General features: G+C 38.0%; 4 protein-coding genes and 1 long non-coding RNA gene across 11 annotated transcripts; 4 read left to right on the forward strand and 1 right to left on the reverse strand.

The window, feature by feature from the left end:
* Nucleotides 1–171,757: 171,757 nt before the first annotated feature.
* Nucleotides 171,758–383,218, forward strand: ADCY2 (adenylate cyclase 2). Its single transcript, XM_032684184.1, has 25 exons — nt 171,758–172,120; nt 191,549–191,746; nt 237,312–237,473; nt 274,188–274,337; nt 308,078–308,226; nt 309,485–309,596; nt 310,637–310,764; nt 316,623–316,781; nt 317,134–317,266; nt 317,596–317,772; nt 319,100–319,143; nt 321,498–321,578; nt 326,328–326,397; nt 329,368–329,465; nt 335,832–335,916; nt 346,502–346,639; nt 355,410–355,529; nt 359,847–360,031; nt 361,480–361,564; nt 368,024–368,182; nt 372,436–372,582; nt 373,712–373,819; nt 375,880–375,994; nt 381,078–381,202; nt 382,431–383,218. Exons 1-25 carry the CDS (start codon nt 171,893–171,895, stop codon nt 382,581–382,583), a joined length of 3,309 nt encoding a protein of 1,102 aa, XP_032540075.1. The 5' UTR covers nt 171,758–171,892; the 3' UTR covers nt 382,584–383,218.
* A 6,926-nt stretch (nt 383,219–390,144) lies between these two features.
* On the forward strand, nt 390,145–398,228 carry C1H5orf49 (chromosome 1 C5orf49 homolog). 2 transcript variants are annotated; one of them, XR_004356360.1, is made up of 4 exons: nt 390,145–390,350; nt 394,310–394,426; nt 394,523–394,654; nt 397,985–398,086. XR_004356360.1 is itself a non-coding variant. In XM_032684214.1 (3 exons), exons 1-3 carry the CDS (start codon nt 390,174–390,176, stop codon nt 398,135–398,137), a joined length of 447 nt encoding a protein of 148 aa, XP_032540105.1. In that variant the 5' UTR covers nt 390,153–390,173; the 3' UTR covers nt 398,138–398,228. The 2 variants fall into 2 exon arrangements, 1 of the variants encoding a protein (XP_032540105.1); XM_032684214.1 differs by lacking the exon at nt 394,523–394,654 and having other exon boundaries at nt 390,153–390,350; nt 397,985–398,228.
* A 2,982-nt stretch (nt 398,229–401,210) lies between these two features.
* FASTKD3 (FAST kinase domains 3) lies at nt 401,211–408,866 on the reverse strand. 2 transcript variants are annotated; one of them, XM_032684197.1, is made up of 7 exons: nt 408,777–408,866; nt 406,808–408,268; nt 405,557–405,642; nt 404,820–404,982; nt 403,632–403,701; nt 402,254–402,368; nt 401,211–401,496 (listed from the first exon to the last, which is right to left on the reverse strand). In XM_032684197.1, exons 2-7 carry the CDS (start codon nt 408,237–408,239, stop codon nt 401,398–401,400), a joined length of 1,965 nt encoding a protein of 654 aa, XP_032540088.1. In that variant the 5' UTR covers nt 408,240–408,268; nt 408,777–408,866; the 3' UTR covers nt 401,211–401,397. The 2 variants fall into 2 exon arrangements, with proteins under 2 accessions (XP_032540088.1, XP_032540094.1); XM_032684203.1 differs by lacking the exon at nt 408,777–408,866 and adding an exon at nt 408,350–408,438.
* Nucleotides 408,867–408,934: 68 nt separating this feature from the next.
* On the forward strand, nt 408,935–438,846 carry MTRR (5-methyltetrahydrofolate-homocysteine methyltransferase reductase). 5 transcript variants are annotated; one of them, XM_032695859.1, is made up of 16 exons: nt 408,935–409,056; nt 409,716–409,845; nt 412,639–412,820; nt 416,894–417,047; nt 419,735–419,852; nt 420,773–421,145; nt 424,046–424,168; nt 425,799–425,952; nt 429,430–429,518; nt 431,090–431,270; nt 432,800–432,842; nt 433,279–433,465; nt 435,528–435,646; nt 436,220–436,312; nt 436,400–436,579; nt 437,534–438,846. In XM_032695859.1, the coding sequence occupies exons 3-16, from the start codon at nt 412,677–412,679 to the stop codon at nt 437,676–437,678; spliced, it is 2,103 nt and encodes a 700-aa protein (XP_032551750.1). In that variant the 5' UTR covers nt 408,935–409,056; nt 409,716–409,845; nt 412,639–412,676; the 3' UTR covers nt 437,679–438,846. The 5 variants fall into 5 exon arrangements, with proteins under 5 accessions (XP_032551750.1, XP_032551769.1, XP_032551778.1 ...); XM_032695869.1 differs by lacking the exon at nt 408,935–409,056 and adding an exon at nt 409,116–409,315; XM_032695878.1 differs by lacking the exon at nt 412,639–412,820.
* Nucleotides 438,847–463,037: 24,191 nt separating this feature from the next.
* Nucleotides 463,038–465,848, forward strand: LOC116791239. Its single transcript, XR_004358657.1, has 3 exons — nt 463,038–463,110; nt 463,984–465,277; nt 465,743–465,848. It is a non-coding gene; the product is annotated as an uncharacterized LOC116791239 (long non-coding RNA).
* Nucleotides 465,849–576,716: the final 110,868 nt, after the last annotated feature.

The raw sequence follows: 576,716 nt of genomic DNA on the forward strand, positions 1-576,716 counted from the left end.
GGGGTTGCAGTCTCTTCATCCCATAGTGTCTCTCCTACTTCCTCTTCAGGAGGAGGACTCCTTACAGTCTTCCCTTGCTCCAGCATGGGGTCCTTCCCATGGGAGACAGACCTTCCTGAACTTCTCCAATGTGAGTCCTTCCCATGTATGGCAGTTCCTCAGGAACTACTCCAGAGTGAGTCCTTCAGGAACAGGCTGCTCCTGGGTGGGTCCCCCACAGGGTCACAAGTCCTGTCAGCAAACCTGATCCAGAGTGGGCTTCTCTCTCCATGGATCTGCGGGTCCTCCCAGGACTTTGCTCCAGTGCAGGCTTCTCACAGGGTCATAGCTTCCTTTGGGCATCCACCTGCTCTGGCATGGGGTCCTGCAGGGGCTGTGGGTGGATCTCTGTTCCCCCGTGGACCTTCATGGGCTGCAGGAGCACAGCTGCCTCACCATGGTCTGAACCACAGGCTGTAGGGGAATCTGTGCTCCAGCACCTGGAATACCTCCTTCCCCTCCTTCCTCACTGGCCTTAATGTCTGCAGGGCTGTTTCTCTTACATATTCCCACTCTAGCTACAGTGGTGCAGGTGTTGCTCCCACCTCTTAAATATGTTGTCCCAGAGCTGCTACCACCATTGCTGATGGGATCAGCCTTAGCCAGCGTTGGCCTATCCTGGAGCCGGCTGGCATTGGCTCTGTTGGATGAGGGGGAAGCTTCTGGCATCCCTGTAGCCCCTCTGCTAACAAAACCTTGCTACACAAATCCAGTAGAGGATGTTATGGGAAACACTGATGGAAGCTCTACTAAAATGATTTTCCCCTCATAAATCCATGCTAAGTGCTCCCAATCACCTTCTTGTTTATCATGTGTTTGGAGATGGTTTCTGGAATTAGTTGTTCCATCATTTTCTCAGTGATCAAGGTGAGACTGACAGATCTGTGTCTACCTGCGCCCTTTCTGATACCCTTCTGGAAGACTGGAGTGACATTAACTGTCTTCCAGTCCCGGAAAACTCTTCTGATCATCACAGCCTTTCAAAGGGGAATTGAGAGTGGCCTCACAAGTATGACTATCATAACATAAACTGTTATGAAGTATGTTGTAACAGGGGAGACCTGTCCTGGTGTTATATAGGCTATAGCTTTCTGTATTTCTCTGGTATTTTCTGTTTGATTATGGGCTTTTTAGGCAATATTTTCAATACTTTTTAATGTAATTGTAAGACCACGAAGTGTATTGTTTTAAAAAAAATGAAATCTAAAATAATCTCAGAACTGTATGTAGTTGAAAGAAAGAAGTTTCAAACTCTGTGTCATGTATAATGATAGTTTGATGAAAACTCAAGTGCTGGCATTGCTACTGTGGCACAAGTGAAATATAAGACTTCTCATTCACCCAAAGTGGAAATTAATATTTAGCACTTTGTAATCTTTTTTCAGCATTAAAACATCTGTTATTCAGACATAATATTTAATGAGCTCACTATAAAAATTGCATTCTAAATACTTTGAGATATGATACTTAGACACTGCCTTTTATTCAGATCTTTTTGAATAGTTTAAAAAGTAATCACATTTTATTGTGCTAACTGCTCGCTTTGAGCTCATCTAAATGGAAATAAGGGAGAAAATGAATGAATTTTTTTCATTAATTTTTTATGGCTTCCGTAAGTATTGAACCATTTCCCTTAAAACTTTTTCTATTGATTTGTGCATTCATTTCTGTGGATCATCGCTACCCATGTATTGAATTAATTATTTTTGCAAAGTATTTTTTTCTTAGAGGAAAGTCTTAAAAACTCCTGGACTTTTCATATCAGTGAAGAGCAAAGCTGACTTTTAGCCTCCACTTTAAGATCATCTTCCTGTAAAATCTGGTTTCTCAGATTCCTAAAACATTCACCATGCCTAATTTTACACTACATACCTCACTGGTTTTAATCCTGGAGGAATGCTTCTGATTTGTAGCATCTCCAGTCCACTTAACTGCTAAATTATCACTTCATTAAATCCTCTGCTCTTTGAGTCAGAACCACAGAATCACAGAATCTGCCAAGTTGGAAGGAACCCACAAAGATCACTGAGTCCAACTCTTAACCCTGCACAAGATCAACCCCAAGAGTCACACCATGTGCCTGAGAGTATCATCCAAACGCTTCTTGAACTCTGTCAGTCTTGGTACTGTAGCCATGGGGAGTCTGTTCTGGTGCCTAACCACCCTCTGGGTGAAGAACCTTTTTCTAATATGTACCCTAAACCTCCCCTGACACACCTTCAGGTCACTCCCTCTAATTCTGTCACTGGTCACCACAGAGAAGAGATCAGTGTCTGTCCCTCCTCTTCCCCTCATGAGGCAGTTGAAGACTATGATGAGGTCTCTCCTCATGGGAATCTGTGGCAATATGCATTCATTTTTGAAAGCTCTTATTCAGAAGCAATCTGAGATGTCATCTCAGAGATGCAACCAGGCCTTTTCTCACATGAGATTATAACTAAATACCAGTTTAAAATATCAACAGTGTTAATTATGAAGTAGTAGACTACTAAACTCATCCCCAGATGTCTCTAGCACAACACCTTTCAACAGCTGCCTCCCAAATTACTAAAATTCCTAACTTGCCTGACTACGCAGCATAGCTGTGCATTTTCCAAACGAAATAATTGCAAACAGTAGAGCATTATAGACCTGGGTAGGCCTCTGGAAGGGGTTTTGCTTTGTTAGAAGAAAAGAGGATAACATTTCTTTTTGCAAAATCTCTTTTTATCAGCTCGCTGAAGAGACAATTTCAAAACAACATGAAAGGCTTGCTGCAAAGCTGACCTTTTTGAGATGAGATGTCATGACTCCCAGGGAAACATGGGTTTGCAGTTTAAACTTGGGTTTACAGGAATTTCTGGGGGTCCTACAGGGTAGTAAGAGCCAGGAAAAAAAAAAAGTAAACTGTAGTATATGTACATCTATATCACCAGGAGACAGTAAGAATATCAGCAAGCTGTAAGGAGAGATCTCCATAGCCTGTAGAAGGGAAGAAAACATACCTGTCAAAGCCTTGTGTGGATACTGAAGTGACAATCACTATATGAGGCAATGCAACACAGAGCAGAAGTATATAAAACCAGGTCCCTGCACATCAGCTGGGAGGCAATAACCGTGTGTTCGTGTACCCACATTCAGTTCATAGCCTTAGTCATCCAAGGAGATTTAAGCCAATGTGTTGAGCACCACAATTGTAATAAGCTAGAAATGGATTTGGGTTTATAGTCTGTTATGAATTCTTGCATGACAAATGATGCATTACCGATCAAATGAACTTGATCACTTCCTGGTAGGTCACATGCCCTTGGCAAAGTGTTAGGTCAAAAAAAAATAATTCTTTAAATCTTTAAATCAAAACATCCTGGCAGACTTTCCAAAACATTTCTGTCCTTTTTGGAGGATCATCTTTGCAGACTGCTTTTAAGTGCACTGAAACCTGAGGGATTTATTAATACAGAAATTGAGTTAGGTAGAAGTAGGTTAGCATATATTTTGGATTCTTTGCTATTCTAGACAATTTGGAACCTGATAGATTTAATTAACAATGAGGAATGACAGTTAGAAGTAACTATCTTAAATCATTATGGCAATTCAGTTACTAAGGTGATGTATCAGTCTTACGAAAACGTGAATAATAATGGCAGCATCCTTTGAGACAGTTGTACGTAACTCTGTTCACCATTTAACTTCTTCAAAACATTTGATTTGACCTTGGGGTTCTTTCACATTTGAAATATTCGTGTCTACAGTTCAAGTGACAAATGCCATTCTTTCAAAAATTATTTAAAGATTTGGATAGATGTGAAATATCAGGTTAATACAATATTTCAAATACATTTTATGTCATGGCTGTTAACTGATAAAGAAATTGAGGAAACTTGGAACTATGAAAAGGAAATGTTTAAAACTATTTTAAAAATTAAATTGGAAAATCTTAAATATGATTTCCAGTTGGTAGAGAAAAAAATCCTTCCAGAAAACTGACAGGCTTTCTGAATACTTTTAAAAAAAAAATCCTAAGCTGGGAATATAATGTAATCACATGAAAACTTATGAAATATCAAAGCACTACAGGGAAGTGTGTCTCACAGACATGTTGCATAAATTGGATGAATGGGCAGACAGAATTCATACTGTAAATTGTAATGATAAATATCCTGGCTTTCTCTGAACAGTTTCAACAATGTCTAACACTTTGCTATTGAAAAGTAATAGGAGCTATGTACACTTGTAGGGACCTACAGTGTACATGTTCAGTCTGCATTTATACCATTTTCACTGTGTACGCAGCCTGGTACTTGGATACGATAGGATAGGATTTCTCATAATTATCCTTTTTATCACCAAGAGAGCCCTGACCAGGACTTCAGAATCCTTTGTGCCTTTACAGTAGAGCATCTCACAGGTATATGCTTATATTTTAAACTGTTTTAGAAAAGGACTGATGCAGCTTGCTGAAAGGGAAGGCATGGCAAAGTTACAGCTTTTGCCTGTTCAGTGGTTCTGCACCTTCAAACAGGCCATTTTAATTTCTTAAATTTTAAGTAGTATTGCTTAGTGCCATTCTGGGAACCAGCAGTGCTGAACTGCCCATCCAGCTTTCCACGGGGCTGCCAGCACAGCCCCATGATACAGCAGAGTTCTGGCTGAGAGCAAGTTCTTTGCAAATGCATACCCTGACTCCTGTCCCCTCTGGACTATGAGTTTTTTCCTCTGGTCCTAAGCCATCATAATTAATAAGCACAGCAGTACATAAAACAGGAGTGCAATTTGCAATCTGCCAAACTTGATGTTCTGCAGAATAATGCCAAGCACATGGCATGTTTATAAGGGCATGGCAAAGGCCCTGAGCACAGAAGACATTATTAGGTATCTTAGAAGATTGTATTACAAAGTAGCCAATTTGGGACCAAACTGTAGAACAAGGACCTTGGCAGAAAGTGTCTTCTCTTCCACACCCATGTTTCCCCATAAGAAGAATTAGCTGGCTTGTTCCAAGTCACAGCAATGATGGCCAGATGATTAAGTGTCCAAACTGAAATAGAGAATGAATTAAGTTGGCAAACAGATTTGAACAGTTATTCAAATAATCTTAATTTTGAATGCTAGCATTCCCAGGCTATGTAAGCTTGGGCTCCTGAGCGTACCTTGGTCTGGAGAGAGGGGAACACGTGCACCTGATATGGTTCTAAGTTAAGATCAGTTCTGGTCAAGGCTCCATGGACACAAATAGGTAAGCCTGCTCAAGACAGAATGTTTTCAGCTCACTTACAACTAGCTTGGATGCTCCGAGTGGCCACTTTTTACATAATTATTAGCTGTCATTCAGGAAGGTAGAGTATTTGGTTTCTGTGCTTTCCTGGTTTGAAGAGTGATGAACCACACCCTTGACATTCCAGGGAACTCAAATCCTCATTTCAAGGATCTTGAATAGCTAACCATCCACAGATATGTGTACAAGAGTCATGATACTAAAGAGAGAAAGAAAAATTTTAAAAAAAGGAAATTATTCAGGCAAAAAGAGAATTTCTTTCTTGGAGGAAACTGTTAGTTGCACATGTTTAACTACTGTTATAAGAAATCATATCTTTAAGTATAAGATCAACCATGAAAGAAACTGAAAAACACAGATTAACAAGAGTATAAAATTTCAGAAAACCAACACCTTACAGATTATTCTTACTTCAAGAACACGAGGAAGTTATGGTGACTTAAGAGGACTTTCTTTTTATCCTAACCAGAGGCAGGTGAGTTTTCATCATTTTCTCATATTTCATCCCCCTCACCTACGTACTTCATCCCCTACATTAGTATTTTTATCCATTTCTACATAAGCAAAGTCTACTTAATTAGATTACTGCCACAGAGAACCAGCCATTAAAAACCTCTTTGTTAGAAATATTTAAAGTGTAACATTTTAAAATAAAAATCAATTCTTTTTTTCTTTTTTTTAACTTTTATTGAACATAGAAATCAGATGAAGCTTTGCAGAACTCACTGCAAAAGTCACTTCTGATAATAATTAGGATTTTAAATAGCTTTATTTGCATGCATGTATTTCCTCTTATCTGGAAACATTCCAATGTACTGAATAATTTCATACAGAAATCTAATGTGGAATAGTCATGGAAGGAATTCTAAAAATAGAACTAACTTTCCTAAAAGAAATGTAAAGTCAGTGCTGCATTCATGCCCTTATGTAACACTAATTACAGCTGAAACACACAAATTATGCCCATTAACATATAAAAAATTAATCTTTCAAAAATCCTTGTGCATTGCAGCATCTCAAACTCAGTCAAAACTTACAACAAAAAAATTTTAGACAAATCTTTCTGTGTTGAAAGCAATAAAAAGCAGTTCAGTGCCCAAGGCAGGAATCACAAAGTTGATGCATTTTTCTCATATGAACTATTTAATTTCTTAAGTTTAGAATTCACTTGAGAAAATAGTTGAGTATAGAAAATATCTTTGTCAATTCATGCATTTTGGATGAAATCAAATATATCACAGTATGTATCTGTAAACCCCAAAACTTTCAAAATAGAAATGCTCTGCAAGTTTTCTGGTTAGAAACAAGTACATCACCAGGGATTTAATAAAAAAAAAGTAGTGAAGGAATTCTTCTTTCTACTTTGCTCGTGTTTGCAACTTTTGCTTCAGTCATTAAGGGGTAGTATCTTGATTGATGAGTCTTCTTTCCTTCCTTTCATTTCTTTCTGCCTCATGGGAGAGGGGAGTGGGTTAGGGTTAGGGTTAGCCCACCAAGTAGCCAGAGAGCCAATGCAGCTCAGCACACTGGAAGTGTGCACATTGAGCTGTGGTCTTTATCCCAAACTTTTGCATAAATAACTTGCAGCTTTCCCATATTAAACAGTATGGCTAAGAGGGTGGTGTGGTTTGTCTGTTGTTTTTTTTTTTCAGAACCACAATTTTGTGCCTTCTTTTCCATTTGTGCCTGGAGATGCTGTTTGCAGAGGAGCCATAAGTAAAGAATATGTACGTACAGAGACCCCTCCCTGATTTGTTCATGTCCCAGGCGACCTCCAGGGCCCTGCACTGTTGTTTTCCATAAAAAGGCATAAAAGTTGGGCATTAAGAAAGCTACTTTACAGCCTACTACACCTGTGGCTATATACCAAGTCAGCCAACTGATTCACTACAGAAAATAGGAGTGACCTAGTACCATATGGACTAGTGCATAATGTTATATATGCCAACTGTATTCTGGTTTGTGGACAACCACTCTGGGCTACATCAAAAAAAGAATGACCAGCAGAAATGGTTTCACCCTTCTGCTCTTGTGAGACCACATTTGGAGTTCTGTGTCCAGCTCTAGGGACACCAGCATAAGGACATGGACCTGTTGGAGTGAGTCTAGAGGAGGGCCACAAAGGTGACCAGAGGGCTGGAGCACCTCTCCTGTGAACACAGGCTGAGAGAGCTGGGGTTGTTTAGCCTGAAGAAAAGAAGGCTCTGGGGAGACCTCATAGCACCCTTCCGGTGTCTGAAGGGAGCCTATAAGGAAGCTGGAGAGGGACTTTTTACAACTGCATGGAGTGACAGGAAAAGCGGTAATGGCTTTAAACTGAAAGAAATCAGGTTTAGATTGCATATTAAAAGAAATTCTTCACTGTGAAGGGGGTTCACTGGAACAGGTTGCGCAGAGAAGTTGTGGATGCCCCATTCCTGGAAGTGTTCAAGGTCAGATTGGATGGGGCCCTGAGTAATCTGGTCTAGTGGAAAGTGCTTATGGCAGGGAGGTTGGAACTAGATGATCTTTAAGGTCCCTTTCAACCCAAACCTTTGCATGTTTCCATGATTTTATGACTATAGTTCTGAAGGCAAACTGGGAGCAAATCACCATGATTTAGTGATGTATGCACTCTTAACAGTTTCTTCTGCTTGGCATATCTGTTTCTGTAAATTACCTAAAGATTTTTTGTTGTGGTATCTCTACATGAGTTAGTATATTGCTGTCTAAAATTTTAGTGCCAATTGAAAAAAAAAGCTTTATGTTTGTTGTTCTTCAGACAGACTTCAGGTTGAAAGATATAATAAAAATTGTGCTGGGGTTTTCAGGCCAACAAAGGAGAGAGAAATAACGAAAAAGAGGAACCCTGTCAGTTTGAATTTAACAAAACTCCTTGATCAACTACAGTCATCAATATATAAATTGTAATTCAGGGCTTTGAAGACCTTATTCTGAAATTGGTCACTATATGAAGTAACAATTGACTAGAACTTTTAAATCAGTTGTTGATTTTCAAATGTATAAGAAAATGTAGAATTGTCACAAATGAAGATTTATGCCCCATTACTATTGTTTACCGGTGAGAAAATAGTTGTTTCAATAACTATATAAGAAAGTTGGGTAGGTATAACTAAATGTTGAAACGGTTAGTACTAGCTTCATATAACAATAGCTAGGAGGAGGGTGGATGAAACAAGCTGTCTGTAGGGTATCTCCAGGTTCTTCTTAGGTAAACAATTTGCCCTTCTGAAATCTTGTGCTATTGTTGGGATTTGGGTGGTTTGAACAGTCATGTGATCAGGAAGGAGTCCGTACACCAGCATCCTGTAACAGGGATCTTGCTCATTTTCAACACACAGGGTCAGCTTCGTAATAATGTTACTGAGTTAACAATACATTTTCATATATCAAATTAATATGGAACATCCTTAGAAACCCGTTAGAAATTCTTATTTTGACACAGTATTTGTTTAATTGTGGTGCCATAACTAATGTAGTAGAACATACCTGTTCTCTACGGTGAAGACCTTGGTACAAACAAAGCATCTGGTGTATGGTTCATGCATCCCCTGTCCCCTTGCTATTTTGGAAAATGTTTACACCATTTTGAGAGATGATATATTCCAAAATTAAAATCTAAGCAAGAAAGAAAGTAGAAGTATCATAGTAGGACATAAACAAACAAACAAACAAATAAATAAATATTACCTTATATGTGAACACAAGAAAGTGATATAACATTTTTTTGAGGAAGTTCTAGTCAAATCAAACCATACACATACGAGTTTTCACATTTTTTTTTTTTTAGTTGCAGAATAAAATCCTTACCTTTCCTCTTGAAATGCTAAGACAGATTTGAGTAGTCCACCCAAAAACCTTAAACGAGGTTTAAGTTGAGGACCTGAACAGAAATGCACCTGTAGTTTCTGTCCCCGGGCCATAGTATCCTGGATGGGAAAGGAGGTGATGTCTCTCCTGTGATCGCAGCACTCCTCCTGCTGGTGAGAGACCACCTGAGCGGGATTGCAGCCCTCGGCAGTGACTGAACCAGACTGATGTTGAAAGAGTTAATTTTCAAGGAGGTACCAGGAGGAGACTGGGAATAATGGCCTGATTAGGGAGACTGAAGTTGGGAAAAATCCAAAGGGTGTTGGGAAACACGAATAAATTAAAAAAGAATTAGGTAGAGATGGAAGTAGAGTCTTGAATAAGTGATAAGGGGTCATGGTCCAGAGGATACTAAAACTGAAGACAAAGATACAGAAAGGTGAAAGATTGAACAAGACTTAAGATCTCTAACCAGTATAACTCCAGCCTGTCAAACTAGGTGTAAAGTCCACTGACAGAGTCTGCCTTTTCAGTGTTTAAGTCGAAAAGAGAGAAACAACCAGTTTTACTTGAAAGTCACTCCTTTGAGATAATTAAAAGGGATTTCTGAAAAAAATCTAAAATTACAAATCTGTTATCACATGAGTTACTAAAGAGACATCACAGTTCAAATACTAGAAAAGAAATTTCACAGTGAAGGTGGTTTAGTAGTGGAACAGCTTGCCGAGAGTGATGGCAACATTTCCAGCATTAAAAATAGTCAAAGAGGTCTTTGTTTGGACATGGCCTTCAGCTACCTGTTTTAACTTCAACAGTGCATTTGCTTGGAGCAGAAGGCTGGACGGAAGATCAGCAGATGTCTCTTCTTATCTCTTTCTATAAATGTAATCTGCATTTTCTGAGGAAGCTTCCAGTTTCTATTGAAAGAGGAGAGAATCTAAAACTTGCAAACACCACAATCAAGAAGACAAAAATTTATCTTAATCCTGGCATTTCCTATCTCCTCAACCTCATCTGATAGCTTCCAGTAAGAATTCTTTTAAACCCTTTTCAATCACAGTCTTATGCTTCAGCCACGAGGTCTGTGCCTTATTTAGGTGTGGGGCTGACTTGGGGCTGTGAAGCAAGAAAGACACTGTTGTCAAGACCGTGCTCTGATTCATTGCAGCTACTGAAGCCAGTGAAGAAAGCTACGTAGGAAGAAATAAAGTCTCATTGAGGCCTGAAGAACTAGAGGCTATCTCTGCTTATCTCACTGCACTCAACAGATTTCCTATTCAGGGTAAATTTTTGACAAATGCTTTTTTTTTCTATTTTTCAATATGTACAGCTTCCCATCCAGAATCTATTTTGTGGGAGTTCTGGGTACAGGACAACAAGGCAAATGCATGTAAAAGTTTTTATACAAGCAGAGATTAAATGACTTTAGGATCTTTTAATCTGGAAAAGAAATAATTGAGGGAGACAATATGACAAGGTCTATAAAGTCATGACTGTCCTAAAAAAGGTGAATAGCTAATAATTCGCTATTTATTACAAGAACTATAGTAAACATCAAATGAAATTACCAAGATGCAGATCAGAAACAAAGAAAGGACTTCTTCAATGCAAAGTGTAATTAAACTATAGAATTCTTTGTCCCAAAAAGCCCAAAATGTATATCATTTTTAAAAGTGATTAGATATATCCACAGAAGACAATCCATCAACGATTATTACAATGAAAAAGGCAGATATAACCTTTGACTTGGGAAGTGTCTCAAAGAAGTGACAGCATGAAAACATCCATTTTGCCTCTTGACTTAAGTGCACCCATGGTAAGTTTTGTCATCTATTCACAAGGGACTACATAAACAGTCTGGGCAGATAACAAATGGCATGTGCCTAACAAATAACAGTGTTATCTGCTTTGACCAGATGCAAAGGTAGATACTATGATTTAAATGCCCTCTTGCTTTATACAAGGGATGTGACATGTTGCAAAACACTTACTGTATTGCCATGAATCCAGTCATAATGAAGCCCAGGCCTTGGAATCCTGGGCTACAGCTGGCTTGGAACCAGCTATAATGTAAAAAAAAAAAATACACAAGGAAATGTGTTATCAAAATAAAAGTACCAGGTTTGGGAGACTGAATTTGCCACTACATCCAGAGTATTTCCTACTCTTTCTTTTACGGAAGTTAAATTTAGGTTTGTCTTTTTTATTTACACTGATTATCTGAAGGATAATTAAACGTGTTTTGTTTTCCCATAACAAGTGGTTTTCCTAGTATTTGACAGAACGGTATTACTCTGTACTAGCCCTGTTCTTATTCTCTTTCCTCAAACTTTCAGTTCTGGTTGCTGATGTATGTGTGACACATTTTTGTCTTCACCCTTGGAAGAGTAACTGTCAGTTTTATTGAGGGTTTTCCATTACCACTTTTACCAAAGATTTACTAGCATTGCAAAGAAGCAACAAAAATGCCTTCCCTAATTATTCCTCTTACATTTTTGGGCAGGAGGAGTATTCTTTTGGCTGAGCAACCACCATTTTCTACATATGCAAAAGCTTTTGCAACTTCAATATATTAAAGTTTAAAATTCCCATACTTGTCATAACTGACTTGATATTTTGATATCACATTCACTGCTCTTGCTGTTACTTTGAACCGTTGCATTGCACTGTCTTCCCAATTCAGCAGCAGTATTCCTCTTGAAGTTACTCAGGGACAACTGGGCCATGGTGATTAATGAAACCAGAATGGCTGGGACCCAAAAGCTGTAGAAATCTAGAGATCTAGAGGGAGTCTGTGTCTCTTCTCTGAGGTATATGGGCTGCTTTTTAAAGGAGGTGGGACTGTGGATAGATGCCCAACCTCCCTCTTATTAAAAAGTATTGAGAATTGAACATCTAACAAAGGAACAGAAATTAATCCCAGAAGGTGTCCTCTTGCATTTTTAGACTCGCATATCTTTTTGTGAGTCTAGCCCTAGATGCCAAAAGGGCTCTGACACTGGCAGTTCAAAAGCTCACAGAGATAACACACAGATACAAGCACAGAGTGGTAGTTCAGATATATATCAGACCAAGTACAGTAATCAGCACATCAAGGACATCCCACCATGATGCTGACTGCAGTGCTGCTTCTCCTGCCATGCTTCCCTCCCTGGCAATCTCCTCCAAATGCCAGTGCCTTCAGAGAATCTGTTGGACGGTCTCAGCTCACTTATTTGTCAGGACGGCAGGCCAGCAGACAGACCTGTACAAAGCTGTGTAGGAAAAATTTGTCTTCACTGGAGCAGAGGCAACATATTCTGAAGCTTTTCAGACAGTTGTTAGACATGCGGCATTCAGAGCAGCCAAAACCTAATGGTATTGGTTGTCTCATGCAGGGCAGCCAAGACCATCACAGAATGAAGAATGGTGCCTCATTATGGCATGGATGTGAACCCTGGCACATACTGTGCAGGCTGTTCTCTTAAGAGTGTTTTTCATTCTAGCTTTTGGGACCTGATGAAATGCATCCCGGAGTCCTGAAGGAATTGTCTGAGATGCCAAGTCACTCTCCACAATATTCAAAAAGTCAGGGTGGTTGGGGAGGTCCTGGGTGACTAGAAAAAGGGAAACATAGTATCAATCATTAAGATGGGGAGAAAGGACAACCCTGGGAACTACTAACCTCTTAGCCTCACCTCTGTGCCTGAGAAGATCGTGGAACAGATCCTCCTAGGAGTTATGCTAAGGCATATGGAGGACAGGGAGGTCATTTGAGACAGCCAGTGTGGCTTCACCAAGGGAAAATCCTGTCTGAACAACCTAGTGGCTTTTCATGATGGAGTGATTACATCAGTGGATAAGGGAAGACGTCATTAGTCTGGACTTCTGTATAGCCTTTGACATGGTTCCCCACAACATGCTTCTCTCCAAGTTGAAGGGTGATGGATTTGATGGGTGGACTGTTAGGTGGATTAGGAATTGGTTGGATGGTTGCATCCAGAGGATAGTCATCAGCAGCTCAGAGACCCGATGGGCATCAGTGATGAGTGGTGTCCCTCAAAGGTCTGTACGGGGACCAGTATTATTTAACATCTTCATTAATGACATAGAGAGATGGATTGTGCATCCTCAGCAAATTTGCAGATGACACAGAACTGAGTGGTGCAGTTGACACACTGAAAGATGGGATGGCTAGACAGGCTCAAGAGGTGAGCACATGGGAATCTCATGCAGTTTAACAAGACCAAGTGCAAGGTGCTGCACCTGGGTCAGGGCAACCCCCAATATCAATACAGGCTGGAGGATGAACAGACTGAGAGCAACCCTGTAGAGAAGGACTTGGGGGTGCTGGTGGATGAGAGGCTGGACGTGAGTCAGCAATGTGTGCTTGCAGCCCAGAAAGCCAATTGTATCCTGGGCTACATCAAAAGCAACGTGGGCAGCAGGTCAAGGGAGGGGATTCTGCCCCTCTATTCTACTCTTGTGAGATTTCACCGGAGTACTGCATCGAGCTCTGGAGTCCTCAGCAAAGGAAGGACATTGATCTGTTGAAGTGAGTCCAGAGGAGGGCCACAAAGTTGAGCAGAGAGATGAAGAAAACATACGCTTATGGAGAAAAGCTGAAAGAATTGGGATTGTTCAGTTGAGAAAAGAGAACGTTTCAGGGTCCTAACGCTTTAGGGTGTCCTAATTGTGGCCTTCTAGTACCTGCAAGGAACTTAGAGAAAAGATGGGGCAACACTATTTACAAGTGCATGTAGCGACAGGAGGAGGAATGGGTTTAAATTGAAAGAGAGTAGGTTTAGGTTAGATATTAGGAAAAAAATCTCTACTGTGAGGGTGGTGAGGCACTGGAACAGGTTGCTTAGGTAAATTGTGGTGCCTCATCCCTGGAGGTGTTCAAGGCCAGGTTGCATGGGTCTAGGTGAAGGTGTCCCTGTCCATGGAATGAGGAGTTAGAACTAAATGATCTTCAAGGTCCTCTTCTAACCCCAAACATTTTATGATTCTGTGATATATTGCATTTTGTATATTTAATTAAGCTGTAATTAGGACAGACAGTAAACAAAAGAATGATATTAACAGCAGGAATGAGACAAACTAGCTCCTTCATGTCATGCTACATACAATTGAAAACAGATGCTTCTTTTTGTTAGACTGTAGTCTAGGCAGTGAATTGTTGGTTGTAGCACATTTTCTACTATTCTGTGAATTTTCTGAATCTACAAGAGAACGAAATGTGATCTAGTCTGTGAGAAGAAGCTCTTCCCTCAGAAGAAAATTACTTGGATTCCAGTTTCTTATTCAAAGAATACCTGATTTAAAATACATAAACTTTTATCAGAGCAGCTATTTGAAACCAGGCGAGCAATTTAACCAAGTAGAGTATTTGCTGTTCTCTGTAGATTGACAGTAAATTTATTAAATCATCTTTTGATGGGATCAGAACTCTTCCCATAAAACCACTGTTATCCCTAAGGGGATGACAGGCGTGCCAATGTAGTTCTTCCTCAAGGAAAGCTGATGAACAGGAAAAGTGGAAAATCTTGATTTCAGTGCACCATTGAAGAGTTAGTTCTCTGCACTTCTGGAGTGGGTTCTGAGAGAGCCAACTCAGATTATTCTAGCTCCTGGACCCTACCAGGTGTCTTGGGAGAAAATCTACTCAGGAAGGGCACTGATTCCTACTTAGGTGTGTGTCCCCCCCCCCCCCCGCAGTGAGTCCTTTGGATGATTATGAGTTAGACCCAAATGATGAGTAAATCTGACCATCAAAACATTGTGGAAAGTTAGAACAAAGCTAATAAAGAAGTTCAAGTATCTCAGCAGTTCAGCCTGTTGTTCTGTAGATAACAGGGCTTCCTGAAGAGTTTGTCAGAACTGGGCTTAACTGCTTATGGCACACATTTATAGAGCCTAATTCCCCATTAACCAGAGAAAAAAGGCAATGAAAACAACTATTAGAGAAGGACAAAAAAATAACCACAGCCTCAGGCACAGAAAAACTGTATGGTTCTGAGGCATAACTCTGTCTCTGAAGCTCCAAAACTGTCTGAAAATAAACTAAATTAGACCTTTTGTAGTGCAAGAAAACAAAATTATGTGCCATTTTGAGACATTTTTTGTTAAATGTGTCAGTTGCCATCCATTATCTTCTCTGTCTAAACCAATAAAAACAGCATGTAGAGCCCCAAATATTGGCTAAGTACTTAGGTCTACTAAAGTTAATATTATGGACCAAATATTTCACTTCATGCTATTACAACACCTAATGGAAGTTCACAGATCAATAAAATGTTACTGTATTTCAAAGACACAAGCTAAAAAAAATTCTCAAAGAAACATTATACTTTGGGAATAATATATTAAGATACTCTCTTCCTCTGCAGAAATAAATAAATAAATAAATAAAGACATATATATATTCTGTTGTGTTGAGAATAATTACTTACATTTCATTTTGTAATTCTATGGAACATTTTCCGAGGACCAATTTATATACAAATTTATGAAGTATTCAAATGTAATCTAAAATACAAGAGCTTTCAAGACAGCTTAGATATCACCCTTTCACTTTTGCCTGATGACTAAAAGTAAAGCAGTTGATAGATGTGAATATACAACCTGCTTTGTCATGTATGTTTAAAATAGCTTCTTCCTAAAGAGATCTAGAATGGGATGCAAAATTTACTGAAATCAACATCATTGTCTGAAATTTAAAAGCCATTAACCCACATCATAATAGAGCAGGTAAAACTGCTAAATGTTTTACATTAAGTTAAGTTTTTTAATGGCAAACCAGTTAGTTAAGGAAACTGAGGAATGGCTGACCTTTTTTAAAGATTCTTTGGTCACTGTTGCTGATCTTCCAGACTCATTGTGAACTTACTCTATTGAAATGTAAGGTCTTGTCTACTTCTATGGACCTTCACTCAGGCACCCAGAAAACTAACAAGTATATTCAAAGGAAACTAAGAAGTATATTTAAAGAAATCAACCACTAATGAAGCAAATAAAGAAATAAACAACAACAAAAACCAACAACAACAAACAAAACCAACAAAATACTTGTGTGGCATTCTTATTGGGATAATAGCATATATAAATGTATATATATTCAAAGCAGATCCAAATATATCACATTAGTATGCCTTACTAATTTAGTGGAGGTTGTAGAGAAAAGGTATACTGTAGTGACTAAGCCAACACTTCCTTAAGGGCTTCTGACTGTTCTTGAAAAATGAATTAACTAACGCTGAAGAATAAAGACATCAAAGTGAGATGTATTAATGCCAAGTTGATATTTAAGGTTTTCTCTCCTTTAATCAAGATGATCATGGTTTTATTTTCCTTCACCTCCAGCTCCTCAGCATTCACTATCAGATTTTGCCAATTCTGCAATAAAAAAGGATTTACAAATGCAGCTTGTATGAAGCACAGTGAAAAAAGTAAAAGTGTCACAATAAAACACAACAGAAAGAGAATCACTGCTATCTTAGAAAAATAATTGTTGTACTAGAGGGTGACATCAGTAATCGTTTCAGTGCTTGTGTCCTAGTTATCACTAGTGCCCATGACAAAACCTAGGTATGTAATCAGAGGCTCAGTTCAGTGATAAAGAGTCAGATGGGCTTATTATAACCAGTAAGCACAGACTCATATTCTTTTGGGACAATAAAAAAAGATGTGGGTTTGGCTGTGTTCTTCAGAACTGTCTTTCTTCTAACCTGGTTCCCTGCTTAAAACACGGGTGATTTCTTACCCCACCAGATCTAGTTTTCAGCAGTACTGTGTTTAGTGGAAGTGCTTGTGGCCAAAATCCTCTAGTGAATATATAGAATCATAGAAGGTTTCAGAACTGAGGGGAATTCTAGAAATCTGCAGTCCAGCCCCTGCTCTAATCAGGACTGACTTCAAAGCTAAGTCAAGCTGCTCAGGAGTTTATCCAAGTATGTTCTGAAAATCTCCAAGGACAGAGATCCCCTTTCCCCTCTGGGCAATCTGTACCAGTTTTCTGACACTGCTGTGAAGGGGAATCTTTTCCTTCCATCCACTTTGAATTTTCCTTCTTCCAGCCCATGAGTATTGTCTTCACTCCTTTCTTCATGCACATCTGAGAAGAGTCTGACTTTGTTTTCTCTACAACACCCCTTTGGGCAGAAGAACACAACAACTATATTCCCTGAGCCTCTCTTTCAGCTAAACAATCAAATTCCCAGCTTGTCACTGCATGTCGTGTGCTCCAGCTCCTCAAACATCTCAGTAGCCCCCTGCTAGACTCACTGCAGTTCTGTTGTGCTCAGAAGTCTGTAGCAGCCGCTGCCTTTTGATCTATTCCTGCTTCTTCCACTACCCAGCTGTGTAACTCTGAGAAGACCAAACCACAATACTTTTTTTTTTTTCTCTTGCCACTTGGTTAATTACGTCCCTTTGGAATATGAATGCTTGGAAGTAGGATTTGCTTCTACTACTTGTATGTACAATTCCAAATGTATCAGGATTCTGATCTTTGTTGGCTTCTGGGCATTGCTACAATAGAAAAAGCAATAATACTTATCCACAGGAAGCACAAAGGGAAAAAATATTGGAATAGGACAAAAAAATAAAGACTTAAACATAAAAAAAAAGTTAAAGTATGAAAATAAGGAATGATGATTTTTTTTCTGCCCATATTGTTTCTTTCACAGAGCAAAAGCAGAATTTAGTAGAAGTTGGAATAATCACCCTATATTTTCCCCATTTTTGCTTCACTACCTGGATCGGCCATCCTTGTACCTTCCATAGTTACTGGACAAGGTATAGATCTTGGGAATTGCATCTTCCAATTTCTTTACACTAGAGTGCTCTCTGCGGGATGGGTTTCACCAGGGCCTTTCTCTGGGTTTATGCCAATTGATCTTCACTGAAATGTTGGGATTGTGTTGTTGTAAGTGTAGTGGCTGAAGACAAAATCAGGCAGTAGATGTGATGCGTCTTTCAGAAAGTTCCTGGAATCCTAGGTGTTTTTATCTCTCTTTTTTCAGTTGATTCACTGAATGCAGAATAAATGCAATGTTTCTTAAGTCCAGGCAGGACATCTGGGTAGTTGTTAGCATTGTTATGCAAGTGATATTGATAATTTCTTGTTAAGAGGTGGCTAACTGAAGAATATAATGTGCCATTAAGTGAAGATGAATGTTCCTCACTATACTGTTCAAAAGTAAACAATTTTTTATCACTAAATACAACTTTACCTACCCTATTAGTAATTTAGAATGTTTTATAAACATATTTTTTTCAGCTTTCTGAGTAGACCAAGTAGAAATTGTGTAGGAATTTAAAGTGGATCAGAAAATTGTTAGGTGTCACCAAACTTTTTTTCCTCAAATTTTTTTTCTAAAACTTTCTTTTGTTCCAAAGTGTTAAAGGAAATTTTTCATTTTCAGTTTCCAAATGAAGTTTTGGAAGCATATTCTGTTGTTTATTTCCCAGTTTTGGAGAATTAAAGATTAAAAAAAGGTTAAAGAATCATCAGTGAAAATGTACAGGAATAGACCATCACAATGTTGCTGTTCACTTTCTTCCTCCGTTTCATAAATAAAAGGCTCAGACAGCCTCAATGACTAAAGTCATAGAAATAATTAAACACTCATACTCCAGGTTAGAGTTCGAAGTCCTAGTTCTTACCTCCTTTGCTAGAGCTGACATATATTTAAACGAGTAGATTAAAAGGCATGGAAAAATAATGGAATTGTCCCACAACAAAATTGAAGATCAAATTACTAAAACCAACCAAACAAACACAAAACGCAAATAGAAAATTCTCTGCAATTCAATTTATTTGCTGTTGAGATTCTCTCAGATGAATTCAGAAAATATGTTTCAACTTCTGCCTATTTTAAATTATACAATTTCATGTAATAGGGTAAAAATGCTTTGGGGGATTTCTGGGTCATCTATCTTCCTCACATTTTGTTTACAGACCTTTTGGGGGGGGGGAGGAATTATCTAGATTGGTCTAAAGAAATTCCATTAACATAGAGCAGTTCCTTTTAAATTAACAATTTTTAATATTTCTTTGGTATGGATATGATAGAGTTGTCAGTTTCATGAAAATGAATTGTTCCATGGAAACATCAAATCAGTGCTCAGTGATGGCCAAAACTCATGGTGAATGCTGGTAAATTATTAGAGAAACAATAGAGAATAAAATATACTGCTATGCTACTGCCATGCAGTTCTAAATCTGTTTCTTGTCAACTTCTTTCTCTATAGACCTTCTCTATAGACAAGGTTATAACCTTGTGTTATAACCACAAAAAGGTTATAACTGGATTGGAAAATATGTAGACAAGGTCAGCAGGGAAGATAACAGGTATGGGAAGCCTCTGTACAAGAACAGCTGGACAATGACTCTTCAGTTTAGGATGGACATGACTGAGGTCATGGAAAATGTACATAAAAAGCCTACAAAATCAAAACTGCTCAGGGAGGTCACCGCTTGTACCAAAAAAAACCCCACCCTTGGAGGTATCAAATAAGGCTAGTTAGCAGCAGGTTCAAACAAATCAAAGGTGGAGGTTCTTCACACAGTGTTAATTTATGAAAGTCTTTGCCAAATGTTGGTGAGGACTACCTGTTTACATGGATTTGAAGGGAGAAGAAATGGTGTAAGAGGGATACATCCACAGAATGGTAAAATACAGAGAAATTACTTCTGGACTCAGAAGTTTCCAAGCTGTAAATTCTTGATGCTGGAAAAGTATTTGGGGCATTTATCACCATGTTTTTTTTATTCCTGTATTCTTTCCCTAGATATCCGAGTTGGTGATAGGGAAGGCAGAGGCATGAGGCCATCCATGGCTGTGTGGCAGTGGCCAAACAACTGCACTTCCTGCATGAACACCCATGACCTTTAATCTTTCTCCATATGTGTCAAAAATGGGTTTTCTCTGCCTTCTTCTGGTCATTGCATAGGCAAACCTTTAGCCCTGGCAAAGTTCACCACATTTTGACTTTCCCTGGATTCTGCGTTACACATGGGTTTGTACCAGCCACCCAGAGCCTCTCTGCGTGCTGAATTTAATGCAGCTCCAATTCATCCTCTTTGCTCTAAGTGTTGTTTAGAAGCCAACTCAGAGCTTTTTACACCTGTCCCAGCTCTACCATTGCTGTTTGTCTGTACTGCATGTCTGACTTAGCAGGTTAGCTGAACCTTGGGAACACCTTAGTGGGATGCTACAGATACTGCAGATGCTGTTGGGAAGAAGACAAAGGTGAAGGGAATGGAGGACACTTATTGCAATTGCCCATTACGTGTGGTCTTGCCAAGCCCTAAACTGGTTCTTACTGCTTGGTGGTGGGATCTCAGAAGTGGATGTGCTGGTGCCAATGTGTATGCTACATGCCAAACACAAATGCACTCTTAGACCTTTTTGCACCCTGGCTATAGCTGATCTCCCCAGGTTGACACCATAAGTACAAACTGGCATTCTAGATTTTTTTGTCACAAAGATTGAAGTAACAATGACAAGTCAATCAGTGTTATCCACCTTGGAGTGAGGCTCCAAGGTCTCAGCACTCTCTTCAGCACTTCTTTTCAGTTGATGAAACTTCTGGCTTAGTGTTCTGGCTTCTGTTAACATTTCTCAGGTGCACAATGTTGCCCACGCATTATGTAACTAAACCGGAATATAATTCAGGTTTGAGAACTCCTTTAAATGGTGCAGCAGCCAAAGAGTTTCTGCAATTAGAAGGTTAAGGAGTGGATTGCAAAATGGTGAATGCAGAGTGTGTAATACCCACATGGAGACAGGCTCCCATCCAAGGAGAAAAGGCTATTAAATAATTTTAACACAGCAATATTTATAACTAGGGAAGGAATAAAACATTTATCTAAATACTGATCCAACAATAGGAAGCCAGAAAGAATGTTCTCTTGTTTCTTTACGAAAGAAATACAAGAAGTGTTTTATTTCATGAGTTTATCTTTAAAAACTCAATAGATCACACCCTATGTGATTGAGCTGTAGTCTTCATGGACTACAGATTTTCTCAGTCATCATTTGCATGGAAAATAAGATAGAAATAACACATTATGGTATGCCTATGGTACAGCTCTTCAAAATGCAACCAAAGTTTTCCGGGAGCTAAATACAATATATGCCACAGAATTCTGATCAGCACTTCCAACTTCAATCCTTTTTTTCCCTCTGTATTGGTCTTTTTTTCCACTGTTATTAATAATATACAATAGTTATGTATACTGATATTTTGACCCTTTTGTTAGATGATAATACCTGTAGCAATGCTATGTTTTCGTATGTTGTGGCCATTTCTCCACAGTGGCTTTGGGTATTAAGTACAGCACTGATTATCATTGCTGAAATTCACAATCCAAGTGCCAAAGTAGAGTTAGATAATGATTCTTCCCCACAAATAGACATACAGTGCCTAAAACAGGTAGTAAACCTGAAATCTATAATGATTGATCTACAGTAGGAACATTCTGATCTTGTCTTCAATTTTTATGACTGAAGCTACTGAAACAACTTTTAGCAAAACTAACGCTGGAAGAAAATCAGAGGCTTAAACAAGACAAAGGAAGAGAAACAACAAAAGGTCTTTTTCTGAACCTGGGACTCATTGTGTATGGAGTTGTGAAATTAAATATAAGATAACTAATAGCTGAATGATAATTATTACCTCAGTTGCACAGTCATAGTATGGGAGAGCAAGTTTACAGATTCAAATAATAATTTCTGGTATATTAATTATGCAAAAGGTTGCATGCAAATGAAATTTCAACTCTTAAAATGTCAAATAACGAGAAATCATTTGGGGAATTAAATAATGACTTCTTTGCAAATGTCAAATTACTAAAAACAACACAACATTCTCCAGAAATCTTATACTAACAGGTCACTTAACTGGGTAAAGATACTGATCCAGGAAAAAAAAAGTCTCTTAGCTGCTAGTTACAAGTAGATAATTTCAAGCAAAATATGCCACTTCCTACACCAAATGCTTTTGATTATTCATGTTGAAGACAGAGTATATTCGTTTGGAGAAAGACCATTTCGAAGAAGTAGTGATGTGAGAAGAAAATATGTTTTTTATTTCACAATCTATTATAACTGTTCAGATGAGAAAACAAGAGAAGTTGTCACCAAAGTATTATTTTGTCATAAAAATGAAATGAGCTCAGTAGACTGCATCAAAGAGTCAGGTCTGGTTTTATTTATTCCATATCACCTCAGAACAGATATATTTACAGAATTTAATCCAATAAACTAAGTAGTCTTATGGAAATCTTCATCTTCACTGCCTATGTGCTGTTCTGTTCACTGAGTTCTTGAATTTCTCTTAAACTTTAATCTTTCATGTCGCACAATACATCTGTATTGGCAATGAAGACTGTCCAGATTATGGTAGGAGTGTGAAGGGGCACAAAGGACAGCAAAATAAGATCATCCAACATTTATTGCATTGCTCTTTCTTCCTAAGAAATGAAAGGCAGAAGAAACTGTTGAAAAGTTTCTGTCTAGAAGTTTTCGTGGACTTTTGCACATTCATGTCAGCCAAATAAGGAGGGATACTTTTCCATTTTTATGCATGCGATTTGATCTTAATAATTAAAATCAAAGGTTCAGAATTTTAGAACCTGAACCACATCTGTACAGAAAGGCATTATTATATCATGTGATACATCAGCTCATTCATTTATTTTAAAGAAATATGAAGAGGAAACATGCTAAACAGAACCTGAGGAAAGATATCACTCTAGCTATCAACAGCAATGCATTTCATGAATACTTCTTATTTTCCAGTGCTAGATTATCCACCAAATTTCAGATTTAAAATGTAATTTGTTTTGCAATGGGACTGTATTTGGGAACTATAATATGACTCCAGCATCAGAATTATTGATTCAAATATGACAGCTATAGATATACAGAGGGACTCAAATGTCTTCTAATCTACTCCCTACATTTTAGCAGATCACGTGTATCTATGTAATTTGTACAGATACTTCTCTAACCTTTTCATATTTACTTAGAGTGAAAGAGATTCCAACACTTTTCTAGGTCCTGGTACAAGGTAGTTTTACTATCTTAACAATGAGAGAGTTTTACCGCTATCTAATCTTAGTTTTTCCCCATTAACTAGTTTTCAGCTGATCATGTCCTAAGGGGATATTTATACCCTTATGAAAACCATACTTTCCATAACCATAGAGGAAGACTCCTGTGATCTCTCTTCTTGTCATGCCCTCCCTCAACAAACGAACAAATCCAGTTTCTTTTGTCTTCTTGATCTTGTACCTAAGGAACGTTTGTGTGAAAAAAGAGTTTTAAACCTAGTCATGGTATTTCAACTCAGCTTCTACCAGCACTGAAGAGACCAGAAGGCGGGTGGGTTCTAAGGTCACTGCAGCTCTCAGCCTTGGAGGAATTTCTCTGAAAGGCAGAGAAGCCTCCCAGTCAGACTGCTGGCATATATCGTGTCTCGGGAGCTCTAAGCCAAATGCTCAAATGACGGTGAGTGAGGCTTCTAGCAGAATTTTGGCACTAACATGCCTTCATGGCCCTTATCTGGTTGGAATCAGGAGTTCTGACAGAGAGGTTTGTTGATGTTTTCTTCTTTGTTTCCTGTTTTTCCTGAATTTCATTATTGATCAGAAGACACATATATGGAGATTTCCTTATTTCTTTATCCTTTTGTTTAACATTTATTTTGTATGGTTTTATTAGTACAGTTCTATCTTCAGGATGCCTCTTTCAATTTCAGCTTTCTGAACGCCTTCCAGAAAACCTCATCTACCATATTAGGAGAGATATCAAGTACGTAGTCTTCATAATATCTGTGAAACTCTACTTATTCCATGAACATTGTACAAGGACTTCCTGTCTGCTCAAATGTGGACGTGAGAGTGAGTGAAAGTAACTGGAGCAAGAGTCACTGGATGGTTTTACGGAATAAATTCTAGGTGAGTTTAGCACACTCACTCTGTCCCAAGGAATACACAACCTCAATAGTCAAGACAAAAAGAATGATCAGATTTAAATTAAGATATGAGATAGCAAACAGAGATATCAACTGTAGATATTATTATCACATCATTATCAACTGATAGAAAAATGATTCTCTCATCATTTTCAGTCACCTATAAAGACACATTGAATCTTAAACACCTTAAAATGTCTGAAGCTGAAAGAGGCAAAATGAAGGCCAGTGTATTTGCCTGCTTTGTACTATACTGGATTCAAGTTGGAGTCCTTCAGAACCAAGGAAATCACTCTGCCAATGAACAAGAAAGGGTCAGGGAAGATTTTCATGGATGTTTTTTGAATATAACTCTGAGCAGGCCAGGTAAAACTAAAGAAATATGCTCACACAGACTGTTTAGAACATAAAAATGCTCAACACGAAGTACAGCTTTTTAGATAAGCCTATGAGTGAGTAGGTGCAGAGGCCTGTACAACAGATATCAAACTAGAACTTATTCCAGGTGTTCTGCACCATGGAGGTGCTCATTTCACATCAATTGCAAGTTGCCATTGGTAGGATAGACATGAGCTGCTTGGAGCAATTGCTAGAAAAGGCATTGCTCCCTCAAAGAGATCATAAGGATGTAATAGATGTAGTCTTTGTCTGCTTATACTTCAATCTTCGTATTACTCATCCTATTGCTGCTCTTCTCTCCACTGTATCTTACATTTGGTTGTTTGGAGTTTTATTTCCACTCAGAGCAACATCCTTTTTGCACCAGTCCATTGTTAGTCAGTCTTTTCCATCTTGGCATCTACGTATAACTGCACCCTGGACATCTCTTCTCCCCAGGTTATTTTACGAGTTTGGGGTTTTTTCCCTGTGTTATTTTTCTCATTCTCTTTCTCCAACCGACATCCATTTCTTTTCTTTCCTACCTTCCCTCTTGCTCATATAAGAAATCCTGCTCCCCTTAATTAAGCACAAGAAATTCTGGGGCAAGAAGACATGAGTGGTAAGAAGGATCATTCCCATCTCATCCGCTCTCTTGGAATTTAGGAATTCATCTCCTTAGAATTATGTGCAACTGCAGATAAAGGTTGCATGATAATAACGTATCTTTTGCTAGAAATTTTTGATGCTGTTGGTTTTATGCTTTTTGCTCATTGCACAGCTTGGGAACTTGAATCATACTGCTAAAGTATAGAGGAATCAAAGCTATTGATTCTGACAAGAAGAAATATGGTTTTTCAATACCTAAGCAGCAATGAAGAACAAGGTGCAAATATTGATTTGGTATATTGCTATCATTCTTTACTTAAGAGTGTTCACTGAGACAGTGATGTGAGTGGTCAATGGTGTTACAATAGTTATCGGTGTAGCATGGGCTGTAGCTGACCTAAGACAACCATTAACATGCTTTGAAATAAAATCATTATATATATATATATATCCAGAGCTAAATTTAGATAATGATGTTTATCAGCAAGCTTGAGGAATAAGTGTGGTAGGACAGTTGAGTAGATTTTTCCTTTTAATACAATAAACTGCTACTGCATTTTACCACAGAATGATATTTTGGAGCACAGATATATAGGGAAAAAAACCACCATGTGCCATATGTCAGGATCCAACCCAGCATCAGGTCTTTACCTCTTCTGGTTTAGGTTTTACTTCTACTTTTTTTTCTCTCTTTTCACACTGAAATTGGAAGTTTGCTTGTAACAGGTAATTAAGAACCTAATAATTGGATTCTTAATCCTACAGTAAGAGGGAAGAATATGTCGGAGATATATAACAGAGATAAGAGATTGTTTTCTATGCCAGAAACACAGATGCCTATATTAGGCTTATACTCTGTAATTTACTTTGCCACATGGCACACTGCACACAGTTACTCTTAAGATGGCCTCATTTTTCCAGTGGCAAAATCTGCAAGCATTGGACATACATAAAGTGGGCTGTGCAAATGAGCATAGAATTTTGTTACACAGCCAAAATGGCTTAGCTCCAGCACATTGTAGGTAAATATTGTAACACTCAAACAACACAGTCACCCCATCTCACTTTAAAATTTCAGATGATGGACTAAGCGAACTCTCTGCTGGGAGAAAACATAAACAGCCAACACAAGTTGTGACTTTATAGTGTTACTCATAATTAACTGTTCCCAGGTGTTTTTACATGACCACAGTTAATTAACCACTCTTGCATAGTATTTCATGGTTAACAAAGAGCTCTTTGAGATGCTTGGTAATAGCTCCCAGTATTTAAAATAGGGATAACAATTCAGTCTTTTTAAACCTCTGTTTTTGTAGATAAGTGGACCAAAAAAAAAGAGAAAAAGGTTGTCAGAAATGGCTAGAAAGTGTCAGAAAGCTTTCATCAGCCTAATGGAGCCCATAAATGATGGCAAAACACAAGATAATGGTGTACTTGCAAGCCTTCATCTTTAATGATGCTGAAATTTGAGACCATTTTATTTGTACATTTGTAAAACTGGTATAAGAATCCTTAGAAGCAGTACTGTCAATACTGCTCTTTTCTTAAGCTAAGGGGCTTTGTACTTTCAAGGTTGTTACACAGTGTTGCTAGGCTGAAAGCAAGGTATTTTTTAAAACAATTCATACAGGAACAAGGCAGACAACTGTGCAATGGAGAGTACTCTCACTGCAGCAGTGTGAAGAACACAGAACACAGGGATGAGTTTCCCTGAAGAGAGTGGGACCAGCTAGGCAGTTTGGGACTGGGTTTGTAAATCTGTGTGGAGGCAGAGATGTGTGGAAGGCAGTTAATGACAGAAGTCTGACTCTGAAAGTGACTGAGTGAGACTGAGGGAAGATCTCATTGTGGTCTTCAGCATCCTCACGAGGAGAGGAGAAGGAGCATGCACTGATCCCTGCACTCTCATGACCAGTGGCAGGACTCAAGGAAATAGCGTGAGCTGAATCAGGAGGTTTAAATTGGATATCAGGAAAAGGTTTTTCACCCAGAAGTAGATGAGCACTGGAACAGGTTCCCTAGGAAATGGTCACAGTACCAAGCCTGACAGAGTTCAAGAAGCGTTTGGACAACGCTCTCAGGCATATGTGATTCTTGGGGCTGTCCTGTGCAGGGCCAGGAACTGAACTCAATGATCCTGATGGGTACCTTCCAACTCAGCATATTCTATGATTATGTGATTCTATGAATCAGGAAGGTGCTACGGCTGAGCACTGAATTGGGAAGATCTGGAGGGGAAGAAAAGAGTTACGAGCTCTCAAGAAAGAAAAAAGGGTTAAGGATTTTTAAGGATGTGAGCTGGGTCTCTTATATCCTCGTATAAGGATATGTGGCTGAGCAATAAAGTTGGAAATAAAAATGGAGGAAGGATTAGAAAGCAAGGACAAAAGACAATATACACAGGAATGTCACAGTGCTCTCAGGTGTTCTTCTGGTGCCCTTCACGAGGGTGTCACTGCACAGTCCCTTTATGTTCTCTTTGGTCTTTCTTGATGTCTCTATTCAGCTGGGATAATTCATTCAATAGGCAGGTTTTTCTTCTAGGTAGATAATGGTCTTGATAGGTGATCTTTCCTCATTTTAGTCAGGCAATTTTACATTTGTTCACATATTGTTGTTAAGTAGACTATTCTGACAGAGGACATGTGGTCTACAGGAAGATGTCACTGTCCATGGCAGAGGGATTAGAACTAGATGATCTTTAAGAACCCTTCCAACTCAAATCATTCTATAATTATGTGATTCTATGATATAAAAATAAGCACTGCTGCTTCATAGAAAGTGGTCTGATTTTTAGACACAAAACCTCAACTGGATATGCAACATTACTGAATACTTCGTAAAAGCAGAGTTTGTACAATTTGTACCTTTTTAACAATAGATAAAAGGAGGAAAAAGTTTATTGCCTTGTTTTCTTCCTTCTTTGTGTAGTGTGCTGGTTTTGGCAGGGATAAAGTTAGTTTTCTTCATAACAGCTAGTATCAAGACCAGGTTTTGAATTTGTGCTGGAAATAGCATTGATAATACTGGGATGTTTTCATTACCACTGAGCAACACTATTAATATTAATTATTAACTGGAGGCTTTTGTGCACAAACTCCTCATAGTCCATGCATGTAGACGCCTTCACTGGAAAAGTGGCTAGGTAGGAGTAGAAGTAGCTAGGTAGGGATTGACTCTTGAGGGACAAGAGGCTTTGCAGAGGGATCTAGATAGACTGAAGCCCTGCAAAGAGCAAGGAGTCAGATTTCATGATGCTTAAGGATCCTTTCCAACTCAATATATTCTATGTTTCTATCATTCTAAGTCCAAATGCTGGATTCTGCACCTAGGATGGAGTAACACTGGGCACAAGTACAAACTGGAAGAGTGGTTGGAGAGCAGCCTGACGGAAGGGATCTGGCGGTGCTAGTTGACAGCAGCTTGATGTGAGTCAGCATTGTGTGCCCCAGCAGCCCAGAGCCCAAACCCCATCCTGGGGTGCATCACACATGGCATCGCAGCTGACCAAGAGAGGTGATTATCCCTCTGTATTCAGTGTTGGTGTAGCCTCACACTGAATGTTGTGTGCAGTGCTGGGCCCCACCATTCAAGAAGGATGTGAAGGTCCTTGAATATGTCCAGAGGAGGGCAACAAAGCTGGAATGGCCTTTGAGGAGTGGCTGAGTACTTTGGAGTTTGGAGAAAATGAGGTTGAGGGGTTACCTCATTGCTCTCTATAGCTCCCTGAGGAGAGAAAGGGGAGAGGGAGGTGCTGAGCTCTTCTCCCTGGGATTCAGTGATAGGACACAGAGGAGTGGTTCAAAGGGGAGGTTCAGATGACATTAGGAGCATTTCTTTACTGAGAGAGTGGTCAAACACTGGAACAGGCTTCCTAGAGAGGTGGTGACTGACCTAAGCCTGTCAGTGTCTAAGAGGCATTTGGACAATGCCCTTAATAACACGCTGTTATTTCTGGCCAGCCCTGAAGAGGTTGGGTAGTAGGACTGGATTCATGCTGAAGGTCCCTTCCAACTCCAAGTCTATTCAACTGTAGTCTATTCTACTCTATTCTATATTCTGTACACAATGATAGATTACACAAAAGCCAGGGTTTGATGCCGTTTGATATTTTGGTCAGAAACAATTGAGAAACAAGAAAAATGGATAAAGAGAGGGAGCCAAAATGCCCCGTATTTGTAAATGAGAACTTAAAGACGTCCCTGGAGCAGAAGTATTTTGAGTATTGGGACATGAGAAAATAAGAATTCTTTTTCCTTCTCTCATGCGAGTTTTGAGGGCAATTTTTTTGGTTTTGTGTACTCCTTATTTTTCATTTTTGCTCATGTATATTGGTATAATTATGGTATAATTCAGTCAGATTAAAACACAAAAACAAAACCAACCAACCAACCAACCAAAATACACACACAAAAAAACCCCACAAAAAAACCAAACCACAAAAACCCCCCACCAAACCACCCACCCACACTTTACCAGACTCCTGTGCTGCCATTTTCTCTGAAAATCTTATTTTTTAATGACTTCTTATTGTGAGCAAATATGGAAGAAAATAAATGCCCTGACTGAAGACAGACTGAAAAGTACCAGATGAAGGTTGAGTGGGGCTGCTCATCCATACGCAGTATTTTCCTGAAGAATTCCTTTTCTTGATACAAAAAGCTGTAAGCAAGAAGTTGTTAAAAAACTCCTTAGTATTGATGTGAGGAAATGCAGAAGCAAGGGGATTAGGAGACTGTCTTTAAAGCATAGCTTGCAGTAAGAAGACAACTATGACTCACAGAACTGACTGTGCTGTCCTCAAAGAACTTAGCACTGTAATCAACAGTATATACATTTGTGTCTTTTCCACCAGGTAAACCAGAAAAGGTTTAGTCACATTTTCCATTCATCCCTCAAATTCTGTAAGATCAGTATGTCCCACAGTTACTTTAGATTCAGCAGTACTGCCTTTCAGTTCATATTATTGTAAGTTCCCAGTGACTGCATTCTGGGAACAGATTTTTCTGCCTGGTTTGGGGTTCTGTGCGTAACTTCTAATTAAAATGTACAGAGTAGTTGGCTAAAATCCTACACTCCCTCTATATCACTACAGTATTACTAATAATAATATTGTGTGTTTTAATCCTAATTTCCTAAGGAATTTTGTTTGAATGAGTTTTCGATTTTTCATTCAGTTCTAAAAGCTTTTGATTCCTTTCTAAACTTCATTTGACAGGATGGTAGAGCTATCAAAGGTACACAGCTGCTTCAAGTGTCATGAAACTTGAGAAGGGGTGAGAAGAGAGGGACCAGCAGCAGAGCTGGAATGTGCCCCACCATGGCAAAGGCACTCACAGACACTGGGCAGCTGTGTGTACAGCTGAGTCTGAAGGGCACAGGAAGGAATAACAGTAAAATATCCTGTTTTCTCACTGGTCAAGGGGGGAAAGGACTCAGTGGTCTCAGAAAGGACTGAGAGCACTGTAAGGGCAAGGGGTGAAGGCACTGCAGCTGAAGGAAGTGGAGATGGTGCCAGGCGTGGTGGTGAGGATGCCGTCTGATGGGACAGGGGAGGAATGCAGAATGCTAACTGTGCAATATTGTAGGGGATGGGATGCATTTCTGCAGAAAAATAGGCTTTGGTTAACCTGTCACTTAAGGGAAAAAAGTGCTCAAAACCTTCTGTTTGAAAGGAAATAAGAAATTACATTTTTTTGAAATGAAATCATGGAAAAAAGACAAAACTATTTCTAGTTTTCCTTGTTTTTTATTGATTAGACTTCTTTCTCTAAACAAAATAGAAACCTAAATAGGAGCTTGAATTTCTGCAAGTTGACTAATTTGTTGTTTTCTTGGAAAATGATTTCTAACCCTATGAATTTTCTTTCTTCTTTTTCTCTTTTTCTTTTTCTTTTTCTTTTTCTTTTTCTTTTTCTTTTTCTTTTTCTTTTCCTTTTCCTTTTCCTTTTCCTTTTCCTTTTCCTTTTTCTTTTCCTTTTCCTTTTCCTTTTTCTTTTTCTCTTTCTTTTTCTTTTTTCTTTTTTTTTTTTCTTCACCCATTTTTGGATCTGTTTAGTTTGTTGCCATTTCATTGATAGTATACTGTTGAAAAATTACTCCAGAATGCCTGCATGCCTGCCATATCAGTCATGACCAGGTAGCAGGGCATTATTTCTGCTTCCAAATTTGCTTAAAAGTATGGATGTAAATAAAATATTTACAGACATTGAATGGTCCACCACTCAGTACTGAGCTTCATGCAGAGGCTCCTTGCTAACAGTGTAAATATTTTAATATTGCAAATGTTACATTCGATTTTTATGCATTGCCTGTACTAGGATATAGTCATCTTGATTTTTTGAAACTAGGTCAGATCTTGTTAAGGTGTATTAGCAATCACATTAAATCACATTACCAGCATAAATAACGGATTTTTATACTACAAGGCATAAAGTAGGAACCAAAGAGTAATTTGGATATTTTGGCACCACGGGTACTAGTTTACTGTTTTGTGGTAATATGGCAAATAAATCCTTCACAAACAATGAATGCTTAAAATTAAGGCTCTATAATAGTATTTAGAAGACTTGTTTCTGCTCTTGGATTTGCCATAGCTTCTGCATTTGACCCTTGGACAAGATAATTAAGGCTTTGCTCTATGTGTTTAATTCACTGTCTGTGAAGTGGTGATAATGTTATATTTGTTTAGTAGGAGGTAAAAGCATTCATGTTTGTAATGAATTGAAATATCATGGTAATAAAAGACAGTGGAGGGTAAGCAAATGTGTAGAGCGGCTTTGCTCCTGAAGCATCTTGTCTTTTTCCCTGGTTCCACTGGAAATACAGCAATTTTTCTTCCCTAGCAGGCCTAGTATTCAGGGTACTAGTATGAATGTGCTTCTGGTCAAAATCCCACAGTAAATAAATATAGTAGTCCGTAGTCTAGTTCTTGCTTCAGGCTGAATGGACTTCAAAGATAGATCTTGCTCAGGAATTTATCTAGGTATGTTTTGAAAATCTCTAAGAATGGAGATCTCCATTCTCTCTAGGCAGCCTGTGCCAGTGCTCATACACTCTTGTGTAGGTAAATTTTTCCTTCTATATGTTTGGAATTTCCCCTTTCAGCCTGAGTATTGTCTCCACTCTTTTCTTCATTCATCTCTGGGAAGAGTCTTACTCTGTTTTCTCTTTATCATCCCTTTGGGTAGAAGAAAACAGCAATTAGATCATCCTAAGTCTTGTTTTCTTTTCTAAAAGCCATTTAAGCTTTTAGAGAAATTTGAATGAGGGGGTAGTTTTAGATTCGGTATTTTTTTAGCTCTGATGAAATAAACTGCATTGAAACTGAACAGCAATTTAAAAGTATCTGCAAACATGATATTTTTGCTGAATTCTGGAAAGAAGTAACCCCATTGTGAATCTTTATTTTTAAAAAGTGATGTCTTAGTTTCACTCACAGAAGAATCACGTCACTTTCTCAGAGTCCAACTTAGTATTTGAGGTGGCTACATTATCACTAGATTTTTACATTCAAGAAAGAAATAAGTAAGAAAATCCAAATTAATGTTAAAAATAAATAATCTCAAGAGAGGCAATGGCAAGATGATGGCCAGCAAAGTGACACCAGTGTAGCCTTACACTGGTTACCTCACATGGTAGCCCTGCTACCATGGACCTTAGAGAATAGGCAGACTATGCCAAAACTCTATGATACCTCTTCCTCCTTTTCTTAGGTTGCAGAACAGGCAGAGTGGAGTGACACAAAATCTCATGAATTTGTGGGTAGTTTTGCAGAAGACCTTGAAAACTTATTTCAAAAATCTTTCACATGAAAGTCATGTTTTCCAGAGGTAGGTAATTACTGTTGTACTTTGTCTCCATTGAATCGGTGCTCATTCATGCTTGTTAAACAGTATTTTGCCTGTGTTTAACAATAATTAATTATTTAATTATTTTGTGTATGTTTAATAATGTTTAACAACTGAAGATAGGTGTGAAACCCTTGAGATACAGAAGCCCTTAATTTAACGAGAATTAGAAGAAAATTTTGTTCTTTTTTGAAGAAAAAGACTGAAAAAAACTCATCAGGAGTACTGGAGAGAGATTGGTATTTGAGCTAGTGTTCTCCACAGCTAAGGTCTTCCTGCTGGTGCAGCTTAAAATGTAAGAAGACTACATATGTGATGAATCACCTTAAGAAAGCATCTGCAAATTTTTTGATGAACGGGGGGAATAGGATAGTCACCTTTTTACACAGAAAAATTAAAACTCTTTTTTTCCTTTCATTTCTTCAGGTGTGACATTGTGCAGTTGTTTTAAATAAATAATTTCAACCTCTTCCTATGCTTTTAATATTAGTGCAGTTTGAGCTGAATGGCCTTACATGATCATTGACTAACTTCAAGCTATTCTCCATCTAGGAATGATGTAGCTGACAGCTGCAGTTCTAGACAAGGAATGCTTAGAGGGCAGTTAACATGGCCCAAACCATTCAAGATGGCTGTGGACAGCATTTCCATATGAGCATCACTTATAGTACAACAACAAGAATCTTTATTGATAAAACCCCAATATTATTAGCACAGTTATTCATTCACGCATAGCACAACCAATGAAAATGTTCTGTGCTTCTGTATATGTATTACAAATGTATATGTGTAATGAATAATGTCTCCTTTTCACTTCTTGGCAGACAAAACATTCCTAAGCAAAGAGTGCATCATCATGGAAAAGTTGATGTGGTATTTTGTCATTCTGGTTGCCTGCCTACCTGAGTGGTAGATTGCTATTAGAAAGGCAGGACTGCCTCAGCCATTTATTTGTGACTGTCAATAACAAAACTAACACACCGAGTAAACTTCATGTTTGGACATTATACCTGAGTGTTCAAATCAGGAACTGAGTCCAAACACTTGATTCTAATTCTGAATTATGCTAGTTGTGATGACATTAGATTTCTTTAATCCTTGAAATCTATGAAAAAAGCTGTGTAATTAAGCTGGGTAACTTCTGAAATGATAGCCAAGTTCTAGATTGTACATTCGGTCTTAGGTGACACATGATCACAATCCCGTTGCAAATCTGCAAGTCTGGAAAGCTCTATTCAAAATAGACCTATGCTCATTTGGAAGTGATAAAAGAAGATTGTTTTTTGAGGTAGCAATTTAGTCACCTGGGTTTTTTGGTTTATTTGAATCTTCAAAACTTTGTTCAAAACGCATGCACATAAAAGAGGGAACATTTCCTTCCTTGGAGAGTTCTAGGCATGTACTGCCATATAACCATCTACTTTGTTCGGGGAAATTATGATTGCCTTTCTTCATCTACAGCAAGGCAGTATGTAGTATGGCCACTTGAGAATTGCACCGCGCTGCTTAGTGATTATCAAGTAATGGCTGATTGCTTTTGCTAATGGGTTTGCTTTTGATGTTGTGTTTTTGTGTCATGTCACTTCACATGCAGGATTTTGAAGTGTTTTGCTGAACAGGAGAAAAATGTTAAATAAAAACCATCCTAGAATTCTATTGTTTGTGAATGGAGGGGGCGTAAGCTATAGGAGGGACACAGGCACTTCATCTCTGCCATCATCATCACAGACAAAACAACAGAAAAATTACAAAAAAAGATATAGAGCTTAGAATGATGTAGTTCTCCAAAGAACAAATAATTACTCGGCTCTTGTCATGTTTCTTCTTGCTATTTGATATCAAGTTATTAGTACTTCTTGAGTTAGTTTTCATTTTTGAATGCTATCTTCCTGCACTACACATAATTCTCCAGTGAGCATTTGCAGTTATTACTCCTGTACCGAGGGCTGATTTTTATTTACATAAAATCCATAGTTTCTTTCCACTTTAGGGGATGTTCTGTGAAACTGAGTTAAATATAGATTATGTGTGGAACTAATCGTTTCACATTCTTTTCTGTATTATGGCCAACATTTTACATACACCTTCTGAAAATGTCTTTGTTTTATTTTTTTTTTTTTATTTCTTAAAAATCTTGTTCTGTTTCATCATAATGGAAGATATTTCTGTCAGGACAGATTCTTCATAGAAATCATCCCTGTTCTGAAACATTCTGAAATATTTTTCATTAAAATATCTGGCTGCATATGTTGACCTCTTCAGAACTGATGGAGTTCATTCAGAACGGATGGAGTTCGTTATGTGTGAATAAACCAAAACTGCTTAATTCCAATCAATTTTGTGACCTCAGAAAACTGCTAAACTAGGCTGCTCAGAATCACATTGAAGAGTCCTTGCTATCTCTTTTGAAATACCTGATATTTACTTAAATATTCAAGGCTTCTTCAAAGAGTATCTAGTGCTCCTAACAAGTTCTTCTGTGTTAGGATACAATACAAGGTAAAGCACAGTTTTCAGTTAAAATTTTTTCATATGTTTTCATTTTGCATTTTTGGGAGCTGATGGGGGTTGGTATTCTTGTGTGAGTTCATCCTCGTGTTAGTTTGCAACAGTGTTTACTCTTCAACATTTCCAAAGTTAACTGTTCACTATTTACTAACAGTTACACAGAAATGTGGGAAAATACACTTAAAATGCACTATGTTATTATGACCAGATGTGATGACTATTAGAGACCATGTGCTAGCAGAAGGCAGAGTAGGGCCTAGTTGGGAACACTTTTGCCAGTTTAGAACTAGAGAGCTGTACATGTGCTTGGGAATATGGAGAAGAGGTGGTTTGCTGCCAGACTCAAGCCTCTTTATAGTCCATCCACATGCTTTGGCAAAGAACCCTCTGCAACATTTTTATCCAAGCAAGTACAAGCCTTCCTTGTCCTAAAACGACCCCTTAGTGAGCCTTTGGAGGAGTCCAGTGCACACATCTACATGTCAGTGGCACAGTGGGCTTTGTTCCCAGCATTTAGAAACACAGAATAAGGATGTATAAACACTGGCAGTCACGCACTCCTAAAACAGTGCTACTCATGCTCCTTGGTCCTGGTACTGCTTTGAGTGTGAGGTAAGTCTGGTTCCTGTTGAGACCTGTGCTGGTCCTTTGGTCCTTTGAGTCAAGTAACTTAGGCCATATCTCTCCTTCAACAGCTGTATATACCTTCCCTGCCCAACTGCAGGCTGTCAGTCTTTGGCATAAACTCATGGGATTAAAAAAAGCTGAGAGGTTCTAATAAGAAAAATAATAAGGAAAGCACAAATGCAGAGGAACCTGAAAAGGAGGAGCTAGTGTCTGCTGGCGGGTCAGGAATTAGAGCGTTCACTTGGAGATCCATCTTCCAGTTTGATGATTTCCTCAAAGGACATGCTCCTATATCTGCAACCTCCTTGAAAGATTCTCTAATGGCCGACATTTTAATCTGGGGAAGAATGGTGCTAACAATTTCTTTCAATGAACCTGATCCACTTTCTATAAAGCAGCATCTCTGGAATAAGTACTGAGGTCTGTATGTCCAGTTTTATAAATAAATATTGTAACTAATAGGTTTATAAATTTTTTCTTTCTTACCTGTATTTAATTAATGAACACTCAAGTTTGACATTTCAAGTAGAAGTGCTTATGAGACTGAAAGTAGTGCCTTCTCCTTATGCCAGTGTAGCTATAGGATCTGGGTAGGAAATTTTACTTAGAGAGAGAGACATAGATGTGTTTAAATCCTCTAAAAAGAAAAGAAGATTTTGACTTTGCTGTTCCATCATTAAACATTAGCTGTTGAACTAAATAACACATTTCATTTCCTCCAGAATGCCTGTAAACACAAAACCAATTTTCTGCTTCTGCCAAATATAATTAAAAATTGTGGATCATTCTTAGAGAACAGAAGCCACAGTAGTTTGTAAAAATAGATTCACAGGAATTAATTTTAATAGTTTTTGTCATGCTGTTACTGAATGTACATGGAGAAAGTACTGAATATAATTCATTTTATGTAGACCAAGAGGTACAAAGTCTCTGAAGCTTATTATACAGGAAAAGGTTTTGTGCCAAAGGAAATTACTTATTTGCATAGTGTTAATAGCTATATTTATAACAGTGCTAGAATTGGAAAGAATTACTTATTTGCACTTTTGCAAATTCAGGAAGTTTTCTAGGTTGATCATAGGATGATAGGAATATTCTGGTCAGGAGTGACCTTGGGAGGTCATCCGGTCTAATCTATTACTCAAAAAAGGGTCATCTGGGAGCTCAGACCAGGTTATTTAAGACTTTATCCAGACTGGCCTTGAAAATGTCCAAGAATGAAGACTGCATAACCTCTCTAGGCAATCTGATCCACTGCTTGACCGTCTTTATGGTTTAAAAGTGTCTCCCTCTATCCAGTCTGAATCTCTGTTGTTTCATTTTACGCACTTTGTCTCATTGTGCTGGCACTCACCACTGTGGAAAGCCTTCTTCCATCTTCTTGATAATATCCCTGTAAATTTTAGCAGGCTGCTATTAGCTGTATGTCCCACCCCAAGCCACCTTCTCTCCAGGCTGACAAGCTCTGTTCCCTCAGTTTCTCCTCCCATGGCAGGTACTCCAGTCCCTTGACTGATCTGGCAGTCCTCTACAGAATATCTTCCACCTTATAAATGCCTTTCTTGTATGAATGCAGCATTTGAGATGCAGTCTGATGACTGCTGAGTAGAAAGAGACAGCAATTTTTCTCAGTCTGGCTATACTCCTATTAATATGCTCCGTAGTACAGTTGACCTGCTTGGTTGTCAGAGCATTCTGCTGGCTCATGTTCAGCAGTGTACCAAGACTCCCATTCCAGCAAAGCTGTTCCCCAGCCAGAACATCACCAGTGTGTGCTGTTACAAGTGGTTTCTCCTTTCCAGATAGAGAACTTGTTGAATCTTTTGAGTTCCTTCCAGACCCACTCTGAAGCCTGTCAAGTTCTTCTGAATTGTAGACGTGCCCTTGAGCATGTCAAGGATACCCAAGTCTACTACCCTTCCCAAGTACAGATCCCTAGGCATTCAAGCTTACGGTGTTACTTCCCATCGGTGCTATTTGTGGTGGAAGCGTGTAAAAATCGAAAAGATGCCTTAATAACAGGAAAAAGGAAAGTAGTACATCTGAAATAACAAACATGGAACCAACATATGCTTAGCTAAAGTGAGCCTTCAGATCATCTTCTCTTGGCACAACAAATGTGACAAGTGAATGCAAAACTAAGAATGTAAAACTATTCAGTTACAAACAGATCCAAATCCCACATGCTTTTTCTGTGGGGTAATTTCCCTCTTTACAAACCATTTTCATCCTCCACACCTGAGTGTACACAGACCGTGAGATATCTAATACCCTCATTTCTGTGCCACAAAAACAGAAAATCCTAGGAAATTTCTTATGCTGAAACCATTCAGTAATAAAAAGGCAGATACAAGAAACATAAAAATTATTATTCATGAAACTTACTAGTATCTACATATGAATATGTTTATACATTTTTAAAATAACAACACTACAGTTTGTAATGGTATAGCTAACTTAATTTGTTGTAATATCTTCTGATAAATGTAATTAACATTTCCATCATCATTGAACTTTACAACCAATTTGTATAACCGGAAGATTATTTTCCCCTTGGAGCACTCCTGGAAGACTGATACAGGAACTAAAAATGAATAAGAGGGAAACAAGTGTCAGGAAACTTCTGAAAGGAGTGATATATATTGAGTTGATTGAATAACACTGTTAAATTAAAAATTCAAAATGGTATCTCCAAGCCAATTTTCTTTGGAGGACTTTCTCTACCACAGAGCATAGATATATCAGAACTGATAGAGTGACAAGTGGAAAAGAATCGACATCTATTAATTTTAGTTGAATGTAGGCTTTCATTTTATGATAGACTTTCTTTGCAATACTTTTAATATTAATAAAATAAAATAAAATAAAAAATAAAATAACTCTGTATGTTGTGGTACTTAGCTGGTTGCTGCTTAAATCTGATGTCCCAGAGATTCTGCAGACTTGCAGGTGCTGACTTGAGACAAAATACAATAAAATACCAGTACTAAGTAAGTTAGCAAACAATACCTTGATAATGTAAATAATTTCTACTGGAAAAAAAGAAGAAAGAAAAATCTCTGGTCAGTAAGATATAAGCAAAACTTGCTGTGGTATAAACAACTAAGGTATTTACCATTCTCAAAAAAATTATGTTAATTGTGCTGATGATAGTGTCACTTTATCTTTTTCAATCTGCTCAGTCATTCAGACTTACATCTCAGTCCTTTGGAATGAAGCAGGAGCTTCCCCATCGATACAACCACACAAAGGACATATTTTTTTCTCTTCTGTTCTCATGTTCTAGTATAAATTCTTCCCAATAGGGATCACCAGCTAGCTGGCAAAAGTCACCAGCAAGGATTGTTTATTACTATTTTCTTGTAAGATTAAATCCTGTATATTTTTACTGTTAGAATAATAATGGCTTTTGAAAATGCAAGTTTACATCACTGGTCAAGTCACATCTCTTTTTCTATTCCTTTTCTCATTACACTTGCGGAATCCTATTTAATTGTAAATTGCAGTCTCTTTCACTCAATGAGTGCTAAATACTGCACAAAAATTGGAATTTAATACTGTCTGAGGAAGTTAGGAATGCTCTTTCCATATGTACTAGAACCAGAGTGCACCTGTTGTATCTGGATATTACCAACTCTCCCTCCTCATCCTTCTTTCATGTAATGTATCACCTCACACAAGACACATAAGGGCAGAAATTAATTAGATGAACTATACTTAAATTTATTTTATTCATTCTAGTTCAGTGGCATAGAAAAGTATCAAATGACATTGTGTTAGTCACTGGTAAGGTTCTTTTGAAATAACACATACTTAAAAGTTTAAATTTCAGCAGCTGTACCATGAGAAAAGGTAAAAAAATAGCATTGTGTGTAGCCACACCTTAATCTGTGATAAGTGTTTTAGCAAATATTAGCTAGAGCTTAATGTTGAGCCTTTGTTATAGGAAGTTTATCAAGCCAGAGCAAATTATAAACATCTCTTGTGCAGAGCAGTGTCTAACAAAAAGAATATGACTCAAGACCAGAGGAAAGGATAAGGCAGTAGACTGTTTTAAAGACTCTGTAATACCTTCAGTACCACCAGATATTCTGAGCTTTACTCATAGATGACTAGGTTGTACTGTAGGGCTCAGCTCTAAACCAACAAATAAGCAAAAGAAAAATCACCATTCATAACACTGAAGTATGTAACACCCTATGAGTAATAATTATTCATTGATTACATTCTTTTCTGTTTAAAATACTCTAGGAAAGGATTTTGATGATTCAGAAGTGGGGAAGTCATGGAATAAGTGAAATCTGGACAGAAGAAAAGCAATTCTTCTAAACTGAAAGACAAACAAGTATTTCGAACTTTCAGTTCAAAAAAAAAAATAAGTGAAAGGGAGAATTATAAAGATAATGAAGAAAATATCCTGCATTTCTTCATTCTATGATGCTTTTCTAAAACAAAGAGGTTTTTTAAGAACAAAATGTTTTCTTTTAAATTCACATTTGATCATTCCTTACATTTATTTTGAAACTGTTTAAAAGGTTGCTTTTAGAAAAGCCCTTTGCACTGAAACTGTGGTCTTCTGTGAGATGGTTGAATGCCTGAGGAAAAGAGTTGCTGCAAAAGACATTTCACAAGACCAATGACATTTCAGTTCAACTCATTGCACCCTTGGCTTGCTGTTGGCTATCAGCCATCACTGTCAGATGTGAAGCTTAGAGCCCCAGAAAACAAAATATAAAAGAATATAGGGAAGCAGGAATCCTACTGAAAGCATAAAATTAATCAAATTTCTAAAGATGAGAAGAAAGAATAAGTACAAGAGGTTATGAACAGAGTCAGAAAAGTTAAGGCTGAGCTAGAGAAAAGAGTAAAGGAAAGTGAAAACTAATGAGAAGTGATGTTAAGAAGGCCAATTTGTTTAAGGTCTCTTCTGCGTTAGTCTAAAGCAAAAAGCTTGAGTTGGATTTATGCAACTAAGAAAGGCTCAGACCAGAAGAGAAAGACAACAGGCTGGAAAATATAATTACTTTGTGATTTGAAATAGGCATAAAAAATTAAATTCAGCTTTGATGTATTGAGAATTAGGTCTAAGAGTAGCACTCCTGTTACCTCTGAGCTGTAGAATGGGTGAATGAGATGCTGGAAGACCAGATCTAGTGAATTTTTTTTTTATTTTTGTTTTTTTCCTGGGGTTGTGTACACAGGTGAGCTGTTACCAGACAATTCAGGCAATTTGAGCTTGATTCCCAAAAGGCTGTTGAAACTGATAATAGTTTTGTAAGCAACTAGGAATCAACACAGTGAAAAATAACATAGCCTTTTCAGTAAAGGATTATTTCAGAATAAGGTAGCTCTTCCCCTATATGAAACTATGTTACAATTTTATTAAAAATTATGCTGTTAAAAAGAAGTTAAGGAAAAAATACAACATAAAGGTGGAGAATTGAAGGGTATTGGAAAGCATATTCATGGTTTAACATCAGATTGGAAGAGATGTACCATGCAAGGTGTTACAGTTTTTCCTCAAGTAGGAATCAAGTCACTGTATTCACAAATATTTTGGCTGAATAAATGTAATATCTGTGAAGACAGCACATTAGAAAGCAGATTCAAATACTTTAGGGGAAAGGATCCTAATTGAAGATGGCAGTGATGGGTCAAGGAAGCAGCCTGAAATCAGGTGAAAACGAAGAACTGTACTTTCAGAGTACATCCTATCAGGGCAATGTAAGTGAGACTTCCACCTTCCACAAACAAACACTCCCATCTGTCCAGGAGCAGCAAAGTTCAGCTGTTTGCTCAGGGACATGAAAATATGGTCAGCAAAGAAGAGGGCACTCCAGCCAGTGCCCAGTCTCACAGTATCCAACAAAGTGATTAAGGAAAATATGGGTGCCACATTCAACCAAGAGTCTAGATCCTCAGGCAAGGTAACGAGACAGGGCCAAGGTCAAGCCAAAAAGTCAATCTGCAGGTCAAGTCTGGTGACAGTAACCATGGCCAGACACCAGTACCAGCAAGGTGCGACCTCCTATAGGTCTGGACTCTTGGAGATCTTGATACAGACTTATTTAATTGCTGTGAGGTATCAGTAGGCTGATTCAGAGCATATAGTGCTGAGACTGGGAATTGGGAAAGAAGTGTGGCAACATGGCATAGCATGGCATGGGAAACTTGGAGTTGAATGGGGGTGTTCAGGCTGGATGTGACAGCACAGGCACCACCAGTGCCAGACTTAAGGCCCCAGGTGTTCTCCATGGGTCTGATCTACTTTGTATGAAAAGGAATTTTGAAGGGGATTACTTTTTCAGTTACTAGTGGTAGTATTTCTTCACATTTACCTGATGTTCCAAAGCAAAGTGGAAGAGACTCATCCATTCTGTAATAAAATATATTTGAGCTCCTGCATTAAAACAGCTCAGATCCAAGTCTTTTTAAGGTTTTCTATCACATGTGAATTTGTGATTGAATCACTTGTGATTTCAACAACCTGTTGACTCTGAGAAGACTTTACTTTGGTGGGGATCAGGAATTAGAGGTTGTTCTGCCTGTGCCATGGTTTTCATAGTTACTTGAAAGCAAGCAATATCCTAAGAAACAACAGGAGTCTAATTAAAAACGTGAGAGCGTCTACTCTTATAATGAAGAGCTGCTCAGGGTAGTGACTGCCACACCCAAGCCTACCTGGTGGCTAAGGGCAGTTGCCCAATAGAGGATTCCATTTCAAGGTACATAGTTGAACAGTCTCTTCTTTTTGTACTTCTGAGAGTCCACAAGGCAGGATGAGATGGAAAAGGAAATGTGGATTTGGACCTCCCCTTCCAGAGACTTGACCACTCTCTGCTTCTGCTGCTTGATTTTTTGTGTTAGACTCTAACTCACGTGAAAGCACAGAGGAAACAGCAAGCTTCCCCATCTTTTTTTGTGCTAAGAATTTCAAGACAAGGAGCAAGACTTTGAGTTTTATTTTGAATACATCTGTGCCAAAGTAAAGATTCTGTACCCATATTGGTTCAAGCTGGGGAGCATCTTAGTTATGTAATGAACATACGATGCAGTGTGCCAAGAAGTAGCATACAGTCATGTGGAGCTTCCCTTCGCCTGTTGATAACTTAGAAGACTGACACTAATGAGGTCCCTTGATAAGCAAAGGCAGAACTAAAAGCATCCTAACTTCAAAAGGATTTTGTGCTTCGAATATTAAAGTGATGCAGAGGAGAGAAAGGGCTCACAGTTGTGGAATCCCATGAGTTAAGTCAAACTGCTTGAAGATTAGAAGCCATATCTGACTTTGTATCACAGATATATAAATGATGGAAAATCTGTTCAGAGGAGATTATTGTCCCAGTTGCTGTACAATTTCTAAGGGAACTTCCCACAGGGGACTGTGTGGCTGAAGTTTGATAAGGCCTGACATTGCTGAGGATCATGTGAATGATATGCATGACTTTGTAAGCATCAGGCAGGAGTTTTTCCCACATGTAAAGCCTGGTAACCATCAATGAGGAAAAATATCAGTCATGTTTCAGTAAGAATTTTAGGGAAGGTGTAGGAATAAAGCCCTAAAAATAAAGCCCTAGTAAGATATAAAATGCTAAACAAAAATAAAATATATTGGATTATATAAAAAAGAAAGATAGGCCAGGAAAAACAGAGTGATTTCCAAGGTGAGATTTTACTACCCTAAAAGTATGTGTTTCTCACCATCCCTCTAAATTTTTCCCAGTCTGTGGCTGTTTTGATTGTCTAACAGCAGGAAGCCCTGGCTGCTTAGGGAGGGTGTTTGATACCAGAAACAAGTGCTTCTGTGTAGGTAAATGACTCATGCAGGTTACCTTAACCAGGTGATTGTCAAGTAGTTGATGTTCTTGGTTTTCAGCCATTGAATCTATTCTGCTGTGTTTCCCAGTCCTTGTGTGAGCCTAGATAGATGTCAGGAGCTCTTTTCTCAGTAGTGCAATGTTTAGGCATGGAACAGAAATAGTGTAAGAATGAGAGAATCCAGTTGGTTAGATGGCATATGTGCTAGACGTTGGAATGACTGGATGGCTTGGCTGGCATGGGAAGGGGAACAGAGATAAGGCGTTGGTTTTCAGCAGTAGGGAATAGGTGGTGGAAGAGTAGGTGTGGCAGTGCAGGGCCAGGCTCTTTGCCGGGGACATGATCTTCTGGGAGGGGCAGGAAGAATATTATCATAGAACAATATGGGCTGGAAGGGAGCTTGGGAGGTCACCTTGTCCAGCTTCTACTAAAAGCAGGCTTAATTTGCCTGTTAGGTCAGACTGCTGCTGAATTCTTAGGGACTATAGGATCCTTATCCAGGCTCGGGGAAGGTGTACAGATCCTGAAAGGGAAGGGCATGGGCTGAGTTGGCTCCTCTCTGCAACTGGCCATGCGGTTGGACACAAACAGGATGTTGTAGAAACTGGGCATGTGGGGCACACCTCTTGCCTGTGTAGGTTTATAAGCTGTCATGGTGGCAGCAAGGACTGCCCTTTAACTTTTATACAAATAGAATAAGGAGGCTGGCTATAATTATGAAAATAATCTTTTAGTAACCAGCTTTGGGAACACAAAAAATTACTTCTTTATGCAGGAAAATATAATATGGAAGATATTAAGTGCTGTGTTCAGCAGGAAGACCCCAGTCCAAGCGTGGGATTTTGAAAAGTTTGACTGCTTCTGAGGATCACCAGTTGAAATATCATAAGTAATTCAAGGGTAAAAACCCCTCTAATTCAGGGGAATATTCAACCCTATTCTTAAATCTTGAGTATCTCCCTTGGCTTCTCTTGAGGCTTCTCAAATTCACTGCAGTATCCAAATCCCTGTTTAGTTGTGTTGTGCAGTCTTTTTATGAAGCTGACTAGTGTCTTGCACAAATTAGAAGGAAATTACTGCTTCCCTGAAGGGGAATCAAAGCACATTCTGGTTAGGTAGATAAAAACAATTTAAAAGACCACCCAAAATATGAAATATTAACTACTATGCTGGTCTTCTGGTAGTAAGATGCAGATCTGGGTAGCTCTGATGTCCTAGATTTAGTTAGTACATCAAAGAGACTTGAGGGTGCTAACAATGGATCCTGAAGTGAATTTTGAGAGTTATTTTCTTATAAAATACAGAGCAGTTAGCTGCAATTTTCACAATAGTCCTTTTGTCATTATAGTAATTCTGAAGTGACTTTGTCCTTAGAACTTTTTCACTCTTGCCCACTTGTTTGTATAAAAAACACTTGAGTTTTTTATAAAAAACTCATACTTGACAGTCCTGCAGATGCTTGCAAATGGACAAAACCGAAGGGTTTGCACACCTACTTCTGCTGTGTCTTTTCCTGGGAGGCCAGACTGCAGGTGGAAAGGAGATTGTAGCCAGCGGGAGTTTGGCCACTTCTCCCAGTCATGTAGTGGTAGGACAAGAGTACACAGTCTTAAGCTGCACCAGAGGAGTTTTGGACACTAGAAAGAAATTCTTCACAAAAAGATTGGTTATTGGAATGGGCTGCCCAGGGAGGTGGTGGAGTCACCATTCCCTGAGGTGTTTAAGGAAAAGCTGGACGTGGCACTCAGTACCATGGTCTAGTTAACATGGTGGTGTTTGGTCATGTGTTGGACTTGATGATCTCAGAGGTGTTTTCCAACCTACTTGATTCTGTGATCCTGTGATTCTATGACTGAGATGTCTCTAAATACGCCAATGTTTTTTGAGAAAGGAGTGATTAAATGCTGCAGGACTGGGCATAATGTTTAAAAGCATTAGAAGATGGAAGGCTTGTATTGCAGAGAGCTGATGGTGCTGTATATTCTGAAGGGCAACTATTTTTCTTGATTTGGAGTTAGTTGTGAAAAACAGTGCACAGTTCTGTGACTTAGATTTGAAGAGTTATCTTCTGTTAAGTTAGGTTCCCATCTTTCCAAATACGTATTTTTAATTTGAAAGGGAAAAAAATGGAATCAAAAGTCTTCAAGTTTAGCAGAAATGGATAGGATTTTCACTATTTGGGAAGTGCTAAATGCCTTTTTCTGGATCAGATTTTCCTTGTAGTTTGGAAAATCTTAATATCAAACAAAGAATTTGATTTCCAAGAATGCATGTGACAAACAATACAAACAAGGAAAACTTGTATCTAAGTGAACAAAGAATATGTGTGTAGCGATAGATTTAGCTTCCACATTGATAACAAATTTGATTAAGGAAAAGTATAATCCCTCGATGAAAAAAATGAGGCATAAAGCCAATGAACTAGGAATGGTATGAAGAACTGAAAATTGCAATTTATTATGTTACTCAATCACAAGGAAATTCACCTCTCCTAACCTCTGTTCCATCTCTTCTTCTTTCTGTATAAATGCAGGGCTAGGATTCCAGATAAAGAAACAGACATGAGTGTACTCACAGGAGTAGCAATAAACTCGTGTTTCCATTCAGCCAATCGAGACAACTCCTGTTCAGCACAGTAAGAATTTTTATTATGTTGTCCATGTTGGCAAATAGACACAAAATGTGTGATCTTCCAAAGGACACGGATCTGACCTCTAAATGGCTTCAGACTTGTCTTCCTCTGCAGACCCCACATCTGCATCTGTGTGCTTACCTTGTAACAAGAAGAGAAGAGAAACAGAACTTCATGTAAGTAAAGGAATCTCCTTTCTTTGACTTGGTATTTATCTCTTGCAAGAGTCCATGAAAATTCTTGCTGGGATGTTTCTGCTTCCACAGGAGGCAAGCAGAGCTTTTCAATTTTCATACTGGATTGTGATCATATCATTATCTTCTTAAGACATTACATGATGTAGCTATAGAATCTCTCTGATCTGCAGTACTTGTTGCACTAGCAAATTATTACTCCGCAAACAAGAAAATTGTTGTGTTTAACCATTGATATTGTAATTAAAAATAAATTAAAACCTAGATGAACTTATCCTAGAAAAGCTGAGGGAGTGCACAATTTTTCTAAAAAGCCTGCTTTCATTTAAAAAAATTAAAAATAAACAACTGTTTACTATCCCCTCTGCATTTTCAAGTTGAACATTTAGTTTTATAATGATTATTTGTCTTTCCACATTTATTGAAATAGTTTCCTTTGCCAAAAGCTTGTGAGTTTATGTTAAAAAATTAGTATTTGCTTTTAATTATGCAATGAAGCCAAAAACTGACTAACTTTCCAAGAAATCTAATTTTTTCTTAGTGTTAAACATGGTGTATGTGCCACAAGAGGAATGTAATAACTTGATTTTCCAAACTGTATTATTGGCTTAAGGGAGGATAGCAAACACTTAGACAAATGAACCCATTATTAATGCAAGAATAGAATAAACACACTATAAAAGGATACCAAAATGCTATTTAACATAACTATTTCTGTCATTGTAAACAAACATTGTTACAGGCATTAAACCTTTTTTCTCCTCTGCCCCTTTCTTTGCCTCCCCCGCCCGCCGCAGTTTCGTAAGGGGGATCAGGCTTAGACAGTAGGAATTGAAATAAAAGAGACATTGAAAAATAGATTTGTTATGTCTGGGATGCTAGAAAGGAACTCATTTGTGAAGTAATTGTCTGAACTGAATTACAACCTCTTCTTCTGCTGCTTGCATTGAGCACTCTAGGTTATAAGTCCTTACTGCTAAAGGTTGCAACCTAATAATAATAGTAATAACACTAGTACTAGCACTAGAAGCTTCAAATGATGATGTATTCCCTTTGTGTTAGGTATTACACAAACACAATCGAAATGGAAAGATCAAGGGAAAAATAGGTGTTATTATTTTTCCCATTTCACATCAATGAGTCACAATACATTTAAGCAAATAGACAATGTTCTCCGGAATTAGGGTTTGATTCTGGAATGAGGGTTAGAGTACACTGAGTACATCAGAATTATCTTTGCTTGCACCCTGCATTTTTCTCTGTCTCCTGCTGCTTTGATTGTCCATGTCAGATACCTCTTGTAACAAATGAAGGACACATGCCTAAACTATCTTTGAGTGAAAATGGGTGTGCAGGAGAGGGAAGAGGAGATTGTAATCTTCACAGTTTCGCTTAAAACTGAAGAGGATCAACAGGGGACCTATCAAGGATTGAGCGCAGCTGTGTTTGTTCAGAGGTCCATCCAACACAGCATCTCACCTCCAACCACTGTTCAGCAGAAGGTGCTTATGGTGGAGTACAAGAGCAGACAAGCACACTTTGTTCTCTTGACACAATTAACATCTTCTGTGTTTCATAGCCATAGGTGTGATTTTTTTCTACACACTAGAAATCTTTCAATATCCTTTAAACCTCCAGGGGCTAAAAGCTCATCAGTTCTTGTGGAAAGGAGTTATGTGTCTTAAATCTACCCTTTGAGAAGTGTGCATGGGGTTTTTGTTATTTTTTTAAAAATTTTGTTCTGAAAGTGTTGCACCCAATTTCCTTTGCTGCTCGCTGTTGTTACTGAAAGAGATAGAGAACAGTGTATTAACCTCTGCAGGGCATGATTCATTTTATGGGTCTCTAGCATATTTTCTCCCCATTCACCTCTCCAGCTAAAAATAATCACATTTTATTAGCTATTCATAGATGAAATCAAAGCAATATTCTGATAATCTTTTGATTACTTTTTTTATTTATACTCTTCCTCAAGCAATTTAAACTTCACAAGTTTCCTGTTGGCTTCCTTTACCTGTTGTCATGGTGCCTCTGAATGAGAGTCCTGTTTCTTGGAAATGCAATATTACTTGTTCTCCACAAGACCTTCTGGCTTGGCATCATCTGCAGGCTTCTTAGGTGTCCACCCTGTCCTATCATACAGACTGTTTATTGAGAGGTTAAACAGAAAATTAAAGTTGTTCAATCAGTTGTCCTCCTTGCCTAATGGTTATCAAAGTTTCAGAAGTTGTTTTCATTTATCATTCTCAAATACCTAGAGATTTAAAGTTGTTTCCTTTCAGTTGATTGTCTCTATAGTCCACAGCAGAATATTAAAATTTTTCCATATGTTGGAAGTGTTTTCTATTTTATTTATCAGCCAATTGCATTTTTTTTGGTCATAAAGATGGAGGTGAGGAAGAAGTCCTGTTGACCAAAAGTTTGGTTATGGCTTGTCTTTCTGAGGTACATTGTCTGAGAAATCTAGTGGAATGCAAAATAACATTTCAGGTCCTCTATTATGAAGAGGATTAATACTCCATATCAATATTATTCTCTCAGTTTTAAAATGGGTTGTCTCTATAATATCAGTTTCTCTCTGATACAGCAAGGAAAAGAATATTTTGCTGCATTAGACTGGAGAAAGTAAAGGTATATTGAGCTAAAAAATCCCAGATCATTGAATTAAAATAACTGATGCATATTAAAAATGAACTGTGAAAAATAAGAAAAAAACATATGATATATTGAGAAATGTGTTTCCTTAAAATGTTCTTTGAATGTCCTTTAGTCTTCTTGTGCTCATCCATTTGTTTTATATTATAAAAGGGTCTTCTTACTATTGGACTAAACTCATTGATTGCCATTTGATGTTCAAGTGATCTTGCACCAACATAACTTCTGGCACAAGGAGCTTCTCCCTTTTGTTTACTACCCCTATATGTTAATTTTCTGTCATCTTGTCTCTCATTAGGTTTGAATCAATTAGATCACTGTATTATCTCAAGAAATAGAACAGAAAGGAGATCCTCTTATGTTGCTAAATATATCTGACTCAAAATTTTAAGTGGGTGGCTAGAATTACAGCGATATTGTAGATGGGCTCGTACATAATAGCATTTGAAGTGGAACACTAGAAATAGTTTGCCTGATGCATCTTGACTCTGTACTTGCCTCTTCTACAACTTCTTCAAGCTGGTGTTTCACAGTCCAACTAACCACAGACTTTCTTTTCTCCCCTTGTCTTGCAGCTAGTTAAATCTGAGGGTTTTGCTGTTAGTTCACCAGTAAATGATGGGAAACTGCTGTGCTTTGACATTCAACATATTGTTATATTTCTATTGCTCTATTGTCAACATTTTGCAGTCTTTTTTGTTCTATTTCTCTGCTTTGACAAAGTGTTCCTGGTGACTCTTGAGACTTTATCCTAGCTCCTGCTATTCTGGCATATCACAGCAAAGAATTGTTCATTTCCTTGAGCACCAAGCAGGCAGGTCTGAATGCTCCACTCTGCTCTGAAAATCCAGGTACCTCATTTCATTCCCCTTGGTTTTCACCTCTATTTTTAGTTTTTCCCTTTAACTTCTTCTTAAATTGTATCCCATGCCTTTCCCAGAACAAAGTTTAAAGCAAGCAAATTCTCCAAAATATGATTTCTAGGAGTAAGTTTAGTCAACATTCATTGTCTCCAGAGGCATAGGCAGGTTAATTGCTCTGAGGTACCACCAGGAAAAACCCGGAGCAGGGTTGCACCACTAGTAAGGACCAGCAATAGCACAGCATGGTGGTACTGCAGGTAGGGATACTGCTCTCTCCAACAGTCCCCCACATCTGAGTAGGGTGGGTCATAACAGGGTGCCACCAAAACAGAGCGATTCATCAGGTTCGCTGTCTCATCAGGGATTGCAGTTAGGAAGAGGAGGAGATGCAGCTGGAGATGAAGAAAGAAAAGGAGGCAGGGCTGAAAATAACTTCATAGGTCTCAAGTCCATCCAGAGACTGTGCCAGAAACAGAGAATAAGATACTTACAGCTACAGGTGTCACAGACAAAGTAGAGTAAGCAACAGCTATAGCAGATCCAGGGTTTATTTAAGAAAAAACAAACAAACAAAAAAAGAGAATAGACCTCTTACTCTATTTTATGACTACAGACTTGCTGGCTTGCCTTGTAGAGCTGCATCCACCAGAACTTATGTTGACTACACGCAGGTGGCTTTGTTTCATGTCCCTTGATTAATCAAAGAATTCAGAATCTGCTACTTTGGTTTATTTTTTACCAAAATTTACAACTAATCTGTATTTGTTGTTTCTAGCAAGTTCCTGTCTGAGAATTCAAAAGTTCAATATCATCCAGAATGAAGTATCTGTAGCCTGTAACATTAGCAATTTAAGTTATGCTTTTTACCTACAAAAGCAACATAGCTCAGTCAGGGGCTGAAAGACCGGGTCTGAGCTTAAATGGAATTCTGGGACCAATCTGCAGAACTTGTGTGGGTGGAGATCCCAAGTGAGATTGGTCAAAGCAATTTAGGCCTATTAGTGCACTCATGACCCTGCATTCATGAATCATCTGAAAAGCCTTCTAAACTTCTTCAAACAACCAACTCAAAATGTTATTGATAAGCTAAAATATTCTGCTCCATTTTGCCATTCCTTTTTTTGTTCTCTTCTTATGCAAATTTCTTCCTGGATTTTCAGATCCATCCACCTGATCTAAAGTGAACCTGCATATATTCTTGAGCAGACACTGAGTGAAGTCACCACCTTCTTCTTGGTTTTACATATGATGTAACTTCAAAGTATGCTGTAATAAGGGATTCCAAACCACAGTTAATTGTGGTAGCCAAGAGGGTTTTAGTAGACCTGGCTCAGTCAGTTGCAAATATACACAACCTATCTTACCCTGAGTTCATTTTGATCTGGTGGGGTGCAAGAGTCTTCCAAATAAGGAAGAATGTAGGTGCAATGAACTGGGAGTAGTGGCAGAACAACTTATCTGTGCATGCTAAATTAGTTTGGAAACAGTTTTGTTTCTGAAAGTATTCCTTCCTCTAGAAGATGTCAATACCAGATTTTTCAACCTAGTAAATAAAGGAAGACTAGGTGCTCATTAAAAGTAATGCTTCTTTCACCTTGGCCATATGCTGTTTATAAGCAGCTGTAGTGTATTATTATGCCAGCGACAATAGGAAATCCTTAGACAAATGTTCCTGTGAAAATAGAGTCCACATATGTCTGCAAGACTGACAATCACTGCAGTGATTAACATACAGATATCCTTATGCTAATCCCTCAGTACAATTTTTATTGCATCATTCTTCCTCCAATTATGGATAAACTTTCCTTTTGTATTTGTCTGAAAGAGAATAAATAAAACCAATAATGTCTTACAAAAGGAAATGTTCTGTTTCTAAAAAGAAGAAAGTCAGGAGAGTGCTGTGATTTCAACTATGCCAGAGAGCTGATGGAATAATTTCTGCATGATGTAGGACCCGCATGCAGAATATAGCTCAGTAAGCAATACCTTAGGGTGACAGATAATTTATCCGGTTTGGCTCAACGTCAGCTGGGAAGTGTGATTCTTAGCTGGCTGGCCACTTAGAGAAAGCATGTCTCTGAGTGGCTATCCCACACCTTCCAGACTTCAGCTATGCTGGTTTGACAGTGTACCAAGACACTCATCTTTTTTCCTTTTCCTACTGCAAAGGAAGTGCATGTGCAGGATCTTGTCTCTGTGTGGGTCTGCTGTGGTTTTGCAGGTAAGCAAACCTGCAAGTCCACAAGAATATTACTGTACTATGTCAAGCAACTTTTTTGTTTATTTGCATAGTGAAAGGGGACGGCAGATTTTAGGGGAAAGGGAGGGAGAAAAACACACTGCAGCAAAAAGAAGGCACTACATACTGTAGGTAAACTAAATATGTTTAAAAGTTCATCCACTTGTTCTATTTGATGTGTGAACTAAATTCTTCCAGTTGTCCCTTCATAAGCTATAGATGGGTGACAAACAGGCAATTATTTCAGATTATAAAATTTTCAAATTTTAGATAAAGGGAGGAAACAGAATATATCTCTTTCTGCCTTCCTGAATGATTTTGGCTATACCACTTATAATGTTAGAAGGTTTTTTCTCACCACAAAGCTTTCATATTGAGTAACTTCTGTCTTCTTGTAAAGAAAGCACTTTTCTCATATTGAAATGGTAGAGAAATAATAATTTTGTCATTCTTTAAATGTTAAAATGCATGCATTGCTATAAATATGGCTGCTACAGTTCTGGTCTTACATGGAGGTTTCTGCAATTCAGCTCAGCTGTTCTTAATCCTTTCAATGATACTTTTCTTTAAGCAAACACTTTATTTGGCCTACAAAATTCTTGTGCATGGAGAAGAAAGAGTTTTATTTTAGGACTTCCAAAAGCAATAGCTGATAAAAAGATATAGAATTATAGAATGGTCTGATTTGGAAGGGACCCCAAAGACCATCTACTTTCAACCCCCCTGCCAAGGGCAGGGACACCTTCTGCTAGACCACGTTGATCAAAGCCCCATCCAACCTGGCCTTGAGCACTTCCAGGGATGGGGCATAAATAACTTCTCTGGGCCTTATTTCAGAATCACAGAATCACAGAATATGCTGATTTGGAGGGCACCCACAAGGATCATCAAGAAGTTCTTCCTAATTACTAATGTAAACCTACTGTCTTTCAGTTTGAAGCCATTCTCACTTGTCCTAATACTGTAGGCCTCTGTAAAAAGTCCCTCTCCAGCTTTCTTGTAGGTGCCCTTTTGGTGCTGGAAAGCTACCATAAAGTCTCCCCAAAGCCTTCTCTTCTCCAGATCGAACAAACCAAACTCTCTCAGCCTGTGTTCATAGGAGAGGTGCTCCAGGCCTCTGATCATCTTCATGGCACTCCTCTGGACTTGCTCCAACAGTTTCATGTCCTTATGTTGCGGGCCCAAGAGCTGGATGCAGTACTCCAGGTTAGGTCTCATGAGAGCAGAGATATCATCTGGCTGCTTTCTCCTACAGTTTTCATTTCCTCAGCACTTAAGTATATGCATTGTTGTATCTGTATTTAGCATAATGGATGGCAGTAACCTCTGTCGGGACAGAGAAGACAGGAATGTGCATGTAGGTGTAGAAAAAAGATGTGTAGAAATGAAAAAGAAGGACGAAAAAAGTCATGATGAAAGTGGTTAAGCACTGGAACAGATTAACCAGAGAGCTGGTAGAATTTCTGCCCCTTTAGGTTTTCAAGATCGAGCAGAGCAAGGCTCCAAACCACCTGATTTAGCTTAGGAGGTCAACCTGCTTGATGACAGGGGCAGACTGGATGGCCTCTGGAGCTCGTTTCCAGCCCAAGTCTTTCTGTGATTTTTCTGAATCAACATAACCAAACATTAACCTTCTGCAGAAGTAAACTATCTACTTCAGAAGATTTGCTAGCTGCTTGTTTTATCTCACTAGCTCTTAACGTGGTCCTCAGTTATACCGAATCAGCAAAATTATCATTCCCTTGCGCACAACATAAGCCTTATTCATATATCAAAATTACTTTCACTTCCCACCTTGAAATTTAGGCAGACATCTCAATGATTACATATTATCACTCTGTTGACAATGTCTGACTGTTTTTGAACATCTTTGTGTCAAGACCTAAATACTGACTCCTTGTTTGTGAAACATTGCACATGCATGTAGCTTAGCCTAGGGGCACTTCCAATGAGTCAGGTCAATGGGAAACAGGAAAGAAAGCAGTTTCTTCTTGCTCATTGGCTCTTCTCCATTTTTCTTTATCTCCTCACCCTCTACATTTTGTGTCAACTGCAGAGCAGCCTCTAACCTTTTTGTTCTCTGTTTTCCTACAAGTTCTTAACCCCTTTTTCATTGCTGGGGCTCACTGTTTTGCTCTGCATGCTACACCTCCCAGAGGCAGCAGGAAAAATGAAAAAAGATTCACAATGATGATGCAACTAGTTATGAAGGAATAGATCCTACTTAATTCAGCCAGGAATTTCCTCAGGAAACAGTAATGTCAGCTAGGATATACAGCAATCTTCCAAGTTCTCGCATTTTAATTTTTTCAGTGCTTGTTTTTACTGAAAGACCATGGATAGGTTTTTTCCACAATACATTTCTTGGTGCTTATTCTCAGTCTCCAGCAACCTATGCAATTTTTGAGACTGCTCACCTTTGATAGATAATTGGGCTAATCAGAGATTTCAGATGAAAGGACTAAATCTTAACAGTATGAATAAGATTTCGTTCAACTACTAGATGCAAATGATAATTCATGGGAGTCACATGCCCAAAGTCAGTGTGTTTTCCTAACTGATGGTATATTTTTCACTGGTTTCCCACATTGATAAACTACCACTGTTTTTGTAGTGTAGAGTTATATATGACAACTGCACCATTGATGTTTTTAAACTGCACATCTCGGTGATCTGCTCCTGAAATCTCTCCTGTGGGAATCAATACAAATGTTCTCTTGTAAGTAACTGCTGAATGGAATCACTCCTAAAGTGCTTAACAACTCATATTTCTAAGGAGACACTTTACAGGCTTGCAAATTATATTCTATTGAAGAGAATATGTTTCTATTGAAAATGTCAGCATTGTTAGCCCTACATTTTCAGTTTCAGTTCACAGATGGTAGAGTCTGTAGTTCAATGAAAATTCAGTCACTACTTAAATGCTGCCCTTAACTCCCAAATATACAGTCTTATCCTTTCTTAGACTGACGTTGCTGTGCTGTACAAACTGGGGGCATCCTTCATGTCTGCCTATAAAGAGGTCTTAATTTCCAATAAATAGTGTCAGGGCCCAGAGCAGGCTCCCCTTTTTCTGGGAGTTCAGATGACTGCATTCATGCCCAGCTTACTGATGGAAGCTGGACAGAAGAAACCAACAAGACTCTATAGGGGTCCCCACTCCTTGTCTTGGAGTGGCCTTCATGCTGAAGCTCCCTCCTTTGTTCTCCACCAGTCCCAGAATTGTTAAGACTGATTTGCACGTAATATAAAGAGTCAAGGAAAACTACTCCTTGTTACCTGTTCCATAAAATGAAATGGGGAATTGTGACTTCAGTGTGCTCTCTAAGGCACTCCCCTTTATGAGACATAAGCTTTTAAAATTCATGCAGACAAAAATGACACTGACATGATCTTTAAGCAAAACAAAAGCATTTTAGTGTTACGCAATTTGGATTGCACGAAAATCAGCCCTTTGCACTAGTCCCAATTTGTATATTCACCCTTATGTCCCAATGGTGCCACTGGGTTTGTTTTTCCTAGTCACTGTTAGATGTAATTCCTGTGCAGACACTGGAAAATTCAGCAATTATATAAGACATTAAAAAAGTTTCTGTTTGAACTCCTTCTATCTGTCTTATTTTATCTGTTTGCAACTGGTAATTATGAGTTCGTGCTGATCTACAATTTCAATTTCTACACCATTAGTCTGTCTTTTCTTCTCCAATAATATATTTCAAGGTTTGGGTGTAACACTGAAATATTCATAAAATTCCAAACCAGTTGCAAATTTTTTGCATTGTATTATAGTAATGGAAGCTGCCTGACTGAAAAATGAGGTACAACAGAGCAGAAAAAAGGGTGAAGGGAGAGCAAGGGAAAAGGAGAAAAAAAAACCAAACTCAAAACTGAGCACAAAGAAACAAGAAAATGCAGACTGTAACGAAAGAAAACCAGAATAAGGAAAAGTAAAAACAAGGGGAAGTGATAGGTGGAGAATATTTAAAAATTAAATATAAATGTTGGGTCATCACCTAACAAATAGACTAGCAAAATGTCAGGTTTTTTCTAATCTTATACCCATACACTTGACATACTATAATAGCTGAAAGACTAAAATGCTAGTATGATATTTAAGTTGCTGAGGAATATAAGATGACAAAATGAAGAAAAACTTTTGTTGAGAAACTGCCATTAAAATAATTAGAGGAGTTATCTAAATGCAAATTCTTAGAGATCACACTAGCTGAATTTTAAGAAATGGTGGAGCCATTACTTTCTTGAGGATCTATTTTTTTGGACAACCACCCCAACCTGGATCACCCACTATGTTTGAAAATCGCCTTTCTAAAGATTAACAGTTGCACTTGTTGAGTTAAAGAATAAATCAGATGTCTGGTAATATTGATCTTCCTTCACAGCATCTTTATCAGCATTAATGATATTTCTATTCTTTAATTCCTCTGCCGTTGTATTCCATAGTTTTGTTTCCGTGTTTGTTTTCCCTCTGAGATTGTTATAATGTAACTAGCCAATTGTTGCATCAGTTAGCTGGTTGATTTTCTGCATTCCATGTTGGCATGACACTTGCGTTCTCCCAGTCCTTGGAGGTCCTTAGCCACTGTACCAGTTATGATTAGGTATAATCTTCTGGCCTCAGCATAATGAGTGAAAAGTTTTGTATCAGCAGATTAGCGCTGCTCCTTCCCAAAAGTTATCACCTCCATGGGTCTGTCAGCATAAATTCACATGTAATATCCCTCTCTAACTTAGGTTTACTGAAATGATCCTAGGGAGTTTTGACCCATTGAAAACAATAATTGAAGTATTTACGCTAAGGAAAAAGATCTGGTTGCTGTTAATTCTTAAACAGCCCCACTGGAGCCAGAACATCACATCTTGGTGTGTTTCCAGCCTCCCCTTTTGGTTAGCATTCCCAGTTTAAGATGCTGGGAGCTGGATGAAGGTGCCTTTGACTGTCATTAAGAATAGGCTGCTTGTTGTAAATTGCATCTGCCTCTTTAAATCTAAATCTGAGCAGCACATTTGTGATGTTCAGCCCTGAGATGGCTTGATTATATTGAATAGTGTACTGCAGAGTGCTGGTAACTACAGGGCTGTTTGCCTATGTGTCCCTGCTTAATAGCCTTTTAGTCCAGACAGCTATTAGAATTGAACATCTATGGAAATGTAGCACACTGTATTCATATGCTTCTTCAAAAACATGATGCAGAACAACTTGCCACACAATTTTGATCTCTGCGTCATACCAGAATTTTTTCTACCAGTGATCATAAATAAGGTGGGAGGTAGATCCTAGATAACAGACATGCATTCATAAGAGACAAAATTGTATAAGCTGTCACTTGCCAGTCTTCCCTCATATTTAGATTAACACCACTGTAATCCACGATTGACCCCCAAAGAACAAAACTTTGTGCACCTCCAGAAAGCAACAACATGCTTATACTGACTGCAGCCCAGGGGTTTAACTTACCTGTTCTGAAACAGTTGCTGAGTGAAACTTCTGACCTGCTTGTAAGGTGTGTGTGTGTATTTGTTTTTAAATTTCTAAGTCTAGGATTGGTGATAAAGGAATAGCAAAAAATTTCCAGTTTGCTTTTCTTCCGCATTCACTGATGTCATGTTCTTCTCCAGTAGAATATGAATATCAGTGAGCAGAACTTTTCTTATTCAAAGACTAGTGCGATGGATGAAAAGACAGAATGGGAGAGATATGTGGCCTGGAAAAGCATTAATGGAGTCTGAATGGACTTTTTACTCACTGAATAATCCACCCAGCAGACTGGCAGTTTTCCCCAGTTTGCTGTTGTGTGCTTATGAACCCTTGTACACCCCGGTTTATTGTCAAAATTTATAGATCCTGCTGTACCTCCATATTGTCCCTATTTCTCCCTCAGGCTTCCCCTTTGAAAGCTGTTTATCTCTTCTTCTCCCCTGTTTTCCCATGCCTCTGTTACTGATAAGCTGTAGCTATCACAGTGCAGAGAGAGCTACCATTAATCAGCTCCCTCTGATACTCGAGAGTTCCACCCATCTTTCCCCTGTCCCCCTACCACATCTTTCCCTAAGCTGTCAATCTCTTGCACCTCCCTGGCTTAGCATCCACCCCTCAAACCGCGGTTTTTTAAACCCTTGTCTCCCTTGAATAAACTGGCATTGCAGCACGAGACCTCAACTGCGTCCGAACCCTAACTGCAGTACTCGGTCCCAATTTCCCCTATCCCAGCGGACCGAGGCAGACTAGAGTCAAAGGACATAATTGCAACATCTACCTTTTTGGCTGGCAGTGTAGCAGTCAGCACTCACAGTCACACAGTTCCCTAACAGTGCGTGGGAGAAGTGACCATCTCACGGAGGGCTCCAGTCTGAGAAATTGCACCCCAGTAGTAGTCAGCTGGAAAATACCAAAAAATAAAGTTAGCACTTGAATTCTACTACATAGAAGCTTGAAATAAGGAGGGATCACTCTTTCATTTTATTACGAGTTTGTCAGAGGATGACAAGCTATTACAGTCCTGGCCACTCTTTCCTACCTCTCTCCTCTATAAGCAAGTTCAGTAGTTCATATACAGGAAAGCCAAGCTGGTTTCATTCCTCCCCACTATCTCACACTCATATTTCTCTCTAGGGTTTATTGTATCTCTGTTGTATGAATGAGCAGGCAGTGTTTGCCAAGAGAGTTGTACTCCCCTTCTATTGGCACTAGTCCACCATGAACTTGTCCACACTGAACTCTTACTGATTCAGAGAGGACAGGAACCTCTTGTGTCATATATTTAGGAAACTTACTGGGAAAAGAAAGGAGTCAGTTGCAGTCCTCTCAATAAAGGTAACTTATGTAAACTTTTCACAGAATAAAATCCTGCCTAGAACAGACTAGAGACCAGGTCCTCTTCTCCCATGAGTACTGAATCTTAGAGATTTCATTATTTTGGCAAAGAAATTTTGAATATTTCTGCAAAATGGAATAGTTTCAACAAGGGTTGTTTTCCAGTCTGCTCTGGCTCATACTTCAAGCATCTTTTGCGGGGCAGGCAATGAGCAGTAGAATCCTTTCCACACCATGCCATGTACAGGAAGGAAATGGATTTAGGTCTCCCATACCTGCTCTAAAAATTTAAAATAATAAAAGGATGAAGGGGGAGGTTTTTTGTTTCCTCCTGTACTTATGAGAAAAAAGAAGCCCTCTCCTGCACTTTAACAGATCACAGACTGCATCTGGAACATTATTTAGTCTTTTGTGTTAGCTACATTCTGAACTACTCAGATCTGTTAATGCTGAGGCATTTCTAGACGTGCCAAAAAAGAAAAGTATAGAGAACTGGGAAATACTAAGGAAAACCAAACACAAGAAGTTACAGAATTTTTGTATGTTTAATAGCAGAAAGCAAATAAGCAAAAATTTTAGGACTGCAATTTTGGTCACAGATAGATGCTATTTATGCTTTATTTCAAATATGCCCTGATGTTTGATGCTTTATCTTTGTAAGATTTGGTCCTTCGTTTGCCAATTCTTCTTACAAATCCTTCTATAGTAGACTTTTAAAAAGAATTCAATATGTCTACTGTAAAGACTTTGGTCTACAGCTTCTGAGGTTTAGATAAATCTTTCACTGTGTTCAGCATGTTTCTTAGTCTACCCTAAAAGGTGAATTATTCTACATAAGTTTTCCACGAAATAAAAAGATATTATTTGTTTCCATTTTCCAGTAATGTTTCTTTTCCAGTAATCAGTTTGCATATTTGTACTCATGACACAAACAGTCTGTTTAAAAGCATTAGAAATAAAGTGTGCTAGCCAATATAAAAGTGAAAGGCAGTCAAACTACAGGAGATAGATTACAGAAGAGAAGGTACAAATTAGGCTTTAGTTTTAAAAATATTATAAGACAAATTTTTTTTTTAACTGAGCAGGTATTTTAAGAGATACTCCAAGAACAGTCTCAAATAAAAATAGAATTGTCGTTCTCATCTTTTATGTAATTGTATTGTTTGAATTAGTGCCACACTTTAGAACAATCACAGCCAAAAATTATAAAGGACCACCCTTCCTCATGCATGGAAGGTAATAAGCCAATACAGATATTTTATTTTCAAAGTGAATATTCCTCTGGGCACCTCTTCATTTTACCTTAACTGTTGAAGCTCTCTTTCAAGATTCATAAATTTTGGAAAGGATTACGAGCAAATTATAAAAGTTATGGTCACTTAACTCTCTAAAACCACTAAAGCACCTGCTGTCAAGTACAACCACCATGTACCTATCGGCACCTTCTGCAAAAGAGCGACTGACAGCTCCAAAATGAGATTTGAGGTTACAGATAGCCCATGAGAGATTATAGCATGATTCACTTCAGTTACACAAAAAGCAGTTTTTGAATAGGGATGTCAGCTGAAATTTGCTGTTCATCTTTAAAAGATGAAAAACCAAAAGAAAAAACCCCAGCATGCAAGGATACTGACTGTACTCGCAGAGAACAGCCTTGATACTTACAGCTGAGGGTAATACAGGCAACCTGTTACAGCTTTTGCAGCCAGCAGGCTTGCTTCAGGCTTGGCTTATATTTACTCCAAGGTTGATTTAGGTCTGGTTTTGGGAAGCCACCTGCCTTTTAGTTAGGAAATGAAGCACATATTTAAACTATCTGCTTAATCCTTTCTTTTCAATGTTATTGTAACACACCAAGGTGGTGACTGAGGTGAAACTCCTGGTTTAGAGAATGAGAGTAATGGATTTTTATAAAACACATTACAGCACATCAAAATAAAGAGCTTCGAGGGGCAGGAGAGTGGGCTGGAGTCTCAGCCAGTTTGCTGACATCCACTCAAGCTACAATCAATCTTCCCTTCAGGCTATTATAGGCACAATTACTCTACACAAACGTATGAGACCAGATCATGCATGAAAAATCAAATGTGGAATGAGATGTCCAAGGTCAAGTAAGTAATAGTAATGATTTTATTAATTAATAAATTCTAAGAAAGTAGAGATTATAGGATCACAGACTGGAAGGAATCTCAAGAGGTTTTCTAGTCCACCCTGTTCCTCATAGCAGCCCAGCCAAGCTGGGTCAATCCCAAAGATTGACCTGTTTCCCTAACCTGTTTTCAAGAAAGACCTGTCCTCCAACTTCAAATGATGGAGATGTTCTTGTGCTATATATCCCAGTTGCTTCACTGTCATGATCATCACAAGAAGTTTTTCCATCCTGAATGTTCTTTGTTACAGTTTACTTCAGTGACTGTTTCCCATGCTATATTTATGCAATTAATTATTCCTGCCTCAAAAACTTAATCCATATTCACAGTTACTTTGTAGCCCTGTGAATTAGGCAGTTGATGGCTTTGAACAAAAACATAAGAAATCTATCCAGTTTACTTAATGCTGAGAACATGTATAGCAGTGCTACTGTTTATGTGGGAGTCACTAGATTAAAGCAGTAACATGTGCCTCTTCCCATAGCTATGCTTTACAGTGGAAAAGACTTCTCTTTGATATTTGCAGCTGTGGAAGTAAGCAAGCAAACAAGACTCAGCTGCATGAGTGAGGAAGTGGATCAGAGGAAATAATCTCAGACTAATTAGAAAGCAGGAACATACAGAATAGAGAAGAGGAAAATAAAATATTTTTTTCTCCAAAAGTTTCAAAGATGATGCCATTAAAATTTCAAAACATGACAGAAAAATATATTTGAATTCACCCAGGAGAGCGTCCTATCACAATGCAGGGATTGCTTCCATGTTTCACCACTTGGCAACCCAAATGATTCTATGATCCTGTGAAAACAGCAGTCTAGTCCTATGAATCGACATAAGCCTTTGCATGATTAATGTTTGGCTTCTTTTTATGTGGACAGGCAGGACAGGGACTGGTGAAACCCCGTTCCCATAACTGTTGTGATTCCTGGTAACATGAGTAGGAGGATTAGAGCATGACTGTTACCAGTCTGTTAAGAGGAGTCTGTTGTGAACCCATTGGCAAACAGTTGTCAGCTGTTGCATTACACAACAAAAATCTTTCTAGACCAGCTGGAGTTTTCAGAGTAGCAACCTTGCAGAACAGGTTGCACTTATTTAATGGGTTTTGCCAACTCTTGAACCCCAGGTACATGTACCTGCAAAATTCAATCAATGTGACACTGAAGATTTTTATAACTCTTCATACTGTATTGGGTAAGAATAGACAGAAAGGCAAAGCATATATCCCAGGGAGACCTTATTTCGTCTTTTCAATTATTATAGGGGACTTGTAAGTTGGGGACAGTCTTTTTAATAGGGCCTGTAGCAATAGAACAAGGGATAATAGTTTTAAACTGGAAGAGGATCGATTCAGACTACATACAAGGAAAATTTTTTATCATGAAAGTGATGAAAGACTGGAAGAGGTTTCCCAGAGAAGTGATAGATTCCACACTCCTGAAACATTCAGGGTCAGATTGGACAGCTATCTGAGCAACTTGATATAGTTGATGTCCCTGCTTATAGCAAGAGTGGATTTTTTGAAAGTCCCTTCCAACCCAAACCATTCTATGACTCTCTGATACTCCGCAGTGGAAACTGATTTTATATAAAATTGAATCATATTCTCATAATTTCCCTCCAACTGATATAGAATAATTAGAGTCTGAAATCACTTACTTTTCCTTAAAAGTTCTCAAGGAGTTTTAAATTATAGCTTAAAAGAAATTTTCCTATTTCGTATAGGTTCAACATTACAACTTTTTGAAAATGCAGGTTTTGATAAATCTTAAGATCACAAGAGACCTTAAAACCTGACCTTTTTCTTTGTAGTTTTCAAAGGCTATGCAGCAGTATGGTTAGAGACTGCTGTATTTAAGGATTAAATCAAGTAGTTTCAGCCATGTCTTCATAGAATTTTTGGAATACTTTGAGAAATGAACAAACCGGCACTGTTTAGCGGTTATACAGTTACTAATGAGCCTCGCTTTAAAAATGTGGACATTACTTCTCACATATGGCACAACATGAGCCAATGGCTTTCCTCTGTGTGTCATAAATTCTAAAATAAATGTAAGAATCATTTGGAAAATAATAATTTTTAGACTTTCTAGAGCTTTTAATGGAAGAACTATGTTTCATACCTGTGTTTTATACAGGCATGTATAAAACCCCCTCCTTTGAGAAGGAGACATGCAGCAGGGTACAGTTACATAAAAGAATGGTAAAATTATCTACCTGCCATTCTAAATTCTCAACTTCAAGAAAACTGTCTCAAGCTCACACTCTGTGCTCTGGAGATACTGACAGTCCACTAGTCAAAATCAGTAGACACATGTTTTTGTGCCAATGGATAGATTCAGTATCAGTAAGTTCCATAATCAGTCTTGCACAGTTTAGCACACAAAGTCACCAGGAGCCCAGTGGTATTCTTCTCTGGATGACCTGATCCAGAAGGGATCACAGATTTTTTCCCAAGCACTTGCCTTCATATTCACCTCTCGTAGATTGAAGATGGAAGAATGGAAGATGGAAGGTGGAAGTGTGCTTGTTAGAGCAATTGGCTGATGTTTGAAACCCAAACTCATAAACTATGTGTCTGTTTGGAAGCCCAGATTTGGTTCTCTATCCATCACTTCCTACAGTAATTCATTAGCAATTGTTCTATAAGCATGCTGAGAGAAAGGTCTTGGAGGTTCATCTGTCTTTACTCCTAAAACTGTTCCACTTGTGTAAGCCAGAAAAAGAAACATGGAAAACCCCTAGTATTTGCTGCATAGTCTGTATACTGGATAAATGTTCATATGAGTCAGAAGACTGATTTTATTCTTGGCTTAAAGGTATGGCAGCACAAGTGCTTCATTGAGTGACAGACAGTACTTCCATAGCTGGGACCCCTTCAGACCTCCTAACTGGACTTCTGAATCTCAAAGTATATCATCTTACCCCAAGCCACCTGCTCAGTTTTGCCTAGCACATAGTCCAGCTGACCTCTTGTTCAGCTTCCATAAGAATCAAATTCTTATTCTTTCCTCTTCAAGGTACATAGATGGCCAGTTCTGGTTAAAATCACTGGAATTTAGGAATAGAGGTTTAGGCACTGAAAATACCTTGGAAGAGGGGGCACGGAGGATACAACTAGAGAGGCAAAAAGTGAAGCAGTAATCAGCTGAGAGACTTAATTTGGCAGTTCCTAGTGTTGTAAACTAAAAAAGCCCTATGCTAGTAACCTTTCTGTCTTCCAAAACAGGGTAACTCTGGTTACTCTAATTTGCTTTCACATAAATGCTTTATCACATTTTAGCACAAAAAGCACATAGCTCTTTGTATTTATGCTGGCAGTTTCTGGTGCAGCATTGTCCCACAGGGTGTGGCCTGTGACTACGAACTCACCTTGAGATATTTCTTCTCATCTTATTTTTGTTCCTTATGTTCATGGCAGACAAGATTTGATGCCTTCTCAGGTTCATGAACACCCTTTTTATTCCGGCTGACATCTGAATTTCTGGCTCAGTTTTCATTTGCTGTAATAAGACATTAATCTGAATTCATTTTAGGAGATTCTGAGTAAGAGGTATAATCCCCTTTCTTGCTAGGTAAAGAGTTCAAGACAACTTTTTTAATCTCTAAGAAATAGCATGCAGTCATGACAAATTAAATGAAATGCTCTCTTAAGAAGAAAATTTAATTTCTGCTTTGTGTGTGTGAATTATCTTTGCAACTCTTATTATGTTATCCTCTGTATATATTCTACCAATAAGATTGTGTTGCAAGTCCTCTCTGACTATCTTCAAGGCTATTTCCAGTATGTTCCATACTAGCCAAACTGTAAGGCTATTTCATTTCTGCAAAGCTCTTGGTGAACTAATCTGGTTTTTGAATCTGAGACAGCAGGAGTGTAAATACTCATATAAATACATTTCTATACCTTATAAGGTGTTTTGTGTGCTTTTGCAGAACAGCAGTGTGTAAGTAATCAGGCGGCTACAGTATCATCAATACTGAACTCCACAAACTTAATGATGTACAATTAATACAGGACTGTGTGACATCACTTTTCTTTTGATTTGACCCTCTATCTTAAGGTCAGATGTCTTTGGCCCAAAACATTGAAAACTCAATACATGTTTATTTTTCCAGACAGTGACACTGAAGCAGGAACACTCAGAGGTCAAGTTCAACTTCCCGGTGGCAGAACAGAAGCTGTGAACATATTCTGTTGCTGTAGTAATTGTTTGATAGGATTCTTTTGGAACAAAGTGACTCTACAAATACCATAGTCCTAAAAGGATGTGTGTTACCTCTCTCAGCCCAGTTCTTGGCAAGAAATTGATAACAGGAAGAAGTTACATGTAATACAATTTCTTCATTCAGGAAAAATTGAAGTCTTCTTGGATTTCATCGTTAAAGTAAAATGAGAAGTTAATAAATTTTCTGTTAGTTTTGAATAACCTTTAAGTAAAGCTATTCATAGTCTAGAACATTCTCTATTTTTTAAACTTTTGAAGAATACAATACGGTATTTCAAGGCTAGCAACCTGTTTTTCAGCCCTGACCTGCTACAGATCCCTCACATACCTACTAGACAATCACTTTTTCCAAACTTTGTATGCACCTGACAAGCAGCACCATCTATGGCCCTCTATCACATAAAACAGATTTCTGAAACAGCTATCAGCTTCATTAACAATCCTTAGTTATTTCTAATATCTAGGCTGTCATTGACTTAAAGAAATATTATTGTTGAGCTCAAACACAGCCAATGTTAGCAATAAGTACTGTAGGCATGACTTTCTCTACGGAGGTTAATCAATGAGAAGCTTACTCCCAGTGGGTGGTTAATTTTCCATTAAATAAACTTCATGTGAAATGTCATCCTTTACAGGAATGCTTTTTTGATAGCTTGAGAGATTGACTTAGCTGACTTGGCCATCTGTCAGCCAGACTATCTGATCACAAAAATATATCAAAGAAATGTCATGGTTTTAAAAAAAAAAAAAAATCAGACAAAAAACCACAAAACAAACCCAGAGAATTACTGCTCAGATAAATTAGTTTCCTGATCACTCCCCACTCATATGAGCACTGAAACTGCTGCCAGAGAGGACATGTGAGAAATGTGGGACTACCAGTAGCAGCAGGGGCAGGACTGCGCTAGAGCAACATTGCTTTTGATGACTTCAAGTCACCTTGGGATTAGCGATATATACCATAAAATTTAATTTCTTTGTCAGGGAAATCCCTTGTGAAATGAGAGATTTTGTAATGTGACTATGTGAACAAATTCCTAAATAGGTAAGAAAAGGAAGGAACTCGACATCATCATTGAAAAAATAGGCAAAAAACCCACAATGATAATATGGTCCAGAACTCGCCAGAGAGCTCCATACAGATCAGTTAATCAAACCTAGTCTGGTTGTCTTTCAGGATGCTGTTTTGTGACCTTTACTAAAAATGTGAGACCAGGTCACTTGCGTAGGAACCTGAGAGACTGAGGCCAGAACTCAGAACCCTGAGACCCCAAGCAGACAATTCCTGCTGTCTGTGTAATAGCTATCGTACAACAAAGATCCATAAATCACTGCTATGAAGTCTGTGATCTTGCAAGAATACTTGTTGAGTATGAAGCTGACAGGTCTCCATATCAGTTTAATGGCTGGACCTTAACATTTCTATTTTAGTGACTGTGCCTAAAGCTGTTTACAATGATTAATAGATCTAACAGAAAACGGATGCACTTTCAGAGACCCACAATATGACAGGTGCTAATAACTGTATCCAAAGGATCTTAATGCCTCTTGATATCATGTATCCCCTTCTGTGTCACTTGCTATTTCCCTTTCTTATGGGTAAAATTTCAAAATGTGTAGGATATTTACCCGTATTGCACATCAATATTTCCAAGACTTTCAGCTGGTTATACAGAGAAAATTCAGGCTTGCAAAATCAAACACACGTTGACTTTGCTTTCTGATGACTTAGGTCCTGTTTCCCAGAGCTAGCAAGTGGAAAAAAAAAAAAAAGGATTAAAATACAAATCATGAAAGTCCAGGTGCTGAAATTTGTTTATATCAGCAGCTTTGACTAATTAGTTCAATTTAAAAAGTCTCTACGTAAGAGAGACAATAAGGGAATACTAAAGCAGTGTTTTGTTATTTTTTTTTTATTTACTCTCAGATTAAGTCATTACACTGAAAGTTAAACCTCAAGGAAATTGCAGTTAAAATGCAATTTTAACTAGGTGTTATGTTAATAGATCTCAGTGAACTTCAGAGATGGATAACCATAGATTTTCTTAGTTAAATATTGTAAATAGTATTGAGATGGGAATGAATTACACATTGCATAAAGCATAAAAGTGGAATCTGAATACTATGAATAAATTTTAAACAAATTATTAGAATACCTAACATTCTTTAGCGAAAATTGGTATGCTACACATCTCAGTAAAGGGTTACAAAATAACATTCACACTGTGTCTTAGGATGGAAAAACATATATTCTTTATAACTCAGCAAAATATATTGTCTTTTTTACTTTACTTGCCTTCTCATTATTAACAAGCTCCATATGTTGATGCATGATTGCATTTTCAATGGCAAAGAGTACAAGTATTTTGCAGGCCCAAGAATACTGGAATTGATAAATCATATTATTGTATTTTGGGGCACTGTTCTCCTACAGGGCAAATAAAACATCTGAGAACCATCCTGGCTTCTTCCCAACCTCCTGAGGGAAGCAGGAGAAGAATCATGTTTCGATAGTCCCACTGGGCATGTAGAACTCTGAGTTAGAAACGCAGAAGGACTCTGAACACATTCATACCCACAGCCTTTTTGCATCTTGTTCCTGCTGAATGCCTACAGGGATCCAGAAGACAGACAGAGGGCTGCTTATCCTAAGTTCCAAGTTCAGGGAGATGTTTAGGGCTTTCTCAGCAAAAATTCAAGACTCACAGCTGGAACTGCATTAGCAGTAAACAAAACTAACATCTTAAGAAGATGCCACAAGCCTTCTTCATAAGAGCTTCCAGTTTTGAGCACTTGTATAGGACAAACAGCCTCATTCCTGTGCTTAATATTTAGGTGGCACGTCACTGAGAAGCCAGCTTTCCTACAGAATGGTCTAGGAACAAAGGACTCGGTCTTGGAATATGTGGAGGTCTACTGCCAAGCTAGGTTGGAGAAGTTTTCAGTTTTTGCCAGCTTTTCTCATTACCTGCTTGGGCAACTAGTTAGGTCACTTAAATTGAGTGTCATGTCCTCTGTTGTATAATAGTGAACCATTAAAATTTACATGAGCTTCTTACTGCATCTCTGTAATTTATATATAATTTTACCCTGCAAGTGGGATTGCTTACATCAGGCTGCTCTAGTTTTTAAGCTTCAGGGTTGATACAGAGCTGGTGAATTAATTCATGCTATACTAATTATTTCCATACCCCTGATTCTTCATTAACTGTAATTAATTTACAAGGTTGATGGCCTTTAAGTATGTCTGCAAACATACAAACACATAAGTATATTGTATTAACACACAAAGATGCACATGACTTCTTATGAAATGACTTTTTCCAGTATCATCTCATACTTATTTTTTAAATTATTTCACCTATCCTAATATGCTTATCTTTTAAATACCCAAGAAATGAAATCAGACTGTTCAGTCTCTAACTAAACCTCACTTAATATTTCCTATGTTTGCAATTTTGATTTATTTCTCTCAATGCCTCTCTCTCCCCTCTCCTAGGGAAGTTTAGATAAATATATTTGGAATTTTAAATCCACTACAAAAATGGCATTGTTTTACTTTGCACCAAGAATGGTGCAGCAATTACATTTGATCTTGTAATTTTGATTGTATGCCCCAGTGATGATGACTAATTTTCTGACACTGTATATGGAGCTATCAATATGTAATATTTAAAAAGCTTGTTTTGTTTAGTCAGTGTTTTTTACCCTTTGCATACAGAAGTCCAGAGACTGCTGCATGCCCACAAACCTTTCAAAATCCATTTCAAGAACAGATTTGGAGATGAACATTTTCAAAAGTTTTTTCTTCTTCACTCAGAGTTCATAGACCAGTATTGTGCCATTTTTACTCAAGGAGATTTTTAACTTATGACTATTTTTCAAGAATTTAGGACACTACACTAACTGTCTAATCACCAAAATAAAAATTTTGCTACATTTTTTAAAATAAGATTTGCTTATGCTGAGATTAGAATTTCTTTGAAAGTTTTTACTTCTGTACCTTCTTGGACTTTCCTTTCATCTTTGTTCAAACCTATGTCCTCATGATACATGTTTCCACTGTTGTTTGAGCATTCTCTTAAGAGCACTTTGGCCTATTTTCTGAATGTGGAAAAAAGAACAGTCATCACGGTACAAGTCCTATTTCTTCCTCACAGTGGATCTGATTCAGTATTGATCTAAAAAGTACAGGTATATCTAGTATTTAAGAAATGTGCGTGGGCTAGGCCTGCCTATTTTAAATTATTCTCTTTTCATTCATTGGTTAAAATAGGAAAAGAAGGACATTAAAGCACCACAAAAGGAGTCCCTTTTCATAATTTGCAACAAATAGTTGTTTTTCAACACAAAGATTTTACTTTCTATTTCCTTGCCTTTTTTATCTTCTACTCTTGCATTTGTTTTTACTAGCAAAGAGTACAGATCTCCCTTTCACTGTACCATAATCTAAACTAGACATTAAAAAACCCAAGTCTGACGTTGTGTTGTTTTAGAAGTAGCATTTAGGTTATTCACACTTCTGAGCAGCTTGCTTCTAGGTAGTAATAGAGGTGACTTACAGAAAGACAACTCTGTAGGAAATGTAGATCTCATCTCTACTTCTCTGCCTCAGCTACCTCCATGACTATGATGGCACTATACAAAAGTAGCCCCATAAATATGCTTTCCCCTTTAGTTGTAAAGCATCATAGTTTGTACTGACCTCTCAATACAATCTCTGCTTGTCTCTTTAGGCCTTTGTTGATTTTAGCTGGTGATAGCTGTGGAACCAGTTGCCTGACGGCCACGTCTGTTGCCTCCCTATGTTGGCTTCAGTCTGGGAGTGCCCAGGGCTGGGGGCTGGCACCCCTACATAGTCACTATAGGACAAACAGCCTCTCAGGGGTAATGGAGCTGGGGGAGGGCTGCATTTTATATTCAATATTTAGTCTGGAAGATGTGACAAGGAAGTGGGCTACGATGAGGAAACATATAAAAATAACCAATTAAACACTAATTGGTCTAAAAATACATTCCCAGCTCTACCCTTGTTTATGTTTGTCTCTGCTCTGAGCAAGATCTTGAGTGTAACCATCTGGCACACTATGACTGTGAGAGCAGTTCATGAGTACAGATATTCTAGAGAGAAAAGCAGCTGCTCAGAACTATGGGAAATATTCAAGCTCACATGAGAAAAGACTTCACCGAGAACTACCTATGTCAAAGTCAAAGAGACTGTAAGAAAAGAAGTGTTAGTATCTACAACTTATCCTTAAAAAGCAAATAATCTAACAATACTGAATATTCCCAGTCGCACACAGATTCCTGTGAAAGGAACCAGAGAGAAACTTGAACAGAAGCAGAAGATCTGCCTGGCTAAAACAAACACAACTTAAAACTGAAATATTACAAACTTTTTACTTACCCCTTAAACCCCGAAGTCATGTGACTTCAAACAACAAACTTAATTTCAGGTTGTAAAAGTAGGCATTTCTTTCCCTTGAGATTTTGAGGAAAAGCTGACAATTTTACCAAAGTATTAACAATGCAGAAATGTCTGGCTTGCTCCACAGAACCTATGCCATGCCCTTCAAAATGAATTTGATACTCACCTATCATTTTTTTGTATACGATAACTGGGTATGTAATGCCTACCTGTTTTCTGCACAGACAGGAGATTTTTGGTAACTCTCTTTTTATCCTCAAGATAAGGGATCCCATGGTTTCCTTTTTTTATGTGATTGTAAATAACTGCGGCAGAAAGAACTCTGTCATTATTACCTGTGTCTTTGAAAGGGATGAAAAACCGCTGCCACACGACCAGTGATAGAGAATCAATAAAGGCAACAGAAGTTAACAAGAAATCCATTTTCTGCTTTGTATCCAAGTTTCTTTTCACTCTGTCATGGAAGATTAATATCATGGATTGAATAAAGTGTGAAAGACAGAAATGGTTTACAAATAGAGTAATATATTACTAAGTATTCCAGGTTTAGTGAAATATTGGCCACTTTTAATCTTGAATCAACTAAAATGGGATTTTGGGCTATCACAAGCAAAATAGTCTAAAGTTGGGGAATTTTAACTGAAGAAGGTTATGACTACCTGTTGTCCTTAGTTTTCCTTCTGGGTTTTTTCCTTCAGTAAGTACATCATCAGCATAGTGAAAAAGTTCTCCAGAGGTATTTTGCTAAGGTTTTATGGATTATGCCGGTGATACCATGGCAGGTAGTAGGATGTTTTTCTTCATGGGACAGCTGGTTCCCAGCATACAGCACCCTGTTCTGTGAGAGGGTAAATGGGAATCTTGCTTCTCTGGCACCACCACTCCACAATGTTCTGTACAGGACAAATTGGTGTAAGTCAGACGCACTTTGGATACAGTCCAATTTTTTCTGAAAAAAAATCAGCTGATTTTTAAATTTCACTGCCAGACCCTCAATTGGTTGGATACTGCTTTTGACTAATTACTTGGTCTCTCAGTAATGGCAACTGTGTGTACCTGAGCACAGGTAGGCAGGAGACATATCACCTATTCCAAAGACCCAAACCATTATTTCTGGCATTTTGATTGTTTTGACCTCACAGTTTTGTTTGTGTGTGTATGTAAACACATGTATATCGCATTATGCACCAGTGCTAATCCTATATAATGCAAAAAGAAGACTTTGACTAGAATATAGAATTGCAATAAGCGTATGTGGAAAAGCTACAAAAGACACATTTTTAAAGATACTGCTAAAAAAACCCTCCATACAGCAAACAGGAGATTTTTCAATGGTACCTGTCCAATTTTTTCTGGTTGTGCAATGACCTCTTTTACACTCTCTTTTTGTTTGACATATTTTAGCTTTATTTTGATTGCCTCAGTTTTCAAGGGATTGTGTCTGAGATACCCTTTCCTTGCATCACTTGGAGGGAAAAAGAGGGAGGATGTCCTAACCCTGTGAGTCTGTCTACAGCAGTCAAGAGAATAATCCCAGTGACAGCAGGGGCATCGGGGCCAGTGGATCAGGGCCAGTGGCAGTAGACACGTGCAGGGTACCAATCTCATCTATTCAAACCAAAGCTTTCTCTCACTAGAATCAGACATTTAATCCCCCAGTGTCCATAGCTCACAGCACTAAGAGATGTCGGTACTCCTTGTTTCATGTAGAGAGCTCTTCCTCTACCACCAAAGAGTGTCTCCAGCCTCCAGCAGCTTCCACTTTCTTTTGGAACTGTGTGTGGACAGGGACACTATCTGTATCTGATTGGATAAAGTTTCCCCGTGTGATGGCTAAAGTTTTTTTATATGATTTTTCTTTTCCACTGTTGTTTTCAAATGCCTCAGGGTTGGCTGAATTTTCTTACAGCTTGTACACAGGCTCATTCCATAGGCACAGTTCTTCATGTCCCACTTTTCCATCTTTAAAGGATGGTGCTTAACTTTCTATTCAGGCTAAACAGTACGTAATATAATTTACTGATTTTCACATCTATCTTGACCATTTAGGAAAATACATCATCTCCTACATTTCAACAAAATGACTTCTTCTGTGCTGATATGTTTGTCTTTCCTTTCAGTCATCAATCAGCTCTCAGTTTTAAGGAACATATTGGAACTGATTTTCTCTAATGTTTTCTTGGGCAAAAAAAGGGATTTAGCACCAGTTTAAGTGTGACTCAATGTTTGGTAAAGATTTTTATAGCTGAGGTTTCTGGCAGTATTAATTAGAGCCAATTATAATGTGATAGACAGGTTTTGCCAGTTCAAAATTCTTAACAGAACTCCCTCTGTCTCTCTTAAAAACCAAATGGAGATTTTGATTGCATTTGCATGCTTGAATTGTTAGATTCCTTGAATGTTAGACTCCAGGAATATAACAGGATATATGCAAATTCAATAATTAGAAGTTTACTTAAGCAGATAACCAGATGTCCATGAGTGTGTATATAACATTACGAATGAACAATATTAAACATAATAATATTGTGGGGTTGTTCTTCATGACATTGTTGCTCACAATGATCTTCAATCTCAGCTTAAATTTTTCTGGTCAGATTTTCTATTTTTGATACTTAAGTAATTTTTCAATTATCGCAGTTGGTAATTTCATGTTTCTATTTGGCTGGAATTGGTGATAAGCTATTAATTGGAAAAATGAGTATATTTTTAATGAAGTATTTTCTGTCATTATCTGCTCCAGTGGCTTCCTAGATCCCAAACAAAGACACAATTAGTGTTTCAATCTCTCTCTGGTCCAGTAAATGTTTTAATCAAATACAAGGAGTAAGAGCCAGCAAAAAAAAATTCAAAAAATCAGCCAGCATACATCCTTAAAATACATCATTACTTTGGTTACTTTCTCCACCCACAACCTCTTCATGAAAACCTAGTGTTGCAGGTTTTTTTGAAACAGATGTCAAGAACTATTTTTTGTGTAAAATCGTTTTCTGGCCAACCTTGCTACCAAATTACAGCTTCCAAAATTCACTTTCTTATGTCAAAGTAATCTTCAACAGTGTCTATTCCCAATATCAGCAATAAGAAATGTTAGTTATCCAGTGAATCTTAATATACTTTTCTATAAAATAATACATTTTCTTCATATGCAAAGACAGGTTCTTTAAACCATGTATGGGCATGCTACCAGGGCCACAAAGTGACTGACATGCAGAGTGTTAAATATGTTTTTTTCATGTTCTAAATGAAATGATTAAAGAAAACTCTGTTAGACTATGTATAGCTTAGACTATGCATATGTTAGACTGTGCATATGTAGACACAACAGGAATTATTCTAAACCAGTTTTCTGTGCAAAGACAGTGGAACTCAGATGACCAAAAATAGACTAATCTGCTCTCCTTAATTATGCATTAAATTAATAATTATTAATAGTAGTTATTTTGTCTTTGTTAATTATTTCGTCTTTTTGAACATGGCTTGTCTGATAATTTGACTTTGAATTTTTTGTATCCTGACTTTCTTCATAATTTCTGGGTTTCTAAATCATTATGTTATTTGCTTGCAGACTTTGGCTATTGTTCCCACTTCACCATATGCTGTGTTTGCTCACCACAATGTAGTACATTTCATCCTATTCCATGAATGCCATTGCCAGAAGCCTCAGCATGCATAGACCAAAGCTGGAATCATTAGCCCTGTGCTTGTTCCATATTTTTCAATCTCCCAGGGCAGATTTATTTCTCTGCTTCTCCTGAAAACTGCAGATGAAAGAAATAGATAAGCTTTTGTATGTCAGTTCTTTGTTACTGCAAGTCACTCACTTCCTCCACTGTACTATTGGTTTTAAACATGTGAACCATTAACTCAGCTATAGAAACTGATGTCAGTACTGACTTTTCATGGTCTCAAACAAAAAAAGTACTGTTTTCAATAGAGTTTATTCCTTATGACGTTAAGAAACATGGACATTTGCTCTCTGAGATCTTAAATAACAGGCCTGACCAAAACATTTGATCTATTTTTGATTCTGCTCTTGGTTTACATTTCCAAGTTGTTGGTTTGTTTTTTTTTGAAACTCCTTTCTGTAGTGACACACATCAAGTGAATGTATTCAGGAATATCGGATCCTTCACCTGATGTTTTTAGAGGCTTACCAGGACATCTAGCTGGTTTCTGTGAATACTTTCAAAAATACAGCCTGTACTACTGGTCCATCCACTCGTGGCTGTATGCTTGATGCATGTTACAGTGGAAATCACAACTGCAAGCCAATTCAATGTAGAAAAAGAGAGCTGGTGTTCAGCTTGTAGCAGAGAATTTTCTTGAAAATATTTGCTAGAGCTCATATTCAGTATTATCTATTCTACTGTTGTAACCTGCTCATCATCACAGTCCAGTAGCACCCATGATCTCCTTCAATCAAACATCTCCTGGGAACAAGACAGTGGAGAACATGTAGGAATTGCAAGGTACAGTTTGCCTGGGGTGCTGGATGCAGTATAGGTGCAGTGATAATTACTGCAGGAATGAAGCTTGCAGGAATGCCCCAAAGGAGTAGTACAATAATTCTACTCCATTAGAGTCTAGAACCTACTTAATCACTGGTGTTTTTCCCACCCCTTAGACTGCCTTTGTTTCATGTGCTTTCATGCCGTATTTGACTGCAAATCTAGATCCAAACCCTTTGCAGAGCTTTGAGGTACAGATCTATAGCGTGGGTTTGGTGTCAATTACAAAGACTTTCTATCCAGATTCACACCCTAGATATGTGCCTAGTTATGCTTTTAATTTTTGAAACATGAATCTGCTCTAGCTTCATTGTTAGCAAAATACATCTCAGTGGAAAGGCTGTATACAGAAACCTCTTACTATTTCTCTGTCTTACACAACAAGGTGAGCAACTAGACATTCAGCATTCACCACAGGTGTACATATATTCAGGATTCTACAGGACTCACTAATCCTGTACACTCTTTTAATTCAGGTGTAGATTTGACTTTACTTGTATCCTTCTCTCAAACATCTGCATGAATTATTCCAGCCCCATGTGCCCTATGAACCTAAACTAAGAAGGATGAAATGCAGTTCTGCATCTGAACTCTTAGCTGCAAATCTACAATCAAGGATGGAAAACACTGACTGAAAAAGCCTATGCAGACCTGAGGGGCAGAGTGGCATCCTAATGGAGCATTGTCTCCCATTTTGTGGTTTTGCTGCAGAGAATTTATATGGTTTCCCTGAAGTAAGACTCTCTTAATTTACTGCCTGTATTACTTCAATAACTAAGAATAAATCAGGCTCTCCTGGTTTGGCTGTGATCTGAAATTCAGTATGAAAGAGCCACAGTTGAGAATTTTTACCCTTCACAATGATGATTTCACTCTTCCCTCATCCCTCTGCTTCATTTTATCTTGCAGACAAGACCTTTCAAAAAGTACAAAGCCACCACTTGCAAAACACATTCACTTTCCCAAATATAAGAAATATAAGGGGCTTTCATCATCTTCCCTCAATATTTCATCAGCTTGCCCCAATATTAGGAGTAGTGCCCCCTAAGACAACCAGACAGCAGCAACAGCATGAGAAGTACCACTCTGAGCTACAGAAGTGATGTAGTGACCTGGACATTATCCCCACTGTGCCCCACTTCCGTACCTCAACGAGTTAAGAATTCATCAAGCAGTTCTGTAAATGTCATGCAATTCGCTACTCTTAAGTAGTCTTCTGAGGTGTGTCTGGCAGGACTACAAAGAGCAGTGAGATCTGAAGGCTGATTCATGAATTATTGGGTGGTAAGTTGAAAGAACTCCATACTTCTAAAACCACGTTGGCTTCTTAACAAAACCTGTCATAATGGTGCTACAACTGCAGCAGTTATACCTCTGAGAAAAAAAAAACCCCACACAAAACAACAAAAAACCACCCCGAACCACCAACATATTCATATTTTTGGATGCATTTGATGTCTCTTTCCTCTTGCAATGTGTTTTCCCTCCTATTTTTCATGCAGATTACTGAGATGTCTAGGAGGTTGCTTTAGGCAAGGCAAATCATTCTTCCCAGAGCTAGTTCCCCTCAATGACTTCAGACCTTCCATAGATTTCACCACTTTAAGGAAAAGAGCTGTACTGGTTTCTATTAGAAATACTGGGATTCTCCTGCCACCATCTAAGCTCAGGGATTGAGTCCTGATGTGTGGGAATGAGCCAATGCTATTATCTCACCATGGTTGCATCCCATGCAATTCCAGACATGCCTATTCTTTGAGTCCTTAAGATATTGTCTTGGTCTCACTATTTTGTGCTTCAAGGCTCAGTTGGCTTCCTGCAGTAAACATAGTCTGCTAAGAGAACATTTCAGGAAAATGAAATGCAGCACTGTAGAAGCTTAAATATCTGTTTTTTGGGATGCTATACAGATTGCCATATGAAAAAGATTTCTGTAAGACTGTGAGAATTTGAGAGAAAAGAGGTAAACAGGTGGGAGGAACTCTTTCTTGGGCCATTCCTTTTACATGCCTGCAGTACTGAGCCCATTGGAGGCTAATTTCTCTGGGAAAATTCAGAAGCTGTAATAATTTAGTAATCAAGTGTTAATAATAATTGAAAACCGGAGAGAAATAGAACACAGCAGAAGTGGGTACAAGTTTCCCAGTAAAAGAAACCTGGTGAATAACTTCTTTCACTGATCTCCCTCCCATGACGTTCTTAGAAAGAATTCATTTGTTCCATTTACACAACTGTCCATCACAAGGAACTGCTATGCTAATAAATCCCTGCCTCTCAAAGAAGATAAGATATATCTGTCATACAAATAATACTTAAAGTGAGTTAAAGCAACAGGAGGTTAAAAAAAGGGAATTAAACCAAGGGAAAACTTTAAAAGTGTAAGAACAGCAAATCAGTACTGGAAGACTCATGATATGTAAAAATTGATAAAATGGAAAAAGAAGCTGTGGATTTTGGATTTTTCCTGTCAGATTTACTTCAAGCAAACTTTCAAAAATATACCACTACTGGCAGCAGTAGAAACTATGTTTTTGTTTATTGTTAAAACTGCTGTGTTGCAGTCAGTGCAATGAGCATTATTTGAATCTTTTTTTCTGTGCACAATGTTTTTAACTCTGTGGTATGTGATTACAGGAGCAGGGATTGCATATCTGCTCGTGTGTGTGTATGAAAACAGGTGAGCATGTTATCAGGGGTATGACAGGCCCAAATGACCTCTCTAACAAACTTAGGTTGAATATCAAAACTACCATGGTCTTAGTTGTAAAAGAAATGTACCAAATCAGCTCCTGTGCTTTTCAGTGTCATGCAATGGGAGTGGACAGTTATCTGAGTTCATCTGGCCCCAAAACAGAAATGGGAATAACATAATTCTCATGTTTCGGTACCAGAATCCCTGGTTCTTAAGTTTCTACTTCCTGAGTTCCAGGTTACTGTTTACAGCACAAACCTTCAAGTGTTCCCATCTGCAAGTTCTCCAAATTTGAACTTTCATACAGTAACTGTATTAACGTTCTGCTCCGAGAGTCACTTTCCTCTCAAGATTCAAAGTCACAGAAGAGATCTTGGCAGGGTACTCTGGAGCTCATCTTGTTCAATCCCTCTACTCAAGGAAGGTCCCCCAGAGCCGGTTGCCCAGGACCATGTCCAGACAGCTTTTGAATATCTCCAAGTTTGGAAACTCCACAACCTCCCTGGGCAACCCATGCCAGTGCTTGGTCACCTTCACAGTGATAAAGTGTTTCCTAATGTTCAGAGGGAACCTCCTGTGTTTCAGTTTGTACCCATTTTCTCTGCTCCTGCCATTGAGCACCACTGAAAATAGCCTCTCTCCAACTTGTTTGCACTCTTCCTTCAGGTATTTATATACATTGATGAGATCTTCTCAGCGTCTTCTATTCCCAAGCCTGAACAGTTCCAGGTCTCTCAGCTTTTCCTCATAAAAGCAATGCTCCTGTCATTTAATCATCTTCATGGCACTTCACTTGACTCTCTCCAGTATCTCAGTAGCTCTCTTGTACTGGGAAGCCCAGAACTGGACCCAACATATCAGGTAATGGCCTTAGCAACGATGAGGAGTGAGGAAAGATCAGCTTCCTCATCTGCTTGCAACACTCCTAATACAGCCCTGGATACTGCTAGTCACCTTTGCTTCACGGGCACATTTCTGGCTTACATTCAACTTGCTGTCCACCGGGACCCCCAGGTCCTTTCTGCACACCAATTTTCCACCTGCTCAGCTTCCAGCACGTACTGGTGCATGCCATTCTGAACACAGGGCTGCATCCTCTTCCTCGCCACAGTCCCCACATTTATCCCATTATCTCATCCCACTTTCAGGTTCCGCTCCTACATAGACCTCCCTCCTCCCCTTCACTTTCAGCCCCCATCCTCTGCCCACGTGTCTGCTGTCTGCAGTTGCTCTGCAAATCCCTTTTTTTCTATTTTTAAATAGCTGATAATTCTTCCTTCCTCCCCCACCCCTGGACTCAGATTACTCTCCAGCATCCATTTGTCTTTGATTCCACCTCCTTTCCTGACTTTCCCCACAGGAAAAACAAAAGCTGGCTCCAGGCTGCAGCTATCAAAAATCTGCCTGGATTTATCCAGAGGAAAGAAAAAGAGCAGCTGTCTGGAAAAAAAAAAAAAAAAAAAAAAAAAGATGATGTATGATAGCCTGTATTATACAAGCAGGCATCTTTTTGTGAACTAATAATTATTGTCATCAAGACAGAATCTGTACAAAGCTGTCTGGAACTCTTTCAATTAGGAATGAATGCCAACACAAAGTTTGAAACACTCAGAGATTTAATAAAATTTTATTTCTTTTGTCCCATATCTATTCCTACAAATAAGTATTAATGCACTTGGACAAAAGCACAACACATTGCAGTATTTTTAACTAGCTTTTCTTTCAGTATGAAGCAAAACCTGTCAGTCTCTTAAGTGGGATTAGCAGATGTACTGTGCTACCTGCCACTTTGCCAAATGAGCCTTCTCTCTCATCCTTACAATTCACTTCTTCTCCAGCAATCTACCCAAGAATACCACATCTAACATGAAATCACAGTATTCATGAAGGCAAGCCAAATTCTCCTAAAGCTTAGAATTCTTGAGTTTCATTACATAACCCAAAAAATACAGATCCTTTTCATTCAGCTGGTATGTTACTTCCATTTTGGTTTAAAAACAGGATGATTTTCCAGACAAAAATAATCTTCCTTGAGCCAATTGGCTCAGAAGTTTAAAATACAGAACTCAGAAGAAGTATATTGCATATGGTTATGATTAGAAAAGAGCTTTTTCATTAAATTCTATTAAAACATGCAGTGGTGGGCACAGCACACTGCCGACAACAAAACGGCCAAGGAAATTCTCCAGAAAACCAGCAAGTTTCTCAGAGCAGCGCTGTCAGATCGCAAGATTGTGAGTGAATTACATTATATAATGAAAGAACTGTCTGAGTCTTTCTCTTTTTGTGCTTTTCTCCTCCTGTGCAGGCCTAGGGAATTCAGAAGACAATATGGAGAACAGAGGAGCAAAACAGGCAGGAACAGTTAGGATGGCTTTGTAAATGTGTGCAGATTGAGTTCATAGCAAACCTTCATAGTAGAGTGAGAAAGAGGCAATGACAGGGAAAAGGCTGGGGGACAAGATATGCTTGTAGCTGACAAATATATATGACTTAGGCATATGAGGTGACTGAAACTAAGGAAGCAGATAAAATCAATAAGAACAGATGATATGCAGATGAGGAAGAGATAACAGAACTTGGAAAGACTTGACAGAATAGAGAAAATAATACAGAGTTTAGAGGCTGGCTGCAGAGGCACAAATAAGTCCAGAAGAAAGAGACCAAACAGAAATTAATATAAGTAACTTTCCTTCTGTAGTCACTGAAAAAACCAAACCAGACTGACTTTTACAGGAGAGTAAAACTCCTTCATTAGGTGTTGAAAATACATGAAATGTTTTTGCAATATTTTACTTCACTTACACTTTTCTATCTTTATTTTTAGGTTATCATTACAAATGTTTATAAGGTATCTAATGGTATTCCATATTTTCATGTCTTCTTTCTTCACGTAAATTCTGCTGAAATGAGATCTTTAACAGTAAAAATATTGACATGAAGAAAATAGTTATGGAAGCAAACTGGTTACACTATCTGATTTGTCCTAAATCAATAGGTAAATGAGATTTTTTTTTTAATCAGTTTTGATTTCTAGATACTCCCTATGTTCCTGAGATTTATTTAATCTCATATCATGGATGCAGACTGAGCTTTCCAGTAGGAATGCCTGTCATCAACCTGGATGATGCTCTCTTCTTCTCCTACACTCTATTTTTAAAATAGAAAGTGTGATGATTGGGAAGACGTAAACAATTCTAGTAATTGTAGTCTCATGCAATCTTGCATCAAAAAATTAGTGCCAGTAGCACCAACAAATATGTATAATCAGCATAATGACTGTGCACATGACCATTTTAAAATTTGAAGGTTTGTGTGTGTTTGGTGCTTGTGAAAAGGAGCACACTGACAGTATCTGACATGTTCCATTTCTCCATAGAAGGGTTGCATGGCAGGAGCCAGAGCACTGGAGCCTTAACAGTGACATGACCCATTCTGGACTCTGACTACTTGCTATTCTCATCTTGTGCATGAGATCACCTTCAAATTGAGGATATAAAGACACAGGTTTTTCATTTATACCACTATCAGACTTCTAAGCCTCCTCAGTATAACATGGACATTCCCAGAGCTGCAGACCTACCGTGGTGATCCGAGCCCCATGCTTTAACACACCTGTCCAGAGTCTCTCGGGAGTAATAGCAGCAGAACTGGAATATACCAGCACTCTTTATGTATTTCCTTCACCACTACAATAGTCTGATTTGCTAGTGTGATAGTGGTTGAGAATAAATCCTGTGTACTTGATGCTTAGGGGGTTCCTACAACTGGATGCAGACTTCCGTTCATCTTGTTTTACAATGTCAGTATAACCCTTTTGGCAAGGAAGGGACAAAGCTTCAGCCCCTTGAACGTTTCTGTCCTCTGCCTTCTTGCCTTGTGAGGAGACATACTCTGACTCCTTTGAGACAGAAATGCTTTGCTTGCTAGAGGGATCATCCCAGGGGCTGCTGATTAGAAGCCACCACTCCTTCTGGTTGGCATATAGCCTAGAAGCTGAACTGCAGGAGTTAATCCTTAACACCCCTTCAGCCTCTAAAGGCTTTGAAAATTAGTCTGCATCTTCCTCCTCAGAAAAAGGTGTAATGGAAAGGTGATAAATTACAAGAGTAAATAACAAATGGGGATAACACAACCCTTTTTAAGATGCTGCTTTTCTCAGCACATTTGTTTGGAAATCCAGGTTTGGGAACAACACAGCACATCTCTGCTGCCTGCTGCATTTTTTCACAATTAAAGTGTTCTGCTGAAGCAATGCTGATGTATGTTTCTTTTTTTCCCATTATTTCACTTCTGTGAGGAGAAATTTGAGATATTTATTTGAACGTGAAGAGGTTAACAAACTAATAAATTTACTAGTTATCAATAAGCAGAATTGAGGGAAGCAGTCCTGTGGCCTTTCATTCATCTACTTCAACTTTGTCAGTTGTGATTCAATGTCATAACTAGTAACTGGAAAAAAAACATTTAATTTTGAATTTAAACAGTGAGAGATCCAAAAATATGAAATAATGTGTCATAATATAGGGAATGACAAAGAAAAAAAAAAGGATATACCTGGAAAGCTAATCTTTTAAACTATTTGACAAAATGCTGAAGAAATATTTAAAGCCTAATCATGAAGCTTGACACTTGAGTACCAAACTAGTTTAGTGTCCAGAAACTTCTGTTTCATAGTTTTGGATCCTTTCTCATTTCATAATAGGGTTTTCTAATACCTGTTCAGTGATCTGTATTCCTGTAAAAGGTGCTAGAACAGTCCTACTGGTTTGCTCATTGTTTAATTTATGCATATTGTGTGGTATGTCCTACTATAAAAAGCGTGGCTCTGTTTTAAAGCAAGAGGGTGTCTCCTTGTTTTCTAGTGGCTGCCTTGCTCCGAATTGAGCAGAGGCCCCTGGAGAGATGGAAACACTGCTTCCCTCAGAGCTACCCAGCACACAAAGCACGGGGAAGCTCCCAGCTTATTGGGAAAGGAAAGACCTTCAACATCAGGGAAGTGTGGGGAGGCTAGAGAGAATGGAGAGGGGAAGAGAGGGAAGGTCTCTTCTCTGCAGCATAAGGCATGCTCAGCCCAAGCTATAGAGCTGACTGCAAAGAGACACTCCTAGAAATGAAGAAGTGGTTCTGCATGGTGTGCTCAACACAGAAAACTACTGGAGAGGAGCTGGATGGCAAAACACAGCAGGAAAGGCTGCCTCAGCCCATAGAGTGCCAGAGAAGGAACTGAGTTCTGTGCCAAGCCATGAAGCAGAGTGGTGTTTAATCTTTTTGCCCACTAATGACTTCTGAATTAAAAGTTCAGAGGAATTTGACTTTTAGGTAACTTGTTTATGGGAATGCTTCTGCCTCAAATTGATACTGCATCATGCTTTCTGCTCCTGGCATGCATGAAACTGCATCTACATTATCAAAAGTATGATAATAGGAACATTTATTTGTCAGTTGAACAAAGTCAACAGATTCAATGGATGTGAAAACCGAGCATGTTGCAAATGTAAATAAGATTAGGGCTGCAGAGGTTTGATGTACTGCTGGCATTTTGTGACTGGCCAGCTGTAACCATAAAGGGAATATTTGTGCAGAAGTACTATATTCACAATACAAAATTAAATCTGAATACATTTGTCCCCAAAAATAAAATAGACTCTCTTATTTTCTTTGCCAGAAAATTGTGATGGACAATTGTGCCTCTGAGGAGCTGAGTTCCCTGAATAGCAGGAAGGGAAGGCAGCCTAAATGAGGTCATAAAGTATTAGCTATTTGATCAATGGAGAGGACGGAGGGAAAGCAGCAGTGGTAGCAGCAGGGAAAGATGATGCTGTGAAAGAAAGGACAGATTTGATGCATGTACGTACTCACAGATGGGAAGAGACTTGCATACATGTTCATTGTGAAGTCTCTCTCACTGGACATATTCAAGAACCATTTGGATGCAATTCTGTGCCATGTGCTCTAGGATGACCCTATTTGAGCAGGGAGTGTTCCCTTCCAACCTGAATCATTTTGTGATTCTGTGATTCGTGTCTGCTGGCATGTCAAAAAGCGTGTAAATAGTGGAGGTGTGACAGTGACATATGTGCTTGGAGGACAGTGTGCAATTGCTGATTGCCATTGGTGATAGTTTCAGTTATGGTTTCCTTTGAGGGCAGGTGAACTTAAAAAAACCCCCCACAATTATGGAATACAAGTAATCTTCAAGTGGGATGCTCCTAGAGACTGCCAGAAAGCAAATCTCTGCAGTAGTTCATCAAAACTGAAGCAATGTAATGAAAAGACATACCTTTGCAAGCATTTTCCCGATTACAGTACAGCCAAAGATGTATTTTGCTGTGTCTTCTGACAGCATTGCTGTCTCATCACAGAATCATTAGGGGGCAATAAAGTCAGGAACAAAGAACTAAGAAGAAAAGCTGTCTATGACAGTACCTTCTCCTTCAAGAATACGAGATAAACTGTCATCTGACAGGACAAATCATCTGCAGAATCTACAGTAACCACTAATAATTACATTCCTACCTAAAGGGACTTAGGGGTCAAATTTATTTTGCCACAATAGTATTTTCTTTCCTTTAACTAATTTTTTCTCTATGAGGTCTAGAACATCCTTTTTCTCCCTGTACTAATGCTAAGGACACCAACAAGATAGCTGCGTGTTTCAGGTTCCTTTTTCCTTATGAAAGAATCAAATGACTGAAACATGCTAATTAAATATTTGGCATCAGGCAATCTCTTAGGGGAAAAAAGAGAACTTCTGACAGACAAGGCTCAGAGGAACAAGGAATTTTTTGTTCAGAACTGCACAACTTTTTCTTTTTCTTTCTTTCTTTCTTTCTTTCTTTCTTTTCTTTCTTTCTTTCTCTTTCTTTCTTTCTTTCTTTTCTTTCTTTCTTTCTGTTCTTCTTTCTTTTCTTCTCTTCTTTTCTTTTCTCTTTTCTTTTTCTTTTCTTTCTTTCCTTTTTTTCTTCTTCTTCTTTCTTTCTTTTTCTTTCTTATTTTTTTTCTTTTTTCTTGTTCTTTCTTTTCTTTCTTTCTTGCTTCCCTTCTTTCTTTCTTCCCTTCTATCGTCCCTTCTTTCTTCCTTCCCTCCTTCCTTCCTTCCTTCTCCTGTTATTCCTAAATAGGGCTGCAGAATCGTAGAAAAATTTCATTTGGAAGGGTCTCCGGAGGCCTCTAGTCCCACTCTACCTTTGAGCAGAACTAAATTAAAAGCTATATGAGGTTGAATAAAGCCTTGCTCAGGTGACTTTTGAAACATTCTAAGGATATTGACTGCAAAACCTTTCCAGACAACCTGGCATTTACAAAGATACAGAAATATTTCCTTAGTTACATGAAATGGAATAAATAATAGCACTATTTTTTATTTTTCTGATTCTTATTATTTACTTAACTAAGCATATTACTACTATTATATGTGAAAAAATTGCAGATTGAAACTGAAGTAATGGTTGTTTATCATTTAAACAAAATGTGATGTATCTGAGTCTTAGCTTTTACAAGGGTTCAGTTCTGCTTGGAAGAGAATTTTCCTCATAACAGCATAGGTCCTGGTAACAGATGGGCACTTTTTTAATAGGCTGAGCTTTTCCAGATTTTTTAGCAAAGTAGTCAGATCTTTTTCTTGCTGGTGATCCTGATGGACCATCATTTGTCCTGGCACACACTCTTCACGTTAATTTTTTTCTGGACAAGAGGCAAAATCAGTCAGTTCCTTTTCCCCCAGCTTGTAAATAGAATACTTCTCCAGTTCTCTGGAAAAATTTGATATTGTATTTTTTTTCCAATAACATATCTTTCACTGTTGCTGCACTGATTTTATAGGTATGATATTTGTCAACACCAAACACACAGAAGAGAGGATAGCGCAATAGATAGCTTCTCTCCTGTTTACTTGTTGAGATTCAAATGCAACACTTGAACAGAGCTTCCATTTGCTGCAGGATCAAGACAGGTTTTTCTCCTGTCAGAGAATCCTTTGCAGTTGGAGCACTCAAATAGCTGAACTTTTCCTTCCTGACAGAAAGACTAGTGCCAGGAATGTTTGTCTAAACTTATGGAAGGTTACTAGGTGTATGCTGACCTGGATGTGCCTTGATTTGAGCAGGAAGGGTTTGCACGGCATATGACTACTTCTCCATCTCAAAAAAAAAAACGAAACTCAAGCCTCAGCTGAACATACTCTGTCAAGATATGGACAAACAACCTCATTTTCATTGTGAACAGAATTACCACACAGTGTTATCTACCTCTGTGATTTTTTTTCCAGGTAGGTAATTTTGAAAATACTTAATGAACCTTAATGACACAAAGAGAGAACTGTAAATTGGCATGAAATGTTACCAGACATAATAGGGTACAAGATGGCTTCTGACAGTGGAAGCCTGTGGGTCATTAGGGCTGCTAATTCCAGGTACTCTTTATGATACCCATGTGCTAAATATTATGTTCTACCTGGGGTGCCTGTGATCTGTTGAGAGGTGTTAAAAGGGCCTTAGAGCTGGCTGCAGGCACCTTAGGTAACAGGGAAAATGAAGTCAACAAATCTGACAATGTTTGATACCTATAAAAATTAGACTACTAATGAAAAAACCTATGTGATATTGTATGTTGTTGAAGTTAATGTTTTTTTACACTGCTTAATCTGACTCCAAAAATTATTGCAAAATCATTGAAGACTGGGGGGCTTGTTATCTGTTATCCACATACCATGTAAAAATATATTTTTTCATGAAGGTCACTATGTTCTCTTTTCTTGGAATTAAGAACAAATTATTCTATTTATGGATGTTTGCACCTCCTTTAGTTAAGAATTGCTACCAATGCGTATTATTTTTCTTCAGACAACTGATCTTCACATGGTGTCTTTGTCTCATATATTTATAACTCCATTCTCGATTCTTGTGAGGGAAGTGTTTCCTTTCTCAGACCTTGTCAACATTTAGATTACGAACATGTAGATACTGTTAGTGCATCAGGTTAGAAAACTACATGAAGTTTTCCTTTTTATTTTGACAGAACAATCAAGTTGTGTAATTTTAGAAGATGAAGACATGAATGCTGTCCCAACCACCTACGTTTTGGCAGAAATCCTGATGTCAAACAGGCATTCTCATTTGTGTCAAGATTGTTGTTTACTTTGCACCATATGGAGAAAATTCAGATAATTTCACTTTGTAGTCATTTGATAGTTCTTGCATATTTTGCAATACTGGTTCACTGCTGAAGCAAATGCTTAATTAACATTTTAAGGGGAAAAGGTACATAATTATTTGAATGCTATTATCTATTATTTACTTAGTCCCATTTTTCTTTTCCTCTTTTTGAATAGTATTTAAAAAACTGTACATTTAAAAATAAAAATATTATTTTTATGTTCTGTAAGTTAGTAGAAAGACTGTGGAAAACCATTGATCAGACATGTTGAGATTATATTTTCCATGACATATTTTACACATAAGCATTTTAACTATTATAATCAGTTTTCAATTAGATTATGAGAAACAAATCAAAAAGAACTGTACTCCATATAGTACTCCATCTCACAGAATTTTAATGGCAATTTTCATTTCCAATTCATGTGTTATTGGAATGCTTCAAAACAAAAATAATACATAAGCTAGAAATATCAATAAGATAGAGTTCTTCTTTTTGAAAAAAAAAATCAGTTCACAGTGAAATCAAGCAATGAAGCCAGCTTTGAATAATAAAATCAATCTTTTGGGCAGATGCTTAAAATCAGTTTAGTTGGATGGTGTACAGCCAAAAGTGTATGCATGCGTCTGGATGTACAGGATTGTAGAATTCACGGATCAAGTATTTGATATCAAACTCTGGTATTTGATTTTTCTTATTTTAATAATCTATGAAAACCTTCTTTCTATAATATAAGAACTTCAGAGAAGGGCTCTGCAGAATCAAGACAAATGGCCAGTTACGAGATGCACACAGCTCGATTTTGTTCAGCCACGCTTTCATACTTTCTTGCTAGGAGAGTCACGCTCTGGTCTTACACAATAAATGTGTTAAACCAGCCTTAGAGTTCTTCCATTTTTTCCAGTGGCAATACTGGGTCACAGGGACTGTTCTGACTGACAGGACCTCTCAAACAGTTCATGTCAGCCATAATTTATCCCCACCCTACCTTCTCTGAGGAGTTCATTGAGCAAAATGAAGTCAAAAGCAGATGATACAGAGCCAACAGCCTCATTATATACAGCATCTGGAGGTGTTGCTTCTCTAGAGAAGTCAGTTGTTGACTGGTTGGGACAATTTTAATTTTTTTATATGCTGCTGAGCATAGAAGGTACAACAGAGGCAGAACAGAGCCAAGTTCATGGCTGGTTGTTAATGTAACTGTTTGAAAGGTTCGTGCTTTGCATTACACAGTGCATCTATAAAGCAGACCTTGGCAAAATATATTTCTTTTATACTTTTACTAGTACAAGCTGAAGGATGGGAAAAATAACAAAGCTGTTCTTCCGGTAAGTGGACAGCCAAATACAAATCTTTCTTTTCCAGACTTTGTATTCTTCATTCCCCCTTCTGCCTCTCTCTTTGTTTCTGCTGAAGTATCCAATGTGATGCTATATAGCATGTCAGCCCCTCCTCTCATGGCTTTCTCTGCATGGAATCTTCCCAAACTGGACTTCTCAGCTCTTCCCACTGATGTCTAAAATGTTGTATACCTAATTGTCTTAAGTCTACAGAGAGTTCTGGAGTCTAGTTGACACATAAACATTATTGTTAGTGTTATTAATTTCAGATAGCTGAATAACACTACGCTATCCAGAAAGTCATGCAGTTATCTTCCCTCCACAGGAGATCATCTTCAATCCCTTACTGGGAATCATAGTGTGATAGAATACCCTGAGTCGGAAGGTACCTACAGGAATCATCAAAGTCCAGCTTCCGGCCCTGCACGGGACAGCCCCAAGAATCACATCGTATGCCTAAGAGCTTTATGTGACCACTTCCCTGGGGAGCCTGTTCCAGTGCCCAGCCACCCTCTGGGTGAAAAACCTTTTCCTGAATATCCAGCCTAAACTCCCCTGAGACAACTTCAGGCCATTCCCTCGGGTCCTGTCACTGGTCATGAGAGTGAAGCGATCAGTGCCTGCCCCTCTTCTTCCCCTCATGAGGAAGTTGTAGACTGCAATGAGGTCCCCCCTCAGTCTCCTCCAGGCTGAACAGACCAAGTGACCTCAGCTGCTCCTCTTATGGCTTCCCCTCAAGGCCCTTCACCATCTTTATAGCCCTCCTCTATAACTCCTCTATACGTTCTCTAAGAGCTTAGTATCTTTCTTATATTGTGGTGCCCAAAACTGCACACAATATTCCAGGTGAGGCCACGCCCCTGCAGAGCAGAGCGGGACAATCCTCTCCCTCGACCGGCTGGCGATGCTTTGCCTGATGCCCCCCAGGACATGGTTGGCCCTCCTGTCTGCCAGGGCACATTGGCTGGGGAAGCCCTGAGCAACCTTATGCAGCTATGAAGTTAGTCTTGTTTAGAGTAAATTTATTCTAAAAGATCTCCAGGGGTCCTTTTCCAATAATTTTTTCTATAATTCTTACAGTGCAACTTTAACCTGGAAGACAGGCACTGTCTGTATACGTAATATTAACAACATCACCCAAAACAGTAATGTGGAGGGGGAGGACTGTTAAAAGGCTTTGACAGCTGCATAGGAATTGTACCAACTATGCAGTCCTCTCTTTTTAAGCGTATTCAAATACAGTTTAAAGTTAATTTTGCTAATGTTATTGTGTTCCTGGTATAGACATTACTATATTAAGGCTTGTAGTTAGGAAACTGCAAGAGACTAAAGCAAATCTTTGCAGCTGTGGCATTTAGAAACATTTACTGGTTTATAATTACTGAAGTAAGCAATATGCCTTTTGTCACATTATTTTCAGCAATGATGAAAAGCGCATAAGCAAAAGAAAGGAGTTGAAGCTTTGAAGTCAGCCAGCCTCTATGTACAGCAGTTGTTTAATGCAAAGAAACATATTGCTTCTCTAAAGCAGATGCTATGGGGGGGAAAAAGAGATAAAAATATTCTCAGATGAGCGATAGGAGGGCACCAAAATTCTGCGTTTGAGGCAAAAATTATCCCCACAAATGCAGCAATATCTCCTTAACATGGTGATCATGTATAATTCATTGTAAATGTGTGTAGAACCTTCCTTTTCCTTTTACATAAACATAGGAACAACTAAGATTCAATCCTAGCTTAGTGGCCCTAATAATTAAAAGGCAATCTTGTTGTCACTTGAATGTTAATTGTAGAGCATGTATTGGGCAGTAACTGTTTATCTGGAGTTTACAGATGCTCTTTTTTATCTCCCCTTAAAAGGGCAGTGGGAGGACAGCAGGAAGAAATGTGGTTTCTTCCTCTGGATTGTTATGGGGGAAGGGGAAGTTGAGAGTCTGCAACACAGTGTACCCTAAGAAACAGTCTCTTTCTTATAGATCCAGAAGGTTAACATGATGTCTACAGCTGGAAATATAATTAAATCTGTCTGAGCAGGACTGGGAAGCACAGTGAAAGGATACAGGAGGCAGAGGGAGGCATGTTTACAGACCTTTCTGTTTAAAAGTTATTTTGCTCTACTTGCTGTGGTACTAGCGGAGCATCTACAGGGTGTTCAGATGAAGGAAATGGTGCAGGCAAAACCATGTCAGAAGTGTGGCCAGTTCACATGTAGGTAAGAAACAGTGTCAATTCCTAACATAACTGTGTTCCACTAGGTATCTCTGGAGTGCTGAGTAATACCTTACTAGCAGGGAAATCCTATCTATATTGCACTCCGCCATATCCACAGTAAAATTTCAGCATATTGCTTTTGTCACAAGTGAGGAAGTAACCAAATGCATGAGCAGGAATGCAATATTTTTGTGACCTTGCCCATGTCATCTGAGAAGCATATTCAACCCAGCCTGTGGGACAGAATTTATGACCTTTTCTGATGGAGTTAACTCTACCTTTGAATCTGCCTACAATTTTTAAGTAAATAAAAGCAACTGTTGCCCTCATCAGTTAACCTGAGGCAATACTGGACAAGGCGAGCATGTAACAGTTGTTCTTTCTGTCTCCGAACTTCTGTTTCCAATATATATATTAGTGAAATAAATTGTGTTTGAATTATTACTTGATAAATAATATATTTCTCTATGAAAGTAAGTGGAAAGAACAAAGGAACAGATTAGTTCACAGTTCTGTTAGAAAGACATCATTAAATCTAACATTTTTCCTCACCTGTTCCTCAAAAGCAGGAAAAATCCCCAAAAGACCTTACTAATGTTGGAGATATTCAGGAATTTCATCCTCTGAGCAACCACATGAGCATGGAATATGCAACAACAGATCTCAGAGTGCATGCTAAAAATATTTTCTTCATCATAGTTTCTCAAATCCACTTAGACTTCCAAAGAAGACTTCTCTGAGGTCTGACTGTATGGTTGATACAAAAATTCATAATCTGTAGCAATCTAGGTGTCACAGAACAGCTGACTGAAAGAAAGGTTTGGCCTGTTTCATGTGACAGTCCAACATGACCTTAGATTGTGCTTCACTCCAGATCATAACACCCTCTGGGCACATGTCAGGTTTTGAATGTCATGCCACTATAGTGATCTACTATTGAGTGGATTGTTTTGCATTATCTTAAAATGTTCAGAAATGTAAAAAGTTGACTGTTTTATGATGAATATATAATTCTGCAGAGGCAAGCATGTGTAGGTGCTTTCCTCAAAAAATGTTGGGAACTATAACAAAGAGATGTATTCAAATTAATATTCCTTGAATCTAAAAAGAATCCTAGAATCATAGAATGATTTGGGTTGGAAGGTGACCTTGAAGAACATCTAGTTCCAACACCCTTCTGTGGAAAGGGATACCTTCAATTAGACCATGTTGCTCAAAGCCCCATCCAACCCAGCCTTGAACTCCTCCAGGGATGGGGCATCCACAACTTCCCTGGGCAACCTATTCCAGTACCTCATTACCCTCACAGTAAAGAATTCTTTCCTAATCCCTACTCTAAATCTACTATCTTTCAATTTGAACGCATTTCTCCCTTCTGTCACTATGTGCTCTTGTAAATGGTCTTTCCCCCATCTTTCCTGTAAGTTCCCTTCAGGTACTGGAAGGCTGCAATTAGGTGTCCCCAAAGCCTTCTCTCTTCCAGGCTGAGCAATTCCAATTCTCTCAGCCTTTCTTCATAGGAGAGGTGCTCCAACCCTCTGATCAACTTGGTGATCCTCCTCTGGACTCAATCCTACAGGTCAATGTCTTTCCTGTGTTGGGGACGCCAGAGCTGCATGTAGTACTCGAGATGGGGTCTTCCTGGGTTGTGGAAAAGAATCTTTTTTTGGTAGTTTTGCTGCAGTAAAGGAGTTACAAATGTTAAATAGGAACCTTCAACTTTGTTTGAAAAGAAAAACCACCCAATGAGTCCGCAGCACTGATATGGTAAAAAAAAAACAAACCTACAGAGAATGACACTTCAAAGAGTGAAATACCAATGCTTGTCATCTCAACTGGTTTACTGATAGAGAAAAGGATTATTGATCACAAATCAGGTGAAACCATGACCAAACTCAGTTCAGACAATTCTGCTCTCTCTTAGGATTTTATTTTCTTCTACAGCCTTGGGAGCAACTGTTTTTTCATCTTTATATACATCTTGCAGATGTAAATATATAGTGGGTTAGTCTTGGCGAGCAATCAAACTCCCACTCAGCTGCTCACTCACTCTACCACCACCCTCCCAGTGGGACAAAGAAAGAAAATAAGAAAAAAACCAGGAATGTGAGAACTCATGGGTGGCAATAAAGACAGGGACATTGCTTTCCAGTTACTGACACAGGCAAAAGAGACTTGACTTGCCAACAAATAATTTACTGCCAATCTATTTTATAGATTTGGGTGGTAAGAAAACAAAACCCAAACGTTAAAGCAACCTCTTTCGTCCTCTCTTTCCCAAGATGAACTCCATTCCTTTAGACTCCTCTACCCCACCCAGAGACATAGGGGGATGTGAAATGATGGGTTACAGGTAGTAGGCCTATCCTCTCCTTCCTCCTCACTTTTTTCCCCTGCTCTGACTTGGAGTCCTCCACAGGCTGACATGTGGATTTCTGTTCCACTCTGGAGCTCTTCCTCCTCCTCCTCCCTGCCACTCTTGTAGCACCCCATTATCAACAACTTGATACCTACATGCAATACAAAACATCAAGGACATGGAAAATGCTTTTTAAAGAAACCAAGGCAGAATGAAGGTTAACTGAGGGGCAAACAGAAAGGAAATTCTTTGATGAACAGAAGTTGTCTGGACATTTGTGTATCAGCCATCTGGCTGTTTCCATCTGAGACAAGAAACGTACCAATAAGTCCTGCATTTCTCAGAAGTTGACTACATTGTCCATGGCTTTGCTTCAAGTTTTCAGGAGAAAAAAAGAGGTTTTGGATTTTTGGTACCCACTTGTTCTGATGAAAAACTGCATAGGTGAGATGTGCCTTATGACTGCTGGTTGTGCTTGGGTCAATGGCTGCAGACCTAGGCATCACCACACGGTCCTGAAGCCAGGTGATTAGTGGCACACAGCTTAGTGTTACTTTTATTTGTCTTGCTCTTGGAGTGGGAGCTACAGTCTCAAATCAGTTGCCTAATATCAAGTCATATGGCCTCATCAAGAGGCCATAAATAGGAGATCCACAAGGTTAGCTTGTTAGGGGATCAGTCTGTTACCCCCGCACTAAAATAGGCACAGGCTGTCTCTTAAAACTCCTTCTGTATGACTGAAAACAAAATGAAAGAAAAATAATTTATAGGTTATGACAGAGAACAACTGAGTTGCAGGGACTGAGCTGCTTAATAGCAAAGGTCCTTGGGTGTTGTTAGATCCTGGAGGATTTTCATGGTGACAATTAAGTTGTCAGTGGACTTGAATTTGCAAGCAGTGACAGCAGATAAAGGGAGTTCTTAAAAAGTCTAAGCATTAAATGCTTTTTCCTGGAAAGGCAGTCAGCTGCCCAATATCTAGACTCAACAACTGAAAACAAATGCTGACTTTTCTCTGCAGTTAGAAAAGTTAGCTCTATACTTTATAACAGTGACATGAGATGTCACCTTATTGTATTTAGTATGACCTCAAATAATCATTTTAACTACTATAGTTTTATGGCCAATGCCATGTAACAAGTGTACCGTTTCTTCATTGGAACAAAAATTTTTTAGGGCAATATGCTTAAATTTCTGCAAGACACTTAATGTGGGCTCACCTGTTGCTCTACTAAAACAATGCCGTACAAAACTGGCATATGTAATAAAAGTGGTTCAATAGTATTCTGCAAAAATAACTATGAATAAGAAACAGTCATTTGACAACAATGTTTCCAGTGAAATCTTGCAGAGGTTTAGTGGGGATCTTGAGTCATGGCCTTGCCTTGCACAACAAGCACAAAATCTGATAATCCTTCTCCCAGGCACTTGAAATTTCATTTGTAAACGGAATAAATCTTGTGAACAGACAGATCTTCTTTTGGAAAGGTGATTTAGAATTTCACTGCTCTGACACTTGCTATAGACCTTTTTCATCCAGTTAATCTTACATATAGGCCACTTTTATGCATTTGCTTTTATAATAGCTTTATCATTTAGATTTTTTCTCTGTTTGGTATTAATGCTCACATCTATAGATGGAAATTGTTCCAGCTAAGACTTGATTTTGCAACATTAGGAAAAAACAAGCTCTTTTTGTCTCCATTAAAGTAGAAAGACAGTTCTTTACTGACTTGGTTATTAAGAATATGCCTCTCCCTTGGAAATCAGGGACACTTTCCAGGTTAAGGTGTGTTACCCAGTAGGATTTTTAGCCTCTGTTGGGGTGAAATTTGGATGTACACCCTTTGTTTTCCCTCATTTGCTGAAACTGAAAAGTTCTTGATTTCGCATAAGTACTACTCAACAACAACTGAAACATCATTGTGTTATCAACATTATTCTCATTCTCAATCCAAAGCACAGCACTGCACTGGCTATTAGGAAGAAAATTAACTCTACCCCAGCTGAAATCAGGATACTACAGGAAGAAAATCAAGGCACACAAGTGAAATGGAGTATTAATAGCCTGCAGCTGATTACTCTTTTAGCAAGACATAGGGAGAAAATGCTGTCAGGCACCCTTATCCACAAATTAGACATGGTTTATGTAGTTCTCTGTACATGATCTGTTCTACACTCGTATTTTTCAGCACAGGTAGTCTGTATGATACTACTCTCTTTCTTTGAAATACTTTCCTCATGCATAATAGAATTTCATTTACCTTCCTCGGTGCTTAACCTTGATATCTTGTAGTGAATCTGCAGCTAATTAGTTTTGGTTACAGATCCCATGACTTATCAATTATTTCCAAACAGTAACTTCCAACACTGAGATCTACAGTATTTTTCAAGTACATTGCCTTGCATATAGCAATACCAATTTTATTCTTGTTTTCATTATTTCAGTCCTTGTGGTCATTCAGTTATTGCAGTCCTCTTTTTGGTGATGCATGCCAGCCTAGCATATTCAGTGTACTTTATTGGAATGCACCTTTTTTTTTTGCCAATGTTGTTAATGAAAACATTGGAAAGGTTCAGTTTCAGGGGCAGTACTTAAAAAACTTCACCAATCACCTTCTGCTGGCATGATATTTATTCTTCTAGCAGTACCTATTGTATTCATCCCTATAGCGAGTACATTCCCTGCCTTGCAGCTCCTGTACTATCTAATCCTGTTATTCATTCAGATCTCTTTGAAACAGAGTCCCTCAAGTGCGACATGCATCCATCTTCTATTTGGTACTTCTGAAAAAAGAGAGGGGGAAACACGCCAATTAACACGAAAGATAGACAGATGTCTGCCAGCCATTAAGCTGAAGTCAGTTGTATAAATGAATAATCTTTGAAATCCTGTTAAATTTTGTCTAAATTATTTCTAATTTTTTTCTGAAGTGAATTAATTCCATAGCTTAAATTCTATGTGGTATTTTAAGATACTATTTTTTAGTGCTATCTTTTAATATAATATTTCATATTCAACATTTAATGAGTACTTTTCTCTACATCATCATTCATTTAACATATTGTTTATGTCACATCTAAACTGTCATCCACTTTTGCAAAATTCTCTGTCCAGAGACTCACAGATAATTCTAGGAGTCTTTCACAAATAAGGGTTACAAGAAAAGATAAATGCTAACAGCAACTATTGTCAATATTTTTCTAAAAATAGCCCGTAATTTGTTTTTTCATCCCTCAGAATTCTGGTCTTCTTAACCTGCATATATTTGGTGGCCTTTTTAAAGAAGGAGACACTTATGTCAACTTCAATATTAAATATTTTTGGATATTCACACTTTTTTTTTCCTCAGGGAGGTGTAAATTGATGAAAGGAAAAATGTCAAAACAAAGTTCATAATCAACCTGTGGAACCTGCTGCCAAAAAAAAATGCTGTACTGAGATGAAGAGCTTGGTTGAATTCAAGGCTGTACATATCTGTGAATTCATCTCAGCCCTCCTCTGATTGTCACTTCATGAACTCAAAGTTTCTTCCTCCACTAATGTTTGACAGCACTCTGAGCTGCTCAACCAAATAGAAATAATCCTCTAAGGGTTTTTCTGACTGCCCTCTTTATCTCCCAGCTATCTCTGACAGACACTTTAGACAGTTTTAAATTTTGAAATTACCCCTTAAACAAAGAATGAAGCAGGGTTTTGGATGCTCAGCTATCTCACACTTCTTTCTCTAGTGGGTAATCTATTTCTAAAGCAATTAACATCACTTGCAGAAGATAACACATCTCAAAACCGTGTCAGGACTTGTAAAAATATCTAGGAAAAGTGAGTGCACAGAGAAATGGGCATATATTCCTTAACATGTCATGAGGCGGCACATCTCACCACCATCTCAGAATTGTAGCATATCCAATAATATTTGCCCTAGGGAATAGTGGGGAGATCAGAAAAGATTTGCATGTTATGAAAATGGACCTGGAAATGCTTTCTAAATGGTTTCAGTAGTTACAATATTTTTAGTACACAGCCAAAGCACTAAATAACTGAATCTTCTACTGAAGTTATTTTACCTGCCTTCAGCACTGGTTGGATTAGTGAAAACTCTATTTGTAGCTGACAGATGTTCATACCCAAAGTCATCAGAGAGATGTCCCAGAGTTCTGTCTGCTGAAGCACGACGCTTGTTTGGTAGTATCGACTAAATACATTTCATTTAAATGGATTGAAATGCATTTAACTTCTAAGTATTGGCCTTATTTGTTCTAGCAGCATGACTAAAGCCAATTTGAGATAATGTTCCTTCCAAAATGTAACCATTACATCCAACATATTAAAGTTAATCTATTGTCATTGATTTTGGTTCTGTGCCACACTGGCAAACACATTAGTCCCCATTTCAGAAAGTGTGAGACAACTCTTTGGTATTATTTAAAGAGTTTCTCTCAATCAAAAATTTTAACAGGGTATGTATTGATATTATTTTTGTTTCCTTAGCTCACAACTACTATACTTGAGACTGAGTTAAATATATAAGGAAATATATACATTTTTATCTTAGACTCATACAGATAAAGGGTACAGGAAGCTGTTTCTTAGCAAAGAAGGGAAGAAAATGAGATATTTTATTTTCTTGCGACTGCATGTCAATAAAAAGTAAAATATAAATTCAACAAGTGAAAAAGTGTACCTGCTCCATCTTTCTTGTACTCCTTCCACAATGCCCACTGTTTGTCTTCTTGTTCTATCTCCTCTTGATCTCAGCTGTATTGTTTTGGCCATGTAAGGCAGATATCAGAAAAAAACAGAAGAGAAACGTTTTTGTTCTGAGAAACCATGAGCTGCTGTGGTAGGCAGAACTTGAGAAAATGGTTAGTGCTTACAAAATGTTAGCAATTGGATACTAAACCTACAGTGCCTTCATTATACTGCTAACAAACAGCACTGCAGATCTTGGGGGAGAAAAAAATGGAAAATGGATAGTGCTTTTTCTACTGTATTTTGGAAGCAAGTCTTTTACATGTTTGTGAATAGGGAAGAAACACAGTACTCTAGCTGAGCACTGAGGAGGAGATTGTTGCTGTTCAAAACCCAAGGTAGAATTCCTGGTATTGCATATAGCTTCTCTGAGGAGCAGTCAGTTTCCTCTGTTTCAGAAGGCCAGATGGAATGGCTACATTTTTTAGGGAACTAAAAACGTTGTTTCACACTGATTTTTTTTGACCATTTCAGTAAAAAAAATTATCGAAAAATGTATTGGAAAAACCAATTGTGTTCGCTGCTTACTACAAATGGCATTCATTCATTACCACACCCAGCAGTAGAAAAAATCCAGCCACTGAACTCTTCATTGCAGTTGGCTCCAGGAGGGTTATCAGTTTTCAACACCAGTCTGAGTTCCTTCATTCACTCCAGCTTCCCTGTGTGTGCTTCCTAGTGAGATAATCTAAAGAAGGGAGGACCACAGGTTTGTAAGTACTTTAATCCCTTATCAGTGTATTCCAGAGACAGAGGACAAAAAACATTTGTACATGCAGGGCAAGAAATTCCAGAGGTTATGGTCAGAACTGAGTGATGAGTCTCGCATGGTCGATTCCTTACTGGCTGGAGTTATGATTTGCATGTTTGAGTACTGGGAGACATCCTGTCAGATGAAGAACTTCCTCTGCTTCAAGTTATAGAAGAGAACACACTCTTGTCCAAGGGTTCATATCCGTCATTTAGAGCAATAAAAACATGTCTGTATTCCAGAAGTAGGCACTGAGAGGAACAAAAGGTGGCTAAGTGGGCATATGAAGCATAAGAGACAAAGTTCTATATGTATCTGTACATGAGATGGGCCAAAAGTGGGGCTATGGCTGTTATACTACCCAATAGAAGAATTAAATCGAATGATGTTATCTAAATCAGACATAGGTTTTACCTTTGCTCATTTTTATATTTGTGTAGAACTGCTTTAATCTCTTTCAGAGTGCAACTCGGATGCCAGCTATTTCCCAAAAAATCTACCCTTAAGCAGGCTGACTGATCAGATGGACAGTATGGTCCTCTGCCCTAGAAAACAGGCTACCTCTTCCTTATATATCTTAGTTGGCTTTACAAATGGCCTGTAGAGTACTGGTGGGTATTTGCATGGCCAGTTCTTAACAGTCATCTAGGTACTTTTTGAGGAGTCCAGTGACACTGATTGGTAACATTATTGGTCCTTTTCCTGGCAGTAGCATCTTCTGTTCTGAGCCTTTTCCTGCTCTGGTTGCAGTTATATATCGTTTCAGCGATGCCAACACTGCATAACACACTGTTTAGCTGAGCATGGTTATTTTGTTTAATACTGGAATGTTGGTAGTGGTGTTGACTTGTCTCCTCTAGTGCCAGCTCTGAAATGGTTGTCTTCCAGGTATTATGGTCTTGGTTGGGCCTTTAGTGGGATAGGAAGTTTTTCAGCAGTTTTGGATAAGGGAAATCCCTTAATGTCTGAACTAGCTACATTTGCTGTTTGATGGAGCTCGTGGTACATGCCCTCTTCAGAAGCAGGGAGTGGGAATGGTTGCAATGTCTTTTGGAAACTCCAAAACGTGAAAGAGAATGGCAGAACAGAGAGTGTCATGGTGTGATGAATCATGCATGACCTCCAATTACAGCACAGATGCCTAAGTACTCAACCGAGATTAAGGTTTTTTTTATCATGGAATGAGGCCCTGTTTGTTTAGGCTAGAGTTTGCTGGGTATTTGTGGAATTTGCTACCTCTCTCAGGGCATCTTCCCCACATCTAGCTACAGGAATCTCTTTGCTGTTTGTGTAATTCTATAGAGAAATTATGTCATAAGAATCAACATGAAAGAGTAAGAGGACTGCATTTTGGGAGCTGTGTGGATCACTATGAATATAAAGACTTCTGAACACTCAGTTCATATATTGTTATTAAAAATAATATTGCGCTTTAAGCAGCCAAAAGGAGACATTTCCATGAAATACTAAATATGTTGCATATATTTGCTACCATCTGTCCCTGGAATCTGTACTAGAGTCTAATCTTTCATGTTCTTGATAGCTTTTAGGGAATAAGAATTCGGTGGTAGCTGCAAAATTAATAAACAGGTAAATTGAGACAGGAAAAAATCCTGTATGTTTCCCCTAACAAAGATTCACTTTGAACTTATTTTAGATGTTCAGAACTTCAAAGTGAAAATATACTGGCATCTGCAGTTCTAGTGTAGGAATTCTAGTCCCGCCTCTAGCATTTTAAGGGAGTTTTCAGAATTTGAACACACCTTCAATGTCTAAAATCCAAGAACAGGTTTGTTCATAATGGACCAAGATATGTGTCTTTCATGGGGGTCCCCTGGTGGTCTAGTGGTTAGGATGCGGCGCTTTCACCGCCACAGCCCAGGTTCGATTCCCAGTCAGGGTAGTCCCCCGGGCAGATGGAGCTCGTCAGCCCTGTAAGGCCATCCATCTAAGAGAAGGTCACTCTAAACAAACCTATGTCCTGAGGACCTCACTGCCACCGTCCAAGCTTGCTCGGCCCCGGCAGATGAACCTTAGGATTAAAGGGTGGGCTCAGCTCAGCGCACACTGTGTCTCACCTAAAAAATCCACTGCACAGGCTCGAAGGGTAAAGACCTTTCCCAAATCTTCATTCGCAAAGACTGGCCATACTATGTGTCTTTCAAGACAAAAAAATTATTATAGTGAAAATTGTACACAGTGTAAATATCAACTGGCAAATTTAGGTCTACTTAGAAAGTAAGCAATGCTCCACTAATGGCTACTTTCTAACTTAAAATTTTTCTTTGCCTAAAGCTCTATTTATGCCCAGTTTACTTTCAGCTCACCCATCTTTGAACTCTTTTGCTAGAGTTTCTAAATCCAATAAAAATTTCCATTTTAAAAGCATTCACTGAGATAGTAAATTCCAGGTGAAATGTACTGCTAGGTGACTATAGCTTGGACATTCTAGTTTCAACCTTAGGCCATTCTTAGTGGTGACACAGTCACATGGATGCTACCACCAGGAGTTCCCTGATATGTAAAATTGTATTTATCAAGAAAAAGACCTTTCCAGTGAAAAATAGTAATTTGTCAATTTCAAAAAAAAAATTGCCATGAAAATGCTATAAATGTGACAAATCCAATAAATTATAAGATTTCCTTGGATTTCTTACATGGCGTGGTTTCCCAGCTGACTTTTAAGGAAATAGGGCTCTGCATTTCCAAAGGAAGATGTCCATATCAAATTTGGATTTTGACAATCCTAAAAGTGTCTGAGGCCTCCTTCTAACCAAGATTCCTACATTTTGCCTTCCCAAGTCTTTACTTGAGTGGCTAGATGCCTGGGAATCTCTGTTCAACGTGAGGATACATTCTAGGTTCCCAAAGATGCTGTTAGAAGCTGGGACACACTGCAGATTCCCAAGGCCTTTCTTCTTCAGCTTTACCTGCCATGTGCAGTACATCAGCCTTATCTCAGAAAAGCTTGTGTCTTGGTTGCAGGATATGTCCTCAGTTTCACGTTAGAAAATAACATTCTAGTGGGCTGCAGCACAGCCTTTGCATTGTTGCTACCAATGTCACAATGCCATGGGATAGGCCAAAAGAGACAAGTTCCACAGAAGACAGACGCAGCCAGTCTCCTTTAGAAGAAGATAAGATTGATGGGCAAGGGCTGTAGTCTCCCTCTGAAGCTGATGCATTTAGCACTCGGAACTGAAGCCTGTATCTCGTAGCTCTGGAGTAATCCCACCATCTGAATCACTCCAAAGTATAGATCTCATGGTGTCCATCCTTTAGAAATGGCCAAGACTTCAGGGATTTCAAGCCCTCAGAAACATTAGCAATGACATCTGAAAGAATGACAAGGACTCTGGTTGAATCAACAAACCTAATAATGAGCTCACAAACCGTGGATCCTAGATTCAAGAGAACATGTGGGCTTTTACACATGTACCAACACCCTGTTAACAGAAATAATATTTCAGGGAAGAAGCTCTGATGTTCTCAATGTTTAATGTTACTGCAAGAACTACAAAGCTATTCTTGAACTTGAGTTCAGAAAATATTTCTTACTGACAAAAATTAAGATCTAAAATATTCCAGAATATTTGTATGTGTCATGAAGGTTCCATTATATAAGAGTTACTGTTGTCACTGTCATAGATAAGTCAGGCACTGCTTCAGGCTCAGGGAGGTAGGAGGTGAGCAGTTGTTAAACAGATGACTCTAAGATACATGTGCAATAACCATCTTTTAATGAACACTCCACTTTGTCAATTAATAAATAAGCTATTATGTTGCTATTGCTAACATACTTTGCCTTGTGCATATTCTTGATAACAAAGGCCACACTATGATGTTCAAAAGCACTTGCCAATAATGAAAAATTAAAAGAATTAGTCAGTAAATCATACCCAATCAAGTGTATTCATTGGAGTGCCCTGAAAATGTTTTTTTTGCCTAGTCACATTTCTTCTTTGTTTATTCTGTTTAATCATGCGTAATTTGCTCGGGCATTGCTCATTGAATCTTTGACAGACGGGTTTTAGTATACAAAGAATTCTTGAAAATTAAGAAAAACAACTTATCAGGACTTACCAACTTGGTCTCATAATAGTTCTCAAAGATGCATCGGAAAAGGATAATGTCTAATTTATTGACATGGGAACTATATTAAGTTTATATATATGTATGATATATATACACTATGTAAACCTATGATGTTCAAGCTTTAATGAGAAAGGCCAGGTATTTAAAAAGCAAGTCTTATTATTCAAGACACTAAACACTCACAGTTTTCCTGGACTTCACTAATACTTAACATAGTTAAAAAGAGATCTCTTGGTGCAAGTTTAGTCATCCATTCCAAATATACTTTGCTAATTCAATTTTCAGAAGTCTTATCAGAATCTAATGTAGGAATACAGCAGAGAAATTTCATAACTGGTGAAGGCCCTAAATCTAGTTGCAGGTACTTAATTTAGAAGTCACAGTGAAAGTTGTTAAAGGTTCTGCACTTCTGAAAATCAAGTAAGATGTGTATCTCATTCTTGCATGCAGCAGTGATTTTCTTGTCAGAGTAGATTCAGTGGCTTAGGTGAAGTTATGCTACCAGGAAATGTGTTTGCTATGAATTGAACTGTTGAAAGTTGAAAGTACTGTTCATTCCCACACACTTCTGTCATGTTGCTAAGACTCAGACTGTATTTCCCAGAAGAAAACTTTAGTGTTGATGGGAATATCTAGTCAAAGCAGCATTTCTCATTGATAACATGCCTTTTACATAGAATTTGCAATACTGCATAAACAAGTAATTCAGGTCCAACTTCACTCCAAACTTTTTTTAATTCCTCCCCCTGAGTGGCACAAGGGTATAGAAATGGGGGCTGTGGTCAGTTCATCACATGTTGTCTCTGCAGCTCCTTCCTCTTCACACTTTTCTCTTGCTCCAGTGTGGGGTCCATCCACAGGGTGCAGTCTTTCATAAACAGGCTGCTCCAGCATGGGTCTCCTGTGGGGCCACAAGCCCTGCCAACAGACCTGCTCCAGTGTGGGCCTCCATGGGCTGCAGAGACGCAGCCTGTCTCTGCACAGGGACAGCCTGCCTCACCATCATCTTCACCATGGGCTGCAGGGGAATTTCTACTCTAGTGCCTGGAACATGTCCTCCACCTCCTTCTTCACTGATCTTGGTGTCTGCAAGGCTGTTTCTCTCACATATTCTCACTGTTCTCTCTGAATGAAGTTGTGCAGCTTTCTTTTCCCACCTTATAAAGTACATTATCCCAGAGGTACTATCACTGTCACTGATGGGCTCAGCCTCAGCCAGCAGTGGGTCCGTCTTGGAGTCTTCTGTCATTGCCTCTGTCGGACGTGGGGGAAGATTCTGGCAACTTCTTACAGAATCACAGAGTAATTTAGGTTGAAAAAAATCCTACAGATCATCAGGCCCAGCCTTTAACCCAGAATTGCCAAACCTTGACCCTAAGCGCCACTAAACCTTGTCCCTAAGTGCCACAAATACCTCCAGAGATGGTGACTCAACCACTTCCCTGGGCATCCTGTTCCAATGTTTGTCAACCATTTTTGTGAAGAATTTTTTCCTAATATGCAATCTAAACCTCCTCTGGTGCATCTTGAGGACATTTCCTTTTGTCCTATTGCTTGTTACTCAGTGAAAAAGACCAAGACCCTCCTTGCTACAACCTGCTTTCAGGTAGTTGTAGAGAGTGATAGGGTATCCCCTGAGCTTCCTTTTTTTCACTAAGCCACCCCTCAGCCCCTGCACTAAAAAAACCTTTCCACACAAACCTAATACCTTCAAGAAAGAGTCAGTTGTGCTGTACATGTTGATTGCACACAAACACAGATTTAGTACTGTTGAAAATTCTCTCTGCCACACTCTTAACTTTGCTAGTTCTAGCTGAACATTTAAAATCAGATTAAAAAATTACTTGCATGCTCTAAAGCTATATAAAACCTTATTGTTACATGTTAGGAATCATAGTTTCATCTATCTTTTCAGAAATGCCAATTTGTTGACTGAAGTGTAGTATAACATATGCTGTATTTCCAGAGGGATGAATTCAATCGTCTTGGGATTTTTGCATTTCTATCTCAGATGTTCTGTACATTTTTAGTAGATACATAGCACTGGCAGATGCATTTTTAAAAAATCATCAAGGGTTTCTGTGATAGTTCCTCTGTATTTATTCTGTGTATATCTACTTGATAAGAAGTAAGCTTTGCTTGTGATATATTTCTGTATAATATTAGTGAAATATATGATTCAGCCCTCCAAAATTATCGTATAATTTGTGAAATTTAACATGAGATCACAGCTTCTGAAAAATATCTGTAGCCATCAAAATCCTTTTATTTGAAAATGTCTAAAGGTTCTAAACTTGTATTTACTTCTGCCGAATTAAAGTTATTCTCTGAATTACGGTTATCCTCTGATGCATTCTAATTTTGCTTAGGAATTAGCTACATGTAAAGCTAGTAGAAACTAAAATTTATGAAATTTTACAATTTTAGAAGCAGTGGCTAGCAAATGATTACCAGGATGAAAAGTGCAGGACTGCCCCTTTTTATCTACAGAAGATCAAAGGAAGACACATAAATAAAGACTGATTTTGAAATGTAGCTGATGCTTTTATTTTAGCTATAATCATCCATTGACCACCATACAAAAGTTCCAGATGGATGTCTACATTCATTTATAGTTTCAGGTTCTCAGTGTTTTGTCCAGCCAAATCTGATAGAAGACTTCAGGGTACATCGGTAAGTATACTGCATTAAGTTGCTAGACAAGAAGCAATCAAAGAGCATTTTTTAGTTTCTGTGGGAAAAGAGAGGAAAATGGGTTTAGTTGATACCATTTGTTCAAACCATGTGCTGAAAAAAAGTGCTTAGGAGTTCCAAACTCCATACAGGGTAAATGGGAGCAAAGGTGCAGGTGGGAAAGAAAAGCTGTCAAGGATGTTTCATTCTTCCCCCTGTATTCTACAGGGCATACTGTCTTTGTGAAGGAGACATTAGTAATTTCTTTAATAGTCTTAAGTACCAAAATAGGTAGTCTTTACTCCTTATAAGTTCTACTTCTGTTTACTTTTGGTTGTCCTCATAATTAGCAATCTGTTTTATTACTGCTATATTGCTTAATTTTGTGCGAAAATTAAAAAAGGGAAGAGAAGGTTCAGTTTCTTTCATTACCAGTTGTGGATATATACTGTGTCTCACATAGAGATCAGGTAGAGTTAAACACTGCAGTGCATATTTGTAGCACTAAAACATGTATTTTTACTTCAAAAATTTCTGAATCAACTAGTTTTTGTCCTTGCCTTTTTGCTAGCAAAATCAGTAAAGCTTTTTCACACCAGTTCTTATGTAAGACCTAAGTAATCCACCATGTTTTATCCAGTATTGCATAACCAGACATCCTTATGAGTGATTCTACAATGGGAGGAAAGATACAAAGAATGACTGGGCTACATGCATTTTTTTATTTCAGTGCTGTGCAAAGAAGATATTAAATTACCGTCCTAATCAGAGATATATCAGGCATATACATGTGAAGAATTGTTCATTTTTTTATGTGGTCCCTGGGTTCATACTGTCCCTGAACAAATTCATTTCTTGAGAGGAAAAGAATCTTTTAAATAACACTTCTGGAGTGATCTTATAAATCTTCCCTCTTCCCCTGTTTTAGTAGTTGTTGTTTTTCTTGGCCTGTGTTTGCCTGTGAAAAAATCTGTCATTTCCTGATGAGCGTGGGATTCAAAGTGACAGAACAGAGTTAGACAAGTCAGGTAGCAGCAAAACCCCAGAATTTTGCCGTATCTCTCCTAGATATGCCTAGAGTTGGGAAAAAGTTATTAAAAAGAAAATCAAGTTCCTGTAACTCCATTCTGTGTGAGAACTGGGTTTATCTGCAATATTTCTCTGCAATAACAATGTGCTTCAATGCTTTCCGTTATGTAGGTTTCATTGATTTCAGCTAATATGACTTTTGAGTAACCCTTTATTCACTAGAGTATCCTGTCTTCTAACATTCTATGACCTTTTAAAATGTTGATTAATGAAATACAAAATGAGAGAACAGTCTTGGCCTCACCTTAGATAAGGTGTGATCTGCAGGTCCAGGCAAGAATCAGTGCTTGCTTCAGTTGCTTTCCTGCAGCTCTCACACTCAGAGCTGCCCTTAGACATCCCCCCACCCACCTCTTGCTTACTGACCATTTCACCTGCTCTCTGGCTTATCTGAGTTGACCTTCACTAGCCATCTCTCACTCACACACACACACCTGCACTTGTCACAGCACCAGGGGCACACGGGCCCTCCCACCCACTGCACTCACACCCCATACACACAGTTATACACTTATAGGTGCACACAGCGCAGACACCTCTTACCCAGGAAAGAGTTAGAAAGGTGGTTAACGTCTGGGGAATGAATATTGTTCCTGTTCTCTTGTTCCAGAGTACAAGAAAAGCAGGACCCTTAACTTATATCTGAAAGAAACTATACAGATCAAATTGTATTGGGCCCTTTGCAAAATGAGGCAATGTATTGTGTTTCAAAACAGGAAGCATCATCAAGTTGCTATGCTGAATATTATAATAATACTCTTAATATTTGAAAAATGGAGCAAAGGGACAAAAAACATATAAGCTGGGAAGCTCTTTAAGCTTCATTTAAAATAACACACACCCCCCAAACTGTATTAACTTTCATTCTTGTCTTCATCAGACCATCCTCTATTTTTCTAAGTGAATGAGCTTCACAAATTTAAGAAAATCCACTTCTTTTTCTTGAGGTCCTCTCCCTCGTTTTCTTTACATTATGTTTCTAAATATTTCCTATTTTAAAATTAATTCTGTAGTGACTGCAAAAAACCCCAGGCCCATACACAGACACCTGAGCTCCTGGATGACAGGAGGTTGAGGTGGGGCATGGGAGATGAAAAGGGAATGTCAAAAAGAATAGATAAATCTGGCTCACTCAGACCAAAATCAGACCTTATCAGGTTGGGATATGAGCCTAAAGAAGCAAAAGATGAAGACCTATTTTAAGAGTGATGTTAATATTTTCATTCCCATTGTTTTGTATGTCTGCTTTCCACCTATTTGCTCTTTCTTTTCTTTTTCCAGAAACTTGAAAAAGTTCCAGTTTGACCTGCCATGAATAAGAGGCTCCGCAGCTTTACTGCTCACTAACATCCTGTAAATGCGAGATAGCTGCAGATTGTATGAAGCATAACAATTAAAAACAGGTGCTGTATATGTTGAATATATGATTGTGTATATAATGATTATATGTAATCAGTATAACGATTGTGGCGCAGTTATACCATAATAACTAATTTAATTAATAGCATGTCCAAAGCTGTGTTTGGAGTCAACAAAGATACCTAATGAAATTACTGTATCCCTACACTGTGCTGCTCCAATCAGATCCCCAAAGCAGTGTAAGTAAAGAAATATACCACACGTACAAGCAGAGACATCAGTGCTCTGTTAAGAGCCATAAGCAAAGTTTTGCCTCTCATCTTTTCAAAACTTGATTCGTTCGCGAAGACTGGCCATACATCATGACCTTCCACTGAGATCTTTAAAGACTTGAAGCAGATTAGATTTGGTGCCTTATGGAAAAACCTTGGAAGAGAGTGTGAACATGCCAAATTTATATTTGTGAAAATAACAGGCATTGCAACGGTTTGATTGGTACAGTAAAAGAATGGTATTTTAACCCTGAGCAGCAGCTGAATCAAGTGAAAATGTATCTGAAACATTTTCAAATGTAGTTGCAAGTGAAAAATGCCCTTTTTCTGTGTTTTATCTCAATTTCTGTTTAAAATTCATTGCTATCTATGAAGGTAAATGACCCATGGAAATGTTGTCTTAGTGGACTGGAGTAACCTACATCACTTCTCTGAAAAATATAGAGGTAATTTCATCATCTGAAACATCAGTTTTTCTCCAAATGTTATTCAGTATTTCTGTTAATTCAGCTTGCAACATCTGGATAGAAATCTGAACAGTGAATCTTCTGCAATTATGCTGGATTATACCTAAATTTTAAAAGGTTTTGATACTCTTCTTGCCTGTCCTAAGGTAAATAGAAAGCCCTTGGAGAGATTTCAATAATAATTAAAGTTCTTTTTTTATTTTTTCTTTTTTTTTTTGTTTGGTTGGTTGTTTGTTTTTTGTTGTTGTTTTGTTTGTTTGGTTTTTTTTTTGGTGAGACAACTACTTTTTCCCCCACTCTCTTTCTAATTTTCATTCATTTTCAAGCTTCTCTAGGAACTCTATCACCATTTAAATGATAGGAGTAGTAATCTTAGTAAGTGTCATATTCTAGATCCTTTCTACCCAAACTATCTCAAATCTGAAATCCAAAGAGAATCTCTTTTCTGACAGAATTGGAGTAGGTTGGCAGGCATGCAAAAGCATGCAGAGCATCCAGGAGTAATACAAAACTAGCACAAAGATGAGTTGTAGACATTCTGGTTTATCATTCCAGGTGACACAAATTAAGCACATGTAACATGATACAGTGAATATTTTCCCTCTTAGAACTTGAAACATAGTTAGTCCTTATACTGGCAGTGAAAGCATACCCGTATGTTACCAAATGTGTCCTTGATAAAGCTTTTAACATTCAAGAACACTCAAGTTCCAACCTACAAAGAGATGTTTTAGCACGGGAAGAATAAAAGGTGGGTTTGATTAAGGCACTGAGAAATCACAGCTGTCTTTCTCATTCAATTTTTTACAAACCAAAACATACATCTGCCCAGGCAACAATATTGTCCTAGATATTATATGTAAAAATATATATATAATAAAAGTTTGGCTAAATTAGTATATAATTTGAATTTTTGTGTTACCATGCTCCACAATATCTGAAGACCCAAGTGATAAATATAACAAGGGCAATTCTAAGCATGCTTGCCTTTGGAAACTGTGTTTGCCCAAGGAATTTAGCGCACAAGCCACGTAGCACTTCTCTACATGCAGTACAGTTGCACAAGTGCTACACACCACACAATCATAGTGGCATGTATCTAATTCTCCATACCATTCTACATACCATGATGCAATACAAATGCTGAAAGCAACTCAAGAGCTCGCTCTTCCTCCTTCTGTCAGTCAACACTGCTAAGCTTGCATCTTTATCATGGCTCCTGGACCACGTCTGAAATCCTGGTAGAGCAACCTAATATCCTCTGTCCACATCAGTAAGACCTGGAGAGCTGCACAAAAACTGCCAAAAAGTTCTAAAAAGAATGAAGAGAGACAGTTAACATATAATTTTTTTTCTTGTTGTTATCAATTAGATGACTTTACATTGACATATTTTCATTTATCCTTGGAAATTTTTCTTTATTATTAAGATGGGAAAAAAAGCTGCAGCTTTTTATGATCAAAATGGTCATTCTCCTTAAAATAAATCTGGTTTATGAGGTTAGATAAATGTTTTTAAAATACTGCATATAAAAAAGAAGCACTCCCAAGCTCTGAATCCATGAAAGAGGGGGGAATAAAAGGAAATATTTCTCATTGTTACCATAAAACAAATGTTTAAAGAGAAAAGAAGAGGTTCTATGTCACACCACGGATTCACATTATGCTTATACAAGCTGTAATGCTTCTACTAGTCATCCTCCAAATTCCCCAGAGAAGATGCCTGTGCGTAGCTGCAATTTATCTCCACTGGGACAGATATCTTCTTCTGTTTATGCCATTGGAGGCTTTAAAGACTTGTGGGCTTATTGAGAGAGTGATTAAACTCATTGACTTACTACAAGGCATAGAGAGGTCACCATATCCAAAGTAAATTCAACACACCCCTTTTGTGCTTCTGTAACCGGTATTTGTAATGGCCTAAAAAACCCAACACTTGTTATCAGGAAAAGACGCTGAATTAACCAAAACCCCTGTGAGAAAAGGACTCACAGGACAGTAGAGTCACAACTTTCCACACTAAAAAAAGTGTTCTGCTGAGAACAGTATGTCTGACATGCTACTTTTTACCCCCAGCACAAGCCAAGAGGGTAGTAAACAAAAGAAGCCATTAGCTTGGCACACAGTGTTTACATAGTCAGAGTACCAAGAATCTTGTGCTGCTTGGTGTATTTTAGATGAATCACAGCCTGGAAATATTACGTTATACACTTAATCAGATTAATTATTCCTGAAAATTTATCAATCCCAAATGCAAATGAATTATCCATTTTCGTTATCTATACATTGTTCATAAAAATAACTTCTGAAAAAGAAGGATGTTTTACTCTTTAAGATATAAAAAGCTGCTCCATCTAACTGGTGGTCATCTGTAGCTAATTGTATTTCATTTTTCCATGAACAAGCCTCACTAGAGACTCATTACCAGCATTGTGAATAATGTACGTAATGCATGTAACACTTACTTTTGATACAAAGCTGCATGGTACAACAATTCCCTCTCCCATTCTCTTTCTTTTCAGCTAAGAACTAATTTTTGAAGTGCATGAGGAACACTGACTTTATTTGGATTCTCCTGGACTTGATGTGCACATGGACAAGCAGAGGTTACCCTCCTTGGCTAGAGGTTTCAGGATAATGCATATAACAATGACAAATCAAACCTGACACATCAGACATATGGAAATTAAGCTCTTTCTTGAGGCTTTGCTAGCTTAAAAATCTTGCTATTCCAGTTTTCTTTAACTGTGGTGCATGGAAGGTTTAGTTTGTTTTAATTTCGCTGTTCTTTTTTTCTAGGTCATGCATTTCATTATTTCCCAGCATTTTAGCTCATTTCTTCCTGCTTTGATTATGTAAGGAAGACTGGTGCCACATATCAAGGGCAGAGCTGAAAGCACCCCTCCTCTGGCTGTAATGAGAGGATTCCCTTTATCAAAATGCTTGTGGCTATTGTAGTGTCTGCTTTCATCTCAGCTCTAACACAAGGGCAAAGTAAATCATATTATACAAGAGCAACAAAACAAATTATTTGAGTTAAGGGTATGTGACTTTTACCAGAAGTATAATCTGAAGTCACACAATGTTCACAAGTTCCTGGAACACACTGAATCTAAAAGAGACAAAGCAACAACACTGTAATCCAAATGAATACCTTTGGGGACAAAAGGAAAAGTGTATGTGTGTATATTCCAGGTTCTGAATGTATTTGAGCATGTGGACCAGTAGCATGAGCTGTTATGAGATCAGAGGGAGAAACATGACTATGTCAAGCGGGTGTTCACCACTGCAGTATTCCTATGAAGAGAGACCTAGAGGTATCACAGCAGGTTCTCTTCAATATCCAGTGATATTAAAGGTTTTCTGTCCTATACACTTGTACTTCAATTGCATTATTATGGCAGCGGTTATTATGCATTGTTATGCACTGGTTCTGGGCAGGTAGAGGACAGATGCTGGCTTGCATGCAATGATAACGATGAAGCAGAGTTATGTCTCTAAGCCATAGAGAAGGAACTTGCTATGCTCCTTCATAGTACCTACAGTCAGCCTGACATAAACAGGAATCAGGCTTTTACATGCAGGATAGATTTATTAAGTATCCTTCTGTCTGCTGTGGCCACCACAGTGGTTGTTTTGGCTGGGCGGGAAAAAAATAACTATAAAGAGACTTGATTCCCTTCATCTTAAGCAAAATCTCTACACAGCAAATTCTGGCCACAAGCCTCAATTTACACACATGACATGAAACTTTCATGCAACTATTATTGGTTATTTAGCTTGGTTAATTAGATCTCCATGTATACTACTACTCTGCAACACATGGGGTACAACTTTCCTGAGGGATATAGGGAACAAGTTATGTTTAGAAAATAATTAGACTTCACATTAGTAGTTTCTCCTCCATGAAGAAGCAGACTTGCTGAATTTGACAGCTGTTTATTATTTAGCTGAAAAGCAGCCTCAAATTAAGCCTCAAGATGTGAGTGTACATATAAAACAATACAGCTACACTCCCCATTTTTCCCCTTCAAAACACCACGAGTTCTGTAATGTCTAAAATATGGTCAGGAAACTCACCTGACCACAGTCTGGATGGTTATCATTGCTACTGTTATATTTTGTGCAAGATAAAGTAATTTGAGTCCTCTTACAAAAATTTGTGCTTTAAGTTCTGGTAACTGGTGAAGTTGTCAGCAGCCCAGAGAGGAGAAATAGCCCAGAGAATTGAACTGCATTTTACTTTGAGGAGTGGCCTTTCCACTTAAGTACTGAATTATAATGCAGAACAGCATGTGGAACTTTGCATTACTATGTCCTATTAAACACTTTTTCTGCAGAGGAGGCTAGTCCCTCACACTGATGTGAGCAATAAATCTGACACATAAACAGAAGTTAGAAAATTATACCATTATTTTAAAACAGACTGAGGTCTAGCTGAAATACTTTGAGAGCAAAGCCAAGCTGAAGATGTTATAAAAGCGAGTTACTAAATTACATGGTTGTATACTTGGAAAAAAGTTTTTTTTCGTTTAGTCTATCTCCACTCACTGTGAAGAATAATCATTAGTCCTGTGTGGTATGAACTACTGCAATGCTAATGATTAAGAAGATTAGTTTAAGACTGTTTCTCTTATCTGTAGAGCCATTTTAGAGGGCACTGTCCTTCCTCCAGCCTTTCACACTGCTTCTTATTTTTGCTTCCTATCTCAGTTTATGTTGCTGCAATTCAGGGCTAGTAGTGTGTTTCCATTATTGTCCTTCACGAAATGTTTATCACATTATGGCCTTAACAAAACAATAAAACAAGCAGCAGAACTAACTAGGGTTCTTATTTAAGATAACAGCAAACTCGGGAAAAAGCTAATTGGTAAGCAAAGATGTTATAGGATTTGCATGACATTGCATAAATTGTTAAATCAAACCACATTTTATTTCAGTGTTGTCTTGTTTTTTAAATACTGGAAAAAACACACTAAGCCAATTCTAAAATGAGTTGGTTTATAAAGCTAGAGGGTTCTTTGTTGCTAAAATTAGAGTAGAACCCTGAAGACATAAAGAGCAAGCATTTTAAGAAACAGGTAAAGATGGAGACTTTAATGTAAGTGCATCAAGCTGCCCTGCAGGAAGGCAAGGTAATGAAATTGTACTGATTTTCTGTAGCAGTGAAGAATGTCACTGCACGTTACTGCTCTGACTGAGATAGTCCCTGTAACGCTTTTCTGCAGTAATTTGCTTTGGAAGAGACAGAACTTTGATTTTTATCTTGGGACAATGTGGCGCATGCAGTTCAACTCTTTTTAATTATTTGGTTCTATTCCACACACCAAACTGCAATGACATAGTCTAATAAAAAAAGACACAGTTAATTATTTGCTTACATATCTAATGATATGTGTACAACTATCTAGCATTTTATTAGACTTCTTTATGCTTATCATCAATATATTAGGTTATGTCTAAAATGGGCAGTCTCAGATACACAATATTAGCCTTAGTTTCCACATTGTTTGTCCACTCGTGGTACACACATCTTTGTGAAACTCATTTAAAAGAAGATTCTCTTTTCAGTCAATTTTAATATTAGGAGAAAAAAAAATAATGTTTTCTTCTAAGTGCTTTAAATTTCCTCAGCCATGAATTGAAGGTGCTACTCACAAGAGATTTCTAAGCCATAACTACTGACTACAAAAGACTACAAAAGTCTTTTAAAATAATCTGAACAAACAGACTGTATAAATATTATCATTGTTAGACATATTAAGTTATACCAAATGCACATTATATATATATTAGATATTATCGACTGAGCGTAAAGCCCTTTCTCTCTAATTTGACAAGGTTCCTCTGTTAAATATGTGTCTGGACATGATAAATAACCTGGTAAGTTTAGCACAACCATAGCTTCAGGACTCTTCACAACCATTTGTAGATCAATTTGTATTTCCAGGGAGCCTGTGACACTTTCTAGCTCAGCTTCAGCCTCAGCTCCATGCCCTGTTGGCTCTGTGTGCTTGCCACCCAGGCATGAAGGGAAGAGGTTAAGGGGAGGTGAGGAAAGAAAAGTACCTACTGAAGCAAATGCTCTCTTCGCATAGAGGAGGCAGGGAAGGCACTGGATGGGTCAGGAGAGGAATGGAAGCATCCCAAACCTCCACAGTGTGGAGGGCAAGGGCGGAAAGGAAGAGCAAGAATTCACTGGAGTTAAGGACCAAGGGAGCTTACAAGGGAAATTAATGGTATGGAAGAAAGCTCAGGACTTCAGTCCTAAACTACCAGCCTCTTCATCCAGCTGCCCTAGTCTCACAGCTAGGTGGAGGAGGGAGTTGAGTGGAATCCCCAGCTGGGGGCTGCTCCAGGGGCTGTGGTAATGGAGCAGGTTGCTGTCGAGCACACTACTCGCCCCATGATCTGTCACCTCACCTTTGTGAGGTGTGCAGGCCTGCAGGTGTGCAACAACGCTGCTGCATCAGCTGGGTCCCTCTGGGTTCATTAGGGATGTTTCAGATGAAAATAGGCAGCAAATTAATTCTCAGGCTGCCATAAACTATGAGCTATTCTCAGCATTTTCACTAATACCTTAATCCGTATAGTCAAACTCCCAAATCGTAAAAAGGATCAAACTTTGGCCTTGGATGAAAACCTAGTTTCACAGGCACAGTCTACGCACAACTAAGGACTGACTAATCTGTCAAGCACTGTGAACAACTTCAGTCCTAGGTCTAAGGTTCCCACTGAAGCTCATTGGACTTTAATGCTAAACTGCAATTAGAATGCAATCATTTAGATATGAATTCCTATGCAGGTTTCAAAATTCTTATTAGCGTAGGACTTGCAAGAACCTAATTTTTTAATATAATAATTTAATATTATGCTTATTAATATAGCTGCAAGTAAAAAGAGACAGCACTCTAATTACAGATTTTTATACTGTATATTGGTACATGTTTGTACTAAGGGCCATGGAAACTAGTATATTAGTGTATTATATTGCATACAGTAAGGAGAAAGAAGTTCACTCATTGTGTAAATAACAGATACAAAAATAATTTTGGAGGATCAGGTTTTCCATTACTGACCATAGGAATTTGCATTAATAAATCTCAAACTAAGAAGTAAAAAGAAATTACTAATTTAATAATATGGAATTAAAGCAAAAAAATAATCTGAGATTATTGGAAAGATAGAGAGAAAATAAGCATTGAAGGAAATGTAATTAAACTATTTTGAAGTTCAGTTAAGATAATAGTTATAAGATACTTGAATTATGTTCTCATCTTAAATGCAAGGGCTAAAATTGGAAGGCATGAAAATAATCATAGTGATATTGTTGGTTATGGGTTACTAAACTTAAAGAAATGCAATGAGTTCAACTTGAAATTTGTGAGAATTTCTCCAAAATATATTAAAGGAATACTTGAAGTCCTGTCATTACAGGATACTTTTAGTGTGTACTGTGTATTAACATAGTCCCCATTCTATCTGTCATGGCTAGGCTTCGTGAACGAAGATTTAGGAAGGCTCTATCCACGTTTGTTACAAGCACACTGGTGGCTAAAAAGGCCAATACGAGACAGACATGTCCAATTGCAAAAGGCACAGCAGAAAGACTCCTTAGGTGGTATATTCTGCAAGGCACGATTCTTTCTCCTTGTCTTTTCTCCTCAAGAGTGATCCTGTGTGCATTCTCAAAGGAAACAGCAGCGATATAGATGGTGTGTCTCCAGGCCTCCCGATGGGAGGCCAGAGTAGACCAATGATGATGATCAATATGGCCAAGGCTGAGATGTTGTTTCAGGGAGTCCTTGTATCTTTTCTTCGGGGCTCCTCTCTTGCGGCAGCCGGTGGCAAGTTCACCATAAAGCAAGATCTTAGGGAGGCGGTGGTCCTTCATCCTTGAGACGTGCCCTGCCCAGTGCAGCTGTGTTCTCAGCAACATGGCCTCATTACTTGTGACTGCTGCTTGTTCTAGAACAGATGTATTGGTCACATAATCTGACCAGTGGATGTTTAGGATTGTACGGAGACAGTGTTGATGGAAGCGTTCTAGGAATCGCAGGTGGTGGCGGTAGACGACCCATGATTCGGAACCCTATAAGAGAGTAGACAGCACAATGGCTCTGTAAACACTGATCTTTGTACTTTTCTTCAAGTGTTTATTATGCCATACTCTTTTATGGAGTTTTCCAAAAGCACTATATGCCTTTGCTAACCTGTTCTCTATCTCCTCATCAATCTTACCATCTGAGGAGATGAGGCTACCTAGGTAATTAAACTGCTGGACTGATTTAAGCTCTGATTTGCCAATGGTGATATGGGGATGATGGAAGACTTCCTGAGGTGCAGGTTGATAGAGAACTTCTGTCTTCTTTAAACTGACTTCCAGCCCAAAGAGCTCAGCAGCGTCTGCAAAGCAGGATGTTAAATGCTGCAGAGCTGTGTTAAAGCAGCAGATGTTAAAGCAGCTCCCAGACAAGATGGTTTAAGGTCTTGGTGTGGGCCTTCAGCCGCCTTAGGTTGAAAAGGCTTCCATCAGTACAGTATCAAATGTAGATACTGTCCTGATGATCGAGGTCTGCCGTGGCCCTTCGGAGCATCATGCTGAAAACGTGTCTGACAGATCTGAGATTATCCAGTACTTAATTTTTTTGGTTGGTTGGTTGGTTGGTTGGTTCGCTTTTTGAAATGAAATGATGAAGGAAAAAAGTGGGCATTTGGCATTGCTCTGTAGCAAAGTTAACACCAGTTATTACCCTCAAGACATGCCTCTCCACAGTACCCTGCAGCAAAACAGATCTGTGTTGCATATGATAACAAATCTTTGTTCTTCCTGAAAATTAAACATAAATATTCAAAAAAACTCATCACAGTAAACTATACCTAAGCATTTGTAAGTAGGAAAAGAAATAACTGAGAAAAAACAGATACATGCTCAAAAAAACATTCAATTTTTGTATAGTCTCTGAAACAAATGTGGGTTGGCAAATAAACTTAAGGTGATATGTCCTCATTTTATGTCCATTTTAAATATATTCTGCTTGAACATCATCAGCCAGAAATATGCTCTATCTATTTCAAGATGTTTGGATACTGCTGTGATTGATACTGCTGACACAGTCTAAAAAAAGCTCATTTTTCACTTTTTGGCTATTTACCACTGGCAATTGACAGTACTTTGAGACAGCTCCAAAATCATGAATAATCCATGTCCTTGCTCAGCTAATAGTTTGTTCCCTTTCTCCTTTCCTGCACCAATTCATATGCAATCCTGCCTAGAGGGGTAACTTCAGCATCAGCAACAGCACTAAGAGGTAGCCCATTTGAGGTCTAGCCAAACCCAAAAGAGTATCTTCTAAGTCCATCCCCCAGCTTTTAAGGTCCCCAAGTGTCTCTAGACATCAGAGCCAGAAGCAGAGACAATGTGAGAAAGTATTCAGTTTCTTTCTATCCAACCTGTTAATGGAAGCTGAAGAAAAGCCAAAGGGCAAGGAAAAACAATGACATAATGTTCTTTCAGTAGAGCAACCTGGCCAAGGAAAGCAGAGAGAAGAATTGCTCCCCAATAGCCTCAGGAAATGCTGTGAGCAGAACTTCAGATACCTGATCCCGTAAGGGATTTTTTTTATACCTGAGGACTTGAGGATGCTTTTCAACAATTCATCTGAAATCTTAGCCTACAGCAGTTGCAGCAACTGAAATCCTGTTCTCATGTCATGAGCTTTTCTGTAAGATCCTTTGGAATGCACTGTTGCCATCTGTTTTCTGCTGTTAACGGAACTACCAAGTTTTATGTGGCTCTACCTGGGATACTTTCTCAAACTCACTGAGGCATGTTGAAGATTGATATATGCCAAGTGTTAGCCTTTAATTAACTCAACCTGCAAGTGTAGTGTTAGGGTAGGATTCAGAGCATACCCATATGGAACAGGAAAGCTGGTAGCTGCCTTCCTTGGAAAACCAAGCAGACATATGGGGAGTAGATCAGTAGGTGGTTGGTATCATGACTTGCTACAGGTGTGGGATGTATATGTCTGTGGGAGGGAATCTTTGCTAGGCCTGCTTGGTAGCTGTAGGATGAAGATAACTTGGAGTAACCGAATGCTCTGGGACCTGGAAAGATCTGCTGGAGGGACTGGGTGCTGCATTTGTTTGGCTTCTGGAGAACTTGGAGGTGGTGAGAGGAAGTGTTAGTTTTGCATATCATGTAACATTGCAACCACTCCCACAGAGATTGCTGTTGCTTCATGCTGCCCCTTCACAGCTGGGAATCAAAAGAAAAACATCACTTTTTAAAAAAGCAGCAGCTACAAGGCAATTCTGTAGCCCAGTATATGAGTTAAGATATATGGCAGGCCATGTCTGTCACTTGGGCATCATAGCAGGAACAGAGCATTGCTGCCAGTTCCTTTGCTGCAAAAAGCAAAGAGATTGGGAATCTTGCTGGCACCAGTTCCTCTCTACAGCCATAGGAGGTTGGTTCTGTTGCTGCAGAGAGATAAATGCACAAGGTGCCAGCTCAAAATCTTTGGCCCTTTTCCTGAATATTTATAAAACATATCTGAATGTGAATTTTTATTTTGCTTCAGGAAAAGACTGGTGAGTTTTCGTTTTGAACCAGGACACAAATTTCCCTATTATGTGTCAGTTTTTGTTTCTGGATAAACCAGGGTCATTGTTTGATATGTTACTCAATTATTTTCTTTACATTTTTTTCCCATCCTTGAGGGCTCCAAACCAGAGCAAAAAGCTTGACAGACAGTTCTTTGCACCCACTTAGCTTGATCAAGAGTCTTCCTAACTTGAACAGTTTGCAAGTTTAAATCTAGCCTTTGAATTTCGAACACTGACATTTGATTGACCTGGAATAAGGTGGCAAGTAGTATTGAATACCACTGAGGCTGTATGCCTTTAGCCCTAAATTAGATCTCTGACATAGAAAGAGCTCTGTCCACTCCATATAACTCCAGGGTCCCTCCAGTGCTGCAGGGGCTATCCAGTCAGAAGCTTTCCCTCAACAAGATCCCTATGCAGTGCTGCAAGAACTTTAAGAAAATTATCCTAGAGCCCTAGGATATGACCTTAATTGTGCTGGTGGATCTATGGATACGCTATCTTTACAGTAACAGTGGGTTTTTATTTTGCTTGTATTTGACTTTTGGATAGACTACTGGGGGAGTTTGTGTGTGTTTTGCAAAGATAATGCAAATAACTGAAATAAACCCCCTCTTTTATCCTTTCCCCCATCTCCCAACAATAGTGCCCTTATTAAATTGGAGGGGGGGGTAGGGGGTAGGGAAAGATTTTCTTTCATTTATATACTGGAGACAATTTTAATGATCAGGCAAATTTTCAGACTTGCAATTCAAAGGAGTCACTGATATTTGAACAAAGCGAGGTCGTAGTCAGTACTGCAAGTCGACACTTATTATAATAATACAGTCTTGATTTCTGATTTAGCTCTCACATTAGGTAGAAATATTCTTATAGAAAAGTATTTCCTAGAACTTCAAATACTGAAATACAGCCATTGTTGCTGATTACGTATTATTGTGCTACAATTAGGCATTTCGTTTACAAATAAAGTTAGCATGTGAGGTAAGGTCTCATGCTGTCTTTCAGGTCTCAACTGGGCTGCTGTATTCTGACCTTAGATCAATCTATTACTCCATTGATTTCAGAAGTGCCTATCTAAATCTGATTTTCCAGCAGAATAAGTGGCTATATTACATAATTTTTCATTACATTTTCTGTTGTGCCAGTTTAAGCATGATTTATGTGTAGGTGTTATCTCCATATGGATGGCTCAGCCCTACAGATCAGGTGTAAAATGTAAAAACAAAAGTTGAAAACAAACCAAATAAAAATCCTCAATAAATTCTCCGGAAATGGTAAGATTTGCCTGAAAGCAGTAAAAAAACCCAACAAAATCCAAATGCCTTATGGATTTGTCATCCTTTTTACGGGCAGGAAATTTTTTTCATTTGGAAAGTCTAACCACGTTCCTCAAGCATGAAATTACTTTGATCCTATTGGAAGAGTTCTGTTTATGCAGGCACTGATTGCATTTTCCCAGTTTCCTGAATTCTGTGCAAATAAGTTTCTGTTGTCCTCACCTTCTGCAGTTAAGGGTTAAAAGACTTAAAAACCCTCACAGGTATTTATATCTGCTTTCCCAGCATATGCCAAGATTTTTCTCACTCTTTCTCCTCCAAGATCTGATGCTACAGAGGTGGATTGAATGAGAGTGTTATTCACAAGAGATGGTCAGCTCTACCTTCACCTCCATTGCTCAGCTATTTCTGTATTCTTGAAAGGATGACATGTGCTGTTGTCTACAGTAAAGTGCTCTAGGAAGCAAAAAAGGTTCAAGGACAAATTTTCAGATTGGATTTTCCTTCTACAACTATGACAAATTTCTGGGGAGGAATTTAAAGAACTGAAAATTTTACAGCAAGAGATGTCAGCTATTTCAGTTCAAAGCTTTTCAAAAATCCTTTGAATTTAACTACTTCCCCTCGGCTTGGTGAAATGACCTGAAGTGCTTAATTTCAACCTATTTTAATGTTAATGTTAATTTAATTTTAATGTTCATCTCTATCTTCCTTAGTGGAATGTTACCCTTGAGGAGGAAGATGAAAATAAGAGATTCTCAATGTGTCAGACGTCGTGGCCAGACAGCAATGCTCACTTTGCATTGAGAATTCCTCTAGTCCTGCAATGCTCTGCCAATTTTCACAGTCCTGCGTGGGAGTTGTAGCCTGACCCCAAGAAGAGACCAGAAGGCAGAAGTACAGGACTTATAAGGCAACACAGAAATCATTCTGGTTAGGATCAAATCAAGCTCAAATGAAGTATCTTGCTGTGAGCTTTCTGATGGAAAATCAGGACTTCAAAAATTTACCAGGATGAAGATCATTTGGTACAAACAGCTTGTTGCATCAGTAGAATATTTCATCAGGAAATCTGAGCTCTAATCACATCTGCTACACGTAGTTTCTTTCTTTTCCTCAAAAACAAACTCAACTGTTTATAAGGATATGGACTGCTCAGTATGTGTGGGTATGTTGAAGGACAATTGGAAGACCAGGGACATTTCTGCATTAGTAATGGCAAAAATTGTTCAAAAAATGATGATTAAACATTGAGCCCTTTGGTCTATGTTTAGATTTATGTTTGGTTTATATTTAGGTACATTAGTGCAGAGTCCAATTTTCTATATATGCTGGATGAACATTAAGTTGCTTTTACTAAGGCCCCAGGTGTGGGTTTCATTAAAATCTTGTTTATCAATTTCTTCTTTTCTGTAGGTCACAAAGAGTGTTAAAAAACACTTTGTTTTTCTCATCACTGTGAGCAATTGTTTACTACCATCCATTCTAGATGAAGTTACATTCCATAATTGATAAAATAATGAGTCATAACACAATATATAAAATTTATTAAACAGAATATAAGTGCTACTTGCTTCATCGTCATAACTCTTCTTGAAAATGGAGCAGAAATAAAAGGTATTTTTACTAAATAGCAGGGTTTAAAATTTGTATATTCTTATTTTAATGAAGAGAACGCATTTTTTTAGTACAGTTAGCATTTGTTAGCCTTGGTGATCTAACACAGCTGTTTGATAATTACCTGTATGTTACCAATAGATGTACTAAACAATAGAATTACCAGAATTCAGATACACAAATACTTGTATTGTCCAGAAGCCAAAGAATTCAAGTTTCATGGTAGGCTCTTCACATTCAAAATTAGCGCAACCAGAATTATTTGCACAAAAACTAGAGAAAAAGAAAGACTTTTTAAATTTGCCACATTATTTTGTAATGGTTTTTTAAGGGAACAATCTCAATATAGCAAAAGTAATTGCATCCAATCTACTTCAATTTAAGTGGACTGAGACAAAACAGCTTCAGAAATAATAACTAAATGTATCAGATGTTGAATTCAAGACTTTCAAAAGGCCTTCTTTCATGTCTAACTGAGGCTATATTTATCACTTCTGCTCTTTTACAAGTAAAAAATACATCAGATTTGAATTGTAGGGTTTTTTTATTCAGCTCTAAGAGAACCAAAGCACAGATGTGGTTCTGCATAGAGCCTCTCTCCAGGGCCAGGTCGTTGGTATTCAGAAGAAGAGAATTAGTTATTAGAAAGAGTTTATTTCTTCTGACAAGACAAGCTGATAAGAAACATTCCAGTAAAGGAAAGACAAAAATAATGAAGGAGAAAAGATTAGATGGTGACATTTCATCCTTGGAAGCAGCATATTTTTACAGGGTAGCTATTATCATTAAGTTACACCCAAATAGGAACGGCTATTAACAAAAGCACTGAAAGTTTAATTAAAGGCTATGGAGAGTTTAATTTAGCAAAAGTAGTATGTAGTTCTTCTAAAGCCAAAGGAGCTGTGAACTGCGAGGGATATGATGGAAGGGAGGGAGAACTGTGCAGAAGCACGTCTCATCTCCTGCACTGTAAAAATCACAATGCAACCGCTTCTAAAACAGGGCCTTGCAATGACAGAAATAGAAATAAAACGCAGAAGAGAGAATAACCTGAGATTTTACTGATCGGGAATGAGAGCTTCGGTTGCAGGTGGTTTGAATGTTAGATTACTGGCTAGAAAAGAGGAGAGACTGGCATTTCAGCAGACCAGAGCTTTCCAAGACATGTCTGTTTACTACATCACTTTTGTTGCCAGTAAAATACTCAGATGCTGACAGGAACTAATGTTTCCTGAGCAAATACACACTGTTGACACAGTGAATGCACCATGAACTAGCGAAAGTGGTAAACACACTGGCAGTCATAAGCTTCTTTAATACAGCATATGCATATTTATGCCTCCAAAACAAATACATATTAATATTTTATTTTGTTGTGGGTTTCTTTTTTTACCCAGTTAACAGTGTGTATTTCACAATAAAACATAAATTTCATTTAGATTAATGTCCAGGTAACACCTGGTCTGTAAATATTGTGTTACACTTCAGATGCAGTTTTACTAACATATGAACAATCCCACCTTATAATCAGAGTAGCCAAGGTAGTTTTCCTCTTGCTGGAAAAAAAGAGAAAATTCAAAGAAAATAATACACAAAGAATGTTTTCCCTTGGGTATTCTTCTCCATGTGGTGTTAGGTTTAGAAATGCAAATATTGTAATTAATTTTCCATACAAATTTGTATATTGATGCTTCCTTGCTTCATCACTGAGATGAAGGATTTTAAGTGTTTTCATGTGTTTATTGCCAACTTCATAACATCTGGTATTTTTCTTAATGCCCAAGTTAAATGATTGCCTGAGATTATCAGCTTTTGCAGCCACGGGTGAATCTTTAAATTGGAATTCCTATTCCACAGGTTTTGAAGAATGAGCCTGTACATAAAAACTTTCAAAAAAATATTAGCAGTTAAACAAAAAAATCTTTTTGTTACTTTTTAAAAGATATAGTTTTATGTGTATTTTAGAAAAATAGAATTTTAATTCAAAATCTTACACTTCTAGAAATACTGTGGGCATGGGTGCTCAAGACCGAGAAAAGAACAAACTCAATAATATCTTTGAGGCATGCTATCTCCAGGTCACTCCCAGAATAGGATTAGTTCAAAGGTGACTAAGAGAAAATGGAAAACTTGACTATTTAAACTTTTTTATCTTCTATCTGTATTATAAATAGAAGCGGTGACTTTGCAACACCAGCTAAGAAACATTTTGATTTATCATTCTGTGAAAGATGTTCTATGAAAATTGATAGTAAGTCATATTCTATCAACTTAATGTTTTTTCTTGTGTACCATGGGGATGGCAGAATATTTCAGTTTCTTTTCATTTCAATGTATTTAATTCTTTTGAAGGAAGAAGTTATATAAAGAGAACAAAACATACCTAACTGTGCAAGCAGCAACTGGCACTAGCCATTCCTTGGAATTTTTCTGCTGCCAGTGGTGAGTCACTTCCTGAATACGTATGTGTAGCTGTTAAGTTGCATTGTCGTACATTCCTTCAGTCCAGGATCGCTTGGCAACCTTTTTCACTTATTCCGACTACTGTTACCTCAAAAGGGTTGCAAATGGAAAAATTGATCTTGGTAGCCTTTTCTGTGAAAAAGTCTCTTTCATGACCCAAGGATAACTTTTCAAACAGTTCTTGTTTTGGTGACTAATGTGCTAAGTGACATTAGCTGCAACTCACAGGCTCACAGCTGAAGAGCCACAAAGAAGTACAGGTAATTATGGGATCTGACCCACAGCAGCACTACTGTGCAGATATGACTTTGAGGCAAGCCTAGTTTCCTTTTTAAGATGACCTGATGGATCAAGGTTAAAGATCTAAACTGAGTTCCCAAAGTCTCTGAGTATTTATATACCCTCAGAGATGTAGAGACATCCAATATCTTGGTCACCTCAAACAACACACAGAAGCTAATAAGGGGCTTCAGAACTGCTGTCTTGCTTGATTTGCATAACTGTGGTATATTTCTGGATTAAATTCTAATTCTTAATGTAGTTAACATGATTTTACCATTCACTTTAAGGGAATAATGACTGAAATATCTGAAAGATTATTCACATTGTTTCACTTGTTTATTTTTAAGAAATATTACATGCTTTCTTCAGATCTAATTCAAGCAGGTTTTCCCAATTTTTAAGCTGTTAGATGGCCTTTTACATTCTGCTGTTCCAGGTATTATGTTTTCCTGTATATGTTTAAACCAGAGTAGTGTGAATCACAGCCTGGAGTGGATGCATATTTTGATTTGGGAAGCAACAGAGAAGAAAGAAAATTCAAAATAGATAAACAAAGAAAACCATGAAAGACATTTAGTCAATTTTTTTCACTTCATTTGGAGAAAATACAGAACATTTCAAACATTTTAAAAAACCCCTGACAAACAGTAATTACATTTTTTGAGACAGAAGGCTTTTGCACGTGCTTTTCAGTTTTGGTTGGTGTGGAACTCACCCTTGTAACTGAGGGGACTACATCTGTCTGCTTTCCTGTCCGTCACCCTTGGCTTGTGGCTTGCCTTCCCTTGTGGAGTAGCCCCACTCTTGCTGCTCCTTAACAATGAGAGCACATTTGTTTACCTGAAAAGTCAGGATTGGGGTTTGCACTAGAATTAATACATTTGTACATTAGTCTACATTTCTTAGTGTCGGAAGATAAAAGTCAGTGAAATAAATCCTCCTCGTCATCTCAAAATTATAAAGTAAAAATGGTAAAGGATTATAGAGGTCATCAAAGGTATGGAGTAGCTTCTATAAAAGAAACAACTAAAAATGCTTGAACTCTTAACCTGAAAAGGAGATGACTGATGTGAAATCAGACTTTAAGTAGTGAATGAACTAAAGACCTTCAAATAAATATAGTGTTGATGGATTTAAAAGACATAGAAGGACATGGTTCATGACACAACATGTCACTGGGTTGTGGAAATACTTGACAATAGGCTGTGGAATCTGAAAGTTTATTCAAAAGAAAACAAAGAAAGAAAAAAATTAGGTGGAAAAAAACCTCTACCAACATTTACTTACTTCCAAGACACTTTCTTCAATGATAAAAATCTCAGAGCTACAAATCACCAGACGTTTGAAGCATCATTATATGCTTGTTCTGTTCTCATACACTTTCCTAGGCATCCGCTAAGGCACCGCCAGACAGGATGCTGGGCTAGACGGATGTCTGTTCTGACCCGATACAATTGTTCTAATGTTCTTAGCAGCCCCGGTTGACACTAAGGAGTCCTCTGTGCTGTCAGGATTTGCCTGTAGAACAACGACTTACTGTTTTGAATCTCTGGGGGGAAAATAGGAAGTGTCATTTCCCGTATAGAATTCTGCCTGGCTTCTTGCAGTTCTGCAGTAACTTGAGGATGAATGCAGAGGACTCGGGTTTTTTTTAAACTCTTACTTACAAATTTTGGGGGTTAATATAAATTTTAAGATGGATATTTCCAACACTCTAAACCTAACCCTAACCCTAACCTCAATTTTTGAAAATAATGATTATTTTAGAGTCAATTATATATGTCTGAAAATGTTTACAAAGTTTCCCATCAATGATCTTTCCCATCAATTCTATCCAGGGTACATGCTATTTGGAGTACCTGAGGTCTGGAAAAGGATATCAGCATAGATTTTGTACTGAGAGGCAGCACTTGCTCTTGGCCTTTTCCCTTGGATTCCTGTACTTCACTGGGCAGACTGGACACAGAATGAGGGCTGAGCTGGTTCAGCATGTTTGTCACTTGATCCTTTCAACTGACCATGGCCACAGAGGAAGCAGAAGAGAGATTGTCTGTAGAGAGATGAGGATGAGAACCACCAGCCTTGTTATCACAACTCCATTTTCTGCTCTTTGAGCGGAGTGGAGTGCAAATTCCATCTTTCATCTCTTTCAACTGAGTCATCCATCCCCTGGGGGAGATCACATTTATAAGGTGTGGGGAAGCTCATTTGAAGAGATTCTTAGAGACCAGATGCCAGAAACGTATTTCAGGGAGGAGTACCAAAATAGAGCAAGCTATTCAGGCCACACTGATAAATATAATATATGGGGAAAGGCAGAGAAGAGGGAGAAGGCAAAAGAGCAATTTGGGTTAATCTGAACGAGCTTTTTAGAATGTCTGAGTCAGTCCCTGCAACATGATATCGAGATACATACAATGGTACTCAAACCCAGAACAACATTTCCATATTTAACATACAACTTTTCTGTAACTTTTCTATATTAGTGCTCTGTAGCCCAACAAGATTAAGTTTTCTCATTAAAATATTTTATAATCATTCTAAGGCTTCTGTATTCTGACTTTACCTTTACACCATTGGTAATAAAAAACACAAACTGTCTCTAAAAGGAGAATTTTAAGTTGCAGTGACAAGTTATATGAAAATACATCATTTAGCCCTCCAAAAAACTGAGGAGAACCCAAAAGAATGATCCTTGTCTTGATTTTAGGACACTCTTAGGAGATGATTATTGATAAAAAAAACAGCTGTGCTGCTTTACCCTAGCAGAGTATCCAGCTCAGAATTGTTTAAATGCATTAGTTTATGTGCATTCATACCATAAGAGCTTGATTAGATATACTTCCCATTCACAAATGAACCTTCCCTGCCTGAACATGTAGGCAACAGTTCACCTGAAGTTGCGGTTGTAGCTCAGAGCCCTGTACTCCCTTCTGTGCTAAAACCACCTGTGCTTAGGTAGTATACACACACCACCACCACCCCCCCCCACACACACACTGTTTAATTAAAAAACCTCACCCTGATATAAATTCTGTACTACAGTTCCACTGGGTATGTTTGCAGGTGGAAATTTCATTAGGCAGAGTGTCTGCCATCTCCATGTTATGTAGTAACGTCACATTAGTCATTCTGGTTAAAAAGAAACTGACCATAAAGGCACCTTACGAGCAGAGAAGTCTAAAAATCCCTATTAGATACTGGGGCAAGGAGATTTTTTTTAGAAGACCTGCATGAATCTCCAGTGAGTAAGTAATAGTAAGCAAAACTCTAAGAAAAAGATGCAAGTAAACTAACTTGTGATGATGAAAAATATGAGGAATAGAGAAAAGAAGCCTTAAACAGACAAATGCTGGGAAAATGTGTTAAAGCATCAATCTGAAACCCAGTGGGGCACAGCATAGCAATTCTACCATGTTTAAGAGCATCAGTTTAATACCTGAAAATTAAGTATAAGCTGAGCATGAGTCAGTTCAGTGCAGCTGCCTCATCCTAATACTGCACCTCAGTCCTCAGAGAAAGACTAAGCAGGAAATTGCTCATTTTAGAAGCCACTAAAGAGAGACGGAGGGAGGAAATCAGGGCTCAGAAATTCCAGGCTTATGTGTTGGTTTAGACCCTGAATCCCAGTGTGGGAGCGGCGTGCCCAGCTTTGCACAGATCAGTGTTGACGGCAGACCAGGCAGTGTGCGTCAATGGCAGTGCAGAGCGTGCAGCTGCCAGCAGCCACATTGCTGACGTGCATAACCTGTGCTGGCTACGAGAAGCCACCTTCTGCAAGGAGCTGAGCCTCACTAGGCACCTTGGATTGCTTTACCCTCTTAACTGCATTACTCAGTTTATCAAGTGTTTGCATTGCAACTAAGTATCAGCTGACACAGTATGTAAAGTTCAAACTTGAATGTAGAAGGTAATTCTGTGAAAGGCTCTGGATTTCCCTGCACTCTGTGGAGAGGTCATGCTGGAGGGGGAAAAGTGTGAGGAGGAAGGAGCAGCAGAGAGGAGCTGTTATGGGCTGACCACAGCCCCCCACTCCCCACTCTCTGCACCCCTTGGGGAGGAGGAAGTAGAGGAGTTGTGAGCGAAGGGCTGAAGCTGACCATGGGAAGAAGGCAAGGGGTAGGGGGAAGGTGTTTTTGTTTTGTCTTTGCTCCTCACAGTTTTACTCTATTTTTCGTTGGCAATAAAGTACATTTAGTTTGTTCCCAAGTCTAGTCATTTTTGCCCGTTACAGCAATTGGTCTTTATCTCAATCCACAAGCTTTTCCATCCTATTTTCTCCTGTGTGCTGTTAATGAGGTGGAGTGAGAAAGCGACTGGGTGGGGATCTGGCAGTCAGCCAAGGTCAAACCACCAAAGTAATAAATCCATGTTTAGCATGTCTGGGTTTATCACATCTGTCTCAGTGGAGCATAATTAAGAATTTGTTGAAGGGAAGTGAGAGGAAGTTCATTTTTCATCAGATTCTTTCTCATTGTTGCTGTCATCTAAGATGTAGTAGTAAAACAACATTTAGGAGTCTGTTTGCTAAAAAATTCACTGATGTAGTGAAATCTGCTTTCCTCACAGAAGATCGGATCGTTTAACCTTAGTATGGTGCGTAAGATACTGTCACATGACACATAGGTGTGGCATTACCTGGCAGAATTCTGGGCGTGTATTACAAGGCAGAAATGTTGTGATAGTCATAATGCTTCACCCACATTTTTACTTTCTTTGCTTTTAAGCTTATTCATTGCTATGCAAAGTTAGTTCACCCCTGCCCGCAATCAGGAAAGGATACAGTTTCCTGACTACACATATGTTAATTTAAATAAGCTGTTCAAAATTTCCTTTTCTGGTGCAATCTCGTTGCTCACTCACAAACTGAATGAGTCATGAAAACCAGTAAGAATCAAGAGTTAATGCCAAAAAGCTTTGGCATTTCCACTTCTACATCTCATATATTTGCAAAGCAAATGATACATTGTCTGTTCCCTTTTTCTCAAGTAACTTAAAAATTGCTCTAAACTACACTACATGAGGTCAGATTGCACATAGACAACGTCTGACATGCAAGAAAACAGGCTGATGGTTGGTACAGAGGAAATAAATCTTAAGGATTCGTTTGCTTGGATTTTTTTTTAAAGTTTAATTTGCCAGAGATGGCAGAGAAATTATTTCTGTTCAGGAAACAATCAGCTAATGAGGAAAGGCCTGAGGCTTTTAAACACAGCACCTCTACTTCCCTCAGTGGAATTGGTGGTAATGGCCAGTAAGTTTCTGGCAAGTTGTCTTTTAAGGAATACCATTTACTTGCTTTAGAAAGGAATATTTCTGAGTCTGGAGGGGGTTTATTTAATTTTTAAGGTAGTTTTAAATAATTGATAAAGAACCGGTACTTCTATGGGCATCAAGTTCTGTTTCCAGCACTAATTCCTGCCAAGAACCCAAAGAACCCACACCTTCCTTGCTACAGCATCAGCAGCATCTTGCTGACATCCCACTGGCAAGCTACGAAGTGCTTTTACGTGAGTTGTTGCAAGCAGTCCTGAGCTTGCCTTGTGTGCTGTCAAAAAGCACTCCATGTTGGTATTGTTCTGGGGTGGGGTACTAAATATAGGACTGTATACCATCCAGACATGACCTGTTTCACATCTGAATTGCTTCAAGGGAAGATGTAGGTCTTCTATGACCTGATCATAAAGACTATCATCAAGTATCTGCCTGAGGAACTTGAAAAAATGCACCTGAAAGCTCTTTTGAAATTCAGAGGACAAAAAAGGAAGGGAAGGGAAGTTTCTGGAAGGGAAGGGAAGGTTCGGGAAGGTTCTGGAAGGTTCTGGAAGGGAAGGTTCTGGAAGGTTCTGGAAGGTTCTGGAAGGGAAGGTTCTGGAAGGTTCTGGAAGGTTCTGGAAGGGAAGGTTCTGGAAGGTTCTGGAAGGTTCTGGAAGGGAAGGGAAGGGAAGGGAAGGGAAGGGAAGGGAAGGGAAGGGAAGGGAAGGGAAGGGAAGGGAAGGGAAGGGAAGGGAAGGGAAGGGAAGGGAAGGGAAGGGAAGGGAAGGTTCTGGAAGGGAAGGGAAGGTTCTGGAAGGGAAGGTTCTGGAAGGGAAGGGAAGGTTCTGGAAGGGAAGGGAAGGTTCGGGAAGGGAAGGGAAGGTTCGGGAAGGGAAGGTTCGGGAAGGGAAGGGAAGGGAAGGGAAGGGAAGGGAAGGGAAGGGAAGGTAGGGAAGGGAAGGGAAGGGAAGGTTCGGGAAGGGAAGGGAAGGGAAGGTTCGGGAAGGGAAGGGAAGGGAAGGGAAGGGAAGGGAAGGGAAGGGAAGGGAAGGGAAGGGAAGGGAAGGGAAGGGAAGGGAAGGGAAGGGAAGGGAAGGGAAGGGAAGGGAAGGGAAGGGAAGGGAAGGGAAGGGAAGGGAAAGTCCCTACTTGAAGAAGGCATATTTACAGATATTTATTATCAATTTTAATATAGTTACAGTCAAATAAGGAACAATACTAAGAATTAATGAAGCAGGACAGGGATCTAAAGGGTTCTTTAAAAAGAATTTAACTCTTCATTATATCTGTCCTGTATTTGAAGAGCTCTGTATCGTGTCAAAAAGACCATTTTCCTTTAATGTATTCCTTTTCACCAGTTCATTCACCGCCTCATAGTGAGGTTTCTCAAAATACCATCTGCACAAAGTCCATTAGTGAACATGAGCAAGAATGTTTCTCTATTGTCTCTGTTTCGAATGTGAAATATATATTTACATATACCAAATATTTCTGATACTTCTGCATCAGGCCAATTTGTCAATGTGATAAAATCCAAATTCTATACTTTGTCATTAAACCATGCAGACATATTCAAATTAGATTTCTACAAGGTAATTCTTTAAGACTTTTCCATCAAATACTCGAAGATTGCAGAAATTGTAGAAAATATCTATAAATGATAGGAAAAGAAAAAGACACATATTTGTTACCTTTAGGAAGAAGGAATAGTTTGTTGTAAAGTTCAAAAGTGTGTCAGATGTGGAAACACATTTTCCCAAGCTTCCTTAGTCACAAAACACTCTCCATTTTATAGTACAGTATCTGGTATATTCTTGAATAACTTGACAAGTTGAAATTTTTATCAGTTTTGGCTTTCAGTACTTTCTTTCGTGGAAAGAAGAGCTGTTTCAAATAAAAGACATGAGATGAAAGGAATTAATCAGGAGGGAGGTTCCTTGGATAAATGACCGTTCAACTTTGGACAGACATGATTATTATTTATTTGGCAAAAGGATAGATTATGAATATTTAATTTATAAGACTCCAGTGCAAACCAGAGCCTGAAATAGAGACAGACAGATCTTAATCTGTGATTATACTGCTCTTTCTCCTATTAATTAAAACTCTACTCCATGCTCTTCTGTTGTGTTTGTACTGATTCTTATAGTAATAATAGTTTTAGCCTTTCTTATGGAATTGTAATTTACATTTTATAACATTTTTATGCTTTAACAATTCATCCTCTTGTAGATCCCAGCCCATATTTTTGAATTAGATTAATCTATAACTGAGTATATTAAGTTTGTTGCGTCTATAGCTGGAGTTATATGCCTCAGTGCTTGATTATGCTATCAAATTTCTCTTGATAATTTTAGTAATTAAGTACAAGTTTCTTTAAAAATGTGAAAGAAAATGGGGATTGATTTGGAAGATGGAGAATCATTATGAAGGCAACACTTATTTCTTATCTATTCTATTATAATAAACTAATCTCTAACTCAACATAAAGCTTCATGCTTTTCCACTATCAAAAACACTTAAAATGTTTCTGGAGTTGTCTCACCAACCAATGGCAAAACAATTGGTATTATTGTGTAGAGTGCCCTAAACAACAATTAAACATGAAAGACAGTGAAACAAGGAACATATATTAGCACTACCAGTGGCTTCAAAGTTTGTTTTCAGTTCAAACCAGATATGTTTAACTTCAGAAAATTGACACCTGCTCCTTGCTGATTCCTCTACCCAAAAACCATCTTTAAAGGTAAACGTGGGCAAGCCATATGCCTCTGCAGTGAATGGCCAACAGCTGTGGTATCAAGAGTGTAGCCAGCAAGTCTAGGGAGGTTTAGCACTCCCCTCTGTTTAGCACTAGGGAGGTCACAGCTGGACTGCTGTGCCTTCTTGTGAGCTTCCCAGTAGAAGAAATATACTGCTATCCTGGTGGAAGTCCAGTGGAGGGTTATCAGAAGGCTCAGGGGACAGCAACACATGGTGTATGAGGAGAAACCTCTTGCCCTTCCTGAAGATGTGTGACACTTGTCTTTTCTCATTCATCAGGAAGAATCTTCCCTTTTTCTCCTCTTCAATTTCCATTAACTTTTAATGATGACAGAGCCCCTTCTTACAATATAAGCCAGCTCCATCACCACTTCTTAACAACTGTGTGTCTTCCTAGCATTCTTCTTTTATCACACAGTCTCATGAAGATTTGAGTTAACTTCCAACAACAGTGAATATGAGGTAAGGAAACTAGACTGTTTCTTGTTCTATTTGCTCAGGTCTATCAAAAGGATGGTTGCTTCGGTTCACAGGTAGTATTTTCATACCTCCTCAAATAGAAAAATGCAGCAATCTAGTGGGCATAGTACTGTATTAAAACCAAAATAACAGCCCATTATGGAAAGTAGAATTTTCAAAGGAGGTGAAGTCTCCTTTCTTCTTTAGCATGGTAAGAAGAGCTTTGTTTTATGGCACCTAAAAATAGTTGTCCAAATTCTGGATTTCTCACTATTTTTTCCCTGAAATCTCAGGTGTAAGCACAGATTTTAAACCAACTTGTCTGTGGAGATAGTTAAAAACTATCTGGACAAAATGCTGTGCAATATATACGGTCTAGGATGACCCTGCTTGAGCAGGGAGGTTGGACCAGATGCTCCCACTGGTGGCCCCTTTCAATCTTACCCATTCTGTGATTCTATGTTTCTGTGAAAAGTTATGAATAAGACCTGCTCATGAAAATAGCTAGAACCCATAACTTTCTGTGCCTTTAGATACGTGAAGATAGAGGAAGACAAAAAAAAAGTCAACACCAGAATGAGAACTTTGAGAAGTCTATTGTACAGGCAACCTGTCCTCAAAACATTGAAATCGGCTGCTGAGGAGATCATAGAATTCCAGATCAGTTGACTGTAATATTTACATACTCTAATAATTACATAGGAGTAATTATACGCAGCCATAAATTTTGCTGGAGAAAGAGAAAGCGTTTCTTGATACTTGTAGTTCACAGGAAAAATGTACAAAAAAATTAAAGATACAATGCTTGTCTTTCTAGTATTATGGAAAAAATAATCATCGTGAGGACAAAAAAACAGAGGAAAAAAGCAACAAAATATAATGTGTCATGGTAAAAAGACAAAATCAGAAGGTATTTTTAAATTCTGAGCCTGTCTGAACTAATTTGGATATTGAAAGAATAGAGGGAGAAAAAACTATGATGGTGAGGAAATACAGGATGACTGAATGGAAATGCAGTGATTTAATCCAGAACCATTTTGTTTCAAATGAGAATGTTTTTTAATACCATAATCCAGACAACTATGCCCATGATCTTATTATCATGTCCCTTAATGGCAAACTCTAGGTATGTGCTCAGAATGTCTTAATGCTTCCTAGGACAATGAGAAGTAATTAGTAAAGACAATTAATTACGGCACTGTGACCAAAAAGTATTTGTTGGGTGAGCTACTTCCCTATTTACTCTTTGATCCTTCATTTTCTGTCTCTGAGCTTGGCCTTTCTCAGCTGTAGTCACACAATAAAGTGTCTGTTCCTCTAGCTGAGAAAAATCTTTCCCTGTTTTTTGAGGGATCTTCTGAGATCTTCTGAGATTTTGTTTCCTGGTTCCTGAAGTGTGTACAGCTTGCTTGAGATGGTGCTTAGCTCTGTTGTTAATCAGGTACCCAAAGCGAAATTTTTACTGGCAGAGAGAAGAAGTTGGGGAGACAGGTGATAGCTTGAGTCTCTAGAGGTTGGCAATAAGTCTGTCTCATCTTGGCCAACAAAAGGAGGCTACCAAGGTGATACTTCTGGTTCTCCTCCCCTGTATTCAGGGCCTGCACAGGTCTTGGGCTGCGTGTTGGATGCAGATGCTGAGCTTTGGTGTCTTGTAGAGGTCAGGTGTGCAGACCATCCTGGGGTTACTGTGTATAGGGCTATTTGACAGTACAGACTGGCAATACAAGTGTAGGTTCCTGGGAGCTTTTTGAAGATTTTATCACAGGGGTATCCTACTTTAACACATATATTTCAGAAAGTTTTTATAATTTTAATATAGAATATAAGCAACTACTAGGTGAATAATTTTAATTAAACTGTCAGAATATCACTGAGAGAGAAACACAGCAAAAACCATATCCTTCGGTTTTACAGAGACCTAAGGCTGGGATGTTGTTATTCTACTACCTCCATTGAGACTCTCCAGATTAAAGTTTTTAATAACTAAGGAAAAGGTGTGGAGAGAAAAGTACTAAATTCCATGCAATGTTGTCTCCCTCAGAGTGAAAATCTCTCCTGAGAAGACGAAAAAGATAATACTGTATTAGCTAGCTAGTTCAGAACCATTTCAATATCTTTCTTAACTGAAGGCAATTCTGGAATTACATATTACCCACCTTGTGTGGAAAAGACAATTTGTATAAACTTATTTTGCAGGTTAGGGGCAGTTACTGTTTGTAATCGCCTTGTATAAAAATATTGCTGTGTCACTGAGTGGAATGTTTCAAAGTAGGATGACATATACAGAAGGGAGGAGTCAAAATACATATGCTTCATGGTTGCAGCAGCTTTAACAGAACATACTAAGATATAAAACATGGAATCAAACAATATTTAACATTAGGGTATTACTGCAGCAAACCCAGGAAATATTATAAGCAATATTGTTGTCATAAACACTAGTTCATACATCGCCATTTAATTGCTTGTATAGTGAATTTGATCTTTACTATTACTATTACTATTACTTTATTACAGTTCAAGTTGGTTTTTTTAATAGTATTATAATCACTATGACTATTGCTTTTATGTTGCAGCTCTAACATTCATATGTTTGAAAGTGATAATATTATGAGCACTGGTTTACTTGTATCCATGTCAATAATATTTCATACATTGTTATTCTTTCAAACATTTTTATTAATGGTCTAAAATGCCAGACTGGGAGACTCTGATGGCTAGGATGAAGACTGAACTACCACTGGCAGAACGTGACTCAGAGAACTCTAATCCAGAGTGGTATGATAAACATTCAGAACATTTTTAAAAGACACCAGAGTCAAATTATAAGGTACAAAATGTAGCTGCCTACAGTTATTTTAAACACTCCCAGCAAAGTGGCCACTGAGGTAAGATTGGTGAATGATTAGATAACAAAACAGATTAGAAGTCCTCTGGAAAAATAAAAATTAAAGGGAGACTGACAACTTACTGTAAAGTTTTTTGGACATTTTCCACAGAGATCTGAAAATTTCAGAGTCAAAACCGGACTGTGAAAAGATTAATGTGAAATGCAGGTTGCTTTCGCATAAATGAAGGGGTACCAGCATTGGAAAGACAGCAAAACATAAGAAAAGGCAGTTAAAAACACAGGAAGATTTTATTATGTTCCTCAGAATAAGAGGAACAGAAGCTAGATATGTTTTTCTCAGAGCAGTGGTTTGAGCATTCAAAACATAAAATAGAAAAATCCAGTCAGTAATGATCATGTACACACTTTATCAGCTGCTGTTGCACATTTCACAAAGAAAATTCCTCTTCTATGGGAGATGTAAGTTTTAGATTATGACAACAGTATCAGTTTTATTTGCTTGAACACTTGATCAGTGCATCTTTAACAACAGGTGACTGGCTGAGGAGACTACTGGAGACTATCCTGAGCAGGGAGTGCCTTCTTCTGCTTCATAGGAATCCTAGAGTTGCCAGGTCTAGGAGAGAGGCAACAAGCAGTTGGGAGTTCGTAACCCACATGTTCTGCATATTGGTAAAGCCTTGTAGGTGTGTGGCAGGTTTGTTCAGAGCTGAAGACTGCACATTTTTCATAAGCCTGCACTGCTTTCCACTCCTATTCATCCTCACTTCACAACTCTCCTTTGGGTTTGCTTAAACAAGCATCAGTTTTGCAGCTCACCATATATTGCATGAACTCGGTCTGTTGGAGTCAGTGTCATCAACAAGAGTTTCCCGTGGTTTTACCGTTTTTCTGCAAAATGTTAGTAATAGTTAGAAAATTGACAGCATATGTTTCCAGAGCTTTCTGTGAAAACAATGGGAGTCTGAATTGTTCAATTGTGTGAGAACATCCAAGCCCATTTGATTAACTGATTCTTTCTTAGACTTGTATGCACTTTGAATACACCTGTGGAAAGCTTAGGGAAGGGTGTAATTCTGTCCAAACCAGCAAAAGTAAGTGAATGAAAATAGCTATGGAAGTGAAATCCTAAAGACATCCCAAAGCAGTCACCTCCTATCCCACTGTTTGCAGACAATGCACTTTTACTGTTCCGATTCACCAATTATTATTACACTTCTCCTTTCCAGAGTGTGGTGGTAGGAAATGGAACATGTTTGTTGATCCTTATGATACTTGAGTTCTGTTCATTACAAACAATTTCTAGAGAAGATAGAAAGTAATATAAGAACTGAAACTTTTAAAAAGAAGTAATGGCACTGCTCATATTATTTCCTCCTCTCCTTCATAGAGTTTGTTAGGGTCTGCTAAGAATCAGGCAATGTTATCTATATACAGAAGTCTTTATACTATGATTTATGTGATGCTAAATGTTTTAATCTAGAAATAGGAGAATTTTTTAAAAATGTAATGTTTGAATATTCTTTGATAACTCACCATATCTTTGATAACTGACCATATCTACATCCCCAAATGTTGAGTAATGAAAGTGGAGCTCTTAGTCGATGTGCCTTGTGCACAGACTGCGGTCACTACCAGCTTTACCTCATGACTGAAAGCTTAACTTGCATTAAGATCTTTCATCAAAATGCATTCCATTTACAAGGAAGAAGAAAAAGGTATTTTATACCTTTTATAGAAGCTTTAATATTATGACTAAAATATTATATGTAAATTACCAGAAGCAGTGTATTTGACAGCTATTTTAGCATGTGACAAAGGAACAAGTTTTACTTCTACCTGAGAAGACAAAACACAAAAGAAAAAGTAGTCAAATTTGTTCAGCAATCCTAGTATCTTTGAAAGTTTTAGGAAAACTTTATTGAACTTTTCAAAAAATAATATGTTCTCTTCCTTTAAAACACTTCCACCTATGAAATGTGAAACTCAAAAATTAGACATAAAAATCATTATTCTGCCCTCATATGGTGAAATTAATCGGCAAAAGGCATTATTTTCTGTTTGAAAGTGTTTCCATGTTCACTCGACCTCTACATAATAGATAATGAATCAAAGAAATAAACTTCTGAAATTTATACAGGAAAATAAATACTTTCTTCTCCGTACCTCATCACACTTCAAAGATTAATCAGACAAATGGAGCTGAAAATAAAAGTGCATAATAAGCATCTTTATTTTCATGCGTCAGTTGCAGAGAGGCAAAAAATGAGAGGGGAGAAAGGGACCAAAATACAGATCTTCCTTTGTCTGAATTTAAAATTCTACTGGAATAACTAAATGTCAAAAACTGTGGGTTTTTTCCTCTCTCCTCCAAGCCCTTCTGAAATCATGACTCAAGCTTCTGTGATTTTTATCTCTGTAAGCATACAACTACACAAAAAAAAATTGTTAATCATGCCTGAAAATATGGAACTTTGCACCTGATGAAGCTGTGGCAAACAATATGTCCCTTTAAAAATGTTAAAGGGAAAAAAAAAGTTGATTTTGGACTGAATCTTATACAGAACACCTACCCAGCCTTTTATTAGTAATCTGAAATTTATCAGTGGCTGTCTAATATTTGTAAAAATTTTTCCATTTTTTGACAATATTCAAAGAGAAATAGTGAAAAACAGATGTTTCATCACAAGCTAGGACATTAGGAGAAATCTAGATGCAGAAAGAGTCTGTGATACACCACCTCTCAGAATATAATGCAGTGACAGGTCTTTGCCCAGCAAGAAGGCCTTTGCCCACCAGGTCTTTGGTTGGCAGTAGTAAAATCCTCTGAATAAAGATTTTTTTTCTCTGTATTTTCCTCATGCACCTTTTTTGATATTTGAGAAAAGATGTAGAGTAGCTCTGTACTGTATTTTGATATTTAATATTTGTAGCATTTCTACAACTTTTACTTTACTTCTGTTTAGGTTCATTACGATTCAGTAAATTTTTAAAGAGGCATATATTTTTCCAATTTCTTATTATTCCTAATAGAATAAATCAATAGTTTTTCTAAAAATGAGGAAATATATGCTCTATAGTTTGCTGTTGCTTCACAATTCTCATAGATCTTTGTATTCACCACCCTAAACAAATCTGCCCTTTCCAAATTCATGAAACAACTCTTCACGCTTGCTGCATACAATTCAGTAATTTATTAGGCTGTCCCTATTTGTTCAGCATTATCTCATCTGTTTGTCCTATAGGGTGTCAATTATTTAACAGTAGTCAGTCTGGTACATTGATTTAACTTCTTGAGTGTAAAGGCTTAAGATAATTTCTTTTCACAGTGGAACAAGGCTCTGCTGCTTCCAGTGTTTGATGCCTATTTCATCTGAGGCAGATGCTTGGAGCCTGTGAGTAATACTTCCTTCTACTTGAATACATTTAATTTAGCAGTCTTTCACAGTGGTTTAATTCATCCCAGCTAGTTAATGAACATTCATTCCACCAGTATAGATATAGTTTTCCTCTAAAAATCAGTAAAATTATTGTAACAAAAAAGGTTTCACCAACCCTTGCTGCTAAGAATCTTCAAAGGAATTTGAAAATTAGTTTGCGAGTGAGCACATGTTCAGAAACAATATAAAAAGAACATACTTAATAGCAAACGTAAGCGTCAGCAAAATCTGAAACAAAAGGAGAACCTGCAGAATAGAGGAACCTCTAAATTGTAAACTAACATTTTTTTCTGATATATACTGCTCAGTTATAGTCTCAATTATGTTCTTTACCAACAAAATTTGAAATTTTGTATCCATGTGCTTATTAACTGAACTTTGATGGTTGCCACATGTTTTTCCAGTAATACAGCACGGCTCAATTAAAGACTGAATTTACTCAAGTATGGGTTACACAAACAGCCTTTGGGAAATATGTTTTTTGAGCGGGGATGGGAGATATCTGGGACCCCAAGGATGGGTGTTCTACCTCAAGTAATCTGTGTCACCAGCTTCCACTGGGCAAGCACAGCTTCTGCTGGGAAATGTTTGTTGAATTTCATAAAGAAGCATTTTGCAGAGTTCAGATCTGTATAATCACTAGACCATTCTCTGAGAAATACCCTACTACAAACAGCTAAAATCATTCTTCAGACAAATTACAGTAAGACAAAGAAAAGTTACTCATGATCTCCAGAGTGCTCTGATTTCTGTGTCCATCCAAGTACACATCATAGCTGGAACATCTCATGCTATTGGGGAAGAAAAGGGAGATAAAAAGGAAAAGGGAGATAAAAATGAAAAGGAAGCTACTTGCAGTAAGATTAGATAGGAGACTTATTCTGTGCTTTTCTACCGTTCACACCTCAGGGATTTTCAATCTGCCCTGTGCTGTGCTAGAAAGAAATTCTCTCTAATAAGGAAAATCATATTAGCTCTTTGTAGCCAATGTCTGTTCTGCTATAGCATCCAGACAGATGTAATCTTTCTTTATGAAACCAGTTGTTCTTCCTTGTCCATGACATGGCTTAGACATATTAAGTCAAGATTTTTCTGATATGACTTCTGTGTTTTGTACAAGTGCTGTGGGGCAGGAACAGGCGATCAAAAGAGGAAGGATGAATCTGGAGCAAGATAGATGCCTTTGCTGTCACACAGTAGCTTATTAAATATCTTGCTACGTTAAAAAATGGTCTTGGTAGAAACATCTAACCAAGGTAACTTTGTGGTTCACTATCTCCAGCTAGCTGTAGTTAGGATCATCAGCAATTATCTGTCTTGAAATTATGGTGTGATTAAAATAGAACAGGCTATTTCAGTTGGAAGGGACATATAACAATCACCAGTCCAACTGCCTGACCAAAATTTTAAAGCGTGGTATATAAGGGACATTGTTCAAATGACCCTTAAACCGTGACAGGCCTTGACCACCTCTCCAGAAAGCCTGTTCCAATGTTTGACCACCCTCTTAGTAAAGAAATGCTTTCTAATGTCATCTGAACCTTGTGAAGGAGCAGGAAGCAGAGTGGGAACAGTTTCAGGCATGGAGGAAGATATACAGCAATTAACAGGACTTTATGATACGGACTTTACAGTTCTTATGTGTTTATAAATACACACACTGTATGTTTCCCAGGATTTGTATTTCCGGGAATGCCCAGGCATGCCTGCTACCCTGCTTCCCTCTCTGATAGCCTGAAGAAGCTGCAGAAAGGAGACAGTTACCATTCGCCCTTTCCTTCCCTGGTTCCTCCCACGTTCCTCCCCCTTTGCCTGTGTCCCCTACCCCAATTTGTTCCCCGTTTGTCTGTCTCATGTTCCACCCCATGTTCTAGCCCTTCCTTGCCCGAACTCATAAAAACCCCTGCACACCTCAATAAAGTATTCCATTTGCACCTCTACCTTGACTCTGGATTCGTCTGTGCTGTGTCACAGCCCCATTCCCCTCCCCCCTCAGACTGTGGCAGAACCTCCCCTGGCTCTGGCCACAGCTTTGAACCATTTCCTCTGTGTCCTATCACTGAATCCCAGGGCGAAGAGTTCAGTGTCTCCTCTCCCCTTTCCCTCCTTAGGGAGCTATAGAGAGCAATGAGGTCACCCCTCAGCCTCCTTTTCTCCTAACTACACAAGCCCTAAGTCCTCAGCTGCTCCTCACAGGTCATCCTTTCCAGCCCTGTCACCATCTTTGTTGCCCTCCTCTGGGCACATTCAAGAAGCTTCACATCCTTCTTAAATTGGAGGGCCCAGCACTGCACCCAGCGCTCGAGCTGAGGCCTGCACCAACACTGAATACAGAGGGATAATCACCTCTCTGGCCAGCTGGTAATGCCATGTGTGATGCACCCCGGGATGGGGTTGGGCTCTGGGGCTGCTGGGGCACACAATGTTGACTCACACGAGCTTATTCTGACCAGCAACCCCAGGTCCTTCCTCAGGCTGCTCTTCAGCCACTGGCGTCCATTCCTACTTGTGTCCGATGTTACCTGTCCTATGGTGCAGGTTTTGACTTGTTAAATTTTATCTGATTAATCATAGCTCAGTGTTCCAATCTACCTAGATCCCTTTGCAAAGCACTTGTCCCTCAAGATAGCCAACAGCACCTTGCACTTTGGTCTCATCAGCAAACTTGCTAATGGTGCATTCAACTTCTGCATCCAGATTGCTCATATACTGAACAGAACTGGCCCTGAGGAACACCACCGGTGTCTGACTGCCAGACAGATGTAGCCCATCCACTACAAACACTGTGAACCCTGCCCTTCAGCCAGTCTTCACCCATGCTCTGTGACCCCAGTCATCCCACAGTTGGACATGTTCAGAAGGATGCTGTGAAGGACAGTATCAAAAGCCATATTTAAAATCAGAAAACCACAACCACTGCCTTCCCTTCACACACTAAGACATCATATTAGGATATCAAGTTAGTTTAAATGTGATTTTCCCTTTGGTGAACCCATGTTGACTGTGTCTGATTGCTGGTGGCTGGCACAACATCACTTTTCTAAGCATTCTTTAACCATATTCTTTGGAGTTGATTATCTGGTGAGCCTAGATAGAGTTGCACTCAGAATTCCAGTGGTCGGTGTTTTTTTCGAACTGGTAGCAAGAGCAAGTTAACAAGTAGTCAGGTTTTCTCCACCTCTTTGTTCATAAGACTAAATAGTGTTTTCTAACATATGCTTACCTATGATTTTTTAAAAAATAAAAGGGGGAAAGGACAGCATATGGTCCCTACTTGTTGCCCCTAATGAAAAGGAGAACCATGCAGCAGGAAGCCTGTGAACATACTAGAATGCCAAAGAGACCCACAAGTACAAGCACAGTGTCATGCACACATCACACTTCTGAAAGTTCAGTAGAAGTTACAGATCCCACTCTACATTACTGAGCCAGAAGTGCTATTAAATAAAAGGGAAACACTAGCTTTCTTGACAGATCCAACATAGTGAATATGTATTGGAGGAGTATGACTGATTCACAGGAAAGATCTAACATAAAGGAAATGCAAGGGGAGAAAAGATTATGTCAAAATAAAGTGCCCAGGAGTGTCACAGGGGAACAAATTCTGTGATGATTCTTGCTGTTAAAACAAGTTGCTCCTTGTCTTTGTTTTCAAGCACTGCAGCTGGCTGCCTTTGGAAAAAAAAATGAGGAATTGGTTGGGAAGTGAAGAGTGGTCTGTCAGTGTGGTGTGGATGGGATGGCATTAGAGCTGTCATACTCTACTCAACATGGTCTACCAACAATGAAACACTGCTCTTGTGGAGCAAGAGCAAATAGCCAAACCTATTTATTTTCTGGAGTTTTAATTCTTTATATTGCTGGATTAACACTGCCTTATAAAAACAGATACTCTATTATTTTGAGATCACTGAGCTTTTTTTTTTTTTGATACATGCTCCTTTATGGTTCTTCGCTTACAGCTGTCATATGCCAACTGTTAATCTTTTGATGTTGTGTAATGACACAGTTATTTGGAGGATTTAGAAGTTAAAGTTGTAAGAAAAAATTTTAATATTTGCTACTTACTCAAGTCACAAATTCAACGTTTTTCTTTATTGCATTTCTTGTGCATCTTTTGCTCACCAGACACTCCTCTGCTGCAAAGTCGTTTTGCTTATTTACATTTCCTTGATGGTGTTTAAAATGTCATTTATTGTACACCATTGCTCTTCTGTTAGACCTCCTTGTGATAATTCTATCTTCTTGTTTTCAGGTTAACCTCTCATATTAGGTCATTTTGCAATAACAGTTGAGCTGAGGCTACCTCTGTGAGGTTGTCTGACCCTGCAGCTTTTTCATAAGCAGTGGGGTGGAAGAAGGAGTAGAGGACGGTAACTTTTTTGTTGCTGTTGCTAGTACGTAAAACCATTTGTTCAGTTCAACAGTTTGTTAACAACAGTCCCTGACACTTGCCACTTCAGATCACACGCATGGCAGCGCTCCATTTGATTGAAAAGAGTGGCTTTCAGGGCACAATTTACAAATAGTATTGGCAACTGGAAAAAGCAGCATTCAAACTCGTTCAGGGTTTACCTTCAGAACTAAAATAAGCGTTCTTGGTTTTTTAACTAAATTGCTCACATAAATGTACATGTATTTGTAATGCTATGTATGTTATGCAACAACACCACACCACTATTAAGAAAATGGTCTAAGGATTTAAATATAGCCAGGGTAGTTGCACTGAGATCTCACATAATCTGAGGAGAAACTAATTTCAAAACTGTTAGGTTCATTTCAGAAGCTTGCATCCCTCTGTGTGTTAATCTATTTCCACTGCAGTCTTACAGTCTTTTGCAGTTTGGCTCCTCTATAGCAACACTGCATGCAGTTCTTCTGGTTGATCTCAATCATATGTTTGGGAATCAATTATTTTAAAGCAAAATGAAACTATCTTTAAATAGAAATTTCAAGTTGTAAAGCTCTCATTTTGTACCTACTGTTTCAGATTTCAATATTGAATTTGCCTTAACTTACATTAGTTGTTAGAGAAAGATAAAGTTTCGAAGTAAATGTACTTACTTCCCCAAAGCTTTATGAATTTACACCCAATATTCTTTGGTCATTGGTATATTTTCTTTGCTCTAGAGCTTGGAGGCAAGAACCTCTGCACATGTGAGCTCCCAGCAAAAAGAAGCAAAGAATTCAGTTTATTTCTGCGCAGGTATTTACAAAAATTTCAGTATATTTTAGCTGTTATCATGACCAAACTAGTTAAAACATAATATTTTTTACTTACAGTGACTCTTATGACATTTTTGCTTGCCATTGCACATTTTATATTTTTGCAAGAACTAACCTTGTAAAAGGATCCTTTTTGCTAGAATAAAAAAAAAGGACTGCAGAAGAAATGAGTGATTGTGAAATATAGGTTAACTTCTTGATCCCTTGGGGGAACTTTGATTAGAGTAGGCTTGCCAATTATTGTTTTCAGAAGCTCAAGGCTGTTTTGCAGAAACCAGAGCAATAATGAAGCACTACCAACTGTAGAAGACAGGCTGCTCTCCCCTTCCAAACCTACTAAATTTCACTCACCTCATGAATCTTAGTGCTACAGGGTAGCTATCATGTGAAGTGTTAAGTTTACTCTTGTTCCCCAGAGAATATCATTATGAAAACTTACTATTGTATCACCAGATCTTGAAACCTCCTGATATTTCTGCTCAAAAGCAACTAAGACACTAAGGTGAAGTTTGAAAGAAAAACACATACAAAGAGGTATGCAATGTCTTTCTCCATAAGGGGAAGCAAACTTCTGAACATCACAGAAGTGGTTTTAAAGATCAAATTAAAATTAGTCAACAGCATCACTTGTGGGAAAAAACCAATTTTAATGAAAGGTAATTTTGATGCCTTATCTTTGTATAAATAGGCTTCAACAATAGCTTCTGTCTACACACGTATATTTCAAACACCTGATGCCTCAGAATCTTTGGAAATCCTTATGAATTAGTTTTGAAGACCCATGTAGACAAATGTGATTAAAATGTGGATTTTGTTCTTTTATTGAGACTTCGTTCACTTGCTCTGTGGTAAATTTACTCTGCAGCCTCATGCAACTGAAAACAATTATTAGTTTCATCTGTGCAGAGAATCACTGGAAGCAGTCTCATCTATTCCATTACTGGCATAAAGTTTTTGTACTTATACTTATGTCACCTGACAGATGCCTGTCGACCGATCTGAAAGGCCTTTAGCAATGAAGATTTTACACCCACTCTATCCCACTCTTCTGCTGTTCTTAGCAGTTGAAATATTTCCTGAATATATAATCAGAATCTCCTCTGCAGAAGTCCATTACTTCTTGCTCTATTTGGACAAAGGAAAAGATACAGATTTTGCTTACTCTGACTTCAGTGAAGCTTATGAAAGGAAAAAAAAAGAATTACAAAATTACTTAAAGAAAGTTATGAAATAAATTAAACTCAGCAGAAGGTGGTGAAAAGTTCCACAATCATAAGCACAGTGAAGACTGGATGGGATCGGTGGAAGTGGCACTCTAGCAGTCATGAAGAAAAATGGAGGATGATGAGATGACTGTGACACGACAATGTCAGGATACTCTGAAAAGAGATAAACATGACTCTGGAAAGTATAAACAGACAGGCTATAAACAGGAAAGTATAACCATAAAGGTGGAGTACCATATCCTATTAGGAAAGCTTCATTTTCCAGAAAGATGTAAGCAATTAATGGAATCTTAGATGACAAAAATAGAAAGAAGCTAAAGTGTTGCATATATCAACTGAAAGGCTGAACAAGCTGGGACTTCCTAGCTTAAAGAAAGCTTAAAAGGAAGATGACAACCTTCATCTAATAGGTGAAACAGTTACAAGAAAAAAAATACATGGCCATTTGAAGAGCTTGCAGTTGTTATCTTAGCTTTTTCTAGCATATTTTACATCAGGCTGCAATCATAAAAGTTTTCTAGGAGCTGATCACATGTCAGGTGTGTAAGGACAAAGTTTGAAGCCCATGTTGATCATGGGCATTGACCTGCTTTAAGGGTGCCCTCAGAGTTGGCAAGACTTGGGTGAGCCTATCTTCACTTTAGCAAGTCCATCTTCACTTGGACATCCACCAGCTTGGTCCTCAGGCATTTCCCACAGCGTCCCTTGAATTCTGAAACTAGGATTTTTGAGTAGATTTTTGTCAGTGGCATTGAGTTGTTGACTGGGTCATACTGACATGAATTACTCCATTATTTGTTGACTTCTTGTGTACATAGTTTCTTTCTCTCAGAAACTGTGACCCTGGCCTCACTAAGTTGAACAGCTTTTAATAACCCTTAAGACTAAACAGAGCGCTGGGGCAAAGCTTCATCAGCTTCAACACAAACAAGTGAAAAACGTGTGCATTCTCACTGCATTACTGTGAAAACCAGAGTCGACTGAATACATGCTGATGATTGCAACACTAGAAAACTATGTAAGTGTATAAAGACAAATTAAAATCAATTTGTTTGGAATTGATATTGATAAATCTTTGAGATTTTCTACAATGTCAAATTGTGATGAGATTTATACCATCTGCATTGCATGCTCTCATAGGATATGGTACTCCAGCCTTTATGGTTATACTTTCCTGTTTATAGCCTTTCTGTTTATACTTTCCAGAGTCATTTCTCTTTTCACAGTATCCTGACATTGTTGTGTCACAGTGGCTTATATGTGGCACCTGGGATATGATATTCTTTCATTCTTTGTGTGTGGATGGAATGCTGTTGTGGTTTAGGAATGGCATGGGGTGATATAGAATAACCTCAGGGTCCTGGCTATGCCCCTCCTGGCTACTGCAAAAATTAACCCTGTCTTGGCCAGAACCAGGGCACACGTTATAGGAGAAAAAGGCCCTTTTTATCACTTAGAAATTTAATTTTATAATTAGCTTATTCCTTATATTATTTCACTGTATGTAGAGCAGCTGCAACTGAAATGAAGAAAAAAATCATTAACTTGGTAGAAGAAACATCATGAAGATGCATTAAGGATTAATTTCAGCCATTAATTTTCATACCATTATCATAATCAATGGCGGCTAACTAAAGATTTTGCTAATTGAAGATAAATATTATAATAACAAAATGTACATGTTGGACCTCCTTCATTTCAAAGCAGTTATATAATTCTCAACCAGTAAAATTTGTCTCCTTTATATAATTCCCAGAAGAGTAAGCTGCTAAATAAGGATACTAAAAAGGCCAGAGATTTTAAAGAAACCTTAGATAACAGAACTGGAAGGGATATAGAGAGCTCATACTGTTCATCTCCATTTGCTTATTTAATATCATTGCTGTAAGTAATCCTGAGAAATTAAGAGGAGTAGCTTACCTGAAGGATAAATAAAAGGATACATGTCTCTAGGTCTGAGAATATATTTTTTAAAAACTAAACTAATTTTTAATTTTTCCTTGGTAGATCAAGTTGTTGATTGAAGGAACTCTGAATTGGGCAACCATTTAAAAGTGAGAAGTTCCACATATTTACCTCAAAAATGGATAATAAAAAATGGGTGGGAAAAAAGGTCTTTCAAGTAGTGCTTTTGTACATGTAAATAGTAAGCATTAAAACAACCACATGTGTGCAAACAAATTAAGAGCAGTGTGTTTTTTAAGGCAAGATTCATCTGCCTGGAAATTTGCAAATACTTCCCAATTGCTCAGCTGGATAATTATTCCCACACGTTTATTGATGGATCTAGCTCTTATGGCAGAGTCAGTCTAAACCAAGTGAGAATTGCCATCATGGATTCCTTTGATGTTATGTTTTCATTTCATAATTTTAGATTTGAACTATCATTAATACAAGTGTATGTAAAAAACTATATTTTTAGAATGCTTTCAGTTATAGGCACGACATTTGCCTTACTCAAATGCTTGAAACAGAGTATGTAGTTCATATCTACAGTTTCTATTCTGTGGCATGTTTCATATCAGGGCTAGATAATTCCTCCAGATATTTTGGTCAACAATAATTTACAAAAGCAAGTCTACTAAAAGCAGTAAAAGTTTTTGCAAAACTTTCTTAGGGGTCTTGTAAACCATGCGTCAGCCTGTGTAAAGATGGTGTGATGTCTGCAACACTCTCTAGGTTGCCCTAACATTTAAGAAAACATCTGACAAATAATCAGTCAAAACAAACGAATTAACACTTCTAAACCTCCAGAATTCTAGGTTCTTCTGATGACATGGACCATCACAGAAGGAGACTGGCATTATAAGTTTCAGAAGGAGACTGTCCAGAATCAGCATTTTCTGGGTACATTTGGGTTAGGGTTTTCAGGATTTACTTGATGTACAAATTTCTTCCCTCTTCCGAACTGCATAAAACCATTTCATTTCAACCTTGAAATTTAGGATCGTTTTCGTCTGTGAGGATATACTCTCTCCATCATTGAAACCTCTTTGACAGCTTGCACTACCTGATCCAACTGGTCTTCTAGCCTGCTTTTAGAGGTAAATATACAAAAGTTCAAGCAAAAAGGAGATTGTTATACATGATCATGTTCAATCAAAAGAGTCAAACAATTCACAAAAGTTATTGATTGGAAAAAAATTCCATACCCTAACCCTTGCAGGTAAAGAGTTCCACCGATTTAGAAGTCCTTAGTCATACAGGTCACATAAATTAAAAAATGTGACATTCATACCTGAGATAACAGATTGTTTAAAAATCTGTATTATTATATAGCAATACTATGAGAAATTAGTTTTTAACCATTTGGTAGGATTCAATCACTGTAGTCATGAACTAGAGTCATGACCATTTAAATATGATATATATTATTTTACTTTCTCTGTGTCCAAAGGAATAAGATAACATTTCCTAATTGTCATAAAATACACCACCAGAAAGCTATAATGCCATCATATATAATACTTTGGATATAGTTAGACACAAGAAGGGGAAAAAATTAGCATGTGGGAGGAGGGATTAATCAACAAACACATATGAATTTATAAGAAAAAAAATACCAAATTTATCCTATGGCCAAATTGTAAACAGCTGGAATTGCTAGAGCAATTCAGAAATTATAAAATATTAGAAAGTAGAAGGACATAGTTATGTCCCAGTAGGAGTTTTCTTTGCAGTGAAATGATACTTCTGATATTATTAATACCTTTAATGGCCTACCTTGTACCTTAAGAAATTAAGAAGCTAGTCCATACAGCTTGACTTGACAAAAGACACAAAGCCTCTAAAAATTTTACTAATCTACTATTTTATGAAAATGCCTTCCCTAATGTTTTTAGTTCAATCTCTGAAAATTTTTCTGTAGTCCTGTGCTTCTTTGCCTTCCTTTTCTCTTTGTTTTTTGTTTGTTTGTTTTTTCCATTCCAAAAAGATTAAATATATCATCTTGGGTTCCCAGAGGGATTTTAGGCATTGCCATATTCATAAGTGCAATGTCTAAGTCCCAGGCAGTCTGCTACCAAAATGGGATTTCCAACCTCCCAGTAGGTTCTAAAGCTTCCCTGAATGACGTATGAGGAGAGCTTGGTCCTGTTGTCACAAAATGCTGCAAACTGACCTGGAAATGGTAAACTTGCTGGCATAAAATGAGGAAGCATATGCCATATGAGGAAAAGCCAAGGGAATGGGGCTTGTTCAGCCTGGAGAAGAGAGAGCTTTGGTATGGGGAAGTTATCAGGAAGAGGGAGCCAAGCTGTTCACAGCGGTGAGAGGATAAGAAACAACAGACATAATTAAGACATGTTCAAGTTAGATATAAGACAAAAATTGTTCACTATGAGGACCGCTTAGCAGTGGATCTGATCACCTAAAAAAGTTGTGTGCTGTTGCCAGCCTTGAAAATTTTCAGGACCAGACTGGATAAAGCCCTCAGTAAAAGGGTCTGACCTCATAGCTCACCCTGTTTTGGTGTCAGCAGCTTTTGACCTTGCAGGACCATGCCCTCTTGAGGTCCTCTCCAACCTGAATTATCCTATTTTCCTATGACCATTTTTATTTCAATCTTGAACACAGAAACAGTTTGAATATTTATTGATCTGTCTATTAACTGTCTGTAATTTAAAGGTTAACATGTTTTTAACAAGGAATTAAGGAAAGCAAATCCCCAGTTCCATCCTAGGCAGATTAAAATGTAGATGCAATATTGAAAGATGCTTTTGTTACTCAAAAGCAATGCAGAATCTGTCAGAGAGTGTGAAGGCTGAGCTCAGCTTTGCCTATATTGATAATGAGACCTTGGCATTTAAAATTCTGGGAAAACTGAGCAGAATAATAGAAAGATAGGAAATGTGGACTTCCAGGTGATAGAATTCATTTTTTTTTAGCAAAATTCCATAAAAAATTGATGCAAAGGGCACAGGAACTTGGGACAGCTAGTAGTTCTTCAAGGATGTCCCCCTCAAAGAACAACAGGGTATTCCATGCACATGCAGAAGGTCAGCATGAACAAGGAGCTCCTAACCAAGCTCAGTCTCCAAAAGGAACCCCATGAGAGGCAGAGGTGGGGACAACTCAGGAGGAATATAAAGATGTTACCTAACCATGCAGTGTTGGAGTTAGGAAAGCCAAAGCTCACCTGTAGTTGAAATTAAAATGGGATGGAAAGAATAGCAACAAGAACTTCTGTATGTACAACATACAAGGACATACAAAGGGCCAAAATACCAATGCCTTTTTATTGTCTGTTTTTGCTGTCAAAGTCTGCCATCTGCCTTCCTGGGTCACCAAGCCTACTGGCAGAGCCTCTGGGAATATAGCATTATTCATTGTTCAGGAAGTCAATTAGGAAGCAATAAAGTCAGTTTTGCCTACACAAATCCACAGCATTAGATGGACTTTACTTGAGGTTGCTGAGGGAGCTGAACATAGTCATTGTAAGGCTATGCTTCATCATCCTTGGAAGGTCATAACAGAGAAAGGAGGTTCCCCATGAGCAGAAAAGGAAGACCAGGAAGGCAAACCCAAGTAATAGCAGACCTTCAGTCTAGCATCGGTCCTCAGAAGATTATGTACTCCTGGAAGCCTTAGCCAGGCATATGTATGACAAGAAGGTGATAGGGAAAAGCCAGCATAGATTTAGCAAGGGGAAATCCTGCCTACCTATAATAACACCATGCCAGGCTCTGTGGAAAAGGGATAGCAAGTGCATGACATTTACCTTGACTTTGGCAAAACATTTGACACAGTATCACATGGTATTCTTGTATTCAATTTGACAAGATATGGACTAGAAAAGATGGGGATCAACACACTGAAGGACAGGGCTCCCACTCAGAGAGTGCTCAATGAACTGGACAGATAAATTGACAGGAAGGTCATGAAGTTCGACAAATACAGATTTATGGTCCAATATTTCTATGTGGAGTAACTCTGTACAGCAATACAGGCTGGGCATCAACTGGCTAGAAAGTAGCTTTGCAGGAAAGGGGTGAGAAATTCTGGTGTACAAGAAGGGTGTAAAATAAACATGAGTCAGCAATGTGCCCCTACAGCAAGGGTGGACAACAATACAGCAAGTTGTGTTAGCAGGAGTGTAGCCAGCAGGGCAAGGGCAGTATACTTCCCCTCTGGGCTATTCACAGCTGGACTGGTGTGCCTGCTTGTGGGAGTCACAGCACAAGAAAGATGTTGACACCCTGATGTGAATCAAGTGGAAGGTCATCAAGATGTCTAGGGGACTGCAGCACATGGCATATGAGGGGAGGATGAGAAAACTGGGGTTTTTCACCCTTAAGAGAAGAGAAGGCTGAGAAGACATCTTATTGTTTTGGACTATCAAATAAGCACATGTAGAAAAAGCAAAGGCAAGTTCTTTTCCATGGTAGATGGTGATTGGACAAGCAGCAACAACAGCAGCATAAACTGCATCTCAACAGTGTTGGCATACCAGAGTGAGTCCAGTGGAGCTGACTAGGGATGAAGTGCATGAAATATTAAGAGAATGAGAGAACTGGGGCTATTTAGCCTTACAATGAGAAGGCAAGAGGATTTCTTACTGGTTTTTAAAGTTCTTAACAGAATGGCATTGAGAAAGTGGAGTCAGACTCCTCTCAGAAATGTAGAATGCATTGCACAGGGGTAATGGACCTAAGCTGCAATACAGAAGATTCTGATGAGATTCAAGGAAAGCAGTTTTATGTGAAATCAGTTCACCATTTGAACAAGCTGTCCAGAGAGGTTGCAGAATCTCCATTAGTCACCTGTGCAAGGCCCTGAGCAAACTGATATAGTTGAGTGTGCTTTGACCAGGAACCTGTTTGGATTAGACAACCATTAAAGTTGCTTCTAGCTTAGATTTATAGATTCTATGATTTATTTTTTTTCATAGTTTTAATGAAAGTTTGTATGTATCCTATATTTTTAATTTATTGTAAAAAGATTACTATATTAATAAATTGTAATGCCCTTATTTTATAAAAGAGAGCATTAAGAAGACAATAAACATTTTTTATATTTAAAGCAGAATTATACAATATCCCAAAATTTGTTTGGTTCAAGGTAAATATAAGGCTTATCTTTCCTATCCATGTAATACAGAACACTTGTCTTATGTTGCACAATAAAAATAGTCCCTAAAGGAATTAATCTTAATTGTACATTCGCAGAACATGTAGCTATATATGTACCAGTCATGTATGATCACACAGTGTTCTGTTTAGAAGCTGTATGGTCCTTCTGTCATCATATCCAGGATTTTGAAGGAAGGAGAAATCAGTAAAGCAGATATTTTCAAAAAATATACATACACACACATTTATATATACATACACATACAAAATTTATCATATCCTTTACCCAATCTGGAATTAATTCTGCGGAGCAACCTTTTAGACAATTCCTCTTTCCACAACTCTTGCAGCTATATCAAAGACAAATTCTGCCTCTACAGACACCTTTGCATAACCCACAGATGCTTTCCCAAGACTGCCCAGGTGGTAGGGTAAGGTTTGGAAGGTTATGTGTAACAGCACCACCTGGTGAAATATTTTTAAAGTCTACATAAGGCAGTACTAGTAGGCAGGCTAGTAGTCTGTGAAAATCAAGACTATGTTGAACCAAGCTTTTTCCAAAACAATATTTCGATTTATCACATATTTTAGAGTTGCTTTCTAAGATTTCAAATATTAGAACCAGCCATTTAGTACTGAACTTGCAATTAGATGAGCTTCATGGTCACACCATTGCAGCAGTAATCATAGGACTGGAAAAGAAGACTCAAGAGGTCATTTAGCCCATCCTGTGGCACAGAACAAGATCATTTACCATTGTGCACATCCTATCAGCTGCTCTCTAACTTGTTCCAGTGATGTAAGAAACTTTTGAGACCAAAAAAAAAAAATCCTACAGAGTTACTAAAATCTTCCCTATTAAACCTACAATCCATTACTTCTCTCCCTGTTCATCATATGAACCAGCTATTCCCTTAACTTTGAGAGGTTTTCCTTTTTCTTGCCCCCAAATGCCTGAGTGTTTTCCAGTATTTTATTCAATCTCATTTTTCTGTTATAAGTTACCTTTACTCTGGTCTAGCTCCTCCTGAAACAGCAGTGCCAGGTTCTGAACACAGCTCTAGCTGTTGCCTTCCCCGTGCTGAATGGGGCAGTGACAACCTTTAGATCCCTTTGATTTTTGTTTTTGGTATGAAGTGGGTTTCCTCCCATGTATGGGTAGCACCATGCGTTTCACTGCAAAGCAGAATTCTACTTTTTGATATCATGCCCCCATCAGCTTAGGGGGCTTTCATTTTCAATTCAAATATACTTCAGACCTTTTCCTGTTTGATTGCACTTGCAGATTTAATAAACCATTCTCTTATCCCCAGGTTCCACATGGAAATATGAACCAGACTTAGGACAGATTTGCACAGGATCTTCCTAGATCACTCAGATTCATTCAGACACTGAGTTAGAAATAGCTGCTCCCTTGGTGCAGACTTTCGTAATGCTAGCAACCCTGCACCCACTCTATAATAATTTAATTTGCAGAGTTTTTCCCTGGTTTGCATATGAGAATACTATCTGTGATGGGCTTAAAAACCCTACTCAACTATCTTTTTTCTCTGAAATCTGTTCCGCCATCATGGACAGAAATCACATAAGATCAACCAATGCCTAGGATGAAATTAAATCAGGTCTAGGTGAATTGAAAGCATCTCTTCTACCCAGATATTCCCTCTCTATAACAAAATGGACTCTTAATTTTTTCTTAGTTATCTTTAGTTTGGTAGCTATCTGATTACAACTGACTGAAAAAGAATTATGCCTAATCATCAGGCCTCTCCACAGGGCCTGACATAGCATCCCCTCATATTCAGTAGGTCTTTGGTTTTGATTGCACAACTCAAGTAACTAAAAAAATAATTTTTCACTACAGGTTTTCAGGGTTTACTGTTACATCATTTCCTATACAAAATTTCATGCCATAGGTTTTTTTTTTAATTGTTTTTTCTACTCACCTTTTTAATCTGGTCCAGATTTTTTCTCCTTTTTTTCCCCCAAGGAGAAAGTGTATTTTCTAAGAATTCATCAAGGTTTTTCAACAGAAAAGTATAAAAAACTATTATTAATATTAGACTCATTAGACTTCCTGGCCTCTTCTACTGTGAACTTAAACATTTATTTTCTAATATAGATAACATAGCTAGAACAACAACCTGAATGAAAAAACCCAAAAAAAATCCATGAGACAAAACCCAACCAAACAAAAAAGGTGAAACCAAACAGAAAGCAAGGAAAGTGGAAACATAGAAGAAGCCTTATGATTAGCTTAATTGCTTGCTCTTAAACCCATGAAAGAAATCCTGGGCAAAAATGCAGAATATTTTGAGTATTTTATTTGAGGGTTCTTACACATTCGATACAGAGGCAGGTGTGGAAAGTGAGTGTGATGGATGCTCTGCAAGACAGACACAGTGTTAAAACAAAATTATGGAAAAACAGAACAGTACTAGAAAAAAATGAGAAACCAGGATCATTCTTCCAAGGACAGGTGATTAGAACTGACACCTGGCAATCTGCTGCCACTCTCCAACATCTGTTCTCATGCTTACATCCAGCCCTGCACTGATGATCTTGCTTGTTTTGTATGTTTTCCAGACCATAAAGTTGTGCATAACTTTTCCTGGGATTCTTTAAACATCATAAAGCTATTGTTTTACATATTGTTCTTAGTAGTAGTGCCATTGTGCTCAACAGGTACTCCAAATTAAATTAACCTTTATATTTTCAGGAAAGTTTGGGAAGCTGGGAAGTGATGCAGTTCCAGAACTTCCCTGAAATAGTGCGATTCGAGATATCTATAGAAAATCCAGAATTGCATAATTTTGCCTTGAGCTCCAGCTAAAACTGTTAACCACAAACTTCATGATCCTTACAAAAAACATCTCGTGTCTTTTGTTGCCTTTTTTTTTTTTCCCACGGAGATGAGCCATAGTGATCCCAGGAATACTCAAATTTGCTGCCTTTTCCTGTAGGAGACAGCTATATCAAGACACTGGAAAGACAGAATGTTTCCATTATCTACATGTATTATGCAGATCTCAACACTTCTGAATCTACCTTTGTTACACAAATGAATTTATACTTTCTGCCAACACATTTATAACAAACCATTTACTCTTCCACAACCAGTAGACTGTGTGGCACTTGTTCTATAATTCACACTGCTGTGTATTTTGATACCAATTATATTTTTTCTGATGCTTTGTACTATTTTACTGCAATTTTAGTGCATTCAGCACTAGTCTACAACTTCATTTTTTCTTTATTCCAAGTTATCAACCTATTCACTTAATAAATCTTTCTCACTTTATTTTTTTTTCAGAAAAAAACTCCAAGCATAAGAAGTTTCTCTTCTAAAATTTTAGTTTAACTATTCCTCCCTATTATGCTACTCTACCATTTTTCTTAACATCACATGCTTGTAGATCACAGAAATCTATAAAACAAGCACACTGAGGAAGAATGTATGTTCCATATACAGATTTGTTATGCTGTATAAGATATTCCACATTGTTTTATAGCATGTTTTGATTTCTTGGGGATAGGAATAAATAACTGGAGGATGGTTAAGGCTTTCAGCCTTTGCTCTGGCATTTTCTGCACTTGATTTTTCATCTTTGGGATTGTATTAATGCTATTATCTTGCTTATAATAACAGTAACAATGTTATGATAATCAATCCCTATGTTTAAGTGAAGTGAAACTACATTTTCAGTAATAAAACAAAGTAAAGCAGTTATTTATAGATGAGGGAAGAAGTAAAGGCCAGCTCTTACAAATATGGCAGTGATATATTATATTAAGAACATCTGTCTTATTAGGAAATATGTTTATAAAATGGGATTTCAGTCAAGATAAATGTTTGTTCTGAGCTAAACTCTCTGGTTTCAGTCCTCACATCTTCTAGAAAATCAAATAAGTTTTATTCTCAGGCTGAAGAGAATATATACCTAATTTTTAATTTGTGTCCATCCAGGACTCAGTGTCAATATTCAAAGGGTTTGAAGACCTTCAGACACAAGGTATCTGTCAAGGTTCCTTCCTTCCCATGCCTGATTTTTTCTGACACTGAGGAGGCCTGCTGTGTTACAGGAAGATCTTTATTCTTTCCCCATTGGCACCGTATCATCTATTAATTATACATTTACTCCTCACAGCTACTCTGTTATTGATGCTTCAATCTATATTGTAACATCAGAAAGCATGCAGTGTTAATAAAAACACTTTTTTTTCATTCTCATTGGTTCCAAGCTCATTTAGGAGCTCCTTAAGCTAATGGGTATTTAGCAAATTTTCTATTACAATGCTAGCTAAAGGATATAGTGTAATTAATATCATCAATAGTTCTAGGGAGGGGTGGTGAGTTAATGCAAATCCTCTATGATCTGTCATAGCTAATTTTTTTAAGTCACAGATGCTTTTCTCAAACCATGTCTTTATCTCAAAACACATCCTTATCAGCTAGTGAGAAGTGTTAGTGTTATCAATGACTGTTTGTATCACTCATTGTGTTTCTGTTTTTTCCATCTATAAAATGGTGCTGTCTTTTCTCCCAGAAATTTCATGCATTTTATTTAATCTGTTTAATGAATGTTGACATAAACAAAAGAATGTATTTAATTACTTCTTCCACCTTAATTTCTGAGTTCCTCTATTTATATGGTATTTGCATCTCACAAATGTTCTTTTTTTAAAATTCTCTTTCAAACTGTCATCCCATGTGTTAAAAATTCTCAAACTATTTCCTTGCCATTGGAAATTCCAGCTTTTCACTCTGTAGTGAATGGCTGTGGTCACCAAGAGCATATTCTCAGATATTCACCAGAATAGCCTTATGCAACATCTGCATATGTAAAATATTCCACCAAGCTATTTGCCAGGAACACTTGAAGAGTTTATAAATTTAGTGTTACTTTGTATAGAAGTGACTTAAGTTCATTTGTAGTGTTCATGCAGAAGGCTTTCTACTTTTTTTGGAATTGGTATGGCTGAAAGAAACATAAAACCACAGTGACGTGACTTTTGATTGGAGGAGTTGTATAAGTCAGACTCCTAGGAATGCTGAGCATCCCTGCAGAAACCGTTTGTATCAAAGTGTTGATGTTTGGCACCTTTGAGGACTTAGACTTATTTCAGTGGGATTTATCAGTATTTACACAGTCTCAGGAATTGGCCCAACAATAATAAAGAATGAACTTATCTTTAAAATATGGTTTATTGTAGTAATTGTGTAATTTAAAGTGGTTCACCTCTAACTAGATTTTCACATTTAAAAGTTGATGGCATAATGCTAAGACAAATATTTTTTGTGCTTTTTTATCATTGTTATGGATGTCTGTTTTTTTAGAGTGAAAAGACTGTTGCTGTCATGTTGTAACTGTGCTTGTGCTATTTCTATACAGGAATCTGAGGGGAAAAGGATGAAGGAATATCTGATTTAAAATTTTCTTAGACAACAAGTCCCTTCTTCACTGGCCAGATGTCAGTCTGATGAGTTTCGAAGGCACGTATTTTTTGACTTCTGGATGGGTTTCCTTTCACTGAATAAGGGCTGGGTTGCTTTGATTCACCAGTTAATTAACTGCTAATTCTCTTGGAAAAATAAAAGAGGAAAAGGGAATGGCTTTGCATCTCACTTTAGTGTGATGTTTATGTAGTATGAATTAACTCTTGTTTTTATACAGCTGGCATTTGAAGGAGAGTACAGTGTGGATGACAATTTAAATTGTATCCCTTGATCTGTTTGTTGAAAAGATATCTGTTTTCTATCAGTCTTAATGACTATTCTCCAAGATTCCTGAAACCCTTCAGAAACTCCAGTTATAATAGCAGGAGCATTAAAATGTGTGCAGACTGCTGCTCTCCAAGACGAGAAAACTTTAAAATGGTTCTAGGGGAATAGTTTGGGCACTTCATTGAGATAATTCTCTTAAAGCCTCTTCTCCATAAGGGTCCTACTGAGTGAGATCCAAGGTCCATCCATCCTGGGAACCTGTCGCCAACAGTGGCTAGTGATACATGCCTACTATTACGCATAGAAATTCGTGATAAGTAATAGAGAGACTACAACTTATGTGAAAATCCATGACTGGACTTTATTGCTTATGCATAATATAAGGAAATATCTCACTCAGTAGGACCTTTATGGAGAAGAGGCTTTAAGAGAATTAGACTGTACGAAAGTCTAATCAAATATAACAACTACTTATTTTTAGTCCAGTTACAACAGTGATATGATTTATAATCCAACTTCTTAATTCTATTAGTCATTAGTAATGTAATAAAACATAATATAATAAAATCCCTTTAAGCTCTAACCCTTCATTCACCACATCCTTCACCAAAAAACTTCCACACCTTGCTATGCATAATATAAGGAAATATCTCATTTAAATCAGGACAATTTCTCCAATCAATATTCAATATAAATTTTACTTTGATCAGACCTGAAAACTGATGTAGATTAAATGCATGAGACCGAATGGGGTTTTTTTCTGAAACAGTCAATGACTAGAACATTTTATTTAGAAAATCAGCTTTTCACAGGTCCATAACCTCCTGTATTTCTTTTATTAAATCTACAGTGTAATAGCAAATCCTCTATGAGATTATCTTCAAATTACTAATATATACAGTGTAATAGCAAACCCAGGATTTCCTAGCCTATGAGATACTAATCATTGCAAAAGGGGTTTTTTTTTTTTTTTTTTTTTAATTGGAAAATATCATTCTCTGTTCCTTTGGAAATTTTCAACTTTTCAAACCAATGCAATCAGTTTATGAAGTTGAAAAGACTGCATTAATTTTTTTCCTCTTGCTGTAAGTATATCAGCATGGCAATTGTGACACTGGGAATTCTGATTGTCTTTTGGGATTTCTACTTGTACTTAAACTTACAACCACAAATTTCTTTTCTAAATATCTCAGCTACAGAGAAAATGTCCAATTTTTGTGGTTTTTTAAAAATAAATCTGCTTCACTATGAAGGATCTGTTTTATAGCTGGATATTTTCTGTAACCAGAAGATTTCATCCTAGTTTTATTCATTATTAGATTGCCTTGGAATTCTTATCCTTTTCTCTCTGTGTTGATAACTTTCCAAAATACCACCACACCACTGTCACAGTTGCCTTTGAACATTCTCTACCAAGTTGTGTAAGCATTCACTTGCATTTCTTCATCAGTCTATTGCTCTCTTTAGCCTTTACCGCTCAGCAGGAGACTGATGTTGGACTTTGGACAAATGTTCAAGTTACATATTGATCCCTGACCGGTTTCTTATAGCTGTCATCAAGCTGTTGCTTGTTCTTTATTCTTGAATCTACCTTTTTCTTTATTCTGTGACTGTCTTTGAAAGTAAAAGTAGTGACTTGCTCTATAAATCCCATTTCTTTTCCAAAGCCTCAAATTTGTTTTTAACTAGTACTTAATATAGTGATATAGTACTGTCTATATTTTATATGCTTAAAAGGTTTCTTTATCACATTTGTTTTATTTATTTTGATGCCTTTAGCTGCATATCAGTTTTAAATGCTACACTGTTTCGAATCAATGAGTATATGGCCAGTCTGAGTATACACAACTCAACTGCTGGATGATCACACACTATGAATGCACATATAGGAAAACACACTGCTGGTGAAAAATCATGTCAGTAGCTAAATTACTGGCATCACAAAACATTTACTCTTCCATGATCAAAAGAAAAATTTGGGGCTTTTTTCACTCAGAGTCCTACATGGAATTTAACTCCATAAAGGAGGTATGACGTTAGCAGCTTATAATGAAACGGGACTTGGTCATGAAGATTACAGAAGGCACATAAGAACAGGACAATATAGGACAATATTCCCTCTGGTTTAACATGTTTGAATCTTCCCTAGCAAGCTCTTCAACTCTGATTATAAATTTTAATAGCCCTTGATTAGCTGATTCCTTGGGGTTTTTTACCTAGCAACATAATTGCTAGGATTTTTTTTCCCTCTGTGTATTATTTTGATTTAACTTATACATAAAAATATATAACTTATTGGTTCAAGAATTCCTAGTTGTGCCCTAAAGTGAAAATGAGATGGTGTAGAAGCATTCTATCATACGAGTGTAGTGATAATTATTACATATAATTTACTGTAGTAAGCATTTCATAATCATAATAGTGTAATGTTCACCTAATTAGCATGACTTCAAGAGCAGTTCATTAGCTGGTTATTTCAAACTGTCATGGGTGGTTTTACAGGAATCATTCAAATCACTCAAATGTCCAAAAACTTGCATCGGAGAAGCATGAGACTGACAGTACTGGTATAAAATGCATGACCGAGGTTATTCTGGTTTTAACCTAAAAACTCATTTACTGGATGCCTTCTTATGGGTGTGAGACAGACTGCTGGATTTTAACATATCATTGAAAACATTTAGTACAGTCATGTAAGTTCTAAATAGTTGCCCATTAAAACAAAAATCTTTGATCATTATAACTGAGACCTACATTGAAAAAAATATGCATAACACCACAATCAGCTACTCATTGATCAACATGTGTATTATTTTCACTCAGTTGGGTTCTGATCAGGTAGAACTGGATACTGAGAAGGAACAGAAAAGTACTGTATTATGCTAAGTTTTGCTAAAAAACCCTGTGGAAAATGTTTCAATCTTATATAAGTAGAAAAAGTATGTCTATCTTTGTGTTACTTTTCTTTCCTAGCCATCACAAAGTTCTTCTGAAACTCAGAAATTTTTTTCACAGTTATTTGAGTTAAAACATATGTGAAATTTAGTAAACATACCTAATAGAGGCTCAGGAACCAAAAGGAAAAAATAGAAATACATTGCAAATATTTGGATTAATAAAGTAATCTTTTAATCCTACCATAATGCAAACAATCAATAAGGATTCATATGACGGTGCAACATGATTTAAGAACATGTCTTTACCTGATATCTGATACCATGAGCTGTCTGGAAAGCATCTTGGTAGAAAAGGACTGGAAGGTTCTGGTGGACAAGTTGAACCTTAAAATTAATGTCCCCTTGTGGTAAAGAAGGACAACAGCCTACTGCCCAGCAGGTTGATGGAAATGATTCTTCCCCTCTTCTCAGCACTGATAAGACACACTTGAGGGCTAGGTCCATTTCTGGGCTTCTCAGTACAATGGAGACATGGACACTGGAGTGTGTCCAACTAAGGTCATGAAGCTGACTAAGCAATTAAAAGATTTGTCTTATGAGGAAAGGTCAAGACTGTTTAATTTTTAGAAGAGAAGGTTCAAGGGGGATCTTTCCAGTGAGGAAATACCTGAGAGAGGGCAGAGAACAGAAAAGATGGAAATAGACTCAGTTCTGCTCAGTGAAAGGACAAGAGGCAATGGCCACAACATGCAAGAAAAAATATTGTTTAGAAAAAGCTTTTTTACTGTAAGGTGATCAAACATTGGAACAGGTTGTGCAGAGCAGCTGTGGACTCTGCTTCTTGGAAGTATTCAAAATGCAACTGGACATGGTCTGAGGAACCTGCTCTAGCTGACCCTGCTAATCCTGTCAGACTAGACAATCTTCAGAGGTCCCTTACAGCCTCAACTGTGAATTTTCTTTCAGTCCTAAGGAGACAGAAAGTTCCTGTGAAATGGATAGGTCTCTGGCACTTTAGTTTTTGAGATCTTGATGTTTTTCTGGATGGAAAAGTTTACACAAAGACTCCTAGTGATAAGATGGTGCTCAAATATCTGAGAGATTGCTATAGCAGCCACTTACAAGCTTCTCTTCCAAATATACATTGGTGATACACAGTTGTGTATCAATCAGCTGGTTTGAAGAAAACTTCTGAAGTTGGAATATTTTGTTGATTAATATCAATACCTTTTCTCCAAACAACAAGACCTGGTAATCCTCATGTTCTCTAGAGAAGTGTTCCCAACATGAAGTAGGCTTCATTAGCAAGGCAAAGGGCTGGACTGCCTTTGCCAATGACATTTAATCTACAGCTCCCCATTCCTTAGTGCTGGTTGCAGTAGGGTTGGGCTGTGCTGTCAACCCACAATCTCTATGTTTAAGGTGTGACGCTGTGCCAGGACCTGACTCAGACCACACAACCAAAGCCTCCCTTTAAGAAAATCACTTCAGCTTCCTGAACCCCAGCACCCCAGCACCCCAGTCTATCATCCAATACCGGGGGATTTCATGGTCAGAGTGACCCCTTATCCTCAGTAGCAGCTCAGTCCCTCCTGCTTCACTCCAGAAATAACACTTTCTCCAAAATCCTGGGATCCATTACTCTTGGCATCCAAACTTGGATCCTGGAACATTACCAATTCTTACAACTTTCTGCTGTCAGCTGAGTGCTCTTACCAAATATGCAGCCGAAACCATTACCTTGCAGTGCTTCACACTATTCTGGAAACCATCTGTGGTTAACACGTTTTTACTAAGGTCACTAAGCAGCACAGCAGAGGTCTGAAAGCAAGCAGTGCCAGCTCTATCTCCGAGGGGAGCATGTGGCATTTGTTTGTCAGAACATGCTGAAGTTGTGAAGAAAAAGAAGAGGAAATGCAGGACTTCTGCAGGAGGGGGAGAGACAGTATAGCCCTAACAAGTGGGAAAATTATGGATAAAATTTACCTGCGATCCAAATCTGATGTGATGTTCAATTCTTCTGTAGTTTCGTGCTTAAGTCCAATCCAATTTAAATATTAATTTGTTGATAACATTTCCTGGGGTAGTCCTTTCTCGGTCTATGCAAAACTTTGTCCATTAAATAAATATAGCACAATAATCATAAAAACATGAGCCCAGATTGAATTTCTTGAAGCCAAGAAGACTATAAAATTAAAAGTAGGAAATCATTCATTTAGGGAAAATACCGGTCATTCTGTCTTGCAAAAACTTATTTCACTGATTAATTCTGAGCTTTTGAAAAGTCTCACAGAAATTTCAGAATTAACATGCACAGACTCTTGTTTGCTTTTAAGTATTTTCAGAGCTTGGATCATATCTTGAATTTTGCAGGATTGTTCATCATTTGCACTGTCACTAGCAGCCTCTGCTAGGAGAAAGTTTCCTTTAACATAACTATGAAAACTACTGAGGGAAAATTTGAAACAATGAAAGATTATTTGCAAAAACGGCTTTTTAGAGACATATGAATATGGTTTGCTTTCATATGAATGTATTGCATTTCTCTGTTTTAACTGTTCATTTTATATTTAGATTTATGTGTTTCTGTTCTGTAGTATGAATTAACCTGATTAACCTGTATAGGGTCAATAAGTGCCATGCATCAGATTTGATCATTGTAGCAATTTGAAGCATTGCATAATTATAGTTTTGCTTTAGATGCATTTTGGTTTACTTTCAGTGGATTGTGCAGATGGAGAAAAGATCATAATAAAATGTCTAAAAAATAATTCTACCATATGTATGCCTTCTTTATTGCAGGGAGAATACGTAGATTGTGTTGTGTGAGTCAGTGGGCTTTGAATCAATTGTCTTGCCCTTTATTCAAGAAATCTACTACTTTTAATCAATTAAAATCTTAGGAACAACGTCGATCCCAATTGAGTGAAAATAAAGAATAATGCATGCCAATAATCAACCTCTGAGAAAAAAAATAGCCACATCATGATTCAGTGGAAGATGCAAGAAACCCATTTTGACATAATCTGCCTTTGTATTTTTTTTCATCTCTGCATCTATCGCCTTGCACTGACAGTACTTCTGAAACAACAGGATTGATATTCCTCATAATTTATGTTATTATAGCCAATTATCAAACTTATTTTGACAACCATATAAAATCAAATCCATTTTGTCACACTGAAATTCCTGTTTTTAGAAGCCTCTTGTGACAGAGTTCCACAGATAAACTACAGGATGTGTGAAATGACATATACCACTTACTAATTTGCATTTCATTCCTATACCACTTACTAATTTTGCATTTCATTCCTTTAATTTTCAGTCTAACCTTTTTCTTAAAAATCAGTGTAAAGAAAGTGTAAACTCCAAGCAGTCTTTTCTAAAGTAATGCTATGCGCATTAGTATGGTTCTTCTTATGTTTCATTTCTGTGGGTAACAGTCCTATACACTTGCTAAATAGAAGAAAACTTTCCTTGTTGGTTTTGATTAATTGTACTCTGAGGAATCTGTACCTATCTGCAGTAGGGTAATACAACTCAAGATGAAGCTGTATGATTGATCAATATAAAGGTGTTACTGTATGTTCTAAATTATTTATATTCTATTCTTTATGCATTCAAATCTGTAAAAGTGTTATGACTGTAGTCATATATTGAACAGGTCTTTCCTAAGCTCCCTGTGATACTTGTCTTGAGTTTTCCCAGTTAATTTCAATTTTATAAAACTGCCTGAGTAGTTCCAAATTTCCAAAGAGAAACAGAGGATACACAGAGAGGGGAAAACAACAATGGATTTTATGCAGAGACTTGATAACATCACAGCATAGTCTCTCTGGGTCTGAGCAGGACACTCCAAACAGGTGACATCCTGTCTGGTCCTCAAATGCAGGTTTTTCCCCAGTTTTTGTGGCCCAGCAGTTTTTTTCTGGTATCCAAAATTTGGATTGCTACAGGACTTGATGATCCATATGGGTCCCTTTCAACTTAGGATATTCTGTGATTCTGCGATTCTGTGAAGAAGAATGATTACTGAGATACTTTCAGATCATCTGGATCTCAAGTAGTGCCTTCAGTGAGCTCAGAACCTATAGTAAATACTCTTAAAAGTTTATGGAAGCTGAGAGAGGCCCAAAGTTAGACATTATCTTCAAAAGGGCTAGGGAGAAAAATTACACAAGGAGTTATAGATCAGTCAGTCTTCAATTTAGCACCTTAAATAACAACATCAAACACCTCAATCAAGTCTGTACCTAAATCAAAAGTGAATTTCAGCTGGCTCCAGGTGTGTGAAATCAAATATATTTCTGTAAGAAATTCTGTCATTTTTTGAAGAGTAATAGTAGTACACAGTTGCAGTTATAAGGTTTGGGAGGGCAAGTCCTGTTAACTGAAGTCAGTAACATGAATCCAGAAAAATTCAGTAAAAATCAGCAGTCTTCAGTGGTAAATAATAAAAAAAAGTTATGCATCCCTGATGGAGAAGATAATGTTGTTAAGTAATGTCCAGGAGGTTTTCTATTTCTCAGGCTATGGGTTTCAAGGTCCCAGGGAGCACCAGGTCCCCTGCACAAAATATAATACCACCCTTCTAAAATCATGGTCAAGCCAGATGTATTAATGTATTGTTCTTATGGCAGGGGTGGCTCATGGGCTGGTGTCTCACAAGAGCAGCCTTAAGCAGGGCTGGTTTACCTGTCTTTGGCCATTCTGCCACATCCAAGCTCTGGAAGTGCCATTCAGCTGATGGGTATACGTAATCTCACCGGTAGGACAACGTGACCTACAATCACAGCTCAGCGTAAGGTAGCTTGATGGATGTGGGCAGTGGCAGTACAGTGTCAAGACTATAGTGATGGCAACTTCAGTGGCCAGCTGCTGAGGAGGGGAATTTGACCACCAGTGGACTTGTGGGCAATGTTTTGCTCAGGTCAATTGTTATGGCTCTTTTGAGTGCTTGCTATGTTTCAGGACTGCGGGATTCAACAACTTTTCCGTGCAATTTATTACTAGAGTATGACCTACAGATGAACAGACTAGCTGAGAGCAAAGGACCTGTCTCTCTTCTCCCTCTGCTGAGAACTAGTCTGCATCCCTGATCAGAACACTCATGCAGGAGAAGACAACAGGGAAGGGAAAATGAAGTAAAGAGGTGATGGAGATTGATTAAGCCAGAGTGGCAAAGAGAACAATGTAGGGAACAGGAGGTTCTCCCATTCCTCCTGTTCCTATTTAGCTCTTTCCTGAGGACCTATCACAGATCCCTTGATCTGTAAAAAGCTGTGATACCACAGAATCACAGAACAGTTGAGGCTGGAAGGGACCTCCGGAGATAGTCCAAATAGAAGTTCTCTAAATTAATCTGCTACTGCAGTGTGTAATGCCCCTGGCACATGGTTGCTTTGACAAGCAGCTGTGGACCTCAACCTTTTGTTCTGTGTTGTTTTGCTTTGCCAGAGGAGTACAACAGATGCTGAGACATCAGCTGGCTAAGGAATAAATTCTTTGATGTTGGAGTCCCAAGGGTACACAGGGGATAGTTTCTGACAATCTTAAGTGCTAGTTTTGCTTTTTTTCCTCTTTTAGAAAAAAAAGGTGGAATACATAGAGAGGTTTTTTTTCTGAAAATCCTTTGATTTTCAACCTCAGATTATGGAATTCATTGTACTTTCCTTTTCCCTAAGGCACAGCAACTTTCAGGTTGAGTCAAGTAAGTATGTTATTTTAGGCTACCTAGGGTGATTTGTCTCTAAAAACATATGAATTTCAACTTTACCAATGACATAGTGTCATTTAACCGCAATAATGTTCACTTAATTAAATGCATCCTGGGGGGAAAAAAAATGTTAATATGTTAAATAAAAAGTAGAGTATTCGAATTGGAAGTTCAAATTCAGATTTGGGTACACATGGTTTCAATTACCTTGTCCATATATAGAATGTTGCAGTGGTTATATACAGGACAGTATGGGGGTTTTTTCACTGAACTTCTGTCTCTATCTATATATCTGCTCTAAGAACTGATGAGGGTTTTAGAAATTAAGATGTGAAATGTTTCTAGATGGAGTTTGAAAAAGAATGGAAAACCACAGGTTTCTAGTTTGGAGAGGGAATGTATAGAGGGTAAGTTCATCAGCTGGGCAAGAAAACACAGAGTCTAACGGAAACATATCATAGAATCATAGAATATGCTGAGTTGAAAGAGACTTATCAGGATTACTTATCAGGATCCTGGCCCTGCACAGTATACCCTAAGAATCACACCATGTGCCTGAGGGCATTGTCCAAATGCTTCTTGAACTCTGTCAGGCTTGGTGCTGTGACCATTTCCTTGAGGAGACTGTTTCAGTGCCCAGCCACCCTCTGAGTGAAGAACCTTTTTCTGATATAAAACCTAAACCTCTTCTGACACAACTTCCTGCCCTTTCTTTGAGTCCTGTCACTGGTCACAAGAATGAAGTGATCAGAACCTGTCCCTCCACTTCCTCTCACAAGGAAGTTGTAGACTGCAATGAGGTTACCCCTCAGTCTCCTCTTCTCCAGTCTGAACAGACCAAGTGACCTCAGCTGCTCCTCATGTGGCTTCCCCTCAAGGCCCTTCACCATCCACTGTTGGGCCTGTAGTTTCCAGAGTCCTCTTTCTTGAAAATCAGGACAACATTCGCCAGCTTGTAGTCAACTGGGACCTCTCCGGATTCCCAAGACCACTCAAAAATCATTGAGAAAGACTTTGAGATGACATCAGCCAGCTCTTTGAGGATTGTTGGATAAATCCCATCAGGCTCCATAGATTTGTAGGGATCCAGCTGAAGCAACAGGTCCCATAAAAGTACAAGGTCAGCTGGGAGTTGATCATTCTCACAGTCATGGTCCTCCAGCTCAGGGCACTGAGACCCTTTTGATCTGTCATCCGCGTTGAAGACAAAGGCAAAAAGTGCATTAAACACTTCTGCCTTTTCTATGTTTCTATTTGTGAAGCGACCATCCTCATCCTGTAATGGGTCAATGATATTCTATACTGCCTTTTGGCAATATATTTGAAAAATACCTCTTTGCATTGTCCCCCACGTTTCTGGCCAGTTCATCTCCAATTGAGCTTTAGCCGAATGAATTTTCTCCCTACAGCGGCAAGCAGTATCTCTGAATTCTTCCAGCGTCACCTGTCCTTACTTCCACTGGGTATATACCTTCCTTTTTTAACTTATTTCCAAGAGGAGATCTCTGTTCAGCCAAGCTGGCCTTCTGTCTTGTTTGCTTGACTTGCAATATTTAGGAATTGCCTTCTCCTGTGTCCTTAAGGAGGTGATGTTTGAAAAGTGATTAATTTTATTTTCTCTTGTTATCTTCTTACTTCCTCTTGCTCTGCTTGAAGCACCTTATGTCTGGTCTTTCGGAAGAGACTTATGCTGATCCCATCGTTCTGGAAAGGCATGAGATACACTGGGCAACCTTTGTTAATTAAGTTTTTGCTGTGGAACTATAATTTTATTTCCTGAGAAATTGCATGAGACTAATATAATGAGGAATTAGTTGTTACAGGCATAAGACCTTACTGAAATAGCAAACAAATTACATGATCATCATGGTAAAGTCTTTGAAATGGCCTTTCCTGTTCAAATTCAGGGAGGTGGAAAGTAGTGGAAAGTTATTAGCAGAATAAGCTGTGAGAAGAAAGACAACCAGTTCTGTCATCTATATTATCATATTGTCTAAGTTTCAAATACTTTTGTATTTTGTTTCAAATACTTTTTGTGGGGATGGTTGTTGTACACATGGAACAGAGAACATACTTAATTTAGCCTGTTTGGATCTTCTGCATTTTTGTGAGTACATGCAGGATCATGTAATTATTCTTGTAATTATTCTTAAGCGTATATGTGATATTGGCCTTTCCATCTTCGAGAGATCAAAACTCAGATGCCGTCAAAAACCAAATACTGAGATCTGATTTTAAAAGAATTGTTATGCTGTAATTCTGGTTTGTCCATTGTTTTTTTTTTAAACTCCCCATGCTTATCCCATTATATATGTGTGTGTGACAGTAAGGGTGGCCAACTCCATAATTTTTAAAGTGACTGCAAGTAAAGCCTTTTCATGTTGCAAAAATTCTCACACCCACCTCTACTAACTCCTTCCCAGCAATTAATTCTGCCAGAATGTTTCCCCACATAAATGTGTTCATCCTTCAATAATATCACTGCTGCTTCTGAGAGTTTTTTGTTCTCTCTCTCCCAGAACAGTGGGTGCAGTTGTAACTTTCCACTTCTGCCTCATTTGTTCCTCCTGCCCCAGCAAACACTTCAGGGAAGGAAGATTGAAAGGCAAGGAGCCTTTCTTCCATCCAGCCAATGGAGAGGAAGAAGGGGCAGGAAAGCTCAAGTCTTATCCCTCTTTAAAATGTAAGGAATCTAAGAAGGGCAAATATATGGACAGGGCTTCTGAGCTATATGTACTATTGGATTCTTTGTTTTGTTACACTTGTGGATGATGTCTCTCTTCTTCTTCTGGATAAAAATGTGAACACTGGTACAGAAATTAGGCATTAAATACAATTTACTTAATAGTATATATAGTTTTGGTCTATATCATCCTAGTTAACTGCCTTCTCTTCCACCTAGCTAGTGGCTAGCCCTCTATTCTACGTCTCTCACTTATGATGACTGACTTGTATGACTGACTTATGACAACCATTTATGTTAGCTCCGGTTTTTCACCTTTTGTAGTATTGTAGTACTCCAAAATCTGTCTTGCTCCTAACATTACTCCAGTCACCAGGAGACACCCTTGGGACATTCAGGCCCAGTACCATCCACGTTGCTCTGTGCTCTTCCTCTGCAAGGAAGTCAGACCTAGGTGGTCTCTAGGAGTTTAAGGATGAGGCAAAGTAACAACAGAGGCTGGAGAGTAGAGCAGAGAGGGATTTGTCCTGTGGGGAGGGACACTCAGGGACGCAATGGGCTGGGGAAGCAGACCTGCCTGTATCTGCTTACAAAACTTCAGCTGGTCAATGCTGTTCATGACAGATATGTAACTTCAGTGTGTTTATGTCCAGCACGTTTCCAGTGCCTGCTTCGTTAGAAATACCAAAGTCCTTCAGAACATGGTAAGCTGGGGAAAATGTATGTTATGCTTCTTCCTAATTTTAATGCTGGCATTGACAAAACATCGAGGTATGGTTTCTAAAAAGGAGATTCCACCTCCAGAAAAGGTACTCAGTGAAACAGTCCTGCAGAGCCCTCGCCCGTGGGAGTAATTTCAACGAAATTTCCAAATGTCTCTCCCTCTGGCGCCGGGAGGTGCTGCCACGCACCCTCGCGAAGGTTGCGGCGTCCCCGCTGGGAGCCGGGCAGAGCCGGGGCCGCCGGGAGCGGGCTCGGGAGCGGCTCACGCCGCGCTCTCGCCTCAGCCGCCGGCAGCACCAGTACCTGCGGCGGCCCCGAACCCCGCTGGGGCAGCGAGGGCTCCCAGCCGTACGCAGGCGGGGGCAGGTGGCCCTGCCCCTGGGGCACCTCCAGGCGCCAGGGCGTAGGGGCGCGGGGCAGGCACTGCTCTCACGGCCGCCCGCTCCAGAACCTCCCGCTCCCGCTGCTGCCGCCACCGCCCTCGGGCGCTTGCTCTGGGCGGGCGCCCGCTCCCCGCCCCGGCGAGGAGGAGCGCGCCTCCCGCCCCCTCCTCCGGGGGAGCCGGGCAAGGCATGTGCGTGCGGGTGGCGCCTGCCGGAGGCGCACCAAGCCCCGGGCTGGCTGCGCGGCGGCCGCGGCATCCCGGCGAACCATGCCCATGCCGCTGCCGCCGCCGCGGCTCCTCCTCTCCGCCTCCCGCGCGGGAGCGCGCCCCGCTCCACTCCCCGGCTGCCTCCTGCAGCAGCAGCGGCGGCGGCGGCGGCGGCGCTGAGGGAGTTGCGCGGGCTCTGCCCGATGTGGCAAGAAGCGATCATGATGAGGAGGAGACGCCGCTATCTGCTGGAGCGGGCAGAGCAGGCGGGCGGCGGCTACGGGGCGAGCGCCGAGCAGTCCCGCTCCCGGGACTGGCTCTACGAGTCCTACTACTGCATGAGCCAGCAGCACCCGCTCATCGTCTTCTTGCTCCTCATCGTGATGGGCGCCTGCCTGGCCCTGCTGGTCGTCTTCTTCGCCTCCGGGCTGGTAAGAAACACCTTCCCAGTCTGGGACCGCGCCGTCCCCGGGTATCCCCGCTGCCGCTATCCGGCATCCCCTCTCCCGCTGGCATCCGCGCACCCGGCGCCCTCCGCCGAGCCAAGCTGAACCGAGCCGGGCGGGGCGGAACGGGACGGGACGGGGCGGGTGAGAGCCGGTGCTGGAGCTCCGGCGGCGGAAAGTTGGTGGCGGGAGGCGCTGAGGTGGCGGCGGGGGCCGGGGAACCCCCGCCCAAACTTTGCTGCCTGATGTTGGAAGCGACGCTGGAGCAGCGGCCGCGCGGCTGATGGAGCGAAAACTGAGACAACAAGCGCATCGAGTTTAATTCACTTAATTCCTTGGCTCCGCTCTCTTCCAGCTAGCGGCTTGGCCGTGGTGCCTTTGTAGTGGCGGGTTTAAATCGCCGCCCAAAGGTGTAGTCGGTACCCGTATCTAAAATAATGTTTTTAGGGCAAGTAAGAAGGGGCCGTGCCCTCCTTATACACTTTCCCCCCCACACCCTCTTCTCCGATACCATTTTCTAGCGTTTGACCCATTTTCTCGAGGAAGCTTTTGGGACAGCGCAGCAGTCGTTTTTAAGGAAGGTGAAGTTTGGTCGGTCGGATCCCTTTTCTACATGACCAGTGCGGGGCTTCCAGCTTTTGGGAGGAAAAATATGTCACAGAGGCAGATGACAGTCAGTATTATGCTGTCTCCCCCAGAAGTCGATGACATTTGCCCTTGCGTTGAACGCGAAGGAAAAGCTGCAGAGAGCAGTAAAATTCTTGCTCCTTACAGTTTTCCTGCTGTTAGTGATTAGAGACAGGCTGTTGGTATTACTGTATACTTCTGAAGTGAAGAATAGGATTTGAGTGGTAAAGTCTTTTTTAAAAACAAGTCTTCTAATGGTCTCTTGAAAAGCGTAATGTTTATTGAATTGAGCTAGTGGTCTTTAAAGGAGAGGATGAGTACGTTAGTATAATCCAATGGATTCTCTTCCAGAGGCACTGCAGCTAATGTTTGCTTATAGAGAGAATCCTGCTTTCTTGCTTGACCAAACTTTTGCCTTAAAAACTGCAGGAACTGCTTTCAGGATTAGCTGAACTTCGAGTCCATTGGTGGTTTATTTCCTTTTGCTATTTGTATCAATTGTATTTTGAGCTTTTTTTGTTTCAAGTGCCATTCCTGTTAAGTACAGAACAGTTGTAAAAGGGATAAGGTGAGGACAGTAATGGTGATGCCTCATAATTCAGCTGCTTAATGTCTGTTTCAGTTTTGAAGCTCTGTGTACAAAATACAGGTTTGACCACTTATCTCATTCTGGTATGTTAACTTGAGTGCTTGTCCATCAGGGCTGAAGGGACCAATGGAAGGTGGAAATGAAGTCTGTCAGGCATGTGCTGAGGTGTAATTGGGTGTGGAGACGTACACCATACTCACCTACGGTCAAGGTGGTGGAATTTGGGCTTGGCAGTGTTTAGCACTAAATTTTGTACCTTCAGTTGTGGTATGATCTAAAGATTGGGGTTATTTTGGTAATTCTGTTTCTTGAGGTAAATCATTTACAGTAACAACGGTGGGCATAACACTGGGCTGGGGTCAAAGGACTGCTCAAAGTTATGGAAACAAAACTGTAAGCTGACTGAATCTTGCCAGGCATTCCTACTTCAGAAAGAGTGAATTTTTATAGTTCAGTCTGCATTCAGAATTCCAGACATACCGGAAAAGGAAAAAAATGCTTTTAAAACCTTTTTCCTGAGCCTTTGTCTTCCTGTAGCTAACAACTGGATGGGTGAGTGGAGAAAGAGGTGGGGCTCATCCTTAAAGTTTCCAGTCGACAGATGAAAGTAACTTCAGGCAGAGAGAAAGCTTGCCTATATGAATTTCCAGCCACAGGATGTTGGACAAAATCCTTTGGAGCCCTGCCCAGAGTTTCACCTAAAAGCGCTTTATTATAGTCTAGCTTCTGGTTGCATTTGTGATTAAAATATTGAATTTTAATTGAAAACCACTGAAGGTTTAGATGTGTTTCTCCCACATCTGCATAAAGAATACTCATTTTATGTACCAATGGAATCTTAGTGATATTTTTGTACCTCATGATTTAAAAGGGCCATGCAGTTAGGACTATCTGAGCCACAAAAGGCAGTACCAATATCCTTTTCTTTTATTTTGCACAATTTGTATGTGTGTGATTGTTTTGACGGAAGATTTAATTTTGTAGAGAAGGTGCAATGGAAGTGAAGTGAGATAGTTCTGTGTAGGTCTGTGGTATGCATTTGAAGTTAAAGGAAGTATTAACAGTTGTTTCCTTTAGATTCTGTACAAAGCAATTAAGATTTTACTGCAAATTATTTAAGCCTGTTGTGGAAGTAAAACTCCAAAATGACTAACCATAACACTCAATTTGTATTTCTTGCTTGTACTTCAAAGAACAGCTTAGAACATGGAACGTGGGTTTGGACATTGTTAAGATAGATATTCATGAAGCATGAACCATTTTTATGATCTAGGCTTTTTTAAGAAAACCCAGAAACCAATGGAAGTGAGAGGCTTTCTTCTATTTTAATGTTTTATTTAGTTGTTAAAATATATCACTGTGATGTCTGAGTTCCCCCCCCCCTTTTTTTTTTGTGGCAATGTATTCTTAAGTGTTCCCAAACACAGCCAGCCACACAGGGATGTATTCAACTTACTCAGCTATTTCAACCTGTCAGAATATAAGCTATAACCTTCCTGATTTCAGATGAAAAATTTATTAAAGCTGTTGCAAGATTACAGTAAACAAGATTACTTACAAAGTGTGCCTGGAAATCTGATTACTTTTGTTTCAGACAATGTACCGCTATTATTATCGAGAGAGGTTTCTTAGGAGATTTTGCTTTTGTTTCAGAAAACTATTGTGATTTTGACCTTTGGAATTAAGCATTCTATCTCCTCAAACACTAGATATAAAACTCCCAGATTCTGCTTGAAAGATGACCATTCACAGCTTGTAGTTTTAAATAATGTACTGATAGTATCAACCTTTGAATTTCCTGTGTCAGAGTATCCTCTGTATTTCTCTGTACCTGGCGTGAACTGAAAACTGGCAAAACGAGATCAGTCATCCATGTTTAGCTGCTGTTTTAATCGATAGAGAGTAAATTATTTTTCCAAACCAGTGAAAACCTTCCACCATTTAAAAATGCCAGAGGTCAGCTTCATTTTTTCTCTGACTATTGTATTGTTCTTTCAATATAATATGTAGGACAAACTCATTATTCGCCCCTCTCTCCCTTTTTAGTGCTAACAACTTGTGACCATTTTTAGTGGAATCTAGAATAATTTTGTCTCTGACAAGAGTGTATCTATTATAACTGCAATTCGTAGGAAATTAAAAAAGCGCCATTTTTAGATTCCTAATGCAAGATATAAGTGTAATGGAATTATCTGAAATTGTGATGTTTTGTTTCTTACATGGTTAAACAAAGCTCAGACTGAAGACAGGGTAGATGTCCAAATTGTACAGTTTATTGGAAGGCCATAACTTTCCTTTATCCATTTATTTTTCTAGACATAAAAAGTGCCCAGTACATAGATACAGGCTGCAATAAAAATCTACAGTTCAGGGATATCAGAATCTTTTAGCACTTGTGGGGTAAGTGGGAGAAGATCTAAGTCTGTCAAGATGTCCTTTCTGTCCCTTTTCCCAAAACTCAAGGTTCACCAACCTGCTACCAGATACATGTGTATGCCCATGCCTCTTGCTCAAAACCTGTAAGCCTCCTATGTGGTGTTTAATGTTAGTCTGCAGCCCTTATCTCCTTATCTCCCTCACAAATTCTTGCTGCTACATGTGACCTTGTAAAGCTCTTAAGATGTAGTTGTTGATGTGTTGATGCTGGTATGTAGATGCATGCTTCTTGATGATATCATTATCCAAGTGGAGCATGTGTTGAGTGAAAAGTGTTTCTGCAGTGTGGCATTCTACTGCCTTCCCTCTTCTAAAGCACCTGAGATGGCTTTGGGTTAGCTGCCTGATGTGGAGCAGAGGTATTAGTTACCCCCTCAACCACTTCTTTGAAGTTCCTAAAAAGCTCACGATCATGCTGGTAGGCTCAGTTATGGTTCCTGAACCTTTTTACTGATTCATAAATTCAAGAAACTAAAGATAGACTGCACAGCTGCTTCACTGACATGCCCAAATACCTTCTGTAGCAAAAAGAGGAGTTAACTAGCGAGGTGTACCTCTGACATGACAAATGTACATTTTACAGGAATTGGTTTTCTGGCATCAGACTGACTGAATTTACTTTCAGCTGATCTGCATGGAAGAAGAGGTAGCTGCCTCATTCTGAAGAAGTACGTGAAAACTTTTTAGCTGCCAACTTGGCTGGCGGGGAACTGTCTGTGCAAAGAGAACAGGAGCAGGAGAGTCCTCTAAGCCTTCTGGGGCTTGAACTGCATGTGCCATTTCTTTGGGCCCTTAGTCAGAAGGACAGCAAATCTTCTTTCCCTCAAATTGGTGTTACTCCTAAAATAAATCCTTGCTGTTTCTGGTAAAAATTTGACATCAGCCAAGCCTTTCCAGATTTCCGGGATCATAATCTCATTCTGAAATAAAGGGAGAAAAGTCTTCCATGTGGAAAAAGTAGCTTTAGAAGACGTTTCATCATTCTCATTGCAGTGTTTCAAGTGATAAGGTGTCTGTATAAGAGCATCTGATATATACCTCTGATATATATATCTGATATATATCGATATATTACCTCTGGTAATGTTCTCATAGCCTTGGGTCTGAAAAATTCATCCGTCCACAGCAAAAGGTCACCACACTGACGATGTGATTTTATATCTGTATTCATGAGATGCTCTGCTAAAACCTAATTGCATAGAATAATATAGCCATAATGTAAGATCATTTGTACTCTCAATTTTAGGAAATCTTTGAGATCATCTCTGTGTAAATTACAGCTTTTTTTGGTTTAGGAGCCAACTGTTTTCCTAAAGTCCAAGAATACCCAAGGTCTGAAAGCGTTCCTTGGAATCCTCGTAGAGTGAAAATAAGCCAAAGCATCTGCTGTGCTGCTTTCAAACTTCAGTATATCCATTCCCTCAAGAAGAGAGCTAAGCCACAGGAAAGGTAATGAAGTAGGAAAATCCTTACTAATTGGAGGACAAGCAGAGGTTGTTTGCATGCTTGATGCTTTGGTTGTTGTGCCCAGGAGGTACCTACCTCTTCTTAAACTCATTCTGCCAGATTATTGCGACTACCAAGATGAGAAAGAATTCAAAATAAACACCAGCGTATTTACAATGCCTTTTCATAATGTCAGTTATAATTGAGTGTACAGTTCTGCTTTCAAGTCCCCTATTAAAATGTTGTGTGAGGAAATCTCATGTTTCTAATTCTTTTTTCTTGTCTCCAGGCACCATATTGCAATATATTCTTCTAGCTATAGTTTCTAGTTTTTTGATACACTCTTAGGATATTGCTATCCCTGCTCAGTGTTCCTTCCAGTAATATCTTTGGTTCTCTGAGAGTGACTTTTGTAAGCCAGTATTACCTCTTTAGTCAGGCCGGAAAGGTTGCTGTATCTTCCTGTCTGAAGCAGAAATTGCCTAGCTTTCTGTCTGGTTTCATTCCTCAGTACTACATCAGTCTGGGCTACTTCTTCTTTCTTCATTCACTAATGACACTCCCAGTACATCTGTGGTTACTTTTAATACTGCTAAGAGCTTGTCTCATTTGCCAGTCCCTAACAAGCCTGGAAACAGAGAGCTGTCAAGTTAATGAGGTGCTAGTGGCAACCTCACTTTGCATACCTCTGTTTAATCCTTCATATTGAATAACCTGAATGTTGAATAAGAATTGGATAAAACCACGGGTATGGCTATGCTGGAAAAATACTTTGCCTTGAATTGTAATTGTAGTCTTAATAAATTAAAGTTTTAAAATAAAGTTTTATGAATACCCTGGCAATGGAAAACTTATTTAATGTCACAAATTGTGACTCAAAGTGGTGGATCCACAACTCCTAATCATTACTGCAGCTGACAGAAATGATAAATAACATACTTACTAGAGCTGTTGTTTACTGCGGTACAATGGGAATAAGACAGGTAATGGATTGGGCTACGATTGTCTGCTGCCTTTATCAGCATCAAGCCAGGTGTGTGGATTCACAAATCACGTGTTGGCAACTTCATAGTGGATCTGCCATGGACCTATGAATACCTGTCTGCTTATCTCCCTTAACTTTTTTTTAATTGTTTTCAAGTTCCTTGTTGTGAACAAATATATCTGACCCATTTGTGGGGATCTTAAAACTTATATAAAAATGGTGAATAGGTTTCTTTGAGCCTTCAAAAGGTCTTCTAGATTAAGAACATTGACCAGAGATCACAGTCCCTACATTTATGCTGTACTTAAGAAAACTTCTCCTTTTTATAATGGTAGCAGTCACTGGAATCTTCCAGACTGCACCATGTGTCACTCCAAGCTGATGGTGGCATGGACACTTAACACAGATAGATCTCTTGAGCAGCTGGGTGTGCAGGCATCACAGGAACAAAGTGGAACACCTGTAGTGTTTCATCCTGTGCCTGCATCTCAAGTCATAGCCAAGCTTTGATCCCAAACAATTATGTGCTACCATAGTGGCTTCTGCATATATCAAAAAGAATTGAGACAGCTCAAGCCATATTGATTTGTGATGATGATAAGATGGCAACAGGTTAAATTTCTGTTTTGGGGGATTCAGACCCCAGAATAAGTGAATTAACACAGTTCCACCCCTTTTCACTGACTTTTTTTTTTTATTTGAGCATCAGTCCTGATCCTACTGGGAAAAAAATAAACAAAACAAAACCAAATCCGAAACTCAGCTCCATGCATTTCTTCTCCAGATCTTTTATTTTTGTGTTTTGAGTAAGCAACCTGCAGACACAACCTTACTCAGATGATGCTGAAAATTGAAGGGCCTGTTGCACCATCTGTGCAGAGGAGTGTGAGGCTGTCTCTACACTTATCCTCCCAGTTGTCTGTTTCTCCAGCTTATATAGAAACGTTATCTTTTGTCTCTAAACAGAACTCTTTTTCTCAGTGGTGCCTGGATTATATAAAATCCCCTTGCTGTTTCTAGTGTGAACATGTTCCAGACTTGTGTCTGGGAGAGGCGGAGGAAAAAGCACCCATCATGACTGGCCTCTCAGCCTTGCTCTCAGACCTGCTAGTCTGAGCATCCGCTTCTTCCACCATCCATGGTTCTAGTTTTGAAGTTTTTCTTGCCTGGAAGATGTGCTCCAAAGTGCAGGAACAATGGCTTCTGGTTGCATACACCAGAGAGCAGCTGGGGTAAGAGGTCCTCTGCCCTGTATATGTTTCCCATATAGCTTCAGGTGCAACTAGTCTGGAGTTTTATCATTGGATAGTCCCTTGAGATCCTATGTAGACTGATAGCTTTTCAGATCTGCTCACTAGTGTTCACAAAAGTAGCTAGAACTTGCTTTTCTCCACCTGCCTCCTCACAGCTAACTGTGTGCTGTGGGACCTTTTAAAGACCCTAAATGCTTTGGCATGCCCAGTGAACATGCTCACTTATTGGATAAGTGGGATTGCTGTCCTCCCATTCCAGGTAAAATCTCCGCATCCATGTATCCAATTTGCTAGTACTTTGGTCAGTCCTGCAAGAAAGTCCTAGGAAGACTAGGTTGCCCCCAGCTCCTTTTCCAGCAAGACTGAATTCAGGCTGAGGACTCAAGACACCTTATTTCTTCTGAGAGTGGTGTTAGGAAAACAGATGCTCTTTGAACTTGACTCAGCACCTGCTTGCTAGTGCTCCTACTCTTAGAGAATCATAGAATTATTTAGGTTGGAAAGGACCCTTAAAATCATCAAATCCAACCATTAACCCAGCACTGCCAAATCCACCACTAAACCATGTCCCCAAGTGCCATATCTACATGTGTTTTAAATACTTCTGGGGATGGGGACTCCACTTTCCTGGGCAGCCTGCTCACCCTTTTGCTGAAGAGATTTTCCCTAATATCCAGTCTAAACGTCCCCTGGAGCAACTTGAGGCCATTTTCTCTTATTGCTTGTTATTTGGTGAAAGAGACCAGGACCCATCTCACTACAACCTTTTCAGGTAGTGTAGAAAGTGGTAAGGTCTCCACTGAACTTCTGTTTCTCCAGACTACACAACCTTAGTTCCCTCAACTGTTCCTCCTAAGTCCTGTTGCTTTATGTACCCTGGCAGGTGGATAGATTCTGTTTCTTTGGTGCAGGCACTGTGGTGGTCCTTTGTAGTAGCACAGTGGTCTGAGAACAGTCTACTCTGGTCAAGACCCAGGAAGTGGTAGGTTGTCCAGACCAGTAGCTGGTTCTGTGATCTCCACTAGCACCCTGCTAGCTTGTACCAGAAAATGGCCACAGACTCTCACTGGAGCTTGTTTCCTGCTCCAGCGAGTCCTGGCAATTTCCAAACCAGACTGATAGCTGGTGGGATTTTAAAAAGTTTCTTCAAGTGATGATGTCTGTTTAAGACTGAAACAATTTACCAGATTGATTTTGTTTTCTTTGATTTTAATATTTTCTTACCTGTGCCCTAATGAAATGAGGTAACAGCATTGGTTAAATAAGCCCTCAGCTAACACAAAATAGGAATGCCTCGATTTGCACAGTCAGTTTTGCTCTATTTCCTATGAATATGTCTGAAGTTTTGTTCCTGAGATGTTCTTTGGCACAGTTGTGTTTCAAAAGTAAGTTAACCTGTTTGTGACCTTTATATGAAATTTTATCATTATAGAAATAATACCCATTGCAGAATGTGGTCCCGATCCCAGGGTCAAAAATGAAATAAGAAATCTCTTTGGTTTGAAGTTAGTTGAACTGAGAGACATATGAGACTGTGGAAAGTGTCCTTAGGGGAGTAAACTTCAAGAATATTTTTGTGATAATAACTGTTTTCCGTATGTAATTGCAAAACCTTAGGAGACACTTGAAAAGTAATTACACAATGACAGTAGTGACTTTTCAATATTAAAACTATTTTTCATGCTACTCTATTATGCTGATATGTTAAATCTGAGGATTATTCTTGCAAAGTGTGTTTCTAAGAGACCCATTAGAGAAAGAAGCCTAAGTGTACCTTTTTCTTCATTAAACAGACCTTTAAAATGAACCTTATGTGCTGAAACTCATGTCCTCCCTGGTTCAAATTTTGTGATCTTTACTTTTAAGCAAGATCTATCTTGACATTTGTTCTTGATTACAAGTTACTATGTCAGGAGTAAAGTGGTGAGGGAAGGCTGAGATATGTGACTGTCGGTATTAAATAGCTCAAAGAACTGAATGAGTACTTCTGAATTCCATGAATCTGAACGGGTATTTCAGAATTCCATGGATCTCTATGGGTACAAGGAAGTCCAGAATTTCACTTCTAATACATGTTACGGTGCAGTTAACCTGAAAAACATGTCTTTGAGTCTTGTGAAGTAATGTATTATCCTCAGTGTTTAACTGATGGAGCTCTTTCAACAATGACATATTTTGAATATGTTTAACTGCAAAACATATGTTTTCATAAGTGTTTTACTCATCTTCATGTAATGGGGTTTGCATAAATAGTAGTTGCATTTATTGGAGAGTTTCTTTAAGATTTCTTTAAGGTTAGAAGGAAGGATTTTGAGAACAAGCTAAACTAAGTTATTAAGCCATATTTTTTGGGGAATTCAGAACCAATACATGTAGTATAAAGCACACAAGAAAAATTTGTTGATCACTATATTTACATTAAAATAATTAACTTATATGAGTAGCTGCTAATTAGCTCTGGAGGCTGAAATAATTAGTTAATCAAAGTACAAACTTTGCTTGCTTCTTCCCTCTTCAGAACAGGACACATCAGGGAGCCGAATGTAATTAACTGTCATTGCTCTCTAGGACATGGCTTTTCTCTGTGCTGCCAGCTACTGCCACTGGGTAGGACAATTTTTGAAGTACACCCAGCTGAATGTTGTAGTCATTAGTTACCCTAGTAACTGAGTTTGGACTGTCTCATTTTTCATAGGCTGTTAAGTGTTTTAAAATAAAACTGTCGATAATTGCCAGCCTAAAGAAGATTGAGATGCTGCTGGATGACTGAAAACACATGACAGTCCCATCTGTTCCTAACCCTCTGTGGGCCCTCTGAACCCAAGCTTGTTAAATACATAGTTGTATGCTCTGACAGATTTATATGACATATGGCTAACAAGACGAGAAGGTACAAATCGATGGAAAATAAACCAAGAGAGAGAAACTGCTGATATGGCAAATAAGGGTATATAAAGAAACTGCTCGCTGTTCAAGCTGAGACATGGTGTTTGCACAGACATATTTATGTATATTAAAAGATAAAAGCACCACATTCTGATTCTGCTAATTATGTTTTGGCAGGGATAGGTTTCTATCCTGTGTTCTGTGGCATATGATACAGTAGGAATGGTCACAGGCTCATGGGGTTTCGGCTGCATATTTTCATGCAGACAGCTCCAGTGGAGGTTGTTCCTGTAGGTCTGAGATGGATACTACCTTTAAACATCAAAAGATCTGTATCAAAGCACAGTTGTGCCCACTCCATGCAGAGAAAGAGCAACCTTAAAACCAAATGTTTACTCCTTCAGTATCTAGCCACTGTATTGCAGCTTTGACTATCCTCAGAAACCCATCTTTCTAGTTCTTTTACATTCATGTTTGGAAGTGGTGATTGGAATTCTTATGGTGTTCATCATGCACTGAGGGTGGCATTGTGATGTTCTCTCTTGTTTTATTCTTTCCTATGTTCTGCATTTTGGATTATTTTTTGACTGCTAGTGAGCACCAACGTGATGTTTTTATGGTCTCTACCTATGATAAACACCAAATATCTCTGTTTCTAAGTGTTAATACCAGTAGCCTGTTGTCATGTGTATAAAATTTGGATTGCTTTCTTGGAGCTACATCCCTTCAAATACATCTCAGCTGAAATTCATCTACCATTTTCTGTGCTCCATAGTAACTATTAGGAGATCCTATTGTGTTTCTTCAAAGTTGGCCCCTCATCTTCATCAGATTGCTATCCAACTCTTTTTCCCAAGTTGTTTATGGATATGCCAAACAACATACACCCTAGGACTCCTGAGGACTTTGGTTACCTTTGTTTTTAATAAATTTTGCCAGGATAGATGCCAGACTTGCTGGTACTTCCCTTAGTCCTTTGAGACGGATCCCAGGAGAGACTCATGACACATCACATTCCATCTTTGTACACTGGGGAAACTTTCGGTGGAGGTTACATCTTACTACAGCTTAGCTCTTTCTCCTTGAGGCTTGTTGGCTTTTTCTGGTGAAACCCTGTCTGCCTGTGGTAAATTTTTTTTTTCATTTAATGTTGCTGCTTTTGTCTGTAATGCCTTGTACCAGTGCTCCAATTTGAGGCAAATCTTCCAGTGTGTTCTGCTGTATAGATTATTTTGGAGTGAGAATTATCCCACACTGAACACAGATACAAAAAAAACCCCAGCCAAACCCTTTCTGCTACAGTCTGCTCTTCTCTAACTGTTCTTTTTAATACCTGCATCATCTGTTTGCTTAGAAGTCCTTTAGCAGGCTGCCAGCTCCTAATTATATTTCAAAAAGAATTTACCACTTATTTTATACTCCTAAAAATAATTTCTCAAGCAAGCTCTTTTCTTGGCCTGCATTATTGAGTCTGTATATTAATAATGATAAATGTTATGATCCTTTTTTATTATACCCTTCCAAGTTTGGTTTTTTTATGTGTGTGTGGTTTTGTTGTTGTTTGGTGGGTTTGGGGGTTTGTTTTGGGTTCTTTTGGCTTTTTTTTCTATTAAAGATAATTTTTAGAACCTTTCCTACTTGGCCATTCAGGCATTCTGGTTGTTGTTTGGTCTTTCTGAAGTAATTTTGGGGAATTCATTAGCTGTTGGCCTGTGCCTTTGAGTTTTATAGTGTCTTCAGGTCACCTACAAAGATTTTAATCCGTAAGCTTATAGCTCCCCCTTTCAATTTTAGTGTTTGAGTTTTGTTTTTCATTTGTTTGCTAACAAGCTTTGCCATTGTTATAAAGCAGCTCCTCAATAGCAATATTTGTGAACAATGTTCTTTCCACTTCTTGAGATCAGATTGAGTGTTTTTTGTTTCCTCATCTGGGTGTTTTTTGTTTGTCTGGTGTACTTGTTTGTTTTGTTTTTCTGCAGCACATGAGACACACAGTCATCTCAACTTCCATCTGTTGTTGTAATCCACAGCAAATCTGTCTGGATGTACTAAATTATCCCTTGACCTCTTGTGTTTCTTCTTTGACAGCCTTTCTTATATCTGCATTTCATAGAATCTCAAATAGTTTCAGTCGTGGTTGGATGACCAGTCCTCTAAGTAGTTTATTTTTATGAGCCTGTGCTGTTCAGTCTCTTTTTTTTTATTCATAGCCACTTGTTACTATTTGTTAATTCATCTATACTGTTAATACAGACCTTTCTTCAGTCCCTGCTGAAGTGTATGCCTTTCAATCTTTCCTACTTTTTCACTATTCTGATGATGGTCTTTTTTCCACTAAGTTTTCAGTAAGACTATTGTGTAAATAATGCTTTAACAATGGGCATTGTAGTTCTTCCATCTCGCTTCCTAGGCTTATAGGGGAGAGTACTTTCACATGGGTGCTTTATTTCTCTGAAAAACTTCAAAAAGAGAGTCTGTCTGTTCTGTCTTTGCTGTTTCCTTCTTGCTTGAGTTTAATCAACTTCTGTCCTTTCATTTAATTGAGACTTTCAGGTCTCTTTGACATTACTGCTCTCTTAAACCATGTACTGTGTTTCTGTAACCTCTTCAGTTTGAATGTTTTCCTCTGACCTTGAAGGCCAGCAAATTCATTCTTTCTAGTTAGATTAAGCTCAGCTAACTTCTAGAGGCTCCCTCCCTATTCCCCAAGTTTCCCTGTTTCTTGATTTCCTTTTGAACACATTTTCTTAGCTGCTTATTAAACTTCTGCTTATCAACCAGTCTTGTTTCGAGAGCATTTCTGGGAATGCTACCATAGTTCTCTGCTTCTTCACTAGCACCAAATATTTTGCCTCCAGAACTTTTCTTCAACTTCCTCATGTTACTGTTATTTGCAGAATAGCCATGGCCTTTGACTCAGCACCTCCAAGGAACCTTTCCAAACCTCTGTGAGGTCTGATTTTTTTGCGTAAACAGAGAAGTCTGTGATCTCTGGTATGTGGAGACTTGTGTGTTCCTGATAATCATTGTTACAACAACTGACACAGGTGAGGTTCACATCCTAGCTTGTCAGGAAAACTTGGAAAAAAATGGATACAATTGTTTTCTACTGAGTAAATTAGAAGATGAATAATATCTATATGTAGCTGTACTCAATAAAAAAAAGTCCACCAGCAAAAAATGCTTGGCTCTGTAGTCAAGCATATAGGTGGTCAGAAGGGTGCTCATAAGACCTACATGGTTAGTCACTATATTATCACTATTAGTCCCATGTGCTAATGAGGACAGATCGTCTAAAGTCAAGAACTGTTCCTGTTGGATTTCAGCAGAATTACACACTTCTCATAGGGGGAGGATTTTACAGCACCACATTGTTCATGGCTTTCAAGTTTGGGGGAAGGTCCAGGTGGCCAGAATGTCATCTGAAGGATTTGGATGAAATCTTCCTGCTCCGATAATGTTCCCAGTACCAAACAAATATGAAATGGTGTAGGATATGGCCATGAATGCAGAACTGTTTCTTATGGTTACAGGCAACATCACACAGCAGCTTAGCAGTTAGAATTACCTGATCTGCGTGATGTGCAAATGACTGGATTGATTGCGTATAGTGAGGAGTCAGACATCACTGCTAACAATTGTAGACTGCACATCAGACTCATTAATAGACAGAACTGAATTTCTCAAGACAACAGACATCATGAAACAACTGGATTTGAGCCTGATGCTGTTATCATTGATCTACTAAGCCAGACAGGAATGCTGATCAGAGGGGAAAAAAAATTCAGGCATGCAGTTACAGAGGGCCTTTAGTGAAAATCAAAAGCTGCATGACACAAACTTCAGGACACTTGATAAAAGATACGGTTCAGTTAATTTTCTGCTAGTGTCCTTGAACATGATGCACAGGACTCAGTGAAAGATTTAAAAAAAAAAAAAATAGAAGAAACACGGTGCCTTCTAACCAGGCACCTAAGCAAGGAAAAACAAGCAAAGTTTTATATTATGAAAGATAATGGGAGCATAAAAGGCAGAGGAGTTTTTCTAAGTTGTGGATCCAGAACATACAATGTGGACCTGGAAATAGCTTTCTGGCCTTAAAGACACTGAATCATTTCTGAAGTGAAGATGGACTAATACTGATGGAATTGATGGAAAAGAAATCTGAGATTGCTAGCCAAAACTTTCAGTTGTTGTCCTAATGATGAAGTCCTAGATGAAACTGTACAGCTACTTGACCAGGAGCAGGGTGTGGCACCTCCTAATAAAATGGAGATTTTTCCAGCTGTCTAGCAAATGGCACACACTGCAGTCAGCAGTTAGCCAGAAGACTTTCGCAGCTTTTGTAGGGAACTAGTTCTTCAGGTGTTAGAGAATTTAAATGCTGTCCAGTTTTAAAAGAGAGAGTGATTTTCTTTTCTGAAAATCTTTGTCTCACTCCTGGAAAAGGCCTACAGGAAAAATGAACAATTTTTGCTACAAAGGTAACTCAACAGATTCTTTCAGTCTGTAACTTGACGATTCTTTCCTGGTTAAAGGAAAGACATTGTTGTATTTTGATTGAGAGGCCAGTAAGCTAGTAATCCTTGAGCCCTGTAACTTTTTTTTTAACACTCACATTTTTAAAGTATTGAAGATTGAAATTAAAGATAGTGAATATTGAAATTGAGAATTGAATAGATGTATGAAATAAAATATTAAATCAATGTCTGAAGAACATTACTCCCTTGGTTTTATATTTACATTTGGAAAGTGTTCACTGATCTCAGCAAAAGTGATTTTAGTAGGAATTTAATGTATTAATGGTTTGAGTTAATCAAAGTGTATGATATTTTAGATCCCAGCAGGACTTTTCTGTATATAGTCTGCTGTATAATTCACTAGATGAAAAGAATAAGGAAACAAGTATCAAAAGAATAAAGGACCACGTTTAAAGATTTATGCTAAAATGGTCTTTTAACTTCTTAGGTTGTTAATTTTTATAGATTCTTCATCTGACTATGTTTACATATGTAACAGTGAAGTGCTCTGCAGCAGCTTTGCTGTTTAAAATTAAAACTGAGGGCATGACATTATCTGAAAAGAACAGGATGTAGAATGAGAAAAGGTTGTGGGTTTTGGAAGATGAGTGAAAGTGACTCTTCAGATTTTAGTGGTGATAATAAGATTATCACACTTTGGAAGAATTTGTTGGGGGTTGGAAAAATTTCTAACAGTAGACTTTTAATTTCTTCAGTAATTAAAAGACAGCAAGATAGAAAACACTCAGGAAGACAGAGCTGTCAGGTAAGATCCATGTTATTGCAGGCTTAGCCATTATGTTCACAAGTGTCATGCTGATATTTTAATTCCATTACCTCTGGTGTATTTTAATTTCAGAAACTAGCAAAAAAAAAAAGTGTTTGGGTTTGATTTTTTTTCATTCTTCTTCCCAATCTTTGGGAAATGGTTTAAAGTAACAGAACAGTTAGCCTTCAGGATTTGTTTTTGCATATGAGCTTTTTAATCTGCTAAACACACTGATGATTGCAAATATTGATCAGGAAGCTACAAGTTCAAAATGTGTTGCTCTTAAAGTTACAATTCTATAAAGATTAGTTCTGTGAAGTAATAGGAAAATATTGTTAAAAGTAGTTTCCAAAATAAACCTCTTCCTTACAGGGCCTGCTTTTGTTGGCCTAACATTAGCATGTAATTTACAGGCAGGATTGTGAAAATCCCCCTGTACACATTCAGGCTTTCTGTAAAGGATTCAAATTGTAATAAGTTTTAATTTCTCGTATATTTTATAAATTGCCTGATGTGTATACTATTCGGTCTTTAAATTTCAGTTTTACTTCAGAATTTGTACAGTGGATGATGTGATGCAAGCAGCCTGTGACCGCAGAAGCAGGTGGTTCGATGTCAGCCCAGAGAGGTGACATCCCATGGCAGTCAATGTGAGGTGGCATTCACTTACATGTGCTGAGGAGCTGATACATTGTAGTCAATTTTATTTTTTTTTACCTCCATATGTTTAAATCAAAATAAAATGTAAAATTGTGTAGTAGGCAACCTGAGAAGGGGAGAAAGTAGAAGTAAAATTTTAGATTTAGAGATCCAAGTGGCTCAAGGTAAGTGTTGAGATCAGTGTATGCAAGGCAATTGATTAGTTGTTAATTTGGAAGAAACATTTTGATGGGTTGATCTAATTATAGACTACATATAAGAATATGTAGCTGCATGAGCATACATGTGCTCTAAACTGACATCTAAATATTGTTGATTTGTTGTGAAGCCAGATCCTCCCAGAAAGTACAGTAGTTGTAATTGTGCATCTGGATATTCTCGCTAGTATATTTATAGCATGATTGTTATGACTGAAATGATTTTGCCATCTTTTAAATATGTGGTTTTCCACAGTCTTGGCTTCCTTCAGGAGCTTGTGGTTTCCTTCAGTGCTGTGACCTGGCTGTGTGACAGATGGTACAAGGAAGTTAATGTTGTCCTGTTGCCTGTGAGGGGTATCATTTCTCTTGCAACAAGAGTTTTGCCATCCCACCTGAAGTGCAGAAGTCAAAAGTCAAAGTTAAAAGCTTTTGCTGTCATCTGGGCTGACATTGTTTGCAACATTACTAAATCAATTGACCCTAAGATTAGCTCGGTTGATTAGAGCATGGTGCTATTTGGTGATCCTTGTGATCCCTTCCAACTCAGAATATTCTATGATTCTATGATTCCCTGATTCTATAATGACACCAAGTTTGTGGGTTCAATCCCCATATGGACCATTTAGTTAAGAGTTGGACTTGTTGATCCTTGTGGTTCCCTTCCAACTCAGAATATTCTGTGAAAATTAACTGAAACAAATTTCAGAGATGAAAATGATCAAAAATCACAAAATTCAGATACATAAATCAGTAGTTCTTACTACTACTAGATAGGTTTTGTATTTTTTCTCTTACTATGCAAGATTGCATGTACCTTACTCCATGCAGCTCTATACTCTTATGAACACTTATCTCTATGCCTAATTTTAAGACCATAATTCTGTTTTCAGTGCAACTACCCAAATGCTTAAAAACCTTCATGTGCGTATTTAATATATGGAAGCTTAGTGTTTGCATTTCAAAGTTAGCACTATAACTTTCAGTTTCTCAGCTCTCTTTTTGCTTATATCCTGATCATCAGTGTTGCAGTAATAACTGCCTGAATGTGTGACTTTGTGAGTTCAGGTTGAAAGATGAGCTGACTTTTGTCGGGCAGAGTAGGGTATATGAAAGATCATCTACAGACTGCAGAGGCAGATGTGGGTTTTCTCTGTGGTGTTTCCCTTGTTTTGAACCTGTCAGGGCAGTGGCTGCTCCTGGGCTGGAGCTGACCTGGTGCAGCAGATGTGTGTCACAGTGTGCAGTGTACACATGTAGGCAGAGCCACGAGGAAAACAAAGAAATTGGAAGAGAGGAGGGGGACAGATTCTTACAACATCTCTTGATATTGTCGTAAAACTTAATAGATAAGAGGGAAAAAAATCCCAAGAAAAATACTGACAGCATTTGTAAATTTCTGTAAATTTATTAATTTCTTTGTAAATTTTTAGTTTTGATCTAGTTGGAGCAAGTCTTAGACACATAAGAAAGGAAAAAAGCTACATTAAAATACTTTTAAGTAAAATGTGCAATATTTAAGTTGAAAACTCATCAATAAACAAGATATATCAGGGCACTAAGAAAGCAACTGAGAATTAGGGAAAAAGAGATGTTGTTTCTTTGTGCTTAGATGCCTTACGGATCATCAAATAAGTACTTTCAGATTCTTCTGAAAATTTCAGCAATATGAAAAAAGAATCCAAGGCTTTTCTGCATGAAGTGTGTGGTTAGTGGAGGATTTCGTACTGTTGCAGCAGTAGGGTTTGGTGCTTGATTTTGGAATCCTTGTTGCTGCAAATGAGGCTGTTAGAATTCATAACAGCTGGGGAATGACTAAAGATCCTATGACCAGACTTTTGATATAGTGCTGTTGTTCTTCAACCAGGCATACTTCTGAATGCATGCAGGAATATAAAATCAAATATTTATTCCTTTTTAATGCATCCATAATTAGATAATTTTAAGATGTTAGTGTTTTAATTTCCAAGTAAGTTCTGTAAATAAATTTAAGTATTTATTATTCTGAATCTTACGTCAAGTTATATTCTAGTCCTTGCTCTGGGTGTCGTCGCTGCATTTCCAAGTGAGCAGTTGCTAGGAAAAAATGTATATATGTAATATAGAGTCTGTCCTACCAGACAAATACTTTAAGCAGAAGCAAAACGTGGAGTGGAATGGATTGAGGTTCCATTCCTCTGGCAACTTTAGTTTGGTGAGGATTGGTGAATAAACTACCTGCACTCCAGTGTCCATTACCACCACTCTCTGTAATCCTTCTTATTATCCTCAGATTGCTCCTGGCTGTATCACTGTTTACCGCTGCTGAAACAACAGCCCTGGTTAATAGTGGACTCTATGAGGCTTGATAGTCTCTTGGTGACATCCCTGATAAAAGTCCCCAGTTAGCCTCGTGGCTCTCTAGAGTGCATCAGGTCGGCACATGGGTGCCTGTGTACCTCTCAGAAGAAAGTCACCTACTACTCTCACCCATCGTGTTTTTTAGTTGTGTTCATTTTTACACAGGGAGCAGATGGGGCAGCCTTGTTCATCTCCTGATGTGACGGGTCTTTCATCTTCGGTCTGCAGAGCACTGAAGAGGTTCTGCAAGGGCATTCCAGGCTTCAGGGAAAATTTCTTCCTCCTTTGGGTCCATGCTGTTGCAGGCTTCCATTGTTCTGCATCATCTGCCCCTCTCCCTTCTGTGTGTGTGCACCAGTGGTGCAGTTGTTGGCTAGTTGGCCACGGGCTGCGGGTCCACTGCAGACTGTGCTTGGGGAACTAGCTAGCTAACTCGGCCTCCCTGATGTTGTGCAGCCTTCTCACAGCCCTCTGCAGCTCAAATTAGTAAAAGAAGTAGCATGCAGTATTGTGGTTAATAGTTACAGTAGTAGTTACAGACAGCTTCTTACCGAGAAAGAAATTCTGTTTTGATTGAACTCACTTTTGATATCCAATCATGTCTTTCTGGGATCTCCGTGTACCATAAATTTAGACTACGTTATTGCTGTCTGACCTTTAAACACATTAGTTTTTAACTTCCTTTTCATTTTCCTCTCTTTCCAGGAAGTTGAAGACCATGTGGCATTTTTAATAACTGTTCCAACTGCCCTAGCAATTTTTTTTGCTATATTTATCCTTGTCTGCGTAGAACCTGTATTTAAGAAGCTGCTTCGTGTATTTTCTCTGGTGGTCTGGGTGTGTCTTGTTGCCATGGGATATCTCTTTATGTGTTTTGGAGGAATCATCTGTCCCTGGGACCAGGTAAGACTGTCATTATTACTGATTTTACTTCCATTGGGTAAATTAACAAGAACCATTCTATACAAAAGCATTCACATTCATTTTTGTGGGACATTTGATAAAATGGTTTTATGACTAAGTGGTTGCATGCTGAGACTCCCTGCATCTATTTTATAAATACCAGAGATGTGCATACTTAGGATATATTAGGAAATATTTGGAGGATTTTGCTTTCATATTTTTAAGCTTTTCTGTGTAATGAATATGTGAATCCAATCACCAACTTCTTTGTATAGTGAATTGATTCAAGTGACCAGTTAATATGACAGAAATGCTAGCTTTGTTCAGCACTGCTGATGCTATCTTCTTCAGTTTAAAACGTTTGAGCTCTCAGTGTAGGCTTTCTGTGGTTTTCAAGATGTTCTCTAGCAATGTGTGAGAAAAAGGACTGTGTGTTTCCTTACTTGTCTAGGGAAATGAGTGAGTAGAGAAGCAGTGAAGTACCCTCCACATTTTTTAAATTTTGTAATGGAGACAAAGCAAAATATAATTGCAGCCTAATGGCAGCACTTTGGAAACATCAATAAATGATGTACAATATCCAATGCTGAACATGATTGATTCTTCTGTGTTCCTCTGTATTGTTTTCTTTTCCCCAAACAGCTCTATGTGGGAATACTCCTTATAAAATAATTTTAAAACTCTTCAAAGGATGGAAAAAAAATATTTCAAGCACATAAATATGTCTTCTGAAAATTTCACGCTAGTTCTATGAATTTAGTATAACCTTTAAATGGTATTGCTCTATCCAGAATGTCTTCTAGGTCTTTGAGATACACTTGAAACAAATTGTCTCACTTGTTATTCAGATCTTGCAAAGACTTATGCAAATACTGAACTTTAAGCATGCGGATAGTTCCTTTAAACTCTTTAATTCAAATTATTTAAATTACTGGTGTATGTTGGCAATACTTCTGGAGCCCTTACCTTTGTGTTTGACTTTATATTTTCATTTTCTTGGAAGGTTCTGGGATTAATTATGTAAGAAACCTCCTTCCAGGTTTTTTTTTCCTTTTCTTTTCTTTTCAGTATTTGAAACTGCCAAATCAGGCCACATTTACATGTAATAAAAAGCAAATCAGAACATGAAATACTTTTCTCTAGATACAGATTTCACCATGAGAGTTCTTATATCTTTATGATATCAGCTCTAGATAATTCACATGATCTTACTTTTCTGATTTATTTTCATTGCCAGTTGTGGGAAGTCATTTCAGGATATTTCAGACTTTCAAGCTTAGATGCAAATATTTAATTAAATGTATTATTTGTTCATTACAAATTGTAGTGAGTTTAATTTTGGTATTTGAAAGATAGAATAATGATTTTCAGAAGCACTTGGCCTGAAAGAGATCTAAGAGAGATACTGGTGTCTCGGTCCCAAGGTTGTGTTTAGCCTGTAAAGATGGTTTGTCCTACTCGGCTTTCCTCTTAGGAAAAATGTAGGCATTCCCACAGCATCCCAGGGACGTGGCTGGCTATGTGAAGCAGGAAGGACTGTAGAGCTCTGGGGAAAGGCATTGTCTTGCTACAGGTTGCCAGGACACAACTTCTCTGATGTTTCAGTCTGCTCCTTGCTTTGCGTGCAAGTGTTGCTTGGAGAAAAGGATATTTGGGAGGGAGCTGCATCTCTTGCTCTGCCAGCAGCAGCCGGCTCTGGGCAACAGCCTTTCCCAGTGCTGTGCAGGCTCCAGCTGAGAGTGGGCAGGGATTTTCCAGAACGCCTGGACCCCACGGCAGATGTCTTTGGCATCTGGCGGGAGAAGGGCTGTGCCAGAGCGGCCCCTGGCCCCTGCTGGGAGTCCGAGGTCCTGTGGCTCCCTGCAGTGGGACCCTTCGCTTCCCCAAAACCACATTTTTCTCCTTTGAATAGGAGTGCGCTTTTGCGGATTGCTTTTGTAGGCATACTTTTGCCTAGTGTCAGTTAAGAGTAAACTGTGAAAATATGGGAGTCTTTCTGGGAATTTGACACCTTACACAATAGACTAATTGCAGGTTAGATGTTTTCGAACATCTGAAAAAGAGCTGTGAGCAATAAAATACTACCATGTATGCCTGTGATGCTGGTGTTTTGTTTGCTCTGCATCAAGAATGTGCAGGTCAATTATCGGTGTTCTCTCTTATAATCCTACATGAAAGCAAATTTGAAAAATCCTTCCTCAGTGATCACTGACAGCTGCTTTGTTGAAGTTCTGCGAATCTTTAAACCATTTTGCTTGGGCATATTAGGGTGTTTTTGTGGTTCTTTTATGCTTTTTATGAAAGAAAGGAGATGTGATGTAAAATTTAAATTAGTTCAGTCAAATATGTCCCTGTCAACATAACTAATTAGGAAATTATGAAAATAAAAGAAAGATCTAGTTCATGCACAGTTACTTTCTAAACAAGTGCTTTATTTTAATTTTCTTCAAATTACAGCCTAACTTTTGTTTTGGTCCAGCAGAGTTTAAAAATACTCTTTTCATCATAACTTTCATGTCCCCTGAATCTTAAGCTTGTTAAGAATATGGCGTTTCTTAATTGTACTGGTAACTTTTGAAAGATAGATTTTTTACATACCACAGTTGATAGAAAAAAGCTTGTCATTTGTGCACAAGCCTTCTCCCTGAGTGAGAACCCTGCATCTTTTAAATTTTGGCTAAATGATTTTCACGTGTCTCTCGGCTGCTAAATATAGTTTTTCTCTGTTGTCTTAAGGAACCTTAGGTGTGAACTTTTGCAGCTTTTGTTTACAATAAAAATACCACTTGAGAGAGACTATTCTGGTTAGGAACTCAATATATATTTAATGCAGAGCAGTTCCTCCAGAGCCTGCAGGCACATAGCTCAAATAACTTTCACGATGAGTAGAGGGCTGGAAATGAATTGGCTGGTCAGGGCCACTGTTGGGTTTTTTTATTAGAAACGTGTAGGCTGATGTGAAATAAGTGCAAATCATAATTGGTTTCAGCTATCTTTTTGCTGTCCCTGCAGACCGTTTTTATCAGTCTCCATTTCCTTGACTCTTCTTTGGGTGCAACTACAGCTTTGGAGAGAAAGCTGTTACCGGGTAGGTATCCGACCACTGTTTGAAGGGGGAAGACAGTGCAGCTGTGGACAGTTACTTTGTCCCTTGGTCTGGTCAGCAAACCCCATACTAGCTCTGTGGTTGCCTGCTGAGCCTGATCCAAAGGCTGTTATTATCACTGGACTGCTTGGGCATCATCACTAACCCGTTCATGACAGGAGCCAGGATATTTGCACTATCAGCCTTACTAATTTACTTCTTAAGTTAGTCCAAGCTCCCTTACTCCTCTGTATTGACAACAAAACACAGCGAGTACACTGAGAGGGAGATGGAGCGTGCTTTAGGGTGGCAGTGGGTGGCTTTACATGATTGGAACAGTGATGACAAATGTCTTTGGTATCTGACAAATTTTTTTAAAGAAGTGTGGCAACCCTCTCTTACTGGTGTCAGCCCAAGTTTCTGTCACTGCCATACTTGACAGTGTAGCCCCTGGTTTTCCCTGGTGCCCCAGGGAACTCGGATGCCTTGTTAGGACCTTCACACGCTTCACTGTGCTAGAGCCCAGGAGGGAAACTGGGCTGCCTGCTAGGAATCGCAAGACACCTGGGTGAGTAGGAAAGAAGTAGAGCAAAGGCGGTCATGCTGAGACTCAGAGGGAGTGATTCCCTGCTGGCAACTTTTTTCAAGTCTAAGGTGTGAGCAGTAATGTGTGGACATGGTTTCAGTGAGGAAAGACCCGAGGGTGATGCTAATTTAGTGAGGTCCATGTGGAAATCTCTAGATGGTGTGTTGGTGGAGGGCCAGTAATGCATGGCAGGCAAGCTGAGTAAGGAGTTCTGGTCGAAAAAGGTGATGTATTGGTTTTATCATGCTAAGACTCTTCCCTACTATAGAATGAAGTACCTTTCCTTTCAAAATGTAAATCCAGTCTCTATCTGTAGAGTTTCATGCCAGGGAATGAATTGAAATTAGTTTCTTCTTGTTCCGCTGACAGTGTAGTTACTGTACAACAGTCGCCTTTCCATGTCACCCTCTGACATGTCTAATACTTCCTCAGCCTTTTATACAGGGTGTATGTAAGTATGTCATAGCACATTGATATCAATGGGTAAAAAGAGCTCTTAAAGCATGCAGTAGAAGATGATATAAAAAAAGAGTAATTATACAGCATTATACTAGTCTAATGAATTCTATCATTGCAGGATTTTGGTGTTCAATTCTATTTAATTATAAATATGTTTGCACAGCACAGGCACCAGATGTGTTCCTCTTTCTCTATATTCAGTTACAGCACAGAAAATTACTTCAAGCGGAATTTGACACTTACGGTTTAAAAAAAAAACCTATCCAGAGTGATGTGTTTAGAATATATGCTTGATTATTTTAGCTTAAATTCTACTTTTTAAGCTGAATTTAAAACACTTTTTTGTTTTGTTGTAATGTGTTGGTATGGAACAGTTCAGTTCAGGCCTCGAGGCAGTCCTGGTTTACAAAGTATGGGCAAAATTTTATGCCCTATTATTTATAATGTTGATTTTTTTGATACTGTCGTAGCACCTGAGGATATCAGTCTGTTGTATACTGCAGAGTGAGGGGGGCCTGCACAGAGTTTCTGTGGTTATGGTAACTAGCTCCTATATTAGGCCATGGGGTGAGCTGATGGGTCTGCAGAAAGAGAAGAATTGTCTTTTTAAGGAATTACATTGGGTCTGGTTTCCACATCTTGCTTGGGACCTGCCCTATCTAAAGTCAGCCCTGCCATAAATTACTAATAGCATGTTTTGTGGTTAAGCACTGCAAAAAGAAAAAATAAAAAATTAGATGTTTAAGGAACACAAGGCAGGTATCATCGAAGTGCCTGCAGCACAGTAGAGCGAGGATGAGTTAATGCTATACCACTGGTTCACGACCTGGACTGTGGAGAATACTTGACATTTTTCTAAGTTCAAGATTAATCAGACTCTCAGGAATGAGTATCCTGAACAAGGAACCAAATCTTGTAGGAACATGGTTCAGTACCTTGTAGGTGAGTAGTCACCTGAAAAAGGACATGAAGAAAACCAGGAAGGTGGTATGAAAAGGGAAGATACTGCCAAGCAGTGATACTGTGCTTTAGGATTAGGAGTGACAGAAAAAGAAGAAACCCACAATCCACAACTGTATGCCATATTTTCAGTTATATTCAAGGAAGGAGAAGAACAGATGATTTTTATCTTGATGCTTTTTTTTAGAGATATATGAAGTCACAGGCTTAGTATCAAGGCATTTAAGTGTGTTTATCATGTCTGGTGTGGCTACATCTGTATAGAGGACAGGGAAAAGATGAACTATTAGAGGCCTACGAGTTCTTAAAGTCAGTAATATAGTAGATTAATATAATAAAATATTGTGTGGAGCCTTGGAATCCCCATTGGCACAACTATTGTGCCATTCTTAACCTTTGCTATGGCATGGCAGTGCATTGGGATAGTTTGTGGAAAGAGAACTGATTACTGTTATAAATAGGGAATGTATTTTTGAAAAAAGATAAAATTCTTTTTTAGTGCCAAACAGAAGACTAGAAGCACTGGTAGAGGAGATGACCATTGTTAGATTAACTGTACATGTAGGTGAGGGGAGATGGCAGATAGTGTGACTTCAGAGGGTGTCAGGTAGGAGGAAGATTGCTGGCTGGATTTCTCAGGGAGCTCTCTGGAGAATGTTTGCCTTTATTAGTGCTTTTTACTACTGATGGGGTGACAGAATGTCACTGATATAATGAAATTTGTCGATGACCCAGTTCAAGGATTCCTAATACAGAGAAATATCACAATGTTATGGGGAAGAAAAGCTTGACCTTGAGGACTGCAGTAATACCAGCAAGATGAAATTTAATAACAGGAAATGTGAGATATCTGCATTTGGGGAATAACAGAAAAAGTTTCAGGTATAGTCTGAGTTCATCAGTAGAAAATGAGCAAGGACAAGCAGAATGAAGAGAGGAAGCATTAGCTGATCACTGGATCATTAGGACATGCAGCCAGAGAAGACTCAGTTATGATGGCAAAGTATCCAGCTAAAGATGAATCCTTGCCTTGATGACTACGTACATTTCTAGTTACCTTTATTCAAAAAGTTAAACTGAAACTGGAATAAATAGAGAGATCATCAAGCAAGATCACCAGGATAAAGGAGAGTTTTGTGAAAGGAGATGAGAAAAGCTGTCTTGGGTATAGATCTTCAGAGGAGAAGAATGCTGAGAGTGGTGTGACTGCCATCTACAGATAGTCCATGGTTGCAGGCAGCAGATTTGAGGAGAAGCTACAGAAGATAAAAAATTAGTGACATGTACACACATACACCCCACCCTCCACCCCTCCAAATAAAAATCAGCTGGCCATTAATGAAAATTAAACTGAAAATTGGAATAAATCCCATAACCATTAGGGCACTGAGTTTGTGGAGTGGCTAATATCCTCAGAATAATAAGGATTAAAATAATTAATTGATTTTACAGTGGAATGCTGCCCTTAGCTGAGAGTCATTCAGTGTGTTCAATAACAAGGACATGGACTTTAGTGGTTCAGGAGCATCCTTTGCACTGCTGAACATCTGGGAACTATTGAGCTGTTTTAAATTACAATTTACTTTGACCTGTGCCTGAAGTTCATCTAGAAGCTGAAGAGGTGCATTTTCTGAATTATAAAAGTGTGCAGCTTTTTGCTATTTAAATATCTTTTATCCTTCCAGTGTTGTTCTGGAGAAATAGTCTCAAAATTTAAAACACCTGAGAATACTAATCTTGGTCTGTTTCTTTCTTTAGGCATTCTTTATAACATTTATGAGAGAAGTTTGATGTAATATAGAGTAGAAGAGATTGGATGTGTCTTGGATGTTATTGGAAGAACCCTATGAAACCCTTTTTTTCCTACTAGTTTGTTTTTCTTGATGCCATTTCCTGTAGTGACTTTTTCATCTCGGAGGGGATGGTTAAGTACAAGGGCTGACCTGATTGTAGTTTTCATCAAGATATTGCATAGTTTACATGTGGTGTGATATTTGCAGTGCAAGTCATGTGAATGAATTTTGCTAAGGTAAGTGTACATCCTGAATTACAACAAAAATGTGAGACATTGCCACTGAATGTGGCAAAATTCTTCCCTTTGATGGGAAGTAACATTTATCAATAAAAATGTTAATGTTTCTGAGAGTCCTGAAATTAAGCAATGCTAATTTTATATATCATCATATTATTCTGATGTTGCTGAAGTCAAGACACCAAATGACAAATGGAAATGAATAATTTATATGGCTTCTTATGTGCTTAATAATTGATTTGACATTAGGAAATAAGCATTTAATAATTTCATAATACATATATAGTTAAAAATTACTTGTGTGATAGAGCTACCAGAGAACCATTAAAGAAGCTATCCAGTACTTCTTGCTAGCACGTTTAATTTAGGGAAGCCATGCAAGTTTACGATTCAGTGGAAGTGTTTCACTTAGTCTTTTTCACTCAGAAATGTAACAGTTTACCTGACTACCAGGAGGGAAGGTTTTGTCATGACACTGTATTAGTCTGTTGGTTTAAGCTCTTTGACCTTGTACACCTCCCTGCCATGGAAAAGCATATACCTTTACAAGGCCATTGGACATAATATTGTATGCTTTTATTTCTGTGAATTAGGTGATGAAAGGACATATCATGATAGATTCTGACGTTTGGTAATTTTTTTGTCTTTTGTCTCAAATCCGATTCAGTTTGCAGGTTTCTACTGATGTAATAATTTAGCTGGTGAGCCGTTGCATAAAGAAAAATGAAATAGATGGTGAAAATTTTTCCTACAAGCTGCATAAGAAGACCTCAGTTTTATAGTTTGAGAGTGTTCCCTGTTTCTGTAGCTTTTATAAAGCTTTAGGCATAATAACAATTTTAGTATTTGGAATGTCAGAGGTTGGCTTCTCTTTTAGTCTAGGAGGAAGGTAACAATGTTGCCCCATGTGCCAACAGTTTGTAATATTCTGGATGTGCAATGCCTTTCAGTTTCACTTGCCAGGATTCACATCTGCAGAGTTATGCAGATATTAGGAAACATTACCTTAAATTAACTAATATTTGAAAGAAAGCATTATGGTCTGCTGGTTTGTTGTTGAGCATGGTGCTAAGTTTGCCTTTTACAAAAGTAAGAGATAAAGAGGTAGAAATACATGTGAAGTGTAGTAAGGCCCATTCAATACGGGTTGCAGAAGATGTAAGTTTCATATATTCATAGAAAAATATAATTTGTAAAATCCATGTAAATTAATTTTTAAAGGTATAATAAATGCACAAATATAATTATGTCATAGGATTCTGATATTGCATGATTTCACATGTGGTTAAGCTGAGATTTTTAGGAATAATGTATAATGAAAATGTAAGTTATATAAATAATTATACATTATAAATTGTAAATTCATTGAGAAATAGAAAATAGATGTTCTTTCCAGAGGTTATTTATGTTCATTTAGTGACTTTTTGTTTTATTTTTCTGTGTAACAGTTTTTTTGTATACAAGCCAATGTATCGTGCTTGTTTATTGGGACATAGCTTTGATGTTTATATTGGTTTAATTCAGCAATAGGCTGTCTAGAAAAACAGAAAGGAGAAAGATAACTGACTAAGATATAGTCAATTCTCAGACAACATTTCAGTGCTGATGAAGGAAAATCCCAGAATCTTTTATGATTCTGCTTCTTCTTTAGGTAATACATGAGACTAATTTGGAGGAGGGCTGAGAACAGGAAGGGCAAGAGGACTTTCAGAAGGCAGGTTTCGAAAGGAGGAGTCTTTCAAAAGGGAACCAGTAACTATTTGGGAGATCCATATCAGGGACAAGGACACAACATCTCCCAGCTTCAGTTTTGCAGAAAAGCTAGGCCTCCTGGACCAGTGTCACAGGAAAAGAAGCCTTCTCAGGCTATCAGGGGAAAAAAACCCACCCTCTGTCTCTCCACATAAATGCATTAACAAGGCTTCAAAAAATAAATAATGTTTTCATGCAATGTGGCATCTGCCATTGTGCCAGTTAGGGAAAAGGTATATTTTTATTACTACTCCAAAGCTTCATATTGTTTTTATAGCTTAAAATAAACTTGCTGTAAAATCACATATTTATCAGTAGTGTCAATATCTGAAGTTCTTGGGCTATATTGTTATGGAAGATTTACTTTGAACAGTTTAGAACTTGACCACATATTAATTATGTTGAATTCTAGATTGCACTTTTCTTATTTGCTTCTTGTACATGCCATTTTAGCTAAGTTATATGTGTATTTAAATTCTTTATCTTACTTTTCAGGGCATTATCTTTGCTTAAATTGGCAAACCTGAATCTCTTCTTAAATGTTCTGATTTCTGTAACACTTTACTGATCTGCAAATATCTTTGTTTTCCAAGAATCAAAGTGGCAGGGGAAGAGATGACTTAGTAACTACAATCTCCCTGTCTTGTGTCTTCACGTGGCATTGCACAGTAATCTGCGTTTTGTACACTGCACAGTCTCTTTCAACGTTAGTTCTTTCTAGATTTCTTACTTGTTGTAATATCCCAGTATGAGATGATTTCTGTAATTTATCAGTTTGCACATTTGTAGTATGAATGTCCTTTGACTGTTTTCTGTTTGTTTTGATTATTTCATAATTCCTTTGTATTCTGTTTTCAGCTCTTCCTTTCATACATTTCCTCCAAAGTTTATAACACCTTCTCACATTTACTGTGACAGTTGTTTCTTCTCCCACTTATTAATGAGGACAGCCTTTCCTCAATTCAGTGTATTTGTAATCACACTGTATTTTTTGTCTTACAACCAGCTGTAGTCTTCGTAAGAATAGTTTTTGCTTCATTCAATACAGATGAATTTTCATAAATAACAATTTTTAGGTGTCATTATGACAGGGGTAGTCTTGCAAATTCAAATATTTGAGAGCTCAGTTAGAGTTCTGTTTTATTCTGCTTGACCACACTTGTAGTTCTGCCTCTCCCCTATGTTCCCCCTCCCCCACACAAAAAAAAAGGGAAGAAAAAAAATTGTGTGGAAAGGTTTTTTTCTCTTTGTTGGTAATGTAAGCATGCAAAATATTATGACTTTATCTTCCAGATTTGGAAATTTTTTTTTTTGTTAATTTGAGGTGGAATTGATCCTAAGTAAATGTGGCAGTAAATTTTTCTTTATTATGCTGTTGTTAGCCTAAATCATCAAGTTGGTTTTTTTTGCAAATAATGTCCAGTGATGAAGGAAATGGATTAAACAGTCTCCTGTACAAAAAAGGTTTACATCTAAAAAATCATATTAAATGTACATAAATCTGAAAACATCTACTTTCCATAAAACAACAAAAAAAAGATCCTATCACTATTAAATGAGGTAGATTTTTGAGAAAGTCTTTTTTTTCCCCATGTGACACTCTGATTATCCATTATGACTACATATGTTATCTAATGATGGTTCCTGTCAGTGTGTACATATTACTTACACACTTATATAAACACGTATAAATCGGTGTTTCAAATGGCTTTCACATAGATGAGGTTACAGTCTTACTAAGGTAGATGAGGATGCCTTTTATTTTCTTTTTGCAGTAACCTGAATTTGTTCAGTATTTAGAAACTTATTTAAGAATATCAATTACCATTTGTCAGGTCTGATGTAGATAAACTGCCAGGTCTGCTGGATGACCCGGGATATTGACAACGGAAGGAAAGTGTGTGGTCTGAATGACATTAATTTGTGTATTAAATTCCATTCAAAGTGTTGGGTTGATGTGCAAAAAAAATTGAGAAAGGTCATGTTTCTTTGGTGAGATGAAGACTGGAAAGAGAAATCCTGATTGATAACAAAGCCCTGAATGCAGAAAAGTGCAATAAATGCATATTATCATGTGTGAATCATACTTATTTCTATACTATGATTTCCTCTAAATTACCCCAAGATTTCCATACTCATTGGTAATGTAGGCAGAAGGTTACAGGACATATTTCTCCATAGGGGCTAGCAGAAGAATCTATCCTTTAATACCCCTTAGTTCCTTTTCTTCTCATCTCTCCTTGTTTACTTTTAATGACATTTCAGTAAGTACTACTTTTCTCAAGCCATATGAACATTTTGGGAACAGCATTTTACGGTATTGCAGGGACATGTAGTGACCACTGAAGCCACTGAAGCTACAAAAGGAAAATCTTTCTGGATCCAGAGAATTTGCATAATTTCTGTGAGTTATTATTTAGCTAGTAGTTGCGATCACAGATTGGTGACTTGCAATCACAGATTGGTGACTTCACATAATATAGAAATGCAGAACAAAACAACTTTGTCTCTTGTGCTGTTGCAGGCTTTGTATTCTTTTTAATTTACCGTGCTGAGCAACCACATATCATATGGGTTTATAAATAAAATGACGTTTATTTAGTAAAATGTCAGGTTTCAGTTTTCAGTACTTCTACAATTTTTGTTGCGATTCTTACACCAGGGTTTTCTTGGCTGTTGTTTGAGCTTTTTTTTTACCTGTTTTATCAAAACTGAGATGTACCCCTTTGTTCAGGATGGCTGCAGTCTCAGTGAGAGTGGGAGAGGACTGTAGTCAGGACAGAAGCCCAACACCACTGTGTCTAGCCTCTGCTCTTTGCTGTTTCCATGAGAAGAGACCTGTGTCCGTGGGCAGTTCAGTGCGCAGAGGCTGAGCTGCAGAAGCATTGGAGTCGCTGTGTAAAGATGTTAGGGAGGACAGAGGCAAAAACACTGGCCACAACCCTTGGGAATTGATCCTAGGTTCCTAGGGTATCAGTACTGGGAAAAAAGCCATCTAAAAGTGTGAGGAAAGCTGTGCACCTCTACTCCTGCAGTGTGGAGATTTGGACATGCAGGCAAGTAACGTCTTGTGCGAAAGTGGTGCCTGTGGTGTTTTTTCACGCTACTCTGGTGTTTTCCTTCTTTGTGGGAGCTGTGAAAGTTGGTCGCACAGTCCTGGACAATAGATGGTTTCTGACCAGCAGCATGGATGAAGAATGACTGAAGGGACAGATTAAGAAGGGTTGTGTTAAAACTGTGAAAGAAATACAACCCTTAGTGATAAGTCAGTGTAAGCAGATGGTAAATAAAAACCCTGGTTGAGAAGGCATGGAGCAGTGTGCATTTTGTTTGTACAGAAGATAGACTTTCAACTCTTGTTATTTGTATACTCAGTGGCCATGGATAGAAATGGGATGGCAAACAACAGGGCTATAAAAACAGGAACAATTTTGAAGTACTGAAGGTCAACAAGATCATGTATTTCAGGCTGCAGTGTCTTACTAAATCACATGACTCTACTAAGGTTTCTTGCTGTTAAGGAAATTGTTTCTTCAATACATCATCCCATCAAGTATTTTAGTTAGGATAATTTATCTTATATATTTTAAAATATAATTTAACACTTGACATACTAATATTAATATGAGTCCCCAGGTGTTTGAAAAAAAATAACACTAGCAAGAGGGGGTGTGTGTTTTGAATAGATTCATTTTAATGCAGAATATGCATGAGGATGTCATTCTTTTTAGGCAGGGTCTGTTGTTGAAGTCATGCAATATGAAGTAATACATTAAACTTGTCACAATTTTGGAATATATTTTAAAGCAAAGAGATTTCTGGGCAAAAAGACTTTGTCTAAAAATGTTCTCCTTATGAAATGTAGCTGAAAATGTTATGGCTTCAGTGTCTTACTGGTAATGAAAGCGAAGTTTTTGCTTTTCTGCCAGTTTATTTTCTGTATTTAGTTATACTTGGAATTACGGGGGGAAAAAGAAGGAAAAAAGGAACATTTACAAATCCAATGTAATGGGGTTTAGTGGTTAATTTTTCAGTATCCCTTTAAGTGGCAAAGTATAATAATAATTGTTGAACCATATGGTAGCAAAATGAACTCCTAACACTTGTTTAAAACTGCAGTGCTCTAACCCTGCCTTCATCCTGAGCAGTCTTATCCTTGAAATCCTCCAAAAGAAGCCATCACCTAAACTGTAACTGCATAGTAGAAGATTCATAGCTGTGTGTATGCAATTAAAATGTTGCTCTAGTTAGATTTCTTATTAATGTTAAATAAATTGCTACTTTCAAATCCCATTTCTCAGTTCTCAAACTAATGATACTTTGCTAGTGTTATTGTTTTCCTGACTGGAGATATTAGACTATTTCTAGAGTTAGGGCTATACCTTTTTCACAACTGAAGTCCTGAATTAGGGAAAAGGCATCACTAGGCAGCTGACGGGGTGAGAAACCACAGTAGCACTGGTGCCTGAGCAAGCAGAGCTGCCAAGCTGCCTCATGAAAACCCAGGTCCTTGTTATCCAGAAATGTCTTCTACTCCTGAACTCCCACCCCTTTTCCTTGAAAGCGCAAATCTCTCACTCCTCCAACACATCCCAACTCCTATACCCAATTATGCAATATTAAAACATAATCAGCGCTGATTTGTGAGAAATTCTTCCCCACCCACTGCCTACTGATTTTATGATGGGAAGTCCTATCTGATCTCAAAGGTTTGGAAATCACTGACAGTGGACCTTATCAACACAGTAAATGAACCCTGTTATAATATTGTAGTTAGCACACTAATGCAGCCTCTGGTACTTGAGTTAATTTAGATATAACTGAAGCATCTGAGTGTTTCTACATGCCTTTCGGTGTGCAGAACCCCCAAAATGGGACAAGCGTGATGTGGAACTGCAGTTCTTTCCACCAATGTATCCGGAGTGAAATCTCTTCCAGAACAGCATCTCTGATCCAGTCTGTCTATATCCATCCTCCTAGCAAAAGGTTTTGTTCTGTCCCCAAGCCAGAAAACTGGCTTAAAAGCTGCAAGGAAGCGCCCTGTAAGATTGTTCTTGAGTTCTTCATTACGGCTTAAACCTCTTGCAGTGAGAAAACAGCGCTGTAAAGGCTGTAATTAGATTACTATAGCTAGAAATTCTCAGGTGATGTATTGCCATTGTCCACTTCGACATTTACATAGTTTTAATATTGACAAAATACTGTAGAAGAGCTCAGTTGAGAGTATTTTGCAGTCATTAATCCATTGTGCTTGAGCAAGCATTTTATCATGATTATCAGAAGATATTTGCATGAATATAGACAAAGGTTACATAGAATCTAGCCTCTTCGCTCTCAGAATAGCGGCTTTTCAACTTGCTCTGAGAGAAGGGAGAACAGCCAAGGTACCAGCTGGAACAATTCCAATGTTTGGTATGGCTGAAGTCAAATAGGAGATTTTCCCTAGAGTAGCAGGTCTTTCTCCTAAACATTCAAGACTGGCAATAATTTGTAGCCTTTCTGTGTGGTATCTCACACCCCTATTTTGTCTTTTTTTTTTATTTCCTGAATCTTACTATGTTATTTTTTTTTATATAGTACAACATCTGGTCTTGTGTTCCATGTGCTTATTTTTATTTTAAATATCTGACTTTGGTTAAATTTTGGAAGCTGCATCATGTCCCTATTTGTTTAATAGGTCATCATGGAAGTAATGCTAAGCAGGGATCATTAAAGGGGATATTGTGTGGGACGAGTGCAAAGTTATTTTTAACCACAAGACTGAAGAGCAGTCTTTTCTATCCTAGTTCCCCAAAAGACAAGAATGACTCATTTACATTTCAAATGAGATACAGATACCGTCTGTTACCAACTTCATTCAGATTTGTGACGAAGCCTTCAACAGATTGCTTTTGGGTGAATAAAAAAATGACAGATTATTAAATATATCAACAATAATGTTTGTTCATCTCTGATTACACTCGATTTTCAAGAGATAACATATGGCAAAATTGCATGCCATATTACAATTATTTTTTAAAATGTTTTACTTATTTGTATTTTTATTTTGGCCCTTTCAAAACAGTAAGGGGATACAGAAAACCTTCGGTTTCAGAAGCCTAGAACTCTCAGATTCTGCACTTAGTATCTCAGCTTCCCACCTGAGGTGTTTTGATGTGAGAAAGAAACAATTTACCACTTGCAGAATATGAAGTTTAATAAAGTGTCTTCTTTCTTCCCTGGAGTAGTGCACTTTTTGAGGTAATATGGAATAATTAATTACTTTATCTTTTGTATGTTTGCACAAAAGAAGCAGTTTTTTATGGCTTAAAATTACTTTTTTGTGTATACTAATAGTCAAAAGTGAAGGTTTTACCTGTAGGAGAACAAATTTAGGTACTTACCACAATAGCTATAATTTTTGTGGAAGTACTGAAAATTCCTCATTGGGTTGTATTTGTAGATTAGTGACCGTCAGAAGCGTTTACCTCTCAGATTTTTCAGGGAGCCCTTGCAAATCAGAATCGACTGCCTGTCACAGTGGCATTTTGGCAACGTCCTACTTTATTGCAGTTCAATAGTGGCATCAAACCTCCAAGGACCACTTAAAAATGGATAAAGATAATGCTGTAGACAGAGTGTTCCTGTCAGGTGTTGATTTGGGAGAATATACAAGGTGGCAAGCCTAGAGAAAGGAGGAAGTGGGAAAGAGCCTGCAAAGGCGGTGTGGAAGAGGCTGAGGAAGGACCCTGTGGTGCTGTTGGAGCTTGGGCAGTGTTGATGATCTGGTGGTGGTGTCATACAACTGGTGCTGCCACCATTTGCCTGTCAGTCTGCTGACCAGGAGCCAGCCCAGGCAACTCTTCCAGTTGTACGAGCCTTTGTGGCTGCATAAGAGATGTGTTTGTGGTGTTGTCTGAAATAATTAAATAGAAGACATAAGAAAGAAATCAGAGCATTCCCATTTGGATGAGGTTATCAAAGGTGTGATTGCTCACCTGCAGCATAGTTCTGCCAGTAACAGGACATGGAAATTAACAAACTGGGTAACTCAGTGGCTTGTGTGAGGCACACCTGTGCAGCTGGTTATTTGGAGGACGGCTGTACTCCATATGTGTACTCCATGTGAGACGAACTAGGAATGGGGAAGGCGGTGGATTTTAGGTCAAAGGAGGTTGTAACAAGGTGAGGGTCTATCTCTTCTCCCAAGTGACAAGTGATGGGACAAGAGGAAATGGCCTCAAGTTGCACTAGGAGACGTTTAGAATGGATATCAGGAAAAATTTCTTCACTCATAGGGTTGTCAACTGCTGGAACAGACTACCCAAAGAAGTGGTGGAATCTCCATCCCTGGACGTATTTGAAAGACATGTAGATGTGGCACTTAGGGACATGGTTTAGAGGTAGAGTTTAATGTGCTGGGCTGATGGTTTGACTTGATGGTCTTGGAGGTCTTTTCCAACCTAAACAATTCTGTGATAATTAGCTTCTGTGCCATCAGCACAATGAGAAAAGGAAGAGTGTTTTATTGGCAGCAATATTTGAATTGTTATCTGGACCAAGAAATGGGATACCTTTGTTGAACGAGGATGTGCAGAGATGCGTGTTTGGCTGCAATCTCCAAACAGGAGAACAGATGTATTCTCCTTCTCTGTGCCCCCCTATGCAGTAGGCAGGCTGTGTGCTGCACCAGCCCTCAGTGCTGTGAGGGAACATTGTGTGGTTTGCTCAGTGTTGGCTCACGGGAGTGCTGAGGGCTGCCAGCTGCTCTGCATGGTGACCCAGGGGCATTGTGGGGAAGGGGCCGCAGGGCATGTCAGGGAGTGGTGATGGGGATCCTGGTGTTTATATTTCTAGTGGAGGAAACCTTAGGTAGGATTTATAGCAGTAGGTGCTCAATCTAAAGATATTACAGTGAGAGAAGAGCACACGTTTCTGGAGCTGTTTTGCTGCTTCTCTGTATTACCAGCACTGATGAGTTTTCACTGCTGGTGGAGAGAGCACTAGGCTATGGAGAGTGGGTGGAATGCTCGGAATGTGGATATTGACATGTGTAGCAACCTACAGAAGGTATTTCTACTTAGTTTTGTTTGCACTGAAGGTTTCCCTCACAGGATCCAGGCTATGACATTGACACCTAAAAAAATTGCACAAATGAATATGTCCATTATAGTGTTGGTGAATGTAAGGATAATATAAAATCATTCTACAGTGTGAAAGCATTGAATTTATTTGTTCATCTGCCTTTGTGTGATACTGGATAGGGATGTAACTGGATAGAAGTAACCATATGCATGGAATAATACATAGAGGTTTGGACACTGCTCCTGTCAGATGCCTCAGAGCCTTGACTTCAAGCGTACTTTGTGAATATAGTCTTCATATAGATACACTTTCTGTTTTCAGCTGCAACAGTCTATATGAATATGCACATTATTTTGTATTACATGGTCCCCAGAACATGGGCATAGATACATGATTTATCCATCTGTCTATCTATCTAACTATCTATCTATCTATCTATCTATCTATCTATCTATCTATCTATCTACACTTGATTGAAGCTTCAGAAATCTAAATAATAGTTAGAGATTTCTTTCATCTCAAGGGCAAGAAAGGGATTCAGATGGAAACACAATATTGAATTGCCAGTCAATGTACAGTTTTCCTGCCAGTGCCATATAAAGAAAATACTTGCTTTACTAGAGGTGATCTCTTTTTTTAAGTAGAAAAGATGGAGGAAATTAGCATATATTTTACGTTTATTGTCAGAGGTGTATGATTGCAAGGAACAAATTAAAGTAACAACAGAGAGAAGTGTCTTCTTTAAATGTGAAAAAAATGGATTATGTAAATGGTATTTGGGTAATGCAGTTTCTTCCCCCATACTGACACTTCAAAGAGCTACCACCAGCACTGCAGGATAAATGGGATGAAGTAGGCACATATTCAGATCTTCCTCCACCCACTGTACCCCGCTTTACTGTTTTTAAATGTTCATTTGAGTACTTTTGAATTCTCATTTTCATCACTGAACAAATCTAAATCCGGTCCAGGAACTACTATCAAGATAGCACATCATAAATCAGTCTGGAAACATCCTAATAGTTATGCTGCTGTAAAATCAGTGTAATGTAGACTGGAATAATATTTTACATGTCTTTCAGTTGTGTTTGGTTAGTTGATTTACCATGTGAAAGAAATAACACTTTGTAGAGTCTTGCTGTTGTGCTACCTTATGTAACGGTGTCTGAATTGCTGCAGAAGTGACAATGTCTGATGCAGGAGGAAAGCAGCTGATGTTCCAGATGCCAATCTGAGTGTATATTTGTAGTTTATAGAAACGTGTTTCAAAAGCTCTGGGTCAGGGGTATTAAAGCATTCCTGCTTGAATGCCTCATCTGGCAACAGCAGCAGCAGCTAGGAACCTGGAGGTTTATGTGCCATTTGTTGTTTGGGAACCTTGTTCTAGATTTGTCAGGAGTTCAGCAGATGAAAAATTAAGAGTGAATACTCCTTTTCATTTTGTAGTCATATTCTCATTGGGGAAATACACCTGTCCTTGTTCTGTGCTACTTTAAAAATAAAGTATATAGAATCTGTTAAAAAAAACCCATTTGAAAATAGTGTCAGGAAAAACAAACCAGTCAGAGCTTTCAGTAATTCTAAACTAGCTAGCAACCTAAAATACTAGGTATATTCTGTGTAACAGAATTTTCACTGCCCATAAGTCGTGTGTCATTTAAAGTGTGGAATACTGCTTTTCCCATATTTCCCAATTGTAATTGCTGCTCCCTCTGTCACTACAAGCATGATGGATTAACAGGTATCTTTAGTATTTACAGACTTAATTCTCTGCCAGGAATTTTTCCCAGCCTCCTAAGAGAAGAATTCAGAATGTTTAGGAAGTTGGGAAAAATTTCTGGTTCCCGTTATCTTGACCACTGTTGCCTGAGGTCATGTCAGAAGTTGAGGCTTTGCAATTGCCTCGTAGCTACTGGATGCTATTGGAAGGCTCTCCTACCAGAGAGCTGTCTGGTTTAGAGTTTTTAAGTAAAAGCTGCACTCTGACATCATAGATCAGAATTCTTAAGTCATACATAAAGTTCATTACAAATGATCCATAGTGTTTATTTTATGGGAAAAAAAAACCCCAACCCGCAAACTAGACAGAAATTATGAAATTATGACATTGAATGAGAACGAGGCATGATTGGTTTCCTTTTTTTGCTGTTTTCTGTGTTTGTCCTCTGTAGCTGCTCCCTTGTGTCACCCACTTGCGTCTGTGTGAGTAGCACATACACTTTATTATAAAGTGCTTTATTTATTTATTTATTATAAATGTTTTATGGATCATGACTTTTATCTGTGCATCCACTTGATTATTTTACCTAACGATAAAAAATACTAAGCCCAACTATTCAAAAAAGTTATTTGTATTATGTGATGTATTGAGTTTCCTATTTTAGCCAGACAGGTGACATTTTCTTCCAGATAACGTGGTCAGTAATGAAAAACAGGGCTGCCAAGGAATGATTTATTCGATAGCCAAATTTTAGCTTAGAAAATGCAGAGAGAAAACAACCTCAGAACCTACCAGTAAGTCTGAAGGTTAAACAATTATTCTGTCTGACTTTTCTGACTGATTTTAAATATCAGTTTTTAAAGGAAAACAGGACTGCAGATATCATTTGAAGCTGATTTTAGAATGCCAGCCTTAAAATAGAGTTGTTCCCAGGCACTTGTGGGAGGTTTTTGTGCATTCAGAGTTTTGAATTGTTTAGAGAAATCATATGGGTCATTGACTTACCTGAAGTTATGTATGTTCTTTCATAAAACTGAGAGACCAAATCTCTCTTAAGATGGTAGCCTACCTGTCTTCCAAATCCCAATCAACTAAGGACTGAATTCCTCTGTAACAAAAGATCAGTGTAAAATATGACTGACTTTGAAGTAGATATTCTACCTTGTATTTAAATTCATGTTGCATGAGCACTGAAGGCCAGATACCAAGTGATGTTTAGACTGATACACTGCTGTAGCATTGTTAAGTGAATACCATACTGGAAAGTGCTGAACTAGAAATGAGGGTCATTAGTCTTGAAAACAGGGTCAGTGAAAGAAGTTATGCCAACAGCAAACATTTATAGGAGACAGGCATCTTTTCATTCACCATGGGCAGCAGCAGTCCAGACAGCAAAATAAACAGAGAGAACTGTGTTAGTGCTTCATGTGAGTCTGCATAAGACTGACTGTTGCTAGTATATATTGATTTAAATCTAGAGGACGCTGAAGGAACAAGAAAACAACCAGGACTGATGAGGAGGCTATTTTAGAACTCTTTATGAATAATTCAGTAACATAATTTTATTTCCATCTGAGTGATTGATAATTGCAAAATTTTCACCAAAACTCTCATGTTATTGATATGCAGAAATGTTATGCCTATGCTTTTCTTCTGGACAAATACTTCCATGCATCATTTTGCTCAAGTTTGTGTATAATCAGCATGACTTTTAATCCCTGTATAAAGAGTAGAAGATTACTTATGCATAGGTCTTTCCAAAACCCAGAAATGGGCTGAGCATGGTTTGAAATTTTAGAATATGGTCTTGGTGTTATTTTCCCATATGTAATCATCTCCTGAAGTTGCTAGGGGATGTTTCACAGTTGAGAATGAATTTGTTCTCTGTAATTGCCAATAGGTGAGTAATGGCTTCATGAGATAAACCATCCCTATAAATATATTGCCTGTACAGTAGAGATGTCTGGGAGCTTTCTGCAAGGCACTAGATCTTCCTGTTCTCCTAGGAAAGCCTATAAAAGAGGTTTTGCATTTCAAAACAATTATTATCTTGCAAAATACGGCTTCTAAAGAGAATATTCTCATGAAATTTTATGTATAAATTTATAGTTTCTTGATTCATTTGCAGGCTAGCATAAGGGCTAAGAGAAAAACTCCTTTTCCATGCTGTTCACAGGAACATCTCAAGATGGATTACTTAACAGAAAACAATCCTTTTTCCCTGATTCAGGCAAAGAGTTGAGCTTTGCTTTTCTTTTACTTAAAAGAAGACCAATCTGTGTGTTACAGATTTTTGTTACCTATTTTTTGTCAATGTTGAAAAATAAGTGCTACATGGCGTCAGTCCTACTGAGAAATGGGATCACAACTGACTTTAGTAATGGAAGGGAAGCAGAAATGTAGCAGGTGTCAGTGCCATATTGATCTTAAGGATATAATTCCTTGAATTATGTTGAAAATAGAGTTTTTAATATTTTCAGTAGATGTGGAGTTAATTTTTTCCAGATTTGGGTGGAATAAATTGGTAAATAGCTGTTTTTCCTAGGTGAGTAGGAGGTTTCATATGATTAAAGGTAGTCAAGTTGTAATATTTTCTCTCTGGTCTGTAGGGTACTTACAAATAATACTTCTCCACATGGATGTCCCTGGCTAGCTGGTATGGTAGAGCTGGCTGCAGGTGTGTTCCTGCTTGATGATGAGCTATCATCTTTTCCTGCCCTCAAACCCTTTCCCTCCCATGTGGCCTACTGGGTCCTTCTGTGTTTCATCTTTGAGATGTCAGAGTTTCATTTTGACAGCAGGTTGAGTCTATCAGCAGGTTAGCAGTATTATGTAGTTCAGATTGTTAAAAGCTCTTTTGAGGCTACTTTCCCTGTTGCTGACAAATGACTGGCCATTGTGACATTGCCTAACAGTTTCTTAAATGGTCTTTGCCATTTCTTTTCTTAAGAAGAAGGGGTGAGAGAAAGAGAAAGAGAGACAGACAGAGAAAGCAAGTCAACCTTTATATCGTTTAGGTCTGAGAGATTGTTTCTTATTACCCTGTGGTACACATTGTCAATCTGATACCCACGACTGAGTCCTGGCCAAATGGCATGATTTGATGAGACCTGGGTGCATTTTGTTCTTTCCACATTGCCATTTCCTATGGAAAGAAGTTCAGACACATGGGGAAGGGGGGGGAACTGTGTTGTACTCTACCAGGAGGAATTGGTTTATCTTCCTAGGTAGTGTGAAGGCTCTGGGGACACATCTTTTCCTCCCAGCATGGTGACTTTCACACAGGTGTACATTGTGCATGTCCAGTAGCTGTTTTTCCAGATAGGCTGCTTGAGCTCTGTCTTCAGAGTTCATACTGTAATCTGAGAAGTCATTTTCAGAGGTAGGGAGATACTGCTTTCCTTCAGTAGAAGATAGCACCAGAAAGGGGAAAACATTTACACTGTTGGGGAGAAAGTTAAAAAACAAGTGGAAAAAAGGTGTGGGGTTTTTTACAAATAAATGAAGTAAAAGGCAAATTTAGAAGGAGGAAAGCATGTAAGCATTTTTAATTTTTGTGTCCTAGGATTCTCAGTAAATGAGTCACAGACTCTAGCATCAGACAGTCCTAGCTTTCACCTAAGAAGAATAAATTTATGGCCTTAATGACTACAGACAGAAGAACTAGGACAATACAGGGTGTAATCTTTATGTGAGTAAACCAGAAATCAGGCAGAAAGCAGTCTTTTTCTGTCTGAAGCAAAGCCAATCTGAATTTTTTTTCTTTGTTTTCTGTTTGTGTGTGGTTTGGGTTTTTGTGTGTGTGTGTGTGTGTGTGTGTGTGCTTTTTTCTTTGTGTATGTGTGCTTTTTTTTTGTTTGGCCTTTTGTTGTTGTTGTTGTTGTTGTTTTCTTTTGTTTTTTGTTTGGTTTTTTTTGTGAGTGCTTGAGACACAGTACAGCAATAAGAGATAAACTTTGGTTTGGCAGCAGAAAGATTTGTGTGAACAGTGCTGAGCCTCAAGATGCAAGGACGCTTCAATAACATGCTTAGGAAAGGACAGTTTGAGAAGTAATCACGATGTGCAAAAAGAGCCCAGTCTTTTAATGAGAAAAAACACTTTCCAAAATGCCCTGAGAAATGGGACCAGTTTCCCTTCTAAATGAAATGTCACACTCTTCGAGAAGTCTTTTTTAATAGCACAGACTTACTAAGCGTACTAGTACAACTCTACTGCCACACAAGCAAAACTGTAAGTTGGATGGATGTATGAAAGGCTCTATTTAACTCCCTACCCTGTGAACAAGCAACCATACTATGCCATTACATTGTTCATCCTTTCCCCACCTTTCATAAAACAGTACAAAACATAAAGAATTGCATCAAAAAGAGAAGATGGTGGCATGCAGCATGTTTAACCAAACTCCACAGTAGTTAGTGATTTGTCTTTACTTGAAAAGTAAATCAGCACAGAATTTTTCTTGGTTGCCATAAGTTCTAGGTAAGACCTTGTCTCAGGAGTGGAAGTAAAGGAATATTTTCATTGGAATGAATTTGTTCTTGGCAGAGATGAATAGGGAACTTGCTGGCAGAATGAGTAATTCTGAATGCTGCACTGCATCTTAGCTTCTTATTCCTGGAAGATATGTATGGAAGACAGCAATCTAAAAATGAAGGATCAATAGAATTTTGCATCACATTATCACTCTTCTTTTTAGGAAAATTACAGTGAGATTTTATTAACGAACAGGACTACTGCAATACCTTGATATTTGTGTTAAGAAGGCATTTTGCCAGACTTGATTCTTCTTGCGTATCAGTAGTAGCAGGCAGCTGGGCTAGCGTCAGTAATGCAAGCATTCACAAAGTCAAGAGTAAATAAGGAAAAGAATTGGATTGTCCAGAGGATCGTTTTCACTCCAGTGAGCAGTGTCTTCTTTCAGCAATACAAATGCACTGTAATATTCTTATTACCCTCACAAGATGATATCCCAGAAAAGGCAGTTTTGGAGGTTGTCTGGCTTTCCTTGCGTACATTAGTTTGGGAATATGCTATGAAAGAGGACTGAGGGCTCAGTGACGTGAATTTTATACAGCTACTGTTGAAATGTAAATACACCACTGAACTGGCAGCATTTGGTATGCTGCTGCTCTTACTCCCCCTGAGGAATGAATATGATTGCATTCATGAAGGTGGAGTGATGACCCTCAAAATTGTTTTGCTCCCCTACTTCTGGCTTCTTTCTCTGTTCACTGCTTAAGGCTCTTTATCTCTCAACACATCTAGTCTTGCAGTTTGTATGAAGGGGGTCTTTTTTCTGCACAACTCCAACCCTGGGTTTTAATACAGCTTCTATATTATTTAGGCTTGCTAGATTTTTTGAACAGGGAAGTACATCAGAAAGCAGACACAACAGACTAGATATACTGTAGCAGTGTCTTCTTGTCACTGTTCTCATTCTTTTCTGAGAAAAACTGGTAAATGGGGTCCTAGAGAAAGACAAGAAAGAGAAAAAGATATTTGATTTGTTTAAACAGTATAGCTACTCAATTCAAAGCCAACACCTGTCTTAAATAAGCCTTTGAAGATGTAAACTACTGTGAAACGTTTAAATAAGAACAGGAAAGAAAACACATTATGTGCTGCTGGTAACTAATCATACCACAATGTGTCATTTCTCTAGAAGTATTTTTAATTGTGCCAAATGACCTGGTATTCTGAAATCAGTGTGTCTGTTTATCCTTGCTTTGCAAATCAAAAAAAAAAAAAAAAAAAGAAAAGGATTGAGAGAGGTGTAACAGAGAGAAGGCTGAAAAGCTCAATTTACTGTTCCTAAGGAATTTCAGCTACCTTTCTAACATTACTACCTTACGATAATTCTTACGATTTTTCTTCCAGATTTCAAGGTTTGGAGTATAAAATGAAAATTCAGGGATCAAAGTACAAATCTTAAGTGATTTGAAAGTTCTTGTAAAAAAACTTAGATTTCATAGAGGAAAATTAAAAGAAGAATCCCTTTAATAAAAGCAGGATCTCTTTGAGGCTTTTGTTTGACATATAAGCTAGCATTTCAAGAGCATGTTATTATTGAGTGGAGATGCTGGTCCAGATTTAAAGTGGACACTTTAAATCAAAAAGCTATTTACTATCCCCATTAAAAAATAGTGACCATTGATTTACACATTTAATAAAAGGAAAATAACTAACGCATCAATTGGTAGCTAAGGAACCGACCTGAAATATGAGACAATTTTCTGGCAGTACATTAATTATTATTTTTCCATTACCTCCCCAGAGGATGGAATTAATGACATATCAGGCAGTGTGAAGTGTTTTATTTCTAAGGTCAGTGGACCTACTTATTTGTCTAAGGGAAATGCTTAAAGCAGCACATTTTAGTTTTTCCAAGGGAAGCCTTTAAAGGGACAATGCCATTAAAAAAAACCCAACAAAGTTTTAAATTATTTTCTTAGTTTATTATTGATGTAATCAAATGGACTTAGTTTTGTAAACAATGGAATTTTTATCTGGAATTTCATTTCCTTATTTACTAAGATCTAAGGGAAAATCTGAAAGTCCGTTTGGTTTTGCTTGTTTTGGTGGCTCATTTCAGAGTCTCTGGACAAATAAGGTCACATTGATAGAGTATTTCACCTTGAAAAGTCAAAACATTTTTTAAAGTTTGTTTCTACAGCATTAGTGTGTATTTGTCATAATTACTGAACTACATGAATGAGACCTGTCGCTTTGCTACTTTACTTGGCTGTGCTTAGCTTTACTTAGTATTTTCTTAACAATGACATGCTGGTTATGTGTATTTCTGCTCTGTAAATCTGTAGTATGGGATTTCTGATATGGAATTGCTCATTTGGGAGTGAGACTAGCTCACATGATCCACCAGGAGGAGCTTGTTGTTATGAATGAGAAACAATTGCATCCAGAGCCCAGGAACCTCAGTGGAGCGCAGCTGGGGTGCAGATTTTGGCCTGCCCAGCACTCATTCATTTTTAAGCTTCTCTGCAATTGAAATCACTGAAAAGGGGGGAAGTGGAATGTTTCAAAATACTGGGTTTTAATAATTTTTTCTTTAAGTAGCCCTATGAATAGGCAGTGATATTTGTTACCTTTCTTTAGCATCATAATTAAATTGTTATCACTCCTTGTGTTCCATTTCTGGCCTTAATAGAAAGCTTTGTGTCCTCTTTTGATTTCATTTCACTGCACTCTGCTATTGCATGCTGAGATATCTGTGTTGCAGCATATTTAGAAGAGTAGGCATTTTTTTGTGTTCTTCTGCCTGGTACTGACAGCTGTGTAATTCTAATAGTGTTTGTGGGGAAGTGCTTGAGAACTTTTAACCAGTTTGCTTAGAAATAAATTCAAACATTAGCAAAGGTATAGAGTCTTGTTAATATATGTATTTGAATATTTAATTATAAATCAGAACGGTTATATATAAATGATGTTGAAAGACTTTTTTTGTTTGTTTGTTTACGAGCAGCAAGCTAACAATAACTAAAACTCCAAAGCAAGAGTTTTGGGGAAGCATGCTGGGCATAGGTGGCAGGGGTTGGTAGGAGGCTGCAGGGTATCCTGTGCTGGTCACAGCAGGGTCCAGGTAAGCTCTGAAACCAATGTAAGCACCCTCTCGTGTGTCAGCCACAGCCGCATGCAGTGCCTCTGAAGTGGCTGCAGCTGCCAGCCACAGGCAGCAAGATGCTCTTGAGGAGATACAGCAAGGGAGAGGCTGCTGATGAGATATATGGCTGGAGGTGTCCGCTTGGAAGGAGGCACTCCATCCAGTATGTGCATCCTTTTGAATCATAGATATGTAGAATGGTTTGGGTTGGAAGGGACCTTAAATATAAGCCTTCCAGCCCCCCCTGCCATGGGCAGAGACACCTTCCACTAGACTGAGTTGATCAAAGCCCCATCCAGCCTGGATTTGAATGCTTCCAGCTTCTCTGGGCAGTTTGTTCCAGTGTCTTACCACCCTCACAGTAAATACTTTCTTCCTAATATCTATTCTAAATCTACCCTCTGTCAGTTTAAGAAGAGACTGTGGCTGAATGACCCATGCTGGGGCATGGACATCTCTGAGGAACAGTGGCCATGGTTGGCCCATGTCAGGGCAGTGCTGTCTTAGCACTTAATTGTCGTGTTCTTTATTTCTCTGATAACCAAAGCAGGGATCACAAGCTGGTGTTAGCTGGCAATGAATGAAGTAAAAATTCTCTCTACAAGTGCAGACCGTTTTGCCTGCAACAAAATTTAAGATCTTAGAAACATAGGTAGCTCACGTCCAACATGCTGCCACTAAAAGCATGTACATTTCTCTTTGCATTGACTGTGTCATAGTCCATTAACACTGCAGCTGTTTCCCAGTTACCTACTTTCTTCCATTTTCTGCAAATTATTTCACTTTCTTTGCCTGGGTCTCTTGTTTTTAAGGCAGCATTAGCTGTTTCTAGTATCCGTCTGTGTGCTGCTGCCAGGCAATCAAAACCCCCAGTTTCCCCCCCAAATCACAAACCAAACAGTGAGTGGAAGAGGCAAAGACTTGATGTCTTCATGAAGGTTGGACAGCACTTGGGAAGAGGGATGCATGTCTGCTTTGGAGGTTTGGGATCTTGCTTGTCTCTGTAATTATTTTTATGACATAAGCATTTGGAAATAGAGGATAGAACATTTGGGAATACAAAGTATATTTTTCTTCATTGAACATCATAGTTCTTCATGCTCTTACACTGAAAATGCAGAGATATTTTCTTTATATGTAGAATAAGATACCCAAACTAAAAACAGTTATTGAGTATCCTTTAAAAAGTAGAGTCCTGTTTTCTTATTACAAATCAGAACTTGTGTCTCTTCATAGCAGGATCAAATGTATTGAACCTTTGAACTGTGATGGTTGATATTGTTAACCCATCTTAGGTAGCTGTGTAAGAGCTATAAAACCAGCCAGTTCTTTTCCATTTAAAACTTCCTCTCCTGGTAGCATATGCAGAATATGTTGAATATATTTAAGATATTTTTCTGCACAGTATGTGAAAAACTGCAATGCAGATGAAACCATTTAACATTATAAGTTATCTGAATAATGTAGACATTGCCTTGATCAGAGTGGATGACTGTAAACTTTTACAGCTTTGTGGGCTGCCTGTCAAGCTTCACACTGGAAATGGTACTGATGCTCTTCAGTCTCTTGGCAGACCACCAGTTATTCTTTTGATTAGGTTTTGTTATTTTGCATGTTTTGTTCAGTAATGGTTTTCAAACTGAAATAGGAAGAGTTGTGAGGAGAGAAAATAGAAAATAAAGCATACTGAAAATGTTAGTTCTGCAGAAACCGAGGTACGTTCGTTTATTCCAGTGCCTAAGTGAATAAGTCTATGGGCCTGAAGTAAAAATATGGGAGAAAGATAACTGGACTATATTGTGAAAAGCTTTGTTGATAAAACTGCACTCGAGCTAATGCATGCTGTGATTTCTCATTCATTTTAGACGTATAACTTAATTTTCTCCCATCTGATAATATTTTAACTTAAAAGTTTTGACATCTATGTATTTGAATTCTGAAGATCTGAGGGGTCGTGCCTCTCCTAGCTGCAATTTCCCTGTATTTATGATTTCACCAGGTTGCTTTTTTTAGCTATTGCCGTTACTGAAATTAGTTAAATAGGATACTAAAATATTCAAAGTCAACAAAATAAAAAAACCTAAAAGTTTAAAAATTTTAATTTGACTTCCTGAATCCAAATCAGTTCCTAACTTTTCAAACTTGATTCATCTCTCATACTATTGTATATCAAAATTAACTCTCCCGTTACCAATTAGTATAACCAGCTAAGTGAGAACAGGAGTAAGTAAGCTTGTACTTTTTCCCTCCCCAACAAAATTTACTGTTTCGTTTTTTGTGTAAAACTAAATCATGGAGTAAAAAGCATTATTATTTAATGAAGAGTGGCAACTATAGTATGTAAAATGTCTGACTGTCATTTTAAGATAACTCAAGCTTGTAAAACAGCTTGACTATAAAGTTTCAAAGGGTGTGACAGATTTGGCTTTTCATGCATGAGGATGGAAAGGGACTTTGAACTCTTGGATTCTCAACATTTCCTAGCCCTAGTCAGTCCCATCTGGATTAAATTGTGTCTTTTTTTCTCCCATTATCTAGTGTGGAAACATCTGTCAGAGTGTGGCAGCAACAGAAGAGTAGTACCTTTTTTCCCCCTTTGTGTGTGATGTGAGAAGAGTCAAGTTGCTGTACTCTTTTTTAATGTTTGATAAAGATACATTGACTCTGGAGGGCATAGTTTTTGACGAACTCAAACTTTCATGTTGGCAACGCTTAAGAAGAGGAAAGAAATTACTGAGAAAGAAGTACACTCTTTCTATAATTTTATGTGATAACAAAGGAAAGCTAATGTATTCCAGTAATATTGTCAGGAGTGAAAAGAACCAGTAAATTTAATTCTTTAGGCCATGAATCTCCAGGATGCTATCTCAGGGAAAATCCACGCACACATCTGTAGTATTATCACTGGACATTGTACTGCTAGGCTTTGATGCCAGGAACTGGGAGGAGTTTCCCACTTGAAGAATTTGTATGCTGGGGTATAAAAGAGAACATAGTGTCTCATATGAAGATGTAAATGAAAATCCCTGATCTGGAAAAGAAGCATTTGCATAGCTTCTATATACACCAAAAATGTCTTGAGAATAAAAATTATAATATCTGTGGTAAAAAAAGAAAATTGTAATAGGGATAATGATAATTCCACCTAAAAATAGGTGAGGGGGATACATAAATTATCTTTTTATTCAAGTTCTGTACAGTGATGACAAATATTGCCTGTCTTGTAAATGTAGTAAGCTGTCTCTCTTTTCAGATAAGCAATGATTGTGAAAGGGGCCACAGAAAGCCCCACTTTTTACAGTGGTCTGTTTTTAAGTTTTATTCCTGTCATCTTTAATTCATGCTTCTTTCCATTTTTAGCTAAAGCTTTCACTAAACTACTCCTTTATGAAAAAACTACTTGCAGAGGTGGACTGGGCACAGAATGAGATTTGTCCATTAGTGCTTCAAAGTGTAGAAAATTGCATCTCCGAGCTGTGGAGTTCTCCTGTCATATTGGTGAAATAATTACAGTGTCTGTAAGATGTGTATAATTAGATGTTGTAATGGGAGTTCAGCAGTACTTTTATGAATGTTTAAAAGTATGAGTATGGGAACACTGAAGTCTTGTGATACCTGATATTTTCTCCATTTCCCTGTCTTGGTAAGGACTGACGTAGCTCTTTCAGTTGCTGTTAGGCTGTAGTGGCATACACTGTCTTATTTCAAGGACAATGATATTTATCTAATCTGTCTGTACCTCCTTGAAGCTTACTGATTGCTGACTTAGTTATGTTGCACCTTAAAATAGTAACATCGGTAAAATTGGGAGATACCTCACTATCGATGGATTTGAACATCCAGTGTGTTAAAATTAACACACTCTCAGTCACCTCCATGGCATTTTGGTGCAGCTATGTTGCTTTCACTGGCATCCTTAGCATGAAAAAAACCAGATGTGAATAATGATTCTTGATGCAAGAGAATAGATTAAATAAATTGAATTATCTTCATAGGTATTCCAAACTTGCTGGAAGACTCTCGGAGGTAAAGTCATTGCTCACGTGTTTCTGAAGTTGTCGGTGTGCGCTTCTCATCAGAAGATATCTCCTCCATACAAACTCCAGCTGACCCAGTTATAAAGCTTTTTTCCTAGCTTGACACTTTTTTTACGTTCTCTAGACTTGTACTGAGCACTGTGAGAGTATCTTATTTTTACCAAAAGGATTACCACATTGGCAGGGATAGTATTTGCCAGTAACCTACCAATCACCCCTAACTCAATTCAGGTTTAAATAACTGTAAAATAATTAATTTGTTTACAGAATGGGAAAACAGAAAGCTGTCCAGTTGCAAATGTTTTTGAGATGGGATGCAACAAGTAAAGGAAGATCACACTTAGGTTGAGTTATCCTTAGATCAACCCCAAAGCTTCTCTCATTTTGTCTAGTTGTTTGCAGCATCCATCTAATTGGGCATCATGTTCTTATGCACAAGAAACCTGTTCTTATACAAACTCTAAATTTTTAGTCATGGAACAGAAATTTGATCTGGACGTCTGTGTTTTCTTTATACACAATCAGGCCTATGGTTCTGTTTAGATTCACGTAATTCTTTTCTCCTTTTTTGCCTGGATAAAGCTGTTCGTACCTGATGGCAGAGAGAGTTTTTAAGTCCCCTCTCACTGGACTGTTCAAAGACCCAGTGCTGTGTTAAATTATTACCATACAAATTGCCAGCTTAATGTGAGGTGGAACACTCTCCTTCACTGGTCATGGCAGTGTTCATGCTCCTTGTACAGTCTTTTCAGTCTTCAATTCTTACATTGTATGTTACAGCTGTGGCTTGTCAATCTTGCTGTATCCAGTCATTTGAGTGGAATTAATACCCTTGGCTTACTGTTGTATATTAGACACACTGATCATCAGTCCCTTTGCTGACTTTTAATGTGCCACTGCAATAGTGACAGATAGTTGGCATGATAATGGGTAGAAGAAAAAATATATCCTGTTGCTCCAAAGTAGTCCCATCCTTTTTGTTTTTCATCTGAGGAAAGCACAGCAAAATAGAGGAAGCATTTCCCTCTGATCTGAATGAAGCTTTCTTCATTCTGGGTGTTCTAAGATTCCTCTCTACTACTGACCAGGCAGCTGAGAATCCATTCAGAGAGAAGGAATGAAACAGCTTAGTAAGAATGTATGTTGGTATAGGTTTATTGGTGGTGGTAGTGTATTAATCCTATGGATAGGTTGCTTGGGAAAGAAATACAGGATGCAGGACTCATGTTTAGTTTAAACTTTAATTTATTTATTGGTCTTATTTAAATGCTCAGGGCTTAGAAATGAAAGAGATGTGAAGTCCTGCAGCTTCTGAAATGCATGACATGGTTTTTTTTTTGTTTGGTTGGGGTTTTTCCTCATTTATTTTGTTAGCACTAAGTCAAGTCAGCACTGACTTGGATTTGATATAGAGCACTTCGAGCTGGCCCATCTCCTCAGAAATATATTGAGAATATCATCTTATGACTGTATTCTTCTACATGGCATACATGGTTTCCACTGATTTCTATAGTATGATCCACAAACATTTATTAGGAGGTAGAATTCAACCATATCTGCTAATGTGGATGTCTTTGTGTTTCCATCTACTTCTGTGCCTGTGAACAATCAGACAGTAAAAAAAAAGAGGGATCACTGATGTATTGTTGCAATAACTGTAAGGAGGACATTTGTATTTCACACTTTCGTTGGAGTATCTCTATCATTGCATTCCCAACAGTATCTGCAAATTCTTGCCTTTATTTTCCTGCTATTTTTTTCATGGGCAAAGTTGTGTGGTTCCATAAACTGTGTCATAATTTAGGCAGAATGTGACCATTTCTTTTTAAACATTTTGTGACTCCTGTAATTTTGGCAGTTTTTTTCTTCCAGTTGTATCTGCTATTGTTAGGAACTTGACTGGATTTAGGGGTCTGGCTTCAATAGTGATTTGGGATTGAGTATGTCAATAAAGAGGTTAAAAGTATTCCTCTCATTTTAGGGGAATTGCCTTGTTCTATTCACTTGAGAAATTGAATACCAATTTTGATAATACAAGTGCTATGTCCTACTGTAAGAAAAAAACTGAAGAACAGTTTAGGTTTTTATGTTATATTTCTCTGTTTATTGTCTCTTTTAATTAACTCATCACTCTGTAAAGCACACATGGTTTTGTGTAGACAACAGTAAACTATTTCGAGATTTGTGCTCATTATATGAAGTAATTTGACCATTATCTATCTTTGAAACTAGTCAGGAGGTTGGACTGTATGACCTCCAGAGGTCCCTTCCAACCTAAAATTATTAAGTGAAGAAATGCGACAAATATTTCGTTGTTCAATTCAGAAAAATGTTCTGGTTGTGTGTGTGTTATACACTGCTTAGGCACATTTTACTGCAAAAAGGTGCTATACTGATTACTTTGGAAGTTGTGTCATTCTTTCTGGGATTTTGAGTATGCTGGTTTTTTCCTTTGGGGACCCAGACTTCCATAAAAATTGTTCCACTGAAAACTCTTGAGGAGAAAAAGCTTTACAGTGTGAAAGGTGTGAAATGGCAGGTGTGAAACAACAGTCCTTTCAGCAAGCAATGGTGGAACCTTCTTCCAAATAGTATGTAAATTAATTGTTGACTAATTTTAATATTTGAAACACAGCGGGACATGAAATCCCATGCTTGTTAAAATAGATTGGGATAACTTTTCCTCTGTATTCATCCTACTGGGATTAATTTAGTCTACCGCATTTAACTAATCCTACAGCTACATAATGAATCTCTTTGTAATTAGAAGATAGCTACAATTAAGAGCTGCACATGAAATCACGTCACTGGTTCATGAATATTTGGGCCTACCTTGTTCATCAAATCAATAACACTTTATAAAAGTAACTGCAATATTTAGAATATGGACTCTGTATTTAAAATCAGGATTATAAAGATTATTAAGATCACCTAGCCTAAGGATATACTCTATTGTTGGTCTCTATTGAAAAATGACTTCAAATTTTACATAATATTGTTTTAAATACAGATATTACATTAAAATATTATCAATCTATATTTACTTATATTCTGAAATGACCAGTATTATATTTTTCATTTCCATAACAAAGAGTGTGTGTGCATATATGTATGTCTGAAATTCATCTGAGAATTTCTCAAAGACATCATTATCATTTTTGATTGATTTCCACATTGCTATATTCACAATTTCAAAAGAAATCCACGCAAATCTTTGGAGAGCAAATCCCAGCTGCATTGTGACAACAGGGTTTGGATTTAGAAGGAAAAGAAGCTAATTGTGAAAAACCTGGGCTCAGAAGAGCATTTGACCTTGAACAGTACACAGGCAGGCAATGAGAGAAGTTTGGGATGACTGTGATAATGGTGAATCTGCTTGTCTGTCAGGTTAAATTCGTTTGAATATAATTTCTGTGTAACCACTCTCCAGTTTAATCTTTCTCCTTTCAGTCTTTATGTAAAACAGGTTAAACCTCTGACAGATCTCAAGTGAAGGCCTATCTATGCTATCGAAACAGGTTGAATTCCTATGAATAACCATGAAATTGTTTTACCCACTTTTTTTTTCTTGAATTTCAATTGAAATTAAATCCCTGTAAGAGAATTAACTTTGATCTATATCCATGAATCTAGTAGGGATTAGTGCTCCCAAAAAGACAGTTTGACAAATGGGGAAGTAGGAAATAAATGTATGAATACCCTCTCCCTCTTTTTGTTTTGCTTGGAAGAGTGTTATGAGTAAAACATGTAATTTTTACATGTCAAAACTGGAGAAGAAATTATAATGATGATGATTTTTGTTGTCCTTATCATTACTGGCTTTGGTGCACATGTCCATTCCTACATAATTGTTCAACCTTTGCATCCCACACCTGTGCCTTTTGCCCTACCAGAAGGTTTGTCTGGAGTGAAAGGATAAAGGAAACCTGGACTGCCCTTTCACAATAGCACTACGTCCTTCCTAAGGAAGCAACATCCAAGCTGCTAGCACTGTTGGTCCCCAGCGTTCATGTAAAAGTTGTTGTCTTAGTGGCTACCAAAATCTGACTGCTTTTTGAATTAGAAATCACTTTGTGGTTTTCTAAAGTTGAGGGGAAAACATGTTGACTGAAAGATGTTGGGACAAGTTCACACGCACAGAGATTTATCAGCAAGGTTTGTAGCTGATGGCATGCATTGACTGTAGTGGGAAGAAACAGAAGCAAAGTAAGAAAGAGATAAAAAAGGGAAAAACCAAACTTTCCCCAGGGGCAACTGGGAGGAGAAGCATCAGAGGCACTCCAGATAAGCATCCTTTCCTGTGTATCTCCTCTAGTCCAGTAAGTGGTTCTCCCTGTAGTTCTTATCCCATAGTGACTGTATGCTTCTCTTCAGGACCTGTTTAGACTCCCAGATGATCATTCCTGCATGGGATGCTGTTAGTGCTGACTGGAACATGCTAATGTCAATAGCTGCAAAACTCTCTGCATTCTTATTATCGGGTCCGCTAATGTAAATCAAAAGCCACAGCTGAAGAGGGAGAAAAGGGGGAAAAAAAAGAGGTGATACCCAGGTCAGTGACAATCTTTTTCCGTGGGAACCCACTACAGCAACAGTTTGGGCTGGCACGTGCAGACCCATGGGCATAACAGCCAACATTGCAAATAGGAAGCTTTGAGCAATATGAAAGGCTGAGGTCCTAAAGGCACTATGCAAGAACCAGAGTGATAATTTCACCCTGTATTAAAGTTTTTGGGAATGTATTATCAGATGTTTTCAAAAACTTTGGGAAAGGCTGGTGTCATAGGAGTATAGCACAGATTTTTGAGTAAGTGCTACAAAACCTGTTTTAGCCTCATGACAATTAAATACTGTGAATTTTTCTTGGTTTTTTTCCCCTTCACAGTTTAGATAATTTTAACATGACATTTTCCACTTTTTTGATGGCATGCACTTCTAGGCATGTTGTTTGTATGAGTAATAAAATTTTCCAAGGAGATGTTATGTCCTATTTCGGCAGGTCTCCTAAGGAAGAAATCTGTTTTCTTCCTTTCTATTAACATCATGCTATTAGCACTCCATACACAGTCACAGTATTTGAGGACAGTTATTAAGGGGCTCCTTTCCTTGGTGTAGTGGGTTTGTAACCCTCCCTGGGAGGGAAACAGAACTAGGATAGGTCACCTAATGTATATTTTACCAATAAGGTATTCCATACCATGTTACGTCAGCTCAGATATAAAGAGACAAGAAGGAAACAACTCCTTCCTTCTCTTCCGGGACAGTTACGTGGGATAGACAGCTGTTCTTCAGAGGAGGAAAACACCTCTCGTGGGGAGGTAGTCTTTGTTGTCAGTCTTCCCTGTGTGTAGTGCTTATAGTTCTCTTTTTCTTCTCTGTGTAAATTTAAAACTGCCTTTCTCAGCGGCCTTGGTTTTGCAAGTTTTTTTTTTATTTCCCCCCTTCCCTCTCTCTTCCTTTTCCCTTTGGGGGGGGTTGGGCAGAGTCTCGGTGGACACAGGGCATCCAGCCAAGGTAAATGATAACAATGTCTTGCTTTTCTTCTCTGTTTTGTCCAAAAATATATGCTTACCATAAACCATAATTTGCAAAAAAAAAAAAAAATGTATTCAGAATATTGGGGTTTTTTAAGTGGAGTCATATCAGTGTACCATGTCTTTCCTTTGTCGCAATTTCTTACTTGAGCTGCTGTATGAGACTATTGATCTGTGCAAAGGAAATCCAATTTTCCTCTATTCAGGCTCTTCAGAAGTCTAAATTTTTCTACCAGATGTACCCCAACCATGACCCTTTATCACTGTCTGGTTATTCCCTTAGTTCTGACACCAGCCACAGCAAATGTCAGCTCACTGAGGGTGTTGCCCTTTGCTGACACTTGAGTATCTCAAGGAATGGAATGCTTCTGATCAGTAGACGAAAAGACTACTCAGTGTTACCACCATCTGTATACTCCTGCTTTACTTCCTTCTTCATTTTCAAGCACTGCTCTTGATGAGTTCTCTGACAACCATGAACACAGAAGATTTCCAGGGCTTCTCAGTGTATTGTTGAGGCTCCTCTGATGGCTGCAGTGTTCCTGTGGGTCAGTATGTCAGAGGCATAGGTCTCTCAGGGCTTAGACTTCCTCAGAGTTTTGGGTGGTACTGGACCTGGTCTGTGATCATGCCCTGGGCTACATTAGGAAGAACTATAGTCTTCCTAATGGTTGAGGGACTACCCCACTGCTTAGCCCTGGTGACACTAAATCTGGAGTGCAGGGTCCAGTCCTAGGCTCCCCAGTACAAGAGAAATACACATTTAATGAATTGAGTCCAGTGAAGAGCCACAAAGATGACTCAGGGACTGGAACATCTCATTTGAAGACAGGGTGAGAGAGCTAGGGCTTTTCAGCCTAGAGAAGAGAATGCTGAGGGGGGGTGTGTGTTACCAACATGAGTTTTTTTCCTTTGGATTTTTTTTTAAGATAGAGAGAAAAGAATCGCATGAACTATACAAGAAATATGCCCACCATGGATTCATACAATGTCATCATGACACTTGATTCTCCATTCTTTTCCTAATTATTGCTGTCCTTTTATTTGCCTTTTAAACCATTGCTATCATTCATTTTTTCAAAGAGCTAGTCACAGTGAGTCTTGTATCTTTTTCAGAGGATGTAGCAATTAATGTGAAGACTGCTTTTGTAAGTTAAAGTTGTTTTCTCCATGCCTGCTATTTTGCATTTATCATGTTGGATTTCATCTGCTATTTTAAGACCCAGTCACACCAGTGTGAGTCACTTCTGCAACTTTTCCCATGTTTTGTTGTTTTGGAATACGTTGAACAATATTAAAATCACATCAATCATTGCCACATCACTGTTCCTCTCCTTTTTACAAAACACTTAGGAAGACATAGCATAAATTCTCTGAATCCAATAACACAGTCCTTCCAGTATAAAAGCTGACCATTTATTTGCTGTTTTTACTTCCTGTTTTTACCTTCTGACAATCCAATTTTACTGCAGTTCTCTGGAACTGACCTGGTGTTTAGGAAGTACAGAAAATCAACATACATAATCCAGAACTCTTGTAAGATGCTTGAGCATGGTTTATTGGACCTGCTGTTTAAAAATGTCTCAACATTGCTATCTATGGCTTTATATACTTGTGAGCTAATATTTTGGAACATGAAACTGTACTGCAATTATTCTCTAGCATGGTGTACATATATCATTTAGCTTTTCCCTTAATAGAGAACAGACATTTTTATTTGATGGTTCTGCTTTTCTTTTGCTGGAATTAAAAGTTTTACATTCTCTTATAATAGTTGATGAAATTCAGTGTTAGACTTACTTCATGCCAAACACGTGTAAAAAGCTCCTTTGATCTCCTGAAAATGTAATGTATTCTCCCTGAAATGTGGTGTATTTGTCTTCTGTCCTTACTAGCTTATTTGATTTCTGATTTATATTAATTGCTGTCATTGCTAGTATTTTCTGTGTATATGCGAGCATGCATATTTTAACATGGATTTTCACATCCTATCTAACCAGATTAGGTTTTTATGTATCTTTTGGTTTCGTGTTTCTTCATAGAAACTTTGAAAATGTTTTCAATGTATGTTCTTCTTAAACTCCTTTTAAATTTGTGCATGGTACTTGAGTATTGTAAAATAACCTCCTTAGCAGTCCAAGTGAAATTACAGTTTATTGCTTTGGTCTTCAGTCTGTCTACATATACTGTATAGCCATTTGGATCTCTTTTGATTTTCCACTTTTAAAATGTGTTAATTTAATTACAGTTTAGAATTCTGTAGTGTTGTTCTGAATAAGATGCAGTGTGGTCTTAGCCAGAGTTTGGCTTTACTTCTATGGTGGCATGAAAAGACGACTTTGGTTTTAATAATGTGCTATCATGCCTTTCTCACTGTCCTTAGATTAAAAAAAGCCCCAAAATTATTAAGGTAACATTAAAGAGGGTCTCAGTTGTCCCTTTTAGAGAAAATGCTAGCTATGATAATCAGGCTGCAATTGTAGGTTTCTGATCCCAATATTTATGGGGAAAACACAGGAGAGAAAAATAACAAGGATGAACAATGTATTCACTATCTCTGATGCTTTTCACTTGTCTCATCACTGAAAATACTGAAGACATATCATATTGTCATCTGATCCAGTTAGAGTCTCAAATCATTGCAAAGAGATGCCATTGTTGGGCTATATAGTGCTTCATGTTGTCTTTCTGCTTTCAGGGACTTATCAGCATTGAAACAGCAAATCTGTCTTCTTGACTGCTTTGACTATAGTGTAGTTGAAACAAGGGTGATAAGATACAGCAGAAAGAAGAGAATTGAGTGAGAAAGATAGTAAAAACAGGCATACAGTGTAAACTAAATTCTTTCTTAGTGAGTTTGGGAATAATCTCAAATCTGCTAGAGATGATGGTTGCTCAGTTTCCTCTTACTGTAGCAGGAAGGGCCAAAAATTATTATGGATTTTTGAGTCTCTACTGATGTTCCTTGGGTCACTTCTTCCAGATCCCGTGTCCCTCTTACTGATCCAATCCAGTGAAAGAAAAGATTCCGTGACATAGAAAGCAATCAGATTATATCTTATTTCAAATATGAATTTTCCTTCCTTTTCTGAAGTCTTTTGATTGTCACATTAATATGTTACTTTAGGAGCACATTTGAAGGTCTCTTATTGCACAGTTATTTAAAAATATCCGTTTTAGTGCAATCAACTTGCTTTTATTGTCCCATTTTGCTAATGGTTGTGGTTAATTTTTTGGCAGAGGTTGGGATGACTGTTAGTTTCCTGATGACATTTAAACCTAGACCTGTGCACAATAGAAAGGGATTATTAGAGTGTTCTGTATGATCAAGAACAAGGCATGATTTACAGGGTTGTTTACTATCTCTATGACAATTATTGGAAAATAAACCTTGCGTTTGGTAAAAATATTTGAAGTTATAGTTTATTGTGGAAATTTATAGAGTAAATTCCAAACAAAATCTTCCTTGTTGATTTTATTCTTGAGGTTTATGGTGTACCAGGGACTTGAGAAACATAGGGTGAATTTATCTTCTTCTATATTTTATTCTATTGTTGCTCAAAGTTTAACTTTCACAATTCCCTTCCAACTAGTAAATGGTTCTACAATGCTTTCTATTCATAGTATCCTTGGACTTTCAGTTCTTTTTCTGAATTCCCTTGCTTTATTTTAAAGTCAGGGAGGATACTGTATCAGAACTGCTTTATCTCTTTCTTTGAAGCACTTCTGAGCTTTAGCTCAAGAACACAAGGAACTTCCTGCAGGGTAAGACCATAGTCCATCTAGCCCAGTATGCTGTCTCCAAGAAGTGCTAGAGAAGATGCTATTAAAAGGCAGCACACAAGCTTGATCCCTTTTTGTGGTCAGTTTCCTTCATACCTTGCCCAGTCTCCACAGGTGTGTTAGCAAAATCCCAGGGTACATTTCCCTGCCTTGTCTTTTTATTATTGGTTTATGGACAAGGTGTCCGTGAATTTGTTTAATCTCTTTTTTCATCCTTATGGTATATTATGATCTCCTGTGGCAGGTGTCCTCTAGGTAAAGGTGTACTTCCTTTTCACCTTTTTTCAACCAATCTTCTACTAGTTTCATTGAGTGTTTGGTTTTTTTGGTGTTTCAGGGTTTGGTGAACAATATTTCCATCTTCATCTTATCCAATGCTTTCATAATTTAAGCCTTTTTATAGATGACTCAGAAAAGAAGCTGATTTTAGTACTCAGTGAATTTTTTTGTTTTATCTGGGTAACTTGTTTTGTTCTCTGAACATTGCCCGGCTTTTAGAAGTTTGAGTCAGAAGTTTTGAGGGATGGAATTCAGAAGTAGAATGGCAAAGACCTTTACATATTTGCAACCTTTACGAACACAAAGCTGTAACATACAGTTATTGTACTAAACTACAAACATGGTATTTGTAACTATTTTTTAAGATTAGTAAGTCCTGCCAATTTTGTTACAAAACCTAACTATTTATTTAGAAAAGCTAGAGTGTCTTCTATGAAATTAGGTATACAGATGACATTTGAAATCAGTGGATGTAATCTAAGTGCCTTTCCAAGGGAAAATTCTTTAATTACCTGATGAATTTTTACTCCCTTTACACTGTAAGGGGGAAGCTGATCTCAAAAAACCTCTGAAAGTGATTCTGTAGTGGGCTGGCTGACTTAGTATGAATTTTTGTAGTCTAACATTTTAATTATGGGAACAGGGTCTTTTCTGGTTTCACAGTGAAAAGGTAGCCCTGTTGAAGTTGTCCCAAACAGCTACAGTTATTTTATTAGCCGTAGCCTCATTACTGCTGACTGTGATCAAAGCAGTGTTTTCCCCTAACTCATACTGAAATGGAGCATTCAGATTTGCATGCCAGCTTCAGTGCCAAAGTGTTGTACTCCTCAAGGGGAAATTCTGGTCAGAGTAACATTAAATTGAGTGAATTTTATACATGCCAAGCCAGTTTCAATTAACCATCTTAACACAGTTTTAAAAAAGGCTGTCTAGATGGGAAATTGTGAGTTGTTGGAATATAATTTGTACAAAAGGAATGATTAGTATCTTTTTGTACAGTTGTTCTCAGTGTCAAAAGCAACATCCCCTCTGATACCCTGTGTGCTAGGAAAGACAATTTTAATGTGTAAAATATGTTAAAATTTCTACTTCAGATACCCTTCAGAGCTAAGGCAACACCAGTCAGAGGAGAAACTGGTGACAACAGGGGGACGTGGTTTCTGAGAACAGGTTGCATCCGTGGGCTCCAAAACCAGCATAGATTCATGACTTGGGTCCACTGCAGTTTGTGCTGTCACAGTCCAAACTAGTGATGTTTCCAACAGCAATGTCTGTGAACCACCAAGTACTATCAATTTCATACCAGTTTTCCTAGGTCACAGTCAACACTGTAGGTCAGAGGCTGCAGTAGCAAATATACGTCTAGAGATACTGGGACAAAACTGCCAACATGACAAATACTCAGAATGGGTTTGGTTTAAAGAAGGATCTTCTTCTCTGTCTTGTGCAACTGGTGTCTTTCCATTCTGCATGATGCATGAAGATGCTTACTTACAGTTTTGTGTTGTATTCTGTGACAAGAATGAGGTTTTTTGAGGGTTCGTGATCATCGTTGATACCCCACACCATGGTGTCATTATACCATTTGGTGCCCAACTCTCCTTAGTGGCATGACTACCTCAACCTATATGAGGACTTTTGCTGCCCTTCTGAAAGCAGCTGCACAAAATCTGGAGAAAAATAGTCTGTTACATACCCATCTACACAGCTACACTATGACCACTATGGTAGTTGCATCATCCTTTAAATTGCTGTGGAAAAGAACTGCTTACATAGTAGATGAAAATGTGGCCCTACTGAAGTATGGGAAAGAAATATGGAGAGCAGCAAACAAACTCAGGGTTTGCTAAGCTCTGACAGTCAAGAGTGATGGACCAGAGTCATGGATACCCCTCAATCAAAGCAGGAAAGCCACATACTTCTCTGTAAGATGTTACACCAGTGTTAACTAAAAAGGAATGCTATGTGCTATGATGCATACCATGAATGCCCATGCACTCCCCATCTCCAAGGTATGGATAACATAAACTCATAGATAAAGTCTCTGAAAATCAAATTCCTAAAGCAATGTAAGTTCAGATTAGGGCAAAAAGTGTGTTTCAACTAGGCAGTCATAGTGATGACTCACATTAGAGATTGCTTCCAACACAGTTTCAAAACAGCAACAGGCTTTGTGATTATGGCACACGTTGGTGGAACAGACTCCTTTTAATAGTGTCAAAAATTGTGCACTGTATATTAATGCTGTGTTTACTGACGGGTACACACACCAAGTGCAGGCATCCAATGATGAGCATTAGTATTAGTATGTCTTACAATGAGATACTGGGGTCCTTCGAAGCTTGTCATCACTGCTTTTTCATGTTACTATCACCAATATTCTGCCAATTCATACAAAAGGATAATGAAAAGAGCCTTTCATGAAATAGATCAATGGTCAGGGCCACTGACCATTCTTCAGACTGTGACTCAGTCCAAAAAGCTTGTCTCTTCTTTTTACCTGCTTATAAACCTTTGAGTATTGACTTCCATGATCTCATACTGAAATACACTGACATTTTGAAGTATGTTGAAAGGTCCCACATCTTACATACCATGCATATCTACTATCAAGATAAAGTGTAGAAGCATCTTATTTCAGGCTACGAGGGGGAAATATTCTTGAGCCATGGTGAAATAAAAAAGCAACTTCTGTGATAAATGGAGCTTTCAACTTCTTGGGTCATTAGACTACTACTGGAAATAGGAGAAAAGCAGTGTAACCAAGAATCAAAGAGCTATTGGCAGGAGCTGTTTGCTATGTGTTTTGGATGAGAGTTTCTGTCTTAGCAGGACTATAGATAGCTCTTCTGCTTTGTAACAGCATTCTGATACCCAAATTTCAAGAACTGATGGGTCAATTTTTGTCAAGTGTTTATTAACAGTTCCAGTGCAACCCAGCCTGTTTGATGTTCAGAAATGGAGAACTTGAAATGTAGTGTCAAGGGAATTGAACCTTGTAAAAGCACTCTCTGTTTGTAGTTGTGGAATGTTGAAATTATCCATTTATTTTGAGCAAGGAAAATAGTGGGGTTAAAGAAAGGATAGTTGGTTACAGATATACAACAAATTTGAAGCTGATTCAGCTGATATCACTGGGAGCATTACAAAATGCCGATTTTTTTTTCCATGCTTAGTAGCCTGTTTTATATCAAAATTGAAAAAAACAACAGTGTCATATTCTATCTTATATCCACTAATGAATTTTAATAAGTACCTCACAAATGGAGTGGATCATTTAGTCTGGCTATAAAATCAGATATCAAAAAATATGCCAGTTTTATTTTTTGGAGACAAGACCGTTAGAGAAGGAAATTTTTTTATGTTTTAATAATAAAATTTTCACAAATACTTGAATGCCATTTTCCCTGTAGTCAATGAGAAAGCTAAACTTGAAATAATAAAACTTTGTTTTCATGAAAAATCTCTAGGAATGTGAGCATTTGAAATCCTTCTTCCAGGACTAGGGTCCAAGATGATTCTTCTTCAAACCGTTTTTTAATCATAGAATCATAGAATGATTTACGTTGGAAGAGAACTTAAAGTCCACTTCCAACCCCCCCCTCAATGGGCAGGGACACCTTCCACTAGACCAGGTTGTTCAGGGCCCCATCCAGACTGGCCTTTAACTGGAAACATGTCTTAGGCAGCTGGTCTTACATGCTGGTAAGGTATTTTGGCTCTGGTATCCATTCTTCTTATGCCTATATTAGAAGACTTTTCACATCCCTTGTTGCTGCCTAATTCATTATTTGGGTTTTCCCCTGTACCGATGCCTGTTATTGTGATTGCTTTAACATGATTTGTTCTCAGGAAAATCACATTGGCTGTTACCTGTGTTTTTCTTAACTTTCAGTAATCTTGATTATTAATTGTTTTACTATTTTTTCTGGTACTGCTGTAGGTGTTAAAGCTAAGCTGACAAGTTTTAGCCCTTTTCCCAGCCTTTCAAAGGCATGTGTTTTGTTTCCTTTTCTAGCCTACCAGAGCTTTCTATATCTTTTCCAGGTTTTAAGACTACTGGTTAATTCTCTCAGTATCACAGTTGATTTTTCTCTAGCCAGGACAATTTTAAAACATCATACTTGCTTAACCCTTCTCTTACCTAGACCAAATTTTTATACCCTTTGCTGTTGGTTTTACTAACATCTGATCACTTAAAACTTTTAGGAAGAACTGAAACCAAACAGATATCAAACACTTTTGTTTCCTTTTGCTGTCAGCTGGTAGATTGAAACAGTAGAGAAGCAAAGCTTTTGCTTTGCCTTTTTTATTACTGTATTTTCTTATTATCCCTCATTTCCCTCATAGTTTTGTTTCATTTCATGGCGTTGAACTGTTTAACTCAAGCATGTGAACTGTTTAACTCAAGCATAGGCAGCATTGAAAAGAGCATGAGAGATCTGGAAGGAGCTGGATTAATCTTAAAGGAGGAATGGGAGAAAGCTGAGTAGAGAACAGAAGTGGACTTCCTTCTCCATCCAGCTCTGCCTCCATGATGGAAAAGAATACCTCCATTGTCCTGTAGGTACACATACCTTAGGGTTCAGGTTTGATTATATAATCAGCACATGCAGATGTGAAGAAAACAAACTGACACTAAGGGAAGCAAGCAGCAAATTATTATTGCTCATGCCTGCTTGGGAGTTTTCTGAGTTACATACTATGTGTGTACAACTGCTAGGTGGTGAATAGACTTGCAACTCAACTAAAACTGATGGAAAACCTTACTTAGAGATATAATTATACAGAAGCTGGCACATTTTCAGAATTGCCTACTCATGTGTACAAAACCTGTGTCCCAAATGTAGTTACATTTTTTCAAGTGTGTGGTGGAGTTTGGAACATATGCATACCATCAAATATGTATTTTCTATGTATAGTGAAGGAATCCCTTTTGCTGTTACAGGTTGGGCTGTGCATTTGGAGAGTTTGTTCCATAATGTTAGTTTGGACACTAGTATTCTTTAAAAGAAGCTAACCGGAAATTTTGCATATGGGCTATGATTTTCTGAAAATGTTTTTCATGACTAAATAAATGTATTTCCTTAAAATGTAGTATTTTGATGGAATTTGACATAGGCCATGTAGATACACATAAAATACAATCTTATTAAGCCAAAATACTTTGCTGAACCTGGGCTTTTTTTTTTCTTTTTGCATTATGTCACATATTGTGAATTTTTATTGCATCAGAATGTACAAAATCTCTCTGTATTGAAATCAAGGCTCTATGGAGGGGTTTGGCAGGTTGTTTTGTAATGTAGTTCACAATCAGAATCCACCAGTCCTAAAAACCTGCTTTTTAATGGTAAACAGGTTGTTAATAAAAATAAAATTTGAAAAGATAAATTTGAAAAGTTTGGAGTATTGTGTAGGTCTGAAACCATAATATAGTATTTTGCAACTGCACTTCTTAAATCTAGTTTATTGTAAATTTTCCAACATTTTTAAAAATGAATTCTTCCTAAATTGATTTTCTGGAGTGGTTAGGAATAACTTTACTGTAAAAAACTGTTGTGTAACTTTATGCTGAAGAGACTTCAAAATTAAATGCTATTTTTTTAATGTTATTACAAAGTAAATTTGACATGCTTCTTTTTTTGTCTTGCACAGGTATCATTTTTCTTGTTCATTATTTTTGTGGTGTATACCATGCTGCCCTTCAACATGAGAGACGCTATAGTTGCCAGCGTCTTGACCTCTGCATCTCATACGATTGTGCTGAGCGTCTGTCTATCAGGTACAGCTGTTGTAAAGGAACACTTGGTTTGGCAGGTAGGTGCTTTGTGGAATTAATGATTAATTGCGTGCTGAATAGCCTGGTAAATGAGCCTGGAGTGCCTTATCGGGTGCTCGGGAGTATAAATTTATTTCTGTCTTCATTTCTGAATTGCTAATTTAGAGGTAATTCACTTGCTAAAATGAGGGTGTCAGTAATGTTATGTCTTGCTGGATTGCACACTTAAATAGTAGAACCTACAGCCTCGTAGCTCTCACCAATGTAAAAACTTACTTGCTTGAAAAACTATGTGATGTAGCTGTATTGTGGTAGATGTGTTACGCCTCTGTTTTGTAAACCACTTTGTTCCTGTCCTCATCTTATTAAAACATAGCTTGCAAGACCAAGGATTTTATCCAGGCATCAAAGTGTTATCTTTGATTCAAAAAAAGAACATTGTTCCTTTGAATACCCTGAGGTCTGCTAGGTTAAAGATCTGCTGTGAAGACATTGCCCTCTCCAAGTCTGCTGTAGGTCTTCTCCTCCTTTTGTAATTCTCAGCCATTAATAGGAATTTTACAGCCTCATCCTGTTTGTGCCCAGTGATTGACTCTAGACTCCATGACATTTAGGGAATCCATGTATGTTTGCAGTTGGGTTTTGTATTGTAACTCAAATCTGATAATCTGCTATGTGACATAGTGCAGATTAATAATATGTAAAAGTCCAAATATTAGGAGTTGTTTTGCCTCACTGTTTTGCAGAAAGTCTTTTAAATGGTGAAATATTGCAGTTTTAGTTGTAGTATTGTGACAATCCCAGCTGTCATTGATAGAAATCTCTATTTTTAAGGAAGCATTTAGATTTCATTTTGAAAAACAAATGCTTGGGTTTGGCTTTTTGATATAGTTATGCAATCTTAGGGAAACAATTACTTTAAATTTTGCATCAAAATGCTACTGAAACCTTAAAGTAAACACATTTTTATAAGCATATTATTAGAAAAGAAAGACAGGCATGATACTGTTTATTGTGAATAGCATTAAGAATGAAGCAAATAGTAGTTTCTACTTATCTTTTAAGTTACTTGAGACTTACTTTGGAAAATATTGTGCCTCAAAGGATAGCTTCGAAATTGCAGTGATTTTACAGAAGTCCTGCCTTGTAAATTGTTGTTCAGGAAAATACATTTTATTTCCAGACATGGCTGCAAATTTGTGTTCTATGGAATATTGAAATTGAAATCTGGTAAACAAAATATGATCTAAGATGTAATTCTCTGTAGAAATTTTAATTATGAGAAAAGTAGGTTTGCTCTTCTCTTGCTGATTTGGATTAGTTTTGGTTTTTTGTGGAGGTTGCAAAGTTGCGCTGTATGTTAAGCAAGATCTGCAGTTAATGTAGTATTTTAATAATTCAGTAATACAGTTATTGATATTTGTTGTGGAATAAATCAGGGAGAATGTTATTTGTTTTATGTCAACCTGTGGCTTTTATTCTGGGCATGGATATACTGCTAAAGCATTAATGTTTGTCATTCCTTCTCTAAAACTATTTTGGGTTAAAGTTGCTGTTTGCAAAAATTATTTATTTTTCTTGCCTATCTTTCTAGACTATTCACATTTGATGTACCTAAAACAGCACTTTCAGAAGATGTTGTATCTTTAGACACCTCATGTCTACAGAATCAAAAGAAATAAATTATGGTCTGTGATGTACAATTAGTGTCTATCTCTTCTGTAACTTCTGGTTTCATTCAGAAAGAGTGAAAGTCTTTCAGCAATCTCTTAAGAGTATTTAATTTCCAGGTTGTTCTCAATTTTGTATTCTGTCTTTGTAAAATGTGTTAAATGTTACCAATAGCTTGGCAGTTACTGGAAGTACTAAGTGCACTACATTCTTTCGACTGTGTGGAAGGGATTAAATGACACTATCTCATTTCATTTCATTTGCCCTCTGTACACTTTTAGATTACTTTTGTTTATACTTTGGAGTGTAAGCAAAAAATGTTTGTTTTGTGTTCTTTGCTTTTGAAAAGTGAGACCACAAATAAGAGCTTAGATTAGAGATATGGATTACATTAAAAGAGAGAAATAATATTTGTCAATGGTATACCTCAAGTTGATATAACATATATACCTCATATATATAGCAAGTATCCTTCTGTAAAGAGTACCTGTATCTCCTTTATAATTATTGTCTATGTATTGCAAGACTTTGATTATATCTTCTCTGAGCTTTCTGTTCTCGTCTGAACAAACGTTCTTTCAGCCTTGTTTTCTTATATCAGGTCCTCTGCTGTACTGTCTTCAATTTTTCAGCATTTTTCAGTTACTCTGATTAGCAACTCATAGCATTTTGAAAGTTAATCATAGCTTCAGCCTATCAGTAGAGAAAAATCGATGTTCAGAAGCATTGAGATTTGGAAGAGCCCATCTTACTGGTTTTGTCATTCCTTTTGTTGTCCTCTGTAAGATTTTACATCCAAAAAGTGGCTTCACTAAAGCTGAAAAGTTTAGGATGGTCTTGATTACCCAGTGTTGGTTTCAGTTAGAGATACTGAGATAAAAGCCTCCTGCTGGGATAAAGAATCCTTCAACAAACTCTCTACTGGTTACATGAACTAGTCTGTTTGACCTATGCATGTCTTTTGGGAAGAGGGAATCCACCTTGGTTTTAAAAATTGGCAATGATGGAGATGCACATCTAGAAGCCTTCATGTTTTTTCCATGGTTGTTGACTGTCCATGTTGAAATTTTGTTCATCTTTCCTAGTAGGAATTTGTCTAGTCTTGGCATCCAGCTTCTGGATCTCATTTTTCTGGCCAGTAGGCTGACAGACCCAATAGTATCCAATTTCTGTTTCTCCCATGAGAGTACTTCTAGACTATCATGAATTTGCCTCATAACCTTTTTGTCAGTAAAATAAATGAGTTGCCTGCTTTTGCACTAGCTAAGCCTTTCATCACTTTCATAGTTTTTTTTTGTGTCCTCACTTGTGCTTCATCATCATCTTTCTTGCAACGTAGGCATTAGCCTTAGAGGAGCACGCCAGGAGCAGCTGCAGCACTGCCAAATGCTAATAGGGGGCCAGATCTACAAAGGGGTTAGTGTGCTGTGTGCTCAGCACAGAGACACAGACTCTACAGTAAAATACCCAGTTAGTCTCCCTATGCAGTTCTGTGGGGAATTTAATGCACAGCTGTGGGATCTATGACAGGAAGGGGGAAAAAGAGTCCTGTGTTCCAGCTTTGGTTTATGAAAAAATAACAGTGTATGTGGGTTTTGGGTTTTTTTTTTTCTGTTGAAATTTTAAGCCAAACCTTTCCAAGGCACACGGTCTTGAATCTGGGACTCTGCTCCCTCTTTCCAGGTGAGGATCCTACTGCCAAACAGAGGATGTTGTTCTGTGTGCTTCAGGACTGCTGTAAGCGAACATAAGTCAAATTATGGTGTTAAGGCATTTGGCTCAGAAGACTTTCACAACTTTAACATCTCTTTCTGTTATTCCTGGAATGGAAAGTATTTAACTGCCATCTCTTGCTATAAACACATAACCTGTTTTTCCCTAAACCAGAACAGATTCTAATCAAATACTTGTGTTTTTCCTGCTCTGCTATCAACTGCTCAGCCATTCTGATCTCGTAATGTCTTGATATTATCATTAGAGGTAATTTTGTTCTCAATTTGTTAAAAAAAGAGCTAACCAAAATAATTAAACATCGTGTAAGCTTCCATTTTTCTTTTCCCCTATGTTTTATGTGAGGAGTGTGATATTTTTATTTTAGTCTTTTAGTTTTACTTTCTCAACAAGCAGTGTCGTTGCTCTTGCAATCTGTTTCTGTGAGCTGTGGCTAAGTGTTTTCCAAACTTTAGCTAAATCACTAAAAACTTTTGGGGGGGATTTTTTTTGGCACCTTCTTGCAGCACTGTAAAAGGAGTCCCTTTTAGAGGCACAAAATTGCAGTTAGGCAGAATGCATGAGTACATACATACAATTTTATATTGGTTTTGGGCTCTGTTCAAGAATACATATATCAAAAAGAAACAATTTGTAACAACTTGTATGAAGGCCTTTGTGTGATCTGGCAGTCTGGGTAATTCTTAAGATAATGTTCTGTCCTGGTGGGCAAAAACCAAATGGTAAGTGAAAAATTTATTTTCAGGAGTGTTTGAATTGGGCAATTGCAAGGCTACATCCACAAGATCTTGTGCATTTGCCATCAGCTAGCCTGAGGTCTCCTGTTACAAAATAAAAAATAAATGGCTATGGCCTATTCAGGAAAAAAACCACCAAATGAACCAAACAACAGTGGATTGAAAAATGGAATGTGGTTTTATTAAAGAAAATAATTACCAATTTCTTAGTCACTACAAATCTTGAAACGAATTATACCAAAAGCTCATAATCAGAAGTGAAGGACAATTTTCAAAGATGGACCACTTTGATATGTCATCTGTAATATACATTTAGATGTTCTAATCCACATGCAACATAGAGGCATATAGCTTATGTTTAGACCACTGATTTAAACTCATCTGTTAACTGAATATCTTTAACAGGTAATGGTATTTACATAACATGTTTTATGTAATAGAGTGGCATAGCAGCAAAATAAAAATAAAAAGCATCAGCATTCACTGGCTAAGAAGAAAATGTACAGCTCTGGGGCTCAGAAACAGAAGTTGGTTTATGCTGTTATCACACAGTGTAAGAAAAAATCCCGTTTATTAAAAAAAGTCTGGGAAAAAAGACCATGTCTTTAAGTACATTCATTGCTGTATAACCCCTAAGGCTGTATGGCTGCACAGTGAAAGTCTAAAGCACATAGGAATTTTAGTAGTCTAAATGGCTAGAAGCTGTTACTGTGGGTTGAAAATATCCTTCTTCCTTGAATACCTTTTTTTGGAGGAGGTAGGGAACAATTATTCCTGAAGGTAATGCAGCTTAAACAACTCCTGCTTTCTGTTGCACAGTTACATGACATGAGTTGCTGTTGACCCTGCTGCAAGTATGGAGGGCAGTGACTGCCGTCGAAGGAGGGCGGCTGTATTTCTTGCAGCAGCAACTGCCAGTCTCCCATACCTGGTGCCATTTTCCCTTTGCTGTCCCCACACTGGCAGCAGTGTAGCTCACCATGTTGCACAGCAGCTGCAAGCCAGTTAGAGAGAGGAATGCTATGTCCTGCATAGCAATACATTAGTCATAGTTTTTAATATTGCACGTTTCTTTACTCTTGATTTTATGCTTAAATCTAGGCAGAGATTAAAAAGCCATCTGCTGTGGGTTTTTTAACTAATTTTTACAATCAGTGGATCTACTTTGGGTTTCACTGATTTTTTAAGACAATCTGTACAGTTTTGATATGCTTGTGAAGAACCCACTTGCCTACAAGAGTATAGATACGTAGGAGAATACATAACTGTGTTTCAGAGTATTGAAGCTTTAACATGGAGAATGTGAACATCTGCCGTAAAGTCCCTAAGGCTGTAAAGGGAAGACCTGTAATACTTAGTATGAAGGAAGATTCAGCAAAGTCTTAGAATTGCATTGTGATATGCAATTGTGTGCAGGCAGTTCCGGGTTTTCATAAGCAGCATTTACCTGGAGTCCAAAATCAGCATCTAAGAAATACATAGAAAGTAGTTCTGGTGTGATGTGTAGGAAATCACCAAAGCACGGAAGAAAAACATCATGGAAACATCTCCAGTTAGCATCGATTCTTAAGCTTCACTGAAAGTGTCAGATGGACATTTGTGCCAATTCCATATAAGTTAATATTTTTAACAGCAATGAATTTTATCTCTATATTTGTTTATCACTTTTATACTGCTTTTGCTTGCAGTTATTATCCTAAAAATGACAATTTCTTTTAGAAATTTTAATTTTTCAGAATATAAATTAATTTGTTGAACAAGTACCCAGTACTTCAGTGTGTTCATGAAATTATAAAATGTCTATGTCAGAATGCTCAATCTTGAGGCTGCTATACCTCCAAAAACGTAAAAGGTTGTTTGGAAATCCCAGTACTTCTAGGCTTGAGCAGCAACCAAGCTCTCACTTGTACAGCATACCTTTTCAAGGGAATTGTGTTCCATATCCTTTTAAGGGTGACAATGTAAATAATAACTTACCAGTGAAAGATTAAATCCATACATTCAGAATTTTGCAATACTGTCTGTCCAGATAATTTGTCTTGAGTAAAGAATCTTAATCCTTCAGTTGAGTTAGTTTTGCTGATTTGTTTCCATTTTCACAGACATTGCCCAGCCTTTTCAGTTGCATAGTACTTCTACAGCTTGGTATTATTTGTCAAATTTATTGCAACTTACTTCTCCTCTTATTGAAGCTGAAGCATTAGATTCTGAGTGATGCTCACTCTAGACATAATGCTTTGTCATTTTATGTACTCACAGGGTTATCATCCAACCCTACATGTTACATTCAAGAATTCTGTTGAAAAAATGTTTTTCACTATCAATATGTGGATACATTTCCTCATCCACTGAGCCACTTTTAGTGCAGTATAAAGTAAGAGGGATTGGGAACACAAACACTTGTTGTGTAGAGAAGCCTTTGGCAAGTCAGAATCCAGCTGAGATGCCTCCCTTGCAGTAGTTCAAAACCCCATCTGTTTGTAGACACTTGCGCTAGGATGTGGTCTTTCTATTTGTTGTCTAAGATCCTGCCATCCCCCAGTGCTAAGCTGCTGCTCAAGCAGAAGTCATTCCTGTTCTAATTATCTTCCAAAATTTGTACTGTGCATTCCTGTCAGTGCTTGGTCATGCAAGTCCTTGGATAGGCCTTGTTTCCCTCAGCCCACTCTGCATGTATTGATCCTCAGTGTGTTTCAGTAAAAGAGAACTGCCTTAACTACAGCCTCTTAAGTGCAGATCTTGTTGGTGCTGTGTGTGATGGAATCAGGTACCAAATAAGTATGTGTAGGCCAGATGCAAACAAGGTAAAATTCTGCCACGTGTTATTTTTTTTCTGAGCAGCTCCAGCTTTGCTGCTGGTAAAAGGGGAGCTGTTCTCTGATCCTGGAGCACAGCTTTTGTTTACCTTCCTAGTCTCCCACCTCTTCTTCCTTCCCCAAACAGGGTTGTCAGGTGTCAACTTTCTCCAAGTAATTCCTGACATATTCTGCCCCCTAAAACATGTCGAGGCTCTGGGAAAATGTTGGTTGACCCTGACTGAAATGGTGCTAATGAGCAAGATAACAGCTATACAGAAGTGATGATCATGGAGCTCAAAACTGCCTTCTACTCTGCTTTACCAGCAGGGAAGCAGCTGGAGGACATAATCTGCAAACCCTGAAGGAAATCTGGATCTGGTGCTGAGTGATATGGTTTAGTGGATTAAGGGTTACAGCCATAGTGTTGGGTGGAGGGTTGGACTGGATGATCTGTGCCTCGGTGATTCTGTACATCTGTGAATTCCTAATTCTTTACAGGGATTGCACCTTTGGTAATTGCTCTGCATATGCTTTCCCCTCTCAAGGTACATGTGTTCCTGAATGCCCAGTGAATGGCATCATTATTTGTTCTGTGTGGGCCTGAGAAAGAATCATGTCTCTCCCGTGCCTCTCACTAGTCATGTATAATAAATCATGTTTATCTACTGTCAGTTTAGACTGGTTCTGGGTATACTAAAGACTCTATGCTGCATATTTGCTGGAAAGGTCACCTGCCTGTACTCTGCTAGCTCTTACCTGTTTCTGAGTGGGACAGTATTAGTGACAATTGGTGTTTGGCTCCTCCAGTGTTAACTGGTTTTATTCTATATGTTTCAATTTTGATTGCAGAAGTCTGCAACAGCATAGGCTGTGGTTTATCAGACATAAAGTTACATTCATTAATCTATTTGCAGTTTTATTTTCTTTAATTTCTTTGTCCCTTTGTATTTTCTCACAGATGTGTGGCAGTCTGTCAGCTCAGAAGCCACAAGAACACAGATGGGAAGTAATCAAGCTGGCTCTGTACTGAGCTAGCTCAGGTTCACAGGCTTTGGGAGTTCAGGCTGCGTGAAAGCACTTATGCTGCTCTGGAAACACAAGATGTGCAGAGATGTCTGAATCTGAACATTAGGCCAGCTTCTGTGTCTTTAGATATACAATAGCACAGTTAATCCACAGCTCTCTACACTGTTTTAACAAATAATTAAGACTTATCAATGTTGAAACAGTATAGTTCTGCAGAAGATTCAACAGGTTATGGATGCCAAGAACTAAGGCTGATAGGTGGTCAGTGACTGAGGCCTCAGCAGGACAAGAAACAAACACCTGAGCAAAATCACCCTAAAGGATTCCACCACATGTTTGTTCTCAGCCCTAAAGAAAGGGACTGTTACCCTCTACATCCTTATCAATACTTACTAATCTGACCCAGAGAAAATTTTCTCTCTCCTAAATTCCGTTGATCCTATAAGTGGGAAGACTTCCATGCTTGCAAAATAGTAGCTATTCAAGATCCCAGTGCCTGTCCTTCTAACAATTGTTGCCACTATGTGCTACTACGGAAGAGGATGAAAAGAGGAACTTAAAAGTTCATTGGATCAATTTTAAACTAGGGGAAATTGTTTAAGTCAGTTCCCATGCAAATGAATAGCAAATCTCTGAAGCAGGAGATTTTGACTTCCTCAACATAGACACACTTTTGTCTTTTAGAAGCCAAAACTGAGTTTTGCTCTGAAGAGATAAATCAGGTTTTGCTCTGAAGAGATTTGCTCGTTTGTTTAAAAGATTTCCAAGGGCCACATTTGAATAATCTTCTTTGTCTCACTCTGCATGATCTTAGTTTAGCAGTGTCTCTGTCACAGAAACATTTATTCAGGCTAACCACAGCAGGATTTGTCCATCCTATTTGCCAGCGTTATTTGCCACACTTTGTCCAAAGACTCATGGGGATGTGATCAGAACAAGAAGAGACTGTCCTGATGAGCATTTACTCACATACGTACTTTTAGTAACACTGTTGAAATTGTTCAAGGAGATTTGCAGCAGCTTGTGTGAGAGAGCTTCACACTCTGAATGGAAATATGAGATGTGCAATAATCCTGTTTCCTTTAGAATGTAGGTGATGAGATAGAGTTTTAACAGAATTGATGGTTACGACTCCTCACTCGTGGTTTCTCGGAGAGGGTCTCAGTGGTGAGGTCCCCCTTCGGTAGGAGGAAAGAGCTACCGAGTCTCTTCTCTGGATTCCAGGGCGAAAAGTGGTTTATTTGAAACTCCCGTGGGGTTTTAAGGTCTCTGGGGTAGGGCTTAGAAGGAGGAACATGATTGGGCCAAGGTCTGGGGGAAAGGGAGTGGCTTAAGGGCTCTGCTAACCAATGGGGGATACAGGAGGACCAAAGTCCAATAACAAGCCAGAGATTGGGGAGAAGCGGATGAGACAACTCATACTGCTTGTGCAGGCACAGAGGCTGGTTCAGGGAGAGGGGACAACATGGCGCTGTGTGTGGGGGGCTGCATGGTTACATAGTCCAAGGGAAAACTGTACAATAAAAAGGCGAATCATAGGTGTTTTTCCACTCTGCTCGATCTTGGAGAGCTGCTGCTGTGACGGACTCTCTTCTAAAGTTGTTCTTTCCAGGATTCATAATCTTTTCATTTCCCCACAGAGTTTTAGCTTCTGGTGGAAGTCTGCTGGGGTTTTGCTGGTGGTCTCTGAATGCTGTCTGATGCTGACGTTCGTGTACACACACCTATACTCTCTGTGAGAGATATTTTGGATGCTTGCATGGTACTTGCCCTGTGGAAAGAGTCATTAAAATTTGGCCTATGGAAATAACAACCCATAGTGACAACGAGCAATGCTCCCAGGCGATCTGCCTTCTCCAGCCAACTCACACACAGGCCAGCGGGCAGGAACGGAGAGAGGAGATGATATGCTCCCTGTGTGACACCCAGAGAGGCTGTTGCTGTAGTGACAGTGTCCTCTGAGTCTAACAGGGCAGTGAAGTAGTGACATTCCAACTCCGATTCTTTTGCTCTAACATGCTATTTAGATCCACTCATTTGTCATGTTTAATTAATTTCATAACATCAAATCCACTTAAGTTGGTTAAGAGCGTTAGGGCTTGTCTTGCACCACTACCCCCATACACACTTCTGCTTATTAAAATAAGCATAGGATAACAATTTGAAAGTCTTAAAAGAGGAGAAATGGCCAAGATATATAAAAAAGAACACGCAGCAAAAAGGATAAGGAGACAGAGAAGAAACAGATTAAATTATCTATGCAAAAAATGGAGACCAAATCATAAATGTTAATAAATAGAAAGTAGAATACCGAAAAGTTGAAACATGGGTAATAAGGCACCTTTAATAATGTTCTCTATTATTTGGTCTAAGAGTTTGCTTCATTTGCTGTTCATATTTTTGTTTCCAGTCATGAGCAATGATACCTTTTTTTTTCTGCTATCTAGTCACTTAGACAGTGAATGTTTCTCACCTCAGTTCAGTTTATTGATGCTACACTGATGATCTCTGAATGCAGAGATGATGCCCTTTCTAATCGGTATTGACCGAGTCACTTCAGAATCTCGTGCACATGGTACAGATGTAGTCCCTTAAGTCATTATCTAGCTATTTTCTCTCAACTACGTTATTTCAGCTTCTGTTGAAATTCAGCTGCATTTGCTAAAAATATTCCTAAATCCAAGGGTTGAACACAAGCATAGCTGGCCTGCCTGGGACAGTGGGGGAGCAAGCACTAACCTTTGTGAACATGTTCTCTATCCTCCCTGGACTTACCTGTGTCATCAGTCCTGGGCTTTGTCAGTAACCTCCCTCTAGGTTAGAGCAGAGTACAAATAAAGATCCCACTTTGCAACACTCCTTTCCTCAACTGGTGTTAAACCCAGCTCTGCATTTGAATCACTTGTTGCAGGTCTTGGATGAGAAACTGATGCTGATGGGTCTTGGATGGCAGAACTCTGCTACTTTCCCTCTTCTGATAGGCGGAGACCACAGTTAGGCAGCAGAAGGTGTGCTGGAGAGCCATGTTAAGGCCTGTTGGAGCAGCTCCAGCAGTGACTTCAGTCCTTCTCATACTGTTATTGAGCTAATCATTGCAGCTGCAACCAACTGTCCTCTCTGGAAAAAATGTGCCCTTGCTTTCACAAGAGATTTGGATATTTTCCTTGTCTCAGCCTGCTGCTGATGTCCATTGTCTGTGCTTTCCAAACTCCACTGACTTAGATTGGATCAGCTGTTGGGTCAGAGTTGATTAAAAGCTAATCTGCAAAACTATGAAGGAGCAGGGAAACAATAACAGAGGAACCCCACTAAATTACTCAGAGCAAATTGAACACCCTGCCCAAGCTCCTTGCTAGGCTGTCACAGTAAGTGTCTAGGAGTGACAACCAGCAGCCAGGTGAGTCAATGGGAATGGCTCCCTAGCTCACTCTACAGATAGAGGGGGTCGCTCCCAGCAGGCCGTGGGCCTCATTAGTGGATGCAGGGATAGGGCTTTTTTGGGTTACACAAGTCTTAGGATGGGATATTTAGGGGAGGAACCAAAGGTGAGGGAAGGGAGTGATCATAGTGGTTTGGAGGAGGCACAGGTGAGGGAGAATAAAGAAATAAGGCAATAAAAGGGGTTGATCACTTGTTAATGGGCTGCTGATCAGTACAGTTATCTGACCATGCCCTATCCCTGACCTACACTGCCTGTCCTATCTTCTTCTCAACCTCCACTCCTAGCTAGATGAAGGGACATACTTATGCTGTTTCCATGTACATGTCTATGTGTGCAGGGGGGGCCATGGAATGGAAACTAAGTGTCACAGGGTCCCAGGTGTCTGTAGTGGAGCAGCTGGAGAGAATGGAGAGGTCTAAGTACCAGCTGGTACTCAAGGGGGATGTGGCTCAGAGGGGCTCGAGAGCTGAGGCAGCTGGAAAGACTGTACTGCATATATATTTTGTGGGTGTATGTCTCAGCATGCGTGATCACTGGTCAGGCCACACTAGCTGGTGAGTGGGAGATGAGGCTGTAAGTCTGGGATGGATACTGGAGAGGCTAGAGGCTATATGGCTTGATTGCTGGAGGTAGCCAGGAGTCCAAGCTGAACCAGAGACAGATCTGTTTGTGCAGGTGGGTGAGTGATCCAGAGGCTGGCTATTGAACAGATCACATATCTGTCGCCAGTTACTGGAGAGATACATAATGTATCTGTGTATGTGTTTTGTACTAAATTGCTTTCATACTGGTCAACCAGTGAGGGGAGCAGGATCAGAAAGTTGGTGCAGCTTGTGTTTGCCCAAGGGCTGTTTTGGTCTTGTGTTTTTTTCAGTCTGAATTGATCCGGGTGATTGGCTTTGGATATATGGTATATATGTGTTGTATGTAGGTGTGCCCATACGCTTCGCAACTGGATGGATATGGGAATGTGGTGCTGTAGCAGCTTTGCCTCTGTCAGGCTACGAGGTTCAGCAACCTCCAACATAAACCAGAGCCACATATTTTCAAATAGAATTCCATATGTTTGTAAACAACATTATGACTTTTGTGTAGGAAGTGGGGTTTTTTTGGTGAACTTGATGAAGATTAGATTTTAATAACTTTGCAGTGTATAACATGGGGACAATTTCTTTGCTGGGCATCTCTTCCCTTCATATTCTCATGTGGGATATGGTAAGCCTGAATCCATAAGACATGATCATCGTGAGAAAATGTAGAACTTTAATATCTCCTTCTGGGAGTTGCAGGCATATGTATTACTGCATGATGAGGTAATTGATTTTTCACTGATCACATTTGCTGATCAGTGTCAGAGTTCCAGGCAACCACAATAATACCAGAGTTAAAATAGAGTAAGTGTGGAAATGCTGCTCCATAATTACTGAACTGAAATGATATCTGACAGTGAAGGACTGCTGCAGGAAGTCACTCAGGGGGTGCCAAGAGAAAAGAAAGGCCTTTCTGATGCCAACTGCCAGAGCAGAGAATGCTGTCCCTAGAGACACACTGAGCATTCAGGTGGCGGTGTACATTTTTTTTCCTCTTCACTGTCACCGAAAGAAATGTAAGGGTAAAGAACACAGGTGAGCTCAGTGTTAGAGTCAAGCCAGAAAGGTTGTGATAATTTTTCGAGAAAGATTGAACTAATACAGCTTTTGAAAAGGGATTTACAGTAGTGAATGCTCTTTCCGTCTCTAAAATATCTGAAATGGTTCCTTCTGTTCTTATTAAAAAATTGTAGTACCTGTTAATTAGTTTGTGAAAACAACACAAGGAAGATAGTGTTGTTCAGATTCTCAGTCATGCTAGGCTCAGTTGGGATGATTTGATATGAGGCATATTGGGATATCTCAGAGAACTGAGGAGCTAAGAGGTAGGGAAAGAGTTGGACTTAACTGCTTCAAGGTGGTGCTTCTCTGTATCTGGGGTGCTCTTTTGCAGTGCAGTGTTTGCAGTTAAATTGGCTTTTTTTGCACTATAGAAAGAAAAATAAATCCTCCCCTCTTGAAAACTAGGACTGTGGGCCATCATGTTGATAGCTCTGAAAGTGGCACCCTTTGGTTTGTATTGACTTTAAAGTAGCAAAGTCAAAAGTCTGGAGATATTCAAGAACTGTCTGTATGCAGTCCTGTGCCATGTGCTCTAGGATGATCCTGCTTAAACAGAGAATTTGAATCAGACGACCCACTGTAGTCTCTTCCAACCCTACACATTTTGTTATCTGTGAAGTCTGTCATTTTAGCCTTCCAAATTCAATTTTTTCCTTGTGAATTGCTGGAAGTTTTCTCCCATGATTTATTTTTTCTTTCTACTCCCCTCACACCTTTGTTTGAAGTTCATTTTTACCTTATTTCTTATTTATTGTTTCTTACAAACCTGTTTCATACTTTTTTTTCAACCTAGCTGGGGCTTTTTAAAATTTTAATTTAAGGATTTTTTTCTAATCCCTCAGTATACTGTATCTTGCTTGGCAGCTTCTTGTGACAAAGCATTCAGCAGCTTAACTGCATTGTAGGAAGAATCATCTTTTGCTTATTTCAAACATGTCATCTGTTTGCATCCCCCAAATTCTTACACTGGAAAAGGCTGAACAGTTGAGCTCAGTTCACCCTCTTCAGATCATTTATGATATTATAAACCTCTGCCACAGCTCTCCTATAATTTCTTTCCCAGGCTGGAGGATTGAAAATTATTTATCTTTTCATACTTAGAAGGCATTCTGTACCTTTGATCTTCCTTGTTGCCTTTCTCTGATCTGAAAGTTTTTCCTTACACATTATGAAAGCACAGTCTATAAGAGAAAATCCATTAATACTTCAAAAATGCTTGTTTAGTAAGGAAGTAGGTCATGTAAATTCTGATGACCCTGAATAAAGAGGAAAAAAATGGTGAGCCTGATGCTCAAAGCAAGCACAAATTAGCTGAAATGTTACTAGTGAAGGAAATTAAAAATCTGTGACCTGACCCATGCAATTTTGAGGTGAAGACTCAGAACATTTTGCTTAACAAAATGCACATGGTTCTGTAGTTTCCAAAGGAGGTTCAAAAGAACCATTATGCATTTATTAAGGTGAAGTAAGAGAAATAAATATGTTTGCTTTTCATGTCAGAAGATAAAATGTTGAGGTCTGCTTGTACTAAAAATAATTCTAAAGGAGAAAATAGTGGCTATGGTTATACTGTATTGTGCTAAAACCTGAGCAGTTAGAATTGTTTCTGCAGGGCTGTTACTTATTGGATTATTTTTTTTAACAATGCCAATTTAAGAAGCTAAATATTAAAAATTATATTCTTCTATACCCATACTACTAGGGATGTAGGAAATGAATATCTGTACTTAGAAGCAGGTAGAGAATCCTTTCTAGACCAGGAGGAACAATTTGATATTTCTGTTTTTTCTAAGATAACTCTATTCCTGTTTAAAACATGTATTCATCAAAAGGACATATAAATGGACATGAATTAAAAAAAAAAAAAAAAAAAAAATTGCAGTGTATCTGAATGATATTTTAGATATCGTCTCACTAACTGGATGCCAAAAGAAGGCAATGATAATTGTGTAGCTGCTGATAAGAAAATTTTCGGAATGCATTATGGATATTGTACTTCATCCTGACAAAATCAGTTCACAAAAGAGCAATAAGCAGTGGCTCAAAGGGGGGTTATGTTTCATTTATTAGAGTCTTCTCTTAACAAGTACCCAAGACATAGATCAAAGTAGAACTGCAGTGTGTATGGCTCGAAACTCATACATATTTTCATGAACAGGATTGCAAATCTGTTCATGTTATGGATATGAGATAGTTTCAGTATTTTTCAGGGAAAGTTTTTGGTATATTCTGTGGTATTCAGCAGTTTAGCAGTGATAAAATGTTTTCCATTATACAAGGTCTTGACAGTATTAGTGCATGTATGTATGTATGTATATAATATGCAATATTTTATATATGATATTTACATGATGTAGATAAATATATTTTTTTCCCCTCTTCTACTCATTATTTTAGTAATAAATCAAAGTCTGTGGATTACAGTGTTGTATTGCAGCTGTAGTTAGCAAGGGTTTTTTTGTTAAGTTTGCATAGAAGTACCTTCCATTTTGGTTCAGTGAGTCTGGCTGCAATTAAACACATCTGAATATCATAGGACCTTTTTATAAGCCTGTATTAAAGTGTAGAAGTCTTCTTTCCACAAATTCTGTTTCTTCATCAGCTTCATGTACTTTGTCATGATGTGAGCAACAGACCATAAAGTTTGATTAGTCACAGCTTAAAATACAGAGCACATGAACACAGCACTGCCTCTGAAAGTCAGACTATCTGGAGGAGCAGAACAGGCTTGGACAAACAAGTAGTGTATATACCTCCTGCATAGATTGAGACTGTGGATGTTCATTTTTCTTTTACTACCGTTTACAGCATTTTAGCTGTGGAAAGGGACAGTGCAAAACCACAATATACATGAAAAAATATTTTTTTTTAAATACATAGATATTTTTAATAGTTGGTAAATCTCCTGCAGTGTTACATTTACATAAGTAATCTTTTGGAAGTAGTACAACAAATATGATTAATACTGTACTGTGACAGCCAGCTCTGCCTGTTCAGTTGTTTTGGGTGGTTTGGTTTTCCCTTTTCCCTGCAGTGTTGTAGAGAATCGAATTAAAAGACATTTAACAGAAGTTAATTCTGTTCTACTTTTTAAGAAGTTTGTTGAGATGGATAAAAAGAGAAAATAAATCCAAAGCTGTATTCAGTTACAGAACTATTTTAAAATTCTGTTTTCAAAGGTTAGAGCAGTGATAACATTTCATCAGTGCCAAAGTACCACAGTATGTTACTTTGGGATTCAGAAGAGCTGACCTATGTCTCTCTGACTTTGACTCTTGAAGTCCTGCTGATTTATCTGAAGTCCTTTCAAGTATCATTATGCTGCATGCCTCCATTTATTCAATTTCCTTACTGGTTAAATGCTAATTTTAATATTTGAGGTCATACAGTTTGATTTCAAACATCCTGTATAAAGTTTGTAGCATGAGGAGAGTTATTGCAAACTCAGATCTGGAGTGGATCTGGAATATGTTTGGCCATATTCTTGTCTATTCTCAACAGATCTGATGAATATCATTATGTATTTTAGGATCTTTCATATGGTACATAAAAAAAAATCATCCTGCTTTCTAAAGTTTTCAAAAAATCAATATAACTTAATGGGTTTTCTTATTGTTTGTTTGTTGTCTCTACCTGCACTGTAGGGAATTTAATTACTTTTCATCTAAAACATGAGGTGTGTTGTATCATCAGATGAGCCTGGAAATCATTATAACTCTTACTTGTCCAAGGCCAGAAAGTACCTTAGGGTCTTAAATGTGCTGTTCAAGCAGAAGTAAAGGCTACTATGTAGATTACAAAGCCAGAAGGAGCTGCAAGGATCCTCTGGTGCCAGTGTTGCTGAGATCAATATTATGTTCCTCACCTGACAATTCTCATAAAGGTTTTTGGCTCCCTCCCCATGCTGCAAGTGTTGATGGTGATTGCCTTTGACAGCGTCTGAAAGCAGCACAGAAAGAAGGAAAGCAAAATCTGTTTCTGCTCATCTATCACAGAGTTTCTGAGGGGCCTTTCTGCATCTGCTTTGATCCTGCTATACCTGCGCTTTAAAATCCAGATGAATTTGTTTCTCTTAACATAGAGGAAATTTGATTCTAACTTGTGAATGAATTTTCCTGTCATCATTAACGTTTGGAGATGTTTGCCATGACCTAGGTCACGCTGACCCTAATTAAGGACAAAATCAACACATCTCAGTTAACATCACACGGTATTTTGATAGTCCCTTGCTGCAGTAGTTCCTCAAAAAACTAGCAACTGAGCACAGCATTGGCAAGCTAAAAGACATGCAGTCAATTTGTTTCCAAAACACCTTTATTCAAATGCGATATAAATTTCCTCAGTTATGGAAACATCTCCCATGATATGATAGAATTTCCTGTAACTACCATAAACATGCTAGAAGGGAGACAAATCTAGACTATTTAATTGTTTGTTTATTTTTAACAGCAGTAACAGGCATGTCTCATCCAAAATGCAGCACATTAAATTTAGTCATTTTCCACCTACTCTCCCTTTTGTTTTGCTCTTTTTTTCCCCTCTGCAGTTCCTGTATTACATGCTCTTTTGTTCAGCCTGTAATTTCTTCCTTGCCTGGGGACCCACTTGGGCATGGGATCTGTGCAGGCTGCCTGGGGCTCACAGAAGAAAGGGCATGCAGCAGAGGCAAGGACCACCTTCTCCAGTTCCCTTCCCCTGCCGGCCGGTAGGCACCGCTGTGCCCCGTCACATGATTCAGAGCAAAATGATTGACAGCTTTGTAATTTGCTAATTTTATTCTACTTTTCCTGTTGTGGATGTAAGGTCATTAATTTTCCTTGAAAAATAAGGATTGTGGAGAAGAGAGTTTGTTTAATGGAGGGCGGGATATAATATTTTTGGTATTTCAAATATCGAGCTGTTAAAAAAAGCAGACAATACCAAATGTGGAGAGCAAAAAAATTATTTATGTGCTACAAAGTATTACTTTTGGTGGATGTTTAGAATCCAGGATTCATCTTGCAGCCATGTCTCTAACTGTGAGGGGTTTTATTAAACATGTTCATGACAGTCTTAGTATTTTTATAACCACCTTGGTCAGCATCCTGTTTCAGTCTGAGTCTTTAAGGCGCTTGATTTGCTTTGAATATTTCTCCCAAGTATGAGTAATATAAAAGTTAATATAGTGGTATTTTAAAATTTCATCCATTTTGTTGTACTCTGAGATAATTTCTCAATATTTCCAACTATTTTTTTACTGTCTTTGTTCTGTATATTTACCTACACTAATCTTTGTATTCCTGTTGTATTCAGTCCTTAATTATCCATCTGGTACTAATGGTGGTACGTGACTAATCTTTTCCTTCATCCGCAATAGACATTTTCAGTGGACTTCCAACTACTGTACTGTAGTTTGTTTATTTTGATGTGTATTTTAAGCATATGAAATTATAATTTCTTGGGATGTGGGGTGGATTATTATTAATTCTTGTTGGAATTGACTACTGGTGATTGTTTGGATTTATCTCTTGAGCATTTTTAAACTGGCTCTAAGTATATTGCTTGTGATGAGCTCTGTATTGAATACTAAATTAATGTTGAAAGACTGGTAGAGGATCATTTAAATATTAGATTAGTATTGCCTACAATACAAAATAAGCAAGCCTCTAAAGAGCTTGTGAAAGAACAGACTAGTGAATAAAAGCTTGTTAAAGACTGCTAGATCTTTTTTGAAGTGCTTTCAGAATAAGTTTTAATTTGCTTTTAGTGCATAGTCATTAAATATATTCATAAAATGTTCTAATTCTGTTTTTGTTTCTTACTAGTTTAATTCCTGCTAAACTCTTTGTTTGATTATTCTTTGATTATTGTGGTATAAGTGCCATTCATTTAATCATTTATTGAACATGTATAGCAACTGTTCACTAGCAAGAAATGTTGAAAAAGTCCTGGTAAAACTTACAGTGTTTAAAAGCATAGAAGCACTTACTGTGTCTCTTCAGCTGAGTTTGATTATTGATTTTTAAAATCTGAATAGATCAACATATGGCCCCTTCTCTCTTCTGGTATTTCGTAGGTGTGTGGCAGTCACAAACACCAGATAGTCTCACTTTCCTGCCTATAATCTACAGCTAAAACTGCTCTTGGAAACCAGGTAGTCTAATAACTCCCTTTAAAACCTGCCTAACAGCCCTTATTTTTACCCACTGATTGCCTGGATTATCTGTAAAGAAAGCAAAACAAAAAGGTGTACTTCATTTAGTAGCAGTAAGACTGCACAGTGTCTAAATATACTTCAAACATAGTTCTGCTGCCTGAGTTCTACATCCATTTAGCAGACAACTTTTACTGTTAGACCAGTGAAGAGCCAATTAGCTCAAAATCACTCAAGAGCATTCTGTCTACCCTGGAGTGTGTCAATCTTCATAATGTTCCCACAATATTGTTCTTTTTCCAAGGGCTTCTCTCCAGAACTTTTTTATCTTGTTCCACCCCTTTTGAGAGGAGTAGACCACTACTGTGTGTAATACTCGGGGTCTGGTCATGCTATACTTTTACAAAGGGGCATATTTGGTTGACTGCTATAAGCTACATTGAGCATTTCCAAGTCTGGATAGTTTCTAGTATGACCGAAGTGGGATTCAGGGTAAACTACACTCATGATCCTGAAGTAACTCTCCTGTAAGAGTGTTCTGTACACCAGTGTACTGCACTGTCTTCCATGGGAGGGACCCCACGGGGAGCAGGAGAAGGACTCCTCTCCCTGAGCAGCAGTAGAAACAACTGACCATAACCCCCATTCCCTGTCACCCTGCCGCTCCTGAATGGGCAGGAGGTAGAACATGGAGAAGGAGGGAAGGGTGGGAAGAAGGTGTTTTTGAGATTTATTTTACTTCTCATTCTCCTCCTCTGATTCTGTTAGTAATTAATTTAACTAATATCCCCACTTTGAGTCTGTTTTGCCTGTGACAGTGATCAGTGAGTGATCTCTTCCAGCCCTTATCTCAACTCATGAACCATTTGTTATATTTTCTCTTCTGTCCAGTTGCACAGGGAAGTGAGAGAGTGGCTTTAGCCACTGGTGGCTAAAGCCCTGGTGTCCAGCCAGGGTCAACCCACTACATTACCCGAAAACAAAAGTGGATGACCAAAGTATGCAGCTATGTCTGTGTCCCAGAGAGGATAATAGCATCCCAGCATGTTCCCCGTGACATCCCAAAGAACATCTAACAGAATTAAGTGTAGGAAATGGTAATAGAATTGAGAATTATCTGCACTGGAGCATTGGGAAGGTTTGCTGGGACACTTAATGCTGTACTGCGCTGGCAGTGATAAATGATCACGGCTTTACTTTTGAGTTTTGTGTCCTTGGTCAAAGAAATTTATTACCTGAGACTTTAAACTTTGGGTTTTGGTCTTGCAGTTTTGTGGTTAACCATCTGCCATACAGATCCGCCTTTAAAGGATATACAGTACAATTTGCAATACACCAGTGTCTCTCACGTATCAGTCATACTCATTAGTTGCAGGCTGTGTAACTGATTTGTAGTGTCTGTCTTTTAGTAAATGGCAGCACAGCTCATTATTTGCTAAAGTGATGTTTTGTTTGAGCTTTTACCAAACTAATAAAATAATGCTTTTTAAGCAGGATGTATTTAGATTAAGATGAAACAACCATTGTTTATAAATTAGTACTCTATATGTGAGTTGCTTTTTAGGGTTTCTTCACAGCAGTATTAACTGTTCGATCATTAAAAAATATTTGGGATTAGACAGGTATGTTATTTTTGGTAGTTTTAGAATTTTATCTTTTCCAATTTTAAATAGGTCATTTGTTTTCCCAAACTAAATGTAGCATTTAGAAGTCTAAATTTATATTTATAAATAGTAATATTGTCTCCATTATTTGCAAACGTACCATAAGCTACTGCAGTTACGTGGAAATTAATGAAAGATTTGATGACTGTATTAGTCATTTTATGTCACTTTAAAAGGACTGTTTCAACATATTTTGTAATTTCGCCTTCCTAGGGAAATTCCATGGTCTAGTAGGCAAGATGGTGTTAGGTCAAAAGTTGGGCTTGATGATCTCAGAGGTCTTTTTTCAACCTAGTTGATTCTATGATTCTGTGATTCTGTGATATAAATCTGAAGGTAAAAAAATCACTGTTCCTGGTAGGTGGCACAGATGTTAGACAAAACTCCACTTTGCTGAAGTTCCCAGTATTATATCATGTGCAATTTAGAAGATGAGCTTATCCTTAGTAGTACTTCATGTGATGATTCATGAACTTTTAGATTTTCACCACTATATGGGTATACAATGAAAACTATATTTTGCTTATGTATGCCAAAGTTAATAGTTATGCTTATATCTTTGTATAGTAAAATAATTTATTTTGCAAGCTGATGCAGAGATATAGCTTGTTCTTAATAAAAACATATATGAAAGCAATGATTGAAGCCCAAGTTTGGGGACCTTGGTGAGTTCTAGAAATGATGATATAGAGGCAACTTTTTAGCATTAACACATGAAATGCTCTTGGTGTTTAATTACAGTAACTGGAAGTTATGTTTTTAGAAACTATAAATGTTTCAGTGCACTTTATTCAGTAAATAAAAGATACTGGGGGGGACATGGATGAAACTTGATGTGTTAATTGGCCAGAATGTTCCTGCTGATGAACCTACACTATAGAAAGTGACTAGATAGCTTTGACATTATGTCCTACTCCTGCCTTAGTAAGCTACTTTGATGGGTAGAAAATAGAAATATATCTCAGAAATTCAATCTTCCCTGTCGTTGCTTGCTTATAAAGCACTTATTTTGTTTTCAATACCTGAATCCAGTGAAATTGCTTGAAAACCTTGAAGGCGGTGAACTGAAGTTCCTGGGTGAATCATATTATTTTAATGAAAATTGAGTGAACTGAATTGCATTTCTTCTCAGAGCTCTTTGCGAGGAAGCAATTAAGGGATAAGGCAACATGGCCAGGGACTCACTGCCTTGATCCCAGTCCCACAGCAAGGCAAGGCAAGTCCAGAGACAGTAACCAGGTTCAACCAAGAGTCAAGACTATAAGACAAAATCATGGCAAGCAGACAGGTGCAAAGTCAAGACAGACAGCCAATCCTTAAGTCAGGATCACATCCAGCAATTGCTGGACACATCCACAGTGACAAGGCAGGACTGAAGTCAAGTCAGTCCACAGGTTGAGGATCTGGTTCAAGGGTGTCTGTGGTTGGCATAGCTTAACTGGAGACCAGCATTCCTATAGCGCAGGCAGGAGCTAAAGGCTCTGGGTTGTGCTTATATAGAGCTCTCGGGCCTGGGGATGTTACAGGAAGCCCCAGGGGAGGCTGGTAAGGGCTGTGAGGGTTTATGAGTGTGCTCAAGGCTCTCTCCTCAGCCACAAAGCCAGTCATTTCATCACATAAGGCATTCAGGTTGTTCATATATGATTTCACCTTCATTTCACCATGCTGACTAATCCCAGTCACCTTCTTGTCCTTCATATAGTTGGAAATGGCTTCAAGGAGGATTTGTACTATCACCTTCCCAGGATTCAAGGTGATGTTAACTTTCTTGAAGATAGGATTTAGATTTGCTTTCTTTCAGCACTCAAGAACCTCCCATGATCCCCATGAGCTTTTAAAGGTACTTGAGAGTGGCCTTGTAGTGATATCAGCAAGTTCCCTCAGTTCTTTTGGCTGCATCTCATTATGTCCTTGAACTGGACTGTCAACTGGATCTCTGCTGAGGTCTCTAACAACCTAATGAGAAAACAGTGTGCTGAATCTTTTGCATCTGAGACCATCTCCAGCCATTCTGATTTAGAAAAGATGATTGGGATTCTTTGCTATGCAAATGTGGAGAGAATATAAATCAAAAGATAGCTTTTAATGTAGAAATGGCAGATAGCTTTTTGAAAACAACATCATTTTCTTAACAAGAGAGAACCAAATTAATTCCTTATATAAAATTGCTGATTTTTGTTGTGATGTTGGATGTAAGACATTGGCTCAGAATGCTCCTCCGGTTTCAAAACTAATGAAACTCCCATTCAGTGGTAGACTCTTGCTAACATAGAGAGCAATTCATTTTTAATAGCCTTCTCTCTTTAGGATAAAGTCAGACACTAAAAGACATATTACCTGAGATGCTGTAACTTCCCAATCCGTAATGGGATGAAAGAAAGATTGTTGAGATTTTGTTAGAGGAAAAAAACACTTTTCCAGGAAATAATCTCTGGGAGTCTGTAGCAGTGCTTTTTAGTATGCACTGCCTTAGTGTGTTGTCTGCAAACCTTTTTTTATTATTTGACAGGCAATTAGTATGTTCAGCGCAGTGCTAAGTATAGAAAGGTCTATACACGTTCGTAACTGCAGTGGGGATACACTTGCCCTCAAACCATACAGGCCAAAGATGGCAGTTCCACAAAACACCAGTAAAGAGACATACCACTCTTTTTTTTGTCAACTTATGAAGTACTTTTGATTAACACTGTTTCAGAGTAGGAACAGATCAAGAGTAACAAGTATTTATTTTCTGACAAGCTATTCATTGCTATTTTACTCTGCATCTGGGTCTGCATTTTCCTTGCTAAAGGTGGGGGCCTCATGCACAACTTACACCTTTGTTAGCACTGATTTAGGATTCCAGGAATGATCACAGAATCACAGAATATGCCGAGTTGGAAGGGACCCACAGGGATCATTGAGTCCAATTCCTAGCCCTGCACAGAACCATCCTCAAGAGGCACTGTGTGCCTGAGAGTATCCTCCAAATGCTTCTTGAACTCTGTCAGGCTTGGTGCTGTGACCTCTGGGGAGCCTATTCCAGTACCCAACCACCCTCTGAGTGAAGAACCTTTTTCTTTTTAGCTTTTTCTAACCTAAACTTCCCCTGAGACAACTTCAGGCCATTCCCTTGGGTCCTGTCACTAGTCACCACAGAGAAGAGATCAGTGCCTGCCCCTCTTCTTCCCCTCATGAGGAAGTTGCAGACTGCAATGAGGCCTCCCCTCAGTCTCCTCTTCTCCAGGCTGAACAGGCCAAGTGACCTCAGTCACTCCTCATACAGCTTCCCCCCTTTGTTGCCCACCTTTGGATGCAGCCTCAAACTTTTTTCCAGTGCTGTCCAGCTAGCTGTCCTAATAGCCATTACTCCTGCTGCTGCTTGCTTTTACTGAAGAGTGCCTTGTAAAGAACCACTTTGAAGCAATTCACTGTCCACTTTTGTGTTACCTTCACAAACACTATGTACTCTACCTGTACAGTGCAAAGAAGTGGACAATGGAGGAAGATGAAAAATCTATGGGAAGACAAAAGAAAGTCACAATTTTTAATGTGTACACAAGAGCAAAACAAAGAAACCAAGAGCAACAAGCTGAAAAATATAAGCAAAGTGACTGAATTAAGGAGCACTAAGACAACTCAAGAATTTTTAAACCTTGATCAGAGGAAGCAAAGTTCCTTACTCATTGCAATCCTGTTCTGGCACTTCAAGCCATTACTCATTTTATCCCTTTTCTGGTGTTTTAAGCAAGTGTTAGGGTGTCTTCTACTTGTCCTATTGTGTGACCCTTGCATGTGACTTCCCTTATTTTGATCTGCATCCAGCATTTAAAGAGCTCTCCTGTGAGCTGCTGATCATTTTCTTTCTCATGCTTCTGTTTTGAGAAGTCCTGATGACAGGGGCCAAACCTGTCTTTGTGCTCTTGCAAAAGCCAGACCTACTGGTGTTGCCTGTCTGACTGGCCATTCAGTGACTGACCTGCCTATTAGTTTTGAAGTCTTCTGTAACAGTGTCCATAGATATTTTCCACGAAGCCTATTGTTTGCAGGCTGTCTGACAAAACTGCTTGGAAGAAGCTCTGTGCAGAGTGATAAACTTGCGCTGAAATGAATTGTGGAGAGCTGGAACAGTTTAGGTTAGCTTGTGTTGTTCTTCTCCAGCATCCCATGACTTCTAGATATGTCTAACAAACAATGGGAGTGGAAAAGAAAGGAGTCAGTTTGTGTACTCTTAGAGGTATTGGATAACTGCTGGTTCCTAGCTGCAATTTTGTTGCTTCCTCAAAGAGGAGGGTATATTAAAACTGTTTTCTGCAGAAGGTGGTGGGTAACAAGGTAGCAGAGTTTGTTGATCAGATTGGGATTTTGAAAGTAGAGATACTGAATGTCCATTGTAGAGAACTGAGAAACACCTGAATATGTTTTACTGATTAGTAAAACAGAGCAAGGACTGTTATCCAGTCCCAGTGGTTAGCCTGGATAGTGTCCATACACTCAAATTCATCTGAAATAAATGTTGAGTGAAGAAAAAGTAATAACTTCACTTGTATGGGAATTTACAGATTTGGGAAACTGTGTTTTAAACATAACATAACTGAAAGGCAAAGTAAATTTGCTGTTCTATGTGGTGCTGAGACCTGCTTCCCTTGGGTAGCACATTACTTCATAACACGTGGATGCTCCAGCACCCTTCTCTGACTGAGAAGGGGTGGTGTGTCAGAAATACTGCTCCAGGCCTTTTTTAGTGTAGCATTACTTTTGTATCTTCATGATGTGTTGTCAAATCTTTCTAATGACAGCTTGTACTATTAAAGGGTAGGTTGCAGGGTGAAATTTACTTTGCCGTAAAAGATAACTGTAAAAGCAACTGAAACTGGTGGGGTTTAAGTAGTAATTTTCTTTTTGTACATGATTGTTTTTGTTATGGAGAATAAAAAAATAGTCATTCCATGTAGAACATCCCCTCCTCCCACAAGTCAAATGCACCTTTTGCATTGTTCATATTGCTGCTTAGGAGCACCTATTATGTAATTTTTCTATTAGATTAGAACATACTAGGTTGAACACAGGCATCTTTTATAAATACAGGCAGGAGGCAAAAATCATTAGAGAATGGAAATGGTTTCTTTATTTTTTGTTGCCACATTTGCATCAGAATTCGTAAAAAGAGACTATTTCTAATTTATCCATAGTGTTCCAATACTATTCCAGTCAAATTTGAGAGTGAAATCAGAAATTAATAAATATAATAACAATATGAGTGCAATCATCTGGAAATTGGAATATTATTTCCTTCATATTGTTAGTAACTTCTCTTTTTATGTAGGAAGACCTGTCAGTTTTTGCAAAGCATCATGATGTATTTCAATATTAGATTCACAGGTTTTCTTTCTAAAATATGTGGAAATGTAATATACAAACTGTAAACTAAATCTGTAAGAAATGCATTAAATGCAAAATCTGCTAATAAGGTAGAGGTGTAGGTAATAATAGGCAAGTTTTTCATGGAAATGGCATTATTGCCAGTTTAGTGGACTTCTCTTTGTCTTCACAGTATTAAACCCATTTGATTTTTGCAATACATTCTTTGGAAGGGAAAACTTTGTCACATTTACTGCCAGAATTTAATCTTTCCTCCAGCATTCACAAACTAAAACTTGCTTCTTGTACAGTGCATAGAATTTGTAGGTTCGTTCGTAAAGCAAAACCTCTAGAGAACAGAGGTTCCTTCTGAGCACAGGAATGAGTAAATTAAAATATGAGCATTAAAGATATTTCAGAATGTGTCAGAGAATTATAGAAAGGGAATTATATTTTTTCTTTTAATATTACATAATCATAAGAAGCTTGAAATTGTAATTCAGTTAAAATAACATTTGCCTTTGATGCACGATAGTCTAACTATAAAAAAGCTTATGGAGCTATCTCAGTTCACCTTGTGATTGTGCCTGTTGTAGTTGCAATTTTTCCTGATATTCATTCTGCTAATTAGCATGGTTTATCAGCAATTTTAGAATCTGTTTGCTCCACTGAAGTTAATCAACCAAAGTGAAAACATTTCATCTGTGCAAATGTTTTTTAAAGTGTTGCAAAATGCTTTTATATGCAGTGCTCAGGTCAGATAGGAGTTTCAAGAGCATATATCTACAAGTATGTAATTTATGTTAGATAACAACTAGAGCCTTGGCGGTTAACCAAACCAGTCTTGCCTTCCTTCCTTGCTGAATCCTTGTTTCAGCACTTGAGTTACAAAAAGAACATTCAGAGAGTCTACAAGGACATTTGACATCCAGGTTATAAAAATACTCAGGGAGGAGGATAAGGTCATCACAGAGAAACAATTTCTGTATCCCTGTTCAGTGAAGAAGAAACTGAAGAAAATCTCACATTAAAATCCTTTTTGGAGGAATGGGGGAAGGAGAGCATATATAGATTGTTCTGAAATAGGCTCTGGTTTCTGAAGACCATACAGTAGAAAATGTGAAAATAATCTTTAAGAAAAGGTTCTAGAAAGGGTCAGGGAGATTGTAGGCCTGTAAACTCGGTGTCTTCATAAGTTAAAAAATGAAGCTGTAACACATTCTATTTTGAAAGAAGTAAAAGGAGCTATTTTCTTAAAAGTATCTTGAAACTGTCTGAAGACATCAACAAACAGGTAAATGAGGCTGATTTCGCTGATAGCGCTACTTGGATTTCCAAAAGACCTTTGAAAGAGTCCTTTGCCCAAACCTTTTCAGTGATCTGAGAAGCTGGGAGGGAAGATCTGTGCATACATAAATAGTTCTTTAAAAGACAAGGAACAGAAGGTAGGAGTGAATGGTAGGTTCTTATATTCAGACTTAAAGAACAGAACAAGTGTGGAGACATGGAAAATCTCTCTTCCCTCAACAAGTACCTCCATTTGTTTAATCATTGCCCTCAGCTAGTTTAAGAGTAACACCCTATTCCTAATAATGCTGTGTAGTATTTTAGGTGTCTATTGTGTATAACCACATGCTGCTATATAGGAGTTGTCACTAAAGCTGGTATGAATAGAAAGTTCTGGAGAAAAGGAAGCTCAGAGGAGACCTTATCACTCTATAAGACTACCTGAAAGGAGGTTTTAGACAGATAGGTGTGGGTCTCTTTTCCCAAGTAACGAGCAACAGGAGAAGAGGACATGGCACCAAGTTGTGCCAGGCAAGATTTAGATTGGATATTAGGAAAAATCCATTTACTGAAAGGGTGGTCAGGCACTGGAACAGGTTGCCAAGGGAAGTGGTGGAATTATCATCCCTGAAAGTGTTCAAAAAATGTGTAGATGTGGCACTTAGGGACACGGTTTAGTGGTGAACACAGTGGTACAGGGTGATCTTGATGTTCTTAGAGGTCTTTTCCAACCTTAACAATTTTATGACTGTGATTCTGTTCTTTGAATGGGAGGTACTGTGCTAACTTTTGAGGTATTACTCAGGTGTTCCCACAAAACCATGTGATTTAGAAAAAACTGTTTCAGAGTGTCCAGCATGCTTCACACTAAGGCTTTGGAATAGAAAACCTGATCTGACAAATAACATCTTGGTAGTTTTGAGGCATGAAGGAGAGAAAAATGGAATGAATTTGCAGCAAAGCCTGAACAGGTTTTAATATTTACTTCATTCCATCCTGAACGTAAACCGAATTTAGTACTTTCTTTGTCCTGGCTTGCTAACTCTTCACAGCATTTGCCTGACACCAGAAAATAGAACTTTCAGGTTTCCTGAGAACAAATTTTCCTGTTAGACTACTTCCAATTGAGAATTAACGCAAATACTGATTAGAGATCTCAGTATAGTTCAAAATGATAACTAAGTTCTTTATAAAACATTACAAACACAGGTAAGAGTGTCATAATTCAAAACTTTGACTTTGGGGACATTCTGGAATCAGTTTAATCCAATTCTACAGGTCATCACTTTCCTCACTTACACACCGCTTCATTATTCTCCCTTCTGCTCCATACCATTCTCTGTGAAGTATATAGCCAAAGACCACTGATTCCTAGCACAGGTTGACAAATTATGACAAATGAACTTGATAAAAGTTTGACGTAGTCATCAGACAAGCAGAAAAAATACTTGAGTATTTCTTATTAATAGGCTTATCTAGATGATTATGACTACTGATAGAGAAAAATATTACCTAAGAAAAATACTCTTATATAAATCAGAATTTCTTTTAGAGATCATAAAAAATACTATTTCAAAATGTCTATCAATTGCCAACTGTTTGCAATGTAGTAAAAAAATTACATTGATTATATGTTATTACTGTAATTTATCCATGTAATCCTAACTGTCCATTGATTTTAATTTCCATTTATATTGATAATTGAGAGTATGTAGCATATCAATATGCAGTGCAGTTGCATACAGTAACTTCAGCAATTAGGGAAGAAAGCTGAAATCATTATTGTGGTTTTGAGGGTTAAGCATACAAGTACATAAATAAAGAGCGTATATGTGATTTTTAGTTCATTTATCTGTTTGTCTTCCCTTCTTCTGGTAGCTTTTGAACCTGTTGATTAGTTTCTGTGAAAGTTGCCAGAAGGGGAGAGACTTAGACGTAGATAATATATGAAGAAATTTCATGAAACCTGGTAGATAGTAGTATGAAATAAACTTCATGAAGACTGGTAGATAGTACAGGAGAGATTGCCTAGTAATACTCCTGATGAGGGAAAGTAAGGAGAAATCTAGTGGTACACATTAAACTCAGCAGCGTATTGCTCGTCCTGTAAGTAAGTGTACTTATATTACAGATTTTAATCTTTTTTTTTTTAAGAGTGAAACAGATTAATTTATTGGAAAAGACTGAGTGTATCTCAAAATCAGACATAGGATTATTTCTGTAATATATCAAAGACTAATGATTTATTGGTTTTTTTTAGAAAATTTTTTTATGGGCGTTTTTTGGGGGTTTTGTTTGTTTGTTTGTTTTTTAGAGCACACTAGTGCTCACCCTTATATGAGATTCAGAACCTAAAAATTAATCTCATTCTTTTTGAGAGAAAGTTTTAGTTTTTAAGATCAATGAGAGTATCTGTTGTTTACAGATTTTGCTTCCAGAATTCAAGCCAAACTCAAAGTTACTATTAGTTTTACTTAAATATCTGAATAATTTTAATTTTTTATTTTATTTGTTTCTTTCAATTAATTCTCTATTCAAATATGTTTGAGCACTTTTAATAGTAAAGAAATTAAATGATCTCAGAGATGCATGTAAACACAAAAGACCTCTCTGCAGGCAAGCAGGGAAGCCCAGTGGCTTGGATGGTTCCTTCTGACTGAAGAGAGTATGAGTTCCCCTTGGGCAAAAAATTATCTTAGATTCAAAATATTAAGAGTCATTAACTAGAGTCAATGATATTGATTATATGTATTACACAGAAGTGATCTAAAGGGACCATAACTCTGATTCTTGTTTCTAGTTTATTTTCCCTGGGTTTGATTAAAGAGCTTAGAGTTTATGATCAGTTTTCATCTACACTGGTGTATAGATAGGGTCTGTGTATGCACAGAGCTGAGTAAAATAAATCCAGTCATTCCACAGAATAGCCTAGAGCTATGAGAAATTTCAATCTGTAATAATGATGAAAAGAAAATAATGTCGAATAACATAGATATTACAAAAAACGAATATCCTGCTGTTGTCCTCAATGCTCTGATTGCAAAAGCTACAAAGAGAATTGCACATACCAATTAGAAGATAGCGTCAAAACTTCCTGGCTTGTAAAATGACATCAACTCCCCTCCCAAAAAGGGACTTTTTACCAAGTTTATTTTAACACTGAAAATATGCAGCCATCTGGGATGCTGACTAATTCAAACTATTTTTTTGTTGTTTCTCAGTTACTTTGAGAAATCTTAAATTGTTTGTGGGTTTTTATATTTCCTTTTTTTTTTTAATTGGGTTGTTTCTTGCAAAATTGCAACTTGTTTTTCTGCTTACCTTTCTGAAAAATATTTGACATTCTCCTTGATACAGACAAAGGGTCTGAGGGTACTGAAGCTTCCTGTTCTTCTCTTCATCTGTAGTCTCTTCTTATTGGGGCCTTCTGTCATGGGTTTACTTGTTCTAAAAAACCAAATGGGAATTTTCTTTCCCCTGCTGCAATGTGGGAGAGGGATGTTCAATGGGGAGGACAGTTTTTTGCCCTGAGTGATTGACCTACGCAAAGGAGCTGGCTGGCAGAACTACATTCCAGGCTGATGGCCCTCTCTAAGCTGGGGTGTGTGTGGGGGGAGGTGGGGGGATGGGGAGTTTTTCTCCCCTCCTCTTCTTGGAAAGGGGCACTTCACATTTTGCCTTAACGGAGGCAAGGGGGGGGTGTGTTGGAAAAGCTCTGAGGCCGTTTTGCTCTCGGCCAGGTCATCTGGCTGCTCTCTGGCCTCGACTTGCCTACGTGCTTCTCTGTCTCCAGCCCAAATCTGCTCAGATTTTATCGGAGAGTTTGTGCTCATAGACGAAAGAGGGGAGTCCTGGCCACAGCCAGCCGCAGACACTGTGAGTTTAGTTGGAAAAAAAAGTCCTTCTTTCCCCTTTTCCCCTTCCCCCCTCAGTGGGGGGGAAATCTCCGTTGTCGGCTTCTCCTGCAATCTGGAGGCCCCACACAGGGACCACCAGAGCCCAACAGCATCCCCTGCCAACCAACACTGAGCAACTGCAGGCTCTGCTCCTCAGTGATCCAGCATCGCCCCCTGCCAACTGTGATTAGAATCGCGCTAGAGGACAGAGAAGTATCAAACTGTTTCCTTTTTGAAGGGAGACCTTTGGATACAGGATTATTGTTTAGTTGTTTTTGTGTTCTTTTGCTGTTTTTGCCAATACACATAATAAATACTCTTTAATAAAGAGTTGTTATTTTCTTTTTTCCATACTTCCTCTATTGGAGCCTCTTAATTTCAGATTTACAATTGCTGAGAGAGAGGAGTTTGGTCTGCCTCATAACTCACACTCCTTAGCAAAACACTTTCAGTCTCATTAAACTGAGAGACCTCCATAAGTATTTAAGGATTTAAATATCTTTTACCTTTCAGAGTATTAAAATAATTGTGTAACGATTAAATAAATTGATTTTTACTTTAAATTCCTGAGGAAGTAAGTATGCAGTTGCCCATAATCTGTCTTTCCTTCAACCTGTCGTGTTCTGTAACCAAATAACCTTAATTCATTGACCATTCATTGAACCTTGACCATTATCTCTGAAACAGAAATAGAAATCCAAGGGGTTGATACATTTCTTTGTGAAACACAGGAGCTTTCATAATAAAGACGCCCAACTTAGTGATCTCCCTATGTATGGGAAAAGGCCTGTTGTTACTCTCAGTAACAGCAGCTGGTGGACTAGGCAACATATGATCACTTGTTTTAGGCCAGCTATAGAAATCTTTGACCTATTTGAGGAGTTGGAAGTATTGTATAAGTCATGAAATTAGTGGGCAAAATGATACAAATCCGTAGAAATCCAGACTTCGTTAATTTTGCTCCTCTCCAAACTGCTTGTTTTTGAAACAGAGGTTGCCATATGGCAAAATGTTTCCCTTTTTCAAATTTGTCCTCCTTCTTGTGAGCTATGACGTACCTATAGACTTTGGACTTCCATAGGTCTGGAAATGTGAAAGAAAAAAAAGTCAACATTGTATGACTGGCCAGAGCTCCATGGGCAAGAATTTTCAATGGAATAGCTTGAGAACCTTCTGAACACATCTACTTAAAATAATGGTATTGGGCATAGTACATGGTGACTGGCTAAGCATTTTCTTCTAAATGCTGTTTTTCAGTTTTTACCTGACATAGTTCTTTCTAACTGAATTATGTCTGAGTTGAAAACTGTACAGGTTCCAAAGAAGTATAGACTTGTTCCCTAGCTTGGCTAGTCACACCACAAACCATCACATGAAAGATCAAATGAAGAGAGAGACAATTCATCTTTGCAGAGCTGAAGAATTTGCACTTTGGCAGTGACATAAGAATCCTTTTTTCTCCCATTAATTTCCATTCAGACAGTATAAATGATAGCCTTTTTTGCCCACCCCTCATCTTCCATTTCCTCAGCTTTGTTACCTAGAAGAAAAGTGGAAAACTATTGAAAAAAATGTTAATTATTTATGGTGTCGGGGTTTTTTTGAAAAAAATCTGTTCATACAAGAATTCAGGAAATATATGTACAATAGCTAAGCAGAAAGAAATGCAACAAAATAACTCATAAGCTGGAAGGGAAAATCTATGGAGAATTCTGATTTTCATATTAGGTATTTCAGCAACAGTTTCTAAGATATTTAACAAATTATTTATTCTTGAATCAGAATCAGCAACTTGTATTGTAATTCTTTTATTTTTATATAGCATAGTACTTATTTATGTGTATGTATCTTTGTGGGCAGCTTTCATCAGCTGAACTTATGCATGATACATTTTTTTTGCAGCTCAGGGTACTGTAGTACTCTCTTGAGAAATTAATCATAGCTACTTAGCTTTGTCTTCATTTGCTTTTAAATAGTCTATTTTCATAGTGAAGCACTAGACATCTGATTACTTGATATTCACTGAAAAATACATGTGCTTGAATGCAAAATTACCCCATTGCCTGGATTGCCTGGAAGTGCATAGTTTTCTGTAGGTCAACGGAGATGGAAGAGATATCAAGCATGATTATGTTCCTTAAGTGATTAGAGGTACAAGCTGGTACTTGGAGTACCTAGAGATACTTCCCAGTGGTACCTTGGTGTTCCTTGTGTTAATTTTTAACTCATATTTAGATCACCTTCTGTAGACATTGAATTTATTTATTGATAAAGCAGAAACTTCACTGCAGCATATATTTAGTGGATCAGTCTGAAGGGATGCAGATGACCCAGGAGATGGACTGGCCTCTCTCTCCACTCTAACTATACAGAGAGATAGAAACTTCTGCTGTATCACTCAGCATTTTCATATGGTGAATTGAGTGGGACCTTACTAGGGTTTATCCTTACTAGGGATTTTTTGTTGCTTGTTTTTTTGTCATCGTTGTTGGTTTTGTTTTGGTTTTTTTTTTTTTGGTTGTCTTTTTTTTTTTTTGTTTGGTTGGTTTTTTTGGGTTTTTTTGTTTACATTTGTCATACAGTATCTGTTTGTAAAGGATATGAACTGGGTTCATGCAACACTGTATTTGATGTCACCCTGGTCTTTTTGTGCTGTTGAGTTACCATCATTATTTATACCCTTTTCCACGGTTCAGTCTTGTCCTCCTGGGCCAGAGCCCTAACTATGTTATGTAGTCTATTCAGTTGTCCCCGAATTCTCTTACAGAGGTTCTCAGTTACAGTTTTAGCTGCACAGTTATTGGAACTATCACAGGAAGATGCAGAATTTCTTACCAGAAGATCCACCACATCTTTTCTTATTATCTAACATACATCTGGGGCAGGGGGGAGGCAGGGATGGAGTTGGGGGGGGGGGAGGAAAAAGGAAAAAAGACTGCAGAGTCCTAGCCTAGAGAACAGAAGATTGGTCTGACTCAGAATTTCATTCCAAGTGCTTTGGTACAGGTAGGATTCACAGCATGGGGCCTTCTCAGAGCAGGTACCTGAACAAAATAAACTTTTTTATGATTGCATACTGATTAGTGTACTTGCTTAAGAAGTGAGAAGCTCAATTAATAGTTTTGGGCTGAGGAAAATTTTGAACCTGTCCATTTTGGGAGACTCTATGTGACTTTAGAACAAACTTGTTTTTCTATGAGGTTGAAGAAGATACTCATAGTTCACTCCTCTATCTACCCATTACAGTATTTTTTTATTTTAATTGAGTAAATTCCTGAAGTTTTGCTTTAAATACTCTATAACTTTATGAAGCTGGACAATACATTTAGTAAGTTCGTGTACCGTCTTTCAACAGCAACATCTTCCTAAAGATTATCACAGCACACTGTTGCTTTCAGTTCATTTTAGTGATCATTTTGTTACTAAACTTTCCCACTGATATCTGAGCATTTTGTATGCCCAGCAGTGTTCATACATTATGATTTCATTTTAAAAACGTGAAATGATTGCCAGTTGGGGCACCCTACCCCTGCACTGCTATTTGTCACATAAGATCTTTTTACACTAATCAGTGTCTGCTGAGAGTGCTATGGTATTGCTGACATCACAGCAGAATCAAACAATTGTGATTTACAAAGAGATATAAAAGTATTTTAATTTCAAATGATTTACTGTACACCATATTGTCGTATGTTTTTGGTGGGGTTAATTATTGGCTGTTGTGAAATGTTTCATTTAAAATATTTCTTTTGCCTCTACTTCATAAAGGTTCTTTGGAGAAAGTGAAATTTGTGCATTTTCCTTATTATATTGACATTTATGTATTTTAGAAATATTGACAAAATCACTCAGATATTGCTTTTAGAAACATTATAATGCCATGATCTTAAAGTTTTAGGGAAAGAAAGAAAAATTCTATCCAGTTGCAAACATTGATCATTTTTCTGTCAAAGATGGATAGTTCCCTTTTTTAGCTTTGTGGAACCATGAGAGGTGACACATCAGACAAGTCAATAAAAGTATATCTTTAAATCTTTCATTTTAAAGTGTCCATTTATAAAAGGAGCATTAAAATGCCCATGTATTTTTTTGTAATTAACAGGTATTCCACAAGAAGATGAATTTTGTTTAATGGGACAATTTATCTTTTTTCTTTGAACCACTGTAGCATACTGTTGGACTTTTTTCTGATCTTTGGCTCTTTCACTACTAGCTATTCACAAAAGATTACCATAGGTACACCAAAACCAGCCAGTGAATGATCACTAGGGAAATCTGTCATAAACCTCATGATTAAAACTGTGGATAATTAGTGAAATTTTGGCTTCCTTTCTTCCGTCTTCCCTCCCAGACTATGAGTACTGTGACATCATGTAGTGCTTGTAATCCAAGTTGTATGGTACACTAGGGCCTTACAGACAGACCTGCTCTGACCAGACTGCAACTGTATCTCACCTTCAATTTAATATTATCTTTTTTGTTATCTTTATTATTGAATTAGGAATTGTTTCGTTACTCTCTCGTATTTCTTTTGCTCTGAGTGAGCTAGAATGGATAAATGCGTCTGTTTGATTTTCAGCTATAAGCTGGGTATGGTTAAAAGTATTAGCATCACCATACAGTATTGTGTCCTTTTCAAAGGTGAAGCACAGGTCTGGATTTTTTAAGCAAACTAATTTCTCATGTTTGTGAGTTGTTGTGAACAGAGGGCATCTGATGCTGTAAGTTTGAGCCTAAGTCTTAAATCTTTAAGTTCTGTGTTTTAAGCAAATGCAGTTTTCTGGTAGAACGGAAAAGTATATTCTAGTAGGCAGATGTCAGATCTCGCTACTTAAAAATTGCTTATAATATTTATAGCTGACTGACAGTAGTGGATCAGGCTGGGGTAAAATGCAGGTCAGGCTGTTCATGTGTGTAGGTGAAATATTTCACCTCTTGACCATATGGCACTGCAAAAGAAAATGTCTTGCCAAAAGAGCGTGGCAATAGTATGGCTTCCGAAATTGTTACTGGGAGTTGTAGCTATTGTTTTACACCAGTAGATCATGATCCCACCTAATTAATACTCCACAGTGGATGTCTGAATTTCTTTTTTCAGGAAACATGTACCTCATTTAGTAGGCAAACATGTCGCTAATTTTCATTCTTATTTAATGCTAAATTATAACAGTATCCAACCTAAATATGATTCTGTTATTGCTTGAGATTTTGCCACTAATTGTGAAGGCTTTTTGAAAGGTTAACCTTTGCTAGAAATCAAACAAAAGCAAAATACATAACTGCAGTAATCTTTCATTGCAGCCTAGAATTAATTTCTGTTAATTTATTTATATAAATTTCCTAACACCTTTTTTTTTTTTTTTTAATTTCCCTAGATATTGGCAAATGTAATAATTTTTATCTGCGGAAACTTGGCAGGAGCGTACCACAAACACCTCATGGAACTTGCGCTGCAGCAGACGTATCAGGACACATGCAACTGCATCAAATCCCGTATCAAGTTAGAATTTGAGAAGAGGCAACAGGTAAAGTCACACCCATGTCTGTGTCTCTTCTTCTGTTTTCACACTGTCCCCCTATTCATCACTATATAATCCAGCTTGTTAATGGAAAATCACTTAATGAGTTACTTAATGAAATATACAAAGTCTTTTGAACATGGTTGTGCACAATTTCCATCTGAATATGGAAGGTATTTTAGTTATTTGTGTTGTCAAACTATGTTTTCTCTCATTTGTTTTATGTGAATATTTTATGATAAAGAAAGTTAAAAATGCTGTATAGATTATGTTGGCACACTATCTCTTTTGCTGTCCTCACTGAATGAGCTGAGATGTACATATGTGCTTTTGGAAATCTTCAGTGCTTTGTGCCCAAGACCAATGCTGCAAATCACTGCAAGAAGATATTACTGCACTGGTTTTGAAAAATATTTGAAACCACAATACTGATGAATCATGTGATATAGTTTTGGGGGTCAGGTTTGTTAAGAGGAGCTAGGGGAATTGCATAATGAGACATACCTGTCATTTATGTAGCAGTTGAATAAAAGACTTCTCTGAGTGCTTTATATAGTTCTTTTTCTCCTTGCCAGCTCTGTACAGTGCCTATCATCCTGACAGATTCATTTCAGAGAATTTGAAATACAAATGATTTCATCAAGTAGTAAAGAAGATGGGTGCATTTTGCTCTGAAGGTCACCAAGACTCAAAATCTTTGAGTCTCTGGGTCAGAGAATAGTCTTCACTGATGCGTTGCTGTTGTCACAAAAAGTGCTGATATACACATCGTATGTCGTGTCTATCTCACAAATTCCTGTAGCCATTTTAAATTAAAGTTTTCAAGATCCATCACCAACACTGTTTTCTCAGAAAAAGCAATGAAAAGCCCCAACCAGGACTTCAAAAGGTTACGTGTTCAGAGGGCTATCCTTATTCTGCTGGGCACTTGGACTGCATACTGGCTGAAGTTGCTATAACTCCTTAAGGAGAAAGTTTTACGGTAAAAGCAAGTTTTGATGATTAGATGCAAAATCTGCATAAGGTACTGTTGCAGGAGAGGTTTGTCAGAGCAATCATTTGTGTTTCTATCTCTGCCTTCACGAGCTGTGTGCAGTGAATCGTTAGGCTTTGTAACTGATAGTGCACAATGCATGTTTTACTGTCTGTTGATAATATGCAAGAGTATCTTCAAATTTGTTCCAGTGAAACAGCTTGTGAGTGCAGAGCAGCCAATGCCAGGTATTTGGGAGAAATACTGCTCCAGACTGGGCAATGCCCAGTGATGTGGGTCCTGGTTTGATGGCTTTTAGGCTCATGGTGACATTTTAGACAATGGTTAGCAGTTCTCCCTGTGCTTAGGCCTTGTGCTTAGGCCTTGACTGCCAGAAGCATGTATGCAGACTGTAATCAAACAGCATAATTCCTAGCAGGCATCAAGGTCTCCCTTATTCAGGAGAGACCTGAATTCTTAGCTTCCTGAGCACAGCTGTAAGGGCCCAGGTTTCTACTATTGGTTGCATTTTCCTTCAGGCATAGGAAATGCATTGGTGTATCTTCAAGAAGCAGGAGGGCTGTGTTACTCGACATCAAATTCAAAGGAATAAGGATGCTGCTTGTAAGAAGACAGTAGTTACAGCAGACATAGTGCTAGCTGGTATTTTCTGCAAATGTATATTATTTGCTAAAGACTACTAATTTCTTTGGAAAGACATAAATAAGTAGTTTTGGTTTACTGTCACTTCTGAAGGTGTTCCAGAACTGACAGTGAAAACAAGCAAAACACTCTGGAACTCTGTGACAGATGCTTCCTTTTTGGTGTTTGGAGTTGTGTTTCAAAAGTGTTGTAGCCTAGCAAGATGGAAAGCAGCAAAAGCCATCTTTTAGTGATAAACTGTGTCATTCTTATAGAATAATGAAGGAAATTGTACATAATTTTTTATACATTATATATATATATAAGTGTGTGTTGTCATATTTGTGTTTTGGTAGGAATAAAAGTATCAAATTAGTTAAGACATCTATACAGCTCGAAGTAGTGTATTGCAGGTCTGTGTCAATAACAGATGGATCAATATCTTAATAAAGAGAAGTGTTCTGTGGATGTCAGTGATCTTTTTGACCTCTAATGAGCTCAAAAAGAAATAATTAGATCTTCAGATCTTCTTATATAGATTTCTTTAGCCTTTATGCCCTTAACCTCTTAGTATGTCCTTTATCTCATGTCAAGGTTTTTCCAACCAAAAAGACTAGATGTGTACCTCCGTATATCACATTTAGGGTTTTTACATATTTAAATGTGAAAAGGTAAATGAGAATTCATTTGATAAGGGTTTTTTTCCCCCAGGATTAACATGCTTCTTTGTTTGCAAACTAGTTCAGAAGTGGATGTACTTTAGTCTGTCTTTTAGCACGGCTTGTTTTGCCAAGAAGATACAGAAGAGAATCCACATTGTTAGTATTCAGAAAGCAAGTCAATCATATTGGTGACTATTTTTAGAGAACTGGGATACATTGAAACAGTAGGAGCAGAGTGCATTTTAAAAAGCATTGGTTTTGATCAAAGCCTTTATTAGCCTGTAAAAGGTTGTAGCATGGCCCTTGATTCTACATCTCTGTAACAGGAAAAAATTTAATTTACTTTAATTTACTTTACATAAGCTACTTTTGCACAAGTGCAGAGTGTAGGATGTGCTTCTAAATGGTTAGGCCTCCAGGTCAAATTTGCGCATTTTTCCAGATCAGGGACATCATGTCTTTTATAATTGTTTTTGAAAGATGTGCAATTTATATTTAAATTATTCCATGAATTTCCTCTTATTTTGTTTGAGAGTAGGCTCATAAAAAATGTAGGTTGTTACAGGTTTTTTTGTGTGTCTTTGAATAGTCTTTTTGAGAACACCATTTTGATAGATCAATAGATAAGTATATTGAATTACCACTCAACAGTTATGCCAAAGAACTCAAGAGAAACACCAATTTCATTGTTTTGAATTAAGGCTAATGTACATTAGAATCTGGTGAAATAGGAGTGTGTGTATATATACTGAAGTACAAGTTGGACATATTGTACCCATACCACTATGTATTTCTTCTGTTAGGGCACAACAAAGGCTGGCTGCTCTGAAAGGGATGGGAAGCTATGGCTAGTGACACCTCCCAGCAGGACAGGGGCCATTTTTAACTCCTGTAATAAAAAGCAGTATTTTCAATGCACACTTTGGTGTTTCTCGCACAGCTTTTATGTCTTTTCAGTGTTTATAAAAGAGAAACAGGGAACTATTCTGACCTCTTTTTAGTTTGCAGCCTTATTTCAACATATATATTTAAAACAGCCTTTCCTAGTGTTATTTGTCTCAGTGATACAGTCTGGCTGACAGTTTGTAGGGGTAATGACTCACACTGAGTGCAAGATCTTAAATGCTGACAAGCAGTTAGCATAATTGCTCTTCTCTCTTATGGTGCTTTGCATCAGGAACGTACACTGGGAGATTCTTACAAGATCACAGGGAGGTGTTTGTAAGGTGTTGGTGTTCAGTGGGTTCTCTGAAATGCTGTCTTTGAAAAGGAGGCAGTATAATGACAGTTTTAGAAACAACACTCAGGTAGCAGATGAAAATGAATGAGGTTTCAAATCATTGAGTGGGATTTTAATTTTTTCACTGAAACAAGGTGAAGCAATACCATTCATTAAAGGAACTATTTCAAAATTTTTTAAAATTAATCTAAAACAGAGAAGCCTTGCACATTTATGAAGCGTGAGGCTATTAGTAAAGAACAGAAACATTGAAGTCCATAATTTGGAACTAATTTATAAAATGTGGATTCCTGTAAGTTCAATTAATGCATTTTAAAAGGCAAGCTATTAATATTTTCATGAACACAGAATAGTTTTTCTAAGCTTCCTCATTTTCCTTTTCTTCTCATGGCTTCAATGCTAATAAACAGGAAAAACAAAAACTAGCTTTGGTCTTTTAAAGTTTAGAATTGATTTTCTACTTCAATAGTATGTGTACACATAGATATGGGTCAGATGCCAATCCTTTCTGTTAATCTACATGTCATTACTAGAATTAAAGCCTGTTCTGAGCAAGTGCAAGTTTTTCATGGTAGACCATGGGAAAGATGGATAGACTATGCAAACAGAAACTGGAGAGAGTCCACTGAAGGGGTGCAGGGGTAACTGAGGGACTAGTGCTCATGACAGATGATGAGACTTAGGGAACTCAGGTGCAGAAGAATAGGCTTGGAGGGGAAAACTAACGTCTACCTACTATCTGAAGTAACTTATACAAAAGGTGCAGTTAGATTTTTCTCAAAGGCACACAGTAAAAGTATGAGAGGCAATAGTCATGATCTGCGACAGGATAAACCCTGGCTGGAAGGAGATAAAAGATTCTTCCCCAAGAGAAGGGTTAAGCACTGGAAAAGGGTACCTGGAGAGATGCTGGAATCTGTGTTCAGGGAGGTTGTGAAGTTTCAACTGGACCAGTTGCTAGGCTTCAACTCTTCTTCAGCACTATAAATATAGAGCTCAGAATCTCTTGTTAGGCTAATTAAAGTCTTAACAATCTAACAAAAATACAAAAAACAATTATTGGTAATACTTCATTTACAATAATAATAACAACAATCACAGTCCACATTATCTAATTAACACCAAAAAAGCATAAATACAGCTAAAACTGTTATGCAGAAAATATTCATTTTATTCTGTTGCTGTCCTCAGTCTTCTGTAACCACGTAGCCCTGCAATACAGTACTGCCATTGCCACGTGCTTTGTGCTGAGTTTGCAAGGCCTCAGGGTTAAGGCTGTCTGAATTTTTTTTGACCTTCCTGGAGCTTTTATTTTTTACTTGATTTTGCTGTAACAGCAATTTTTCTGACAAGGTGGCTATTGCTAATTAATTTTACTTTTCTTATGGCACAGTACCGCCATAGATATTATATAAATAAGAGTAATGAACAGCTACTCTGTGAAGAATGAGATATTTACAACTGTAACATAATCTGGAAAAATGCAGACCTGACATGATAGTAGAAGCCTTAAGAAGTGAACACACAGAATGCCATGCAGAGCAATACAGGCATGCGATGATTAGAGATGACTCACAGGCTTGGCACTGGAGACCGCAGGTCTATAAGTGGTTCATCACTGGTCACTTCAAGAAATACAGACCTGAACCTGGACACAAATGTTTTTAGGGGAAACAAAGAACAAGTTTTAAGACATATAAAACACCATATATGTTAATTGTGGATATAGTATGGACTTGCAGACTAGCAAGGAAAAAGCAAGGTAGAAATGTGTGTTGTCTTACATCTAAAAATTACTGCAAAGAGATCTTAGATTGAGGAAGAAGTAACCCATCAGCATCATACTCCTCCTCACAAAGGACTTCAGATGCTGATGACTTACTGAAAGTCTTTCACCACCACTGCCAGGCTGAAGCCATTAACCTTAGGAACCCACGGGAACAGTTAGAGCATGTGCCTTTTACCAGAAGATGGGTTATAAACTAATAATTGTATGTATAACAATTTAAGCTGTATTATTATTACTGAGACTTTGCCTTTTTAATACAGAAGTACTTTTTTCTTTATTTGGTTTTCTTTTTTTGTTCCCCTCTAATAATTAGAGCAGGAGTAGTACTAATTCTTAGATCAGACTGTTAAGATTTCTGTTATACTAACAATAAATGTTAGTGTAAATAAATCTTAGCTTTATGTGTGTGTGTGTGTATGTCTGTGTATGTGTTATCAGGTTTATTTTCTTTTAGTCCATGAACAAGATTTTGAGTGTTATGCTTCATATGTCCCTCTGGATCCTAAGGTGAATTATATCAATGTTACTTGAGCAGAAAGCTAGGGTTTCACAGCAAGATGTCTCAAGTTCTTCATGAGGACGAGGTAAATGCTTGTGGTTTAAACCCCCTTCTTCCTCAATTTTACTCCACTCAAGGCTGTATGCTACTGTCCCCCAGCCCTGTTACCCTAGAGGGTCTGGTTTTCCCACAGTGACTAGGTAGGGGTGCCAGTGTCCTGTCCCAGGTGCTCCAGAGCAAAGCCATCATAGGGAGGCAAAAGGCACGTGGCCACCAAGCAATTGCTGCCACAACTAAAAATCAGGCCAAGGCAAGCTCAGAGAAGCCTAGGTATCCTGTGTTGAATACAGATCTTATGGTATTATGGTAAAAATCGTATTTTTTGGGCTACAGAGGCCCTCAGTGACTTCATCTAGTTTTGAAATTAGCCCCGTTTGGAACAAGATCTTGGATCACAAGAGGTGACTTCCAACCTGAATTTCTCAGTGAGTCTCTAGTTTTCTTTAATGTCTTTCCTATAGCAGAGTGCTGTGAAATGCAGGAACACTATGATTTCAGATAGAGAGAAATGAAAAGGTAAATGTTCCTTTGAACTGTATCTTATAATGGCAAATGAATATTTTTTATATCAACAAAAAGTCCTATCAAGTGCTACTGCATCCAAGCTTCTCATACTAACTGTTTGCTTACAGGAACGTTACACCAGAAATTATGTAGCTATTTTTGCTCCCACTTATTGATGAGAATAATAGTAATTTTGCAAGAAGAATCTGTGTTTGTTATGAGAAGTTGAATGATTTGAAAATCACATAGGTGCCACTTGTCACTTCATTATGCCCAGGTTGCCCTGTCACTGAAGAATTTGAAATGGACTAAATAATCATCATTTTCTGGTGTCTAATTAAGAGTCTGCAATTATTTTTCCCGCAGAGTTCAATATTTAATAAAAATCTGAAACTTCGATTTCAAGCTTTATGTCACAACCGAGACCTGTAAATCAAAAAGCCATAACAAAGGTAAGGATAGCAAGTGCAGAGGCTTCACAAATGCCTTGTTGACCAGAGTTTTTGTAAAGTAGAAAATATATTCAGTTCCTTGCCTGGAAAAGGATCATGTGCTACATCAGCAACCTGCATCTCATTTTAAGCCCTCGAATTATTCTTCCATAACACCTCACTGCTTCAAAAGTTGCATAGGAACTCCCCTTTAGAGGTAGAGTAGTGAGGAGGGGTGATTGGTTAACCCTCTTCATATGCAGCTTCTCAGTTTACCATTCTGGAAAACTCCAGAGGTCCATCAAGTGTGGAATACTGCCTTTCAGTGCTTTTTCAGGGATCTGAAAAATTACCTCGAAATTTATAGCAAAACACTATTGACAGATGATGACTTTTCTTAACTGTTATTTTCCATTTTTTGCTCTGCTAAATTTTTTGCAGGAGCTGTGAGAGACTCCTGATGTAGAAATAAGGCTTTGTCATGTTTTGAAATGTTATAAACTGTGCCTTTCACTCCGGGAAATGTGTATTTCATTCGTAGGGGGAGAGATACCACTATTGGAAGTGTAGTTACTTACACGAAGACACTCATATTGTCCACAATTTTGAAATTAATGGCTTAGCAAATGACTTTTGCAAGTAACTACTGCACAGGTCAATGGAGACGCTGCAGTTCTTGCATGTAATGTATTTTCCTGCCTCAGGACTTCATTGTGAGAAAAGGTCATTTAACATTTTGCAGTCAACTAGAGATTCCAGCTGCCTCTATGTGTGTTGATCTGCGGTAATTTATTACATCGAACATAGATAAACCACTGAGTCATGCTGCTTTGTTTTATGAGGAAAATGTGTAGTTTAAGAGATGCTAATTACCCCATTTTCATAGATACCGTGATAGTTTGGCTGAAATATATAGCTGGAAGGCAAATGTTAATTTCTTTCATGGCACCTGCAATTTTGTCAGCCACATTACAAAAGCTAAAATTAATAGCTAAAAATTCATTCTTTTTAGAAAGAGAATGTCTTTTGACAGTGAGTCCAAAGTTTTCAGTTGTTAATTATACCCATAATTAATTACCTCATTTTTAAATTGCCATTTTATTTTCTGTTAAAAGTTATTTAAATCCAACTAGATTCCTCTGTCCTTATTAACCTTACTATGTCTTCTTCAGCTCTCTACATTAAAAATTATTCTTTACAGAGAGGGATTACAGGATATTGTGCCTACAGAAAGTACACATAAATTTTGATAATCCAGGGGCCTCTTCCAGTCTTTTTTTTTCACATACAGAATTGCTCAGTCATGTCATAAATATTCCTACAATATTGTAAATAGCTTAAATGTCTTAAAGGATTCTCTGTAATGAGGATTTTCCAGGCATTTGATCATTCTTGGGACCTTTTAATAAACTCATTCATGATTTCTTGGATCATTTTTATAGCAAGCGTATCTGAACACACTGTTATCAATGATATTCACAATGAAAGTCTCATAAAGAGGTAAAGATAGATAAAAAGTCTTCTTATAAATCTATAGGTCACATTGGCCTATGTTGCTGCTGTTAGCAGCAGCATCATGCAGGGAGATCCTGCTGATTGGGTTAAGTACCATGGACTCTGTATTCTTTCCAGAATTACTGCTTTCCAACATACATGCTTCCATACTGTAAACAGGTATTTTAATTCTGAATTAATTTCCTTTGGGAATTTTAAATACCTTCTGTATTGCTGCTCACGAATAGTTATGTATTTTTCTAAAATTCTTATTAACCCTATCACTTCTAAATATCTTCTTTACATCACTTCTAGTACATTTTGTTCTTTAAGTGATTGTCCGTATGAGCATTCGCGCTGGCAGTGCACATACACTGAACAACGTAAGCTGGGGGTGTTTGAACCCTATATGCCACTGTGTTCTTCCTCCTTGCTTTAGTATGCATAGATTGTAATGGGAAAGGTGTGCTCGCTGTCTTAAGGTCTTCTCAGCAGTCTGGCTAAATAGAGACTTTTCTGGAAGTTCATGACCTTGTCAATGGCCTAGCTAGATATTACTTCTGACTCTTTTCAAATTGTGAATTAGTTACCTTTCTCTTTCTTTCCTCTTTCTGCCAAATCCTTACATCCCTTTAGCAATTCTCTGGATCTGAAGGGCTTCATACTGTGGGAAAGACCACTAGAAAATAACTCTGCAAAATATACTACTCTGTGGTGCTTTCAACCAAAAGCACGTACCAAGTGGTAGATGTCAAGTTTAGGAGCCCACTCTGCTTCCTTCTAGGACTCAGCTAGTTGTGTACAAGGTCAAGTTGCTATTAAGAGCTGTTATGAAGAAAGCTGTAAGAAGTTATAGTATGGTCTCATTGCTCCTTCCCTTAGGAGCTGCTTTTTGGCTGAGGCTGTCACCTTTGGTCTCCGCCCAAGCTACACTGCAGCTGCACTGCAGTCATATCAGTGACATCTAACTTGTCACATATTTGACCCACAGATTTGACTTCTTAAAGAAAATCCCTTTCCTTCCATTTGTAGTGGTCATTGGATTCAGCCTTTTGTTCTCAAAGACGGTGTTAGGAAAACCAGTCTTTCCCCATAGGTCACCAGGTTTCTTCTGAGGCAACTCCATTTATCTTTGAGGTTTTGGTAAGAATTGTGCATGTGGATGCTTTAACAAAATGAGAAAGAAAAATTACTTGCTAGTAAGTAGAGGCCCTGTGAACTGTGTTGCCCTGAAAGATGTTCACAACCTGTGTGCCTTGCTGACTCTCAGAGCCATGTTTTATGTTTTATTATATTTTGGTTTTCCTTTAAATAAAAAGTCTGTCAGATTGAGAGGAACGTAAATTTTTATGGAGTGGAGGGGGAAGTGATATGGGTGCGCTTATACTGTTACTCTTAGAGCTAAAAGGTGCGTGTCCAACCTCAGATGCTTGGGTGTATACATACCTACAGCATGGTTATGTACAACAGCTCTCAATATATATGGACATTGAGAAAAGTAGTTTTTTGTTAAAACCATTAAATTTACTTGTTCTTCTGCATTATCAATTAGCTTTGTGGAAACCCGCAATGTCTCAGACTTGCTATACAAAATACTCAACATAAAAATATGTTTCTCAGTAAATTGCATTTAGAAATATGCCAGGAAGTTCGATTGCAAGCCCTTCAATCTGTGTTACTGTGCTAATTTTTAAACCAGAATGTTGAATAACACTAAGTCATATGTTTGTATAAATCTAAATTATCACATTAACAGTCATTATTTTCGACAAATGTCCTCTTGTTAAAAAAAAAAAAAAAAAGTCTTAATGCTGTAGTAAGGGAACAAACTCAAAAATTACAGCTATATTGGTTTTTGAGGTAGATCTGGTTGAAATGATTATAGGTCAGAGTAAATTTGACGTCTTGATAAAAATCTGCTTAACCTTTTTAAAATGCTGTGGAAGTGACAGTAAACACCCTCCCCAAACTTCCTCTCCCTGTATTTCCTTATTTCACTGAAACGTGACACTTTCCTTTTAAATCCTTACCGGAGCCACTAATGAATTCTTTCCGTCCTCCTCCGGTTTTAATGTGTTTTCAGGTGGCAGAGATTCAAAAAGGAATAAAAAGGAAAAAGTTAATTGAGAGAGGATGCAGAAGTCCACAGATTTAACTACTTACAACTTCCATATTCAACTCATCTGTATCTACTGAAATCCATTTCTTGAAATGAATTTGTTCCTTTTAAAAGTAGGGGTTTGCGTCTAACTGAAATGTTTGAACAATTTTCATGAGCAGAAGCAGGATTGTAGAGTAGCCCCTACTAGATCCGTTTTCAAAATATAGTTTATAGAAAGTTTTATTCCTACTTAAAAATGTTTTTGTACAATGTAGGAAAAGAAGTCTCAAATGTGAAGAGGTTACTCGATCCTTCTCCTTGCTTGGTGATGGGACCAAGGATACTTGAAACATCCTCAACAGATGTCTGTCTTAACTATCTCTACAAAATCTGGATCTTCTACACCTTTCCTAGATGACCTGTTTCCTTCAGTTTTTATCTTTGGGGAATATATTTCCTTTTACCTATCTTAACTAACCCACAATGCAATCTAGGCCTGTGAATTGCATTGGATAAAAAATGAGATTTATTCCTTTCCTCTTTATTACAGCCTTCTGTGAACTTGAAGGCTGTTGCCCTTTAATACAGCAAACAAGCCCAGTTTCCTCCACTGTGGCTTGTATTACATGTTTTCTAGACCTCTGATATTTTGTGTTGTCTAATTATCTCCAGTCAGTCTAGGTGATTTTCTGTACTGTTAAACACTTTGGCAGTGTTATTTTCCTTTTTAAGTACAATTTGACTTTTTAGAGGACCTTGGAATATAATATGTTATTGTCCTTTCACTTTTACATTTCCAAATGTTTGTTTAAAAATCAAATTACTGGAGGTCAGATAAAATCCACATTTAAATCAGTACCGTTGGTGGACCGGAACTGTCTCCATGGTTTCATTGCTCTTTCACCACTCCATTCTATATAGTAGTTTTCCTGCTTTCAGAGTGTAGTTATATAAACCACCATGCATTGAATTGAAATAGAGAAGTTATTTTTGCTTATTTGCTGTAACCAAAACCTAATCTAATATGTAGTATTTATCTTTTTCCTCCTAAAGTGAAGAAAAGAAAATTTCCTGTGACTCTTTGAACTACTGCAATTTAAAATGGTTTCATGTTTTAAATATTATTAATGCAATTCAACTGTCTGTGTAGAATATTAGACTGATCTAAGAAAAAAATAGCTGCAACACTGATGCCCTTTAGTCAATTACTGGGAAGTGTGCAACATCCCTCAAATCTTGTACCCTGAAATTGCAAGGAAGTATGTTCTCCTAGCCTTTTTGTACCTCTAGATCCCTCCCTCTTAACACCATATAGGGTTTTTTCAGCAACTTGTTGTATTTGAAGGCTCTTGCATAGTCTTATTCTGTTGACTGTGTAAGAATCTTCTTCTTCTGGCTAACATGCATTTGTGGCTGCTCTGTATTTTAATAAACCAACTTGCCTTTCTTCTGCATTGTTATTTTTATCCAGTGCTTTGGATTTTCTATTTTACTATTAAGTAATAAAATCTGATGGAGCAAAGAATTGCATCTGACTTTTCCCAGATTCATCACTTTGAACACCTCAAACCATCCTTTAAATAACTTCATCAGGAAACATTCCTTTTCCTCTGTCATTTGCATTTGTGGCATCCTTAGTCTTTCTCAGATATTCTTGTTAAAATTATCTCAAAAGGCATTTTATACTCTTAAATATAATTTCATTTCCTTCTTTCGTATCTCCCTCTGCCAATAAATGGGTGTCTTCTTGCATGTCTCTTTTTGTCTATTGGGACAGCTCTTACATTCCTCATGTATATCTCTCTTCTTTCAAAGTACATTTTTTTTCCTGTACAGCCTTTCAGGGATATCTTTTGCCCTATGAAAACTAGGCCTGGTTTACTCTTTAGAAAAACAGCAAGTTTGACTCCTACTACTGGATTTATTTTGTGTGATTAGTCAGATTAGTGCTTTTAAATATTTGTGAATATCTGATATTTTGGTCCAATTCAAACTGTATTCAGCATCTTTATCCCCACTTCCATTTTTTTTGGAGGCCGTTCAATAAAAACCTCAAAAATGTAAAAGAACTTGCCTGCTACTCCCCCCTAGATAGTCTATGAAAAGAAGGATAAACTCTTTTGAAAACACTAAGATGCAAAAGCTAAAGTCAAGTCCCAGCTATTCAATATTCTCAGCCTCTCACTGAGTATGAGGAACTGCTCATGAAATACAAGAGAAATTAGAGAGAGGACACATGAGAGTATCTTTGCCTATGGCAAATATAACAATAGCAGGAGGCTTCAGTCACACACATACGGGCTGAGAAACTGTTACAGGTTGTGGTCTCTTATGGGTCATGATACAGCATGTGTAGCCATGCAGGCATAAGCTTATTAGGGTCAAATTTTTAAGCTAAGTTCCTTCTCAGTTCTTTAAGCTACCGTAAGGACATTAAGCCTTGATTTATTCCTGAACATTGTATTTGTATATGAGCATCCCTGCATGGCTAAAAGGGTAAAAAAAAAAAACCAAAATAATGTTACCTTTAAAAAAAGGTAACTACACAAAAATCAGGAAACTGATTGAAAACAGTATTTAGGAGATAATTTGAAATCTGAAGCCAGGAAGGAGACACAGAGATTATTTAAACCACCACAAGAAGCTTAGAGGACAAGGACGTTTATTTAAAATATTATAAATATACCAAAAAAAGTTGTTCAAAAGCAGAGTTAAAGACATTGCTAGGAATAAAGTTCATGAGAACAGGCACACTGAGGCAAAGGAAATGACCACCTGGCCCAGTATCTTGTTGCTAGCCAGTAGCTTATGCCTATGAAAAAGTGAAGAAAGTCTTTTGCATATACTTCCCCAGTGATCTCTCTGTGCACAAGCTTCAGTTACTTAATGAACCAGAATTGATGTGGCATTTAACTGATTTTGATATCCACAAGTCCTATGGCACACGTTCCACTCAACTGCAAAAGGTGTGAAAAATAATTTGCATAGGGTGTGAAAAATAATTTCCTTTTGTTTGTTTTAGTCATTGCCTGTGTAGTTTTATTTGATGGCTACTTAAGTCAGTCTCAAATAATCTAAAGCTTAGATCACTGTGTGCCTGTTTTAAAGTTTCTTTCTTGCTATTTTCATTAGATTTTTCAAGTTCAGCAGTTATCAGCTTTCTCATTATAGGTCATCAAATGTGACTACTCAAGCAGTAAGACAGTACTAAATTTGCATAGCCTTTTTTAATTTTCTGCTTTTAGCAGATAGTGGAAAATTACTGTATTGATGACTTTACACAGATAATGAATTTTCAGGCTCTAATGGAGTCTAACAAGCCCAATCTTTTTTTCCAACATTGAATAGGAAGTTTCCTGTAGTATTTAGAGACCAGTGTAATATTGTGGTGGGTTAGCTCTGGCTTGCAGTCAAACTCCTATCTAGCTACTAACTCACCTTCTCCCAACCCCAGCAGGAAAATGGAAGAAAACAGGAAAAAAAAAAATAGGGATGAGAAAGCTCGTGGGTCAAGACAAGTAAATCACTTACCAATTACCACTGTGGGCAAAACAGACTGAACTTTGAGAAAATTAACTTAATCTCTCGACAACTAACACAACTTTGGCTAGTTAGAAGCAAAAGAGACAGATAATATAACCATATCCTTCCTCCCTCTGCTCCCAGGCTCAATTTCACTCCTTCACTTCCAGTTCCCCACCCACTGTTCAAGCAGCATGGAGGGGAATAGAGGGGAGTACATAGGAATTCCTCTCTGCTGCTGCTGTTTCCTCCTCATGGTTTTCCTCTGCTCCAGCATGGGCTCTCCAGAAGCCGCACTTTCATCAGGCATATCCATCTGCTCTGGTATTGTTCTCCATGGGCTGCAGCATGGATATCTGCTCCAGAATGGAGCTTTTCCTCCTCTGCTGACCTTGGTGTTTCCTCTTCTGTATCACTCCTTTTGTTTCCTCTTTCTCTCTCTGTCTGCCTTTTCCTGCCCTTCTTCCCACACATTTTCCTGGAGATACCAGCTTTGCTGATGGAGTCGGTTGTTTCTGCAGTGGGTCTGTGGCAGAGCCACTGACCTCTTTCCACACAAGCCACCTCTGCAGCTCCTGTGTGCCAAAACGCTGCTACCCATGCCCAGTGGAAACAGAGGTCTCTCAGCAGGAACATGGGGACCATAATAGCTGCAGTGGTGAGGCAGGCAGAAGGGAGCTCTTGGTGACAGCTGCTGCATGCACTGTGTTGTGTGTTCTGTTAACCCATGGGCACGGTCCTCTGCGACCTGTTTTCAGCTTTTCAGTCCTATCTTTCTCCTAGTTATTACTAGTAACTTTGTATTGTCAGAAAAGAAAATGGCCCTGATAATTGTTCCTGTTCATTTTGTCACTTGGCTTTAAAACCTGTTCTACTTCAACATTAATTTGTATCAACTTCTTTGATTCATAGCCCTGAATTAAGACCTTTGCATCTTACCAATCTCCTCTTTTTGATAGGAATGAAAAGTTATGTAGTTTTTTAGCAGTCTTTCTGCAGTAGATTTTAAGTTCCTTTGGCCCTGCCAGCTCTGTGTTAAACTCCTTGAGAACAAGAATCCTTTGTTTTTATTGCTCAGAGAAAGTTATTTCTCCAGAACTTTGTTTTTCATGCTTTTTAATGCTTTTATGCTCTTCTCTTTTCCTTACGTTTGAAAAGACAGCTTTGGAACACTGCCTATCTCCAATTATATATGTGATCTTTTAGAAGTGCTCTAGCCAGAGTAGATCCTGACGCCTGCCTTCCATCCCAACTCTAAGCTATACTGGCTACTGTAATCTTTCAAATGTGAGAGGACTAAGGGAAAATAAGATTATAAATTGGTCTTGTTAAATTCCCTTTGCTTTATAGGTCACATTTGGTTTTGTTCTTGCGTCAGTGCATCACAGATACCTTTAATAATGCCCTTTAGTGCATTAAAGGGAACCCTCAGGCAGCCCTGATATGCTGCAGCAACTGGAGCTGCATTTTTTTTACATAATTAAGAAAAAGGCCTAGTGCTCACAGGGATTGTGTGCAGCTGTAATACTGTTCACACTGACAACACTCTTTAAAAGTACAGGTACAGTAAAGAGGTTTACTTGAGATCACTAACTGCTCATCACTGATTTTTCAGTGTATAGATTGCTGGCCAAAATCTGTCTGTGATGAACAGAATTTTAAATTGATAACAACTCCGTTTTCTCTCCATATTTGAAAAAAAACAACTTTGCACCAGTAGTCTTCCTGCATTTTAAGTTATTCTTCTAGGTTCTTTTAAAACACATCCTTGCACTTGCTAAGAAGGAACATTTGTTTTCTGGTACCATAGGGGAAAAAATATGTTCAGCTTGTTAGAGGAGTTATAAAAATAGAAGATGGAAGTTAGTGTGCCTGGAACTGTTATTGTGACATGCAAATACTTTGTGAATATGCCTAAGGATGTCTGGGGTTATTTATGTTCTAACAAGATAATTTAATCAAAATCATAAGCTTTTGTTTTTCTTTTTATACCAGCTTTTTAGGTGAAACCTTTCTTTTATACATAACTGTCACGTAACCTTTTGTTGCTCTGTTAATATATGCCTTTCTAATGCAAATTGATTACTTATCTTGTGTGTGTCCTGTGATAAACTTTCTCTCTGTTTTTCCTCATTTTGTGTAAACTGTGGGGCTCATTTTTCTTTTCCATATGCATTTTGTAGAGTTCTCGTAAATTAATGTGTGCATCTTCAATGAGTTCGAGGAATAAATGGTATGTCACAACCCAATTTAGAATCAGTAGCATATGAAAAACATATTGCTGTAAGCTGAAGCCCCATTGATTTTTGCATATAAAATGCAATTAAATATTATTGTTGTTGTTATGTTTTTGTTCAAACTCTGTGCAAGGAGTCTTAATTATGCCAACAGACTATCATTAAAAAGCTGTGTAATGCTATAAATAGATGTACTATAACTTACTCACATAAATCACTGTAGCAGTTTCTTCCTAATTTTTTTTCATTCAGTTAAAATTTGTATCTAGCCAGTAAAAGACAGAAGCACGTTGTTGCATAGCATAGAATACATTAGCATTTTAAAGATATCACTTTCTGAAGGTGAATTGGTTGACAGGTATGAAGAGTATAAATAATGATGCACTGAACAGAAAAGGAAGAGGCAGCACCATAGTATAATATGCCTGTAATGCAAATGTGGATGCAGTAGGTGATCCTCGGGAAACTCTGATGACAGTTAAGTAGAATCACATATGTTTGGAATGCTTTAAAATGCAGGCAGTTGTAAGATCTGCAAAATTTCTTCTATGCTGCCTGGGATGTACTATAAAAAAAAAATAAACTCAGTGTGATGTTTGTTGAGACTTTGGTAAAAAAAGTGTATGTTGTATGAATATGTGTAGGAAAATAGCCATCAATTTTGAGAAGGAGAGAGACTTTTCTACATTGTGATGAAAAAGTAGAAGCCACGTGATAAATGTCTGTTAGTTACAGTGAGGATTTGTGGTGATTTCCAGAAAAGGCATACTGTTATTTTCCATACTAGTAGGAGTAAACTAAGTAATCAGAGTCTCGGTGACAAGATAAAAAATTCCAATGCTATGGAAATAGGTAAGGACTTCAACCCTCTTGGGATCTTGCATAATCAATGAGGCAGGACAACTAGACAATGGAATTGTGGACTATGGAGAGCCATGAGAGACATATTGAACTTGTCTTGATGGGATGGAGGGAGCTGAAGGAGTGGCCACAGTGTACATCACTACTGAAAGTACATTGCATGTTTTCAAAAGAGATTCAGTATCCTTTTAAACCCCAAATCACATTAAAATGTGGTCCTGATCACTGATGTCACTGTAAAAATTAAGAAATCCCTGACAGCATACAGCATACATCAAAGGATTTTTATCCTCTACAGGTGCTGTCAAATATCCTCAAGATGACTAATCCTGACAGAGTATTATAGGGGATCCCGCAAACCTTGTTTCACAAAGTTTCAAGTTGATCATGAATTTAAAAATGTGAACATACTCAATCCTCACTGAAAATGATTGGGACATTCAGAAAACCATATTTAAATCTTAATTAAGTTCTGCGTTGCAGGGGCAAGGGGGGAAAGGACATAACGTGCACACACAGCAGACTTCAAAACTGTCTTAGTCTGTGGTTTCAGATTTGGAAAGATTGTTGCTCATATAGCCTGGGTACTTTTGCTCTGTATAGGACAGGCCAATCATTTACTCCATGAAAGTACTTGACCAGAGTTCTCCCAACAAGCTATGGTACTCATTTTTACATCCTCCTCCTGTCAGGTTTTGTAGCCTCTTTGTCTTCACATGTCCACTTTAAAGGTCATTCTACCACCTCCTCTTCTGGGAAAGAGATTTACTGTAGAATAGTAATTTTCAAGAAAGTTTTGTTTTCTTAATACTCAGGAAAACTTTGATGCAAGATTAGCGTATGGTTCAGTCACTGTCTTTGTCTAGTATATCACGTTTTTTAGAGAAGAGCTGCATTGCTGCCAGATTCAGAGAACTGTCATTCTTGTTGTCCATTGTCAAAACTCTTCTGTCTCTTCTTGAGCATAAGCATAGACTCTACACACCATTGTTGCCTTTTAAGTGACTCACTGCCTTCCTCCATTTCCAGGCATAATATCTGACACTTTCTTTCATAAAATAAACTCTTTACCCTGAAAGTATCAGAACAACTAGGCATTTATCTGCAATGAAACATGTTTTCACTGAGAGGAGAAAACAGTGGGTAGTGTAACTGAAAAGTATAGCTTTAGTTGACAAGAAATGCACCAAGTCATTCAGTACCTGCATTACAGTGGCCTTTCTTAAATGATGCTTAAGTTGGTCAGATGATGAGCATAACCTTATTGAATTAATTGGTTTCTTAGTCTGAAAACCCCACATATTTAAAAAATAATAACTAAAATGCCCTCTAAAAAGCTTTGTATTTTGTGAGGTAGGTTTGGCAATGGGAACATTCTGGCGTCAGCTGCAGGGTGAGTGCAGTAAGAGCTTCTGAGTCACTGACTGTGTTAACAGACATGAAGGGTTGTTTACTCCTTGCAAAAGATGTGCTCTTGAGCAAATTAACAAACAGCACTGCAGGGACTGCTGTAACCCCACCATACCCATTACTTTGAGCTAATTATAACTGGTGCAGTGCTACCACTGTATCCCCACTGCCACAAGTTCCTATCTGTCATATCTGATATCCCTATGCAGGGCAATACCTATACCGGACAATATGCTCGCAAGTTTTGTTCATTTGCAGAAGGAAGATTTTTAGCCTTTCAGCTCTAGAGCTACAATGTTAGGTTCTTCTTTCAAAGGGGGTGGACATAAAATCATAGAATGGTTTGGGTTGAAGGACCCATAAGGATCATCTAGTTCCAACGCCCCTGCCATGGGCAGGGACACCTTCCACTACACCAGGTTCCTCATAGCCCCATCCAATCTGGCCTTGAATGATGTAGGATAACTTATATTTGAATGTTATGTAGCATCCGTTGTTGAAATGCACTGTATTATTGAAATGAAAGGGTTTTTTTAATATATAGATATTTAAAAAAGTATTTTTGTAATGAATTACAGCAGAATAAGAAGATGGCATGGTAGGATTTCGTTTATTTGTGTTTTGATTTCATTTGAATTAGTACGCAAGTCACAGCTTTAAGAAGTTGGAAAAATACAAATTTACGACGTCTTTGCCCTTTGAAATTTCATGTTTGTATGTACTACTTAATTGTATAAATTACAAATAGAAAAAAGGCACTTGTTGAGGAAGGTATGTCTTAAGATATGCCTTAAACACACTTAAATTCCTACCCTTGTAAGTCATGTTGAGTGAATTCAAGTACCTGTTGATAGAGAATACATACAAAAAGAAATAGCAAAATTTTTAAAGGACTAGGCTACATTGTGTAGCTTACCTGCTTTGTCTTCTTGGAAGTTCATTGAAATGTTAAAAATAAATCATGAGAAAGCTACTTGCCCTCCACCACTGAAAGTAAAGTATTAATTTAGTTTATTCTGGACCAGCTAGTTGTTCTCAGTCACGAAAAACCCCCCGACCACCCACCCCTCCAAAAAAAATTGAAAAGAAAGGAATAGAAAGCCATTCAATTTAATTAATTCCTAATGTTTAATACTTTGTTATGGTGTATGGAAATTGGTAATAGATTAATTTTAAATAACTACAAAAGCATCTGAAATTTTGCTTAGATGAAGGGGGAAATTAAAAAATTGAAAAATTAAAAAATTATTTTTTCTGGTTTTGGAAAATTAAATCAGCATCTAGAAGAGATGTTACTGTAAAAATAAAAATTATTAGAAAGAAACACTGTTTAGAAATTAATTGATTTTTCTCTTTCAGAGTAAGATCATATTCAGGAACTATGCCATGTAATTCCCTAAAGTAAATCTAGAGAATAATTTTTTTAATGCTTGTCATTGTGGAAGAAGGGAGTTTGCTACATTATGGAAAACTCATTGCAGCATTTATCTCAAGGTGAAGTGTGAGGAGGAGAGGTCAAGGAATAGATAGATTAAATAAAATAAGTGGTAGCAAATCCTCACGTCTGTGTATTCAGCAGAGAGATCCAAAGAAGCTCAGGAATGGAACAACTGAAATCACCCAGAGTTGTGCTGATTCTACAGGGCAAGAGAGAGACAACTGTGATAAGAGTTTTAGCAGAGCTCCAAGGGAGGCCAGAGGACCACTGGCTTAGAAACCCACTGTCTGTTTTGGGCGTATTAGTAGAAGTAGAATGCAAGATCTCTGCACATTTGTTGAGGGTGAGGTATGGAAGAAAAGTCAAGACAGATTTTGTCGAGGAAACAGTAGGAATTCTCTGAACGTTTCAAATCTTGGGGGTGAAAATGATCCACTGATATGGGCTACCTGGATTTCTGGAAGACAAGATCCCTCACAAAAGGGTCTTGAAGAATGTAAGCAGTCATGGGACAGGAAAAAAATGTCTTTGCATAACCAAACATTTAAAATTTTATTAGTTCTCCCCTTTGAGAAATTTTTTAAAAATTTATTTTAGAAAAATCCCTCATGTCCCTTCAATTTTCTTTTATGCTCAGATTATTTTTTAACTAACTTTCTGTGTTGCTCCAAAAAAAGAAAAATTTCAGTAAAAGTTGCTTATCAACCATAAAATATCTTCAAGTCCCAGAAAGAATAATTTGCTGTTGGAGGATGTTCCACCAGTCTGCACGGTGTTATTCACAGAAGTGCTTTAGTGTCACATAGTACACCTTAGTGTGAAGATCTGTCAGCTTCTACAGTGAGCTTTATGCTGCCCAAAGGAAAGCCGTAAATAAATTTAATTTGTTATATAAGATAGTTTTAAGTTTCTATTCATGTATAAAATAAAGCCTGAGTATGCAAGTATACAGAGTATACAGAGTTTATGTACGTTTCTAGAAGATGAAAAGAATACTCAAAGAGTAATTTACTGGAATTCATAAGGTACAGATACAGATTTACAAGGCTTTTTTTCTGGCTTTACTGTAGCCAGATAGATTTGTTTATGAAATAACATGGATTTTGAAGGTAGAGCCAATTGTTAGTGTAAGATTAACAGCAGGCATTTTCCATATTTCATCATAGAATTGTTCTTGTCTAGTGTTTCCAAGTATGTTTGCTACTCCAACTTGCAGTGTAGCTTCGGCCCCAGTTTTTGGTGTAGACCCACATTTTCTTGTTGACCATTTCCCCCCCAAAAATAAACCCATCACATTAGGTAATTGAAGGTATTTTAAATCTGGGCAGCTGGCCCAGCCATCTTTCCTTTCTGTCGTGTCCTATGTCACATTGAAGAAACATGATTTTATTGCTGGTCTTCCAGTTCTTCCTGGGCCATATTTTGTTCCTATCTATTTACTCTCTTCTTCTGCACTGGAAGCAGAGACTTGAAAATTCTGTATTGCATATGCTGTTGGATTTCTGTACCACTTGAATAGAAAAAGTATATCTGGGAAACCATTCATTCAATGTGCTGCTGTTAGATACTAGAAACAGGCATCTGAAAAATGCAAATATGAACCTATAGACGAGGAAAGTTAGCTGAAACCTGCTGCACAGAAGTTGTTATCTGAATGTCATCTTCCCCTTAGTGTTGACAGAAAAATGAACTCTGAAGAAATTCTGCTGGAAGATGCGAGGTGATTGGTCTGGATATCTATTACTGCCCCGAATCCAATGAACTTTGGTCTGCTGGAGGAGCTGTAGGTTTGCAAAAGAAAGATGGAGCATTTGCTCTGAATCAGCTGTCAGTATTTCAGCATACAGTCTCAGACCAAAGCACCAGGCTTCCTTGGAGACTTCAAAAGGAAAAGGATACAGGAGAATAGCAGAGGAACTGGTATCACACCAGAGAGATATGATGCAGACCTTTATCTGTCAAGCATTAAATAATAACTACCTTATGTATGTGCAGTGTCATTCTTTGAACAGTAGTTACAAGCTAAGGGATGAGCTTCTGCAATGGAAGTTTCTTTTGAATTGCCCAAATAAGAAAGAACCTTTTGTCCCCAAATAGAATTTGCTCACTGCATGGGCTGCAGTCCATATAGAGGTAGGCATGGCTGCAAAGGCTTAACCTTGCTGAATCACTGAGAGAGCTTATTCGAACTTTAAACCACACTTGGTATGGCAGAGCATGACTCATAGGTCCTTGGATGGAATAGCTACCAGTCTCAAACATGAGAGTTTTATTTACAGCATAGTTAACTTAGAATAAGTTAGAATAAGTTAACTCTTTACTTAAGGAAAGCTCAGAATTGTTAATGAAACAGAGGAAATAGCAAACTTGAAAATATATCTCTTATTGAGTCCTTGCAGGGCAGAGTTTCCTCCAGCTTCTTCTAGAAAGCTCTTCTAGTTAACAGCTTCCAGTGGCTTCCAGCATTGAAACAACCTCAGCAAGTCCCTTTGGGGTCTCTAGGAAATCTTCTGTCACCTTTACACTTGCACGAGAGCTTCCTCTGCAGAAGTCAGTTGCAGTGTGGTAGAGTAATATCTCGCTTCTTCATGCTTTCTCCCTGATTGCTCCACCCGGTCTTCCAAAAGGTTCTTTCTGCTGCACCTCTCAGTGACTCTCATTTAGATGGATCTGCTTGATTCAGAGTGAAGCATTCCCTTCCAGTCACAACCCTTGGGGGAAAAAAAAAAGGCAATTATTCTTAATACTGATATTGCAAACTGCAAACAAGCAAGTTCTGCAATGACCCAGACTGAATATATAGGGCCTTCTGTAGGAAGGCCCTGATTCATCAGAACACAGCAGTGCATTTAGCACATGTTCTGTGGATTCTTGGCAGGACTTCGTATTTGCATGTTGCTAAGCTGTGCTGAACGTGGCAATGCAAGTGCTGTCGTGGGGAAGACAACTATTTTAAGGTATACCTTGGAGGCAGGATTGAGAAGGAAATTTCCTCCCTCTTGCTTATTAATAACAATAGTGTACTAATAAAAATCAGAAAGTGTATTTTATAATGTTTCTTATTACAAGTGGCTGGAAATATATAGAAGTCTAATTTTTTACCATTTTCTTCAAAATTATATAGTGTAAATGGTACAAAAAGCAATGTAAGTGTGAAAAAAAGTACATATTCTGTAATCTTTGCTAATATCATACAGAAAGAGTTTTGAAGCAGTAAAAACATTTCACCAAGACCACTGAAACAGGAGCCAAGTATGAAAATAAACATCTCGTTACATTAAAGATGTAAATTTTTTGTTCTTCCATCCTTTCCAGGAATTATGGTTCCTGTAGCTTGAACATTCGGCATTATTATGCCTCTATTGCTGAGGTTTCACAGATGAATAATAAATTATGATCTTGTGAATTACATGGTAAAATGTTATCGGTTATATATTACCTTCTGGTTTCTTTTAGTTTTATCTCTTGAACAGCAACACAAGCCTCATTGTCAACACATTTTTCTGATAGATAGATCTATTAATCCATGTTTAAAATACAGAATGTCAAAATTAATCAAATTAAATAAAGGCATGGAGTATATTGATGATGTATGCTGGAAATAATCAAAAAGAATTTTAGGTAAAGTCACAAACCATTTCCAAATTACTCAAAAGCTTGGAATTTTTATAAGTGCAGTAATCATAGAATAGATTTAATTCATCCATACCACATTTGCCTTTAGAAATAACACTGCCACAATCAATCAGCTACAGCTTTCATATTTTTTTTCCACTATTCATATTCACATGCATAAATTTGCAGGCATCACTGTGTAAACCAGGATTCCAAAACAATAGACATAGAACTATATCTATTTTAAAACCCTCAATATGTGAGGACAAGAATTCAGACCTAATATCTCAAGGGGAAAAACTAGACCCCATCTTTTCCAGTGCTGAAGGACATTTTATCAAATATCCCCACTGGATTGCATATCCCAAGAGAGAGAAAGAGGAAGAGCAGCAGCCCTTGTGCAGGAGTCTGGGGATTAGAGATTCACCTGGAGTGCTGCAGTGACAGGAAATCTAGTACTTGCTTCAGTGATCTTTAAATGGTTTCATATTGGAGGTAATTAGTTTCACCTGAAAAGGCTGCTAGGGCTCTACCTCCAAAATAACCTCATGCTTACTGATAAGCATTTCTCCATGGGGATAGGAAGAGAGATGAGGTCTCATTTTGGCAGAGGACTGTTTTGAACAAGGGTTACTTACAGAGAGCATTATCTAACCCATGTTAAAGCATGAAAAGTTCTGGAGCTGACATCCCATTTCTGCACCACTGGTCACTGTGGCTCTGTACTGAGCCTATGTTAGTGGCCACAGATGCAGGCAGCTGATGTGGTGACCTTGTGGGGGACACTCTGAGAATCACTACGTCAGCCAGAGCTGTGTCCAGCCTATCATGGGGAATATAAATACAGCCATGGAAAAAAACTTTTTTGTGTATAAAAAAATTACCCATTAGGCATCAAAACATTATCTAGGCAGGGACCCATGGTGCCTCTGCCCAAACACAGTTCACAAGGAAACAGGCAGCTGCTGGAGGCTGGACACAGGCTGTTTTGTGTAGAGGACTTCTACACCCAAGTAGGGTATCCTCACCTCTCAGGGGTTGTGGCCCATGGACAACCCATGCTGGAGCAGGGACACACCTGAGGGCACTGCAGCACATCAATGTCCCAGGCCAGAGCAGGGACACTGAAGAAAAGGGCAGCAGAAACCATTAAGCACAGAGCAACAGAAGTGGTTAAGCACACAGTGACAGAAGAAACTATCACGCTACTCTCCCAGCTTCCTATACTGCCTGTCTCCTCATCACAAGAATTTTGATGGGCTGAGTATAATCCACAGCAAAAATAGGGAAAATTGAGACCAGGAAGTGTGGAGGATAGATGATTGTGTAAGTGTCTGCCTCACTTATTTTTTTTTTTTCAAAGCTGCAATAAGCAATGAGAGGTTTGTTTTTGTTTGCAGTAAATTAATTCAATTAAAATTGCCTGACTCTAGACTGTTTTGCTCACAACAGAGTCCCAAGCACATAGAGGTGCCTCTTTCCAGCCTGGAGCTAAGCACCTGCTGACTCTTAGTAGAGAATCATAACCAATACTCTTTTCTGGTTATATTCCAATTATGTGGCCTCCTCTGACAGCTCTAATTTTTCTCAGTTGCATTTTTAGGATTCTGATTTTCTCTATGCATTGCACACACAGACTTAGTGCCTGTCCTCGTGGGATGGGTGACAAGGCACTTGAAGGTCTGGTATTTACCATTCCTGTCCTGCGATTAAGCCTGAGTTTCTGTCTGCATACCTATATGTGTAAGTACTTCTGGAACCATAGAAAATCCTTTGGAAAAGGTACTGACAGTAATATGGAAAATGTTGTTCAGGAGTTTTAGAAAATGAAGCCAGGCTAATTCTGAAAGCTTTAACCCTTGCTATATTTTATGCTAACTTTTGTTTTGTGGTTAGGCCTAGTAATGAGTGTTAAGGAATAGTTTAGCATATACCTGCCATACTGTAAGTTCTTCTTTGAGTTTTTTTTCCTGATCAGGTTCCTCAAAATAAAGAGAATTGGTTTTCAGAACTCTGGGGTTTTTTATTTGTTTTCCAGTGGGACCAAAGTTTTTCATTTAAAATTTTTTATCTTTAGTAGCTAGTGAATGTAATCATTAAAGAGCAGTTGGGAGATTTCTACAAGATACATATTCAGTGACTAAGCAGAAGAGAAACTTTAATTCCTGAGACAGAGATATAACGCAAATCATTCTTGCTCCCTTTTATTTAGACTATTGTAAGGAAACAAAAGGTCTGTTTTATGAATGCAGTAACAGTGTATACTTTCCAGACATCTGCCTGTTCTTTGATTTCTACCTAGTGTGAGTCAGCTTCCTCTGTCTTCAAGGCTAGGAAGTGAACTGTTGAATGAACAGTGATGCTTACTGCTGTTCAGAAAAGAGGTGTTAAAATATACAGCTTTCAACATTAAAATTTATCACTGTTTCATAAGAAGTAGTACAGATCCTTACTGTAGCTTCATTTTTCATTAATATACAGGTGAAATAAACTTCTGCAATTAGGTTCTGTTTGAATAAACTTTTATCTCTATTTAAGTTGGCTGTTTTATGGGCCAAACCTGTGTTTAGTTACTTCTATTCTTGACTAATCTAATACAGAGATTGCTGTCTGGCCCTGCTTCTGACCTCTCTGTCTGACCCACTTTGAAGTGTTTATGAGCTCCTGACAGGTATAGCTGGATGACCGATCCTTCGTTTGGATCCTTATTCTGTGGGGTGACTAACATTTGATCACACAAATGTGTGATATCTGTATAATATCTAATAAAATATTGGAAAATCACCAGCGACACACAGAAAGAAATCCATTCTTGCATGCTTAGTTGGTATTCTGTAAGCAGATGGCTAGAACATCAGCAGGCAATGTCAGAGGTAAAAGCAACCAGTTTCATGTTAACTAGAAGAGCATGGAGGAGTGATGCTGACAGTGTGCTTCATCATCTAACTTAAGTGTAGTGCTGTGGCTTAGAAATGCTTTTTGTTTTGCTTTGGATTTGGTGCTTTCAACCACAAGGTTTTGCTCTAAACTGGGCAGCTGAACGGGAGACTTCAAGCAGTACTCGAGTGTCTTCCCTGACATTGCATGGATGGTTTGGAAGAAGGGAAATATGTGAAAAGAGAGATGAGTCTGGTTTTGTTCGTTTCTATTGAAAAAATTGCATAAAATTCTTCTCAAAATGTGAAGCGAGTTGTACTGGAGTTAAAGGGTTTATTGTTTAAAAGAATGGTATTGAGCAATTTCCAGCAGTGTAATACTTCACCATTATTAAAGGCTGATATAGTAATAACCATGTTAATCTCATCAAACTGATTATTTCCAAAATGCTTCTTCTGTCTTTTCATCAGTTCTTGAAATATATAAAACTTAAAGCAAGAGTTAATAGGATCAGATGGAAACAAACCTTGAAGTTCTGTCAGTTAATTAAGCAGCTCTGGCTATCTATGTCAGTATGTTCTGTTTACTCTGTTGTTTTGCTGTTTGATGACTCGTCACTTGACCACCCGCAGGATAGGCACGTATTCACGAAGGTGAACATCATTTGCAAAATTAGTCATAAAAAGCTTGCATATGCAGACTGTAATCTATGCATAAACATTGGACACCCCCTAAGTTCCGTAAAGGAATTTGTCTTTGCCAAATGTGTGATGAGCCTATGAATTTAAATGAGCTTTCAGATCCCTACCCTGAAAAAACATGGCAGTGAAGCAATGCTTCCAGGTAGCTTTAATGTTGTTTGGAGATGAAGGTGACCGGCTAGATGCTAGCTCTGCATTCACGGAGCTACTCAGCAGCAAATGAGCTGGGCACAACACTGTTTATTTAGCCTGAAAACCATTAAGTGTATTTCAGTCAAAAGCCTGCATTGGCTGTACTGTTCTTGCAAAGCAAGCAAGTCACACCACTGATGTTTTACCATTGCAAAATTGTTTGAAGACAACTCCCCCCTTTCTGGAGGGATGGTTGGAGCTCAGGGACAGGCTGGGGAGGGCAGCCCCTCACCCACAGGCAGAGGCTCCCTGGGAGCACCGTGGGGGCAGATGCTTGTCTGGCCCTTCCCTGGGCTTCACCCTGGCCCTGGTCCAGTGCTGGCACTTGGGTGAACATCTCATCACCATGGTCTGAGCTGATGACCTGGGCCTTCGGCAGCCAGCATGAGTCTGCCCACTGGCAGCCCTTACTCAGGGCTCTCTTTCCTGTGGGAGCAGCTCCCAGACACCTGTGACTTGTCTTCTGCAAGATAACTTCATGAGGGCATTTGCATTCCGTGGCTGAGGAAATAGTGAGGACTGAGAGGATGGTGCTTTCATTTCTCCTGTGTGTATTGATTTTCTGGTGTTGATATTCTGGCTCCTGGCATTACGACCTTGAAATTTCACCAAAAGGGTCATCAAAACAAAACATCTTACAGTGCTGTGCTTGGGGATTTTAAAAAAAACTCAGTTTCCGTGGGGGAAAAAAAAAAAATCATGAATGAATGTTGTTAGCAATGGGGGACCCTTAAGGAGAACAGGTGAGAATGGATGAGAGTTCATAGTTCTGTCCTGAGGAGAGATGTTATCTGTGGCATAAAGTCTGTGCTAGCCACAACTGGAAGCAAAAGCAACAATTAGATATGTAAAAAAAGGGTTCAATATGGTAGAAGTTGTGATATGTAGATTTCTAGATGGCAGGAAAAATCCATAAACTGTGTCTGGTTTTGTCAAGGCCAGTAGCAGTGTTTTGGAAGTATTCAAAGAAAAAAGTCATTATAACGAAGGGGCTGCCACTAGACAAAAAAAAGTATAAACAATCAATATGAAATAAAAGATGCTGCTGTGATGGTTTTGCATTTGGAAAGAAATACAGTGATGTACTCAACAACTTGGTAGGAAATCGAGTCATATGAAAATATTTTTCAGTTTTTAGTGGGGAATAGGTTTGAGTTAAATAACTTTCCAAAATCAGAAGATTTCAGTAAGATGTTTGATGCAATGTGCACAGCGTAAAAGTGCTGACACTCCCCATGAAAAGAGCACAGTCTAATGGATTTTGATTGGAGTGACTGGAAATTAGCAGTGGAGATGTTCAATGAATTGGCATGTGTTTCATGTTCTGCAAGAACCGCATCTCCTTGTTTCTGCTGTTATGTATTTTGTATTAATGATCTAGGAGGTATGTGAAGACATTCATAGACAACCATTTTTGCAGAAATCACAAATATTGGTCTGATAGTAAATATTTGTAATATGGAATACTTTATAAATTATATTAATCAAGAGAGTTTATAATAACTGTCTGAAGAGTCATAATTCTGGAAGCAAAGAGTATGGGCCAGAGCTAGAATATTTCAAGGCTGCAACTTCAAAAAATATTTTAGAAACAATAGGAGACATGAAACGGCAGACAGGGAACTCCAGGAATGTTACAGCAGAAAGTTGTGCAGTGTAAATCATGGACATATTGAAGAGAATAAAGCAGGGAGGTAGGTGTGTGCGTGTCTTTGTTTACTGGAGCAAAATTTTAGGATTTGTGTCAAAAAACCTTTGAAAAATGTTTGAAGGTTATTTAGGTTTTTGAGAAGAGAGTGTAGAAAATACTAAGGAGCAGGAGATTTTTGGAGTTGTTTACCTGATCAAAGTTATCTGTGTTTGCAAGGAACAGAGTATGGACATTAATCTTGAGCTGAGAAAGATATAACAGGGCCAAGACTTCAAAGTAAGAAATACACAACACATTTTAACAGTTTTTAACAGTTTTAACAGTTCAGCTAACTAACAACTAGAACAAACTGCAGAGGAGCTGATGAATTCTTCACCTCTTTATGTTTCTGTAATCAAGATTGAATACCTTTCTCCGTGTGTATGAATAAAATTGATTTATTGGTCTTAGCACAGCTAATAAGATTGGTGGAGATTACTAACATAGGCTAAATTTAAGGGGATAATAGCGTGTAATTTTTAAAAATCATCTCCCCTCCCAGTCAGGAATCCAAGTTAGCTTGAAGAAAAAGCAATTTACAACTATTTATCCTTGTAGGTGTATTTAAGAGAATGATCATGAGGTCTGGGTAAACAGTACCATAATTTGACAAACAAGTACCCTGTTGATCCCCATCTCTATCAGCTTCATAGCTGTTTCATCATTTTGTGATCAGGAGTCACAAGATTCCTTTCCTGTAGGTTATCTCTTTATACATTTCAAGGGCAGTTGAAAATTTAATTATATTTATTAATTATTTGTTATTTGTTTATTTGTTAACTTTGTTGTGAAGCAGAGTGCATGTAAGGCTAATTTTTTCTTGAGCTCTTACTGCTGACTTACTGACCTGGTTTGTCAATAGGTAATTAAACATATGTCAATAGATAATTAAACATATGCCAGAGGAATCTGAGAACAAAATCCAACCCAAAGGAAATCAGATTTCATTATGATTCTATGATTCAGTGCCTTAAATGACATTGAAAGGGACAAAAATATCCCTATATGGGATTACAGGGACAAAAATATTCTTATAGTCCTTTACTGATCTACAAATATATAATTTTTCTGCAGGCTGCTTGAACATCAGAAGAAGCTTAAAAACAAAGTTGGACATTTCTTCCAGTAAGACCAAGATTTAGACCTGCAGTTCCCTCCATAGAAAACAGAGAGAGAGAGAGAGAGATGCTCCCTCAGGAATTCAGTATTAGATTCTGTGAATTGCCTTGAAGGAGTGTTTCTCTCTACTGAGAGTAAGGCACTAAGCTAATTTTAATGTAATGAGTCATATCAGGCTACTTTTATTTCTCCGTGTCATTCTGTTGTCTATATTATTCAAGAGATCAGACTAGATGGAAGAGTATTTGGCCTTTAAATCTATAAATTCTTAGAATTATGCTACAGTAAAGAGTTGCTAGTTGTGTGATCCTGTACATGTGAGTGAATCAGTATTGGTAGTTTATATAACAAAACAGGAATGAGCAAATAAATAAACTGTTATTGCCTCAAGCCAAGAAGAGTTTGTTTTGTGAAACATGCACTTTAAAAAATGTACTGTACCAAGCATTTGAGGATATTTTGTTTGTTTGCTCCATTGCAGCATCATGATACTATGCAAGATACTCAAACAAAATTGCTACCTTGCAGAATACAACAGACTCCTGTGTTCTTTAAATGAACCATGCTAACTTACTCTAACTAAACAAACAACTTGAGTTCATCAAGCTGTAGAGGAGTGGTGTGTAACTGCGAATCACTGCTAAAGTCATCTGTATGCTTCAGGGAAAATTCTGACAAAGAAATCAACTTGGATGTGAAATTGAGAGAAGGGAACTCACATAACAGTGTGACATATACCATGGAAAATCTTTGGTTGGAGAATCCAGGGAGGATGACTACTTGCTATCCTTCTGCTGGGATCCAGAGGAAGAAGACAGAAGTACTTAACCCTACGGTATTGAAAGGCGCTATAACGTTGTATTCAGTACAGATTGTGAGCTCTGTCTTTTAGCCCTAGGACTTAAAAGATCTCAGCTACAAGTGACTTGAGTGGTTGAGAGGAAAGCAATTGGTTTTGATGCTTCAGTTATGTTCTTTTAAGCCACCAGCGATGACAAAACAGGAAGGAAGAGGTGTTCTTAAGTGCTATGCATATCTTTGGATCTTTTAGCGGAAAGAGAGGGAACAATGTATTTTTAAGCATTTTGCATTTGTCTAGCTGACTAGCCCAGCCACAGTCTTCATAAGACGTTGAGATTCAATTTCTTTCACAATTGTCTTTTAGTGAAAGAAATGAAAATTAGCAATCCACATTATCACACAAGTGATAACTTCAGGATTGAAATGTGAGCGCTTGCAGCCTGCGTGACTGAGAGGGTGGCTGAAGGCTCTAGGTGCAAGCTGGGCATGGTAAAGTATTCTGCAGTGCTTCACCAATTGCAGTTCACTAAAGCCACCTCTGGTTGCAACCTTCTCTTTTGTACAGTGGAAACAGAGGAAGGAAAACATTCTTTGGAGGGAATTCTGGTGTGGTGAACAGCTTCACCAGGATGCTTAAGCAGACTGGAATAGTGGTCTGCTCTGGAGAGAAAAAGGAGGGGAAATATTCCATCTCTCCTGATGTCCCCTTTCTTTTTTCCCTTCTCTCATATGATTCTTTGGTTTGTAGTTGACTTTACGGTTCTTCCTATGAAAACTTTTTCTCTTGTTTTTTCTCTTGCTTCCTTGAAAACCTTTGCTACTTTTTCCTATGACCTTTGTCCAACCTTTCTGGGTTTCAAACACATAAGCAGTAACCTAACGTTGAGTGTCTGCATCACTGTGTGTCTGGAATCATAACAGTCATAGGAAGATTGTGAACTAGCTTGCATTTACTAACCATGGTACAACAGGAGTATGGTAATGTCCAGTTGTAGCTCAGAGCATTCTCCTCTTCATTAACTGTGTAATAATAATTATTAAGAAGTGCCGACCCATCTAGTACATCACAAAATAACAATTTTCTGTTAGATAAAGATCAAGTCAGAAGAATAAGCTTTCATTATGAAAAAAAAAAAATCTATTGTTTGCACAGATATTTTTTCCGTATTACCAAAATGCCTCCACCAAGAACCAGTGCAAACGAAACATTGCCAGTGAACTTAAGCAATGAAAATACATCAATCTCTTGGAAGTAAACTTGCTAAAATGCCTTAACATACTAAATAAAACTTTCATTTAAGAAACAAAGTCACATTAACATTTTGATGAAAAGTCAATTGTATACATCCTCCTCAGTTGCAATGTGTCAAATCTGAGATTCTAGCAGCAGGAAAAAGGTACTTCTTATTTTATTCTTGCCTAATTAGTGAGGCTAGAAACAGGTATGCTTTACCTTGAACGTTTACTTCATGAGTCATCTTACTGTTTATGTGATATGCCTTAGTATGCAAAATAAAGAACAGTCCATACCTATGTGAATCAAAATTATTTTTAGATCTCATCAGAGTGGAGAAAAAAAGAAAATTTTTAGTTCAGTATTTACTTAGAGACAAAGCAAGATTCTGTCTTGATTCACTGAAATAAAGGTTTTTTACAAAGTATGTGTAGGATCAGTTTCACAGGGCCTCATATAGCTTAGTGCTATGCTTACAAGTGCACAAATGCTATGAGGAATGTGAAGTTTTCCTTATATATGAGAGATAGATAGCTGAGGTAACTGCAAATATTCAGAGAGTCTATAGCCCTGTATTGCCATGCTCTACTCAAGGTCATTAGACCTGAACAGAAGTAATTATCCCAGGCAGAGAATTGGATTAATGGTTACATTTCTTCTGGTACCTTCATGAATAGAACAGCAAACTCTACAAAAATACAGGTTGTGAATCAAAGAGAATGCATCAGTCTGAGTAACACCTGCAGATCACGCACATTTTGAGATCATCATTTCTTCTGGCTTAGCTGTCTCTCTATCTGACTCTGACTAGGGCTTTTCCAGATGCCTTCCCTCTCCTCACTGGCTCAGGGTTTTTGTGCTTAGCCAGAATTAGTCTCTCTGCTCTTTTTCAGTTTCAAGATGGAGTATGATCAAAGAAAGAAGGGGTTTTTTGCAGAGTTCTTGTTGATCTGTCTTCCATAGAAATAGGACCTGAGTTTAAGGCTGTCACAGGTAAAATGGGCAAAATGAAAATGTACTGATGTAAGAGACCTTTGCAAAAGGAAGACCATAATACCAACAAATGATGAAAAACATGTATAGTTTGGGGTTCTTTTAGTATTCAATTTGCTTTTAAGTTAATATTTTAAAAAAATATTTTGTCAAATGCTATAATAAAGTACATATCAAAATGGTCTGCAAAATTTCAAGATTTGCAATATTCCACGTCGTATTTTATCTTTTATTTTCAGTCTAACAACTGCTAAAATTATAGCTAAACATTTAAAATACATTAAAAAAAATATTTAGCCTGTTCTACCTGAATTAAACTGCATTTCCCTAAAGTCCTCTGAACTGGCCTTGCAGCTCTTGTTTTATTTGCTGCATACTACTCAGATGTTGAATAGATTACTGCACATAACTTCGTCTGATATTAAGTTTGGCTTAAGCTTTTTCTAACCTTGAAGAAGCTAGGTATTACTTGGAAACATGTATATATTCCTGTCATATTCTTCAAGGAACTGATTAACTTTGGAGGCCATACCAGGTCTGAGTGCAAACCTCATCAGAATGTTCTATAGTGTTGACAATAATGTGTGCCTTGCACAGTGTTGCTACCATACTAATTTTATTCTCCTTAAAGAAATTGTGGACATTTCATTTTAAACTTTAGGAGCGTCTTCTACTTTCTTTACTGCCTGCTCACATTGCCATGGAAATGAAAGCAGAGATCATTCAGAGGTTACAAGGTCCGAAGGCAGGTCAGCTGGAAAACACCAACAACTTCCACAACTTGTATGTCAAAAGGCACACCAATGTAAGGTATTGTACTGTAACAAAATGTATCAACGGCATTCAGAAAAAAAAATGAAAAGAAAGTGTTAAGGGAGCAATTAAGAAAGCAATCCTTTTAATATGATTTTCAACAATTCAGTGTTTATTATCTGTTAATCTGATCAAATGCTGACAATTCCATGTTCCAGAAAGTCACAAAGGTGATGATAAAATGGAGTTGTTTAGAAAAAGCCACACATTAACAGGCTCTTTTCATGTCTTCTTGGTCTGTTCAATCTGGAGGAGACTGAGGGGAGACCTCACAGCAGTCTACGATTCCTCCTGAGGGGAAGGGGCAGACACTGATTGACCAGTGACAGAACCCAAGGGAATGACCTGAAGTTGTATCAGGGGAGGTTTAGTTGGATATTAGAAAAAGGTTCATCACCCTGAGGGCGATTGGGCCCTGGAACAGGCTCCCCAGGGAAGTGGTCACAGCACCAAGCCTGACAGAGTTCAAGAAGCATTTGGATGATACTCTCAGGCACCTGGTGAGACTCTTGGGGGTGGTCCTGTGCAGGGCCAGGAGTTGGACTCAATGATCCCTGTGGGTCCCTTCCAACTCCGCAGATTCTGTGATTCTGTGATTTTTCAAGTTAAAGTACTAAATCTTACTTTCATGTATACCAGTTCATGTCAGTTGTATTATTTTGATTTTGTATTTTTCTTAACTGGAACAATTTCTCAGGCTTTATATCATGTAAATAGAGACAGCTGTATGACGTAGGTATTTTACAAAGTACCTGAGAAAAAATATTCTGAAGGATCCAGTTATTTATTAATTCTAAACTGTAGTAGTTAGAAAAATAACTCACCATTTATTTCAGACATTCTTTCTTCTTTACAATTTCTTTTGCATGGCTTTTTGATTGGACAAGTTAGTTTGAATTACGATCTTAGATATTTTAATACACTAACAAATATAGGTACAGAATGTCTATAAATACCTGTAAATATAGGTATACTATAAAGGTAGTACTTGAGAAGATAATACCTATAAAGATCAGTATAGGTATATATTACCTATAATGCCTATATTGCTATAGCACCTATTTAGGTAAATGTAGATTTGCCTATAAATATAGTTATATTTATTGCTTTTCATTTAGCAGTGGCTGTTTTGGGTACAGGCATACCCCTGTGAAGTCCAGAATGCTTATGCTCAGGTTTAGCTGTTGTTTGATAAATCTGAGTCCTGCAGAAGGAAACTGTGACCAAGATTCTGTTCAATTCTATTTCTGTCTAGCATCTTGTATGCTGATATTGTGGGATTCACTCGCTTGGCCAGTGACTGCTCACCAGGGGAATTGGTGCACATGCTAAATGAGCTGTTTGGCAAGTTTGATCAGATTGCAAAGGTGAGTTTCTATGGGCTGCTACTGTTAGTTTAAGTAAGTAAGTCATCTTTAAAATATTTTTTTCTTCTCGGGATCTTCAAGCAGTATTTCTGAGACTTTGAAGATTGGATTTGAAACATGAAGGAAAAAACTCTGCCTCTGGTCTGAGTGCATCGGTGTATTTCTATCAGTGTGACAGTCTGTGAAACTCAAGATAGCTCTCTCTAATAGGACCGATAGAGACAGCCTATGGAAACCAGTAAAGCTTAATGGCAGATGAATACTTCTTTCAATAGCTTTTTTACAATAACAAGGATTATGAAACTCAAGATAGAAAAGCGTTAGTTTTCTGATCTCTGGAAAAGCATTTAAGAGACTGGAGGAGGAGAGAGACGGTATTGATTGAAGCAATTTTAATCACTGACCGCAGCCTCTTGATTACTCAAGTAAAGAATAAAAAGCAAGTAGAAAATTTTCTTCTGTTTATTTAGGTGCTATTTTTAAAAAATTACGTCAAACTTTATGTTTGAAGGTGAAATCAGAAACACCAGAGCATATAAAAATTTCCTGTGTTATTAGTTCAAAAACTGTTGTCCAGTATTAGTTTTAAAAACATAAAAACCTTTACATTAAAATATATTGAATTATAGAAATACTGTTATGACTGGTAGTTTCTGGAAGTATTACATAGTACATCTTCAAAGATGTAAATGTGGAAGGCTAGGTCTTTTGATTTCATATTTCAGACAAAAAGGCTTTATTTTGATTGAGAATAGGATAGTTTGGCCCAGTTTTTTAATCTCAGCTGTGAACAACTCTGTGTATATATGTATTGCAGTGTATTTACTTCCCAATTGTGCCCCTTAAGGGCCGTAACAGATGGAGAGCTCATCCGTACAAAACCCTAACAGGACTTCTGTTTTAGCAAGCCAAATCCTTCTCTACTCGAACAAGATTAAGTAGAATTTGCTAACATCATTTAAGTCAGACTTTGTAACAGTAACCCTACATTTATGTATTTCAAGTTGAAAGTGACCATCTCACCTTGCTTTTTCCTCTAGGAAAATGAATGTATGAGAATTAAAATCTTAGGTGACTGCTATTACTGTGTTTCTGGACTACCTATATCTCTTCAAAATCATGCCAAGAATTGTGTGAAAATGGGACTGGACATGTGTGAAGCCATTAAGTAAGTGCCAAACTTATTGTTAAATATTCAACAATAAAAATCTCTCTTTTATCTGTATCTGTGCTACTGGTTGAAACATTCAGGCCTGCAGTAGTTGGTGTGTTTCACTGCAAGGTCCAGTGTGGTTATCTTGAACTCGGCCTCAACAAAGAAATGTTTTAAAATGTTGTGTAGTGCAAGGCTATGTCATCACTACACCATAAAGATGATTAATGGCCTGGAACAGTGCTCATATGAGGAAAGGCTGAAAGAACTGGGACTGTTCAACCTGGAGGAGAGAAAGCCAAAGGGAAAAATCTCATCATTGTATTTAAGTACCTGAAGTGAGAGCACAAAGAAAATGTAGCCAGGCTGTTCAGTGGTGCCCAGCGACAGACCTGGAGGCAATGGACACAAACTGAAACACAGGAGGTTTCCTCAGAACTTCAGGAAACACTTTTTTTCATTGTGAGGGCCACTGAGCACTGGCATGGGTTGCCTAGGGAGGTTGTAGAGTTTCCAGCCTTGGAGATGCTCAAAATCCAACTGGTGTGGCCCTAAGCAACCTGCTTTGGCTGTGATTTAAACAGAAGGATGGACTAGGCAATCTCTAGGTGTCCCTTCTGAGCTCAACTATTCTGTAATTCTGTAATTATAGGATGGTAAATATCCCAGTAGACATCACTTAACACTTTGAAGCTTGGCTTTTTTGCAGAATGGTGATGCTGCCACCCACTTGTGAGTCAAACAGCTGTGAGAAGCCAGGGCTCCTGGCTCCTCCTAAGTTTGGAAATCAGTGGTGGTCAGGAGCTGTTACCTGTCCACAATTAAGATACCTCACAGCCCTTAGCCTGTGGAGTGATATTGAGCATGTCCACCAAAGACATTTTTAGTGGCCTAGAGATTTCTGGACTGAGACCTATTTCCCATGTTGTTAGATAAGCAATTAAATATGCGTACTTTACTAAACCCCACGTTTAGGTTTAATTTCACCTTTTCTGTATAGATGAGGACTTCCTGAAACATTTGTTTCAGTCAACACATTGAGGTACTATAGAGAATTCTGTGCTTATCAACACTATTTTGAATTTCTGGGTTACTCTGTATATCTCTTTTTTTTTCCCCCATAAAAATTGTACTCGTTCTGTCTTTGAAACAGAAAACAGAGCAAAGTATTTGTGAATCCTAATATGATTGCATTTGAAATAGCAGTTGTAACTTATTTCAAGTAACTGAAGTAATAACAGGAGACTTGATATGCTTGTGAAAAAGAAATATGGTTGTATCTGATGGATTAACATTTGTAAGACAGCTGAGGATACAGCTACTGGGACACTTGAAGAATCCTCTAGCTTATTATTGAAGAGTAGGTTGGGAACGGATTATAGACAACTTTAGCAGTTGTGGTGATGATGGCACTTCAAAGTCTTGCAAAAGGGCAGCTTTACCCCCTCTCAGCTCTACACCTGACTGCTATCAGAACTCTCAATGCAGAGCTGAAATAACTCTTGTAAGCTACCTGCCCTGTCTGAGTTCTACCACCACATTTCAGGGATGTCTGAACATCATGCTGAAGGATCTTAAACCTGACTACACCGAAACTTCAGCTCAGTACTGTAGTTTATTTGTTGAATGTTTTATTCTGTTAGCTTATTCAGAAAACATTTTGTGAGGAAAGAACAATTAAAAAGCCTTCTGTGTCTTTTTTTTCTTCTTTTTTTTTTTTTAACCAGGGTCAGAAAATGATACTTAAAATAATTGTCTGTAATTCATACCTGAAGTTATTTTTAGGTTTTAGGGAATAAACTATTGCAAATGGTTACTTATAGCAGTTATAATTAGTGGTGCAAATATCTTTTCTGTAGAAAAACTAAGTTTTCTTTGGCTAAAATTACGGTAAATCTAGGTGAACTACACTTTGCAAAAGCATGTATCATGTGGAGGTCTGGATATTTGGGAGTCAGTACAGAAATCAGGTTGCTGCATTTTCTAAAATGTGGGGGTTTTTTTCATCCATGTGTGGTTGTACCTTACATTGCATCCAAAAAGCCCATTTTTTAGATGGTACTTGGAGTACTTCTTCTTGACAAGCTTTAAAATGTACAGATTTGGTTGTCTCTTCAGTTTTTTCACTGGATTCTTTCTCTTTTTCACTTAGACATACTAGACCAATATTATAATTAAAACATTTGCTTCCCTAGCATATTAGGAACTAAAGCTACCACCCCTTCAGTGGAGCATCTGGTAAAAGAGTGTCAGTCCTGAAGTTCTGACCCACTCTCTTCATTGGCTTAAAAATGTTGGATTTTTTCCCCCAGCCTAGAATGAAAGCTTTCTGATTTAGCTTTCAAAAGACTTGTGTGCTGTGTGAGAAATGTGAGTTAAAAGTATTTACACAGAGTTTCTGATCAGCCTGTTTCTTTGTTACTTAAGAGAAAAAAGTATAGGAAGCTGGTGGAAAAACAATGCTAAGCTCAAGCCATAAAATACCCTTCATGAAGAACTGAAAGTATAGTATCACACATCATAATACAATGTTTTACTTGAGCTCAGAGAGCAATCTGTCAGATTCTCACACTTCAGAACTTCCCAGTTTTCTTGGAAATAACTTTCTGCTCAAGCTGCCATCAAGTATGTTCATTGTTAATGCTGTATGATCAGGTTCTCCTTGGTAAGAGCAGCCGTATAGACTAGAAAATTGTATGTTATTTGTATAGCATATATGATCTGACTTTATTACTGTAGTCGGAAATCACAATGCTCCCATAGATGCCTGATTACCACAGCCTGTTTACAGTAGTGAGGAATCTGTACCCTTTGCTTTCAAATGTTTTTGAATTATTATGTCAAGTGTTGCAGCCTGCCACAAAATTGCTGATTATTAATCAACTCCATATTTTGTTGTATAATTGCTTCATCTTTGTATAGAAGCATCTCCTGACATACTTCTGTGCTCTGTAAAATGAGAAGTAGTAGTACTCTTGCTGTTGGAAGTGTGTTACTCAATATGTTTGACTCTATCTAAAATATCTTTTTTGCCAGATGCAAATTTTTACTATATTCAGTCACTGAGATGCAAACTGCCCCTTCAGTGTGTAAGCTACTGAAATAGAGGAGTTTTGCTGTTTAGATTAACAAATCTGTATAGATTTTACCACCTGAATATGGTCTCAGTTTCAGTTCTCTTTGAAGCAAAAAAGAGGAATTCTGCCAAATTGATGGGTGATCTGTAGTACAAAGTCTTATTCATTCTGGTTATCTAATGATGTGTAGCTCCATTTTGAGCAATTCAGCCTCACTATGGTATGGATTGTTTCCATTTAAATGTGGATCATAGTCCCATTGATTAATTTCTTTGCTACTCTGCATGCACTATGTTGGAACAAATCCAATGTTTCTTGTAGTCTGCAGCCTGCTTGCCCAGAAGTGGGATACTCACCTTATCGATCCATAGATGCCAGTGCTGCCTGTGATGTTGAGAGCCAGCCACCTTAACTGGGTTCTTTAAGGCTAGACCTTATCTGTTAAGGCAAAATATGTTTATTTGTGAATATATGGGTTGTTTTCCTTCAGCCCAAACTCCACTCTTTTGTCTCTCTGGTGCCTTCCTGTTTCTCAGCCACATGTTTCTCAAAGACTGTCTTTGATTTGGTAGCATGAAATGAGTTCCATTTCAGAGGAAAGAAAAAGAAACTGTTGGATGAGATGGTTATACCATTTTGAATGTTAGATACAAAATAAAACAGTTTTTTTAGGTATGTTTTCACTCCTGTAGGTCTAATCCCAAAGGAAAATATGCTTTTAAAATTAGCAATTTGGAGGGGAATAAATGCTCAAGGCTCACTGAATGTGTTGTTGTGTCTTAGATACCTTAGTCCATAGTTAGAGATGAATAAAGCTCAGGTTAAGAGTCAGTGTTTTCCTAATGATCTGAACTCTTGCTTGTGTGAAGTTGCTACAACTACCTGCAAGCTAACCATACCTTTGAAAAACACAGAATCCTTACAAACTCAAATTTCAGGTTACAATAGGAAAAATACAATCTTGATGAATATTTTGGCTGCCTAGCTGGGATGGGCACACAGACTGTGGTGTGCTGAGGGAAACTAGAGAGACTATGGGAGAGAAAATGAAATAAAAATGGGAAATTTCAGATACGCTTGTGTAGGTAAGTTGAGTGTCCTATGGGGATGTGACAGATACCTTCTTGAATGCATTGTGTCTGCGTCATCATAGCTTATTATAAAGCAGATTTTATTCTGCTTGCTCTGCAGAATATGACAGGGCAGCATTTCACCAATTTACTCCTAGAGGATAAATGTTCGTCTTCCATTTTGCCCAGTTTTGCAAAACACTTGTTTTCAGAAGTGCTAAGCTTGTGTCATATTCCTTGTACAGAGCAAAATGGCATTTGTCATTTACCAACTGCTTACAAAGATCATTTACAGACAGTTCATTTTCATGTGTGTCAGCTACGAGAGCAGTGTAAGATGGCAAAGTGAAAAGAGATACTAATAAACACTTGATAGAGACTGAAGGAATTAAAGTAGTTTCAGTCATGCTCCTGTTACTTTAATTTCCCAGAAAAAGAACACTTGAGAACTAATGCTTAAATGTAGGCTTTACCATATCAAATTAAGCCTGTTAAGTTCTATGTTCCCATTCATTACAAAAAAAAAAAAAAAAAGGAAGATAAATGGGCCAGCTCAATTCTGTAATTCAGAGCTGATGATTCTCATCACGAGACTGAAGATGTTGCTAGAACTATGAACCTGACTTGTATACAGGAGCTATTTGGGTTCCTTATTCTACAGTTGTTTCTTCCATTAACACCCTGAATTTCTCCAAGATAAATGTATATGCATGTTCCTTATTACTGATTAGGTTTGGGTCCATGTGAGTTGGGGTATTAATACATAAATGCAGTTAAGTTATGATCTTCCCATTTCTTAGACCTGCATAAGCCTATCAATATCTGAATTAGTTTTATAACTCCTTACATATGTAGTTAGGTACCCATATGACATATGTCTGAAAATGTTCTAGCTGTTGGACCTTAGTCACCCACTCATGATTCAGAAAAGCTTCTTCTGGAAAGATAAATGCCTATCTTATGTGTAGGGCTCTTCTGAGATTTGGGCTGGGTGAAGAGATACTTAACTCTGTCATTGAAAAGGTCAAAAGTTTAGATGTGGTCTGGACAGTGAGGGTGGCCTTTCAATCACCATATAATGTTGTAGTTGGTACAGCACACACTGAGCACGTGGAAGGCTGTTGAGCGTCATGTTCTCAGCCTGAATGGCACTGAGCCCATATTCCCGAAGCGTGTACAAGCCACAGCCTGTAGAATATCCTGAGGTGCCGTGTTTTTCATCCTTCCCTTCAGATATGACAGATAAGAGAAGGTCTTCAATGCAAATATTAGGGTCTTCAGGTAGAAGGGCACATAACAGTAGTTCCAGATCTCCAGAAGCTTTCTGCAGTCCTTAGGTTCTACCATGAGACCAAACATTTCCACTACTTAGCTCAGCCTTCCCAAATAATTTCAGATGAATATAAAAGAAGGAACTTCAGATGTGGACTTGAGAATTAATATTTCTACAAATTGTTGCAAGTATAGCTAATAGGAAAGGTAATATATAATCCTAGCATAAAAAGAATGGAGGCAATTCTAAAAAGAAGTAAATGTTATTACAGTTGATATTGCTAATTTCACAGAAGGGTTTTGATTGAAATAGACCTTAAAGATCACCCTACCACAGGCTGGAACACCTCCCATCCAAGCTGACCTTGAGCACTTCCAGGAGTGTGACTGGTAAACTAAAAGAAAACAAAGGGCCGATTATGTATATTAACAGAGGTTTTCTTATCAACTGCAGGAAAGTGAGAGATGCAACTGGAGTTGATATTAATATGCGCGTGGGAGTGCACTCCGGGAATGTGCTGTGCGGCGTTATTGGGCTGCAGAAGTGGCAGTACGATGTGTGGTCACACGATGTTACTCTGGCCAATCACATGGAAGCCGGAGGAGTCCCAGGGTAAGAGGCTTCCCTGTTAACCTCTGGGCACATGGATTTTTCAACCATGAAGAAAACACATAGGTACCATGTCTTTCATGGAGATGCGTGAACTAATTCTTAGTGCTGTCTTTGGGGAAAAAAAAAGAGGCACTCAGTATTTTCTGTGATTTTAAGGAGTATTTTTTTTGTATATGGAAACCCTTAGATTTATGCATACTAGAATTTCTAAAAATTAGATTAGAAGGACTGTAAATTAAGTGAGCAGCATATAAGAGGTATATCCAAAAGCTAGTAAAATGGTCAATCGGGTTCAAATTATGCTTTCAATCAGTATTTGTGATTCTGTCATTCTTTTAAAATATAATTTCAGCCGTGTTCACATCACCTCAGTCACCTTGGCACATTTGAATGGAGCTTACAAAGTGGAAGATGGAGATGGAGATGTGAGGGACCCATATCTGAAAGAGCATAATGTTAAGACCTACTTTGTAATCAATCCTAAGGTTAGTAGTACTTTTATTGTGTGGCCAGTCATAGTTATTTTTAAGCAGAACCACTAATCTCTTTATTGAATGATTCACTACTATAAGATATTGATCAGAGCTATTACTGATGCCTACAAATACATGATGTTTGCATTGCAAATGTTTCCCGCTCTTCAGAAATAAGTCTCTGATATTTCCCAGCAATATCATTAAGATTTACATGTTCCTAGTAACTCTCCATTTTTAAATTCTTAAGTACACAGATCTGTGGTACCAGATGATGTACTGCTGCTTCAAAAGGTCACGAACACAAAGGCTGATACCACCTTTTATTTTCTTTCAACCAGGGAGAAAAGCGAAGCCCACAGCACCACATTCGACCTCGACACACTCTTGATGGAGCCAAAATGAGAGCTTCTGTCCGCATGACCCGGTACCTGGAATCTTGGGGAGCAGCCAAGCCATTTGCACACTTGCACCACAGGGACAGCATGACCACTGAAAATGGCAAGATAAGCACAACAGTAGGGGCCTACTTATGTCATTTCATATAATTTAGTAACATTTGAAAGGAAAAAGGTGCTAACTGCTAAATACCTGGTTATTTCTGATAGAAGAAGATACTTATGTCCAGGGCATAAACCCAGTGAAGTAGTTCGGAGCTTTTCCGCTGACATGGGAGCTTTGGATTAGGTCTAAGAAACCATGTCTTCCTATAAGTGCATCTCTGAATTATAGAGTCCAACATACTTACTAAAATACACAATTTGACCCTCTGAGCTCAGACCCTCCTCAGGCATAGCACGGATAGTGGCTGCTATTCATCTTTTGGAAAGATATTTTGAACATACAGCCAGAATGCAACACCTTCAGGAATCAAAACTTTAAACACAGAGAAATTCCTTGAGATTCATTGACTGTTCAGATACATTCTCCATTTGGAACATGCTAAACCTGGAGCAAAGGCTGTGAAGTTAGAATAATCCGTGTGGTAGCTGGAGTGGACTTTATTCAGAGTACTCCAGGAGCCAAATCCATACTCACTGTCACATCTACCTTCTGAAGGTGCACCTACCACTCATTAGCTATGATTGATGGCCTGAGTTGTAGAGTACTATAGTGCAACGTTGCATCTCTTACACTGAACAGATTTTCTTAAAATTTTGCTAACCCTGTTTTACTGCTGTTGGTAAGACACTGTGGGTCTACAGCTTGTACATTCATTATCTTCTACTTCTAAAAAGTGAAAGCACAAAGGTAAATTCTAATAGCTTTCAACACTGGCATTCAGTTTTGTTCCTGTTACATATGGGAACATAGAATTGAGCCATGTATTCTTGTTCAATAAATGCAGTGCACCATGATGTGGATTGAGGCATGTTCATTACAGAAAGTACCCAGCCATCACTATTAATCACAAAATAAATGTGGCTGTGATGGCTGCTGTTGCTTATTGATAAAAAATAATGACCATTGTCTGTATTTGGTTACTCAGGTCTGTTTTTTTAAAAAACACTTAAGATTCATTTTTGCTGAAGCTGTCAAAAGTTTGGGCTACATCCAAAGAGTGATGACATTGAATTCTTTCTGGTAAAGCAAAACATTCTTGGATTCAGACTGTTGTATTAGTTGTTTAGCGTTTATAATGATAGATCAGTTTTTCCCCAGGTCACTTCATCTTTACTCTTGGCTGGATTTTTCTTTTAAACAGTTTTAATCTAATGCTAAAAGTATTTGTATTGGAAACTTTTCCCCTTACTTGACCCTGTTTTCCACACTGTTTTTAAAGCAACTTAGTATTGTCAAAGGCTATTGTAATTAATAAAGTTTTATTGTTTGTTTGTTCTTTAGGATGTACCCATGGGGCAATATCATTTTCAGCGTTGCAGAGAGAGGTAAATTAGTCTTAAAAAATTACTTATTCATCAAAAGTCTATATAAATACATATACATTCATATGCTTTCAAATATTGAGGTCCATTTCTCACGCAAACTATTTTTTCTGCTGATACCTCTTACGTAGAGAAGGGCTATGGAAACAGATGGGCAGACATATTACTTATGAATTGCAAATACACTTCCTGCTAACAAGGAGCTTTATTCGGATTTGGTATGTTGGTGAACTACTATTCGTTTCTTCTAATAAACCAGTTACTCTATCAGTGGGAAGAAAGTTATATGCAGGAAAATTGGGAGGAGGCACAGAGGTGTAAGAAAAGGGGAGATGGAAAGGATTGTTAATAATTTTTCTTACAACAGCTAATAATATATACAAAAAGAGACATTTTATATATTTGTTTAATTGCTTTGTATTTGTATTGTGGCTTATTATTTCAGTCTATTGTATGTTTGCAGTAATAGGCATTCAAAAATTACTCTGTGATCTTTCTATAGTGCTCACGCTACGCAAAATATGTGTAAGATCTCAATAGCTTTAGGTTTTCATGCTCCTGCTTGGTACTTTGATGACTAGGGCAAGATGGTGATATAAATACCGTAAAGTCATTTGGAAGAACCTTTAAAAATTTGTATTTTCGTTGTCCTTGGTTACTGTAGAGCTATGCAATTACCTAAAATATTGCTAAATTCCAGAGGATGAATAACTTTTGACTGAACATTCCTGACATTAATAAAAAGAGTCTAATTTTAAAACTACACATTTACATTTGGACAGTATGTCCAAAGAACTTCTATCAGCCAATGAAAGATCACTGTGGCATTTGGAAATACTGCAGTTCTTGAAGTTTCTGAAGTGTTCTTGCTTTTGTGTTTCTAAACTCCATTCCAAAATAGATTTGAAAGGTACAAATGTGTCTTGATACCATATTATGGAAGGAGTTTCTATAAAACATTACTGGCATCTAATGTCCTTAGTGAGACAGACATGTAACTAGGATTCTAGCTAAGCTAGTTAGTCATTCCCACGTGAGAGAGCTGAAATGATTATAAGCACTTTGAAAATCAATATTTTATTAGAATATGAAAATGTAGGGTTTAAAGCCTGACTGTAGACTTCTGTTTGTGGCAGTCTTAGCTCTTATGTAGTTACACAATAGTCTTATGTTGTTAAGAATCTGCCAGGAGGATTAAGTGTAATTAGACAATGTCTCCTTATCTATGTATTTCTTCTAGATTGTTTTATATGTGAAAAATGAGTTATAAGCACTTTCTTAGCTAAATTCAATAGCACTGAATAGGCAAGAAATCAGTTGTGTTTTTTAAGATTCCTGTAAGTACACTAATATAATTTGTGTATTAATTTGAATCCTGCAACAGGTTATCAGTTTTGGGGAAATAACCCAAGAACTTGATGTTGAAGAAAATCCATGTTACCTTTTACAGGGTTCAGTTTGTAGGTTAAGAACATTTTGGTAAGCATAGAGTCAAATTTCAGATCTAGCTGTTGACTTCTTACAAAACACTGTTTTTAAGATAACATTGGATTTAAGTTTTCAAATACAGAGACATAATCTATTAATATTTTAAATATTTCATTTTTAAGGAGAGCACAGCTACTGAAAGGATTAATGATGTTTGCAGTAATTTATATTAGCAGAGACAAACCCATTCTGATGATCTTCTCTTGGGTTCATGTTTGGTCCAGTTGAAAGAAAAGGTGCTTTTTTTATTGCAGATGAGTTACAAGATTATAAGTAGAGAAACATGATGTATGTTTGAAACTAATTTAAGATGGTTCTGAGTTTTCTTATTAAAAATAATAAAGTATTTCCAAGAAAAGAAGAGTTATCAGGCTTTTCGTAGAGGGTACTTTTATGCCTCAGTGCACTATCACATTGTGCTCATCATAAAATTCTGACAAGGTTTTTAAAAATAACTGCAAGAAACAGGAATGTTTTATGAATTTGAGCATATTCTCATTCTTTTTCATGAATTCATAATACTGTGGAAGACTTTCCTTCAACCAGAATTTCTTGAATTCTCTTGGTTTTGGTTTTGTTTCTGAAATATTTTATTATGTTTGTATTTTAAGGGCTCACTAATATCTAAACTCTAGATTTGTGAGTGAGTGTGTGTGTGTGTGTGTGTGTGTGTGTGTCAGATTGTAGCTTATGCTGGTATTTTTAAGAGCTTATTACGAGGCTTAGTGTGCCTGATGCCTATAGCTCCTATTACAGTATAACTTTTAAAAAAATTGTTATTATCCTCACATGTTTATGCTAGCTATTGTTTAATGTTTATTAACAACGTAATGATTTTCCAAAGTAAATTCCCACATTTTTCTTTTCAGAACAAAATCACAGAAAAGAAGGTTTGAGGAGGAACTGAATGAGAGAATGATCCAGGCCATTGATGGAATCAACGCTCAAAAGTAAGTCTTTATCCTCTCTTGTTTCTATTCTTTCCAACTTTGGCATAAATCTGCAAGAGTGTTTACTGTTTTTTGTTCCCACATGCACACCAAATCTGAAAACAGTAGAAGTGTCACTAATACTGGGATAGGAAGCTCTGCACATTGTGAAGATTGGTTGTACAGTAGCATTTTCTACTATATGAGATAAGACAGTGCCTGTGAATCATGGTATGACAGAGGTTTTGACTTGTCTTCATGGCAAAGGGGTTTTTGTTCTGTAGCTGTTTGTATCTGTAGACTCGTGGCCGTTAACTACAGAGTTGTCTTAACTGAGAGCAGAGGAGTAAGGCCCAGAAATAACTGGCTCGGGAATCAGAATGATGTGAAAATTGATGCTTCACAGTTGTCACAGAAACAATTCCTCAGAATTAGAAACTTTCCCTAAAATCATAGTTTAATATCTCTCTGTTTCAACTATTGTTTGATTTCTTAGAGAAGGCTAATCTTGCTGGCATATTGGAATTGCTGGGGGAGGCAACCTGACGTGTTTTTTCTGTGCCCTAGGAAGAGCTGGAGGCAGTATTGATCTTCTCCGTTTGCTGGTGAATAGATAAGACTGAGAGAGAAATCAATACCGGAAAAAATAAGCGTTCAGGTTTTTTATGTTTATGTGATGAAATAAGAGAATTACCCTTCAAAAATGTGGACAATAAGTCCAATGAATTACGTTTCCCCCCCTACTTCTGTTACTCAGAATCTTAGTGATCTGAGTATTACACCTAATTATTAAATGCTCATATGTCACATTTGGAGTTTTTTTTCATATTTTAGTCCTATTAATGGTACTTTGCCATAGGAAAATATTTTTTAGTTATTTTAGAAAAGAGTGTTGAGAGCTGTGGGTCATAGAAAGAATAGAGTGAAAGAGGGTAGGTCATGTGATTTGATTATACTAGACTTGCCTAAAACAGCTGTATAAATTTTGGTAGTTTTAATATGTCTTTAGGTGCACTTGCTCTGATAAGTGGATTGTAAAAATGATGGTTTGATGTCAAAAGTAATTCATCTGTATAAATGCATTAAAATATTGGTGTGATCATACTGTATGTTGTTTTATCTCAGAGAATCCTTGTCTTATCTAATTAGTGCATAAAATTCAGAGAAACTTTGGGATATAAAATGTTTCTGAAAAATTTTCAGTGCATTTTGTGAATTACGTGAGGAATTGCACCAAGATAAGGAATGATCTTATATATCAGAAAGGTTGAATATCACCTTCCAAAACTAGATTTTCTACCTATCTCTGTATTGATTTGCTGAATCAATCACTTAAAAGCTATGATTCAATTGAATACCTGAGAATAACTTGTCAAAAATCCTGATGCCTCAAACGGCAAGTTAATTCAATAATACTGTAACTATGTGAAGGCTAAGCCTATAGAACAGTTAAATAAAATATTTCCTACATTTCGAACACAAAACTAATCACATTTTACATATTTTTGTGCCTCAATTTTTTGACTGTAAAATGAAAATAACATTATCAGCTACAGTAATCGAGTGGTTGTGAAACAAAATCTTTTGCTTTTGTGAACCAAGAAGCAAACGTTTAAGAAAATCTGTAAGAACTGGTATTTCTAAATGTTTTCAAGTGTAAAGTTTGGATTGCATAGCAAATAGGTCTGTGACTGAATAAAGAAAATTAAAAAAACATTATTGCTTTTAAAATATGGTATTAAAAGTACCATGCTTTTGACCTTTTTAGTTAGAAAAATGCATGAAAAGAAATCAAAAGCAAACATTCACTGTATAGAGTCATGTTTCTTCCACTCTGAGCTGTCAGCATGCTCTGACTTTTTCATCCACACCATGGTTCTTAGCTACATGTCATTCTGTGAAGAAAGTAACTGGTTGCAAGAAAATGGTCATAAAATGGGGGTCTTTGGAAATTACATGGCCAGGTGCTTTCCAACCAGTAACTGGAAGATAAGGGAATGTAGAGTCTGTATCTTCTTAGTCCAAGACAATGCTGTAGTTCAAATGAGTCACTGTCTTTACTCAGTGTAGAATAGTGTGATTTGTATTGAAATGGTATCTCAAGTTTTTAAAGTCACTGTAGCGTTTTCTCTGGGATCCCTCCCTCCCTGCTCCTCTGCCGGTTCACAAGCTGGCTTAGCGATCTTTCCGCAAAACTGCCAAGTGCCACATGCACACACTGTCATTAGCTCTGGGCATCTGGGTTAAATTCCTTCTTGTGGAATGTAAATGAAACTCTGGAATCTAAAAAGCAGCCCAGGGGCTTTACAGCATGATTCAGAGTAGTTGACTTAGTTGGCAATGTCCCTCGCAAAGTTGCATGAGGAAAGTTATGACCTGTTTATTCAATATTATTCTCTTAGAGCACTGCATTAAAATATACAGAAATACAGATTTAAAAGAGTGAGTGAGAAACAAAGAGCTTCGGTGCCTTAGCCATTAGGGTGTAACATCATGCTTTCTCCGTGTTTCCTTTTCCTGTACCTTCAACAAAGTACTCCTGACTGCCAAGGGCCTGTCCTGCACAAGAGGGGGATGAGAAGCCCTAGTTAGGCCATCTCGAGCCTTGGTGGTTAGGAACTTGTGTAGGACATGGATGGGTGGTAATCTCTTGGCTAAGTATGCACCTACAGAGGGGGCTAAGCTAAAGCTAATTGGTCTTTGGTAAGTAGTGACTATGTGAAAGAGACACACTCTCTTTGCCCTCTTTTTCCTTTAAGTCACAGTGGCTGCTGTGTTCTGTGCATAATTCCTTGCTGTACACTGTCAACCAGCACAAGGCCTATTAAACCACATACTTCTGTGGATACAGCCTGAGTTCAGCTGTCTGTCTGTGTTGTTCCTGGGATTGCAAAAGAATTTAAGATGAAATTTGGTACCTAGCTTCCCAGGAGACATATCCCCAAGTACTTGAAAATACTTCGGTAAGTTTTAGGTTCATCAGGGAGTGAGGCTGGAGGCAGAATTTTCAGCCCTTATCTCTATGCCAAAGATATGTGACTTCGTGCTTTTTCTTCTGTATTTGCTCTCCACTTCCATTTGTATATGTTGTACTATTCCCTTGTCTCAGACCTCCCAGCATGTGCTACCTAAAACCAGTATAGTTGGGTTTTTTGCTGAGTTTTAAAGAAAAACAAAAATCTTCTGAAAACATGAATTTATGATGTGTGGAGTATGAGGCTGACTTCACATGGGATCAAGTGCGTAGAAACCAAATTAGGCTTTTGGGAGTAGATCTGCAGACAGAACTTTTTAACAGTGTGGTAATGGTAATTAAATCAGTCCTCCTGTCAGGTACTATGGGAAAAAAAATGGGAAATTAGTTAACTGTTTGGAAAAGAGGGTTACTTTAAGTTTGATTTTTATAAATAAATGGAAAAAGAATTGCATTAAATTTTAACAGTTTACTAAAAATGTTCCACAAACTGAATGTTTTCTCCAGTAGGTTACAGCTGAACCAAAACAAAATCATACCATAGGTACACCAGAGTACCAGATGTGTTTCTTCTCAGAATCCTAATTGTGATCAGGTATAAATGTGAGCCATTGCAGAGCAAACTGGGAAATATATTTTGGAATTAAACATTCCTAGAACTGAGAATATTTACAGCCCCTTATTATAATGAAACTGATTGCACAGGAACAGGGACAGTCTCCCAGGCAAAGAAACAAATACTTTTGATTTCATAAATCAAAGGTAATAGCTTACACTCCACTCTGTCCACTCCCGTTCTCCCAGGACCTTAATTTTCGATCTATTCCACTGTGGTTCATTACTGCTACTTATTTGCATTGCAGCCTGTCAGTTGATACTGAAAGTACTACTTGAAGCCTAATTTAAAGTTATTACTGGAAATGTTGGAAAAAATCTCACGCCCAACTATTATTCAAGCTCAAATATTGCATGTCCACGGAATTAGTCTGCTTAATTAATTTTTTTTTCAGATCTGTGTAGTGCCCTTGAGGTACAAGCAGCCCAACCTTTCTGAAATTTAAATATTTTATATCTTTTCAAGTGTCCATTAAAATGAATGTAGACTTTCATATTAGAACATTTCATTTTGTAAAAGTTATGTCAAGCTTTTGTCAAGATTCACTTAGTTTAAAATACATCTTTCATTTCAATGCAAGTACTTATACAATGTCTCATCTTTAAGCAGGGAAAAAGTTTTTATAATCAGCAAAAAGGTCAATATCTACCTCTGTAATACAGGGCTGTGGTCAAGAGACTGACACAGTTCAAAGACAAAATCACTCCTCCTCTTCTAGTAATGTTTCTTACATTTTCATTTGCAATAGGAGTTTGTGAAGTGTAATTTACCTACCACTTTTGCATATTGGAACAGTGTTCTTCCTAAAAGAAACTTGTGAAGGACTGTTTTTATCTCAAGTTCTCTTCTGCCTGCTGGATAGACTACCGTATTTTGGGCATGAGTGGAATATCACTGTTAGAATTACATCATATAAATCTCTCCCTTGATTCTGCTTAAGCGTGATCCACAGAAAAGCAATTGTTCATCTGAACTTTTGTTTCATGTTAGCAATAGAAGTCAAAAAGGAGAGGGGATTTGTAGTCTCCACTTTTACTGTCAGTGAAAATTCACCAGATACATTGCAATACATAAGAACTTGCTTTATTCCAACTGATTTTCTTATATTGCTGCATTTCATTTATATGAAAGGACTGGACTACTTTATTATCTCAGTGATAACATTCCTTTTCTCTTCTAGGCAATGGCTTAAATCTGAAGACATTCAAAGAATATCACTTCTTTTCTATAATAAGATTTTGGAAAAAGAAGTAAGTTATTTTCAGTAAGTTCAATTGCAAATTCATTGGTCAATTCCTTCTTTGACCTACCCTAAATGAGGCTTATATCCCTTGCTTTTGTAACACATAGCCATATCTACGTCACCTCTCCTGCAAGGAGAAGTGCTCAAACCTTACAATGATATTTTAGCTGATTTACAGAAGAAATTTTATGAATGTGATGTCTGCAACTACTTTCCTGTTTGTAGGGCTCTGCATTTCACTTGAATTTCTTGAAATTTTTATGGTCTCACAGGAGTGGAAAAAGGTTTGATAGTCCAATTTTGATGTAACTGGAGCAAAGAATTTCTAAGTTCCATAATCTGCATTCTCAAAAGGCATTTATCGAACTGCACTGGTTTTGGGGTTTTTTTTCAATGTCTCAAAGACTCCATCTGTAGTAATGATAGACTTGTAATGATATCAGTTGCTCATTAGTTTTCTCCATATGCATTTGCTGCTCACAGTCAGTCTTGGGAAACAATACTATAAATGTCTTTTTAAGAAAAATGCCTGGCTGTCTTGGATGCAAAACACCAAATGTTCTTTGGACTAATAATGTGTGATAAAACACTTGAGACCTGTATGTACAGGTGGAGTAATGGATAGTTTTTCTTGTCCTTGGAGTAATGACGTTGGAGAATGAGATTCCTCCCTTTTAGGTGATTGTCATGACCACTAGCCTATAAAGTCAGGCCTTTTCATTGTTTTATGACCCTGTGGACATTGAGTGTATTTCTCCATACTGACACAGCTTCAGCAGGAAGACTGGAGAGTTGCCTCTTTCTGCTTTCTCATAAGCATAGGGCATAGGTTTCTCATAAGCATAGCTGAACAGTTATGCTGTCCTTCAGGGAGGTAAGAAGTAGGTTTTACCACAACTAGCTGTATAACTGAGTGAACCTGGCAAGAATGGGCTAGAGGAAGCATTACCATACTGTGTTCACACTGTACAGCAAGTATCCTCTGTGTCCATGTGGTAGTCAAATACTTATTTAATTATTGTTTTAGATACCTTTCAGTTCAAAGCATCTGAAATAATTTTCAGATTCTTTCACAGCTCAGCAGAATAGTATTCTTATGGCCAACTGACAAAGGCATGTGTTGTATGCCCTTAGCAATGCATTAGGGTGGAAAAAGTTGCAAGGCTTCCCTGAGCCTGTCTCAAAGACTTCATAAGAGAAAAGAAGAGAGAAGCTAGACCTTTTGTATTCTTATTTGTAGTGTTTATGGGGTACACTGAGTGGATCAAAGCTGTGCCTAGGAGCTCATTAAGATTTTGATGTGTGTGGAACTAACCAATAAATTCTGAAAGACAACTTGAGAGAAAACCATGACATGCACTTTGGACAATGACTTGGGATGAAATTTGGGAGCTAAGTTATTTAGCTGTGTAGATGCTCCCTGTAGAAGTCAAATCTCTTTTAGATTTAGAATGCTATGGAATGTCAGAGAACTAATTATTCTTTTTGGATCCAGCTTTTCAATATCTTTCTTCACTACCTTTTAATGACTCACTAATCCAGTCTTGACTTTAAACAACTCAGTAAGAAGTCTGCTTTTGATTTAAATGGAAGCTTTTCAAGCCTTGTAGGACCTGAAAGTACAGCAACGTAATAAAGCAAACAAAGCTTAACCTAAGGAGTGAGGTGCCTGCCTTCATTAGGAAATGTGTGGAGAAGTGTGAAACACTGAAGTGCTTTTAAAAGTGGATTGAAATTCCATGAGATTTAACAGCAGCTCAAGGTCCAAAATTGTTGAACAGGACCATTATAAGCATATTTATCAGGTGGAAGAGCACAACTTGCTGCAAATTTATGCATCAAGCAAAGTCATATTTGTACCTTGAAATTTAGTTAGATGTGTGATCAGAATTGCTTTCTATTCGTTATGTAGTTCAAAAGTGAAAAAAGCTGTTGGGTTGCCGAAGTAAATTTCTACATGTTCATGTAAAGTTTGATGCACTGGTTTGTTTCATGAGCAGAACTTGGCAGTAAACACAAAGACATAGCTGTGTGCTTGCAGTTAGAAGGCACAGCTCACGCACTTTCCATTTTCTGAAGTTTGCATTTTGAGCACTTTGTGAAAATAATCTTTGGTGTATTTTCTTTTAGTAATTAAATCTTAAACTTTCATCCTTTGAAAAAAAATTTTAATAGTGTAAGTAACTTTATTAGCTACTTAGATCATTTCCCTTTGAGTACTTAATTGGTTTCAACCTAGATATATCTATCTCAAATAGCAGAACAGCTCTGATAAATATTTCATTGCTTAATTCTCGTGTCTCTAGACAGAGTAATTAGAGATAAATAGATTTTTCTCATGACAAAACAGATCAAATTGACTGTCTCCTAAGAATATCAAGTGTTTAGTAGTATCGGTAAGACATAGGAGGCCTTTTAACAGAGACATAAAAGATTTTAATTGAAGTAATAATATAGGTCCAGTAAATATCAGTGTGATTGCTAGCTATGCTCTGTAGCACAGTTTACAATTTTCTACTTTGTGTGCTCAGAAATTTCCTGTTTAAATCAGGTTTATTATAATTGTTTCAGCCCATTCAGTATTTATCAATGATTGAAAATCAGTTTGAGGAATTAATGACAAAGAATCTTGGAATCTGTTAAGAATGGTTGGCCATTCCTAAAAATATTTTTAAAAATGTTTCAGGTTTTTTGTTGCCGTTGTTGTTAATTAAACTTTTTATGATGAATTTGGGATAATCTGTTCAGTGGAGGGACAAGTCGAAACTGTTTGACATGGCTGTTCTTCAAGAAGCAAAAGGATTCAATACTATGCCTGATAATCCCTAGCCCTAGGTTAGTGGATATGAAGTCACTGAAGAACAGGAAATTTGCTGTTGCTAAAGACTGCCTATACATATGTGCATCTTTAAGCTGAAGTTTCAGTTGACTTTGGCAATTGTTTTTTTAACATTTGATTTTATTTTTTTTCTTCTAGTACCGAGCAACTACTCTGCCTGCATTTAAGTATTATGTGACTTGTGCCTGTCTCATATTCTTCTGCATTTTTGTTGTACAGATTCTGGTTTTGCCAAAGTAAGTGATATTTAACGTGTACTCATTTCTATGTATATTTGCTCATTAGCGTTAAAAAAAATAAGTAAAAAATTTTTTAATTGTCAGATTACAGAAGTCAATTCATGGAAATTAAATTAAACAGAGAAGACTGAGGATTTCATACCATTTTCAAAGTTAGGCTTATTTCTAATTTTAAATACTGTCAATGATGTTGTGCTAAACATTAGTTTAAATTCTTCATTCATTTTAGTTTTTCTCTTTGCATTTAAAAATATGATGATTATAGGAATGAAATTCATATGTGTAAAGAAAGTAATACAAGCTATAAGTGTGTGCAACTAAAATTATGTGTAAAATGTGTGATGGACATTGAAGTGGGAGAAAATGGATTACAGAGTTGGAACTGTGATAAATAAATGTATTTAACATATCACTGTGATAATACTGCTCTGTTAAGCATTAAAACATATAATTAATATTCATAAAGTGTATATTTTTAAAATTAATTTTAGAATTTTTTAATCAATTTCTGGGATAATAATTTCATCAGAATTTATATATTATGTGCTGATTTATATTTGTGCATATAAATCAGCTATTTTTCTTTCTGTGCATATTCTAGAAAGGCTGAAAACTGGAAGATAGTTCTAATAAAGAATGTTTTGTTAGACTTCTCAAAATGGAATTTTGCTGTTGGTTGTTTACTAAGTGGAAAGTTGATATTTGTTTTATAGGAATAATTTCTAAAGACAACTCTGTATATTCCCTGTGATATAGTATTTCTTAACTCATAGTCCTTTCTCCTGTACGGTGCTTTCAGGAGTATTACTTGTAATCACAGTTGGTTGATAGGTCTTATTCTGTAGTATTTACTCACATTCTAATTCAAAGCCAGAAGGAACTGCTAGGTCATTATAAATTGATTTTCCACACTACAGACTTATTTTATAACATGTATAAAGTTTTATGGACTTCTGTTCAGATGTTACAGCAGTTTCCCAGCTAGCTTCTAAAACAGAGATACCAGCCACAAAGGGACACTCTTCCTAGAATTCAGCAGTATCCTACTCCTGGTTCAGTCTGACTTTGGGCATTACTATTGAAAAATCTGAAATTAGGGCACATGGCTAATTTTATTTTACAAGCTCATACTGTATTTTGATAAATATGGGAATTAATTCAGGGAAATTCATGATTTGTGGTATCCCAAAAGCCAAAGGTGAATTTCACTCCCCCCTTCCAGCAGTATGATTTCTGAATCTGTTTTTAGGTTTTGATTTCTTTCATGAAGATTCATCTACGTTTATCATCTATCATACATGTAGTAAGAAGCTCATTTTGCTCTATCCTTATTATGTCATTTAAACCAATAGTGTAGCTCATTAAAATATAACAGACTATCAGTGAACTCTAGGGAGATGTAAGGAAAGTGTCCTCCAGCTTGTAAAAACACATGCTGATATTACATGATCTCATTGTAACATCAGAGCAAAAGACACATATATTTTATCATTTTCATTAAAAAGATGTTAAATGTCTTATGGTCCTTTTATAGGACTGCATATTAAATTGTAAAAGCAAAAGTGTAAAATCAGGTATTACCAACATGAATGTTATTCAGCTTCAAGTGGCCTGTGGATTATTTAAATAGATGCAAAAAATGGAAAACAGAAAGTCAAGGTATTATACAGGCATCTGTGTCTTTGCTGGAGAACTGGGAGCATTGCAAATAAAAAATAAATTAAAAAAAGTTGAAAAATCACCAGTGTATGTAGTAATCACAAATGTAACTCAAATTGAACATACTCCAATGCTGCAGATGTTATTCTCTTATAAAATTCTATCTAGCCTTTTTGTTTTCTTCCAAAATTCTACAGGATTTTTAAATGGTGGTCTAATGAAGACAGGGAGATGAACTACATCTGTCATTGGGTTTTATTGATTCACTTTTCCATTAATCTGGTTTTGCAGTAGTGTAATATCATTGATTTCTGTGCAGGCACACTGCCTGCTACTTAAAAGTAGATTTGGAGATATTTGATAGTGAATAACATCCAGCAAGTTGCAAGTACTAAGTAATATCTTCCAGATCACAACCCATTTATTTCAAAGCTGAAATAATTTATTAATGTGTTAATTTTCCTGGGGTCAGTAAACTGATCTGGTATTTTAATAATAAACCTTACACAAAGTGGTAACTATAAATTTAATCAAGTAAACAGTATCTTGGGGTGAAATGTATAATGAGGAGTAGGTCTTTATTGTGACATTAAAATGAAAGCAAATCTTGTTCATTACATTTCCTTGGAACAGGCCTTCAGTGGCTCTCTACTGTTCTTCACTTATCAAGTGAGAAAAGTATCTTTAATAATTCATGACAACTGTACATTCTTTATTAAGCAAACAGTCAACTAACGTGGAATTGGTGGTGTTGGGTTTTTTGAAATGCAAACTGGTGAGTTGACAAAAGTATGTTTCTATTGAACAGGAGATACTTCTTGTGCTACTCGAGTAAGGGATTTATTAGTGGCTACATTTAAGATTCTTTCTGAGTCTTCGCTCTCTGAGGGTGCTGTGTTCAAGAAGCTGTGTCCTTTTGTCCTGAGTCATGCCAAACTAGCAATCTTCTCATTCTATGCAGGCAGGTGGTTAGAAGGCCCTAACATAGTATTTCCAATCAGGTACAGCTGAATTTCTCCATAGAAAAAGTAGTACTTAAAAACGTTGTCTGAAAGCAGGCATGTAAAATATAAGACAATATAAATGAAAGAAACCCACCATTATTAGCTATCTTTCTGTTCTATCTAATTTAAAAAACAAAAACAAAACAAAACAAAAATGAAAAAACAAACAAACAAAAAAAAAAAACCCCACAACTCAAGTGGAGTTATAACACTTGACTGGTATTTTTTAACACCGAAAATGCCATACAGTCTCCATAGGTATTGAATCCTTCGATGACTTACTGAAAGCGTCAGTCAAATTATGAAAAAAATAACTATTTTTAGATACCAAAGGAGTCTGAATTCAGTATTGCCTTATATAATTGTCATTTGCAATGTCTTCATTATGATTTTATCACTTCAAGAGAATTTGCAGTTCTGTAGTTCAAAACATGGACGTTCGTTACCTGGCAAGCTAAGGAAATTCTCCACATGCCACTAAGGAACATTGTGCCGTAAGTCACATGTTTTCCTAAAAGTTACAAAATTGTAGAAGGAGTTTATTCTCTTCTACGTTTTTCGGTATCTTTACCTTCATAAATAAATTTTTATTTTTCAGTTGCCAGTTGCAATGTTGCCAACAAGATATAAGTATGGATAAATACAAATTTTTTCCAATCCCATACCACCTGATAAAAATGAATAGTTCAAAACAGAGATTTGCTGATGGAACAAGAAAAATATGAGCAGTATAGCCAAGATCATAAATTATTTAGAAATTGAACTATCTGAAGCCTGAGAAGTTCTCATGCTGTCTCCTCAATGTTAAACTGTCTCACTGTAGGTTATGATCAAAGGTTGTCCTGTCAGGGTTCCTGGTGGGGCACTCTAGCAGGTCATTCCTTGAATGGTCAATTCCTCTTCCATTGAAGAGGCAGGTAAAAAGTTATCTGGCTGATGTGATTTCAGATGTTTAACTAGTTTGCCTGAATCTGTCAATGCAATGTATTAAGTGACCTGTGCAATGCATTTGGTAACTCTACACAATAAAAGTGAGATTAATTTACTGTAAAGATCTGTACTGGTTTTGTAATGTTCCAGTGACAAAAAAAAATAAATGCATGTTATGTATTTTCTATGGTTATTGATTCAAATGGGGCTTGGTTTTGGTGGCACTTAATTTTTAGTATTTTGCTTCCCTTTGTAGCATATTCAGCCCACTTCTTTCCTTCTAGGAGAACTATGAAATTATTTTGTCTTAACTGAAGCAGAAGTCCTGCTGTTCCCAGAAAAGTATGGGGTGTGGGGAGCAAAAATACTACTTTTTTTCTCCCTTTTCATCCCTCAAATCTGGATTCTAAGATACTACTTTTCCTTTTTGTTATCCTCAGTCCTTTTCTCTTTGCCCTATTCACCTTGCTGTGTAATTCTTTTTCTTGTGCCTCCTCAATAACATCATTGATTATGTAAACCAGCTACAAAGACCTTTTGTTCTTGTGTGTTGCCTGGGAGATAAAGTACTTTTTGCATAAGCTCTCTTTATGCCATGTTAATTTTATTTCCCTTGCTCTCCAGTTTCTCTCACAAACATCATCATTTCTTCTTCTGCAAGGATGCACTCCAAACTTGACTGATAAGGCTGTTCTTGTGTTGAATTACTTTTTAAGGTGTGCAGGCTCCTTTTTTTTATCCTTCATATCAAAGAATAGGAGTAGCTTGAAATGTAGGACTGGTTCCTTGAATGTTACTGAAGGACATATGTGATTGGAAGTGTTTATGCATATATAAAAATTAAGCCTGTTAGTTTTCTAACAGGCTTTCTTTCTAATTTCCTAGTTGACTTTTTTTTCCTCTTCTTTCATCTCTTCTGTTGCTTACTAGATTTTAAATTTCTAAAGAGTAGAGACTAGTTTTACATATTCTGAGGTACAGCTTACTGTCTCAGTCTCATTGAGAAATTTTTGGAGAACATGTATTCATAAACAATAATGATTTTCAAATAATTCTTAAAAGAAATATTATTTTAATATTAATATATGTCGTGAATTGCCAGTTGTTTGTTTTTCATCAGCTGTGCACATCAGCCCAAAATCTGATGATTAATACTTAACATATAAGAAGTTCTCTGAGTGATTGGCAGGGAAGCTCATCAATTATTCTCCAAAATGCTTTTAATGGCATCAAATTGGTTGATGCTCTTAGTGCTTTTTTGTTCTTTCCTGAAAATAGCTTGTATAACACTGTTGTTAAAACAGATCAAAATGTTTTCCAATACTTGTATGTCATCTAAGGAAATTGATCCATATAGTTCTACTCCTAATTCTTAGTATTATAGTTTTGAAAATGTATACATTTGAGTTCACATGGAATCTCTGAAGAACAGAGATGTATGCTTTTATTAATAATGTATTTTAATTCTGAATCATAAGTTTATGAAGGCACTAACAAAATATAACAGATGTTATGGTTTTATGGAAATGCAGGAGATATAAAACTTATTTCTAAAATGTCATGCCATTATTTCCAGCATATAAGGTTTCATAAAATATTTGCTGATGCTCAAAGGGATTGGGAGATATTTTTTAATTCTATAAGATATCAAATCTGTGGTTAAAACTGAAGTCAAGTACTCAGATGAGGGATTCATGACAGCATCTAGTTCTCTTCCTTAAAGAATTCAGTTGATCCAGAGCTTCTGGTGTTCTCTTGGAATTCATTAAGCATAATTAAGTTCCACTGCATCTTTCCCTAGGCAGATGTGCTAAGAAGCTCTTGTATAGTGCCTGATGGAGCAATTATGCTCTACTGCGGTATTCATATAGAGACATTTCCATATCTGCACAATCAATGAATGAATGAATGCACGCACACATTGTTACTGTATCTCTGTTTCTGTTTATTGAATATCCAGGGATGCTATTTTGACTAGACCTTCCTATTTATAACATGAGAGAAAAACATGAATTAGAACACTGAGTAAGGATGATTTCAAGAAGAGTACAGATTATTCTTTTTTTTTTTCCATTTAAAATATCTTATTGGTTCTTCTTTCTTTGTGGTGTTTACTTTTCCTTCCTATCATGTCCTCCCATACTTCAGAATCAGACTGGCAAGCCAGTCAAATTTGACCATTCATGAAATACCAGTCACTATCAGGGCCTTTGCTGACTGAGACTCTACAGCATCACAGATATCACAGGTTCTACCTGAGGGACACTGAAAACCAGGCAACACTATCCCATGCTATTTTCTACTTTTTAGAGGTGAATGTACACTACAAACAAGTTTATTTTGTATATATTAAAATGAATATATATTGAAATAATTAAAAATCATATAAAAATAATATAAAATCAACAACATAAAACTAGAGCAATAAGCATCTTCTTTAATACAGGCTTCGTAAAGTCAAAACAAACCAAAACATTGCTGCTGTTAATGTACCCTGTCATTTGAGTTATATGTGTAGATATTATTTTCTCATGGTAATAGCTTTGCAAAGTCAGAGGTAATACCAATTCAAACATTCCTGAATTGAGAAAATGGCAGGAGGAAATGCCTGGTCATTGTGGTAAGGATTGGAATTGTTTTTCCATGGTGTTAATGTCTGAAAGTTGCAACTTGCACATAGTAATTTTTCATATCATTGGTATTGTAGACAAAGAAAGCTCATGCTACAACTGTGCAACAGAAAAATTAATACGTTTTCCTTTTCTTCTAGAACATCTATTCTCGGAATTTCATTTGGGGCTGCATTTCTCTTCCTTTCCTTCATTTTGTTTGTCTGTTTTGCTGGACAACTTTTGGTAGGTATTCAAGGAAATTTAATCCATTAGTTGATGGTTTCTTTTAAATAACGTTCTGATTTTGCCAAGTTACTCTGTCTTTGCAGAGTGCCAGTTAAAGGAGAAAGGCTGCATGCTGAGGCTTCTGTGGACATTGTTTTGTCCATGTTAATTTTCTGTAAAATGTCCTAATTTATCTGAAAATCAGTAAATGCCAATGGAGTGGTTGTCTGCATCTACATGGATAATGTCTTTCTGCTATAAAGCTGGATCCTCTGAAAGGTTTTCATTATTATTTGATTGATTACCTTTTCAAAATTTTTTGCTATTTTGATTGCAGGAGGTGACTCATGAGTGCTTTCTTTTGGGAACTATGTATTTGTTTAAGTGTTATGTAAGACCATTTTCTGAATTTAGAGAATATTTCACCATAACAATTGATTTGAGATATAAAAATGTTATAGTAAATTTCCAATTTTGCTGTTGAGTACTCCAGGTAATACCTATTAGTGTACGAAATATGCTGAATTTGAGAATTTAATTTAATTTGAGATTTGGGCAAACCTTTCAGCATTTCACAATGTAATTTCCAAGTATTATTGTCCTCCTTTCAGTTATTCTCAAATAGATCCACCACATAACTCCATCTAGAACAAGGAGCTTCAGGATTTGTAAGAAAGTGAACACAATCTGAATTTATCATATAATCTGAAATAAAACTATCTGTATACCTGTCACTTAATCTCCACTTCTCCTCCTCTGCATTCCCATAAACTATCATAGCAAAAACTGAAATATCTTTTATAAAAAAGCAAAATATCACATGAGAAAGACCATGCAGTAAAACAGCAAGAAAAGGTAGTTAAAGAAAGAAACAGAGGAAGTAGGATTTTATAATTTCCCCCTCTTCTCTTATGAGGCTTATAATCAACCAGGACATGTTTTTAAGAAAATATAATTAATGTGCATTTCAGTTGTCTTTCCAATAAGTTATGGATGCTGGCACTGCTCAGGAATTAATCTGAAATAGAATGAAACAATATTTTAAAATATTGTTAATCATTGAAGAGAGGTCTTAGAGGTGTTGCTATTACTTAACAGCAAAACTTAGTTCTCATGTAATGTCATACTTGATTGCTATTTGTTACTGACATAAGAGTAAAATGGTGATATCAGTGTACTGTCCTTCAATTAGCAAATTAAAAAAAACAATCCTTCAAGGAAAAGCCAGCCTTTTTCTGTAGGTAATAGAGGTGCTAATGAAATGGCATCAAGAAGTGCTGGAACATACACTCTCCCAGGGCTTTTATTTATAGTGTTACTTAGGAGGAATACAAACATATTTTTCTGGATTTAAAGGGATGGCTAAGCAAATATCCCAAGTCAGAGTTGAGGAGTTTGCCACTTGAATAATGTCTAACACCTACTTACAATGCCTTGTAAATAGTTCCCAGAAATGGAGTCCTATTATTGCAATTCTCTTGACTTGCCAGATGTCACATTCTAACCTAAATAACTTGAAGAGGAGCTACTTTTGTCTATGTCTTTTTGAGTTCAGATATTCTAATACAGAAACTGTGCTGCTAAGAAGCCTTTCAGCAACTTATGACTATAGGTGATGCAGCATTGTCTTTCCTTCATGAGCATGGAAGTTGTTCTGTAAGGTGATGGATGAGAGAGTTAACAAAAAAGGCAGTAGGTTTTTCTTTCCCTTGTCCTCTCTCTAAGATTTCTTCCTTCATGTCAAAATCCAAGTATTGTTTTGCAGCTTTAACCACAGTGACAACCTATGTTATATTTCAGTAGCATACTCATTGCAGTGTCTGACCCATAAATAAAAATGTTTTCTTTCTAGAAGTCTAAAATTTCAAACCATGTAAGTATCAATATCTGAGTTTTCACACTACCGTGTCAATGTTAATAGAAATCAGGCTTTATCATCCTAATGCTAATGTGGTTTGGGTTTGTTTGGGGATTTTTTTGCCAGTAGGGGATTTTCACACCTCTTTTTCTAAAGAGGTACATTTTGGATTCCCCTACAGAGGTCATGTAGTAAATGTGGATGTGCTTGTATGTACATGCATATGCACATAATTGCAGATTTTAAATTCACCAAATATCTGTCTTCTAAAATGCACCAAAAAAACTGAGAATTTTTTGGGTCTGACTGACCCTGACAGATGACCTGTGGTGGGTTAGCCTTGGCTATGGGCCAGACACCCACTCAGCTGCTCACTCACTCTACCTCACTCAGAAGGATGGGATAGAAAAATAGGATGAGAAAGCTCGTGGCTTGATATAAGGCAGGGAGATCACTGACCAATTACTGTCGTCGACAAAGCAGACTCAACTTGGGGAAAATTAATTTAATTTATTACCAATGCAAATAGATTTAGGTAGTAATAAACAGAACCAAATATGAAAGCTGCGCCATTAGTCCCCTCTGTTCCATATTCAGCTTCATTCCTTTGCTCCAGACTCTTCTACCTCTCCTCAGGAAGCACAAGTGGGAGTAGAGAGTGGTTGGTACATGGGCATTTCTGTCTGCTGCTTCTTCTGTTCACAATTTCATCCTGCTCCATCTTAGGGTCTCCACAGGCTGCAGTTCCTTCAGGAACATCACCTGTTCCAGCATGTGTCCTCCATGGGCTGAAGTGTGGCCATCTACTCCAGCATAGAGTACCCCCTCCTCCAACCTTGTTTCTCTCTTTTTGTTCCCTCCTCTTCTCTCTGCCCAACACTTCTGACTCTTTCTTGCACTGCTGTCCCGTGGGATGCCTGACCAGGGTCAGGCCCTACCACCAACCTGAGCCCCTGCATCTGGTACATAAACTTGCAGTAGTAGTCAAATATTTACAGGACTGTTAACAAGATTATAGAATGGTACCTGTAGTGCCAGTGAAGACAGCAAAATCTAAGTTCAAGTTAGGACATCTGGCTGTCATGTGTTATGTGCTTGTACTTTTGACACAACCCTCTCTGTCTCCACCAATTACAAATGGCTGTCACCACCACAGAGTAAGTCACACAAAACCCAACACTGAACAAGTTTCTCTAATTTTCATTTCATTAGCAAGAGAAAAAAACTCACCCAGATTGTAATGCTAAAATTACTAGCTCTTACAGAATTTAATTACAATATTCCAAGAGATTTGTGCTCACTCTTTCACTCTGAGTTTATTCTTAATTGATTCTACTGTTCAGCGGCACTGGTGTGGTCAGCTCAATCTAGTGTGGAGTGATCATATTAGTCATTAAAGAAGAATAGGAATGTTTCCATCAAAGGATGCAGCACAGTAGTAGCACAAATAAGGAGATGTCCAGAGCCTGCCTTTGGAGTGTTTTATTCCCTGCCAGTCTTGGGCCATAGACATTGAACCTTCCTCAGTCCTAGCTAAAATGGCATATGTCCTGAAACTTGAAAGGAATTTATATATTTTATGTTCTAATTACTTCTTTCTTTGTGCCTATGCTTTTTTTTGTTGTTAGTTTTTTAGATAATCACAGTATTCAGAGTAAAATCTGAATATTATGAGTCTTTTTGGTAAAGATACTTTCTGGTTTATACTTTCACATTTTAATTGTAGTCTCTTCTTTTTTTATTAATTTTGAATATTTTCTTTGAATTTTCCTTGAGAGGTTTCCTTCCCAAATTACATGCAGAAACAGGACCATGCAGTGATGATCCTTTAGCTCATGTATATTCTGTGTCTCTTCTCTTTATCTTCCTTGAGTACAGACAGATTCATAGAATGAGTGTGAAGTGCCTCAGACCTGGTAACTGTTAATGTATTTTACCTCCTGATGTGAATGCAAGGGAGTAGACATCTGGTTACCTAAATGATACATCAGAAAATGTAATGCAATCAATAGAAAAAAAACACACCAAGCATGTAAAGGAAAGATCTCTGGGCTGGCTGAGGTAGCCAGCCAAAGAAATATTAGTCTCAAGCAGATTTTCCATGTTCATTGATTCAAATACTATCTCAAAAATCTCTTTGCATTACCTAGGACATGGGTGCACTTAATCGATGTGACATACTCTTTGTGCCAGTTATTTTCCACTAATATGAAATAGCTTTTTGCTGTATATGTTTATAACTTGCAAACCTATTTAACTACTTCAGCTAATAGGGAAGATAGAAGTAATATCATCTCATCTGAACATGTTTATAGTCTCTCTTAAATACCCAGTTGAACCATGGAATTAGCAGAACACAATACCAACAAAATAAACATCAGAAAATAACTACCTCTACAGTTGACAAAGATGTTCTGTGTTGAGGTCACCAAAGCATCTGACATAGTTTAGCTGGTACATGAGCAGCCCTGTCCCTGCTGGAGAGAGCACTTTGTTTACGCCACACCACTGTACAAAGAGTGAAACACAATCTTTACCTTTTCTTTGTATTTTACTGTAAAGCAATTGGTGTTGGTACTTAACAGTCAGAAAGACAGTATACGCTTAAAGTATTTAAAAACTCTGCAAGGAAAGGAATATCAGCACCAACGCTACTTGAAAATTATTTTTGACATGGAATTTTATCTCTTATGTGAGTGTCTCTTAACACCAATACAGATGAAAGATCTAGGCCCTTTAGTTTCTTCAATATAAGGCTTTGCTTGTAAATTAAGATTAAAACAGGGATGGGGGAAGGAAGGGAAAACCTAGAGAGGCACTTTGGCACCTACAGCAGGGTCCATGAAAGAGGCTCATCAAACCTAAAAGTCATTCTGATGAGTTTCTAGCACAGGCACTACTACAGCAAATCCATCACCACTAAGTACTATGTTCAGACTTCAGGAATTTTTGGAAATGTACTGATGTCAGTAAAAAAATCTTTCTTACCATGTTTATGACATTACATGATGGTGACCAGCTGGAGAACTTGCCTATCTTGGTGAATGAGTTTCTTATGTCTGTTTTGCTAATAAGTTCTCCTTTAATATTTTTTGATGAGACTAGCTTGAATGTTTTTTAAATACAGTAATGCTGCTTTTTTGTGTCTTTGCCCAAGATGAGATTGTAAGTTACTTCCAAATAAGAGATATCCAAGTGTGCTTCCTTATAATAAGTCTAGTATGCAAATTATTTTTCCTATGGTTAATTTTAAAAGGACAAAAGCAGAGAGCTTCCAGATGGTTTTCAAGTTTTTTTACATATATTACCTGCAAGTTGATATTCGTGATGTGTTAGTCCTGCAATATGGTCACAGATCAGGGCTTCTGTTGTGTGAGACAATTTTTGAATGGTAGCATCTCACTTGGAAATCAAGACTCAGTCAGCGTAGAACATAGCATTTCGAATTTCTTCCTCTACTTTAGTGCCCTGAGTATTGTCTTTAAAAAGTCATTCAGGTTTGATTCTTCTCAAACCCAGTAGCTCTTTAAAAATTTCTGAGAAATAGAAAAGCTTTGATGGGAGGGATTGAGAACATCTTACCTTAAAGTAGCATATAGCACAGTGACTGTGTATTTTATTGAAGGTAGACAGCAGTACAGGAAGTGCCGGGATTGAACTCTGACTGCCTAAAGGCATATTTATGCAGCTCACAGACACGTTTTCCTTTGAATGACACAGTTGAAGTGAACCATGTGGCCATTTTAACGCGACCCTTTGCGAAGGATAATAAACACTGCAAAGTGCGATGAAATTAAAAATGTGATACAAACTTTAGTTTTTGCTGTTATTTCTTTATTCAGTATTCTAGATTTTGTCCAGCCAGTTGCAGGAAATGTAAGTTGAGTAGACTTTTCACCTGTATGATTCATTCCGTATGATTCAAAATGCCTGGCTTAGATTTACAGGTGCCACAGTTGAGTTCAAAAGCTTGGTGTTACAGTACTCATTTTAGAAGTACTTTGATCCTTTTAATCAACATTAGGACCACTAAGAAGTATGTCAAGTAAAAACTTGTGCCTATGCAGCAAAATCCCCCTTCTCCAGGCTTAAGTCCACTGTCAGCCAGTTCTTTGGGTTTGAACTTTGGTGTCTTCTTCAAGTCTGAGTGTAAACAAGCATGTGAAAAAAATTCTGAATTTTGTTTCTCTTGATTTATTTTTTTTTGTAACATCAGTATTGGTAAAATACCAAGTTGTATTTGAATGCAAAATGAAAAGAACAATAATAAATTGATAGAAAATGTGATTCAACAGCTTTCTGTAAATAAGAGATCTTCAGTGAAGATATTCCAACCTTCGCTAGCATATGAAGAAGTGTGACAGCTCTTACGACACTGTCTTTCATCTACAACATAGCTGTCACAATTAATTCTCTCACCAGTTCCTTGATCTCACTCAGAAAGACGGCATTCATTTTATTAAATGCTGAAGTAGATTTTTGTGTGTGGAAAGACAACACAGGATACATTTTAATGTCCTGAATATTCAAAATAAGTTATTACTCATTATCATACTAAGCTGTCATATCAGATTTAACATGTTCAGATGAAAAGGTAATCCATTAGTCACCTCTCATACTACAAATAACTATTATTTCTAGTTGGTAAATGATAAACACTGAACAATATTCTGCCAGCTCCACTTAAAATGAACACAGAATCTAATGCTACTGAGATCAGGTATCTTATCCTACTTTCGTGCTTTCAAGAAATGATTACTTTCTTCCTGTAATCTCATTCTCCATTTTATTCAGAAAATTGCCAAGGAAACATAACATTCACAACAAAAAGCACATGATGTAAGCTATTGAATCAACAAAATAAAGCTGCATAATTCTGCCAGTGCTATTAAAAGTCTGAATTTAATGATCACCCTATCACTCCAGTTCTGATTCCAGAGGTTCCCTGAATTTTTAGCAGTAGTGAGCTGCTGCAGTTGTACTACATATGGACTGGATTTGGATTGCTGAAAAGTGAAAAGAAGTTCAGCAAATCTGTTAACAGTGTATTATTTCCTGTTTTCCAAAGACTGTCTACTCAATGGCTTAAAGATTTCTAGGGTTTTGTCACAAATTTTCTTTTCAGGACCTTCATTGGCTTAACAAACTCAGTGGGCAGCTGAACATTTAACAGCCTGGTAAGAAAAACGTTGCTGAGCTATGGTATGTTTCTGTTTGACAAGTGGAAATAACTCTCTACAACTTCATTTTTGAAGTTGCCCTCTAACATCACGCAAATATTTTTTAGGTCAGAGCCAGCAGTATCTGTAATTTTAGCAACAGCAATGAAAAGAATGGAATATCTTTATTGATTAATGACATTGACTGAATGATATATTGTTTCCTGAGATCTGTGTTGTTCTTCAGACTTTTTCTTAGGGATAAAGTTGCCTTTCTTTTTTTCTTTAATGGTAGCAGAAAAACAGCTTTTTAAGGAAATGCAGAAAATCAGTCCAATTAGTTCCTTCTTGCTAAAATACATTAGCAAAGTCCGCTTTACAGAGTGACTAGCTCAGATCTTGGGTCTTTCCAAAGATAAATTTCCTACTTGACAGCCAGTTCTGTTTAAATTTTCCTAGTGGTTACACACACACTCCCCCTCACGCCCTATGGGTTTCCCCAGGGACTGGTCTGAGACACTTCAGCTGGTGTTACCCAGCCCTGAGGTGCCTCACATATGTGATCTCTCTCCAGTGGCTGGCACTCATCCTGTGCTAATTGCCGTCTAGTCCAGCATGAAGTTTGCTGGCATGCGCACACATGCAGGCTCAGAACAAAGGCTGCTCTTACACAGTAGATGGTTAGGGATAGAATTTAATAACAATATGCAACAGACTCATTTAGACAAGTGTTCACCTGCAACCATTTCCTTTCATCCCCTCTCTTCTTCATTTACCTCCGTTCCTCTCTGATCCACGTTTATGCCTCTGTTTCCTCTCCTGTGTCCTGTCCCTTAAACATCATGTAAGTTTTCCACATACCCACAATTGCTTTAAAATACACCATAATGTTTGATACAATCCCAAGTTTCTTTCTGCTCCATTGCAAAATTAAGTATCCTGTGCCAACCCACTATCCTTTTAGGCAGACTAAGGAGGGAATCCTTAGTCTGGAGGGAATCCTGTAAAGGAAGTTTTTTTCATTGAGTCTTCTTGGTAGGTTTCCCATAAGAAACCATGGCTGCAACATTCTCCTCCAATAGTCTTAGGAGCAGCAGATTCAGTGACTTCTGTTCTTCATTGATGAGGTTACTTTGATTCAACCATCTGTCATTGTTCTTTTGATCATCACCATGTCTTTGTGTTTAATTTGATTAGCCTCTCATCAGATAACCTAAAACCAGTAAAATTCATAGTAAAATATATCCGGGTTAAACCAGATAATTTATTTTCATCATTAGCTTATTTTCTTGGAATTTCTTATCCTGCAGGTTTTCCTTACACAGTATAGCTCCCTGCAACGTGATTCAGAAAGAAGAACACAGTGAACAGCTTTATCTATAGAATTTCTTATCCACTTTATATTCCTCATACTTCCTCAGTGTACTTGGCTAGTCTTGTCCCTAATACAGCTTAAACTATCCCAGCTACTTCTAAATTTACAAAAAAATCCCAGAACAATGTAGGTGAAATTGTAGTAAAGCTCCAGGTGAGCTACAATAAAGGCAAAGCGTAATTTAAGGTAGGATTTCATGACTGTTTTAATTTGCTGTAAATCTGTACTCACTGACTCATTGGGTTTTAGGCAGACTAGACAGGTAACTGAATGATTCATTTTCACACAGATCCATTCCCTGCATCCATTGGAACACTCCCCTTCTGTAGCAAGAGCAGTAATCAAGGCTTTGTGCTTTTTACTGTATTAAAGTGGGAAGGACGACAAAACTTTTCTAAAATCTACATGTGGATTCCCATTATATTGAAATTTGCTATATACTTAGGGGTGAAGAACAAAGTTTTGAAGTTTAAAAGGGCTTTTGAGTAGGAATTTTTTGCTCGAAAATGCAGGTCCTTTGAGTTTACGTATTTGTGGTTTTTTAATATGAAAGAGTAATGTATGTGTAAAAGCTGCCTGCATTTTACTTTTTCTTTGTCCATCCTTGAGATTCCAGTGAGTGTCTTAACCTTTCAGAAACTGAATTCAGTATGCAAAACTCCCTATCAAAAAAGGAAATTTGGATATTAGGAAGAAGTTTTTTACAGAGCGAGTAATCAGACATTGGAATGGGCTGCCCAGGGAGGTGGTGGATTCACCATCCCTGGAGGTTTTTAAGATGAGACTGGATGTGGCACTGAGTGCCATGGTCTAGTAACCACGGCAGTGTTGGATCAAGGGTTGGACTTGATGATCTCGCAGGTCTTTTCCAACCCAGTTGATTCTATGGTTCTATTCTATTAAACAATATGTAAAAAAAGTTCTGCATATGTAGTGGACTTGTTCGAATAGTGTATAATTAGAAGGGAAATAGTTATCTGATATATGACAAAGACTTTAATGCAAAATCCATCACGTGTGTTGGGTAGTAGTGTAATTTAGCATGATGTTCCATAGCTGTTGAACCTGAACTGATGGATCAGTGCTGCAAATTAAGTCCTATGTTTGTTCGGTTTTAGTGCTTGAGTTCCCATTTCTGGTGCTGGCTATGCTTGCATTTCTGCTGATTGCTGTGGCTGGGGTGAAAAACAATATGTAAAGTGATCTCTGATAATATTAAGTAAATAGACAAAACAGGTTAAAAAAAAGCAATTACTTTTGTGGGACTGTCATGTTCCTTAACTTTTCATTGCCTTTTTTACAGAGGTTTCCCTATAACTGAATTTGACATTTTGAAAGGGCACAAGATGCTTCTAGGCAGCCTTATCTCTTCATTGCTAAAGTTTTGGGAAAATTAATATTTATTGGATGTGTCACAAATTCTTGTTTATTCTGTGTGAGCCTCTTGTGCCTCTAGGCACCATGCATGTGTGAATGGAGGCTTTGCAATGTGTTTTTGGAAACAGATTAAATGAGTCAGTTTTTTATTGTTAATTTTTGTCACTATGTAAGAAAAAAATTTCTATTCATTAAATAGTCTTTGTATCAAATTGTAAGTCCAGTTGTTGTGTGCTTATTTACTTTCTGAATAGTTTTAGGGAAGGTGGATTTGCTTTGCAGAGTTAATTTTTCACTTAAAATTATCAAACAAGACTTCAAACAAATGAAAGGAAAACCCAGACACTCTACTGTTTTGTGGGCTGCCAAGGATGTATCTAGGTATATAGCCTTTATTCTCTATCAAAGACTTTGCAGAGTCATTATTTACATTTTGATGTTTCCAGAGGCCACTAAATATGACCCTTTCAATTGAGGTGAGGCAGGTCAGTTCATTTTCATGGGTTTTACTGATATTAAAGGTAATGACACTGCTCTCAACTTTATATTTGCTATTATTAGTAGTATATATAAAATGTTTAATAAGGTACTTGCAAATTATAATTATTTAACAGAATTGATATTATGGCAGATATTTTAACTAAATTTGCCCTTAATTTTGTGTATAATCATGTTCTGTAACTCTTGTGAGACTATAATAGTTGAATATTTCTGTAGACTGTTTCAAGATTAATGCTACCCTCAATATTGAGCCTTCTTAATTCTACTCTTTTTAATACTAATTAAATATACTAAAGCTATTTTTTTCCTCTTTTCTATACCGTTTGCACTTAGCAATGTAGCAAGAAAGCATCAACTTCATTGTTGTGGATCCTGAAATCATCTGGAATAATTGCAAACCGTCCTTGGCCAAGGATCACTCTTACATTGACAACCACTGCTATAATATTAACCATGGCTGTATTCAACATGGTAAGGGAAAAGGAGTAATTTTTCTTGGATTTTTTTTTCTTTTAAGATTTTTTTGTTGTTGTTTTTGTTCAGTATTTGTTTAGATGTTGAATTTTTGGCCCGTGGCTATGCCAGGAACCTACATGATAATGATTGCCAGAGACAGAAATGTAAAGCAGAGCAACAGAAAACATACTGTACAATGAGAGCCTCTGCATAAGGGATGCTCAGCAAGAGCTCAGAACCTGGCTCAATATGTTAAAGAAAAGTATTATTTATAATTAATAATTAAATCCCAGGTCTGAATTGTGCAAGTCCCTTGATCATCTATGCATTGCTTAGAAAAACAGAGCATTGCTGAAGGAGTGAAGTATCTCCTCACAGAATGTGTAGAAGACTTTGTGGGAAACAAACTAAGTTCTGTTCAGTTTTGTGACACTCCTCCACCAATCCCAACATTATTGATTTCACATGCTTCTCTTTTTTTTTAAATAAGAAAAAAATTTCAGAGTTACATGAAAACTTCAGATGTACTGAACTACAAATTTGTTAGGGCTTATGTCTGCTTTAGTCATTTAACCTGTGCTTTTCTCTTCCAGTAGGAAAAATCTATGTAATTCTATTATTCTATTGTAACTATAGCAAATATAGATTAGATCTGTCATTAGTTTACCTAAAGCATGAATCTGAATGATCTTGTTTGTTCTTGAGGGTGTGTTGTCTAATGAGATGAGCAGTATATGGGATCGAAAAACTTCCTTTGTTTTGTCCTGTTGGCTAGGGCTGTTTCTGTTCGTAAAGCTGTGAAGGTGTTCCAGTTCAGTTCTATATCTGCAAAATAGGAACTCCTTAATACTTATTTAGGTAATGTTTTCATTACAACATTAATGCATAGATATTAGTCATGTTTCAAGTGAGTGAGATTTGCATTTCAGTGCTTTTGAAATTGCAACTCTAGCTCTTCCTTGAGTTGCTGGTACTTTTGAGGCTCAGAAAGGACTCAGAGGTTGATAATACCTACTCTGTTTTGTTTTGTTTCCCCACAACATTTCAGGGGACTCTTAGTCAGTCATTTTTTACTGTAAGTACTAGAGTCATCTGAGGGCTTTATGTGGGCTTTATGTGTAATGTGGGCTTTTAAATGTGAACAATTGAAAATTCTGGTAGTACCTTCTCTCCATTTTTACTGTTGAATTTTTTTAGTCTTGTTTTTGTTGGTTTTCTGATTTTTCTTTTTCCTACTTTTTTGGACGAGAGAAGATAGACTCAATAATAATTCCATTTTCAACATTTAAAATTTAACAAATTAATTGCCTGTGTAAGGCTGGTAGAGGAGAAACTCAAAGAAGCAATGGCTGGAAATGAGGTAATAAACTCACTTTTCATCAGTGAAAGCAGTAAGCAATGGGAACAGTTATTCTGAAAAACTATTGATTCCCCATGACCTTTTGTCCTCAGCTCTAGACTATATGCTTTTTTGAATTATAACCTTCGTCCAGGCAAAAGTTATTTATATACAACGGGATAAAACCTAGAGATGGACTAACTTGTGAAATGAGTATCAGATTAGACTTTCTCTTATATTGAATTCTATAAATGTATAAGAGGAAAAGAAAGAGCCTACTTGGGTTTAAAGTATACTTTGAGTTAGAATTCATGCATATGGTTATTTATTAAGTTAAAAAATGTAAAAGGAAATATGGTCAGTAACTGTTTTTTGCTTAGACTAAAGTTCTACTAGCGTGTACAGCCCACTTCAAATTTGGCCTTCAACTAGTAAAAGGCATTCTAGCAAAAAAAAGCAGCTGTTCAGTACATTATTTTTAGAAAAAGGTTTTAATTTTGTTGGCTCAAGTCCAATTTTAGGTGGACTAAATGTTATAGTGAAACCTAGTAGGCTATATTTTAGTCTTTGTGCCTTATCAGTAATGTTACAGTGTTACAAATAATCGTGTTCCATGATATTCATGAGATGATAATTTTAAGTACAATTCCCCCCTTGAAACTAAACCTTAATAGTTTGACTAGCAAAAATGACTTCAAATGTGATTGTGAAATTTGCATTTCCTTAACATTAATAGCAAATTGTGGGAGAGACTCTGAAGTATCATTATTATATCTCCCAGCAACATGTACTTAATAGCGGAGTCCATTAACTGCATTTATTTCCATGAACTCTTTCAGCAGAAAAAGGCAAAATGTAGCCATTAAGATTTAATGGAGATAGAAAGTGTCTAACCCTCCCACACCTAATAAATCATAATTAAGACCAAAATGTCAAATAAAACTCAGTCTGTATGGTCATGGAACACTGGAAGAGAATGGGGGTGCAATTTTACTTCAAATTAGCTGTTTCCACAGACATCTGAATCTGGTCTTCGCATCCGAGAGGTATATAGTCATGATCAGTGGAGGGAAGTTAAAAATCAGCTAATGTGACATAGGTATCAAATACTTCTTAGCTGAAGGGAGAGGATGAGCATCAGATCTGTTGCTATATAGAGAGTAGGACAAAAGTCAGTGGCTGAGGAAAACTGTTTTTGTCAAGCTGACCTTCTTTAAACCAAACATGAGAACGTATCCTGCAGGGAACAATCCAGACATCTCAGAGAGATGGTAGGACTGCATGACTGCAAAGGGTTGATACTTGGAAGGTGAATGAATGACTGCATACAATGATTGTGCCTCACCATCTTCTGGGATTCATGTGATTTCAAGAAACACAGCATGATGAAAGAATCCTGGAACAGCTCTTGGTTTCAGTGACTTCTGCATCAAATGCATGAATGGTTCTTGACACAGAAACAGGATCTTAGGGCTATACTGTCCCAGGAAGGTTCTCTGACTACCAACTTTAAGATTCAGGATCACAGAGTAGTTTGGATTGAAAAGGACCTTAAGAGGTCATTTAGTTCAAACCCCCCTGCCATGGGCATGGACATCTTCAACTACATCAGTTTGCTCAGAGCCCTGTCCCACCTGACTTTGTTTCCAGGAACGGAGCATCCACCACCTCCCTAGGAAACCTGTTCCAGTACCTTATAACCCTCATCATAAAAAAAATGTTCCCTTATATCTAGTCTGAAACCACCCTCTTTTAGTTTAAAACCATTACCCTTTGTCCTATCACAACAGACCCTACTAAAAAGTTTATCCTCATCTTTCTTATAGGGCCCCGTTAGGTACTGGGAGGTGCTATAAGGTCTCCCTGGAGCTGTCTCTTCTCCAGACTGAACAACACCAACTCTCTCAGCCTCTCTTCATAGGAGAGGGGCTCCAGCCCTCTGATTATCTTTGTGGCCCTCCTCTGGATATTACTTGCTTTCCTGTCTTTTCATTCAGTGAATTTTTAGCAACTGGACTGTTTCCTCTTAAAGAATATGTCTTTTGAAATGTGAAGACTGACAGAGGTTTGACTGTTTTTACTCCACTGTTAATGTATGTCTGTGAGCATGAGCTGCCTTAAATGATGAAAGTGTTGGCCCCCTCTAGTCATGAATGATATCATGTGTTTAAATAATGACAAATAATTAAGCAAGCCCGCTTTCATTCTTATAGGGGAAAGTTGGTTTCTTTAATATACTTTCCACTTAGTGGAGCTGAATCTTAATACAGTTGCTGACCTTTTTAATAAGCAAGGTCCTTGGCGGATATGCTCTAATTATATATCCCCACAGTGCCTAGCACATTGAAGCCCCTATTTTGGAGAGTACCTAATGCATGTCTTTCAAGGAGAATAAGCAGACACTGCCTAGAGATTGACCTGGCCTGGGAACTGGAAGGAGAAAGAGGAATGCAGAGCTGCAGTCATGTTATTTAAGTGGTACTTGCAGGGCCCCATCACAAATCTATTTCAGATTATAGATAGGATTTAGGAAATTTACAGAAAGCAATATCAGTCTAGGTACATGACATTAGCAGGGATGCAGCAGCAGGTGAGACACTGTTCTGAAATATTTGCAGCAGTTCTGGTGTCTTTCAGGTGTGTGGGGAGAGTCTTGCTGTCACATGACCATTTGCTCCACAGACCAACAAAGATGAAACCTCGTAAGTGAGCATCTCTTCATATGTATCAAACACCATGGTGGTATCTGAGTCTGTAAAGGCCCAGCAGGCTTCTCATCTCTCTTATCTGGTGCTGGTGAAAGCTTTGAACAAGGCAGTGGCTTGCCACTGCATATTGCCTCTACAGGGAGGCTGGGACCTGAATACATGGTAGCACAAAGGTAGTTCTGTATTTTCACTTGGCACACAAACTTTCATAAAAAATGAAATTATTGAGCAACTTGAATTTGGTACATTTTGACTATTAACAAGAGACATGCCACATGACATGTCTCTCATATAGATCATATAGATGCATGAACACTCTGAAGCTAAGAAATCTTGTACAAACCCAAACTGCTCTAAAAATTCTGCTAAATGCACTGCACTCTCTAGATATTCATCATCCTTTTCTAGCTAACTGATATCTCAGCATCCAGGCTCTCCTTAAATTCCTGCTTATGAGCTTGTGAAGAGGAGAAATAATACCAGAATTTTGGATTCTCCACAGTATTCTTGAGGTATTCATGTGGGGATATGTGGATAAAAATCCTGATTCAACTGCCAGACCAACTGGCATTTTTCAAAGGAAGCTGTGATATGCATTTGACATCCAGGTACTTTCATACCTTAGTGAGAAATATGGCTTCTTTTTTTTTCTTTTGTGAGATCTATATTAGTGTATTATGTATGTATGTTGTCTTTTGATGATTCTTGGTCAGATAACAAGAGAGATGCACTAACTTGCTTATCCCTCTTTTTGAGGAGAGGGTCTGTTACCACATGGCTCCTATTGAAATAAATAGCAGCACAGCAGATATTTTCATTGTGTGAGGCAAAAAACTCACAACTGAGAATTGCAAATTATACAAACATAAGAAAAGAAAAAGCTGTTAGAATATGTGAAGTTAAAATGAGAATTTAATGGTAGCATGCTCAGATGTTCCCTGGAAAACATAGGTATTCATAAAAAATACTGCTTTCATTTGAGTCATTTGAGTAGGTGTGACTGCTTAGTAGGACTGAATTGACTTTTACAAAAAATACTATGTTGAAGAACAATATATATCTTCAAAGCTTCATAGCAGATGTAGGTAAGTGATGAGAGACAAGAAAGACAAGTACAAACACATCATTCAGAATAAGTGTTGTTTAGCTCATGGGAGGTGACAACGTTTCCGTATCCTTTTTTTCCCTTTTTATATTTATTCAAGTATTCATAGATACACCATATTTCACCCAGCGTTCTGTGTATACAGGTAACATTTATAGGTCAGAAATGCCCTGTATAAAGTTCAAAACCAAAATACTTTAATGTAAATTAATATATATGTAAATATATATGTACCATATATGTTTATATAATATAATTGCATTTGAGTTCTTTGTGTTATATAATTTTTTGCTCTGTGGACATGCATAGGGTGGGATTCTAAAACTAAATAGTTATTTCATGTTTACAGAAAAAGTATATGCACGGTTAGTGGGTGACCCTTGGCAAATGCCCTTGTTAACAACAGCTATTAAATACTTGGAGGCAAGCAGGGGATTAAATGCTTAAAGCTGCCTGAAAGGCCTTTGCCCAAAATTGTTCCTGTTAAAGAGGAAGGGCGGCCTGAGCTGGCTTAAAAAGTAACCAAGCAACTTCAAAAAGAATTCTGAAGTAAAGAAGGAAATCATGGGAAAGGAAGTACAAAAGAAACACAGAAATGTGTAACAGGAGATAGAGCTATGAGTGGAAATGGCTGACTGTCCAAACCTGGTTTAAGAAGAATCCTAAGTCTCCCCTCTGCCATCACACCTCTACCCCAGTCAGCAAGAGCAGCCTCCCTGTCAGATACTGTGAGCTGCCTGCTCTGTACCTGGCAGGCAACAAGGCTGGCTGTGAAGAGCAGGGACCCACACCTCAGGTTTGTCTGTGCACAGGAACTCACAGGGTGCTCTGTCTCTAGCATGTGCCTTAACAGTTTGTAGGGAGTTGCACAACTGCACATGAAACTAGAGCACCCACATCTCCTTACAGGGGAGTGTGCAGGTAGGGTAACCTCCATTCCCAGAAGAGTGTGTGTGTTTCACCCATGCATCCTGTGAGAAGAGGCAGATGTGCATATAATCATGCATGTACAAGCCATTAGCGCTCTTTGAGATCAGTTATAGAAGGGTGTTCCAAAATCTGTAGGTGTTTATTAAGATTTTGTAGAGTCTGTTTTCATGGTTGATCTGTTGTGTTACTGATACTGATCCTGGCTGTATAGTTCACTGATTGCGGGTTAATTATGTGTAGCTTCACATATATAGTCAGAAAAGTATGCTAGTGAAGGAACATAACCTGAAGGTGCAAGTGTACAAAGTGTGCCAACTTGGTATTCGCAGTCGGTGGCATTTTGATAACATTTGCAAGTCCACAACCTTGGACTTGTGTTGAAGGGGTGTTAACAGAGATAATGGTTTTAAGCTCTTCTAAGCAGTGCCACAAAATGTATCGAAGGGCACTCACCAGTTATGGTGGCATGGGAGATTGGATAGTCTCTAAAAAGATAAAGTCGCTGTGCATGTACTCCAGTGCTGCAACTGTTGCCAAGGGGGATTGTGGGGTCTCTATCCTTGGAAGTTTTCAAGACTTGGCTGCACAGAGCAGTGGCTGACCAGCTCTAGTGTTAGTAAATCAACAAAGCATTTTGATCGTATTTGGTCGATCTGTGCTGAAACTGTGCTGATTTTCTCTGTAATAGTAGGTAAAGCCAGAGATGGGGAAAGAATTTAGAGATGGGTCACACACTAACTACCTGCAGAGAACAGCGCATGAGAGGGAGGCAACCTGTGGAGCTCTGTTGTGGTCTACTACGGTCTAATATGGTCAACCCAGTGTGGATTTTCATATTTAGTATGTAAGAGGGACTGTGAAATTTACTAATGAAATTAAGGTGACAGTCAGTGTCTGTGAGGGAAGGCTTGGGACTTCAGAAAGAAAGAAGTCAGCTGAGGATTTGAGTAAAAGAACTAGAATTAAATTTCATAGTGCAGAGCTCAAGATTATGGTTGGGTTGACAGAGTAGTGTCAAGAATTTCTGATACATGTTGGAAGCTCATCAGATAGAGATGCGATGAGTGCAGGATTTTAATTAATTATGTGGGTTTAATGTCAACTCAACTGAATCACAATAACCATCCATGTGGCTGCTCCTAACTCACGATAAGTACAAACTGCATTTGCCTTAGAGAGTCCCAATGAAGGAAAGCTACCTCACATTTGCTGAGCATGATGTTAGTGGCTGGGGTGATGTCAGTGTGCAGCAATGTATTAAAACAGCTATAGCTTCATGATCTGTCTGAGCCCTAGTTGCATGAGGTACAGTGAGCTATTAAGGTTTTGCAGCTGTGAGCAAAGGAGCATAATTTTATATGTGCAGGTCCAATTTATATGTTCAATTTATTCAATATATGTAAATATCTCAAAGGTAGGTGCTAAGAGGATGGTGCTAGACTCTTTTCAGTGGTGCCCAGCAACAGGATAAGGAGCAATGGCCATAAACTAAAGTGCGAGAAATTCCACTTCAACACAAGGAAGAACTTCTTGACATTGAGGGTGGCAGAGCACTAGAACAGGCTGCCCAGGGAGGTCATGAAATCTCCCTCTCTGGAGACATTCCAAACCCACCTGAACATGTTGCTGTGTAACTTGCTCTAGGTGACCCTGCCTTGGCAGGGGGGTTGGACTAGGTGATCTCCAGAGATCCCTTCCAACCCTAACTATTCTGTGATTCTATGATTCTAGAATGTATGAAAACATATTGTCTGCAGAATTAGCACTAGTGCTACTGCATGACTCACTGATAAAAGTGTGTTTGCAGTTTTGGTCACCCAGAAGATGGAATTGAAAGAGATATGTACAGAGTGGGACTACTAGAACAGTTAGGGAAATGAAGAGCTTGTTTTCAGGAAAGAAACTAGAAAAACATAGATTGATGTACATAATGAAGACTGATATGGCATTAAGTATTAGGAATGTAAATACTAGGGAGAGAAGGGAGCTATCTGAAAGCTAAAGGATAAGATTATCACAAGAAGAAAAACATGCAAACTGGCCATGAATAGTGGTTAAAAGTAGAAAGAACTTAAATGTTGAGATTCAAACTACTGGTATTAACGTAGTCACCAAAATCTAAATCATTAAGAAAGCACTGGATCACTACATCAAGGGGGTCTGTATGATGATGATTTCCCATGTGGTAACTGACTGAATTTGATGACCCGGGAGATACTGGATACACTTTTCTGTTTCAATGACATTAGTTCCATTGACATTAGTATTATTGCCAACATTATTATGTTATTACATCTGCATAAACCAACTTCAGTTAATACTTCTCATTCTTTCTTTAGTTCTTCCTATGTTTAAATAGGACGTTCAATTGAGGTAAACCAAGGAATTATTCATATTGAATTTATTTCATCATTGTCTCTTATGTGTGTGAGCTTCTGATATATATGAAAGTAATGTAACAAAGAGCCTTTTGTCTTTTATTCAAATGGAAAGTGTCAGATGAAAGTTAACGAAGTTTTTTTGTTTGAGGATGCTTGAACAAGTAATCGTGTAATGTCATTTCCCCTTCACTATTTAAGTTTTCAGTGAAATACCAAAGTTGAATGGTTACTGGCAAGGCTTTCTCTGCTTCTCCATTTCTGTTCTCTGTTTTGACCTTAAGCAGCTGTCAAGCTAATGGATTGTATGTTGGTTTTTTTCTAGTTTTTCCTGGATAGTGCTGTGATAGCTTTTCCCTCAGTTCTTAATTCCTCAAATGCAAGTTTTCCTAATTCAAGTAATCAGACACGGTGGTGTATACAAAACAACTGTTTTTTCCTACCGGTAAGTTCATTTTACATTTCTTTGTTTGTTTACAACAATTACACTAAATTGACTGTTGCCAGATCTGCTTGAAGTTAAACACCCACTAGTTTTTAAGACTGCTGTAAAAGATTGATTTTTTTTTTTAGTCACCTGCAACTGCATTCGAAGTAAGTGGGAAGTTAAAGGAAGTTGGTACTTCTAAGAATAGAGGTTTTAATGAATGTCAGGTTAAAAAAGCAGGAAACAGCATGATAACTAGGAAGTATAGCTCACCCGTGTCAACGCATTACAAGATATTGGGATAACACACAGCGTCTGCAAAGCACTGAAAGTCAGGTTGATCTGCAGACAGGTTCCACAAGGACCAGTGGCTGACCTGAAAAGATTCACCATTTTCATCATTGACAGTAAGTGTGAAATCTGTGATTGTCACACTTCTGTCATTGCATATTTGATTAAGAGGTGGGGTAAGAGGGATGAAAATAAAACACTCATATAAACCACTATATAAACTGTTTAAAAGATCTGAACTGATCTGTAGAAGATGTCTTAGTGTGAACAAAAGCATAACAGCGCATGCAAGAAGTGGGGGGGAGGACATTGCTGCAAAAAATGGGAACTATTTCCTAGAGAGCTGTTATTCTTAAAAGGATCACAAAAGACCTGCAGTTGAACATAACAAGCTGTATATTGCATCAAAATAGGTCAACAGTCTTTGGATGAATAAGCTGGTGTCACCAAGAGGAGAAGGGAGATTATTGTATCTCTATGGTGAAATAATGAGACCATTACCAAAGTGGTGTATGCTGATTTCCACACAGTATGTTTTAAATGGAACAGCTATTCACTAGGTCAAACAAAACAATCCCGGGCACACACAAAAGCAAGATGTTGATATTAATTATGTAGAGAACTCTCCTGGAAAAAAAGCAGTTGCAGTAACTGCAGCACTTACAGATTTTCATCATCTCCCTGGTGAAGTTACAGAGGAAGATTAGTTTCTGTTTCTTATTTTCAGCTTTAGCTAACTTAATGCCACCAGGTATGGATAGGTGCCTATGTTTAGTTTTGGTCTGACATCAAGTAATCCTGTTGACAAAGAAATTATACAGTCCTTCTCCCATCCTCTGCATGTGTTCACACTCACATACATATAGAAATAAATTTTTCCAGTGCTTATTTATATTTGTTTGTTTCTTTAGTTATCAGGTTTTCTAGTCATCTTCTTTTCTATTTCTTGTTATAGTTTTGAGCATCTTGAAAGGCATTTTGTTTTCTTTTTTACCAGCAAGTTTTCCAACAAACATCTGAAGGATGTAGTTTTCATAAATTATACTTACTGCTAAGATTCAGCCTGCTGTTTCTTTGTTCATTTGTTTTCCCGTGTATAACTAAGGTGTTTGTCAGCTTGTGATTGGCACATTTCTAGCAAATAATGGTTTATATTGTCTTTAAGTATTAGAACACAATCTTTCATCTAAGAAACTTTTGATAAACTGGCACAAAAAAATTATATTCAAATCTCACTTCTGACAATAGTAAATGAAAAATTTAGGTTAGCCAAAATTTTTAAAAACTTTAAAACATCTCTCAAATACACATTGTTTTCATCCTCACACACTGCATAACTTTTAGCTTGAAAAAGCTGTAAATTCCGTTTTAGTTACCACTTTTTATATTAATTTTTTTTAATCTGGAAATAAAATTCCTCTCTCTTCACTGAATGAGGTATTGAATACTTAGGATGACAAATGTTTGTTTCCTTAAATTAAAAATTCAATATTTTGAGTCTGTGTGTTAGGTATAAGCTTTATTCTTGTCAATAAACTTTGTATGATTTATGATAGTGGACCTGACAGATCTATTGACTATGTCATCTAAAATGAGCAAATAAGAGGTTTGGGAATTGTTTTAGTGCCAATTGAAATAAGTTCATTTTGAAACAAAGTCATTGATTCTCCTCCTCTTTCATCTCTGAAAATAACTTTTCTGACTTGTATTGCTTGCTTTTTTAAAGACTTAGCAAAGATTCCACAGTAAGTTATAGGGACATTTTTGGGTTTAGGTTTGTGTAGTTTTGCTATGATGCTTCTGTAGTTTCTATGTAATAGAGGTTGAACCTTTCAAGATATACATATCTATTCTTGTGACAAAATACAGTCTGGTGTCAGTGCTGCCATTTCCACATGTTAAATAAATAAAAGTTATAATAATGTCTGTTCTCAAATTTTTCCCTATAGACATGAGTGTAGAATCCATTCTTATTTCAGTAAAGATCTTTATACCCACAGAACTGATGTAGGTGTTAAATTTTAAGAGACCAAATGCACTGGGCTGGATCCTAAGGGTGCAAGGCACCAGACCTGTGATCTCAGTAAGAAAGGCACTCAGACTCTGTAAGGTATTGATTAAAATACCCTTTATTTGAGCTAGCACAAGAGGGAAAAACAGGATAGATGGAGTTACACCTTTTCAGATGCTGAGAACCCTGAATTGTACATGAGATGCAGATTGATTCTGCCTGTGGAGAGGTTACCCAGTACTTTTCTCTCTTTTGATCTGTTAGAGGATTTTCTTAAAAGGAATCATTTCTATTCACTGTTTCTACCCTGAGACAAAAGTGACATCCATGAGAACTTCCTGATGCACTATTAGACAAAGCCGAGGCCACAGAGGTGGCACCACCGCTGCTACAGAGTGGGAACTGCCTGCAGGCTCCGTGGTTGTGATAAATTGGCTGAGCTGGCTAAGGTTATCCTGCAGCCAAGGGACATGCTAAGCAGACTATGGGCCTGCACCCACTCAGCCTCACTGCTATGTGTATTGCCAGCTCTGCAGATCTGCTTGTTGCTTAGTGAAATATTGCATTGCAATACACAATATCACAGTCTGCATTCTTAAATGTGTGGCTGTACCACGCTTCTCTATTCCATCAACCCTTGTCTGAAATTTTCAATCTGTTCTATGTATTCTTATGGAACACTGTCAGAGATTGTTCCTCGTGAAAGTTTCTTGGTCTTTGTCAAACAGCATCCAGTTGTGGGTTCAAGACTGCCTTGCCTTGTTTATTTTTGGAAAACAGAATGCCTTACGGAGTCAAAAATGGATGCTGCTACTTTTACGCAGCACTGAAATTGGAGTGTGACCTCCTGTGAATTGCAGCCATCAGAGTAGTTTTATTTTTGGTGATTCTGAACAATAGTTCTATCTATTTCTTATTTCAACCAGATCTTCAATCAAATTGCAGTAACAGGAGAGATTGAGATGGCAGATCAATTCTGTCTGATGAGTGCCGTGAAAATTATTCTTCTTAGTGATCCTCCAAAATTAATGATTCAGGTTGTCAAAAGTAGTGCCATCAACAAGTCAACAGCAGTCTGAAAATAACATGTCTAGAAATAGAATGCTTTGTAGTTTCAGAAAAGAAACTTCCTTACAAGGTGCAGGACTGTAATTTTCAGGAAGCATTTTTGGCAAAGGTGTTTCGTATTACAGATTAAGATAATGATTCTAGTGATGATGTATTATTCCTTTTTTCTAGAAGGCATCCAGAGAAAATATTTTTCCATGAATTTAACTTCAACCATATGTATTTTATATACATATATATATATGACAAAAAAGAAAAGGCTTTTTTTTAGCAATTGAATGTGTTCTTATATAGTCATAACTCAAGAGGATTTGACAGAAGGATTTTTATAATATGCATAGGCCTTGTTAATAACTTTGTATTTTTCCTACCCTGGCTATATTTCTAGAGTTTGTATAATTGCACATCTATGAGGTTCATAACAACTGTGTGTTGGATCAGTTTATAATTACTGAAAGGATAGGCAATGGAATTGTTATTTTCAGATCTTTAGACATTTTGCCTTGACCCTTGTGCTAGCAATACATAAGGGGTAATTGCTGGACTCAAGCATGAGTGAAAACTCTACAGTGGCACAGGAATAAATCTTTTGTGAGTCTGCTGGCAGTAGACTCCTACATTAGATTTCAACACCAGCAGTGATGTCCCATGAATGCAGATGAGTAAATCAAAAGTGTTACAGAGTGAAAATTAGGGAGTATAAATTAGGAGCATAATCTGGATTCTTTTGAGCTTTCAGTTAATTGAAGCCTAATAAAAAAAAAATGGGTCTCTTTCATGAAATACCAGCATCTGATTGTTATTGGCTGTCTATAAACCGTAGTGTCCCAGATTGTGATAGATTGCATACTTCAGTGGTTAGTCAATAACTTGGTTTTTAAACCAGCCTGAGCATTCTATTATGCATGATTTCCTACTCAAGAGCCAAAATTCTAAATACTTTCCTTTTGATTTTTCTTTACCAGTATTTTATATACAGCTGCATATTAGGGCTCATTTCCTGTTCTGTTTTCCTGAGGATAAATTATGAGTTGAAAATGGTAATAATGTTGATTGCATTGGTGGGCTACAATGTTATCCTTCTGCACACTCATGGGCCCATGCTGGATGACTACAGCAAATTTATGTATGCAATGGCACCTCTTAGAAGGTAGGTGGATAACTCCAGTCATTCTGAAATTAAATACTGCCTTTGGCACTTCTTATATCGTGAAGCAGATTTTTTTTTTCTCTGTGTTTGGCTATGTAATCTATGAGTCAAAATTTAAAATCATTGTCATGCTGTGGTTAGTATATGATTTAATGTCACCTCAGAGCATTAGAGTAAAAGAACTAAGTCTGGATAAGGCATTTAAAGCAAATACTGTAGGAAGTAGAGTATGGTTTAATATTAATTTTTTATAATAAAGGACATTACAAAGAAGTCATCATGAAGGTTGTTAGGGCCTCAGACTGTACATCATTAAGGCTGCTAAAGCATATTTGCTGGAAGCCAAATAAAATCAACCTCCTCAGAACTAGTACATAGTCTTAAATCTTTACAAATACAGTCTTAGCTATTGAAAAAATTAGTAGACCCACAGTTTTTCTTTTTTTTTTATTTTGCTATATTTGTGAATTTGTATGTTAAGTTCCCATGAGACTGCTGAAATCTTTGTTGCAGGTGATAATATACAAGACCAAACTTATGACTCCCAATTCCAACTATCGTAAAATAATTTTTGGACACATGTATTTTCTACCTCATTTTCAAGGCAAAGAGGTGATTCTTTTCTGTGTAGGCTGAGTGTGTGACATATGCCACACCAGAGAGTCTGAATATTCAGAGTAGAGTTTCAGTATAATTTTTCCTATAGTGCTATAGCAATCATGGAAAAGGATCTGAATTTTAAAAAAAAAAATAAATGTGGTTTTCTTTGCACTTAAATCTATAAGATTAAATGAACAAACCCAGGTCTCTGTTTTCATTGCATTAGTGGAAAGGATATCTGTGGGATGGTATGGAGAACCATGGGATGGTTTAGATTGAGCAGTTTTGATTTTGCCAGTCAAGCTCTCTGTTGGTATTTTCCTTCGTAAATTTCTCACCGAGGTTCTTCTTTCAGTGGCCTCGGAGGAGAGCTTTAGGGTCTTTTGCTAAAGTAGAGTTTTTAATAAACTCTGTACGATATCTACTTTCTGTCTCCTGTAATTCTCAGGTGAAAAGGTATCTTGGGAGTTAGGTGCTTTGGTTTCTGTTTCTCCATATTCATTGGATATGGTCAAGCTCTCTATTATGGTAATAGTGTTGTTGCATTAAAAATCTCTTTTTATTCTGCCTGTATAGAATAAGCCCCCAGTTCTCTCCATTTGTAAGCAAACAAGGATATTGTTTTTAGTAAATCCTCATCTTATTATTGGACTTCAAAATGTAGGCATATTTGCACAGAATGTAGTAGAAGTAATTCAAGCTACATAATACAAGTAATGACATTTCATCAAGTAATAAAGCATATAATATTTAAATGGTCTTAGTTTGCATACCAGCAAGTAGTGGTCTTATTTAAATATTGGTTTAACTTTTGAGCAGCCTGCTTTACTTCTGTTTTTATTTTGTAGGCCAGGAATACTGAAAGACCTGAAGACAATGGGCTCAATTTCCTTGTTCATATTCTTTATCACATTACTGGTTTTGGGTAGACAGGTAAGATGCATGATTCTCTTCCTTTGCATCAGTGGACACAGTGCCAGCTGCCACATGCAGCCTGTCACCTTCCCAAAGAAACACCTTTATTCCGTTCTGTCCCATACCCTTTCAAAGGAGTGTCAGAAGCATCTATAAAGCTATTTTATTTATTACCTTCCAATTTGTCCTCAAAACTCACCAATAACTGTCATTGAGACATTATGCTGATAGTGTACTGTGACTATTGCTTGTCACTCTGACCGATATTGTCTTGTAGCTTCCTGGTTTGCTCCCATCTGTCTGCATCCATCTGCTGTCTGCCATAGTTGCTTAATTACAAGCTATTTTCTTCACAGTTATTGCAATGTGATGCAGACACAGAAACAATGTAGCATGCACACATAAGTGTACCACATCCGGAGGCCATGGTTGCACTAAAACTGTGACCCAACAGGAAACTACTCTTTTTGTTACCCAGTTGTGCTTTTTCAGAACAAGTCTGATGTCAGTGGTCTTACCTATACTAAGCTGAGGGAAGATGCAAGGGCAGTTCTTTCTCTAAATCCTCAGGCCTGTCCATGATTGTCGTGGTTGGGAGTGGAGGGCTTAGACAAAGTTATTAAAAGGCAAAGCCTTACCAGTGAGTCTTGAGGTACAGAAAGGACTCCCTTGCTTTCTAAACCTTTTCTCAGAGCTGCAGCTGCAGCTAAACCCAGTCTTAGCCTTGGATTATATTAATTGTTTAAATTTAAGGAATTATAGAGCTATGATTGAAAAACTTTTGTCCTGCAGGTTTTAATGATTGGCAAAATGAGAATATTTATATAAAATAAATAATTTATTTTATACAAATGATCAGACAAAAGATTTTAATCAGAACTAATTACTACACAATATAAACACTAAAAATCTACTTGTAGAGTATAATATAGCATAAAGTAGTATAGTGCACTATAACAAAGCAATTATTGAAGCAGCTGTATTAAAACTAGCAAAAAGAAATAATTATTAAGTAGAGATCTGATGTAACTCACCCATACCAATGCTCATGGGCAGATCTCTTTCTCTCAACCTTGAGGAGTATCCTTGTGGGGCGTCCCCAGCCCAAGGGAGGGATCTCCACACATACACCCCAAGAAGGGTTATGTCAGAAGAACCTGACTGCATGAGAGGGGACTGGACTTTTATAGTATAAAGTGATTGACTGCTAGTCACACCTTTACAGGCCAGCTATCAGCTTATCTGTCAAATCAGACTTCAAAAAGCAGGGTGTGTATTCAAAGTTTGATGAAACAGGGTGGTTTTAGCATAATTAACACCAAGACAACACCCTGGCTCCAGCAACTGATCTTGCATGATAGCTTGATTGATAGCTTGATTGGATTTTAGGTCTTATCAGGGTGGGTTTATGCTGCCACAATGATCCGTGGCTAAAAGCTGGAATTCCAGCCCATTGTACCGGAAAGGATACAGTGCACAAGACAGGACTCTGAGATGAAAGAGACAATCCATGAAAGATCTCATGAACAGCCTATCCCAGACTGTTCATAAATCACTAATTTACATTACAATTCCTCAAAATGTAATGGCTGTCATTTAAATTGCCATGCAGGCCCTGCAGGTTGTTACACAAAAATTTGTTATCTGGCAGCTTCTGCAGTATTTGCTGTAGTGGGGAACATCCTTCTGGAGTTAGAAATAACATTCTTCATCTGTCTTGCTGCTAGCACAGCATTAGAGTTTGCTCATTTGGTGATGTTAACAGAGAGTGGGGCTGGAGCACAGCTACTTCCACTGGAAAGAGGAAAAAGTGCTTCTTTGCACCAATTGAGAATCTTTAGTCAACCAGAGTGTCAGATGGAGATGGTGGGCACAACACCAAAAAAAAAAAAAAAAAAGGAGAGAAAGGCTATCTTCATCACTGGAAAGGAGAGGTTTCTTTGTGGGTTCAAGCACATCAAGAAGAAAGTTTGTTTAGCATACAACTACAGGTGTTCTCTGTCATGGCAACTGAGAAATGATCTTGTAATGGAAAAAGTCTTCATTTTCAGAGCCGTAGGTTCAGAATCCTTGTCATGATACCCCTTATTTGTAACTCATCAGTGTTCAGCCTTTGATTTTTCCTACTAATTTATTATCCCTTAAAGAAGGAGAAAAAAACCTGTGTTTTCAAACACTCTCAAGGAAAGTCTAAATATTACAAGAAAATATTATGGACTAATTTTAATACATACCTGGAGTGAGACTTGCCATTTTAAGTTACTGTTGGTGTACTGTTGGTGTACTAATTGGTAGTAAATGCTTGGAAAATGAAAAGGGAGGAAATCAACCTGCATAGAGTGATCCTTCCAGAACATATACTTCCCACCTTCTGTCCCTTGGCATTCTTGTGGCAGTGCTTAACAGCTATTGGCTGCTCTGCTTTCTGTTTCATTGTCTCATCCCTTTTTAACCTATTTTATCTTCCTGATCTTCCCAACACTGATAATGAACTTCACAGTTTGATAAAAAGTCATGTGACAGTGTCTGTCTTTCTGTTTTTGAACTTGCTGTTTGCTACTTTCACTGAGTGGCACTTACAGGACACTTTTAAGCCATATTGACGGTGTAGGCAAAGGGAAATTCTTACCCATCTTACACAGAGGGTAATATACAAGTAATTTCTCTGTTTGTTATTGCATTTTTCTACTTTGCAGATAATATGTCTTTTCTTTTGATATCTGCTTTTTTAAAAAATGCTAAAGATAATAGCCACTGATGAAAAGGGTGGCCTTTACATTTCCCTTAAGCTGCCACTGTCCCCAGAGTGAGTAACCAAAATGTTCATCCAAACAAAAAATGAATGCTTTCCTACAAACCTAGCTCTGTGAACCTGCTCACCACGGGTCAGCCTGTCCTGATGCAAAAGCAGAGGTGGGGAATATGTGTCTCTGGTTCAATGGGGATGAAGAGAGGGAGAGTTAGTATATCATTACAAGTTTTATGAGCCAACTTAGGTTCAACCGAAACTTTCAGCTGCACATCCAGTATCCCTGCTGGAAGAAGTAGGCCTTCCATCAGCTGCTCATTCTTTTCCTTGTGTCTCCTCATTTGTACTGGCATAGCTCACTGTGGAGCTGTATTCTACACCAAAACAGGGAAATGATCAGGCTTAAAAATTAACCCTGGAGAAATGGTTGGTTTCCAGCCAGATCTATTTCCAGGACTTATGACGTGGCTGCAGTAGTGCTCGTGCCAAAAAAAATGAGCACAGGATGGAAGTGAGGTGGAGAAAGTAGAACTGCTTTTTTTAATGGTCATGCCAGGATAAGCTACAATCATTTCCTGACACTGAGACCAGGTGACTCATTTCATTTTGCATGTGTACACCTAGAGTTATTTGAAAATAGGCTGGCAACAGGCAGACAATATGTCGGGAATGGCAACTCTTGCACCCTGCCCAGGAGAATGCAGACTGGTGTGGGCTTGACTGTGTAAGAAGTGTGCTCACATTTAAACACTATTGAGCATTAAATATCTCTTATGACCTGCTTTGTATTACCCATATTGACATAGCCTATGAATTCCTTTCTCAACAGTACCTAAAATACATATCCCATTACTCTGTAGGCTGGCTGTGTATTTTTTTCATTATTGATTATATTGTGTTTATCCACACTGCATTTCATTGGCTATTTTATTGCTGAGATACTTATGGCAACTTTACTCAGCTGTGAAAACTCTGTTCTGTTTTTTATTGAGCATTTTTCTGTGAGGGGATCCTTCTCTTCTTGGACAACGTAGTCTTTTCAAGAGCTTTTTCTGGAAGAATTTAATGAAAACTTATTTCCAGTTTTGCTCCTAATCCCATTACCTTTAACTTCTTTGTAATAGATGGAGGCATGTTTACAGAAGAGGTGTCAGCTCTTCCAATTGTATCACCTTTAGGTGATATGTCTATATAGCTCTTTTCCTTATCATTGTTTTTTTGCAAAGTACTTTGCTCTATTGTTCCACTTCTTTTCCAAATATTTGCATTATATCCTTACCATTTATTTGTCAGTTCTCTGACACTGTGTCTGTTTTGAATGATCAGGCTATCCCTCACAAGTTTCATATCATGAAAAAAAAAAAAAATCCCACAATTCAAAGTAAGTTAATAAGCTATTGCTTTTTTGGTTTTAAATGTCTGATTATAAATTTTGAAAAATGATATGTTGACTTTTCCAATTTCAAAGCAAATTGTAGAATACATTCTTATTTTTTTCTGATTTCTGAATTCTCTTTGCCCTTTTTTTAGCAGATTAAACTTCATTCATTAAATAGTAAAGTAGTAAATGAATTATCTATTTAATATTAACTTATAAAAAAGAAAAATCTTTTCTAAGACTTCAGCTTAACTTCCACCTTTTCTTTTCAATACAAAGTTGGTACAATGTATGGATATCTAATTTCAGCAGGCATCCACTTTACTTCTGTCCATTTATGCCAATAATTTTGACATCCCAGGTTTTTATTTATTTTTTTCTGCATGAATACAGTTGGTGGCATTTGAATTTATCATCTATGTGTATGTATATTTATACATCTAAATATTTAGATGTGTAAATATCTAATATATGTATAAAAAACACATGCTAAAAAAGTGACTGCATGTATTTTGCATTATGTGGAAAGTTTTGAAAAAAACCTGTTTATGACCTCAAGCTTTATAAGAGGTAATTGCCATTTAATAGATGCATGATGACAGAGCAACAATAAAATCGTATTTTCAAGTTCCTGCAGAAATCTGTTGTCAGGTTCTCTGTTCCTTCACGTTTGTCTTTACAAGGATTTAAGTCTCTGCCCTCTTTATTTGCTTATAATCTGCAAATATCCTTTAGTAACATGTAATTATCGAAAATATCCGGCTTGTTTGCTTATTTGACATTCCACGTCCAGATTCCTGGGATGCAAGGTGATCCATTCTAAGATGTTAAGACCCATTTTACTTTCAGAAGAATGTTATCTTTGAGTCAGAAGAGCGAGAATATTTCTTGCAGTGCATTTGAGATCTGCACTCTATCTTTGTATTAGCACAGAGTGAGTATGTCAACAAAGAAACAAGGATTTCATGTTATAGGTGTTCTCTTTCAGTTTTGTTATTAAATATCTAAATAGTACCTGACCCTTATCAACCAATTTAAAGGTAACCTGAGTGTGTTGCTTTCTATGCATTTAGAGGAGGCATCATTTTCCTCTTACTGTTTTTTCATCCTGCAAGTATTTGGCAGATACATTTTTTGATTCACCAGTTTTCACTTCATTGCCTTTTAAAAGCTTGTGAAATCATTTTGATACCATCTAATTTGAACTTTCTACTCTTATCTTTGGCTGTGGTCTCAACAGAATATCTATGAATCATTATGCGCCATGACAGCCACTGTCCAGTCAGAAGGACTGCTTTCATTTCTGATGTGAATGCTTACTGACTGCTAATAACACTAACTAGCATTTTTAGGTTTTTCTATAATAAGATTGTCATCATAATCGTATTCTCCTGGTTAAGAACATAGTCTTCATCGAGACTGCATGGTAGTGTTAAACCATTAGACTACACTGAAATAGCTCCTGATTTATATCAACTCAAATGAGGTTGGCCAGAGGAGGCTTTACTGCATATATAATGCCATAGAATTTATGACAAAACACTGACAACACTAAAATGGAGTTCCACAAAAATGTATTTTTATGTATTTTTATGAATTTTTCACCATCTTTTTAATGAAATTGGATCTCAAAACATACTAATATTCCAAATATGTTACACCTTTAGATATAGTTCTAGGTATTGTTATTGTTGTACATACTAAAAAGCTATTATGAAAACTCTGGGACAAAATGAAAGAAAGATAAAATATTATAGAAAGAAGTGTAAAAGCAATCAACCAAACAAACAAAAAGGAAAAAACAAACAACAAAACCAAAACTCAGTTGGGTTGGTCCAACTGATTGGGCCATTTTTGATAGTCCGATCATTATTTGATAAACTGAACATATATTATATGAATAGGGCTCTTTTATTTTTACCAGGCTGATGATTTGACATGATTTCAAGTTGGTGAAAGTTAGGGTCTTCCTGAAACGCCCATTATTGTAAGTGAAATTCCACACTAACAAAACCATATTAAGTTGCAAAACTAAATAGTTTCAATTACAGTGTTTGATTTCTGGAATGAATCTACTAAAGCCAGAGAGTAAATAAATAAATCTTTCATTGTTTAAGGCACCTTGCAACTTTTCTTTTTTCTTTCCTGGGCCTTTTTGTTGGGTTTGATGAAATGCATGTCACATAGTGCATGCTTGGGGTTTGATTTCTGCAGGATCTGGAATTATACTTGAGTGGCCACAGAATAGCCTTGTAGGGGTTTTGTACTGTGCTTATTTTGTCTCTTAAACCTGTACTCCAGCAGGACAAGATGCCTATTGTTTCTTTACTTCTGTGTCCTCTTGTAACAGAATGAATATTACTGTAGGTTAGACTTCCTGTGGAAGAACAAGTTCAAAAAAGAGCGGGAGGAGATTGAAACCATGGAGAACTTAAATCGGGTGCTTCTGGAGAATGTGCTTCCAGCCCACGTAGCTGAACACTTCTTGGCAAGAAACCTGAAGAATGAGGTCAGCTGTCTCTGTATATCCTCTGCTCTGTAAGAAAGCAGTGTATCCTGGAAGTGTATCCTTGATGCTGTTTTGAACAGTAGGTCCATACCGATAGACTATAGATTTACAGTCATTTTCATTCCCCCTTGCCTACCTTAAAGGCTTGCTTTGCAGCACTGAATGCACCTTAATACCTTGAAGTAAAAAATGTGACATTATCTTAAGTGGCAATACACTTTGCCTATTGAAGGAGGGTAAAAAGGAGTAGGAAGAACAGGATGGTCGAATCAACATGGATTTAAATTTAAATCATATGCATTCAGATGCTTTTTCCTCTGTGATCAGAGTGGAGTTGCAACCAGGTTCTGAATTTTCTTCTGTTGACTGGAGTGCTTGCTTATTGGAGTGAAAATTAACCTTTTCCCTGAAACAGTGTCTGTGTTAATTTTGCAAAGATGTTTTGAACACTGAATTACCTGTTTACTCACTGCTTATGGACCTATTCTAAGCACCAGAAAAGTCACCCAAAAGATCCATCTTTACTTTGGCGGAAATTAGTTCTGCTCCTAATATTCCTTTACAGTATTAATAAAGCAGGAAAGAATAAAAATATAAAACTATTTAGAGAGAATAACAGCTCTAGAGATCTTAAATGCAAGAGTTTGAATTATTTTCACATACCAAATAATTGTTTCAAAACTGATGAGAGAGGGGAGAGGGCAGCTTTGGGGATTCATTTTTGATCTCCGGTGTCAAAAAGGATGTCTTCCCATTCACTGTGGTTTGCCTTAAGCAGTACTAATCAGTATTTCATATCAATACTTCAGTATTCCCTGCAAAAACTCATTTGGTAGCTCACATCTAATGAAAATTGCTGTGGGATTCTTTTGAATGCTTCCAGACTTTGGCTGGAAGCCAAGTTGACTCAGCTCCAGTTCTTGTTGAGGCATTGAACACAGCAAACCATCAGGAGATTGCTTTCTCTTTTATGTGCTATTCCACCTCAGCTCCCCAGCAGAGCAACAACATCTGCTTACCTTTGTCTTGACAACTGGATTTGTCTTGTTACCCCTCAAGATTCTTAGACTGGAATGAGCTTTATTAATTGTAATGAAGAACATAAATTGTAATATGCTGAGCTCTCCAATACATCATGTCAACTGAAATAAAAATGATTTGACGTGATTTTAATGGCATCCATTAAAAAAAAAAAAATAACCCCCCAACCTGAAGTTGTTTCTTGTTTTGTTTCTTTAAACACAGTTTTCAAAGAAGGAAGATCCTTTCAAATCTCTGGAAGTGTTCAGGAATATAAGTATCTCTCATGTCTTCAGATTTGTTTCAATGTCAGAAAGGTTATGTTGAGCCTTAATGGACATTCTGCATGTGTATATACACCTAAAGATGTTAGGGCAGATCAGGCCTTTGTTTTCTTTTTGTGGATATGTAGGTCAACAGATAGTAAATTGAAATTTGTCCACATTTTCCTCAGTTGCAAACATTCATGTTAATGTGATTTTATGTATGTTCTTTTCTGTTTAGCACAGATTCTGAGATTAAAATTAAGCTAATGGATGAATAGTCTGTTTCAAAATACTACTTCTTTTAGTGTTTTATGTGTGCAGCTATATGGAGAGAAGGAAAACAAAGTGTGCTGCTGAAGAGCAGGGGGAAAAAATGAAAGAGGAAAAAATGAGTGGACGAATGCTAACTGGGAGCAGAGGGACTGTACTTTCAGGTGACCAGCAAAGGTCTTTTTATAACAGGATACACACTGTCTAATGCTGATATGCAAAAAGTTCCTTCAGAGCAAACTGTAATAAAGGTTTGTTTGCTTTACCAGAACCTCCAGAGCTGGGTTTCTGCTTGTAGTCTGCATGCTGGATACCAGACAAGTTACTTTCCAGTTGAGAGAAAGATAGGAAAAAATCTAAGATGAAAAGCAGGAAACAGGGCAGGATTAAATATATCTGCACCTGGCTTGTGCAGCATTCTCCTTAATGCTGTTAGCATTCAGATTCCCTATTAGTGAGAAGTGCTCAGGAGCTTTTGTGCTGTAAGCTAACTGGCAAACCTGCTACTGAGCAAGAGGAATTCTGTTTTGTTAGCTACAGGATGGAGCTAGTACCCTACTTAGAGCAAAAATTCTGCGCAGAGAAGCTGACCACCATACCCTTCCAAGAGGTAGAATTGGACTACTTTGCCTTCTCTATCCCAGGAAGATCTTCAGGCACTGGAGATGAGGGGACAGAAAGAGGAACATACTTGCTGATTTTATTGAAAAGGAAAAAAAAAGGATTGGATTCAGAAGACAGGATGATTTTATTTTTGTTAAAAGAAGCAAAGCTATTCCTTCCTGGAATGGTGTTGCATTTAATTTTCTGATTAAATATTTTTGAGAGTAATGTTTCAAGAGAGATACTCATAGGAAAATTAAGACACTCGATTGCCACAGCCTTTATTATTATGAATGATCACAATAAACTAACTGGGAATGTCTTCTTAAAATTTTCTGACATTTATTGTGCCAGTCACAGTAACTACTCATCTGGTCGTAAACAGTGCCATTAGTTGTTGTTTCTGTGCTGGTACTATGCTATAGAGCATTAGTGGGTGTGGATATTGCCCCAGTATTAGAGAGGAAGGAAGAGGAATGGGATACTGTTGCTGAATTCCTTCACCCAAAATTGAAATCATGTTACAGGGAAGGTGACTTAAGGAAATAGAAGGAAAGCTGAGTTAACTACAGAATGTAATTTCTGTACCTTTTTAAGGAATCTTCCCTGTCCAACCATCCAGGAGCCACTCTGGCAGTCACACTTGCACCACCTGAACTGGAACTGAAATCCCTTCACAGCAGGCAGCTCCAGTGAGTCAGTGGGTGCCCCTCTTGACTCCCTTCGCACACCACGCTCCCAGTCAGACAAGGCTTCCTTACTGGCTCAACCCTTGGGATTCCTACCGCAGACTCTCAGGCGTCTGGATCCTTAAAACAATTAACTCATGGTGCAACAACAGAGTCACAGCTCAAGCTGTGAACTGCAACAATATATGCCATCCCTACTGCACACGGTCATGGTAGAGCTTCAGTGATACTCTGGTTATGGAATCCTTAGAAAATACAGACAAAATTAGTAATAAATAATTTACCTCATCCAGATGCTTGTGTTCCTCCCTGTTGGCTATTATTTTCATGTTTGCCCAGAAACTTCCCTCACACCTGTGGTAGGATGAGTCAGTTTTCCCCTACTTCTGCTATTTTTCAGTTGAACATTAGCAGTAGAGATCCACTATGTCTGTACACATCTGTGTACAGGCACATCACATTCTTCCAAAAAGAAACACTATCAATGAAATTGCGAAATCCAAGTTTTGTCAGGTAAAAAGGGAAATAATATCCAATGCTTCTTGAAATCTCAGAGCTAATCCTATTCATCTTTTCACCTGAGTATTGAAATCCTTTTTTTAATCAAATAATAACCTGAAGATAATTTTACATTATAGTAGTTTGCAGCATCTTTTATTCCTGTGGCAACTTTTGTGGTTTTTAAGTATTAGTTTAATATTTTCTTCCATCCTTCCTACCTTCCTTCCTTCCTTCCTTCCTTCCTTTCCTTCCTTTCTAGGACATGAATTTTTCCTGAAAGAAGAGATATTCTAATGTTTAAGGGCAGTGGAGAGGAAACTGAAGGGGGGAGGGTGGTGATTTTTAGCAACAGAATCTTCCTGGGGAGAAGATATGCTCTCTCTCTCATTTCGGTGGTCACAGAATCTGACATAACTAAGTTTTAGTTCAGGTGACTTCTTCCCCTTTGCCTCAGCATCTTGTTATGGAAAAGAAATGTCAATTATTTTGTCCTATTAGGCATCTTGTCATTTTAGGTTAGGAATTATCAGTCAGGATTGTGTTGCATTATGCATTTGTAGTGCTTTCGGTTTGTGATTTTATTTCAGTTTTCTAGCTATTACAGTAGCACAAACAACTAATAATAAATTAGATATTGTTTTGCAAAATGAAAGAACCAAGAAGAAAAAAATCATTAAAATGTTTTCAGCTGTATATGTTGAGTCTTTGAAAAAGCTGGCTTATACACTCTTTAAAATTAATAAATGCAACTAAATCCAAAAACCACCCAACCACAGTCTCAAGACATTCCAAAAGCTTCAGTGCCTCCCTTTTCAGAACCTGGACACTCCATATTAATAAGGAAACTTATTTACAGCTGAGTATGATAATTTTTTTCCCCTCTATTCTGTTTTCTTTTGGACAGGATCTATATCATCAGTCATATGACTGCGTCTGTGTCATGTTTGCCTCTGTTCCGGATTTCAAGGAATTTTACACAGAATCTGATGTAAATAAGGAAGGCTTGGAGTGTCTCAGGCTTCTGAATGAGATCATTGCTGACTTTGATGATGTATGTACTTCTAACAGTTGACTTATGATTTCAATCTTAATAACTCAGGGTATGCAACAATAAGCAAATACACTTGAAGGGTAGAGTGGAAGGCCTGTCAGAAAAGAAATTTTGTGTGCCTGGTCACATGGTAAATACTTACAGGGAGTATTAAAGGAAGAAGATATTTATGTGGCATAAATCAGATAGTGGTCTGACATCACACTCAATTGCTTTTGATTTGCTATAATAAGTACCGTGTGTGTATATCTGGTAGAAAAATTTTGCCCTGCAGCTCATGAAGCACATTACGAGCCATGTATTAACTACAAGTTCTAAATACTAATTTCTAAAGTCAAATACAATTTTGTGTTATACCTGATCTGTGTTGGTCTCACACAGATCATTGATCAGTTGATACACAAGCAAATCAAAGGATTGTATAAGTTTTAATGTTCCATTCCCTGAAGTTAGAAGCAAGTAAAGAGTATGACTACAGATAGATTGTGAAAAGGCAGCTGGACGGAATGTGAAAAGGCCTCACTGAGAACAGTATTCATCTTTAAGAAAGTTATTAGTAATGAAGATACTAGTAAAAGGTATGAAGATCGTGTCGTGACTCAGACAGTACAGAGTCTGGATTTGTGGATCTGCAGCTATAAAGGGTATTTTAACAGCAAACCCGTTTGAAGAACTGCGTGTCCAAAGTCCAAACCAACCTAGGATATGAACTAAAATCTTTGGATTTTAGTCCTGTTGACATGGAGCATGCCATTGGCACGGAAGAGATGCTTACTTTTAGAAAGCTGCTTAAAGCTGAGGTGTTGGCTCTCATGGTGACTCAGTTCTAATGTTGCATGAGTGCAAAGTATGCTGACTTCTAAGAGCTGTATGTACAATAAGGTGGAATTTATTCTCATTCCTATAAACTTAGTGCCTTTATAATAAAAACGTATTTCAGACAACAGAAATTCTCTTTCGTTGAAGGCTGTAGCCATTGTTTTATCCATCCTTAAGTCCTTCATCCTGTATATATTTGTGAAGCCATTTGAGGTCTAGATTGAAACTGTTCTAAGAATTGATGCTCTGAGTGGTGTTAGAGTAACAAGGCTGCTGATCTGAATTATGAATAACCATCCTTGTTTTACAGTTATTGTCAAAGCCAAAGTTCAGTGGAGTTGAAAAGATAAAGACCATTGGAAGTACTTACATGGCAGCAACAGGACTGAGTGCTACACCCAACCAAGAACAGTGTCAGGTACAGGAAAATGTTCTTGCTTAATAAAAAACATGTTCAAATGAAGGCTAAAATTCTGTTATTTAAAATCCATGTTATGTATAATACTGTGGCCTAGTTTTTTTCATATTAACATAGATTATATTGGACAAGTGTATACTTTAGTAGTCTCTGTGAATTGTTCTTCGCATTGCAGTTTGAAAATGCCACCTCCGTATTTGCTAAAACAGGCCTTCTAGTCTAAATACAATACAGGATTTAATTCCCCCATGCTGCATCAGAACTGGATTTATAGAATGTACAAAAACTGCAAGAATTAACATTTTCCATTGTAGGTGAGAGGGCTGAGTAGCTTTACTAACCATACGCTTACAGAGCCCTCAGATTCAGCATTGAGAATGTGTTCCTTTGTTTCTAGTTTATTTATTATGATAGGATTAGGAACTGCAGTCAGTAGAAATTAAGCAGAGAAGCAATTCATAACTTTTAAGCATAAACCTTGCATTTGCCATGATCTTTAGAGTACTACAGGTTAGCAACAGAGAGACAGCAATTACGAATCAACACAGTCTGTGCTAAGGATTAATGTGCTCTTGCCAAACTAATGTTCCTTCTAGACAGAAGCAATTACCACATGAACTACAGACCCTAAAGATTCTGAGGAGAAAAAAAAAAGAGAATTGTTTTAAATTAGTTCTGACATTTAATATAGGGAGGTGAAGGAATGAAGAAAATGCAGAACTGGAAACTGGAGATGAGAAGACAGAGAGCTCTCAGTCATTACTAAAACTAGTGTATGCAGAGGAAGAAATTTATCATTTGAGTTATTTTCACAAACTATTAGTCAAGAGATCAACATTTTAGCATTCCTTTGATGATTTAGTTGACATTTTCTAAAGAAATCCAAAAGAACTCAGCAGCCTTCAGTCCAGATTCCCAAAGATACACAGATGCTGCAATACCTAGTGTAGTGACTGACCAGTAGACGTACTGCTGGGAACCACCCCCATCTTAAAGCAAGTATCCAAGGAAGACTAAGTGCCTGAGGAGGGGGTCTGAATATGTCAACTGAACAGGAAACCATCTGTCTTAGGAGTGAACTCCAAAGGAAACAGGCTTCATTCATCTAAACAGCTGCTCCAGCAAGCACCACTACTGTCCCATCCTAGACTAATGCATCCATTCTACAAATCATCTCTGAAGTTGTCATCTGTCCATCTCTTCTGTCACTTTTTCTGAAGAAATGAGGAAGATTCAGTAATTTCTCAGAGAGATCAGTGGGTCTATCTCTTACAAAATCATTTGCTAGTGAGGGTCCTTCCCCGGGCTGTAGGAGACCAAAAATCAATTTTCTCCTCAATCTGAAGGGACTCAACACAGTACTTAGAAATCAGGTTACTTTGTTGATGTATGAGGAGAAATTAAGTCTACAGCCTTTATAAGTGATAAAAAGCTCTGAGCTAGTAAGTTAGGGGATAGAGTGGGGTTACCCTTTTCCTGTCTTCCTCTTGTATTTTATTCATTTTCATATCTGTTAGATGTTCTCAGAGATGCTTGCTTATCTGCTGGATGAGATCAGTTGAAGAACTCTTAAAATTGTGAATTTCACCAGATCATAGGCATTTAATAGGGGTGCTGTGCAACAGTGAGAGGGAGGAGTCTCTGTGGGGCTGTCCATAAGCATTATTTATTATGAAAGGGCATAAATAGAAGCGGCACCTAGAGAAAATGAATTAACAAATCCTAGGCACACATAAACACTGACTGCCCGTGGGATTAGATAGCAACTAATCAGTTATTTGACAATTGAAACATTAACTTAGGCATGGTTTGGATCTATCATCTCTGGACTGCCTGGTTGTATAAGTAAAGTGCATCCTAGTCTCTTGGCCATTGTTTGATCTAACTGATGCTGGGCAGGGTACTGCTTTTGACATTACTTTCCTGCATATTCCTGCTAGCAGTAGGCACCCCTAAAGGTTTAAGTGCTTTCAAGTGTTCAACATATTTTTGTGGTATTCTCATAGCAGCTAAGGCTCAGGAAAATGATTTTACTCTATTTGTTTGTCTTTTAAATTCAGGAACCTGAACGACAGTATATGCACATAGGAACCATGGTGGAGTTCGCATTTGCCTTGGTGGCAAAACTGGATGTCATAAACAAGCATTCTTTCAATGACTTCAAGTTACGAGTAGGTAAGTATCACAGGATTTTTATGAGAATATATTATAGTTTTAGTTAAATAAGAAAGATTATTTGCTGAAGTTTTCATACCATCACAGAGTTCAAAGTGTAGGGGACCCCCTGCCACGGGAGGTAGGGGGTGTCCCTGAAGTGAAACACCATGAGAATTCGCAGGGGAGAGGATAAAACCCCCCAGTATTCAGGAACTGTTCTCTTGTTCCTGTGTGTGGGTACTGAGGGAGGACACCCACTGCTTTTTGCCATGGCTTCCTGATGGGTGCTTTGAGGAATTCTTGCCGCTGCCGCTTTTTGCCGCGGCTCCCACGTGACATCCATGGCTTTTGCCACGGCAGCTGCCATTAGCTCCCTGAGGGGTGCAAGCACCATCGCCAGCAGCTGCCACGGCTGCGCTGAAAAAACCTGGGAGCTTCCTTTTGTGAGCTGCACGTGGCTCATGATCACCCGGTCCTGGTGCTGCTCCAGCTCCATCACTGTCACATCACGTGGTCTCCTTTGGGATCTGTGCTGCTATCTTGGTGGTGGCATTAGGACTTCTTTTCTTCAAACGAAATACTCTTCCAGGTTTTTCTCATTTTAACCAAAGGAGAGGGGGATGGCGAGGTGACATTTTTTCTACTGTTGTTTGGTTTTGTTTTCCTCTGTTTGTTCTCCTTTTTTTTAGTAAAATTGTTATCTTTTCCCTCCTTCATTCAGACTCCTCCTAACTTCAGAAAACTTGACAATATTTGGGGGGAGGGAAATAAACAAAGAGAAGGAGGGTTTTACCTCATCAGAAGTCCCACCTCCTGAACATATTGTCATTAAACTAAGACAGAATATCATGGGTGAGGGGGACAATTCAGTGTGAAGTACCAGCTTATTAAAGTATTAGTAGAACTGACCAAAAGGGCCATGATAGTAAACAGCACTGTCCTGTTTAAAAGCAGCCTATATGGTATTGCCCATCAGCTTTAACTGCTGTTGTCACAAGGGAGTGTTTCAAGGCAGGACTCAAGGCAATATTCCTAAGTAAAGAATGGTTGAAAAAAATGTGTTTGCGTGGCTCTGAATGGTTTTATGATAACTCTGTAAAAATTATTGTAGAGGTTGCTAGCTACATACATTTTTTAAGTTTACCAATACCAAAAGACACAAGAAAACTCTAATCTGGGCTTTGCAAAACTGTATAAAGAGTTTCAGAGGACAAGAGCTATAAGGGGACAATGAGGCTGAAGTTTGAAATATTTTACATGTACTAAACTCAAACAAGCGTACAAAAATGTACCCTTTCCTTTGCAGCATTAGACAAAGGAGAGTATTTATCTGCTTTGTTATTCAAATAAGAGCAAAGATGACCGGTTATTTACTGTTGTAAGGGATATCTCTTATGTTTTATTTTCTAGTTGTTTCTACTTGTGCATCATGGTATATTTAAAAAGAAATAGACAGCTGCAGTAAGCGATGAAAAGAATGATGAAATAAATGAATTCAGAGCTGATCAAGAACCATATGTTCCAAAATGTTTATTTCCTGATAGCAGTACACAGCAGTTTTATAATGCAATATGTAACATGGAAAGTGTGAAATGAAAACGGTAAACAAATATTGGAAACCCATAAATCCTGTAAACATGTCAAAAGTATTAGATTTCCAACAGTTATTCTCCTGTCTTGTATTTTTCTCTCTATGCCACTTGCTTTTTCTTTTAGCTGCTCCTCTCATGTTTATTTCACAGTGCCACCCACTGGCAAAACTTGCTGTCTTCTGACTTGAAATAGGTGCTCCTTAGGGCATTCCTTTACGAGGAGTTTGGTATTCCTTGCTAGAGCAAAAAAATGACAAAGCAAATCTGAAGTATGCTTTCTTCTCGGAGTGTTACAGAATTTGATGGGTTTAAAAGAAATGTGTAGAGATACCATATTTCTTTACAGAATAAAAGATGACATGACATTTGCAAGCATACATATATCAGCAGTGTCAGTACAAGTAAAGAGCTGCTGTTTGTCAGGGCTACATCTGCAAACTGGTCAAAGCAATACTGACTCCTTTAAACTGGGGAGCATGAAGAAAACTTTTTAAGGAAAAAAAAAAAAGATACTTACTTGATAAAGTGCTTGCTAAAGGTTCCAGAGAACTCAGACTCCTTTGCTTCATGAAATGAGGAACGTTTAACTCTGCAAAAGGAACACAGGCCCCAAACTGGTATTTTTGCCATCTTATTCCAACATAAGCACCACTTCACTTCCCATTTTCACTTCAATTCTTCTCCACTTCTCACCACAACCTGATGATGAAAGCATCTGATATCCATACCAATTATAGCCACAGAAACATTTGAACATCTACCTCCAGCATAATCGACTTATATTCCAAGTGCCATTTTTAAAAGCCTCTCAGCCAGCATCTGACACCATAATTGTTGCAACTCACTAGAGGTTTCAGCTTTCATAATTTTCTGTGAGTGCCCGAAATGCTAGTGTGCCTTAAGAGGTACACAGCCCACTCTGACCTTGTCAGGCAATATCATCACCTAGATGATATTTCAGTCATTCCTCCCCTTCTGTTAGCTGAGGCACTCAATTTTTTAGACAAGCTTAGATATGCTTTTGCAGCAAGTTTTGCACAGGTACTGCTTTTCTCAGAAGAGAGGATGATATGTTGTTTTCCATATACTTCATAGTTAGAACATTCATGTTGTGACTTAATTTGGTTCCTGATTTTGGCTGAGGCCAGGCTATAGGATACACAGATAGTCTCTGTTATTCCTGTGGAACAGTATTTGCTATTTCATTAAATGATTTAATATTGCTATGGATATGAGAAGTCTACTCTCTTATATGGTTCCGAATCATGGGTCATCTACCGCCACCACCTGCATCTCCTAGAACACTTTCATCAACGCTGCCTCCGTACAATCCTAAACATCCACTGGTCAGATTATGTGACCAATACATCTGTTCTAGAACAAGCAGCAGTCACAAGTATTGAGGCCATGTTGCTGAGAACACAGCTGCGCTGGGCAGGGCACGTCTCAAGGATGAAGGACCACCGCCTCCCTAAGATCTTGCTTTATGGTGAACTTGACACTGGCTGCCGAAAGAGAGGAGCCCCAAAGAGAAGATACAAGGACTTCCTGAAACAACATCTCAGCCTCGGCCATATTGATCACCATAACTGGTCTACTCTGGCCTCAAATCGGGAGGCCTGGAGACACACCATCTATAATGCTGCTGTTTCGTTTGAGAACACACACAGGATCACTCTCAAGGAGAAAAGACAGCGCAGAAAGAATCGTGTCTTGCAGAATTTACCACCTAAGGAGTCTTTCTGCTGTGCCTTTTGCAATCGGACATGTCTATCTCATATTGGCCTTTTTAGCCACCAGCATGCTTGGAACAAATGCGGATAGAGCCTTCCTAAGTCTTCGTTCGCAAAGCCTAGCCATGGAAAGAGACAGTTGGTGTCACCCTCTGTTAGAGCATTCACCTGTAGTGAGAGTACTACTCTTCCAGCCTTGCCCCAACAAACATTCATGTCTGTCATGCGAGGAATGACATAGAGTAGGATATCCCAGAATGCCTGAGTGGCCAGAACACATTCCGGAGAGATACAGGTAGAAGTCTACTCGAAGTAGGAGGAATCCGAATCTGACTCCTCAACCCCTGAAATATTAACCAAATCATCTGCAGCGGGGTTCAGAAAGGAGGTAAAAAATAAGAATTCCTTTCTGCTTATTGTATTTTGTAGGAAAGTCCCACTGCGCAGCCCAGTTTCTGGACCATGGCAGAATGTATGTCACACACACCTCTTCATTATTCCCTGCTAGCCAGATGGCTTTTGTGGATTCCATTCTTAGGTCCCTGGTTGTTTCTGCACATTGGATGCCATGAATTAGAAAGACCCATCCGTGGTTTGGTTGTTAATGCAGAGTGTTGGCAAGGCCCAAGTCCCTTTGTGCATTTACTCCCAAGGATTTGTTCTATTTGTTATCCTTTAGGGTTTGCATGTTTTCCCAATTTCCTAGATTTTACTTGTACAGTCACTTTTTCCAGGGTTTCCAAGTGGGCTTATAGTGTCGTTGCTAGCCCTTGCTGTCATGTTACATACTGGATGAGTCAGTGCTGAGATCCCTCTCCGTCCTGCAATCACACTTTCAATTTTGCTGCTTAGCTATATCCCTAGTGATGGTTTCAGTTAAGGAATTAATAGAAGTCAGTTACGAGGTAATTTTAGAAATCCAAACTACTCTCTTGTTCAGGGTTTATTTCTCACTAGGTCTAACTTGACTTTCCTGCTCATCGGTAGGTACATTTGATGCTGGTTAACAATATTAGTTTTGATTTTGCCTCTTCGGTTTCTTTCCCTGCTAGCAGAGTTACTCCCTTTACAGATGTAACATAGGCTAACAGACTGACTGCAAATAAAAAAATACCCTGAGTCTAATGAGGTACTATACTATATTGTTCTATGCTATGCTTAATCAAATTATTTCAATACATATTTTTATATTGCAGTTATTTAGGACCATTCTGTGGTCAATCCAGCCTTCAGAACAAGGCTTCAAATCCTTTCAGCTCATGCATATTAGTTTATTCTACATTTAAGAAGCAAAGATAACTACAAAAGTAATTTGATTCAGCCATCAACTATTGCAGAGAGGAGAGGCCCTTTTCACTACAAGCAGAAATGAAAAGAAATTCTTATATATCTGTTTTCTAACTAAAACTAAAATTAGATGAGCTGACTTTTGGCATTTCAATAACTAACATTCTCCTGCTGTAAATAGTGGATAAAACCACAATGAACAGACTAATCACTGCTGTACTCACTGTTCAGCCAAATGTTATGTTGATTGATTTGCTATGTTGCCAGATGCACTGTGTGTCCGTGTTTGGTGGATCTTCACAGAAGCACGGAATTAAGTTGGGAAAAGACCTCTGTAGAAAGTGATAAGGTCTCCCCTGAGCCTCCTCTTCTCCAGGCTAAACAAATTCAGCTCCCTCAGCTGCACTTCATAGGACTTGTGCTGCAGACCTTTCACCAGCTTTGTTGCCTTTCTCTTCATTCCTAATGTTAAGGTCTGATGTTTTCCAGGTATAAACCATGGACCTGTAATAGCTGGAGTAATTGGAGCTCAAAAACCACAATATGATATATGGGGCAATACGGTAAATGTGGCCAGCAGGATGGACAGCACTGGTGTCTTAGATAAAATACAGGTAAGCCTTGACTTTGTGCTAAAATTTATCTTATTCTTTTGAGTTTGGTTCTTAAAAAGCATCATATCATTTGTACACTAAATAGGTCTTTGTTTTGAAGCTAAGTAAAGAATTAAAAGAAAATTATAGGGAAAATGAGAGGAGAATCAAAACTTTGTCTTGACCATAAAGAGGCATGCAGTGGAGGAAGTCATGGGTTGCCTGAAAATGCATCCCTACATTAAGAGAGATTTCGTGAATTTCTAAACTCCTAGAATACTACCTACCTTATCTCTGAAGGACAATCCTGATGTTAGTAATTTCTAAGTAAAGGGAATTATCATAACTGTACGTCAAGTTAAATCCATAAAGCAATCCTGCAACTTCCCTTGTAATGAACCATGCTGATTAATAATCTTTGTAGGTTATTTTCTGTATCGATTATAGATAGGCTTGTATAGAAAAGAACTTCAATTTTCTAACTTTCTAGTGATTCCACAGTCAGAGATCACATTTTAAGTATATGCCTAGTATGCTGCCTAGCACTTTGGGATCTCAGCATGCAATTGAGAGCACTTCAAATCTATCACTGAGATTATTCAGAACTAAGTAATGGAAAAGTAACATTACCAACTGTTAGTTAAAACTGAAAATGGAATGTTAAAGCAGTGATATCTACAAACAGTTGCTTCACAAAGAAACACAGATAGTCTGAAACAAATGATGCTGTTGAACTACCTCTGTCCTAGTGGGCTTTAACCTAAAATGGCAGAATGAGCTAGAGTTGGGTTCACTGACAGTTCTGTGAGAAACTGGCAACAGCAGCTCTGACAGGTGATGCTAACATCTTACTATCACTTCATTTACACAACCTTAGTATTTGTAAAAAGATAAGGAAGCTTATGTCTGCAGAAGTGAAAATAAGCACCTGAAGTTGAGAAAAGTGCACTATGAGGAAGAATGTTGTCCCTAGTGCCATTTGAGTATCTACAAGCTCTGTGTTTACAGCCCTAGGTACAGAAGTGGTTGCATCACATTTGATACTTGATGTAAGTGATTAGAATGGGCATCCAGCAACAGACTACTTGAAAGCTCAGGAGCTCAAACCTCACCTCGGACCATTAAAGGCCTTACAACCATTATAGCAAAACCTTTATAATTGTGCAGAACATATGTTCTCTTCACACTCTGGAAGAAGATTTTGCTTTGCTTTGTTATCAACACTGGTTGTATTAATGTATTGTTGCAGGTTACAGAGGAGACGAACAACGTCCTGCAGACACTGGGATACATGAGCACTTGCAGAGGAATAATAAATGTAAAAGGAAAAGGAGAATTGAAGACATACTTTGTACATACTGAAATGACAAGATCCCTTTCACAAGGGAACGTGGCATCTTGAAGATGCTTGTACGTGTCATCAATACCATATTTTCAGGAAAGTATCACGCACGTTTTAACTACATTTTGGCCCTTAACATGCGTGCTATTTTCTGGTATGTGGCACTTATTTTAATATGGCTGCAGAATAGTCCCATGAGCCATCATTTTGCACCTTGATATTCCTATGTTCAAGGACAGTTGCGGTGTACGCTATAGGACTGGAAGATTGTACTGCTACTTGCACTGTTATTCAAGACAAGAAAAGAAGGAATAGGAATCAAAAAGAGGTAATGCATCCTGAAAGGACTGAGAAAGATGTTAGTGACAAATGCGGGGAAAAAAAGGCAATAAAGCTAGGGGTGCATACTATTTTCTGATGCATGGCATTTTCTGGAAAATACAGTCGCTCCCCAATAGCATCCACTAATCTGGTATTAAAGTATACAGTATTTGTAAATAAGTTTACTCTGTCCATGATTTGGATGTGATCAGTTGCATCTCATAGCCAGGGACACGTTGGGTGGCTTGCTGGCATTCTTTCTGAAGAGAGAACTAACAATGCTGGAATAGTTTTGTACAAACGTGTCAAATGTTTTGAAGCTATTGTCTTTTGTAAGGTTAATTCATTAAAAGTTTATATGTACTTTGTCTTACTGTTGCTGTCTCTTAGTTATGCTTCCTTCCATGGCTTCTGTCGCTCTAAACCTGCGTGTCTTTTGCTGCTGCTGCTGCTTTTTATTCAGCAGTTAGATGTTGAGGCAGGGTATGGCCAGCTGTCTCGATAGCCCTCAATAATATCTGCTAGACTTGTTATTGCCTTTCAGAAACTAAATCATCTCTACTGTCCTCAGTCATGGGTGGCATCCTAGACATTTTGCAGGCATGATACAGAAGACAACCTCAAATCCATAAACACAAGCAAAGTGGGAGATACTGAAAACGGTAGCAGAGTTCCTACTTCACAGCTGGCCTGCAGTGCTTAAACAATAACTAGGAGAAGCTGTATAAGGGAAGAAAAGTTTTGTTTGTTTTGCACTTTGACAACCTCTTTTGCCCTTGCATGCCTTTCACTTAACCTTTGCAATGCTGGATTTCATGGGACATTTGAAGTAACAATCTTACTTTTCAGTATATGAGTATGAGCAAAAGATGTAAAAAATGCTATTTTGTGGATATTTGAGATTAATTTAAATCCCACTGAAATAAAAAGTATAACACTTACAGAGTTTCATAGATGATCCAGGTGAAAGACAGAAAAAGCAGATAATTGTACTATCTATGCTCTTTGAAGCATAGTAACAATTAATTTTTGCTTAGTTGTAACTAGTACTTGAAATTAACATATTCTTATAGTCATAGCATCCTAACAAGACCAAAATTAATAAAATTGTCCTTCTTACAAAATAGCATATAATTACAAGATTTTTTTCTGACTGATACCATATGAATATGGAAGTCAACTTATGCGCTATTAGCTCTGGCTTGTTGTTGAAATGTAAAAAGTATTTGAATTTCTCATTCACGAAACATATATATACATATATACATATATATGTACACATTTATATAGTATTGGTGTCCTTTCAGAAGAAGTTCTCAAAATTGTGGGTCACAGGGTCACAGGTACATGGCATCAGGCCACAGTCTTACTGAGCGCAGCACAGTTTATTCACAGCAGCCATCTGCCCACTGGCAAATTGGAATGACAATAGGCTTCTAAGTTCCTACATTTGCTGTAAAGCAGAAAATCTGAATTTTGGTCCCCTTAAAGTAGTCTAAAGTCAAAATATAAGTTATTTCAGTTATGTTCACATTTTTCTCCCCGAGTTGGAGACTTTTAATCATTAATTCTCAAGATAGGTGCTCAGTCTAATAAAATCTCATGAAAAATGTTTTTGTTGTCTTTATGACTTCTTCCTTTTAATTAATACATTAAGATAAATATTTTCCAGTGGAATTAAAGACTTTCCAAATAGCTCACATGGCAGCAAAACCAGTGTCCCAGTCACTGCCTAAAGCGAGCTGTCACTTAGCTATGCTTAAGACTTCTGCTAAATCCCTCCTTACCACTTACTATAAATTTGTCTTAGGAACACTTAAATAAGTTATTGATCTCCTTCTTAGAGTTTGAATGTACTCCAGGCCTTTAAAATCATTGTGGCATTACCACAGGTCAACACAATCACTTCTTACTGTACATGAAAACCCTTTATGTAAAGTTGATTCTATAATACTGTCATATATATGTGCAGCTTTCAGATATAACCTGTACATTCAGGATTTTGCTTTCATTTGTATTCTTGCACATCATTAACAAACCTTGTACCTAGCTCAATGGACTTGTTTCTTTGATTTTTATGAAAGTTAAACAATATTTTTTTCTGTAAGCTATGAAATGCTAAAACATCTGAATGGCGGGGAGCTGACTAGTCCAATGAAATATAAAGAAAGAGATATATGTGCTCTCCAAGAGCATGTTGAAAATGCTCATGGTTCAGAGCACTCATATTTCACTGGTGCTCTTCTCTCATTTTGTAATTGCATTTGGATTCTTGCAGTCAAATCCTGCTAAAGAACAAGAAAGTGGGCAACACACATACATCATACATGCAGTATGATGCCCAAAGAAAGGTGTATACCATCCTCCCTCTAGCCTTCAGTTACTGAGCATCATTATTATCTTTCTAGTGCCAAGAAGCTATTTGTATTTAATAAATACCTCGTCTTCCAATGCATCTTACATCTACTATTTATAATGTTTTATTTTTCCGCTCTAGATTCACCCACAGTTCTTGTATCCTCTTTCTTCCTCCTCCTGCAGCAATTTCAGCCTCAGTAACTGGATATAATGCTACTGATGTATCAGTGTGTAACTTGAAAAACTTTATGATAATCATACAAATAGTATTTAACATTCCATATATTCCACATTACAGTAAGATTCATCAAGTTCTACAACTTCCATGTTGGTGACATAGGTTGCTAGCGAATCACAGAGCGTGAGTTCCAAAAGTCCAACGCAAATGCATTTCACACTGTGAGGCAGCAGCCAAAAGATCAATGTAAGAGTGATTCACTGTGGTCTGGAAAGAAGAAATTCAAATGGGAACACCTGGGAAGCTTGCTGAAATTCTTTCTTGATGTCAGTGCTTTGCTCCAGTTTATGGAGGACTACCAAAGGACAAGAAGAAAGACTAGACTTGCAGGTATTTTTATTAACTATGAAAGTATTTGGGATTACCTGAAATTAATGCTATTTAGCTGCTGTTTCTAAAGACAGACAGTAGTATATTAAGTTATGTGAAAAGCATTTTTCGTTCTTTTAAATTCCTTTATGTTTTCTCCATTTTGTGAAATATCTACAGACCTTCCGTTTTTCTGGTGAGACACAGGTAGTTCAATCTGTTTCTAAAGCTACAGCTGTGCATAGGTGAAGGTAGAGCTGTTTCAAGTCTGTCCTCTTTTGTTTTCAGAACTTCATATCAGGACAAACAATAAGCTATGTTGTCAAGATGCTTTAAATAGCAGAAGATTTACTGTTAAAAGATATGATTATCTCGTACTTTGATATGTAGTTTTCCTTTTGGTTGTGGTTAGGTATGAACATACTTTAATTTTTCATTTTCAGACAGCAGATTCTCCTTCATCTAATATAGATACTACCCTTCAACACTTTTTACAGGTGGGCCCCAAGCAATTTTAAGCCTAGGGCTTTTTAGTTTTACTCTTCATTTCTTGTCTAAAATAGTGAAGTGATTCCGAGGAGGAAACAAATGTCAAATATATGTGCCTTAAATAAAACATGTAATTAAAAGAATATTTTTTGTTCTTTGAAGTAATTCAGGTTTGTATGGATTTGTCAAAAGTGGTATATAAATCATGTGTAACTGGTTCACCCTAAAGTTTGCTACATGTTAATTTTAAGCATTTTCAAATTTAGGGGCAGGAATTATTAAGGTCAGTGTAGCTTTTGATATGTCAAAATGCAACATAAGGGCATTTTATTCATGTTTGTAATTGTGACGAATGAACTCCTTTATGTTGTAAGATGCCCTGTTTAAAACAAAGATTCTGCCGAGAGTTGTTTGAAATTTTTTTTGTACAGCATTTTTCAAATCTGTTTGTAGACACTGAGATGCTCTTCATGAAAATCTCAGTTTTGACGAGAAAAAGTGCAAGTGAAGTATTTTGAAAGGTTGATATTCCTGGACTAGAATTTTTCATGTTTGCATTCCAAAACAGTGTTACAAATAGCAATTCTTATGAAAGTAACGTCACCTCATGTATAAAACTGTGTATTACTCTTCTTACCAAGAGGGTTATTGAACAAAATATTCATCTGAATTGGAGCATATATCAGTCAGCTATACTGAGTTGTGCAGCTATACCGGGTTGTGCGGCAAAGTTTTAGTAGCAAGGAGGGGGAACAGGGCTACAGAGGTGGCCTCTGTAAGAAGCTGCCAGAAGCTTCCCTTATGTCTGACAATGAGCCAATGCCAGCTGACTGGCCAAAGCCAAACCCATCAGCAATGGTGGTAGCACCTCTGGGATAAAGTATTTAGGAAGAGGAAAAAAACACTGCAACAGCAGCCATAAAGAGGAAACAACTCTGCGGACAGGCACCGGAGCAGATTCCCCTGCAACCCGTGGTGCAGACCATGGTAAGGCAGGTTGTAACCCTGCAGACCATGGAGGTCCATGGTGGAGCAGAGAAACACTTGCAACCCATGGACAACCTCATGCTGAAGCAAGTGAATGCCCGAAGGAGGCTGTGACTCTTTGGGAAGCTTGACGCTAGAGCAGGCTCCTGACAGAAACAGTGAGCCCAAGGAGAGAGAAACCCATGCTGGAGCAGGTTTGCTGACAGGACTTGTGACCCTGCGGGTGACCTGTGGTAGAGCAGCTTGTTTCTGATGGACTGCACTCTGTGGAAGGGACCCATGCTGGAGCAGTTCATGAAGAACTGCAGACCGAGGGAAGAATCCATATTGGAGAAGTTCATGGAGGACTGTCTCCTGTGGGAGGGACCCCACGTTTCAGAAGAGCCTTCCTGTTTGAGATAAGCAGTCAGTCAATAATTAGAATCTATAAGAAATAAGCACTTATGTGAAGCAACTGGCTTGGCCCAAAGCTATGGGAATGGAAATGGGAGAGTTTTTGAGCCGTTTTTGTTTCAGCCTTTTTCAAGGGTCATCAAATGGAAAATTTTTTGCAAAGACTGTCTCTCCTTCGTGGCTCAGCTGGAGGTCAGGACCACATGGCAATCTGATACATGTTGAGGTCAAACAGCTAGGACAGGAGATGGATTGCTAAACCTTAATTTGACAGCAGGCTCTCAGATCTAAGTGACATAAGCTTGAAACAGGTACCTCAGCTTGTAGTAAGAAAACAGCTACTTGTGTTTTTTCTGTGTATCGATGACCTGTCCAGTTATATGTCATCTGTCCTCTTGCGTCGATCCTGTCTCCCTTCCCCCGTTGTCATTGTCTCTGTTGTGTCCCCTCTACCTGCCTCCTTTACTATTTTCTTCACCTATTCCTTTTAAGAATTCTTTTTTCAAAGTTATTCCATAAGCCAGTATGACATTTTAGAACAATGACCCTGCTTTTGACACACTTAGGTGTGAAAAATTGCTATAAAAATACATACCAACATGTTCGAAACTCAGGAACCATAGCAGTGGAACATGAAGGGATATTACTCTAAAAAGGCAGGCAATTGAACTTCTGAGCCTTAAGCCACCAAATTCAAAGCCATTTTTAACTCTTTGGTCTCCTAGCTCAGCTGTATTTGAATGCATAGTTTTCACCATACAGACTAAAATTGCTTCATTGTTTATATGTTCATATTTAAGTTACTAAGGAAACAGACCGACCTTCCATGTTACTCTATAACAGGAACATGCACTTAACAGTAGGATATTAGTAAAGTCTGGTTGCAATTGGAACAAACCTCCCCGGGCATTCATATCCTGCTTATGGGGAGTCTGCTAAAATCAACCAGAAAAAGCTTTTGTAAAGTTTCAAATGATACTAAAAGGATTTATACCTTCATTACGAAGGAAAAAAAATAGTGAAAACCATAGTTTTAAATTATTTTGGATGGAGGGGGGAGTATGGCAAATCTATAACAAGCATCCAGCAATATTTTTAACAATCTGTATTGCATCCAGATGCTGTAATTCAATTTAATGCCATCAATTTAACGTTAATCAAAATGAGGTACATGAGAACAGTAGGAAGAAAATGGGAGACAGGTCTGACTTCAGAGCTCTTGCCTAGCTTAGTTTATATCTCTGGTGAACAGTTTCTTGTGACTCTATTTATAGCTGCAGTTTCGGCTGAGCTGCTTTTTATAAAATGGGCTTGCTATCTCTTTGTGCTCGGACTAAATTACAAAAAAAGTACTTGCACAGTGGCAAGAGGTCTCTGCGTAGGAAGCTGATGTAAGGCAGCTATTGGATTTTCAATTCCACTGCTCGCTTACACTGCTCTAATTTGGCTCGTGCTACAGAAAGAAGAGGATATTAATTGGTAGAGGGACATTATTAGATAAGCAGATGGAAATTGTCACAAATGTTTAAAAGAAACCCCACAGAAGTCTGCAGATTATAAATGCCTCCATTCTGCACTTGCAAAGAAGCAGTAGTCCGTGTTATTTGGTGGATTAGTGATGGGAGAGTAGCAGCAACACAGTAGGAATGAGACTTTTGTAGGCCTGGCTCCAAAATGCCTGAAACAATCAGTTGTGAAGATTTCTGGTACTCTGAATGTTGGAGGTTTTAAAGTAAATTTGGGATGTTCAGTAAAATTCCAGATGCCTGGAAGAATGCTGTTGTGAAAGTCCTAACCAAAAGGTACTGGTACCAATAATAATGCTGTACTTACAGCACAATAGTTCTACGACTGTGGTTGCAGAAAACAAACCAAACCAAGCCCCTCACAGATCCCTAAGAGGCACGGTAAGAAGCAGCACAGGCATAGTTACGTGTATGTATTAAACGGGGATATCTGTGGGGTGAACCCAGGTGCTGTTAGGGCAGAGCAGTTTTACAGTCAGTCTGAGATTTGCACACAGGAGATGCTTACTTTCAGTGCTCCCAACACAAGTGTGTGAGTTTTCCAGTCGCATTGCCTGAAATGGCTGAGCATCCCGTTAAACCCTGCGCTCCAGTGGATGAGGAGCTGCTGGGCAAAGAAACCCAGGTCCTCAAGTTTTGGGATCCTCATTTTGGTGGAAATTCCATGCTGCAGTGTGTTTTTATTGAACAAAATTTTTTATTCAGCAAAAAAGCTAGTACCTTTCAGCCAAGCTTTGCTCTAAGCACCCACTCCAGCTTCCAAGGACACAAGGCACCAGGGAGCTGGCCTGAGAGTGGGTGATGCTGGAGCCGCTGCTCAAAACCGGGACCAAAACCCCACGGCCGAGTGTCCGGGAACCCACATTTCAGCCTTAACACCGCTCTGTGGAACACCCAGAGTCCCCGAGCACCGGAGCCCAGCCGCGACCGAGGGTCTGTTCCTGCCGCCCAGGCTGCAGGCCGGGGCCGGGCGGGGCCGGGCCCGGTGCCCGGCGGAGCGTTGCCGGGCGACGGCGGCCGCCCCGCAGCATGGCCGACCCCGGCCCGTGGCCGCCGGGCGCGGGAGGGTCGCGGTGGGCAGAGGAGGCTCTCGGCATCGCGGCGGCAAGGAGGCGGCCTGCCCTCGCTGCCTTCTCCGCCTTCAGCTTCATCCCGCCCAGGCGGGAAGGGCCTCCGGAGCTCAGCTATTTCAACCGGGCGGCCAAGGTGAGGGGGGGAAGAGAGCGAGGCGGGGACAGCCGGGGAGCCTCTCGAGGCCAGAGTGACAAACCTTCCCCGTGGGTCTCTGCCCAGCATAGAGACGTTATTCTCCGTCCCTCTGCAAGGGCTCGGCCCTCATCATGAGGGACCTGGTCAGGCAGGTGCCTAAAATCATCATAGAATAGTTTGGGTTGGAAGGGACTTTAAAGATCACCTTTAAACCAACACCCTTGCCATGGGCAGGGACACCTTCCACTGGACCAGGTTGCTCAGAGCTCCATCTAACTTTGCCTTGAACACTTCCAGGGATCCACCACTTCTCTAGACCACTCGTACCAGTGCTTCACCACCCTCACAGTGAAAAATGTCTTCCTAATATAGAAATGCTGAACATTAATCTTGAGCTAGCCTAATGGCAAAATAGCAGGTTTCTTCTTCAGAGGCCTTTGCAAAATATGTTTGCTACTTGTGGATGGCCAACAAGGGTAAAGTCTTTCACTGAACCGCAAGAGAAGGCAGAGACATGGTTTGTCAAGGATTGAGGACTGACAGGTCATGTGGTATCAATGAAATGTGAGGCAATCCACATGTGCAATCCAACCCCGTCTGTCACTGGGGTTGGATTGCAGCACCTGTGGTTTTTCTGGTAACACACACTTTTGGGGATTCTTTAACAAGAAACTTCTCCATTTCCAGATGAGGCAAAAAGTTTTCAATGTGCCTTGCACAATTTTTCCATACGCTGAGCTTTAATAATGAAAATCGATAGAGCTACTCAAAACAATAACATCATTTTATGCCTCAAAAACTGAATGCTTCTGAAGGTGTTACACTGACACTTAACACGTACAAGTCAAGGAGGCTCACTCCTTACTCTCTGCTGCATTATATCACCCTTGTTCCTCATTCTCTGTCCTCATGTTTAACATCAGAAATGAAAAAAATCTTACACCTTCAGCCTCAGCTGAGCAATACTTCCTGGATGGCAAACTTTTCTCTCTCCAAAGTGTCATGAGACATTGAATTTAACACCCTTTTCCTCAAAAAAAATTACCCTTAAAAATTTCTGAAATGTCTATTATATCAATATAATATAGTATTATTATGGCAACGTATAGTTATTTATAACAATAAATACACCCCATATATTTATCCCGTTCCTGCTCAAGTGACAGGCTGCTGAATGTGCCAAGCACTGGGCAGTGCTGACTGGTGATTTGTGAGTTTGTATCTTGTGTGTCCCTGGGATGTGGGCAGGGTGCAGACAGAAGTGCTGGGCGTTAAAGGAATTAGGACAAGAGGTCACGATTTTCAGCTCTGCTGGGGGAAGTTAAGTTGGATATTAGGAAGAAATTTTTTATGGAGGGAGTAATCAGACATTGGAATGGGCTGCCCAGGGAGGTGGTGGATTCACTGTCCCTGGAGGTTTTTAAGATGAGACTGGATGTGGCACTTAGTGCCATGGTCTAGTAACCACAGCAGTGCTGGATCAAAGTTTGCACTTGATGATCTCGGAGGTCTTTTCCAACCTGGTTGATTCTATTCTATTCTGTTCTATTCTTAAGATGAACAGCAAATTTCCTGCATTGACCAGGTGGCCCTGCTAAACTCTACTCTACAAGTAGAGTTGTAATGTCAGACTCTTTTGTGTTGATTCCAGCATCACCTTGGGATGGTGCTGTGAGCCAAAGGTGAGCGAGCACAGTTGGTGCCCCGTGCTTAACAAACATGATAGGGAGAGCACGAGATTAAGGCTAGGGCAAGTCAAAGGGCTGGCATGGTGCACTTGGGGCTGGTGGAGCTCACAGCCTACCCAGTCTGAACTGAATTAGCAACCACATAGTAGAGCTTTTGCTTACAGTATAGTCTGCTTTCACACTCACGATGATTTGGTTTGTGGAAAATGCTGCTCCAATAGCATGGAAAACAAACATGATAACAGCTGTTTAATAGGTTTCTTCACAGCCCAGGCCTCGGCCACAGGGGAGGAAGCAAGCAGATTCAACCCATTCTTCTGCACAATTAAGGAATTAAATAATTTGATTTTTTTTTATTTATACAGCAAAATAATTTCATTCATTTTTTCAGCTTAAATACCTAAACCCAACTGTGTATCAGAGACTGAAGCAGAAAAAATAGGAAGATGATGTGCTCATCATGTGACCATAAGCCAGAAATTCCTGCCTTTTAATCCCTTGGCTGACAATTGCTCCCTCTATTGTTTTACATGTTACTGTAGCCAGTTTGCCTGATGTTTCCTCTTCTGAGCTGTGGAGAAGGCCATTACTTATTTTATGTGTGTCTGGAATATTACTGAATGCTTGCAAAGCACTTACCTTTAGTAGCACTACACAGAGGATGCCCACCCTGAGTGCATATTTATCGTCTGCTCTGCATGACTCACTTGCTCAGAAAGGTTTAAGAAACAGCTCAATACCACCACCACCAGCCAGGTCAACTAAGTTATCATTTAATAACAAAGAGAAACAGTAGCAGAAAGTTATCAGTGTATTGAGAACAGAACTGTTGCCTCTACACATCCGGCAGAAAATCTTAGATGATCTGGGAGAGAGCTAGCTTTTCACATGGCTGCCTGTCTGTGAGTTCCAGAAAGAATGAGTTTTCTGGTCTGACACAAGTAAAAATAATGGACAAATAATGCCACATGAATAAAACCAAAGAGCAAATAACACTCCTGGTGGTGGGCACAAATTGGATGCTAACTGAAATTCTGAATGAAACTGGTAGCATGGGGAGTAAAGGAGAAGTAAGGAAACAAGAAATAATAATAATCATGAAGGTGACACATCAGGTGCAGGATGCTCTTGAATGTGACTGAAAATCTCTGAGGCTTGATGGTTTCTGGGAAATGAAGGGGTAGATAGGTTAAATACCAACTAATTCCTCCTCTTGTCAGAACCAAGTAATGGAGGTATCTTTACAAATTAAGCCTGTGATTACAGCAGTGTCTTACTAGTGCTCTTAACTATGGTCTTCTTTTAACGGAACCATTATAGCCTTCTTGACTTGCCCTAACTTGACTTATTTTTGAAGGATTGCACTGCAAATTGTAAGACTCAAAATTAGAGGGGGGAAAAAGCCCAACAAAATGCATCATTGTTTTAGTCAGCCATGCACAAAGACAGTGATGGATTGATGTTTAACTGAATATGGACCTTTTAATGAAGCTCATTAACATATGACAGAATATTTCAGTAGGGGATTTTGCTTTTCCCTTGAAAACTCTTTTTGTTTTTGAAATTCCTTTGATTCCATTCATGACAACTTGTTGATTGGATTCCACAAATGCCTTTGTTAGCAGGTCAGATCTTTAATGTTGCTTCTTTGTATACACCTATATCAACAGTTATACAATTATATTCTGTCTTGGGGTGTGCTATATTTTCATGCATGACATATGTATGTCACTCATACCACTGGTTTACAGAATTACCACTGTGGCATGTTTCAGAACTGTTCTCAGTTCTGCTTTAATCAGAAATTAAACGATGATTAAACTGCAGGATACCTTTGTCCTTTTCATTCCAAATTAATTTGGAAACTGCCTGTTTTGCTTTTACATAATTTGCCAGTTCAATTGACAAATATATGAACTTAAGAAGAAGAATATTAAGTTCAGAAAATGAAAGCAAATAAAGCAGTTAAATTTCCAAAAGTTACAACAGACTGGGGCTGGGGGGAGGTGGGATGTGGAAATTGAAGTAAATTGCCACAAGGGAAATTTCAGAGATGACTAGACTTAAAAAAAGGTATCGTGTCATCAGGCAATTTTGCAAACTATTACAAAGGAGTGGCCCAAACTTGCTAATAAGCTCAGTAATATTACAGTTGTCATCATCTAATACAATATGTGCACCATTTAAGTATTGATTTGACTACATATATTCGTAATCTGTAAAGTTAAGCAATGCTGTGAATTAGCCACGTTTTCCCCTTTTCTCAAGACAGAACATGTTTTCACCTATGACACCATTTTTAGAATACCAGAAGGTTACAACAAGTATCTTCCTCGCTGTGACAGAAAACACGCAAAAGGTCATGGTCTCAACATTAATGAGGAGGTAACCCTTTGATGAATTTGTAATTATCTTTGTTAAAGTTGATTTTTATTTTTCTGACATGGCTAGGCACTACAGGCATTGTTTTACCCTTTATAGTGCAGCCTATATGGTAGGAAAGGAATTGGAATGAGGACGTCATTGTGCTCAGCCTGGAGGTTTAGAAGAAAGCATTAGCCCATGAAGACACTTGAATTAGCTCTTGTTCTTTGGCATCCTGAAGATTTCCAGGTGACAAGACATATGCAAGTTAAAGCACAGGGAAATAGGCAAACCCTCTGTTACAGAGTTTAGGGAGAATTCTGAATGTCTGTGCCTCTCAAGAGTTGTAGTTCAGGTGCTCCTGCAGCTGTGATGCTTGAAAACTTTTCTCCCTGAGAGGACTGGATTCAGAGGCCCTGATTTCACTACTGTCCTCTGACACCCACCCTCCCTACACCAGCATTTGCTGTGAGAGCCCAAGCTTCTGAAGCTGGTGAGTTTGTTAGGGAAACTTACACCAGATTGCCCTGCAGGAAGGAAATTCATTGGGAGCTAGTGCAAAGGAGTGGTCAATCAGAACACCATGGACATGCCTTGAAAAGAATGGGCAAAGTATTCAAGGCCAGCAGAATCTGGGTTTGATGTGCAGCCCAATACCTAAATACAGCCATGGTTTTACACAGCTGCCTTGAAAACAGAAATACGATAACATATACACATAAATATATATGTATGTATTTTTCCATCCAGTGTCTGAATAATACAACTACATACGCAAGTGTTTATGTATCTATTTATATACACACACACACAAACTCACCCACACACAGAGGGAGAGGCTGCCAAAAATCAAATGAAGTGTAACCTCTGTGTGCTATTGGCCTCAAAATCCCAATGGGTTCATGGGATGTAAAGTGATGGGTAGACTAGGGATGGCTGGCTGCCTTGATGATTATATATGATAAGGAAGAAGGAAGAGAAAGACAAAAGTTAAAATTACTCTAATTGCTGTGTAATAAAATTGTTGTTATTTTGTAACAAAAGCCACTGCTTGTGATTTGTCTCACTAGAAGCCATATATGCCAGATATTTCAGCGCAAGTATGTAGCCATAATACCCTTCCACTCTATCAGACAGTGCAGGCAGTATTAGATGCTCCCAAAGGAATCCCAGGAGTGCCCATTACCATCATGTGCTCATGCCTAGTAAATCTGGGAGGCCAACCTGTCAACTGTAATCTGTGTGAGGCTAAAAGGCATGTGAGTGACGACTCCAATTAGAAATGAAATTTTTTATTTCAACAAAACAAAGACAACTTTCCTCCCTCACTACCAAGCCCAACCCCAACTGGGAAATTTGTGTAGAAGGTTTAGTAATGTAAAGTTCAGATTTTTTACTGAGCGCTTGCATCAACAAAACTCACTTTCCTACCAGTTTTCTTCCTAAAGACAGAATGGGCCAGGATTCATACCAGCTCTACTGGAAGTGTACACTAGGGATTCTGTCTGAACAGGTGTCCCTTAATCCAACCCTTTAATTAGCACGGAGACACATCAAACCCACACATGTTTAATGCTACATGATCCTGCTGTACGTGATGACACCCAACACTGGATGTAACCATAACTAAGTGCAGGTCATGTACTCAGCTCCTCCTCTTTAATTATCATTGTGGCCCTCACAGACTTTATATAACTATATTATAAAATATAATAAATAAAAATACCACAATCAACATCTTTCTAGTACAACACTGAAAGCAGAAATGCTGAATCCACCACAGTACACTGCTTTACTTGAAGGGGAAAAAAAAAATAAAAATGCTGCAAGTAAGCCCCTCATTTCCTGCAGAGCCTGGGTGCACACAGGGAATTCAAGAGCACAGTCACAGATACTCAGTTTAGCTACATCCAGCACAGTAACTGCAGCAGCGTGTTTGCACAAGGCTGCCATTGCTGATTTCAAGTGTTAGCAGTGCTAGAATTACACGCTGCGAAGGCGTTTAGCAGGACGCTTCCCAGCCAACTGTTGGAAAATCTGAAATCCGCTGAATGCCAAACCCACAAAGATAAAATGCCAGTGTGCACAGTCAGTGCTGTGCTACTGAGGATGCCGAAAATTGATTCTTATTTGTTTAAAAGAAACACAAACTATTGAAATTACATACTGCTGCCTATGATTAGCGTTGTAAACCCTGTATTGCTAGCAAAGTCTTTCTCGATGGTACAAAGACTTTGTCATTTCTCATTTTTCAACATTTATCCACAAATAGGGCAGGGGAGAAAATGGTCTTAATTTTGCCTGCTGCTCTTTTTGACTTGATTTTCATTCTCGTGGAGTTAAAAGTTGGTGTACTGAATAGCTTTTAATAGGATAGAGTAAGGTGGGTAGGAGGACTGGGGGACGAATGGTTGTTTTGTAATAGGCTTTTCTCTTGTGGTTTCTTCGGGATTTAAAAAAAAAAAATAGGGTTAACAGCATCTTCTCAAGAATCTCAAGTTCTGTTCATGAGTCTGGAAATGTCTCTCAGCTGACTGCCCTGCTATGAGACCCCTCCAATCTGTGGTCCCACATGCATCCTCACAGGACTCAGGTTCTGATTTGGCTCAGACTTGTGTCTGTTGCAGCAAAGAAGTAATTTGTTTGCACTTGAACTGTGGTGTGGCATCTGCATTTTGATTTTCCTTTTAGATACTATTTATATTATAAGACTAGATAAACACATCGGGGACCAAGGCTTACTGTATTAGCCAGCGCACAAACATACAAGCAGCCTGATAAACCTGAGACCTTTGGCTAGGGAAAAACAAACAAATCCTGTCTTTCCCTTCTGACTCCATAGCTCCCCATTGCTGTAGCACAGGAACTGCAGATTTCAGATAGTGATTGCACAGTCACTTAAAGTGCAGCTAAGAACAAGCTTAAAATGATCTTTTCTTAGGTTATTTTTCATCAAGTCTACTTCCTATCATTGCAGTTATTTCTGTAATCTTACAGATACAAGCATTTTTAGTAAAACCTTTCATTGTGCAGAATTAAAGTAGTATATGCTTTATTTCCTTCAGGGAAAGCTTGCATGGACTAGTGGTTGCTCAGGGTTTTTCTTTAGGCTTTGATTTTTTTTTATGCCGTGCTTTCACTGAATTGTGTAAGCAGGGTAGGTGTTGCTGTAACACGGCACACAAATGTCTCCCATTTTTCAAATGAATCATGCAAGTCAGTGCACAAGAAAAATAATAAAATCTGTGCTTTTCAGTACCATAGCATTTAATTTGCCAGTAATCATATGGTAATCGTGTGTGTACGTATACGTGTAAAAAGTTATCAGGCCACAGCTCCATATCTTATCATCATGTCATCTAGTGATACACTAATGGTTTATTCATATACATAAAAAACTAGGGCAGGGATGGAACAGTAAGGGTGCAGATCACTGCTAAATAAATATACATCCATATAGCAAGTGCTCTACAGTTTTGTCAGTTATTTTGACCCTGGCCACAGCATATTTAGCATTAGAAAACTGCCAAGTTTTCTATTCAGTTATTTTCTTATAAGATGACTTTTATATTTTCACAGGAAATGGCAAGACCTGTTCCTGTGTTGTCATCTTCAGAGTATGGGAAACGTGTAAACAAGCCCTTAGAGCAGCCAACCAAAGAACATGCAAGGGCTAATCACCTCCATGCAGCAATATACGGGCAAAAGCCCAGCACTCGCTTATTGGAATAACCTCCAAGACTGGATCCATGTTAAATCTCTTGCATCTGTCATTGCCAGCAACATTTACGTAAAAAAAAAAAAAAAACACATCAAAAAGCAATATGGTGCTTCTGCCTTTTCCTCTACATTTTAGTTAATGAAAATTATCTGATTTAAAAATAGGATGAAAGAGCAGCTGTACTTCTCCTCATGCTAATTAAAATGCATGTCTTCTCCTTACATTCTCACAAAAATCTCATGAACAGCAGCACCAACAAGAGCTGAACATTTTAGGCAGTAAAACTGCAACTGAGACCTGTTGGGTCAAAAGCTGATTCTGCAATTCTAGGCACTGCTTCTACATAACTATTCACAGACTTAACATTTAAGCAAGCTTGTTCCTCAAGGTATCAGTGGTCACGAACTTCTTAATCCTTATGATTTTGCTACAGAATTGTGCGCCATCATTTTATCTGCACAACAGCTGAAATGGAGATTCAGCTCCGAATTTTCTAAAATGGATGGGCTTACCTATGAATGGGCAAATAAAGAAGTGATCTACTTCCAGAAGTGCTTAGCAGTTCCAGTAGGCTTCAAGTGGAAGTCAAGTTAAAAGAACTTCTGAGCACTTACCATTTGAATAGAGAAAATCTGGATTTAGCTGATTTCAGACATTCATTTCACTGACTTTCACCATAGGAATGGTGTCTGACAGATTGATCTGACAAGAAAAACCATCATTGGTTCTGTATCCAATGCTGGAAAAAAGGGAAAAAAAGTAATACTAGCAGAACAAGCACTAAATAGAGTAAATGCCTAAACTTCCTTATTGCCTTGTATTCTCACTGAATCCAGTACTAAAGTTTTAAGGTAATTTCAGGAGGAGTTTCTCCTGCAGCATATGCATCAGTTTGGTTCTCAAGAGCCATTGATCCTGCTGTTGTTTAAAGCTGAGGCAATATTGTTTGGAAAGGAACAACAGCCAGATTGATCATGCCAAAATAAGGACTGGAAGTCCACAGCTTTGACTGACACTAGTTTTGTTAGTACTTACACACAGGAAACCTATGTCATTTTTGAACACAGCGAGACTTCTAGTGAAAAAATAACAGAAGCAAAAAACTTCTTAATGTGGGGCCTGGATAAGTAATAAATTAGGCAATCAATAGCACTTCTTTGACATGGTGTGAGAAGCAGAGCACATAGAGCAGCCCATTCAGAGAGGTGTTTGTTACTTTCATTATTTATTACCTGCAAGTTCCTCTGTACTTAATGGGCCAGGGACAAGAGGACATTAACTGCTATATTCAACAATAAATATTTCATTAAACAAATCCAGCAGCATTAAATGAAAGGAATCACGGTAAGAACAGTCAGAAGGAAATGTTTTCTAATAATAGAATGTTTTTTCAAAAATTAGTATAAAATGTATACCAGTAAAGAATGAGATGGAATACAGCCACATTCTTGGCAGGTTATTTTTAGTTTGGGACAGTCAGTACAAATTGCTTCTTATAAGTAGCCTTACTATATTTACATACCATCTGTGTTTGAAAAACTACTGGAAATCAAATTTGTTTGAGAACACCACCACCTTCTGGCCTGTGTGATAAATAGGCACCACCACTTCATTCACCAGAGAAAATTTGAGTCATCAAAAAACACCTGAGTTTTCCCATCTCATTTCTTTGGTTACCTCACCCCCTTCTCATCCTTCCTCACTTTTGAAGGCCTTTCAGAGGTTGTTCCTCTACTTGTTTCTCATTCAGTTCTGAGTGGTTGACTTCTCCCTTCAGTGCTCACTGTCAAAAGAATACCTTGACAAATTCCTCTGTATTAGGGATAAGTTCCTTATAAATGTCTGAAAAATAATTTCCTCTATTCTCCTTCAATTTCTCTTTTGCTAGGATGATGAACTGTTAGGTTATTGATGTTCTGAGCTTACTGTTACACCATTGGAAAACATTTCATTACCTCTTGGTGCTCCCTCACCTGTCTGCACTGATATCCTACTGTGAGTAAGGGTTTTATATGTGCAACAAATTATCATGAACAGAATGCACAGCATGACACAGTGGAAATCATATTCTGCATCTCGATTTTGCATCTGGCAATCTCCAAGGATTGTTGGGACAACTGACACACCTGCAACTCACAAATTATTAACAGCAGCCTCAGAAGGAAAAAAGGCCACACCCTGTATCTATTGGTAAAATACACAGAATGTCAATAATGTAAAATTTTTGCCTTTATTGTATCAAAACTAAATATCAAACTAGGTGATGCTGGGAATTCTGCTTTGCTACTAATAAATAATAAGCTCACCTGAAAATGTGTTTTACGTGACAGTTCATCAAGTATACATAATATGATCAGAACTAAAGCTGTGTTGTTTTCCCTTCATCCATCTGCAAAGCAACATATTGACCCAAGTTGGGGCACACTTGTTCTGGATGAAGTGGGTACTGGTTCTGGTTCTCAGTTCCAGTATTTCTACTCATACATAAAAAAGGACTGCCACAGGACATAGTTCTTCTGAGCTTCAGAGCGTAGAGTTTCTGTAAACTGAAGGAACTTTGGAGGGCACATGTGACCCTATTTAAACAGTTTAGCTAAAACTGCCACCAAAGACAAAACTACAAACAGAATATATCCAGAACATTGGGTGCCCCCACAGAGACAGTTGGCAAGTCCATTATCCTGTGGCAGCTGTTACTTTACAAAGTAAAGCAAATCTTTTTTTTATTAAAAGCGCTCCCATTTTCTGTAAGGCATTGTTACTTATTGAACAGCATTCTACATCTGTTAAAAGCAATAAGCCAATACTGCTTCTGCAACTACTGCAAATTTTAGCTTCATGAAAGATTCGGAAAATTACACAAACAGCTATAAGTAAATTGCACAGTTTCTTCTTATACTGCCAAGAAAAGCCCCAGTTAGTAGGTAGCATGGCATATTCTTTACATTCAGACTGGCCAGTATCCTTGAATAGTCACGTGTCTGTTTGCAGCTGCGAATTAGAATGAGTGAAATACAAGGCAAAAGCAGCACTGACTGTCTGGCACTCACATCTGTCAACTTATAATAAATACTGACACAAAACTTAAAAAAATATGATACTCTTTATTACTCTTTACATGTCAATTGTTCCAAATATTGGAAGGTTTCAAATTCAGAAGCTCAAATTATCTGAGGTGGAGTTATTTAGAAAACACCATCTTTCTTCATGCACAGTATTTACGCTCTGTAGTACAGGAGGTCAACCTGTGATTTAGTGGTATTCTCCAGTGTCATCTGCCGAGTCCGTATGTATGAGGAAAGATTTTTTTGTGCAGATATTCTGCCATTTTCCTGCAATTTTCTAGACTCTCTATCTCAAAATACGGAATCTGGAAACAAAACAAAAATGATTGCTGGAAATACCTTTTAATAAACAACTGGGTAAGAGAGATGTTCATTAAGCAGATGAAAAACGACACATCAAAGATTTTTCTGCTTTAAAATGAAACATTTAATCTTAAGCGTATTATTGATCTGTAAATCCCCTGAAAAGAGATTATTGTAAAACAAAGAGTGAAATCCATTACAGTTTAAACTAAGTTAAATATTATGGAGTTAGGCTTATGTAATAAGTGATTGTAAATGGAAAATAAAATCTTGAAAAACTAAAAGTATCTTTAAAGGTAAAAATACCTCTACTTAATTCAACAGGCAAAATAAAGATATACTTGTTGTGAACATTTTATTTACAATACAAATCAGTTTGGGGTTTTTTTAACTCTTCCTTTTAACCCCCAAATTCAAACCTTTTAGAAAGGAATTTAATTAAAAATGCCAATTCTACAGAACTCTTACACAACATTTGCCTGTAAGTCAAGACTTGAATTAATCACTGCAGAGATGTAATCTTTCAAGCAGCCACTATTTAGCAAAAAACACAGACAGAATACACCAATCGATCCAAGGAAGAAAAAGGACCTTCTGTACACCCTCAAAGAGGCAAAAGTTAAGCAGAGAGAACATAATATAAGGACAAGACTACATCTGACTTGGAAATTACTTGAAACTAGTTTTAAGCATTGTAAAATAATTTTTTACAAGTTTATTTAGCCAGAGCAAAAGCAAATTACTGTCTTTGGACTTTACCTGCACAACTTCATAACCAAGTAACTGAAGATGTCTCTGTTTAATAGCTTCTTCTCCCAACAGATTGTGGCTATTAGCACAAAATCTATTTTGACCATCAACACAGAGGGCAATTCTAAAATCAAGCATAAGTGTAGTATGAAAGAAAAACTCCCAACAACCACTTCTTTAATCACAAATACTGCAGTTCCTAAGAAGCATGAAACAATACCTCCCTTCTTACTTCCTAGAATCAGATTTTGCAGGATGGGAGCTACCTAGTTCAGGACAATTGAAATCACTCAATATAAGGGCAGGAGCTGAAAGCCTGAAGCTCAGTGAAACTGATCTGAAAAGCCTTTGTTTTGCTCTGAACAAAAATTACCATACAAGTTAATGAGAGATTGATATTTTTAATACTACTATTGGTAAGCTGTTTTGAATTCTTTTAGAAGGAAGAACACACAAAAAACTTGCCTCAGTTTGAAAGCATTTCAGCAGCTAAATTTAACTTACTAGTTTACCTGTTAAGTCCATTACACTTCAAGTCAAAGTTAAGTTTAAGCTAAATCTGTTTAAGTTAAACCTGTATGTATGATTGGCAGCATCATGGATTATAACTAAATTTTTTCTCCTTGGTGTCTATATCTACTGTTAAAAAGTTGCTTAATTTTCAGTATGTTAAGTATATTGTCATCTTATTTACAGATGAAAACTGTTATTTCAAAAAAATAGTAAAGCCCATTCTTAAGCATTTAAGCATGGGATTTTTGAAAAAATCTGTATTAGTCTCTGAGTCTTGTGAAGGTTAAGCTGGAGAAAGCATAACCTTTTCAAAGTATTTTGCTTTATTCACAGAAGTGCTGTTGCAAATGACACAGGGAGGCTGCTTAACCTTATCTAAGGTTTCTCAAAATAACCCTTGTTTAATACATTTTTTAAACACCTATGCATTTGTCAATTAAAACCCCCAGCATCTGTAGCAAATATCCTCATTACACAGGATTCCTTACAGAAGCAAATTTGTGAACTAGCTTAAACTATATTAAATCTATGCAAATACACTTGATTAAAATTTAGTTTTAATTTGAAAATGAATTACAGAAGATCTAAATACATTACTAGAGGCCAAACAGGATCACTTGATCCTGACTCTCACTGGGTAAAGAGACTAATTGCCTGACACCACACAGTCAGGTGGCAAAACAATAAGCAAAAAGCACAGATTGTTAATTTTGTCCTTTTGCCAGTGGTTTTAGTGTGAAACCTTAACTTAGCTGAAGTCAATGAAAAAACTCCAAATAGTTTAAATTTTGCCAATGTTTGCCAGTGTTTCACCATGGATGCTCTTTGTCAATGTTAACCAACATTTTACCAATGGTTTCTTTTATTCTCTTACCGTTTGTGTACCTCTTCACGTTGGGCCACAGGCAATACAAAACCTTCCTCATCTAATTTAATCTCGATATCTAGTACAAATGAAAAAACAAGTGGCATTAAAACTCATTCACATAACAAACTGTTTATTCTAATTCTCATCCTCTCAGTCTTTGTTTTATAAAATAACTAAATACTATCACAATTCTTTTTTTTCCTGAATCACAAAGGCTTGCAAAAGATGTGTGTAGACTTAAAACAAATGACTGATAAATAGCAACACTTCAGCCTTTCCTACTGCTAACCAGCAAATTAGTATTCCAAGTCCACTAAAAACCATAATGTAGTCAAATGGCACCTTGCTGCTGTGGCTACGGCCTCTGGAATTTGAGGGCTTTGTAAAGAGTCTCTCTCTCTGCCCCCATCCTTTATCTTTCTCATTAATTCCCTAGTTTCATAGGTTATGTCAATTTGCAAACATGAGTTTTGAACCTAAACCCTGCCAACTTCAACACCCAGGTAGAAGTTGAAGGCAGAAAAATTCTGGAATCATCCTTCTCTTTTATTTTTTTTTTTTTAAAAATCCCTCTGACATCCATGGCATCCAAGAGGCCTTTCCCTCAACATCGTAGTATCATCCACCCCTCCCAGGCACACATCTTTCCTCATCACTACCTTCTCTGTTTCCTTTCCTGCTTCATGAAACACTGTTTTGCTCACTCCTCTCCTTCAGCCCACAAACCCCCACTAACTATATGTAATCAGTCGTTCTTGCTGAGGGGAAACAAGCGCAGCAGGGCACAAGGCTGCCCACCTTCCAGTTCTCCCTTTCTCTACTCACCACTAAAGTGGGGAGAGCACACAAGTGGCACTGCCTCATTTTGCTTTACATTATACAAATTGTTTAAAGGATAAGGAGCTGATAGTAAACATACAGAATGCAAGAGTTAGCAGCTATTTTCAGTACAGACGGGCTGCGTGAATTCCAAGAAATGCTGTAGTTCTTTTCTCCCCCTTTTCTTCTTTCTGACTGTAAAAATGGATTTACTTGAAGTTCCCATGATGTTTCCCCATTTCAGACCTTCTACAGAGTTTTGTATTCCAGTTTACTTTTTCTATATTTGCAGCATTTAGAATGCTTACAAAGGGAATTAAAGTTTTGGCAGGATAAACTCACATTTAATTACTAATCTAAAGAAATGTTACTTACCAACTACATAGAAATATGGTGTTGATACTTCTGATGCAAAATATATTCTTTTTTTTAGTAAATAAAGTAATCCAGTCTTCACCCTTTTAAGGAGGTGAACATCACAAGAACTGTGAGGCATCGGAAGGGCCTTTACTTGATACTTTGGAAGGAGTTTCGGACCCTACATAAGGACAGAACACCAAATCAAACAAAAGAAATAACATTTTTGTAATTAACTCATTAATGCAGCAAAATGTATTCTGTGCATTTCAAAGCCAAGTCTGTTGAGAGACCTACAGTCTGAGGTATGATCTGCTGGAAACTTAAAATCCCCCAAACAACCACCAGAACATCCTCATCAAGCTTCTGCACTGTCATGCTGAATATGCTCATGAGAAATGCACAACTGTTTCCATTCCTCTCCAGTCAGGCCAACATCAAAGTGTGCCTGATCTCTTTTTGTGCTTCACAACTTCACAAGCCAAACATAGAAACAAAACAGCTGTTGGAAAAGTATTTGGAAATACAAAAAAAGTAATAACTTAAGAGTTAAGTTAGTTCTGTCAAACACACAAATATATCAAGTCAATCAATCAGGCAGAAACACTTCATATTTTTACCAAGAAAAAAAAGCTACTATTTTGTCCAATTCGAATATTTTTATGGGAAAGACAGTCCTCAACTAATTATAAAAACGGTCCCAATGAACTTATCACCTCTTGTTAACATCAATTCTGGTTTCATGTGTACTGTACCTCATAAAATGGGCACTCCAGGGTGACAGTCAGAAAAAGCTGGGTTAGCTGGGGGGTAACAACTCCATTCAAACCAGGTGGCTGAGCTGAAACAACAACATTCAGGCTTTCAGGTGTACCTTCAACAAAGTATCTTTACACAAGCCACCAGGCAGAAGTCAGAAAAAGCTATTCAGTTTAATGTGCAGAGATCTTTACAATCGATCAATTTACTTGATCATTACAATTCTCAGTAACTGTTTGAATGAACAGAAAGATCAGTGTGAAATGACAGAGTTAGAAAAATGAGGGAATTATTTACAGAAATATCAACATAAAAATATACAACTAGGAAGATCTTATTAAAACTGTCATATTCTTTCACCAAAAGAAATGATGATCTCAGAGATACTGGACATTCTATAGAGAATAAGTCTGAGTGGAGGTCTTGGATAAATATCCCCTTCCAATAACCCCTTCTCCCCAAGTTATAATACCAGAATTTCATTGTTTCACTTTTTTTTTTTTTTTTTTTAATCTGCAAGTAGTGGATAATACCAAATAAGTTCTGGAGATTTGTCTGTGTCATAAAAATCAACCCCTTAAGGTATTTCATGTTAACAAAAAATAAAATAACCAAATTTCTAATCACTTTGAAAATTTGACCTTAGTTTTAATAACAGAGCAATCTTAGCTGAGATCTTAAGAAGTCACTCACCTTTCTGGCATAGTTTACATCTCTCTGTAATGACACTAAAAATGCTTTACTATCTAACACAGAATTTCTTAAAATGTTGTGTTGTTCGTAATAGGTTTGTGTCCAAAAGTATTGGAATATGCAATAATTAGAGCCAAGGTCAGGTTATCACATGGGAGATGTTCTAGCAGCCTGTATGAGACAAAGGACAAACATGGGGAAAACCAGGTCACTATTTTCTAGAAAAACTGAAGGATTAACTGAAATAAATTTTTAAAGGGAATTCAAGTCTCTGTTTAAGATTGTACAGTCAAATTTTCAAACTCATCTAAATGATATAACATTAAAGACAACTGCAACTGTGACAAGGAGGCATCACTCTTTGGCCTCCTTATCACTATTCTCTTGAATCACTTAAAGCCACATCACAGAACATTCTGAGTTGGAAGGGACCCATAAGTATCATCAGGTCATTGCTGATTTGACAGAGAGGGATAAAAAATGTATGCTTGACAAGAGACAAACCACATAGTAGAAAAAATGTGGAACATCCTTAGAGAAACACGGCTCCTTACCTTGAAGCTTTTGCAGAAAATAGGGACTAAATATTTTTGGCAGAAAATTTAGTGGATAACGTTGAATAAGGACACAGGAGTGTAGCAGGTTCACCAAGGTGTGAGGCTGAAAGTGACTAAGCCGAGTGTGCAGTACAGTTTCAAGCCTCCTAAACAAGGAAGAAGCACTTGGAGGCAGATAGTTAAGAGTCCCAAATGGTATAATATATTCAGCAATCTGGTCAGTGGTAAGTCTGTCAGCACTGGAAATGAAACTTTCTGCCACTGCATCAAAGATGGGCTTTGAAAGGATCGCCTTTTTGCAGCAATACTGCATGACTTTGCAGACTGTTTGAGGATGCATGGTAAGGATGGACTGAGGGACATGCATTTCCAGTGCCTCTGTAAAAATTTGTTCACGATGTCCAAAGTATAGGAAGGCGTCCAGGACATTTACCAGTTCATAATCCGTGAAATATGGAACTTGCTTAGCAGAATGTTTACACAGTGCAGTAACTAAGGCAACTGTCTGAGTCTGACAAAGAACCACCAGTGAATTCAGTATTACACTTGCAAAGTTTGGGCTTAGCTGGGAAACTGCAGGTAAAGTGACACTGTTCAGTCTGTTTAGTAAGTTTTGGTATTGTTTCCTTTTCCTGGCAGTCACCTGCAGTATCTTATAAACCATCACTATTTCCCTTGGACTCCACTTTTCAATGTCTTTTTCTTGCATGTGGTTCACAATTTGTTCCAGCATCGCACAACTTGGGCTTTCCAACTCAAGCAAACTCTCTCCAAGAGCACACAGATTTTCAACAGTCAACTGTGCCTTACCAAGTCTCTCCTCGCTCTCTGAAAGCAAGCTTGCCATCAACGTGCTCTGTGGATCTATACGTAGCATTACCAAAGCCTGCAATGCGTTCAACAGCCCAGTGTTTGACAGTTTTGAAGATTCAAATTCAAATTGCAAGCATAATGCCCTGAAAACTTCATTCTCTAACACTCCAGGGTTTTTCAGACCACTGTCATCCACCTCAACCTCAGAAATCCTCTGCAGGGCTCCTGCGGCCATAGTATCAGACATGACTTCTAGAGAGCTAAGAAAGTAAAAAATCTCTTCTGATGTACAAAGGTTGTTCAGCCTCTTGAAAAATAATTGTTCATCCATCCACATGTTATCAGATTTAGTACAGTTCTCAGTATCTCCACAGAGACGCACAGTTTCTTTAACAGAAAGTGACTGCATCCGTAGTTGAATGTGGTTTTTTCTACAAAACATATACTGAGATTTATCTTTGACACATAGCATCCTCATGGCTACAGAGCTACAGCACTGGGGTTTTTGCTGCCCCTTGATGAAGCTCAGTCTCTTGCTTAGGGTCATCAAAACAGACCTGCTTGCTGGTGTGCTGGATGAATAAAACTGGAAAGTTTTTCGGCTAATCAAAGCCATATTGAATCAAGTGGGTTCTGAAATAATACCTAGAGGAAGAAAAATACATATAAATACATAGTTTGGGAAACAGCACTAGTGTCATTAAAACGCAGCAAAAAAAAAAAGACCTCTTTTGGCGGCTGGAGAGGACTGGGACGATCCCTCTGCCACAAACATCAGCGCAAGGCAATGCAAAGAAAAGAAACTGCCGGGAGCGGCCGAGACCTGCGCGACAGGCTGCAGCGCATCTCTGCCCCTTGTTTCCCTAAGATCACTACGGGAGAGGAGCGGGGAACATATACGGACGTTTCCCCGAGCAGAAACTGTGGGGCGGCGCTTTGCCCTCCACCCTGCGGCCCGGGCGCTGGGCGAGTCTGACACGGGAAGTGCAGCACGGGCGCGGCTCCTCCATCCCTCTCCGCCTCACAGCCCCCACGTCCCTCCCGCCCCAAGCGCCTACTGCTACTGCTGCTGCCACTGCAGCCAAGGAACGGGGCCGCGCTCCATCCGTCCCGGGGGCACGCAGCAGTGGCGGGAGCGCCGCTGGAGCCTCACCTCCGCCGCCATGACGGCCAGCGCGGAGCCTGCCGGGATTTTCCGGCGCTCTGCTGGCGGCACCTCCGGGCGCCGGCAGCAGCCCCCGCCCCCTCCCCGCCGGGCTGCGCTCACCCCGCCCCGGCTCAGCCCACCCCTTCCTCCCCTGCCCCGGCTCGTCTCGGCTGCGCCCTCGCCGCCGCTGCGCCCGGCTTGGCGCGGCTCTGCCGGGACGGTCGTGGAGCGCGGGCTGGCACTTTACCTCGGGAGTGGGATTTGTGGATCGCGTCCTCCAGCGCAAGTACTCCCGTAACCCATAGCGGGCGCCGGGCGGGGCACATGCGCGGGGGGGTTTATATCTGTCTTGGCGGTAGAGTGAAAGTGGTTCTGAGCAAGTCAACAGGTGTTGAAAAAGGGGCTTGGGAATGGCGTTTATGTCTCTGAAGGCACGGTCCCACAACCCGGTTCAAAGCCACTCGGGAGAATGTAAAACCACTGCACTGAAGTTTCTTGCTTTTTTTATCCGGTCCGTGGCCACTGAGTTCGACATATTTGACAGAGTAGGTACATGACGTGCGTGGTCTGGCCTTGCAGTAATTGCCGGGGCCAGCACGTGTCGTGCAGTGGCATTCACGGATGGCTTGTCGTGTGTTGACTTAGGAGACTGATAGACTACCTGCTAATCTTCTGTCGACTCTTTTTTGACTTTTCCATATGTTGGATCAGATGAGCTATAATTTAGAATTTCATCCTTAGTTTCATGTTAAACCCTGCTTTGATCCAGCAAATCCCAGATAGTTTTCTCGGCTTAAAGATTGTTTTTTAAATGTGCAGCTATCAACACAACAACATGTTAAAGGCTGTTGGTGTAGTAATACTGTTAAAGTTAGAAGGATTTTCTTGATCAAGCTAGAAAGCTCAATAGTAAAGAATTACCGTTTTCCCCCCTCTTCATTCCAGTTGAACTTGCATCATGTAAGTGCAAATGGCATATCATCTTTGAAGAGTGTATAGTGCAGCAAAGCAGAAGAAGTGTGGGCAACATGTTCATCTAAGAGCGTGTTGCTGGTTTATGGTTGTTCATCTGCAGGTAGGCATGACTAATTTTTCTTTCTTTGAGCAGGCATCCCGTGATCAGTTTGTGCATGGGGCTCTTTTCGGTTGTTGACAGAAGACATGTTTGAATCATAGTCAAAGGAGTTTATTGGTCTATTGATGACATAATTAACTGTTAGGGAGTTAAATTAACTACTGTTTAATCAGTTGATTGAATTACATATTCAAGATCAATAGCAACAATGCAACAGATAGGATGCTAGGCACTTACAAAATGTAAATAAATGCCTACAAATATTTAAACAGCATTCTGTATCTAATTCCAAGGAATTGTCTAATTATGGCCTCTCCCATTCCCACAAAGATGCATTCACACTTACATACACACACAGTACCCTCTCAGGATGCATATGCATCTCCAGCATCATCAGTTCTTCTGGCCACATGGATTCTCTTGTTTCCACATGCCTTCTGAAGGAAGTGCAGTTGCTCCAGTTTTGCTATGCAATCTACTAGTCCACTCACCAGTGAAAAAAACTCTCCCCAAGATCACATATATGCACCAAAAATGGGTATGATTACTTTTTGCACCCTTTATTGTTGCTGTGTGTGGAGTGGAATAAGCTTACAATGTCTTATGGAGACCGTGGCTGCTCTGCCTGACCTGGGCAGAGGTCATGGCACTGTTGGAGCAGCATTGACCATGTCAGACCACATTGTGACTGGTGTTCTTTTTGTTGCCCTCTCCTTTTCCCCTACTAAAATTTTTGTGCTGCTCAAGCATGAATGTCTTCCCAAGCCGAGTCTTATTTGAAGTCTGTTGGTAGTCCCTTGGTTATAATGTTGGCAGCTTACCCCTCAGCTTTTTGTGTATAGAATGCTTCTATGCTACAGTGTGGTCCCAGTGGAAAACTGATTATCTGTCTCCCTTTTTGAGGTATGAGAAAGAATATAGTAATGAAATGCCCTTCATCTTTATTGGGTTTATCCAATTTTAGTTGGGCGATGCCACCTGCTGACAAGAGAATTAGGTGCAAACACAGCACACAACTGGGGCGAATCTGCATTACAACAGGGATCTGAGGGTATTTGAATTGTATTTACACTATTATATAAACACAATTATATATTGTATTTACACTATTATATATGAATCTTCATAGTTATCATGTCCTTCTGGAAAAGGAGGGTGAAGAATCATTCTGTGTATTGTTTTGTTGTATGCATCTTCTGTGCACATGCACGTGAAGCTATTTATCTAAACAAATTTATTTAAAATGACTGTTAGGGTAATCATTAATATTTTGAGGTAATACATGTAATCAATTTAAGGTGAAAACTATAACGCAAAATATAGTTGAAGAAAATACAATGAAAACCTCAAAATTTTCTAGTAAATACACTTTTCATGGAATTCTCTTGTGTTACAGGCGCTGTACTCTTAAGAACTATCACTTAGTTTTGCTACTTCTGATGTATAATTATGCTTTACAAAAAAATTCCCATAGGAGAAACCTTCCACAGTACTGTGGGGGGAAATATCTTGCCATATCAATGGAGTACAATATTGTTCTTATACAATTGAGCCATGTTTGTTTTCCCTCTAGAGAAACAGGAAAAAGATGCCTCAAATTACATAGCCATGGGTTTCCATAAATCAGCGTGTGTGGCTTTCTGTAGCTGAAGTTCTGTGGGGGCAGTAGGTGAAGTACAGCAAATGAGGCCCAGACACATGAAAAATATCTCAAGTTCGGAACTGAAAGTTACTCATTTGTAATTCTGTGTATCTGAGTTCTACTGCAGCTCCTTAGCAATGACAAAATATTGACAGAAGATTAATTTGTAATGTCCACGTGAAAGACTGTCTTTCTTATTTACTGCTGCTTGAAATTTTTCTTGTGTCTGTTGTGTTCTCTGTGTCAAAATCATGGAAGAAAACTTCTTGGATTCAGACTTTCATGGGACAGGTGAATGGGTAAGGTTATGCATCTCATTCATCCTACTGCTTATGAGAACTTTGTGAAGGAGTGTTATTTTACACTATGGCAGATTTCTCCAAGATTGTTTCTGACTTTTAGGAGAAAAAACCCCAAACGGTAAATTCCATAGTTCACAGAATCACAAAATTGTCTGAGTTGGAAGGGACCCACAAGGATCATGCAGTCCAGCTCTTAAGTGAATGGTCCATATGGTGATCGAACCTATGACCTTGCTGTTATTAGCACCAGGCTCTAACTAGCTCGGCTAGTCTCACGGTCAAGTTCCACTTGTGTAAGAAACTCCTTTTTGAAATGTGAAATAAAAATCAATGGTTTTGCTCCAAAGTACAGACATAGTGTACATTAAAGTCATTTGGGCAAAAAGTACTGATTTCAGAGAAGAAGAAACTAAGAGTTCTATTTTTTTCCTCAGGCTTCGTAGTTTGGCTTCACCATGTTATGTTTGGTTTTCAAATACATCTTAGAAAAGTGAACAAAGCAGTCATTGACTTGAAATGGAAAATATAACTTATGTAATAAAAATAATATATATTTTCATAAAAATAAGTTTCGTGTTGTATTGTTTACAAACTAGATTCTTGATATTGGGGATATTGCAATATTATTGCAACATCAAGGCATTACAGCACACGGGACCAATACTATGAGTCCTTCAAAACCTGGTCTACAAAGCTTAGTTGTGAGAAATGGCTTCTCTTCAGAGTAGATGCCTCATTTCCAAGTTAAACACCAGTACTGCTGTCTCTTTTGAATATCATAAACAAAGTAAAATCTTGCTGTTCTGCTTACAATAAATTCACTTCTTCTAATTCTTTTTTCCCCTGCAGTGTCTATAGAAAAAAGTAAAAATCCTGTGTTTTGGGAAATGTGCTGTGATTCAAAAAGGAGGTTTTTGCTCCTCTATGCAACGCAAAAGGGGCAGGCAAAAGCCATAGCTGAGGAAATATGGCAGCAAGCAGGTACCCATGGACTTGAAGCTGATATGCACTGTATAAGTGAAATGGATAAGGTGAGATACTCCACACTGTTTTGAAAAATAAGTATTTAAGAACTGCATTTTTCTTCATGTGCTTGAGTGGTGGCCCTTTATAATCATGAAGGCTACCTGATGCACCCACCTAAAATATACCATTGAATTTTAAATTTTTTTCCTTGTGAATCACTAATTTGGACCAATATTCACAGTCACTTAGTAGCCTTCTGCCAAAGATACATGTTTCTTGAGACTTTTTTTATTAGAACTGTAAATCTTTATCTCTCTTCTAACAATAATTCAGTGATTTCTTGAAAACTATTTATTTATGCAGTAGGGTAAGGTCTTGCGTTGTTAGAAATAATGCATTTTTTCTCCCTCTTTGTTCTGTTTCTTTTGTTGCATTGATGTTCTGTGTGCTGTTAACTGTGGGCTCCAGCATGGCCTGGAGCTTTTGTGGGGTCTTCTTGTGTTGCTTAGCATATGTGCTCACTTCAGTTCCCACAGGATTCACTCAAGTTATATTATAGAAAAAGATAAAAAGCTTGTCTGGAGCAAGGAAGTGGCTTTTTGTTACTTGCTGTTATGCAAGAGTAAGAATATGAAAACTATTAGTGTCTAACTAAAAGCAATATGGAGTGTAATTTCCTTCACAAAGTACTTTCAACTCTATGTTCTCAAACAAAAGCATATAAAAACCATAAAAAACAATCAAAACTGGATAGCCTGGTATTTCGTATGGGACGAGAAGAAAATAACACCTAAAAGATTTTTTTTCATGCACTTGAAAATGTGAGATATTTTGAATGAATGTTCACTAAGTATGTAGCTGAACGTTACAAATATAACATGCAGCCAACCTGGAATGTGAAGATTCTCCTTATATCATTCCATTTAATTTCTTTTGCATTTGACAGGTGGTAGACAGGATATTTCTACCTCTTGAATAAATCTATTCTGTCAAATTTGGCAAGACAACTCAGAGCTACAGGTTCATGATGAGGTAGAAATATGTACTGAATTGAGAATCTGAGAATTAGGCACTGAGGAAAAAAGTAATTTCTGCAGCTTTGTAGACTTTATCACATAAGCTTCTGCTTTTTCCCTGTTTGTCAGTTAGAAGGTCCGTCTTTATGTAGCTGTTGGGTATTTTCAGATTTTGTCATCACTTAAAGGGATTGCTGTGATGGTGTATGGATGGAGTAGGTGACTAGAGAGTCAATACTAATAAATGTGATCCTCTTGCCATACAAGAGTGGATGGTCAAATACTGCTCAGATCTCAGAAACATTGACTGTTTCCAAGTAGTGTCTCTCACCTACAGTCTCATGGATGAGAAGAGGTCATAAATCTTTGGTTGGTTATGGTGACTGCTTTTTATGGAAGACTGAAATGACGTGGAAGTGAGGCAGTAGCAGTGAAAAATGTGAGGCTAAATGGAGATCGTCTTGGGTCACAATGTGTGTAGTCAGTCTTGGATGAGTTACCTGAATAAGTGCATTTGTCATGATATATATTATTCTGGATAAGACAAACCTGGGTGTCTGATTCTGTCGTCTTCCTTCAGTAAATTAGTAAATTTAGTGAATTCTTATGTGATACCACTAGACTCTTACTTTCTTTACTTGAAGTATTTGCTTTTGTTTATAAATGCAGTAGTCACCTGTGGCAATGCACTGCAGAAGCTGTTGTGTTTGTACTTATCAAATCAGCTGTGGAAGTTTTGAAAGTCAAGCTTCTTATTGCAACAGGATCCTTAAGGCCTTTTTTTGTACAACTCATACTTCAGTTTTGGAAGTCACAGGATTTTGTGGGTACTTGGAGTTCACTTGAACTTGTAAAAGACAAAACCTGTGTTTGGAATGTTCCTGGACCACAACTCATTGAAGTCTGGCAAAGTAATCAGGGAATATCCTTGCATGCTTACTCTGTTCGCTTACACTTCTCTAGGCATCTGCTGTAGACCACTGTCAGAGGCAGGACTCATACATGTAGAGAATTGCCTAGCAAGACAGGGACATATGGATGTGGCTGGAGCTATGGATGAGCTGTTGGAGTGTGGAGCGCGGCCTAGGCCCGTGAGAAGATCTGAGATAACGAGGTTACAATGCCCTTGTACGTGTTAGCTGGCTGGTAAACAGGACACTGTGATTAGCAAAACAAAAAGCAACTGAAAGCCACCTGTGTCAACAAAGGAAGGGAGTAAGAGACAGAATTAACATCTTAAGTGTCAACAATGTTAAGGAGTAAAGAATGAAGTCAACATTTAAGCAGAACCAATGATGAGCTTAGCTTTTGCAATATGTATGAGCTAATTGTAAAGTGTATATTAAGCTATTAGTAGTGATCAATAAACGAAGCTTGCTGATTCTCATATTGAGCGTCTCATTCTTCCCTCGTCATGACACATACAACTGCTTTTAGGTTCTTCAGGAAGGATTTGGAAACACTGCCAATAGCAAAACCCCTTTATACTCTGTTTCTCTGTATTCCTAATATTTTGGGTTGTAGGTGTCAGGTAATTTTTTACATGGCTTGACAAGGGGATAAGGTTTGAATGATCTATGAAGTGAAATGTTTTGAACATAACTCCTCAAACTCTGAAGTTTTGAGTTGCAGTCCTGAAACTGCTTTAAGTGAAACACAGCATCTATTGCAATCTTTATTTTCTCATACCCTTACTATTTTTATTAAACTTGGAATGCTGGAAGAGAATTTAAACTGCAACCTCCAGGGAGCAGTAGAAGGAGCTTAGGTTGCTTATTATGGCAAAAATGAGGCTAAGGAGTGATCTAATAGCAGCCTACATGAGCCAAACTCTTCTTAGCAGCAGAAAACTGTATAACATGAGGACAAATCCATTGACTGCCATGTGATAAACTCAGATGTGACACTAGTGGAGAAGTTCTTCTGGATGAAAGAAGAAAAGGGGAATCTCTACCTTCTAGAAGTTTTTAAAATTCAGCCACAGTTGTAGCTGACCAAGTGCAGCGCTGGCAGTTAGTCCCGCTCGGGGTGTGGGGTGGGGTTGGTGACCTCCAGAGGTCACTCCTGAAAAAGGTGTCTGTGGAGCTGTGTTTCACCCAAGTCAGTGGCTGGCTGCATGGTTCAAAACCCATAGGCCGTAGGGGTGCTGTGAGAGCAAGTTGTGTGGGTGACCTGACCGACAGCATGCTAGCACAGTGCCCAACCCACTATTGGTGGAAAGCTGGAATAATCAAAGAATCTGAATGATTTTTACTTGAGAAGTAATAAATGGTTGCACGAGACTCAAATTTATGGAACTGACACACAGTCCCTAGTACAGGCAGTTCTTGTCAACCTGGTATAGTGGGAGTAGCCCCTATGAAACTGGGAAATATACGGAAGATCGCTATTAGCAAAGGGGAGAGAAGTGAATTGGGGGCAGGGTGAAGGGGCCAAAATCAGTCAGGCTATAGAGTACGGTGAGTGATTATCACTGTTCAGAGCTACCTTAGTTCTCCCAAAGCACAGGGTTTTTTTGTGGCAAGAGATGTAACATTGAAGTTGTCAGACAGAACCAAATGATACTTAATGGAACTTAGAAGTGATCCCCACAGTTTGTATGACCACACTCCACTTCTCTGTGTGAAATTATGGTGTTTTTTGATCATATATACAGAAATACTTTTTCCACTTGACAAATTAAATACTGTAGGGGTTGCATATTTAAGCTGCCAGAGTGCAGTTTTGAGGTATTCTTCATGTGTGTATCAGCCTGCTCAAAAGGTATTCTTCATGTGTGTATCAGCCTGCTGCCGTTTGACATTTGTGTATGGGATCGTAGGATATTTCAGGTTGGAAGAGACTTCATGAGGCTATCTTACAGCAGGGTCAGTTGAGGTCAGAGCAGGTTCCTCATGGCTTTACCCAATCTGATCTTGAAAATTCCAAACAAGATTATAAATTGCATCCCCAAAATTAGTTGCAATTACTTTAAAGACTTTCTGTGGTTTAATATAGGTAAAATGAAATTAAATGTTTTTCTGTGTACCTTTGGGAAGAAGAAGGGCAGAAGATAGATTATCTAAGGCCACAAATAGGTATCAAATGGCACCTTGTAATTTAACTTGTCCTATTGCTTGTAGTATAACCTGGAAACAGAAAAGGATCCTGTGGTTATTGTTATTTCCACTACTGGTACTGGAGACCCACCAGACACTGCCCGCAAGTTTGTGAAGAAAATTCAAGACTCAACCTTGCCACCTGATCATTTCGCACATCTCCAGTATGGATTGCTAGGTGATTTAGTATTTTCTATATTATTGCAGAACTTGTCTGTCAGTGAGTAATTTTTGTCTTTTTTACTTCTGAATAGGTTGGTTGGATTTTTTTAAGTGCTTATAAAACATTAATTTTTAAAATATAAACACTTTTTTTGTGTAATGTCCTCTATGACCAGTAAAGGAAAAATGTCACAGAAATTATCTGAATGTAAGCTACTAATGTAATTTTTTATTGTTTAATTTTCTTTGCATAAAAAACATATGATGTAAGCTATCTATAACTGTTAAAGTTTTAATTTCATGTCAGATCTCTAGGAACTAGATTAGTTTACTTGACTGTGTGAGTCATTGGGCATTTTTCTATACAGAGGGAAAAGCAGTATAAAATGTTCTTAAAAACAAGGTTTTTAAGAAACTCCAGAAACATCTGTTTGAACCTAGGTTATTTTTATCTGACAAGTTTTAAGTTGATAGCTGGGAGTGAGGAAATTTCCGGGTGTCCAGAGAGGAAGGTACTCACTAGAAGGAAATTTGTACTGGATACATAATGTGGAAGTCTGAAATATATGCATCGCAGTCATGTAGTGTTTTGAGATGTTGTGCTATTACCTAGTTATACATTACAGTTTGTGAAATGGTTAGGTTTTTCATAGCTAACTAAACACATGTGCATATATGAAGGTAAGCATTGTATTAATATTGACTTCTGTTGAAGCAGAAATTATAGTGTCTAAGTTATAACACAATTCAAGTCTAACAAGTTGTCAGTCTTAAAATACATTCATGGTATTCATTTCGGCTGGTCCAATGAAGTGTTTACTTGAGCAAGAGCAGAAGCCTTCTTAAAAGAAAAAAAAGGCTGTTATAAGGAGAAAGAAATAGTCCATTATTAGGTAGCATCATGGTTTAACCCCAGCCAGCAACCAAGCCCCCCACAGCTGCTCTCTCACTCCTCCTACCTACTCTGTCTTGGGATGGGGCAGAGAATTGTGGGGGTAAAAGTGATAAAACTCATAGGTTGAGATAAAGACAGTTTAATAGAGAAAGCAAAAGCTGCACACACAAGCAAAGCAAAAGAAGGAATTCGTTTACCCTTTTCCCTGGATAGACAGGTATTTCAGCCATCTCCAGCAAAGCAGGGCTCCATCACGCATAGCAGTGGTTTGGGAAAATAAATGCCATCACTCCTTCTTCTTCCCCCAGCTTTATATGCATGATGCCATATGGTATGGAATGTTCCTTTGGTCAGTTGGGGTCACCTGTCATGGCTGTTTCCAGCTTGTGCACCCCCCTTTGCTGGTGGAGTGTGGTGAGAAGCAGAAAAGGCCTTGACTCTGTGTATAAGCACTGCTCAGCAATAGCTAAAACATCCCTGAGTTATCAACACTCTTTCCACACAGTCCAAAACATGGCCTCATACTAGCTATGACGAGGAAACCAGCACAAGTGGGAATAATAAGGATCTAGTGGTTTGGAATTGCACATGACAAAGAGTCAAGCTGTGAAAAATTCTGACAGTGATAGTGAACCAGAGGTGTGGATTACTTACAGAATGTGTGAAGACTACCTAACCAGTGGTCTTGGGATTGTTAGACAAGCATCTGTTAAGGATTATTGATCACTTTTAAGGTGGGTCAGTGTTTTAGTTGACCTCTTAAATCCTCCATGGACATACTTCCTGACTGACTGTTCAGCATCTTCTAATAGAACATCTTCACAATAGTTAAAGGGCAGAAAACCCAGTGCAGTTAAAATGAGATCTACAAAGAAATCTTAGATTCCTGAGGAGGAGGTTGTTGGGCCAGATTCCTTCATTCAGATTTTCCTACTTTCTTATCAGTTATATTATTTTTCATTTTTTTTGGTTTCTTACATTTTTCCTGTAAGAGGAGTTTTGTGTTTTTTAAAAGCCTCAAACTAAAGCAACATTCTTCTAAAATGTGAAAAACTGAAAGCAAAGTGTTTTCAGAATATTTCTCTGTCCTATATTTGTGATGGAGGAGCCACTTTTTCAGCTCTATTTTGGGACAAACACAACTTTGTTTGAAGTTCATATATATGTAAGTATTTTTCCATGCAGCATCTGAATAATACAGTTACATACACAAGTGTTTATGTAATTATGTCATAGAATCATAGAAGGCCCGTATTGGAAGGGACCTTAAAGATCATCTAGTTCCAACTCTCCTGCCATGGACAAGGACACCTTTAACTAGATCAGGTTGCTCAGAGCTCCATGCAGCCTGGCCTTGAACACTTTCAGGGATGGGGCATCTATAGCTTCCCTGGGCAACCTGTTCCAGGGCCTCACCGCCCTCACGGTAAAGAATTTCTTCCTAATATGTAATCTAAACCTATTTGCTTTCAGTTTGAAGCCATTCCCCCTTTCCTATCACTTCACGCCCTTGTAAATCCTCTCCATCTTTCCTGTAGGCCCCCTTCAGGTACTGGAAGGCCACAATTAGGTCATCCCAAAGCCTTCTCACTTCTAGATTGAACAGTCCCAATTCTCTCAGCCTTTCTTCATAGGAGAGGTACTCCATCCCTCTAATCAACTTGATGACCCTCCTCTGGACTCGCTCCAACATATCAGATTCTTCTATTTGCCTGCAAGAAAATCCTGTATTATCTTTGCAGATCTTTGTCTGCATAACTTGGGTGGCTGCCTAATTGACATGATTTCTCTTTCCTTGAATTTCCTAGGTCTGGGAGATTCAGAGTACATGTTCTTTTGTAATGGTGGAAAGACAGTAGACCGACGACTTCAAGAACTTGGTGCCCAGCACTTCTATGACACAGGATTAGCAGATGACTGTGTAGGGTAAGAGCTGAAGGAGTTTTATGATTTTATTTCTTCAAGATGCAATATTTGCATGTGTTTTTGGCTAAGTGTTCTGAACCATTTGAAATCTGTTAAACCTAGATACTTAGCACCTCATAGGAATGAGTTCCACCCGAGCAGAGTATGCCTTTTCAATCGCAACTGCTATTAAGTAAAACTATTTTTAAAGTGTGAGCAAACATTTGTAATACCTGGAAAAACAGAAAATATTTAGCAGTTTTAGAAATTATGTAGTTCAGAGTAAGTGGAGGGATTATAAATGTAACCTGTTTTTTCTCTTTTTTGGGGGGGGAGAAGTGGAGGGAGGATGACTGTAGAGGAATTATGTAACAAGATTGTTTTGTTTGCTGTAGAGGAATTATGTAAGAAAACAACTCCCTCACTGCTCTGCTGCTCTTTCTGGCCAGTAGGCTGCAGTCTTGTCTTAGTTATTTTGAACTGCAGCTTATATTGGTTCTGTGCATGCTGATGCAAGGCAATTGAACACAACATTTTCATAACCATAAAACTTATATTTTGTGTTCTAAAATAATAAAAATGGACCGTTAGTGTAAGCTATTGATGCTGCTGTAGCACAATGAAAAGTTGCATATTCTGGTACCATTCCATCAACTTCCTGTCATAAAGTTCAGCGTATGAAAATAAAAATGAGAAACTGGAAGAAGAGTGAGGCTGTTATACATTTTAGACTCCATAAATTTACATAGTGATAGCAACTAAATAATTTTTTTAAAACAAAGAAATAATCTTGATAACAGCCACAGTTATATAATAAAATAGAAAGTTAGCAATGTTTTTTAGTTTTTGTTGTCTTTTCGTTATTTCTATATTAACAGTCCAGAAAGTCATAATAATTTGTCCACGCATTTCTTCTTTTTTTTTTTTTCCTCCATTCCCAGTTTGGAGTTAGTGGTTGATCCTTGGATTGATGGACTTTGGCTTGCTCTCAAGCAAGCATTGCTATTGCAGAAAGAAAAAGAAGGCATGAACAATGTTGTCGATGCTGTTTCTAGCTCTCTCTCTCCAGCTCCACATGTTGTGCACGAACTGAACTTAAGCTCTGAAGTACAGAACTTGAAGCTAGAAGATGAGGGAGCGAAGAGTTCTGATGTTCTGTCACAGAAAGTGGATGATATTAATCTTGTGGCTCCAGCTAGAAACACCGAACCTTCACTTGTTAATTCCATCCCTCCTCTCTCCCAGTCTGCTCTTAATATTCCTGCCCTGCCACCAGAATACATAGAGGTGCAGTTTCAAGGCACCCATGGTGAGGTAAGGACTTCACTTTGAGTGGTGAAAGCCTCCAGCTGTCGTAGAAGTATGAGTGTATACTCCTACATGCAGCTCAAAAGAGAAGTGAATACTTACATAAAGGAGATATGTCCCCAGGTACAGGAGGTTTTTGAATTTTAAGTGAAAGGCCCATTTATATTGTGAAAATGTAGTTTCCACCATATGAGTTATGAACACTTATGTGAAGATAAAATTTAGCTAAATAGTAATTTGGCATCGCACTATCAGAAAGGCAAGAATTTTGATCGTCAGTGGCTTATGTTATGCTGGTGAAAACATCTTCCTGTAGTAAGGAGTATAGTACAGTTTCTGTTCAATTTTTAGTACTTTCAGAATGCATTAAGAGGCTCTAAATTACTCAAAGTCTTGCTGCATACTTACCAACAGAGAAACTTGGCCATTGTAAAAACATGATCATAATTTTACTATTGGAAATGGAAGATGAACTGTAGATCAAAAACCAGTATGCTTTTCCTATGAAGCCATGTTAAACAAAGACCTACTGTACAAAAGGAAGAATTAGCATGATTGGGAATTATCTCCCGTTGTCAAGCGTGACTCAGACTTTTCTGGGTATCTGCAAAGGGCAGGTGTTTCGGTTATCCGTGCAAGGAGTCAGTGAAGTCTGGTTGCTCTTTAAATGACTGGGAATCAAAAGCTGAGTGCGGTAGCACAGCCAGCACCGTCCCGCAATACCCAAGCAATGCAAACCACAAGGTTGCTGCCAGGATCAACCAAGAATGTAGATCATCAGGCAAGTTTGTGGGAATGAGGCAGGTCTGGGGCCAACCCAAGAATTTGGTCTGGTCTCAAGATCCAGGCCTGGATCAACAGGATCTGTGTCTGATGATAGACATGGTTTTGACTGAGCTGCTGAATCAGCTCTCTTGTAATGTAGCTCAGACAGGGCTGAAGATCCAGGACTGAGCTGAGGTGGGATTCCTGGGCCCAGTCCTCTGATGTGGCTGCTCATGATCATGAAAGCCCTTTAGTGTGACACTTGAGTGTTAATGGTAATGCTGAGAGAATCACTTAGTCTAGCTAATAGAATTAGTTTAGAGTGTATGGATTTAAACACTGGATGATTTTGGGTTTTTTTATAAACCTCATTTTGTGGTTGGTGTTGCTCAGGTTGAATTTAATAATCCCAGTTAAATTTTTGGAGATTTATGATTTAGAGGTATTCCTCAATTAAAGACTAATAGCTGAGTTGAAAGTGGTGCTACAGTGCTTAGAAGAGCCCATTTTCTTAAAGTCCGCATATATTCAGACTGATCTCTGAAATAATTCATCAGGTTCTAATATTGATGCCTAAATTTTCTGTCAGTAGAGAAAAGTAAATTTTACTTTTGAACAACAGATGGAAAAAACTGAGTCTTCTAGTCTGGAATTCAGTGACAGATTAAAGATTATAGTCCAGATTTCACGTATAAAACTGATTGGTTGTTTTGAGCCTTGGAAAGAATCAAGTACATGTTTGGGTTTTTTTGTTTTGGCACTGTTTTTGACACAGTTGGTTGAACCTAGTCAACAACTAGGTTCCGTATAGGGTCATGTTTGGTTTTGCAGGTATGAAACAATGCAAGTCCTTTCTTGTTACATCACATTGGAACAGGCATGGGTATTTTTTGGCAAGTACAGCTGAAGTTGGTGTGTTTTGAAATGCATCAACTTGAATTTTGGATGTCTCCAAAGAGAGGCTCCCTGTCATTTAAAGAAGGCTGGGTACACAATCTCTCTAGTTACTTATATGATCTGTGTTTTGGGCTGTTGAGTCTCAAGGTTGAATTAACAAGCTGCTGCTTATTAATGCCAGAGCAGTAACAGGCTTAAGCATTTGTGGTTAGTGTAAAATAATACAGTTTAGCTTAAATCTTGATTTCATTATGCCTTGAACTTGATTTGGAGAGAATACAAATGTAGACAATTACTACAGTCCAGCTGATGCACAATGACTTGATTATGGCCCAGGCCATTAATCACCATTTCAAAATTTTAAGAGAATAAAAAAAACTTCCAGCTGTTGGTCTTAAGTGATTCTCTTATCTTCTTTTTTTTAAATAGGAAATCTTCAGATTAACAAATATTCTCTTGTTGGTAGAATATTTCCTTTACATTTCACAGAATATTGTTATGGACACATGGTATCTTTCCCACCTCTTCTTTTTTGTCAGCATTGATGTCAAGTGAAACTTGCTGACTATAGTGATGGAGAAATGAGGGCTGTAGTCTGATCTGCAAGTGACAGCCTTTGACAGATGTGATCTGAAATTATTTTTGGTGTGCATTTGCAATTCTTGGGGCACATTTTTACCTGTGTAGAAATGTCGTGGTATAACATGATGCTGATTTGTAGTGTGGGGTTTGCTGATTAGCTCTAAATTTAAGTCCTCTTATAAGTTGCCCATAATAATAGCCCCATATTGACCCCAAAGTCTTAGGCTGTGAATCTGCAGTGATGTAGCTTCTGTTCTTACTTTTTATGTCCATTCTACACACCTGCATAATCCTTTAATTATGCAGGAGTTTTCTGGGGTTTAACATAAATGCCATTCTCTAATTGGCTATTTTCAGGGCAGCTTGTGAAAAGTGAAACAGCTAGCTGCATTTGATGATAAAGTAGACCCATTAGACTGTTCAAGCCTACTGACTTTTTATAATTGAATATATGTATGTTGCTGCTTAGATGCAATTTCTAAAAATGTAGAGCAAAACATTCTGTGAATACAGAAGATTCGTGTTTTTCCTCATCATTTTGAGTTGTTTTCCAGGATTGTTTAAAAAAAAACTTGTATCAATACTAATTCCTGTATGTCATACTAAGCTGTCATTCAGCTGATTTGCATTTTTAGTGTAAGTTTTTGTATCTTCTTTTTCAGAATCCACATCTGTCCTCACTTATCTCGGAGGAAACAACCTTTGAAGTGCCAGTTACAAAAGCAGTTCAGCTCACTAGAGAAGATGCAATAAAAACGGCTTTGCTCTTAGAACTTGATATTTCAGTAAGTTAGTGATGGCTTTTTCTTTAGTGGGTGAAAATAAAGGGTGAAGAGCAGGTGTGTTATATATAATAACTGGAAGGGAAAATTATTTATTTGACTGTTTAAAAAGAAAAAATAATTCCCTGTACAATAAGATGTTAGCTTACACTGATCTATTTTGTAAACAGGAAGTTTGATTTATTCGCTGAAAAATAGGACTTCCTGGAAGTCAAAACAGAAATAAGGTGTCAAATTAATTTCTTTGTTGTTCCGTGGATATTGTACTGACTGAAATAGCATTTTGAAGGGAATTTGCAGTGGAGATAGGTGATCAGGGAATGTTGAAAACTAATAATCTTTCAGTTTATAAGTATACAACTTGAAGAATATTCAGAAACTGTAATAAATTGTGACTGTTTCTTGTGATGGATAATCTACACAAGTAGTAATTTGACTGGTATTATAGGAATTGTTAGCTCTTGAGCACTGTTTCTGCCTCTGGCATTGATTTTCTCTGACTTGTTAGCATGCTGCTCGAACTGTCAACCTCAGTTACCCTCAGTTAAAAAAATGGCTTAGTTTATTTAATGAAGATCATACTTTATATACTGGTTTGAAGATTAAAAGCAGGCAGAGAGTGGTCGATATTACTTTATAAGAAATCTTTAAAAGGAAAGTATGTTGCTTTTGAGTGGTTTCCCAAATTTGTAGAATATTGCTTTTGGGATAGTCTGATTTTTGGCAGTAACTTTTAATGGATTCTCTTCACCTAATCTGTATCAATATATGTGGGACATCTTTGAATTCCAGTTTATAAATAGAGTCTGTTAAGTTTTGAGCAACTGATTATCTAAGCAACAGATTTTTTTGCCTGTATTTGTACGTGTACGTGCATTCTGTCATCAGCACCCACTGGAAATGTAAGCACTGTTTTGCCTTTTTCACCTAACACCTTAACAGTCTGTGTGTGCAGGTCATCTCACCTGAGGCACAAGGGAAACATAATGATGCAAATATAATTCTTTACATTCCTTTAACAGGCAGAAGCTTGAGTAGGGTTTCAGCACTTGCACATGAGAATCTCAGACAACTAAGTAGAATCTAGGTCTTAAGACCTTAAGATCTGAATTTTCACTGTGCTCATATCTACTATTTTTCTTTTTCCTCCAGAAAATAAAAGCAGCTGGAGCAATTTCAGGCGCAGTTCATCAAATAGTTTAACCAACAAATTTTCTTTTAGTGATAATTTATCTCTATAAAAGGTTGCATTAATTATGAGGACTTCATTTCTCTGCTCTTCTCAAACCAGAAAACAAGGTGCATCAGTAATTAATGATCTGGGCTGATTATATAACACATCCTCTTAGTACGTATTTATTTTCCTTCTGCTTAGGCTGCTCAGCAGTTCTCATTAAAGAACATCCAAATATTTAAACCAGATAAGGAAAGATTTTTCTAATTAGTAAGGTTAAGCCTGGAAAGAAAACATGACTATTTCATTTCTGATGCACTCCAAAGAGTGAAGTGTTAGTACAGAGTAAAAAAACTTAATGAGAGTGCAATAGTTGGAAGACTGTTGTCAGGAATGGGGATGCTGTTAGCCTTGGTTTGTGATACAATTTAATAGAAAGGATTTCTTGTTTTAAAACAGGATACAGTCTTTGACTATCAACCTGGAGATGCCTTTTGTGTAATATGTCCCAACAATGCCAACGAGGTGGAAGAGCTTCTTCACATCTTGGGACTTTCTGAAAAAGGAGATGACTTTGTTTGCGTAAAGGTTAAGCAGGGCACTAAAAAGAAAGGTATGGCGTGATGCACTGATGCACTGGTCCTTTCATGGACCAGGACTCCTTTCTGTGTTTGTAGTAGCTAGTATGCATAGTTTCAGACATTTTTACTTTTAGTGTTGGAACACAGCTGTCATTTTATGGAGGCATGTTGGAAATCACAGGGATGTGTTAAAAAAAGAGAGGATACATAAGCATGCTGCCGCTGGTTTTACTAGAGATGAGTTAGCTACTGACTGGGAACTTCAGCCTGAAATTGGCGTGCATCCATCGTATTCTTACTCTGTGCTCCTTTACAGTTATGGATGAGGCTTTAATCACATAACCTTACAATCCTCCACTTGAAAGGAAAATCTCCTTGCACAGTGCTTCATATCAATCTGTTTCGCATCCTAAGAGGGCCACACTCCTGAAGTAGAAACATTAGTGATGTTGTAAGATCCCTTTTAAGGGGCTGTTAAGTCCATGTGATCTGTTTTGCTGAGTCTTATGATCCCATGCTTGAGTGGCTGCAGGTTGAAGGTATGCCTGTGGACCTGTGCAAATTATTCCATTCTTGCACTGCAATTGGTGTCTTAATGGTGCTGCTGAGTTGTGCCTTTATTTCCACAGGGTGGGGTAGGGCTCTTTGTTGTTCTGGTCTGTATGTAAATCAGTTCTTATGGTGAGATTCCCTTTGTCGTTAAAGGCAACACAAGCTGTCCATTAAATATGAGATGTAAATAGACCCATTTATTGGAATTCACAAATAACACAAGTAATTTCTTAATGAGGTGAGTTCATGTGACAGGCCATGTTGGAACGTATCATATGGGATATCCAGATGCAGCTGATCTTATCCTTGACCCCCCCACCAATAACTAACCTCTGCTGGGCAGGGTCACAAGTTAGATTTGGTGCAGAGCCAGTATCAGTTTCAGCCTGGTCCCTGCACTGGGAATAAGCCCTGCATCTACAGGGCTGATCTAGCTGTTATCCAGCCCCACTGTGATAAACCCCTTCCCCTGGGACCTCCCTCTTGGGGAACCCCCATCATCCTTGTTCCTCTGGAACATACACTCTCCAAACACACCGGCTTCCCTCCCCACTCCCACCAAAGGTCCTAGAAAGGTCTTGGCTTTTTAACAGTCTGCATTTGGATCAGGATTGGTCCTGAGCACCCTCAAGCTCAAGGCAGTGACACCCCATCCAGGGCCTAACAACTGTGCACAGACAAGCAGCCATAGACTGGATGGTGTGGGGGATTTCTCAGGTATGCTGCTTCTGCTGTTTACACTGTTTACAGATTTTACAGAATCAAGCACATTAACAAAGGAAGTAATTAAAAGGGAGGGATATAGCAAAGGAGGAGTTAATGGAGACCAAAAAGCATCAGATTTTCATAGGAAGGTGGACTTAACATTTTTTTCCTCCTAAAGGCCAATAGGTTTTTCTGTGCAAATCAGAGCCCTGCTAAAAACTGCATAAAACACAACTCTCTCTGTAAGGTAAAGACAGTGTCAGTAGCATGTTTAAAGTGAAGGTCTCCTTGAATAGGCGTGGAGAGGTATTCTCTCCTTCTTACTACCGTAGTTTCCTTTTTTCTGCTACACAGCTGTTGCAGGAAGGATGTAAAGCTGCCCTAACACGGCACTTTGAGTTCATCAGTGTCAGAGCAGTTTCCATGTGGAACTGAGTCCATATAGCCAAGTGAGCATAGCTTAGCCTCTTGATTATTCTCAATACAGAAAGACCTGTCCTTCCAAGGCAAAGTTGGTAAAATAATTGAGTGAAACTTGGAATATCAGTGCTCTCATCCTATGTGTAAACCCAGATAATTATATCTCTGGCCACCTAATGTAGCACTAATTAGGGAAAAAAGGTGAAATTGTGTTGTTTATGCAACATTTTTCTGTATCTTATATGTAAAATGGCATACCTGTTTGTGAATCTTAATGGATGATAATGGAAAGGAAGATCGTAACACTGGATTGCAGCACAGAAAATCAAAGTTCTTGGTTCTGCTCTTGAGTCTTCTGTGTGACCCAGAGCAATTCATTCTTTGGTACTGTGCTGATGAAGAGAGACTCGTTAAGTTGCTATAACTTAATTACTTGTTGCTACCAATCTGATCCAAAGAATTCAGCTGTTCCTAGCAATTTTCCAGAGTTCTTTTCCTTTTGAGATGGTTGTCCTTCAATTTTATTCACATTTTGGGAGGAATTTGTAATAGTTACTACAAACTAAATGAAGAGAGCTGAAAAATGTGGGAGAAGAGCTTGAACAGCATGCCGTGTCTCTGTTGCATCTTTAAGATTTACCAGGGATGCCACTGAATTTTGTTTACCACCTCTCTATGTTCAGTCTATCTGATGAAGTAGATGAGATAAGTTGAGAGGAAAAAACGGAAATTATTTGAAGTTTGGTACAAAGTCTATTGTTTAAGTACTGGATTTCTTTAGTTTTTTTATTTTATGTACCAACATCCTAGGAAGAGGATGAATTACGTCTTGTAACATGCTGTCAGCGTGTTCAAGAAAAGGAATTGTATACAAATATGAAAACAGACACTTCTTTCCTGCATTATATTTATGCCAGTCCTCTTCCAAAAGTAAATTTTGTTCTTCGCATCAAGAGTTCAGTCAAGTAATGCTGTAACAAAGAGGTAATTTAGCAAGTTTATAGTTGTGTTCTTGGAGCAAAAATTCTGTAGTATTAGAGGGCTCTTGAGCATGAAAAAAAGTGTAGAACAATCAGTAGCTAACTGACAAGAGTAACATGTGAGTTGGGTCTATAAGAAAGCAATTTGGGAGCGACAGAGCTTATTAATTAAAGGGGGTTTTTGTCACGTAAATGCTCTTATATTGCTTTTGGAGTTAACTTGGAATAGCTGTGTTAGCATGACACGCAATGAGGCTGATAAGCCTGGCTGACACCATGAAGGGATAAATGGAATGTCACTGTACCTCCTTCCCAGAAATGGAACCTGTAGAGAGTAGAGGAGGGATTATTTGCTTGTACAGAAACCCTTTGGATATGCTGAGCCTCAAGCTCCAGTGTGGCATTGGCTGGGTACACCTTTGAATGGCTAATTAGAAAGCTTCAGCATGTTTTGGTTTTCAGGAATGCTTATTGATGGAGGGGGAAAAATGTAGATGTTCCTTTTCCTGGTAGGTATTCCACTGAATTTCTTCAAGGTGGAAAATAGAAACAAAGCCTGGAGTGGTTTAGCAATGAAATTTAATTGAACACCCTGTAGTATTCTCCTCTTCTTGTTTTCTGCTTTGCTAACTAGTTTTGACTTTTCATTGGAACACTGTCATTGATACTTCATTAGAACAGTCTTGTTCTTTAGCTTATAATTTCCACCAACCAGCTGGGGCTTAAACATACAGAATGAAATGCAGTTTAGCTCTCATATTTCTTGAAGAAATAAGCACTCTGTGATTCCATTTTTTAACATTAATAGATGCACATTTTGCTTCATTTTTTTTTTTCCTCCCACTGAACTAGGAGCATCTCGTCCACAGCACATCCCTGAAAGAAGCACTCTGAAATTCATTCTGACCTGGTGTCTGGAAATAAGAGCAGTTCCCAAAAAGGTGTTTATATGTTTGTTCTTTTGAAGAGAAATTCTTAGTAATTTTATGCTTTATGGGCTCTTGCAGATCTGTCCTTGCTTTGCTTCATGTGTGGTTACTATGTTTCTTGATGAATAAGAATTATCAGTTTTTATGCTACTGTTTGTACTTTACTCTGAGTAACTTCTGGTGCTTTTCTGGCAAACATTCCTGTTCTGCAGTACCTTGATTCATAACTAGTCTGGAAGTAAGTAGAAAAGTATTAGATAATTTGGTGCCAGATAACTGGAAGGCTGACTGAACTGGCCCCTTAGTCATTTTAGAGAAATCATTCTTCTGATCAGAGGGAACCATATCTGTCAAGTTCTGTCACTAAGAAGACACATACTGCTATATGCAAATATAATAGTGTCCTTTAAATTATTTTAAAGCTTTTCTTTAGCATTTCAGTAACCTAGCAGAATTCAAAGAAAGATTTTTCCTTGTGTAGTATTTGTTCTCACAACATGTAAATATTATTTTCCTTTGATTCTGTACATGTAAAAACTGAAAGCTTGCAACTGGAAAAGCAAGTGTATTTCTGGTATTGTCAAAACACATTTTAAAAATAACTTTGTATGAAGGATGAAGCTAAACGGTTGTGTTTGTTGGGTCTCTGAGGGAAATCAGTTTTTAGAAGGACCTTTTTATTCAATTTAGTGGATTTTGCAGCAGAAGAGAATCTTCCAGTTGTTTCAGCCTTTTCAAAACCTCATTTAACAGTTCTAAAAATTTGTCTCAACAATGAGAGTAGGCAGAGAGTGTTGGCTGGGGAATATGGCCAAAGCCAGTTTTGCTGTATTAACTGTTCAGCCTAAAATGTACTTTACATAACTCCATTCTCAAAACTTTTGTCTGGAAGCTCAGTGGTTGAGTGCACTCACATTACTTTCCAAGTATTTTTTTGTGTAGAACATATCATCTGATTGCATTTGGTGTTTTGGATCACTTTTCTTTTATGCACTGTGTCTATTTCCACCTTTCTTTCTGGAAAAAAACTTGTAACTATTTACATCTGATTTTTACTTTATCTTTTAATGCTCAATTCAATTTTCTTTTAAGGGAAGTTTACAGTACCATTGTATACCACAGCGACACTTACATGACTCATTAAATACCGTACTTTATTTATAGTCATACCTCTTCTAAGACTTTTTATTATTTGTTTCCTGGCTTTTGTAACTTGGCAAGTGGTGTTGTGTCTTAATTTAATTTGTGTTATGGAGCTGCCTAACTAAAGTGTAAATATGGGAATTAAGAAGGCCTTTCATAAATTTGGAATTTTTTAGGGAATGGCTTGTGCCTGTTTGTCTCTACCCTGCTCAGGCTAAGTAGGATATTCTGCTAACTTGTCCCAGACTTTAGAAGAGCAGTCAAAAAACAAAAAAGGTAAATTTTTGATAGTAGGTGAAAGTGTGTGTTAGGAAATAAAATTTTATTATCCAATAACCTGCTTCCTCTCCCCAGGAAACCCAAGTTTTTCCCAGTTTTGTGACCCTTTTCCCAAAAGGACAAGTTTTTTTACTCTTCCCTCTTATTTTTTTTCCCTACAGGCATTTTTGCGAGCTCTTGTGGAATGTACCAGTGATGCAGGAGAAAAACGGAGGCTTCAAGAGCTTTGCAGCAGACAAGGAGCCTCTGATTACATGCGCTTTATTAGAGATTCTAATGTTTGCTTCCTGGATTTACTTTATACTTTTCCAAGCTGCAGACCTTCACTTAACCTGTTAATTGGTAATCGACTGATTTAGATTTAATTAGATTTTGTTTCTGAAAATGCATCAGGCTAAATGTTCAATTTCCTGAGAAAGTGGAACAGTTCAGTTAACTGCTTTAGGAATATTATGCTTTCTATAGTGATCAAGCTGAAACTGTTGTTGGGGAACACAGCTCTCTTCTACAGTTTGTAGCCTTTGACCTTTATTCTGCAAACACTTGGGTTCATACCTATGCTTTAATTGACTCTGGATTAATCCTGTACATAAAAAATAAGCATAAGGTGCCTGTGGGATTAGGGTCTTTACAGGTTAGTTTATCAACTGCTTACAATTGAAAAAGACATGTTTTTACAACTCCTGATTTCTCTGCCTACATGTTCTTTTCTTGCACTTTTTCCTGTTAAAACAGAATGGTTTTCCCAGTATATTTGGATTTACGTAATGTCTAACACAGTCACTGGGTTCTTGATGTAAAACATTGCAGGAATGAGACTCCCAACTGTAACCATCTCATATACATCTGAAAATACTGGTAGTCATTTTCCAAATTGAAATTCAGAATTTCTTAATATGCTTCATAATATGAATCAAAGAAATTGCTTTTTGTGTTCTTGCAGTCTTTTCCACACCTACCCCAAATTTCTCCTTCTTTGTACACTGTGGGGATTTCAAAAAGTAAATACAAGCTCTGTTTCACTTTGTACAAATACACAAATATTCACAGTGAAAGCAAATACACTTAGCTTTTCAAAGGTGGTATGGAACGTGCTGTAGCAACTTAACTGAATAAAAGGAAATCTTGAAAGTTTTTGAAATGTGTTTCCCAAGGGAAGTAATGTGCTGACTGGTTTAGCATCTTCTTTAAGTGATTTCACTGTACTGGCTTTTCTTAACTGCCTAGCAACTATCATATGTAGCAGAGCATCTTTAAAATATGCCAGGGTATCCATGTGCTGGGAAAAAGGGTAGTTCTGTTTATATACATACATATGTCGATATAAATGTGTGCGTGAGGTATATAGTGGGTTTCCTGCTGAAAAAATGCTCAGTAAACTGTATCTGCTGGTTTTTAGCTGAGATTTCAAAACTTCACATAGATACTTGCAGTCGTTTGAAATTGAACTGGCACATCTGCTTCTAGGACATTATATATAGGAAGCTTTCAGTCAAGCAATTCCTGTTGTGAGAGCTTTTGAGCTTATAGATGAAAGGTGGGGAAAATTAAATTTCAGGCTTCACCGTACCTACTAGCTACTGGCATCTCTTTTATGCACCTTACAATTGTTTTTAATTGACCAAGAATCCCATAAAATAACTGTTGGAGCTTCATTGTGTAGAATTTCTATTTAATGTTTTGCAAAGTCTAAACCCCATTTAAAATAGAGTTCAAGTCTTAATAGCTTATTTCTGAACCACAAACACTGAATGTTAATAAAGCAAAATTACAGTTAAATTAAAATATCTTATATTCTGATGTATTGTGAACACTCATGATATTTTCATTGGAGTGAATCAAATAAGTGATGCTTTCTTTTTTTCCTACAGAACATCTTCCAAAATTACAAGCCAGATCCTATTCAGTGTCAAGGTAATGAAATATTCAAATTATGCCTAGTCAGTTTATTTAGATATTCTTTTTTTCTCGTATGTGTTTGTGTACATTATAATCTAGAGAAGAGAGGAGTGAAGGATGAAACGTAATTGTGACCCTACTGCAAAAAACCATAATGTTTGACTATTTCAAACAACATTGTTTTGAATATGTGGCAAGGCTTTGGTAAAGTTCTCAAGGACAAGCTCACTCACACATGGATCTGGTAGGAATTTGGATTCCCTTCTGTAGACAATGGCCTCTGAGTCCCACCTTAAGACATTTTCTAGCTATATCTAGATATTATGCAGTTAGCTGAACGCTGAGAATCTTGATTCAGTCGAAGTGGTTTGGGCTGCAAATGGACCCACTGCAAGATTGTACAGCTGACTCTCAGGTTTTGGTTTGTTTTTTAATATTTTTGTCTTCTCAGTTCAAACTTATATCAGCCAGGAAAGCTGTGCTTTGTATTTAGTATTGTGGAGTTCCCTGCCTGTCCTGCTAGACCAGTCTCACGGAAAGGAGTGTGTACAGGGTGGCTTACTGAATTAGTTGCACCTCTACTGCACCCCAATAAAAACACTCTGGATACAAAAGGAGAAAGCTTTTCAACTGAAAAGGTATGAATATTAAATCAAAACTCATTAATTGTTAAATTTATGCATTTTTGAAACAACTGCAGGTTTCTTTGTTCGCTGCTGTGACATAATGCAGATGTTTTGGCAGGATACACCTTAATTTTGCAGTTCTGCCCTGCTTTTAAGTTTACCTTCCCCTCTGTACCATGTTTACAACTTCATTGCTAAGTACTAAACTTAAATTTTACTTATCTGTGCATAACTGAGTTGGGAAACTTCCCATTTCTGAAAGGACAGAGTTGTTTTCCACCCCATGGCAGTTCTAAGCACATCTTGGAGGATGTTTTCATGGACTAAACTACAACTGTGCAATTAAATGGTTATGACTGTTTGTATTGTAAGAGAGAGGCACATGGATTGTAGATATATGTGGAATAACAATACAGAGTAGATGACTGTGATCTTATGCAAAAATACCGTAGATTAATTGAATACACTTTGCAATATAAATGTGTTTACCATTTGCACTCTGTTTTAGAAGAATGACCAGTTTGGAATAACTAATAGGGAAAACAGTTCTTAAGTGTGGTTTGAAGTATATATATATATATACATAAGTACTGTTCCCCACCAACAAGCATTATACTATTTTTTTATCATCACGAAACCAGGAAAATAATCCTGTTTAACTTTGTTGTATCTGTAGTCATAGAATCATAGAATCAGCTGGGTTGGAAGGGAGCTCTGAGATCATCAAGTCCAACCCTTGATCCACTACCACCGTGGTTCCTAGACCATGGCACTCAGTGCCACATCCAGTCTCATCTTAAAAACCTCCAGGGATGGAGAATCCACCACTTCCCTGGGCAGCCCATTCCAATGGCTGAGCACCCTCTCTGTAAAGAATTTCTTCCTAATATCTAACCTAAACCTCCCCTGGCACGGCTTAAGACCATGCCCTCTTGTCTTACTGATAGCTGCCTGGAAGAAGAGACCAACCCCCACCTGGCTACAACCTCCTTTCAGGGAGTTGTAGAGAGTGATGAGGTCTCCCCTGAGCCTCCTCTTCTCCAGGCCAAACAACCCCAGCTCCCTCAGTCGCTCCTCACAGGACTTGTGCTTGAGTCCCTTCATCAGCCTCATTGCTCTTCTCTGGACCTGCTTCAGCACCTCAATATCTGAATTAGAGTATAAGAAATAAGTAGTCCTAAGCCACTCAGGTTTACAGAGCAAAGTTAAAATAACTTGGTCTTGTGCCTCACTTCTTCCTTAAACTTGAAAGTAAATTCAAATCGTTTCATAATTAATGTGCAAAATAAATTGGATGTTTGCTTGTGACTTTAATCGATGATGAAGCTCTGCTATGGCTGCTGCTGAGTCTTGAATAATCTTTTAAAGACTTAAAAATAGTCCTCTCTTGCTTTCTATACATCATGTTAGCCATGTCTCATAGGATAGTTGTGGAGCTCCTAAAAAATTATATTTAGACTTCCTTTCAGACACAGATCTGAAGAGTTGAATTACAGTTTATCAGTGGAGTTATATAAAACATTTTCCAAGACCTTTGAGTTGTTATCTGCCTCCCCTTACCCATATGCATTTTTGGAGATCATGTAAAAGTTTTATGAAAATTAAGAAAGCAAACTCAGTATCAGTAGGCTTCAATTCACTATAAACAAATCCTAACCTCCAGTGGACTCTTTTTAGATGCCCACAACTCAAAAAATTGAGTTGCTTTTAATAACAGTAAACTAGCTTTAATTCCCTTTGAGTACCAACACCAAACTTTCTATGAATTTTGTAGCAGTATTCCTCAAATTTGTGGTTCAGTCAACTTCTGTATTTGTGTGGTTTTCCTCAGTTTTCCTCCAGATGGATTAGTAGCTTTTGTAAATATGGTGTGAGATATTTTTTTCCCTGAAACTTGTGTGAGCTTTTATTCTAAATGTCTATGTAACCTTAAAGATAAACTCTGAAACTCAGGATTTGAAAGAGTATGTGGATATATACAGTATGGCAATATCCTGAAGGTTCTGAAAAATGTCATGGTGCTTTCACTGCTTAAGAAAATTCTTCAGTTATATATTATCTAATTTCATTTTAGATATCTATTTTTCCTCGTCCAAACAATACTTTCCACTTACCTGCAGACCCATCTGTCCCATTCATGATGGTTGGTCCAGGAACAGGAATTTCACCGTTCATTGGTTTCCTACAACACAGGTATTTACCAAGTTGTTACACGGAAACCAGTCTCTTTCTGTTGAGGAAAAATACAACCTCAAGTTTTGAGTATAAATGCAGTTAATATTTTCTTTTTTTTTCCCCCCTTTTTGTAATGGTAGAATGCTGATCATTCTGATGATGTGATAGTTAATAGGTTCTTATTCGTAAAACCTGGCAGATTTCTACAGCTAAATGGAAAGCATGCTAAAATTGCTGAGTTTTCCCAGGTGGTTTTACAGGGCTTCCAATGAAGGATGAAAGGAAGTGATCTTATTCAGCAGTCAGAATTGTTTTGTGAGATGTTTGGATGTGTCAGTCTTGACTATTCCAATATGCAGCTGTTGACAAAAAAAGTAACAATTTTGAAGTTGATTGATTTTTGAGCTGGTCCAAAAGTGGGTAGTCAAGAAAATCAAATAAGAAAGGTTTGACTTTGATTTACCTTAAGTCGTTTCACATTTCTGCCAATTCAGAGTTTTTTTGAAGTACTACTTTAAATGAGAATTGGGTTATAGATGTTTTAGATTCTGCACTTGATAAAACGGGATTGGATTTTTTTTGTCTGTTTAGGCAGAAGCTCAGAGAACAACATACAGACTGGGAATTTGGAGAGACATGGCTGTTTTTTGGTTGTCGGCATCAGGATCGAGACTATTTGTTCAAGCAAGTTCACTATTTAACATTTATTTTGTATTCATGAGGGAATGCTTATCTCTGAGCCATTGCTAACAGGTTTTTATTACCTTTCAGAGATGAGCTGAGATGTTTTCTTGAAAATGGCACATTAACTCATCTTAAGGTTTGTTTCTCAAGAGACTCTTCAACTGCAGAAGTAGCTCCACCTAAATATGTGCAAGACATCATTAGGCTTTATGCCAAGGAAGTTGCCAGAGTCCTGCTGGAAGAGAAAGGTTACTTCTACATATGTGGGTGAGTAGAGTGGAAATGGACTGTCTCTTTCAGAGAGCAGCATTAGCAGAAGTTCAAGGCTTTAGAAAAACGTAGAACTGTCTGAAAGAAAGGACAAATGTGATGCTGAAAGAGCCTTCCTGGAAAGCTAGAGTTTCATCCATATGTCCATTCTTTTCCAATGTAGTCTTGAAAGTATAGCTTGTAATGACACAGTTCCACTGATTATTTAAGTCGCTTATTATTTATTTTCCTTTTTTTTTTTTAGTTTTAAGTTATAGGAATTTCCAAGCTAATAGATTTCTCTTTAGAAAATGAGATATATGAATGCATGTGATAAGAAACTGCTTAGCTGTGAGATAGTAGCAGCCTTCTGCTATGTTTCAGGTTTGGGTGCTCCAGAATGCTAAAGCTCTGTAATAGTTCTATATTGTACAGTAGGAAATTTTATTTGGATGCTAACTTACCTGGAGGTTCAAGATTTTTAGAAAGTTTGTTGGTAAATGCGCAAACTGTTTGAATATAGGGCCCAATGTCAATATATATATATTGATATAAATGTCAGCTATTTATATTAGAAATAGCATTAGTAATAAGTGAGGGGTTTGGTAGCTTTTTTTGTTTTTCTTTTTTAATATTGGAACCACACAGTGATATAATAATAAAAAATACTTCAATGGGTCCAATTCTTCCTTAAAGATACCGGTTATTCTGTGAGAGCTCAGCTAGGGTTGCAAGCTTTTTTACTTACAAATTACAGAGTGCTGAAAACTTTGTAATGTTTGATTGAGAGAAACCCTCATTACTGTCAATGCTCAGCTACATGAAAACTCAGTAAGAATCTTGCTGTACAATATAAAAGCTATATTTTTGTTTAGATTTTTTTTAATGCTGCTTTTCTAATACTGTCCTGCCTCTGAAGCTATTGGTAAATGGAAAAATACACATTTTCCTCCTCTAATTTTTGTTTTTCAGAGATAAGAAGCACATGGCTGATGGTGTAAGCGATGCTGTAGTAGAAATTTTGAGCATGGAAATGGAAACTGACAGATTGGAAGCAATGAAAATCCTGGCCATGCTTCGAGAAGAAAAACGCTATTTACAGGATGTGTGGAGCTAAATATTTAGCTTTTCCTATGCCTTTGTAACACAGAATACTTCTTTTCACACATGTGCTTTTGACTAAAAGTTATTGTCAAAAGTGCTATCAGTAGTTACACAAATGTTAACTTTCTCTACTGACCTTTAAGCAGGAACATGAAACCTTTTAAATGACAGCAAACCAGGCTGGCCTTTGACGTGTCTGAGGTTTTAGAGATGTTACATAATGGACTGTCTCAGTGCCTTGATTCTCTCATTTTAAGATTAATTTAATGTATAAATTAAAAACTTCTGCACTTGTACAAGCATAATTATATGTTGACATTACATCATGTATCTTTTCCTATAATGTACACATAATGAAGCTTCAGAGTAAATATGTTACACAGTGATCTGTGTGTTATCAAATACATTACTGACTTGCCAAGATTTATTTGAATACTTCCTAGATGCTTCCTGAGACTACTTATATTTTTTCAGCTCACACAATGACAGTAACTACCAAAAGGTTACTGAAGAATTTCAGCTCCAAAATTCTCTTTAATACTTAGCTTTTTCATTACATCATTACTTTGTGTCTCAAAGTTTGCCACACTCTGTGCTATTGTTATTAGATTTTCCTGCATAATTATTTTGAAATTGTTTTCATTCCTATCTCTAAAATGTTTGTGGTTTAATTTATGACCAAACTCAACCAGTTGGGCTGAATTTAGTTGCTTAATAAATAGTTTCTCAGATTGCTAAACTAACTTTGTTAAATTGAAGACATAGCAAAATACAGTGTTTTGAAAGGAGTTGCCCATGTGACAATCCACTGCCAAATTAATTTGTTGAAAGCATATTTTTCAAGTGTCTGATCTTTCTAACAAGGGACATTTGGTGTACAAATAGGTGGGAGAGTAAAAGTGTAAGTTATTCATGGTTCTTTTCAGATCTCTCCACTTCCCTCTACTTTTTCTAACTTCTAAATATCCATGTTGTCTTCTCAGTTCCTTGTCATCCTTAAAGGATAAAAACAAAAGTATGAAAGAATATTTTAGACAAATCATTTTTTCCTGGGGAAAGTTGTTTTGTTTGATTTACATTTACTCCAAGTCTTGTGGTTGTCTAGTGATTATTAGTTAATTGGTCAAGTTGTGTGCTGTGCTTGTTGCATCTGTTTGACATATAAGCCTTGTTGTATTTTTTGTTGTGGGAATGTTTTCGAGCCTAGTTTGAAGGTTTGCCTGGAAACTGTCTCTTACTGTGGCTGATTGGAGATTGTTAACTTGGAGTCTTCTCCTTGGGATGCTGCCCCTCTTTGGTTTGAATTTGAGCTTAAAATTGAGTTTACAGCGCACAAGCCGATGGTCTTCCTCTCCTGAAACAATCTGGCTTCATATTAAAAACAGCATCCTGCATTCCTCTGAAGAATCCTTAGGGTTCTCCCTCAAGAAGAACAAGGACTGGTTTGACGAAAACAACCAAGAAATCCAAGACTTGTTGAGGAAGAAGAGAACCGCCCACCAAGCACACCTTGCACTGCCATCCTGTCACGCAAGAAAAACAGCCTTTCGTCTCGCATGCAGCAAGCTCCAACAGAAACTCCGTGACATCCAGAACAAGTGGTGGATCGATCTAGCTGAAAAAACTCAATTATGCGCAGATACAGGTGATCACAAAGGTTTCTATGAGGCCTTGAAAACAGCATACGGGCCTACATACCAGGTCCAAAGCCCTCTACTCAGTTCTGATGGTCAAACCCTTCTAACAGATAAAATCTCCATTCTGAATCGATGGTCTGAACACTTTCAGACTCTTTTCAGTACCGACTGTGTAGTCCAAGATTCAGCAATTCAGTCCATCACACAACAACCAGTAAAGTATGAATTGGATACTGCCCCCACTTTAGGAGAAACCCTCAAGGCCATACAGCAGGTAAAAATTGGCAAGGCAGCTGGGGTTGATGGAATTCCACCTGAAGTCTGGAAACGTGGGGGCCTTGCACTCCACACCAAATTTCACGAGTTTGTGGTGCGCTGCTGGGAGCTCGGTGAACTACCATCAGACCTTCGTGATGCTATCATCATCACTTTGTATAAGAAGAAAGGTACTAAATCAGATTGCTCAAACTATCGTGGTATTACTCTGCTCTCCATTGCTGGCAAAATCCTGGCAAGAATACTCTTGAACAGACTAATACCCACTATAGCAGAAGGAATTCTACCTGAAAGTCAGTGTGGTTTCAGAGCCAACAGGAGCACCACAGACATGGTATTTGTCCTCAGACAACTGCAAGAGAAGTGTAGGGAACAGAACAAAGGTCTCTATGTAACCTTTGTTGACCTCACCAAGGCTTTTGATACTGTGAGCAGAAAAGGTCTGTGGCAGATTTTGGAACGTTTAGGTTGTCCCCCCAAGTTCCTTAAAATGATCATCTCACTCCATGAGGATCAGCACGGCCAAGTCAGATATGGCAACACACTTTCTGAGCCCTTTTTAATTAAGAATGGTGTGAAACAAGGTTGCGTTCTCGCTCCTACCCTATTCACCGTCTTCTTTAGCATGATGCTCCAAAGGGCCACAGCAGACCTCGATGATCAGGACGGTATCTACATTCGATACCGTACTGATGGAAGTCTATTCAATCTAAGGCGACTGAAGGCCCACACCAAGACCTTAAACCATCTTGTCCGGGAGCTGCTTTATGCTGATGACGCCACCCTTGTTGCCCACACAGAAGCAGCCCTGCAGCGTTTAACATCCTGCTTTGCAGATGCTGCTGAGCTCTTTGGGCTGGAAGTCAGCTTAAAGAAGACAGAGGTCCTCCATCAACCTGCACCTCAGGAAGTCCCCCATCATCCCCACATCACCATTGGCCAATCAGAGCTCAAATCAGTCCAACAGTTTAACTACCTTGGTAGCCTCATCTCCTCAGATGGTAAGATCGACGGAGAGATAGACAACAGGTTAGCTAAGGCATATAATGCTTTTGGAAAACTCCACAAAAGAGTATGGCGTAATAACCACTTAAAGAAAAGCACCAAGATCAGTGTTTATAAAGCCATAGTGTTGTCTACTCTCCTATACGGCTCCGAATCATGGGTCATCTACCGCCACCACCTGCGTCTCCTAGAACGCTTCCATCAGCGCTGCCTCCGTACAATCCTTAACATCCACTGGTCAGATTATGTGACCAATACATCTGTTCTAGAACAAGCAGCAGTCACAAGTATTGAGGCCATGTTACTGAGAACGCAGCTGCGATGGGCAGGGCACGTCTCAAGGATGAAGGACCACCGCCTCCCTAAGATCCTGCTCTATGGTGAACTTGCCACTGGCTGCCGCATGAGAGGAGCCCTGAAGAAAAGATTCAAGGACTCCCTGAAACAACATCTCAGCCTCAGCCATATTGATCACCATAACTGGTCTACTCTGGCCTCCAATCGGGAGGCCTGGAGGCACACCATCTATAACGCAGCTGTCTCCTTTGAGAACACACGCAGGATCACTCTCGAGGAAAAAAGGCAACGCAGAAAGAACCGTGTCTTGCAGAATACACCATCTAAGGAGTCTTTCTGCTGTGCCTTTTGCAAATGGGTATGTCTGTCACGTATTGGCCTCATAAGCCACCAGCGTGCCTGCAGCAAATGTGGATAGTGCCTTCCCAAATCTTCGTTCGCGAAGCCTAGCCATGATTTTTTGTTGTTCCTGGGGAACGTGTAGTGTTTTGCTGTCTCTGTTTCCTTTGGAAGTTAAGCTTCAAGGCCACAGTTTTTGGCTTAACAGCATTCCAGTTTTACTTTGTGACCAGAAGTGGAGAATAACTGTACTAGTAAAGAGGAAATTAGTCTTACCAGTGGTGTAATTAGAAATCCTTCTCATAAGTCTCTTCCTTTCTGTCTTTGGTGCTTCCGTTATTCTATCTGAGAGCCTAATGTAAAGAAGGAAATGAAGAGAGCCTTGAGCTTCTGTCTTTCCTAGTTCTGTGCTGCTAATTATCTCACAGATCCGTCTTTCTCATGCATTTCCTCAATAATTGCACTATCACAGAAAATCTAGTTACCTTCCAAAAATGCAGAGGTATTTTTTTAATAATACGTTTGAGTAACTTTTTTTAGTGAAATGGAAAAGCTAAGCCTCAGACTTTGTGGGAAGCGGGAGGTCCCACTGGGCTCTACACGAATTCTGTCATGGGTCTGGTGTGTTAGAGGTGCCAGCAATGTGTGGGGGTGAGGGTGGGTGGGACATGTGTGTTGGTGTGGGGCTGTTGGGGTATCAAGCTGTGTTCAATGAAAAAAAAAACTTCTGCTTATTAGGTGTTCTTCAGTTTCCTGCTTGTTTTCTTTGCCATCATTTGTATTGCTGGATAGGGCAGGAGGTGCATAAAATGCTCAAGTTAGTGACAGCAGTGCAGGTTTTATGTGGATTCTTCCATTAAATAAATAGTGGCTTACTGTGCTATTAGTTACTGTATTGTATTTTGTACTCCAAAAATGCTAACTTTTTTGAAACCGTCCCTGAATGTTATGCAAATTCTTCTCCAGCAGTTATATTTTATGTCACCTAATAGCAATTACTGTTGCTATACAAAGATGTGCTGTCACATAAACCATATGGAAAGTATACACTGTATGTTTTATCTAAATGTTATGCTGTAGCCTTACTAAAACTGCTCTCTAGATGACAGTATTTCTGTGCTGTTGAGGATAGAAATATTTTGCCAGGTTCCATGCTTGGCTAAAGTGGTGTCCATGGTGGATAGCGTAGGAGATACCTGTACCTGAAGACTCTGAGCTTTTTAAGACCGTGGTCAGCACCAAGCCATAAATAATTTTAAATGTTTCTGGCTCACAAATCTCCTGTTTGAATGGACAGATTCAACTGCAGCTGTACGTAGTGCGAAATTCCACATAAGAAACCATATCTATTCAGTCCGTTATTCTGTAGCTGATTTTTTTAAAGGAAGAATAAAAGAACACTTATAGTGAGCAGATATGAAATGACCTGCCTGAAACTCAACTTTGAGCTTTTCAGTTCCCGTGAAGTCGTGCTTGCAAATATTATTTTCTGTAATGAAAAAAACTATGTTCTTATTTTATATTCATGCATTTAGCAGTTTGGTATGTTGATGGCTTTGCACAACCAATTTAGGATCTCAGTTTGACTGGATATCCTTTGTATAAAAGGGACTTTTTTTTTCTGAGTAGCTTTGTGATTTGTCATCTCAACCTGACAGCTTCAAATTTTTCCCTGCTCTTCAAATGGAAACTATTACTCCTTCTGTGGATCCATTTCACTCCAGTTATGCATCATCTGAATTGGGAAGATCAAAACTGAATCCAGTAGTCTAATTTCAGACATGACAGTGATTATATAATAAAAACCAACAGAATATTTTTAATATTATTTTATATTTTTTTCTGGATTGTAGGGTGTCTTGGAGAAATAAAAATGGGATAATCACTAGTGGATATAGGAAGAATATTACATGGCTGAAATGTCCCTGGTCACTTATGGTGAATTGAGAGATGAATCTGAATGGTATGGGCAATTGATTTGGATCTTAAAATTGAGCTAGTTGATACAATGGTTTAATGTAAGACCTGTAGACTATTTTAATGAATCTTGGAGTCTGCTTTCCAGTTGCAGAAAATGTGTAAATATAAAAAGCTGCTCAGTATTATTAAAGTTGCCTACCATAAAGAAATCAAAATGCTTTTAAATTGATGACAGAAACAGTATATCAATTTGTTTAGTCTCTAAACCCTACTCAAATATATTTCATATTGAAAGAATCATAGTTTTATACAAATGCAAATTACAGTCTTGAAAAGTTGATTCAGCACCACTGCAAATTACATTCACTTTCATTAGCATTTGAATAAATGCTTTGCTTGTGGTGGAAAAGGTTTGTCACATTGACAAAGCACTCCAAGCCAATTGTGCTTATTAAAAAAGAAGAGGTCCTACTGTTGGTTTGAAAACAGCAGTTTTGTAAGGCTCCATCAGTCAGAAGTATTTTAATTTCTAAGCTGCTTTTAACTGTATTGCTTGGATGATTGATTGGGTTTTCTTTTTTTTTTTTTTTAATGCTTTTTATTGTAACTTGCTAGAAGATCAGTAGGGCTACTTCCAGTACTTTCTCCTCAATGTTTTCAGTTTTTAAGGTGTGAGAAAACGGTGTCAGTTACCCTTGATTTATGAACATCACCAAAACAAAGCAGAATTACAGTGCTGTGACTACTCAGCATTTTTAGGTGGAGGCAGATGTTGAAACAGGCACTCGTGTGTACATCTGTACATTCCATGTGTCTGTAAAAACTCCTTGTTTCCAGTTACATGCCGGCTCCCTGGTTGTGATTCTTACAGACCACTGCTTCTTGAGATTAAGATAGTACAGCACTCTCTTTCTCTTGGTGGGAATAGATTCTTCTAGAATAAACTGCTCTTTATGTCACTGGCACTCCTTTTTGTTTTCTGTAAGGATGAAAAAGGAGCAGTATATGAGCTATCAAAACTGCAGTCAACAGCTTGTGGCTCTCAGAAGACACTGTTTTAAGGGCAAAATCCCTTTTTCATGTTACAGTTCTTAAACTTGCTGGAAGGGGGTGGCATTGGTGGCAATAGAAGTCCCAGAAGCACAACTTGACAGTAGTAAATTTTTACATTTTCCTTACCTAAGAACAGCTGGAGCGAACACAAATAGGAGAGGGAGAAAGGAATCCTGTAACATTTTTAGAATAAATTATTGGATACCCAAGAATTTCACACGAGTTGGTTTTTAAAACATCTGTTCCTATGAGAAGCAGAATGCACTGATACTTTTTAAGTTACTGTTGAAAAACTCCCCCCAAAAAAGCTAATTCCTAAGTAGAAATGGCTGTATTTATCTACCAATGGGCAAGTTTCTTAAGGTCTTACAGCTTTGCACACGGAGAGTATTGCATTTTGAGGTAAATGGAAACATTTGTTGTTTGTAAAACTTCCTACGGAAGTCCGTTCAGAACTCATAGGCAATGGGGATAATAATTCTTTCAGCAGTAGTTGTTTTGCTACTTTTTTTTAATGGGTTGTGTAAAACATCTTTGTTTTTTTCATGCAGATGCATGTATATATCTTAATCTAAATATAGGTAGATTGATTGATATAGATATACATGCACTGCCAAGATCTCCATGTAGTTTCTGTCTTTGCTCCACAGATATAACATATTTTGAAATAGCTGCATAACTGTGTCCTTCAGTTTACACAGCTGTGTTTTACTGTTAAAATATATGTAGACCTTTATTCAGAAAGTGTCAAATTAACACTTCCAAGAAAAAAAAATAGCTGCTGGGTAGTTCTCTCTATTCATTTATTGCTATCAGAAGAATATAGGCTTTTCCTTACTTTTTCATTTTACAGAGAGAAAGAAATGCATGAATGTACAAATGGTAAATAAAAAGGAGGGCATAAATCTGTAAACTGCTGTACAGATGTGGTGGAAATATTTATTTCTCTCATTCATTATTTCTTACAGTGCCTGTAGCATGCTAGGGGCTTTCAAACACATGAAGAAACACAACTGATCTAGTTCATATTAATCTCACTAACTGTAAAGGCTTTCGTAGACTTGCATATTACCAACTGACATTGCTGTCAAAATACAATGAGAGGGGAATGAGAGAAACTGTGTATTTTTTGAATTGGTTATTATCCAGTGTTTCTATGTATGTATTCAGTGTGTAGAGTGTGAGTCCACTCTAGATTATCTCTGAAAGGTCATGACAACCAGGAGAGGTTCCTGAGGGCTGGAGGAAAGAAAATGTCACTTCAAGATGGACCAGAAGGAAGATCTGAGTAACTACAGTCTGGTCAGCTTTGTGCCTTGATCCCTGCAAACCATTTCTGAGGGTAATTTGGTGATCTGAATTAGTCATCATGGATAATGAGGAAGTAGTGACTGACCAATGTGATAGCCTTTCAAAATAAGAAAACTGGCTTTCTGAATCAGGGGAGAGGAATGGATATCATTTGATCTGAGACTTTTAGCACTGTCTTACTGATGAAATAGGGACTAAAGAAGTAACAGTGAACTGGATTGAAAACTGACTGAACTGCTGGTCTCCAGTGGTTGTGATTAGCTCAGCTGGATGCCAGTCACTAATGTTGCACCCCAGGAGACAATATTGGATCCAGTCCTGTTTAACATCCTCATTAATGACCTGGACAATGGGGCAAAGTGCAGGTTTAGCACTTTGGCAAATGATGCAGAACAGGGGGTGCAGTAATGGTTGATAGACAAGATGAGTGTGCTGCCCTTTTGGGGGCCCTGACAGTCTGGAGCACAGAACCAACAGGAATCTCACTTGCAAGTGACCTTTGCAAGTGGTCATCTCCAGCTTGGCTGCTAGCACCTCTCTGATACAGAGTATAGTTTCACCCAGATAGAAAGATTCTGAATTTAGCTTCAGCGAATAAAAAGATATTCCCCGAGGAAACCTGCAAATGAGGAATTCCTGTAGAGGTTACTCTGAGCTTGAACAATAGGGATTTTGAGGTGTTTTTTGATGGCTTTGATATCTACAACATTATGTGATGGTCTGTGGTCTGCATTTTGTTTTCCTGACAGAGCTTTCTGAAATGTTCAATATTACACATATTTGGAATGGGAAGGAGATTTAATGGACCACTGCTGCAGTCTATCCAGTAGGGCCTTTTCCCTTTCCCTGGTGTTTGCGTTAAAAATTATCACATTTGTTTCCTAATAAAACTTTCTGTTGAAGTGCAACAGTATTTTTCCATTGTAAGATTTTCAGCAGCAGCATCTTAAGTGCTGGTGTGTGACTACATATGATATGTGTTCCTGCTTTGCTTTGGGCCAAAGCCAGATTAATCCCCTAAAAGAAAATATTCAAGGCATGGTATGAACTTCAGCAGTGCAGTACATCTGGGCAAGTTCGTCCTCAGCAGAACTAAATTAAAAACAAACTGGTTGACTTACTGTGAGTCAGGCTGCAAAAAAGGATGTATAGAGGCTTCAGAAAGACAAAGTCTACATGCCAGCCGGCCAAATAAAACAAATTTTGTTTTATATTTTTATAGTTGGCCTTGTGCAAAGAATTATTACATTGCTATTTTTTGAGGCTCTGCAGAACTGGAGGATAGTCAGTTTTGATCTGGTCAGAGATCCAGGTAATTGTGAGTTTCAGATGATCACTTATAATTAAATTTCTGATGCGTAAGAGAATGGTTAATATTACTTGCAATGTTGATGTGTAGGGTAGACAACTCTGAAAGTTTCAAGTAGAAATTACATGTTAGTGTATGGTTAAACCATGACTAACCCACAACACTATACTTTGAAATAAGTGAGACACAGATATTGAATCCATGTGCTCTTATCAGTGAGGGACTCTGTAAATTCTTTTATTTAAGACCTGGTGATGGCTAAATAAAAAAATTAACTGTTTCACAAGTTGTTTGTCATTACCTTGTATGTGCAACATGTTTTATCATATACAATAACGTAGCAGTTAAATTACTCATAGGACTTCTGGTTCATTTTACCAAAGACCTCCATGAAGTTCTCACTTCTCTCAATGATGAGTTGTGGTTACTTGGAGCAACACAGTTGCTTTAAATTACTTTCTAATTAAAATCTATAAAATCGCCAAAATATATAATTCTTGTTAAATAACTAGTTTTCACATTCTATGTAATTCTAAGTATACATGTGAGCCACTGTAAATCAAGGTTTTTCAAATGTCATATAGTATTACAGTTTAACAATTTATCTCATATCAGATACCTCAGTGTCAACTCCCACCATTAATTGTGTGAAAAAGCTGCACTAAAGAGATCTTTTTCTACAATGGAAACGTGGAATCTTCGAAAAGATTTAGCTAATTTCTCCTAACTTCTTATTTTCTTTCTTGCTTCTTTGTTCTTGCGCCTTCAGGTATACACTTCTGTCATCAGCTTGTCTTCTTTTGCAGTTGCATATATTCCTCTGACAGCCTCTCCTCTCTCCTCTGCACATTTTTGTGGCTGTGTTTCTCATGCTAGAAGCTATCCTACCTTCTAGCTAGTTGCTTTGAACATATCTACTTCCAAAGGTGATTCTGCCCCCGTGAAGAAGGCTCAGAGGTGACCTTATCACTCTCTACAACTACATGAAAGGAGGTTGTGGCCAGGTGGGAGTCAGTCTCTTCTCCTAGGCAACCAGCAACAGGATGAGAGGACATGGTCGTAAGCTGCTCCAGGGGAGGTTTAGGCTAGACATTAGGAAGAAGTTCTTCATAGAGAGAGTAATTGGGCATTGCAGTGGGCTGCCCAGGTGGTAGAGTCACTGTCCCTGGAGGTGTTTAAGGAAAGACTGGACATGGCATTCAGAGCCATGGTCTAGTTGACAAGGCAGTGTTTGGTCATAAGTTGGACTCAGTGATCTCAGAGGTCTTTTCCAACCTAATTGATTCTGTGATTATGTGATTCTGTAATTAGCAGCTCCCTGTAGTTATGCACATATTTTGTTTTCCATGCATTTTTCTGTTTTATGGCAGTAATTCCAATGGCAGCATCGAGGTTGGAATTCTGTCTTTCTTTTTTGGAACTTCTGTTGCAATAAAGTGTAAAGAAGCCAGGAGTCAGCAACGGAAGAACTTTTTGCTTTTCTTTAATTATTTGATTTAATTTTTTTGTCTCTGAATTTATACCACGGACTTTCTGAAGATTTTGGGTTGTTCTCTGCAGAGGATGTGCCTTTCTTTTTCTCTGACAGAGCATTCAGAATAGAGAAATATATGGAAATATTATTCTTTTTTCTAGCACTGATACTGGTAAACTCCTAGTGGATATGATGCAGATATTCGTGTCTTCCTCTGTGTTTATTTAATTCTAGTTCAAAAAAGTCTCCTGTCAAGGGAAACAAAAAACATACGTGCAGGATATATATGCCTCCAGCATGGTCATGGGTAAGATGACAGAAAAACGTGTGTTGATCCTCTTTCTTGTCATCACCCAGATGGGGTGTGTGGAAATCATCCTCAGGCAAACCAGCAAATAAGCAATCAATGATTAGTGTAGCATACAAAGATTTCTCTTGCTGTGAATTGGCCCGTGGCATATCAGTCAGCCTTTTTTTAAGAAAGGAGCAGAAGGATCATTAAAGTAGGTATAATGTGTCTGAAGAGTATTGGTTTTCAGTATACCTGATTTTCAGTCTCAGATTTTTGTCTCCTTCATTCTAGGGTTGAGAAGATTCCTTGACAGGATGCCTGTGATTCATTGCTTGCATCGTTCAGAGTAGTAAAAACAGTGGCTTTCCTGAGACAGATTGCCCAGTTTATCTCCACTAGCAAACTGTAGCAGAGGAATACAATGAAGGCAGTTCTGCCACAGGTGCACTTCTGAGGATGCAGAGAATGCTTTCACTGCTGTCAGCTGCTGCAGACTCTGCTGTCTTGCAGTCAGCTTTAGTTTGTGGTTGAAGTTTGATAAAAATTCCACCAAAGTCAGCAGTATGGGAAATGTGCTGAACTAACACAGTCAATCACCTGCTTTGAAGGATGAGTGTTTCCTGGCCAACTAACGTCCCTGGTGAGCTGGTGTTTTGGATAGTGGCATGTGCATCTGCCTTCAGTAATTTCTTTGACCACTTAAGGAGAATAAGTGTGTCCTCAGGTTGCATACTCCCGAATATATGAACAGTAGCTTCCTGCTCTCCTCTTGCCCTGTTACATGAAGACTGCATCACTGATCACTCATTGCCAGGGCCATGATCAGCTGCAGCACCAGAGAATAATTCTGATCGTGTTTATAACAGCTACTTTCTTTAAGGTGTGGAAGGATGAAAAGGGCAAAATGCTTTTGGAAACAGCAGCCTGTGTGATGTTAAAAGAAGCTGTCTGATGTTATCCTGTAGAAAGAAAAAAGTAAGGATAGCACAGATTTACTAGGGGGAAAAATTCTAATTGCTTTAGAGGAAATCGCTATTCAAAATAAGGCAAAAATATGAATATCAAAAGTGAACAGGGATGGAACTGCTGAGCAAATAATGCTGTCAATCAGTATAAATTTCTGCTTGGACATCAGATTGTAGGTGGATGGCACAATCTCTCTGTAACCCAAGTCTGTTGTGCAATCATCAGGGAAAAAAATCAAAATGTTAAGGATGAAACCTTTAAGAAATCCATTGTGTCTTTATTACAGATGATCAGACACGTTATTTGCAGTGTCCCATCCTCATTGTGCCACAAGGAATAATTATTGCTATAATCCACTGTTGTTTGCATTCTAGTCTAGCTAGTACCTGACATGCGGTTTCTGCAAATTTTTGCATTCGGTCTGTTCCACTTCTCTGCCTTTAACTATATACTTGTCCACTCTTTATTTTTTTTCTTTCACTGACTGGATCAGAGAAAGAACACAGAAGCTATAGCTAGTTTTTCTCTTTATTTTTGTGGTTGTTTTCTTTGCACTATTTCTGCTCATGTGGACATGTCTCAATAGTATCTGTACTATACGGAGACAAGCGGAGTGCACATAAAGAGATACTCATTTTGATGACCTTTGTAAGGAGAGTCTAAAGTATCACATCCAGAAGTAAATAAAAGATCATTTTAAAAGAAGGCAGTAGGAGAGAAAGCAAAATGAGACTGTCCATTGATTTAAGGTCAGAACAGTTTTAAAAGAGCTGAAAATGATTGCAAAGTCTAGAGACTGTTTAAAAAATTTAACCTCAAGCACTTCTATTTATCATTTTTGGCTGGTAGAATTAGCTTCATTTCAGAAGCAATGACAGACAGACTTCTTGATTTATGATATATTTTGACTGAGGCCTTAAATATCTTCTTAAAACTCTTGTAGCAGAAATCTTTACTGACCTATGGGAGATTTGGTCTCCAACAGAAGGTAAGGCAAATTCCTAGCACAGCCACAAAGTCACATGTTGTAAAGGAGATTCATCAGTCTTCATGCTCTGTTTAATTTTTTTTTAAAAGAGCTATCTTTTGTAGTGAAACTGGTGTTAACAAGATGTAAAAAAACCCCTCCAACCAAACCATCAATGATTCTGAAAATATTTTAGAGCAGCAACTTATTTTTCAAGACTCGTGGTTTTGTTCCAAGTTTGGATCTGTGCTTCTTAGTATGGCTTAACTGTAGCATTTGCATTTTTTGGCAAAAATGACTCAGAAGCCAGGCAGTGAAAGAGTTTGGGAGCTGGAATTCTGGACCTGGCTGGGCTTTAGTTTAGGGAAACCTTTATGAACATTGGTCTTTCTGCTCTCCCAAAGACAGACACATACCAGATCTTGGAAGGATTTATCAAGTGAGCTCAATTATTTAAATTTCTAATTGTCTTGGATGCATGTAGAAAATTGACCCTGTCCTTAGCACTTCAGCATTTGAGTTTATTTGGTTATCTTTTATTCTCTTTCCTTTCCCACCCACTCTTTCTTATTGCTTTAGTATTTAAATATGTGTTAGATTTGTTTTTCAGCAAGAACAAACAACAAAGGAGGATTTTAGAGACCTTGCCCATTTATGTAAGAATTCTATACAGAAAGTCAAAGGTCATCAGGAATTAACACTTGCAAGGGATGTTGAGGCCGTCAAGAAAACTCTAAATTACAAACAAATTGTAGAGCAAGGAAAACATGGCCCATTTCTGAGTAGGGCAGGTGTTCTGTTGCCATTTGAAACACAGAGGGTTGGCATATTCAGTTGCTGCTTTACCTCAGTCTTCACCAACAGTGTCTTCCAGGCCTCTCTCCTTAAAGAGAAGGAACTACCAGCCATGAATGTAGATCAGGTAAGGAATTACTTGAGAGTTCAAATCATCCAAGACCAGAAATCTGTACAGGCTGCATCCAAAAGTGCTGAGAGAATTTGTCATAGTGAGGCTACTCTCTGTCGTCTTTCACGTGTTGAGTAGAGTGGAGATCCCCAGTCACTGAAGGATAGCAAACATTGCACTGTCTTCAATGCAGACTAAAAGAACAACTACAGAAGTGGCAGACTGATTAACCACTCTTTGTTCTCTGGAAAAATCATGGACCAAGTCTCTTTGGAATACATTTCCACAGAAAGTTCCTACAGAAGTTGATTGGGAAAGTCAGCCTGGAGTTAACAAAAGTATATCATACTTCACCAATGCAAGTTCCTTCTAGAATAACATAAGTGAATTTGTGGATAAGTAGACAGCAGTGGATGGTGTTTACCTTAATTTCAGCAAGGCTTTTGGCACTGTTGTCCATAATATTTCTGTTATGGGTTAACCCTGGTCAGCTGCTAAGCACCACACAATCCTTCTTCCCCAGCAGGAGTGGAGAAAGAATATGAGGAACAAAAAAGTGAAAAAACTCATCAGTCGAGATAAACAGCTAAACAAGTGAAGGAAAGAAGTGGATAAAACTCCCCACAAAACAGTGGTGCAAAGATCCAAGCTAAATATAAGATAGCAGTGTGCCCTGGTAGAAAAGAAGGCCCAACACTTACCTGGTTTGTGTTATCAGCCAGGTTGAGGGAAGCAATTATTCCCCTCCATTCAGCACTTGTAGCAGCTGTCTCATGACTCAGCAAAAGATGGATCCAGCTATTTCAAAGTGGTGTTGCATAATGGGAGGAAAACACAAGGGGTATAAGTGAAAACAAAAAAGGTTCAGGAAGAATATAAGGAAAGGGTTTTTTCACTGTGAGTGGTGTCATGTGGTGGATCGGGTTGCCCAGAGAGAAACAGTCTTCATTCCTTGGTTTATTTCAAGTTTGGACAGGATAAAGGCCTGATCTGTAGCTGTCCCTGCTTTGACTTGGAAGTTTGGCTAGAAATCTGCTGAGATCCTTTCCAATTTAAATTATCTTATGAGCCTACAAGCATGGCATATGTTGCATGGTCAAAATTCATTTTTAGGTCTAAATACCAGGGCAACCACACAAAGTAGGGACCCTCCCTTTTGCTATACGTGGGTAGAAGTATGCAGCATAATGGGAACCAACTTCATGGGCTTGGCAGGGTAGCATGGCATATTATGGTAAGAAAGGAAAGGACAAAGCCAGAGACCTTTTCAGAACTCTACTGTCAGGAGATACTGTCTCTTGAATGACAAGACATAATTGACCAACTGGTCAGTGTCACTGTTCATTCTCTGAAAAGGTGTTCAGTTCACCTGAAGATGGGAATGAAGAGAATTGTTTTACCACAATATATGTTCATGTGAGTGTACGTCTGTTTCCTATGATAATGTATGAATTGGGATGTGTTAATAAATCTGCATCTAATGATAGTTTGTAATGAAATGTGATGTGAGAACAATACAGCACAGTGGAGGTGACTCTGGATCCCCATCATTATATTAACTGATGGAATTAGCTATGATTTTTCTTTCTTTATGAGGAAAATGGTTTGCTGAAGAGTGTGGATATGCTACTAGCTAAACCAAACATTGTTTCTTCCCAGAAAGGAAGGGAATTCCTGTGGGGAATTCCAAACTGCAGGAACAAATCAACTTTGATACAATTTTATAATACCTCTTGAGTGCCATTAGATGGCTACAGGCTATCTGTATCATTTGATATATGTTTGCAGGATTGTACTGAGGCAAAACAACCTGGCATGATACTTGTTGTAAGTATAAATAAAGCATGTATTTGCTGCACAAAAGCAATTGAACATTCAAATTTAAGACTATTTATCTACATTTATGGATTCTTTGATGAGAGCCAATAAAAAGGATTTTGTATGTGTGTTTGTGTTGCTTTGGTTTTCTGAATCCAGTCATTAAGGATGCATAGCAGGTTGGGTAAAACCCGTCTAATAAAGTAAGGTAGTATAACATAATTTTCTTTAAATGAGAAAGCCAACTTGGCTTCAACAACCTGATTTTTCAATGTTTTTGTTTTAATCTTTGTGAAAAAAAAAAAAAGAGGAAAAAATGTGAGATATGAAATTGAATAAATTACTAATAACTTGTGTTTAATCTCTGAGCTTCTGCTTATTTTTGAGTGAAGACAAGCAGCTCTGGGGTGCTGCCATTGCAGCAGACACTGCTGGAGGCAAGGCTGGTCATCACCCTGGATCAGTTCTCCAGATCACAGGTAACAAAGAAAAGACTGAATATTCATCTTGTTATTGAAGTAAAGTATCCTCAGATTCTACTTTGGGGAGGTTTCTCCCTCACCTCCAAAAGCAAAGAAAGTGTTGATTTCATTAAGGCCCTTGAGGGTTGGAATTTGAACCATTTTACTAGGGAAACTGGAAAATACTAACGGTGAAATACCAGATATTCTGTATTTTATTTGACCTATTTTTTTTCTTATTTTGAGAGAAAACCAGCTAAACAGGTTTCCCAATGATGGGAATTCTTCATTTCCTTGGAGCTGAAGGACGGTATAATTTTTACTTCACATCAGTACTTGCCTGTTAACGTTATTAGTCCATGAAGTTCTTGCTCTGGATCCCAGATAGGAGGAGCCTATTAGCTATAGCAACTTAAAAACATACATGCAAAAATCAAATCTCTGTGGTATAGACTAAGTGAGCTTGTATTAATTCTTCAATAACAAAAATCTTGCTTGTTCAGGCTTCAGCATGAGGGACTTAAGGACCTGTACTTTGATTTTCTCCCAGACTGCCCAGGCTGGCCAAGAGACCTCTATCAGAGCCAGCCCTGCTATTGCACAAAGTTATGGTGCAGGTCCTTGTTGCTCCTTCAGTGCTCAACTAATCTGCCCTGATCCATCTAAGATGAATACAAGGGTGCAGCCCTTTCACTCTGCAAGATCATAATTTTCAGTGAGATTACTTCAGAGACAGAGGAGGAAATAAGGTAGCCATCAGTCATTCACCTTCATTTGGCAAACAAAACCCACGATGACCTCTCCTGTTCTCAGATAGGAGAGCACAAAATCACCTACAATATCTATTTCCACTTTTTGAGTAAAGAAGAAGTGTAGTCTGCATCAGATTGTTGTCTGAATCCTCTTCCCTGGTTTTACATAGCTATTCTGTCTGTCTTCAGTAACATTTTTAGAGCTCTGTCTTTGCTCTTAACAGGACTGAAGTCTTTTGCAAGCAAAGACGTCAAAATCAACCACTGTCTTGTGGAAGAAATTTCTGCAGAAGAGCATCAGAGGACTAGTTGTCAGTCCTATTTCTTTGGACACATGGGAAAATCAGATGCTTTCTAACTATGACTAAAAAAACCAAAAGAAAATGATCCGACAAAAAAAAGAAACCAAATGAAAATTCCCACTTATAATGGATCCCATTATCTCCTCAGCTATAGTTTTGGATGATACAAGAAGAAGCAATTGGTGATGTCAGAAAATCTATGGATAGTTTACAGAAAGAAGTACCTTCTTCACTACACGTAGTTTGAGAGCTGGAAAAGAAAATTCCAGTATTTAAAATGTATTCTAGTTTTATTACCTCTAAATAGATCAATCTATTTTATTACCAAGAATAATTGTTAAGGCTTATATCTCTGCAGATACTTGAATCAAGTTCATGGTAATAGTTTTGTACAGTGTAGGATTCTGTAGGTTTCAACACTGAGCAGAGAGAAGTTTTATGTGCTTGTATCCTTTTTTTTGAAAATGACATACTTGGTTCCTTGAAATCTAGGAGGTTGGGCTGAGACCCTGAAGAAAAATTACCCTTAAAACTCAGAAGCATTCGCATAATCCAAAAGTATTTAAATATGACTTGGGAAGTTAGGTGTTCTCCCTTATTTACAAAAATCTAGATTTGGAGGTATTAAGCATAATTCTTGTGGTAAAGCTTATAATGCTGCTTTCATTCACCTTTAGAATTAGAAAAAAACCACGCTTAATACATGGGAAAAAAATTGAGTTTTCTGAGGGTAGGAAGGGCTAAATATTTCTCTGCCTGTATTGTAATGAAATGATTGCACACCTTTAAAAGGCAGCAAAACTAGCTAAAATTCAAAATTTGAGTCTTGGCACTAAATAACGTGAAGACATCCATCAACTCTGTATTTATTTGTTTGGTGTTTCTCTATTGTTTTTATTTTTTATGGCAAATGTATTCGTAAATGACATTTTCCCCTTTCTTATTTTCTAGCTATGTTATTCAGACCCTATTTGAGCCAGTGCATTTTGATCTGTCAATGAAACAGTGAGAAATACTCTGCACACAGTTGTAGTATTAGTAACGTACAACTCAAGTGAATCTGTGTAACATTTTATGTGCAAAACCTGATAAATTAAGTACTAACATTTCCTATCCATTAAATATAAAAGCTGCAACTGAATGGGAGATGAAACCATTCACCTTTTATGTTGCAGTGTGATTCTGAAAGAAGCTGGTTTTGCTAATTGACTCAAAGCTTCAAGCTTTTGAAGACCTCTGTTGTTCTCGAATATTCCCTCAAGTACTCCATGAAAAGCCTAGAAGCTTCAGAGTCCTTGAAATGGCTATCTTCACTTTAGCAGCCCTAATGTGAAAAAGGCCCTCTTAGCCATTCAGTCATACTATTCTAGTGAAAAGTCAAGTATGTTATGAAAAGTAGTATCTCCTGCAGTTTTTCTTTCCCTCAGAGGATCAGTGAACAAAGACAAGTGTTTAAATAATATCCACCTGAGTCCTAATTTCTACTTGAAGGTCAAGGCTTCAGCCTGTAAGTCTTAAGCTTGTCATTGCTTCTAGGAGTTTTCTGCTACTTAGAATTACTATTTGAAGACTGTCTTGTTCATAATCACTTAACTTATGTTCTAGAGGTAAAGCAGAACTCTTTTCTCTTCTCTTTGTTAAGAGATATTGGCAAATGTGTGCCACCTGAGTCAGGCCCATTTCACAAAACAGCTCTTCAGGAAATCTTTGGACACAAACAACTGTAACAAATCTGGTTGCCCATGTGCTGACAGCCTGCTACTTCTTCCATTTCCATGCTAACCATGCATATGATAATTCATCAAAACATCTTTCAATTTTGCATTATCATACTTATAGCAATGGAGTGATAGGGACCGTGTGCTTTCAACTTGTGATATCTTTTTGATTTCACAATTTTTACATACTACAGAGAAACATGAGAACTGAGTAAAGTAAATAATAAGATATCCAAGAAGGAAAGTTTTTACAGCTGTGTTTTGCAGTGGTCTTAAGACATCCTCAAAGACAATTTTTAGGTGATTACTGCAATGAGAATATTACATTGATATTTGTGATATAGATTGCAGATACTAATTTACAGGAATGGATTATGGGAATTTCCTCTTTTGTTTAACAAGAATTTACCAGCTAATTTTTTGGATTAAAATTTGAGATAAGCCTACTGGTTTGTACTGATCTCAAGTGTGAACTTGCTGCTCTCAGTGATTATCAGCAGCCTTTACGATAAGTGTGTTTAGGTTTAGTATTCTGTATTATCAGCTCTACTGATTCAACAAATCTGATAGATGTTTTGTCTGTTCTTGCTGCAGCCATAGATAACCACGTATTATTCAAGGGAAGATTGCTCCATCACAACATTTCATTCTATTTGTTCAGTTTTCTCCAGAAAGGGAGAATTTTCCAATATTTAACTCAACATATCATGCTCTCAGTTAATAACGAGTCCAATTCCATGCCATGCTGCAAACTTATTGCAGTATAATCTCTATTTATTGTTTTCGGTTATTTTGCAAAGTCAGCATGAAACAGCTTTTTGCTTGCAAAGTGACTGGAAATCTTTACAATATAATGAAGGAAAATTTAAGTTGAATGTTGTTGTCAAGTGGAGGTTATTGACCAATGCCTTCAGGTCTGGGATGGAAACTGGCACAGGATTATTGCTTCACCCATCTGGGTGCTCCTTTTCTATCCTGGGAAGGTATCTTACTTCATCCCTGCACTGATCCTCCTGACCACAAAAGCTTCTCTGTAGTGGCAAAAAAGTTGCAGTTAATACATTTGTTCTCTAAATTGAAGTATCTGTTACAAAATGCTGGAATAACCACTAAAGCTTACATATACAGATCGGTGTTTTTACTTTCCTCTGGAAGGAGGATGCTTCTCTGCAGGTCTTAGGCTGCAGGGCATATCTGGGGCCCCTCACGGGGCCTGGGAAGTGGGAGACAGTCTCAAAGGGGGTAGGAGATGTGCACTTGTTGAGGATGCAGCATCATAGAGAACAAACATAAGAGCATGCAGCATCAAAGATGAGGGGAAAGAGATTAATGAGACCTGCTCTGAAACTCCAGAGGCTCAAAAGCCCAACTTCCCTGCTGCACTGAAGGAGGGACTGGCAGAGATTTTGCCTATCAGATTTGGAAGTGAAGACTCCCAGAGTGGCTAAAGCCGGCTGTGATTTGTGGCACCAGGGGAAGGCTCCTATTCCACCTGAAGATTTGCAGCATGGGATCAATTCAGAGCTCTGGTAGCAGACAAGGGGCTGGGACCTCTGTCTAATGAAGCATCCAAATCAACTGAACCTCAGGCATGCAGCAGCACCAGGAGGAAGTGGCTAGCGGGAGGAATAGTCCTTACCGAAATGAATGAAGGACCCCAATTGCCAACTTGACATGCCCCTTGGGTCAGTTTGCTGCTTGTCAGGAGCTCCAGTTCAGGAGAGTGTGAAGAGACTCCCAAGGCTTATCCAGTCCTCAGACTATTAATCCCTGCTATTGTCCCATGAGGTCACCAGTGATGCTGGTGGGGCACATCTGGAACATATCAAGCATGGCTATATGGGTCTAGGGGTGATGGTCATGGGCTTGAGGCCCAGAGGTTTTTCTACTTCATCCTGTCAGTGGTCCTGTCCATTTTCTTATTTTGATGCCCCTTGTATTCCTGGGGCTTCATTTGAGCTATGATCTCCTGTTTCACATAGACTGGACTATCAACATGAGATGTCTTTTTGCACCACAGGTAGATATGTTCAGTTGTGCAGTGTTGGTCTACCGGGCTGACTAAGCTGCCAAAAAATTTAGCGTTATCTGAACTCAAGCATGGCACTAAATAGATGAATCTTGCCCTGCAGGAGAGATATCAGCTCATATTTGCAAGGAAATGTCTGAGATAAACTGCTTGGGTGTCTGCAGCTATGCTTTGCTGGATTGTATAGATGTATTCTTGCTGAAACCATCAGTTTTATCACAAATCAGTTTTAAGCACAAATACAGCCTGGGCAGAGAAAGTTAATTAAGAGAGCAGCCCTGAAGAGAAGGACTTGAGTGAGCTGGTGGATAAGAAGCTCAACATGAGCCATTAATGTGCACTCACAGCCCAGAAAGCCAAGTGTGTCCTGGGCTGCATCAAAAGCAGTGTGGCCAGCAGATCAAAGGTGGTGATTCAGCCCCTCTACTCTGCTCTAGTGAGACCCTACCTGGAGTGCTGCACCCAGCTCTGGGGTCCTCAGCACAGGAAGGACATTGACCTGTTGGACCAAGTAAAGAAGAAGGTCACAAAGGTGATCAGAGCGATGGAGCACCTGTTCTATGAAGACAGGTTGAGAGAGTTGGGATTGTTCAACATGGAGACGAGAAGGCTTAAAGATAGACCTTATAGCAGCCCTCCAGTACCTAAAGGGGTCTACAAGAAAGCTGGAGAAAGATGTTTTACAAGGGAATGTAGTGACAGGACAAGAGACAATGACTTTAAACTGAAAGAGTGTGGATTTAGATTAGATATTAGGAAGAAATTCTTTACTGTGAGGGTGGTGAGGTGCTGGAACATGTTGCCCAGAGAAGCTGTGGATGCCCCATCCCTGGAAGTGTTCAAGGCCCGGGGGGGATGGGGCTTGGAACAACTTGGTCTAGTGGAAGGTATCCCTGTCCATGGTGGAGAGGTTGGAATTAGATGATGTTTAAGATCCCTTCAAACCCAAACAATTCTATGAATTCTTTATAGTTTCCAGTTGGACATACTCCTTGGCCACAGGCTAAAACTTTCTCTGTATGAGAGAGGTCATGGTTCTTATGTATAATTTTCCAAATTTCTATTTCACTGTCTCAAGTGCTGCTGTTTCTCTTGCTTTTCTGGAACATTATATTCAATCAGAACTATGAAATGCTGGTGTGAGAGAAGTTTGCAAGCTAGTGGACAAAGATCTGTTACAGCCATATTCTGTGATTCTGTGTGGGCAAGAAAAACTATTACTGCGAGTGGTGCACCTCAAATGCTGCACTCAAATGCAATCAGGTGTGTAGAGAAGGGGTGGAATCTCTGTTGTTAGCGATTCTTGGAATACGCCTGAATTGAACCTTAAGCAATCTGATCTAGTTTTTGAAGTTAGCCTCAGAGGAAGGGCTTAAATGGCAGTCATAGTTCCTTTCAACCTAAACCCTTTGATTACTCTCTGAAGAACTCATACCTAAACACGCAGGGCTAAATCCAAAGCAGTTATCTGTACACATTCATATGCTTTAAAAGTTAATGTAGGTATAGAGAGAATATGTATGACTGAGCATATTTCTTATCAGTTATTTCTTATCATCACTGCCGAGGGGGAACTGGTCAAGGCTGACTAACACAGTTCTGTCAGGGTTTTCAAGAGTCTAACTCCTGAAGAGAGGAAATAGGAAGCATTGCTGTTTTTCAACAACTACAGGACCTGCTTTTCTTATCAAGTCCTTTTTATTCTTTTACTCTTGGAGTCCATTTCCATTATGAGTTACATAGAAATATAGTTCATAGTCCTTTTTTGCAAGTTCACCCCTTGGTCTTGAAAATATTGTATGTTTAAACGTGCACTTTAATTTTGTTCTGTATTTCTCCCAATGCACAAGGGATTTAGTGAATTCAAATGATTAACAAATATTGGTAGTCAGGTCTTTGTTTTTTCAGCTTGCATGCTAAATGTTAGCACTATTCAATTTGAAATGGTTGAGATAATGATCTCTATCCTTGTAGCATGTTACTTTATCTAGCCTGAGCAGCCTATTTTTCTGTCAGACAGTCAAGTTACATGCCGTGGGAGTTTTTAAGGCAGATAAATAATAAAATTGAAACACTGACTGATTAGTTTGTACCTACGGCAAATTTAGCTTAGAAAAATATTCTCAGATTTAAATGGGTAAGTGCAGATTTTTCATGACATTTCTACTAAAAGTGTGTATTAACCAGAAAACAATAGGCTTCATTGACTTCAAAAGGAAATACACATCACTATTTTAAATTGTACTCAGAGTGAACTGTGAAATCAGTTTGATTTTGTTTTATAAAGAAAATAATATGAATTAGTTTAATTTTATGTTATATTCGAATGTAATCATTTTATATTTGTAGCTACAGTTCAGTGAAATATTACTTTACAGTGAGGCTTTTTCTTTACTGTTCAGAAGATATTATCTTACAGTATTTTCTTCTAGAACCACTCAAAGCTGTTTAAATTAGTGGTTCCCTTTCCAACATCAATTTTTCCGCAGTAAAAGTAAGGTAGCATTTGGAATTCTTGATTGAAAAGCCTCCTTTCTGGAGGTCTCTGTGTTGGATTGGACCTGGCCCCCCGCCAAGTCCCCCAGACTACAGTGAAAAACCTCCTTCCCAAAGGAAAAAAAAAAACCTAAATAGCAAAGCTATAGCAAAAAATATGTATTTTACATATATCACAGTTATATACTGTTAAAATACTGTGTACATATAAAAATGGGAACCCCAAACAATCCCAAAGGGAAAGGGAAAGGGAAAAGAGAAAAAGGACAAAAACACAAAAGAAAACCCAAATCAGGTATGCACAATCGGAAAAGAACTAGCAAAATGAAATCTCAGTACTTCCCTTGAGAAAGCAGGATTGTGCCAGACACCGCTGCCTCCCTCCGCTTCCCGGGCCAACAGAAAACAACAGACCTGACCAGGCCTCAGCCCACACAAGCAAAGACCAGCCGCAGGGAACCTGTCGCCTTCAGACCTCACTGGAAGAGAAGAGGGCAGAGCCTTCTCTCTCATTCTTATTTATACCCCTGCTTACGTAAAGAATAGCATGGAATACAGGGAACGTAGGGTACTTCCCTGGTTACAAGCTGGCCGCCAAGGAAGGCCTTAAAACCAAACCATTACAGTCCCTAGTCCAACCTCCTGCTCGGAGACTCCTACTAGCATCAGCACTATTTTGGGTTAGCTGTGGCACTGTCCTGTTATCTCAAAAACTGCTACGAATGGAGAACATGTATCTATACACACAACAGTACAATTTTTCGAAGTTTAGATTTGCATTTCAAATTTTAAAACTACTACAGTTATAGAAAGAGAATTACTGTAAGAGAGTAGAAAATGGTCTCTTTTTAATAAATTCTGTTTTAATTTTAGAAAGTTTTACAGATTTGATGATGGTCTTCCGACAAACTCTTCAGGATCTGTTCTAAACCCTTTTGAAATCAGCAAGCATCAGGGAAAAAGAGCAGATCTAAATACAGTCAGAGCTACCTGCCTTAGGATCAGCAGAAATTTTCCGTACAGGCACTTTTCTACCACAGAGTGTTGATGTACTGAAGGAGAAACACCCTGTGGAAATGTGGCAACACTGATAAAGTTTTCAAAGAATATTAAATATCTTTCTGCCTTCTTTCTGGCCGGTTTGGCTACCAGCCTCTTCACCCCTCAGTAGGTCACCCACAGGCTGCAATAATGCAAGGCTTCCAGGTTCCCTTTGGAACTGAAATGACATGAAGCAGTGTTTCACTTCCATTAGATGTTCTTTTAGCCTCTTGGAATTTTGTCCTCTTTGCTGGATGGATTTATTTCAAGGTTTACAGGCAAGTAGCAATTGCTCTCTAGATCAGGCCTTGATCAGAACTGCTGTGGGCAAATCTACTCTACGACATATGTAAAATCAATAGAAAGGTGAGAGGAGCTGATTTCTTGTAGTTTGTGGTGTTCTGCCTCTTCTCAGGCATGGGATAAGTACTGTAAAAATTGTACAAGATTGGATGCAGAATGAATCTTGAGTATATTAGACTGGGCAGGGTATAGGTACTACTTTAGACAGAGCATAATTCTAAGCCTTTGAAACAGGAGACATTTTTGAATATAAAGAAAAAGTGTGTTTTTTAGGTATGTTATTTAGTTAGTAAAAAAGAAGTAAAGCAATTTATGAGAGTCTGTAATATTTCAGTGTGTCTACAGTACTTATTATGTGTGCTTTCTTTCTTGTCTTACCAATGAGAAGAAAGGTTCATGACTGAAGATCTCATTATATATTTTTCAACTTCTATAGTTTTAATATTCAAACATCTCTGCAATGACTTGATTTCTGTAAAGAATTGGTCTTAAAAGTATTACTTATTCTTAGGAAACAGTTTTTCTTGGTGTCTATTGTATCTCCAACTTCCAACTCTTTTCTCTCAATATTACTCTAAATTTTGTAGCGTCCATTCTTAATATGTACTTGTGTTATTACTACCTAATCATACATTTTCTCTGCTTAAATAATAGTACTCGTTGGAGAATAATCAACTGTTATCATCTCTTGCTAAACCAGAAAACATTAACAAGAGAACATGGACAATGGTTCAGAAATCGCCCCTTTTACTCCACTGCAAATGGGGAAATAGTAAGTACATTGAATCAATACAAGTGAAGTTTTTGCAATGGAAGGGATAAAAGCTTGTTTTGGTAGTAAGATGAGAAAGATGCATGCCAAAAAATTGTGTGACAGCCTGTTATCAGCACATCAATGCTTGCAAACTTGTTTCTTGTATTAGGACAATGTCATTTTCTTGGACGAACTTACTCTTGGTGGTGTATGTAGATGTAACTTTTCTGGTTTAATTAAAAGCTGGTTTCTTTTGTCTTTGGATACTTGCTTGAAAAATTTCCGTTTATCCCCAGATTTCCCTTTCACAACAGATTTATTTGCAAATTGTCATATTATCTAAAAAAGTTTACAGGGAAACATCACACTGGAAAGAAGCAGAGAACCTGTGACTGCAGTTACAGGCAGAGATATGGGTTGTTACTAACATCGAAAGGACTATAATGACACTTTGAAGGTGTTAGTGAGTAGTCAGCATAGATTTATGAAGGCAAAATAATGTCTGACACTCTAACACAATTTGAAGACTGGCTTGGCAGATGAGGGGAGAGCAGTGGATGTTGTTTATCTTGAGTTTAGAAAGGCTTTCAACATTGCCTCCTATAACATCCCTCTTGGACAAGCTGATGAAGTATAAGGATAGACGATTGTATAGGGATTGAAAACTTGCTGAACTGCTGTGCTCAGACTGTTGTCAGCAGGAGCACAAAGCCCACCTGGAGGCCAGCCACTAGTGGTGTGCCTCAGGGGCCAGTACTGGGTCTGATCATGCTACCACCATGAATGACCTGGACATGGGGCAATGCACTCTCAGCACATTGATGGATAATGCAGAACCAGGCCAGGGAGGTTAGTGGTTAGCTAACAAGTTGAATGTGCTGCCTTTTACAGGCAGCCTGACAGGCTGGATCATGTAGCCAGAAGGAGTCTCATGAGGTTTAGCAAAGGAGAATGCTGAGTCCTGCACATGACGAGGAATAGACTTATGAAGTTTAACAACAGGAAATACAAAGTCCTGGACAGCAGGAGAAACAACCCTATGCACCAGCATAAACTCAGGGCCAAGTGGCTGGTGAGACGCTCTGCAGACAAAGGCCTGGGAATCCTGATGGAGAAGTTTGAAATGAGCCAACAGTGCACCTGTGTCACACAAGCTATATTAAGAAAGCTGTTTCCAGCAGGTTAGGGAAGGTAATCAGCACTGGTAAGACAGATCACAGAATAAGCTGAGTTGGAAGGGACTCATAAGGATCATTGAATCTAACCATTAGCACTGCACAGGACCATCCACAAGAGTAACAACATGTGCCTGAGAGTATCTGGTATGCTGTGCCTGGTTTTGGGCTCCTCAGTGCAAGAAGGACATGGACATACTATAGTGCACCCAGCAAAGGGTCACAAAGATGATTCAGGAATTGGAGCATGTATTATCATAGCAATAAAATAGTATCCAATTTACATAATATTTCTTTTATTTGTTTCATTTGCTTTTATGTATTGGTTTTGTTTATTATTTATTTTCTATCTATTTATTTTCTTTCTAATTTCACTTGCAAAATAAATTTTATGATGTAAAACAGTAACATATCAAACCAAAGCAATAGGCATAAGTAGAAATAACAATGATTTTGGTTTTACCTTTGTTCTTTTGAGAGCTAGTTTGGCTGAGGAGTGTGATAACACCTCTTTTTTTATTTAAAAAAATGGTGAAAAATTTCAATGTTTTGAAAAACGAAGAGGGTTGGTATGCCTTCAGAACTACCATCACATAATCTGAAATGTACCACACAGCATTTGATTTTAGATTGAGCTCTTTTACATGAAGATTGAGCACACAATAAAATAATTATGAAAATGAATATTCCATTTTTGTGATATATAGTTTAAGAATAATTTTAAATCATATAAATATATTGCTTTCTTTGGATGTCTCTGTTGGAAAAGTGTTTCAGCAAAAGATGGGGTAGAGTTAGGAAAATGAGAGGTGTAGCAAACTCTTAAATATACTTTCCACATTAAGCAAATAAAATACAAGTTTGTTGTGCCCTAAAACCAAATATCAAGCTTTGTCTTTGCCCTCAGATGGCAGCTAAAAAGGAAACACAGAGTTTTAAGACGCAGGATGCTACAGGCACATCTCAAGCTTATCAAAAGAGAATCTTTGTCCTCCTCTGTCTCACCTCAGGTAAACAAATGAAGTGAATCCTAAGGTAAGTGTCCTTAGTGTTGCTTCTGGCAATACTCACTGTAGTAGGGTCACACTCTACTGACAATGTTTGAATTAAAGGTTCCAAATATAAATGATTTATATACTGTACGAAGAACCTTGTCCTAAAGAAACAACCTGTTTTGTCCATTTGTAATGAATTGCTGCAGACTGACCCCTTTACAGCTGAATGTTTACACAAAGAAGGAAGCAAATTAAAGTGCCATCCAAGTTCTCTTCATTATGTACTAGAAAAACCTGTCTTGGTATTTGAGTACCCTGCTGTGGTACAAGATAAATCTGCTTCTTTTGCATAATAAGCATGCAAAAATAGATTAAACACTTGCTTTTCTGGAAATAGAAAGCCTCATAATATCTGAGACTTGTTTTCCCTCCCTCTTTGTGTGCTTGTGGACTTGGTTGGCTGCTTGGTGGACTTTAAAGTCTGCGGAGAAATTGCCTGAGTTTTATGGTGACAGTAGGAAGTAGCCAGTGGATGCAATTGTGTTTCCACCTCCATTTGCTCAAGCACCACTCCTGGATACAGGATACAAAAGGAGCTGGAAGGAAAGAAGAGATCCTCTCTGAGAGCCCCAGCAAATCACAATAGTGTCAGTATTTGGAAGCTGCAGCTGAGCTGTGACATGCCAGCATTTTGAACTCAGTTCCTCTGATCGTACATTATTTGTGTCTTCTCAGCTTTCTAGTTTCATGTCAGTCATTATGAACTTGGTTTTGAGTGAATTGATGCCAGATAGTCAGGCCTCGGGAAAGTTAGAAAGACTCTGTAGGTCTGTGTTTGATTATGCCTCATCTAAGTGCTAAAATGTTAGCTGAATCGGTTCAGATGTGTTAGACAGGCACAAATGGAGCACAATGAGAAAAAAAAAGAATCAAAAATACCAATGACAGATTGAAAGGGATCAGAAACACCTCAAGAGGAGGAGTTTGTGTAAAAGAGGCAGCAAAACTCTCTGTCTTAGGCTGTTACTGACTTACTTGTGCAAAACAATGCCTTATACATTCTTAATTTTCTGGGAAGGTGCTATTTATATTACTAGTATCTCCTATAATCAGCTGACCAGAAGAAGCCTATGGTTGCTGTCTGAACCTGTCTCATTTTTTCAAGTTTCTTTTAGTCTGGTCCCTTTCATTTTCCTGGAGAAAATTACTGAAGCTTGTTGTGCTTCACTTTGTAGATACTGTCTGTTCTGTGCTACTTTTTCACGTATATCTCAGAGGTGATGAAGTGAAAGGAGCCTCAAAGGGATGAGAAGATGGAGATCTCTGAATGAAAGCAGCAGCTGTCACAGAATATGTTGAAGTATTGCTTATTTAGTGTATAAATGAAATTCATAAAGCTGTCTTCACCCATATACCACTTTTTCATATAAGATGATCTGTTGGTTGACTAGGACAGTCTAGTTTAACTAGTACTTCCATAACAGATTTTCCCCACCTGAGAATTTACTCTTAAAACCAAAAAAGAAATCCTTCACATTTAATTGTGCATCCAGTTGGCTTTCTCCTTATACCTAAGTTAATAACTTGTTTGAACAATTTATGTTTTGGAATAAGCTTATTCCTACACGCAGAAACTTTATCAAAGTATGACATGTATATTTGTATTAATGGGATGATTTATTGGCAGAATTTTCTGTCCAGTGTCAGAGTTCTCTGTCTCCAGTAATTATTTCTGTCATCACATGCTTTACTTATTTATTTTTTTGGCTGACCTTTTGTAGGCATCATCTTTTGTTATTAAGTGTTAGTCAGGAAAATTGTGACTTGTAAACTGCACACTCTGTCAGTACTTACAAGCCATCATCTGTTGCTGAAAACCAGAGAAAACATGAAAGAATGGCCTTGTTAGTAAGGCTTTTGTACAGGACTCAGAAAAACCTGTTTTACTTTGTGGCTTTGACACGCACGTCTTATGTGGCCTCTGAAGAATTGTGTAGGTTCAGAATCCAAGCTGTGTAAACATGATAATGATAATTCCTCCACTTTGTATTTACCTCACACTAGCATTACAACCTTTTCAGAAAATGTTATAAGTTTTACTACATTTGCACAATGCAGAACAGTGGTCTGTGGGCTCCTTTTGGTCCACAGTAACACAAAGAATAGCATTAGAAGCTAAAAATCATTCCTTTTTTTGCATATGTTCAATGGAAAAAAATAAGCGGGTCTGCTGTGATTTATTCTGTAGGTATGGTATTGGTGTCTTGTAGAGTTGTACACAGCAGCCATTTCTAATTTCCTGCCATTTATCCAGAGATTGCTGTAAGAACCAAAGAAAGAAAGTGAAGAAAACTTTTCTTCATCAGATTCAACCACTCATAAATATTGGTGTAATAGATCTGTATCTGAACTGGCAACCCTTTCTTAACTCTTCGTCAAGGATAACATGCTGTCTCCTGGATCAGAATAATGCTGTATGTGGATGAGTGGAAGGCTGAAATGAGTCCCTGGTGCACCATTTTGGAGAGAGTGCTTACAAGGTTTACGTCCAGTGTCAGAAACTCAAGTTGCAAGAATTATTAGGTTTATTGAGAATTACATAGAATTACTCCAGAAAGGAAGAGATCTAATATCAAACTGTATTAATTCCATCTGAAGCTTCAAACTGAAACTGAATCACATGCTATATATTTTTTTTTCCTTAGTAAACATGAATAAAATTGTATTTGTGTTACTAGGAACAGAGGGCTTTACACCCAAAATGTAATTACTGACTTTCCAGGGAAAGGTCTCAAAATTCAAAGAGGAAATGGACCAGATCATTTCACCTTCAAATTGCATTGAAATACTTAATTTGACTGGTCACATAATCTGTATCATAACACTGTCAAGTGCTAGTTTCCAGAAAAGTAATAAAAAGACTGGACAGTTATACTAGGGCCTATTCTCCCTACTATTGTGTAGACTATCCTTTCCTGATCCCTGAGGCTGAACAGATAGCATCTGACATGAAGAAAGTTCTCTGCATCCTTTATTTGGATTCACAAATACTGGTAATGGTCTCAGGGATTTGGCCAAGTTTCTCCAGAAAGTGAGAATTCATGCTGTTCTCCCTGACTCTGAAGAAACCACCCCATGGTGGTTTCTTTAGCAGATCATTCAAGGAACTTGTGTGGAGAAATGTATTACACACACAGGCTGAGAACAGAGAAGTTTCACACACAAATCAATTTTGACAAGAGCGGACCAGAAATAAATGCTCAGGTTAGTTTAATATTCCACTCTGGCAGCCCACATGGAGAGCTGATAGCCACCTGCCTGGTTTGGACTATCATAAATTGTCAAACAATTTTCAAAATTTGGTAGCACTTAGTTCAACTGCAATCACTGACAAGACAGGATCTGAGCCCTGGTGGTTCCTGAAGGGGATTCTCCACACTAAGTTACAGTAGAATTAAGGCTGAGGCACTTTTAAATCTGATTTAAAACTTGCAACTCCTAATGGTGCAATATCCAAGACTTCATGTTGTTGTACTTGAAGATCATTAGGAAAGCTGCCACTAACTCTCTATTTCTTGGCTCTCTTAAGAAAGCTCATGGTCTAACAAAACCATTTGACTCACATGAGATTATAATTTTCAAAGGTGTTTTTCCATTTTTGATTTTTTTTTTTTGCTGAAGGAAATGGCAGGACAAAAGCAAAAGAATTAAAGGCAGCAGCCTGAACTTTGGAATCACATACTTGCATTGGTAGGATCTGTAGCAGCCCCAGCATCAAAAAGAACACCTACTGAACCAACATGAGGAGTCATCTTGCATAATTTCTCATTTCATGGCCATGTGGGCTTTGGGACAGAGAAAGAGGTTTTCAAGGAAGCTTCGGAAATATTATAAACCAAAATAAAAGTTATTAGGTTTTATGCTTTGACATAAATTTTTTGTGCCCATCTAACCTATCTGAAAAGTCCATTTTCCTACTCAGAATAGTTCATTCCAGCTTTATTCTCTATTTAACCCATGTTTCTTCATTCTTTATTTTTATTATTTCCTGTGTTATTGCAGTCCTCCTGTTGCTCCCTGATAAACTGCTTTTGTGAGTCCTCTTTTTCCAACTCCATCCGTCCTTCTTGCCTGTCCTGAGCTCTGGCAATCCTATGTGCTATTCCAGTTAACACCAGCTTACTGCTTACAATGGATCCTGTACTCAGAACCATTCCCCCAATCCCTCCCACTACCCCATCTTGCATGTCTTCCCATCACTCATTTATCCTACTGCACATGGTGCTTGACTGAGGCTTGAAATGGGTGGGATTATAGGTAGCAGTGAAAAACAAGACTGCCTGGAGAACAGAAATCCTATTTGAGGTGCACCCCTCTGTGATTCTTTCCTAATCCTAGAAAGGTTGCCATGAAGCTGGAGGGCGATGCAGGGTGCTGCAGGGTGATGCAGGGTGCTGTACCAATAACTTGCATGTGCTGGAATCAGAGAGACTTTCATTGGAAATGATGCACTTCAGTGTAACTGTAAGTGCTATTACTAAGAGCCTGTCAAAACTAATTTTGGTGAAATGACCCTTTGTTAAAGATGAAACTACTTTAATAAAAATTACAGGGTGGGAAAAATATCCGAGATTTTTCCCAGCTGTGTGAATGGATTCTTCCTCCCCACTCCCTGGCCAACTTAATCTCCAATTCCAAACAATTCAGTTTGTAAAGATAATGCTGTGCAAAGTTGCAGTAACTCTTCTATTCAATGAAAACAAATTTCAAGGCAAATGGATTGAAACCCTTCAGGCTGCTCTACCTCTAGGTCCTGCTAAATTTTCTTTTTTCATGTCTCTCAAAGACCATGCATGACAATAATATCCCAAAAAACTAGCAGTTGTTTACAGCATATTTGATTCAAGAATAGAATACTTAAATATTCAAAATTAGTTCAATTTTTATTTTAAGCTTTACTACATTTGTTTGCTTTCAGGGGTATGTTGTCTTTTCAAAAGATTACAGTCCAAGTGAGAAGTAAGAAAGAATTTATCAGATGCATGTGATGAAAGTAAGACAACTCAGCCAGTTTATTATATAAATTATCATCAGCAGAGGGTAAGGGGAAAATGTTCATTTCAAACAAATAACTCTCTCAATAAATAGTCATTATTTCTGATCTCTAAGAATTTTTCTTATATGGTTTTACTGTAAGGCAGAAGACAGAGCAATTTTATTTGTTTAAAAAAAAAACTCTTTGTGTACATGAAGAATAGGGAACCACAAGGATTATTTATATTGGACCACAATGCAAATTGTAGCCAAGGGATTGCAAGGAGCAATGGAGAGCATCTATTTGTTTCTTTTTTTTTTTTTTTTGTGTGTGTTATGCTCCTTCAGAAAGCAAGTAAGTGGCTCAGACCTTCCAAGGCAGATTGTCCTTTCTCTTGGAAGTAGTTGAGACTGTTTCTGGAGGGCTCTTGGAGCCCACAGGCTGGAGGTAGAGGCAAAGAACCTGAGCCTGCATTTCACAGGGAGACTCTACTAGGAGGAAGAGGGAGCAGACAAAACCCACACCTGAGATATGACGGTGAAAATCCAAAGGCTAAAGAGGATGGTGCAGTTTTCTGCAGACCAGAAAGTTCTTGGTTACACTGAAAGTAAGACTACAATAGACAGCAGGAAAAGTGGTTAATGAGTTTTTAAAATTTCTAGTTTGCTCATTTTTATAATTTAAGGGTTCTTTTTATGACCTTTTACTTTTGCTGTTGAGAAAAGAAAGTATTCTACACTCTTAGATACAAATTAAAACTTGCATTCCTTACTTTTTAATTTTTTTTACCTTTGTTTTCTCATTTTAAAACATGCCACTCTTACAAAAGTTCATTGTAAGCTCATTACTGAAATAATCTCAAAACAGTATTTGTTTCAGAGTACTTTTATAGATGACAAGAGCACTAGCATACAACTATCTCTGTTACCTATTCTTCAAATAACACAAGTGTAAATAGAATGCATTCACAAAATATATAATAAAACATATATAAAAAGCCAAAATTGTTAATAAATGACCAATGCACTAAAAAACCCAACCAATTTAAAATTCTTGCTGATTTTGTGTATTTCAGGCAGCTGAGTTATTATAAGGCACATTCTAATTTTCCAGCTCTATCTGCCTGAGTGATCAAGAAGTGTGGATTCTGCAGTCTCTCCAACATTTTATAGGTCTCTGGTATTTTAACTCACTTCATTCAATTATCCAATCACTGATATAGTAAAATAATATTACTTTAAGCGTTTTATTGCTCTTACTTATTGTTATGATTAATGTCAAACTGCAAGTGGCTTTACAACCTGTGTTGGGTTTCTGAATGTGTTTATGTCCATAAAATTTCCATTTCCTAGCCCTGGCAGGTAATGTTGATTGGCACTGGCAAGATAGAAAGTCTTCCATTTGTAGTAAACTGCAGAGATGCTAAAGATCAAATTAGTGTAGCTTAATAAAACAGATGGGAACTTGCAGTCAGGTCCAAACATGCCATCATTGTATTGGCTGTGATTCTGTATCAAGGACTCTCAGAAGATTCAGACATTCAGCATCAGAGATTTGAGGCTTTCAGTCAGCACTTGGGGTTGTTATTCCAGCTTTCCATTCTCTTGTGCACAATTCGTTCACTCAGCTATGCTTGATCCTGCAGTTCTTCCTTCCTAAGGAGTCCTCCTGCCTCCCCTCAGTTTGTTCTCTCTCACCATTGGCTCAAGAGCTGCTTGTTTTTAATCAGTGAAAGGAGTTTTATATCTTCAGTGTTTTGTTTGAATGGACTTTTTCTGACCTGCAAGTTGCCTTAACTTAATGCAACTTGTTGAAGCTTGGACAAGCCTTTCTCTGCCCTATCCTGAGGCACTAGGAATAGAAAAACAAAGTGACTTTCTTTTCATTATAAAGTTTTATGTTTTAAAACATCTGTTTGTGGATAAATAATTATTAGGCAACAGCTAAGAAAATAATTCCCAGCAAGACAGACAGGAGGAAACAGACTATTCTATTGATGCTTGAAATCCATTAAAAGGAACTATTGACAAAATAAATTTCTTAAGCACTGTCTATAACAGTGTCCTCTGCTGGCTCCTGGTGATACTAAAAGTTCTGGAACACCATGCTAAAAAGGATTCTTACAGTACTTGTGATCTAAAATGGTTACAGACCAATTGCAGCAAAAATTTGTTATAGGTGTAGAAGAAAACATACCTGATAAACATGCCATCAGTTAGAAAATCCTCAATAAACATTTATATATTTACCATATGTCTCCATGTGACAAGAGAACTCAGATTCAAATAAATAATCAATATATCTGTAAGTATTTATTATTTTTGTAATGTGTGTGTTTATACAGACACATATTCAACATGCACAGCATTTGAAGATTAGGTGTTTTTAGCGGGTCAAACTGGACAAGTTCAAATAAGCCAAGGACCTTCTAAAAACTGTATAGCCTTTAGATTAAGTGAAACATTTTCTGATGTCAGATTTCCAGAATGATTATCCAGAATGAGTATTATAAGTATTCCCAAATGAGCAAACCTGAGTATGCGATGTACTCCTCTCGACTTGGTGCTATGTGTCTGTGTTTTGGGTTGCACAGAGGTGGTTGTGACTGGGGTGAGAGAGATGGTACTAGGTTAAACAAAATCCTTTTAGTCACTATCCTCGTGTGGTATTTTTAGAAAGAAATTACACTTGTTTGGTATGTGACATGTGCGGGGGCACACGTTCATAATGCCACAGATTCCTTGTAGTCAAAGTGCTAAGGTGACTGTCATGACTGGACTTCCAGTTATAACAAACCTGGCTGTCCTTGATGAACTGCTGCACATCTTTTAATACTACCTCAAGAAAGTCCTCTGCAGTTGTCTCCTATGATTAATGGATGTGCATAAATAAGTTCTGCAGGTATGCTGGTTTTTACAGGGAATTCTAATTAGTTAGAATAACAGGTTCCTCTATTAGGTGCACACAATTATTCTATGCTCCAATTTTTCTGCCAGAAAAATCTACCTTTATCGACAGAAGTGACTACCATGGCAGCAGAATCTGTTAAACTTATTACAGTCTGTCCTAAGTTAAATACATGAAATACTAATTTTTTTCCCACATAAATTGTTATTTCCAGAATCCATGTTTTGCAGAAGATGCCTAGTTAATAAGGTTCTGTTTAACTGGGTCTTTAAGGATCACTGTTCTTGCTTTCATCCAAAAGAACTGGTTACTGCTGCTGCTGGAAATAAACAATAGCAGTGATGTTGTGTTTGTTCTTTACTCCCTCTCTGTCTCAGTCAAAGAAAAGGTGTTATCATTCACTGGAAGAGTGTAACTTCATTTTTCTTTGCTGTAGAGTGATGATAAAACTCATTGAGACAATACTTCTGGTAGTTCTCTAACTCACAGAAGTTCTTAATTTTGAAAATTCCTCTCTCTCAAAATTCCCATTAGAAATAAACAGGTCAAGAATAGGCAGGATGCAACTCAGATATAGGATTTTTTAAAAATATTTTTTTCCTTTCAGAGAAATTCAGAGAATCTTGAAACTCAATCTTTTCTGCCAGCATACAGCAATGCATGTTTACTCATTGTGACTTGTGTTTCCCACAGGTATAGTATTTGCAGTTACCTAAAGTCCTCCTAATCCTATGGGTTGAGGCTATGGCTCCCCTTCACCATTCCAGGTCCCACCTCTTCCTCTTTAGTGGGAGTGTCTTATATGCAGGATACTTCTTTCTTTCTGGCAGGAGGCCAACCTCAGGAGAAAGCGAATAGCTGTCCTCCCAGCACAGCGCCTTTTGCCAGAGAGACAGAGGAACCCCTGTGTTGCTTTGTTTGGTACCGTTTCAGACAGCTCTCTTTGATATTCAGAGTCCAGATGATGCTGCATGAGCTGGGATCCTGATGCTACAGACATCTCTTCTTAGGTTACTGAGGCCAGCCCATCTTCCCTCACTGCCCTCTGTGGCCAACAGTATTTGACTGCCCTGGAGAAACAAAGCCGAGCAGACTTAGAGAGCTGCTGAGCAAGTCTGGTGATCGCAGATGTCACATACAGAAATCCCTGCTTTAGTTTTCCGTGGAGAAGGGCCAATTTTCACGTGCCTCTGCTTATTCTAACCACCAGTTTAAAGTCATACTTCAGCAAATAAAGATTAGAAGATATAGGTCAAATCACTGTAGAAAATCAACACAGTCCTTAAAATCTAGCAGTAGAATTTACTTGATAACGGGGAATTCATGTTTTCCTCACTGAACTGGAGAAGTTATATTTCTCTGAAAGGCAATGTCTGAAAGATACATGAGCCTTATTTCCAAAAGCTGCTTGAAAGCCCAAGAAATCCTGAGATCGTGAGAAATAGTAAAAGCCTATTTGTCACTGCAAATCCCATCAGTTGCAATTTGTTTTTCCTATCATCTTGGATGCAAAGGTGATCAGAAGGCTCACAAACCCCTGTTTTCCATAACACTATCATCTAAAGCCTTCTCCGGTCTTGTGCCACATAGAGTTTAAATGACAAAAAGTAATTTTAGCAAGATTCATCAGCAAAATTCAAGTCCTCTGTGCTTTGAAGATCAAAAGACTATCACAGATATGATCATTCCCATTTATTGTGTTATCACATTCTCCATTTTCACCTTTGAATGATGGCAAATTCTAGTCTTGATAACTCCAGCTTCAGCATTTATGATTTTTATTTCATACCTTTCAATCCTGACACCTTCAAATCTGACTAGCTGCATCACTTTTATCTGCTCACTAATAACTCTCTGGCTGACAGGTTGTGAAGCTTGAAACCACTCCCGTGGACTTTAAAGGTTGATCACTCATATGGGGGTGTTGATGAATATAAGTTTTGTCTGCAAAATTTAAAAGTGAATTCTTTTCAGGATCAATGTTACCACAAGCCCTTTTAATATTTTTCATCCCCAGAACTGAACTCATAAACTTGTCAGCCCATCATGAATATGGATATAAACAAATACAAATCAGACCATCTGATAAAGCACCCTATTCCCTCCTCCCCACACCCAGCGTGTGAATAATGCTGTATTAAAACCTAGCATTTCACTCACAGTAAAGGCACACTGCTGACGTGAAAGATCACCTAAATGGAATAAATGTAAATGAACATTTTCTCAGCCAGACATTAAATGTGCTATGTGTGCAACTGATTCTTGGCCATGTGTGAGACAAATATAAATACCATTAATCAACTTTGGAGTAGAAATTTTCCTTTACCTCTTAGTCCTTTCCTTCTTTTTAACAGCTAAAAAGGCAGGAGAAAGGGGCAAAACTAGTCTCAATTGCTGATGAACTGTAACACTACAAATCATCAGGGAAGGAGTCCTGGTGTCTCAGCACTCAAAAAACTAACAAGGGCTACTTTTGACAGCAACATAAAACACCACATTTTTCTCAGTAAATTAACCACAGTAAGTGAAATGATGGCTGAAGACTGCATCTGTGGGACACAAAAATGACACTTTCCTCAGGCCTAGGCAACACAGTTTAGACAAGCATGCAAGTTGCCTGCTGGGTTATTGCTTCACAGCCTGTGTGGGTGGTGTGTTGCTTCTAGGATGAATTAACTCTGTGCTGCTGTAAAAATGGTCATTGACTTGAACTGCATTTAGTTACTTTCAAAATACATGTGCCAGACACATGAAATAAGAGAGCTGCAAATGCTAATAATGCTATCGTGTACACTGCTGAATTCCCAGGAATATTTGGGTAGATTCTTAAAGTTTTTTGAAGGAGGAAAGACAGGTGAAGATGTAAGCAGCAACATTATTGCACTTGTGGGAATCTGTTGACTTGTTGAACGCTGCCTCATGATGCAGAAAAGGCTACAGTTGTGCAGGCTATATTTCTTCATTGGCAGTGTGGTGAGACTTTAGGTCATGTTGAGTGCTTGCGCTGGGCTGCCCAGGCTATCCTGCTAAAAATTAGCACGGTAGAGCTGCTTGTAGCTCTTAGACTTACACAGGAAAATATCTCATGATACCCTCACGTCCTTACATGTGACTGCCAACTAACTTTTAGCTAATTTAGTTGAAAAACAAATCAAGAAAAGATTAAATAAGGAGATTCTCTTGTGACATCAAATTCCTGTCCACAAAATATTGCTTCCTTAAGTGCAGTTTGAAACCAAATGTAAGCATTTGTAAATGAAGCAGCTAATTAACTGCTCCAGTGGAGGATAATAGGTGGAAGCAATCAGAGATTTAAGCAAGAAAAAGGCAATGTATTAAGAATGCATCAGTATTTCAAAGTCCATGAGCAAAAGATATCTTAGTTTTAAGACAGGAAATACTGGACAATCAAGTCAACAATTTCCAGTAACCATTAGCTTTCAAAGAACTTCACAGATGTTCTCTCTAGATTCCTCATTCTGAATGAGCTTCTCGCCTATTTTTACTTCCCATTAGTGGCATTCTGTTTGTTGCAAAGATAATGAAAAAAAGAACATCCCAAAATTCATGTACTGATTCTTACCCTGGCCTCTGCTAATGAATACTTGTCTGACTGTTTACAAGTGTCGAATTAACTCCTCTGCTTGGAGGCTTATATTGACTTAAAATACCTCACGGATCAAATATGTGAAGCTTCTCTTTGATTTGTATATTACAGCCAACAGTATAGAATCCAATAGCATAAAAAGGCTTCAAAAGCAGCTCTGGTGCAGTGAGTCAAGAGAATGATTTGCAAGCTTACAGTATTTAGTAGTGATCCCAGCACTGCCGATTTTCAACATCCTGTGTGAGAAAACTTCATAAAACCCAGTATTGTGTAGGTTTTCTATCTTTATAATACTTCAGCTTCCTTTTCCTAAGACATACTTCCAAGAAGTTGGACCACATAAACAATGAGTAAAATTTGTGTAGACTATCTTAAAGTGTTTCTCACATCAAACAGCACTATATAAAAAATAAAGATATCTTCAATAGTTAAAGCAACCAGTGGTGATGTTTGCAACTGAAAGAAAAAAGTCCAGTGTTCTTCAAGTTCCCAGGAAGGGTTTTCCCGACTAGAAGGAGTAGAGAAGTCAAAGAGTTTTAAAGGCAGAGTAGAAGATAAAGCATCAGCCACATTTTCCCCCTTAAAATTCCTGGATAAAGAGAAAGATTATCAGATTCTCACTGAAGAGACAGGCTCGTCCAAAATTAAATTAGTCAGATCAATGAAGCAAAATCAGTATGCTGTTGAAACACAAGGCTCAGAAGAGAATTTCAGTTGAAGTTCCACCCCAGGTTTTCCTCAGGTGGCTTGCGGTGACATGTCCTTAATGCAACAACACTTGGTAACTCAAGACAATTCTTTTTCCATTTAGAAAAGATATTTAGCACAGAATTTTTAAATTAGATAAATACCACCTTTTCCTCCTCTGAAATGCTTGTCTGCTTCAGTGATATATGTAGTTACTTCTCATACACATTTCTTCTATGTAGAATTACTCCAGATAAAAATATTTACTATGTATGAGGTAAAATTCTGTGTAATAAAGCAGTTTTCACTGGGTTAAAAAGTAATAAAACTGTCACCAATTATGAAGAGCTTTCCAAGTTTTGCAGTGCTAATACTTCAGTGGTTTAAGTTTTCTTGCCTAGAACTATTGTCAAAATAAGTAGGAATATACACCAGGAAGGGGCCACTTCGCTTACTGAGGCCATTTTCCTGCTGGTACAGAGAGCCATACTACCTGATCTTTTTCATACACTGATAGAAACTCTATTTTTTAACACCAGTTATGCATTTTCTCGAAAAAGAAGTTCCAGAACTCATTCAAGTAGAAATAAATCTCTAGATTCAAGTAGAATTAAATCTCTAGATTTAAACACACATTTATTCATTAACAGACAACCATTTTTTCCTGTGCCAAAAATGTCCTTTAACTTTAGTATTTTTTTCCTTTCAGATTCAAGCTTCTGATGATGTATTTACAGATGGTAGTCATATCTCTTCTCATTCTTACAAGTACTTTAAATTTTGCAAAACACAATAAATAAGAAGATAAACTCTTTGGAAGAATATGTTGAATTCAGAAGTAATGCCAAGAAAATTTTTGAGTCATAATCCTTTAAAACATAAAACATTTACATTGTGGAAAATATGGAGCTATATTTTCTCTTAACACTTTCAAGTCTAAGATATGGTAAAATTATGTACAAAGGAAGAAGCTACTGTGAACACTGTTGTGATGGTGAGGTGTGTAGAAAAATGTATTGGGCTTTACACATAAATTTGGATTACTGGGAAATTTGTTATATTGAAAGAAGAAATGTTGGCAGAGATTACCATCTGAGCTTCTAGTACTCATGCCTTGACAAATGAACAGAGATGTCGCTGGATAAAAGGGGGGAAAAAGCTCAGTACCCCAGACCTGATCGTATCTTTATATTTTTCTGTTTGTCCTTTGTGATATTACCTTTCAAAAGCATTTATGGAAAGTCACTGTAGAACTATTTGCAGGTGTAATTATCACTAGTATCTAGTGGCTACATATAACTTCACCTGTGACTAGCTAAATTGTGTGGTTTATGTTTACAGATACAAAATTTGTCAGAAAATGAAAAGGTCAGGTAAATGCAAATCAGGTTCAGAAGTAAAATATTTCCAGATACTTTCGTTGACTTCAGCAGGCTTTGGATCTCACTTGAAGCATTTTCAATTTTCTGGATCAGCTCTTGTAATGTTTCTGGGTGACAAGGTACAGTTCTATAAAGGAGAAGTAACAGTTCTTGATCTTTTAGTATAATGTAAGGTAATATTGATAATTTTATTGAAAAACACTGTTGATTTAAATTTCACCTTTAAAGGTCATGACTGACAGACAGAGGAGATCAGAAACCAGAGCATTTGAGTTTTGTTGGGTAGATTGGTTACCAAAAGTACTAACAGATATGCCTTTTTATAAAGGCTGTTCTAAAACTGGCAGTGCTGTCAGCAGTTACATTTTGTAGTTGCTTGGAGTATTAGGTATTCCTGAATGGCTGTAGTTCTTCTTCTCAACAGCAGCTTAGGTACTTTTTAGGTCAATAAGTACTATTCTCCAACAGAAGAAAAAGATTGAACATATTGTTAAACATCACTCTATTTGTATGGAAATCACCCTAGCGTATATATTGTGTGCTGTTATCAGGTTTTCCAAAAGGAATTAGTGGTGTCATTCAGTTGAATTTGATCAATACCTGTTGCAAAACTCATAGATTTGTTCAGAAGACACTATTGATATTCTACTGGTATTCCCCAAGACTGATCTAGTCTTGGGGAAACAAGTGGAAATATTTTGAATGCCTATTCATAAAGCCAGACACAAATACTGTTGTGTTTTTGCTTCAATAATTGTGCCATTCTGTAGAACCTTTTCTCTGTTTCTAGGTCCATTACTTATTCCAATTATTGTTTCTTTCTCTTGTCTGTCACCTAAACTCATCTCCGGTTACACTCTTTGTTTTTCCACACTGCTGATCTCCTTATAACTTTTAAGGTAAAGGTCACAAGAGCTAGACTATTTTCTATTGTTTGAAAAGCACCAGCTTCTTAAAGCTTTCCAATTTTCTGTGCTTCCTCCATATTTTTCACTCCATTGATTATAATGTAACTCACTTTCAGAAGTTTCCAAATGAGAAAAACTGTTTCTTCTGAGATTTTCTGAGATGAGTATGGTTCAGTCAGGGTGTTAAGTGTAACAAAGTCATCTGCATAATGTGGCATGTGGGATCGTTATATGAGCACAACATCTGTGACGTGACAGAGTACAAGCCAGCTTCTATGGTGCAAAACAAAGAACAGTAATGTTTTAACCCAGAAGACTCTCTCTTAATTGTCAAAAAGAATGCAGCTTTTATTTTACAGATAAAAGCATGATAGACAGATATTAGATGTTAATTAAAAAAAAACTGGTGTATTTCTTAAAACATTTCTTTTGCTTTATTGATGTTTCAGTGTCAGTAATTTTGTATGATGTGTCAGTGTTTCTCTGACTTTGGATTTTATTGGCAAGCTCATAGTACTCTAGTGCTTGTTGAAAAATATCTGCTTTCCTGATTATTTTTCTATTGTCAACTTTATCATGCCATCCCAGTTCTCAGATCTTGTGAAGCATGTTTCAGGTGCTTACAGCAAATATAAATACACCTTAAAAGCCACATTGAAGATATGGGTGAAATAAATGCATAGTCTCTTGTATCTGTCAATGTCCAGTATGAATATGCTCACAGATGAATATTTAGGTTTGAAGGCAAGGGGCAAACTGATGAAAATAGGCAAAATTACTTTGACAGGAAATAATTTCTGCAAATTTCCTGTTGTCCACTGAGCTAGTCACCTTATCAGAGAAGGGTCATTTGGTCAGGCATTTTGCCCTTGCAGGCATTTTTTCTCTGCTGGCTAATCCCAATGACTGACTTGTGCTTCTACCTAATTTGGCACTGGGGCATTCCTAGCTAGTTTTCCCTTTGCTGCTGATATTACAGTGAAAGCCCTCATCATCTGTCCCCAGCCAGAGATCTGTCTCTTCTAACTGCTCTCTGCTACAAAGGGCAACTCCTCCTCCTCCTCAGAGGGTCTGTATCCTTCCACATGAGCATGATAAAGCTACCTCACATTTCAAGTTGAAAAAACACAATTTCAAGATTAGTGAACCAGTCTAAAAGGTGACAAGACTTCAGTATGGGAAGCACAGCTTAGCTGCACCTGTTGTACAGCCTATGAATGTGTCACTGGCTTTAGAATTACAGCAGCTGTGTGGTCGCACAGCTTTTCCATGCCAGTTTCCTACCTGGGGAAAGGTTAGGAGCAGCCAAACCCAGTGTTCTTTCTGTATTCAAAATATGTAAACAATATGTAAAGAATTGTCAATATAATACTTTTTTAGATCTTACATTAAAAAGAAACAAACAAGCCATAGTCTCAGACAACTGACTCAGCATCAGGAATTGATTAGAAAAACAAATTCTTTGCAGTTACTCTTGTTTGCCTGCCATTCTTTTCCTTCCTTTTGCTACCCTTTCCTCCCCAAACAGTTGGTAGAAAAATAAAGCACAGGTATGTGTAACAGTATTATATGTAAACTCCCACAGAAATACTCTTTTATTTCAATACTTGAATTATTTATATGTACTTGTATGAAAAGGTGTTTTTCAGTCTTGAATAAAAGAAACATCCTCTCAACATTTGAATCAGGTATGAGCTGCACAGAACACAATAACGCAATTCTCTGACATAACATAAGAAAGAAGAAGAATCTGAAGGTGTTAATGTAGAAAAAAGCTTAGGAGAAAAAAATGCAGTTTAAAAGCCAAAAAAGGTGATTTTTATGTTACGGTGTCTCTTTCCCATGCCTATATAGTTAATATAGATTATAACAACTAAAAACATTTTAATGTGACTTTCATATGCAGAAGCAGTGATTTCTGCTAATGTTTTGTTATAATGAACTATTATTTTATTATAAAGAACTGTTGTAGAAATGTCTTTCATGCACTATGATTAATTTGCAACTAAATATTTTAGGATATGGTTTTGTTACCCACCTTATTTAACTTTCTGGGAAATTAAGTTTTCTTTCTCTCTTCAGTTTACATTCTGTGTCTGTCTTTAGCTAGACTACAATTCCCAAAGAAAGTCTGATGTCAACAGTTTAAGGTATTTCTCAACATAACGGAGGACTTTGGGAAGCCTCCCACTGGCTGTTGGGAAAGTCAAATAGCAGAATCATGACACCTAGCCCATTACTGGAGAAAAATGAAACTCAGTAATGGGCCCTTGGCGATTTTTTTAGTTCTCAGGTATCAGCATGAAAGAAAGAAGCAGTGGTATCTGCAGGCCCAGCAGCAGCACTCACAGACTGGACGTTTTCACAGTGAATACTAAACAAGGGTTGCTGGTGCGGCACTGAGTTTGCTCTGACTCACTACTGCAGTATCAATTACATCGTCATGTTAAAAGGTTGTAGCAGAAAACAAGGAGACACATGTGATGCTTTTTAAAAATCTCATTTTCTAAGCCAAATTATACAGGAAAAGAGAATAAGATTGCTGAGACTACAGTAATAAAATGTAGCAAAAGGTAACTCAAAAAAGCAGCACTGTCACTCTACCAAAGGGAAAAGAACTTGTTGGAGCTTAACCAGTGGTACACTGGAGCAATCCCTGGCTATCTGTTCTTCCTTTGTTCCTGTTCTTACAGGGACTCTGACTGTCTTTTACCCCTTTTTTATTATCTTTGTGTTTTTCCTGTATACAGCATGTTGTATATATATTCCTTTTGCCTCTGTCATGTCCTGAAATCAATCCTACTTAACTCCCAAAGCTGCATTCCTTCAGTAAAACAGTAATTGAGCATGTGGTATCAGACACACTTAGAAGGTTTTCTTCAGCACCTTCTGAACTGGTCATCTACTGCACAGTGGCTTGCAACAGAAGGGTTTGGGGCTTGATAACCCATTCCAAGAGGATGTCAGCAAGCTGCACGGGGTCCAGCAGAAGACTGGAAAGTCAGGGCCAAGATCACACAAGTTGTGAGAAGTGGTTAACAGAGCTGGGCTTTTTTAGCTTGGAATATGGAAGGTTAAATGTAAACTCACAGCAGCCTACAACTGCTTGAAGGGATTTGCAAAGAAAGTCTTGACTGTGTCAGGTGATATGAGACAAAACCCACAAGCTGCAAGTTGAGTAGCTTAAATCGGACATGTCTTCCAAGAGACACCCAGAGAAGTGGTAGAATTTACAGCCCTAGAGTTTTTTTCAAACTTGTCTCAGAAACATTATAGAATCTTCTCTGAGGAATGAGACTGAACATGGATGTAATGAGATTGTTTCTGGAAGGATGAGAGAAAAGGAAAGGGAAAGGTTTTACAAAAGGAATCTCTCAAGTACTGCTGACTAGCACCAGTTCATCCTCTGATCATTCAGTTTGAGAGTCTGCCATGGAAAAATATAAATGACAAAAGCAAGCCTCTCACATACATTGGAATAACAATGATTTTGTTTTAATAATGAGGGGTTTTTTATCATGAATTCTGTGTTTATTGTCTATTTTAGTGTATGTAGTGATTTAGTGTAGCATCATTCCCACTATTTCAGAAAGATCATGATCACAAGCAGGCAACTATGTTGTGATAATAAAGCAATGTTTCTTTAAAGTAAATGTCAGTCTTTAAAAAGAAGGTATATTTGGGAATGACTGGATTTAAACAGGTTAGTAGTGATCAAATTATTATTGTGCAGACCACTTGGAGAACAAAAATGTAATAAAGCATTCTATTTCACAAACTAAAAAAATCAATAGCTTTACCACATTAAATATAACATTAATATTTTTTCATCTGCCTTAGTCAGCTCTATCAAGTCATCAAATGCAACCTAATTTTCTTCCAAGATTAGAACTGTACTGAACGACCATTTTGATAAAGCCTTTCATATTAATCAACTTCTGTACCAATATCTTCATAAGCTAAAACTGAGTTTCAAGCAAATGGTCCAGAGTTTTTTGCTTTTGAAAATCACAGGAACTGTTGTTTTGATAAAAATAGCTCTCCTGTATATCATGCCTTCCGAACTGTTTTTGAATAAATAAGTATATCTGATGAGAAAGCTGTGGATCAACATAGTTTTAGGCATTTGCTCAGAGCTGCAGTAACAATTGAAAACTGAAGCTGAAATTTTGAGGCATTTTATGTGGTTCGGGTTTTTTTAACATTTTGATCTTTGACAACTTAAAGGTTAATTTCAATAAGTATTTCCTCTCAAAGCTAACAAATTATACCTTTTTGAAGTAACCAAGGGACATGCTAAATGTTTTTTTGATTTTAGCACTTTATTTCTTCTTTATAAGGAAAGTGGAATTAAATTTTTCAATCCCCAGTGACTCATTCTCTGATGAAAAATAAGTTCATGTGATCTGTAAGTGAGAAGTGTATTGATATTGAGGGTTTCTCCCTTTTAGTGGAGAATATATATCAAACTACTATTACATGAATGCTGTCAAAAATATCTTGATAATAGATGGTGTAAAATATGATTTACCTAATCCATTTTAAGGTTTACTAATTCCTGATGGGTTTTTAAGAAAATGTTTGGAACTAGTGCTGTAAAAGAAACATTTTTTACTGTTTGATATAACTTTACTGAAGTTTCAAGGATTTTCCCACTATGGAGTAAGCTAATCCAAAACCTGGCAAGGACTGCAAAAATGACTGTGACAGCACAGAAGACTTAATGACCTTCACAAGAGAAGTTTCAGTCTTCGGTGTGAATATGATCTGCTGGTTTGGATTTCTGTTTTGCCAAATTGTCTATTCTCATGAAAAAGACTCAGTCATGCAGATATTGATTAGCCAAGGATGCTTACTTTCTAGTGTCTTTTATGTCTTTCTAGTTTTGTGGTTTGCGGTGGATCTTTTTGTTTTGGTTTTGTTATTTTTTTCCTTTTTAATATTCAATATATCATTGTAAAAGGAGAGAGTCTGATCTAGTTCTGTTTTGATTTAGGGGAATGACTTGAACCCTAAATTGTGCAATTATTAACTGTTGCCCTATTTCTGATAGATCAATATTTTCCAATCTGTGAAAAACAACACCATTTTTAAAAAAAATCCCACAACTAGTTCTCTGTAGAACTGACTTTGGTTAGTTAAAGAGCATGATGACTGTATGATTTTTGTAGAGAATACCCTTTATTAGATTTTGAGCATCTAATGTTTATGGACATACCCACTTGGACTGCAATCCTAGGTTGAATATGACCAAGATCAAATGAATCCTTGGGCCTACTAAAATAATTGCCTCAGTGCTATTAATGAAATGTTCATTGTAGTTAGATTTCTAAAAGCTAAGCCTTTTTGTAATTCATCTTTGTGGAGATCCTTTCTTAAATATTGTTGATAATACTAATGGGAAAAAAAATCATATTCTACTTCAAAAGGGGCAGCACTTTGTTGATTACTGAAAGGATCTATGTAAAAAATATGTAAAGCATTTTATGATACTTAAAGATGAAAGTTACTCAGTATATATGAGTTAACAACAGTAGCTGTATCTAAGGGCTTCTATCCAGTATTGGTATCGTAGTTTCCTGAGGAGAGACAGGAAACGCATGCACCATCAGCTAAGGTTTAGAAACCACCTAGAGTAAAGGGTACATTTCATTTCCCCACCAAATTTTAATTTTCTTGAGATAGACTCTATCCTTGAAAGGTTATTAGGCTTAATTGTCAAATAGCAGTCTTGGTTGGAATTAAGATTGTAGTTATATATATCTGTAGTATATGTCCCAGACAAATGTAACCATTTCAGGAGACTGAACATTGTTATACAGATTTTTATTATCTCTTTTGTTTTGAATAATCATGGATGAATGGAAGTCCTTCCTTACAGTGGTCTCCTCGTGTTGTCTGGTACAGAGTTAAATTTCTTCAGTAGCTGATATAGTGCTGTATTTTGAATTCAGGATGAAAATAATGTTGATAACACACGTTTTAGCTGTTGCTAAGCAGTTTTTACACTAAGTCAAGGACTTTTCAGCTTCTCACACCATCCTTTCAGCGAGGAGGCTGGGGGACACAAGAAGAGTAGAAACAGCCAAGACAGCTGATCCAAAACAGCCAAAGGAGTATTCCACTCAGTATATAAACCAGCAGGAAAGCTGGCTGGGGGACTGCTACTGGGGACTGACTGTACCTCAGCGAGTGGTGAGCAGTTGCAGAGTGCATCACTTGTTTTGTATATTCTAACTCTTTGTATTATTATTATTATTTTGTCTCTTACTTTTCTGTCCTTTTAAATTGTCTTTATCTCAAGCCACAAACCTCCACCCCCCCACCCCCCCACCCCCCCACCCCCGTTCTTTCTCCCATTACCCTGGGCAAAGAGGTGGGAGGGAGTGGTATGAGGATGGAATGAGCGAGTGCCTATGTGGTGTTTATCTGCCTGCTGGTTTAAACCGCAATGGTCCTTTTTAGGACCCAACATGAGGCAAGAAGGATTGAGACAATGACAGATCTGACCAGAGAATGTTAAACCAAATTTGTTATAAGCACTCATTATATTAGTTTAGCAAATAGTTTTGCTCTATTTGCCCTCAGAGTCGTGCTTGTTCTGAGGGTTGTGTTGTGTAGCCCCGTGTATGCTGTATACGTTCCCATCTGTGGTGTTTATAGTGTCTCGGTGCTGGATTAAGGTTGTCATCTTGTTGTGCTCTGTAACACAGGGTCATGATCTGATAAAACGGCAGGTGGTGGGAGAGTACCTAGTGTGTGCACTCGGCACTGCCTTCATCCCCGCGCTTCGGGAGCCACCTGTTGGGAATTACTGTTGATTACACTGTTACCTTTTCTCCTCGGAGAGCCCAGCCGTGGGGGAAACACCTTTCTCCATCTTCCCCTCCTCCTCTAGGATGATTACAATAGCTCTTGAGAATTTTGAATATTCCTGGGATGGTCAAACCAGCGTGTTCCTGTTGCTATGTCTCCTGAATGTGTTTCGGGTCTTGTTTAGGGTTAAACAACTCTCTAAGAGTATCACTCAGCAATCTGCCGTGAGGTTGGATATCTATGAGTGTCAGGGTGGGGGATAATATGGGCAAGTGCTTAGGGCAGTGGGCACCTTCAACTTTTTGGAATTTCACCCCTGAACAAGTGCAGAATCCTGAAAAATATTTGGAAAAATAATGCTGTCACCTTGGCAATTCTAGAGAGACTCAAGTCACTGCAATATGCTGTGGTCTGGCCCAGGCCTACCAAGCCCTGTTCAACACTATCAGTACCCTTAAGGGGAAAACAGAAGGTCTCTGGCTCTCACAACAAAAGGACAGGCACAGTGGCTACTCAGCAACAGTCACTGTGCTTATTCCAATACCCATGACAAACACCATGGCTATTCCAATCCCTGCAAGGGAAGTGGATTGGGCAGATTACTGCAAAGCAGGGCCATCACAAAAACAGGAAGAGGAAGAAGCTGCTGATCTGGGAGGAGAAAGAGGAAGAACTCATAAATGAGGCGATAGCCCCCAATCCCTATCCCTGAGTGATCTGAGAGATATGCAAAAAGATTTCAACTGTCTTCCAGGCAATTGCTACACTCTGTAGTAATTCCAGCTGCCTGGAATTAGAGGTTAAGGAAGCCAGAAAGCTGGGATTTCTTTCTAGGGAAGGAGTCATTGACAAAACAATTGGAGAAGAGGCACAAGCCCCCGGTCTCTGGAATTGACTCCTGTCAGCATGAAGGAAAGGCAGTCCTTCAAGGAATTCATCATGAGCAAAAATCAAATGGCTTTTGAGGATAAAAGATAAATATTCAAAGACATCTGTAACTCTTTAGTCTTCAAAAATCTACCCACATTATTTCAGGATGATTTTTAAGACTGAACTTTGTGTGTCAAACTTGGCAGACATTTACTTGTATTTATTTAAAAATATTTCACAGGGAAATATACAGTACTTTTCCTTTTTTCTTTCAATAATTTTAAAACAAATTTGCAGAAAAAAAATCAAGTCATAGCTAAAATGTGGTCAGCTGCCTTTTCTTCACCTGCTTTGCAAAGCACAGTGACCCACTTTAGAGGAAACACATGCAGGGGACTCAGCTTCTGGAATGAAAAAGTCAAGAGTCATGGTGCAAAGATGGACTTCAACTAGCATCTGCACTGTGCAGTACTGCCAATAGAGAAAATAGCAGCTTTTGCTTCAACATTCCCATTAGGAAGTCAGGATCAGCCTGGGCCTTTCTTAAGCACCTATCATTCTATTCCTGCCTGGGACACTGGAGGTTTGAAGACACAGAGGTCTGCCTCTCTCATGATTTCTGGCTTTTTAAGAAGAAAAAGGAACTTACTAAGGAAAGTACCAAATTTGCAAATATTTTGTTTAAATATGTTTATTTACATGGATTCACTTCTTGGCCTAAACTAGATTTTTAATTCTGTACTACTTGCCTTGATTAGATTAATACAGATGTAAATTTCAGTTTCTCTTTTGAAGGACACCTTGTAATGAGATTATCCATAAACTGATCTTTGCTATCTGTCTACCCCTGTTAGCTTCTTACTGCCAGGTGCCAAATAAATGCATGCATTATCTTTTGAATTTGTGTCAATGTGAACTCATGAACACTGTTTTCTTAATAATTTTGTTCTCAGTAGTAGCTTTTTCCACCATTTAGCAGTAAATTTTTACTTAAAATTCACTATTATTCTGGTGTTGATTTTTTTTAATGAAAAATTATAAGAACCGAGAGCTGAGATGAAATGCCCATCTTTTGATAACAATTCTTATCTTTATGAATTCAAAGAAATAACTGGCACTTGAAACTAAACAACTATTTAAAAAAAATTGGCTTTAAAAAAATGTGCGGTAGAGAAGTAACATCAAGCCATTACTTGCCAGGTTAGATGAAATCATTCATCCTGCCAGTATTGATTATAGTCCCATGCGGCTCAGTCTCTGCTTCCCATCTCTCGTCTTCAGGGAGCTCATAATTCAAATTGTGGCAGACCTGGAAGGCTGTGAACATTGAAATCTCCCCTTTGGATACTACCCCAAAGGAAATAAATAAATAAATAAATAGTCTTTAGTACAGTTGGAGACACAATTCAGTGCATGGTTGTCTGTCCCTCTTCCCCCTGCAGACACCTATGGTTCAGATACGTCGACTTCGCACCTACACTGCTGTCTCTCTTTTACAAATAATGACCTGACAGGACTGCTTGGAGGAACACTTCACACAGGATGGTTCAGCAAGCAGTTGTGAGCTTACTTAAGGCTTGTTGAGCATAACTGTACTGGGGTCATCTCTCATGTGTTGTGAATCCAGCCTTGAAGCAGCTGAGACGTAGAGATATAATTGGAAGGAGAAGTACTTGAGAAAGAGAATAGAGGCAGGTTGCTGTCCTTGCTGATGATTTTTTCTGAGCAGGCAGAGGACCTGTGTGTCATAGGCTGTTACTGGGACTGCTGTGAGCACTACCAAGTGCTTCCCTGTGCCTATCCTATGTGCAGGAACCAGGTATGCTTCCTATCTGAGAAGTCTTACTCTACTGGCACAGTGTTTTGTAGGAGCTGTCGGTCTTCTCAGGTCCTGAAGTGGCACAGGAAGTAAGGCTGGAAGACTCTTCTCATCCTGATTCTTGGCCATTTTAGGAGCCATGGGCTGTGACAGACTGAGGGAAGCATGGAAGCAGAGATTTTAACTGCCAAGCTAAATCATGTTACTCAGTATCCTATACAATCAAATAATGGAATATGTCTTTTAACCATGTAGAAGCGTCCCCTAGTTGGTGTCATAGCAATTGGCAGCAGGTATGGAAAGTTTCCCCTTCAAATCTGCAAACTATAACCTTGAATTCAAGGATTCCCCCCCTCCCTGCAGATCACTTTGAGACTTTGTTCTTCTTCTATTCTTCTATTATCAGATATGTAGAGGCAGAACCATCACTTAGCAGTTAACCTAGAACACATCAGCTGCCTCTGATGTCTCCAGCGTTTTCCTAGGGTACCTTAGCTCTTCAAAGATTTTGCCCTGTGTACTAGAATTTACTAAGTTTTTTATAGTGATGTTGGAAGTGCTTTCCATTTGTTTCATGTGGATGAAATATTCTCTTGGCTTTCTTTCTGTATCATTCATCACTGTGGGGGAAGGAGAAGATGGAGAACTAGAGATCTATATGGCCGCTGATAATCATGTGTTCGTATATACAATAAATGATACTTTTGAGGGAAGATTTTCAGAAAAATAATTTGAGCTTTGTGTTGAGTGGTTTTGTGACAGCATTTTGATCCGAGTTCTCTAAACTCATAACTTACAGTGTACACATCAGAACATGAAGAGGTTTTAAAAGTCAGGGGTTATTCAGCAACAGATCATGGGATTTTCTAAAACAGAGAAAGCACAGTCACTTGAAGAAGACAAAAAAAAATGGGCATCATGAACAAATCTCTGCTCGTGTTGCTTTTGCAAATCCATGTCCTGGATTTGTTTCAAAACTATTAGATATGTATCATTCTAGGTAGCAGCAGAGCACACTCAGTATCTCTGCAGGAATTCTGTCCTTCCACCCCTTTGGAAGTCTCATGGCATATCTGCTCCTTCCTCCTTTGAAGCAATTCATATCTGTTGCTCTATGAATTACACTTATGGGAAGCTCTCATTTCTTGCTGCACTCTAAAAGGTTCTGTTAGTGGACAGACACTTGTATGTCTCCATGCAAAACGTATTTTCCCCTTTTTTTCTAAAGAGTCCACCTGCCCCAAGGTAAAGTAGTAAATACTGAATGATCTGCAATTTTCCCTTAAACATTCCACAAACTGTTATGCAAGTGCTGTCTTTCAAAAACTAGTAAATATTTTTATGAATATACTGCAAAATGTATACCCATGGATAGACGATGATTCCTTGAGTAATTAGGAACCATATTTTGTTGCTTTTATTTACCAGTTAAATTTTCATTTACTCTAACTTTTCTCATGACAGCCATATGGAAATGTGGTATTGTGAATCTGGGACCAAATCAAGATTTAAATTAAAAGTAATACTTTACTTCAGAGCTTTCACAAGCATCCCTTAGAATCATTGAATTGCTAACATGAACATTATGTGGAATTGCACAACCAACATGCTTTTTTTTTTTTCTGAAAGGAGATATTTTCTTTATGCACTTGTTATAAAGTTTTTGCTTTTGAGTCAGCAATATCTGTGCTATAGAGGATAAGCTGTATTTAAAAGTCCTTTAAACACTGAAGATGAAGCTATACTTTCCCATTAATGACTTCTGGTGGATGGCTCTCTAGCTACTAGTCTAGATGAAACTCAAGTAATTTAATATTTTTACATTAAAATTATAATTTAATATCATTTTCTACTGTCACTTTGACATGAAGACCTAATGAATGAGAGTTTTTTAAAATTAATTGTGAAGTAAGAAACTCCAGCTAATGTGACCCTAGCTTCTCTGACAGAGATATTCCATAACATGTAGAGTTTCAAATTCTTATGCCTTCAACTGAAGATAGGCTGCTTAACCTCCTTAGAAGCCTTCATTACAGCAATGTGTTCAATGAAGCAGTACTCCTTAAGAGTTTATCTTTTTTTTGATGCAGTACTCAACTATCTTGAAAAAAATTCTAAAGAGTGAAATGTTTAAATGTTACCAATAATTTCCACTGATTTTGTTACCCTCATTGCTGTTAAGCCTTAATGAATAGACCAACTGCAGTATTGGGGTTTTTTTTATTTATTTTGAAATGGGACTGCAGCACAGCTTTACAGGCAACGAGAGATTGCTTTTGCATTCATGATGTTTAATTGCTGAAAAACAGTTGTGGCAGAAAGTGCAGTATCACAGTAGAAATACACAACTCTCTAATGCAACATTATGGCAGAGAGCTGTTGTTTATAAATGTGAGTTTACATTTTCATCTTTAACCTTATTTTTGATTTCTCGTAACTTCCTCAAACCACTATATTTTTAGCTGAAGTATCTTGTCTGGTATCAACTGAGAAGTAAAATATTTAATTTTGAAAAGTGTATATAAAAAAGAAAAGAGGAAAAAAAAAGTGGTTTCCACACAAGCCATTCTGGAGCACATTCCTGAAGGCAAAAATGCATAAAATAAGGTTCAGCAACTTTATTTACCTGAAGAAGTTTCAATTTGAATTTTTATTGTAAAATTACCTTTAGAAAAATAATTTACCGATGATATGAAATACAATATTTTCTTTAAAGATTGTGCAGCGTGGACTTCAGATATTTACCGCAGATAACTTCAGATATTTACTGGATAACAGAATTTGCAGCCATGCCAATTGAGAAATCATTGTGAACAAGACTGGAAGATATAAGAAGGAAAAAAGAAATGAAAACTTCTAACTTTGAATATTGTGTCATAGTATATATCATATGTCTATGCATCAGTTACATTGTGACTCGCTTTGAGGACAAAAATATAAAATAGTAATAAGGCAAGGAAGTTTTGAGAAAGGGAAGATATCATAGGAAGAAAGAATTTTGTGGTAAGCAGTCTCACGAGGGGAATGTAAATAGTTCTTAAAAGGAAAAGTGGGACTGCAACAATAAAATTCTGTTGCCTGCCCTAGATGTTTGATTTTGTAGAAAAATAAAGCTTTGTTATGTTGAATCTACTGGGAACTATCACAAGAAGCAGCTGAAGACTTAGTGATTGCATGTAAAACATTCTCAAAGAAGTAACTCTGTACTTATATTCCAATGTAACTTCCTATGTCATGATATGTAGACTGTTTCCAGTGACATAATGACTCTTGATTGGATTGGTGATAGAACTGCGGTGAGGCTTTGGAATATCACATTGTCAGCAGCTATTAGAAGAGATATGAAAGATGGTAGATTAAATCTTGAGAATTATAAAGAATGTGTTATGGAGAACTGTCTTTGTGGGCATGTATTTTAAGCCTGTTATTAAGATGTTAAAATAATTCATGTGTTTGTTTCTACTTTACATACTCATGCAAATACTACTGATAACATGTCAGAAGTCTTTGAGATAGGCAGAAGTGAACAGACATGCTGATTAAGCCTTGAATCTTGCTAATGTGATCTTAACTGTCAAAGAAAGAAAATGATTTATTGTCTAATGACCTCTGTGAGGCTTTTGTGTCCAAATTTCATACTGTGGAAGACGAAATAAGAGCTCCTACTTTAAAAGCGAAAACCCTGTAATATATGTTAAATCTTATTTAAGATTTCCAAAACCTACTTTGGACTCCTAGAGCAAATGTGAGACAACATAATAAAACTGAATGGTATAATTATATGAATATAGATCAGCTTAGTTTTTTTTTGGGGGGGAGGAAAGGTATGGGGAACAGTTGACCTTGTTTAATTTATTGCTTCAGATTTCATTCTAACTCGGTGACAGTTGTCAGTGACTATGCTGAGAAACAAAATAGTGGTAAAATTGTATTATGTTTTTCCATAGACAGGATATATTTTGAAATTTGTTTGTTCACCTTACTCTAAATGTTACCTATTATGCAATTTTTTTAAAAAAATATATCATTTAAATTAAGTTGTGATTTCATGGTTTACTACGTGCAGATAAAATAATACCTCTTTCAATCCAAGACACCATGTGAACTTAGGCACATAATATTTACAGGCATTTTATTCAAAGTCTAGAAATGGATATACCTGAAAGCTGTTTGTTTAACAAAAAAATATTTGGAATAAAATCTTAGCCTGCTTGCATTTGTATACAAAACTACATTGACATACAAATGCTGTCATTTTCAGAAGTGGTAATAAGTCTATTTGATATAACAATATATATCAGATGAATATTTCTACTTCAGCCTCTACTTTTTCTAATTCTCTTCTTCCACTTTTAGTTTGGTTCTCCTTGTTGTCTACTTTAGCACTATCTGGATGATGACATTGAGAAGTTACTGCTCCAGTATTATGAATTCCAAGTAAAGATTCCCTCGTTATCTAAGTGTGCTTGCTTTGAGAGGTTCCTCATCCCTGAATTAGAACATCTCTTAAAAATATGTATTTTATGCTCAGGTAGTATGTGGTGCAGAAGCCATTTTCTGTCATTTTGCCCTTGTCAGTGAAAAAAAGCAATTTGATCTACAAAATACTCAACCATGGCTTTTAACTGAAAGTTTGGGCAGAAAACCTACGGAACTGCCTAAGATTTAGTAGTCTGATACTTTGCATAAAAAATAATTCTTGGCACTTAAAAAGTAAATTATTACTCCAATTTACAAATCAAGTATGAGAGATGAGAGTTTTTTTTCATTCCTCTTAGGTATGCTGGCACCATAGATAGAACACGAAATAAATATGGAGACTTCATGTCAAACAGCTTCAAATTTGACCTGCTCTTAGGGCTACGTGATGTAATTAATCCAGTGTATTTCTTCTCTCTTTAGAAAGACAAAGTGCAAAATTATTTCTTTATCTATATATTGAACTAATGTGCCATAGCATTTCAAAGCATGTGGAAAAACAAATACTTGCACTTGGGCGGTCCTCAAAACAGGAAATCTACATTTAATAGCAAATGGGCTGTGTGATATTGTGGCAGTTTATTAATTTTTTTTCCCAGAATTACCCTAAATATGAAGAAATCTAGTTGATTGTTTTTTTCCTCAGTCCTGTGTGCACAGGTATAAATTATAGCTGTATGCCAGCATACCATTTTTGATTACTTGCAGAAGATATTTTCTCTTTCTTATTGGTTATGTTTACCTCAATTTCACACGTTTCACATTAGTGTCTGAAACACTACCAACAGTCCTTTTGAATCAACAGAATAATTCTGTGTATTCTCAGAGATGTAAGTTAAATAGAAATTTAATATTGGGTTAAATAAAGCATCAGGCTTCTAAAGTGTGTTTATTTCCCCCAGAGCTGTATTTGGTCCTATATTTTCAGATCTATGGTTTCGCTGTGACACATTTTAAAAATCAGAAAATAATCTGCTAAAACAGAATATCTACTGTTATTTAATATGATTACTAGCACACTGCATGATTCCAATCTGCTGCAATAACATGATAAATATGATTAGTATAATATAATATAAAGAACCAAGATGAATCATCATATTACTGCTTGACATGGGAGGCTGTCCTGCAAGCCACTGTTGTAGCAGATAAATTTAATGTCAGACCAAAACATGATTAAATTTTCCTAGGACAAATAACATATAGAAATTTCTTTCTCTATTAATTTCCACTCACAAAATATCACGGAAAACTTTTTCATAGAATCAGAGAATATCTTGAATTGGAAGGGACCCAATAGGATAACCAAGTCCAACTCCCTTCTCCTCATAGGACTGACTATCTATATGATAAAGATGTCACCCAGATGCTCCTTGAAATCTGACAGGCTTGGTACCGTGACCACTTCCCTGGGGAGCCAATTTCAGTGGCCGACCACCCACTCAGTGAAGAACCTTTTCCTAACGTCCAATCTGAACCTACCTTGACAGACCTCATGTATTATAAGCTGATATGAGCAGACAAATTCTTATGCCTGTATAAAAACCACAATCCTGCTCTGAGAGCTCAGTCCTGCAGTCTTGTGTCATCAGGCAGAAACGCAAAGACTTTATCTGTCAGGAGTGTGTAACACACCACAGTGGTTACATGACAAACATTCCAAAGCACTAATGCTTCAATATGGTGCTCAACGTAGGTCAATCTGCATAAGCATTGTTTTGAATGCTATTCTTTCTCAAACCCTGACATCACTGAGAGAAACAGGTTTGTATCCCAGAGAGTTTTACAAGCATTGTGGCACAGCAAATACTTAAGGGTAGAATGTTTGATTAATAAAGTGACTCTAAGGGTAGAATTTCGTTTTTGATTTAATGATTTATTTGAAATTTACTCTTTGTCATATAACTAGGGAGGAATATAGCAGTTCAGTAAATGTAATTTTGAATGGAGTGGCAACATGTAAGTTGAGATGATTTTGCCATCTTGAATTACTAGGATTAGTAAACTCAGTTTAATTTGACTGTTACAGAGATGAACAACAATAATAAAATCACCATGACTAAACTCCTGATAAAATCAGCTATCCAGACAAATAAAAACTGTCCCAAGGTACTGGATCTAATTTTTTTTAGAATTATTATAATTGCCTTAAAATACTATATAAAAAACTGTACTTGATGGATATAATTCTTCACTGTTATGCTTCCCTTTTAAAATGCTTTATTTCTACATGCAGGTTTGAGTATGAGAGTGTTTTCTGTTTGACTGTGTTAGTTAACTCAGTTTGAATTTATTCCTTACCCACTTCCAAGTAGTTACAAAGAGGAAGTACACTGAACACTTAATTCTGCTCCATGTCTCTTTTCTCCAACAGCATCCAGGAAACTTACAAGTATTTTTTCAAGCAATTCTGAAAAGCACCTGCTACCAGTCCCCTTCTCCTGAGGTGGTCTCAGAGTATCAGTTGCCTCACATGCTGAATGCACGAGTTAGAGTCAATCAGATGCTCTTAGCTGAGGCTGTCATTTCTCATGAAGCCAGATGACAAAGATCTGTTCTAGTGTGATGATCTGGGAACCTTTTAACACTCCCTTCTGGAAGCCTGCTGTTTGACTTCTTGTTAAAACATCTTTATTGTTTTATCCTTGCAAAATGAAGTTTTTTATTAGCTCATGGGATGTTATCTGTCAATCATCCAAGCTTCATGCTGCTTTGGTAATTAGCTACTTTTTGATTAAAGGCCAAGAAATAAAAGGTGAACCCTGCCATGAACTGAAAAGAAAAGGCTGAAGTGGAATTACAGATGAATTTTCGAGACTGATTTTCAGCTTCTCAGCGTGCTGCTTCAGTGCTAATGAACATATTCAGGGCACACTGACCAAGAACCTGATCCCTAAGTGGGGGCAGCCAGGATGGATGGAAACACATAGGAGCTGTATTTTTCCCTGGGCTAAGGAGTGCTATAGACCGTCATTGAGATGATCTCTGAAAAAAGTCTAGCTGTATGTGACTTTGCAGAATTCATACCTTTGTTCTCTAACATGCAAATAGTTTTCTATGTCTGACTGGCTTATCACTGACATCCTCCCTTCTGTGCCACAGATGGTGCAAACCGTCCTTACACAAATTTAAAAAAACCCTAAAATACAACACGCAACCCTCAAAAGAAGTTAAAGAACTTTGAGAATGACTGTATTCAGAGAGTGTGAAGAGTTATTTAAGGAGAAAAGAGGTGGAGACATAGGATGTTGTAGGACACCTCAAGAAAGGAGGGTTGCTTAAATGATGGTCCCAGGCTGATGGATATTTAGATGACATAAATTAGTGGTCCTTTCAAAGTTCTTTATATCCTAGTATTTTACTCTAGCATCCACAATGTTTAACTCCAAGAAGAATACCTGTTAAGCAAAGACTCCTGAAGAGTAGACATAGAGATGCTTATATTTGTTATAGTTTGCTTAGGGTGAATAGTGGGCAACCACAGAGATATGTTCATGTGTGCATACATGTATATGTACATGTATAGAAGCACTGGTGCTGTAGTCTGAGTCTATTTCAGGACTGGGAAGATTATGCTATCCAGCTATAGACAAGGAGAGACAGCTAAGAGAAAGAGACTTTTTGAGTGCACTTCTAGTGACCCTAAAGGACATGAAAATAACTCCAGCCTTGATACCCTGAATGTGCGCTACCAGGATGGAGCCAGGATGTAGTTTTCAGAAGCCAACAAAGACTGACAATATCTTTCACCAAATATCCCCTAGTAATAACAAATAACAAAGAAGAAGGTTCTCAGATATCATAATAAATATTAAAAAAGCATGAGCAGGTAAGCAGGTGGAAAAGAATCAGCTCAGACTGGGGAACAGTAATTGCAGTTAGAGCCCAATGATTGTACTCACTTATAATCTTTCCTGTAATGAATAATCCCACTGAAATAAAATTAAGTTCCCTACATGAATAATGCAAACAGTGTGTTTTAATTTAGATGAGCTCATAAGTATGGGGATTTTTTTTGTAGAATAACATTTTTGAGCCCATGAATAGCATTAATAATTTTAAGAATTAATGCAAGTTGAGAATTCTAATTTGAAACCTTTATGGACTATTTAATCAATTAAAATGCACATGGGATGTTTTGTCTTTTTAAAACATGGCAAACATTCTGAAAAACAAGCTAACATTGCCTCCCTGTAGCTCATGCATAAATTTTAAAGATGTTAGGCATGCCTAGTTTAGTGACAGTTTGTTGAAACTCTTTAAACATGGTTCATCTGGTTTGTGTATACGTATATTGCTAGAAGGCAGGTACTGCTCTATTATCCCTTTTGCAAAAACTTTTTAGGCTAAAACTCCTCAGAGATTTAGATTGCTGGAAAGTTAGAATCAGGCAGTATAAAACTGCCAACCCAAAGGCTATCTGTTTAAAAGCTTTACCAGTGAAATATGATCATTCTGGCGAATTTGGATCATTTTCCATCAAATGAGACTGGATTCTTAAAAGGTCACCTTGGCAAGCAACTTGCCCAGACAATAGTTGTTCTGAGTTAGCACTGATAAAGAAGTCATCCCGCTCCTATCAACTGTGGGACAGCAGGGACATTCCTTAGGAACTTTTTGGCACTTCAGCCCCGAAAAAGCTGTTGAGTGTCTGCATGGATTCACATAGAAAGTTCATTTAGATCAATTTTCTGTTTCTGTCAGCAGGCTTCTCCAAATTGTTCTCTTGACTCTCAGCCTGCAGCGTCTCTGAGACTTACTGGAACAGAGGTAATTTTTGTTTTCCATATCCCTCAGTGGATTTTTCTACCATCAGTTAGTGTTTTACAGAGACAATGTCAATTTTTTTCACCTATGGTTTCTTCAGGGAAGAAGGTTCTCAGTTCAGTTGTGCATTGCGTGCAAAGAGAAGCTCTTCCCTTTGGCTTGTGTTGTAAGGCATATTCGTAATCCCTGGAGATGGAGTGAGCTTCTGACTGTTCACCTTCTTCATGTCACAGGTGACTTTATAGCCACACCATTCTCATCTCTGTCATACCTTTAGCCAGAAGAGGCTATTTAATCAGTCCTCATACAGAACCCCTTCCAAATCCTTAACTCTTCATACTTTTTTTTCCTTTCAAATTCTATATACACTTTTTTATGAAGAGAAATAAATCCCATACAGTATCTCAGAAGGTGGTGCCTATGGATTTACACCACAGCATAATGATGCTTTCTATTTTGTTGTCTGTTACTTTCTTAATGATTCCTAATGTTTAATTTCATGTCTTGACAACTATTAAATAATGTTTCTCTGTCCCAGCCCCACAGTCACATAAGATCAGAGCACAGCACTCCATAAAGAAAATCTCTGTTGTTTTTACTAATGCACGTTTTCATTTATCTACATTGAATTTCATCTACTGTTTTATTGCCCAGTTACTCAGTATCAAGTTCTTCTTCATAATCAGTTCCAATTTTTATTATCTTGAATAGCTTAATACCATCAGGAAAAATTTCTAACTTGACTACTCATCTCTTTGCTACTCCGTCATGAACACATCACACAGCACAAGCAAGAACAAATGATAATTTCAAAAAATGTATATTATGAAAAGCATTTAGGAAATTTATTTAGGAAATTTAACTATTTAGGAAAAATAATCATAAGAATATTTTACGCTTTTGACATCATTTTCTAAGAATCCATAGACAGGACAGGCTTTGTAGGTGGAGGCAGTGTTCTTTAGTAGACTTGCTAATGTTCTTGAGGAAGAAAATAATCTTAGGCATGAACCCAAAGTGTCTTCCAGGTCTCAAAATAGAGGTAGCATCTTTCAAAACAAAATACATGTTAAGAACATTAATTTACTTATATATCAGTTAAACCATCTCTATAAAAAACAGGTCTTGTTACCTGGGAAGCAGAGAGGATATTGGGAGCGTGAAAAGAACTGAAGAGAGAGAAAAATGGAGACGGAAAGTAAGAACAAGACAAACTGAGAGAGATTAATAGAAATTTGTACTGGGTTTCTGTGGCTGGGTTTTGGTAGTGTGTGTGGGGGGGGGGCTACAGGGGTGGCTTCTGTTAGAAGCTGCTAGAAGCTTCCCCTGTCTGGTGGAGCCAATGCCAGCTGGCTCCAGGATGGGCTTCCTACCGCCGGCCAAGGCTGAGACAATTATGAATGACAGTAATGCCTTCGTGTTAACATATTTAAGAATGGAAAGTTGTTGCGCAGTGAAAAATTTCAGCCAGGGTAGAGCAGAGTAAGAACATGGGAACAAGGTAGACGCCAAGGTCAGTGCAGAAAGAGAGGGAGGAGCTGCTCCAGGCACCAGAGCTGAGGCCCCTGCAGCCCATGGAGGACCATCGGGGTGCAGAGACCCACCTGCAGCCCATGTAGGAGCCCATGTTGGAACAGGTGGATATCTGAAGGAGTCTGTGACCTTGTGGGAGGCCCAAGATGGAGCAGGGTCCTGCCAGAGACCTGTGGCCTGTGGCAAGAGGAGCCCACACTGGAGCAGGTTTCTCCCAGGTAGGACTTGTGGCCCCTGTGGGGGACCCATGCTGGTACAGCTCATTTGTGAAGGACTGCACCCCATGGAGGAGTGACCCACGGGACAGCAGTTTCATGAAGAACTGTTGCCTGTGGGATGGACTCATGCTGGACAGGTCCATCAGGGACTATCTCTTGTGGGAGGGATCCCACGGGAGCAAGGGAAGGACTCCTCTCCCTGAGCAGCAGCAGAAACAACAACTGACCATAACTCCTATTCCTTGTCACCCCTGCACCACTGGGGGGGAGGAGGGAGAACATGGAAGGAAAAAGGGGTGGGGGGAAGGTGTTTTTAAGATTATTTTACTTCTCACTCTTTTACTCTGATCCTGTTAGTAACAAATTCAAATAATATCCTCACTTTTAGTCTGTTTTTACCCATAAGGGTGATCAGTAAGTGACCTCTCCCAGCTCTTATCTCAGCTCATGAATCCTTTGCTGTTTTTTTTTCCCTCTCCCCTGTCCAATTGCAGAGGGGAGTGAGAGAGTAGCTTTAGTGGGTATCACACATCCAACCAGGGTCAACCCAGTACGATACTGATCACTTAAGGGAAACAATACACACAGTGTATTGTTTAGGGAATATGGAGAAGTCAATGCTGGGGTGGGACATCATAATATGCTATAACGAGAGTTCTGAAGTTTGTCTTGTTATATTTCCTTTGTGGAGATGAAAACATCTCCACAAGGATGGAGGTGGAATAATTGTTTTCTGGGAAATGCTTTTCACCAACAGCTGGATATTTCTGTCATGCACAGCCTGGATATATAAGTTCATGCTGGTGCCTAATAGTTGCCTAGTATGAATTACCTATATGCATTAATAACATCTGGTGCACTTCATGAAATATCATACATTTGTCCAAGTGCAGGCATAGCAGCCAGAGCTGCTCCTGGTTCTGTTTTAGGAAGTATTCACAGTGACAAGCAAGTTAGTGAACCTCGTTTTTGCTGCCTATGTGCAGTCTGTATTCAACGTTCTTAGCATTATGGAGAATTTGCTTCTGTTGGTTGATTTCATGAGGCTGAGAAGCTGCTCAAAGTCTCAGGAATGTGATTGTGGGAAGATTTCTTTCCAGCATTTTTTTCCAACAGAACCTGTGTTTAATGACTTTGTATTCAAGTTCAAGGATAGAATGATATGTGATAAGTGGGATTTATTTTTTTCCTTATAACTAAATAATTTTTTATGTGGTGTTCAGGGGAGTCTTAGAAATATGTTTTATTTTTCTAAGTATCTTTATTGGATAAAAGTCCTCTTTTTTTTACTAAGTGACTATTGCAAACCAAATACAATAGTAGAAGAGGCTTCACCTCGACCTTTAGGCTTTTATTTTATGTTTCAGGTGGTACTTGGTGTATATTGGTAAGTATTCTGGAATGCAGGTCTTCCATGTATCATAGTTTGTAAGTTGACTTTTTTTTGCTGACTATACTGTTTAGAAAAGTGAGATTTGCATAATAGTATTTTGGAAGTAATTTGAAAGAAGAGTGCAAATAACAAACTTCTGGAGAAAACAGTAGAGGAGGCTGAATTTCTGAGGCAGGTGATAAAGACACTTGTGTATCTTAGAGTTTTTGGTAATGCTATTCTAAAACCTTTCCTGAACAATGCTCGCAGGTTCACAGACTTGTACCTATTTCAGTACCTGTCCCACAAATGACTGCCTGACAGTGACACTGGGTTTTAATTTACCTGAAAGCTGTATTGATAAACCTCTCCAGTTTCATCTGTTGCAGCAAAACTGGAGCTGCTGAGCTGGAGGTAGGACTCTGCATAGAAGCCACTGAATTCCCCTGTTTCCACAGAGCTCTTCTGGTCCTATAGTTCAGGAAAAATCCTTTCCCTTGAGAAATGTGTGCACATATATCACCTGCCCATCAGAAAGACAATTATATGCAGTAAAATAAGAACTTCTCGTACTTTTTTATGTGGTTCATCTACCTGAAGGAGTATGTAGTTGTTTTATGTGGTTGTTTCCTTCTGTACCCAGCGGCCTCCTGGCCTCTTTTATGACTTACCTTCAGAAATGGACAGCCTGCTGATCTCCTTCCTACAGCAGCATAAGTCCATTTTTGTCTCAGTTTAATTCCAGGGGTCTGCTTGATCCAAGCATTTTGTCTGTTAAAGGCCTGTTAGTTAGAATCTGCATGCTAAAATATATTTAATTATCCAAAGAGGGAAGAATTATTCTTAGCCTCCATTTTGATCTTGCAACAAACAATCTGAAGGAAGAATTTGAGTAACTTAATTTTGAATATCTGTGCCTGAGACAGTTGCCTATATTACTGGGAAGGCAAATTCTTTATAGTGACTGTAAGAAGACTTGTCTCATATGATTTTGCACTTGTTGAAATCTACCATCAACATCAGTTTCATGGTGTTAACTGTTTCATGAAGTCATGAAACTTCAGATTGCTGCTTCAACCTCTAGTATTTAAACAGTCTGCAAAATGGAGCTAACTAGCCTTAGACATTTTTAGAATAAAACTGGACTAAACAAAACAGAAGTCTTGTCAAGATGGCTGAAGAATAGTCCCATTTTTGTAGGGAGATTTCAATGAGTCTGAAATGGGAAGGAGATTATACTATGATAAACAGGTCTAGAAGGAGAGGATTAGTCACTGGATCTACTTCAGCAGAGCACTGTGGAACTGGCTGATCCTAGGTTGCTTGGTCTTCAGCTCCAGAAGCAGTGCCTCAGCAAACTTTACAGAGACCTCCTTTTCTTCTGCTGCATTATCTCCTGCTTGTGAAATGCAGTGGGAGAGTGTGGGAATGCCTGAAATGTCAGCAAGCCTAAAGGTGAACTTTGACCCACGGCTGTAAGTCCTCTGACTGCAGAGACATTTAACTTAGAGCTCACCCTGTCGCTACTGTTAACTGAGCTACGGAGAAGTTTTGTAGCATTGCATGGAAAGGAAACAAGATTTCTGTGCTATTTTACTTTTGCATCAACTTTCCACCCTGATTTTACTTATAACTTGCATAAGCAAATATGCTGGGAGCTTCAGAAGTCATTGTTTTCCAGATCTGTGCAGCACTCGGCGTACAATCACGGCTGTAGTAGAGATAGTTTTTGTGAAAGCTGGATATACTTCTAGAGCCCTTCTGGGCAATGTGCCAGTACATGATTTGTTTTCATCCCAGAATGAGGGATGAAGATAGAACTGTGCTTACAACGAAATAAAGTGTCTGTGAGAAATCTGAGAGTTTGTGTATCGTGTGTACTAACCCTTAGGGAATAGTCCAGCACTGGCCAGATTTGTAGCATGGTAGCTTTAGAGAAGCAATGAGAAAATTACATATCCATAGATTTACTGAGTCAAGGACTGCTACATTTCTAAATGCAACAGTAGGGATCCATGGAAGAACTCTTTCCCAACCAGAATGACGGAGAACGGATGACAGAGTTACCAGCTGATCAACTATTTTCTGTGAAGATTTTTTGTGCCGATGCATTGAAATCATTGAAAAAAGTCCTCATATAAAGTGAATTTATAGATGAGATGCGTGGTTTTATCTGTGTAACTAATATATTTTTATCTACTTCACAATTTAACTGAGCAATTACAGGCAATTACATCCTAAATCTGTAATTGCATCTGTTCTTATTCACTGAATTTCATACGGTTTTAGCTTGTCTTTCCAAGCTTGTTTACTATGATTCTAGCTTATTTCTAACTTATTTTCTCCCTGCCTCCCCTTCCTTCTTCCCTCCATTGGTCTTCATTTTTTCACTAGCTCAGAAAAGAAAAGAGCGGCTCTAATCATATTATACAAGAACGTGGGGAAGCTTTTTTCATTAGACATCAGTCTGTTGATGAATTTCTTACAGCAGCTCTAATTTGAACTAATAGTATATGCTAGAACTAAGACAAATCATGGAGTGTCCAACAAGTAAGGTAGAGAATGTGAATGTGAGCTGGAAAACAGTTTTAAAATGCATGTGATGAATTAAATGAATTGTGGCATTTAGAGAGAATATGACAATTTTTCTCACATTTTGAAGGACTGCTATAAGTTAAATGATGGAAGACATTCAGATTAATACCTAAAATAGTCAAAACTAGGAAAAGTATCAAACTAAAAAAATAAAAAGTTCAGAAAGTCCAAGAAGCAAAACTTGAAAAATGAGACTATGTGGATAACCTGCTCCTCCTTGTATCACCCCTCTTACCCCATCAAAAAAAATCCCAAGCCCAATCAGCAAAACAAAGCAGAAAAACAAGTGACCAAGGAACCATGAATCATCCCATGAGCTCTCAGGAGAAGGAACAACTAGAATCTCTGCAACCTGGGTGAGAAGAAATGGCAGGACAGGGGAAATGTCTGTTGTCAACTGGGTAGTAGACCCTAACTCTGGAAGCCATCGATGAGAAAATATGAAACGGAAGACATTCTTTACCAATGCAACAGAAGAATCATGATGTGCTGCAGTACAGGCCTTTAATGAAGGAAAATCTGGCAGCTATACTATACAAATCATTAATAATTTCTATATATTATTCAAGTATTCAATTGTCATACAGAGAAGGCAAGGCTCTTGCTTGATGCAGAGCTGTGGTCTAATCTATTCCTGCTCTCTCTAGTATTCTGAACATCTAAAAAAAGGCATGGATATAAAAAATTACAAGCACATGACTAAGCACTTGCCTCCAGAACTACCTGACTGCATGGTGACAGGACAATGACAGACATACAGTCTCTGAATCCCTTGTCTGATTTGCTCTCTGAGGCAGAAAGCCCAGGATGGTGGGTGAGGGCAGAACTCATGTCTTGTACAAAAACACAGGAAATAGTGATTTCACCTCTTTTACCCATCCTAAACAGCAACTCACTGTACATCTTTCTATTACTTATGGTATTATTCACTTGTCAACTGGCTCTTACTGAAATGACATGAAAAGAGAAGGAGTGTCGCGTGGTGTTGTGGACCCCTTCCAACTTGACATATTGTATGTTTCTATGATAGCCTACCATAAAAAGACAGTAAAAAAGATAGAATAAGGATGGTAAAGATACAAATATAAAGGACTTCTGAAGATAAATCTGAGCCTACTCAGACTTAAAAAAAGACTGTCCATATAGTTGCATTGAAAAAACCTGATGTCCAGGAAAGGCATAAGTATCACAAAGAGTGGTAACAAATCTATAGTCAGTACTTTATGGACATCACAGTCATCAGCTAAACTGAAAATTTGAGAAATAATCAGTGTTTCCAGCCTTCCACTAAAAACATCTCACTAATTGACAGTGATGTTTGATCTGAACTTTTCTGTAAATCTGCAATGTCTGTGGTAGTGAATTAAATGTGAACACATTCTGGCCTAATGAAATCTAGTCCCCAAAACTAGGTGACGACTTTTTAACTCTCTGCTAGAAAGAACCACTTGCCCATTTTAATTCCTGAACCATAAGTGGAAACTGTTCAGGAGTGTTCTATCTGGCCCAGATCAAAATTATGCCATGGACCATTCAAGCAATGTAACTCAACTGAAACTTGAAAATTTCTTGGGGTTCTGTGATATAATAGTATGGGCATGGCACCCAGACTAAGCAGAAAGGAAGAGATTCTAACACACTGAAACCTGCATTAGGCTCCCTGCATATAAAGGAGTTACCTAGTTAAAAACTGGGGAAAGAATAATTTCTGAAACCTGAGTGAGAAGAGATAACAAACTTCACATCTTTATTATCAGTAATATCATATAGCCTTTTTAAGCCAAAGAAAACAGTGCAATTCCACGAGAACAGACTAATTTACAATTACTGTCTCCTCTGAAAACCAGAAGGTGCATACAAACTTTTTGTGGGGAGACTCTTCTAAGCCCTAACCAAAAGGATGAAGAAAGATCTAGAAAGAACTAAATGGTACTTACAGCATAGTGGTTTTACTTTATAGACTCCTATGTCAGGTTGCCTAACAACACAGATGTCCTCACTGTTTGGTGAGAAGTAGTGCAATAATACTTTAGGTTAAGCATGTGATTGGTATATATATGGTAGCATCATACAAAAAGTTTAGTCAGACAGATCCTTCTTGAGAAGAAAGACAGTGAATGAATAACAAAACTGTAGGAAGAGTGAGTAGGAGAAGGCTGACAAGATGGCATGATACTCAGCCAATGGGAGGACATGTCTCCGAACTAGTGAGAAGGTCATGTGATGGGCAATGGGAAAATAATTACTTACATAGCGTGAGGATGTATCGGAAATCAATAGGAAGAAAAGAGTTAAGGTCACTCTTCCTATTCTTCTTCATCTAGATTCTTGAAGCACTCCTCTGTTGGGATAGCATGACAGAAACATAATTCCCTCAAAGGAAAAATCATAATGGTGATTATTTGTGATCACTGCTGAAGTACCAATTATTTGTTTCTGTCTCAATGGAACTGGGTTTGCTTTTTTCTACTGCCTAAGATCCCAACCCTAAAATATAAAACCCCAAGGTATTTCAAATAGGTTGATGACTGTCTTGCATTGCACATTCCTTCTGATGACTTCCAAAATACAATATGCAACATAGTTTACTCTTTCAGCTAGTACCAGTAAAGTCACATTTGCTTCAAGAAATTAGGTTGCTCTAATAAGCTTAGAATAATCATGCCCACTTATCAACTTAAATGTATGATCACCTGCAGAAATTTTTGAAACTTTTTAATCAGGTGCTTTAGTTCAGGCCCATTACTGAAGTGACAGAGTCAGCACAACTACTGAACTCATGAAATAGAGATTGGTGCAAAGATGTAAAGAAAGGAAGGATTTCCCCTAATGTTGGGAAATAGGTTACAGACAAGACTGGAACCAGCCAGAATAAGGGACTGGAATAGAGAATGGGTATGTAGGAAAGAGGCTGGGAAAGAGGTTAGGCAGATATAAGAAGGAACTGTTGGTTTAGGAGAGACCTGAACTAGGCAGACCAAGAAACCAATGCAATATTCCTGTGTCCTCTTATTAATAAATCTTCCAGAATAGAAGGACATATAACATTTTTTTATCTTCATCAAATCATTTGTAGTTGATAACTGAATATTTTAAAGCTTTTGAGGATACAAAAGGAAACAAAGGTTCTTTCAATGGTAGCTGAGAATGCTTTAAGAACCGCTTCTGTGTTAAAAAAGGGGAAAAAAAAAATCGCATGGGTCTGTGCCTTCGGTTTCCTATGACAGATTAATCCAAACATGAATCCACTGCCCATATAGTATGAATATATGATTATTTAATATTATCACCTGCCCCTGAGTCTCTTAGCATAATCATAATGTGTCCTTAGGGGTTTTTAAAATTGCTGAAAGTTTAGTCAATGTTTCCCTCTTTGCTTTATGCAAATGTATTAAATTATGAGCTCAGAAAAAATGAATCAGGACATCAACTCAGCTACTATTAATTTAGCTAAGCAAATTAAAAAGAAAAATCCAGAGACATTTTGCAGTGATGGGTAGTAGTCAATTTTATTAACTCCACATTTGAAAAATTAAGTAATTCAGGCTGTCCCGTTTTTCAATGTCACTTGAGAAACCATCAGGTGAAATCTGCCAGAAAATCTGTTGAAATGCATTTGAGGAATATACCTAAGGAACCAAGTTTCATTAAGTCTGGGGTAGATGTGAGAGGAAAGGAGATTTTGATATGCAAATTTAATATAGATTTTCTAAATATCTGTAGCCTTTTAAACATAGCATTTCCTAGTGAAAGATTGAAATAGTGTTCTGCTTTATAAGATTTTGCAGCTACTTGAGTTTAAAAACACAAAGCTGTTCTCTGTATTGTATTTTGAAGAAGGGAGAAGTGTAAAAACTGCTGTGAACCGTTTGCTGTTCACACCTCAAGCTCCTTCTCCCTTATCTACAGGAAGGTCCATAAAGACTGTCAACAGTTCTGGAGGCATGTGGCCATTCTAAGTTGCAAAAAGTCAACAGAGTCATTCATATGTATATTTAAATATACATATACATTCACTGAGCTATTTCCCAACCAACCTGATGAAAATTGCCCATTAACAATTACAGATAATATGCCTGGGACAAAAAGCTGATATTGCTAATAACTGCCTAATTGCAATATTGTGTGTCCACCTATAACCAACACATAGGCAAAAAAAAAAAAAAGAGAGAGAGATAGAGAAATGCATTACACATGTTTTCTGAAAAGGTCAAAAATATTTTTATAGCAAAAAATGCATTCACTAAAGTTCCCTCTGATTTGGGAAGTTAAAGAGAACTTTTTCTAAAATAAAACTGTTAGTGATTTATTTTGGAAGGCAGCAAGAATCTGATTTTTATTAATGTTAATTTTTCACAGACAAATGATAAAAGTCTGCATCCTGGAATAAATGGTTGTTGAATACCTAGACTAACATTTACTCACATATCAAATTAATTTGCAAACAATTAACTCTAAAGGAACAAAAAGGGAAGGTAACCCCCTGGATGACTGTCAATTACACAGTGAATATTATGGTAATTCAGAACACCAATACCGAAAATAATATTTGATAGGACACTTACTTTCAATGTATGTAGTTAATTAACATATTTATTATTAATACTTGTTCTAGAAAGGTCATGTACCTCAAATCATTCTGCTTTAGGTTGAACTCATGTATATAGAAGTTTAAAAATCAATGTATACCATGTATTTCAATATTAGCTTTTAGTCTGTGCTCATTTCCTCTTCCTCAATAAATTTGATAGGAATAGATAGTCAAATATAATTGGGATATTTTATTTAAAATAATACATTAAAATACTTTATGTCAGAGAATGTTGAATCTCAAATCTGTAAGGGTGCCCCTTTTGCGTCTGGATTATGACTTTATTAGGTTAAAATGCATGGATCCAGTGTTAGTGCTCTTCAAATATAATTAGTGCCCCGATTCTCCATCTGTTTACTCCACATATAAATCTGATTTGAAAGAATTCGCTATGGTCAAAATTACATCCTAAAATATCAATCTAATTAAGAATTTGCTTGTGTATCTGAAACACTTTTGACCACAGAACTGAATAGGCAAAATTGGACTCAGATGGTCCATTAATACTTAAGCACACTCTTCCTTCAGTGCATAGATGGTTCTAAGGAGCTTCCCTATTACTACTATTTGTATTTAAATCTTTTTTGTAATAAAATAATTTTCTTTACTTAAAGACTATCTTGTGTAAAAGAGAAAGAAATCCAAAGATCTCTGCTCTTCCAAAACTGAGTCTTCAAACTCATTGCTGAGCACTAGCACTTGAAAAGCATCTGACATTTTACAATCTTGCAATTTTCTTTAATGGTTCTCCCTTAGCAGTCTGCTTACACTAGAGTGGAAGTTTTTTTGAGGGAGTTGACGGAAGTTGGCATACCAACTTTTAATTTATTAGATAACAATTGCTAAAAGAAATATTGCCCTTTCACTGATGATAAGAAAACATGATTGTACTAGTCAATGTGGTCCCCAAGAAAACCTTTTCCTGGATTCTGCTGTCTGAAGAGGGCCCTAGGATGCCTAACTGAGGCAAGAACTGATGGGTGGGTGGGGTTGTTAGATTCAAGCAAATCCTGGCAAGCTAAACCATCAGTCCATTTCTGTGTGAAAAGTTCAAGAGGAGGAGATTCTGGTAGTTTTTCTTGAGCTACAGTCTCTCTCTCTGTTTTATTTTATTTTTTTTTTCATGCCCTGAACGAGCAACCAGCTGTGAGTGCTGTTTATGACCTTACTGACAATATTTAGGAAAGAAGATTTCTTGTTATATTTTCAGTGCTATCACTCCTCCTATCGTTATCTACATGATAGAGGTATATAGCAGAAAAAGTATATTTAGAAGAAAAAAAATCCCAATCCATATTTCAAATATCACTACTTATTTGAGCTTTAGACTCAAAATCTTAATGTTTGGAGCAGGCTCTAGCTTATTCGGGGGTTGACCTAAAGCTGTCTTCTGAAACCACCAATTAAAGTCCTGTCAAAAAGGAAAGCAAGCCTACAGCCTGAAGGTCCCAGCTTTGTGATATGATGTTTACAATTCACAGGATGTCTACTGCATAGAAATTTCCATGGTGTGTGTCTGAGATCAGCATTCTATGCCAAATCCCTGTGGTATAGATTTATGTTGATCTTCCCTTAACTTCGTATTCTAGACTGAACACTCAAACCTAGTTTTGCCCTGTGATTTTGATAAAATGGCAATGGCTTGCATTCTCAAATAATTAACTTATCTTGAAATGTGAAGGTTAATTTCAATATAATAAAAATATGAAATAGGCGACTGCATACTTTAAGAAATATTTTTTCAAGATTGTCACATAAAATACACATGAACAGATATATACAACTTGAATAGAATTTTCCAGAGCCATATGAACCAAACAGCCTGTTCTGTAAGAATTTTTCGAATTTGATATGAAAGGCAGTGCTTCTAAAATAGCAGCTTACTTCCACAATGCATAGGTTGATATGCTATATTACTGAATTCAGCAAAATATGCATACGTCTATGAAAGTTTATTGAAAACTTAACTGAGAACAAACAACTGCAGCCTTATTGTTGCTCCAGCTGAAGTTGCTGGTAGAGCTCATTTAAATTGAAAGGGTTCAACACTGAATCCCCTGTGAAGCTGCTACTTAGACTATTTATTTTTCAGTTAAGAAGAATCTTTTTATTATAATTGCTTTCTACTAGCATGGACACAAAATACTTATTTTTAGACACAGTAGTCTCAGAATACTTTTTGGGATAAAAACGTAATGATTTTATTGTAATCCATGTAGAACTAATTTATATGGAGAGAGGTACTTGGAGCATAAATACATAAGAAGTTACAAATAATATGGCAGTTGACAGGTGGAATTGTTTCTTACTGTTCTGGATTTTTCCAGCACAATATTAGCAATAATCACACTACTACAGAAAGCTGTATTTGTGTCACAGATTGCCTTTAGGATTCATTTCCTATAATACCAGAAGTTTCCTCTGAAAATATTTATCTTTTTTTAAACCATTACTACTTTGTGAAGGCCCTGGAACCATACAGAAATCAGGCATGGTGACTGTCAAACATTTCTGGAGTAAGTAGGGCTTCTAGTAATAATGTTTTGCAGCCAGCAGAATGAAATTGTTTGGACTTGATGACCTTAGAAGTGTTTTCCAACCAAAATATTTCAATTATTCTATATGCAAGAGTTTAACTGTGTGGCCTACTGTAGTTAAGATTCCCTTAACAAAAACTTTGAAATCCACAAAGTAGACTTCAGAACTCCAGACTAGCTTTTAGTTTCTCTTCTATTGATAATATTATCACTCTATAATTCTACATAATCTCTTCTATGACCTGTAATCTATTTCTCTTTCACATTATCATTTACTCTCTTGACATACATGTGGAAAAAAATGGACATATTTTTTATATAAACATGTACATATACTTGTAAGCTGCATTTATTTCTAGGAAATAGGTGAATGAATACTTCTGAGGGTTGCTTATTAACTGAAATTCCTGATATACTGATCTATAGCATCAAGCAACTCAGCTGAGTTCTGTTTTTTCTTTAAAAAAACAAGTAAAATATTTCAGGCAAAATACAGCCTCTTCATCTGGTATTTCATTTTGTTCCTCAGGAGCACTGTTTAATGTTGACTTCCCTCCTCTAAATATATATTATATATATCTACTCCTTGTAATATCTGTTCCTGCCTAAAAATCAGATCTCCATCATCTTTCTTCGTTTCAGCTGATGGATACTGCTGATTTTCTACTGTCCTTCTGTTTCTAGATGTCTGAGTATTGCCCTTAGCTGAAACAGAACCCAGTAATATGTTAGTTGCTATTGCATCTCAGGGCTTTATTTCTTCTGTTTGAGAGTTGTTAGCAATGTTGCTGATGCTCGTGGGTCATTTGCTTTCAGGGTAATAGTCCATTCACTTTGTTTTCCTTTAACTGCTCTTTTATCAGCTATTTTGATGGCATCTCTTTTCTCCTGTTGTCCCTGAGGTACTCCAAAATGCTATCCTTCACTCTCTATTTCTCCCACTAAGTACATAATTTCTGACAGTTCATGCATGCATATCTGGTTTGTGGTGATTTACGTATTTTCTCATCTCATGCTGATGGTGGCATCCCCAGTATCTCTCCCAGGATGAGTCATTTGCTCTAATGGAAGGTGTTCCAGACCATGGCAGGGGCATTGGAACTTGATGATCTTTTAAGGTCCCTTCCAACACAAACCAATCTGTGATTCTGTGACTTACCTGTGTATGTGTGCCAATAGAACATGGCTCAGAAATGCTGCACTAACTTTACAAGAGATCACACGCCTAGAAAAAGTTCCTGCACAAATTCTGAAGGTCATAAAATTTTCTGACAAAATTGTGGTGATCTTACCTGTCAGCATTTGTCCCTCCTTACTTGTGAGAATCACTGACATCTCTGTTTAAGCCAGCAATCCTTGACAGTAACTTACTTTAACTTTACCTTTTTTTTTTTTTTAACCTTTACTGTTTGTTCATGCTGTCTACTTCTGCCCTTTAAAACAGGTAATAAATATAGTGTAGAATGGGTTTTTTGGATGTCCTATTTCAGTACGGAAATGAAAAACCTTATCACCACTTTCTAAGTAATTTCACTCAGTTCAGGTAATTAAAAATTAAATCTTACAGCCAGCTATGCAAATTTATGATCCAAGGTTCTCTATTACAAGCATTGAAGTCGCTACATGATCAGGGTCCTCAGAAAATGTTGCAATGTGATTTGACTCTTCGATGCATAAGGGATCTAATGAGTTTTTCTCATTATAGCCTTAGCATTCTGACTCATGCTATTATTCCTGAATAGTGACTTAGAGAAAGGTATGAGTTTGTATGTCAATGATCTTACACACCTTCTTGACAGACACTTCCCAAGGTCTTTCCTCAGATTGGAATAATAATGTACTGAACACCTTCACCAAGAGGACAAACAGTTGACAGATGTCAAGGAGAGAGGAAGGCTGATGAGGCATCTGCAAGTTGAATTATGTGCCAGCAAGAAAATATGACTACTTATATCACAGAAGAAAAATGTGAGGTTTGATGAGGTGTAACTCATTTGTATTTCATACTCCTGGGAAGCAGAAGTAAGAAAAAAAGATGTAGTTTCATCTCAATGAGCAGGAGAATGGTGATGCATTTACAATAATAAACAAGACAAAATTAATAAAGACATTAAGAAAAGACCTATTGGAGCTGAAGTTTGGAGCAGACATCTCCATAAAGATTTATAGTCTGTAAAAGTGATATGAATTGTATGTATAATTACTATTTCTGTTAGCATTTCATATCCTGTGTCCTAATTTGCAAGGTAATTTGCAAGGTGATTTCTAGCAAATAGTTGAATTGCTGTTAAACATGATTTCAGTGAAATATTAGGGTTTCTGCTCTAGAACTGATATATTCGAAATCTAAAATCTGAAAAGGAAACAATGCACACATGCACAAGACTAGAGTCAAAAGTATAAAAACTCCACTGGCTTTTGGATTTTACAGCACACAACACAGTAAGACCGGGTTCTGAGTGAGCCTTTTTATTGCATAGAGTAACATGAACAACAGCATAGCATCAGTAGTCAAGAACAATTAGGAGCCCTGTGCATTTTTCCTCAGGTGGTAAGATATATAGAATTTGACATTAGGTTCTGTCTTCTAACACATTATTGAAATGAAAGTTGGAAAAATTAATGTAAATTAGTCTACTTTTAGTTTCACCTTCCATCTTCTGACCAAACAGAAAACTGTGGAGAGAACAATAGCAGTACAGTTCTTGAAGTCTCCTGCTGTCAGAGGTAGGGTAATGCAGGACTCACAGTGAATATGTTAAAGTCTGTTTTCTTCACTGATACTTATTTTCTAGAAGACAAAGGCCTTGCACCCTCATTTGCTCACAGAGCTACTCCAACCTTCTCCTGTTTATCTTTAAAAAGGAGTCCCCACAGGGATAATAAACAATGATCAGCTTCCTTGAAGAGCTAGGTCTCTGAGACGTGTCTCTGATTTTTCCACCCTTGCCCTCACTTTCTCACTGCAAAGGACAGTTAGACCCAAATTCATTTGCTGAAACATTGAGCAGTTTTCAGCGTTTTCATAAAACAGTAGAGATCTGAATAATGTTTCTCAAATACCATAAAATGCCAAAGTAGACATATATATATATATATATATATATATATATATATATATATAGTTACAGAGCAGTGCCCTACAGAGGACTTCAAGAATGAGCAGGAGATGGGTTCTGGAAGTTACTTTCCATCAAGAACTAATAACATCCTGACTTCAGTGTTCATCTGACAACATCTATTACTTTATGTGAGGTGTGAGCTGAACAGTTCACACTTTTTTTTTATGCTATGCATATTGAATCATGTCAGACAAGCACAACCCTTTGGAGTCATGGATTTATTTACTTAAGGTTGACAAGCTTTTTTGTTAATATTCATTGTAAATCATCCCAGGAGCCTCTAGCCTCTAGCAATTATTTAAAGTTTGAGATGCAGTCAAATACTGTCACTTTTATTTCTGGTATTTATTAATTTTCTCCTTCACTTTTATATCTTCTTGCCTTTTTAATGATGTTAGATGGACCACTCATCTGAGCTTTCATTTTACTTTCAATCCATATTTTTTTCTTCTTTGATCCAGAAGGTTTGCACAGCCAGCTTTAATTTTGTCCTTTAAAATGCTCAGTAACAAACAACTTATACGATGATCAAACACAGCTGCATGAGAGACTGTCATGCTGTTATGTTGGGGAAGAGAAAGACCCAGGTGACCCAAATGTCATATCAGGGCATAGCAGAGACTTTGACAGCTGAGGCTCAGCCTCACAACCCCAGGTTGAGAAAGACAGGACTGGCCTCAGAAAGGCAGTCAGGGTCAATCAAGGGTCCAGATCACTAGGTAGGACTGTGGTGAAAAGGCAAGTCCAAGATCAAGCTGGGAACACAAGTCAGGATCAGGTCCAGTGATGGTATCCAGGGTCAGTCCAGTGATCATCACATAAACCCATAGTGATGAGGCAGGTCCAAGGTCAACTTGGGAAATCAGTCCCAGGGATCAGAATCTGGATCAACAGGACACATGGCCAGGTACAAGCAGAGCTGAACTGAAATATTTCTTTTCATCATAAAGCAGGGGACTGTCAGCCCTGGCAAATAAGGACCCTGTTTATTTTCAGCAGGAGGTTGGAAAGAAGGCTCATATCACAAGAAAATCCAAACAAGGACTGAAATTTCCCTGTTTTTCATTTTTTAAAAAATTACAAATACAGGTGGTATTACAGTGCATTGTGTGCACACTAGGATGGAAGAGGGAGGGAAGCAGGACTGCTCACGGGCACTGTTCTGAAGCAGAACCCCTTCTGCAAACACTTTCACAGATGCTCATGCAGAGATTATAACTGTTCTGCACCAGGACAGAGTGTGAGAGAGAGTGAAACAGTATAAGTTCTTTCTTGAGCTCAGTGATAAAGGCCCGGAAACAAATGACTTAATAAAACAACTGTTTTAATAAGATTCCAATAAAATTATAGAGTAAAAAAAGGAATAGAGATAGCAACTAAATCTGACATCACTCCAGATGCTGGGAAGCCCATGTTTCTGCAGCATTGGATGCCCCTTGGATCTTCCTATAGCAAGATACATAGATCTTATATCTGAAGTGGTTCATCTGATGATGGATCAATGTAGTGAGCTGAGAAACTGAAATGGTATTACCCCAGCTCTACACCCCTGAGTATGCTGAGAGATGTTTAGAGAAGTGAGAGGTAGGACTGGGCAGAGAGAAATGAGATTTAAGTGGTATCTAGATCTTGCTTTCAGTGCCTGTAGGAAAGCTATAATATAAGTGAAAGAATGCAAGGGACTTCCAAGCACAATTGGCAAGTTTGGAGACCCATTTGCACTGAAATAAGTTGGAAGCCCAATGTAAATGTAGGAAACATCAGATTTTTTCTTTTTTTTTTCTGTCACAAAAGAAATTATGAAAAAAATGCCACTGGCATGTTGATTTATCTAAGGCATTCAAATATTTGACGCTTTTGTCACTATAATAATGACCTAATTTATAATAATACACAGTTGTTTATCTTTGAAATATACACGTGGATATTGAAGTGGTTTATGGTGTTAATGGGCAGAGACTGAAATCTTAGTTCCATATGAATGTAACTAAGAACAAAATGCTAATAATAATAAAAACACTTTAACAAAATTTCAATGGTCTCAACATTTTTTTCATTTGTACTCTCACATTATGTAAACATTTTCTTTTCAACCTGTCAGTAAACTGCTTTATAAATCACATAGAGGATTCTAGTTAGAAGAAAGGAAGATCTTTATCAGATCTTGATGCTGCACAACTATGGCAATGTAGACCCCATGCACTAGTTGCGTGTGTTTTGATTTCTGTCCCCCTTTTTGCTTACAAAGTATTAATGTCATCAATTAAAGAGACAGTGATACAGAAAAATTGAATACTCCAGGAAAGTAACATTTCCAGTTCAGTAGCATCTAGGAGAAACACTATACTTCCTCCTTACTTTAGAGCAATTTCCAGTTGATGATTAGGGACTGACCTCTTTTCTGGTGACCAGTGATAGGACCAGAGGGAACTGCATGAAGCTGTGTCAGAGGATGTCTAGGTTGCATGTTAGAAAAAATGGTTTTCACCCAGAAGTTGATTAGGCACTGGAACAGGCTCCCTAGGGAAGTGGTCATGGCATCAAGCCTGTCAGAACTCAAGGTGAAGCTACCTACATTTTTAGAAAGAAAACCCCGTAAAAGTACAATGAAAGAAACAGTTTTTCAGTTTTAACCAAGAAAAATAGTTTATCATATTGGATCTTTATGTCAGCAAATATTTCCTTGATATGTCATGGTTTGTCCACCGGTGTTCTTAATTTTAATTTAAGAAGTGCAGTGTCTCTAGTGGAGGGGACACTAATGCTTTCAAGTGCAAATAAACCCTTGCTATAACTTGCTATACATGATACTACAAGGCAAAGATAAAAGGCTTACTGTTTTGACATCCATCTTGTAAGTATCTTTAAATGTTTCTTAATTCAGGAGGTAGTCACACTATGCTATGAAGAAAGAGCTTATTAAGTTTCGCCAAATATATAAAAATTAATATTAACCATTCTGTGCATACTAAACAGTTTCCCACGTGACTATCTTGCTACAAAAATGATGAATGTTCAGAATGTGTTTCTGTTCATTTGTCTTGATTCTAGTGAAAGTAGAAGTTCAGCATACATTACACTAACTCAGCCAAAAAATCTGATTTTTTTGAAATGGCAAACCCAAACTCCTTCAAATTATTAACCTTTTTCATTAGCAGATGAACATCAAGTATAATATAGAAAGAGGTGTGGTAAAGGTCACTGAAAGAAGAGAATAAGACAGAAAACTTGAATTAGTCATTGAGGCAATACAAGTAGCACTTTTGCTTGCAAGAAATTATTTTAATTAAAGAAGCAATAATCCTCATGAAAGAAATGTAAATTTGAAGAGAAATGACACATTAATTGTCCTCATCTGTTTTATCTAGTTGAGTGTACTAACTGAAGTAATTGAAACCTCGTAACGTGATGCCAAGTCATTATAAAAATGGTTGAGCTCAAGGACCTGAACACTGAGTAAATTACAAAGTTTCCCCTAATCTTTCTCTGGTATCTATTCATGATGAATAGAGAATTTTCTCAGGTGCTGCTCATATAATAACGTTTTAGTTTCTGGAGCATTTTTTGGTGATGTTTTATTTTGCTGAAATTGTATTTGTTCCCTAGGTATTTTGTATTAGTTTTATTTGTAAAATAATTGCAAATTATTTGGAACAGACAGAAGTATTATTTAGATGTGAGGAGACCAGTTTCCATAGGGAAGTAGGTGTTGGGTGCTGGTCTCTAAAATTGTGGGGTTTTGATGCATATTTTGAAATACCTAAAGATTAATTTTATAAAAATCCTCAAAGTTTGTTAGAAACCTGTCTTATTAAAGTCTAACTGAAACTTTTACACAAGGACTTAGTCCCATCTTTGTTCTCAGCTTTGAAATGAAGCTTGTGATGATAACTGTAGTTTCTTTGCAAATACGGTGCAAATATTCTCTTTGTTTTGGGGTTTTTTAGGTGGTTTTGTTTGGTTGGTTGGTTAGTTGGTTTTGGGTTCTTGTTTGTGGTGGTTTTTTTGTTGTTTTGTTGTTTTTTTTTTTCCTAAGTTCAGTGTTCAAGACTTTCAAAGCAATGCAGCAGAATTGGAGCCTAATTTTCATTAGTTCTACTGAGAATTTTTTTTCTCAAATCTCTAAGTAACATTCAAAAATATCTTGTGAAATACATTGGGTAGAAGAGCTTGGATTAGTGTAACTTTTTGACTATGGCCTGAACCACAGGTCAGTAATCAAATTAATTATATCCCCCTTCGTTTTTTGTAGTTTGTCTTTTCTGTTTTTAATACTGTAAAGTGCTTCAGATAAGCCTATCCTACATCTCTATTGAAAGAGAAAGCTGCTCATCTCAGAACAAAGTAGTGGCTAGAGTGCAGCCTAACACACAGTCAGCATTAGGGCAAAGTTGCTTGGATCAAAACAACAGCTTGAATTTGGGACTTTATCCTTGCAAATTAGTATCCTGGTGCCTTTGAGATACACAATTTACCTCGCCTCTTTTTTTTCTGTATATTCTAAAGGTATCGGATGTCTTCCAGGGAGGAATTGAAACTTTTTTTGTGTTTAAGCATGTTCAGTTAAAGAAAAAAATTCAAACTACAAAATGTTTAGCTAATTTGATCTAAAATTATTTTGCTTAATAATTTCTCTCTGAACATTTTACATATCAAAGCATGCTCAGAACAAAGAAAAGTGTTTCATTTCATCTTTAAAAAAGTATCTCTCTGACATCAAAATATTTCCCTATCGCTTCCTAGTGGATTATCAGAACTCAAAAAATAAAATTAATTTCACATAGAGAAGCAGCAGATTTTTGTTATTCTTATGAAACTTCAGGGAATGCAAAAGCATTTATTCATGCTTCTTTTGTTATTTTTCTTTCTATCTTCCATTTATAATTCTATTCAAAGGATGTCACATAATAGTCCTAGATATTTTGCTTCCTAGTGCAGAGCTGTGTATTCTTCACTTTTGTCTATTTGGTTTCTGTAGTTTGTCAGACAGAGTTCTGACCCAGGCAGAAGCAGCCAGCAGGACTCTTTTCCAAGGTTTATGGACTTCCTGAGTCTTTGTTTGTTTAAATATAAATATATTTGCATAGCCCAATGGAATAGAATCAGATTCAGACTGTACAAGGCGGTTAAACAGGTAAAATCTTTCCTTAAGGTGTAGAAGAAATAATTTTACTAACACTTTGGGCTTAGAGCCCTGGAAGAGACCTGATCCAACAACAGAACTGACAGCCTTCACAGGCAAGAGTCCTGCTTGTGCAAACAGCATGCAATCTACCACTGTGCATCAAGTTAATGACATGAATTCATTACCTTCATCTATCCAGTCACCCAAAATGGCATAAATTGGCACTACTTGCAAGTTCAGAGAAGTTCATGAAGCTGGATACGATGGATTAGTATGACTCATATCTACTGTCACTCAGAGACATTAAACTGTCAGGACAGAATTACAGGTGGTAATTTCTGAAAATTTCTGACAATGAGATGGGGAAAAAAGTGCATTTTTTACATGATAGAAGAGAATACAAGAAGGAAAGAAAGACTTTGTACAACAGATTTTGGACAATACTGTCACGACCTTCACAGAAACATGAAGACACCCAGAATTATGGTGTATCGCACTGTTTTGTACGAGGCAGGCTTGAATTGTACTCATGACTTTAATCCCCTTGCCCTGTTTCCTGCAGAAGTTGGTTCTACATAGCATGCTGGTCCTTGGGAGCTCTGCCCCTCACTTGGGCGTTCCTGTAGCAGTGTATCTAATCTGGGATTTTCTGAATAGTCTGAATATAGTCAAATTCTTGAACAGAAATTAAAGAAAGATTGTACTGATCCTTCTATACCTTTCTCACCTCCTACCAATGTTGAAGTTAGCAACATACTTCAGATTCCAACAGGATAGCTTCTAACAAGAAAGAACTGTATGTATGAATGCTTACTAGTATCTCAATAAGCATGCTTCTGGAGAGAAAGAGAAAAGCAGAAGAAAAGGAGCATTTAGGTGCTCAATTACTGCAAAACCATATGTGAGCAAAGAGCTATTAGGCTAAACATGGGCATGCTTCTCATTCTGAAGAGGTGTCTGAAAACGTGTTTGCTGGCCGGATGGGAGGGGAAGCATTTCCTTGCTGGAAAGTATTTGCCGCTGAGTTGCTGTCTTACCCCAGTTCCAGCAAAAGCCAGAAACCCTGAAAACTCTACTTAATGACCTGATAATTCACAGCAAGATCCCAAGTAGACTGACCATCCCAATTAGCCTTATTTTGGTTTTCTTTCTTCTTTTAGTTCTTGTGTCTTTCCATGCTGGTGATTTCAACCTTGAAACTTTGAGATACTGCTGATTCTCTCTCAAAAATCCTGTGTCTGTCTGTAACATTTACTCTCTTACACGTTTGTAGACAGCTCTTTCAGAGCAGCCTGAGTCCAGGTTATATAGCTGTGTCATATCAGAGCACGATCATGGATGCTTGGTACACAGACACCTGGGCTGCTGTGGGTGTGTGTATATGTGTGTGTTAGGTGACAGCAGAGTTACAGAGATAGGGAGTGACATCACTGTCCTCGTTTCCTCCTCCTCAATGCTGCTGTTTCTGGAGCTTCCATAGCTGTGCATCCAGCTCCTGGTACAACCATCTGCTTTTTGCAGCCAAGTGAGTAGGGCTTCATTTTGCATATTGGCACACTGAAAACAGAGAAAACTGCTTATGAAAATGAGTAAAGTTATCCAAGGAGTGAGAAAAATATCAGAAGAAGAGGAACACTGAGGCAAAACCCTACATTTTTCCCCTGTAAATCTTCATACCTAGCCACAAGAGAGCAGCAGTTCCAGATTCTCTTTGTTATTAGAGTTATAACAGGTTCTTAAAAATTCGCCATTTTGAGATTCTATATTTCTATATTTAGTGAAAGATTTATGAGTGAGAGGCCTAGGGTGCTAATTTCTACAACACTGCAGTATTTTCTAGTCAGAAAGTCCTACTTTCCTGAATTGAAGATGAGTCCTAAGGGATAACTGAGATTAGCTCACATATGCAACACTGCTCAATACTGATGTGCTTTCAAGAATCCACTCCATACTATAACAACAGATTTCTACCTGCTTATTAAATACACCAAACAAATAACTAAACTTCATTCTTCTGTGGAGGTTACACAGCAGACACATAATATCCTTGTGAGTCCAATGTAATAATTTTAGGAAAGTTCCCATCCAGCAAATTTGATATTCTGTGAGTGAACCAGCTGCATACTTCTTTGTAGAATGTTAACATTCCTATGGCAGCTGAAGGTGCACACCTAGAAATGAACTATATTCCAACATTGTTGTTTTGCTTCTAAGTTAAGTTGTATATATGTATGTTAGTTTACTGACTTATATAGTTTAGTTTACTATGCTTAAGAAGTTTTCTAGTTATTTGTCCCAATTCAAGAAAGGCACATATTTAGTAATGCAAAAATAGAATCAACCTTAAAGATTTTTTTTTAAAATTAAACATCTGGTATAGAGATTTTATCTATTGGTATAGGGATTATGTCTATTTCCATAGTCACATATTCTGAGAGAAATACATTTCAATAGTCTTTGGGCTGAGTTTCTGATACTATTTTAGCATGTGATATTCTTCCATAGACGAGTTTTTATTCATTTTGCAGAATATACTCCCTATTTGATTATTTAATTTGAACAACAAATAAAATAAGCAGCTCTTCTAAAAACACAGAAAGATGAAGAAAAAAAAACCTCTTTAAAATAAAATCATATATTTTGGTAATAACTCTGTAACACATTCAGATAAATTGGAATGGGAATTTCTGCACAAAATATTCCTAATTTATTATAAGTCTGATATACTTTGTGAACTTGGATACACCTGGTTTTGTCATTGTATTCCAGTTTATATATAACACAGTCATGTGAGACACGAATATATTGAACAGAATCGCAGGAATGTGATCTACCAGTACCTCCTGTCCTCCTTCTGTTGGTGAGGAATTTTTTACCATTCTTCCAGGTAGTTCCTTTGTCAGCAGTTCTATATCTAAAAATATATATTTGGGAGGAGAGGGGGTACATCTTTTTTCCATTGTCCTAGATCTTCCTTCTTCAGCCTCTCATTACTTTGTTTATGACTTTCAAACCAAGACCATCTCCAGAAGTCTAACCTTTTCCATCTTACCTTGTTGTACCAGTCTCGACTATTACGATATTCAATTCTAACACATAGCAAGCTATACATAAAGGCTCAGATCGCCTGTTACCAGGCCAAGACACGTGTCCTTTTTCTCCATTGGATTGTGGAATGGCAGTCTGGCATAACGTGGCGCAGCTTTCAAGGGCATTAGAGTTCCTCATGGCTAAATTAGGTGACACTGAGGGCTCCTTGATGGTGCCTGCCCTGACAGAGTAGTTATCCTGGAGTGTAATATCTATCTTTTGTCAGACAGTGTATTGTAAAACATCTTTCCAGACAGGAAAAAATTGAATTACTCTATTCATCTCTTAAGATAACGAGCATGGTAATTAAACCTGTCTGAACAAATGGAAGTTGGTAGCTTGGAAAGCAGTGTTGCTGAAAACAATTTAAAGGACACAACTGATGGACAACTCATTATTAGCTCCCATGTTGCAATGTGGCAATTTAAGGAAACACAAACCTTAGCTGCATGACGAAGAAACACTGAGATGACTTATCTCTGCATAGCACAAATATAAAAGACATACTTTTACTTTGGACTTGAGGCTGCCTTTAGTAGTCCCTTACCTTTTACATTTCTTAATTGAATTAATATTCTTGCCCCAGAAGACTGGCATTACGACTCCAGTCCATCTGCCAGCTCCTCAGGGCAAGGTTTGATCTGAGCAAGCAATTAATCTTTTTTTAAGTAATGACTTAATTTGCAAGTGATGACTACATTTTGCAATACAGATATGGTTTATGTAGCAGAAAACAATATTAAACAAAAGGCAAATCATATGTTCCTAACCTTATCGTTTGTCAAGGACCTGTCTGGCTGTGACTGATCAATGAGCCATGATGATGTTAGAAGGCTCAGAGAAGATTTGAATGGTGACACGTCCATGAAGCTCAGAGAGGGATCTAGGGAATGGTCATGACTTTTGCAAAGAAATCTGAACTTAGCACAAGGAAGACTGGACAGTTGTCTTCCTTCTGTATAAATGATTACAGCAGTTGAGTGGATCAGCCATCAACTGGTTAAAATAGTTGAGTGAATCAACAAACAGTACCAGCTGAATGGAACAGCCTCTTATCTGTCCCTCAACTAATAAAAAGAACAGAAACAGTCACACAACTTGTAATAGAGTACCCAATACAGATTGCGACCGACTGTTACACTCCAGATTTTAAGCCAAAAACTGCTTGTAGCAGTTACATTTTATTTAAGACTTTTTAAAGGTCTTTTGGTTTGTTATAACCTCAAATTCGCATCCGGAGAAAGAGCCACAACTCTTCTCTGAGAGAAATTCTTTTAATTTGGCGAGAAAAATAGACATTTTGGCAAAAGGTTTTACAGGAGTAAAATACAACCAAGAAAAATATTGAGAATTATGCTAGTACTGTGATTCAACTATATAATGCAGTTGCTATACTCTGATTATTTCTACTTGTGTTTTAAGTATGTTACTGTATCCTCTTGCAAAATCAAAATTTCATGTAACGTCAGAAGATATTCAAATAAGTAAATTTGGTGTTAAACTTTAAATCCTCCATGTGTGGAATAGTTAAAATAAATTGGTCAGTCTGTTGGACTCTGATGCTAATGCAAGTTTGTCAGGTCTGCATCATAGACTTTGCTTTGTTGCCAGTATCTGTGTCATCTCTCATTGATCTCTCATTGAACACAACTCTTTATGCTTCTTGAATGTGAAAACTTTCACAAATCAATGTACTTAATTTACGATTCCCAGTTATTCCCCTCATCTTTGCAGTGGTTTCTCCAAAAATCATCACTCACTGAGCCAGGAAAACAGGTGTATATAACAAGGATACATTGATATAACAGTCTTTTGCCATATTTTGTAGATTAATAATATGTAATATATCAATGTATTTGGTTTTGAAAGACCCATGATTCCAAAATATGAACTCCAGCAGAGAAAGCTGGTCTTGAAATTGTGTAAATGAATCTGCTATCCATATTTCAAGAAGATTGCTGAAAGAATAGCGAAAGTTAGAAGAGATATATTTGTGGGTTATTTGTGAGTTTTTTGTGGGTTATTTGTGGATTAGAGGAAATAATTTATAACAAATGGCTTAATTCAGTATTTTTTATCTTTTCAGGTAGTCTGTTTTGGTGCTTTTTTTTGGTTTGTTTGTTGTTTTCTTTTTCCCCTGAAATGCTTTGAAGACCTTTTTTTAAACAGTAGAAATCAATTACTCTTGAGTACATATGCAGGGTCAATCAATCTGCATACAATGTTAGTTGTTTGTTTCTCTTTATATTATTTTGCATCCATTTTACAGTGAAAGTGATTTTGCTCCTTCACTGTTCTTTATCAGTCTCATAAGATCTTCCTGCACTTTCAGTTGTTCTCTTTAAAATCCCAAATACCAGGTATCAAACCCTCACTTTAACATCCATCAAGACTTTCCACATCTTCTATGAATATAGTGAGCAGATTGTACTCCACTTGCAGCCTTCATATATGCAGAAAACTGATAATTAATTCTAACCTTTTAATTTTTATTCTGTCATGTGAAGGATTTACTTCACACTGTAGAATAATTTTTTGAAGACCATTTGATGACCAACATTTTCGAATGCCTTTTGAAAGTCTAAATAAACTTTATTAATAGAATGTTTGTCCTCTCTAACACTTGATATGATTTTTTAGAGATAAATGATACATGATGTACAAAAGTTTTCTTGACTTCCCCAGTGACTGATATCTATCTATGACTTCTCTAATTCCATTTTTTAATGTGATTGCCAGTGATTTTACTGTGTAAGCATCAGATGTATTGGCCTACAGTTACTGGATCCCATTAATATAGTTAAAAATTAGTATTGTATTCTGATTTTCTGGCCCTTTTATGTGAGAGGTTACAAACTTGGGTTACTAGTTCAGCTGCTTTACCCTACAGTTTCTTAAGAATGCCTGGGTGTAAATTGTCTTATGCCAGTGATTTGATATTACTGCCATTTTTTTCTTTGAATATTATACTTAAATTGAAAATTTATTCTTACATGACATTTCCCATGCCGTGGAAAAGCATTCCACAATGTCAAATCTTCACTTCAATGACTAACCCCCATCACAATGCCCAAACCCTATCACAAACTCCAATGACTAACCCCATTATAAACCGTATCCTAAGAAAAATTCAACCAATAGTTAGAACCCTAAAAGCCTAATCCCAAACTGAAACCAACACCCTAACCTCCAAGCTCCTCCCTCTCATGCATGCGGTAACGCCAAAGCCTTAAATTTAATCTTGGGGATAACATTAGAGTTAGAATTCAGTTTAGGTTTTTTTTGTGTTAATGCTTAATGTCAAGCTGAGGATTTGATTTATTGTTGGGATGAAGATAACAGGGCATGGCTAAAGATGATTGCCAAGTTTAGTACTAGGGCTTGCTATTATGATTATGCGTTTGGGCAGAGTAGAACTAGAATTCAGGTCAGGATCAGAAGTCATGGCTATGCTTTCAGCCAATGATTTTGTTTGGCTTTATGTTTAGAGTCAGGGACAAGGTTACTCCAACTCTTCAAATAGGGACATTTATGGTTGGAATTCATAATTCACTATTAGTGTGCAGATTTAGATATTGGGCTAGAGTTCAGTGATTGAGTTTGGCTTTAGCATTATGGTAGGGTTCAGGATTAGCGTAAAGCTGTTATGCTTAAGATTTAGACTTTGTTGTTCAGTTAGGGTGCAGTTAGGCTTAGATTGATGAGTGGGATTAAGGCAAAATTGAAGGTTTTGGTTAGATTTAGGGTTTGGGTTACAGTTATGTTTAGGGCTTTGTTTAATTTTAGGATTAGGGTAAGGATTAAAGATTAGGGTTACTGTTTCATTTTACTCAGGCATGAGGGTTTATTATTAGTCTTACTTTGTTAAGTGTATTTATGACAAGAGAGATATAATTTTTTACCATTTTTTTGGATCCCACCAGTTTAATCAAGGCTATATTGAATTGGAATTATTCTGTTTCTGGATCGACACACACCTGGATCCAAATATGAAGTTAAACATATTCTTATGGATAAGAAAGTCAGATAAATGCAATTTGGTTTGGTTGTTCAGGGTGCTGCCCCAAGAGACTGTCATCTCCGTCAGTCTCAAATGACCAATATCCTGAACCGCCTGCATGCGGGGTTGGGTCTGCGGCTTCCAGTGCACCTTTCACCTGCCGTTTCGACCCTCGCTCGTCGCTGCAGGACTTTTTGCATGTGGGTAAAGCCTTCAAGCCTGCACAATGGATTTTTTAGGTGAGACGAAGTATGCGCGGAACTGAGCCCACCCTTTATTGCTAAAGGTTCATCTGCCAGGGCCGAGCGAGCTTGGACGGTGGCAGCGAGGTCCTTAGGACGTAGGTTTAATTAGAGTGACCTTCTCTTAGATGGATGGCCTTACAGGGCTAAGCGAGCTCCATCTGCTCAGGTTTGGGAATTAGAGTTGTCCTTCTCCTAGGATGACTGCCAGAAGGCTAACGAGCTCATCCTGACCAAGGATGTATTGTATCTGGTCCTACAGTTTTGACCTGTCTGGCATGGGCGACCCTACCAAAGGCATGTACCATTGCCAGCATAGCTCGCAACCACATAGGGGTACACAGGCTTCATTCCTATTAAAATGATAACGGCAAGTCTTTCACTTCCTACATTTCTGCCACCTATCTATATTCAATCCCAAGGAAATACCCAGAAACAACCCTTTGTCCAGATCACTCTTTCAGGATGTAACAAATACATCCAGAACATACCGAACCTGGCCAGTAGCCACAGGTGAGCCAAAACCAACCAACCAAACAAATTGTTCCGGCCCCCGTACCCACCCGGGGCTTGGGTACCTTTCAAGGCCCCAGTCCGGCTGGGACCCCCATCACTCCAAAAGAACCCAGTAACTGCTCTGATCTTATTCTCCCCCCACTGTGTTACCGCATATCCTCAGGCGCACTGCTCACCTGAGACATTTCATACAGGGTTGCCCCACTTGGCCTCCCGCCAGTCTGAGAACCCCCACGGCCCACCCGACACCCCTCCCCTCCCCCAAACCAGAACAGCAAACCTCTGTGTGCCCCGAAGCTCCCCTCTCTTCTTCCACAAAGGCGTAGCATCTGCCGGCTGCAGATGCACGGTGCCGGGGGTCCCCCAGGGTGATCCGCGGACACCAGAAAGAGAGAATACTAGAATTAGATTCTTCTTACCTGAATGTGGTAATTTCTGAAAAGCTGTCTGAAGTTGCAGCAGATGAATATCAACCCGAATGTTTCCACGATGTTAGTTTATACTATGCATTATTTTATTTTATAAAGGATGGAGTGACTGGCATTTTAAAATCATAATTTATAATTCCATGCATTTGTGGCATCTTGTAGTATTAAAATTATGTGAGACACCATAGAAGTAATCTGTAATCAAACATGATGTTTTAGTGTTGCTCTTTTTCTGTTGAATGTATTGCTAAAAGAAAAATAAAAGCATCTTTCAAATGCACATAAACGCAGTTGCAATTCATCTTTCCATGTGTTGGATAATGTGTTGCACATTACAAAGGCTAATACTTGCGTATTTCTGCCTACATTTTATCTTCCACCTATTACTATATTAATTATGTCATGTGTAGGTCGCTTTATGATGGCAATGATTATGATTTGATTCTGTCCCAAATTAAAAAATAAAAAAGACAGAAAAAAACCCAAATCAAAACCACAAACCACTTTATACTGATTTATGGCTGGGCTTATGTGTCAGTAGAAAAAATTTCCACAGTGATTTTCAAAGTACTGTGGCCCTTCCAGTTTATTAGTGGTTCACCATCCCAGGAAGTTTTTATATCGTTATTTCAAGTTTTATATATCCTGTTCTATTTTAGCCATAATCTTGCACAAACCTCATCACAAAAAATATGAGCTCTAGTTACACTTTTCCAAGTCACTGCCCTAGTTGGATTTTACTTGTAACTTTAAGACAAAGTCCTCAAGGAACGACAACCCATTACACTGAAATTGTCCAAGATAATTACTACACCAATGGTCAATTTTGTAAGCATATGTTTTCCTGGATTAGAATCTGTAAGCTTTTCTGCCTGGGTGCAATCTAATTTTCTGTTTCAATTCTATACTGAAGAAAGCATCTCCTTCCAGTTTAGCAGTGTGAATGTCAAGCTAATTTTAAAATAATTATTTTCAGGTACACAATTCATCTTCTATCTTTACTGGTTTAGATCAATGTTTTAATTGAAGCTTTAATGGTTTCAAAGATTTTCTTGTTGTAACTGGATGATGTGAGAGTTGACAGCTTATAGTTCCAGTGCATTGGCAGTTTGGAAGTTATTACGTATTCCCTCTACTCTCACATCAGCCATGTGTGAATTTACTACTGGTAAAAGGTAAATTTTTTCTATGTTATTAATCTGAAATGGAATATAAGAGCAACTGCTGCATGGATAAGCACTCATTAACATGCACTGTAGCTTTTGGACTGCAAATCTGTTTGAACAGCCTGGCTTGGACAGGAAAAAGGAGAAGATAAGGGCACTTGTGCACTATTCTTTATGATTTGTCTCTTATATCTAGGGTCCAGAAGTACTCCCAGTAAATCCATCAATAATAATTACAGGAATGATCACATGGCCTTTTCTTTCCAAAGTATTTTTATTTCTTTAAGGTAAGGAATTTCATATACAATGGTCATATCATATTTAACTCCTTCTGGTTTAATCTCCTGTCTGAACTGCTTACAAATGGAAGATATTTAATGTCAGTATCAGTTAAGATGTTGTCCTTATATTTGCACCAACATTAAAAAGTCATCTGGCAGTGAGAAAGTTGTTTCTGAAACTTCTGTTCTTTGCTCAGGATCAATATTCCTTCATACTGTTTCTTTCTTACTGTGCTGGGGTTTTTCCTGCATTATTTGTTGTTAAATTATTATTTATTATATTATAATGATTAAAGACAGTAAAATAACTCATGCAGAATAAACCATTCAAGGATGATAGCCTCTGCTTTCATTTTTGAATGCAGATAGAGTTTGTAAGTGCACAATACATGTCTTACTATATTTTCATGAAATGTTTGTAAGTTGTTATCTTAAACTATTAATTTTCCTTGCTATGTTGACAGTCACAACGGTTCCACTCAAGCTTTTCTCTGTGTCTGCACAAGTTAAGCTTTCCAAAACATGAGCAAGTAGCATATAATAAAACATAGCTGTTAACAAATGTGTCTTTCAGAAAGAGAAAACTGTATGCTAAAGTTCTTGAAAAATCAGGAGTTCCTCAGTTATGTCGATAAGTCGATGAACCGTCATTTAAACAAACAGCTGGTTCAAACAATAGTCATGCATTTTTACTTTCAATCATGGGAAAATTTAGCAATCTATGTCACTGACACACCTCTAAAGTTGTAGATGTCTTGAACAAGTGCAATGTAATGCTTTTTAAAGAATATCACACATTTCCTTTGTCTTACAACCATTAAAAAAATACCCTAGAAGCCAGTCACAGGGCCAAAACTGTATAGTGCCTCCAGACTACTTTTGAGTTAACCAAGGAAACACCCTGTCAGTCTACCTAGTCTAGATACCTCATTTAGCATAAGATAAATTGTCTCTGCTGTTAAGTTTGCCTCCACTGACCGTGAAGACTTCCCAGAGGATAAACTGAATGGTGAATGCTTTTTGACAGTTGGAATTGGGCAAGATGAATCCCAACTATGCCATACCCCAAGAAATTCACAGCAGACATTTGTTTTACAGGGCTCCTGTAGCTTCACAGCCTCTTCAGCAGTCCCACCTGGTGCTCACTGTTAGAAGGGATTCTATTTTTCTAACATACAACTTGCCTCTCCCTGTGCTGTGGTTTAACCTGTCAAGCAGCTAAACGCCGCAAAGCCGTTTGCTCACTCTGTCGCAGTGAGATGGGGGAGAGAATAGGCAAAAAGGTAAAACACGTAGGTTGAGATAAAGACTGTTTAGGAGGACAGAAAAGGAAAGGAAAATGTTATTAATGATTATAAGACAATATACAAACCAGGTGATGCATAGTGCAGTTGCTCACCAACCACTGAACAATGTCCAGCCTGCCCCCAGCACTGGAACGATTCCACGGCCAGTTCCCCCCAGTTTTACTGTTCAGCATGATGCCCGACACTATTGAATATCCGTTTGCCCAGTTAGGGTCAGGTGTGCTGGCTGTGTTCTCTCCCAGCTTCTTGTGTACTCTGAGCCTACTCACTGGCACTGCAACTTGAACGTTTTCCTAACTAAAGCCTTACCAAGAATAGCAAGAGGGTTGTTTACTGTTCTTGCAGGTTATAGTCCTATTTGAACCTTTGCCTCTTCCACAACAGGAACTGACTGACGTTCTGCTACAATAACCTTCAGAGACTGTCCTTATGGACTTTACCATGTGCCATTGTTTAATTGCATCTAGATGCAATTTAATTGCATTTTTTCGCTCTATTTCTCCATTTCATCAAAATCAGCAGTTCCTCCAGTGCTTACTCAGTTCTTCCTCGTTTGGTATTATTTGCAGATTGCTACTGCACTCTTGCAAAACAGAATGCAAAGGTACCTGTCTGGGCAGATGGAACAGTAAGCATTGTTTAAAGAGGAAAGAATCTGTTCATTTCCCAGTTTTTCTAGTAGAAACAATTTTTAGTTATCCTGTGCCTGCCTGATGAATTGGACAATTTAGTTTCAAGCTCTTTCAAATGTTCCAAATTAGGACTGACATCCCTTCCTTCCATGTGGTCTTTTGTTATAATTTGTGATTCAAAGTTTCTCTGAAAATTCTAATCTTTTTACAAGGGAAAACATAACTGATTTCTTGACCACTCTAAGGTATATTAGCAAGCCTGAAAGAACAATAAATAAGAAGAAGTAAATTTTTTTAGATGACAGGATGTTATTTAGACTAAGGCACATAGAGGCATTTCAGAGTTCCAAAGATCTTGAGGATATCAGGTATCAGAAAATGTGCCATCAGATGGGATTCATTGGTGACAAACAAAGGTTTCAGAGGAATATTGCCCACCAAATATATTCCTAGACTCTAGATTAACTGTAACAGGTGGAAAGAGCTGTGGGTTGCTATAGATAGCAAATGAAAAGTCTTAGCTCAGTGCAAAACCGCAGACAAAACAGGAGTACGAATAAAGAGAGGAATAAAGAGAGGAATCCAAGAAGAAACAGAAAAGTTGGAAAGTGTAAAGTGTTCACTCTTTTTCACAAATCAGGAAGAAGAGACCAATTTACATGATGTGATCACAACATATTCAAAATTGATTAACAAAAACATTTATAACTGTGAATCTTATTATTTTATACCATCATTTACCCCAAATTTTACTAGGGACATTTATTGACCTTTTGGATGAGAACATATGTGGCAAAAAAATGCTGAAATTTGTCTAAAATATTGGTTATAAATCTACTGCCTGAGGGCATAAATACAAAGTACATTAAGAGGGACTTTCCCATCAGACAGTTTTCCCAGAGCGACAAAACATCCTTTTAAAAATGTATCAAAAATGAACCAAGAAGAGTGAGCAAGACTCAGAAAAGCTTTACAGGCAAAAAACTTTCATTAGCATTAATAAGTGCAAGATATTGTAGTCTAGACCAGTAAATTATTACACACAATTACCAAGGTGTTTGCACTGCTATAAATCAAACTGCTGGAAGACTCTATAGCAATGTATTTCTTGTCATATAAAACTACTGCAATCAGCCAGTATTTCTATGGGAAGCTTTGGGAGGAAAGATGAAAAAACTCAGAGAGGTTCGAAGAAACACTGCCAAATCTGAGCCAAGGCTGAACTCAGTACTGTGAAGGTAAGGTAGCAGGGATGATAGCACAAAGGAATCCACTAATACAGAGGCAAAAAATAGCAGCCCGAAACCTGTGACTGATTCCAGCTACCACTGCTCTATAGAAACTGATTCACATCCAAACCCACCAACATCTTCAAACAACATTAAGAGGCTACCAACATTTCCATCACTGGCATCAGGGAGGAAAGGGGGATACAGAAGTGTCTGCAAAGGAGGAAAGAAAAAACACTGAATTACTGCTCCCTCAGATACTACAAAAGTCTACCATAGTTGGATCAGTGTTTACCCACACATCCTCTTGACAGTGTATCTGTTGATCCCCAGAGAATCTGGATTTCTCTGCTGCCATGGTTTGCTATAGACACGAATCTTCACTTAGAATAATCACTGTCAGACTAATGCTCAAGAGAGCCAGAACTGATCTGTGCGGAACAAAGAGGAGATGTTCTTCCTCACTTTCATATCAAGGGAAAAAGCTTCCACTCTCCCTCCCCAGTGCAGGCAATGGAGCCTTGCAACTCCTCCAGCAGCATCAGCAACAGAATTGCTGCTGGAATCAAAGACTCAAAACTGAACCCTCCCCTGCCCCTAGTCTGGTTCATTCATATATTCCTTTTCGCTGTCCTGTTTAAGGAATAAATATTTGTTTTGATTCAAGAAAAAATTTTTGAGCCTTTTCCAGAAAACTAAGATACTGGCAAACTGGTAGCTGTTGGAAGACTGGAGAAGTCTGTTTAAATGGTTTTTTTGTGCAAGAAAGGCAGTGGAACTTGGGTTGTCCCCTCTTCTGGCTTAGAAACAGTGGCACTAGTGATGTCAGCTCAATATCTGGCAGTTGTATACACAGTTCAATAGTGATTGATCACTTTCTAATGACTAGAAGAGTCAAATCCACAGTAAGAATGCAATATTGTTCAATAAGCCACAAGTTTAGTGCCAAAATTAGGAATCAAATTCCTTCATGCTTGAAGTACAATGGTAGTTGCAGTCTAATCTATTCCTACTTAGCACAACATACATATTTACAAAATACATATTTTAGGTGGAAGTTGACAGTGAAAAAATATAAACCCTCTTCTGATACTTCACTTTTCATCTATTCAATTACATTAAATAATTTTGTGTATTGCTGGAAAATAACCCTTATTCTTTAATTGCTTTGTCACTCTCTGCTACATAAATGGTGCTCGATGGTAACTGGAAGAGGAGCATGGTTTGCTTGTTTTTGGTCACTGGGGTTTAGAAGTGACTGATCCTTTCTGCATCAAAACCTTGAATGTCAGAATACAGGTGACTGAAAAGTGTCTTCATAAAAAAGTAAATATTGGCTGTTAAAATTCTACTCTACAAACATTATTTACATTGATAGAGGGAGAAAACTATTCCTTCTCCTTTAGTATTTTGTTGACATTTTAGAACTTTGAAAGATGTTTTACCCTGTGTGAACACTGCAAGCTTTTCTGAGGTGTATTTTTAATTAAAACTCCCCCCAGCTTATGGCTTTAGCAAGAGCCAACCAAAATAATGTGCAAATGTGTTTATGCATGAATGGCTGTATTCCAAAGTTCAACAGTGCTAAATTGGCAGCATTTTCTGAAAAGATGAGATTTACTGTTTGGAAACAGGATGAAAGTTTAAGCTTTGCATTCCCATTACTAGCTAAAAAGACATCAGTTTGGTTTCCATTTGCTATTTTAGTAGTCTTTTATTTACCTTTATTCCTTTGCTGCAACTATGTAGGCATGATATAATACTGTCTTCAACGTTTAAGAGCAACAGCTTATACAAAAATGAAAGCATTAGGGGAGGAAGACTTAAAATATATGGGTCAGAAAAATGGTGTTGCTTCTATTGACACAAACAGTGCCATGTTTAGACTCTGGAAGAGCAGTGCTTTTTAGGCTCGCTGAAGGTTGTTGGTGATTCTAAACTGGATTTGGCAACCAGTACATACAGCTTTTGATTAAAAGTAGCCTCTGCTTCTCAAAAATCCTGCTGTTATATGAGTATCTGTTACACTTGGTGATGCCTAAATGTAAACTGCTGCACGACACAAATAATGAGGACATATTATGCTAACAATTAGATTCTCTGTAAAATGGCCTAACTCCATTTGCATGATAATGAAAACGACTACAAAAAGCAAACAAATCAGAAAATAAGACTTTATGCTAGCTGTCTGATTCTATATGGTTGTTGCAGTCCTTAGAGCAAGTCTGTTTTTTGAAAATTGTTAACAACTTTTACCAAGTCAACGATTTTGGATAAGCATTACAGTGGAAAAGAGAATATGTAATTAATTATAAATAATCACGCAACAAGAAATGAAGTTGTTTTTTATAATAAACCAAGAATGTTAAATGTATGAAAATGATTCTATAAGAGGAAAGAATGCTTTATTTTGTGTGTACATCGAAGGCAGACTACAGCTCTCTTCTCAACAAATAGAGCTGTGTAACTGCAGGTGCTGCACCACCCAGTGATTTTAGGGAGATCTCATGACAGAAAAGCTGCTTTTTTTCCCCCAGGAAATTTTTTGCCCTTATGCATTATTAAATTGAAAATATGTGCAATCTCACCTCTCTGTGATCTAGCGTAGGAAAACCTTCATGTCTGCATTAGGGAACAAAGGGGGGTTGTAAAGTGTTTCTCCACCATGTCTGTGATTTCTTGGAGGGTACGTATGACTCCTGTCTCCGGGGTAAAGAGCTTTTAGTGCAGAAAAGGACAGATACCTGAAATACCAAAAGTACCTTTGAATGTAAAACACGACTGTATCTTGCTTACCTTGCATCCTAATTTTATGGCTGATGTTATACTTGTTACAATATTAATCACCAATTAAGAATGGACACTACAAAAGCTTTGTGAGAAATGTAGCTCTGTCTCAAAACTTACCCACATATGCATATGACCTTGGATATGAACTTGAAAAAATAACTAATCTAAAAGAATACCTGCAAAATTTAACACCAAAAAGTTAGAAAGTGTTTGAAGGATGATTCTCTATGTAGATTTCACAGCAAGAGTTTCTGGGCACTGGAACAGGCTGTCTGGTGGCTTTAAAGAGATTGTTAATTTTAAAAACTCAAGAGGAAAAGGTCCTTAACAACCTGTTCTAGCACTGAAGCTGGCCCTGCTTTGAGCTGAAGGTTGGGCTGCAGACTTCCAGAAGTCTCTTCCAACCCAAATTATTCCATGATTCCAGGATCCTTTCTGTTTGTGTAAGTATGTGTTGTAAGTGTATAGACACGTTTTGGTGCTAAAGTTAGAGCAGATGCTTTCCTCACCAAAAGTTAGTCCACAGCTGACTGCTGTTAGCTGAAACCTTTTTGTGACAATCACTGACTTTGGATCAGGGCCTTGCAACACAGAATAGATCTGCTCAAGGGAGGAACCAGCAGATGTCCTATATGTCTTTTTACACTCATTCAGCATGTGGCTGCATTTTTTGTTTACTGAATCACATCCAAATCCTTCTCTGACAGTCATAATTAAGTCTTTTTTTTTTTTTTTAGCATGTATTTATCACTATGATATTCAAATGCTTAATGAATTCATCTTTATAAGCTTTAAGTGACATCTTTTACTGCCATGGGCAATAGCAACATTGGTTCACATTTTTACAGATGGTGGAGACAACAGGATAACTTGCATGTATAAAATGTCTGCTCAAAGTCCTTACTGATCGTGAACTTGAGTCATGAGCCCATAAAGCTAAGACAAGCAGCCTTAGGAAAGAATGTCGTATCTAATCTCAGGATCTGCACTGTAAGGCACTTCTGTCTCTTTTTCAGTAGGTTACAGCAATGTTCTGAAATGGTTTCACTTAGAAGGGCTGTGCCATTTCACTAATTACCTCATTTTTTAAATTGTTTTAGCATTTTGTTAACTAGCACAGGAAGATCTGTGAGTGACATTCTGAAAACTACAGAAAATCCATTATATTTCAAGTATCTAAAGGGGAATTATTTGGTTTTTTTTTTTTGTTAACTTAACATTATTCATATTTGTAGGTCAGAGATTAAAAGAATAGAACCCTGAAAAGTGAAGAGGATAATTTTTCACTCAATTTGTGAATATAAAAATTTGAAATAGTGTCGCAAATCAAAGTGTTTTTTTTTCAAATGCTACATTTTAAGCAGTCTTCTCCAGTTGTGATGTTCAAAGACATAATGTTATTATTTCTCCTTTCTTTTTCAGCCAATATCACTGAGAAACAAAAGTATGGAAGAACCAGCCATTGTCATGATAGTATGAAAATTGATACTTTTTTTTAAGTTTAGCTAAGACATTTATGCAAAGTAGAGATATGTTCAAACAGTGGAATTCTATTTTAAACAGAAGCCATCTTTCAATATTCAACTTTGGAGAACTCAAAGATGCTTAGAGATGTTTGTGGCACAAATCAACTTCTTGTAAAGACCATGGGCAAACAGAAAGGACTTTCTCTCTCTTTTCACACACACACATACACCTGCATATATACACAGATTTTTTTGCCTTGCTTATTGTATCAAAGAGCACACAAAAGTTCCTCCTGTTGTGGCTCAGAAGTATGTTCCTGACAATGTGTGTGTCAGAGAAGCACAGAGGTGCATGTGGAAATGATTGAAAGCAATGGCAAAAATATTGGTTTCCAAGGAGTCTGACTTCATAAATTAAGGGCAGACAATAAAGTCTAAACCTATAAGAGGAGAGGAAAGAATTGTGGGAGAGGAAGCAAACACACCATCTCCAGTGGATGGAGGGGACCAAAGCCCCGTAAATTTCTCCTGCTCCAACTCCAAGTAAATCCAGGTCTGCTTCCACGGCAGAGGTTGTTGCAGTGGAAGCCTTCTGTTTTATCTCAAAACCCCAAACAAACTAGGGGTTATTGACCACATTTGTTTCAGAGCCTTAACTTTCAGGTCATGGACATATTGATAACAACACAGCCCAACTGCTAATCCACGGCTACTGGGAATGCAAGCGCCTCAATACTCTACACTTAAACTGAAAAATGTCTGAAGGTTGATTTGTCTAACCCCAGACATTATTGCAACTTCTCCACTTTCATGTTTTAGCACTGAAAAAAATTGCAGAGAATTTGAAATTACTACCCTCTCAGCCACTCCATGTCTTTCCCTTTCTTTTGTGGTTTTTGTCTGCTCCCTTTCACCCTGAAATGTTGGTTTATATCCTGGATAATGAAGTGTGAATGAAGAAGAATAGTTCCTTAGTGTTTTCTCCACTAGCAGTCACTGCTGACTAGCAGAAGTTTCCATACATCACTCTTGCAGAACCTTGAAGAGTTACTTCAGCCATGGAGAGAAACATTGTTAACAGGAAAATAAGACAACTGGGAGTATTAGATTGAACTAAATCATCCTGCTATAACAGTACTGTGGAATTGCAATTCGGCACCAAAAATAATGAGGGTATTATTTCATCTAGTTTTCTTTATTTTCCACCTACATGGGGAATTTTTATTTCTTTACAGTGTCTCAATCTGATCAATGAAAAAAGTGTATGATCTGCTTGGTTTTTAAAAGAATACATGAAAAAATTCTTTGTTCTTTACCATCTTAAATGCAGTATTTCTGTGTCAATGCTGCTGACAGTATTCAGCTCGGAGAGTTTTCACTTCCCCTCTGGACTGGCTATGTGGATTTGTTCACGTCTATATTGCTGCAAGCACTCTAGAGAGAAGTGCTATATCCATATTGCATTGCACTTGAAGGGATATCTTTCTCTGTACCGCATCACAAAGAGCTTTGTGCCTTCTCACAGAGGTGCTTTTCTAGCACAACACACAACGCTGCTTATAATATCCCTATGTAGCATGTGACTGCTTCAGTAGCCTCCACAAATAGGTGCAGTTTGGCAGTCTGTATCTGCTGCCTGCAGTAAAGCCAGCCTGCCTGTTGCATCATCTGTTGCTTTGCAGGCTGTTAGTAACTAATACTTTGGCCACTGCTGCATTTTGCCAGGCTGATTTGGCACTTTTGCAGGCCACTGGCAGAACTCTCACTGTCTGCAATAGTATCTGGCAAGTTGCTTGCTGCTTGCTAGCGTGCCATGTGAGTGAGACATCCAGGAGATGCAGGCTAGCCACCAGAATGACTGCTAAAAATGCAATGTGCCACTCATGGTCAAAAACATCAGTCTGGTGGGCTGCCTGAGTTGCTGTGGCCAACAGTTTTTCCAAAATGAGGAGAGATTTGGGAGCTAGAAAACCAGTATCCACTGTTCTTCAGATGGGATAGGCTGGAAGTGCTGTGAGTATCATACTGAACTCCTTTGTGAGGACCTGTCAGCTCCAGCATCCCACACCAGACACTGTCCTAGTGAGAATCCATGCTCAGTATAAGGATCTGACTGGGCTTCCTTCTTGTCAGTCAGTTCACAGTGGGTCTGAAAATGACAGAGGACTGTGAAGCCTTTGCTACGACCATCTTTTCACAAGCCATCCGTATAACTTACCTTCCTGGGATAGTAAGAGCCTTTGCCCACTTCAGCCATGGCAACGTTGCCCACAATATGACAGCATTAACTGCAAGCAGAACCACTTGGTCATCCTGCATACCATGAAAGATTGCTGAGGAGACCTTATGCATAGCATTAAGTGGAAATCTCTAGCTGTGGACCACGACTGGGCTCTGAAATCTGGCATGTGCATATGTCCCGCTGCCTACAAGGTGGCAAATGCTGAGGAGAGGCTGGACACCAAGATCTCCTGAACCATACAAAGTTCTGGCTACATTTGGCACAACCTGTGTGAGAATGTTATTGCCTTTCCTTACAAACCAGTTGCTGTGGCATTCGGCCTTCCAGCTTTTGCATGTCCAGCCTGAAACTGGACAGTTGCCATGGTTCAACATGCAGCAGAGAAGACAGATAAACATAAATGTACTGTATTTGTGGTTATATGCCTACAGGATCCTGTTCACTCATTGACAGAGCACTGTAGAAAGGCCATAGAGTGGATCCACCCAGTCCTCACAATGCACATAATTCAACGCCTTACGTAGCAAAAATGTATCATTTGGACTCAGAAATCAAAAAGCACGTAAAGAAAAAATCCTATTATCACACAGGATGCATCCTGGACTTCATTTGCAGACCTTTCAGACTGATTGATCATTGTAAGGGTGTCAGGAATGTGAGACCATCTGCTTCATTAAGTTACCTGGCTCAGCACTGTTAAATAACAAATAACAAGAAAGGTGATAAATTGAGCATACATATATACAAATGTCATGGGTAGGTGATAACTGAGACAGTAACAAAAAACAGAACTGCTCAGAAAGTGAGTGATAGTTCACTGAAAAACTACACAGACACACGTCGCGGGGTATCTGTCGTATTGGTTAGGTTTGGTCAGTAGAGAAAGTAGACACACGCACACAGAGAGATGAGACAAGGGTGTCTGCTGCCTAAGCACAGCAACCTGCTTCATTGAGAGCTAATCCACACTTTCTCACACACTTACTGTAAATATATTTTTTACAAAAACACCCAAGAATTAACACCTGCACCCTGAAACACAGCCAACAGCCCTGTCCTTGCACTGCTTATCATCTTTCCAGTCAACTCCCTGATACTCAAGGCTGCTCTGTCTATGGGAACGGCTAATTAACTTCACTGTTCTCATGGGAATGGCCTAATACTATCCAATATTTTAAGCTTGTCAACTTCTAAGGGCTCAGCGGACCCGCCGCCTCCCCCCACAGACACAGTCTTGAAGAGGGTCAACCTGAACCTTGTAACTGATAAGAAGGTAGAAACAAGACTGGATATCATGGGATGTGTGAGGAGCCCTGTGGACTTTGCAAAACTTATTATGGAAAGCATAAAGGAAGAACCAAAGGCTGAGAAGTTATGTTTAGTGAGTGTCTGGGAGGAATAAACTTGAGAAAATAGAGAAAATTTAGAAAAATAGGCTGTTTAAACAGTCTGCTGGTCAGTTAGCTTCTCTGAGTCCTGTGCCTGAGCACCTCAGTCTATCTTATCTTCCTATTAAATAATTTTTCTTAACAATTTTTCCTGTGTAAACCCACTTTCTATCCTACGTTTGTATAGAAAGTAGAAAGTGAGTTCTGTAGGGTATATCTGTCAGTATCTGGTGACACTCACATGCAAGAGAGTTCTGGGTGTTGGCAACTGCAGAAAAGACCTGAGACCAGAGGGATTTCAGCTCTGCGCTTGGCAGCTGGAGGGACACCAATGTACCTGTATATGTAAGGTATCTAAATGCCAGGAACTGGAAAGAACAAAGTGTGGTTATTTTTCCCTGGTCAATCTAATCCCATATATGTCTCAAGGTCAGAGCCAGGGGGCCCTTAGCGAGCTCCAGGTCCAAGCATAGGTATCAGTCAGGCTGAGATAGCTTGTGACAGCATTATATGTGTGCGTGTGATTGTTGGGGGGATGACCATGAGATGCGTGTGTGTATGTGTGTGTGTGTGTGTATGCATCTGCTTCGGTAGTGAACATCAGGGTTGCCTAGGAGTGTGAAGGAGACCTATAGACTGGGTGAGGGGGCCCAGGGCCTGGGCATGGGTATTAGACACTCTAATAACTGAGGGATCCGGGACCACAGGTGTGCTTATAAGTCTAGAGAGTGACAATGTGTGTGATTTCACAAATGAGCTCCAACCCTGATGGATCAGAGAGGAAGAACAGAACTGGACTCACTGTATTTCTCTACTTATGTTTTATGTGAGTTTTGATGGTGGCACCTGGATGCTGCTAATGGCAGATAGACCGTGGCAGCTGGGTAAATCTGCTTGGTGTGTGTGTATGAGTGTGTGTGTGTGAAAATCTCTGTCCCTTCAACTCCTCATGCAGCTTCCATGTGTGGCTGGGTGTTATCTAATGACTCAAAGTATTGTCTTATTAATGATGTGCTACTGGAGTGGGGGAGAACTCCCTGGAGCAATAGAGTGAGGGCAAATAAGCCTTCTGGCATAGGTTGAGAGGACTGTACCAAGTGCAGCAAGATAAACTTGAGCAGTCTCAACCCTATGATCTATACGGTGGGTTTTCTGAAAATCCTTTCCCCACAACTCTCCCAAGTTTGGACCCACAGGGAGTTGGATAGTTCACACTAGAACAAGACTCAGAAGCAATCTAACGGTGTGAATAACTTGGAGCCATGCGTTTACATTTGCTTCAGGGCAGTAGTCTGTACACAACCTTTGTTTGCAATTGAAGGTTACTAGCAATTTATTGAAATGCCATTTAAAAACAAGTGTTTAAATACTAGAAATAGTAAAAGATTAGATTTCTGACATTGTAAAGGTTATTTTCAAAGACAGCTGCAGTGATAAGTTAGAATAATGCTGCGTGACATTGACACATATTTCACCTCATTTGTAATAGCTGCAGTGAGGAGGCCTGTTGAGGTAAATGGTGAATGCACCTTGGCATTTCCAGCTTCAAAACCCATAGTGAAGGATTTATAACCACCGCAATTTTCTAAAGCTGCTCTGGAAGGATAAAAAAAAAATAGTTTAAATGACATCAAGATGGAAGTATTCTGTAAAGGGAAATAAAATCTTTAACCCATTCAGTCTTTTCAGAGGCTGTGGCAATCAAAGAATGATTCTTTCATACAGTCTGTATTAGCGCACTATAACTCAGAGAAACTGTTAAAAACATAAGCAAGGACATACTATGCACTTAAAAGTCTCCCTGAGAACAACTAGCACACAATAGGACAGTTTAAACTATCTCAGTGCCATTTCTTCAGCTAATTTCAGTCATAAATACAGAACTCTGCACATAAAAAATAATTTCTTCATGTTTATGCCAAAAAGCACCCCGAATTCTATAGATAATCACTTGAATAAAAAGATTTTGGCTTTAGAAATGGCATGTCAAAACTTAAAAGTACCAAACTGTGTGATGAGATGTGTTCTTTAATACCAGTGTTGTGTCATTTTTTGTCATCCCCTCATTTTTCTAGAAGATGAATGAATATTGTAAGCAAATGAGATTTTTTTGCCAGCTGCTCTTCCAGAAGATACTCCTTGATCTTTAAAGGTTTGGTGCCATATTACATATTTTTAAATGTGCATGATAGAAATTTGTTGTGCCTCACAGAATGGGATTGGAGACCGGACAGACTAACAGTTAAACAAGCAGAACTTGGAGGTGAGCTCCAGAAAGAAGGTCTGAATAGGTAACTTCATCACTCTTCGCTCCTGTATGCAAAATATTTCATCCAGCCATATCCTAATACTGTCATTAAAGAGAAGTCTCTGGAGTATCTAGAATTATGCTGGTCTTCTAAACATAACCTTTCACACCAGGACCTTAGGAGATTCAATACTGTAGTAGCTTTTTTGAGAACGAGTCTTGCTAACTCAATGTCACTAACCTTGCCAGGGTGTCATAAGTAAATAAAAACTCAACTCAGGGAATTTCACTGAATTTATATTATTTCCAAATAACATAAACTTTTAATTTCCAATTTGGGTATTGAGAAATCAAATGGTTTCTTTCTGTCATTCCTTTCTTCTTACTCCTTTTTTTTCTGCTATTCCTTCCTTCTTACTCATTTCATGTGCTTTACTGTGGGTACTCCACTGACTGCAGACCCTTCAGGCTGTACTTGGTCTAGCAAGGAGTGCCTTGTTCCAAGGCAGGGTCTTCAGCTGTGTCCCTGAAAATGTCATCTTCCACATCCCTCCTCCTATATCTTCCTCAATGTCTTCTCCTGTGGGTGTCCTCACATCTCCTGTGTTTCCTGCCACTAGCAGGAACCCTTTCTGTGTTTTCTACTCCTAGCCCTTAAAAATGTATTTTAACGGGGGCACTATGTTCTTCTTCGGCTGATGTTTTGGCATGCAGTGGAGTGGTACTGGCTTTTGCCAAGCCTGACTGACTGGCACGGAGTGGTTTATCACCTCCTTCTACTCACAGCACCCCACAGCTCCTGCTACCCCAAACCCTGCTGATAATGTCGAACACTCAGGGTCAGGGAGTAGCAGGAGCAGACTGCTCTGCCGGGGACAGATAACCAGAAGCATGCACAATAACAAAGCAGTCAAAGGCATATGTCTCACTAGCAAGGGAACAGATCTGGTAGACCTGAGCAAGGTGAGCAGAGTAGGTCTGGTGACAGTCACAAAGTCCAGCCACAAGATCAGGTCACCTGATAAGTCCACAGGGAGTATCAAGTCAAACAAAATCAAGTCAGCAGCCATGGTGTCAGATACTGAAATAGTTAATGGCTTAAACCTTGTAAAATCACAAAAAGACTTTTGTCCACTGTAGCAAAGTGCAAAGAAACAGCTGCTCACCCAGCAAAGCCTACCCCTTCCTGAATATGCCTACCGTGAAAGGACTTTCAGCTCATGTAAGTGCGTGCCGTTGTCCAACTGTCTCAGGTGCAGAAGGGCATGCACACCTGAAGCTACAAACTGGATTTCCACATAAGGGAAGAGGCTAATAAGAGGCAAATCCTGTGAGATGGGATAATCCTTCTTGTCATGCCAATGTCATCCCTTATATGATGACTCTGCTGTAAAAATCCCTCGGGGGAATCTCAAGACATTTTGCATCTAGCCTGGGCTATGCTTCTCAAATGTTGGACCATGATGGGCTACAATTGATGCTGACATAATAGGTAGCTGCAATGTCTTAGGAGTTGTCAGAGACTCCTGACATGTCCTGTGACACTATCCATTGTAGAACTCCCCACTCCAGGGGAGGTACAAGGTGTTCCCACCTAATCTTGAAGTGTATAATAACTCATAACATCTTTGAGTTTGGCAACCTTCCCCGTCATCCCCAACAGATCAAGACCATTTCTTCAATCAACAGACATCAAGGCTGCAACTACCAAGTTTCATCGCTGGATGCAGTAGGTAGTGACTGTTGCAGTCCAAAATTCGGATACCAGCAGAAAAAGAACTACTAGGGTCTATGCAGTAAACCTTGGGCAACAGATGCTGAGAAAAATCCCTTAATCTGAAGGACTGGACCTTCCTCACAAGACCTGTTGATGTACAACCATGTGGATTAACGTGGCTCCTACAGCAGGATAAGGAAGGACTTTGAGAAGAAGTTATCAAACTGTGTTGAAACTTGTAGTGGTTTGGTTTTTTAGGTCTTCCTGTTAACCAGGTTGGAACTAGGAAGTGGTCATGTTCCCAGTATTTCCTACGATTTTTTTACATAAGCCAGAGTATAAATAAGATGGGAGAGAGGCCTCTTCCTCTCTCCTCTTCCAGCAAGGTTTGGCGACAGCAGATTCCTGCGACTGGTCTCACTCCTGTGGGGGAGCTGAGGCCTGACTGGGCCTACAGGGCCTGTTGTTTCTGCTGATCCAGGGTCCAGTAGCGTGGTGGCAGCATTGAGTGCGATTGTGCTATCTCAAGGAAAGTATTTAGGCTTTCTTTGCCTAGTTCTTTATCGAGAGTGTATACCTATTTTTTTTTTGTTTTGTCCCTTTTCCCTTCCCCTTTTCTTTTTTCGGGTGTTGGGTTTTTTCTCTTATGTGTATATAGTTTTTGTAATTGTATATAAATGTAATATAAGTGTAAATATACTTATATATATTGCTTTAACTCTCTCTTATTTCAGTTCTCTTGGGTTTTTTTCCTTTTTCTTTTCCCTTGGTTTTGGTGGGGGGGGAGGCTCTTGTGGTGGCAGGGAGCCAGCTCTAAACCACAACAAAACCCCTTTGTTTTCTTCCCCCCAATTTAATCCTAGTTGAGGGAAATATTAAGCAATTGTGTAACCGTAGTAGAAACCTGTGTAATCCTCTAGTTAACATAAAGCCATCCCCTAACTAACATAACTCGTCCATAACTCATTAACATGTCCAGCCCACAAGACTCTTAAATTGCACTTGCGTGTTCAATAAAGTATTCCAGTTTCTACCTCCATATCTGGGATTGTCTTAGCATTTTGGACCCTTATAAGTGACTATATATATCTTTCCACTTTTATCCTTTCTTTCTCTTCCTTTTCTTATGCATTTCCTTAAGTGCTACTTTTATGCTTTAATATTGCTGTACTGTTGTAGATGATAACACCCCAAACAGCAACATACCTGTTTACCTTTGAAACAAAATTGTTCTAAAATAAACCCTATATATATATATATGTATATATATATATATATATATATATATATATATATATGTTTACAAACACTGATTTTTCAGTGTCATTTCACTCTAATCCACCCCATGGAATTTATTTATAAGAACCTTGGGTTACCCTCCCCTCCATGGGTGGGTCATAACACATGGTCCAAGTCAGATCCAGATGCAGTAACCAGGCTCAGCCCCAGCTCAGTGCTCTCCAGGAAAGTGGTGAGGTAGGCTCAAGGACAAGCCAGGAAATCAAGCCTATGAGCCAGCATCAGGGTCCAGATCAAGAACATACCTGGCCAGTCATACCTAGAGGTATTATTCAGGATCTTCCCCATCACATAGGCTGTTTAGTCTGTAGTTGTAGATTACTTTTTCTCATAAACAATTTGTATTCTAGAAGCTATGGCTTTCTGTTTTATAAAATGACTTTAGTTTCGGTGGAAGGTGGATATTTGGTGATAATTGGAACTAAGATATCTCTGCAGAATGGCCACTGGACTCTTGGTTAGGCAATAGCTTGATCTCAATACCCTTGTAGAACAGTACTGAATTCAAAACATGCTTCCCAGGAAGGTGCTGGCACCACAGGAAACTGCCTGACACCATAATCTCCTTTCATAGAGCATGTTGCCTGTCTTTTGTTGATAATAACTTCTCATTGTTGTTATCCTGGCTTGAATTCAAAGCACTGATCTAGAAATGAAAGACTGTTTTCTCTTATCAGACCCAGGAGTCATTCAGCTTCCATCTCAGAGATGATGGTGTTTAATAGCAATGATTTAATTTTGTAGATTTCTATAAACAACCTTAATGATGTCATTAGAATTCTCAAGGCTAAAAGGTAGCTCTCCCATTTCAAATTGTCACATTAAACACGCATGGCCTGTTCCAACGAATTGAATTTCAAGAGAAAACAAAACGAAAAGATCTGAGACCTGAGTTTACTTATGCCACTACTATTTTGAGTTTGGATTTCAGAATTGTATGAACATGCTGGTTATTCTGACGGGTCTTTCGTTTGTCCCTTTAAAAAAGTAAATTTGATAAAAAATATTTTCTTCTGTCATGATTAAACCTTTTAGTAAGTTTGAGCCAAGTTCATGGCATATTTTTAATAGTGAAATACTTTTGAAAAGCAGAGCGAAGAATCTGTTAGAGTTGAATAGTGAGGGCAACAGATTCCACTTGTAATGTTTTGGTCTCATAGCTGGAGTAAAGAAAATATGGGTTCCATTTCTCCTTTTCTTTCACTGGTTTGAGGACATTAGGGATGGAGAGACAGATTTGAATGCCATTACCAATGAATTTATAAAGAAATCAAGACAAGAATGCTTCATTTATGTTTTTAATAGTAGCCTCAAAAAACCAGTCTAGCTCCCTTTAAAATCAAAAGTTGCGCTTCCCTTACATGAATTACTCTTGGTGTTAGACATGACTTTACTAATGTCCTGTATGGACAAAACCTTAGTTGTCCAGCACAAAGGAAATTTGAACATGTGTCTACAGAATACTGCTGCTCAGAGGACATTAAAGAGGTGTGATAGTGTCTCATCTCTGGTGTTCATGTTTAACCTCCCTGAAAATTGACGTGAGCTCACTCAATCTTGTGCTGAAGTAAAATGAAATTCATTTACTCTTGTTCATCACACTAGTGAGCTCTCTGCATCTTCTCTATGTGGCACCATCTTAGTCATAATCATCGAATCACCATCATTGAATGGTGTGGGTTGGAATAGACCTTAAAGATCATCTAGTTCCACCCCCCTGCCGTGGACCAGGTTGCTCCAAGCCCCATCCTCCCCCAGGCTTGAACACTTCCAGGGATGGGGTATCCACAACTTGTCTGGGCCACCTGTTCCAGTGCCTCACTACCCTCACAGTGGAGAACTTTCAAATATCTCATTTAAATTCACCCTGTCTCCATTTGAAGCCATTATCCCTTGTCCTGTCACTGCATGTCCTTGTGAAAAGTCCCTCTCCAACTTTCTTGTAGGCCCCTTTTAGGTAGTGGAAGGTGCTATAAGGTCTACCTGGAGCCTTTGCTTCCCCAGGTTGAACAACCCCAACTCTCTCTACCTCTCTTCATAGGAGTGGTGCTTCAGCCCTCTAATCATCTTTGTGGCCCTGCTCTGGACTCCCTCCAACAGGTCCACATCCTTCTTAAGCATCTTCGTTTATTCACTAGTAATACTTTTGAAACTCATTATTTTGTTTGTATAATGAGGTTGAATTATTCATCAAGATATGTAGAGTAAAGCCATGGCATTGCAAATTCACAAAGTTGCTGGCTGTTCCTAGTTAATTTCTTAAAATGACCTTCAAACACAACATTGATTACCTTATAGTTACACTGTAAAAAAGAACTACCTTTGGGCAAACTTATGCAAACTTAGAAATAAATTTTCTGTGGAATAGAGGAGTCAAATGCATTTAAAAAAAGCAATCCAGTAGCGGATGATTTAAAATTCGTTTTAATTTTAGTTTGTGCACTGTATTTCAGGAAAAGAAAATTGCCACTACATTTTTCCACTCCTCAGAGCTTTCCTGAAACATAAATGGTATTTTACTTATGGTTTTAAATTAGGCTCATTGTGAAACTACACTATTAGATCCAAGAGCAAAATTAAATTTTATATATAAAATCATCAATAATAAATTGCACTGAACCTCTTGAGTTCAGCTGCTTAATTGTTGTAGCAAAATAAATCACAGTTTAATAGCTTTGAAGTTATTAATTTTACATCAGTGAACAATGCTCATGTTTGTTGTCAGTCCCACTAGACCAAGATACACATAGCCCCATTTGGTTGTAAAAAGAACCATTTGTTTCACATTTTAAAAGACATTGCTAGAGACCATTAAATTAATAGCTTTCATACTGTGCTTGGAAATCTGAAGGTCCAACACAGTACCTGTTATTTCCACTGCAGTTAGGATCTGATATAGTTGAATCAATGTTAATTTGGAAAATTAGCTAATTTGGAAAAATACCATGAAACCACAATCAGACTTTATAATTGCATTACAGGTATATCCCAGGTTTTCTTCCTTTTTTTCACCACACTACTCAGCATTACTACTTGCAATGTAAACTTTTTCAGTCTCCAGAATGTAGCTGCCAGGACTTGATCTTCAGTAATACCTTTCTGAGAAAAACCATCTATAGATCTGATTCCAGCCAAGACTGAAAACTGATGGTGCTAAACTTTTTTATATTTTATTCAGAAATAAAAAAGCTGACACATTGATTATTGCTCACTGATGCTGATTGTCACTGTTTGAGTTGCCTCCATCAGTTCACATGGATTATTTACTGAGTTTCCTGTGCTGATTTAGGTTACATGTCTTTTGGGACAGACATTGTCATTCTGTATATGGCTACCTGACCACCAATCCACAATTTCAGCATCAATACATGTAATCAGTATTAGATTTAATCATACATTACAGCAGTTTCAACTGATCCTTAAAAGTGCTAAATATAGGTCCCAAGCCACCAGATCTGACTTTGAATTTAGGCCTGCTGCAAGCTCAGAGTTAGACCAGATGACTCCAGAGACCCCTTCAAACTTAAATTATGCTATGATTCTGTCATCTGGAGTGTTCTCAATCTTATATTTACTCGTCCATAACTGTACTTATTCCCAGAAATTAAATTCATTGCTGATGATAACCAAGATTATTCATATCACAGCAGCTTGGTGATTAAAAAGTGCTGCTAAAAGTACATTATATCTCCATTAAATATTAGGTGTGCTATTACCTTGGTAAACTGAAAGTTGTAGGAAAAGTATCTTACCTTCCAGTAAAACAAACAAAAACCAACCAACCAAATATTTATTTCTCTGTAGATATTAATAACAACAAAGCCATATCTGAAGTTTGGAGAACTAAGGTCTCACTCTTTCCACAGGATGTCACAGATAGGGTCTAAATACCACTTTTATTTTCTTCAAATTTCTTTATGCTGAATGGAGACACTTTACTTTTTCACTAACAGAGCCTGACATTAGCAACACAGGCTGGCAAACCTTATAGAGTCTGACAACCATATTTGTCTGAATTTCTGAGAGTATTCACTTCTGCTGTATTTGTACACTGCCTTTCACACATGATTTCTCTAAACACTCATGGTGCCATGCATAACGCATATGGGATCCCTTGGAGACATCACAATGAAATTGCAGACAGCAGTACTTAAAGTACTTAACTTTATTTTAACCAGTATGACTTCTTAAAAAGAATCAGTTTCACAGTCCTGTATCAATACGGTTTTAGATATCTTAAATGAATCTTAAATTTTAGATATTCTCATGAGAAAAGGTTGCATAATTCTCACATAGTTTAAAGGAAAGTTGTTATGTGCTTCCATGTGTTCAAGGACAGGCACTAAAACTTTAATTTTCAAAGGTCAACCACTTGTAAATACTCTCCAAGTAAACTAATTATTTTGCTTGGTGAACATATTCAAACATATTCAAAGATATTATAAGAATTCATGTACGTTTTGAAAAATGGATGTTGTGGTTTAACCGCAGCCAGCAACTAAGCTCGACAGAGTTGCTCACTCACAACCTCCCAGTGAGATGGGGGAGAGAATCAGATGAATAAAAGTGAACATGGGTTGAGATAAATACATTTATTTTTAAATACATGATATATCTCATTGGTTGAGATAAATACATTTTTATAGGGAAAGCAAAAGCTGTGCATACAAGCAAAGCAGAACAAGAAATTCATTGCTGACTTTCCATGGGCAGCAGATATTCAGCCATCCCCAGCACAGCAAGGCTCCATCATGTGCAATGGTTTCTTGGGAAGACAAGTGTCGTCGCTCCAAATGCACCCCCCATTCCTCCTTCTTCCCCCCATTTTATATACTGAGTATGATGATATATGGTATGGAATGTCCCTTTGGTCAGTGGGGGTCAGCTGTCTCCAGCACACTGGGGAAAAATTAGGACAAAGCATTTGTTACAAGTTAGTCTGTCAACTTATAAATAAAACCAGAAGCAATTTCTAAACTGATCAGATTTTTCACCATGTAGAAAGATTGCGTCTTTCTATTATGTGGCAAAAGTAATTTGAATAATTTTGCAATTTTTTCATAGAAACACAGAATCATAGAATATGCCAAGTTGGAAGGGACCCATCAGGATCATAGAGTTCAACACCTGCCCTGCCACAGGACACCCAAGAATCATATCATGTGCCTGAGAGCATTGTCCTGACACTTCTTGAACTCAGACAGACTTGGTGCTGTGACCACTTCCCTGGGGAGCCTGTTTCAGTGCTCAGCCACCCTCTGCTGTTACTTAACCTAAAACTCCCCTGACTCCACTTCCTGCCATTTCCTCATGTCGTGTCACTGGTCACAAGAGTGAAGAGATCTCTACCTGACCCTTTATTTCCCCTCACCAGGAAGTTGTAACTGCAATGGTCTTCCCTCAGTGTCCTCTTCTCCAGGCTGAACAGTCCAAGTGACCTCAGCTGCTCCTCATAAGGCTTCCCCTCCAGACCTTTTCATTTTTCTTTCATTAGTACAGTATTCTTCTAGTTGAGATCCCTAACTGACAAAGAAGCAGAAAAACTATCACACTTGTGTGGAACCTCTGTGAAAGTCATAGGTAATGACATGGAGCACAAAATCTTGAGCTACTAAATCAGTGCTAAAGCTATAGTCTCTTGGATGTGTCTTTCAGAAAAATCCACTGCCCACAGAATGCAGAAAAGAACTATCAGTTTCACAAACCTAGGATTATTCCTGAATCAGTAAACCTCCCTCCTCTCCCCCCTTCCTGGTCTTACTAATTTGTTTCTAACCTATGCTGCAAAAGATAAACTTGTGTTTCCATTAAGAAAACATAAAATTTTATTTTATATACATACATACATACATACATATATATATATATAAACATATACACAAGGGTGTCAAGACAATAGCAGCAAAACTATGAAGGAGATTTGGATTTTTGCCAAGTTGCAGAAAAGACTTCCCAGGTTCACATTAACTTGTGGACAGATTACACTCACTAATGTATTGTGTCCTTGAAACTTTACATATAGACTCATAATGTGATTTGAAGTGCTTACAATCTAAAAAGTTTTTATTAGGCAACTGTTTAATTTCTTTTTTTTGCATTAGTTTTGTCTTTATTTGCTATTCATACAGACGATTTTAGTTAGATGTAAGCAAGAATAGAGCCCGACTTCATAAAAGAGAAGTGTAGTAAAGTAAAGCTTTGATAGTAAATGTAGAGAAAGTGTGATTTACTTTTGACATAGCATTTGGTTTTTACTAATTGAAGAGCTGGGTCATCAATCTTGTGAAGTGCCAGGTTGAAGGGACTGTAGAATATTTTCATTGCATTGTGGTACAACAGCTCAGCTACAGAAGAATGAGATAAAACAGCTATTCATAGTAGAGGAGATCTGTCAGAAGACTATCTAGTTTGATATTAGAATTTGAATTAGAATTTGGACAGGGTCAAATAACATAGTGATTAATGAATTGTAAATATAAATTAAATATAAATATAAATATAAATTAAATGTAAATATAAATTAAATACGTGAACACATGAAAATGAAGATGAAGCTATTAATGAGTTTCTTCTGGGACCTACATCCAAGATGCAAACAATGCTTGCCACACTTCCTATGCTGCTGTTCCATCATTGTTTCATAAAATGAATTATTTTCATTGCTGAAATAAAATAAATTCAAACTCTGTTTGCTTTTGTGCAAGTACCTTCCCCTTGCAATAATTTTAACAGCCTTTTGGGCAAAACCTGAAGAAACATATGAATCTGAAAATAACCAACTAAAAAAACCCCTTCATTTAAACATACAATCATAAACGCCCCCTGCATTTCCTGTATCAGAAACTGTATTTTAATGTATTAGAAATAAACAGTTATTATCTTTAGTTTTCTAATAAATTGCTAACATCACTGTTCTATCAGTGTTGCTTTGTTAAAAAAAATGAAGCATCAGGGATGCCATTTAAAGTGTCTTCCACATAGAATATGTGATAAGGATGTAATTTTTAAACATCAATCATATTTCAGTTTATCATATTTTTTCTCATGGAAATATTTTTGGCAGCAGTTTCTAATGTTTATACAGCTATACCCCAGAAATTATCTCCTCTGGATAGACTGCTAGACATCATACTTAATTCCTAACATCAGAAAATATTGAGATTTTAATGCTCCAATAATCCACTTCAAATGATTTCTGTAACCAAAGGGTTCATTTTTGCTTCCAATATGAAAAGCAGCCAGGCATCTACCTCTAAAGAAGAAAAATCACCTGGGATTTTTGAAGGGTTTTTCTTTTTTTAAGGAAGAAATTTTCAAGTACCTGTAAGAGGAACATGAAACAGAATGGGACTTTTTTTTTTGCCACTAGCTAGACATAGGGAGTGCTTCACAGGTCAGTAGATAAAGGTATTTGTATCCAGATGAGAATGTAGAGCACAGAAAGAATCACAGTTTTGGTTCCAGATCATGTCACCATGAAGCTGGAAGCTGAAGTGGAGTTGAGGCTGTCATTCTTCTGTTCGGGGAAGGATGAAGCAACAATGGTGACAGCGAGCCACTGATGATGGAGATGATGCACCATTGCTTTGACAACACCAACTAACCATCACTGTCATCTTGTATGTCATTGTGAAGGCTGTGACAAAGTACTGGAAACCCTCTATTAAAACCTGAATGGACAGAAAGGAGGAATAATGGAAAAATAGAGAAGTTTGGAATAAGAATCAAGTTAAAGATTCTTCCATGACCAAATTAAACAGAAAATTGATGACAAAGGACTCTATGCAAAGACTGTATGCAGAGAATGATTTAAAAGAAGAATTGTATAGCAACAACAAAGGGACATACAGATTTAATGTCATATAAAAGAGAAGCATAACTTCAGTACCCAGACAATAAGCAAATCCTGCAGAACTTCTTTAATTATTTTTATTCACAGTAAGAATGGTGTTTATTCTTTCCCTTTGTTTTCCTTATTTTAAAAAGATATTTATCCAAACAAGGACCTTCCATTTTATGCAATGACTGCTTAATATCCTTAAAAGCCTGTAAGTGAGGTGCTTTTTCAGAAGTCTTTCAGAAATCTGTTTTGACTTTTTTGTCATCCTGTTTGTTCGACGACTCAAGGAACAGCAGCGATTTCTTCTAGAACTGCCTTATTTTTTAAAAAAAACCTGTGTTGACTTTTCTTTACTAGATAATGTTTACCAGTGCTCACCAATTCTCCACTTGATTAAATTTCCTGCTATTAGATCCTTAGAAACATCACGTTTACATATCTACTGTTCCCAGGGGGGCACTGGAAGTCTCTTTAAAAGTTGATGTCAGACCAAGACCTTTTCAAGCAAGAGACACTATGCCAACCTTTATGGTTCTACACTTGGCTCCATTAATTTTTTATAACTCTTGGATAAATGCCATCTGACTCCAGTAATTTTTTTATTGTGCATTTTTTGAGTTTGTTTCTTACTATGTTTTACACTCTTTTCCATTTTCAGCAAATGATCTGATTATTCACTCAGAAAAAAGGGATCAAGTATGGGAATTTTCCTAGATTCTTTCATAGTAAACACAGATAGAGCTGATTTAGTATTTGTGCAAGGTCCTGATCTGTTCTGTGCCTCCTTTTTTCTATATTGTTCTCCAATTAGTCCAAACTACTTGCAACTAAATTTTCTGCTTCTAATATGATATCAGAAAAAGTTATTATCTTTTATTCCTTCTGTTAATTGTTCTTCAAAGACTTAATGTGATTCTGTATAAAGACACTATACCATCAGCAACTTTTAATTATAAGGTAAATAGCTTAGCAAACATTTTAAGCTAAGAAATGTAAATTGAGAACATCTAAAACTTGATTGGTCAGAATCATTAGAAGAGAAAAAACCCCAAATATATTTTCTTTTAAAGGAGGTGTTCATAAGTTATATACTTTTGTTTAAATAATAGCACACTGTGGAGCCTCACAATTCACAACACCTGTGAGAAATAATCCAATGGATATCTTCTCATTAGACCAACATGTAGATCATGACTGTGTCAGACATCCATGACGCATTATTAAGGAAGAGATATGAAGGACGAGGTCCCTTCCAACCTTATCCATTCTGTGATTCTGTGAAAAGACATTTTCTTTAATCGCAAGAAAAGCAAAATAAAAACAGTGATTGGCTAAAAATATTAAAAAGCTCTGCAAACTATGCTAAAAAATGTCTGTGGAAAAAAAAAGCGAACAAAATTAGTTAATCCCCTGAAATAAATCTAGGGTTCTCAGCAAATGGGGAGCAAACTCATTTATCATTGCAAAAAAACTCCCCAAACTCACAGCTAAAAAATTGATTTCTATCCATTATTGTTATGCAAATCTCCAAATTCTGATTGTATTTTACACGTTTCATGGATTTGTAAAAAAAATTCAAATCCTACCATTTCAATTCAAATAGTTTAAATCAGCCTGGGAATTTCCCTTCTTTAAATGCCAGACTGGCATAGAGACCTTAAAAAGAGGTGAAGAGAAAGGGAGGAAATAGAAATTAAATAATTAGAAAATAATGACTATTTTGTACATGAGCAAATAAAGGATTGATATAATTTTATAAATGTAAAATGTTGTTTGTGTATTACCAATGTTTGGAAAAAAAGAGAAATCTTGCAAACAGAAAGAGACATTCTCTTTGTTGAACTCTTTTGTATAACACAGGCCAACATGTTTTTCACTTGAAACAGCTACTCACTTAATCAAAATATAGTTTCAGGGGCTCGGGTATCTTGGTAGTGCTAGGAGAGTATTAACAGTAATTCTAAGTAATAATTCCTTACACTTACATGTTCCATCAGTGGACTTCCTAGTGCTTCCAAGAAGGAGGTCAAGAGCATTATTTTGATGGTAAAAAAAATAGAAGAGAAATATGTGGTGAAAATTCAATAATTCTAAAACTGTAAAATCACAAAGATGGTAATTTAATATATTAAGCCAATTTTTGTTCTTAAGCTTTCAGATTCCCGATTTATTTCTAGTGAAATGTAAACAAAACATACACTTATGTAAGCACACACAAACATATACACACTTTTTAAAACATTATTTATTAAACCATGACGATCTCTGTCACAGGGAGACAAACAAAACGGAGCTGTAAGGTAGACTGGTTATACCTTCTGCTAGTAGGGGGTGCAAGATTTCTCTGTAGGACCAAGAAAGCTTTAAATCCAAGTTGATTTTATAAGACTATATAGTTAATATAGTCTTATATTAACTTTTAAAATAGTAAAAACTCAATAGTTAACTTTTAAAGTAGGAAAAACTCAAAATGACTAAGACAGGATAGAAAAGTAGGCTTGATTAATCAATCTCCTCCTACTGCTGTATCCATAGAGGACACGCCCTTGCTCTCATGTTTGATTTCTGTTATCTCAGAGTCTACCTAGAAAGGAACATATTCTGTGTGCTCCTCTTCAGTCCCCATGGAGATGCTACTTGTCTCATAAGTGTGACTGCTCCTATACATCCTCTTCTTTTCAGCCCCTGTTCATCAAGGAAGATTTACTTTAGACTTACTCTGTACTGCCCACCTTTTCTTCTGAAGAACCCCTGGTTACTTCCCTGGGATCAAGCAACCTTACCCTCCTTCATCCAGAGGTTTGTCTGCTCCAGTCCTTCTCTTCTTAGAAAAACATGAAATGTTTCATAATGAAGTTTAAATAAAAAACCAAAACACTATTTTAATCCAATCACCAATCTACTATTTTAAATAACATTTAGATAAAGAAAAGTTTATCTAATGAAAAAAGGCATTGTCAGTCATATCAAGAACACATGGGATAGTTTTTCAATAATTTCATATGCTTTATAGGAACTGCTCTTTTATTTCCTAATGTAAGATTTTTGTTTGAATTACTGAGGTATTCCCTTCATGGTGTTCTCATAATCTTTTATTTTAATTTTTTAGTTCAATTACTCAATGGCTTTCTGCTTTCTGCAGCTGAATTTGATATATATAGCTAGATAAATGCGTAGACCTACAGAGAGAGATACATGGCTTTTTCAGTTAAGAATTTACAGTTTAAAGAAAATGTAATATGAAAACCCAAAACCCAGTAGCACCCCAGGTAAGGAAAAGACAAAAATATACGGGATTAAATATTTGTACCCTGAGGTAGAACAGGTTTCTACTTCAGTGCATCATGATTATGACCTTGATCCTTGCAGGCACACTAACTTTGACATTAACATAAAAATTCGAGGCTTTGTACCAAGAGAAGAAAACCAGAAATTTGTCTGTTGGTTAATTTACTCTGTATAGAATTTATTATTCATCACTATCCTGCAGAGCCAAAGCCAGATTACAGCACAATATCAGCATGGCTGCAGTTAGGCCAAACATCATTTTCCTTCAAAGGCAAAATCCTCTGAGTGCTCTCAAAGTTGCATGAACGCTACAGTTTTACTTTAGTTGGCGAATGAAGACTGATGAAGTGAAGGGCAGGGAAAAGCTACAGTATAAATCAAGTTTCCTGAAGACTCACTGAGGGTGATTAAAACACTGCTTGCAGCCAGACTGTTTCATCAAGAGATTCCGCATACATAGCCATAGCAAGTATGAGCTATTTACAGTTGTTTAGGTGCTTATTCAGTTTTGATAAGGAACGAAGTGATACAGCAGGCTAGAACAGTGATGATAGGGGAAAATCCAGCGACACTAGATGTTTCATTAGCGCAAGCAGGAAATAATGGTTGAATGCATCATATCAGGTGTAAAAGAAGAGAACATATGTATTAAGTAATGTGAGGGAACAGCTGGTCCTTCCTCCCTTGTATGCAAGAACAAGGATCTGTTTTGAGAATTTGCACTGTTAGAGATGTTCTAAGATCTAAACCTTTCCTTCTACCTTTCCATGTATAAATTAAAATACTAGCTCAGTGCAAGGGGAGTTGCATATATCCGGGAGGGGGCCATCTGTATGTCTCACATTCAAACAGCATTCACTGCATGGTCTGATTCAGATAACAATATCTCATTGAGCAGTATTGGTCTCACCACACCTCTCCAGGGCTCCTGCACTACAGATGTATGGACCCAGATTTGTCATGGGGACTTTGCATCTGGTCTGCATTACCCTTTCCAGCTGATACTGGCAACACTGCTCACTGAAATGAATACAAATACATGCAGAAATTAAATACCATGGAGCAAAGCACAGGAATTCTGACCTTCCTTATATCTAGTTCAAGTTCAACCTTTCTCCCTCATACTAGACTGCTTCTAGAACTTAGGCAGCTGAGTTCAGTGTCAGGAGTCATAGCTTCATTTCATATGTGGAAGAGAAGAAAATGTTATTGGCACAGACTTGAGAGTCTGTGGCTCTTCCCACAGATATCTGTCACCTTGAGGTGTGCAATCCAGAAAGTTCCACAGGACAGCTACTATACTCATAGGTCCACAGGAAGGTAGTAATTGCTTTTGGAAAAGAGTTAGGAGCAATCTTAGGCGTCTCTGAACCCTGTAATACTGACTCCCACGTACTCCTAAGAAACAGACTCCCTTAACACTTCCCAAAGAAAATTCCCTTCTGTTCCATGCTCGTTGGTGAACAGATTAGTCTTGAGCATGCAGGAGATAGAATCATAGAATCACTAAGGTTGGAAAAGGCCTCCAGGATCACTGAGTCTATCCATTAACCCAGCATCACTGTGTTCACCAATAAACTTTATCCCCAACTGCCTATTGAACACCCACATGCCTATTGAACACTTCCAAGGATGGTGATTCCACCACTTGCCCGGGCAGACTGTTCCAATGCCTGACCACCATTTCAACAAAAAGATCAGAGATTATAATGCCATTTTTTGCCACCTTACAGAACACCTCTTGTTCTCATAGTCATGTGTGTTTCAGAGGCAAGCAGAGCAGTGCTTTCTTCTCTCTCACCATGAATAAGAGGAAGCCTCACATAAGATATATACCAGCGTAAATACAGTGCAAACCCACACAGTTTGATCTCACTGGACATGGTAACACTTGAGATACTCAGGGATTCAAACCACATATTTGATTTTTTATCTCCAGCTATTCTGTTTTGTCAAACAATGTTTACTTCCTCAGTTTTCAGAAGTATATACATATCCCTTGTTCCTTTTCTATCTATTGAGAGCTGCTGGGTATCCTCTTAATCTGCTATTGATGCATTTGGACATTTATTTATGAACCCACAGTTGCTAGTAGAACAGTTTTAGAAAACACACATTAAATTTTCCAGGAGATTTTAAACATTTTCAAGTGGAATTTTGGATTCTTTCTATGTTTCTCTAAGACTAATTTATAAACTCTTTGGATTCTTTTTTTATTTTATTCCCCTCCCCCTCCCCCCCCGCTGAGGCAAATGTTACTTCCTCAAATAATTTATCGATAGTGTTAAATTATTTTTGGCTTCTTACAGTATTACCCAACACTGTTCTTACTAGTTCTTACTAATGGGAAATACTGCAGCCCTCATCAATCAACAGTACATTTTATTTTAATAATTTTAGAGACTGAGAAACAGATATGGAATTATTTGAATACATTTCCACCTCTAAAGAAAACAATGTTTGCAGTGATATGTATATCAGAAGGGGCTTGGAGGATACCTAAAAGCCCAGATTCTTGTTTTGTTCCTTGGCATATTAAAAAGACTTAGTTTTTCATATGAAAGTACTGAGAAACATATGAGAAGTAGCTGTCAAAGACAAGGTAACTTAGAAGAACTAGGGTTACATGTTCTTGTGAGTCACTTTATGTCTTAAGCCAAGTAAGCCCATGTGACCTGCTACCTATGTATTAGGTTATGCTCAATCTTGTATAAATACATGTAGATGGAAATTTCCTTGACATTGATACAAAATACTGCCTAATGATGGAGCAAACGGCAGGACATTAAACCTAGAATACTGTATTGGGTTTGCATGGCCAGGTTTTGGTAAGGGGGGGGGGAGTGGTGGCTTCTGTGAGAAGCTGCCAGAAGCTTCCCTCATGTCCTGTAGAGCCAATGCCAGCTGGCAGGACAGACCTGCCACTTGCCAAGTCCAAGCCAATCAGGAATGATAGTAACGTCTCTGTGATATCATACTTAAGAAGGAGAAAAAAGTTGCTGGGCACATGAGATTGCAGACAGAGAAGAGCAGAGTGAGAACATATGAACAATTCTGCAAACACCAAGGTCAGTGAAGACAGAAGGGGAGGAGGTGCTCCAGGCATCAGAGCTGAGGTTCCTCTGCAGCCTGTGGTGCAGACCATGGTGAAGCAGCTGTGCCCTGGCAGCCCATGGAGGTTCGCGAGAGTGCAAAGCTCCTCCTACAGCCTGTGAAGGAGACCCACACAGGAGTGGGTCAGTGCTTGAAGGAGGTTGTGACCCCATGAGAGATCCGTGAGGGAGCAGGGGCCTGGCAGGGACCTGTTGCCCTATGGAGAGAGGAGCCCACACTGGAGCAGGTTTTCCTGGTAGGACTTGTGGCCCTGTGGGGGATCCACACTGGAGTAGCCTGTGCCTGAAGGACTGCATCCTGTGGAAAAGTGACCCACATTGCAGCAGTTTGTGGAGAACTGTTGGCTGTGGGATGGACTCACATAGGAGAAATTCATGGAGAAACCCACTGTCTCCTGTGGGAGGGACCCCATAGGAGCAGGGGAATGACTCCTCTTTTCGAACAGTGGTAGAAACAACTGATCATAACCCCCATACCCTGTCTCCCTGCACTGCTGGAGGGGAGGAGGTAGAACTTGGAAGGAGGGAAGGGTGGGGAGGAAGGTGTTTTTAAGATTTATTTTACTTCTCATTCTCCTGCTCTGATTCTGTTGATAATAAATTTATTAATATTCCCACTTTGAGTCTGTTTTGCCTGTGACAGTGACTGGTGAGTGATCTCTCCTGGTCCTTACGTCAACTCATGAACCCTTTGTTATATTTTGTCTCCTCTGCTCAGTTGCAGAGGGAAGTGAGAGAGTTGCTTATGTGGGTACCTGGTGTCCAGTCAAGGTCGAATCACTATTGCATCAAATATTGCATTAACATATTGCATCAAATATGTTTGAAAATAGGTATCAGAAACGTGGCTCCAAGTCTCCAGGATATTTCAGCAGAGAGAATCAAAAATTATATCAGTGGACCTTAAATGTTTAAAAATTGATGAACTTTAACTACAAAATAAAAGGCTAAATGTCGTAGATAACACAGAAGGAAACAATATATGTGTATGCCATCCACTGTTTTAAGAGATAGTCAAAGTTCTCCTCCTTCCTTATTCATCTGGCTTTTCGATAGTTTTATGGGTAAAGACTCGAGTTATTAAAGACTTTCTTGAATTTTCTATTGATTTGCAGCATCATCATGGGCCTTGCTCTTACACTTTGACTTGAAAGCAGAAAATAATAGAAATATAATTTTGTGCATTTTGAATGTTATCTCTGTCTTGCCACACAGGAGCAAACACTCAATAAAACTATGTGGGAAGTATTTGGATGTAGCCCCAGGCAACATATCTGAAAATGTCAGATGAATACATCAGTGTTTCACAGCAATCTCCTGCTGTGAAGGTTTCTTCATGTTTCATTTAAACGGACAGTTTTGTTGCCATATAAAACATTAGAAATATTCAGAGCTTGAATTCTGCTTTGAAAAGGGAATCTTTCCGAAGATGTGAGAAGAATTCTTATTGAAGAGCATCACGGAGCAGCACACAAAATAGATACATATATTATATACACATACGCAGAATTATACATGTATTTAGTGACAACCACACTATACTTTTGAGTCTGATATGGTTTTTTGAGAGAAGCCATTGTAGAAGCTTACACATACCATATCTTCCAGCCATAATGACATAGATGCAACTCAGATGACTGTGGGTCCAAGTGCTGCTTAAAAATGTTTTGGTTTTTTTAATGCAAATGCATTGCAACATGTTGCTTATTAACCTAGAGTTGAGAGAAAAATGAGAAAAGCCCTCACTTAAACTGTCTTAGCAAACCAGGTAAAGTCATGCTTACTTTAAAGCCTGTTAGGAGTTCTATTTTTTTTAATAATGTACTGGGTTCACCTTTCGAATTTTCTTCACAGAGGCTGTTTTGAATTTGTGCTGAAAACAGCATTGATAACTTGGAGATGTTTTAGCTATTGCTAAGTAGCACTTACGCAGAGCCAAGGCCTTTTCTGCTCCTCACCCCACACCACCAGTGAGGAAGTTGGGAGTGTACAAGAAGCTGGGAGAGGACGTAGCAGAGACAGTTGACCCCAGCTAACAAAAGAGACATCCCATGCCATTTGTGATCATGCTCAGCATATAAAGCTGGGGGAAAAAGAGGGAAGAGGGAGACATTTGGAGGGATGGCATTTGTCTTCCCAAGTCACTGTTATGCATGATTGAGTCCTGCTTTCCTGGGCATGGCTGAACACCTACCTGCCCATGAAAAGTAGTGAATGAATTCCTTGTTTTGCCTTGCTTGTATGCATCTCTTTTGCTTTACCTATTAAACTGTCTTTATCTTAGCCCATGAGTTCTGTCACTTTTATTCTTCCCATTCTCCTCCTCATCCTAATGAGGGGAATAAGAACATTAAGAGCTGGCATTTGCCCCTCCTGCTGCACAATTTTCAAATCCTGCAGGAAGTCAAAGATTAATTATTGTTACTTAAGCAGAGGAAGTGTAGTTTCTAAATAATATAAAACACAGTGAGGTTTGGGGAAAGGTTCAGCTACATTCGTCTACCTGTGATTTCACACAGAAATCTTTTATTGTTGACCCTTTCTTACTAAAATAGAGCCCATGAGAGGAGATTTGACTGTGTGCATATCTTTACCTTGAAACATAGCAAACAGTGCTACAATTTGTGTAGCAAAATGAAATAACTAGTTAATAATTGTTGCAATTGTTTTATGTTTTGTAATGCCTTGCACTTTGACTGATGCTAAATGAACATTAATGGGATGCATCTAAAACAAACTAGGAGGAAGAACAAAAGATGAGGAGTAATTAAAAGAAAGTCAAAAGGCTGGATTTAGACTTTAGAACTCATTGGTTTTCTTAGGTACCTTTCAACCCTAAACACAAAATAAAACTCATTATTACTCGGCTGTTCAGGGAGAACAAAATGAGCACAAGAATCGTTGATGCAAAGTCACATAGTTCATGTGTAGTTGAATTAGCATGTCTCTGGGTATTCCACATTTCTATGAGGAGTGAGTCATTCTGATAAATCTCTCACAAATACTGCACCTTGCTAGCAAAAGTCATTGCCACTTCAGTTGATTTTGTTAGCAGAGCTGGCTGAAAAACAAGACTTTTGAGCCATAAGAAATTGTGAGGTTTTTTTATTAGCCAGGGGAAATTCCTCTGTCTATATACAGTGAAACTGATATCTTCAAGGAAGCCTTTGGGTAGTATTCAACATTAAAATAACTAGAAGCAAGGTTTTCCCTGCTTCTAACAACTATGTTGTTATGAAACCTTATTTAATATCTAAAGCTGAATTGGATCAAAATCCACTGGCAAAATTTCCTCATATCTCTAGATGTATTTTGGTACTTTGACAGGGAAGAAGAAAAGGACATCAGCAATATAGACTCAAAACCAGGTAATACCAAATAGGAAATGTTTCATGATTTTGCTCTGTAAAATAACTAGGTAAAACCAAACTTGATGTGAGTTTAACACAGTAAGAGGGTATTAGCGTTTTATTATTCATGGCTGTTGTGAACAGTATCTGCAGCAGTTGTAGGCTCTACCTCAGCAAAATCTGAAAATAAATAGAAAAATTATCACAAAGTCAAGATGCTGAAGAAGCAACCTATGGGTAATGATTAAGTAAGTTAAAAGATGTAATTCTCTTATGGAGGCAATACTAAATCAGGCACAAAACCTTTGTGGAAGATTGGCATTATGAAGAAAGAAAGTTAAGTGAGGGTATTTCATAAGAATGCAATACAGATGTGATGATATGATAGCTTAAATTACCACCAAATATTAAGGACTGGCAAGACACAAACTGACTATGGAGTCCCCACACTTCTCACTAACTGTAGATATAAACATCAGGAAAATTGTTTCCCATGGAAAAGTCCTGTATTTGCAGACAATTGAGCAAAATGTTTGAAAGGCTTTTCTACCCTTCTCTGCACATTAGAGAGCAAGAATATTCTACCTCTAGATTTATTATGAAGTTAAAACATCTGAATCACTCTAGAGCACAAGGGCTCCATCAATTCACCCACTGTTACATCTAAGTTTCAACATCTTTGATATCACTATAACAGAGAGCAGGCAGCAAATTGCACACCTCTCCTTTGAAAGGAAGCAGTTGTGTTTCTAAACAGAATTCTGTAGAGCAACAGGGAGTTTGCTGGTAAATACTGTTGTAAAGATATAATTAGATTGCTTTTGCAGCAACCACTGAAAGCAGTTAATGTCTGCAGCTCATGAAATAAAATGTTATAGCAAAATAGTTTAATAAAATCCATTGCTTCCCTGTGTTACTTCTAATTTTTGTGTGTGGTCCTGGGATTTTTTAAAAAATAATGAAACTTTTTTACATTTAGTAGCTTTCCAGAAAGTTAGCAATAGTAATTACAAAATCCTTCTTAAGTTTCTACGTTATTCTGATTATATGTAGTGAACCTGCAGAAAATTGCTTCCTCAGGCTTTCCTTCTGCTTTTGTAGACTTTGTATTATAATGAAGGCCCAGGGTAAAATAACCACAGCTGAACACAGTTAAATGTTTCATATTGAATTATGAGGAACTTCCCAATGTGTGCATTTTCTAAGAATTCTAAAAATTTTATTCTGTATACAGACATTAGTATTAGACTTCTATGGCTCCTTTGAAAATATAATTAAATCTTGACATGATGATTTTTCTCTAGACAGATGACAAGAGCTAAACTAAGTACTTGATGGGTTAAAATTTAAGGAGGAAAAAGTACTACATTTTGTCTTTTTCAAGGAATCTAAGTATTTGGTCTTTTCATATATTTAAATTATGTTTTATTGACTAAAATGTGTGTAATTCTATAATATCCTTCATAAAAAATTTTTTTGTATGTTATATTTCTGCTGTAAACTAGAACCATTCACCTTGTACAATGTTTAATAATTTTTTATTCTATTCTACTCAAGAGATCACTAACAATAGCTGATATTTGGCTAAGATGATCCAATTTTTGAGTAGTTTCAAATAATTATTGTAATAAATCTTGGTATATGTGAAATTTAAAACACCATGAGGATATTTCAGGATAGGTTTTTATTGTGTGCTAGAAAGTATTCACTGGTTACAGAAACTTCTGAATTTATGTAAGCTTTTATCAGAGTCGTTATGCACTGTTTTGAGAATTGTATTAATTTGAAACAGTGATTGCACTGATCTATTGCATTTACACTGTCCTTTTCACTGTCCTGTAGTTTTTGCACAGATCATATGTTGTATGTGTTAATTTACTAGAAGTGGTTTTAAGTGCCCTGATTAACTTCATTGACTAAACGTAATCCAAGAACTGTCAGTGTTTATACTGCACTGACAAAAATGGTCCTGAGATCTAAATTCTTGGTACCATCCCTCTGCAATTCCAAGTCCAAGGCACATCAGTTAGGTGAAGCAAAGTCTAGAGGCAAATATACAGGAGGGCTGGGATAGGTCACATATAAAATGAATAATTTTGAGGATTAGATTTAAAGAATCTCTTTGAAATTCAGTAGCAGAAAGATCAGTTAGTTTATTTAGCACAGCACGATGAATAGTGGGTAAACACTTTTGTACTGAATAGATAGACTCACCAAACATTAAAAATTACAAATACCGAACAATGGATATAAAGTCACTAGGAACAAAGGTAGTTTGGAAATTGAAGTTTATTTTGAGATTATTCTTTTAATTTTATGAAGAGGCATTTTTAATGAAAAGAAGTAACCCAGGAGGCCTCTTCCTGGACATTTTTATTTCTGAAGGAAACCATACATACTTTAGATGAAAGATCTACAATTTTTCTTCTTTAAACACTGCTATGTAGCATTCTATAATATACTGTTTAAAATCTTCCAAATGTTTATTCTGTGTGTGCCAAGCAAAATTCTTGTCCATCAAACAATCTCTTCCCTGATCTCTGAACCCCAATACATCTATATAACATACATTTGAGCTTCAGAGAATAATCATGAGCAAACTGCCCACCAGTAAAGAAAATGGTAAAAAATTCTTTTGATGCATCTTTTCCAGCAATATACAATTGCATATGAAAATTTTCGTTAAACCGTGCCATAAATCAAAGTATTACAACAGACAGGGTGTGATCAATAATATATAATTATAGAGAAAAACCCAAATGTTTTGATTAGAAATACTTGCTCTGGTGGCATTTTTAAAAGTTTCTTGGCATCAACTGCTAGAGCAGACAAATAAATCCTGCAAAATTAACCTCAATCAAATGTAGGACATTAAGATCTACTCTTAGAATCATAGAATAGCTTGGGTTGGAAGGGATCATTAAAGTTCATCTAGTCCAACCCCCTTGCAATGAGCAGGGGCATCTTCAACTAGATCAGGTTGCTCAGACCCCCATGGCAGCTGATTATGAATGTTCCCAGGGATGGAGCATCTGCCCCACTCTGGGCAACCTTTTACAGTGTTTTACCACCCTCATGATAAAAAAAATTCTTCCTTATATCTAGTCTAAATCGATTCTCTTTTAGTTTAAAACCTTTTCCTATCACAACAGGTGATAAACATAAGTCCTCGTCTTTCTTATAAGCCCCTCTTAAGTACTGGAAGACCTTCTCTTTTCTGGGTTGAACAGCTCCACCTGTTCAGTCTTTTCTCATTGCAGAGGAGATCTAGCCCTCTGGTCACCTTTACCTTCACCTCCTCTGGACTTGCTTCAACAGGCCCATGTCTTTCTTTTGTTGGAGAATCCAGGGCTGAACACGCTGATCCAGGTGGGGTCTCATGAGAGTGGAGAAGTGGGGTAGAATCACCTGCCTCGAGCTGCTGACCACACTGCTTTTGAAGCAGCTTAGGACACGGTTGGCTTTCTGGGCTGCAAATGCACTTTGCCAGATCAAGCTGAGTTTCTCATCAACTAAAACCCCTAATCCTTCTCCTCAGGGCTGCTCTCAATCCGTTCTCTACCCTGTTTGTATTTGTGCTTGGGATTGCCCCAACCCAGGTTCAGGACCTTGCTCTTGGTCTTGTTGAATTTCATGAGATTCCTGTGGGTCCATCTCTCAATTCTGTCAAGGTCCCTCTGAATGGCATCACTTCCCTCAGATGTGTCAGCTTGGTGTCTCTTAGTGTTACCTGTAAACCCACTGATGGTGCACTCCATCACACTGGCTATGTAATTGATGAAGATATTAAGCAGGACTGGTCCCAATATGGACTCCTGAAGGACACAACTTGTCACTGATGACCTTATGGACGTTGAGTTGATGACCACTACCCTCTGGATGTAATTATCCAACTAATACCTTGCCCCCTGAACAGTCCATCCACCAAATCCATCTCTCTCTAATTTGGAGAGAAAGATGTTGGAAGGTCCATGCCAAAAGCTTTACAGAAGTTCAGTTAGATGACATCTGTGGCTCTTCGGTTTTCCGCTGATATAGTCACTCCAACATAGAAGACCACTAGGTTGGTCAGTCAGGACTTTCCCTTGTTTGAAGCCATGTGCCAAATAATCACCTTGTGCCTTAACATAGCTTCTAGAAGGGTATGTTTCATAACCTTTGAAAGTACATAGGTGAGGCTGACAGGTAGGCAGTCCCCAGGGTCATTTTCTTGGGATGTGAAGGGCATTACTGTCAATTAAATGAATTGTTCAAAAATGAGAAGTTCATGCAAAATAAAATATTTTTTCTCTTTGATCATAACTTTTCTAATGTGGTTTTAATGTGTTGTGAAGTTGTGGGAGTATCTAACACAATATTATTGAAATAATAGATAAATTCAGTGTTATTTGATATTGCAAAGGTTCAAGTCTAATGCAAAATATTTCTGAATTGAACATGCAGCAAGCGTGGGAAAAAAGATAACTTACCCCCATGAGATATAGGCAAAACTCATACAGGTGTAGATGTGGTACATAATTTTCACATTTTATTTTGGTAATGCATTTAACATCCCATATTCTTGTTCTATTCATTGATTTTCATCACTATTCTCAATACTACTTAGAACATTTGCTATGGCCCTTAGAATAATGACATGAGAAAGTAAGAGTTTTGGTAGGTTTAGGAACGTAATTGACAGCTCATTTGCAGTTTCCAGATTACAGCACTCTGTGTCAGTCCTTCAAAAAGAGGAACATGTACAGATGTTAATAACTGCACGTGGAGAGTGAGAATTTTGTGGCAATGCCTATTTCACCTAGTGTAAGGTAGAAAGCTTGGGGTCTCATAATCATTAAACAATGAGCAGTAAGCCTACTTAGTAGAAGATAGGGAAAAGAGTGTTTGAAAACTCATATCCTGGTCCAGATAATGAAAGTAGGGTGACATAAGCCGTGCAATTTGGACTGTACAGAAAGTAGATGCCTCTGCTACTGTGGGAGCTTCTCTGTGAGCTGCAAGAGGGTTTAGAATGTCAATGTTCAGAGCACAGAATCCCAGAAGTCTGCCTATGGTTGTTGCAACTAGTTGCTGTTTGCTTCTTTGACAGCACTGCTTGATAATGTAAGAGTATTGGGAGTCATGTACTATGTATTGTCATGTCATGTCACATTAGTTTGGGGACTTAGTGCACTCTTGACCCCAAATGCCTTAATTCTGCACACTACATGTGGGCTGGAATTTATCAGGGCCCTTGCACACATAATGCTAGTGAAGCCATAGATATTGCAGTAGCTTGCACCATCTCAGGAATTGCCCCTGTACGTGGACGTCATGGCCCATGGACCACTGTGAACAAAGTACCTCTAACAGTAACGTGCTGTTAGATCACAACATATAATAATTCTAACAAATAATTCTAAGATACTTTCTTACCTAAAAATAAATATTTTAACAGATATGCCTCTGTACTGCTGTATTAATTTAAAGTTCTTAATTAATACCTCCTTATAAGGAGTTGTATTTCAAAAGGCTATTACCAGTTTTACTGAAATAATGAACCATTTTCAGGGATGTTTATATCTTCTAGGATGACATCTCCATGTATTAGTTTTACCAAAATAAACTGTTTTCTGCACTGATGCTGTAATTATGTTTTATGTGACTCAGATATGCTACACTGTAGTGGTTTGGATTTTGTTTTCCCCAGAGGCTAAGAAAGTGGTAGCCCCCAAGGGGTGGAAACCCCCGGAAGTTTTGAAATTCTGTCCAATGAGCGCTCCTGCAAAAATGTAAACATACCACAACCAAACGGAAGAGAAGAGTTGTAGTTTTAGGTTAGAAGAAGTGGCCATGTTGTGAAAGACCACGAGGAAGGGGGCTCGGAGCCCTTTGGGGCCTCTGGGCCCTCCCCCAGCCCCAGTTGGGGGCTACAGAGACTTGGAACAGTGTTAAGCTGGACTATGTGTCTGTAGCTGTGAGCTGGAGGATGTTTTCCATTGTGAGTGAGCAGAGACAGAGCAGAAGTGATGGCGGTATCCAGAGGTTATGGCTAAAAGCCAACTGATAAGACCTGAACCAGGGAAGCAGCAGAAACAGCATGCAGCCAAGGAAGACTCAGAGTTGCTCAAGCCGAGGTAGAGAACCGGCAGCAGAGAACAGAACTAAGTTCTACAGAGAGAAAGCTTGGGGGTAAGAACTGCAAACCTCCCCTAAACTTTCTTTGAGATCCCTCCAAGATGGAGGGGGGTGGACTCTTACTGATTAGAAGTCCTAAATGGGTAAAGGAACTAAGAAGCTCGGTCGTCCTGAGAGCTCAGCCAGGACGGAGTGTGGGAGGTTGGCCTTGAGGGGGCCCTCCCTTGCTGCAAGCTACAAAGAAGCTCGCAGCCTGAGACAGGGCACAGAGGCCCTGCAAGGAGCTTGAATCTCCTGAAGATACCAGACCGTCATGAAGACCCCCTGTGCTTCGTGATATGATGTGGTGAAACGACCTTGTCTGGGGTGACGAAGCCCACGGAAGACCCCTCAGTTGGTTGACGACGGGGCCGAGAGGAGTTTGAATACCTCCCTCGTGAGTGCTGGCAGAGATCCAGCAACAGCTGCATGCATGAGAGAGACAGACTGCTACTCTGAAGAAGCTGCTGCCCTGAGAGACTGGAAGGGATCTGTCTTTCTTCCCTCCTGGACTTTTACTTGGAGGGGAGAAGAGATCTGATCCATTGTAAATACTATATGTCATGGTAGAGATAGTTGTAGTCGTGTGTATAATGTATTATGATATTTATTTGTACAGTCATTGTAATATATTCCCTTTCCCCATTCTGAGTCTGATGTGTTTTGTCTGGAAAAAACCCATCTCACATTGGGTTGAGATGTGGGAGGGGGAATGGAGCTAGGAAATTGGATTTTGGGCTATCTCAAACCATGACATACACCTATTGACATTTTAGTGCCATCAAAGCAGATAAGGCTGACGCAACGCAAGAAGCATAGTTCAGGCTAAATATCTTTGAAGTGGATAAATCATATTAACACCTCATTAACCTTCCATCTTCCATGCACGCTCATTAAATAAAAATGCATGTTACCGTGGTTACTCAAGGTTAAGCAACAACTGCAAGAGCATAAACAAATGTCTAAATGCATGAATGAATTTGAAGTGAATCAAACAAAAGTTTGTATTTGTTCTCATTGAGAAATACTTTCATTACTACTAGAAGTTTATTTGTTATCTTTCATTGGTGGCTGTCTATGCTGCTGCAGCCTGCTATAGCAGTAATTGCCTATGATATAAGCTTAATAACATGCCTATCTCTGGAGTAAATAAATGCTGTTACAACTATTTTCACCTATTATTAGAAATGATAAGCATATCCTGTAGGTAAAGGAAACTCAAATATGCTCTATATCAAGGGGAGTTTATTCCACATGTCATCTTTATCCTATATTTGCTGCAGTTGCCAACCGAAAACAGCTGTACATTCTTATGTATTGAGATGTACTCAATTCAGCTGCAGTTATATTTATTTATTCTTTTTTTCAGGGTTCAATTCCTACAACTGCATTAATAGAAGCCACAGAAATGAAGATCTGGAAAAGGCCTTGTCCAAGAGATCATCCAGTCTTAACCCCATGCACTGAGAAAGGAGAAAAAATTTTTGACTGACACTAGGCACTGAAGAACACTTTCCCTGTTTTTTCCTAGGTTTTCTGTTTCAGTTCTCTACCATCCTACAGTATAAGGACTTTTCCCATCATGTTGCTATCAAGTCTTTTTGTAGATTAAGCTCATTTTTTTTGTCTCACCTTTCCAGCAGTCACAAATGGCAATTTATCTGCCTTTCTTGATAGTTTGTATTTTTTGAAGAAATCCTGATTCCTTCAAACTTCAGACTAGACAGAGAAAGCTCACTGGGGAATTCGCGATTTTCATTACCCAAAACTGGACACAGAGCCAGCCAAAACTGGGTGCAGCTTCAACTGAGATTTAGGGAGGAAGAGCAGAGTGAAGGCCCTAACACACCCCAGTGACTGCCTGCTGGCTCTATGTGACTGACGACTGGGGCTTTGCCTCCTAACTGCAAGGATTCCATTCTTGTTCTTGGCCTCTGCAAACATGCTTTGGGCCCTAATGGTCAAGACAACAACTCCCCGAGAAAATAAGCAGGAGGGTTTGAATGGCCCCTTGCCTGAAATGCTTCTTAGATGTAGTTTATATTTTTAAGTTATGGTGGTAAAAATCATAATATTTCGTAGAACTCTGATCTGCTTACTTGTAGGGTCCTTATTTCCTTCATCTTGTATATTATACCTTGGTTCCCACAGACCTCTGGGGAGAGCATGAAGTCTATACGTCTCCTGAGTGTCACTGGACCAATGCCAGTGAAAGAAGCTCCAGGGTGGACCAGGCAAGAGAATGATGCAAACAGTGGAATCTGCAAGCTGGAAGACTCTGAGAGAGGCAGAGAAGTCCGGACTGAGGTGAGAGGCAAAAGATTTTTCTCTGGGGATGAGTTGATCTGTTCAAACTTTGTTCCACCCTCTATAAGCAAAGTTTCCACATTGTCTGAGAGAGACACAGCTGAGCTATGGGAAGGTGAATATATGAATATCTGACAAGTTATAGGGTAATCCAGTTACATTAACCAAAAAGTAAAAACAAATCTATGGAAAAAGAAGGTAAGAAGGACGTGCGAGTACTGCATATTGGTAACAATTTTTAAGTAGGATGATATTTCATATGTTGGGCATTTATTCTGTGTGAATGTTTGCTGGAATTGAACACTGCAAAATTTGACTATACAATTATTTTGTTAAGCAAATTGGGAAAGTTATATTTTCTGTGTCTCTTCAGTAAACAGATGGGGAAACGTCAGAGCTTAATGGTACTCCAGGGTAATAACATGAAAACATAGCAGTGATTCTTCAGCTTCATGTTTGTTTGTTATGTTTCCTTTGCTCAATTCCTAGAGGGTTTCCAAGCAGAGGTTGATTTGGTCTGAAACAATCGCCCAAGTTTCCCTAAGGAATTACTACAAAAAAGTAAAGGTTATAATGCACCATTAAGCGGTTGGGAAGATGCCGATGCCATCAGGTCTAGCATGGGCAATGACGCAGTAATATTAGGATGTTCCATTTGATCATACAGGTGTTTTCTTCACAGACACCCCAGTGACCACCTGTAACATTGTTTGATTTTTTTTAATCCCTTTTCCATTTTTTTTTACTCTCTTTTTCCCTGCCCTTGTACCACCCTTTCTCAGCTCTAACTTCCTCCCAAATAAACAACCTACTCCTAATTATTTCCTCCCCATTGATCCTGATTTTGCTACACCAAGATTTTGTATTTCTGATAATTTCACCTTGAACCTAGCATAAATTATATTATTAACTGTTAGTTGTCCATATATTTATTACCAGTAAAGAAAGTAGGAAGCCACTAGTCAGGGACTAGATACGACCTGTGCTATTCTTGATAATGAACACAGGGTAAGGGTCTGGTTTGGTGTGGTGAATATAGCAATCATGTAGCAAACCCTTGCAAACTATCTGAAAGGTGACCTTGACAGAAAACAGAGAGAAAATCTCAGCAGGGTTTTGAAAACCTGAGACCCATTTCTTGCCTCATGGATACAATAAAAGTTATTTTTGAATATCCTCTTTTGTGCATAAAGAAGATTGCAACTAGTTGTTTGCAATGCCTCTGATAACAATGCACTCAGGTTGTGGTTTAAGTTTGTCAGGATAAAGGCAGATGGGTCTCACATGGAATACTGCTCACATGGAATACTGCTGCACCCCCTGTGACACTTGAGAAGAAGATCCTATTGTAACAAAAAGAATAAAATCAAGTCATGAACCTGGACTTTGAGTAGGGCCTAGTGTTTTTTCCATAAAAATACAGAAGCAAACATTTCATCATCAAGTGCTCAGCACAAACAACTTGTAATGAATCCTGTAGCCCAGGTGGGGTACCATCAGGGGCTTGGAAGAAACAGGGAAGATGATTCTGATCAACAGAAAGGGGTAGATGATAAAAAAAAATCTTTCCTTTTGGGGTATAATCGAATAATGCATCATCCTGGAGGACACTGTAGAGTGGATGATTCTTTTCCTTTTTCCATTGTTTAATGTCAGTGTTATTGAAAAATAGTCAGACTGTTGTGGAAATTCATCATTCTCCGGAGGAGCTGGGTGTTTGGTTGGTAGAACAGGGAATTTAGTGAAGAGACAGTTTTTACACAAGGATGGAAAGAGGAAAGAGCAAGAAGAACACGGATCATGGGCTTGAAGCTGAGGCTGCAATCTATAGAAAAACACCACAGGGCAGGCCACACTGAATGGTAGGGTTTTTATCAGCGTGCAGCAATGTGAGAAGATGCAGCTCCATTTCTTTCCCTTCCTGAAGCATAGGTCACAGTTAGAGTGGTGAGTTTTTTGGATCCTGTTAGGCTGTAGGTAGGGGGAAAGGATTTTTAGAGAAATAAAGTTGTTGGAGAGAATACGAAAGAAGCACTTATTTCACTACAAGGGGCAAAGCTGGACTAAGGACCAGAACTTTTCTCTAATAACTTTGCAGGAGTTGAGGCCCCTCCTTAAGGTCTCTCAGGCTGCTGAATATTTTCTAGAGGTGTTTTCACATTTCTTACAATGGTGTCAAGGAGATCTGTCACTGCTTCAAGTTAAAAATCAATAAGAGTTCTTGAAGAAAAGAATACATAAAATGTTCCTGAGGAAGGTGGCTTCAGGCAATTTCTAATTAAGTAGATGTAAACATTCCTCATGAGAACAGTATGTTAGAAACCCAAAGAATTGCATTAGTGCTAGATAAAATTAGGATGTTCTGCCAGCATTCACACCCTTGGGATGCAGTGATAAATGAATAGAATTGGCCCATGATTATTTTCTGCATGATACTTCATATGATTTGGCAATAAACATTGAGGTTCCAAACACATGCTTACAACAGTGAATCAATATTGTGGCTGCTACTAGATTCAACTTCCTGAAATGATAATTCCTTGATAAGGCCATATCACTGATTGCTTAGTATTCTTTTCCATGTTTGGGTGGTTTAACACAATGTTAGAAGGAGTACCAAAGCAGGAAACAGGCTGTCCACAGGTACTTAAAATTGTTGATAAGCTTGCTATATGCTAGCAGACTGGGGAGATGTAAGTATGACAAATTTATGGCATTTTAAGCATTACCTGGGAAGCCAGGTGTATCTCTGGAAGAGAAAAAGAAATGCAGAAGGTGACATGATGAAAATCAACACCACGTGAAATCATCTACAGTGTTACAGGACAAATTGCAGGTGTGATGGAGAAAGAAACTGGATATTGTGTGTTCACTTAATTTAATGCCAACAGCTTTACAATATTCGTTTGAAGGCAAACACTGTCAGAATCAAGAATTAGCTAGCCATGTCATGAAAGGTAATAATGTTCTGTCTCTCTTTAAGGAAGAAGGACACTAAGGAGCAACCAACTGCTTCCCACTACAAATACCTTTATCAACTTCTTTTATCAAGAAGTTAGCTTCTTAAGTAGTTGTCTTTTGTTTCTTTTGTACTCCTACAGCTCAGTGGGACAGTAAGTGTCTCTTTCTTACATGTCTGTTTAGTGCCAGTTAGCCTTTGAATATGATTATTAAATATAAATGAACACTGGACAATTTGGTCACATGTTTAGATGAAGACAAAAATAAAAATCATCACCATGAAAATTATTTAGCACTAGGAAACATTGAACAGAGATGCTGTGCAATCTTCATCCTTGGAGATCTTCAAACTCTACTGAACAAGCTCCTGAGCAAACAGATATAGCTTTGAATCCAGACATTCTTGGAGTAGGACATTGAACCAGAGACCGCCAGAGTTACTTTCCAGAGCAAATCTTTCTGTGATTGTCTGATTCCAGTTAAAAAAGTGGTAAATGAAAACATAAGCTACCTTTAGCTGAGAAACAGTTTCTCTTGCATAACACTGTCTCCTATTTTGAAGTTTTCAAATAAATTATGTCCCTCCTCTGAACTTACTCTATCATGAAGAATGTACATAAAGAATTTTAATTTTACTCATGAATGGCTCAGGCATAACTTTGACAACTACTTTGAATGTGTGTAGTGCAAAGGTCCATGTAAAGTCACTGCTTTCCAGCTCTGCTGGCCTGTACGGCTGGCTACGTGTGCATTACATGTATATGTGTGCCTCTACTGAGAGTACATGCTCAGCATCCCTCCTGGCTGGACCTGGGAAGACACAACATCAGCATCCTCCCATCTGTGGGACCTGAGAGAGGACTAGTCCACTACATATAAGACTCCACCATGTTTGGCTCTACTGGATGAAACAGGGTCACAAAGTCCACCATATTCAACTGCATCTAGCAGAGAGTTGTCTTAGGACACATGGACACAACTGGTGCCTTGTATCTCTGTGAGACCCACAAACATTAGGTATTTAAAACAGTTTATAAATAACAGCAAAGAGTATTGTCATTAAATTAAACTGAACATAAATTATTTCACAAAGGAATATCAAGTGGTTTGAGAGTATTTGGATTTTAAATACTCTTATGAGGTAGGTAGATATTTTTGCATGTTTCTTTATAAACATAGCCCTTCGTGTCAGTTCATTTCCCTATCAGAATATAGAATTTTGTTAGCAGTAGTCTGTACATGTAAAAGGAAAGAAAATTAACTGTTATACTTAATATGTTTTTGAATATAAAATGATCAGCTTTGCATGTTTGAATATGTGATTAATATTTATAAAACAATGCCTTGTGCCATCAGAAATTAAACAGTAAAAGTGGCACAATATATAGTCAGAAAGTACTGACACATATTTGTGTAATATTTAATACTTCTTCTTTACTAAGGGAACTTTAAAGTTTCTCAGAAAATGATTTTGGGATTGTAGGACATTAAATTAAGCAGCATTCGGCACCAAAATGAAGAGATTATAGGAGACGTTTTCCATGTGAATGAGCAGAGCAAAAGTCATGATACATAGGGTATCAAACATGAGGTTGTTTAATATCAAAAGTAACTGATAAGAAACAAATTTTCATATGCAAAAATGTAAGAATGCCTGGAAAAGAGCAGAACACAGACTCAGCTAGTATTCTCCCCTGAGAGAGAGATTGAAGCTGATGCACTACATGAAAGTGAACTCTTGGGTAATACAACGTATTGTGAGATGACAGACTGTAGTAAAGGGAACTTCTTTCCTGACCTCTACAGACAATTAACTTCCTCCCTTCAGCATGAAGTTTAATAACCTGTGTCATTATATTTCCTTGCACAGCCAAAATGCTAATGTTATTAATATTGAATTCAATCAGAGTGTTAAGTTGAAAAACTGCTCTCCAGCATGCCACGATCTGTTGAATTACAGAAATTACTCTGTCATATCCTATTGATGGACTGATAGATAACACCTTCTGTCAACACATGTTGAGGAAA

Source organism: Chiroxiphia lanceolata, chromosome 1 (assembly GCF_009829145.1).
Source record: "Chiroxiphia lanceolata isolate bChiLan1 chromosome 1, bChiLan1.pri, whole genome shotgun sequence".
NCBI classification, from domain to species: domain Eukaryota; kingdom Metazoa; phylum Chordata; class Aves; order Passeriformes; family Pipridae; genus Chiroxiphia; species Chiroxiphia lanceolata.

What these genes read in the sequence shown, in the direction of transcription:
- MTRR (XM_032695859.1), top strand. Translation starts at nt 412,677, where the DNA reads ATGTGCTGTGATTCAAAAAGGAGGTTTTTGCTCCTCTATGCAACGCAA. An exon ending in TCTCCAGTATGGATTGCTAG is followed by an intron (nt 417,048 to 419,734) that starts GTGATTTAGTAT and finishes TGAATTTCCTAG; the next exon opens with GTCTGGGAGATTCAGAGTAC. An exon ending in TTAGCAGATGACTGTGTAGG is followed by an intron (nt 419,853 to 420,772) that starts GTAAGAGCTGAA and finishes CTCCATTCCCAG; the next exon opens with TTTGGAGTTAGTGGTTGATC.
- FASTKD3 (XM_032684197.1), bottom strand. Translation starts at nt 408,239, where the DNA reads ATGGCTTTGATTAGCCGAAAAACTTTCCAGTTTTATTCATCCAGCACA. An exon ending in TGGAGTGCCCATTTTATGAG is followed by an intron (nt 404,983 to 405,556) that starts GTACAGTACACA and finishes GTCCTTATGTAG; the next exon opens with GGTCCGAAACTCCTTCCAAA. An exon ending in TTGGTTATGAAGTTGTGCAG is followed by an intron (nt 401,497 to 402,253) that starts GTAAAGTCCAAA and finishes TTTTGTTTCCAG; the next exon opens with ATTCCGTATTTTGAGATAGA.
- ADCY2 (XM_032684184.1), top strand. Translation starts at nt 171,893, where the DNA reads ATGTGGCAAGAAGCGATCATGATGAGGAGGAGACGCCGCTATCTGCTG. An exon ending in TCTTCTTCGCCTCCGGGCTG is followed by an intron (nt 172,121 to 191,548) that starts GTAAGAAACACC and finishes CTCTCTTTCCAG; the next exon opens with GAAGTTGAAGACCATGTGGC. An exon ending in GTGTCTTAGATAAAATACAG is followed by an intron (nt 381,203 to 382,430) that starts GTAAGCCTTGAC and finishes GTATTGTTGCAG; the next exon opens with GTTACAGAGGAGACGAACAA.
- C1H5orf49 (XM_032684214.1), top strand. Translation starts at nt 390,174, where the DNA reads ATGGCCGACCCCGGCCCGTGGCCGCCGGGCGCGGGAGGGTCGCGGTGG. An exon ending in ATTTCAACCGGGCGGCCAAG is followed by an intron (nt 390,351 to 394,309) that starts GTGAGGGGGGGA and finishes CCTTTTCTCAAG; the next exon opens with ACAGAACATGTTTTCACCTA. An exon ending in GTCTCAACATTAATGAGGAG is followed by an intron (nt 394,427 to 397,984) that starts GTAACCCTTTGA and finishes ATATTTTCACAG; the next exon opens with GAAATGGCAAGACCTGTTCC.